At 47.5% G+C, this 504,919-nt stretch overlaps 5 protein-coding genes across 5 annotated transcripts in view; 4 read left to right on the top strand and 1 right to left on the bottom strand.

Moving 5' to 3' along the window:
• Nucleotides 1–65,599: 65,599 nt before the first annotated feature.
• On the top strand, nucleotides 65,600–107,769 carry PSMD11 (proteasome 26S subunit, non-ATPase 11). The gene is made up of 14 exons (XM_062175481.1): nucleotides 65,600–65,731; nucleotides 67,923–68,024; nucleotides 80,464–80,588; nucleotides 86,576–86,647; nucleotides 87,008–87,065; nucleotides 90,688–90,882; nucleotides 97,534–97,678; nucleotides 98,772–98,832; nucleotides 101,068–101,130; nucleotides 103,543–103,668; nucleotides 104,106–104,141; nucleotides 104,404–104,455; nucleotides 105,062–105,204; nucleotides 105,323–107,769. Exons 1-13 carry the CDS (start codon nucleotides 65,641–65,643, stop codon nucleotides 105,202–105,204), a joined length of 1,269 nt encoding a protein of 422 aa, XP_062031465.1. The 5' UTR covers nucleotides 65,600–65,640; the 3' UTR covers nucleotides 105,323–107,769.
• Nucleotides 107,770–111,565: 3,796 nt separating this feature from the next.
• CDK5R1 (cyclin dependent kinase 5 regulatory subunit 1) lies at nucleotides 111,566–112,877 on the top strand. Its single transcript, XM_062216530.1, has one exon. It carries the CDS (start codon nucleotides 111,579–111,581, stop codon nucleotides 112,500–112,502), a length of 924 nt encoding a protein of 307 aa, XP_062072514.1. The 5' UTR covers nucleotides 111,566–111,578; the 3' UTR covers nucleotides 112,503–112,877.
• A 5,433-nt stretch (nucleotides 112,878–118,310) lies between these two features.
• On the bottom strand, nucleotides 118,311–471,328 carry MYO1D (myosin ID). Its single transcript, XM_062216283.1, has 22 exons — nucleotides 471,159–471,328; nucleotides 371,856–372,064; nucleotides 369,577–369,670; nucleotides 366,921–367,086; nucleotides 364,828–364,881; nucleotides 363,146–363,241; nucleotides 356,684–356,800; nucleotides 354,490–354,693; nucleotides 351,367–351,512; nucleotides 351,175–351,289; nucleotides 345,429–345,599; nucleotides 340,148–340,218; nucleotides 336,207–336,281; nucleotides 328,992–329,124; nucleotides 307,618–307,784; nucleotides 296,666–296,873; nucleotides 256,113–256,336; nucleotides 250,179–250,323; nucleotides 248,861–248,965; nucleotides 240,969–241,082; nucleotides 207,636–207,790; nucleotides 118,311–118,470 (listed from the first exon to the last, which is right to left on the bottom strand). The coding sequence occupies exons 1-22, from the start codon at nucleotides 471,251–471,253 to the stop codon at nucleotides 118,314–118,316; spliced, it is 3,021 nt and encodes a 1,006-aa protein (XP_062072267.1). The 5' UTR covers nucleotides 471,254–471,328; the 3' UTR covers nucleotides 118,311–118,313.
• A 16,569-nt stretch (nucleotides 471,329–487,897) lies between these two features.
• Nucleotides 487,898–491,024, top strand: LOC133746848 (histone H2A.N). Its single transcript, XM_062175093.1, is given in 3 exon segments — nucleotides 487,898–487,962; nucleotides 488,075–488,191; nucleotides 490,859–491,024. Coding segments are annotated over 3 exon segments (348 nt in total).
• Nucleotides 491,025–501,366: 10,342 nt separating this feature from the next.
• TMEM98 (transmembrane protein 98) overlaps nucleotides 501,367–504,919 on the top strand; it is a 10,013-nt gene continuing 6,460 nt past the window's right edge. The window contains exons 1-3 of the mRNA XM_062216391.1: nucleotides 501,367–501,438; nucleotides 503,623–503,801; nucleotides 504,419–504,550. Coding sequence (XP_062072375.1) covers nucleotides 503,671–503,801; nucleotides 504,419–504,550 — 263 coding nt within the window. The 5' untranslated portion in view covers nucleotides 501,367–501,438; nucleotides 503,623–503,670. The remainder of the gene's footprint in view (nucleotides 501,439–503,622; nucleotides 503,802–504,418; nucleotides 504,551–504,919) is intronic.

Genomic DNA, 504,919 nt, shown 5'->3' with positions numbered 1-504,919 from the left:
GCCAGACCTGTTCATTTTCTTCTGATTCTGAGCCTTCAGTACTGCATGGACCTCAGAAGCTTTTTAGGTGCAAACTTCTAGAAGCTTAGGTGCATGCAGTAATAGTTGCTTGTGATGATAATGGGTTTGTATGTGTCCTTAGTGAAGTAATGGATATCTAAATCTGCCTCTTTTAAAATGTTTAAAAGATGGGCCGGCGCCGCGGCTCAATAGGCTAATCCTCCGCCTTGCGGCGCCAGCACACCGGGTTCTAGTCCCGGTTGGGTCACCGATCCTGTCCCGGTTGCCCCTCTTCCAGGCCAGCTCTCTGCTGTGGCCAGGGAGTGCAGTGGAGGATGGCCCAAGTGCTTGGGCCCTGCACCCCATGGGAGACTAGGAGAGGCACCTGGCTCCTGCCATCGGATCAGCGCGGTGTGCCGGCCACGGCGGCCATTGGAGGGTGAACCAACGGCAAAAAGGAAGACCTTTCTCTCTCTCTCTCTCTCTCACTCACTGTCCACTCTGCCTGTCAAAAATTTAAAGAAAAAAAAAGTTTAAAAGATGGATTGGCAGTTTACAAATTTATTTATATGTTCCTGGAGGATTTATGTTATTCATTTGATTGGATGGGTACTTTGTGTTACTAAGATGAGATAGGTTTACCGTTAAAAGATTTCATCCATGGTAATTTTAAATTTTAATTGTGTTCCTATATGGAACTTTTCTGTAGAGATGATTGCTCTTCAGCATTTTGAGTTGTGAGCTTTTGTAGAGGGTTTTTTTTTTTCTCCAGCTGTTTTTCTGGTCTTTTGTAAGATAGTTTATGATTATTTATGCATAATTAATATAATGAACTGAAGTTGAGTTCCTAATTCAGAGTAAAGACTTAGAAGAAAATGCTAACATTTCTTTTATGTGAAAGTAGATAGCATATGAAATTAAAGTTTTAAGGAAAAAAAGCCTTCAATTTTAGGAAGATAACTACATTGAAAAATGTTTTAACCATTACGTAAGTGTATTTAGGTGCAGGTACAGTTGAAATATTAAACTATTATAAGTATTATAAAAGGTGAATGTTCTTTTAAATTTGATATTTTGCTGTACTGATTTTATAGCTCCTGTGCTGGTACCATTGAGGTGCAAAATTTTGCATCTATACATGCCATTTCATCCTTTTGCCTGCAGCCAAGTCCCACACTCCTTTGTTTACTGAATGCTTGCCCATCTATAGAGTTTTGGAATTAACATAATGCTTGAGTTGTTTAAATGGCAGAGAGACAACAGATAATCCCATCTGCTGGTGGTCTACTCCCCATGAACCTGCAACAGCAGGACTGATCTAGGCTAAAGCCAGGAGCTGAGAACTCAGTCTGGGTTTCTGCAATGTCAGGGACCCACTTAGTTGAGCTATCACCTGTTGTCTGCCAGGGTGCACACCAGCAGGAAGCTAGAATCAGGAGCAGAGGCAGGACATGAACCCAGGCACTGCAACATGAGATGCCACTGACCCCAATAGTGTCTTGGCTGGGAGGTGAAACACCTGCTCCGGCATACAGTTAAATTTGTCAGATGTACGCTTAGATTTGTCAGCACATTTTTCATACTTACCAGGAAAAACTTGTGTAAAATGTGGTGTTTTTTTTTTTTTTCTTTAAGTTGTGTTATTTACTTGAGAGAAAGAGAATGTGCCTATCCCGTGGTTCACTCCCCAAATGCTGCAGCTGCCCTGAAGCTGGGAGCTAGGAACTCATGTGGGTGGCAGGAATCCAGTTACAAGGGCCATCACTGCTGATTCCCTGAGTCTGCAATAGCAGGGAGCCAGAGTCAGGAACAGAGGAGGTATTGAGCCCAGGCACTCTAATATGGGATATGGGCATCGCAACACGTATATAAATGGCTAGGCCAGACAATTTACCCTGTGTTAAATCTTAAGGTAAAAATGACACAGATAAATTTAGAATGGCTGAACAGGAAATGGTGTCTCAGAGTGGAACAGTGTCTTCTGGTCAGGTTTTTGCTCTTCGAGGTCTTCAGGGAAGAATGCAGCTTTAAATTTAAATGACAACTCTAATTGAAAATGCTAATACATGACACTTGAAAAATTAGCACATAGTTTATGTTCTGTGGCTGTATAGCTCACAAGTGGTGCCCATTTAGTATATTTAAAGTGATTTTTGCATGCATTCAAGCATAATTAAGCTTCTAGAAAATAACTTACCTAATTGCTTCTGGGGTCCATAGTATAGTTGAGTAACAAGTAGAGCAAATTACATAGGAACAGTTAATTCTTACTTTGACTTATGGTTTCTTAATTAACAAATGAAGTTGAGTAAAAGTGAACTTAAGCTGTCCCCACTGAAGACAACTCTTGGGGCCTGATGTATTCAGGCACACATTGTGGTTGCTATAATTAAGGAAGTTGTAAGATTAATAGGGCTGGCAGCTATGGCTTTACCTTCCGTCTACTGTTCTTGTACCACTCTTTAGAAAAACAAAAACAACCTAAACATTTTGTCTGGCACTAGTTTCTATGGTGTAAGTTTTACTGTTGTATAATGGTAATGAGACCAGCAGATGAAGATCAGTGTTTTAAATGGCTGCTGGAATTACCGTTTGGTTTTGAATACTTAGTATTGTGGTAATCTCACACATTTGCCATTAGCCATGCGGGAAGTACTCATAGTGGACTCATTCCTCTGATGAAGTTTTGTGTTGAATTCAAACTCAGATTTATTTGGGGGAGGAGTTCCCAACAGAATTAACTATGGGCTCAGAATGGAATTGCAGTAGACAGTGGTTTTGTTTTTTGTTCTTTTTAAAGAGCTGCTAATTTTTTCCTTTGCTTGCTTGATCATTGGGATTTTTTTAAAAAAAAATTTAATGCATGTCTTTTAAATTAATTGGGTAATGTTTTTCTAAAATTAAAATTTTCTTCTTCCTATAGCCCTGCCATAGGACAGGCTGAGGCTGAGTCTCAGTGTTGCCCTGTTCAGTCTGAGGCAAGTGGGATTTATTTTATTCCTTATAGGGGCTTTCACAGCTTTATGGCTGTTGGATATTTATGTCCCCAAACTTGCAGCAAGTTTGGTGAAGGCCCCTAAGTTTAATTAAACTTAGGATTTTTATACTCTTTTGGCAGAGAAGGCTCTATATTAATATTCACGTTTGATTGTGGTGTTAATGAACCTAAATAGAAGCTGTTTGATATATAGTCTTATGTAATTTACTTTGTGTTACCTGATACTTTAACAGCCTCAGTAAAGCTTGTATTACTATAATTGAACTTTAGTAAATTGACAAAATTTGATGTTCTTGACTTGGAGGCATGAAATGTTTCATTCAAATTTTCCATTTTCGTTTTTAGGAAAATCTTACTGGTTATTTTCTCCTCAGACTATTAAATTTAACCTCAAGGATTTTAAGTTTAATCATTGGAAATGTCCCCTGGATACTGAAATCTGCATTCTTAATCCCAAGCTTATGTATTGAACATTAAGGTTGAGAGGTCATCTGGAAATGCTTGTGATTTTAATATTTTCAAATCTCACCACATTAGAGCAAATGTTAATGTAGAGCCCTGTGAAGAGTGGGAAGGTGGTTGTGTGTGTGTGTTGTGTGTGTTGTGTTCGCGCGCACGTGCGCACACTTGGGTGGTATGTACTGGGTAGACAACACATTTGATAGAATAAAAGGATAATAAAAGAGTTTGGACCTGTCACCATGGGTATATTACTAACTTTCATGTGACCAAAAAATTGGATCATGTGATAAAGTTACTAGCATATTAAGCTATGGTTTTCTAACATTTTGAGGTTTATGTTCAGCCTTACTGAGCATTGTTTTTGTTTCATGTGTGTGTGCGTGTGTTTGTGTGTGTGTGAGTGAAATAGAGAGAAAAGTATCCACATTTGTTTCCAACTAAAATTTACTTTGATTTGGTGAGAAAAGCTGTATGTTTGTATGTTTGTAGGGAGTAAAGAAATACCAAAACATAACCTGGATTATATTTGATCCTTTTGGTGTTTGAGCCCCCTCCTATGTAGTAGCATTTTTCTGTGAACAGTAACAGTTAACATACAGTCCAACATTTAGCAAATACAGAATTGTTTCTATTTGATTTTCATTCTTGAAAGCTTTAAAAAAAATCTTGCATTAAATATATTCCAAATTTTGACCTTTTTAATAGGTTGTATTATGCTTTCCAGTGTAACAGATATGGAGAATGATTTATATTTTTAAAGGGATTTCTTTTCTATGATAAAATATATCACTGAATATTTTATAACCTCAATAATTACACATTTTAAAGACTCCTTAATTGGAGATCTGTTTGTTGTAGCCATCGTTCTCCAATATCCTGACATCTCTTCAAGCTTCTCGTAATTAAAATGTAATTAAAATAAGCTCTTACCTGCTTGAATACTGGGAGAGGGAGGGACTTACTCATGGTGGCATACTGTGTGGAGGCTGATAGGGATACCTTATTTCAGATGTAGCTTGGCATGTTCTGTGGCTCAAATACAATTTTGAGAATTATTGTAATAGATGTTAATATCCACTTGTGAGACTTGATAAGTGAAAGAAAATGAAGTGACTTCTTTACTGAGGTAAAATTTTGTTTGGTAAGCTGATGAAAGATACACAAAACATTTATGTTGGTTAAAGGGTAAATAAAATTTAACATGAAACCTAAAATTTCATATAAATGAGGTATATTTTTTAAAGGTGGCATATTATTTACCTATGCAATATTGAATAGTCTTTGATCATCCTTCCAAAATGAAAGATAGCAACTTTTAATGGAAACGTCCTTTGAAAGGAGAGGTCCAGTGTAAGCAAACATCCTCTCAGTTAACTTACACTGGCTGTCTCATAATAGTGAAGGTTATTCCTTTATTTAACCCTTCTAGCTCAGTGTTTTGTTTTCTGTCACCAGAAATATTTAAATGATAACCTTTTGTTTTTATAGCAAAAGAAATCATCTGACATTTCTATGTGATATCTTCTCAAAATAAACACTTACTTCAACAGTGTTTTATAGTCATGCACATAGTAGAACCTGAAACTTTTGTAATTAATGCTGAATTACAATACAATTATAATGCAAAACTCCAATCTTAAGTTCTTAGGCATCCCAGTTAACAGATCTAATCCAAATGAACCCAAAGGAAATAGGGAAGTTAACACTTAGAGAATTCAAATTTGGAAAGTGGATTTTTCATTGAATTTTGATTTCTTTTGTATGATACTATTATTAGACATATTCATAAGATACGGTTTTCCAAGTGTTTAAGCCCTAAAACATCCATCATTTTTAGTGTTCTTTGCATTTTTTTTTTGAAAACAGATTAAAGTAGCATTGAGAAAAAACTTTTTTTTCCCAGTAAGGATCAGGAGAGAATTTTTTTTTAATAAAACACTGATTTTTCCTACTCTGGGCTCTATACATTGTTTCATATTTTGATCTTGAATGCTGATTTTGGGGAAAAAAGTACCAAACTAAATTAGTTTGAAAATTTTGAAGTCTTTAAAATCTGTTCACTCAATCTCATATGTTCTCAGATAAATTAGCTTGCTAAGTAGTGTGTAGAAGTAATATTAAAGCATAAATTTGTAGCCCAAAAGAGGCCTTCACTGAGGCTAATTGAACTTTTAAATATTTATTTGAAAGGCAGAGAGGGACGTCTTCCATCCACTGGCTCACTCCCCAAGTGGTCGAAACGGCTGGAGCTGGGCCAATACGGAGGCTGGAGCTTCTGAGTCTCCCACACAGGTGCAAGGGCCCAGGCACTTGGGCTGTCTTCCACTGCTTACACCGGCAGTAACAGAGCTGGGTCAGAAATGGAGGTGCCAGGTCTGGGACTAGCAGCCAATTGGAATGCTGGCATGCAGGGGGTGGCTTTACCAGCTACACCACAGCACTGGCCCGTAATTTTAACTTTTTATTTGAAGCAAATATTTGAAATATAGAATAGAACAAGATTGTTTCATTAGCTAAACATTCATAGGTAGGTTCTGTGTAAGGCATACATTTTATGAGATTATGCGCATCAATTTTGATTGAATTAACCACAGAAGAGATGATTTAACAAACTGTCTTAATGATTCCCTGCATGGACTCCACCCATTGATTTTAAATGCTACCCTGGTGTATAAGGTAATACAGCACAGCTTCAGTAATGGGCTGTGGGTTTTTTCGGGTTTGTATAATGCTATATTTATAAAAAGGTGAAGATCTTTTGTTTTTAACAAGGTTAGAGAATCTATGTCTTTGCCTTTGGTTTCCTTTGAGGGACTGGCCTTGGAATTAATTTATGCCCTACTTGGATAAAAATGTAGGAAGTTGTTTCCCCAGTTCATTACACATACACCATTAGTGATTATTTGGGAAAGAGACCACTAAATAATGGGCTTAGACTTAACTTTAAGTGTAATGAAAATAATAGCATTTCTACTCATGGTTTGCATGTAAATATTTCATTATATCATTTAAGGTAGAGGATTCTAAACATTTTATTCATGAACAGTTTAGCAGGTTTTTTTTTTTTTTTTTTTTTTTAAGATGTATTTTAAAGAGTTAGGGAGCGATGGATATCTTCCATCTGCTGGTTCATTTCCCAAATGGCCATGGCAGTGTGCTGGGTGCTGGACTGAGACTGGGAACTCTATTCTGGTTTCCCTCATGGTGGCAGGGGTCCAAGCACTTGGCCATTTCCCACAGTTTAGCAGTGTGCTAAGCAGAGAGGAAAATGAACAAGATTTGCAGTATCATTCCCTAGGCTGCTTAACTATCAGACCAACAAAAAAGATATCAACAATAGTTCAAAGTATCTAGTGTATTAACATGCTTCAAGAAGTAATATAATTTGCTTGTTTGTTCATGTTAATTTAAAATTGAGAATCTAATAAAACCCAGTTTTGTGAAAATGGAAGTTGAAGTGAGAACTTAAGAATTTCTTCTGTAGGTGGGTCTACATGATTTTAGAAATTAACATGTTTAAAATTACATGTCCACCTCTTTAGAGAACTTAGAATTTTTATCACAGTTCACATATGGGAGTACAACTGAGATGTGTTCAAGAGATTCATTGTTAAAGCTCATTCTGACAAGGTCACTCTAAATTTAACAGCCAATGTAAGATAATTTTTGTTGATCTTAGGGAAAGATTTTAAATGTATTGATAACAGACTCTGAGGAAATTTAATGCACATTGAATTTTTAAAGTATGGATTGAACTCCTCAGTTTAATACAATTTGTGTTTTTGTTAACTAGCAGCAGAATTTCAGCATTTGCTACTTACTGGTAGAGAAGAAAAATCCCACAGCCCTGCCAGTACAGGTTAGTTTAATCTGTAAGTACCCGATGTTCCTATTTTTTTCAAACATATCCATATAACCCACACAAGGAAGAAAGCTGTGCAGTTAACATGAATGTGAGTATAATAGATTCATTGGAAAGTTTGAAACACAGTACTTGGACCAAAGTAACTCTAGGTTTGCTAACCTCAGTTGTAATAAAGGTGTAATACTGTTCCTTTATTATCTGGTTGTGGCTGAATCTAGATAAATTTGTTGTGCATTAAAGGAAGAGACAGTGAAAGTTTTGATTGGCTGTTCCCTTGTTGGTATATAATATGGAATTCAAGCCTTTGGATCCAGGGTCTTAAGCCACTCATGGTCGTTCTAAAATTCACCTTTTAGCTTTTCACAGTATGATTCAACTTAAGAGTGAAAAAAGCATTTCCTCACTTCTGAATAGCGAATAGATAGTATAAGCTAGAAAATGTTTTTACACTACATTTTTGTTTTTACATGTTTTTAATAACATTTGTAAAAAAAATCCTTTTTTTTTGTTCATCAGTTTTGTAACTGTAGCCTGTTGTACCACTGTGGGTTCATTTTACTGTAAGAACAACAGGTTTTACTGTACTCAAATGACAGCCAACTCTGCCGATCAAGAAATCTAGCTGAATTCTTCATGTAATCCTTTTGAGGGACAGTGACAGTGTAACAGGTTGGAAAAGATTAACGTTTTATTACTGTTTTTTGTTTGTTTTCCCCAGCATTATTGTTTGAACCATCCATGAGAGATTTCCTTTAACCTTTAAATTTTTATGTTGGCATAAACTCAGAGCACAGAGGAACAAGGAGTAAAGCATACAACTTAATATCTACCACCCTGAGCTATCCTACTCTGTAGCATTAATGCTAGTATGTGTGGCCTCCTCTTTACCTTAAGTGTAATCTTGTCTAGTTTGACATGATAGAGCTGTGAACCTAGCTCATTTTACACTGTTAATATGGATGGTGGTTAACCCTAGTGACAGTAGCTCATCTTTATTTTATATGAAGTCTTGTGTCCATTAAATTTAACCTGAATTTATCAACTGATAATAAAATATTTTACAAGATCCATTTGTGTTTTTTTAAAACATTGCCCAAGGGCTTAAGTTTTATTGCCTTTCACAGTTTATTCTATGTAAGAAATGACATAGATACACAGTGGAAGTGGTTTTCCTTAAACTATCTCTTAAAAAAGCTGCCTTCTGGTGAGTACTGTTTTATATTTTTATATCACAATATTATCTTTAAAATTAACTAAAACAGGACACGTTGATGGAAAAAGTGAGCAGTCTGAATTTCTGCATCTCTTTGGGTATTACTTGAGTCAGGAATATTAAATAAAGATGGTGATTTTATTGCCTGACATTTTCTTGCTAATCCTGGGTCACTTCTTTCTCTCCTTCACTGAACTGACAACAAAAAATGTTTCTTTTTGGTGAGATGGAAATATTTTTTACTCCAACTAACATTTAAGAAAATGTTTTAAATGCTTAAGGTTTTTTTTTAGTTGACAGCCAAAAAAATTTTTCTCAATGCTTCTTATTCACACATTACATAGGTATGAAATTAAAATATCAGAACATTTTTCTGTTCTTGGTATAGACCTTGTTACAGTGTTTCATGAGCTATTAAGCTGGGGTTGGGATGGAAAGAGGGTTTACTAAAGCTGACCATGCAAACCAGTTGTCTACAGGGTTCTCTTTGAAACATCATAGTTTCAGGTATATTGTTTCTTTAATCAATTAAGCCCTCCACGAACAGCTGGGTTAGAAATATCTGATTTCTCAAACTGGATATACCAGTGAGAATTAGCCTCTGAATGTATTTCTTAGTACTTCATTACCTTCTTTTCACTTTATCATGGATTGTTCCCCCTGTAGTTTTTAGCCACTTCTTAGATAATGTCAGTACTTATATACCCTAAAGGTATATCCACATTGTATTTCCTGATGATTTTTGTGAACTAGTGATGAACAATCAATTCTGATACTCGTAGTAGCACCGATAGTTTCTAAAATCTGAAGTTAATCTTGAGTATGTGATACAGTAATGTATTCTTCTAGATAAGCGTTCAACAAATTATGGACCCTCAGTTAATATGAAGTAAATTTCTAAGAAACTGTCCTTTCCTAGCAGGATAACCAGACAATGAAAAACTGGTAAGTATTTAACTTCAAATGCATGTAATAGTGGTGAAACTCAGTAGCCAACTTTCCATAGTTTGAGATAATATTTAAAAGTGAGCAAGAAATCTTGACATTTCCTTTGGAACTTAATGTATACATGTCTAACATTTTTACAAATTTACACAATGATTAAATGGAAATGTACATTACTCCTTTTTTTATTTTGTTTGAAACTTTAATTACTAATTTTATATTTCGAGCTTTTTTTAGCTTAGAATTGAGTGGCTGTTAAAATCTTCAAGAATTATTTAAATGTTCTTTTAAAATCCAGTGTTAACTTTGAGTTTAAGTCTTCTGTTTTTCAGCTCCAGTTAAAACTGACAATAGGCAGCTGATCAAAATGGGGGAAAAATCTTTATGCTATTTCTGGAATATTGTAGGAGGCAGTGCAAAACAGTAAAAAGGTGTTAAACCAAGACATGATTTGAATTAAAGCATTCCTTTTTTAATTAATTGAGGAAAAGGTGATGAAACTTGGGAGTCTCTTCTCTCCCTGGGGTGTTGTATTAATGAGAAAATAACAAATGAAAGCTAAAAAATGAAAACTTGCCTTGCTCTAACAAGACAGATGATTTATTTCTGAGAAATAGATCTATTTCTTGCCATATTGTAGCATTTCAATTCAGTTTCCAGGCTGCACTTGTCCTGGTAAGGAATGAAGAGCAAGCAAGGGATATGATTGTATGTGATGATAAGGACCTGAACAGAGCACACAGATGGCCAGACTATGCTAAGCAAAAGTCTAATAGTGCAGTATTTCTTGTAAGTAAATTACTTCACTAAAGGTAGCAATAAAATGCTAGCTTTTGTTTACCAGTGAAAAAGTCTAGTGTTTATTTTAAAATAATTTTCTTACATGAGTGATAACTAATGCATCTTACCACTTTGATGGGTTTACTTGGTTAAGTAGCTGGAAGCTTGTGCAAAAGGACAATGAAATAGATAAGCACATTTATATACTTAATGTTTAATTTTTGTCTGCTCTGGATTTGGGAAGAAATACTTTCTGATCAGAAGTGTCTTTGTTTTCAGTTAAACATTGAAACACTTTTTGCTTCAAAGATTATTAAAACTCAGCCAGTTCTGATGTGGGGGGGTGCCACTCCTGCATTTGTTGGCAAATCTTGGAATGCCTGTTGTTTGCAAAGATGAATAAATATTTTCTTTATGATACTTGTCTGGGCCCATTTTATTTGTATCTAGAATAGTTTGAGAACTAATTATGACATCACTTGTCCTAAGCAGTTTTTGTCCTGCCCTGTGAACTAAGTTACTTTTGACCAATACAGTGTTCCTAAGTGCTCATCAGCTATCATGTATGTTTACCTGAAAGAGTTAACACAGTACAGGTTTTCCAAAATTTAATAGAAAATGTGTGTTGTGTAAAAACTGAATTTCAAAATATTTTGTGCTAAGATTTCATCCCATTTTTCTGTAGGCTCCCCAATTATCTGCATATCTGTTTCCTTTTTTAGATTATAATATGAGAGAGGGTTGGGGGCCGGTGTTGGCATAACAGGCAAAGCCACCACTTGGCTGGTGGCTCTGGTTCAAGTCCCAGCTGCTTCTGATCCAGCTCCCTGCTAATGTGCCTGGGAAGGCAACAGAGGATGGCCCAAGTGCTTGGTCCCTTGCACCCCGGGGGGATACCTGGGAAAAGCTGCTAGCTCCTATCTTCTACCTGGCCAGTGTGGCCATTTGGAGAGTGAACCAGTGAATGGAAGGTATCTGTCTTCCTCTCTGTCTGTCTAGCTGTGCCTTTCAAAAAAAGAAAGACACAGCGTCCATTTTTTTGTTCACTCCTTAGTAGATAGTGTTGCTGGGCTTGAGCCATGCTGAAGCTGGAAGCCTGGAACCTATTCTAGGCTCTCCCCTTGTGGGTGGCAGGGATACAACCAATTGGACTATCACAAGCCCCCAAAGATCTGCGTTGGCAGGAGGAGTCTTAGAACCAGGAATTGAGCTGGAACTGTAACTCAGACACTCTTATAAGGGGACATAGGCATCCTAACTGCAACTTAATCTGGCAAACACTTCCCCTTTCCTACCTTTTTGAAGGACCCTCATACATGTTGTGTACTCAGGTACTATTAACATGTACAGATAGAGGAGTCAGGAAATGTATCTGAAAGGACCTGTGGGTTGATTTAAGAACCAGCTTGGGGGCTGGTGTTGTGGCATTAGCAGGTAAAGCTGCTTTCTGTAATACCAGCATTTTGAGTACCTGTTTTGAGATCTGACTGCTCCACTTCCAGTCCAGCTCCTTGCTGTTGCCTGTGGGAAAGCAGTAGAGGATAGCTGAAGTGCATGGACCCATGCACCCACATGGGAGACCTGAAGTAAACTCTTGGATTTTTCCTGGCCCAGCTCAAGTTGTTGGAACCATTTGAAGAGTAGCCAGCAGTTGAAAGTTTTCTATGTGTGTATCTGTAACTCAAATAAGTAAATATTTTTAAAAAATGGTTTTATGGGCCGGCGCCGTGGCTTAACAGGCTAATCCTCTGCCTTGCGGCGCCGGCACACCAGGTTCTAGTCCTGGTTGGAGCGCCGGATTCTATCCCAGTTGCCCCTCTTCCAGGCCAGCTCTCTGCTATGGCCCGGGAAGGCAGTGGAGGATGGCCCAAATCCTTGGGCCCTGCACCTGCATGGGAGACCAGGAGAAGCACCTGGCTCCTGGCTTCGGATCAGCAAGATGCGCCAACCGCAGCGGCCATTGGAGGGTGAACCAATGGCAAAAAGGAAGACCTTTCTCTCTCTCTCTCTCTCTCCACTCTGCCTGTCAAAACAAAACAAAACAAAAAAAAAACCGGTTTTATGGGGCTGGTGGTGTCAGCTGTTTCCATTGGCCACTGCAGCACATTGCAAAGCCAGGAGCCAGCTGCCTCTCCTGGATCCCAAGCGGGTGCAGGGCCCAAGCACTTGAGCCATCCTCCACTGCACTCCCCAGCCACAACAGAGAGCTGGCCTGGAAGAGGGGCAACCAGGACAGGATCTGGTGTGCAGGCACCACAGGCAGAGGATTAGCCTATTGAGCTATGGCGGCGCCAGCTGATTAAATGTGTTTTAAACATTTAAAAGCCAGTTTTACAAAATTTTATTGAGTAGCCATTACAGGCAGAAAAAATAATAACATGGCAGAGACAGTGAGATTTGAAAAACAGCATGTTCAGAGAAGAGAAAAATAAGTTCTGAGTGGTGATGGATTGAGGGGAGTGTGTGTGTGTGTGAGGATTGAGGAGAGGTGAAATCACACAGAAGGTGGTGCTTTGGAAGGCTTGCAGATGGTGAGTAGTGACTAGCAATTCATGGTTCCACACTCATTCTTCGTTATTGAGATGGGCAGTACAGGAATCAATGCAAGAAGAATCTGGCTAAGAAATTGGAGACTAAGCAGCATGAGTCACTGTGGCTGTTGAAGATGTTACATTATGCCATAATATATTCTGGGAAAAACTTCAGAAGATAGGCCAATTATGTGCTTGGTTCCACTATTTGCAAATGGGAGATGACGGAAGACTCTCTTGGCTTTGGCCTCATCCAGCCCCTGGCAGTTGCAGCCATTTGGGAAGTGAACCAGTGGATGGAAGAGTCCCTTTTTCTATAACACTGCTGTTGAAATTAAATCTTAAGAAATCCTGGCAAGTTTTCTATTTTTCCTTTACACGATTAGGACCATACAGGATTGATATGGGTTTCATTTAAGAAATAAAATCCAGTAAGACCTTGAAAGGCAAAAGTTAATTTAAAATCCTTTCTCAGTCTCAGTAGGACGAATACAATACTAATAAGATGAAAGTACCCCCAAAAGAACTCAGGTTTGGAGAGGCAATTCCTTTTGCATTGTGTTGGAGAGTCTGTGGCATTTGGAAGATTGTTGGGTAAGTAGTAAAACCGAAGAGCAACTTGAGTGATCTTAAGAAAGGTCATTGGCCGGCGCCATGGCTTAACAGGCTAATCCTCCGCCTTGCGGCGCCGGCACACCGGGTTCTAGTCCCGGATGGGGCGCCAGATTCTATCCCGGTTGCCCCCCTTCCAGGCCAGCTCTCTGCTATGGCCCGGGAAGGCAGTGGAGGATGGCCCAAGTGCTTGGGCCCTGCACCCGCATGGAAGACCAGGAGAAGCACCTGGCTCCGTGCTTTGAATCAGCACGATGTGCCGGCCGCAGCGGCCATTGGAGGATGAACCAACGGCAAAAAGGAAGACCTTTCTCTCTGTCTCTCTCTCTCCCTGTCCACTCTGCCTGTCAAAAAAAGAAAGAAAGAAAGAAACGTAAAAAAAAAAAAAAAAGGTCATTAAGAGTGAGTTGGGGCCGGGGTGCTATGATGTAGGGTGAGCCTCTGCAGCGCTGGCAGCCCATATGGGCTCTTGTTTGTGTCCTGGCTGCTAATCTGATCTAGCTCTCTGCTATGCTTGAGAAAGCAGTAGGAGATGGCCCAAGGTGCTTGGGTCCCTGCACCCTCATGGGAGACCTGGAGAAAGCTCCAGGCTCCTGGCTTTGGATTGGCCCAGCTGTAGCCCTTGTGGCCATCTGGGGAGTGAACCAGTGGATAGGAGACCTTTCTCCTTCTCTCTTAATTACCTCTCAAAAAAAAATTTTTTTTTTTTTAAATTGTGTTAGAGGGCCAGCACTATGTGGCACAGCAGGTTAAGCTGCCATCTGTTGCTGGCATCCCATATAAGCGCTGGTTCTAGTCCTGGCTGTACCCCTTCTGATCCAGCTCCTTGCTAATGCTCCTGGGAAAGTGGAGGATGGCCCAAGTCCTTGGGGTTCCTAGGAGACCTGGAAGAAGCTCTTGGCTCCTGGCTTTGGTCCAGCTGAGTTCTTATTGCAGCCATTTGGGGAGTGAGCCAGCAGATGGAAGATTGTCTCTAACTGCTTTTCAAATCTTTTCTAAGAATATTATGAGTAACTTCAATGGTCTTCAGAAAGTTTATTAAAAATGTTTTATGAGAATGTGTAATGGTTTGCACTAAAACATCTTTTAATTCCGTTGTGTGAACTTTTGTTTTTGATAGGCAGAGTTAGTGAGAGAGACAGGTCTGGGCTGTCTTCCACTGCCTTTCCATGCACATTAGCAGGGAACTAGATTGGGGAAAAAGGTGGCTGGGGCTTGAACTCGTGCTCAGACACAGGATGCCAGCATCATAGGTGCAGCCTAACACACCAGCACAGTGACACTGGCACGATTGGTTGTTTTGAGAGGTCTCCCACCCACTGGTTTGCTTCCCACATGCCCACAATAGCCAGGGGCCCAAATTCTGTCCACATCTGCCACCATGGCAGAGATCCGAGTCTTTGTACTGCCTCCCAGAGTGTACCTTATCAGGAAGCTGGAATTAGAAGCTGCGCCAGGCCTTGAATCCAGGCACTCCAATGCAGGATGTGGTCGTCCCAAGCTGTACCAACCACGCCTTTGCTGTTGGCTTTTAGCATAAAAATCTTGAAAGGAGCTGTGGTTTATGAACTCTGCAGTAACAAAATCAGTGTTGCCATGGGTAATTACTGTTTCTTTTTTTTTCTTTTATTTGACAGAGTGGATAGTGAGAGGGGGAGAGACAGAGAGAAAGGTCTTCCTTTTTGCCGTTGGTTCACCTTCCAATGGCCGCTGTGGCCGGCGCATCTCGCTGATCCAAAGCCAGGAGCCAGGTGCTTCTCCTGGTCTCCCATGGGGTGCAGGACCCAAGGACTTGGGCCATCCTCCACTGCCTTCCCAGGCCATAGCAGAGAGCTGGCCTGGAAGAGGGGCAACCGGGATAGAATCTGGCGCCCCAACCGGGACTAGAACCCAGTGTGCCGGCGCCGCAAGGCAGAGGATTAGCCTGTTAAGCCATGGCACCGGCCAATCACTGTTTCTTTATTCCAGTAACATGGAATATTAGGGCTCAGAAACTAGTCAATCCTGACATGGTGAAGCTGAAACCAAATCTCTTCTTTGACAATGCTGGCTTAGTGTGTGTATTTTGGAAACTATACCTCAGGCCTTTACTTTCCTTGATCACTGTAAGTTACAGGTTGTAAGTGCCTCAGTCTTGTGCCATTTTGCCCCCTTACAGGATATTGTTCCCCCTTCCTCAAAAACCATTGTTATGCCCACTTAATTCCTGTTTCATAGTAATTGAACTCCCTTTTATCTGAATTCTTCATGGAACGTTCCTGAAACATGATTGTCCACAAAGGTTACAGGTTCAAACACTATTGTGTGTGTACTGTTTATTTTTGTGTGTGTGTGTGTGTGTGTGTATAATATATATTTTAAGGTTATATTGAGAGAGGCTGGCACTGTGGTGTAGCAGATAAAGCCGCTGCCTGCTGTGCTGGCATCCCATATGGATGCTGGTTCGAGTTCCAGCTGCTCCATTTCCAATCTGGCTCTTTACCATGCCCTGGGAAAGCTGTAGAAGAAGATGGCCCAAGTTCTTAGGTCCCTAAACCCACATGGGAGACCTGAAAGAACCTCCAGATTCCTGGCTTTGTGACCATTTGGGGAGTGAACCAGTGGGTGGAAGTCTCTCTCTCTCTCTAACTCTGCCTTTCAAATAAATAATTTTTAAAAAGTTATATTGAGAGAGAGTAGAGCTCACTGTTTAATCCCCAAATTCCTGCAACAGCCTGAACTGGGCTGGAGCCAGGAAGACAATCCAGGTCTCCCATGTGTGTCACAGGAACACAATTACTAGAGTTGTCACTGCTGTCTTCAGTGTCTGCCTTGGCGGGAAGCTGGAGTCAGGAACTGGAGCTGCACAGCAAGCCCAGGAAGTCTGATGTGGGACCAGTTGGCTAAACATCCACTCCCTCTTCCCAGTTTCTTGTACTTGGAGTTTGAGAAGTAGAATTAGCTCATTATGTAAAACAAACCAAGTCAACATTTACAATCCTGCTCCATTTGACTTCATTGTATCTTCCACCTTCCTTCCCTCCTTTGGTCTTCTGAGTTTGAGTACATTACATACATGGTAAGTGCTTGGTAAATTTATTGAGCAGGGGCCAGCGTTGTGGGGTATTGGGTTAGGCAGCTGCTTGCTACATAGAGTCCCATATGGGTGCCAGTTCCAGACCTGACTGCTCCACTTCTGATCCAGCTCTCTGCTAATGTGCCTGGGGAAACAGCGGAAGATGGCCCAAGAGTTTGAGCCCCTGCACTCATGTGGAAGTCCAAGATGAAGCTCTGGGCTCCTGGCTTCAGCCATTTAGAGTGAACTAGCAGATGGGAAATATTTCTCTCTCTCTCTCTCTCTCTTACTGCCTTTCAAATAAAAAATAAGTGGATGGTTAATACTTTCTCTAAAGCAGATTGGATATAGTGCTGTACTACTGCAGATAATCTCACAATCTTGCCAGTTGGTGTGTCTACCGATCACCTGCTGTCACCAAACACACACTTGTCTGGTGACTTTGCTTTCTATTTCATAAAGATTGGAGAAGCCAAGGTCCAAGCATCAAGATACCATGTCAATGAATAATCCACCTGTGCATCCCTTTATATCTTGAACTTGGTGCTTGTTCTTTATGGCCAGTCCCTTTAACTAGACTGTGGAAACCCCTCAACCCCCTCAACCCCTGCTGCCATAGAGATCTCTTGATCACTTCTGTGTTCTCTTCAGCTTTGCCTGTTTCATTCTTTTGATGATTTCTGTTAATTTAGGATAAGTTTGGTGGCTAGCAGTGGCAGAAGAGGTTCACAAACAAGCCTGACAGGTTCTCTCAAGACTTTGCTGTTTTGTCACATCCATCCTAATTTGAGACATGCTTAACTTTCTTGCCCCTTCTGGTACTTACTTGAAGCTCTTGATTCTCACTGCCTGAACTCCTCCCCTTACTTCCAAGGCGTTTAAACTTCCCCACAGCTGCCAAACTTTGGAGATGATTTTCTCTTACAAATCCCTGAGCCTAGGGGCCGATGCTGTGGCATAGCAGGGTAAGTCGCAGCCAGCAGTGCCAGCATCCCATATGACTGCCCGGGCAAGTGCCGGCTGCTCTACTTCCAATCCAGCTTCCTGCCAATGTGCCTGGGAAAAGCAACAGAAGATGGTCCAAGTGCTTGGGCCCCTGCACCCATGTGGGAAACCCGAAAGAAGCTTCTGGCTCCTGGCTTCATCCTTACCCAGCCCTAGGGGTGGGGATTTGGGAAGTGGATCAACAGATGGAAGATTCTCTCTCTCTCATCCTGCCTTTAAAATAAATATGTAAAGAAAAAATTCCTGAGCCTCTATGATGACCTTCAAAGTTGCTTTCATCACGCTTGTGCTCAACCAGTGATGCCTGTACTGGGTTCTTGAAGGCAGGACTGTGTCTTGTTCATTCATAAAACCTAACATGCGTCATGGTGCTTAAAGAGAGATGCTTAATAATTGAATTTTCACTAAATTGCCAGTAGTGGGTTAATCAATTTCATCCAAGGACAGAGGTCCAGAGAACATCTCCTTTTATTTGGACATTTATGCAATTTAATCTTGACTCAGTCATGCATTTCTTTTGAACAAGATCTTTAGCTTAGATACTTAGTGGTTAGCTAAAGAATAACTTCAATAGCAAAGGTCTCCTTGACAGAGCTGTTGTTTGTTGGGGGGAAAAGTGATTTCTGTTTTTTCGTAAAGATTAGAGTCTTTGAACAGCAACTTTCTATGGAATGTCAGAAAATTAAAAAAATTCTTGTTTCCTGCCTGTGGTCAAAGATTAGTTCTAGCTTCTAATAGAAGTAGGCTGGAGATTGCAAACAAAAGCATAGGACAACCAGTCAGATAATAAAAATGAGTAAAAGAAGCCAGGTGGAGATGGGTGAACTTATGACTCTGAGTGAGCCTCATCCTGTATTTAGTACTTGGCTGGGGTTTCCAGATTGTAGTCTTCTAGAGAAGCTGGAAATCTTTTCAAATTTGACCAAAGGTAGTTTTGAAATTGGAAAAGACCCTATAAGATTTACACTGAAATGTGGCCCCTTAAAGTTCCCTAGAAATGCTACCCGGGGTGCCACATGTGCTACCGGAATTTGGGGTGCCTTGTGATTTCACCATGGGCTTATTACTAAATCCCCAATATTAATAAGCCCAAGAGGGTTCTTGCCTAATATTTAGAGAATTCTAAATACCAGCGCAGAAAAATGAGGCAGCATGGTACATTTTGGGCTTTTATTTAGTAAGAAAGATGCATAGGAGAGTGAGAGCTTTATTTAAGAAAGAGAGGTAAATAGGGGCTCATCCCAAGCACCAGGAACCAGCCACGTGGAAGAGCATCTAGACCTGTATCTGGGCCAGGAAGCCTAAGAGCACATGACCTGAAGGCCATGCGCCCTGGAGGCACGGGGCTACAGCAAGCCTCCTCCTGACAAGAGGCCAGGGAAAAAGAGCGGCCCCGGCTGAGGAGTGGTTAATTAACCTGATTGGCTGGTGGGCACCCATGTGTGGCCAGGTAGGGGAAAGAGGCCACACAGGGGCGTGGCAAAGGCGTGGTCTTCTAGTTCACAAATCTAACATTTTAGCCTATATGTCTGCCTACTTCAGTTTGATTAAAAACAAAACAAAATAAAACACTGTGAATCATACATACCTAAAGGCCGGTTCTACTTGTGGATCATCCGAGTGAGATTTCTTGGGATTGGAGCCAATGTTTGTGGGAATTTATATCAAAAATAAGAAAGCAGATAGTCGCAAGAAGATGTGGTAATGGACAAATGTGGATAATCGGACAGTGCAATGGGCCATGATGTTGGGAAACAAGCAGTGGAATACACTAGTGGGCTGGATCCATCACTGGCCGATTGGCTGCAGGTTGCAGGTATGCATCAACAGAGGAATTTGTGTTTGGCATCAGGATATCAGTTCCTAGAAGAACTCCAGGGTAATGAAATACCACCAGAGAACTGAGATCACAATTGTAAAATCTCAGGGGCCAGTGTTGTGGCGCAGCAGATTGACCTGCAGTCTGCAATGACTACATCCCATATCAGAGTGCTGGTTCGAGTCCCTGCTGTTCCACTTCCAATCAAGGTTCCAGCTAATACTCCTGGGAAAGTACTGGAAGATGACCCAAGTGCTTGGGCCACTGCAACACATGTGGGAGACTCAGATGAAGCTCCAAGCTCCTTGCTTTGGCCTGGCTCAGTCCTGGCATTGAGGCCTTTGGGAAGTGAACCAGGAAATGGAAGATCCCTCCCCCCTTTCCTCCTTCCGCCCCCTATTCCCCTCTCTGTCACTTTGCCTTTCAAATAAATACAATACATCTTTTTTTGAAAAAAGTAAACTTTCAGAACAACATTTTAGGGTGGGGAGGGCCTATCTTGGAAGTAGTCAAAATAGGTAAGTTTATTTCCTTGGGTTTGAAAGAGGTTGTTTGACTTCTAATTCAGAGTGCCTGCCTCCTACTGAGCAAAAAATGTATGTTACACTGAGTAGGTTCATCTCTGACATCATTCTCAGATCAAAGCTGTGATCACTGTCAGGTGTTGGCAAAGCACGTGTCACTCATCATTTTCTCAATAAGCAAATTGTTGTAAGACAAAAAGGCAAACATATTTAGTTCAGTAGTTCGTAATTGCCAAGAACACAATGTTTTATCTAGATTCCTAGAAACTCGTATAAAGTTTACACTGTTCCTTTTATGACAAGAATTGTTGTTCATGTTTAAAGTGTTGCATGTCACTTCAGAACGTAAGGTGGGATTGGGGGTTTGACCTAGCAATTAGGGTGCCACCTGAGACGCCTGTGTCATAGCCCAGTGCTGGTGTTCAAGTGCCAGAGTCCAAGTTGCTGCTAATGCGCACCCAGAGAGGTGGTGGTGATGGCTCAAGTGGTTGGGTGCCTGCCACCCCCGGGGGAGACCCATTGAGTTTCTGGTTCCTGGCTTTCTCCTAGCACAGCCCAGAGCTCTGCAAGTATTTGGGGAATGAACCTCAGCTGGGAACTGTGTCCCTGCCAGTTTCTCAAATAAGAAGCTAAAGCGCGTCCCTGCTCCGTTCCCAGTCACAGTACCCAGGAAGAATGACTTCTAACTGCTTTGGCTGCATTTCTGTATTCAAGTAGTTAAATAACATCCTTCCACTATTGACGTACAAATATTAAACATCTATTGATTTTTGTATCACTCAGGGGAGGACTTAGCTGTTCTGTCTCTGCCTTACCTCTTTATATAATTTTCTACTTTTATATCTAGATTATATCTTTTTTTTTTTTCAGTACCAATAAGTCTTGATTTAGTCATTGTATTTCCCCAGGGAAAGGAGAAGGGATGGAGAGAGTCAGCATATGTGTTACAAAGCAATTAGAAAATGGGAAAGGAGGAACCCAGTACAGCAAAAATCAACCTTCAAATACACACTCTCCAGTGATGTGGTCACCAAACCCAAGGGGGCTTATTCTCCTGCAGTTCAGGAATGGGGGGGGGGGGGTCAGCCAAAGAACAGATGCAAGCTTTCCTACCCTCCCATCCTCCCTCCCGCCCATAAATTCAAGATTTCACACAAAGCTTTGGTTTCTAGCAGTAAACATGGAGTTACATTCGTCCATCTCCTATCAAACAATCTTGTGGCCACTTTGACATAATGTTCTTGCACCTGCATAAAAGTTCCTGAGTGACTTGGATGTACATTCATAGTCCCCTTCTTGGTCTCCAAACCCCTTTTCTACACAGAAGGTGCTCAGTAGCTTCTCTTCTTTCGGATAAATTGAGGTCTGACCCATCCAAATACATCAATGTCTTAAGTCTTTGACACGAGTCCCATCAGGAAATGGTCTTGACTCAGGAGGTTGGAAACAATGGGCAGAGTTTCCTCTTTTGTTCAGGATTTTTGCATGAATCCTTTAGATGTGTGGAGACACCCCAGGATTCAATGTTTATGTATGGGGGTGCAGGTTTCCTTTTGTGGGTGGGAGAATGGAGAAGAGGGTAGGTTAGGAGTCAAATTTTAAGGACAGAGATCCAGAATAGGCTAGGGGAAGGGGAACACCAAAGACAGCTTAAGATCCCCGCTTCAAGAAGAGAGCCTCCTGTGTTTCAGATCCTTCTGCCTGGTGCAGAACCTTCTGTCAAAGATGCTTGGGCTATTTTTCTCTCAATACAAAGAGAAGTTTGTAAACAATAAAGCCCCAAAAGAACGTGGAGAAAGACCAACACATTCTATTTACACAAACTAGGCCACCTAGCAATCACCAACTCAGAGACGCAGTGAAGTCCTACAAAGCCCAGACAATACAATAACTGAAGGGGGGCAGCATTTGGGGGAGACAGGAACCCAGGACCAGACACACATCGCCCAATGCGTTCTATTGCATTTGTCCCATTTCAACACAGTGAGGTAGGTTGCGGTGATCTCTCAGCATGTACATGAAACCCCCTTCTCCTTTAGTTACCATGACACAGTAATCACTACAGTCACAGGGCAGGACACTGGCACCGGACACCACCACCGAGGCCCTCACTTATGTGTCTCCCTGGAAGCCAAGAATTTGGGAAGGTTAACGATTTTTTAGTCCTTGCTTCATGTTCACCCCTGGACAGCACAGGATGGGTGCAGGGGTATTGGTCTTTAACGCATCCTTACCAGCTCCCATTTTTCACACACGCGTGTGTGCACACACACACACACCCTGTTGTGCTTAGTGGGCCTCACCTAAATCTGGTTGGTGAAGGATGGCTCTGTTAAGTGAAGCAAAAGACCTGCGTCCTAGCATCAGGCAGCCCTGACCATGGCTTCCTCTCTGGGCCTTTCACCTGGCGTGGCCTGACTTCTCTGCACCATCTTTTCCCGTCCAGACTAATTTCCAATCTTCCGGGAGGAGGAGCTCAATCATGGGGCAACCCCATTAACACTTCATCTCCCTGAAACATTTTCAAGGTGGAGGGGGTTTCAAGAGGACACTGTGGCAAAATGAGGTAGTTCAATAGGCTGTGCACTCCAAATAGTTGCTCTCTATGGTGATAAAAACAACAAAAAGCCTTCTTGCTGTGCAGACCTGGAGCTGCTGCGGACTTAGCCCTGAGATTGCTCATGTACCTGAGAACACAGTGCAGGAATGAGGGCCTTTGATTAAAATATACAAAAATACAAACCCAGACTATATTAAAAAAAAAAAAGTTCAAATGCACAAGGCGGAGGATTAGCCTGTTAAGCCATGGTGCCGGCCATCAAAGGTATTTTTTATCACTGGGAAAATGGCACATGTGCTCATGGAGTATATGGTCCCGTGGAAGAAGCCGACAGCCAAGCAGTTTTAGCAATCTTAACCGTGCTAGCAGAGTGGTGTGCAATAGAGGAAACAGAGCACTCCTCTGCCTGGATTGGAGGTGGGAAACTGTGCAGAAGGATGAATGGATGGAGTGAGAGACAACAGATAGTTCATTTCTGAGAAGGGCAAGTTGTAAAAGCCAGCGTCTGCACAGCAAACATTTACCCGGTGTCCGGATGGAGGAAGCAAAGTGAAGTGAGTCTGGGAGGCCCCAGCTCTCTGTTGGGAAGTGACCGGCTCACCACCTGGGGTGGAGAGAACTCCAAGGAAAAAAGGCCTCCAGAGGCACAACTTGCCCTCTTTGTAGCAAGTGCTTAGAGATTCAGCCTCTGGGTAAAGGATACAGCCTTTCTGGACACATCGTGTTCTTGTAAGAGTAGACGATGTCTAAGATGAGCGTAGCTGATCCACCTAACTAGGGGTGTCAGATTGGCTTGCGGGTGCTGCTTCTGGCTATGTGCATATACTCCTGGAACACCAGAAGATCAGGTGGGCCTGTGCATTCTTGAGAGCCCCTGGGTTACAGCTGAAGCCAAATAATGCCTTTTACCACACTGTATAGGTTGAAGAGTTGAAAAAGAAATCACACTTTCTTCCTTGACCTCACCTAAGGAGCCTCAATTTCTTAAACCCACCGTCAGGGTGTTTCAGGCTCAGTTTCTTAAAGCCTGAACTACAAAAGCCACCAGCCACCGTCAGGGCGTTTCAGGGCTCCAAGGAATTTCTTGAGGATTTCATCCTCGTAAATATAGTGAACAGATTAAAAAAAAAGTATTGGTATTTGTCTCCTCACTCTTCTCATGTCTTCTTGCTTTCACACAAAGATTTAGAAAAATTTCGTCTAAGTTTTGTTAAGAAGAGTTCTTTCTCAGGAGAAACATGAGACAAAGCTTACTCTGGGGTTGGAAGTTCCTGAAAAAATTGTTTTCTTAATACATTGGGTGGATGTTTTGCAAGTAATAGTCTGCTCTGGTACTTTTTTGAATGTGTTTATATTCTTTTTTAAAACATTTTATTTATTTGAGAGGTAGAGTTACAGACAGTGAGAGGGAGAGACAGAGAGAAAGGTCTTCCGTCCGTTGGTTCACTCCCCAAATGGCTGCAATGGCCATAGCTGGGCTGATCTGAAGCCAGGAGCCAGGATCTTCCTCCCGGTCTCCCATGTGGGTGCAGGGCCCCAAGAACTTGGGCCATCTTCCACTTGAAGGACTTCTAAAAATTTACCTGCTAAAAAAACTAGGAAGTTTCAAGAAAGGTCAGTTAGAAAGAAAGGTCAGTTTCTGGGAAACTGCAACTTAGCAGATAACAGGGAATAGCAGTTTGGAAACCCCCCTTGTGCAATGGTTAAGATAAGTAAAACTGATGTGTACTGAGATAAGCAGGACTGCTGTATACTAAGATAAGTGAAATTACTGTAAACAAAAATCCCCTTCCCCTTTGTATTCACTTGCTTAAGATAATTTTGTGGTTTTTGCCTTTAAATACTGCCTGTAACCCTTGTCCAGTACCTCACTCTCTCAGGAGGGAGGGGTCCGTTTTGCACAAAACGTAAATAAACCGCCTCTTGCTGTTTGCATCGCCCGTGTCTGGAGTCTGAATTTCTGGGACCCCAGGGTGCTACCAAGGATCCCGCCAGCTTTGGGTCTTTCACACTGCTTTCCCAGACTGTAGCAGAGAGCTAGATCGGAAGTGGAGCCACCGGGACTATAACCGGCGCCCATATGGGATGCTGGCACTTCAGGTGGAGGATTAACCTACTGCACCACAGCGCCGGCCCCGAATGTGTTTATTTTCAATATAAATACCAATCTCCAGAAAGATTTCGTAGCTTTGAAGGTGAAACGTATGTTGTATGTAGGACTTTAAGAATGTCATGCACCTCATTGAGTTGGTGATGTAGGAAGCTATGCAAGTCTCATCAACCTAATTATGCTTCTAGATCAAAAATACCACTTCTAGGCCAGTATTGTGGCCACCTGCCTGCAAGTCTCCAGGATTACTGAGCTTTGTTTCTAAAGAGAAATAAGGCGAATTCAAAGATACAGCTGTAATTCAGATTTTCATTTGAAAATATTTATGAGATCCTCGCACAACTGACAACTAAATTTGAAGTGTTTCCATCTCACCTGAAGACATTCAGGTGATAGTTAGAAGAGATAAAACACCAGGAGACCAGAGCTACAGGAAGTGTGGCGGCTCTTTATCCCAGCTGCCTCTGCTTTGCTCCGTCCTCCCTGCCCCTTGGCTTACAACCTCACCCGCTGGTCTGACTCAGCCCTGCTGCTCTCTCCTGAGTGCGGCCCTGGTGAGCAATATTTCTATGCCTTTACCCTCCTGGTGGTGGAACTAACCCTGAAGACTCAAGACTCTTGAATTGGTTCTGCCCAACTGAGAAGAAGGTACGTGTAGCTTGATTTCTGGCTTAACTTTGGCAGGGTTGAAAGGTTTACATTTAGGATTGGAGTTACTGCACCTGGTTTGAAGACCTAATGTTTTTAACCTGATTGCTGTCTTGGAGTGGGGATTTAGCCTAGCAATTTGTTTTAAAGATTTGTTTATTTATTTGAAAAGCAGAGTTAGAGAGAGAGAAAGAGACGGAGAGAAAATGAATCTTCCATTTGCTGGTTTAGTTCCCAAATGGTTGCAAGAGCCCAGGCTGGGCTGATCCAAAGCCAGGAGACAGGAGCTTCATCTGCTAGTTTACTCCCCAAATGGCTACAATGGCCGGAGCTGCGCTGATCCCGAAGACAGGAGCCAGGAGCTTCTCCCAGCTCTTCCACGCAGGTGCAGGGGCCCAAGGACTTGGGCCATCTTCTACTGCTTTCCCAGGCCACAGCAGGGAGCTGGATCAGAAGTGGAGCAGCTGGGACTGGAACCGACACCCACATGGGATTCTGGCGCTTTAGGTGGCAGTGTCACCCGCTATGCCACAGAGCCAGCCCCTAGCCAACGATGAAGACACCCCTGTCCCGTATATCAGAGCACTGGGTTGAATACCTGGCTCCAGCTCCTGACTCCAGATTCCTACTAATGCAGCCCCCAGGAGGCACTGTTCCTGCTGCCCCATAAGGGAGATCTGGATTGAGTTCCCTGCTCCAGCTCCAGCCTGGCCCCGCCCTGACCATTTAGGAGCTTTGGGAGATGAGCCAGTGTATGGGAGCTCTCTTTCTGAAGATTTATTTATTTAAAAAGCAGAGTTAGAGAGAGAGGGAAAGACAGAGAGATCTTCCACCTCCTGATTCACTCCCTAAATAGCCACAACACTTGATTGTGGACTAGACTGAAGCCAGGAACCAGGAGCCCCGCTCAGGTCTCGTGAGTGTATAGCAGGAACCCAAGTATTCAAGTCACCACTTGCTGCCTCCTTGGCGCGTTAGCAAGAAGCTGCATTGGAATCACAGAGTAGCAAGGATTTGAGCCAGGCACTCTAATATGGGATGTGGGCCTCCCAAGAGGCAGCCTAACCCCTAGCACCCACTCCTGTTTATCATCCTTTTGGTTTAGCTTTGGAGTTTTACTGTATACATTCGTTTATGTCTTAACAAATGTTGTTTAGTTGTGCTTTTTTTTTTTTTTTTTTTTAAAGATTTATTTACTTATTTGAAAGGCAGAGTTACAGAGATAGGGAGAGACAAGGATAGAGAGATGTTCCACCCACTGGTTCATTCTCCTGGGAACCAGGAGCCAGGAACTCCATTCAGGCCTCCCATGTGGGTGCAGGGCCCAACAACTTGGGCCATCTTCTACTACTTTCCAGGCGTATCAGCAGGGAACTGGATCAGAAGTGCAGCAGCCAGGACTTACACTGGCACTCATGGTGGATACCGGTGTCGCAGGCAGCAGCTTAGCCTGCTGTACCACAATGCCAGTCCCCTTTCTAAGCATTATAAAGTCAGCATTGTGCTGGATCATACCAAGATTCATCTGTCTGGTTTTTGTATAGCTGTGGTGCACACACACACTGCTGTAGTATGTGACTCTGTACTGTTTCATTGTCAGAGGCACCAGAATTTGTCCATTGTCTCTTTGATGAACATTTGGGCTTCTGGTCTTGCCTTTACAATGTGAACATTGCAACATGTCTCCTGGTGTATAAATTAAAGAATTTCTCTAGGAATTGCTGGGTAATAGGGTATGCAAATGATAAACTTTATAACAGATTGTCAGATTGTTTTCCAAAGTAGTTGAATTAACTGATATGCCACCAGCAATTGATCCATTGATCCATATCCTCTCCAATATTGAGAGTTGCGTGTTTTTACATTTTTTGTGGATTAAATGTCCATAAAATAACACCTTATGGTCTCTTCTTTTACTTTTTCAACTTAGTTTTCTGTGATTTTATTTCTTTTCTCAGATGAAATAATCTTTTATTTATTTTATTTATTTATTTTTGACAGGCAGAGTTAGGCAAAGAGAGAGAGAGAGACAGAGAAAATGGTCTTCCTTTCAGTTGGTTCACTCCCCAAATGGCTGTTACGGCTGTCATGCTGTTACCAGAGAAATTGCAGGGTTCTTGTCTTCACGCAAAAAAGAATTCAGGTGTGAGACAGAGAGTAGTGGGAGGTAAAATAGCAAGGTTTATTAGGGAAGGGACATCCATAAGGCGGATGGGCACCTCTCCAGACAGAGCCTGAGAGACTGGGGAGGGGGCAGGGCAAGGAGCGAGGTTACATGTTTGAGAGATTACACCTGGCCAGGCCAGGCGGGCAACTCAGCAGAAAGGCAGAGGGCTGAGTGCACAGTCCGGTTGAGGCTGGGAGTTTTTAAGGAGATGGGTCTTGCTTCCCCACCTCTGCTCCTCTTGGAACAAAGGGCTTTTTGGATATAAATAGAAAAACTTCTCTTGAAGGTCTGACACAAAGGACTTTATGGATGGAAATGTTATCAGACAGGAGGAAGGGAGCAGGGTGTTTGAGATGCAGATACTGGGCTGCACCTGGGAGCTTGTGGAAGCTTGTCAGGCAGAAGGGGTGGGAACCTCCACCTGGCAGGTTATCAGGTAGAAGGGGGCAGGGCAGGATGCTAAGGCCAGGCTGCTCCTGAAACACCATTGGGATGACCTTGAGATGCAGCATACACTGGACATAGATGTCTTCTCTTTAGGCCTGTTACACACACATAAGCTCATAACTGACTTCCTACCTAACAATGCTGCGCCGATCCAAAACCAGGAGCCAGGTGCTTCTGTTAGGTAGTGAAAGACCCAAAGCTGGCGGGGTCCTTGGTAGCACCCTGGGGACCCAGAAATTCAGACTCCGGACACCGGCGATGCAAACAGCAAGAGGCGGTTTATTTACGTTTTACGCAAAACGGACCCCTCCCTCCTGAGAGAGTGAGGTACTGGACAAGGGTTACAGGCAGTATTTAAAGGCAAAAACCACAAAATTATCTTAAGCAAGTGAATACAAAGGGGAAGGGGATTTTTGTTTACAGTAATTTCACTTATCTTAGTATACAGCAGTCCTGCGTATCTCAGTACACATCAGTTTTACTTATCTTAACCATTGCACAAGGGGGGGTTTCCAAACTGCTATTCCCTGTTATCTGCTAAGTTGCAGTTTCCCAGAAACTGACCTTTCTTGAAACTTCCTAACTGACCTTTTTTTTAAAACTTTTTAACTGACCTTTCTTGAAACTTCCTAGTTTTTTAGCAGGTAAATTTTCAGAAGTCCTTTAGTAGGAAGTCAGATATGAGCTTATGTGTGTGTAAGAATGGGCAGCATATGCATCTGCATCTCAAAGCCGTCCTGATAATGTCTCAGGGGCATCCCGGTATTCGCATCCTGCCCTGCCCCCTTCTACCTGATAACCTGCCAGGTGGGGGGGGTCCCCACCCCTTCTGCCTGACAAATCTTCCACAATCTCCCAGGTGCAGCCCAGTATCTGCTATTTACATTCAAAAAGCCCTTTGTTCCAAGAGGAGCAGAGGTGGGGAAGCAAGACCCATCTCCTTAAAAACCCCGGGCCTCAACTGGACTGCGCGCTCAGCCCTCTGCCTCGATGCTGAGCCACCTGCCTGGTCTGGCCAGGTGTAATCTCTCTTACTCAGCCAAGTAACCTTGTTCCTCCCTCCCTCAGTCCGAGCGACCCCCCCCACCCCAGTCCGAGGGCCTGTCTGGAGAGGTGCCCATCCATTCTTATGGATGTCCCTTCCCTAATAAACTTTGCTACTTTTACTTTACACTACTCTGTCTCACGCCTGAATTCTTTCTTGTGCGAAGACAAGAACCCTGCCTTTCTCCGGTAACACTTTGGCAACCACGAAGGAACTCTGAGAAGACATCGGAGGTCAGTAGGGTCAGTATGTTACCGGAGAAATGCAGGGTTCTCGTCTGGTTGAGGCGGTGCTGGGGGGGGGCTTTAAGGAGATGGGTCTTGCTTCCCCACCTCTGCTCCTCTTGGAACAAAGGGCTTTTTGGATGTAAATAGAAAAACTTCTATCTGAGTTATGGATGCAAATGTTATCAGACAGGAGGAAGGGTGGGCAGGACCCCCTAGAGAATTGGGATCCCGGGCAGGGTGTTTGAAATGCAGATACTGGGCTGCACCTGGGAGCTTGTGGAAGATTTGTCAAGCAGAAGGGGGCAGGGCAGGGCAGGATGTGAAGGCTGGGCTGCCCCTGAAACACCATCAGGATGACTTTGAGATGCAGCATATGCTGGACATAGTCTTCCCTTTAGGCCTGTTACACACACATAAGCTCATAGCGAACTTCCTACCTAACAAGTGTTCTTCCCTCAAGCGGGACCGGATCTGTGGGAGTGACTGCTGAGTGTCCGGCACCCCACAGCTCTCCGAGAACTTGGAGCCCCCCCACCTCCCGCCACGGTTTAGCTATGGCCGAAACTCCAGAGGGATGTTAGGAAGGTCAGGGATGGGAGGGAAATTAGGAAGGGCAGTTGGCTGAGAGCCTGGAGACCCCCTGAGCTCGTTTTGGCTTCCCGGCAGCCAGACTGCGACCCAAGGACCAGGTCTCTGTCTTGGAGGGATGCCTGGTCACGCTGCCTACTGCTACGCGAGCAGGGCTTAGCTTCAAGTCAAGGCTAATAATGGGTCTCCAGGTAAACTCGGACAACTAGGTAGTGGGCAATCTTGAGCAATAGGAGATTTTGAACACCCACTCAGCCCCCAGACATCAGGGCCTTTCCCTATGCTCTCCTCCAACTGAGAGATTCGTAGGGGAAGGTGAGGGCAGTCGCTCACATCTTGTCCAGTCGCTTTCTGTCTCCCTCCCCCACTTTTCTTCTTCGCTCTGCTCTCCTCATCTCCATTCCTATACCGCTGGCTAGGAGAAAAGGGAGAGGGAAATTCCACAGGTCTCTGCACCTAAAGGAAAAAGCTGTTACCTGTTAACCCTTTCCAACCTGGTAGAAAGTTTTCCGTCTTTGCAGCTTTGGTAGCTCTGGTGGAACAGCTGGGACTCCCCATAGAGCTTTCATTCTAGTGTGGGAGACTAACAATAAAGAAATTAACAAGGTCATTTTTCATTTCCAATGCAAATAAAGTACCCTGGAGACAATAAAACAAGGTGGAGGTGGCACTGCTCCCTGGTGGTCTTCCTGAGGAAATGCTCTGTGTGTCTAAGTGATGAGATGGAGCCAGCCACAGTGAAAAGGCTATGAGCTGGGGAACAAAATATGGTGAAAATTACCAGGAAAAAACAGAAAGTAGGAGGGGAGGGACTTGCAGTGCAGCAGGCTGAGCTGTCAGCTGGGACGCGTGTATCGTGTATCAGAGCGCCAGTTCAAGTCCCAGGTCTTCGGCTTCCTATTAATGCACCTGGGAAGGCAGAGGGATGGCCCAGGTATTTAGGTGTTTAGGTGACGGCCCAAGTGTATTAGGTCACCAGTGTGGGAGGACTGGGTGACGTTCTGGGCTCCTGGTTTTGGCCTGGCCCAGCCCCGGCTGTTGTGAGCATTTGGGAAGTACATCAGTAGATGGAAAATTACCCTGTCTTTCTCTCTCTTTCTGTCATTCTGCCTTTCAAATAAATAAATCTTAAAAAAATAAAAATAAAAAAGTAGGTGAGTGGCCTAGTGATTGAGCTATTGGTTAGGACACCCAGGTACCTGAGTTCAAGTCCTGGCTGTGTCTTTGAATTCCAGCTCCCTGCCAGTGCAGATGCTGGGGTGGGGGTGGGGGTGGTGGGGTGGTGGGGGTGGGGGTGGGGGGAGGCAGATGGTGATTTGGGTATCTGGGACCCTGTCTACCCCCACGGGAGGCCTGGGTGTTTCCAGCAGCCTGGCTGCTGCTGTCAATGATAAGATGACAGTGCTCTCCTTCTTGCTCTCTGTGTCTCTGCCTCTCAAAGACAAACCCACACAGACACACACAGAAGGAAGTTGCAGCTATGAGTTCCTGTCCAATCCTGAGGCTTAAGAGTAGGGGGATGGTAAATCTGTTATTTCTAGGGTCGAGTGGCTCCCCAGTGGGCAATGCTGAGACTTTTTTTAAAAAAAAATTATTTATTTATTGTTAAAGATTGATTTATTTATTTGAAAGTCAGAGTAACACACAGAGAGAAAGGAGAGGAAGAGAGAGAGAGTGATGGGGCTTCCATCTGCTGGTTCACTCTCCAGTTGGCCGCAATGGCCAGAGCTGTGCTGGTCAGAAGCCAGGAGCCAGGAGCCAGGAGCCTCGAGCCTCTTCCAGGTCTCCCACATGGATGCAGGGGCCCAAGGACTTGGGTCATCTTCCACTGCTTTCCCAGGCCATAGAAGAGAGCTGGATCAGAAGAGGAGCAGCCGGAACTCGAACTGGCACCCATATGGGATGCTGGCACTGCAGGTGGCAGCTTTACCTGCTACATCACAATATCATCCAGGAGAAATATTTTGAGGCCAATTAGGCATGTGGGAAAAAGAGTCCTGTGATTAGTGATGTCTGCCTCAGGTAAGGCATAGCAATAGTTTCTCAGATGCTGTATAGCTGACATCCCAGAACTATCTTGGATTTCCCTCATGAGAAGACAGAGGCCTGAAAAGAAGCCCGTGAGGACAGTGTGAATCCAGTGGTGCCAGTCAGATGCAGGAAGCCCAGGGGGTAAGACTGCAGGTTCCAGAGCCCCTGTGTGTGGCAGTGACTGAGAAGATAGCCACCTCCTTAGCCCCTCACAGCCCGGGTGCTCTCCCTTCCAACCTGTGATGTAATTGCCCCAAATTGTCGCTGTTCCCTATATATTTCCATAATCTTTTCCTGGGATTTGTCTTCATCCCCCATTTCCAAGGTCCGTGGAATGCATCTGATTAGAATGTTGAAGTTTGGGGCCAGCGTTGTGGCGCAGCGGGTTAAAGCCCTCGCCTGAAGTGCGGCATCCCATATGGGTGCCGGTTTTATCCCCGGCTGCTCCACTTCCTATCCAGCTCTCTGCTGTGGCCTGATAAAGCAGTAGAAGATGGCCCAGGTCCTTGGGCCACTGCACCCACATGAGAGATTCAGAAGAAGCTCCTGGCTCCTGGTTTCGGATCGGGACAGCTCCGGCCGTTGCAGCCATCTGGGGAGTGAACCAGCGGATGGAAGACTCTCTCTCTCTCTCTCTCTCTCTCTCTCTCTTTCTCTTTCTCTCTCTCTCTCTCTCTGTCTCTCCTTCTTTATATATATATATAACTCTGACTGTCAAGTAAAATAAATAAACCTTAAAAATGTATTTATATAACTCACTAGCTCTTATCTGCTCATATGTGTGTATATTTTGAATAGTGCACATCGTTTTGTAATCTTACCTTTTCTATACTGCTACAAACTCCACACTTACTATCAGGCAATGTAATACTTTGAGTTAATCATCCATTTCTGGATTAGTAGTCATTTAAGTTGTTTGCTAGATTTTGCTTTTTTTAAAAAGGTGTATTATTTTTATTTTTTATTTGAAAGGCAGAGTTAGAGAGAGGGAGAGACAGAGAGAGGTCTTCCATCCTCTGGTTCACTCCCCAGATGGCTGCAATGGCCAGAGCTGAGCCAGGCCAAAGCTGGGAGCCAGGAGCTTCTTTCTTTCTTTTGGGTCTCCCATGCAGGTGCAGGGGCCCCAGTTGTTTGGGCCATCTGGGGAGTGAACCAGTTGATGGAAGATATTTCTCTCTCTCTCCTTCTCTTTAACTCTCTCTCTAGCCCCCCCCCCCCCATTCTGACTTTCAAACAAATAAAAATGAATCTTAAAAGAAAAAGACCAACTGGACATTTTGCAGAGGGTAACAAAAGCCTGAGAGAAGTGAGAGGCTTGCTTCTTGTCGCACAGTTAAGGAGCAGATGAGCAAAGCTTCAACCTGAACTTCCCAATGCCAGCGTGGTTTATCTTCCACCACCCATATTCTTATACCTGTCATTTCTTCCCTTTTTAATATCCAGATCCCAGCCAGCCCATGAAAATGTGTAAATATCATCTGCTTCACAAAGGCATTTCAAATCCTCTTAGAATTGTGTCTTACACATTTTTTAAATGTTAGTTTTCATTTTATTTGGAAGGCAGAAAGTTAGAGACACAGAGAGAGAGAGAGAGAGAGAGAGAGAGAGAGAGACAAAGAGAGATTTTTCCATCTGCTAGTTCAGTCCCTAAATGCTCGCAGCAGCCTGGGTTGGACCAGTCCAAAACCAGGAGCCTGGAAGTCAGTGTGAGCCTCTCCTGTGGGTGGCAGGGACCTATGGATTTGGGCCGGCACCTGCTGCCTTGCAGGGTGCGCACCATCAGGTAGCTGCATTGCAAGTGGAGGCACTGAGCCCTGACGCTGGCTCTCTGATAGGCACTGCAGCTGTCCCAAAAGGTGACTTAAATACTGCATCGAATGCTCTTCCCTTCAAATTCGCCACCTTTAAAAAATACTTTAGTATTTCATCCTTTTGAAAGACAAAGCAAGAGAGAGAGAGAGAGAAAGAGAAAGATATCTTCCATCTGTGGGTTCATTCCCCATATGCCTGCAATAGCCAAGACTGACTCAGGTTGAAGCCAGGGGTCTAGAGCTCCACCAAGGTCTCCCACGTGGGTGGCAGGGACCCAAGCACTTGAGCCGTCATTTGCTGCCTCCCGGAGTGCATTAGCAAAAGCTGGATCAGAAGCAAATGTGCCAGGAATACAGGTGTCCCAAGCAGTGGCTTCACCCACTGTGGCACGGTGCCCTCCTTTACTTTCTACTTTAATTGTACTTTATGTCCTTTACAGAGGCAGTATGCAGAGTGGTTAGAATGTTCTGCCATGAAACTGTCTGGAGTCTTTTTTTTTTTTTTTGAAGATTTATTTTTCATTTATTTGAAAGGCACAGTTACGGAGGGAGGGGGGAAGGGGGAGAAAGATCTACCATTTGCTGGTTTACTCCCTAAATGGCCAAAATGGCCAGGACTGGGCCAGGCTGAAGCCAGGAGCTCCTGTCTCGCATGTGAGTGCAGGGGCTCAAGGATTTGGACTATCTTCTGCCACTTTGCCAGGTGCATTAGCAGGGAATTGGGTCAGAGGTGGAGCAGCTGGCACTTGAACCGGTGTCCATAGGGCATGCCAGTGTTGCAGGGGGCAGCTTAACCAGTTGTGCCACAATGCCAGCCCCCAGTCTGGGGTCTTTTTTATTTTTTTAAGATTTATTTATTTGAAAGGTGGTGTCAGAGGGAGAGAGAGATGACCTTCCATCTGCTGGTTCACTCCCCAAATGGCCACAATGGCTGGAGCTGAGCCGATCTGAAGCCAGGAGCCAGGAGCTTCTTCTGGTTTTGCACACGGGTGCAGGGGCCCAAGCACCTGGGCCATCTTCTACTGCTTTCCCAGGCCATAGCAGAGATCTGCGTCAGAAGAGGAGCAGCTGGGACTTGAACCAGTGCCCATATGAGATGCTGGTGCTGCAGGTGGAGGATTAATCTACTGTGCCACAGTGCCAGCCCCAAGTCTGGGGTCTTAATCACATCCCAACTATGTGGACTTGGCAACCTCTTAGCCTGAGTTTTCTTACTCTTAAAATGGGATTAAATGAGGTAGTAAAGATAAAACATCTAGTGCGGTACCTGGCACACAGCATGTAATTTCAATTATTTTTGTTAGTACTACTGGTCTTTTTTTTATTAATAATTTTTTTTTTTTTTAAATCTGGAGCGAAACCAGGATGTGAACTCTGGCACTCCCCTTACATGTTGAGAGTGCGTCTTAACTGCTACACCAAATACCTGCCCCAGAAGTAGGAATTTTATTTTTTTTTTAATTTATTTTTTTGACAGGCAGAGTGGATAGTGAGAGAGAGAGACAGAGAGAAAGGTCTTCCTTTTTGCCGTTGGTTCACCCTCCAATGGCCGCTGTGGCCGGTGCATTGCGCTGATCCAAAGGCAAGAGCCAGGTGCTTCTCCTGGTGTCCCATGTGGGTGCAGGGCCCAAGGACTTGGGCCATCCTCCACTGCCTTCCCGGGCCATAGCAGAGAGCTGGCCTGGAAGAGGGGCAACCGGGATAGAATCCGGCACCCCAACTGGGACTAGAACCTGGTGTGCCGGCGCCGCAAGGCGGAGGATTAGCCTGTTAAGCCACGGCGCTGGCCTTTTTTATTAATAATTTATGACAAACTCCTGAAGAACCAGATTTTGTGCTTATACAGTGTTTGGCTACATCATATGGACTCAATAAATGTTTAGTGAACGATAAAATTAGCATTTCAGGTGTACTGTCCCCAAGTACTTTAAAATTGTGGTTGGTTTGTAACGGGCCCTGAGTAAATGTTTAATATGGCATTGCTGGAGTCCTTCCAGGGAATTCAAACACCCTGCCGGCAGTTCTCCTAACCAGTTAGTATCTTATCCAGATTGTTTAAGCTCTTGGGATTATGAGGATCCTGATTGGGCGTTTCTGATCCAGACATAACTCTGGTGAAAATTTTTTTCGTGTTGTTGAGAAGAAACATGCAGTGTTCAGTTGATTATTGATGATTTTTTTTTAAAAAATATCATTTATTTGAAAAGCAGAGTAGACAGGGAGGGACAGACAGATATCTCCTGTATGCTGGTTCACTCCCCAGATGGTTGCAACAGCCAGGGCTGGGCCAGGCAGAAGGCAGAAGCCAGGAGCTTCATCTCCACGTGGGTGGCAGGATCTCAAGTCCTTGACCCATCATCTGCTGCTTCCCAGGCACATTAGCAGGGAAGTGGATCAGACATGGAGTGTGGGGACCAGAACCAGACTGTGATATGAGATGCCAGCTCAAAACTGGTGGCGTATCACACTGCATCACAATGCCAGGCTTGAATTTGTGTCTGTAATCTAGTGACAAAACTCTTAGTTTTATCTTACCCAAGAAATCTGAATCTGAAGTAGATTTCTTTCTTTAAATTTTTTTTTTTTTTTTTTTTTGTAAGACAGAGATCTTCCATCCAGTGCTTTACTCCGCAACAGCTATGGCTGTTTTTTAAATTGAGAGACAGAGAGAGAGCTCCCATCTGCTCATTTGCTCTTCAAATGCATACAGTGGCCAGGGCTGGGCTGGGACCAAGCTGGAGCTGGGCATGCAATCCAGGTCTGTCATGTGAGTGGAAGGGGCCTAAGCACATAGCAGGAAGCTGGAGCTGAGTGTGGAATCTAAGTGCCCTGATGTGACCTGTGTGCATGGTAACTGACATATAACCACTAGGTTGACTGCCCTATTTTTGTTGTTTTTAGAAAAAAATATTTTCTACCATGAATACAGCATACATTATTTTAAAGTTTTCATGTCTTAAGGAAACTTGCAAGTAGGGGAAAGAGTGCATTAAACTTGTCCTTAGTGACACAGATTTAAGTTTTTATGTGTTTTCATTGTATTTGAGAGGTCAGGAGACAGAGATAGATGGAAGATCTCCTATCCACTGTTTCACTCCCCAATGCCCACACTGCCAGGACTGGGCCAGGCAGAAGCCAGGAGCTCAGAACTCCATCTGAGTCTCCCATGTGGGTGCCAGGCACCCTGGTGCCTAGGCCGTCAGCTGCTGCCTTCCAGAGTACACATTAGCAGAAAGCTGGAGAAGCTGGGATTTGAATGAGGCATTCTGAGAAGTGATGCAGGTGTCCCACATGCTGGCTTAACCACTGTCAAATGCCAACCCCAGCACCTCAAATTCATATTCATATATCTTTCTGTTTGCAAATTGGTTCTTCTTGGGGAGTAGGTACATTTCATTAGTTTTCCATTTTATTTTATTTCTGAAGTGCTTTTGTACTTTTTTTATTTTTATTTTTTTTACTTGACAGGTAGAGTCATAGACAGAGAGAGACAGAGAGAAAGGTCTTCCTTTCATTGGTTCACCCCCCAAATGGCCGCCACGGCCGGAGCTATGCTGATCAGGAGCCAGGTGCTTCCTCCTGGTCTCCCATGCAGGTGCAGGGCCCAAGCACTTGAGCCATCCTCCACAGCAGAGAGCTGGACTGGAAGAAGAGCAACAGGGACAGAATCTGGAGCCCCAACCGGGCCTAGAACCTAGGGTGCCAGTGCCACAGGCAGAGGATTAGCCAAGTGAGCTGCAGCGCTGGCTCCCTGTATTTTTTTTTTTTTTTTTAGATATTTATTTATTTGAAATGCAGAGTTAAAGAAAGGCAGATAGAGAGGTCTCCATCCGCTGGTTTACTCCCCAGATGGCTGCAACAGCTGGAGCTGCGCTGATCTGAATCCAGGAGCCAGGAGCCTCCCCCAGGTCTCGACATGGATGCAGGGGCTCAAGGACTTGGGCCATCTTCCACTACTTTCCTAGGCCACAGTAAGGAGCTGGATTGGAATTGGAGCAGCTGGGACTTGAATCGGCACCCATATGGGATGCAGAAGGTGGCTTTACCCACTACACCACAGCGCTGGCCCCTATAATAGTCTTGTCTTTTTTTTTTTTTTTTAAAGATTTATTAATTTGGGGCCAATGCTGTGGGGCAGCAGGTTAAAGCCCTGGCCTGAAGCGCTGGCATCCCATATGGGCGCCAGTTCAAGTCCCGGCTGCTCCTCTTCCAATCCAGCTCTCTGCTGTGGCCTGGGAAAGCAGTAGATGACCCAAGTCCTTGGGCCCCTGCACCCACGTGGGAGACCCAGAAGAGGCTCCTGGCTCCTGGCTTCGGATAGGTGCAGCTCCGGCCATTTTGGCCATCTGGGAAGTGAACCAGCGGGTGGAAGACCTCTCTCTCTGTCTCTACCTCTCTCTGTAACTCTGGATTTCAAATAAATAAAGTAATCTTTTAAAAAAAATTGATTAATTTATTTTTGAAAGTGAAGAAAGAGAGATCGATCTTCCATCTGTTGCTTCAATCCCCAAGTGGTGGCAACGACCAGGGCTACCCTACTGGACCTGGGAGGTTTGTAGGGAGAGACCTGAGGCTGGATCAAGGTGCAGCTAGGCCTTCATCTTGTAACTCGGGCCTAACCGGGCCCTGAACCCTAAGCCAAAAGCTCCTATAAAGGAAAATAAAACTCCCCTTATGATAAACTCTCCTAGCAACAGCCAATTAACAGATAGCAGGGAAATAGGCAGTTTCAGGTGTCTTTTCAGGCAGTTAAAGTGATAACATCCCGAAATCCTGCAGTTTGGCACGTACACCCTAGTGGCTCGACCCTAAACTTTAGCCAATCATAAAACAACAAGCATAAATTTAAAATATAATCCTATCAGATGCTGTATAGCCGAGCTTGTTTGTTCAACTGTATAAAAACCCTAAGGACCTTACAGTAGGGACCGCCGATCCAGCCCAGCCGTGCTTGGTGTGGATGAAGGACCAAACTCGAGTTCGAAATAAAATCCTTGGTTTGCATCAGCCTCGGCTCCTGGTGGTCTTAATTGGTGGGAATTGGACTTTTCGGGTACAACAGTAGTTGCTTCCAAATGTTCCTACAGTGTCTCCCATCAAGAATTAGTTCTTAGGGGCTGGCGCTGTGGCATAGTAGGCTAAGCCTCCTCCTGCAGTGCCAGCATCCCATATGGGCGCCAGTTTATGTCCGGGCTGCTCCTCCTCTGATCCAGCTCTCTACTTATGGCCTAGGAAAGCAATGGAAGACGGCCCAGGTGCTTGGGCCCCTGCACCTGCATGGGAGACTCAGAGGAAGGGCCTGGCTTCAGATTGGCCCAGTTCCAGTCCTTTCGGCCAATTGAGGAGTGAACCAGCAGATGGAAGACCTCTCTCTCTCTCTCTCTCTCTCACTCTCTCTCACTCTGTAACTCTACCTCTCAAATAAATAAATAAAATCTTAGAAACATCCAGTCACATCTGATACGGTTGTGAGAAAAGGTCCGGAAGGCAACCCTTGGAAAAAGGGCCTCTGGGCAGAGGCGATGGCAGCTGTTGTCCTGCAAGTCTCTGCAGCCACTCCCTGTCCTTTGTCATTCATGGAAGCTAAGGTTAGCAGTTCACTAAGAATCATTTTAAGTGGGGACCCCCACCCCAGCCCCTGGAGTTGTGGCATAGCTGGTTAAGCCAGTTCATGTCCCAGCAGCTCCATTTCTAATCCAGCTCCCTGCTAACGGCCTGGGAAAGCACCAGAAGATGGCCCAGTGCCTGGGTCCCTACCACCGATGTGAGAGACTGGGATGGAGTTCCTGGCTCTTGGCTTCAGCCTGGCCCAGCGCTGGCTGTTGTGGCCATCTAGGGGAGTGACCCAGCAGATGGGAGATCTCTCTCTCCCTCTCTCTCTCTCTCTCTCTGTTGTCTTGAGGGCTTTTGTTTTTTTCTTGAAGATTGGAGGTCCAGGGCAGGAAGTGCCCACCAGCATGTACCCCCGAGACTGACTGAAGTCGGCTTGGCCGTCCTGAGAATCCCCTTGCAGACCAGTCAAAGGAAGGCCCCACACTCACCAACCACCTAGGAATCGACCTGAACTGAACGTGCGCCTCTCATCCCATCTTCAGTGAGTGCATAAGAACCTTTGCCTCTCTCTAACCCCGGGGTGCCCAGGAATGAAGCCACAGCTGCCGCTCCTTGCTCTGTGCGCTGCCATAAACACCTCCTATGTCCACCACCACCTATGACCCAGTTTTGGGGGCTCTAAGCACCACCTCCAACCAGAGGCTTTGGGGGTGATTCTCTATCCCCAGGCATATTACCAGGCAGATGGAAGTGCAGAGAAGATGGGACTTGAACCAGGTACTCCGTGATACGGGATGTGGGCATCCCAGATGGTGGCTTGACCTGCCGCACCACCACACACACCCTGAACGAAAAACGAAACTTTAAAAATTTATTTGTAAAGCAGAGAGACAGAGAGAGATCTGCCATGTGCTCTCACTCCCCAAGTGCATACAACAGCTGGGTCTGGGCCAGGCCAAGGCCAGCAGCTGGGAACTTGATTTGGGTCTCCCACGTGGGTGCAGGTGCCCAGCTCCTCGGACCATCACTGGCTGCCTCCCAGGGTGCACGTGAGCAGGAAGCAGGAGTTGGGTGGGGAACCACAGTTTGAACCCAGGCACTCCGACGTGGGCTGCAAGCATACCGCGTAACATCTTAGCTCCTAGGCCGCATGTCTGCCCCTCAGCAAGGGCACTGTAACTGACAGTGGCTCTCTGTTGTCCCGTGGGTGCCGGGCTATGGAGAATACAATGGCTGCTGGGACAGTTTGGTACCACAGTCTCGATTCGTGCTGAGGCACCAGCTGCTTTGCCGGCCATCGCTTTGTATCATCAATCAAATGTTTACTGAGACAAAAAGAAAGAAAAAAGCCTTCATATGGTATTAAAAATAGTTTCAGACTCTTGAGAGAATCTTGGGAAATGCACTGTGAAAACTACTGCCCTAAATAGGAGGGCACTCAAAAAAAGATTGTGGAAAAATGGAATTAAAGAAGTTCATTTGAGTGTAAGACGTTTACGGAGTCCATGCGTAGTTTTTTTTGTCTTCCATGTTTCCCATGACCTTTCTGAAGACCTCTCATGGCAATGACATGACAGAGGACCTCTTCATTCCGGAGGATGACAAACAGCTGCAGAGTATTTAGAATAAAGACAAAGCCAAGTGTATCCCTTTAATATCAGCTATGGAAACAAAAAAGCTGCTACATCTAGAATTTTCTTGTTTTTATGTATTTTTCCATTTTAATTTTAAATTTTTAACAAATTCAATATGATTTGTTGGTACAAGCCTGAGAACAAAAGGATAGTCCCTTCCTCTCTCCCACATCTGGAATTTTCAAATAAGCAGTGCTGAAAAGGAAATATAAACACTTGTCAGTTCAGGGCCAGCCCTGTAGTGTAGCATGTAAAGCTGCCGCCTGCAGTGCCAGCATCCCATATGGGCACCGGTTTGAGACCTGGCTGCTCCACTTCTGATCTAGCTCTCTGCTATGGCCTGAGAAAGCAGTAGAAGATGGCCCAAATCCCTGGGCCCCTGCACCTGTGTGGGAGACTTGGAGAAGGCTTCTGGCTCCTGGCTTTGGATTGGCTCAGCTCTGGCCATTGTGGCCAATTGGGGAGTGAGCCAGTGGATGGATGACCTCTCTCTCTGTGTGTCTCTTTCTCTCTTTGTGTAACTCTGACTTTCAAATAAATAAATAAATCTTAAAAAAAAAATCTATCAGTTCAATACAATGAAGTAAATGAGAAGAAATCAAAGAAAAAGAAATAACAGATACACTGAAAGTGATATAATCTGGAAATAAGTCTGTATCTGTCACAATAAATGTGAACTGTTTGATGTAAAGGAATAATTTGTTGGGTCACCATTGTGGCATAGCTGATTAAGGTGTACCTGCCACATCAGCATCCCATATGGGCACCAGTTCAAGTCCTGGCTGCTCCACTTCTTCTTCTTCTTCTTCTTTTTTTTTTTTTTTTTTTAAGATTTTATTTATGTGAGAGGTAAAGTTACAGACAGTGAGAGGGAGAAACAGAGAGAAAGGTCTTCCATCCACTGGTTCACTCCTCAAATGGCCACGATGGCCAGAGCTGTGCCGATCCAAAGCAGGAACCAGGAGCTTTTCTCAAGACTCCTACGTGGGTGCAGGGGCCCAAGCACAGGGCCACAGCAATGGTCCCTGCTCCACTTCTGATCCATCTCCCTGCTAATGGCCTGGGCAAGCAGCAGGAGATAGCCCGAGTGCTTGGGCTCCTACCCACGTGGGAGACTCCTTGATCCTGACTTTGTCCTGGCCCATCCCTGGCCATTGCAGCCATCTGGGGAGTGAACCAGTGAATGAAGGATCTCTCTCTCTTTCTCTATGTAACTCTGCCTTCTAAATAAGTGAACAAATCTTTAAAAACAAACAAAAGATTAATTTGTCATACTGGATTTTAAAAAATCCATCTGTATGCTGCATGAAAGAGACACAGTTGAAATCTAATTTTTAAAAATGTTGGCCGGCGCCACCGTAGCTCACTAGGCTAATCCTCTGCCTGCGGTGCCGGCACACCGGGTTCTAGTCCCGGTCAGGGCGCCGGATTCTGTCCCGGTTGCCCCTCTTCCAGTCCAGCTCTCTGCTATGGCCCGGGAGTGCAGTGGAGGATGGCCCAAGTGCTTGGGCCCTGCCACCGCATGGGAGACCAGGAGAAGCACCTGGCTCTTGCATTCGGATCAGCGTGGTGCGCTGGCCGTAGCGCACCAGCCGCAGTAGCCATTGGGGGGGTGAACCAACGGCAAAGGAAGACCTTTCTCTCTGTCTCTCTCTCACTGTCCACTCTGCCTGTCAAAAAAAAAAAAAAAAAAAAAAAGAATAAAAATGTTAAGGGAGTTGGCATGGTGTTGCTGCCCGATAAGCCGACACCTGCAGTGCTGGCATCCCGTGAAAGTGTGAATTTGAATCCTGGCTGCTTGCTTCCAATCCAGCTCCCTGCTAATGTTCCTGGGAAGGCAGCAGAGGATGGCCCAGGCACTTGGGCCCCTGCCACCCATGTGGGAGACTCAGATGGAATTCTAGGCTCTGGCTTCGACATGGCCGAACCTAACCTTATAGCTACTCGGGGAGTGAATCAATGGATGTAAGATCTCTCTGTTTCTCCCTCTCTCTATCTCTGTAACTCTGCCTTTCAAATAAATAAATAAATCTTTAAAATAATTTTTTTGAAGGGCAGGCATTTGGGATAGTTAGGATGGCACTTGGGACGTTTGTGTCCCATTTCAGAGTGCCTGGGTTTGAGTCCCAGCTCTCAGTCCCAGCTTCTTGCTGATGTACAACCTGGAGGCTCAAGGAGTTGGGTGCCTGTCACCCGCATGGAGACCTGGCTTGAGTTTGGCTCCTAGCTTCAGCCTAGCCCAGTCTCGCCTGTTGTGATCATTAGGTGAGTGAGCGCACAGATGGGAGACCTCTGTCTGTCCCTCTCTCTCTGTCTCTCTGTGAGTGTCTCTGCCTTTCAAACGAGGAACTTGATGAATTTTAGGTTTTTTTTTTAAGTGTGGAAAATAAAGGAGAAAATTTAGGGAAATATTAACTAAAAGAAAGCTTGTATAGCAATATTATTGTGGAACAATAATGTTTAAGGGAAAATTATTAATTGGTATAAGTGGCACATGATGCAGTGGGAAAAAATAAATTACTAAAAAGGTACACATTACCCCAAATACTCACTGTCAGGATTGCAAGGAGAAATTGACAAATTCCTCAGTGGAAAATTTTGATGAACCTTTCTCAGAAATTGGCACAGTGGATTGAAGAGGAAAAATCAGCTTACAAAAACAAAAGCATCCTTACACAAAGACATTTAATGGGAAACATTTTTTCCAGTGACAGCCAGCTCACTCCGTGACACCTGTTGCAAGGTTACATACCACTTTGGGACACCATGGTTTGGTTCCTGGCTAACACAGACCCTGGGAGGCAGCAGTGATCACTCTGGGGGTTAGGGTCCTGCAACGCACGTGGGAGCCCCACCTTTGGCCCAGCTCTGGCTGTCAGAGTCATTTGGGAGGTAAACTTGTGACCAGGAGCTCTCAGTTGCTCAAACAAAAAATAACAATAATAGACAAGGGAAGCTAGAAACCAATCTCATGAATATAAAGAAAAAAAATCCAATTTAGCAATGCACTAAAATAACACACAATGGATAAGAGTTTATTCAGAGAATGCGGAAACTTAAAAATTCTTTTAAAATGTGTTTGTCACTCCTTTACTCAAAATATCCAATAACCAAATGCACAGTTCCTCCCAGCCTTTGTGCCCCTGGTTCCTCCAGCCTAGCAGGGGCTTTCCTCCAATGTCTCCTCCATCTCATCTAAATTGCATCCCTAGCTGGAATGGCCATCTCTGTGTTGGCTTGTCACAGCTGTTGTGCTCGGGACTGTATTTCCTGGCTTACTGTCTGCCTCTGCAACCAGAATTTATGCTTTATTAAGGCAGGATTTTTTTTTTTTTTTTGTCTGTCTGCTCCCTTCTGGTTTTCCAGACTAGAACAGCACCCAGCACATCGAACACTATATATATATATTTGACAGGCAGAGTGGACAGTGAGAGAGAGAGACAGAGAGAAAGGTCTTCCTTTTTGCCGTTGGTTCACCCTCCAATGGCCGCTGCGGCTGGCGCACCGCGCTGATCCGAAGCCAGGAGCCAGGGGCTTCTCCTGGTCTCCCATGGGGTGTAGGGCCCAAGGACTTGGGTCATCCTCCACTGCACTCCCAGGCCACAGCAGAGAGCTGGACTGGAAGAGGAGCAACCAGGACAGAATCCGGCGTCTGGACCGGGACTAGAACCCGGTGTGCCGGCGCCGCAAGGCGGAGGATTAGCCTAGTGAGCCGCGGCGCCGGCCAAATTTTTAAAATAAAAACGTGAATAAATGGTTCCACATTAGAAAACCCCGTCAACAGAACTAAAAGAAAAATCACTGTATTTGCATATCTTATGCCAAGGAGCGGTTTAATCAAATTCATCATTCATGATAAGAACTCTTAGAAAGCAATAGGTAGAGGAGCCGGTGTGTGGCACAGCATGTAAAGCCGCCGTCTGCAGTGCCGGCATCACATATAGGTACCTGTTTGATTCTCGGCTGCTCCACTTCCCATCCTGCTCTCTGCTATGGCCTAGGAAAGCAGTGGAAGATGGCTCCTGGTGCAAACTTCCTGCCAATGGAGATCCTGGGTGGCATTGATTTTTTTAAAAGATTATTTATTTGATAGGTAGTGTTACAAACAGTGAGAGGGAGAGAGAGATAGAGAAAAGTCTTCCATCCCCTGGTTCACTCCCCAAATGGCAGTGATGGCTGGAGCTGGGCTGATCCGAAGCCAGGAGCCAGGAGCCAGGAGCTTGTTTTGCATCTCCCACGTGGGTGCAGGGGCCATTTGGGTCATCTTCCTCTGCTTTCGAGGCCATAGCAGAGAGCTAGATTGGAAATGGAACAACTGAGACTCAAAATGGCACCCATATGGGATGCTGGTGCCACAGGCAGAGAATTAACCTGCTGTGCCATGGTGCCAGCCTGGCACTGATTCTTGACTCAAGTCATTTGGTCCCTGCCACCCACATGGGAGACCTAGATTCCATTGCTAACTCCTGGCTTCAGCCCATGGCCACAGCAGGCATTGGGGGAGTAAACCAGTGGATGGGAGCTCTCACTCTATCTCTGCCACCCAAACAAACAAATAAATAATTTTTAGAAAACCCAGGATGGCTGAGACATCTTTTTTTTTTTTTTTTTAAAGATTTATTTATTTACTTGAAAGTCAGAGTTACACACAGAGAGAAGGAGAGGCTGAGAGAGAGAGAGAGAGAGAGAGAGAGAGATTCCATCTGCTGGTTCACTTTCCAATTGACCGCAATGGCCAGTTCTGTGCCAATCTGAAGCCAAGAGCCAAGAGCTTCTTCTGGGTCTCCCACACAGGTGCAGGGGCCCAAGGACTTGGGCCATCTTCTGCTGTTTTCCCAGGCAGCAGAGAGCTGAATTGGAAGAAGAGCAACTGGGACTCAAACTGGCGCCCATATGGGTTGGCAGCACCGCAGGTGGAGGATTAACCTGCTGTGCCACAGTGCCCACCCAGCACTGATTCTTGTCATTTGGTCTGTGCCACCCACGTGGGAGACTTAGATTCCCAGCTTCAGCAGGCTTTAGCAGGCACTTGGGGAGTGAACCAGTGGATGGGAGCTCTCAGTCTGTCTCTGCCACCCACACAAACAAGTAAATAATTTTTAGAAAACCCAGGATGGCTGAGACATCCTTAAGGAAGACTAATGAGGGAGACTCACCCTCCTGGCTATCATGACTGACTATGCAGCCATGGCATGCTGTCCTGCTCTCGAGTCTAGTACAGTGCATGACACACCACTCCGTGAATGTTTGCTAGGGATGTTGAAGGGTGGGTGGGTGTTTAGGGGACACACAAAGCGCAGGCTAACCCTGGGCTCCACTTGACCCTCTCTGAGGTCAGGATAACTTAGGAGCAGGTGAGGTGTGGGTTAAGGCTGAATGTGAATATGAGGAAGACTCAGACCTGCAAGGATAGAGCTGGCTAGTTTGATTGATTTGTCCACAGACACTTTGCTTTTATCTTGTACAGTTAGAGTATGGGGTTTGAATTTGCTTGGCATCCTTTTATACTTATTCACTTATATGAAAGGCAGAGAGACAGAGAGAGAAAGGGCTCCCATCTGTTGGTTCCCTCCCCAGATGCCCTCAACAGGTGAGGGCTGAAGCCAGGTGGAGGTTAAGCATTATCAGAGTCAAATATGGCTGTAGTCATGTGACCTTAATGACACTATGATTCCTGCGTGCCAGTGACCGAGGGGTCAGCCAATACTGAGGTGCTGCTCCCTGGCAGCATTCTGCTGCTGACCAGCTCTTGGATAGAACTTTACAGTTCCCAAGCACTTTTTTTTTGCATGCCTTACTTTATTTATGGAAAAGGAAGGATTTTAATTCAGGTCATTGATAAAGCAAGTTTTGTGGTCAACCCCCCCACCCCAACCTGTGCCCGCTCGGTTGATGCAAGCCGATCTCTGATGTTGCTGAAAGTATTTCTTGCAAAGCATAGAGCAAAGAGCTAGGCTGCTGTTGTCTGGTTCTCACCCCCTTGGTTCTCTCTCTCTCTGTTATGGGATGCTCAAGTCACTAGCCATGGGTTAACCTGCTGCACCACAATGCCAGCCCTATGGCGCCATTTGGTTTTGGCCCAGGGTCTTGAGTTCCTGGAAACCCCTTCACAACAAAGCCAAACATCAAGATATTATCTATCGAGGAGCTAAAGAACGACATCCTCAATGTAGTGAGTTAATTTTTTTTTTAATTTTTTTTTTTTTTGACAGGCAGAGTGGACAGTGAGAGAGGGAGAGAGACAGAGAGAAAGGTCTTCCTTTTCTGTTGGTTCACCCTCCAATGGCCGCCATGGCCAGCACACTGCGCTGATCTGAAGGCAGGAGCCAGGTGCTTATCCTGGTCTCCCATGGGGTGCAGGGCCCAAGCACTTGGGCCATCCTCCACTGCACTCCCTGGCCACAGCAGAGAGCTGGCCTGGAAGAGGGGCAACCGGGGAAGAATCTGGCACCCCGACTGGACTAGAACCCGGTGTGCCGGCGCCACTAGGCAGAGGATTAGTCTGTTGAGCCATGGCGCCGGCCATGAGTTAAGTTTTTTTTTTATTTATTTATTTATTATTTATTTTTTTGACAGGCAGAGTGGACAGTGAGAGAGAGAGACAGAGAGAAAGGTCTTCCTTTTGCCATTGGTTCACCCCCCAATGGCCGCCGCAGTTGGCGCGCTGCGGCTGGCGCACTGCAGCCGGCGCACCGCGCTGATCCGATGGCAGGAGCCAGGGGCTTATCCTGGTCTCCCATGGGGTGCAGGGCCCAAGAACTTGGGCCATCCTCCACTGCACTCCCTGGCCACAGCAGAGAGCTGGCCTGGAAGAGGGGCAACCGGGACAGGATCGGTGCCCTGACCGGGGCTAGAACCCGGTGTGCCGGTGCCGCAAGGCAGAGGATTAGCCTAGTGAGCCGCGGCGCCGGCCATGAGTTAAGTTTTATAAGAAACTTGAGGCTGAGAGAGGGAGACTGGGAGGCTTGGGAGGCAAGGGCCTGATAGTATCTAGTGTCTACACCCAAGGTACTGGATAGGGGCTGGTTTCTGGTTTGTGCCAGTTTTATGGTAGTTCTTGAGCAACCAAAGGTAAGACAAGTCACGTAGGTAACATTGGGATAGGATCACACGTGAATTGGGTGTTTTAATGATAGGCTAGTGATGGCGGGGTTCCTTCCTTGGCTTCAAGGAAGAATTGAGGAGGCTGGCGCTGTGGCGCAGCAGGTTAAGCCACTGCCTGCAATGCCAGAATCCTATCTGTGTGCTGGTTCGAGTCCCAGCTGCTCTACTTTCATTCCAGCGTCCCTGATGATGCACCTGGGGAAGCAGCGGAAAGCGGCCCAAGACTCCCATGCGGGAGCCTGTCATGGAGTTCAGGTTCCCACCGTGACCTGGCCCAGCCCTGGCTGTTGTGGCCAAGTGGGGAGTGAACAGCAGATGGAAGGTCTCTCTCTCTCTCTCTCTCTCTCTCTCTCCCTCTCCTTCTCTCTCTCTAACCCTGCCTTTCAAATAATAAAATAGATCTTTTCTTAAAAAAAGAATTGATGTGTTTTACACCAGTTGAATTTTGTTTCACAATTTACATAGCCAGTGTACTTTTGAAGATTACATCACATTTCCCACAGTTATAGTTTTGTTCCTCTGAAAAATCTCGGTGATGTTAGAACATTCAGCCTAGGCTACACTCGGTGATTCTGTATTTGTGAAGGGAATGATTAATCTATGTGCATAGCTTAGCCATTTGCATTTAAAATGGAATTTTGCTAATTAGAAATATTTTAGATAATTAGTGCTTTGTAGGATTTTGCTGTTGTTCTTAGATCTGAAAAGGAAGAAGAGAAATAAAACATGACAAGTGCAAAGGGAGGAGGTACTGCTTGAAGTGAGATAAATCAAACATCAACAACTATGGAAACCCTTGAGATGAAGAACGAAAAAAATCTGTGATTATTATACTTATTAACTCCACATGAGTGTTGAAGTAATCAGGATATTAATATCATAATTAATGAAAATGCATTTTTAAATTATTTTTTTACTTGAAAGGCAGAGCAACACAGAGAGAGACAGAGAGACATACTGGCTCACTTCTCAGATTCCTGCAATAGGTGGGGTTGAGGCCAGGAACCAGGAACTCCATCCAGGTCTTCTATGTGGGTGGCAGGGATGCAAGCATTTGTGCCATCCTCTGCTGCTTCCCTGGCACATTAACAGGAAGCTGGATTGGAAGCAGAGTAGCCAGAAGTTCAACTGGGTGCTCAATTTGGGATGCAGGCATCTCAAGCCATGGTTTAATGCTGTCTGGCACAGTGCCCACCCTGGGAATGAAGGTTTAAAACTTGAGAAATAGGGGCGGGCACTGAGGCATAGCAGGTAAAGCCACCACCTGCAGTGCTGGCATCCCACATGGGCCAATTGGCCGCAACAGCTGGAGCTGCGCCGATCTGAAGTCAGGAGCCAGGAGCTTCTTCTGGGTCTCCCACACGGGTGCAGGGCCCCAAGGACTTGGGCCATCTTCTACTGCTATCCCAGGCCATAGCAGAGAGCTGGATAGGAAGTGGAGCAGCCAGCACTCGAACCATTGGGATGCTGGTGCTTTAGGCCAGGGTGTTAACCCACTGTGCCACAGTGCCAGCCCCTAAACAAATATTTTTAAAAAGTTATTTTAGAGCCGGCGCCGCGGCTCACTAGGCTAATCCTCAGCCTTGCGGTGCCGGCACACCGGGTTCTAGTCCCAGTCGGGGCACCGATCCTGTCCCGGTTGCCCCTCTTCCAGGCCAGCTCTCTGCTGTGGCCAGGGAGTGCAGTGGAGGATGGCCCAAGTCCTTGGGCCCTGCACCCCATGGGAGACCAGGATAAGCACCTGGCTCCCGGCTTCAGATCAGCGTGGTGCGCTGGCTGCAGCGCACCGGCCGCGGCGGCCATTGGAAGGTGAACCAATGTCAAAGGAAGACCTTTCTCTCTCATTCTCTCTCTCTCTCTCGCTATCCACTCTGCCTGTCAAAAAAAAAAAAAATTATTTAAGGAACAAGTGAGGTCACATATATGAAAATTTCCCTATCAGTTACTGCGTAAGCTCTCCTGTGCTGAGTGAGGTTGATAGGTACTACATAATCTCACTTCACTGCCAGCCTCTAGCTACATGTACTTTGTCTTGTACTTATTTACAATCCTTATTTTTTTTTTTTAAAAAAAGTTGTATTTGTTTAGTTGAGAGGTGGAGAATGGGGGCAATGCCCATCCACTGGTTTACTCCCCAGATGTCCACAGTGGCTGAGGCTGGGCCAAGGCCAAGGCTAGGAGCTGGAAACGCAATCCAGGTCTCCCATGCAGACAGCAGGAGCCAAGTTACTTGAGCCATCATCTGTTGCCTCCCAGGGTCTGCATTAGCAGAAATCTGGAGTCGGAGCCAGGGTTGGGACTCAAACCCAAGGGATGCAGGTTTATTAATCACGGGCTTAAACATTATCTCCTAGGGGCTGGCACTGTGGCGCAGTGGGTTAATGCCTTGGCCCGAAGCACCAGCATTCCTTATGGGCGCTGGTTCAAGACCCGGCTGCTCCACTTCCAATCCAGCTCTCTGCTATGGCCTGGGAAAGCAGTAGAAGATGGCCCAAGTCCTTGGGCCCCTGCATCTGCATGGGAGACCTGGAAGAAACTCCTGGCTCCTGGCTTCAGATTGGTGCAGCTCTGGCCGTTGCGGCCATTTGGGGAGTGAACCAGCAGATGAAAGACTTCTCTCTCTCTCTCTCTCTCTCTCTCTGCTTCTCCTCTCTCTGTGTAACTCTGATTTTCAAATAAATAAAGGTGTTTATAAAAAAAAAACCAAATATTATCTCCTAATCCTTATTTCTCATAATTTGAATAGTACCCAGCAGAGCGAGAGAAATAATAATGGATGTTGTGAAGCTCTAGACAAATGGCTGTGAACCAAATAATGGCCTAGTTTTTGTACAGAATGAGTTTCCAAGTAAGGTCTCTGGTATAATTTCAGAAGCCCAAGGAAAAGCCTGAGTGCTTATCACAAAGAGGCAAATGTGTCATCAAGTAGTTCTTTCTCTTTTTTTTTGACAGGCAGAGTGGACAGTGAGAGAGAGAGAGACAGAGACAGAGAGAAAGGTCTTCCTTTTTGCCATTGGTTCACCCTCCAATGGCCGCTGCAGCCAGCGCATCTCGCTGATCCAAAGCCAGGAGCCAGGTGCTTCTCCTGGTCTCCCATGCGGGTGCAGGGCCCAAGCACTTGGGCCATCCTCCACTGCACTCCCGGGCCATAGCAGAGAGCTGGCCTGGAAGAGGGGCAACCGGGATAGAATCCGGCGCCCCAACTGGGACTAGAACCCGGTGTGCCAGTGCTGCAAGGCGGAGGATTAGCCTGTTGAGCCACGGCACCAGCCAGTTCTTTCTCTTTTTAACAGCTTTATTGAGATATTCATTCACCATACATACCCATTTAAAGTATATACATCAATGTTTTTTTAAAAAAATATTTATTTGCTTACTTTAAAGATTTACAGATACAGAGCGGGGTGGGGAGAGAGTGAGAGAGAGAGAGAGAGAGAGAGAAATCTACCATCCACTGGTTCACTCCCCAAATGGCCACAATGGCCTGGGCTGGGCCAGGCTGAAGCCAGGAGCCTAGAACTCCATCCGGATATCCCACTTGGGCCATCTTCCTTTACTTTCCCAGATGCATTAGCAAGGAGCTGGATTGAAAGTGGAGCAACTGGGACTTGAACCAGCACCCATTAAAAAAAGGGATGCTGGCATTGCAAGCAGCAGCTCAACCCCCTGAACCACAATGTCAGCCCCATCAATGCTTTTTTGATTTGAGTGTACTTGTACAATCGAGTGACTGTGGCCATGATCGACTTTAGAACATCATCATCATTCCACAGGAGAGCGGATACCCACTGGCTTTCACTGCCTGTTTCCCCATTTCCCTCCCGGTGTGCTGCCAGCCCTAGAAAACAGCTAACACACTTTCTGCCTTTACAGACTTGACTACTCTGGACATTGCATACATGGAGTGTATACATGCGTGTCTGTGTGGCCTTTTGTGACTGGGTGTCTTCATAGCGCATTTTCACACTCCGTCCATTTTGTAGCACACAACAGTACCTCATTCTTTTTTTAATGCTGAGCAATATTCCATTGTATGCTTATGCCACATTTTATTTATCCTTTCATCAGTTCGTGGTCATTTGGAGCAGTTCCTTAGGAATCCACTCTTTCGCTTTCAGTCTTCCTAGAGAAGTGACTTACATAAGAATGACTTGACCACTTAGAACTCAACTGTGAAAGTCCTGTTCAGGATTTAATCCATAGGATTGCCTAAACAAAATATGAAGATGCAAACCACTCCTATTTGAAAATAGAAATGCTCCTCAAGTCTTCTAGTATATTCAAAGACATTGCGAACCATTTCCTGGTCCTTGTGGCTCCCAGTTTCTAATTAATTATCTTTGAATCTTGCCCTAAAATTGTAACAAAATAGCACCACCTTGTTGAAACTGGGAAATATAGACAAACTGAAAAATTGTTTATAATCTCAACACTGAAAGATAATTAAACATGTCTTTAGAAATAAATAAATTCATTTGTTAAAATGATACTTATTTAAAATCAGGAAATGCAGAAATGTACAAATTAAAAAGTAAATCACTCAGGCCAGCCTGGAGGATTAGCAGGTTAAGCCACTGCCTCCCGCACTGGCATCACATATGTTTGAGTCTTGGCTGTTCCGCTTCTGATCCAGCTCTCTGCTAATGCATCTGGAAAAGCAGTAGAGGATAGCTCAAGTGCTTGGGCTCATATACCCATGTAAGAGACCAGGAAGAAGCTCCTCACTTCTGGCTTTGGCCTGGCCCAGCCCTGGCCATTGTGGCCTTTTGGGGAGTGAACCAGCAGATGTACGATCTCTCTCTCTCTACCTTTCTGTTCTTTCTTTTTAATTAATTTATTTATTGGAAAGGCAGAGTTACAGGGAGGCAGAGGCAAAGAGAGAAACAGCAAAAGAGAGTCAGAGAGAGGTCTTCCATCCTCTGGTTTACTCCTCAAATGGCTGCAACAGCCAGAGCTGGGGCCCATCTGAAGCTAGGAGCGTCTTCTGGGTCTCCCACATGGATGCAGGGGCCCAAGTACTTGGGCCATCTTCCACTGTTTTCCCATGCCACAGCAGAGAGCTGGATCAGAAGTGGAGCTGCTGGGACTAGAACCAGTACCCATATGGAATGTCAACACTGCAGGTGGCAGCTTTACCCACCATGCCACAGTGCTGGCCCTCTTTAAACTACCTTTTTTTTTTTTTTAATGAACAAGTTTTTTTATTATGTTTCTTATTTTGCTACAGAGCTGCTGCTTAGGTGTATAAAACAGCACCAGCAAATGCAATATATTACAAAATGAAGATGGTATTGTTTGTTCTCTGGCACTGTACAACTAACAAAAACTGTTCTCCATTCCCAGTTACTTCCAATGGAAAGATCCTTGCATATTTTGACCCTAATCTAGGGATGGGTATAAGCAAGTTACAAGATTGTGTAAAGCTTAAGATCACAGTGTTATCCTTGAAGTACATTATTTGTAGACCTAGTTTTTACCACAGATAACTTCATGTATTCTGAATACCAGTGCCTAGAGCCTAGTATAAAAATCACAAGGTACTGTGAAAAAGATGAATATTGTGTTCATCTGCAATATTACAAAGTGAGGGGAGATTTTCTTCCAGTAGCAGAGTTGAAAGTAGCATCTCTTCCCATCAGTATTGCTAAAAGTTGCTATTTTAAGTCCTGTCCATCACTAATTTAAGATAACTGTGCTGGATGAAGTTATTCCATGCTAGTTCATGTAAGGGTTCCACTTTCGTTGCTCAGTAGATTTTACGTGTTTCTCATAGGCTTCTTCACTCATTAATTCTGAAGGGTTACTCAGTGTCAGCTTGATCAGCCAACCATCTTCAGAACAAGATTCATTCAGGAGTCCTGGGTTTTCTGCAAGGGCTTCATTAATTTCCGTTACTTCTCCTGATGGAGGAGAACCAGAGTTCACTAGCAGCTTTCACACTTCTCCAAAGCACCGAACTCATCTGGTTCTTCAATTTTGTCCCAGCTTCGGCAGACTACCATAAACAACATCTCCCAAAGCTTCCTGTGCAAAATTGCTGGTTCCCACTGTTCCAATACCATTTTCTGTTGTTATCCATTCGTGTCTCTCTGTGAATTCACACAGAGTACAGAGCAGATCATGTGTACAGCATCCGGATGGTGCCCACCCCGCAGTCACCAGGGCAGAGGTGAGCAGGGTGCGGCAGGTGCTGAGGCTGTGAACAACAGGCTGTATGTAGGTCGCCTCCTGCGGGCTCCGCGGCACTCGCCATGCCATGTTGGCAGGGGTGCCGAGGGTCGCCGCGCTGCCACCGGGCCACTGGACCAACGGGAAGTACTGCCTTTCAAGTAAATAAATAAATCTTTTAGAAAAAACATTCTAGATGTCTCTAGGTATGTATATATTCAGATAGAAGGACATGTGGATGGCTAGAAGGAAGCACAAGATAGAACAAGATGTACAAATGAAATATACATGATTTTTAAAAAAGATTTATTTATTTATTTGAAAGGTAGAGTTACAGAGAGAGAGAGAGAGAGAGAGAGAGAGAGAGATCTTCCATTCATTGGTTCACATGCCAAATGGCTGCAATGGCTGGAGCTAGCCCCATCTGAAGTTAGGAGCTCCCTCTGGGTCTCCCACGTAGGTACAGGGGCCCAAGCACTTGGGCCATCTTCTACTGCTTTCTCAGGTGCAGGGAGCTGGATTGGAAGAGGTGCAACCAGGACATGAACCAGTGCCCCTGCAGGATGTCAGCACTGCAACTGGGCCCTGAAATATACATGATTTTTAACAAAAATAATATTGTACACTGAATACATCCTACAATTTCCCTTCAAAGGTTTGATGTATTCATAGATGTGTTCGAAAACCAGAGCATTGAAAAGAATAATATTCTCTAATTTGTCTGTGTACAATAGCAGATAGATAAGAAATCAGAATAAGAAACTTGACATTTTGTCTACAATGCTGGACACAAGAATGCAGTGGACAGCCCTGTGTTGTGGCCCAGCAGTTTGAGCTACCAGTTGGGATACCACCTGATCCAGCTTCCTGCTCAGGACCATTTGTAATATTCATGAACGACAACAGACATGTGTTGTGGACCAACGTTTTAAACATAATTTATATGTTTTGATTTTGTGGAATTCTTTAAATCATGTTTTATGAGTGATGAAGTTAACCTGAGCATTTGGATGAAGAGATTTTATTTTCACATGCTGAGAAAGGTTTGACATAGCACAACACACAAGTTGATATCTCAAGTAGATACTGTCTCTGCTAAGAATGACAACAGAGAAGACAGTAACATGATAAACAACAAAGTGTGCCAGATTTAACTTGAAACTTTTTACTCTGATTGATCAAGCCTTTTTAGTTCAGTAGTTAGAAATATTTTGTATCTTTGCATTTCTTTTTAGCCTGGAGAATGGCAAGTTGCATTATATCCTTTGAAGAAACAAAGTATTTTTAGGTCAACAATGTTGCTTCCTTCCATAAGACATACATTTAACAAATTTAAAAAACAATTATTTGACACTCAGAAAGACACACACACACACACATCCCATCCGGTGGTTCACTCCCCCAAATGCTTTCAACAGCCAGGTTGGACTAGGCTGAAGCCAGGAGCCTGTAACACAACCTGGGGTTTCTGATGCTGGTGGCAGTGACCAAGTCCTTGGGTCATCACCTTTTGCCTCCAAGGGTGCATGGTAGCAGGGAACTGGAATCGACATGGAGCTGGCAGTTGAGCATAGGCACTCCGATATGGAATGTGAGCATCCCAACAGCATCCTAACTACTGTGACAAATGCTCACCCCGAACAGTGTATATTTTATATTTTCTTCTTTAAGACAGAATTATACCTCCCAGTTTCACAAACAATATCTTCAAAGTGCTGAAAGGACAAAGTAACATTGCCACTAGGAATTCTAGTCCAGTGAAATCACAACGCTCACATTGGGGGATGAAATATAAATAATTAGAATCACATAAGACAATTTGCCACCCATAGACTCACTCTGAAAGGGTGACACTTTATTTAGACTATCTGAGCTGGAGCCCAGGTGCAGTTTTATTTGGAAGTGAAACCTCTGCTGCTCCCTATCTCAGCCTGGGAGAGCTGCCACCGGCATCCAGGGAAAGGACACACCTGTGGAGATGTCATTTGTGTGTTGGACTTTTTTTTGCTAGAAGATGTTCCTTTGCAAGAAGAGAAATGAAGGTAGAAGGACCAATAGTGACTAAGTGGCCTGCACCGTGGCTCAACAGGCTAATCCTCCGCCTTGCGGCGCCGGCACACCAGGTTCTAGTCCCGGTCGGGATGCCAGATTCTGTCCCGGTTGCCCCTCTTCCAGGCCAGCTCTCTGCTGTGGCCCGGGAAGGCAATGGGAGAGCAGGAGAAGCACCTGGCTCCTGGCTTCGGATCAGCAGGATGCGCCGGCCGCAGCGGCCATTGAAGGATGAACCAACGGCAAAAAGGAAGACCTTTCTCTCTGTCTCTCTCTCTCTCTCAGTATCCACTCTGCCTGTCCAAAAAAAAAAAAAAAAAAAAAAAAAGTGACTAAGTAAGCATTGTCTGAATATTAATCAGATTAAAAGTTTTAATGTCATTATGAGCTAAAATCCCAGTCATAGCAACATGGTAGCTTTGTTTTTAAGATTTATTTGTTTATTTGAAATTCAGAGTTCCACAGAGAGAGGGAGAGAAAGAGAGATCTTCCGGCTGCTGGTTCAGTCCCTACGTGGCCACAGTGTGTCAGTCTTGGTCAGGCCAAAGCCAGGAGCCAGGAGCTTCATTCTTATCTTTCACATGGGTGGCAGGGCACCAAGCACTTAAGCCATCTTCTGTTGCTTTTCCCAGGCCATTAGCAGAGAGCTGGTACATAAGTGGAGCAGCCAGGACTTGAACTGGTGTCCATATGGGTTGCTGCAACAGTTTTATCTGCTATGCCACAATGCCAGCCCCAGCAACCTACAGATGTTAAATAGCAAGCCTTGCCCTAAGAGCTGGTGTGGTAATGATGAATGAAATATGCTCCTGCTCTGATTTTTAAAAAATATTTTTTATCCTTAAAAAGTTATTATTTATTTTTAAAAGGAGAAACCCTTATTATTTGTTTAATTGAGAGAGAGAGAGAGAGAGAGAGAGAGAGAGAGAGAGAGAGATCTTTCATCCACTGGTTCACTCCCCAATAACTGCAACAGCCAGGGCCAGGCTGAATCCAGGAGCCAGGAACTTCTGGGTCTCCCACATGGGTGGCAAGGGCCCCAGGGACTTGGACCATATTCTGCTGCTTTTCCAGGCACATTAGCAGGGAGCTAGATCAAAAGTGGTGAAGCTGTGACTGGAACTGGCATCCATATGGGATGCCAGCGCACCATGTGGCAGCTTAACCTGCTGTGCCACAGCATGGGCCCCTAAAGATTTATTTATTTGTTTGAAAGACAAAGTTACAGAGAGGGAGAGATCTTCCATCTGCTGGTTCATTCTCCAGATGGCTGCAAGGGCCAGGGCTGGGCCAGGCTGAAGCCAAAAGCCAGGAGCTTCTTCCAAGTCTCCCTTGTGGGTAGCAGAGGCCCAAGCACTTGGGCCATCTACAGCTGCTTTCTCCAGGCCATTAACAGGGAGCTGGATTGGAAGTGGAGCTGCAGGGACATGAACAGGTGCCCATATGGGATGCCAGCTGTGGCTTTACCTGCTACACCACAGTGCTGGCTTCCCCCTGATTTAATAACCTGTAGAGATCAAACTCAAGATCTCTCCCTCCCTGCATAGATGTAAGAGATACAGAGAAGAGAAGCAGACAGCCTTGCAGAGTGCTGTTCGATAGAAATAAAAGATACATATGTAACTGAAAATTTCCTAGTAGCAATATTAAAAAAAAATTAAGACACACATGATGTGAATCCAAAAGATTATCATTTTGACATACAATCAATATACACATCACAAGTGATGTTTGACTTTAATGCTGTTCTGGAAATGCAGTGTTTTGCACTTAGAGAACACATTGCCCAGGTTGGACTAGCTACGTTTCCAATGCCCAGCAGTTGGATGTGGCTTGTGACTACTGGACTGGACCATACAGACCTGTCATATCTGTTAGGCTTTCCAGGAGAAAAGGGATCAGAGGAGGCAAAACTTGAAGAGATGGCTGACAATTTTCCATGCGTAATGTGGCACAAATGCTCGGATGCAGGAAGCATAGTGAGTCCTAATCAGTGTGTGAGTGGTTTGTAGTGAAACTGGAGAAAGCCTAGGCCAGAAGAGATATTAAAATTAACTGGGGAGAAAAGACAATTAGAAATCACCATCTTTCTGGGGCTGGCACTGTGGCATAGCAGGTAAAGCTGCCACCTGCAGTGCCAGCGTCCCATATGGGCACCGGTTCGAGTCCTGGATGCTCCACTTCTGATCCAGCTCTCTGCTACAGACTGGGAAAGCAGTGGAAAATGGCCCAAGTCCTTGGGTTCTTGCACCCTGTGGGAGACCTAGAGGAAGCTCCTGGCTCCTGGCTTCAGATAAGTGCAGTCAGGCCATCTGGGGAGTGAACTAGTGGATGGAGGACCTCTCTCTCTCTCTCTCTCTCTCTCTCTCTCTCTGTAACTCTGCCTTTCAAATAATTTTTTTTTAAAAAAATACTTTTATTTATTTGAAAGGCAGAGTAAGAGAGAAAAAGAGAGGCAGAGAGATAGAGAAAGAGAGATCTTCCATCTGCTGGTTCACTCTCCAATTGGCCGATTGTGCCAGGAGCCGAAGCCAGGAGCCAGGAGCTTCTTCTGGGTGTCCCACATGGGTACAGGGGCCCAATGATTTGAGTCATTTTCTACTGCTCTCTCAGGCCATAGCAGAGAGCTGGATGAGAAGAAGAGCAGCTGGGACTTGAACTAGCACCCATATGGGATGCCAGCAGTGCAGGCGGTGGCTTTACCCAATATGCCACAGAGCCAGTCCTCTTTAAATCTTTAAAAAATAATCACAATCTTCAATATCTTTTTATAAAAAATTTATTCAAGAGCGAGCAAGTGAGCTCCCATGTGTTGGTTCATTTTCCAAAGTCCTACAACAGCTGGGACTGAAGCCAAGTGCTCAATCCAGGTCTCCCATGTGAGTGGCAGGGACCTAAGCATTTGAGCCATCAATGCTGCCTCTTCCCCACTGGCAGCAAGTTGGAATCAGGAGTGGGAGTTGAGACTCGAACCCCAGGACTCCAGTGGAAATTGTGGGCATCCTACAAGGTGTACTAACTGCTAGAACACCCCATCTTTGATATCTTTAGAAAACAAACTGCTTGGGCTGGCATTGTGGCACAAGAGGTCGGGCTGCTGCCTGTGATGCTGGCATCGCATATGGGCACTGGTTGGAGTCCCTGGAGCTTCACTTCTGATCCAGCTCCCTGCTTTTGCTGAAAGCAGTGGAAGATGGCCCCTGCACCCAAAATCAGAGGCCCGGATGAAGCTCCTGGCTCCTGTTTTGGCCTGGCCTAGTTCTGGCTATTGTGGCCATTTGGGGAGTGAACCAGTGGATGGAGGCTCTCTCAGTGTTTCTCCCTCTATCTGTAGCTCTGCCTTTAAAATAAATAAATAATAAAATATATTGAGTGAAAATAAGTGCCCATGTAGGAATTTTATACCCCTGGAGCTATCAGTAAAGGATGAGAGTAAAATCGATTTGTGTGGAACACAAATTTATCACTAACAGGTTTTCACTAAAGGAGATGCATAATACAACTCAAGGTCAATAAGATGTCTGGAGGTCAAGGGATATGGAAGAGAAGGGCTCCCATTGAGAGATGAAAAGATAATGACACATTTCCCTTACTTTTTGGCATTTTTTACATCTAGAGCTCCAAAGACAGTGAATGTGTGGCATTGAGGAGTTGACCCTAGAACCACTAATTGGGGGCTGGTGCTGTGGCATAGCAGGTAAGGCCTCCACCTGCAATGCTGGCATCCCAAATGGGTGCTGGTTCAAGTCCTGGCTGCTCCATTTCCCATATGGCTGCTGGTTCAAGTCCTGGATGCTCCACTTCCAATCCAGCTCCCTGTTTCTCCTGCTCTCTCTGTAACTCTGACTTTCAAATCAAATAAAATCAAATAAATCTTAAAAAAAAAAAAAAAGGTTTATGGAGAAAACCCCTGCTAAGCATAGCTCCCTATCACAGGTAAGAGGAGGAAGAATATATAGTTGTGTATTAGTAGGATAGTATGTGGTATTCCCCTACTGCTCAACTTTGGGATACAAAAATATTTAAGCTGGCGCCGCGGCTCACTAGGCTAATCCTCCGTCTTGCTGCGCCGGCACACCGGGTTCTAGTCCCAGTCAGGGCACCGATCCTGTCCCGGTTGCCCCTCTTCCAGGCCAGCTCTCTGCTGTGGCCAGGGAGTGCAGTGGAGGATGGCCCAAGTGCTTGGGCCCTGCACCCCATGGGAGACCAGGATAAGCACTTGGCTCCTGCCATCGGATCGGCGCAGTGCACCGGCTGCAGTGCACCTACCGCGGCAGCCATTGGAAAGTGAACCAACGGCAAAAGGAAGACCTCTCTCTCACTGTCCACTCTGCCTGTCCAAAAAAAAAAAAAAAAAATTTAAAAAGCCCAGTGAGGGGCTGGCACTGTGGGGCAGTGGGCTAATGCCTTGGCCTGCAGTGCTGCCATCCATATGGGCGCCGGTTTGAGACCTGGCTGCTCCACTTCTGATCCAGCTCTCTGCTATGGCCTGGGAAAGTAGTAGAAGATGGCCCAAGCTTTTGGGCCCCTGTGCCCATGTGGGAGATCCAGAAGAAGCTCCTGGCTCCTGGCTTCGGATCGGCGCAGCTCCTGCCGTTGCAGCCAACTGGGGAGTGGACCATTGGATGGAAGACTTCTTTCTCTCTCTCTGCCTCTCCTCTCTCTCTGTAAGTCTGACTTTCAAATAGATAAATAAATCTTTAAAAAAAAATGTTCTAAAAAAAAAGCCCCATGAACAGGAATATTTATTTAGAAGAGAGACATAGCTTTGTTATACAGGATAGTGCGTGGAGATTGGGGTTGGGTGGCCTGTTTGGGTGTGATGTGGGAGCAAAGAGAAGCATGACAAGGAGGGCAGGGAGGCAAGGCTGAGAGTGAGGAAGTCTGAGATAGGAAATGAACTGACAGTTGATTGCCATTCTATTATAAGAAAATCAAATCACCAATTAAAGATTTCTTTTGCCCTTCAATCAGGCCCCCTGAAGGAATGAGTGGGTGCTAATCAGCTACTTTAATCAGCAACTTAATTATACATTTAATAACTTCCACTTATTGAATACTTGTATGTGTCAGTCACACTGCTGAAGTGTTCTAGGGTCTAAGAATTTAGGCTCCAGCAATTCTGTGAAGTAGATATTTTTATTGTGGTAGAATATACATAATTTAACATTTTAACCATTTGTAAGTCTACAGTTCTGTGGCATTAAGTATATTTACATTATTGTTCAAACATCCAGTGAAACAGAGTTTTAAAGAGGTTTTACTGATGATCAAACTTAGTCTCAGAGCATTTAAATACTTTGACTATTAGTTGGCAACAGATGCCATGTTTGCCAACCTCCAATTCCATGCTGTTTTCCTATAGCACAAATGCCTTAAACAGAGGTGACTTGAAAGACATCTTTAGGAATCATAAATCTAGGATAGGAACCTAAAGGACTCACTGGTCTCCTGAGAAGAGACGTCCTTTTGGAATAAAGAGAGGGGCGATGGGAGGTAAACGGCTAGCTACGTAACGATGCTGAGACCAGGATTCAGCTCTCTGGACCAAACAGTCCTACTTGTTGCTGATTTTTTCCCTGTCCATAAACTGTGCATGTTGTTATTCCAATAGACTTGTTTTTCAATGTAATTTTATAATGTTACTTCACTGGAAAACTAGCAGTAGTGTTATTGGCCATCCATAACGTAAATACAGCCATAAAAATAAGTATAATGAGCATAAACTCCACCTATATATGATTGCTTTTAAAGACATAATTATACCACATTGAATCTTTCTTCTGGACATAATGGAAGGGTTAGAGTATATTTGGTGAGCAAACTTGCCACAGTGTTCTACTGGGGACTGTGGTATGGGTGGGCCGGAGGGGAGTGGAACTGGACAGTAGGAAGTTGTTAGGAATGGAAGCGGCCTTGTCTGGGGGTGTTTGGATCTCTTCCATGATATTCCTGCTCCTCCCTACTTGCCTACCGAGTTTTTTCTCTTCCAGCTTGGCTCTGGTGTGTTCCATTGGCTAACTGGCTCAGTCTCTCAGTTCCCCGACTGGATCGACCCGTCTAATTTTTCCAAACCAAGCTTTTTAAAATGTAGGTCACCAGCTAATCTGTGACGCGCACCCCTGTCCCAGTCCAGTCAGCCATGGCGAAGGTGAACAGTCACAGACGAGGGCGCTTCTGAAGGCTTGTGTAGGGGGGCACTGCTGCTGGGATACCTGCGGCCCATACCCGAGTGCCTGGCTTTAGTTCTGGCCACTCTATTGCCGATGCAGCTTCCTGTGTGGGTGGAGATCTGGGCCCCTGGTTTTGGCATGGCCCAGGCCCCCCCACAGTTGAGGGCATTTGGGGAGTGAGGGAGTGGATGCGAGATCTCTCTCTGTCTCTATTTCTCTCTCTGTTTCTCTACCTTTCAAATAAACAAAAATAAATAAAAATTTAAAAACTTTTTCAAAGTTCATGGGAAAATGAAATAAAAGATGTTTGTTTTGGTCCAAAAATATTAAAATCCATGTATTATCTTTTCATAATACACATCTTCTTTCTTTTTCCCCCAAAATTTACTTTATTTATTTGAAAGGCAGGGTGACAAAGAGAGGGCGAGACAGAGAGGAAGAGATCCTTCCTCCACTGGTTTACTCCCCAGAAGGCCACCGCAGCAGGGGCTGGGCCAGGCTAAAGCCAGGAGCCAGGAACTATATCTAGGACTGCCACATGGGTAGCAGGGGCCCAGGTACCTGGGTCGTGTTTTGTTGTTTCCAGGGGCCATAGCAGGGAGTTGTTTCAGAAGTGAACCAGCCAGGACTGAAATTGGCACTCCAGTATGGGATGATCATAGGCAGCAGCTTAACCCATTGTGCTGCAATGCTGGCCCCCATAATACACATTTCTAAAAATTTTTTTAAAATTAGTTTTTAACAGATTCAATGTGCTTTGTAGATACAATTCTAAGAACATAATGATATTCCCTTTATAATACACATTTTTTTTTTTTTGACAGGCAGAGTGGACAGTGAGAGAGAGAGACAGAGAAAGGTCTTCCTTTTCCATTGGTTTACCCCTCAGTGGCCGCTGCGGCCAGCGCACCGCGCTGATCTGAAGCCAGGAGCCAGGTGCCTCTTCTGGTCTCCCATGCGGGTGCAGGGCCCAAGCACTTGGGCCATCCTCCACTGCCTTCCCGGGCCACAGCAGAGAGCTGGCCTGGAAGAGGGGCAACCGGGACAGAATCCGGGGCGCCGGTGCTGCAGGCGGAGGATTACCTATTGAGCCACGGTGCCGGCCCATAATACACATTTTCAATGGCCGCCTGGAAGTATCCTCATGGAATACACCCTGGATAAGTAGGGCAGAAGGTTATGATGGGGGCATGTCAGCACTCCTCTCTTCATCCAGCAGCTACTGCCCATGTGCCATGTGCAGGACATGACGGAGCCGGGGTTACAAACGAGACTGACAGGGTCCCTGCCACCTCTCACAGAAGATCAGTGGTAAACCAGGGGCAGGATAAAATCACAGTTCAACACGAGGAAAGAAAGAAATGCTGGGGGTGACTGGGTTGACGGCATAGGAGACTTCTCATATGGGATGGCGCACCAAGCTTCCTGATGGAAATGAGCTTTGAGCTGAAGCCTGTGGGAAGAACATAAAAGCCCTGCGGTGAGAAAGAGCTTGGCATAGTTGACAGAAAAAAAAGGGGGGGCGGCGGGGGATGGAGGTAGGGACATAAGGGGCGGACAGAGTTCGGAGCTGGCACTGGGGAAGTGGGCAGGGCCCAGGTGATAGGACGTTTTGTGGACCAGAGCAGAGGGTGCTAGGCCCAGAATATTAGAGAAATGAAGGGAAGGTATGACGAATCTCAGTGGGGGGAAGACTCAAGACAACGGCAAGAGGGTGATTTGGTGATGTGGAGAATGTCACTTCCCTGAGAATGATTTCCATTTATGATACTGCTGAAGTTTAGGGATATTGGTTACCCCTCAGTGCAGTCAGCGACAGGCGACTACTGTGCAGTACCTGTTAGTATCATGTGATGAAGATGCTACATGGAGAGGAGATTACACTTAGTCACCATGTCCTCTGTTATCCTCTCATAGCAACCTCTGAGCTAGGCTTTTTTTTTTTTTTTTAAAGATTTATTTTATTTATTTGAAAGAGTTACAGAGAGGTAGAGACAGAGACAGAGAGAAAGGTCTTCCATCTGCTGGTTCACTCCCCAAATGGCCACAACAGCTGGAACTGAGCTGGAACCTCAGCCAGGAGCCTGGAGCTTCTTCTGGGTCTCCCACGAGTGTACAGGGGCCCAAGGACTTGGGCCATCTTCTGCTGCTTTCCCAGGTGCATTAGCAGGGAGCTTTTTAGGAAGTGGAACAGCTGAGACTTGAACTTATGCCCATATAGGATGCCGCTGCTGCAGGCTGGGGCTTTAACCCGCTGTGCCACAACACTGACCCCTCTGAGCTAGGTTTTAGTAGTTCTGTTTTATGGATTAAAAAAATAAAAAATCAGAGACATTAAGAAATATGTTAAAGTTACCAGCTACTCAGTAGCTGGCTTGGAATTTGAGAGGAAATGTATGACCCCTAAACCTGTATTATCCTTTCATTGTGTGTTCTACTTGATTATATAAGTCAAGAGACTAAGGAAAAGGTATAAATGGTCAGGTGTTTGGCCTGGTGGTTCAAATGCCATTTGGGTCACTCACATCCCATATCAGGGTCCCTGTGTCTGAGTCCCGGCTCTGCTTCCGATCCTAGCTTCCTGCTGAGGCACCTTGGGAGGCAGCAGTGGATGGCTCAACTAGTTGGGCTCCTGTTGCCCAGTCACAGAGGGGGTGCAATATCGGCTCTCTTTAGAGGTCCTTTTGGGGGCCACCACGTTCCATTTTTGGATTGTTATCACCCAGCGGAAGGTCCTCTTGTGTTATAACTGCCTGTGTACAGTTCCAGCATCTCCTTCGAGTTTAACAAAACCCTCACAGAATGTCCTTTTTCCTTCCACTTGTATCCTCACAGGTATCTACGACTTTAGTTGAAGGAAGGATTGCCCAGCAATCATGCAAAGAAAATAAATCTTTTCTTTCTTTCTTTCTTTCTTTTTTTTTTTTTTTTTTTGGAGCAGTGGTGAGACTTCTGCATGACTCCCAAGAGCTATTTCTTAAGTGAACGGAGCAAAGGTACATCATTTCATAACAAGATTGAAAGACGGTGAGCTAGAAGCCGAGCCTGGAAGGGGTGTGTGTGTGTGTGTGTGTGTGTGTGTTGCAGCAGCACTTGGACGCATCTGAATGCTGTTCTTCGTCGGCCACAGAACGAGCACTTTATAAGAGCGGTTCTTGCCCGGAATGAATGGCGAAACCCAGAAGCTACAAAGAACCCCAACAGCTTTCCGGGAACGCTTAACCGGGTGCCCAGAAACTCTCCCCAAGGCAGGGGGCAGTTAAGAGGTCGGGGCGGGTGGGGACGAGCCTTGGGCACCGCCTCTTTGCTTCACGGGCCGGCCGCTAGGCGGTGCCAGGAGCTGGCAGCCCACCCGCGAGACGCCCCGGCTCTCCCCTCGCCCCACGCCGCCTGGCGGAGAGACTACAACTCCCGGGGTGCTCTGGGCCGCCGAGGGGAGGGGTGCGAGGGCGGGCCTTCCGGGCGTGTGTTTCCGGCGTCAGCGGCCGCGGCCGGGGACGGTGTGAGAGCGGTAAGATGGCGGCGGCGGCGGTGGTGGAGTTCCAGAGAGCCCAGTCTCTACTCAGCACCGACCGGGAGGCCTCCATCGACATCCTCCACTCCATCGGTAAAGGTCGCCGCGCCGCCTCCGGGGTCCCGCTGGCCCAGCGCCGCCTGTGCGGGTCGGCGGCAGCAGAGAGGGGCCGGGCTAGCCGGCTCCGGTGCTGCTGACTCACTGTGTGTGTAAGGGGGCCGGGCCGGGGGCACAGGCCGCTCGGAGCTCCCCGGAGCCCCCCGGGGGCCACTTGGGTGGGGAGTCAACCCGCCGGCTGCTGACTCACCGTGGGCTGGGCATGGGGTGGGAGAGTGGGCCGGGGGCCCCCATCTCTGCTCAGCCTGGTCCTTGCTCCGGCCCGCGCGAGCTGGCCCGGGACTAGCAGCGGGGCCGGCCGGCGGGCTTGTTAGGGACTGGTTTGAGAGTTGAGAGGCCTTGGCACTGCCCGCTCGGGACAGGCATTTCCCGCCGTTGTTATCGGCGCAGCCTGCTCGGGGGTGGGAGCGCGATCGCTCGCTGCTCCGCTCTCGGGAGTTTGCTTCCGCGGGACGTTGCGAGTGGGAGCTGCTGCTACTCCCCGGCCCGGGCAAGAAGGCTCCACTAGGAGAGGGCCGCTTCCTGAGTGTGGGAGACACACGCCTCGGACTGGCCTGACGTTCCCTTGCCCCGTGTAGCGTGTCCGAGCGAGGGGTGCGGGTAGGACCGCGCGGCTGGAGGAGCTGACTGCACGTCCCTCTGGGAGGCTGGAAGTCAAGTTCAGGGGAATCGCTGTCCGCCGCGGAGTTCAGGGAACTCTGGAACCCGCCGGCTGCACAGTGCCCCAGAAAATTAAAGAACATTTTCTTAACTCTGTAGTGTGACTGTTGCACCTGCTCACAGCAGGAGAGCCGACCAGTTGCTTCCTGCCGAGACTCGGGTGTGAGCAGAAATAGGTGCATCATGACACAGAAGGCCTGTGGGTTCGGTTAGGGCACGGGCTGACTCTTCACTGCACGTGTAGTAATGAGGCTTGAGAAGATGGGGGTCGGATCAACAAGTAGTAAGAGTGCACGTGTGTGGTGGCGTTTATTTTGGCTTATTTTGTGTGTTGTTGCTGTAGACCTGCAGTGGAAAGATCTTGATGTCTTTGTCCTGGGGTGGAGGGGTGTCCTGGGAAAGGTGGGAAATCAAGATGCATCTCTGAATGATTCGGAGGGAAGGGTGTTTCGTTTTGAAGTTTTTCAGTCAGTCCCAGTTACAGAACCAGAGTCATGGCAGTCTCTGTTAAATAAGTGTTTTTACCCCGTGTGTTCACACTATTGTGGAAGCATGGATTTTAAGTTTTTTTCTGAACCTCGTGCCCAATATTTTGTCTTTGATAAAGTAGAAATTGTGGTCAACATGATGATGAGTGTTTCTTGCTTTACTGCTCCACTAGAGGGGAGCGTCCTGAAAGCTTCCTGTTAGAGAGCGCTTGAGTCATGGTGGCTGACAGCCTTACTTTTCCCCGACTCCATCATGGAGTATCCAAATCTTGGTTTTTGTCAAGTCATGATGCCTTGCTAGAGAAGTACTGGCTGGTGATGATCTCTAAAATTATCATCACCAACTTGCAGAGGTTGTTGGCTGTTTGAGTTTTAGGATAATTATTAACAGTTGGAAGTGGGACAGATAGCACAAAGTTATTTTAACAGGAGCTGGTCCATTATATGGCAGCAGTCTCTCCTAAGTGTACCTGCAGGGTCCCACTGGTGCTTTTGATGGGCTAGTTTTTCTTGAGTGGCTTCATAGAATTGTTTGTCCCTTCTCACTCATCAGCTGAAGCTTTCCACAGACCTAAAGTTACGGAAAGGTTTCTGTCTTTATAGTCATCAGTAACTTGGACATTTGATTTTAGTTTGTATCAGATAAATGGACAGATATTTTTAATGTCTTCACATAACATAGTGGCTACATGGGGCTTAGCGAAAGTATGAAACACTTGTTTTAATTTTGTTTCAACCAAGTGATCACAACAGACATCTCGGCATATGTGGGTAAGGGAAATGTACTGGCTGGAATGAAAAGCCACACTTAAAAGAGTATATGTTTTGTGATTTTCCTGGGGCATGTCCTACATACGTGTGATCATCTTACTTTTGTTTAAAGAATTTTTTCCCCTTAAGTTCTCGAATTGTCTTTTGGCAAATGGTTTGAGTTTGTAAGGGGTCTGGTGAGGCTGACATTTCCTCCAGGTACACTTTTCAGTCGGAAGTCTCAGCGTGTTTTCGTTTTCCTCTCCCAGTAAAGCGTGACATTCAGGAAAATGATGAGGAGGCAGTGCAGGTCAAAGAGCAGAGCATCCTGGAGCTGGGGTCCCTCTTGGCGAAGACTGGACAAGCTGCAGGTGAGTGCCGCAGAGGGTCGCTCCGCAGGTACCGGGGGACCTGCCTGCTTGTTGTGTTGGGGTGGAGGAGTAGGGGACAGCATCTACCCCGCCACCTGCCCCGTTCTTGGGGGATATATTCAGTGTTATTTTATTGGCAACTTGTTGAGCTTCAGTAGTCTAGCAGGAAGTTGAGGTGGCCTTTAAACTCAGTTGTTTGGTGGTAGAATTTTCTGCAGGTTAGGGAGAAATCCTATTTTTGTTGGGATGTGGTGGTCTGTGGTTGGTTGCTGGTTTTGGAATTCTCCCTGTATTTCCTTATATAGGGGCAGCAGCAGCCTTCAGTGATGTTATTGAGCAGTTCTGATTATTTAAAGTGGATAGTGACTTTAGGTCTCTGACTAAAAAATGACTGGGGGTTTTGTATCCAAGTGACTCACTGCTTTTTTTTTTTCTTCTGATGCAGAATGAGTAAGACGTTAGATGGAGTCTTCCCAAGACTTTTCCATTGGTGCCTAGGAGTTTGTGCATATCATTGCCCAAACATTTTAATTGCAGCTCAGCTACTGGCTGGCAGGACTTGAGATGATATTCTCCTGGTGGGTGTGTCCTTAGAATGGGCAGAGTCCTGTTGACAGGGAAGGGCCTTTGACCAGCAAAGCAGTAATAGTGTTTAGAGAGAACTTCTGTTTAAACTTAAAATGGGTGATTTTTTTTTTCCCTAACTTTTAAAAGAATTTAGAACCTACCTAATTTGAATGGATTAAGCTCTGGTAAATGACCTCATGAATTACTTTGTTCTAATTATGTTATCAAAGAGAATAATGGGGACAACTTAGCAAAACTTTTTTTTTTTTTTTTTAAAGATTTATTTGAAAGGCAGAGTTACAGAAAGAAAGGGAGAGACACACACACACACAGAGAAATATCTTCCATCTGCTGGGTCACTCCCTAGATGGCCACCATGACCAGGGCTAAACCAGAACAAAGCTAGGAGCCAGGAGCTTCATTCTGGTCTCCCACGTGGGTGCAGGGGCCCAAGCACTTGGGTAACTAGCAGGGAGCTGGATCAGAAATGGAGCAGAGTGCCCATATGGGATGCCAGAGCCACAGGCGGCAGCTTTACCCACTATGCCACAACTCCGGCCCCAGCAAAACTTCTTGAACTTGAAAACTAAGTTCTTTTCCCATTAAGGATAATTTAACTTACTAATTAGTAGGCTCAATAAGTAGAAAGCTGAATAAAGATGTTTGAAATGGTGAGGATGTTTATAGGGTATCTGTGTGTTTGTCTCTTACATACCACTTGTGCATATATTTTTTTAAGATTTGTTTTATTTGAAAGAGTTATATATAGAGAGAGACAGAGATCTTCCATCTGCTGATTCACTCCCCAGATGGCCACAAAGGCCAGTGCTGAAGCCAGGAACCAGGGAGCTTCATTGATGTCTCCCATGCAAGTGATAGGGGCCCAAATACTTGGGCCATCTTCCACTGCTTTCCCCAGGCCATTAGCTGGGATGTAGATCAGAAATGGAGCAACTAGGACACAAGCTAGCTCCCATATGGGGTGCTGATGTTCAGGCGATAGCTTATCTTGATATAACACAATGCTGGCACCCATGAGGTCTTTTTTTTGAAATCCCATGTTTACGGGCCTGTGCTGTGGTGGTAGCAGGCAAAGCTGCCGCCTGTAGTGCTAGCATCCCATATGGGCGCCGGTTCAAGTCCTGGCTGCTCCATTTCCAATTCAGCTCTGTACTATAGCCTGGGAAAGCAGTAGAAGATGGCCCAGGTCCTTAGGCCCCTGCACCTATGTGGGAGACCCAGAAGAAGCTCCTGGCTCCTGGCTTCAGATTGTCACAGCTCTGGCCATTGTGGCCAACTGCGGAGTGAACCAGCGGACTGAAGATCTCTCTCTGCCTCTCCTCTCTCTGTATAACTCTGACTTTCAAATAAATAAATAAATCTTTAAATAAAAAATAAATTCCATGTTTAAATACTTAAAGAACATATCTAATAATTTTTGAGTGCTAACTATGAACTAGATACTCTTTTTTTAAAAGATTTATTTTATTTATTTGAAAGACAGAGTTACAGAGAGAGGTAGAGACAGAGAGAGGTCTCCCATCTGCTGGTGCACTCCCTAGATGGCTGCAACGGCTAGAGCTGTGCTGATGTGAAGCCAGGAGCTTCCTCTGGGCCTTCCATGTGGGTGCAGGAACCCAAGGACTTGGGCCATCTTCCACTGCTATCCCAGGCCATAGCAGAGAGCTGGATTGGAAGAGGAGCAGCTGGGACTAGAACCAGTGCCCAAATGGGATGCTGGTACTTCAGGCCAGGGCTTTAACATGCTGTGCCACAGCGCTGGCCCTGATACTCTTTTTTTTTTTTAAAGATTCATTTTTTTATTTATCTGAAAGGCAGAGTTGACAGAGAGAGGGAGAGACAGAGACAGAAATCTTCTATTTGCTGGTTCACTCCCCTGATGGCTGTAACAGCAAGGGCTGGGCCCAGGCCAACACAGAATCCGGGTCTCCCATGTGGGTGCATGGGCCCAAGTACTTGGGCCATCTTTCGCTGTTTTCCAAGGCGCATCAGCAGGGAGCTGGATTGAAAAGTGGGGTATCTGGCACTGAAACTGGCACTCATAAGGGATATGGGTGTTGTACGTGGCAGCTGTACCAGCTGTGCCACAACCCTGGCCTCAAAATAGATACTTTTTTTTTAAAAGATTTATTTATTTATTTGAAAGGCAGTTATAGAGAGGCAGAGGCAGAGAGAGAGGTCTTCCATCTGTTTACTCCCCCAGTGACCACAACAGCTGGAGCTGTGCCAGTCTGAAGCCAGGAGTCAGGAGTTTCTGGGTTTCCCACATAGGTGCAGGGGCCCAAGTGGCCATCTTCCACTGCTTTTCCAGGCTATGGCAGAGATCTGGCTTGGAAGTGGAACAGCCAGGTCTCGAACCAGCACCCATATGGGATGCCGGTGCTGCAGTCAGTGGCTTTACCCGCTATGCCACGGTGTTGGCTCCAGTAGATACTCTTAAGCATACGTGGTTTAGCTTATTGTATCCTTAAAACAATTTGAAGTAGGCACTGTAATCCATTTTACACACAAGGATACTAAGCATAGAAAAGTTAAATGGGGGCTGGTGCTGTGGTGTAGCGTGTAGGGCTGCCACCTGCAGTGCCAGCATCCCATATAGGTGCTGGTTCGAGTCCTGGCTGCTTCACTTCCAGTTCAGCTCTCTGCTATGGCCTGGGAAAGCAGTAGAAGATGGCCCAAGTCCTTGAACCTCTGTACCCATGTGGGAGACCCGGAAGAAGCTCCTGGCTCCTGGCTTTGGATCAGCACAGCTCTGGCCGTTGCAACCAATTGGGGAGTGAACCAGCAGGTGGAAGATCTCTCCCTCTCTGCCTCTCCTTGTCTCTCTGTGTAACTCTTCAAATAAATAAATAAATCTTAAAAAAAAAAAAAAAAGTAACTGTCTTAAGTTTACTTAGCTAATAACTGATAGAACTAGGATTTGAACCCACATAGTCCCACTCCAGAGCTTCTGGCCTCATGAAATGATGAATGTTGGTTTTTTTTTTTTTTTTCTTTTTTAAGATTTATTTTATTTATTTGAAAGAGTTACAGAGAGAGGTAGAGACAGAGGGAGAGAGAGGTCTTTCATCTGATGGTTCTCTCCCTAATTGGCTGCAATGGCTGGCGCTGCTCCAGTCAGAGGCCAGGAGCCAGGAGCTTCATCCAGGTCTCCCATGCAGGTTCAGGGGCCCAAGTCCTTCTACTACTTTCCCAGGCCATAGCAGAGAGCTGGATTGGAAGAGGAGCAGCCAGGACTAGAACTGGCGCCCATATGGGATGCTGGCGCTTTAGGCCAGAACTTTAACCCGCTGTGCCACAGCATCAGCCCCGAGTGTTGCTTTCTTGTAGTTATCCACTTAGGGATTATCAGTGCTGTGTGCTGATTTTTTCATGTTAGGCAGACTTTCTTATTCATGCATTTATTTATTATTATTTTTTATTTTTTTAAGTTTTAAAGCTTTTTATTCAGTGAGAGAAATGTGCAGGAAAGTGAGGGCTTTAATTAGGGGAGAAAGAAGTCCAGAAGTTAAGTTGTGTCCATACCAGGCAGAGAGCAGGCCAGGAGCCATGTGGAGCAAGCATGCAGGCAAGAAAGCAGAGTGGGTGGCCTGAAGGCCATGGAGGCCCACCATGTTCCAGGTCTTTTATTTACTCCCAAAGTGCGAGTGGTTACATAGTCTGATTAGCAGGTGGGCATACAGGTGGGGTCAGGTAAGGGCATGAGATCACACAGGGGTTGTGGTGAAGGGCGTGGTCTCCAGGCTACAAATCTAATCAGTTTTATCCTGTCTGTCTGCCTGCCGGTATCATACCCCTCAGAGACTCCAGACATTAATCTTGAGGGATGTTGAAGGGTGTAGAATTGTCATATCTTCTATAGCTGCCTCCTGTTAATAGGGGTGTAGCACAGGCCCTACCTGTCCTGGATCTGAAAGTCTCTACCTATCTCATCCAGTGAATTTGTTTTATGAGCTGGAGGATTTTTGGTCACCACCAGTGGCTGTGTCCCCTACATGGTTAGTTATTCTTAGTTAATACATTTGTAGATTTCTTTTGCATATCAGTTAATTTGAGCTTGTGAGTTCCATAACAGGTGTTTTTTTTTTTTTTTTTTTTTTTTTTTTTTTTTTTTTTTTTTTTTGACAGGCAGAGTGGACAGAGAGAGAGACAGAGAGAAAGGTCTTCCTTTTTGCCGTTGGTTCACCCTCCAATGGCCGCCGCGGCTGGCGCACTGCGCTGATCCGATGGCAGGAACCAGGTGCTTCTCCTGGTCTCCCATGGGGTGCAGGGCCCAAGCACTTGGGCCATCCTCCACTGCCTTCCCTGGCCATAGCAGAGAGCTGGCCTGGAAGAGGGGCAACCGGGATAGAATCCGGCACCCCGACTGGGACTAGAACTTGGTGTGCCGGCGCTGCAGGCGGAGGATTAGCCTAGTGAGCCGCGGCGCCGGCCCATAACAGGTCATTTATTTATTTATTTATTTATTTTTATTTATTTATTTATTTTTTTTGACAGGCAGAGTGGACAGAGAGAGAGACAGAGAGAAAGGTCTTCCTTTTGCCGTTGGTTCACCCTCCAATGGCCGCCGCGGTAGCGCGCTGCGGCCGGCGCACCGCGCTGTTCCGATGGCAGGAGCCAGGTGCTTCTCCTGGTCTCCCATGGGGTGCAGGGCCCAAGCACTTGGGCCATCCTCCACTGCACTCCCTGGCCACAGCAGAGAGCTGGCCTGGAAGAGGGGCAACCGGGACAGGATCGGTGCCCCGACCGGGACTAGAACCCGGTGTGCCGGCGCCGCAAGGCGGAGGATTAGCCTGTTGAGCCACAGCGCCGGCCCATAACAGTTTTTGATAATTAGTTTATACTAAATATAATTAAGGTGATTTTTTTTTTTTTTTTTGGGACATGCAGAGTTAGACAGTGAGAGAGAGAGAGAGAGTTATAGACAGTGAGAGAGAGGCAGAGAGAGAAAGGTCTTCCTTCTGTTGGTTCACTCCCCTAATGGCCGCCACGGCCGGTGTTGTGCTGTTCTGAAGCCAGGAGCTGGGTGCTTCCTCCTGGTGTCCCATGCAGGTGCAGGGCCCAAGCACTTGGGCCATCCTCCACTGCCTTCCCGGGCCACAGCAGAGAGCTGGACTGGAAGAGGAGCAACCAGGACAGAACTGGCTCCCCAACCGGGACTAGAACCCGGTGTGCCGGGGTCGCAGGCGGAGGATTACCCAAGTGAGCCATGGCGCTGGCCAAGGTGATTTTTCTGAAAGAATTACAAAGCCAATTAAATGATTTAAGGTTTTTCTGTTGAAATGTGCAGTTTTCTGGAAATATACAAGTTTACTTTTCTCTAGTGGTGTGGATAAATTAGATAGTCTGTAGTTTACATAGTTAAGCCTTCAGTAGTTCTCATCCATAAATGTGCTGTTTGCTTAAATTTTTTTTAAAAGATTTATTTTATTTATTTGGAAGGCAGAGTTACAGAGAGAGGTGGAGACAGAGGGAAAGAAGTCTTCCATCCACTGGTTCACTCCCCAAATGATGACAACAACTGGGGCTGGGCCAGGCCGTAGCCAGGAGACAAGAGCTTCCTCAGGGTCTCCCACATGGGTGCAAGAGCCCAAGCACTTCAGCCATCTTCTACTGCTTTTCCCAGGCTTATTAGCAGGGAGATGGTTCAGAAGAGGAGCAGCTGGGACTTAAACCAGTGTCCATATGGGATGCCAGTGCTGCAGGCCAGAGCCTTAACCTGCTGTGCTACAGTACTGGCCCAGCTTAAAATTCTTTTTTTTTTTTTTTTTTTAAAGATTTTATTTATTTATTTGAGAGAGAGAGTTACAGACAGTGAGAGGGAGAGACAGAAAAGTTTTCCTTCTGTTGGTTCACCCCCCAGATGACTGTAACGGCTAGAGCTGTGCCAGGAGCCAGGTGCTTCTTCCCGGCCTCCCATGCGGGTGCAGGGACCCAAACACTTGGGCCATCTTCTACTGCTTTTCCAGGCCATAATAGAGAGCTGGATGGGAAGAGAGGCAGCTGGGACTCAAATTGGTGCCCATATGGGATGCCGGAGCGTCAGGTGGAGGATTAACCTACTGCGCCACGGCGCCGGCCCCAAAATTCATGATTACTCTCTGATTCCTTGCTTTCCCTCCTTGTGATTCAGTACCTAACAGGTTTGGAAGTATCCTGCTAAACCTTTTGGAATTTAATATGTAACTTAGAAAAACTTTCAAAAACTTTACCAGATTACTTGTCATTGTTTCCTAAAGAAATTCCATGTGTATAGGTATATACAGTAGAAACCCAAGGAAATCCTGGGGCCTATGCTATCTTATCTATCTTTGCTGCTAATTATTGGTAAATTTGTGTTGTTAGTTTCCTTTGGTTTTGGCTCCCAAGAAACAGAAAATATATGTTTTATTTATCTTCAGTTTTGTTTTATTTTGCATTTAATATACATTGTGCTGAATATACAGCAAGTTTTAGGGTGGGATCCCTGACTGACAACAGTTGCTTGGGGATTATGACAAAGACAATGTATAATAGTGATTGAAGCCAGATGCCCAGGCTCATTTTTTAGGTTTCACAGTCTGGGGCTCTTTTTTTTTTTTTGTTAAAAGATTTATTTATTTCCTTGAAAGTCAGAGTTAGACAGAGAGAGAAGGAGAGACAGAGAGAGAGATCAGTCTTCCACCTGCTGTTTCACTCCCAAATGGCCTCAGTAGCCAGAGTTGAGCCAATCTGAAGCCAAAAGCCAGGAACCTTTTCCAGGTCTCCCATGTGGGTACAGGGGCCCAAGGACTTGGGCCATCTCCTACTGCTTTTCCAATCTACAACAGAGAGCTGGATTGGAAGTGGCGCAGCTGGGACTTGAGCTGGTGCCCAAATAGGATGCCAAGACTAGAGGCCGCAGTTGTACTCACTACGTCACATAGCCGGCCCCAGTCTGCGACTCTTAAAAGAAATCTAGAATTCTGTGAGGTTCTTTCAAGAAAATTCAGATTTTTTAAAAAAGGATATATTTATTTGAAAGAAAGAGAGGGAGAGTTCTGTTCACTGGTTCATTCCTCAAATATTAGTAGAGAAAGAGAGGAGGAGAGTTTTTTTTTAAAGGTTTATTTATTTATTTTAAAGATTTCTTTATTTGGAAGTCAGAGTTGCACACAGACAGAAGGAGAGGCAGAGAGAGAGAGGTCTTCCATCTGATGGTTCAATCCCCAGATGGCTGCAACAGGTGTTGCTGTGCCGATCTGAAGCCAGGAGCCAGGAGCTTCTTCCAGGTCTCTCATGCGGGTGCAGGGACCCAAGGACCTGGGCCATCTTCTGCTTTCCTTGGCCATCTTAGAGAGCTGGGTCAGAAGTGGAGCAGCTGGGACTTGAACTGGCTCCCGTATGGGATGCTGGCACTGCAGGCGGTAGTTTTACCCACTATGCCATAGTGCTGGTCCCTAAGGTTTATTTATTTTTTAAAGTCAGAGTTACATAGAGATATCTGTCTGTCTGTCTGTCTGTGTATCTATCTTTCATCTGCTGGTTCACTCCTCAAATGGCTGCAGTGGATAGCGCTGGGCCAGATCGAAGCCAGGATCTTCATTTGGGTCTCCCACGTAGGTGGCAGGGCCCTAAAGTACTTGGGCCATCTTTTGCTGCTTTTCTCAGACCATTAACAGAGAGCTGGATTGGAAGTGGAGCAGCTGGGACAGGAACCTGTGCCCATATTGGGATGCTGGCGTCACAAGCAGTGACTTTACCTGCTAACACCACAATGCTGGCCGTGAGAGAGATCTGTTCACTGGTTTACTCCCCAAATGCCAACAACAGTCGAGGATGAACCAGGCGAAAGCTAGGAGCCTGGATTCCATCCAGGTCTCCCACATGGGTGGTAGTAACTCAAGTATGTGGACCATCATCTGCTGCCTTCCCAGGCACATTAGTAGGAAGCTGGATTGAAAGTGGAGGAGGGGCCGGCCCTGTGGCATAGCAGGTAAAGCCACTACCTGCAGTGCCGGCATCCCGTACGGGTGCAGGTTTGAGACCTGGCTGCATTAGCAGGGAGCTGGATCAGAAGTGGAGCAGTCGGAATTTAACCATCGCCCATATGGGATGCCAGTGCCACAGGCCATGGCTTAATCAACTGTGCCACAGTGCCGGACCCTTCTCTGTTGCTTCAACTTTTGCTTCCACATATAAGTGAGAATTGTTGTGATACTCATATGACAAATATAGGTTATGACTTTACAATTGGCTAAATGTCTCTTAAATGGAATCATTTGTCAACCTGGAGAGAAGTCTCTAGCATCATGTTGTGGGATTCTATTCTTGTTTGTCTGGTCAGCATCTGGCATCATGGTTAAAACCATTTCAGAAGGCAGGCTTATTTTTGTAGATAGTTCAGTATAGTAGAGGCACAGAATTAAGATTCACAGTTACTGCCAAAGACTGGAAAATATAATTCAGTTGAATAAGTATCAAGTTATATACTTGAAATACTTGGTTATCAAAAAAGAAGAAGGTGAGTAATTACCTGCCTTGGTTGTAGTCTGTCACCAAGAAGACCTTAATGGACTCAGCCTGAACAAAGAGTGCCATAGAGAAAAGCAAAGCGTGCTTCCTTCCTTGTGTTCTGTGTGGTGGTCAGATCCAGGAAATTAATTAAGCCAACCATCCCACCGTGAGACCTTGCCTGGAGCATTGTCATCAGTTCTGGACATCACAACAGACAAGTGATGCCTTTGCAGAAGTAATCGAGACACCAGGCTGTCAGAGGAGCAATTGAAATAGCTAAACATGTTTAGCTTGGAGAAAGGGAAAGTTAGGGAGACAGAAATGATAAATATCTTTAAATATTTGGAAACACGTGGAAGGAGGTATAGATTTGTGTTTTCAAAAAAACTCTTCAATGTGACCAACATTGTAAATGTTATTTTCTGAACATTTCTCATTAGAGCTCACTTGTGCACAATTGTTCAAGTATACTAGGAAATGCTATGGGATAAAAGACATTGCACTAGACTACTTTGAAAAAGTTATAGTTATATAATGTAATTTGCATTTGCATACATGCAAAAGGAGTTTGAGGGGGAGAAATCACTGTATACTGGAATTTGCATGGAAGGCTTAATAGGATTTTTACTGGACCTAAAAGAATATCTAAGACTTGGATGCATTGAGAAGATGGGAAGACATTATCAGGTGGGCTTGTAGCACCAGTGCAGTGTGAAAGCAGGACTGTACTCTGTGTAGGGATGAATAGGGTAGCTGACTGGGAAAGTCTTACAGACAGGGAACCAGAAGTCAATGCTGGATAGTGAAGCAAAAGGGGAATTTTTCCACTCCATAGAGATCCTTTAAACTTGACATGGTCCTGTAAGTCCTCTGACTGTTCAGGCAGATGAAAATTTCAGGACCTGGAATTAGCCTTCTCAAGAGGGTGAGGTTTGCTTGCCCTGAATTAAAGTTCCCAGGAGGATAGGTCTGCGGTTGGAGAATGTTAAAGAGGAAGAAGCACTAAAGAAATCTTAACCTACATTCCAAAAATACTTCCTAGTTGTTTAGTTGGAAGTTTCTCTAATTTTTACTTTTTGACAAGCAAATCTCTAGTTCATTGTTTCTTTTAAAGATTTTTATTTATTTATTTGAAAGGCAAAGTTAGAGAGCAAGAGAGAGCGAGCTTCTATCTGCTGGTTCACTTCCCAGGTGGCTGCAACAGCCAGGAGTGGGCCAGACTGAAGCTGGCAGCCAGGAGCTTCATCCTGGTCTCCCACCAGGGTGAAGGGGCCCAAGGACTTGGGCCATCTTCAACGGCTTTCTCGGGTACATTAGAAGGGAGCTGGATCAGAAGTGGAGCAGCCGGGATTCAAACCCGTGCCCATATGGGGATGCTGGCATCACAGGTGGGTGCTTAACCCAGTATAATGCCAGCCCTACTTCACAGTTTCTAAAAACTCTTCCTTATAGTTCCTTACTGAGCTCTTTGCTTTCCTCCTCCTCCTTTTTTTTTTTTTTTTTTTTTAAAGAACTATATTTATTTGAGAGACAGAGTTATGAAGAAAGAGATCTTCCATCAGCTAGTTCACTCCCCAAATGGCTGTAGTGACCAGAGCTGGGCTGATGTGAAGCCAGGAGCTTCTTCCAGGTCTCCCACGGGAGTGCAGGAGCCCAAGCACTTGGACCATCTTCCACTGCTTCCCAGGCATAGCAGAGAGCTGGATTGGAAGTGGAGCAGCCGGGACTCGAACCGGCACCTATATGGTATGGTAGCACTGCAGGCAGTAGCTTTACTCACTATGCCACAATGCCAGCTCCCCTATTTTCTTTTTAAAGATTTGATTATTTGAAAGGCAGAGTTAGAGAGAGGGAGAAAGAGAGAGACAGATCTTCCATTCTGTGGTTCACTCCCAAAATGGCTGCAATGGCCAGACCTGAGCTGAACTGAAGCCAGGAGCCAGGAACTTCTTCCATATTTCCCACGTGAGTTCAGGGGCCCTACTACTTGGTCTGTCTTTCACTGCTTTCCCATCCCATATGGGATACCATTGCTGCAGGCCATGGGTTAACCCACTGTACCACAGCACTGGCAGCATCCTCTTTTCTGCAAGAGGGGAAAAACGTCTGTAGATGACACCTTTTTTGGTTATGGTTTAAGACTTAGATTTTTCCAGATTAATGAGGAAGTTTTGAAAAGTGTGATAGGGGGTCGCCACTGTGGTGTAATGGTTTGGACATCCACCTGTGGCGCTGGCATCCCATATGGATGCCTGGTCGAATCCCAGCTGTTCCTTTTCCGATCCAGCTCTCTGCTGTGACCTGGGAAAGCAGTACAAGATGGCCTAAGTCTTAGGGCCCCTACAGGGGTGTGGGAGACCCAGAAAAAGCTCCAGGCTCCTGGCTTCGGATTGCCCTGGCTCCAGCCATTTAGGGAGTGAATCAGTGGATGGAAGACCTCTCTGTCTGTAACTCCGCCTCTCAAGTAAATGGATAAATCTTAAAAAAAAAAAAAAAAAAAAAAGGCCAAAAGTGTGGTAGGACTTCAAGGGCAAAAGTCTAATATTTCAATTAAAAGTTTATTCGGAAGAGTGTCAGGAGGGTGATGTTGCTGAAAGGCTAAATTGTAGAATACTTCTGGAAGGGAGGAAGGGAACTTAGAATTGAAACTTGTTTAAAGGGAACTGCTCAGTGCCTGTGTGATGCCTGCATGCTGGCATTCTGTATGGGTGCTGGTTCGAGTCTTTGCTGCTCCACTTCTGATCCAGCTCCATGCTAATGTGCCTGGGAAAGCAGCGGAAGATGGTCCAAGTCCTTGGACCCCTGCATCCCTGTAGGAGACCCTGAAGAAGCTCCTGGTTCCTGTCTTTGGATTGGCCCAGCTCCGGTTCTTGTAGCCGTTAGGGGAGCTAATCAGCTGATGGAGATTCTCTCTCTTTCTTTCTACTTCTGCCTCTCTGTAACTCTGCTTTCAAATAAATAAATAAATCTTTAAAAAATAGATTAAATAAAAATGACTCCTGTAACTGATCAGATTTTTATCAGTGGTTTTGTTCAAGATGGACAAGAGGCACAGAGGATTTCATATTCTAGAAAACTGCTCTTTGAGGGTATGAATATTTTTCGCTATTTATCTTTCATTAATATGGGTAAGTGAGGCATAAACATGAGCTTTACTTGGGCTTCAAAATAATTTAGTGACTGGGAGGGGACTGCAATGCAAATTTGATATGTGATAGCTTATTTTCATAATGCTGATACCTGATGGGAATGCTTTAAACTTCTAATAAGTGTCATTTAGACTGGTTCCAGTGATACAAGTACTGATTTTTATGATCTTGTATTACTGTTTAATGGCATTCACTTTTTTTTTTCTCCTGAATTGCCTTATACACAGAGCTTGGAGGACTCCTGAAGTATGTTCGACCCTTCTTGAATTCCATTAGCAAGGCTAAAGCAGCTCGTCTGGTCCGATCTCTTCTTGATCTGTTTCTTGATATGGAAGCAGCTACAGGGCAGGAGGTAAGCTATGTTGATGACAGAAAGTAGACAATATGCACAAAAGCCTGTTTCAGTGGAAGAAATGCATGCTTCATTGTGGAGCTGTATAGAAGGGACAGCTGGAAGGACAGCTCAGGTCTTATCAAGTCAGTTTCTCTTTGTTACAGGGCATTTGATACTTTGGGTCTGTTCCATGCTTTGCTTTGTAAGTAGAGATTGTCAGTGGTCCTTGGAATCCTCATTACATCAGGGTCACAAACTGATTCTTGTCTTTGAGGTATTGTATTGCCACACCTTTGTAATGTTTTCTGTATATGTGGTACCTTTCATCTTGTGTCACAGAGCTTCTTCTAAGCACTAATTAAGTCTTGTGGCTCCCTTTCTTGGCATGTCTTGTACTGCATATATGCCTCTATTAGGGGTGAGCATCTACTTGTTTGTGTCTTACATATGTACACGTGACTCTGATGTTCTTGTAGGTGACTCTAGGTTCAGAGCAGACCTTGAGCGGTACTGAAGAGTGCCACTCTGGAATCACTGCACTTCTTCCAGCCATTTCAGACATAGCTGTATTTTCTGCAACTCAGGACAAGACACATACCATAAATAAAAATTTTTCTGGGAATTGATGTTGTGGCCTAGTGGGTTAAGCTGCCACCTGTAAGGCCAGCAGTCCATATAGGTTCCATTCGAGTCCTGGTTGCCCCCCTTCCAATCCAGCTGCCTGCGGATTTGCCTGGGAAAGCAGAGGAAGATGGACCAAGTGCTTGGGCCCCTGCATCCATGTGGGAGACTCAAATGAAGATCCTGCTTTGGCTCGGTCCAGTTCTGGCTATTGTGGCCATCTCAGGAGTAAACCAGTGTATAGAAGATCTCTCTGTCTCTCTTTTTTTTTTAAAGATGTATTTTATTTAAAAAGATGTATTTATTTATTTGAAAGTCAGAGTTACACAGAGAGAGAAGGAGAGGCAGAGAGAGAGAGAGAGAGAGATAGAGAGAGAGAGAGAGGTCTTCCATCCACTGGTTCACTCCCCAGTTGGCTGCAATGGCTGGAGCGGCGCTGATTCACAGCCAGGAGCTTCTTCCAGGTCTCCCACAGGGGCCCAAGGACTTGGACATCTTCCTCTGCTTTCCCAGACCATGGCAGAGAGCTGGATCAGAAGTGGAGGAGCCAGGACTCGAACCGGTGTCCATTTGGGATGCCGGCAAGCAGGCCGTGGCTTTCCCAGCTATGCCACAGTGCTGGCCCCCTCTCTGTCTCTTTCTCTGTTTCTCTCTCTTCCTCTCTGTAACTCTATCTTTTAAATAAATAAATAATCTTAAAAGTCATTTTGTAAAAAGTGGTAGATTCAAGAAGGGTATATTGAAATTACTTGAATCTGTTTGTATAAAGAACATAGTTGTTGGCCTTTTCTGTACTTACTGAGTGCCTGTCACTCTTCTAGGTAGTACTAGGGAATGCCATTGTAAGAACACAGTCATCACTGCCGGCGCCGCAGCTCACTAGGCTAATCCTCTGCCTGCGGCGCCGGCACACCGGGTTCTAATCCTGGTTGGGGCGCCGGTTCTGTACCAGTTGCTCCTCTTCCAATCCAGCTCTCTGCTGTGGCCTGGGAGGGCAGTGGAGGATGGCCCAAGTGCTTGGGCCCTGCACCCGCCTGGGAGACCAGGAGGAAGCACCTGGCTCCTGGCTTCAGATTGGTACAGCACACTGGCCATGGCGGCCATTTGGGGGGTGAACCAACGGAAGACCTTTTTCTCTGTCTCTCTCACTGTCTAACTCTGCCTGTCAAAAAAAAAAGAACACAGTCACTTTTCTCGTAAGCTTTGTGTGTTGAGGAAGGCAGGCAATAAATATATAAAATGTCAGGAAATACTAAGAAATTGCTAGTTGGTTATGGGTCTGATTGTTTACTATAGCCTATGTAGGTATACAGTTGAGAGATTTAAAAGGCCACAGTAACATATTGAGCAAATGGTGAGGAATAGTCAAAAACCCAGAACACACAAGTTCTACTTTGAAGTCATTTCTTTTGTAAAAACTGTTTTTGTTTTCTTTTTGCCTTAGTGATTCTTTGAGACCTGCTTTAAAGTACCATAACTGACTTTTTTTCTAAAAAGATTTATTTATTTATTTGAAAGTCAGAGTTACACACAGAGAGAAGGACAGAGAGAGAGAGAGAGAGAGAGAGAGAGAGAGGTCTTCCATTGGCTGGTTCACTCCTCAATTAACCGCAACGGCTGGAGCTGTACCTATCCGAACCCAGGACTTCTTCCTGGTCTCCCATGTGGATGCAAGGGCCCAAGGACTTGGGCCATCCTTTACTACTTTCCCAGGCCATAGCAGAGAGCTGAATTGGAAGTGGAGCAGCCAGGTCTCGAACCAGTGCCCATATGGGATGCCGGCACTCCAGGTGGCAGCTTTACCTGCTAAGCCACAGCACCGGCCCCTTTTTTGACTTCCTTTATAGAACAGTTTTCAAATTCATCTGTTTCTGGCAGGCTGTGTTTTATGATGATAGATCAAAAACAAGTAACATATAGATGCTTGCCTATTGGACCAAAGTGTTAGAATTTTTTATAAAGATACATTTATTTATTTGAAAGGCAGAGTTATAGAGAGAGTGAGAGAGGAAGGGACAGAGATCTTCCATCCGTTGGTTCATTCCCCAGATGGCCACAACGGCTGGAGCTGGGCAGGTCTGAAGTCAGGAGCTAGGAACTTCTTCCAGGTCTCCCATGTCAGTACAGGGACCCAAGCACTTGGGCCATCTTCCACTGCTTTCCCAGATACATCAGCGGGGAGCCGGATAGGAGGTGGAGCAGCAGGAACTTGAACTGGCACCCATATGGGATCCAGCATTGCAGGTGACGACTTTACCCACTATGCCACAGTGTTGGCCCCCTAGAATTATTTTATTTTTTAAGAAGATTTATTTATTTTTTGAAAGAGTTACAGAGAAGGAGAAGCAGAGGCAGAGAGAGAGAGAAAGGGAGACCCTCTATCTGTTGGCTCACTCCCCAAGTGGCTGCAATGGTCAGGGCTGGGCCAGGCTGAAACCAGGAGCCAGGAGCATCGTCCAGGTCTTCCAAGTGAATGTAGAGGCTCAAGGACGTGGGCCATCCTCCACTGTCTTCCCAGGCACATTAGCAGGGAACTGTATTGGAAGTGGAACAGCCAGGACTTGAACTGGCACCCATGTGGGATGGTGGCACTGCAGGTGGCTTTACATGCCACAGCACCGGCTCCTAGAATTATTTTTATGAATAAAAGAAAATTATTTTCATTAGATACTCGTATTAACCAACCCTAGCTTTTAACTAACCCTAACTTTTTTTAAGATTGTACTTTTGGGGGCAGGATTTGGCCTAGTGGTTAAGAACCCTCTTGGGACACTTACATCCCATACTGAAATGCATGATTTTGAGTTCTGGCTCTGCTGGTTGCAGCTTCCTACTAATGTGCACCCTGGGAAGCAGCAGGTGATGACTCAGGTACTTGGGTTCCTGCCACCCACGGAGGAGTCCTGAATGGAGTTCTAGTCTGCTAGATTTGCGCTGGCCAGTCCCAGCTGTTGCAGGCATTTAAGAAGTGAGCCAGTGGATGGGAACTTTCTGTCTGTTTCTATCTCTCTTTCTCTCTGCCTTTCAAATAAAATAAACTTTTTTTTTTTTCTTTGACAGGCAGAGTTAGTGAGAGAGAGAGACAGAGAGAAAGGTCTTCCTTCCGTTGGTTCACTCCGCAAATGGCCACTACGGCCAGCGTGCTGCACCGATCCGAAGCCAGGAGCTAGGTGCTTCCTCCTGGTCTCCCATGCAGGTGCAGGGCCCAAGCACTTGGGCCATCCTCCACTGCCTTCCCGGGCCACAGCAGAGAGCTGGAATGGAAGAGGAGCAACCGGGACAGAACCGGCGCCCCAACCGGGACTAGAACCTGGTGTGCCGGCGCCGCAAGGCGGAGGATTAGCCTGTTAAGCCACGGCGCCGGCCCTCTGATAGACATTTCTTAGCTCCCCTTCTGTGCTCCCAAGTCACAAAGAACTAATGACTTAAATATTCTTTGTAAAAATAGTTCATTGAGGGAGCCCAGTGTTCAGCCTAGCAGTTAAGATGCTTGCATCCTGCATTTGGAGTGCCTGGTTTGATGCTGGCTCTGGCTCCTGACTACAGCTTCTTGCTAATGCAGACTCTGGAGGGCAGTGATGATGGCTCAAATAAATAGGTTCTTGCCACCCATGTGTCAGACCTGGATTGAGTTTCCTGCTCCTGGCCTGGCCCTGGCGCTGGCTTAGCCCCACCTGTTGCAGGTATTTGGAAAATGGACCAGCAGATGGTATCTTGCTCTGTCTCTTTGCTTCTGAATGAATAAATGAATGAATGAATAAATAAGTAAATAATAAATAGTTAGAAGGAAATAGAGGTGAGTATTGTGGTATGGTTGGTCACACCACAATTGTGCCTGGTTGGAGTCCTGGCTAACTCCGCTTCATATCCAACTTCTTGCTAATGTGCATCCTGGGAGGCAGCAGATGATGGCTTGAGTACTTGAGTTCCTGCCACAAACTTGGGAGACCCAGATGGAGTTCTGTGCTTCTGGCTTCCACCTTGCCCATCCCTGGCTGTTGTGGGCATTTGGCGCGGGGGTGGGGTGGGGGGTGGGTGGGTGAATCAGTGGATAGAAGATCTCGCTTCTCCGGTTTCTTTTCTTCCTCTTCTCCTATCTTCTTCCCTCCCCTCCGCTTCCCTCCCTTCCTCTCCTCTCCCCCACTCTCCTCTCTCCTCGCCTCCTTCCTTCCCTCTGTGTGTGTATGTGTGTGTGTGTTGCTCTGCCTTTCAAATAAATAAAAGAAAAATAATTTAGTGAATATTTTCAGTTCCTAACATGAGCAGAGATCTTACTTTGAGTTTGGCTTCTTAAACATAACCCAAAACTTTGAAATTGCAATTGACTTGATTTTTTAAAAAATTTATTTGAAAAAGAGAGAGAGAGAGGTAGAGAGAGAAGTCTTCTATCCACTGGTTCACTCCCCAGATGGCCTGAACAGCTGGAGCTGAGCTGATCCAAAGCGAGGCACTGGGGGCTTTTTCCAAGTCTCCCACATGGGTGCAGGGGCCCAAGGACTTGGGCCATCCTCGGCTGCTTTCCTAGGCATGTTAGCAGGGAACTGGATCAGAAGTGGAGCAGCTGGGACTTAAACCAGCACCCATATGGGATGCTGGTGTTGCAGGCCAGGACTTTAAACCTGGTACACCATGACACCAGCCCCAATTGACTTACTTTTTAGTTTAATTTTTGATTCTATCTTTATTTTTATTAAAATTTTTATTGAGTTTAGGGTTGGAGATTAAGTAGCCACCAAGCAGCTCCAATGAGGAGTTGTAAAGATTTCACTGAACCTCTTATTGGTGAATCACCCATATAGTGTGTACTATTCATCTGCCAGTTTATTTTTTAAGCTTGAATTTGGTATTTCAAGACAAAAAAATTAGTCTGAATTATGTACTTTTAGTTTTACCTCATTACAACATCTCTTAAGAGAATTTGGGATTTATTTACATAAAAACTTGGATGAAGCAGTTCTCTGGGAAGCAGTTTCTCATTTCATTTCCTTTTGTATTATGCTCTGATTAGTGACCACAATACAAAGCTTAAAGTAACAGAAGTTAAATAAGGTCTGTAGTACTTACTGTTTATTTTTTCAGAGCTACCATGTCAAAGATACCTGATGGTTTACTGCAGGAGCTAGTGTCAAATACTATCCTACAGAAACAGTAGTTATAAATTAGTTACTTTTTATCTTACATTATTTCTTGGGTAGCAGATGAAACTGGAGGTTCAGGGTGCCTTTAAATGAGGCTTACAAGCCTTTCTAAGTATTAGGCTTATTTTAATTTCTTTAGACACTAAATAGAATATGTAAAGAAGGAATTAAAGCTGTTCTCCAAAGCATGGTTTGTAGGAAGAATGTGAAGACATAATGTTGCATGTACTGTCTTACTTGTTGCAGGTCGAACTTTGTTTAGAGTGCATTGAATGGGCCAAATCAGAGAAAAGAACTTTCTTACGCCAAGCTTTGGAGGTATGTGTAAACATTAAAACTGATTGTAGGTTTCTAGCCACTAGGGTAGGTAATGCCATCCCAGTCAAAAATGTTTTCAGCAACTTTGTGTTACCAAGTCACTTAACGATTATTGATGATGGTCCTACTCCCTGATTGAAGTTTTAATACAGACCTGAAACTTGGCTCAGGGAAGTAAACAACAACATGATAAAATTAGTTGGCACTAGCCTTAATATGAGACAGTATTGTGGACAAGATGATTTGTCATGCTGAATTTGATGTTATCATCTGGACTTCTGTGACTGTCAATCTTTGATTTCTTTCTGTGGCTTTTTTTTTATGCCTTTCCCTTGAATCAATGCCTTTTTTCTTTCCTAGGCAAGACTAGTGTCTTTGTACTTTGATACCAAGAGGTACCAGGAAGCATTGCATTTGGGTAAGTAAACTGGTAGAAATTGATGAGCCATTTTAGCTATCTAAATGAATTTTTTCTAATTCTGACTGTTCTTAATAATTGCCTATTAATAACATATTTCACCTGCTCTAAGAAGAATTTAAAGTAGCCTAAATTACTCTATCATAGCCATATACTGTTTTGAAGTTCTGAGAAAGTGGCTAAAGTTAATATTTTAGATTTAGAGAACTCAGGGGTTAATGTTTAAGTTTCTTGAATTTAGAGCAGTAAAATCTTTCCAATTTAATAGTTGAGACTGTTTTCAATGTGTATGTACGTTTTGTGTTTGACCCCTTTTACATTTCAGATTTCGTTTTAAAATGGCACATGTTTAAACATACCACATTTATTACATGTTTATAATTAATTTAAAATCTTTTTTTTTTTTTTTTTGACAGGCAGAGTGGACAGTGAGAGAGAGACAGAGAGAAAGGTCTTCCTTTTGCTGTTGGTTCACCCTCCAATGGCCGCCACAGTAGCGCGCTGCGGCCGGCGCACCGCGCTGTTCCGATGGCAGGAGCCAGGTGCTTCTCCTGGTCTCCCATGGGGTGCAGGGCCCAAGCACTTGGGCCATCCTCCACTGCACTCCCTGGCCACAGCAGAGAGCTGGCCTGGAAGAGGGGCAACCAGGACAGGATTGGTGCCCCGACCGGGACTAGAACCCGGTGTGCCGGCGCCGCAAGGCGGAGGATTAGCCTAGTGAGCCACGGCGCCGGCTTTAATTTAAAATCTTTTAAGATCAAGAAATTAATTGGGTCTAAACATATTTGGAAGCTGGAGTGGGCCAACTGAAGGCTTTCCCCTTGTGTGGCCTTTATTTAATTTTAAAATTTTTAAGATATTTATTTGTTTGAAAGTCAGAGGTACAGACAGAGGGAGATCTTCTATCCACTGGTTCACTCCCCAGATGGCTGCAATGGCCAGTGCTGGACCTTGCTGAAGCCAGGAGCTTCATCCAGGACTCCTATGTAGGAAGCAGGGCCCAAGCACTTGAGCCATCTTCTGCTGCTTTTCCTAGACCGTTAGCAAGGGGCTGGATTGGAAGTGGAGCAGCCGGGATATGAACTGGTGTCTACATGGGATCTTGTTGTTGCAGGCAACAATACCACAACACCGGCCCCCATGTGTGTCCTTTAAACACGATGAAACTTTCCCTTGCTCCTTTTTATTTATAAGTAGATCTGGAATATTTTTTGTAGACAGGAGACTTTTATGGTCTTTTAAATCAAAAAAATTGCCAGTATATAATTTTTTCTTGCAAAACTGGCAATTTATGTGGTTTAAACAAATAGTAACATTTAAATAGCCTAAGAAAAACAGTAGAATATGGCCTAAGTACGTGGGCCACTGCCATCCATGTTGGAAATTGGATGAAGCTTCTTCCTCCTGGCTTTGGCCCTGGCTGATGCTGCCATTTGGGAAGTGATCCAGTAGATGGAAGATTCTTTCTCTCTCTCTGACACTGACTTTCAGATAAATAAATAAATCTTTAAAAACAACAGCAGCAAATAGTAACATTACAAAAACTCCAGCTTCATTGCGATATTTCACAAACTGAAATTCACCCTTTTAAACTGTACAATTCAGTGGTTTTGACATGTTTAGTAAGTTAGCAGTCATCACCACTAATTTCAGAGCATTTTATCAGCCCAGAAGGAAACCCTGTGTGTAGTCATTTTCCATTAGTTTTCCATGCCCCAGCCCGAGGCTACCCTAATATATTTCCTGTTTCTGTAGGTTTGCTTACTTTGGACATTTCATATACGTGAAATTATGCAGTATGTGGTCTTCTGCGAATGACTTCTTTCACTGACTGTAATATGTTCAATGCTTATGTTGTAATATGTGTCAGTACTTCATTTCTTTTTATTGCTGAATGAAGAGTCCATTGTATGGATTTATCACATTTATCCATCATCAGTTGATGGACATTTGGATTGTTTCTACTTTTTGGAATTTTAAATACTGATATGAAGAGGCTTTATGTGGACATGTTTTCCTGTTGGGTATATACCTAGAGTAGAATTGGTGGATCATATGGTAACTTTTTAGTTTTTTTTTTTTTTTTTTTAAGATTTATTTATTACTTCAGAGGCAGAATTACAGAGAGATGGAGAGACAGAGAGAAAAATCTTCCATCTGCTGTTTTTCTCCTCAAATGGCCATAACAGCAGGAGCTGGGCTGATCCTAAACCAGGAGCTAGGAGCTTATTACACATCTCCCATGCAGGTGCAGGGGCCCAAGCACTTCGGCCATCTTCTGCTGCTTTTCCAGGACATCAGCAGGGAGCTGGATTGGAAGTGGAGTAGCTGGGACTTAAACCAGCACCCATATGGGATGCCAGCATCACAGGCTTAACCTACTTTGCCACAGCACTGGCTTACCATTTAGCTTTTTAAGGAGCTGCCATACTGTTTTCTAAATTGGCTGCACCATTTGAGTTGCAGCCATGTATGAATGAGTGTAGTTTCTTTGCATCTTTACCAACACCTAATATCATCTGTTTTTTCTTCCAGCTTTCCTGATATGTATGCAGTAGTATTTCATTATGATTTTGATTTGCATTTCCCTAATGCAAGTGATATTGATTATTTCCAAGTGTTTCTTGGTCATTTGTACATCTTTGGAGAAATATCTATTTACGTACTTTACTTTTTTTTATTTTTTAAGATTTATTCATTTATTTGAAAGGCAGAATTAGAGAGAGGTAGAGGCAGAGAGAGAGAGAGAGAGAGAGAGAGAGAGAGAGAGATCTTCCATCTGCTGGTTTATTTCCCAAATGGCTGCAGTGGCTGGAGCTGGGTCAATCCAGAGCCAGGAGCCTGGAACTTCTTCCGGGTCCCCCACATGGGTGCAGGGACCCAAGGACTTTGGCCATCTTCTACTGCTTTCCCAGGCTATAGCAGAGAGCTGGATCAGAAGTGGAGCAGCCAGGTCTTGAACCAGCGCCCATATGGGATGCTGGCACCATGGGTGGTGGCTTTACCTGCCACACCACGGTGCTGTCCCCCTTTACTTAGTTTTTAGTTATGTTCTTTCTGTTTTTGTTTTTTATTCTGAATACAGGTCCCTTACCAGATTCATGATTTGCAATTTATTTTCCATTCTGTAGGTTGTTTTTTCACTTTTTTCATGATGTCCTTTGAAGTAGATTCTAACCTTTTTTTTTTTTTTTTTTTTTAAGATTTATTTTTATTTATTTGGAAGACACATTTACAGAGAGAGAGAGACAGAGAGCTTTCATCCACTGGGTCACTCCCCAAATGGCTGCAACAGCTAGGGCTGGGCCAGGCTGAAGCCAGGAGCTTCTTCTGGGTCTCCCACGTATGTGCAGGGACCCAAGGACTTAGACCATCTTCAGCTGCTTTCCGAGGCACATTAACAGGGAGCTGGATTGAAAGTGGAGCAGCTGGGATTCAAACTGGTGCTCATATAGGATGCCGACGTCACAGCTGGCAGCTTACCCGCTATGTGATGCCCCTCAGACAGGATTTTTTTTTTTATCCTGAGTGTTATGAGATTGGGAGAGTGAGATTTTATAAGTATTATGGTATTAAGATTATGGCTAACAAAGAGATATCTCTATCTCTTTTCCTTCTCTAGGTTCTCAACTGCTGCGGGAATTAAAAAAGATGGATGATAAAGCCCTTTTGGTGGAAGTACAACTTCTAGAAAGCAAAACATACCACGCCCTGAGCAATCTGCCGAAAGCCCGAGCTGCCTTAACCTCTGCTCGAACCACAGCAAATGCCATCTATTGCCCTCCTAAACTGCAGGCCACCTTGGACATGCAGTCAGGTAACCTGGAGCTACTTCTGGGATGTGTTTTTTTAGAGCTCATCTTTCAGCTGCAAGGAATGAGGCTTGGGTCTGGAATCCAGTGGGCTGACTTGGTTTAAGCCAAATCAACACTTTAATCCTTAAAGGATTAGAGGCAGCTAGTCTCCCTCCTGTTACCTTTACATAGCTGTCTGCCTCCTGTTAGTTACTTCACATGGATTAAGAATGTGTTTATCTGTGCATGACCAGGTAGTCTGGCTGGTACACCCGAACTCTCTAGAGAGGTCTTCCTTAATTTTCCTCTGTCATTATGCAGAATGCTGGCATTTCTCTTCAAGATTGGCCTAACCCAACTCTGTTAATTCTTGGAGACCTTTGTAAAGCTTGTTGGACTTTTTGAAAGGGCCTCAGATCAGGGCTTAGTATAGTATGTAGCTTTGTGGTGTGGTGTGTCAATGTTAGGGTTAACCCCGGGGGTTGGCAGGTGGGATATTGTTTCTTGAATTCAGCAGCTTTTTTCCCTGGAGACATTGCTGTTGAGGGAGTGTTGGAATTGGAGGCAGAAGATTGGTTTGGGTGCTGATGTTCAGTCTCATGGGTAAAAGATAAACCCACCAGCTTGCGTTGGGTGTTATGCTCTAGAATCAGACTTTCTTAGGTTGACATCTCATTCTTCTGGTTGCTAGATGTGTGACTTTGGGCAAATTCCTGAATTTATCTTTAACTTTTGCTATCTGTAAAGTGGTGCCAGTCACTGTACCCCCTCATAGAACTGTACAGCTTAAGCCAAATATTGGCAACTTTGTTTAAGCCATTACTCTATTAACTGTTCCCTTCCTAAATAATCAAGATTTGAATTGCATCTTATTTTTTTTTTTTGAGAGACAATAGAGGTGATTCCTTTACAGAATTTATACCACTGTCCATTTTTACCCCTTATCAAGAGTGATTTTCCACTTGTCTTTTTGTTCCATAATAAGTCTTTAGTCTTTATTCTAGACTAGAGATCTTCTTCTCAGTTTTTGATCTGTCCCAGCTAAAAAAACCACAGCACCTTCTCCTTTTTTAAAAAATTATTTGAGAGGCAAGAGAGAGAGAGAGAAGGGGAGAGAGAGAGGGAAAGAGGTCTTATCTACTTGTTCACTCACTGAATTCTTTCAGTGTCTGAGACTGGATCAGACTGAAGTTGGGGGCTGGGAACTCAATCCAGATTTCTATGTGGGTAGCGGCAATAAACTACTTACGTCATCATCCCTGCTTCCCAGGGTCTGTACTGGCAGAAAGCTGAAATCAGAAGCAAAGCTGAAACTCAAACCCAGGTACTCTGATGTGGGATGCAGGCATCATAATAAATATCTTAACTGCTAGGCCAAATGTGTGTCCCCCTTCTCCCTCCTTTCCTTCCTTCCTTCTTCTTCTTTTTTTTTTTTTTTTTTATTTGACAGGCAGAGTTAGACAGTGAGAGACAGAGAGAAAGGTCTTCCGTTGGTTCACCCCCCAAATGGCTGCTACGGCCGGTGCACTGCACCGATCCGAAGCCAAGAGCCAGGTTGCTTCTTCCTGGTCTCCCATGCAGGTGCAGGGGCCCAAGCACCTGGGCCATCCTCCCTTGCCTTCCTGGGCCACAGCAGAGAGCTGGACTGGAAGAGGAGCAACCGGGACTAGAACCCAGTGCCCATAAGGGATGCCAGCACCGCAGGTGGAGGATTAACCAACTGAGCTATGGCACCAGCCCCTTCCTTCCTTCCTTTGTACAGGGGTCAGCACCATGGTGCAGTAGGTTAATCCTCCTCCTGTGGCACCGGCATCCCATATGGGCGCCGGTTCTAGTCCTGGCTGCCCCACTTCCAATCCAGGTCTGCTAGGACCTGGGAAAGCAGTAGAAGGTGACCTAAGTCCTTGGGCCCCTGCACCCATGTGGGAGACCAGGAAGAGGCACCTGGCTCCTGGGTTCGGATTGGTGCAGCTCCGCTGTTGGGGCCATCTGGGGAGTGAACCAATGGAAGGAAGACCTTTCTCTCTGTCTCTCCCTCTCACTGTCTGTAACTCTACCTCTCAAATAAATAATTAAAATCTAAAAAAAAACCAAACAAACAAAAAAAAGAGGTACAGAGAAGGAGAGACCAAAGCAGAGACTGAAATATCTTTCATTTGCTGGTTCACCCCCTAAATGGCTGTAACAACCAGGGGTGGGCCAGGCAGGAGCCAGGAGCTTCATCTGGGTCTCCCACATGGGTGCAGGAGCCCAAGCACTTGGCCTATCCTCTTGCTTTTCACAGGCACATCACCAGGGAGCTGGATCAGAAGTAGAGTGGCTGGGACTTGAACCTATGCCCACAGGGGATGCTGGTGCTTTAGGTGGCGACTTCACCTGCTACACCACAGCACTGCCCTCCCCCTTCTCCTTTTTCAATTGCTATCTTACCCTTTCTGTTAATATTCTTGAAAAAGTTGAAAGAGTTTCCTTACTTTGGTGTTTGTATTAACGCCTTGGAAGAAGTCAACAGATTCCCTAAAAATTTCTGATTTTTGGATTGACATTGTGGCATAGTGAGTACAATCGCTGCCCACAATGCTGGCATCACATATGGCCACCAGTCCAAGTCTCGAGTACTTCACTGTTGACCCTGCTCCCTATTAATGGCCTAGAAAAGCAGCAGAGGATGTCCCAAGTGCCTAGGCCCCTGTTGCCCATGAGGGAGACCTGGAAGAAGCTCCTGGCTCCTGGTTTTGGCCTGGCTTAGCCCCAGCCCAGCTGCTTTGGCCCTTTGGAGAGTGAACCAGCAGATGGAAGATCCTTCTCCCTCTTTCTCCTTCTCTCTATATAACCCTGACTTTGAAATAAATAAATCTTTAAAAAAAGTACCAAAAAATTTCTTTTATGGGAATCCAACGCTGTTGAACATTATAGGGTTTTGTTTGTCACTGTCTTCTTGGTTTTCCTCACTAAATATTTGTGGCCATAGTTGCTATTTCCTTCTAACCCTAAAGCATGCATGTTTCTTTTTAGTTCTTTTTCCTTCCTGTTCTCATTTTCTGTCCAGTGTCATCTCCCGTGGCTTAGCTTCCACATAATACTGATGGTCTCCTCATCTAGATTTCTGGTAGCTTCCCTTGTTCTTAAACTCTAGATCCAGGTTTCCAGCTACTTAAAGGATGTACGTAGGTAATATCCCATAGGTATCTCAGTGTCAACATATCAAAATTAAATTTATTTTCCAGTTCTGCCTAGCTTTTCCTTTCTGCATTTCCTGTCTTAGTTAATGGTATTATTATTGTCTTAGTTGTTCAAGCTGTTGTCTTTGGAGTAGTTTTGACTCCTTCCACTCCTTCATCCCTTAAGCCAGTTACCAAATCATGTGGAATCTGTGTAAATCTGCCCTTTCTTTCCCCTTTCTACAGGCCACTCCTGTGAGTTACCACCCAGGCCCCTGAGGCAGTCAGTCCTTCACAGTCTAGATGCTAGTAGACTATGCCTCGGTGCTTTGTCTCATCCATTCTTACTGATTTCACTGTCTTTTTTCTGAATCACAAATCTGATCATACAAGTTCCTTTGTTAAAAATTTCTTCCTGTCTCCAGGCAGACTTTGACTTTAATGTGACATTCAAAGGAAGGCATCCTTCCCTTTTTACTTTCCTCTCTGGTTTCTCAGATTCTCTGGATACTCCATGCTGTCTCCTGTTTTGGTGCCATTGTATATCTTGTCTTCTCTGCCTGGAATTCCCCTTTCACCTTGTCCCTGTGGCAAACCCCTATACATCCTTCTAGATCCAGTTCAGATGTCTCCTCCCTCTGTATCCTCTTTGCTTTTGGACTTCCCGGTCAAAGGAACGTTCTTTTATACGTATTTTGGTAATACTTTAGTTAGTGACTGTTTCCTGCCGGACTGTGAGCTCCTTCAGAGCTTATTCTTGTTTGTTTATTTTTATTTTTAAAATTTTTATTTACTATTTTGAAAGGAAGAGGGAGACAGTCAAGAAGAGATGTCCCATCTGCTGGTTCACTCCCCAAATGCCTGCAGCAGTCATAGCTGGGACAGGCTGAAGCCAGGAGCCAGGAATTCATTCCAGGTTTCCTGCATGGGTGTCGGGGACTCAAGCACTTGAGCCATCACCTGCTGCCTCTTAAGGTGTGCCTAAGCGGGAAGCTGGAACTGGGAGCAGAGCTGGGACCCCAGGTACTCTGATATGGGATTCAGGTATCCTAAGTGATGTCTTAACTCCTCACCTGAATATCTGGCCTTTTTTTTCTCTGTTGCTCTATCAACTTGTTTGTGTTGGATGAATAACAGTCTAGTTTTTAAAAGTAAACCTCATATGCTGACCATGACACTCCTGGTGCTCACATGATCCATTTTTACTCACTTGTTTGCTAAGGCTGTATACTGGCTTTTTGATCTTACTTTACTTTTTTAAAAATAACCATACATATTTTGGGTCTGGCCTGTTCTGTACTAGCTCTGTATTTGGAGATATGGGGAAATGGGAATGTATTTCATTTAGTTTGGCAGTTTGGCAGCACTAATAGTATTTTTTGGGGTAGACATTTGGCTCACCAGTTAAGACGCTGCTTAGGAAGCCTGTATCTCGTTTCAGAGTGCCTGTTCCCAGTCCTGGCCCTTCCACTTCCAATCCAGCTTCCTGCTAACGTACACCCTGGGAGGCAGCAGATGGTGGCTTAAAGTATATGGGTCCCTGCCACCCACACGGGAAACCTAGATTGAGTTCTGGGCTTTTGGCTTCAGTCTGGTTCAGCCCTGGATGTTGGAGGCATTTGTGAAGTGAACCCATAGTTGGAAAATCTCTATCTGCTATCTCTGACTCTCAAATAAAGTGAAGATAAATGAAAATATAAAAATTAAAATTAATGGACTGGTATTGTGTTACAGCGGGTTAACCTACCACTTGCAACACTGACATCCCATATCTGAGTGCCGATTCGAGTCCTTGCAATTCTGCTTCTGATCCAGCTTCCTGTTAATGCACCTTGGAAGGCAGCAGAGGATGGCACAAGTACTTGGGCTCCTGCTGCCCCTGTGGGAGACCAGGATGGAGTTCCTGGCTATTGGCTTCAGCCTGGCCCAGACCTGGCTATTACTGACATTTAGGGAATAAACTAGTAGATGGAAGATCAATATCTCTCTTTGTCCAGCTCTCTTTCTCTCTATCTTCCTCTGTTGCTCTGCCTTTCAAAAAAATAAATCTTTAAAAATTTAGCAAAGAGGTTGGGTTCTTTAGGAAACCCTCCATGGATGCAGGAAAGGGCAGTTAAGAACAATAGTAGAAACAGGATTTGATTCCTCCAGCCTCAAAGTGGGGAAGCTCTTTGGGCAGGATAAAAGGGCTGGGGTTGGCACATATCATTCAGTAAATTATTAGGTCAACAGTTTGCCATTGCGTGCCATGACCACAAGAATGCCACAGGTAGGTGGAAGGTGTGCTGAAACATCAGTTGCTTCTGTGCACAGCTTCATCCTTTTACCTTGGTTGTGCTGAAAACTTCCTGTGTGTCACTTGATGTGGAAAATACTGGGAAGCACTGGGTTAGAAAATGGATGGGGCTGTGGTCTGTGACTGCATGAGGGCCTGGTGCAAAGTTAGAGCTGATATACAGAAGTATAGCCTGTGTTGGAAGAACTAATTTTTGTGTTATCCCAAGTGGTAGCATAGGTTGGAAGTAATAGCAGGTTCAATCAAAGTTAATTTCATTGGGAGCAACCACAACTTCTAAACCCGGGGTTGGGAACTTTTTTCTGCCAATGGCCATCTGGATAGTTAAAATATCATTTACAGGAAAAACAACAACAACAACAACAACAAAAACATCATTTACAGGCCATATAAAATTATCAGTGGAAAAATTAGCCTATAGATTTCCTGAATTTTGAGTCCTGCCTTATGGGTTGCCTTGTCAGGGCCAGACCAAATGATTTCATTGGCCTTGCACAGCCTGCAGGCCAGATGTTCCCCACCCCTGTAATCTACACAGGATTGTTAGCTGAACTATGGATTGGTTAGCTGAATTATGCTATATCAACCTAAAGAAATACTGCTTATCCATGTACAGCTAAGTTCATGAGATCTGTACACTGATTACGTCTAGGCAGAAGTGAGTCCATAAACAGACAAATACTGACGTGAAAAGAAAAGAAATGTGTTTCTCTTTCTTCCCCTGCATGCAAACTGCTTAAGTATAAAAATGTCAAGCTTAGGAAAGCTATCTTAAAGTACTTGATATTATTAAAATAGGTTATTTAGGCTATCTAGTGATGTTTGGATCAATTTCCTACTTGTGAAAGTGATGTCATGGATGATAAACATGGCCTTTTACAGTGGCCCCAGAAGACAGCAGAGCTAAGGATAGTATAGTGAGAAGCACAGGAGGAAGATGGGACACTGTATAGTTTTTATGGTTCCCTCTGAGTTGGGTCTTTGACTCTTTCGGGAATGGATTATGGCAATATGACATTGACCTGAGAATTGAAAAACCTGCTTCTGATCTCATTTCTCATTAGCTGGCTGTGACTTCGGACAGGTACTTCCATCCTCTCCTGATCTCATCAATAAGGTGATGGGGTTGGAGTAGATTTCTGAGGCCCCTCCCAGCTCTGATCTTTAATGGTTTTATTATTTTGTATGGTTCTTACTCGTTTCTTTTCAATGCCCAGGTATTATCCATGCAGCAGAGGAGAAGGACTGGAAAACTGCATACTCGTACTTCTATGAGGCATTTGAGGGCTATGACTCCATCGATAGCCCCAAGGCCATCACATCTCTGAAGTACATGTTGCTGTGCAAAATCATGCTCAACACGTAGGTGCACATTAACTCTGGAATATAAGAGCCTCAGGTCCTTCAGCTGTCTGTCTGCCATGGCAGAGATGGCCTGGGCCGGGAGTGGCCAGTAGCAACTGCAGCCTCTGGGGCGGGTTGCGGTGGAGTGGGAGGAGCAGAGGTGTTGTCTGCTGGACTTTGAGAATTGGGAAGACAGATTTTAGAAGGCCCCTTCCCAGCCTCCTCATCCTTCAAGTTCTGTCCTCATAGATACTGAGCATAGGACAGAGGGTCAGGAAATAGCTTGGAGACCAGCGCTACCCAGCCAGGCAGAACGGGGAGGGAAGAGTTCAGGAGAATTTGGAAGTGTGAACAACAAAGAGTATGACAAATCTTTTTATAAAAATTTTACAGGACTATTCGTACACTTTTGGGAATAAATGAAATACTGGGATTTGTTTTTCATCTTTGGATTACAGGGGTTGCGTTTTAATAAGACATTATATTGGGGTTTGATTTGATTTATCGTTCTGCCTGTTGGGTGTATTGCTTTTTTTTTGGACAGGCAGAGTTAGAGAGAGAGACAGAGAGAGAAAGGTCTTCCTTCCATTGGTTCACTCCCCTAATGGCTGCCACGGCCGGCACTGTGCCAATCCGAAGCCAGGAGCCAGGTGCTTCCTCCCAGTATCCCATGTGGGTACAGGGCCCAAGGACTTGGGCCATCCTCCACTGCCCTCCCGGGTCACAGCAGAGAGCTGGACTGGAAGAGGAGCAACCGGGACTAGTACCTGGCACCCCAACCGGGACTAGAACCTGGGGTGCCGGCGCCGCAGGCCGAGGATTAGCCAAGTGAGCCACAGTGCTGGCCGGGTGTATTGCTTTTAGTAGTTTCCATTTGACTTTCTTTTAACATTGGAGATTTTCTGCTCAGTGCTCAGCTTTGGCTCAGAGTGAGAAGGCCTAGCTTTTGGAATGAGAGACCTATGAGTTCAAGGGTTGGGGCTGATTATTTGCATGGGCAGTGTCTTCCCAGTGTTCACAGTAGAATTTTGGAAAAAGGAAAATTCACCTAAACCTATACTTAGAGGCGTAACATCCTGGAGCAATTGACCAAGTATGTCTTTTTTTCTAGCCCAGAAGATGTCCAGGCTTTGGTGAGCGGGAAGCTTGCACTTCGGTATGCAGGGAGGCAGGTAGGGAATACCTTGATTGCACTTCTCACTCAGGCCGGCATGTTGTCAGTCACCTTGTTTGATGAGACTAGTGCTGTTCAGGGCTCCATGCTGCTCTCCTTCTTCCCCCTGCCTGCTTCCTTCCCTTAAGCACATTCAGTATGTTTCTTTTCTTTTTTCTTTTTTTTTTTTTTTAAGATTTAGTTATTTATTTGAAGGGCAGAATTAGAGAGAGAGAGACAGACAGACAGACAAAGAGACAGTGAGATCTTCCATCTGCTGGCTCACTTCCCAAATGGTCACAACAGCAGGGCTGGGTGGATCCGAAGCTAGGAGCTTCTTCTAGGTCTTCCATGTGAGTGCAGGGGCCCAAGTACTTGAGGCGTCCTCTGATGCTTTCCCAGGTGCATTAGCAGGGAGCTGGATCGGAAGTGGAGCAGCTAGGACTCAAATCGGTGCCCGTATGGGATGTTGGTGCTGCTGGTGGTGGCTTTACCTGCCACATCATGGCGCCAGCCCCTCAGTATGTTTCTTATGCTGTTAAATTCTTGGGCCAGAAATTCAGTGTTTGGTGCTTTTATGGATGTCAAAGTGGTTTGAGGGACTTCCCAAACTGAACTATATAGTGAGTTAGGTTGCATTAACTTTGACCAAAAGATTTATCTATCATGAGCCTATGAAATCTTGGATTTCCAGAGTCAGGAACCTGGTCAGTTCTGGTGCATATGTGCTTTAGGGAGGTTAGATTGCCTGGTGCAAAACTGGGCTTTGATACCAACCTGAGCGCTTCTCAACTCGGTACCTTTTTTTTCCCCAAAGATTTATTTATTTATTTTAATTTACTTGAAAGGCAGAGTTACAGAGAAAGGAGGGGAAGAAAGAGAGAGGGCGATATCTTCCATCTGCTGGTTCACTCCCCAAATGGCTGCAGCAGCCAGGGCTGGTGTTTCACTGGCTCCGCCACAGCTATGCTACAGTGCCAGCCCCAGTACCTTTTCATTCATGCCTTAAAATTTGAGTTTGATGAAAAAAGAGACTCTTGGTATTTGGCAGCCCTTTTTGCGGTACCTTATGTCTGAGTGGGTACGAATGGGACTTAAAAGAGCAAATATATTGTGGCCTGTGTAAATCTCATCTCTCAGATGTGGGCCATCCCCTTTTGTACTCTGCCTGATTAGCATCAGTCAAAGCAGTCTCTCTGCATTTCAAATGCAACTGTTGCTAAATAACAAACAAATTGCTATCTCACTATGTTTTTGGAGAAATGGCCACAACATAATTTCTTCCTTCTCTACAAGTAGCCCTGAAATTGGCATTCCATCTGTAAAAATTTCACGTCAGCTCCTAGTTTTGACCCGAAAAATACTGGTTACTACTGTAGTGAAAGATGCACTAATCTCTTTAGAACTAGAGTTGAGGAGATGAGTGCAGGTAGGTCAAGTGTCCGGTACAAGAAAAGTAGCTAATGGAGCTGGACTTTGTGTTTGAATTATCTGGTTCTGGGTTCAGGCTTGTGTCATTGTAACATTAACACTTGTTCTAGACATGTCAACCACAGACCCCCCTTGTGATAGCTGTGCACCATTTAATCCGCTGTGTGGTAAAGCACATTGTCCTTCAAGGATGTAGCCTGACAGAAGAGCAGCTCCTTCTGTCCTTTATACTTGGATGACAGCTTTCAAACAGCAATCACGCTGGTCTCCCCGAAAAAAAAATGGGCGTTGCAGATTTCTTACTGAGTGGAGACTTGGTAGCTTGGCCTTTTATAATTATATTAGAAGTTCCCCATAACCATCGATTGTGGTTTCGTCCCTGTGAGTGTGTATTCTGTGTATACTGACACCTCGGCCCTAACGAAAGTGGGCCTTAGTACTTTCCCGGGCATCTCCGAGTGACTGGACAAAGCACAGGTGCAGGAGGTCTGAGGGCAAGGAGGAGGTGGGGTGGGTGTGGAGATAAGGGAGCCCTGGAGGAAGGAGCAAGACCACAGTTGTCTCATCAGTCCCCTCTGAGCGTGTCATCTGTGGAGAATGCTACATTGGGTCTTTTTGGAAAACCTATTTCCTAGTATTCTTAGTCTCTTTAAGATCTCAAAAGAAAACTGGTTGACAGTGATATTCCATACTTGTAGTTTTTCTTCCCAGACCTCTGAAGTAGTGGTGGGGAGGGCTCTTCTACAGACTGCTCATGAGACTTTTTGAGTGAATGTGAGTGTGCACAATAGATCACTTTCATGATTTGTCTCTTTATTCTCAGACAGAAGCATTAAAATGCGTGGCTCAGGCTAGCAAGAACAGATCACTGGCAGATTTTGAAAAGGTGAGCATGGTATTGGGTTGGTAGGGAATGGGTGGAGGAGAATGGATGTGTACATATTTAAGAAAACTTAATGGAACTATAATTCCACACAAAGTTGCAAAATAGTATAGTGATCCCTTGTACCATTCACCTGGTAAAATATCAAAACCAGAAAATGTTTATGCACTTTTATACGGTGAAACTTAAGGTGATCTAAATGATAATATAATTTATATATGGGAACTTTTTCAATTTCAGAGGTTTTTCTCTCATCCTTTTCCCCAGCAGACCTGTTGTCTGCATTGCTCAGGAGGACGCCCAAAGTCACACAGCTAACGGGGTCTGACTTGCAGCGTGTTGCATGTGTTGCAGTCATAGGTGTTCCATCCGCTCCACACGTGCTAGGTCTGCTTCTCTGTGCACAAAGGAAAGTCTAGACACTTCCCCAGGGTGTTATTCCAAGTTTCCTTTGACTCCTGTGCCTTTTGCTCGTTGTCTGGGATGTTTCAGAAAGGAAGAACAACTTATCTTAGAGTGAGGCTTGTATATTCTTTTCTGAGTTTCTCCCCTCTTAGTGTAATGACCAAATTAACAACAACAAAACTGGAAGCAAGGACATACTGTGGAGACTAGACTATACGGCGCTGACTGTTCCCATCATTCCTCACCTTTTTGGAAGGCTCTTTCCAATCCCTTTGCTCCTTACTTGGCATGATTTACTTGTTTCTTTTAACACCTTTGCAGCACAGCTAATGTGAGGCTGGGGTATTGACACAGGAATGGTAAATAAGTACGTACACGAATAAGTCAAGAGCATTTTGTCTCAGACTTGGGGATATTTGATGGAACACTTCTGTTCCACATGGCTATTGGGAGAAGGGGTTCTGTGATGAGACATTTGGGAAGCAGCAAGAGCCAAACAAAACTGGAAAGGTCTTCTATTTTCTTACGAGTGCAGGGCCATCCTGTGCTCGTATTCCTCATAAAATTCCAAAGAGCTACTTGTAGAATTCAGTGTTTTCTGTTGCTTACCCCAGAATTTTTTCTTTTTCATGGAGACCACATATGTTCTCTGGAATACATGCTGAAATACATTTGTAGTTAAATTGACTCTCAAGTTGTAACCATAGGGCTATAGATTTGAACTGTTGATGGAAGGGTTTCAGACTGAAAGTGGGTAGCTCTTTTATTATTATTATTATTATTAAGATTTATTGGCCGGCGCTGTGGCTTAACAGGCTAATCCTCCGCCTTGCGGCGCCGGCACACCGGGTTCTAGTCCCGGTTGGGGCGCCGGATTCTATCCCGGTTGCCCCTCTTCCAGGCAAGCTCTCTGCTATGGTCCGGGAAGGCAGTGGAGGATGGCCCAGGTCCTTGGGCCCTGCACCCGCATGGGAGACCAGGAGAAGCACCTGGCTCCTGGCTTCGGATCAGCGCAATGCGCCGGCCGCAGCGGCCATTGGAGGGTGAACCAACGGCAAAAAGGAAGACCTTTCTCTCTGTCTCTCTCTCTCACTATCCACTCTGCCTGTAAAAAAAAAAAAAAAAAAAGATTTATTTCGTTATTTGAAAGGCAGATTTACACAGAGAAGCAGAGAGAGAGAGAGAGAGAGAGAGAGACAGAGAGGGATGTCTTCCATCTGCTGGTTCACTCCCCAGATGGCTGCAATGGTCAGAGCTGCACCGATCCGAAGCCAGGAGCTTCTTCCGGGTCTCCCACATGGGTGCAGGGGCCCAAGGACTTGGGCCATCCTCCACTGCTTTCCCAGGCCACAGCAGAGAGCTGGATTGGAAGTGGAGCAGCCAGGACTCAAACTGGCGCCCATATGAGATGCCAGTACAGCAGGCAGTGGTTTTACCTGCTACACCACAGCGCTGGCCCCAGATAACTCTGTCTTTAAGTTTTGTTTTGTTTTTTAATTTAAGATCTTCCATATACTGGTTCTTTCCCCAAATATCCACAACGGCTGGGGCTGTCCAAGCTGAAGCCAGGAGCCAGAAACTCCACCCGGTCTCCCACATGGGTGTCAGGTGCCATCATCTGCTGCTTCCAGAAGCAGTAACAGGAAGCTGGGTCTGAAGCAGAATAGCTGGGACTTAAACCAGCACTCTGATCTGACATGTGGGCATCCTAGGTGGCAGCTTAGCCCGCTGTGCCACAGTTCCTACCTGTGTCTTTTTTATTTTTATTTTTATTTTTATTTTTTTATTTTTGACAGGCAGAGTGGACAGTGAGACCTACCTGTGTCTTAGTTCTTGACATTCCTTTCCTTCTGGTTTCTGTCTTGGTTTTTCTCTCATCTCCTCATATCTCTTGGAACTTCCTTCAACCATATAGTTACCAGGGCCAGCAGACTACTTAGAAAGCTAGGAGTAGCATGACATTAAAAGCCCTTCTCTGTGCCAAATGTCTGTTCCTGGTTCTTCGGACAGGCCCTGACAGATTACCGGGCAGAGCTCCGTGATGACCCAATCATCAGCACACACCTGGCCAAGTTGTATGATAACTTACTGGAACAGAATCTGATCCGGGTCATTGAGCCTTTCTCACGAGTACAGGTAAGAACCCTCTGGGGACTCCATCTGTTTCTGCCTTGGCATCCTTCTTTGTCTTCACACAGCCACCCAAAACAGGAACTCAGTTCCAGGGGTGTGCCTGGTGGACATGAGGCCACCAGGAGTTGTCTTGATAGTCATGAATTAAGGAGAGAGATGTTGTAGGGAGAGGCTTGAGTTCTGGTTGTAGTCTTCTTGCTTTTGTGGTCACCGTGCCTGTGTCAATGTTATCTGTACTGAAGGTGTGGGACATGAGTGTGTTTATTGTCTAGAGAAAGGCAGGCAGATGGACAGATCACATGAGACCGAGGCTCAGCCAATGAGATATTTAGCAGGATGTCAAGAGATACAGCGGTTCTCCCCCCTACACCCCCATATCCCCATCTATTGGAGGCAAAAGTAAAACGTTCAGTGTTGGTGTCTCTCTGCTTTCTTTTTAGATTGAACACATATCTAGCCTCATCAAACTCTCCAAGGTAAGGAGTCCTGAGGCCACTGAGTGGGTAGGGATGGGGAGAAGGTGCAGAGGGGCTGGCATTTGTACCCAATGGGTCTGTCGGAAAGTTCCCAAGCTTCTCAGTGGAGAACCGGCAACACTGGGCTCAGAGCTGGAGTTGGTTGCATTGTTGCTGTTTTGTTTCCAATCCTTTTGCCCTAAACCCCTCTACAACCCTTTCTTGTCAGGGTGATCTTTAACTAATGGATACTGGTCCCTTTAATTGTGTGCTTTGATTTTAGGCCGATGTGGAAAGGAAATTATCACAGATGATTCTTGACAAGAAGTTTCATGGTGAGTAATAGTCACACAGGCAAGGGGCTGGGAGTGTTGATGAGGTGGTTGAAGAGGGAAGAGGTCTCTCTTTAAAAGGCTCTGTTTGGCTGGCACTGTGGCTTACTGGGCTGGTCCTCTGCCTGCGGTGCTGGCACCCCAGGTTCTAGTCCCAGTTGGGGCACCGGGTGCTAGTCCCGGTTGCTCCTTTTCTGGTCCAGCTCTCTGCTGTGGCCTGGGAGGGCAGTGGAAGATGGCCCAAGTGCTTGGGTCCCTGCACCCGCATGGGACCGGGAGGAAGTGCCCGGCTCCTGGCTTCGGATCAGTACAGTGCCAGCCGTAGCGGCCATTGGGGGAGTGAACCAATGGAAGGAAGACCTTTCTCTCTGTCTCTCTCTCACTGCCTAACTCTGCCTGTCAAAAAAAAAAAAAAAAAAAAAAAGGCTCTGTTTGTCCTGCTGGTTCCCTGGGACCCTGACCCCTCCTCCCCCATGGTGAGTGTGTGAGAAACATGGGCGAGTAGAGCGGGAGACAGGTTTGGAGAGATGGCTCAGCAGTGGGCCGCTTTGTAGCTGTGTTGTGGTCTAATCTTGTCTTTTACCTGGGTTGCCCTTGTGTCTTTTGCAGGGATTTTGGACCAGGGGGAGGGTGTCCTGATTATTTTCGATGAACCCCCAGTAGATAAAACTTACGAAGCTGCTCTGGAAACAATTCAGAACATGAGTAAAGTAGTGGATTCCCTCTACAACAAAGCCAAGAAACTGACATAGGTGAGTGCCGGCTCCGGGACCCCGGGCCGGCAGCGCTGTCTCCTGCCTGTCGAGACTGAAACCTGCTCCTGGTGTCCTCGCGGCTTCCCGATTGACGCTGCTCTGTCTTCTCTTACAGAGTTGGATCTGTAGCGGTCCTTTGGCGCGTGTGTGTGGCGGGAGAGTGGAACCTTGGGGGAAATGCTAGGAGATTCTTTTTTCTTTGTGTTCTACTTTTCGCTCGGAAAGTTTTTAAATCCTCATTTGGTGCATCTGTATTCCAGCCGATAGGTGTGCCAGTTTTCATGTAATCTTTACTGGCCCAACTTGGGAGTGGGGAAATTGCTTAAAAAAAAAAGAAAAGGAAAAAAAAAAAAGATTATTCTAAATAAAAGGAAAAAGGCTTACACTACCTAAAGCTGTGCTCTCTGCCTCTTGGGAGAGGGCTGCAAAGCCAGGCACCCCGCCCACCACTGCGGGGCCTAGTCCACCCTCTGGGTGTCACCTCTCCTCTTCAGAATTGGGTGTTTGCTGACCATCGAAAGCAACGACTTTGTATTCTGTTTGTACTGAACCAAAACAAACAACTGTGTATAGACTGCTATTTTCTTTTTTATTTGAAATGAGGCGTTCCGTGTTCTTCCTCCCGCACCCGTGCCACATGGCCTGTCCGCCCTCCCCTCCCCCAACATTGGCTCCAGCAGGTGAGCCGAAGTCCCGCCACCACCACCACCGCAGCAGCAGCAGCAGCAGCACCTGCACGGCTCCGCGCTGACCTGTGAAGGATGGGGCCAAGGCCTGGAGCTGGTGTCCGCCCCGGCCACGCAGGGAGCAGTGTGGGCCCTCAGCCCCGGGCCTGCTGTGCATGTGGCGCTTTTTTAACAGCGTAAACTAGAAGAGACGTCAGTGTTTTAATTGCCCCCTCCTCTCCTCTTCTGCTCTGTCTCCCTTCTCTCTTCTCAGCCAGGAGACCATCACACGTCTCCTCTTCTCCCCTGCAGAGGAGCTGGGCTGTCTGAAATCCATCAGCTCTCCCACTCCTCCTTTCCTGCTGGCAGATGAATTTCTTCCTTTTTTAAACAGTGAACATCGGAAATGAGACTGTGGGGTGTGGTTTTTCTCTCTTTTTTGTTTTCTAAAAATGTTCCTTGTTGGGTTTTTGAGCAAGCTCATGTCCCCTTCCGAGGGAGCTTCTTTATTTACCTCTTAGATCGAAGGGCCGGGAGGTAGAGCACTGTATTTCAGCATGCTTTGTTTTCCGCTGCGATTACATAACAAGGCTTTAATGCCACCGGGCAGGTAAGCTTCTGCACCTCTGTTGTGCTTAACGACATTTTGTCTTCTCTGTCTGTCCTCTTTCCCTTTCTCTTTCCTTCCTCCTGCCTTTTCCCTGCTGGTCTCCTTTTCTCTTTCTTTACCTTTCTCAGAGTATCCTTCCAGATTTTCGTAATAAATTTATATTTTGTAAAAGGATTTTGTTGTACCAGATTTTACATCTTCACTGAATCAGACTGGCTTTTATTTTCCTCTCCAAAATCAGGTTTTGTTCTCAACATCTTTCCTCCCCGTCATGTCCAGTCACTGTTTTGGTTTTGGCACCATCAATATCAAATGTACAAACGGTTCTTGCTAACCAACACCAGGTATATCTGATGTTCAGATGAGTTCCAATAAAAATAATTTTTTTTTCAAAAGGTGTCCTTTCTTGCGTGCTGTAGGGCTTTGAGCAAGTCCAAACAGCTCTGGACAGCCTGCGACGCCTAGCCTTCCATCCCCGCCAGCGCTCTGTTACTGCACTCGCTCACGGGCAGCCCCGTCAAGTTTGGAGTCCAAATTTGGAGGGTTTGGGGCAAGAACATTGGTTTGTGAAGTCTGAACTTGGAAGTGGAGCTCTGTTTTCCCAAGGCGGCATGGTGCGGAGACGATGAGTGGGCTTGGGCAGCAAGACCCTCCGCCCATTTGCTTTGTGCTGGGAGGATGTTTCCTTGGAGGTGATTCTGATGTGAGGGTCCCAGGAAGGGTAGGGAAGTGCTGGGAGGGTCCTGACAACCAAGTGGGGTTCAGTGTCCTTTTGGGCTCTTCAGAAGCAGCAGTTTTTGTACTTCCTCAGGCTCTGGGAGTAGTTCTGAGGGACTGTGGGGGCTCTGGGGGCCCTGCAGTTTGAGTAGTTCTGCTATTCTGGTCTAATACCGTGGTCTGTATGTAATTTTACTTGCAGAGAGTTTTGCTTCTATAAAGGACTTTAAAATTTAAACACTCCAGAGAGATCTAGACCTGGAGCAGCGGGGAGAGGGTCTCCCTGCCCAGGGCAGCCCCGCAGGACTCAGGATAGCACTGCGTTTCTCTTCTCCTTCTCGGGCCTCAGTCTGACGCTGTCCGGTACACAGGTAGCCTGGAGCCACGTGCGGCTGTCGGGCCGTTGCAGTGGGGCTAGTTTGAACTGTGACGTGCTGCAAGTGTAGAAACAAGCCAAACTTCAAAGACCAAGTATGAAAAACGAATGTTAACTATCTCACTAACTTTTTTATATGTGTGTGGAAATATTTTGGGTATTCTGGGTTAAATAAAATAAATTATTAAAATCCACCTGTATGTTTTTACTTTTTTAACGTGGCTACTGAAAGTACTGAACCTTTATGACTTGCCAAGGTGGCGCAAACTTTGCTCCTTTTGGACAGCGCTGCTGCAGACCCTGAGACTGGTTGTACAGTGCTCCTCTCCCAGGCCTCTCTTAAGCCGAGTCTAGGTGTGGGGAGAAGGTCGGCTGGCTCATTGGCTGGCCTGTGCCCGGGTGCTCTCACTGAGGGTCCCTTCTGGGTACCAGCCCTCACGGTGCCAGGCCTGTGCTAGTGAGATGGCTGGTGTTGGGAACCAAGGCCGGGGCTCAGCGGCTGGCTCTCGTGTCCCGTGGTTACGTAATCCGTGCTGCCCAGAAGCGCCACTAGATGCTGCTCAGTGATCTCTGCAGTCACAAGGCTGACTTCTCAGGAGCCAGGACTCCGCCTGCCTTTCTCTGGAACCCTTTCCGGAAGCTGTAGCTGGCACGTACTTTGGCCAGCCTCCCTTCCTGGGGTAGTATGGGAAGTGGGTGGTCCCAAGGGTGGGCTCTGGTGGGCAGTGCATGGGCATCCCAGCCCCATAGGCAACAACAAGCCAGCAGCTAGGGGTGGGCCACAGGGTAAGTAGGCTGACTGGTAGGACCCCACGGTTCTCTGATGAAGATGGCAGGGACGAAAACAGCCCTGCAGCATGCAGCCAGACCTGCCTTCTGGGTCCTTGTTTGGCCCTTCCTGCTTCCCGATTGGAGCACTGGTGGGAGCTGGGGGTGGGGAGTGGGTGAGCACCAGATGTGAGTGGTGCCTTGGATCGGGCATAACGGGTGGGTAGGGTTCCTGAAGAAACCCTGTCCCTCAGGCACAGCTACAAGTGGGTTGTCAGGGCCATTGCTTCTTGGCACAATTTTGCCCCTCGCAAGTGAGAAGTTTGGGTCACTTGCGCCAAGGAGCTCTTTTTGAAGGTGCTTTTGGGAATGGCTGACAGGGCAAAGGCAAGAGAGCAGGCAGGGATGCAGGCTGCAGGCAGGGGCTGGTGCTGTGGCGTAGTAGACCAGCCCTCTGCTTTTGGTGCCGGCATCTCATGGGCACTGGTTCCAGTCCTGGCTGCTGCACTTCTGATCCAGCTCCCTGTTGATGACCTGGGCAAGCAGTAGATGGCCCAAGTCCTTGGGTCCCTGCACCCACATGGGAGACCGGGGAAAGAGGCTCCTGGCTCTTGGCTTTGGATCAGCCCAGCTGTGGCTATTTGGGGGCGTGAACCAGCAGGTGGAAAATTTCTCTCTCTCTCTAACTCTGCCTCTCAAATAAATAAAAATCTTAAAAAGAAAAAAACTGCAGGCAGGCTGGGAAAGGCCCATGCAGGGGTTCTGGCTTGGGAAACCAGCTACGATGAGGTGGAGCTTGGGAACTGAATAGTTAGAATTGAGGTTGAGTTTTCTGAGGGGTGGATTACAGGCTTAGGATTCTGGCATATTTTGGGAAATGGGGAGTGTTTAACTTTAGCTCCACATGAGCATCTGAAGGGGGACTTGGCCATCTCCGCTGAGGGCTGGAGGCACAGCCTGGGGTTGAGCGTGGCCTTAGGAGGACAGACAGAGGGCCAGGGGACTGGAAGGGCCAGGAGCAACTTTGAGTGTCTTGCCCTGAAGGTTGAGGACTGCCGCACCTGGGGCAGTAGGTAGGGTTGTTGCTGTGTGGCTTGGCTTCACCAAAGCCCACAAGGCCTGGTCTCCAGTGTTAACAGCATTGGCAGCAGGTGGGAGCTTTAAAGTCGTGGAGGCTCCACCCCCATAAAGGAGCTAATGTGGTTTTCAGGGGATTGGGTGGTGGGTGGGTATAAAAAAACCTGAGCCTTCCTCTGCTGGTGCACGCGCCTCTCCACGTGCCTGCCGGCCTGCTCCTCCACCTTGCTGAGCCGAAGCCGTGGAAGCTGAGCGGATTTGGCTGCCAGGTAGGCCTCTTGGCTTGAGCCAAGTACACTTCTTTTCTCTATGGATCGCCCAGTGCTCAGGTGTTGTGTTTTAGCAACGGAAAATGGACTAAGACAGTTGTACACTGCGGAACTTTCAAAGGGGCACGCTGAGCTGACTTGGCCTTCTAAATTAGCAACAGCTGCTGTGGTGTTTCTGCAGGGATAAACTCGCTTTGTGTGTGTGTGGGGGGGGGGTGCGGGGAGCAGCCCTTTGGGTACAGAGTAATGCCTGCGCCGGCACCAAGGTTCCTAAAACTCCGTCGCCACCATGAACAACTTCTGGTAACTGAGTTCTAGCGCTTCCTGACCCGTCGGCAGCAAGGTTCGGCGTGGTGCCAGCTCCGTGTCAGGGAATTGGGTGCTCACCTCTGCACCCCGGCAGAGAAGAGGGTACCCCCCGAGCAGAAGTACTAAGTGAACAGTGGTCTTGGCCAAGGGCCTGGGGTCATGTCTGAGGACCGGCTCGTACTAGGACCGGGATTTTAGGCAGTTTTACTGGCGTCAGGTTGTCAAATCAGGCAGGTGTAGAAGGGAAAACATCTGAGGCAGAGGCTGGTTGGAGGAGCAGTCGCTTCCGCTTTGCCCTGACAGGTGAGGGTGAGTCGCCCGCCCGGGGCTCCACGGCAGGTATGGCGTGGGGAACGCGGCCGCTGCTGTGGAGGCGCCCAGAACGGCCTGGATTTCTGAGACCGCCGCGGGCCTGGGCCTGGGCCTGGGCCTGGGCCAGGTGCGAGAAAACGGAGGCCCCCGCGGGCCGCCTCCACCGGGGGTGCGCGTGGCTCTCAGGCGGCCTCGCCTCTCCCCACCGGAGCCGCCTTTTCCCCAGCTCCTGGGCACGGGCTCCGGGCGCGGCCTCGGCGGAGGGCCGGCTGCGCGCTGCCAGGCCCGGGGCTCGGCCGGCAGCTGCGGGCGCCGCGGCGGGAACAAAGGCAGCACGTGTCTGGGCGGGGCGGCGCTCGGCCCCGCCCGGCCCCCGCGCGCCCCGCCGGCCGAGCTCGCCTGCGCGAGCGCCCGGGACCCTCGCGCCACCGGACCGCTGCCGGGGCGGCGGCGAGCAGAGCGGGAGGGGCCGGCGCCGCGGGGCCCCGCCGCCCCTCGCTCGCGGCTGTGTCCTGTCGCGCCGCGCGCAGCTCGGGCTGAGGACGCCGGTGGCCGCGGCTCCCCGGTCAGACCGGGCCCGCCTGGGCTCGGCGCGCGCACGGCGCTCGCTCGCTCGCTCCCGAGAGGACGGCCTGTGGGGTGCGCGCCGGGGCGGGGGCGGGAGCGCGAGCGCGGCGAGGGCGGCCGGGCGGGGGGCGGGGCCGCGGCGCCTGCAGAACCTTGGACAGAAGCTTCGGCAGCGCCGCCACCGCCGCCGAGCGCCGGGATCGCGGCGGCGGAGCCGCGGCGCGCACTGCGGAGGGCCCGGAGCGCAGGAGCCCCCGCCTGCCGGGTAAGCCTGCGCTGGGCGGGCGTCTCGCCGCCCCGGGAGCCGGGGCAGGGGCCGCGCGGGGTGTCGAGGCTGGGGTCTGCGGCTGCCTCCGCCCGAGCCCGGGCCCCTCCCGGCTGCGCCTCGGGACCGCAGCGGCGGCGGCGGCGGCGGCGGGCGGGGGTGCCGCAGTGGAGACGGCGAGGCTGCGGCGCGCGGGCGCGGGCGGGGCCGCAGAGCCTGGGGCAAGGGCCCCCGCAGCGGGGGGCCTGGGCCTGGGTCCGTGGGGGCCGCCGCCGAGGCGCGGAGCCCCGCCTGGTGCTGAGAACCATCTTGTTTTCCACGCAGATCCGAGGGGCCGCACGCGTCCTAGGAGCGCCCGCTTTGCTCCCCGGGTCGGCCACAGGCGCGGTGAGCTGGTGTTCCCCGCCGGCCGGCAGGCTGGGCGTGCAGCGGCACCATGGGCACGGTGCTGTCCCTGTCCCCCAGCTACCGGAAGGCCGCGCTGTTTGAGGATGGCGCGGCCACCGTGGGCCACTACACGGCCGTGCAGAACAGCAAGAACGCCAAGGACAAGAACCTGAAGCGGCACTCCATCATCTCCGTGCTCCCGTGGAAGAGGATCGTGGCCGTGTCGGCCAAGAAGAAGAACTCCAAGAAGGTGCAGCCCAACAGCAGCTACCAGAACAACATCACGCACCTCAACAATGAGAACCTGAAGAAGTCGCTGTCGTGCGCCAACCTGTCCACGTTCGCCCAGCCCCCGCCGGCCCAGCCGCCCGCGCCCGCGGCCAGCCAGCTCCCGGGCTCCCAGACCGGGGGCTCCTCCTCCGTGAAGAAGGCCCCGCATCCCGCCGTCAGCTCCGCGGGGACGCCCAAGCGGGTCATCGTCCAGGCGTCCACCAGCGAGCTGCTGCGCTGCCTGGGCGAGTTCCTGTGCCGCCGGTGCTACCGCCTGAAGCACCTGTCCCCCACGGACCCCGTGCTCTGGCTGCGCAGTGTGGACCGCTCGCTCCTGCTGCAGGGCTGGCAGGACCAGGGCTTCATCACGCCGGCCAACGTGGTCTTCCTGTACATGCTGTGCCGGGATGTTATCTCCTCCGAGGTGGGCTCGGACCACGAGCTCCAGGCCGTGCTGCTGACCTGCCTGTACCTCTCCTACTCCTACATGGGCAACGAGATCTCCTACCCCCTCAAGCCCTTCCTGGTGGAGAGCCGCAAGGAGGCCTTTTGGGACCGCTGCCTCTCCGTCATCAACCTCATGAGCTCCAAGATGCTGCAGATCAACGCCGACCCCCACTACTTCACACAGGTCTTCTCTGACCTCAAGAACGAGAGCAGCCAGGAGGACAAGAAACGACTCCTCCTCGGGCTCGACCGGTGAGCCCCGGGGCCCACGCCGGGGGCTCACGGGTTCCGTGCGTTTTTAAAAATTTATTAAACAGAATCGGAGTTTTGTGTACAGTACGTGTCTAGCGAAGCCGCCAGGGCGCTCTCCCTTCCCACCGACTCTCCTCCGGGTGCGTTTTTGGCCCCGCCGGCGCCTCTGGGTACTTTGGAGCTCACAGACCTTGTGCAAGACCCAGAAGATGCGGCCAGAGCCGCCAGGCTGCTGGCCTCTCGCTCCGGGGAATGCAAAGGACCGACCCGCCTCTGCTGCTGGTGCCCGGGCTGCCCTCTGCTCCCTGGACGGGTGCTGGAGAGGGGCCCCCGGTCAGGGGCTCCGGGGAGGAACTGGGGTTTGTGCTAGGAGGCTCTTTGCTGGCAGCCGTTTGGAGCCATTCGTTCTCCAGAGGCCAGCGGGGCGGTGAGCGGGCTTGTGGGGCAAGACCCTCGGCGGCGGCGGCGGCCAAGGTGGGGCGGAGCGGCGGCCGTAGTGCGGGGACCACGTCTGGTCTTCTGGCCACACGTGGCCCTGGTTTACTTCTTTTTTTCGGGAGAAGGGCTTCCTTTCAGTGGAGAAATGCAACTCGCCCCATCTACACCCTTGTCCACTGCGCCCAGCTGTGTCGGCAGCGTTGGCCAATAAGCTGGTTTGACTCATTCGGTTCTCTCATTTTGGGTCCTAGCTAAAGGGGTGGGGCGGAGCTGGGGCCGACTCCTCTCCTGGCTGAATTTTTCACTTGAGTGACGTGGACCTGTCACCTGCGGTGTGTGCCAGGATGGCCACAGGTGCCCGTCAGCAGCAGCATGCGTCTTGGGCAGGTGGCGTCCACCCAGGTGCCCAGGCCTCTTGCTGGCGCCCACGATGTCCGTCTTGCTGAGCGCCGGGGCAGAAGGTGTGGGGCAGAAGGTGTCGGGGATTGGGGGTTTATGATAATGGCGTACTAGCCCCACCCCCAGCCCTGTTAATTTCTGTTGCAAGATGGCTCGGTCTTGCCCTGGAGACAGTAACGGAGGCGAGTGTGACTGCTGACTGTGCCCCGCTCACTCTCTCGGCCGCTGGGTCTGCTTCCCCCTTAGCCTGCTGGCTGCGGGAACACATGGTGTGTGCCTCACGGCTGCTTTCCCCTGCTGGCGTGGCCCCGGGAGAGGGGCACGAGAAGGGAGCGGGTCTTCCTCCATGGCCCGTCGCTCCGGCTTCGGAGAACAAAGAGCGGCGGGCAGATGCCGGGAGGATCTGTCCAGTCCCGGCCCCTGGGAGGATGGAGCTGGGGGCCGTTTTACATAGGAGCGGGTCCTAGGGGCTGCCGACTTCAGCACAAGCACTACTGAGACTCACGTGAAACAGAAAGCTGTGAAATTGAGGTCCTGGTTGGCGAGGCCTGGAGCAGCACCTGCCGGGCCCCAGCTCCCGGAGGTGGGCAGCTGCACCCCCGGGGCCTACGCCGAGCTGGCCCTGGGCCTGTGCGCACACACCCGGGGCCGGCAGGGCCCCGTGGCTGCTGGCGCAGACACCCCCCAGCCCAGCGTCTCTCCTCTGCTGTAGTTTCCACACAGCCTGCCTTCAGCCTGCGCCGCGCACCACCTGAAGGGGCAGCTGGCCCCTGGCGGCATGGGGGAGGGGCAGGGCACACACCCAGCTGGCTGAAGGGACTTGCGTCTGTGCCGTCGAGCCACATCCACGGGCTTCCGGTTCTGTGTCCGTTTCCTTCTCTCTATTTATTACTTCTCTGGAGGAGGTGCGCGTTTCAGGAGTGGCCGGACAGCATGGAAGCGGCTGCGGCCGGCCCGGGGAGCATGCGCCGGCCCTCGGTATTGTGTGAAGGAACAGCTGGCGCGCTGGAGTGTGCAAGCCAGGACCCCGTTTGACATGCTGCTATGAAGACTACTTTTAGAACAATGAAAAAAAACTGACTTCAAAAAAAAAAAACAAAAAAAACACAACCCTTTATTCTTTAATTGTTGCTTTTACAGTGATATTGTGCATGCAAACCAGGAGCATTTTGTGTCTTAAGAAAAATAATCTTAGAACAGATGGCTGTGAAAATTACACCCATGCACAGACCCAGCCGCAGGAATAGTTCAGGATCTGGTTTTTCTCTTTTTCTTGTAAACCTGAAGAGTTGATATATTCTTTCCATGCAGTTATTAGAATTTAGTTTTGTTCCAACAATTGTTCAACTTGCAATGAAGAGAAAACGTGCCATTTTTCCCACTTGGAACTGTTCATAGCTGTATAATTGAAACTGCTAATTACACACGTGTGATGGATGTTGGTTTTTTAGTGCAATTTCTTCTGTAGCTATTCTTTGACCAAACTGTGGGTATTGTTAATATTAATTTATATTTGTCTCATTTTGTATGTATGTACCGCGTGTTTGTGAGTATGTGTGGTTTATAATCCGACAAAGTCATGAGGCTCAGTGTGGCTGTAATTTAATTCCCCTTCCCTTATTTTTATTTATTTTTGTACTGTGCTGATTCAATAAAACGCACTGACCATCCATCACACGGCCTCTTTCTGTGGGTCTGTCGTTTGTGGGCAGGTTGGGGGCCCCTTTAGTAAATGGTTCGTGTGCTGAGAACATAATTGGATTTGTGTATGGGGGGGCGACGGGGACGGACTTAACACACTAAGGTGATTAGGAGAGCGGCGGCATAGGTCAGGTCTGCTTGCTTTACCGCCGGGGGTGGGGCTGCTGGAGCAGGCATGACCAGTGCCTCGGCCTCGCCTTGGCCAGGGCTGGCTCAGTGGGTCTGGTACGGCTGGCTGGCCTTAGATCCTGTGTGTTACCGTCCAGTGCTTGGGCTCTGCTTGGCACTCAGTGGAGGCTTCCAGGCCAGCAGGAGTGCACTGGTGTCCCCATGGCCCAGCCCTGCCAGTGCCGCACTGTGTGGTTTCCAAGAGAGCCAGCCCTGGGGTTCCCTGATAAGCAGCCGTGGGGGGCGGGGTCTTGCTGCCTATGACCCCGCTGTGGTCTGCGCCTGGTCCTGCCCGCCGGCCCCGTGGGTGTGCTTGTGCCACCAGGCTCAGGGGAGGGTGGTGGGGACCTGGCCCTCCCCAGGCCCTGCACCCCACGGTCTGCAGCTGCCCCGGGCACTAGGGAGTTCCATTTTGCGCTCAGGTTGTGGTTCGGCGCTGTCGGCCCAGTGACACGGGTCCTTGCCCTTCCTGGTCTGAGTGGCAGAAACCCCCGCGGCTTCTCTTTCCTGGCAGTGATGGGTGGCTGGGTAGCACCCGGAGGCTGTGGGGCTGCCCGTTTCCCCCGTGAGGCCTGGCTGTGTCGCTGCAGCTCCCCTCTCCCTGCTGAGCCAGCTGCCTTGTGCTTTCTCCCCTCCCACCCTTCCCGGTCTGGTGTCCCCAAGCTGCAGCCTTGGCTCAGTAAACACGTGCCTGGGTCGTGTCTGGGCTGCGTGCTACCCCCGCCCCCACCCTGGCGAACACTTCTGTTTCAAAGCCTCGGGCCCGCTGCCCTCTATTTGACGTTGTTTGTGCTGTGGGATGACGGCCGATTTTGTGTACGTGAAAATGTCACAGTGATAGTTTCCAATGACAGATAAGAGGAACACTTTTAAAAATAAGATTTAATGCTTTATTGCTCTGGGTGGTAAATCAAAATATGCTTTAGAAATAGTTAATTTAATGGAAAATAGGAAAATACGCACCAGACCATAAAACTGCATCTAATCAAGAGAAACACTCGTTGCATACAATCACTGGGGCTCCTTTCCCTTCGGTGCCCTGGCTGCGTTACCGCGATCGCATCTCCAGTTCCCAACCCTTCTTTTGGTACATCAAAAAGAAAAAAAAAAGAAAGTGCTTGTGGACAGCGGCGGGTGGCCTCGGCCTCGGCAGAAGGCCCTGGCGCTGGGTTGAGGGGCCCGAGGCAGCATCAGGAGGCAGGGAGGGGGTCCAAGCCCACACCGTCCTCTCCAGCCTCTCTGACAGTCAACTCATTTGGCATGCTCTGCTTCGGGGGCTGAGAGCACAGGCCTGCACGTGGCGGGAGAGGAGAGGAGGAGAAGCTCCAGTTGGGGGTTCGGCCGGTGTCTGGTGGAGCCCGGCAGAGCCGTAGGCGCTGCTGCTCTGGGCCCGAGGCGCTGTGCGGGCAGCGGCGGAGCAGGCTGTGCTGTAGGTTGCACACAGCGCAAAATGGGCCGGCTGTGGGAAGCAGGGGTGGGGCAGGCCCAGGGCGAGGCGCCAGGGGCTGCAGGCAGGCACTGGTGGCTTCGGCTGGGGCAGGGCGGCGGGGCGGGGCACCGGGAGGGTGTCTATTGCAGATGGTGAAAGGAATTTGAGTTCCTCTCTTATGCCCCTGCCGGTCCCTCCATGAAACGTGGGGAAGCTTGCTCTGCACGCCCCCCTCCAGGGTTCTTTTTAAAAGTTATTTGAGAGAGAATATCTTCCATCTACTGGTTCACCTCCCAGATGGCTACAATAGCTGGGGCTGGACCAGGTGGGAGCCAGGAGCCTGAACTCCATCTATGTCTCCCACATGGGTGGCAGGGGCCCAAGCACATAGGCCGTCTTCTGCTGCCTTTCCCAGGAGCATTAGCTGGGTCGGAAGTGGAGCAGCCGGGACTGCAACCTTTGCTCACATGGGATGGCTGCATCCCAGCAGCCTGACCTGCTGCGCCACAGTGCCAGCCACACTGCTCTGTCCCCTCCAGCAAAGGCAAGTGTTCCTTCTCTCTCCTTCAGGGTCCCCGGCAGGCGGCCCTTCAGCAGCGGGGGCAGGGGACGAGGGGCTTCGGAGCACCTCTGATGCGCATAGGTTTTTTGCTGGGCAGAAACTGGCAAGACGGTGGCACTCTCCTGGGGTAAGGGTGCAGGTGGGGTAAGTGCAGGGCATGGGGAGTGGGCATCCTGGCCTGGCCTGCAGTGCCAGGACCCTCTGCTGTTTTCTGTTGCTCCACTTGCTGTGAGTCCCTTGTGCTGCGGCCCCTGCCCTGGTCCTGGCTCTCCTGGCAAGTAGGGAGCACAATTAGAGGTGTAGGAAATGCCACGGCCCGGCCTGGCCCGGCCCCGACCCCAGCAACTCCGCCTGGCTCCCAGGCTTCCAGACACAGGTGTGGTTACAGCAGAGGACGGCTGACCAGGGGGGCTCCGATGCTGGCTGGGAAGACGGCTCTTGGCGCACGCTCGTGTTGTTCTCCCCCGAGATGGGCCCTGGCAGCAAGGGACCGTCCCAGGATAGGCTCCAGAGGGGCGTGGCTGCTCTGCCAGCTGTGGGCTCTGCAGGTGGACCTGCTCACCTGGAGGCTTTGGCTGGCTGCTGGCGTGGGGCGGGAACATCTGCCCAGGAGCTCTGAGCACAGCCTCCCTGAGCCGGGTCCTGGTGATCACCTTGGGAGGGGAGTGGTGGCAGGAGGGGCTCCCAGTGAGAGCGACTGCGTCCTGGGCTGCCCAACCCCATCCGGTTGCAGGAGTCAGCAGCTGGTCACTGGGTCAGGTGCGCTGGTGTGACCTGGCCGTGTGGGAGATGTGGTCTGGGGGGGGGGGCACCAGGGTCTTTGGTTGACTGAGTGGGCGCCATACAAAGCTGATACGGGAAGATGGAGACGGAAGGAAGAAAGCTGGGAGGAAGTCCTGCGGGCAGAGGGGAACCCCTCCCCCAGGCGCGGACCCTTGCGAGCTGATTCCTAGCAGGCATTAGCGGGGAGGTAGCAATTAGACTGGAACCCAGGATGCTGAGCGAGGCCCTCTGCTCCTGGGGGGTGGGGGCGGGGGCTGCGTGTTCTGGCCACCCCGCCCCAGGCCCCATGCCTCACGCCTCTGGCTCTCGGGCTGGGCCTCGGCAGGCTGGAGCGGTCAGTTGCCGGGCACGCTGAGGATGAAGCCCGAGCGGTTCTTGGTGAAGTCGGGCTCAGGCTGGTTGAGCCGCGTCTCCACGGACACCGTGCACTTCTTCCCGTGCAGGCTGCACTGCACGGGGTTGGTGACGTTCACTTGCAGGTGGCGCTTCTCGCTGGAAGAACCAGAGACAGGCGGGTGGTTAGTGGGCAGCTTTAGAATGGGGCCTCCCCTGGGGCCCTGCTCGGTGCCAGGCTCCCGGGGGCTGCAGCCTCCAGCCGAGCCCTGGCAAGGCTCAGCCCCAGGAAAGCTGTGGTGGGGGAGGCGCAGGGGAGGGGGGCGGGGAACCCAGAGTTAGCGGAGCTCAGGCAGAGGCTGAGGCGCTTGGGCATCGTGGACGCAGGGCAGAGTTCTGACAGGCGACGACCCAGGTCTCGGGAGACCCTTCCCCACCGCCAACTCCCTGAGAAGTGCCCGCTGGGTCCCAGCTGGCCACCCTCTGCCTGTCACAGAGTCCACCTGTTAGAAGTAGGTCTGCCGCGGTTCCCCCACGGCCCCTGCAGACTCATTCTGAAGTCTGGAGCCATGACTCAGCTGCAGAGCCCCCGGCCCTGGGGACCCCACGTTCTACCTGTTGGGGCACCACATGTCCCCGGCTGGCCTGCTGTGCCTGCTCTACCTGCTAGCTCCTCGCCCCGCGCTGCACGTCCTCCGGGAGCTGAGAAACTCACTGGCCCCGGTAGCTCTCCCCATGCTGGGAGAGGAGAGGGGCAGGGAGACAGGACTGCGGCCTGGGCACCTCCAGGCAGGGTGGACTGGCGCTGCCGGCAGCCCTGGGAGCATCACCCTGGGGGCCTCTGGGGCATGGGCAGGACCCCCGCTGGGCACAGTGGACTAAGGGCAGGGGCTGGCCCTGCAGTGAGAAGGGTGTGTGTGTGTGTGTGTGTGTGTGTGGCTTTCTAAGCACCTGCTGGCTGGGGAGACACAACTCAGATTCCTAGGCAACTCCTCGGGTGGCACACACTTCCGGGAGGGGTCTGCGAGGCAGCAGCACTGTGCTGGGGACTGGTGGGGGGGCCTTGCTGGGCTGCCCACCCCCGTGCACCTCTTCCAGGAGGCTCCAAAGCTGGGAAAGGGAGGTGGGGCATTCTTGGCTTAGGGCTCCCCCCCAGCTGCTCCGCTCTGCTCTCTCACTGATGACAGGAAGTGGACGTGGGGAGAGACCTACGGTTATCTGTTGTGGCCGTTAGGTAGCCAGCACTTGATGTCTTGTCAGCTGCAGCTCAAACCTTGGCTTTGACCGCTATTTTTAACCGGACTTGGACACAAAAATAGCAGAGCCTATCAGAGGCAGTGACTCAGGCCCCTTCTGTCCCCGCGAGAGCCAGGGCCGCCCTGTGGGGCAGACGCATGGCCTTGGCTACTGGGGCCTGGGTGTGGGGCCCCTGCAGTGCCCGTGCAGGCCAGGAGCGAGCAAAGCTCCAGCACTGTGACCTGCCAGAGGCCGGCGATGCTCCTGAGCTCGGGCGGCCTCCCTGTGTGGCCCCCGCACTCGTCCCTGCCAGATGGGCAGAGACCTGGCAGGCGTGGCGTATGCCCTGCGCTGAGCACATTCTGGGGGCCGGAATCACGGGGTGACCTGGGGTCTTAGGGGATAGGCCCTAAGTGGTTACATCCAAGGTCAGCTTGAAAAAAAACTAACAGAGAGCAAGAACCAAGGGGGCTTGCCAGCCGGGACCTCCTGGCTCCAGCCCCTGCCCACCCCTGCTCTGTGCTCCGCGTCAGCAGAGTGGCCCCTGCCTCCTGGGCTCTGCTGTGTCCAGTGTCCGCGCCACAGTCTGGATGCAGGGACGTGGGGAGGTGTGAATGACGCTTACACAGTGGTGCCCCAGGGTGGCCGGAACAGTGGAGGAGAACCGCCGCTCACACCCCCAACCCCATGGTGGAGTGAATGCCAGCCGCGCAAGGAAGTGCAAAGGAGCTGTGTGTGTGTGTGTGCGTGTGTGTGTGGAGCTGCCACAGACAGCAGAGCAGAGTCCCCAGCTAATGATACGACGCCCCTTAGCTGGCGGCTCCCCTTGGTGCCCGCCCCAGCCGTGTGCACGTCCCAGGGCGGCCAGTTGTCCTCTCCTTGCCCCGTGGCACTAGCTGGAGGGAGTGGCCCTGCTTGGTGCGAACATCCAACCCCCACCTCCCAGCAGTGTTCTCAGCTGAGGGGCAGCACCAGGTGGCCTTGAAGGGCAGGTGCCACGCTTTGTCTCCAGGATTGATTGCTTTAAGGTCTTAATACAGGAGCAGGGGCCTCAGGACTAGGGGTCTGGGTCTTGTCCCGGCTCTGCCGGCATGCTGGCTCCGTGACCTTTTCCAAATCACTCAGACTTCTGCGAAGCCCCAGTCCCTGGTTTCTAATGTCTGCAGTCCCAGATACGCGTCCTCTCAGCCTCAGCAGGCTGCCTGCTTATTTTTATCTTACTTAGAACATGTGTGAGCAAAAGAGCAAGCCCCCTCTCCCACCTGCTGGTTCCCTCCCAAGCGCCAGCAATGGCTGGGGCAGGGCTGGGCTAGTGCCAGGAACCGGGAACTCAGTCCGCGTCTCCCACACGGGTGATAGGGACTCAAGTCCTTGAGCCACCACTGCTCCTCCCAGGGTGCTCATTAGCAGGAAGCTGGAACTGGAAGCAGAGCCTGGACTTGGCCCAGGTACTCTGATGGGAGATGCAGGCGTCCAACTAAGTGTGGCTTCACCAAGGCCAGACACCATGGCACCCCCACCCTCCATGGGGCAGTGATGTCCGGGCAGTGATGCGCAGGGTACACTTGGGAAGAGGCAGTGTGTGTGTGAGAAGCCTGCGCTACTGTTTTCCTTCGCATTTTCGCTCCTTTCTCAGTCAATGCTGGGATACCCCGTGGAGCTGGGTCAGGAGCGCATTCACTGCAGGTGCCCTTCATCGGCTGAGGGGTGAGGAGGGCAGCGGGCACGACCCTCACACAAGGTCACCAGGGGGCATGGCCGGCTCTCGACTCTGTTCTGTCGCGTGAAGCCACAGCCAATGCCCAGGCTTCTGTCTGTTTCCTCTGCACGGTCCTGAGTGGCCGTGGCCTGACCCCTAGCCTGGCCCTCAGGGTGGGGCCGCTGTGGGGTCTGGGCAGGCAGGAGGCTGAGTGATGGGGGTTGGATTCATAACAGAACAGTGTGGGCAGGAGGAGGAACTGGCTGAAGAGACCCCCCCCCCCCGCCCCCGGCATCGCTCTGCCGGTGCCAGACGACACAGTAAGGAAAATCTGGGCTGACTCTGCCGGTTCCTCGAGAAGGCGAGCGCAGGACCCGGTAATTCCACTCCTATGCATGCTCCCAGAAAGAATGAAAGCAGGTGTTCAGACGAAACCCGTGTGTGGCCACGTGGAGCAGCACGAGCTGCAAAACTCAGAGACAGCCCAGATGTCCATCAGGGGATGAACGGGCCCACAAGACGCGGAATGGTTTCATTCAGCAGAGAATCATTCTGCAAGAAAGGGATCTGGGTGACCCGGCTGCCACGTGCCGAGCCTCGGAAGCCAGCTGCGAAAGGCAGCATTTTCACGGTGCTCCGTTCACGGGAAACGGCCAGGCCAGGCAGGTCTGTGGCGGCGGGGGCCAAGCTTAGCGGCTCCAAGGGCTGTGCAGAGGAGTCGGTATGGGGGCACTGTTTCCAGGAAGTGGAACCATTGAGGTGAGGGGTGCACGGCGTGGTGTGTGCACTAAACGTGAGTGGCGGTAAATTTTGTGTCGCCCACTTCAAGTGCAACCCAGATGTTAAGACCAGTATGAGATGGCTGGGGCCGGGGCAGCAGCCCAGGAGTCAGTGACTAGGTTTTGACCTGAGTCAGAGCTGAGCAAACAGACCTCCCAGGTGGAGGTGAGAGTCTCCCTCCCGGGGCTGGCTGCGAGGGGGAGGGGGTTTTCGTCCCTGTCTATGTTAGGGAATTCTGTGACCCATTCACCCTCCCAGGCACTCCTTTCCTTCGTGCAGACCCTGTCTCATGCCCATCAGAAGCCGTGTTCCTGGGCTCGCTGTGCTCCGCCGGCCCTGCGCCCTCCAGGAGCTGGTGGGGCCCAGGGCCCACATCCCTTCCTCCCCAGGCCCCGGGTCAGCTGGGCGCCCTGGCTAAGCTGGGATTAGCAGGCTGAGGCGCTGGCTGGGCTGCCGAGCCCCGCAGGGCCTGAGGAAGCACGGGGTCGCTCTCCAGTCTCCCTGGCGCTCCTGTGCACTTCCTCTGGCGGTGCGTGGGGCTGAACCCGGCTCTCCCAAGTGCATCGGAAGCGGGGTGCGGTGCAGTAGCGCAGCGAGATGGCCGCCTGGGAACTTCGTGGGGATAAAGCAGGGTCGTCTGGCGACTGGCCACAGGATGTGGTGGGCAGAACCTGGCCTAGCGCCAGGCACAGGCAGGCAGTGAACAGCCGCTTTCCAAAGAGTCGCTGAGGCCCCCGGCCGCCAGGGTAGAGCGTCCCCAGGGCTCTTTCTCAGTGCTTCACTTCCTTGCAGAAGCAAGTTCCTCCGCTGGTGGCCGGCACGCCACAGAGGGCACCTCTTTCAAAACCCCGCCGTGGGAAGTGTCACTTCTGCTTCTGTCAGTCTCCGTGACACCACTGACCACGGCCCCTGCTCACGGAGCCCAGGGCGGGCAGCACCGCACTCCCCGCAGGGTTCGCAGCTGTTGGGGGGCGGGGGCAGAACCCTTTCTATCTGGAAAACAAAACTGTTCTCAGGTGGAAAGCTGGGTCGCATGCGGGGGGCCATCGTGGGCCTCGCCCGAGCCTGGCACCTATCTGGCCGCCAGGCCCCAGCGCGGGGGCAGCCTCTGCACTCAGCCAGGACACCACTCCCCGCCAGGGTGCCTCCAGGGCAAGCAGGGCCCTGGGGGAAGGAGCCTTCTGGGCGTGGTTTCTCACGCCATCACCACCCGACAGTCAGTGTCCCCAGTCCTAGCATGGGGACATCTTCTAGCCACCTCCTGGACAGAACCCTGCACACCCGTCTCTGCGTGTCCATCTCTGGTCCTCCTGGTGCCTCACCCCCGTCACCTTGCTCAAGCCAGAGAGCTGCTTCCTCCTGGAGGCCCACCTGCTTTCCCTGTGACCTCCTAGCTTGTCCCCCTGTCCCACGCCCTCCGCACTGTCATCACGGAAGCCTTTCAAAGACACAGAAAGATCTTGCCACCCCCGTGTGAGTAGTTCTTCAGTCATTCCCGGAGCTTCTGAGAACTGCCGGGGCCTGGCTTCCAAGCCCGGCTGAGCAGGAGGCTCACTGAGCCCTCAGCTCCCAGGCACCAAGCGCACAGCTCTGCTCTGAGATCACAGTGTGGGTTAAAGGCAAGAGGATGCCTCCAGTGGCCACAGGGAGCGGGGGAGGGGAAGCCAGTGCAGGTGGGGGGTGGGGCCGGCGCCCAGCCTGGCGGCCGTCCAGCTGGGGAGTCTGCCTTCCCGCCTGCCAAACTGGCCAGGAACCACTGGATGGGAAAGCGAACAGCTTCTCAGTCAAACCCAGGGTCCTCAAGCTCTCCCCGTCCCTGACCTCTTGGAAAGCCAATCTGCGCATCACCAAAGGCAAGGGGCAGACCTTCGGGCCCGGGAGAGACCACACTTGTTGCAAAGGAACACGGGAGGGCTGGCGCCACGGCTCAACAGGCTAATCCTCCGCCTGCAGCGCCAGCATACCGGGTTCTAGTCCCGGTCGGGGCGCCGGATTCTGTCCCGGTTGCCCCTCTTCCAGGCCAGCTCTCTGCTGTGGCCCGGGAAGGTAGTGGAGGATGGCCCAAGTCCTTGGGCCCTGCACCTGCATGGGAGACCGGGAGAAGCACCTGGCTCCTGCCTTCGAATCAGTGCAGTGTGCCTGCCGCAGCGTGCCGGCCGCAGCGGCCATTGGAGGGTGAACCAACGACAAAGGAAGACCTTTCTCTGTCTCTCTCTCTCACTGTCCACTCTGCCTGTCAAAAAAAAAAAAAAAAAAAAAAAAAAAGGAACATGGGAGATTCTCATCCAGGCTGAGGAGACCAGGGCATGCATCCTTCACAGCCACGGGCCTAGGGAGCGAGGCCACAGCAGGGGCATCCCGAGCCCACCTGGGCTCTGCCAGATGGCCAGTCTCAGTTGTGACGTCAAGAATGGCCACTTCCAAAGGAGGAGAGGGAAGGTGAAAAGGAAACCTGGCTCATCCGATGGACGGTGGGAAAGGGCAACAAGAGACGCAAGAAAGAAGCTTGGGACTAAGAACGCACCACCCAGATGCAGTCAATTCTGACAAGGGAGCTGCACAACAAACCCATACGTGCAAACTCCGATGAACAGGGGCTTCGCAGACTTGATTTTAAAATGTCTGCTACTTATAAGAAGCCCAGCTAAATCAGGACGTAGGAAAATTATTTTAAAAGGGGGATAGAATAAGATATGAGTCTCAGATATATATTATATAATATATAAATTATGTATAAAACATATAGAAGTCTCATAAAATATGTAAATATTATGTCATAAATTTTATCTTTTAATTCCATTTTCCAGAGACTATTTCTTTGAGAAGCAAAGAGAGAGACACAGAGAGAGAGTGAGCCTCCATCTACTGGTTTGCTCCCCAAATGTCCACAAGAGCCGAAGCAGGGCCAGACTGAAGCTGGGATCCTGGCACCCAATCCAGGTCTCCCACGTGGGTGGCGGGGACCCAATCGCCTGAGCCATCGTCTGCTGCCTCCCAGGGTGTGCACCGGCAGGAAACTGGAGTTGGGATTGGGTTGGGTCTTGAACCCAGGTACTCTGATATGGGTTGTGGGTGTCCTTAGCAGGCCAATTGCCTGCTCCTATGAGTGAAATATTAATCAAAAGTGAGCTGCTCAAAAGCATTCCTGAGGAAAAAGCTCATTATATAATTGTTTCCTTTGTCAGGTCGTAGTTCACCAGGCAGATACTTTCATACACACCCACACACACACACACGTACCCCAAGGTGCACCCTGAGAGGGTGCATCCCATATGGGTGCTTGTTCATGTCCTGGCTGCCCTGCTTCCCATCCAGTTCCCTGCTAGTGTGCCTGGGAGAGCTGTAGAGGGTGGCCCAAGTGTTTGGGTCCCTGCACTCGTGTAGGAAAGCTGGGGGAAGCTTCTGACTTAGGTCTGGCCCAGTCCTGGCTGTTGTGGCCAGCAGAGGGAGGATCTCTGTATCTTTCTCTTTGTAACTCTTTCAAATAAACAACTCTTTAAAAAAAAAAAAGTTTATTGTGTAAAACAATTTTGAGATCAGTTTTTTCATAATATTTTCTTTTAAAAACAGATTTATTTATTTATTTGAAAAAGAGAGAGAGAGAGAGCACGCTTTCATCCTCTGGTTTAGACCCCAAATGGCTGCAATGGCCTGGACTGGGCCAGGCCAAAGCCATGGGCCTGGAATTCCATCTGAATCTCCCACATGGGTGCAGGGGCCCATCCTCCATTGCTTTCCCAAGCACATTAGCAGGGAGCTGGATCAGAAGTGGAGCAGCTGGGACTAGATGCATTTATATGAGATGCTGGCATTTTAGGCAACGGCTCAGCCCACTACACTACAACACCGGCCCCATACCACATATTTTCTATGAACCTTTTAAAGACCTGTCACATGCATGGATTTCAAATTTGTTTTAACTGAATTTTTCACAAACTTATTATTATTTTTTTTAACTTGAAAGAGAAAGGCAAGAGAGAGTTTCTGTCCACTGGTTCATTCCCAAATGCCACAGTGGTTGGGATGAGCATTAGCAGGAGCTGAGCTGGAAGGAAAGTTGGTGCCCAAGCCGGCCATTCTAATATGGGACGTGGGCATTCTGAGTGGTGACTTAACCACTGTGCCTAACGTGCACCCCATGATTTCATCTTCCACAAGTTCTGAAGAGTACTCTTGTGCATGTGTGTGTGTATAATTTACAAGCATGTAATGACAAGTCCACATGGAAGATGTTACATCTTTGCAAAAATGTAGATGGGGCAGGGTTTGGCCTAGCAGTTAAGACACTGGTTGAGATGCCTGCATCCCCGTACTGGAGTACCTGGCTCTGGCTCCTGATTCTAGCTTCTTGCTGATGCAGACCCAGGGAGGCGGCAGGGAGCTGAATCCTCGTGGCCCTGTGGGAGACCTACATTGTGTTCCTGGCTCCTGGCTTAGCCCCAGCCCAGTCTGGTATATTGCAGGCTTTTCAGGGGTGAACCAGCATAGGGGAGCTTGCTCTCTCTGCCTTTCAATTAAAAAATTTTAAATGGACAATATATTAAAATTTGGACAATAATATTAAAGTAGATTTAAAAAAAAACTATTTATTTGAAATGCAGAGTTAGAGAGACAGAGAGATATCAAGATATCTTCCATCTGCTGGTTCACTCCCCAAATGGCCACAACAGCTGGGTCTGGGCCAGGCCTGAGCCAGGAGCCAGGAGCCTCCTCTAGGTCTCCCACATGGGCGTATGGGCCCAAGGACTTGGGCTATCCTCAGCTGCTTTCCCAGGCATGTTAGCAGGGAGCTGGATAGGAAATGGAGCAGCTGGGACTCGAATTGGCACTCATATGATATGCCCATCATGGCAGACTGTGGCTTAACCCGTTATGCCACAATGTTAGCCCCAGTAACAAAGGTTTGAGCAACACAATTAAGAAACTTGGTGCCTGTGTATATTTCCTATATGCAACAATTAGAGAATACTTGTTCTTTGAAAGTACACATATTACTTGTTCTAGACCATGAAGTTTGATAAAGAGGGGCCAGCACTGGGGCTAAGTAGGTTAAGCCAGATGATCTCAACAATGGCATCCCATATGGGAGCCAGTTCTAGTCCTGGCTGTTAACTTCTAACCCAGTTCCCTGCTGATGTGCCTGGGAAAGCAGCAGAATATGGCAAGTATCCATGTAGCTGACTCAGATGGAGTTCCAGGCTCCTGACTTTGGCCTGGCCCAGCCCTGGCCGCTGCAGTCAACTGGGGAGTGAACCAGTGAAGATCTTTCTCTCTCCCTCTGTCTTCCCCTCCTCTCTCTATAACTCTGCCTTTCAAATAACTATTTTTAAAATTTTTTCAATAAGAACCCAACTGTTGGCATTACACAGAATTCAGGTTTTGGCCTACAGCACAATAGTTGTAAAAGAAGAATATAATACCAACATAACAGTAGCACTATGAACTGTGACACGCACCCCCACCCTCCTTCCGACGCTGAAGCCCTAACCCTCAGCAGGACTGTATTTGGAGACAGAACCTAATTACTTCCAAAGCGGGTGAGTGAAAGTCATTAGGGTGAGGCCCTGACCTGCCAGAAGAGACTCCAGCCGTTCGCTTTCCCTCTCTGCCTCGGGAGGATGCAGCGAGAGGGGAGCGGTCTACAACCCGAGAAGACAGCCCTCACCAGAACCCAGCCGTGCCGGCCTTGGCCCTGGGACTCCCAGCCTCCAGGCTGTGAGGAAATCCATTTCTGCCGTTCAAATGCACCCAGTCTATGGGACTTCCCTGTGCACGAGCAGACTAACAGCAAAGTATACGGTGCTCAGTGTACAGCATTGACCACGGGCTTTACACATACCGATTCATGGGACTTCTCGTTACCACATGAGCTGTTTCACGTTCAGAAGAGGAAGCATAAAGAGCCAGAGCCACACAGAAGAACCAGCATTTGTACCCCAGGAATCTGCACCAGAGTCCCAGCCTTAACCTCTGTGCCTCCTGCCCCTGAGACAGTCACTCATCCTCAGCTGGGCTCCCTGCGTGCTTCTGCATCGTGGTGGCGCAAGCATGTCTCATGCCCCCGGCAGGAGCTCCCGGTGCGCTGTCTGACCCAAGGAGGTCTGTCATTGTCTGGAATAAAATGACCCGGTGGGGAGAGCAGCTGTGGCATCTTCAACACAAGACATGACCAGAAGACGTGGGGCCAGCATTAAGCACCTTCGTAGCAGGGTCATCAAGAAGAAAGGCGGAGCCATCAGTGAGGTGGGGCTGCACCCCAGTGTGTGTGCTCTCCTGGGTCCTTGCTCTGTGCAAGGGACTGTTTATGTGTATAGCATGACAGAAACATTCAGAGGCACTAGGGACACTCGCTCTTTGAAGGATGCCCTCTGGGAACCGAAGAATCCTTTTGCAGAGGGAACTCATTACCTTGCTTTGTAAGTGCAACCTCTACATGCAGTCGGCCCTCCACATCTGTGGGCTCCATGCCCGTGGATTCAACCAAAGGCAAACGGCACATAAACTCGAGAAACCAATCACAGGGGCCGGCGTTGTGGTGCAGCAGGTTAAGCTGCTGCCTGTGAGGCCGGTGTCCCCTATCCGATTGCCAGTTTGAGTTCTGTCTGCTCTGCTTTCCGCCAGCTCCCTGCTAATGCACTGGGAAGGCAGCAGCAGGTGGCCCAAGTGCTCGGGTTCTTTCCACCCATGTGGGAGACCTGGATAGAGTTCTAGGCGCCTTTCTTTGGCCTGGCCCTGACCTGGCTGTTGTGGCCATTTGGGAAGTGAACCAGTGGATGACAAGTTCTCTCTCTCCCCCTGTTGCTCCACCTCTCCAATACAGAAAACTTAAAAAAAACGGCAGCGTTTGTGTCAGCGTTCCCTGACATTATGGCACACCAACTACTGACACGCGCTTTCCACGTATGAGGGAGGGGGCCTGAGTAATCTGGAGATGATCTGAGGATCACAGGAGGGTGGGCAGGTTATGGCATTTTATATCCACGAGGGGCTGAAGCGTCTGCGGATTTGGGTGTTTCCTGGCGGGGGGCTGTCGTGGAACCAGTCCCCCATGGAAACTGCGGGGTGCTTGTATGAGGTGCTCTCTCTTTACTGCCAAAGAAGTTCTCAGGGAAAGAGAGACATTTGCTGGAGCGGAAAACACTTGGACAGATGGCTGTGGGAAGCATGGATGCGATTTTTTTTTTTTTTATTTAATTTTTTTTATTTTTGACAGGCAGAGTGGACAGTGAGAGACAGAGACAGAGAGAAAGGTCTTCCTTTTGCCGTTGGTTCACCCTCCAATGGCCGCCGCGGTAGGCGCGCTGCGGCCGGCGCACCGCGCTGATCCGATGGCAGGAGCCAGGTGTTTATCCTGGTCTCCCATGGGTGCAGGGCCCAAGGGCTTGGGCCATCCTCCACTGCACTCCCTGGCCACAGCAGAGAGCTGGCCTGGAAGAGGGGCAACCGGGACAGGATCGGTGCCCCGACCGGGACTAGAACCCGGTGTGCCGGCGCCGCTAGGCGGAGGATTAGCCTATTGAGCCGCGGCGCCGGCCCATGGATGCGATTTTATCAATGACCTGGTGTCATGGCTACGCCCTGGGGCTTAGTGGAGATGAGTAGATGCTGGCAGATGTCTCAGCCACATCCTGAGCGAGGTGGAGAGATAGCCCCGTGACTGCTTCGCTGTCCGCTGGCTGGGGCTCGGGCCGCTTAGCGCTGTGCCTGGCGTAGCTCTGAAGGGGTCTTGGACTGGGGGAGGGGGTGGAGACTGATCATCATCCATTCATTAGGAACTCGGCATGTTCTGGGCACCGCATTAAACATTCTGCCTGCGTCATCTCAGTTAATCCTCCCCAAAGCTGTCCTTTGCAGATGGGGCAGCTTGGGGCAGCGGAGGTCAATGACTTTTCATAGCTGGAGCACGGTGCGGCCAGGGCCTCTGAAGGTCTGGCCCAGCCTGGAGCAGTGCCTCTGGGGCCGGCTGAGTCACAGCAGGAAGCGCTCAGAGTGGCTGCCGGAGTAGCTCTCTTCTGGGCACTGCTCCCTCCGCCCCTGGCCTCCGTCTGGCCCAAACCTGCTCTTTCAGGCCTGAGTGATTCCGGGCTGTCAAAGAACAGGGTGCTTTTCCTCGGGCCTGGGGAATCTGGGCACTTTTTGGACTATTCCCTGGCACCCATCTTTTTGTCTTTTCTGTTGGGATCTCCGAGGGGAAGTCACTCTCCAGAGACTCCCAGTTTTGCTTCCTTCGTGTCGTGGCTAATGTCCCTTGGTGAGGGCGAGGTGGACCAGGTCAGTGCTTCCACGTGGTGGCGGTCCCGCCAGTCCCCCAGCCCCTCTCTGGCTGTGTATGCTGGGAGCCTGGATTCTGGAAAGCTTCCTCTTCTTTCTCTCCTGAAATGTCCAAATGGACGCTTTCCCCCAGGGATAATGAGACCTCCCAAAATCTAGCCGGGAGAATAAAATCATACCACAGCTCCCTCAAAGACAAAGGACAAAAAAGCAACAAAACAACACCAAACCAAATAAGAACCTGATCATAAAGCAAACAGAACAGGGCTGGGAGTGAGCCGCCTGGGGTGCTGGCGGGACATCAGAGCCCAAGGCCCTCCCCTTTCCTCTCCACCTCCCCCCTCCTCCCCCTTACCCTCTTATCTTTTGATGCTTTTTGCTCTAACGTCTTTTGGGCTTTACTTTCTATCTGGAGGGGTCTTTGCCTTTGCTGGTTTGAGCGCCCCCATCTTTGCTGTTTCCTGCTTACATGTCTATTTCTCCTCCCTCAACACCTCTGCTACAGCACCTCCAAAGTTAGCACGACCTGCGAACACTGGTGTTTGTTTTCTGTCGCATCATTAACGCAGGCGCTAAGGAAGACTGGATCCGGTGTGCGCCAGCACCCACACTCCCCCTAAGCACATGATCTGCAGCAGTCTGCCAGAATCTGCCTATTCTGGTCGCCATCCCAAGAAGCACTGGGGCTTCCCAGGGTGGGGAGGGCGTGGGTCAGTGGACAGAGGCACTAACAGGACCCCAGTCCCTGCCCTCTGTGAATGGAACACTGAAAGCAAAAACCACAAAAGCAATGGGGGCAAAGCTATCAAAGGAGAGCAGCTAGAAGAACGCACGCATACCCCAGCTCCTGCTGCCGGTCCCGGGCTACAGGGCAGCATCTTAGGACGCGGCCAGAGGTGCTGGAAATTCTAGGTTCTGTCTTCAAACGCGTTCCTCGAGAAACATGGATCGGCTCTAGGGCTCCAGGCTGCGGGATAAATAGTGGAGCAGCGCGTGGTCTGGGGAGGGAGGCGGCCGTGCGCACACATGGCTACTCTGTGTGATGCGGGGCAGTCAGCACACCGAAGGGCAGAAGAGCGCATGAGGGCAGGGCTGAGGGCGGCCCCTCGCTTTGTGAACTGCCCAGGGCTCAGGTGTGCACACACGGCCTCCTCCGGTCTGGAATGTGCCAGACCCACAGACATGGACGAGACAGCCTTGGGACAGAGGGCTGAGTGGGGCGAGCCCAGGGGCCGGCGCTGACAGTGTTGACTCCCTGGCTTTGCCAGCGTCTTTATTCCTTTCACTGGAACCCCTCAAGTGCTACCTGCTCCCTCCCTGAAGCCCACCTGGGCCTCCCCTGCTCACAGGGATCCCTAACACCCTAGACAGGATGACAATGAACTGCCTTTTTGAGGACGAGGGGGAACTGGACAGTGAGGCTAGAAGCCCAGGCACCTTGACCCAAAAGTGAAAGTGGGGAAATGCATGGGAGCAGCTAGCAGGGGGCCTGCCGTTCAGGATGTGAGTGTGGGAGGGGTCAAGGTAAGCCGGGCAGGTGGGCTTCACTTCCCCAGCAGTGGGGAACCCTTCTGAGCTGACATGCTGTTTCTGCAGTGCACTGACCACCACCTGACCCTGTTGTATTTGATTCTGTTCTGGCTGCTACAGCTCCCAGCCCCTCCCCAGAGGTTCGCTCCCTGGGAGGGGGACCTCGTGGACATCCCCTACGCCTACAAGAGTAGCCGGCAGACAGGAGGTGCTTGATAAAGGAGAGGATGCAGCCAGGGATGGGGAGCAAAGACTGATGGGTCTCGTGGAGGCAGGAAGGCCAGGCAGGGAAGTGTCAGTCATGGGGAGAGCGCTGTGAGCGGTCAGCTCCGGGTGGGGAGGGGCAGGGGGCCTTGGTGACTGCATGGAGTCCACCACGTCCCGGGGTTGGGTGGAAGAAGGGAGAGCAAGACACGGTGACTTTGCTTTGATGATGTCGCGTCTGACTACACATGGGGTAGACCAGATTGCAGCTACCCCCCTCGTAAGGCGGCAACGTGTGATCCAGGGAGGCCCATCACCTGTCAAAGTACTGTGTCATGTATAGGGGCAGGGTTCAGAAGGCTTGTGGAGATGTGTACTGTGAACAGACTACACGTGGATTTGAATGGTTTTTTGGCAACAAGATACACATCTTCAAATTGCACGAACTTTTGGAAGTACCCTCAAATCAAAATGGTCACAAAACCTACTTTGTAAGTCAACTGTTATGAAATCTGTATTCACGTTATTATAGGGGTACTTGCTGTGGCTACAGCAAGCAACAGCAAATAAGCCCAGAGTTAGAACAGTTAGTGTGAAAATGGCAGGGACGAGGCCGGCCGCACCGTGGTGCCTGCTCCGCTGTGCGTGGCTGCCATTCTTACCCAGCCTCAAGATTTCTAACTTCAAATTCAGTGCTGTTCACTTGATTTTCACACTTTCCCTACCATTCTTGCAATGATCTTTACCTGACAGTATCCAAACCTTTCAAAACAGTATTCCTGGGAGCAAGAGTGAAATTATATTTGCTCTGCAAATAGAGGGTCACATTCTCCACTGCTGTGGTGACCTAGAAGAATTTGGAAACTGGTCAGCGTCCAGTGACAATCAGCAAATTATGGTTTGCTGAATGGCTGGTTTGAGTCGCCATTTAGGGGCTGTTAGCACAGCACACTGCTGGCTGAGCCTAGAAAATGTGAATTCTCTCGTTTCTCTCAGAAACTAACCGGCCTTTTGGAACTTTATCTGTAGTACATGTGGGAGTCATGCATGCAGCTGGCGGCGGCGGCAGCAGGAAGAGATGGGGACGGGGACCTCCAGGTTCGGTGTGTTTCTAGGAATGTTGCTCAAAGCAAAGAGGACAGGGCTGGGGCACGAACAGCAGAATGTGCGGCTTGCAGTCAGCTAGACCAGGGTTCAAACTCGGCTGCATGGCTGGGCAGCCACTTGGTTCTCACCTTCCTTAACTGGGATCAGTGAGAATTTTCTCTTTCAAAGAGTCTCAGTGCACCAGTTAAGGTGCCTGCAGCTCATATTGGAGGGGAAGGACTCGAGTCTCAGCTCCACTTCTGTTTCCAGCTTCCTGCTAACAGGCACCATGGGAGGTAGCAGGTGATGGCTCAAGTACCTGGGTGCTTGTCAACCACGTGCGAGAGCTGCATTGAGTCCTGGGCTGCTGGCTTCAACCTGTCCCAGTTGCGGGCATTTGGGGGAGTGAACGAAAGGATGGAAGATCTCTGTCTGTCTCTGCCTTTCCGAAACAAACAAAAGAAGAAAACACACCAAATTCTACTCTCCATCTGAAAAAACAATGAGTTGGTGGGATTAAAAGGAGCAAATACACACACAGTGGTTAGTGCAGTTGTGGGGGCTAAGCCAGTGCCCCACTGGTAAGGGAATCAAGTTCTGCAGGGACTGAGGTCCTGAGGTTTGGAATGTTCATTGAACAAATGATTTGGGGTGCAAAGGACCCTTGCCCTCCCATCTCCAGGCCTCTTCAGGGGACCACGTATGCAGCCTTCTGGAGCAGTATTGGTAGAAAGGCCTGTCAAATCCAGGAGGCCCTTGAACTTCTTCTTGGGTGTGTTTAAATCTGACTTAAGGTTTATTCCTGGGGGCTGATGACCCAGTTTTTTTGTTTTAAATTAAATTTTTTTAAAGAAGAGACAAAGATCCTCCATTTGCTGGTTCATCCCCCAAATCTCCCAAATGGCCATACTGGCCTGGGCTGGGCCAGGCAGAAGCCAGGAGCTTGGAATTCCATCCAGGTCTCCTATGTGGGTGGCAGGGGCCCAAGCACTTGGGGTATCCTCTGCTGCTTTCCCAGTATTGTTTCCCAGTGCATTAGCAGGAAGCTGGATCAGAAGCGGAGCAGCCGGGACTCGAGTTGGCATCCATCTGGGATGCCTGCACTACAGGCTAAGGCTTAACCCACTGTGCCAGGATGCCAGCCCCAACAGAGTTCTTTTTATGGCTTTTTCACTTTACAGTCCTTAAGCCTTGCTGCCCGGCCAGGCACCTGGCACCGATGCTGAAGAACCTGTGATGACGTAGCTGGTGACAGGGGTTTCTGTTCCGCTGAACTTCCCAAGGGTTAAAACAGAAGCAAGCATCTCACAAGCCAAGCCCAAAACCCTGAGATCAAAAGAAACACTGTCCATTTCCTACTGCCTGCTTGAGAACAGAGGGGTTTGTGCTCAGCCACGTTAGCTAAACACGGTCCCCTGCTCACTGCTGAAGGAGCGCGCGTCGCACGGACGCCTTGGGTGGGAAATCCAGCCCCTGCTCCGATGTACACTGGCGGTAACAGAAGCAGGGCAGGCCTTTCTTTCAATCTGTTCTGCACACTTGCTAGCGGCTCTGCTTTCCCTGTTCTGCATGTGCTATTTTAGGCGAGGACAGATGCGTCAATTTGCAGGCTCTTCCTCAAAGCCACTTGTGCAGAACTGAGAACTCAGGAATCATGTCAGGCAGAGCAGAACTGTACTCCATCGCACGGCATATTCCACACAGCCTCATTTCGCTTTTCCTGGGATGGGACATCTATTTGTGGCCCTCTGATGAGAGAGGAGCCAGCGGCAGTGGCCCAGGCTTTCGTGCTCGGGGATCCCACATCACAGAGGCCATTCACCCAACTGCTGCTGGTAGACACAGTGGAGGCCCCGCGGGGTCTCGGGGCCATGTGGCTGCGTGCCTGTTTGTTCCCACTGGCAGGGTTGTGAGATCCCTCCTGGATCTGGCTGGGAAGGAGCGTGTGGGCCCTCTTGGGGGACACGTGTGCTTTGTGGGTGGCCGTGGACGGCTCCCATCTTCTCTGAGCGCTGACTTAAGGGCCCACAGTAACCTTCCTTGCTCTGCCCCAGGTCTCCTAGGAGATTTAAATGTGACGTGTCCCCACCGGGCTTCTTCCAAATTTGCCTTGACCTTGACCTTCTGGTGGGCCAATCCACCTGACCTCCGGGTGGGCAGGGGGTGGATCTCCCTGCTGTGTGTGTTTACAGTGATAGTGGCTTCTAATAGGGACCTCATTTACTGCCTGCAGGGCTACCTGGGACAGAGTGCGGAACAATCTGCCGCTATACTCTACTTGCTGTGCCCGCTGCCTTGTAAGTGAGCTAGTCACATTTTCCAAAGATCTAGCTGGCATAAACGTGCTGGGCCACTTCCACAGAAAACTACCCCCAACTCCACCCCCAGCCTATTCCTGTTCAGTTTATCTTCCATCAATTAAAAAATGGCACAACTAATTAGACTGAGTGGGTACATAAATGATTCTATTGAAAAGTGAGTAATTCAATAAAACCACACCACTATTGGCTTTCTGTCTGAAGAACTAATTCATAGCCTCAAATGATTCAGCCATCCTGATGGGGACTTTGCATTACTGGCCCAAGTTCATTAGCATGAAAACAATCAAACCAAATACATTCTTCCTTTGGGGCTGGAAGTCAGACACCCTGAGTAATATTTAGGTCACTGCTGCTTGGGCAAGTCTGGGAAATGGTTGTGCCCTGATTAGATGGTTACATATTTGTTTTAAAGGACTGTCACAGGTGGCTGCTGGGGGCTCTGTGAGCAGCACTACGATGACGCGAGGTGGCTAAGGCAAATGACCCCTTTGTCCGGCTTGAGTGTATTGGCACCGGCTTTAGCGCTGAGATTCAATCTGTGGGTTCGGTGAGTTTAAGCGTCCCCACTTCCCACTGTGGCTAGGAGATCACAGCGCAATGAATCTCAGCCTGGACTGCACTTTAGGACTGTCTTCATAGCTTTCTTTCTTTTTAAGATTTATTTATTTGTTTGAAAAGCAGAGTTACAGAGAGGCAGAGGCAGAGAGAGAGGTCTTTCATCCACTGGTTCACTCCCCAGATGGCTGGAACTGCGCCAATCCAAAGCCAGGAGCCAGGAGCTTTTTCCAGGTCTCTCATGCAGGTACAGGAGCCCAAGGACTTGGGCCATCTTCTACTGCTTTCCCAGGCCACAGCAGAGAACTGGATTGGAAGTGGAGCAGCCGGGACTCAAACTGGTCCCAATGTGGGATGCCGACACTGCAGGTGGTGGCTTTACCCACTTCAACACAGTGCTGGCCCCCAAAGCTCTTTCTTAAAAAAAATTATTTCTTTGAAAGGCAGGGTGATGGAGCAAGCTTCCATCCTCTGGCTTACTCATCAAATGCCTGCAACAGCCAGGGCAGGGCCAGGCCAAAGCCAGGAGCCCAGGAACTCCATCCAGGTCTCCGATGTGGGAACAGGGGCCCAAGTATCTAGACCACCATCTGCTGCCTCCGAGGTGTGCATTAGCAGGAAGCTGAACTGGAAGTAAAGGCAGGACTCAAACCTCTCCCCCACAATGCCTTTTAGCCATCTTAAGGCATACATTTTATTTCTCACATAGGAATGGCAGTCATGGATCACGGTAGGTTATAGAAGCAAGAAGGTGCTGGAGAGGAGCTAGGGTTATGGTGTGGCATGTTTAGACACTGCCTGTGACACTGGCATCTCTACACCGGTTTGAGTGTCGGCTGTTCCACTTCTGATCCAGCTCCCTGCTAATGCACCTGGGAAAGCAGCAGAGGATGGCCCAAGTGCTTGGGCCCCGGCACCCATGTGGGAGACCCAACTAGAGGTCCAAGCTCCTAGCTTCAGCCTGGCCAAGCTCTGGCAGTTGTGACCATCTGGGGAGTCAGCCAGTGGATGGGAGAGCTCTTTGTCTGTCTTGCTCTGTAACTTGGCCTTTCAAATAAATAAATCTTAAAAAAAAAAAAAATGAAGTGAGGGAAATTAAAACTACTGGAGAGCTACTGACAACCATAACAAGAGCAGTCCAAGGTTTCTGACTGTTAATCTGTGTTTCACCATTTAATATTAGGTGTGACTTTCAGAACATAGAAGAAATGGTTCCAAAATACAGTGTTAAACCACATGCTTGTGTGTTGGACACCGTGTCTAAAGGCAAATTGTTCATAACTTTAATTAGATCATGGCATGTTCTTTTTTGGTGGACATCCTAATGGCGCCTCAACCTGTTTTCTTTAGGTGAACATCAGCTAGAATATCGGTCAGTCTGACATTTGTAGTTGCTGCCATTGGAGCTTCATGCTGGTCCAGGTCGCAGGAGTAACAGGGGCACTGGGGTGGGGTCTTTACCGGGAGACTAAGATGCCCCCGGCCACACATGGAGGCGTTGACGCAGGCTCCTGCCAGCATCGAGGGCTCACATGAAAGCCTGGGAAATGTGGATCTGGGGGTAGCAGTCCCACCTCGGGGAAGCACTCCAGGAGCGCATGGGCTCTGGGACCTTGGCCAGAGCTGGGACGGGAACAGAACCCACAGCCCGTAACCAGCACCTGCCTTCTGCCTGGGCTTTCTCCTCCGCTCTACATGGCACCCGTGAGGCGAGCTCCCGGGGAGATCTGCATGGGCTCTCCCCGGCCCGCAGCAGGGACTCTGGCTCCCCTTGCGAGTAGTGATGGGCGGCAGCGGCTGAGGCCTTGGGAGCCCCGGCCAACAAGTAAGTGAAGTCCCTGTGTGGCACCTCCACAACTGACCTTCCTACCTTTAAAATCTGATTTCCAGGGAGGCACTAAGGCCTCCAAGCATAACCAGCGGGTTCTGTGGGGGACTGCGGGGCAGCCATGCGAAGGGTGCCGGGCACCTGCGATGTGCGGGGGCGAGGAGCGGAGGCCCAGACAAAGGCTCCACACCTGCGGCGGGGGGCGCCTGGCGGAGGCCGCTGCTCCCAGCTCTATAGCGCCGTCGCCGTGGCAACGCGGCCCTCTGCGCGCCCCCGAGGCTGGCTCGCGCATGCCCGCCCCGGTGCCGCTGCCATCCTCCCTCCCGCGCGAGTGTGTGTGTCCATCCAGGGGAGGTGATGATTTGGAGCTTAGAGCATGCGCGGATATATTGATGGTGAGCTCATGGGGTTGCCTAACAGGAAAGGGGATTTGGGTTGGCTCAGGGCGTGTGATCAGCGGGAGACAGAAGCACTGAGCAAGGGGAGGCTTGGGCAAAGAGCAGCCGGGCTACTGCTTTTCCAACGCGGCGACATGTGTTGCCCAGGAGTCTCGACAGGGCGAGGCCTGCAGCCAGGTGAGCCAGGATTAATGGGAACTGTGCTGCAGCAGCTTGCCTCACCTGACGGTTTTTCTGCTCAACTCCTGCTCCAGAAAATCAATCTGTGCACCTGTGCTCAAGGCCCAGCCTCGAGGTGTCCTCTCTACACTGTGTGGGTGTGGACAGGGACATGCATGGGGTGAGGGCGGGGCTGCCACGCGCAAGGCAAGCACACAGTGGGAACTGTGTGTCATCAGCCTCACCGCACAGCAGGGACTGAGCCCAGAGCCCTGCCCTGCAACCAAGTCAAACCCTGAGTGAAGGGGCGTGGTCCTGGAGTTTCTGACAACTCAGCAAAGGGCAGAGCTAGGGCAGGAACACGCACCTTTTTATCTGCCAGGCAGCTAGCTCTTCCCTGGGTGACACATGTCTCCTGGAGCTGGGGCTTAGTGAGGTAATAAAGAGGTACTGATGAATAGCTGGCATGTGGCAGGTTGGCGTGGGCTGGTGGGAGTCCCAGGGCTCAGAGGGCGGGGGGCCTGCCTGGAGGGCCACCTCCCAACCTCCAGCCATGGTTCCTTCTATCAGAGGCAGACACCCGAGTCCCTGGTGTCCCCTGTTATGGGGAAGCCACTCTGGTATCCCAGGGAAGGAAGCGATCTCCAAGAGGCCTTGCCACAGCCACTTACAGACAATCTGAGTTGGGTAACAAACAGCACACTGTGACGCCCACGCTGCAGGACGCAGACCTTATTGCCCTCAGGGAGGATGGGCCAAGTTCTCCTCCCTGCACGTGGTCTCTGGCAGGACAGGGGTGCAGGATGAATGGGCAGTGTGAAGCCCGTGGTCCGGCAGAGCCTCAGGAGGACACATGGCCTTCCCGTGGGCTCACTGCAAGGTCTAGCCCTCAGCATGGCAGCCTGGACCTCTGGAACGGGCCTCGAGGTGCCACCTGACCTTCCGCAGGGACGCATTTGAAACCTGGCCGCAGGACAGATGGCCGTGCCTCCCTCGGCTGCCCGCTCCAGGATCCTTGCCTCCCCGCTTCTCGGTAAACCATGACAACAAACCTACTCCTTGGAAACACACCTAAAATAGCACGGAGCCGGCCCAGGCGATGCTTGCCTCTTTTCTGTGTGGGGGGGCTCTGTGATGAAAGCCCATCCATTTCCACAGCCAAGGACAAACTGAAAAGAACTTTGAGGAAGCGCAAAGAAAGGGAACTTCCCCAGCCAGCTCCCTGCTAACGCGCCCTGGACAGAGGGCTGCCCTCCCTACCACCCATGTGGGAGGCCTGGATTGAGTTCCTGGCTTCCTGGTCTTTGGCCTGGCCTAGCCCCAGCTGTTGGTGGCATTTGGGGTGAACCACTGGGTGGAATATCTTTCTTTCCTTCTCTCTCTGCCTTTCAAATAATAAAAAAAAAAAAAAAAAAAAAAAACAAGAACACAGGGCACGTGCAAGGGTCGGGGGGTGCTTCAGTCGGTAGCCAGAGCTATAAAGGAATACTTAAGCGTGCGGACACAGTAGGACTAATGACCAGCCACGGGAAAGCACTGGGTGTACGCTAATCTGCTGGGTCCCTACCACCCTAACCAGCCAGCCTGGACTGAATAAAAATCCAAATATTCATGTCCAAAAAAGTTTGTTACTCTGGGAGCCAATGATTTTATGTTCTGTGGTCAGAGGAAAAATGAGAGGTGACAAAGGCACAGGCAGTCCCAGTGGGCTGTCGCCCAGGAGCTAGACCACCCTCCAAGTTCCAGACTTGCAAAATGGGCTACACGGGGCTACTCCGTGGCTACACTTGGTCATGGGAGTGTAGCATGTGTGTGTGTGCGTGTGTGTTTGTGTGTGGTGGTGGAGCTCCAGAGGCGACAGGAACAGGAGTCTCGGCGGCCACACCGAGGGCCATTTTGGCTGTGCTGGTGGAAGGTGGCCATGCACATGGGGGCCGTGGCCGCCTTTGCTGGCTGAGTCCCTTCTGGTTCTGCGGGGAACGTGGCGCATGCGCCTGGTTTGAACCCGAGGACTGTTCCTCCCCATCCCCCCCACCCCTCCGAGCCCCTGCCCACCTGGAGCTCCCAACCCCCGATTCTTTCATCCGCTGCACCCACGGGTGGAAGGAGTGGGTACGTGCTGAGGAGTAACCACCGGTAGCCAAGGGGCAGGATGCAAATGAGAAGCGGAAGACCGCCTCCCGCCGCCCCACGCGGCCTCACTGAGCCTGGGTTTCCGCACCCCCGATTTTGTGGGCTGCACAGGAGCGCTCGGCGCGGGGCCGATGGACACTAGCAGAGGCCGGGGAGCTGGCGCCGCGAGGGGCGAGGAGGTTGTTCTTCCTAGACACGTGCAGTGGAAAAAAACCAAAAATCCCCACCAGTGCCCTTCCCCGCGCGGGAGTGTCCCGGCTTCCTCTGGGGCAATGAATATCTCTATAGATATCTTCTGAATTTCCTCTCGCTTCGTCCTGCCGTGGCCGCCTCGCTTCCTCCGCCGCTGAGAAAGTCCCAGCTGCGGTTTCACGGTTTCACAGCCGAGAGCGGGGCTGTGGCTCCGTCAGCGCCCGGGACGCTGCCCCGCCGGCTCAGGTGTCGCAGCAAGTGGCCGAGCGGCTTACTTCTGCTTCTGCCTAACTTCTGTGGTCCTCAGGGAGATACAGCTGAGATGAGAAATTCTCAGAGTCCAGGGGCCGAGATGCTTTTCCACCATCTGCAAAGTGCGTACTGCAGTGGGGAGCTGCAGGCGCCTGCTGTGACATTCCAGGGGTCCCAGGACAACCCTCCCCTCGCTCTTCCCCACCTGGCTTCCTGTGGCTATCCCATTTGAAAGACCCCAGCGGAGAGGTTGGGTTCCCAGCTATTTTTAGCTGGCCACACAGCATGAGGCTGTGCAGAGCAGCTGCTGGGGTCTGCCCTCTGAGCAGTATCACTTGACATTTCTTGTCAGGTGATTCCTAAAATTCCCTGTGATCTCAAGAACACCGTCCCCCTGGGGTATAGGTATGCCAGCAGACCTGTGTGTCTGGGAGGCAAATCCAGATACGGGCTGCAGAGGAAGAGTGCTTCTAACTCTTGGGACCCAGGCTCTGCTTGGCAGCTTCCTTAGGGCCCTGACCCTGCTTTCTCACTGGAGACCAAGGCCCCTGTCCTCCGGGAGCGTCGGATCCACTGATCATGGGGGTGGGGGGGTGGGGGGCGGCGTGCAGCCCGGGATGATGCTGGCTGCCTGGAGCCCATTTTCAGTGACAGCAGCTGGGTCACGCAGCCCAGGAGGAACAGGACCAGGCCACAGTCCCCTGCTCTCTGGCCTGTCTGTCCTCCCCTGCGGCCTCCCTCTCCAGGCCCTTAAGCTGCGGGTCTGCCGCTTCACCCACACACCCCCAGCTATCAGCCTCGGTGCCCCGCCTTGCGGCTTTTACACATGCTGCTTCCTGCCTGGAAGGTTCTTGGGCTTTTCCCAGACCCACTTGTGTGTGTGCGCTCTGTTTCTCAGTGTCGGCATCACTTCTGGGAGACTGCTCATCCTACCAGGTGGGGCCAGCTGTCCCCCTGCTGTGTGTCCCCATCGTTGTGCTTGTCAACTCCTAGGCAGGGCCCGTGTTTCGCTCTCTGTTGTATCCCTATCTCTGGCCTGGCATGCAGCACGTGCCCAGTGAACATCTGGTCTATCATCCTCTGGATGCAACACAGACTCCTCCCCCCTACCCCACTTATTATAGATTTTTAGACTGTACCACATTCTTGGTTCTTCACATTACCTCTCTAAACCTTCTATTTTAGTTGATGTCAACATGTGTTCAAGTCCTTTGTTGGTTCTGAGTTTCCAAATAAGCCTTCAGTTGTGCATCTATGTGACTGGGGCACTGCTGGGTCCCAGGGACCCTGTGTTAAGACAGACAGATCAGAAGTGCAGATGGCAGCTGGGCAGGTGCCAAGAGCCAGCGACCCCTTACCACATCCTCGTCTTACTCCCTTCATGATGGCTTCGGCAGGCTGCTGGGTCTGAGCCCCTGCTTTCAAGGTATAGTTATTTTTGACAAGGAGGCAGCCAGCCTGAGGTCTCCTTCTAACCAGGACAACTCTCCCCTGGGCTGTGTGGCACTGGCGTTCCTTTCCCAGCAGGAGAACTGTTCTCACAGAAGACGGGGGCTGCGGGCGCACTCGGTCCTCCCTGCCCCAGCCGCCTGCCCTCAGCAGACAGGAACTTCGGCCAAGGGCAGCGATCATCAGCTGCCACATTCAACGCCTTTTCCTAGGGCCACTGTGAGCATCTTTCCCCAGCCCTCCGTCGTCACTGTGCTTGGCTCAGGTTTCAGCTTTCTGTTTTAAAAACAGATGGCCATAGGGGTGGGCCAGGTGGCTCTGTGGGTTAAGCCACTACTTGCATCCTGTATCAGAGTTTTTTTTTTTTTTTTTTTTTTTTTTTTTTAAATTTGAAAGAGTTACACAGAGGGAGAGACAGAGAGAGGGAGAGAGATCTTCCATCCAGTGGTTCACTCCCCAGAGGATTGCAGTGACCAGCACTGGGCCAGGCCAAAGCCAGGAGCCAGGAGCTTCTTCCAGGTTTCCCATGAGGGTAGCAGGGGCCCAAACACCTAGGTCATATTCTTCTGCTTTCCCCAGGCCATTAACAGGGAGTTAGATTGGAAATAGAGCAGCCAGGATACAAACTGGCACCCATATGGAATGCCAGCATCACTGGCAGTGGTTTTACCCACTTGCCACCATGCTGGCCCCATGGAGTTCCCGGCTTGAGTCTAGGCTACTCACACTTCCAATGCAGCTCCTTGCTAATGTACAGCCTGGGAGGCAGTGGAAGATTGCTCAAGTGCTTGGATCCTTGCCACCTATCTAGGAGACGTGGATAGAGTTTCTGGCTCCTGGCTCTGGGCTGGCCCAGCCCTGGCTACTGTGGGCATTTGGGGTATGAACCAGAAGATGAAGATCTCCCTCTCTCTGTTGCTCTGCCTTCCCCTGCCCCACAAAACAATGGCCACATGAAAAAGATCTATCTCAAAATAGCCTTCAGAACACAGCCTCGGCAGCCATGCCTGCTGCCACCAGATCCACCCTGGATGCCAGCAAGTTGATGGCAGGAGATGGCTGACCCGGCTAGGAGAGGCTGTGAGGCTCTCCCAGGAGACATGGTGACCACATGTTGAGTCCGTGCAAGTGCAGCCAGGAGCACTGAGGACAGCAAGCCAAGGACGGTGCCTGTCCTCCCTGACTGTATGTTCTGGAGACGCACGGTGGGAAGGCGGAGACGAGCCATCCTCTGTGTTCCTCACAGCTGTGAGAAAACAAAACGGCTCCATTCCCACAGTAGAGCCACCGGGGAGCTGCCCTCCTCAGGGCTGCCCCTCTCCTGGGCCTGTGCTGGGGGAGGGGGCAGCCCTCTGGGAGATGTCCCGCCTCCTCCCCTGCCCCTTGCAGTGCTGGCCGTGGGAAAGCACAGGTGCAGCACCGGGATTATGGGGAGTGTGTGAGGCTGAATAAGCACCCCCCCCCCAAGACACCCGTGTCCTGACTCCTGGAGCCTGTGGATGTTACCGTGTGTGGTATGGGCTCTCTGGGAGGGGATGTGATGCTGGACTATCCAGGTGGACCCCGGGGCCCCTCATAGCATTGAGTTGTGAGAGCTCTTTATATACTCTGCATCTGAATGCTCATCAGATACATGATTGGCAAATATTTTTGCCCACATTGAGATCTGTCTGTTCTTCAGTGTCCCTTGAAGCATAAAAGCACATTTTTTAATTGAAGTATTGTCTATTTTTCCTCTGGTGGCGTATGTGTTAGGTGTCACATCTAAGCAGTCACAGCCTAATGTAAAGTCACAAAATTTACCCCGCCGTGTCTTCACAAGAGGAAGGCGGAGGGAGACTGGCCCCGGGCAGAAGAGGAGGAGGTGATGCGCTTACGGAGCCAGAGACTGGAGTGGCGTGGCCACAAGCCAAGGACTGCTGGTGGCACCCGGGATCATGGGAGGTGAGTGGCCGACCCTTCCACTGACACCTTGATGGGGCCTGGCGACCGTGGGCATTGTGAGAAAACAAGCCACAGTGGTTTTAGCAGCATCGGGAAACCAGCACAGATAGGCTGTGCCTTCTGATGCAGCGAGCACTGTGTGGTGGGGACGGTGAGTGAGGAGAGCCGGCTCTACGTGTGGCTCTGTAGGATAGGCAGAGGCAATGTCAGCCTTCCCCCCGCCCCTCCCCAACACATGAATCCGTGTCCGTTCTCATCCAGCACTGTAGTCGGGTTGTTTCTGAGTAAGTCATGGTATGTGGGAACAGGTGCTGGGGGTGGCGCAGGAGACTTGTGAGAGCAGTTACCCTGGGTGATCCAGGAGGGTCCCAGGAGCATCACAGTCATGGTGGAGATAAGAGCAGATGGCAGAGAAAGGTGAGGGGTCGTTGCAGAGGGGAGACGGGCAGAGCACAAAAAAGGGGGCAGCTGTGGGAGCCACGGTACAGCTACAAGGCAAGGAGCTGCTTCCCCAGGGAGAGGCAGGAGGGCAAGGGGGGCCTGGCCCTCTTTTGTTTCTTTCTACAATGTCTTCCCCAGGGAGAAAGAGTGTGAGTGTGCGTGAGTGTACATGTGTGCATGTGTGTGTGTGATGTCAGGACCATAGGCACTGAACCACTGGTGTACTTTGTGGAAGTGGCCAGGGTGGGGCACTGGGGTGCTGCTTGTTGGGGTCCCTGGGCCCCTGTGCTCCTGCAGCAGCCTGGGTGGGCAGGGATGGCTTCAGACTCTGGAGTCTCTCCAAAGGGAGACAGAGAAGGTTCCCCACTAGGCAAGAGCACTCCTGTCCCGAGCCGAGGGCTCCTTCCAAGAGGCTCTGCAGACAAGGCTGCTCAGTGTGCGGGGACCTTGCGGACCGGCGTGCTGGGAGCTAATGCAGGTGCCCCATCTTACAGCCCCCGGGCTCCTGCCTCAAAGGTGCCCGCTGGATGCACACTCCAGCAGCAGCCCCGGAAGCTCCTCAGTTTGCAACTGACCTGTGTCACCCACAGAACCTTCTTGGGGTCTGCAGCACTACAGGAGGTTTGCAGGTGGCTTAGCAGCCAAAGTAGGTGCTGAGGAGAGCCAGGCAAATAGAAATAAGACACTGCAGAGGACAAATAGCTAAGGCGCGAGTCCAAGGAGAGCAGGCAGGGGCCAGGTCTGCCATCACCCAAGCCCCTGGGGAAGTCACAGAACCTCCCTAGGCCTCTTGTCCAGCTGTGAAATGGGGTTGGCGACATAATCAACAGTCCAGATGGCCATAAGAATTAAATGAGATAATGGATGTGAATGCTGTCTTAAAGCTATAATAACTGCATCTCAACGTACGATGTAGTGTATAGCACATGGAAACACAAAAATCACACGGCTGACGGTGGCACAAACAATACAGACTGAGTATTAGTCTCACTCCAAGAATGCAGTCATTTCACTGAGACTCAACAGCACACCCTGGGACAGGAATGAAAGATGTCACTCAGGAGAGAAGGACATCTTGGTACTGAGCGTAATTGGCAGTGGGTCTTGTCCATTCTTCCTTACATCTTTGGCTCCTCCCCCTTCAGGGAACTGATCCTCCTCTGTGGGAGAGGCTGCCCAGTGCAGGGCCATACTCCCAGCCTCTGGACATCCCTGGGCCACCCACTCCCAGGATACTGATCCCTGATTCCAGGGGGTGAGCCTGGGCAGAGGGCATGGGATCCAAACCGGCTGGAGGCTACGCCTGGGAATCCTAGACTTGGAAGTAGGAAACGTTTCCTCTTCCCATTAGGTTGACAGCTTCGGAAAAACATGCCTCCGAAGCTGCCTGCGCCAGGGGTTCCACTGAGCAGAACCTAGGGTGGGACAGGACATGGCCATCATGGAGCCAGGGCAGTGGAGAGAGAGTGCACGTGGGAGGAAGACAGGATCTGGATGGAGCCTCAGTCCCCAGGGCCCTACAACACCAGGCCGTTGGGTTGCGAGTTTAAACTGGTTGCTTCACCTGAGGGAGGTGAGGTCTGTGTAGTGAGCCTGCTCTGCAACCCCACATAGAGCTTGATGGAGTGCTGTTGGAACAAGGTTCTATAAAGGGAAGTGTTTTTCTGGGGGGAAAAAAGGGCATCAGCTCAGTGTTTGGAGACATTAATCCCCAGTTTGCTAAATGTGGCTCAAGGCATTAACAGCCCTCTGTGTGAATCCAGCAGAAAGGGCCCTGTGCGTGCAGAATGAGGAGCAGTGCAGTGAGAAGCGGTCAACAAAGGCTGGGCCAGATCATTCCAACACCTGACCGGCACGCTCAGCACGGGGAGGTAGATCCAAACACATACGCAGGCAGTCATGCTGAGAGGTGGAGAAAGGTGGCTGGAACAACATTTAAGCTTCTAGAATGTGCAGTAGCAGTTATTAGGTTTAATATCATCTGCTTACTGAACAGCAACAATTCATGCCTCTAATCAGCAACCATGGCGACTACTCCACTGCACCACGGGCTAAGTCCTGCACTCGGCCCTCCCTGGCTGCACTGTGGCTCCCGGGAATTCCCTGACGACTCCCAGGTCTCAGGTAAGTGTTGTGACTCGGTGATGGATAATGAAATAAGGAGCTCCAGGACGTGAAACCTGGAACTCAAATGGGTAGAGATTTGGGAGTTACTGGAAGGGTAAAATGTCCCATCTGGGACTTGCTCTCTGATGTTCGCCTTTTGTCTTTCCATCAGATAGGATCTGCTCTCCTGGAACCTCGGTAGGAGTTTATATCTGCTCCCAGTGGTGTTTGCTTAGGGACACCAGTGCACAATCAGTTGCTTGCTGGCAGCAGTGGGACAGCAATAACCCCTGGCCTTGAATGAGGTGCCCATAGTGGAGATATTTGGATTAATCTAAGAAGCACAATAGAGGCATCATGAGAAGTCATCAGAGGGGCCGGCATGGTGCCTCTGACACTGGCATTCTGTATGGGCACCAGTTTGAGTCCCAGAGGCTCCACTTTTATTTTTTTAAGATTTTTTAAAAAAATACTTTTTTATTTTTTAGAGATTTACTTATTTATTTGAAAGGCAGAGTTAGAGAGAGGCAGAGGCAAAGAGAGAGAGAGAGGTCTTCCATCCACTGGTTCACTCCCCAAAGGGCCTCAATGGCCAGAACTGTGCTGATCCAAAGGCAGGAGCCAGGAGCTTCTTCTAGGTTTCCCATGCAGATGCAGGGCCATCTTTTACTGCTTTCCCAGGCCATAGAAGAGAGCTGGATTGGAAGTGGAGCAGCTGGGACTGGAACTGGCACCCATATGGGATGTCAGCACTGCAGGCGGTGGCTTTACCCACTACACCACAGTGCCAGCCCCTGTTCCACTTCCAATCCAGCTCTCTGCTAATGCACCTGGGAAAGCAATAGAAGATGGCCCAAGTGCTTGGATCCCTGCTGCCCATATGGGAGACCAGGATGGAGTTCCTGGCCTCCGACTTTGGCCTGACACAACTTCGGAGTGAAGCAGCAGATGAAAACTAACTAACTCACTCTCTCTCTACTCTCTCTCTCTCTCTCTCCCCCCACCCCCTCTCTGTAACTCTGTTTTCAAGTACATAAATGAGTCTAGAAAAGGAAGTCCTGAGGGAGCCAGCGTTGGTGGCCTGGGGAGTGCCTGGGGCAGACGTGCCCATTTCCACTCTGTCCACTGGGCACCAGCTGAATGACAGGGCTCTTCCCCAGGAAGCCAGGCCTCAGCATTCCACCTACTTCGCTGGGTTTTCCAGATCATAGATTTCTGCCAGCTGGAAGGTGGTCTGCCTTTGCTCCTGTTCCCTGACCCCCTGGAAGCGCTCAGCACAATGGCCTTTGCTCTCTCATGCTGCTCGCCCTGACATTCATCTACTTTCCTCCACTCACATGGCTTCAGATAATCCCATAAGCTGGAAACTCCCAAATCTCTACACACTTGCACTCCAGCCTTCATGTTCAGCTGCCTCCTGGGCATCAGCACGTGGCTAGGAGCCCACAGGTTCACTGCCAGAAGCCTGTGGCAATCCATCTTCCAGTCCTGGCAATCCATCATCCCTGGCAATCCATCAGCAGGTCCTGGAGGCAGTGCCTCTTAATCTGTCCCAAGTGCACACCCTCTCCCTTCCTCCTTTTTGCCACTTTGCTATTCAGACGTCTATCATATGTCGCAGAAACCATCCTCGCAGCAGCCCCTGGGCTCCCCACCTGCTGTCCGCTCTTCAAGCTGCAACGAGTGACCCTGCAGAAGTGCATCTCTCCAGTACCAGCCTCACCTGTGGCTTGAAACCTCCCTTGAGCTCCTCACTGCCTAGGGAGCAGTCCGAATGCTGGGGGTCCCTGCGGCCCAGCTGCCTCTCCAGGCCCAGGCGTCCTGCTTGCTGCCCGGTCTTTCCAGTCCCTCTCACGCCAGGCTGTCTGCTTGCCCCTGGCTCTCACGCCTGCTGCTCCACCCTTTTCTAGTCCAGAGTGTGTCTTCAGGAAGCAGTCTGAGGTGCAGCAGATACTTCTGCTGCAAGGATGCTCACCACAGCATAAACTACAAGGGAAAAATCAGGAATAATCACGATGGCCTGTAAGTACAATTTTTACTCAATGGCATGAAGTTTCTGTGTGAGTGGGAAACGCCCACCGTGAGACTTGTTTTCCATCACAACTGCTCTGCCACGTTAATCCGGAAGCAGAAATTATTTCTGCATGCAAAAATTTCAGATTATTTCTCTTTTTTTCGTTATGCTTTTCTGTGTTTTCCAAAATTTCCCAATGAACAAGGAATAATGACTTTTACCATTAAGAAAAAAAATTTTAGGGGCCGGCACTGTGGCACAGTGGGTAAAGCCGCTGCCTGTGGTGCCAGCATCCCATATGGGTACTGGTTCGAGACCCGGCTGCTCCACTTCCAATCTAGCCCTATGCTATGGCCTGGGAAAGCAGTAGAAGATGGCCCAAGCCCTTGGGCCCCTGCACCTGTGTGGGGGACCCTGAGGAGGCTCCTGGCTCCGGATTGGCGCAGCTCTGGCCATTGGGGCCATCTGGGGAGTGAACCAGCGGATGGAAGGCCTCTCTCTCTCTCTCTCTCTCTCTCTCTCTCTCTGCCTCTCCTCTCTCTATGTAACTGTGACTTTCAAGTTAAATAAATAAATCTTTTAAAAAAATGTAAAAGAAAAGTATCCCTGAGCAAGGCAATAGGAGAGCAGATGTGAGCAGGCAGTGATGCTTCTGTGTCTCAGGCAGGAGTGTTTTGGACACAAAGTCTGTTTGTTTTACTTATTGTGAAAAGCAGAGGCACCAGTGCTGTGGCATAGCAGGTAAGGTCACTGCCTGTGGTGCCGGCATCCCATATGGGCGCTGGTTCGAGTCCCAGCTGCTCCACTTCCAATTCAGCTCTCTGCTGTGGCCTGGGAAAGCAGTAGAGGATGGCCCAGGTCCTTGGGCCCCTGCATATGTGTGGGAGATTCAGAAGCAGCTCCTGGCTCCTGGCTTCAGATCAGTGCAGCTTTGGCTGTTGCGGCCAACTGGGGAGTGGACCAGCAGATGGAAGACCTCCCTCCCTCCCTCTTTCCTCCCCCCCCCCCCCCCTCTGCCTCTCCTCCTTTCTGTGTAACTCTGACTTTCAAATAAATAAATCTTTAAAAAAAAAGCAGAGAGAGAGAGAGAGAGAGAGAGAGAGAGAGAATGAGACAGAATAGATCTCCCATCTCCTGGTTCATTCCTCAAATGCCCACTGGGGCTGGGCCAACCTGAAGCCAGGAGCCCAGAACTTCACCCAGGTCTTCCATGTGGGTGGCAGGAACCCAAGCACTTGAACCCTCACTTACTGCCTTCCAGGGTGTGTATCAGCCGAAGGCTGGAAGCAGAGCTGGGACTCGAACACAGGCACTCTGATATGGGATGCGGGCATCTAAAACAGTGTCCTAGCCACTTGGCCAGCTACCCTCTCCCGGATAGAACATTTAGGTCCCCAAGGGGCACAATAATATCCTGCGGCTGTCAGTGACTCCTGCAACCATCGGCAAAGGGTGAAGCACCAGGGACAGCTGAAGAGGGTGTGGGGCATTCCTGCTGGGACCCCCCGCCCCACAGGTGCTCGGCTAATATTAACTCCCCCTTTGGCGGATGTGTTTCCATTACTGAGTAAGCCCCCTCCTTTCCTCTCTCCCCCTGTCCACACAGGCTTGTGCTTTGGTGCTGGGGCAGCAGCTGGGACCAGGCTGCGGGAAGAAATGGAACGAAGGGAGCCGAGCATGGTCAGACCCCAGAGCCCCAGCTGCCCAGCTTCAGTCAGCGGGGGACAACAGGTGTGGGTCTGGGCGCAGCTACCCCAGAGAATGAAAAGCTGACACGCAGGCCTCATTCTCTAGAAAAACGAAGATCATCCCGCTAAATCTGTTCAGCTGCGGCCAGTGGCCATTTGTGATATGCAAGTCTCTGCAAAGCAACACAAGACCTTTGGTGGAGACCGGAGACAGTGACAGCCGAGGGGCTTTCTCAGCAAGCCAAGCATGTGTGCTGTTTCCATTACAGGTGCTTTTGCAGTGGCCATTCAGTGTGAAGTTTAATCCATAAGCGGTTGCACACTTCTAGCTTATGAAAACACATCTTGTAGAGCACGGCACTGAAAACCCTGCTCACCCAAGCAGCGAGCTGGTCGGGTTCACACTCTGCGATCTGGCGTGCGGTGCTTGTTAGGACACACAGCACGTAAGTGACTTCAGAACACAGCTTTTGAAACAAATGCTGCTGTTTCTGAGAACACAGGTACACGACGCATTGCACCTGTGCTGACGGAGGACTCAGGAACCCTAGAGAACATTAGTCTTTGAGGATCTTCAAGCGGGTGGCCCTCTTACTTATATAACCCTGCTCCCGCTCCGAGCCACAGCAGGCAGAGAGCAGGCGGGCGTGGGGAGGAGGCTGTGGGCACAGAGGGGCTGGGGTCTCCCCAGGCTTTAGTCCCCGACTTTGCTGTTTTTCAGTTCTGCAGAAAAGGACACCAAGGTGAAATCCTGAGTCACATCCTGAGGAGGAGGACGCCTTTGGAACTCCAACCTGACTTCGGATGTCCAGGCTGAACAGGAAGAGGGGATTAGTGCCGGTGTAGACGCGGAAATGGATCAGCGATGTGGCTGGGGGCCCGTGACCGGGCAATCTTAGTAGTCCCAGATTTCCAAATGGGCAATTCCAAAGGCAATGCCAGCCGGCTAGCTTCCTAGAGTCAGATGCAAGTGAGGGGAAGGGTGACAGTATGGAGAAGAAAACATGGCGCAGGGGATGTTTGCTCTTAAGCTTTGAGGTATTTCTTGGAATCTGATCCTGGCCATCATCTAGAATTTTCCTTCAAATGCCAGCAATATTCCGGTAATGGTGACTGACTCCTGTTCCGCGTCACTGCCCGTGATGTGATTTGGTGATTGGAAAACGACAAAGGTCTCACAAACCACGCCCTTTCACAGTGGGTAGCCCCAGGGGGCACCCTTCCCGTCAGCAGGAAGCAGCTTCAGAAGCATGCTATTTTTGGCACTGGAAGGCCACCTTTGACCCAGAAGTGTGCGGTTGGCTGAAAGATGCTTCGCTGTTCTGTCTTCCTCGATTTGCGCGGGCAAGGGAGACATGCGTGAGAGCGCGGCTTCAGCAGACTCGCTTCCTCGGGGCTCTGGGATGACCCACATCGGCCACATCTTATGGATGTAAGTGAACATCTTGTTTCCTTGTCTTGGGCATGTGTGGCTGTGTCACAGTCACTTCCATTTAGGTAATTCTAAACCTTCCAGATTGAAGTTCTGGTGCCCCCCCAGGACCTCTTCTACATGAGGGGTTGGCAGGCTCAGGCTGTGGCTCTCAGCTGCTTACCTGCCTGTGTCTGTAAGTACAGTGTTACGGGAACGCAGCCTTGAGCAGTGCCCTACATGTCTCTGTCCACGGCTGCTTTTGTGCCCCCATGGGGAACTGAGAACCTGGGCCGGACACAGGATGGTCTGAGAAAGGTGAGATGTTTACTATCCGACTCTGTTTACAAAATGTTTACGTTATTTATTGGAAAGGCAGAGGAGAGAGAGAGAGAGAGAGAGAGATCGATCTTCCATCCACTGGCTCACTCCCCAAATAGCCACAACAACTGAGACCAAAGTGAGGGGCCTAGAGCTCCAACCCAGGTCTCCCAAGTGGGTGCAGGGCTCAAGCACCTGGGCCATCCTCTGCTGCTTTCCCAGGTGCATTAGCAAGGAGCTGGATGGGAAGTGGAGCAACCGGGACTCAATCTAGCACTCCTATGGGGATGCCAATGCCAGAGGCAGCAGCTTCACCCACTGTGCCACAATGCTGGCCCCCCGGCCTGTTAGGGACACATTTTGGTGAGCTCAGGTCTTGGCGGTGAACTGAGGGGGTGAAGAGAAGCTCTATGGAGAGAGCGGTGTCAGTGAGCAGAGGAACACACCAGCAGCAGCTGTGTTCAGTGTTTAGGCTCTAACTGCCTTCCAGAACTAACCTCATGCTTCTCCGTGGCTCAGTCGTGGCATGAACGACACGGCCTGCCGGTTAGCCACCCAGCAGGGCAGGAGTTCCCCGAGAAAGCAGGAAGTAAATCCACGAGAAGGAGACGCAATCCTGGAATACCGCACAGCTCGGAAGGAAACGCTATTTACAAGACCACTGTAATAGAAATACCAATTACCGGCTTCAGAATCCGTCACCAAAGCATAAAGCAATGGAAGTGTTCATGTTAACAACGTGAAAGTGAAGTTTCTGGTGGCAGAAGTTCAGAGAGGGAGACAAGCAGCAGTCGGGGGAGGCTGCGCACGCCTTCTGATGACACGGGGCTGAGTCAGGAGACGCTGCCTGAGGCTCACGGAGCACGGAAAAGAGGCTCTGGGTGTTTTCAGATTTCACTGGTCCTAAGGCCCAGGTTCTCACCCTTTCATATCTTTGAACTGGGATGCTCCTGACTCATAATGTCACACAAGTGTAATTGACGGGTTTTTTCCCTTAGTAGGAAATAACATAATGGTGCATCTTAGATTCTATGATGCAGTATAGTACTTCAAGGCAGGAGTAACCAGCAGTAATCCAAAGATACTGAAAAAGCGAATAAAAATTGAGATGGAGTGACCAAACTCAGCTGAAAAAGCCACTATCTTTCAAAGAGGCCAGGAGAAAATGTGATAAAAAAAAATTAATGTGATTAAAAAATCATGGCACTCTTTTTTTAAAAATTAAAAAAAAATTTTTTTTGACAGGCAGAGTGGACAGTGAGAGAGAGAGAGACAGAGAAAGGTCTTCCTTTTCCATTGGTTCACTCGCCAATGGTCGCTGCAGCTGGCGCGCTGCGGCCGGCACACCACGCTGATCCGAAGCCAGGAGCCAGGTGCTTCTCCTTGTCTCCCACACGGGTGCAGAGCCCAAGCACTTGGGCCATCCTCTGCTGCCTTCCCGGGCCACAGCAGAGATTGGAAGAGGAGCAACTGGGACAGAATCCGGTGCCCTGACCAGGTTAGACAGTGAGAGAGAACAGAGAGAAAGGTCTTCCTTTTTCTGTTGGTTCATCCCCCAAGTGGCCACTACAGCCTGCGTGTTGTGGCCAGTGCGCTGCGCCAATCTGAAGGCAGGAGCCAGGTGCTTCCTCCTGGTCTCCCATGTGGGTGCAGGGCCCAAGCACCTGGTCCACCCTCCACTGCACTCCAGGGCCACTGCAGAGAGCTTGACTGGAAGAGGAGCAACAGGGACAGAATCTGGTGCCCCAACCAGAACTAGAACCCAGGGTGCTGGCGCCGCGCAGGCGGAGGATTAGCCTAGTGAGCCACGGCACCGGCCGGCACTTTTGTCTACTGGTTCACTCCCCAAATATCTGCAATGGTAGGGCTGGGCCTGGCTGAAGCCAGGAGCTGGTAACTCCATTCCTGTCTCCCATGTGGAAGGTAGGGACCCAGGTATTTGAGCCAGCACCACTGCCTCCCGTGGTCTGCATAAGGAGGATGCTGGCACTGGGATCTGGAGCAAAGCAGCCAACCCAGGCACTCTGAAGACGCATGGACGCCTCAGACCACCAGGATAGACATCTGCTACGACCCCTTCGCTTCAAATCCTCCCACTGCAACTTCTTTGAGCCATGTTGTATCAGTTTCTTGTGGCTACTGCAACAGATCACCTGAGTGACTTAAAGCAATGCAAGTTTATTCTCTTATAGTTCTGAAGACCAGAAGTGTGAAATCAAAGTGTTGGCAGGACACTATACCTCCAGAGGCTCTCCCAGCATCTGCTGGTTGTCAACAGCCCTTGGCTTGCGGCCACACCACTCCAGTCTCTGCCCCTGCCGTCACAGCGCCTTACCCCCTTCTCTTAGAAGACACATAGGGCCCAGCTGAATAACCCAGGGTCATCTCCTCATTTCAAGGTCCTTAATTACATCGGCAAAGATTCTTTCTTCCAATAACACATCATGCACAGGTTCTAGGAGTTAGGCATGGACATATCTCTGGTGCTATTTTCAGCCTACCATACATGAACATGCATTAGTTTGCTTTTTCTGAAAAATGTAAGTAAATGTTAAGTCATTCTGCAACTTGAAACCCTCCAGTGCCTCCGCCTGCCCCTTGCAGGATCAAGTTCAAATGATGCACTGGAGAAAACCCTGCTCTCTAAGCCAAAGGCCTGTGCCACAAAAGAAATATTAAGTAAACTGGACTTCATCAACACTGAAAACTTCCACAGCCATGGTTGCTATCAAGAAAGTAAAAAGACAACCAGAGATGAGGACAGGAGAAAGTATGTGCAAACCGTGCATCAGATATAAGAGAAGAAACTTGGATCCAGAACACATGGAACCCAAGGACTCAAGAATTACAAACAGTGTAATTTAAAAACAGGCAAAGAGGGGCCGGCGCTGTGGTTTGGTGGGCAAAGCTGCTGCCTGTGGTGCCAGCATCCATATGGGCACCAGTTTGAGTCCCGACTGCCTCACTTTTTTTTTTTTAAAGATTATTTATTTGAAAGTCAGAGTTGCACAGAGAGAGAAGGAAAAGCAGAGGGAGGGAGAGAGAGAGGTCTTCCATCTGCTGGTTCACTCCCCAGTTGGCCACAATGGCTGGAGCTGTGCCAATCTGAAGCCAGGAGCTTCTTCCGGGTCTCTCACATGGGTGCAGGGGCCCAAGGACATGAACCGGCACCCACGTGGGATGCTGGCATGGTGCTATGGTACCTGCTATGCCACCAGCCAGCCCCCAAATATATGGTTTTTGAAAAGATAAACAAATGGCCATTCAGCACATGAGACGATGCCTTACGTTATTAGTAATCGGGGAAGCATGAGTGAAACCACGGTGAGAAGCTGCTTCGTCCCGACTAGGATGGCTATAATCAACGTGACAGGTAGTGACACGTAAGGGCAAGGGGTGCAGAGACCAGAACCCTGGTGCACTGCTGTGGGAGTATAAACGGTGCAGCTGCTTTGGAAAATTGGCACTTCCTCAAAACGTTAGAGACGTTTCCCATAGGACCCAGAGATTTAACTTCTAGGTATACACTCATGAAAAATGAAAACATGTACACACGAAAGCTTGTAGATGAGTGTTCATTATTCATAACGTCAAAACGTGGGAACAACCCAAATGTTATCAACTGACAGAACTGAAACGCGGTCTGTCACACGGCGGAGTGTTACTTGGCAGCGAAAAGGAGTGAAGTCCCGGCAGGGTTATACAAGGGGGATGAGCCTGGAAATCACAATGCTGAGTGAATGTCCCCAGCCACAGAGCCCCACGTACCACAGGGCCCCAGGCACGTGCAGTGTCCGAGTGGGCAGATCTGGGGCTGATGGCCAAGGGGCTTCCATTCGAGGTGATGAAGTCCCCTCTGATTTGGGCATAGTCTGAATATACCCACTGCCACTGGAGTGGAAACTTGGAACTGGTCAGTTGTAGAGGATGTGAATTACGTCTCAGTAGAGCCCTTTCTGTTGACAGCTGGACACATGGAAAGATCTAGAATCAGGGTATCAGAGTCTGTTCCAGGCCCAGCTGTGTGAGAGTATGAGGCCCTTGCACAGTCCCTGGCACACGGTGGGTCCTCGGCATGTGTGCGCTGTTTTTATCCTGCATGGAGCTTCGCAGGACCTGCCCCTGCTTGTCTGGTCCCTTTTCATCACTTTCACTCTAGCCCAGGGTGTTCCCACTCGCTCCCACATCATAGGCAGGGGCACTTAACCCTTGGGCTCCCTGGAAACAGTTTCACACTTCCTGTTTCGCTCTCACTAAATGCTCTTGTCTCTCCCCTGCCTTCACCTGGCTAATCCCCCTTCTCCCCTAAGTGTCCTGGGCTATGCGGGGAAGCTGCCCCGCCAGGGCCACAGCCTCCTCTCCCCTCCTCTCCGCATTGTCAAGGACGCTTTGTCTGCCTCTTGTCCCGTTCATCCTTCTAGGCTCAGGCCCAGCAGAGTGAAGGAGGAAGGACCGCGAGTGCTGCACTGCCAATGGGCCCGAAGACAACACTTGCAGTGTCGCCCTTGCCATCTCACATCCAGGCTTCGCTGAGGGGCCTGGCCTTCGAAGCGGGCATGTGCGGGCCTGCTTCTCTCAGTGTGACAGGCAGGTGAGGCAGCTGCCTCTCTTGTGACACCAGGCCAGCCCTGTTCCAGCTGCGGCCCAGTCCATTTCCTAACACGTTACTGACGCACGTGTCTGGACACGAACTTACTGGGACGGGACCCATGACAAGCAGAGTGAGTGCGGTGTTTTCCTGACAGCACAGGGAACAGGCACTGCAAACCCTGTAGGACGCCTCACTCAAGGAGGACTTGTTTCTAAACCACCCCGTTCCCCCGTCCCCATCACTGCACAGTCCAGGGGCAAGGCCAGTGGGCCTGCGTGATGCACTAAACAGCCCTGGAGGGGCTGGCACTGTGGCATAGCGGGTAAAGCTGCCGCCTGCAGTGCCAGCATCCCATATGAGCACCAGTTCAAGTCCCGGCTGCTCCACTTCCAATCCAGCTCCCTGCTATGGCCTGGGAAAGCAGTGGAAGATGGCCCAAGTCCTTGGGCCCCTGCACCTGCGTGGGCGACCTGAAAAAAGCTCCTGGCTTCGGATTGGTGCAGCTCAGACCACTGCGCCATTTGGGGAGTGAACCAGCAGATGGAAGACCTCTCTTTCTGTCTCTCCCTCTCTATGTAACACTGCCTTACAAATAAATAAGTAAATAAATAAATATATGTGTATATATATGGATCAATTTTGCAGGAGGCTTAATTTTTAATATTTATATGTTTATTTTTATCTACTTGAAAGGCAGAGAGAGAGAGGGGTACCTTTTTCTCTGCTGGCTTACTCAAATGCCGACAACAGCCAGCGCTGGACCAGGCTGAAGCCAGCAGCCAGGAATTCCATGTGGGTCTCCCATGTTGGTGGTTGGGGCTCAAATACCTGAGCCCTTTTCTGCTGCCTCCTGGGATGCATCAGCAGAAGCTGGGTCAGATGTGTGGAGCAGCTGGGACTTGAACTGGCACGCCCATACAGGATGCAAATGTCTCCAGCGGCGACTTAACCCACTGTGCCTTGTTAAAGGAATCTCCAGAAATGAGAAAGTCGTTATTGGCCACACCCTAGGACAGTTCTCTCAGAACATAACCCACAGCCTTCTCTTGTCCCCAGAATATTTGGTTAACATTAGAGAGACAAGGATGGACCAGCAGCTCTCTCAGGAAAACATGCCCGATGTGGCTTCTGAAAGCCCGGACACTTGCGTTTGGACCAACGACATTCCGCTGCGTATTCTCTGTGACACTCCAATCAGCCTGCTGCTTTCCTCTTTATTAAAACAGAAAAGGGCCAACAGTGGCATGCGAGTGCACAGACGCAGATCCTCACACCCTTTCCCTAGTGCGGCTTCCTAAGTGAGTGTGCGTGTGCGTGCGTGTGTCATTACCTACTTTATAACTTGTTCTGGTAAAATATTTGGTAGGAGGTAGAACAGATAGTTTTAGTTTTCTGTGATTTTCTTTCTCTGAGTCTTCTGAGTTCCTTGTAACTGAGCAGAGCTAGTCCCCTACCTGGTTCCTGGTGACCCTGCAGGCCAGGCGCACCTGGGGAGGAAGCACCCGGCCTCTGGCCCAGGCCCCACCTCTGGCCCTGCACGCCCACAGCACTGGTCTGCACCTCTTCAGACGGTGAGAGTCAGAACATGGGCTGATGGTTTGGAACTGAGCTGGGAACCTGACTGCCTCTTCCCAGCCACAGGCACCTACAGTCAGTGACGCTGGGCTCCAGGGCGGGGCTCCCTCACTGGGAAAAGCGCAGCAGTGCCCATGTCCCGGGGTTATATCAGGTCAGGTGAGAAAAACCTCTGTGAAGCACCTGGCTCCATGGAAGCACCCAGGAAGCAGCCAATAAACAGAGCAAAACAAATGAATCGATAGCCGGTACCACAGTATTTTCCTATTATATGCTTCCTTGTGAATTTATCCTGTCCCCATTATTAGGCTGCAAACACTCAGGGATTAAATACTTATTGAACGAATGGGAGAAGGCAGGTGGGAGGAATGGAACAGCCTCCCCCAGCCACTGGTTAACGCGGGGAGAATTGTGACCACGCTCTCCGGCCCCTAGACGCTCCACCAGACGCTGGCTACGCTGTCCTATTAGCCATGTTCATTAGGAAAGATAGCAAAGTGTGAAAGGGTCATGATGACACATTCTCATTGTGATGCACTGTGCAACTGACCCACGAGTGACACTCCCGTTTCTGAGGACATAGGTGAGTGCTTTGGTTCCGTGTCAGTAGCTCTCTCTACACTACGTTGAAGGTCGAGCGTGACATGCTTTTTCTGCTGCTGTTTGCACACGAGTAGAATTTGAGGTCTGTTTCCCTCTCCTAAAGGACCTGGGGTTCTTGGAGCATGCGCATCTGAAGCCCTGGGCTAAATTCTGTGATCATTAATTTCACTGGGTTTGAAGCAGGGCAAGCTTATAATGGAGACTCATGCGTTTCTTTCATGCTCCCAGGATGCCAGCCTCGGAGGCCCTCCTGGGCTGCACGGCTGCTGATTCTCAGCATGGACTCCCTGCCCATGCCATCCTGCGGTGGAGCACCCAGGCTGCCTGTGCCCCGGCCCTGAAGGCTGCTCCATTCTGAGGGGCACCAGGTGGAGGTGGCTCCCCCACCATGGATGTAGCCACTTTGAGAGCTGAACAGTAGCTCATCCACTCTGCAGCTTTCCTTTGGAATTCAGTAATGAACTCATTAAATCACCAACTTGTTGTGACAGGAAGTCATTCAGATGCTGATGCTATTGCCATGGAAACCATCCCTCTGCTCCAAGCTCTGTCTGTCTCTGCCAAGGAGCACTCCAGCTCCATAATTACTGTCACCCCTAAATAACACAGAGCCGTCAGGGCCGCGAGCGGGTCCAGGAGCAGGGCTCTCAGATGATGAATCCGTGTTGGGTTTGTATTTTTAGCACACATTTCTCTCCTGCACCAGTTGTCTTTTTGATTCCAACATGCTGGCTCCCTTCCAGAAACCTTCCCTAGAGAAGCAGACAAAGGATTTGGGGGGGAGATGGGGGGTGGCGGGTAGGGATGGATGCCAGGATACTCACTTAAAGAGCACCTACTCTATGCTTCCAAACAGGGAAAAGTGAGTTCCCCTACTTTTCAGGAGAGGCTGCAAGAAAGAATTCCTGAATTTCATTCGTTCCTAACCTGCAAAATCTAGAGAGTAGAGATTGGATCAGCAATGCCCAAATGCAAATAAAGAGTGAACTAATGTTCGCATCTTGTTCAGCTTGTCGGGGGCGGGGGGCGGCTCTGGGCCCCCGGTCACCGGAGGCTGACCCAGCCACGGAACAACTCCGACTCAGAGCCGCGAGCGAGTCTTTGTCTGTGATACCACACGTGGTACACCGGGATCTTCAAACATGGCCGTCGCTCACCAAGCACCCGACAGATCCGGCACCAGGCAGTTTAAGTTTCCTGATTTAAATGAATCTGCACGAAAACCCCACGAGGCCGGTATTTTTAGCCCACTTCTTACAGTGAGGGAATGTGATGCTTGCGAGAATAGTGTATTAAAGAAAAGCTGTGCTTTTCTGTCCTGCGTGGTTAACACATCACACCCCCGTGTCCACGGGCACCGTAGTGGCTTCTGTCGCCTTGGAATCACAGAAGCTCAGATTAGGAGAAGCTTTCCTGACTGTCTTGCCTAACAACCAGCGTCTCCTGCAATGTTGAGTGCTGTCTGTCTCAGCTCGAGGGTCGCTAGTGACAGAGGACTCGCTGCCCAGAGCGGCCACGTGTGCACAGCTCAGTCTGCGAGCTCCTCGGTTTGTTCCTAACACAGGTGAAGAGCAGTCACCGCTGGGACTGCGACCAGGCCCTCCATGCTTTCTTTCTGGGCTTATCACACACCGCAGGCATTCAGCTCTGGCTCCTATATCCTCTGGCGTGCATGGGGATGGGAGGGGGAGGAGAGACAAGACAGGGGGCCAGCAGGAAGGGGCTGAAGCAAGGTGAGGATCCACCTGCTCCCCAGGGTTGGTGGGCGTGGCCAACTTGGGTGGGCTTCCGATTGAGGAGACGGCAGACTGTGTATTTGGTATCACTCTATATAATATTTACATGCACACGTGGGACACACACGCGTGATTTACAAAATGCATAACCTTTGTTACAAATGTAAGCATTAAAATTTAAAGATGGGCAGCGAGCCGCTATCCTGGGGCCACCTTCTGAGAATGTCAGCAAGGTCACAGGAAGTGCATAGAACTTTCTAATGGATGAGCGTCTGGTTTCCACGGTGTTGATGTTGCTCCTACCTGTTTATGGGAACTGTTCTTTTAAATACCCAGTATGCAGCTAACATTTGGAGAGGGCCTGCCATGAGCCAGATGCACGTGCCTGCTCTGGTGGCGAGGTCTGTAATATACATGGATGCCAGTGACCTGCTGGACCCTCAGGAAGTCTCTTCCCTCCTCTGCCAAGTGCAGGACGTGTCCAGTGCGTCATCCCCTGTCACGCACCTTGCAGGAGCATTGTAAAGGGCCAAGTGTGAAGGCTCTGGGGAGGGTATGAAGCTCCATGGTCTGGGGTGGACACTTACACATGATCAAAGGCTCAGTGGTCACAGTGTCACGTCGGATCTCCCTCGAATGAACATGAGCATGAAAACAATGATTTTCAAGCTTATTTCAATACTATAGAGCTATGTGTTTTTTTTTAAATTGATATTCACTCTCTCAAGAGGTAACCAGTTGCAAAGATTAAAGGAAAAATGTCCAGTTAGTCACAGAGGATTTGGGAGGCCCCTCTGTAATACCGTATCATTACAAATGAGCACATCACAACCCAGCGCTAGTGCCTGTATTCTCTGTAAGTTTGTTCCCTGGGCCCTTAGAAAGGTGCTTGTGAATGTACTCTGCCTGTTTCCACAAAGTACCGGGCATGAGCTACAATGAAAGGAACAGAAGTAATAAACGCAAATTGGTTAAAAGTTATTTTTCATCTGATTCACAGGCATATCTTATACCCTGATTGTGAAACAATTAATCTGGAGTTACAGATGCGAGCGTCCGCAGTGTGTGGCCCGGAGCTGAACTCAGAGTTGCTGTCCTCTGCTAGCCAGGGACCTCGAGGGCGGGGCCACAGGGTTCAGTCCAGGGAAGGGGGTGCAGCATGTGCTCAGAGCACCTGTTTTGTTCCCGTGTGGGTGTAACAGCCAGTCTGATGCAGAGTACGACAAGAAAACCAGGCGAGGGAGGATGTTTGGCCCAGGTCAGGACTCCCAGCTCCCACTTTGCAGAGCCTGGGTTTGAGTCCTGAGCCCAGCCTCCTGTTGAAGACACCTGGGAGGCAGCGGGCGATGGCTCACATAGTTGGGTTCCTGTTTTTTTTTTCAATACCTTACACGGGCAGTGACCAGAGACCACTGGGCCACCAAATGTCTTAGGCGTTTGGGGAGTGAACCAGAGGACAGGAGTTTCTCTCTTTTTCTCTGCCTCTCAAATAAATAAATAAAAAGAAGACACAACAAAAGGGAAGTGAGTCACTTATGAGAGACCAGAAAGGCTTAAGCTAACTGGCTAGACAGAGACTCGCCCGTGTCTCACCCTGCCCGTTTCACTTCCATGTCCTGAAAGTCTGAATCCCAGGACGGAGACATTTCAGGCAAAGGCATCAGCCCATCCAGCACACTCTCGCCCTCGGTCTCTCACACACGGGCGCCAGGGCGTGTGCAGGCTCATCTTTCTCCTGGGGACGCTGTCCTCCTCCCAAGAGAGTGCCAGGCAGCACGAGGTGCCATCCCCTCTTGGTGCTGGCCCTTTGCTCTCTGTCTGTCTCACTGCAATCAAGCTCCATGGCACAGACACCCTGGGTGCTGCCTCTCTGCCTGGTACAGTGCCTGGCACGCTGCTCCTACTGCATACACACATCTTCAGTGAGTTGATTTGGTATTTTCAGAATTCCCTGTACTGGTCAACTGATTTAAAGAAATTCTTAAAAGTTTTTTTAAGCCTGCAAGCATGTCCAAGTCTCCTCCATTAAGTGAAAAACCAAAAGCCCACCTGCTCTTCGCTGCTCCCCCACTGCCACCAAATGCCCTGAGATCAAAATGACCTGTCCATAGCTACTTTCTTCTCTCCCATCACTCCTCATGGTCAAGTTTCTGAAAAGAATAGTTGTGGGGCTGGCGCTGTGGTGTAGTGGGTAAAGCCACTGCCTGCAGTGCCAGCATCCCATATGGGTGTTGGTTCGAGTCCTGGCTGTTCCACTTCTGATCCAGCTCTCTAAGATGGCCTGGGAAAGCAGCAGAAGATGGCCCAAGTCCTTGGGCCCCTGTACCCATGTGGGAGACCTGGAAGAAGCTCCTGCCTCCTGGCTTTGGATGGGTGCAGCTCCAGCCATTGTGGCCATTTGGGGAGTGAACCAGTGGATGGAAGACCTCTCTCTCTCTGTCTCTGTAATTCTACCTTTCAACTAAACAAATCTTTTTTTAAAAAAAGAATAGTTGATACATGTGGTCTTTCCTTCTGTCATGCTGATTATTTTATAAACTAGTTATCTGAAAGGTAGAGAGACAGAAGTAGAGAGAGAGAGAGATCATCCACCTGCTGGTTCACTCTTCAAATGCCCACAACAGCTGGGGCTGGGCCAGGCCAAAGATGAGAGCCAGAAACTCAGTCCAGGTCTCCCATGTGGGTGGCGGGGGTCCAAGTACTTCAGCCATCGCCTGCTGCCTCCTAGGAGGTGTATTAGCAGGAAGCCAGTATAGGACAGGGGCTGAGACGCGAACATCCCAAGCAGCGTCTTGACTGTTACACCAAACACCACAGCTTGTCCTCATGTTCTTTGACCTTTGCACTCTTTGAGTCCACTGTCCATGCCTTCTCTGCCTCCCTCCCTTGCGCCCACATGTCTGTTTACCTGCCGCTTTCCTGCCTCCTTTCCTCTGCCTAGCCACCCATTCCCCCAACCCCTTTGGCTTCTGTGACTGTCGACACCACGCTGGGCTCTAGGGAGAGGGTTGGAGACAACAGTCTTGGCAACAGAAGTGCTCTCATTCCGGTGCAAGAGACACGGGTTTGTATTGTGGGTGTAAACATCAGCTTCTTAAACGAAGGTCCAAGCTCCCTGGGATGCACAGCAGTGTGCTACAGTCAGGGGAGCCATGGGACCACGACAGAAGAGCATGCTGGGAAATCGGCACAATGTAAGTAAGTGCAGGCATGGAGCGCTCAACTCAATTAAAGCCGACATTTGGGGCCGGCGTTGCGGCACAGCAGTTTAAGCTGCTGCCTGCCATGCTGGCATCCCGGATGAGTGCTTGCTCAAGCCCTGGCTGTTCCACCTCCCTGCTGATATGCCTGAAAAATCAGCAGAAGATGGTCCAAGTGCTTGGGCCCCTGCCATCCATGTGGGAGACCCAGATGCAGTTCTAGCCTCCTAGCTTTGGCCTGGCCCAGCCTCAGCCATTACAGCCATTTGGGAGTGAACCAGCAGATAGAAGAGCCCTCTCTGTGTCTCTCCCTCTCTCTCTCTAATTCTGCCTTTCAAATCAAAACACACATACACAAACACCCTCTGGCCAGTGTTTACAATGACAGAATGAGACAGCATTCATTGTTTCAAAAAACACAGGACTTCAGCAGCAGCACGCCCTGGACCGGTTTGGGCTGTGCTCTGTGACTGGAAGGACTTCCTTAGAACAGTCTGGAAGGTGTGGGTAAGCAGAAAACCATACACGGTGACACTGCCAGCCATAGAGGCAGAACTGCTGGGCTGAAGGAGTGGCGGGAATGAGCAGTGCATCCTGGGAGGGTGATGTGTGGGGGCTCATTGAAGGTGAGCGGCTCATGGGTGGGAGTAAGACGGCCACGTGGCCAGAGCAAGCAGCGCGGGGGCCGTGAGACTGGCAAAAGGGCCCGGGGTGGGGAGATGGGGAGTAGCGTAGTGGCAGGTGAAGGGCGAAGGCTGCAACTGTGCCGCGAACGGTGCAGCATCGTGCTGGAAGCCACGGAGGCAGGCAGACACACACACACACACACAGAGCGAGAGCAAGAGCGAGAGAGAGAGAAGGTTCTAGTGCTGAGGCCATCCCTGGAAACCCTTTTCTCCTGGCACCACAGCCATGCTGAGTTCTGGCTACGTGATAAGCTCTTCTTAATTTCTTTGACTTATTTCTCCACTCCAACAACCACCCCCACCTTTGGATTTTCCCATCCTGATCTTCCTTGGCCGTGTTTTCCTACGGACTCTGCACGTATGACCTGTTCCATTCACTCCCGTATCTCAGCTTTCTATATTAGCTGCTTCCCAAATCCACAATCCCCAGCTGGCTCCAGACTCCTATTTCTTACTGCCCGGATTAAGTCCTAAGCTGTCCAAATCATGACTCTTCCTTCCTAAGGCTCTGTCTGCCCCTAGTCATTACTATCGAGGTTAAGGGAACATGGGTCTAGGCAGTCACCGGTCAATCAGCTCATCACCTGCAGCCATCTGGTTGCTGGTCCTGCCAGTACCCTCCAAAACCTCTGTTAAATATGGCCTTTCCTTTAAATCTCTAGGAAGGGGCCGGCACTGTGGTATAGCGGGTAAAGCTGCTGCCTCTAGTGCCGGCATCCCATATGGACGCTGGTTCAATTCCTGGCTGATCCACTTCCGATCCAGCTCCCTGCTAATGTGCCTGAGAAATCAGTAGAAGATGGCCCAAGTCCTTAGGCCCTTGCACCCATGTGGGAGACCTGGAAAAAGCTCCTGGCTCCTGACTTTGGATTGGCCCAACTCCGGCCATTAAGGCCACTTGGGGAGTGAGCCAGCAGATGGAGGACCTCTCTTTCTCTCTGCCTGTACATCTCTAACCCTACCTTTTAAATAAATAAATAAATCTTAAAAAAAAAAAATCTAGGGAATGCTCAACTGAGCCCAGAGTCCCCACTGCTGCCCACTACTGGTCGAGAATCAAGGCATTTAAGAGAGCTGTGGCGGGTGGGCACATGCTACGCACCTGTACAGGGCCAGAGGCCAAGTGTGTGGGGCAGAAAGAGTTGGAATTACTGGCATGCATGCGTCTCTCTTGGCCCACTGTAATACACAGCTAACTGGTGACCCTGATACCAGTTCTTTCCCCTCCCAAACTTCCATAATTCAGTAGTTACGTTTTAAACACAGAAGTCCACTAAAGATGACAAATGATGGAAATTTACAACACAAAAACTAATTATTGAAATGTATAGGGGCCGGTGCTGTGGCTAGTAGGTTAAACCTCTGCCTGTGGTTCTGGCACCCCATATGGGCGCCGGTTCAAGTCCCGGCTGTTCCACTTCCAATCCAGCTCCCTGCTAACGGCCTGGGAAAGCAGCAGAAGATGGCTCAAGCGCTTGGGCCCCTGCACCCATGTGGAAAACCCAGAAGAAGCTCCTGGCTCCTGGCTTCGGATGGGCCCCAGCTCTGGCTGTTGCAGCCATTTGGGAGGTGAACCAGTGGATGGAAGATCTTTCTGTGTCTCCCTCTCACTGTCTGCAACTCTACTTGTCAAATAAATAAATAAGTAAATAAATATTTTTTTAAAGGAGATACAGATATAAGTGAACATTTACCTGATCTTTGGGTAGGTAATACTTTTTAAAGCTTTCATAAAAATGATAAAGGAAAAGATAGATTTGATCACATAAGAATGCAAAACTTCTATAGAAAAAATAATGTAGCTTTTAGAGATAGACTGAAGAAATATTTTCAATACAAATGACAGTTTACAGTGTTTTATGTAAGCAGCTCTTAAAAATTAGTAACCAAATGATGCATACACCAAAAGAAAAAAAAAACAAAGGATATGAACAATTTAAGAAACACAAATGGCAAATAGACCCCTGGGAGAACATGTTTAATTTCATTTAAGAAACGCAGTCTAAAACAGTGAATACACAAAGTTTTTTTCTCTGTCAAATTGGCAAATCAAGTGTAGTGCTGAGTGACTAATTCAGTAGATGAGGCAAGCTCATACTTGGCTGGCAGGAGCATAAAGTGGTACAGGCTTTTTATGGAGCTAATCGAGAAATATAAACCATAAGCCTCAAAAAATATATACCCTTTGGCCCCAGAATTCAATTTCTAGGAATTCCCAAGGAAATAGCTATGGGCATGAATAAATATATCCCTCTAAGGATAATTATCACATCACTGTTCATAATGCTGAAGACCAGGAACAATCCAGATATTCAACCACAGGGCTGGTTAAATACATGTAGTTCCCTGTTAGTCTGCAGTGCCCACAGGCATTACAAACTGTTCTGGAAAAGGTCAGTGACTCAGGAAGACATTTTCCTAATGTTTGCTAGTGTATTGTTAAGGGAAAAGCAATGATAAAATAGAATGAGAGGAAAATTCTCAGCTTTGGAAAACTACACAAGCATATACACAGCAGCTATTAGAATACTGACAATGGCTTGAGTGTGTGCTTGCAGAGTTTCTTCTTTAATTTACTTGTGAACATTTTCCAAATTTTCTAAATAGAGTAACTTTTGTTGTCAGAGAGGTTACTGAAAGCACGGTCCCCCTCTGCTCTGGCTGCCTGGGGTCTGCTGGGTGAAACTCCAGCCCCTCTGCCCGACCCGACACACCACACTGTCACAACCTGCTCCTCCCGGACTCCGCAGCCTGCTCTTCCTGCTCTTCCTGGCCGGAACCCCAGGGCATCTCGAGTACATCTCCCAGCGAGCTGCGCTGCTCCGGACCCCTGCCTGCAATGCCTGCCCCTCCTCAGGCTTCCTCGCCCCTCCACCATGTGCACACGCTCAGCTACTTCCTCGTCTGTCTAGGTGGCCTGTCTATCCAGCTGCTGGTTCTCTTCCAGGTCCTCAGGCACACTAAGTTCTCTTCCGCCTCAGGGCCTCTGCTCCAGCCGCTCTCTCTGCCTGGACTGGTCTTCCATCACCCAAGCTTTAGCTTAAACGTCACTTCTTCACGTGGCCTTCTCTGACTGCTTTGTGTGTGGGCGATCACCTTCTTCTAGTTTTCTGTCTCAGAATCCTGCTTACTCCTCCTTAGCGTTTACTGCAATATGGGATTGATTTTATTCATCTGTGTCCTTGGTTCTTGTGTGTTTGCCCCACCGGAAGGTGGAGGAGAACAGGGGCTGTGCTTGGGGGAACCCAGGGCCCAGCACGTGGTGGGTGGACACGGCTATTAGGGCCCTACTGTTCTGGAACATCTTCCTCTGGGCTCCCACGGACTCCTACACTCAGCTTCACCTATTCCTCATTCTGTTAAAAAATAATTTTCTAAAATCAAAACAAAACACAAAAACATTCCTATCTGCTGGTTCATTCCCCAAATTTCCACAGTGGCCCTGGGATGGGGGTTGAAGCTGGAGCTAGGAACTCCACCCAGGTCTTCCATGAGGGTGGCAGGAACCCAACTGTCTGAGCCATCACCTGATACCCCCCAAGGCCTGCCTTAGCAGGAAGCTGGGGACAGGGCCTGGGGCTGGGCATAGAACCCAGGGGCTCTGTTACAGGACACAGCATCTTAACCACTAGGCCCACTGCCTGGCACTCTACATTTTTCTAACTCTAATGCAACTGTTTCTTTTTCATTTTTTAAGTATTGTATTGTTATTCAAATTTTTAATCATAACATTAATATTGAACTTATACAGCATGATACTGTCTGGCTAAAATAAATGACAATTTAGGTGGCTATGTGATCTCATTTCAAGAAATTATTAATAACACGCCCAAATTATTCATCTGCACTGATTTATAATAAGACAAGTGGAATAGGTTGTGAGGAGATTTTTTTAAACTCCCCCCTCCTTTTTTGCTTATTATTTTTTGTTGAAATTAATATAAAGATAACAGATTTTATGCCTTCCATAGGTACAGTTCCAAGAAGACAAGCACACGTCCCTCACTGCCCCCCAACATCCCTCCCTCCCTCCCAGCTGCCTCTTTACAGCTGTTCCCAATGTGGACTCAGACGCAGGCTGGGCAGAGTGGTCAAGGCCTGGAGCGTGGCAGGCACTCAATGGGAGACGAATGCGGCTCCTGAGGGGTGCCCGGTAGGTGCAGGAAACCATCATGGGCCGAGCAGCTGCCGTAAGTCACACAGACCATGCAACACCGCCTGCAGGTAAAGTTTGCTGAAGTCGAACAGAACCTGCAGAGGTGGACTCTGTGGCTATGAGGTTTCAAGTTTTAAAAATGAAGTTCTACTCAGCAACCAATGCTTGAGCTTCAAATTTTAGAAATGGACAATAGTAACCAGTAAAAAATAGGGGGCGGGCATTTGGCTTAGTCGTTAGCCTTCTGGTCAGGATGTTTGTGTACTACACTACAGAGCCTGGGTTCAAGACTTGGCTCAGCTCCGGGTTCCAGCTTCCTGCTGATGCATGCTCTGGGAAGCAGCAGTGACGGCTCCAGGGCTTGGCTTCCTGCCACCCACCTGGAAGACTTTGGAGCTCTTGGCTCTCACCTTCGACCCTACCCAGTCTTGGCTATTGTGGGCCTTTGAGGAGTGAACCAGCAGATGGGAATGCTGTCAGTCTCTCTGCCTCTCAAATAAGAAAATAAAATCTTAAAAAGAAGTGAAAATGTGAGTGTCACAGTGTTGTGGGTCTGTAGAAGGTGAGCTGTGTTAAGCTCCTCATTGAGGAATCTGTGTGTGGCCTGGTGACAGACAATGCAGGGAAGATGTCCCAAGGCTACAACGAATGCAAACTATGGTCAGGATCCATTGGACACCCAAAAAAAGGTGAAATCCAAGGTTTCATCACCACAGCCGCCACTCAGCAAAGTAACATGAGCCTTTCTCTGGGCAGCCTGAGCTGCTCCACAGGTCTGGTTTGGGGTCAGCCACATTTTCCCGTGAGGGGCCAGACAGTAAGGGTTGCACCTGCGTGGGCCTGTGTTGCAACCACTCACCTTGCCCAACACTGCAGCATGGATGCCAACAGACAGGCACGGCTGTGAGCCCATACAGTTTTATGTGTGGACACAGGATTTGAATTTCATAGAATTTCCAGGTGTCACAAAATATGATCTTTTTTTGGCTTTTTTTCCCAAAGGATTTATCTTATTTATTTGAAAGGCAGAGTGACACACACACACACACACACACACAGAAGTGATCTTCCATTTGATGGTTCACTCCCCCAATGTCTATAATGGCCAGGCCAAGGCTCCCACATTCTGGTCTCCCACATGGGTGGCAGGAGCCTAATTACTTGAGCCATCTTTCACTGCCTTTCCAGGTGCATTAGCAGGGAGCTGGATTGGAAGTGGAGCAGCCAGGACTCGAACTGGTGCTCCTATATGGGATGCTGGGGTTGCAGGCAGCAGCTTAACCCACTGTATCACAATGCTGGCCGATCCCCTCTAAAGATTTAAGAATGCAAAAACCCAGGTTGGTGGTGGTCCAGTATTTGCCAAGACTCTCATCTGGTTTAACTCAGATCATCTTCAGTGGGGGTTACAGGGTAGTCACAGGAACTCCTTGTGGGGCAGGGCCCTCCCTGCAGGGAGAAGTAAGAGGCAACACCTGGGTGCCCAGGCCCCATGGAAGACGAGCTGCTTGTGAGTGCAGCAGGACTAGAAAACCTAATGTTACCTCTTAATCCTCCACCATTCCCCCTGGTTTGCTATGGAATGAATCCCCAGCAAAAGGAGAGGGAACAGAGGTCATTTGCAAGGTCGGTCTCAATTGCCCCTCTCATTCTCCACTCTAAAACGTGCTTCTGCTCTAAGCATTTAGCTCCTTGTGCTTTGAATCACACCAGCACCTTACATCAGGTGGTGTAGTCCAGGGTTCGGATGCTGGGTTCTTGTCTGTTATTAATTAGCTGTGATCTTGAGCAAATCACTTACTGTCTCTGTGCCTTAGTTTCTTCAGCTATGAAAGGTTCACCTCCCTGAGATGTGAGGTTGGTGTGAGTTAAGATGCACAGTGCTGTGAGCAGAGCCTGGCATGGCCTTTGGGGTAGACAAAAGTCGATTCTACTTATCACTAACTTCTGCTTCCCAAGGACTTGGGAATGTGTGCTTGTGTGAGTGACAGCACACACACACTTCACACAGGAATGACCCCCTTTCATGGAGAACACACAGTCCAAGCCATGACCCTCAAGGGCACCTAAATTTCTGAATGGGGTCTTTTGTTTTTCCTTTGCTTGTCAGGGGAAGTTCCTTAAAGAAAAATTTGTATAAAAATGGTGAAAAATTCATAATCTTATAATCTGTATAAATAGGATTTAGACTGTTTGAAGTTCAACATATTTTATCAAATATTTATGACCATTATCTTCTTTTTTTTTTTTGACAGGCAGAGTGGATAGTGAGAGAGAGAGAGACAGGTCTTCCTTTTTGCCCTTGGTTCACCCTCCAATGGCCGCTGTGGCCGGTGCATCTCGCTGATCTGAAGCCAGGAGCCAGGTGCTTCTCCTGGTCTCCCATGTGGGTGCAGGGCCCAAGGACTTGGCCATCCTCCACTGCCTTCCCGGGCCATAGCAGAGAGCTGGCCTGGAAGAGGGGCAACTGGGACAGAATCCGGCGCCCCGACTGGGACTAGAACCCGGTGTGCCGGTGCCGCAAGGCGGAGGATTAGCCTGTTAAGCCACGGCGCTGGCCGACTATTATCTTCTTTTAAAATCACATTTCATTATTTCCATCCCTAACATTTTTTTTAAAAAAAGATTATTTGAAAGGCAGAGTGAGAGAGTGAGACAGTGAGCACGCACTCATTCCCCAAATGCCTGCGGAAGGCACTGCGGGCGCATTGGCAGGAAGCTGCCTGGGACGTGCAGTAGCTGGGACTTGCAGTGGCGCTCCCATATGGCTGCAGGTGTCCCAAGCAGCAGCTTAACCTGCTGCACCACAAAGCTCACTCGTCCCCCTCTACAGACTTTTTTGGAAAAAATTTGAAAATTTATCTAAGAGGGGGGCAAATTTCATGTATTTCACCCCCTAGTCTTTTAATGCATTTGAGGGGTCTTCGAAAAGCTCACAGAAAATGTGTTCTATGAAGAAAGGATGCAGGGACTTAAACATTTTTTGAACCCAGATAAACTTATCTTTCCACCAACGTTTTGCAGTACCTTGTATTTTCTTTTCAAAACCATGATCACAATTTGGTTATAAGATTATATATTAAAAAAAAACCTTCTATAAGCATTTTCCTTTGGCATCAGAGTGTTATTTTATTAAGATATGTTTCTCAAAGAAATTCTTAGAGCAGAGGATATAGGTGCTGGAAAATTCTGAGTTTTTTCCCTCTGACTCTAGATGTACACCGTAATCTGTGAGATCATTCCCGGGAACCTTTCATGCTTTGAGCAAGTGTGTCTTTTCTGTCTTTGGAGGGGAGGCACATTTGAAAGCCTTTTGATTCACACTTCCAAATGGCTTTGATTTGTATCAGTCACCCCTCAGCAACAAGATATGGATGGGGATTTTACTGGGTTCTCAGGGAGAGAGACAGTAATCACTACACAGCCCTGACATGAAGGGAAACAGTAGCTGAGCATTTTGTTTAGATACATTGACTATTAATGAAGTTCCATTTTTTTCCCCAAATGCTTAATAACCAGGGGTATGCACTTGGCACAGTGGTCAAGTCACTTCTTGGGATGGCTGCATCAGTTATCAAGGGTGCCTGGTTCGAGTCCCAGCTCTGCTCTGGGTCCAGCTCCCTGCTGAGACACATCCTGGGAAGCAGCAGATATTGGCTCAAGTACTTGAGGCTGATGGCCCTGCCTCCCGCCTTCCCTCCTTTGATAGTTATCTACTGCTCCCTGGGCCAGGTGTCGGCAGTGACTCAGACACACACAAGAGAGACACGATCCCTGTTATCTATGAACTTGCACTTCATTAGTGGAGGAGGTGGGTCACGTGCACAAACAGCAATCAAACAAGTAGCGTCAGAGTGACATAGGTTAGGTCGCTGCCTGTGGCCGCTGCCTACAACCCAGCATCCCTCACTGGAGTGCTGCTTGAATTCCAGCTGCTCTGCTTCCCATCCAGCCCCCTGCTGATGCTAGTATTTGGATCCCCACCACCCACAAGGGAGACACAGAGGGAGTTCCTGGCTCCTGGCTTCGGCTGGGCCACGTCTTGGCTGTTGCTGGTATTTGGAGAGTGAATTACCAGATGGACGATCTCTCCCCCCGACAACCCTTGCCTTTAAAATTAATCAATGAGAAAAACAAAGGGGGCTGGCACTGTGGCGCAGCGGGTTAAGGCCCTGGCCTGAAGCACCGGCATCCCATATGGGCAACGGTTCAGACCCAGCTGCTCCACTTTCAATCCAGCTCTCTGCTATGGCCTGGGAAAGCAGTAGAAGATGGCCCAAGTCCTTGGGCCCCTGCACCCACGTGGGAGACCTGGAAGAAGCTCCCGGCTCCTGGCTTCGGATTGGCACAGCTCCAGCTGTTGCAGCCAATTAGGGAGTGAACCATCGGATAGAAGACCCCTCTCTCTCTCTCTGCCTTTCCTCTCTCTGTGTAACTCTGACTTGCAAATAAATAAATCTTTAAAAACAAAAACACCCCAAAAACTGAACCCTGGGGGCAGGCAGTGAGGGGGTGCATATTGCTTATAGAAATGGGTGTGGGCCTGCAGGTGCGTGCAGGAGGTGGGGCCACACTCTAGCTCCTGGGAATGACACCGAGATGCTCTGAAACTGAACTGAGCTTAGCCACAGTGGGGAAAACACTTTCCAGCCTCTGAGTCAGAGCCCTTGCTGTGATAGGTGGCAGCAGGCTTGGCTGCCCACCACATCACAGGCAGCGTTTCTAATGCACAGACTACACACTTGGAGCCTCAACTACAAACTCCCCAGAAGTGTTGTAAAAAGCAACTTTTAGAAGTCTCCTTTTTTTTTTTTTTTTTAATTTTTTGACAGGCAGAGTGGACAGTGAGAGAGAGGTCTTCCTTTGCTGTTGGTTGACCCTCCAACAGCCGCTGCGGCCGTCGCACCGCGCTGATCCGAAGGCAGGAGCCAGGTGCTTCTCCTGGTCTCCCATGGGGTGCAGGGCCCAAGCACTTGGGCCATCCTCCACTGCACTCCCGGGCCACAGCAGAGAGCTGGCCTGGAAGAGGGGCAACCGGGACAGAATCCAGCGCCCCGACCGGGACTAGAACCCGGTGTGCCGGTGCCGCAAGGTAGAGGATTAGCCAATTGAGCCATGGCGCCGGCTGGTCTTTCTCCTTTTAAACTTCCTGCTAACTACATCCGGAGGCACCGTAACAAGCCAGTTGTCTGATGCTTTCAACCAGCCAGCCAGAGAAGCAGAGGCTGGGCCTCCCAGGTGCGGGCTTTGCGACCTAAGCCTGAGCTCGGCCCGTGCTGCCTGCCATACATGGGAGGGAGGTGCGCTCGCCCCGAGATGTTAGCAAGGCAGCCCTGCTGAGGGAATGGCAGTTTCTGGCCTAGGGTGGGGGAAACTGCGCACATGATGGGGAGGTGATGGCAGAAGTTAACAAACTGGGCCAGTGCCTACGGCGCCAGCACCCCGGGTTCTAGTCCTGGTTGGGGCACCAGATTCTGTCCCGGTTGCTCCTCTTCCAGTCCAGCTCTCTGCTGTGGCCTGGGAAGGCAGCAGAGGATGGCCCAAGTGCTTGGGCCCTGCACCCACATGGGAGACCGGGAGGAAGCACTTAGCTCCTGGCTTTGGATTGGCGCAGCGCACCGGCTGCAGCGGCCATTTGGGGGGTGAACCAACAGAAAAGGAAGACCTTTCTCTCTGTCTCTCTCTCTCTCTCATTGTCTAACTCTGCCTGTCAAAAAAAAAAAAAAAAAAAGTTAACAACCTGGGAAAAAAGCAAGAGAGAAGAGCTGCATGAGGGCTGAGCAGCCTGAGATAAACAGGATCCTGGCTGGATATCCAGGACAGATGCCTCTGTCCGACAAGAGACATGTGCTCAGCAAACACACGCTGAGTAATTGGACACATGTATCAGGTCAGACCCTGCTCTCATGAGGACATCACAAACGAAAGAGGCCTCCAGCCACTGAGCACCTGTGAGGGGCCCTGGCCGTGCCAGGTGCTCAGTAACCACGGGGCCAGATTTCCCCAACAACCTCATGGAGCAGGCTCTGCTCTCCTCGCCGCACTGCAAGGAACGAGCATGCAAGGCTGAGCAAAGCCCCCACGCACTCCCGTCCAGTAAGGAGCAGGGACTTTCTAGAGCAGGCCAGCCCCACCCCACAGCCTGTGCCCTCCAGGCCAGGTGCTGCCGTTCTGAGGCTCAGACATGCTGGGTGCCTGGCTCCCGCCATGGCCCCTTCATCAAGTGCACACATTCTCAGAACACGGAGGTCCAGGAGCACTAGGAGCAGGCCATAGTGTGGGGACACCTACAAGGTGCATTTTTACCAAAAGCACCTGTATACCTGGGTGGAAGCCGGCTTGTTCAGGGGTGCTAATGAGGTCACCGTTACAGGTTCTGCAGCCACGCCCAATTAGCTCAGCCCTGAACCTCAGCAGCAACTACGCCCGGATCCAATCATCGTTTCAAAGGTGCCTTCATTAGTTTCAGAGACTGGGCTGAGAAGTGGGGGTGGCTGGGTCAAACCTATTTGCAAGGCTCACAAAGCAACTCCTGGCGCGTTTGTCACTGTCATGGTCAGTGGCTGCTTCCTAGAAAAGACCAGGCACATGTCCAGCCCAACCCTGATGAGCAGAGCTCCTCTGAATGGGTAAGGTCTTTACTCCCCAAAAAATCTATTTTTTCCCCAGAAGTATTTCTCAGAATCCTTTTTATATCTCTCTGACATTACATCAAAGGAAAAAATGGTGGGGGCAGGTTGGCAGGCAGCCAGACAGCTGGTACTGTTCCTGAGAACCAGCAAGAACTTTAAGGACCAAGGTGAGTTCAGAACATCCATGCAACTGGTGGCAGAACAAAAAATTATAATCAGAAACCGAGACATCCTTACAACCAGCAGGTAAGCAAGGGCCAGTTCAGATTGTGGTGGGTTTTCAAGGCAAGTGGTGACAATCCCACTGCCCTCGCTGGAAGGCCGGTCTCCCTCACTGCGGCTAGCACTGCTTGCCAGACGAGGGTCTGACGGATGAGCTTGCGCGCCCTGTGACCTGCTTTGTGTAGTGGGCAAGTCAGGAGCCCGAGGGACTTGCCACGTGTCTGGAACATGCCTGAGGGCCAAAGGAGGCCTCTGTATTGACTGTCATGTTGGGACAATGGGCAGATACCAGGACTGTCCCTGCAGATGATGACATGTGGGCATTTTGGATAGAAGTTGGAATTGACAATCAGAGCTGGTCCCACCTTCTGTGACTCTTCCCCACTCAAGTCTCAGCTCTGGGGGGAGGGACCTGCCTTTCTCATGCTTTCTGTAGAGTGCCCCGCCCTGGCCAGAGTACACATGCCCCAGGCTGGTTGGAAGGGCAGTGGCATTGCCTCTCTCAGGCACGGTCCAGGGATCTGCTCTCTGGTTCCAGGTGCTCCAACCTGGCCTTCGCTGGGGGCTCTGAGTCATGCTGAGAGCCACCCCGAATGCCTGGGGAAGTCCTGTGTGTTCCAAGTGTGCGGTGAATGTTAGCTGGTGAGGAACCCATAAATCCCATGACGAGATCATTCGGTACCTCTTAAACAAACACATCCGGATTGATGTTGTGAGTGAATGCTTGCGACCAGCATGGTTAATGGCAGAGCTGCGGACTGCCCCCGCATCACAGAGCCCTCACATGCAGGCATGTGGAAAAAGTACTATTCTGCGAGCAGCGTGTTTTCTCAGGGGTGCAGACCGTGGCAGGCGAATTTCACTTCTACTGTGCAGTGGGGATTCCCCTGCTCTGGGCTTCGTCACAGGCCTGCTGGGCGGTGACTAATCCTGGCAGTGGCGCAGGTGTCGCCGACAGGAACTCGCCTGTGCTGCTGTCAGACCTGCCCGGCTGCCAGGAAGATGCTCCATGCAATTCTCCTAGGGCTCTTTCCTACCAACCAGTGTCTTAGCAGGTGGACGCCCGCGGTAGGGGAAGGAAGCGCTTCAGACAGACAGGAGTGTCCCCTCCCACTGGGTGAGCCACAACACACACCCAGGAAGCTGAGTCCCCTGGCTCAGTGTCTTCCTTCTCCTAAAGCCTTAATCCCCAAGCGATGACTAAGGGCAGGTGAACTCACAGCCAGCTGACTGTACACGTTGAGCTGTCCGTCACCTGCTGTGACGGCTTTCCACCGGGCACTCACCTCCAGTAGGTATAGCCAGATTGGATCCCAGAGCCAGAAAAGATGATTCGGGAATAAAGGGGGAGGGTGAATATGTGAAGGTATCACAAGTGGAGTCCCTAGAAGGAAACAATGGCTTCCCATAGTCCCTGGGAGCCACAAGAAGCCATGGCACCGGGGCTCTGGTTAGACAGGACCACACTCCTTCAGCGGGATGGTGATGGTCATTCCATCACCAAGGGAACCGTGGAAAGATTCTCCCACAGTCTCTGCACACAGTCGGGGTGGGGGGGCAGGCGGGGCTGAGGGCTGCCTGCAGTGCCCTGCTCACTCCTCCCTGTCCTCCTCCGGAGGAGCTGCCAAGCTGCCTGTCAAGGCTGTACGACCTGTGTGTTCGGGGACTGCCAAGGATAAGGAGCAGTCCCAGTGCCCCAGGTCCTCATCCGTCTCTGGCGGTCAAGGCCTTGTCTTGTAGCTCCTCAAATTCCTTGGCTGTGAGGTGGGGGGTGAGATGGTATCCCCCCAACCCCCACCCGCCGCACACTAAGGTTACCAGGCTTTGTAAGGCTCTTCCAACACTCTCCATGCTTCCAAAGCCTTTTTTTTTTTTTTTTTTTTGACAGGCAGAGTGGATAGTGAGAGAGAGGGAGACAGAGAGAAAGGTCTTCCTTTTTGCCGTTGGTTCACCCTCCAATGGCCGCTGCGGCCGGCACATTGCGCTGATCCAAAGCCAGGAGCCAGGTGCTTCTCCTGGTCTCCCATGCGGGTGCAGGGCCCAAGGACTTGGCCATCCTCCAATGCCTTCCCGGGCCATAGCAGAGAGCTGGCCTGGAAGAGGGGCAACCGGGATAGAATCCGGCGCCCCAACCGGGACTAGAACCCAGTGTGCCGGTGCCGCAAGGTGGAGGATTAGCCTGCTAAGCCACGGTGCCAGCCTCCAAAGCCTTTTTATAGCCACAGTTGTGAAGTTCAAGAATCTAAAAGACTGGGTGAAATCCCAGTCATACTGAGGAGTCACGGACAGAATGGATTTTTAACACAACTCCCCTGTTTCTGTCACTCTCTTACACACACACACACCCTAAACATGTCAACAAATGCCATAAACAATGCTCCACGAATCCACATCTCTGCTGTCAGGGAGTCCACGGTGAGGGCAGCAGTGGCAGCTTGGTCTTCAGCTGAGGGCAGAGAGGGTTAGCTCTAGGGTGCGCACTTGGAGCAGCCGTAGAGCTGCTGCTGGGGAACCTGCAGCCCACATCTCAGTGCCTGGGTTTGAGTCCTGGCTCTGATTCCAGCTTTCTGCTAATGCCGACCCTGGGAGGGGATGGCCTGAGCAGGGGATGGCTCAGCTACTTGAGTCTCTAGATGGAGTTTCTGGTTTTCCTGGTTTCCTACTGCGATCTGGCCCAGCCCTGGCTGTTGCATACATTTTGGGAGTAAACCAGCAGGTGGAGGATTTCTGTCTGTCTCTGTCTCTCCGCCTTACATAAAACAGAGGGAAAAAAAGTCACAGCAGCAAAGACTGAGGCTTAGGGGCAGAGAGAAAAGTAAATAAAAAGACAGAAGAAAATTCTTTGTGACCAAAACTAACTCAAAACTGGACCCAGAAAGGAGACCTTAGAGGGATCTTTCTGCTGTTCCTGCTCAGGTCGGTGAAACAGGGAGAAGTGTGCGGGGGCAGGAGGAGGGAGAGCGGGTGTGGCATTGGGCGGTGTGTGTGTGTGTGTGCGCGCGTGTACACTTCATAAACTGGCCATGCAGGTCTTCATTCCACACGCACTTGCCACTGTCTCAGCTGGAACTTCTGTGTGCCCACTCCCCGGTGCTCCCTCAGACTACTGCCCGCACCAAGCCTTTCCTTCCTAGAACACGCAGTCCCATCGAGCTTGCCCAATGGGTGACAGAAACCGGAAGTTCTGGTAGGCGCTGGGGTGGTGAGTCCTGTGCTCTGCTGTCTCCAGGGCTGCAGGGTTTCAGTGGGAAATGCTGAAACTACTGCAGGGCAAGACGGGAACCAACCCTTGCTTCTGATGCTTGTGGCGTTCCCAACACCATTGTCTAGCACATTTCATTTTTAAAAGGTATTTTAAAAAATGTTTATTTGTTATTATTTATTTGAAAGGCTAAGAGAGAGAGATAGAGAGAGAGAGCGAGAGAGCGAGAGCATTTCATTGGCTGGCACACTCCCCAAATGCCCACACGGCTAGGGACTTGAATTAGTGCTCCAGTATGGGATGTGGGTGTCCCAAGTGGAGGCTTAACTTGCTGAGCCACAATGCCTCCCACCCCCAGCATGTTTTAAAATGGGAATGTCTTGGAATTATTATTTTGAAGAAATAAGACTTTCAATGCCTCTTCTCTATGTTCAATTAGTTTTGGGAAATCAAAAGCACTTCCATTCCACATCCAGAAAGTCTTACTTAAGGAATTAAAAACATTGCCCTTTTGTCCCTTGGAAAAGTTACCCACACAGAGGACTGACACAGCTAGACAGCAAAGTCCTTGGACCCCTGCTCCCTACTTCATGCGGCCGCTGTTGTGGAGCAGCGGGTTAAGCTACTGTCTGTGATGCTGGCATCCCATATCGGTGCTGGCTTGTGTCCTGGCTGCTCCACTTCCCATCTAGCCCCCTGCTAATGTGCTTGGGAAAGCAGGGAAAGATGGCTCAAGTCCTTGGGCCCCTGCACCCACATGGGAGACCTGGAAGAAGCACCTGGCTCCTTACCACGGTGAACCAGCAGACAGAAGCACTCTCTCTCTCTCTGTCTCTCCCTCTCTAACTTTTTCAAATAAATAAAATCCTTTTTTAAAAATTTATTTAAAAAAATAAACTTCTATAATTCCTTTCCATGGCTAACGCCAATTACTGATATGTGGATACTGCTCTTGCTTAGCTTATCAACTTTAGGTATTATCAACTGGTTTCCTTTTATGCCAGAGCTGGGTCTGTACACCAATTGCCTCCACTCTCTCCTCATCTGCAACTTAGTCCACGCTGCTTTCACTCCTGATGACAACACATCACGTATCCTCTACTTCCTCTCCGTCAACAAGGACGTCAGCATCTCTCCCTCGCCCCTGCCACTTCAGTCCCCCCAGCCCCCACTCCTGTCAGCTGAGTTTCACACCACATGGGTGGGGGTAACTTCTGCTACATCTCCCACAGGGGGTGCCTGACGTGACTTCCCGGAGTGGCTGCTTTTCTCTGCCAAGGCCTCCCTACCCAGGTACTCCAGCTGGAAACAAAGTCTGGCTTTTCTTCCAGCCCAGGTGAGTCCTTTCTCACAACCGCCACGGCTGAAGCACTAGTGCGAGCGGCTGCCTCCCCCTCCCAGGTCAGCCTCCCTCTTGCTGATGCTAACCCAGCCTCCATGTGGCCCAGGCCACGTCAGTCTCATTGTTAAGGAGCCTTCTCTCTGCACACATGACCTCCAGTGAGTTGGTGTGGGCCATCTCTGCCTATCTCCACTCCCCGCCCATGCCTGCTGCTCCCGCCAGCCTGGCCACTGTCACCAGCTGACTCCTGCTTGGTTACACCCCAAATCTTGTCTTTCTAGTTGTCGCGCAGACCTCAGCTGCAGGGCCACTCCCTCCGGCAGTTCCCTGCGGTCTCCCTTCTGCAGTGAGGCTCTTTGCCGTCAGCCTGTTTTGTCTTCGGGATGTCAGCTTCTAGTCTGTGCACATGGCTCATCCCCTCTGCAGCTTGTGAGCTCCCTGAGAACTGTTGTATTTGCTACCTGTATCCTGGCACATAGCAAGCACTGAAGAAAACTGACTCCCATCAATTCAGTGTCCTGTAACTATGAACAGGGCTTCCATGTTTGGCTAAGATTAGTTCTAAAAGTTGGAAGTCAAACAGGGCTTCATGACTGAGACTATGTGGTTATAATTCACTATTGAAGTAATGTTTGAAAATATGCTCTATCTTGAATGTTGTTGTTTTTAATGTTTACTATTTATCCAAAAGGCAGAATCACAGAGACGGCAGGACAGAGGAACTAACAAAAAAATCTTCCATCAGCTGGTTCATTCCCTAAATGTCTGGTCTGGGCCTAGCTAAACCCAGAAGCCAGGGACTTCATCCAGGTCTCCCACACTGATGGCAGGGGCCCAAGCACTTGGGCCATCCTCCCACTGCCTTCCCTGGTGCATTTCCAGAAAGCTGGATCGGAAGCGGAGCAGTTGTGACTTGAGCCAGCGCTCTGACACAGGATGCTGGCATCTCCTGCAGGGGCTCAACCTGCTGCGCCACAAGGCTGGTTTGACTCTGACTGTGCATTGTGACTTACTAGTGGTGTGACCTTCAGTAAATTAGCAATACGAGGAGTCTTCAAAAATGTCAATGAAAAAAACTATGCAAGGTTTCACATTTTCTTTGCACCAAAATAAACTTGTTCTTAAATTCCATTTTCTGTGAACTTTGGAAGTTCTGAACCTCAGTTTCTTCCTCTGTAGAGAAAAGAAGCCTGCCTTGCAACAACAGAGTGAGTTGGAAGATTAAATCAGATAATTTATTTAAAGTTACTGACATAGTATGAGGAGCTAGCAACAAGTAGCTGCTACTATTATTGCTAATAAAGTGAATAAAATGTTAATATATAAAACCAAGTCTAAAACACTAATTTGGATGAAATAATTCAGAATTTCTGTATTTTATGTACAGTTGCACAAAATATTAAGATGAAAGCATTCTACAGTAAAAGACAAATAATTAGCAAGGTTCCTTTTGTCCAGGTCAAGTGTTCTTCAAACTTCCTGTATTTCCAATCCCAAGATCTTTGACCGCCTGTACAACTCAATCCGCTGAAACATCACTAGGTGGTGGGTGCTTGGCCAAGTGGTTAGGATGCTGGCCATGATGCCTGCATCCCATACTGGAGTGCTGGGGTTTGAGTTGATTGAATCCCAGCTCTGCTTCTGATTCTAGCTGCCTGTTAATGCACACCCTGAGAGGCAGCAGGGATGGCTCAGCTCCTTAGAGGAGGCATTGAGCTTCTGGCCCTTGGCCTTGATCTGGCCCAGTCTGTGCCACTGTGGCCATTTTGGGAGTGAACCAACAAATGGGAGTTCTTTCTCTGAGTGTCTTTGCCTGTGTGTCTGCCTCTCAGTTAAAATAAATAAATAAATAAATAAATAGGAGCTTCAAGCTGCAAAGCCTTGCATTAGATTTCTTTTCTATCTTCTTACTGATGAAAATTTTGAATGTATAAGATACAAATGAAAAAATTTTATTGTAAGTTTATTATGTTTATATTAAATCTTGCTTGGCTAAACAAAGCATCAACTATTCATGTGGTGTGATTATTTTTTTAAAGATCTACTTATTTATTTGAAAAGGCAGAGTAACAGAGAGATCTTCAAGCTGCTGCTTCACTCCCCAGATGGTTGCAATGGCCAGGGTTAGGCCAGGCTAAAGCCAGGAACTTTATCCAGGTCTCCCAAGTGGGTGGCAGGGACCTAGGCACTTGGGCCTTCTTCCAGTGTCTTTCCTAAGCCATTAGCAGGGAGCTGGATGGGAAGCGGAGCAGCGGGGACATGAACCAGTGGCCACATGGGATGCTGGTGTCACAGGCAGTGGCTTTATGCCCTCGCCACAGAGTCCGCCCCTAGGTGTGATTATTGACAAGCAGGGAGCAGGGTTTAGGGTGGCGGATGGACATGGGTCTTAATATCTGAGACCCAGCAGGTGCACAGTCAGTTTCCTATCTACCCAGGGTGTTGCCTTCTCCCACCTATATAGTGAAGGCTGTGACCTTCACCCATCACTCCCTCTGGGGTGTGCTTCCCCTAAGTTGATTTCTTCCTATCCGTTATCTTCTTTTTTTTAAAAAAATTTTTTTTAATTTAAAATTTTTTATTTTTGACAGGCAGAGTGGACAGTGAGAGAGAGAAAGAGAGAAAGGTCTTCCTTTGCCGTTGGTTTACCCTCCAATGGCCACCATGGCCGTTGCGCTGTGGCCGGCCCACTGCGCTGATCCGAACCCAGGAGCCAGGTGCTTCTCCTAGTCTCCCATGGGGTGCAGGGCCCAAGGACCTGGGCCATCCTCCACTGCACTCCCTGGCCATAGCAGAGAGCTGGCCTGGAAGAGGGGCAACTGGGATAGAATCCGGCGCCCCAACCAGGACTAGAACCCGGTGTGCTGGCGCCGCTAAGCAGAGGATTAGCCTGTTGAGCCACGGCGCCAGCCCCTCTCTGTTGTCTTCTAAACATCCCTATGTTTTTCTCACTGGAGTCTGCCTGGATCCTGCTCTTCAGAAGCAGAGGGGTCAGGAATAAATCAGCAGGCTCCAGAACTCCAGGGGCGACTGCGTTCAGCCGCTTCCAGCGACGCGGCCCACGGCCGCAGATGCACAGCAAGGGAGAGGAAATCAGGCTTCACAGAAGGCAGGTTCCCACTCCGCTAGCATCCAGGGCCTGACTCCCAGTTTTGGTTTGTGGCCGATCGCCGCCTTCGTCTGAGACACACTCATAACCGTGAGCATGCAGAAACCAGGCAGGCAGGAAATCAGGCCACAAAAAGCCTTCTGTGTGATTCCTTTTTATCTACCAGAGAGAACCCACTAATTGAATGTGAGAACAGAACGGCCATAAAATCAGCTCCTTGTTAGGTAGATGGGGTGAGTCAGGGAGAAGGGAGAGGGAGCATGTCAAAATATCTACCTCCCCCAAAGCACCGCACAACCCTGCCCTATTTGCTATTTAGGTTCCAAGCACTTTGATTGACAGCAAGCTTTTAAAGCACAAGCTTTTATATTTAAAGGAACCCTGGTCTTCTGACTCTTCCACTCCTCCCTCCCTGGGAGAGAAGAGCCACAGAGGGCAGCACAGCTGGGGACCGCCTCAGAGTCCCCTGCCAGGCTTTCTGAGAACAACTGTGACTTCCTGACTCCAAGCTGCTATAAAAGGAAGGGGGAAAGTTTTTTTAAAAAAAACAAGTACAAAACTCTAGAGACAATTCTGTGATGCATATCCAAAGCACATCAGGGTATCTGAGCCACCTAATAAATTGGGCTAAATGGCAGGCTGGCAGCCCACGTGTGCACAGGTGAGTAGCTGGGGGGGGGGCACCCATCTTCTTAATTTACCATCATCTTTGACCTCCTACCATAGCCTCTCTTTTAAAAAGCAGAAGTGACTCAGACCAGGGATATGTCACCTTCCACAGTCCATCCAGGCCTGCGTGGGCACACACACTTATTTTACGCCTTTCCTTTCAGGTCTGAGTTCAGTTCTTCTGGACAGGTAGCTACCCTCTAAGAGCAGGGCCATGGACTCACAGCCTCGCCACAAAACAACAGGTAGGATTTAGCTTCTGCCAGTGACAGCCAAAAATGGAGCTTAAATAATCCAGCAGGTGGAACCTTCCAGATTCAGAAACAGGTTGCCAAGGGCTCTCAAGGGAGCCACTGGAAAGCTTAAGACATAAAATAGGGCAGCAGAAGCTGTACCTGAGAAAAAAGCAGAGTATGGCTTTGAAAAGTCACATACACAAAATCAGTTACATGGTGAACACATTCCCTGTTGTAGCGGCCCTATGTCTTTTCTCCGTAGCAGGGGTCTAACAAGCTGCAATCTGGGCACAGAGGGTCCCTAGGCAGAGAGCCTCAGGCAGTGCTGCATCTCGGGATCCCCACATGTTCCTGGTTCAAATGCGCACCCCTACCTCCTCAGGGTCACCTGCTAACCCCCAAATCACAGAATCACTGCTTCCAGCCATTACAGCAACTTTAGAATCTGGCCAGTTTGGGTATCAGCATTAATTGGCTGAGCTTAGAACACATCCCTAAGTGGATTTCTAGGTTCCCACCTACAGAGCAGACACCTGGAGCTGGTTTTCATGAATTTGTGCACCAGAAAAAAAAAATCCCACTTTTGAGTTTGAAACCAAAGACTCTAGAATAGAAAGACATCAGGTAATACACTGCCGGTTCATCTTTTAAGTTTTGTGTGCAATTTGGCTTTCATCCCCCACACCTAGTGGCTCTTTCAGCAGCACCAAATCAAACGGACTTTTCTAGGTCAGTCTCCTTTTATGCTGAGGCTCTGGCCTTGTCGTCCTCCTCTTCCTCCTGGGAGGTGACCTCCTGAGTCTTCCCTTTCTGACCTCCCACCCATCAGGCACCCAAACTATCCTGCCATCACACCCTGGCCCCTTTACTTACTCTTCATGTCCTCCTTGGTGACTTCCTCCTCCTTTGGCACAAGTTCAAAGTCACTGACCTTTCTCCCAGTTGCTTGGCCATCTGGCCACACCCACAGACCCACTGCTCGCCCCGACACCACTTCCGATCTTGCCTCACCTATTGTGCTCAGTCTCAGGGCAGCCCAAGTGCACTTTCCAGCCCTCCCGAGGTCTCTGTTCATACTGCTTCCTTCTACCCAAAGGTGCTGCCCGACCTCACTGGGGCACCCCTCTCTAGGCTCCAGACCTAACCCTTTTACTAACGAGTTTATTGAGGCATCACTGATACATAATATACTCCTACCTGTTTAAAGTATACACTTCGACAGATATTGCAATGTATTCATACCTTGAAGCCATCACCACAATCAAAACATTGCCCCAAAAGCTTCCTTGTGGCCGTCAGTACTTGAACTTACACAGCTCATTTTGATGTCACATCTCTCACCCCGACACTAAGACTCTGTCTTGGGGGCTGGTGCTGTGGTGTAGCGGGTAAAGCTGCCGCCGGCAGTGCTGGAATTCGGTTCAATTCCCAGTTGTTCCACTTCCAATCCAGCTCTTTGCTGTCGCCTGGGAAAGCAGTGGGAGATGACCCAAGTCCTTGGGCCCCTGCACCTACGTGGGAGACCAGAAGAAGCCTGGCTCCTGGCTTTGGACTGACACAGTTCTGGCCGTTGTAGCCAATTGGGGAGTGAACCAGCAGATGGAAGATCTCTCTCTCTCTCTCTCTGCCTCTCCTTCTCTCTCTGTGTAACTCTAACTTTCAAATAAATAGCTAAATCTTTTTTTTTTTTTTTTAAAAAAAGCACTCTGTCTTCTGACTGTTCTCATCATTCTGACTATACACGATCAATTTTATTTAGGTCTCACTGATAACTGATGCTGTTTTTTGATATGTAGTTCCATTGACTTCTGCTCTCATGTATTGTTTCCTTTGTTCTGCCTTCTTGGGTTTAATTCGCTCTTATTCTTCTAGTTTCATAAGTGGAAGCTGAGATCATTGATTTGAGATCTCTCTTCTGATCTGGGTACTTTAGTGCTACATACTTCCAGCTAAGTACTGCTTTAGCAGCATGACACAAAGTTTAACACGTTTGTGTCTTCATGCAGTTTAAACTACCAACTTCTCTTTTTTTTTTTTTTTTAAAGATTTAGTAGTATTTATTTGCAAGGCAGAGTGGCAAAGGAGGAGAGATAGGCCCACCCTCTCTGGGCTACTTTTAAGATTTTACTTTTCATCATTGGCTTTGGGCAAGTGCATGGCGACTCCCCTACTGCAGCTTTCTTCATGATTAGGTTGTGCTCAGGGGCGACTGAACTATGGATCTGTGCGTTTACCTAGCATCTGTCAAATCTGGAGAAATGTCAGCTATCACTCAAGCATTGCCCAGGTCTTCCCGTCTTCCCTGGGGGCTTGATTTACATGTATGTCACAGGCCACTCAGTGTTGTCCCATGGTTCCCTGAAGATCAGTTCACTTTTCAAAAATTTCTCACTTCTCTGTATGGCTCACTTTAGATAGTTTCTACTGCTGTTTTTTATGTTGGAAATGTGATTTTCACATCTCAAAGTTGGATTTTGGTCTTTTTTATATCTTTCACTTTTTGAAAAATGTGTGCTACTAATAGTGGTGGTACAAGAGGATGGTTTTTACATTTCTAGTTAACTTATTTTATTTGAAAGGCAGAGAGAGGGACAGAGACACACAAAGATCTTCTCTCAGTTGGTTCACTCCCCAAATGCCAGCAACAGCTGGGGTTGGACCAGGTTGAAGCCAGGAGCTGGGAACTCCATCTGGGTCTCCCACATGGGTGGCAGGGACCCACATATTTGAGCCATTACCTGGTGTCTCCTAATTGCATTAGCAGGAAGCTGGAATTGGGAGTGCAGCTGGGACCAGAACTCACACACTTTGGTGTGGGACGTGGATATCCCAAATGGTGTGTTAGCCATGTGCCACCATCTACCTCTCATTTACATCTTACTTTTTGTTAAAGCAAGGTTATGACAGCTATTTGGACATCTCTGTTGGCTGTCTTTAATATCCGTGGCAGATCTGGATTGACTGTGACTGATCTTTCTTCTCACACACTTGATCTTAGCCAAAAGGCCGAGAAGCGACTGATCTTTCTTCTCATAATGGGCTGTATTTGTCTGCTTCTCTGGAGGCCTGCTAATTTTTGATTGGACACCAGATGTAAATTTTACCTTCTTGGGTGCTGCATGGTTTGCATTCCTATAAATCATTTCTTTGGGTTGCAGTTGGGAAGTAACTTGGTACTTTGGGGAGAGAGAGAGGGAGAGGGAGAGGGAGAGGGAGAGGGAGAGGGAGAGGGAGAGGGAGAGGGAGAGGGAGAAACACAGAGACAAAGAGAGCTCCCATTTGCTGGTCTACTCCCCAACTGTCCCCACTGGCTGGTGAGGGGCCCCAGAAACTCAGCCCAGGTCTCCCACGTGGGTGGCAGGAGCCCAGCCACGTGAGCCGGCACTGCTGCCTCCCGGGGTGTGCCTTAGCAGGAAGCTGCAGCCAGAAGCCAGAGGCGGGTATGGGACCCCGGCACTGTGATGGGGGCTCCGGGCACCTTACTTGCTAGGTCAACTGCGTGCCCCATCACCTACTTCTTAAACGGAGAGATCTCCTTTAGGTCTGACACGATCCCCACCTCTCTCTGGCGACATTTTCCCAGAGCCTCTGTTCTTCGATGGAGCACAGGGGCCGGCAGGGGCTGGGCTTTGTGTCACTGTGCCTGAGACCGCGTCTGCCAGGTCACTGAGCGTCCACATCCATACACACACACACACACACATCTGTTCTCACTTTTAAGGAGCTGGCTCACCAGCACGACAATCGTGTTATGTAAGTATTATTATTTTTGCCGTCTTAGCCAGCTTTAAGTGTACAGTTTGGTATTCTGCCATGAAACAGATCTCCAGAACTTTCTCCTCTCGCACAGGAGTGAACAGATTTGACACGGGCTTTTCATCTTACAGACAAACCACAGAACAAAGAGTGTTGATCTGCTCAGAGGCTGCGAGCTGGCAGGAGGTGGAGCTAGGACAGAGCCACGCTGTCTGCTTCCCGTCGGAGGCTCGCTCCTGCTCTGTCTGCGGAGCCGATGTGTGTGTGACGTGTGTGACGGAGCGAAGGGGGCTGCTGTGCTGCCGCCTCACACTTGGAGAGCGACTCACTCTGAGGGCACCAGTCAGCTGGCCAGGCTTGGTGTGTTCGCTCTCTCTCTCTCCATTTGTCTTGGTTAGCAAGCAATAGAATATCCTTTAACAAACTGTTCCCCAAGTTTGTTTTTTTTTTTTTTTTCCTGACAAGTTCTCTGAGTCATCTGTGCTGGGAAGCTGCTTTCCCTTCCCATTTCATACTGAAATTTCCTTTCTCCTTATGTCCTCCATCAGATTCTTTTCATTTTTTATGACATCCTAGGCCTTGTATTTTCTCCAAGAGCAGATATAGCCCTTGCCTTCACTTGGTAATGACTGTGTCTTACCAAGGACAGCTGTGTGCATCAAGATGATTTTTTTTCCATTATGAAAATTTTATGTGAATTTACTTGTTGCTTTGTTTCTGGAAGAAGAGATAATCTCCCAACATTTCAATGATTTTTCTCTAATTATAAAATTAATACATGAAAACTACAGAAAAGTTGACATTGCATTTTTTTGGATAGGAGTTAAAAATAGCATCAAAATTAAGAAATATATAAATGCAAATCCCCTTTTTCCCTATAAATATCATGTTAGCTTTATTTTTGGGATTCAAATATCGAGAAAAAGGAGGCTTGGGATCATTTCTCAGTGTGTCAAAGAGAAACTAAAGAAAGTAAGTGCTGTTATTATTATTGTTTAATTTAAGAAAGAGAGAGGGCACCCCCCAACTTGCTGGCTCACTCCCCAGATGGCGGCGGCAGTTGGCGCTGGGAACTCAGTGCAGGTCTCCCACCGTGGCGGCAGCAAGCGCATCACTGGCGCCGTTACCACGGCCTCCCAGGGACGGCTCAGCAGGAAGCGGTAATCAGGAGCCAGAGCCACCGACCTGGGATGTGGGATTTCAACTGCCACGCTAGCTGCCTGCTCCCTGCTGTTCCCTTTCAAAAGGCCAGAGTGTGTGTGTAGTGAGAAAAGCTGCTGCCTGCAGTGCTAGCATCCCATATGGACATCAGTTTGAGACCCAGATGTTCCACTTATGATCTAGCTCTCTGCTGTGGCCTGGGAAAGCAGTGGAAAATGGCCCAAGTCTTTGGGCCCCTGCACCCATGTGGGAGACTTGGAAAAAGCTCCTGGCTCCTGGCTTCGGATCAGTGTAGCTCCAGCCATTGTGGCCAACTGGGGAGTGAACCAGTGGATGGAAGAACCTCTCTGCCTCTGTCTCTGTAACTCTACCTTTCAAATAAATAAATCTTTTTTTTTTTTTTAATTTTTGAGAGGCAGAGTGGACAGTGAGAGAGAGAGAGAGAGAGAGAGAGAGAGAAAGGTCTTCCTTTGCCGTTGGTTCACCCTCCAATGGCTGCTGCAGCCTGCACATCGCGCTGATCCGAAACCAGGAGCCAGGTGCTTCTCCTGGTCTCCCATGGGGTGCAGGGCCCAAGGACTTGGGCCATTCTCCACTGCACTCCTGGGCCATAGCAGAGAGCTGGTCTGGAAAAGGGACAACCAGGACAGAATCCGGCGCCCTGACCGGGTCTAGAACCCAGTGTGTCGGCACCGCAGGCAGAGGATTAGCCTATTGAGCCGCGGCGCCGGCCCAAATAAATAAATCTTAAAACAAAACAAAACAAAACAAAACAAAAAAACAACAAAAAAACTGGTTAGAGTCTTTGAATTCAACACAAGAAGTCTTTGTCCATTACGTCACAGGAGCCTGGAACTGGCAGAGGATCTGGCCATGAACGTATTTCATCTGAGAACAACTGAGCAAATTGTAAGAATCTGTTCTCCAATGGGCAGAAAGTGGCTAAGATGCTGGCAAAGTGGTTAAGGTGTTGCTTTGGACACCCACATCCCATATGGGAGTGCTGGGTTCGAGTCCCAGTCCTGTTCCTGACTCCAGCTTCCTGCTCACGGGCACATTGGGAGGCAGCAGGTGTTGGCTCAAGTAGCTGGGTCCCTGGTTCAAGGCTCTTGGCTTTACACTGGCCCAGTGCCAGATGTGGTGGCATTTACAAATGACATCTACTTCCATGTGTGGTTTCTTCTTCACCCTGCCAAGACATTTTGACTCCCGATTCTGTCATTCAAAACATGTTCTCCTTCCTGGGGTTGCATCATTGGCAAATTTGTTAAGTATGTCTTCATCCAAGGCATTGTTTAAATGAGACCATGTTAGTTTTACCCAATTTCTTTTCACTCAACTTAGGCCAACTTTTGTTGGTTTTTCCTTTAAGTACTACAAATCATGACAAGAATTTTCCTAGAAATTTACATCAAGATCAGCGATAACTAATTTTTTCATCCTGTCTTGCAAAGCAAGGAAAACCTTGACCTGTCTTTAGCAATGTGGCTCTTTCCCTTTCCTGTGATAGCCCAAAGACTTCCAAGACTCACTTGGGGTGGGAGTTACTCCGCATCCGGGGGTGGGCGTTTGGCACAGGAGTGAAACCGTTTCGTGGGACGCCCACGTTCTATTCTGGAGTGCCTCCTTCAAATATCAGCTGTGCCACCTCCAATGCAGCGTCCTGCTAATGTTCCCCAGGGAAGGCAGCAGATGACGGCTCGACCACCTGGGCTCCTGCCACCCACATGGAGACCCAGGTGGAGCTCTGTCCAGGCTTTGGGCTTCTGCCCAACCCAGCCCTGGCTGTTGTTGGAATTTGGGGAGTGAACTATCAGATGGAAGACCTCTCTCTGTCCCTCTGTCTCCTTGTCTTTCAAATAGAAAATAGAATCAAATAAGTAAAACTTAAGAAAAAAAAAAAAAGCACCCACTTGTCCTCTTTTCTCTAGCTGGGCTTCTGCCCCCTCTTGTTGCTTCCTTTTACTTTCAGAAATGTACTTCTAGGTGAGTGAGAGGTGACACCTCTGGCCACCTTGCTGCCCTGCTCCTGGAGGGCGTCCGCCCCAGCCTTGTTCACTGAGCAGTACCCCTCCCTCCTCGGCTGAGGTTGGGACTCTTGCGAGCAGGTGACGGAAACCCAATTCAGACCAACTTGAGCAGAAAGGGGAGCCTGTTATGAACGAAGGCGATTCAGTGATGAAAAGTCACTCACCAAATGGTGAATTCACCACAGGTTCCATGTGCAGAATGACCAATTTGCCAAATTTACCGAATTTGCATATCTAACAAAGCTGTTCTTTGTTTACTCAATTTCTGTTGAATGGAGTGGCAGGGCTGATGAGGGCCACAGCACTTGGGGTTTTCCTGGGAAGTGCAGACACTCCCTCACCCTTCAGCCTCCCTCCTGGCCCTGTGGCCTCTCCTCTCTCTGCTTGACTGGCAGCCTGGAGACTCCAGGCACAGCCACCTCTCTCTTCCTCTGTTCCGGCTAGTTCCAGCTGCAGCAGTAGGTCCAGAAAACAAAGGGACAATTCCTTCAAGCGCTGTTACGAGAACAAAACCAACACTGATCACCTTCTAGAACTTTACCAAAATCCTCAAAGGCTGCTCACTGCCACCTCTGCCAACTGAATTGCTGCAAACTATAAAGAGCCCAAAGAAATTCATTTTTGGTAAATTCACACATCTGGTAAATTCATGCACAGAGTCTGCAGGAATTAGTCATTCAGCAAACTTGATGGAAGAATACTAAATATCAAATGGAAGATAACTGCAAGAGGATTTCAGAATTTAGTAGAAACCTAAAATTCCCATAGATAATGCTGAAATCTGGGGGGGGGGGGGGTTTGGCCAGTGCTTTGTGTTTCAAGACCTTGATGGGAAAGATTTTAGTGCCAGTTCTGGGACCCAGGTGCACCTGCACCACCTGACACACAGGCTGACTACTTCTGGAGATCAAGCCCTGCTATCCAGGCCAGCTGTTGGGGAGTGCTCTGTGGCCTGCTGAGCCCTGCAAGAGCCTAATGCTTGTATGAAAGCATCCAGCAGACGGGTGGCCTGCCCTGAACACTCTAGATAAACACCAAACATCCCTGAAAATCTGAGTGTAATCCACTTTTCTGCCATGATTCATAAAAAGGCGAAATCAGCCCAACAGCCTTGGCTTCTGTCAACCTGAACACGCTTTTGAATGCTGTGAGGAGGAACATATTCAAGGAGCATATTCCTTGAAGCTAGGTTTTGGTAACTTTGCAAATTCAGTGAACTGGTATTGGGCAAACTGACTTTTAAAATTTATTTTTAAAAAACTGTGGCAAAAGTCCATGTAGCATAAAACTGACCCTCCTCACTGTGCCCAAGTGTGCAATACAACATTGCCAAATGTAGGCATGATTAGTAGACTGGTTTTTGGCAAATGGGCCTGCATCAGATGACACACAAGACCTCACCATTGAACGAGGACCCACCGTGAAGACCATAATGGGACTGGCCTCCCAGGTTAGCAGACTTAGGCCCGAGAACCTCCAGCTTCTGCCTCTCCCTGTGGACCCACACGCTGTGAGCTGTTCTCTCCGCCTGTGAACAGCTCTGCCCTGCCCTCTCTGGAAACACACTCAGTCACAGCTAACCAATGTTCCCCTGCAGAGCTGGGAGAGGCAAGGACCCGTGATCTTCTCTGCCCCAAAGACCCGAATCATGAGGATGGGCGAAGTGGTCGCCCATGGGTTGGGTGCACCTGTGGCCAGGGAGCAGAGCAGCATGAGGATGTGGCGCCTCTGGCGGGTCCATACAGATGAGTGACAGGGAGAGGGTGGTCTCCAGGGGGCTGGTGGACCAATCAGACAACAGATGTGCCACACCCAGGCTTCCCCTTATTTCACATTGTCCACCATTCGCTCTATCCCCTGCCGATCTTCTCTCCCTAAACACAGTGGAGAATGGAGCGAGGCTTCATCAATCTTCTGCTTTCTTGCTGTCCTGAAAGCAACAACCTGGGTCCTTCTCATCTGAGGGACTTTCACTGCCAGTAACTGCAGAGTTAGCATGTATTCTATCACAGAACAAGCTGCAGGGCAGCCTCAGAGGCCAGGGGATCTGGCCATAGTTTTTCCCCAGGGAGATCTCAGACTTCTAGTTTTATTCCTGAAGGTGGCGTCTTTCCTCTAACCTTGCCTGCTCTTTTCCGTGGCACATGGGGGCCACAGAAGAGATATGAGCTTAAGTCCCCACGTCCCTGACATGCACAGGGACTGTGCATTCTTGCTCGTGTCCAGCCTGGATGGTGCCTGTATTATTACACTTTGTCTTGCTAGGCAGTTTTATTTTTCTGCCTGTTTTCTCCCCTTTACTCCTATGATAAAGCCCAAACTTGTTGCCATGAGCTTTAATTGAGCATCTCTTTATTTTCCCAGTCCCGTTTTTGGCTGGGGTTCTGTCAGCCCCTGCAGTTCCCCACATCTCCAGCGTGCAACTCCCCTCCAAGCTTCTGCATATTCTGTTCCCATCTCTGGGGTAAAACGAGCCCATTCCACACCTGAGAGCCTCTTGCTGGACTTGCAGGCTCTGTTCAGTGCCCACCTGCTCCACCAGGGCTTCCCTGTCGCACGCACAGGGACCCCGTTCACTCCCGAGCTGCAGGCAGAATGCTGTACCAGCCCTCTTCCCTGTGGCGTCAAGAGTTGTGGGAATGGAAAGACTCACTGGCCCGACCCTGAATCCCTCCTGACCTGCGGAGAGTGCTCAGTGTACATGTTGCATGGTGGCATGAAAAGAGAACGGCGCTCACTGTGGATAAAAGACTTGGTTAAGCATAGTATGCTTATGTGAAACCCTGATTCCAATATAGCTGATAAGACCTGAAATAAACACATTAAGAAAGCTTTTAAAAATCCCATTAAGTGAAAGGAGTTCTATCTGACATTCAATCTAGGAGGAAATTCCAGCAGAGAGCACAGACCGGGGGACCGCTCACTGATCACCTGCTAGATTCCCGTTGCCTCCCAGGGCTCTCTCCAGTTTAACATTTCTCATAAAGCTGAGTGCTGTGGCCTTTCAGAAAGTACTGCGGCTATTCTGAAGGTACAATCTCCACCTGCAGAGATGTGCAAAGATGATCAACTTCCCCGCACCGTGGGATTTACTCCTTCAACATGAAAGGCAACGACGAACGTGTCATAAAGCAAATAAGTGTCTTTGATCTGCACAAAAAGCCCCAGAAAATCTCCTCCATCAAAGCAGGCTGCGCCAAGGATGACTGGGTGCCCCTGTGTGGCCTCCGAGGGAGCTCTGTCCAAGGGCAGCTGCTTCTTAATGCAGACGGGCGAGCAGGAGAGACAGGAAGAGAGGGAGTGAGTGAGCGAGTGCGAGGGCGAGGCAGAGGATAGCTTGCAGTACACCACAGCTGCTCCATCTTAACACTGTTTGATGTTGGCTCTGGCTTAGTCACATTGAGAACCTTTAAAGATTTCTCTCTGTAATTTCTGGTGTATACCGGACGGATCTTAGTCTACACAAACAGGTTAAGTTCGCCACCAGGAAGCCTGCTATTTGCAGGTGAGTTTTCCTATCTAGAAACGGCAGGTGGGCCTTCTTGTGTTCTTCTTAGGGTCATTAAAAATCATTGCATGGAGTGACCAATGGCTCCCTGGGAAACAAGGATTCTTCCTAACCAGACTCCTGTCCACCGCAACCTCTCTGCTGACACTCATCCATTTCTCATCTCCTTCCCTCTATGTTTCTTTTGCACTTTACTTGGTAATAATTTTAAAAACATAGATATTTAGTGGTTTCATAAAAAAAAACCTACTTGTATCACAGTGGCTTTAGCCACTATTTGTCCTGATAAAATAGGATGTGCTTATCTTTTATTTATTTATTTTTTTTGGACAGAGAGACAGAGAGAGAGGTTTTCCTTCCGTTGGTTCACTCCCCAAATGGCCGCTACAGCTGGTGTGCTGCGCTGATCTGAAGCCAGGAGACAGGTGCTTCCTCCTGGTCTCCCATGTGGGTGCAGGGCCCAAGCACTTTGGCCATCCTCCACTGCCTTCCTGGGCCACAGCAGAGAGTTGGACTGGAGAGGAGCAACTGGGACCAAATCTGGCGCCCCAACTGGGACTAGAACCCAGGGTGCCGGCGCCGCGGGCGGAGGATTAGCCAAGTGAGCCACGGTGCCAGCTGGATACGCTTATCTTATCCTGGTCATCTCCTCTGTCAGTGGCCTCGCATGGGCCGTTTATGAAGGCATAGACTCCCAGAGACTCCGAGCGGGAAGGCCTGGGTGGGATTTGCCTTTGCAATGAGCAGGCTCAGAGGATTCCGCTGCAGAAGTGTTGGGCAATCTTTTGTTTCCACATGGCTGCGTGCTATTTCACTGCATGGAAATACTGTACTGCGCTTAATCATGCTGATTTGGATGGACTACTCTGGTTTCTATGTGTTCACAGTTAAACGCAATGCCTTACAGTTTGTTTCTCCTGCCCAACCTCACTTCTGCTTCTTTTGGGCAATACTGGTCTTTACACGAAGCCACTTCAAAAAGTCTATGGAAAAAGGGAATTAAGTTCGCTTTGGTGCAAACATATTTCAAAATCCAGGTATGGTTTTCCCACAACACACCTTTTCCATGGATTTTTTAGGTCCCCACATATACTTCACTCCCAAACACCTGTGACCTGGGTCTGTCTCACCCTCTCCCAAAGCACGTGCCTCTCCTGGTATCACTGAAGATGGCTCCCCAGGCCAATGAGAGTGCTCCTGCAGCAGGGTCTTCCCCTCTCCCTCTCGGCAACAATCACACTTCTCTGAGCAGTTAATGTGTCAGCGGGAGCACTTGCCTAGATTTTTGGACAATCACCCAGAGCACGTGGCTGGGCCCGTGTCCCTCACTGGTGGTCAAGCCGGGAAGGCAGATCCTGGGAGTTATTTTCTGGCCCTTCCAGTTGTGTGAGAGAGCCTCTGTGGGAGAGCTGAGCCCACAAACAATGAGAGGTGAAGATGAAAGGGGGGCATCGGGACAGCGTGGGCTCCGGATCACGTCTTCCTCTACCAAAGGACCCCAGTGGCTTGCTTTCATTCTTATTTTTAACTACTTTTTTATTCATTTGAAAGATAGAGTGAGAGTGAGAGAGAGAGAGAGAGAGTTAAAGAGAGAGAGAGAGTGATAGAGAGACAGAGAGAGAGAGAGAATAAGAGTGAGAGAGTGATAGAGAGATAGAGAATGAGAGTGAGAGAGATCTTCCATCTGCTGGTTCTTCCCAAATGACCATAATAGCAGAGGCTGGGCCAGGCTGAAGTCAATAGCCAAGAACTCCATCCATGTCTCCCACACGGGTGGCAGGGGCCCAAGCACTTGGGTCATCTCCTGTAACCTCCCAGGATGCACTGGCAGGGAGCTGGATCAGAAGCAGAGTAGCTGGGACTCGGACTGGCACTCTGTTATGGTTTGCAGGCATCGGAGTGGTGGTTTAACTCTCTGTCGCAACACTCACCTCCAGTGCACTTTCTGAGGTTTGTTTGTCTATCAAACACAAATGATGCGGTGGGTGTTCAGTGCAGTGATTAACAAGCAGCTTGGAACACCTGAATCCTGTAACAGAGTGCCTGGCTTTAAGTCCTGGCTCCACTCTGAGTCCAGCTCCCTGCTAATGTGTACTCTGGGAGGCAGTGATGAATGGCTCACGTAGCTGGGCCCCTGTCACCTGAGTGACACCTGGATTGCATTCCTGGCCTCAGCTTAGCTCCTGCCATTCGCTCCTGGACATCTGGGGTGTGAACCAGTTGATGGGTGCCCTCTTTGTGTTTCTGTCTCTGTACACACACACACACACACACACAAGTTGGCTAGGCATATGAGTCTTGACCGCTGACCTCTCTTAAAAGATTCCAGAAGTTGCTTCCCTGCACCCCAGCATCACACTGCTGCAGAACAGAGGACTGAGGCAACAGTGACTTGGTTTCTTTTTAGGGGAATCTCCTCCTCTGCAGGTCCGTGTGCTTAAATACACACACACCTAAACAGCTATGCATCCTTGCAACGAAAACAGGGCATCACGCAGACAAAGGCGGCACGTCAGACCCTCAGACGAAGCTTGCAGTGCAGGAAGCTTTCCACCCGGCACATTTTAAATTGAGTATAAGATGCCTATTTTGTAAGATGTGTCCTTCCTTTGTATATTGCTAAGAAAGATACTGTCCATTAGAACTGTGAGACTCCATACCTGTAAGCTGCATCCCAATTTTGGAGAGACTAAAATTTCAAAACATTTGCTTTTTAGACTCCATGAAATACAGTATAATTTTGCTTGCTTTGTGTCTCTTTTTCAAGTGTGCCTATTATTTCAATGTCAATATTTTTGTTCTCAGTCCTCTGCATTCGTCAGCTTCTCCCGTTGTCCCTTGAATCTCAAACTTGTCTTTTGTATGAGCCCGACTTCCTGCCACATCAGCTGCTGGGTTCAGATCTCAATGTTGATTTAAATTCTTTAGCATCTTTTCCTACTTAAATAATTAACCACCCCTGTTGTTTCTCAGTCGGTATGTTCTTCATCTCAGTCTGTCACATAATTGTTAATCCGTGGATATACAATCTATTTTTTTATTTGAAAAATTAGTGTCACAGACAGAGAGGGAGAGAGACAGACCTTCCATCTGCTGATTCATCCGCCTGATTGGCTGCAGTGGCTGGGGTGGCCCAGGTGGAAGCCATGAGCCAGGAGCTTGATCCAGGTATCCCATGTGGGTGCAGGGACCCAAGCACTTGGGCCACTTTTGGTTGCTTTTCCCAGGCCATTAGCAGGGAACTGGATGGTAACTGGAGCAGCGGGAACACCAGCACCCCCATGGGATACAGGTGTCTCAGGTGGTGGCTTTACCTGCTACACCACAATGCTAGCTCCAATCTGTGCTTTCTTGAAGCAGCCCATGTCTGTAATCTGAATTTTCTATTATAACCCTCAGAAATAGGCCTTTTTGTTTTGAGTCTTGGAGTCTACGTGTTTCTGTTACTTTATCTCTGTGTGGGCTGGGCTCCTGCCTGGGGTCCACACGTGAGAGGGACCAGTGGGGTGTCTGTGGTCCTTCCTGAGCCCAGCTGTTTGCAGGCAGGGTACCTCTCTCAGCATTTACGCTGGAGAACTCCCTTCCATGTGCAGCCGCTGGCTGTGGTTTCAACGTCTTTTACCCACGAAACTGCTGACCTGAGCTGAGCAGCAATCCCTACAGCCTGCGCCCTCACTGACAAGGAGAGTCTGAAATTATTCTGGTTCTTTGGTAGTTAAGGAAAAGTGGGTGAAAAGCTGCAAACGTCAGCATCCTGGTCCTGATGGCTCTTCCAGCCACAAGCAAGAGAGCTCATCTCTGTCCGCAGCCAGGGAAGGCTGCTTAGACCCGCACCCCTGGAACTGGGTAGGGAGGGGGTCTGAGTCCCCTCCTCTGGTCCGTGAGAAGGGGCAGGGAGAGTCCTGTAGCTCAGCATCACCCCCTCAACCATCGGCACTCCACACAGCTTCCCTCTGCCGGGCCCTGCTGGGAACGCTAGGGAATCCACGGTGGGCGGCAGAAATCAAGCAGCTGCTCGCATGGCGCATGCGCTGATGCTCCAGCGGGGGGACACAGTACACGCACACAGACTGGGTCTGCCAGGCACAGGCGGTGCTGGGGAGGGGTCGCCAGCCCCCCCTGCGTCGCCCGGCACAGCAGGGGAAGGACGCCCTCCCCGAGAGTCCCGGGCAGTTGACAGCTCTACTTTCCCACCTCTCCACCGGAAAGCAGGGGAGGGTGTGTTGTGGCTGCTCGCTTTCCTGTCACCATCACTCAGAAGACTTCCACAGGGACACTGAGAGAGCCCGAAGCCTCCACGGAGTACAACCAAATTTCATCAACGGAGCCTGGGCAGTTGGTAACAGACATTATTTCACTTATATATGGAGGTGCTTTGAAAAGCTCATAGGAAAGAATTAAAAGATAAATTTATTTAGATGCAAAGGAATTGCACCAAAAATTCTGTACCTTGCTTTTCCCTGCCACTACTTAACTAGGTAAAGGTATAGACAGACACGTACACACACATACAAGACTATGTATACCACAGATAACAGAGTTCATCTCGGGAAGGGACCTGGGCTGGCTGCGCGTTGGGAGAGAGAGGGGGTAGGGACAGTCACCTGGTTTTCACTGGGAACTGTTTGCAACAAACCTGCTTTGTTTATCTAATTTTCAAAAACTTGCAATTATAAAGCACCCGGCAACCAGTTTTTAAGCATACTTGAGAAGGCTCTGAACTCATGATTTCCCTCTCCTGTTGAGCAAGGTGAAAAACAACAACTTTCTAAGTGAATAAACTCTCTGGTGGTATTTCACCACCTTGAAATAATCCCCAGTGAAGCCTCTCAGAACATCACCGGCATCCCAGGAGCCCCACCTAAGGCTTCCCAGCCTGCGGCTGCAGCGCCCGCCGTGGGCCAGGCCGCCTGCCTCACAGAGGTTAGAGAGATGGCGGCCGTGCCGCTTGGTCTGTTCTGTTCTCAGCAGCGACTACCTGCTGGCAGTGAGCTTTTCTGCCCATCAGTGAACAGATGGTCTCACGCTGACTGCCCTGACTACAGAATCGTCAGAAACTCCGCCACGAGAAGCTGTCAAAGGACCCGTCTGCCCCGAGCAGGTGTCCAGGCATTTGCCTGTCTGCATGCTGCAAACCTCGGTCTCACCCGAGTCTTGAGCGCCGAAATTTCTGATTTTTCCTGTTCTAACGCTGTGGATCAAAGCCAGAAGTCAATGCCATCTGCTGCTTGTGTCTTTCGCACGCAGCATCTTGAATATCTGCTGTCACTGGCTGTCACTGAACTCCTGACCTGCTGTGGCTTGCTTATGTTCTCTTAACTTGCACTCAGCATATCTGGGTGACTCAGACGGCATGGCACTGGCTGCTGGCTGTGTTTTGCTGTGGCCACGGAGGAGGACAGGTGAGGGGCCGGGGAGGTGGGGGCGGCCTCGCAGAGGCCTCTGCTCCAGGCATGCTCTGTCCACCATGCAGTTACCCGCGGTGGCCTTGCTGCTGTCCTGTGTGTGCCTCTCCATCCTCTGCCCGGAGTCTGGATAGCGTTTTCATGGCCCTTTATGTGTACTCCCTCGAGTACCTAGCTCCTCATCACAGCAGTTTATAGCCTGACTAAAACCACATCAGTGCTTCCAGAAGTTCAAGGAGCACTGAAGGTAAAGGATGTTTATTTGGATGACAAAGATTTTGAAATCTGTGAATAATATGCATTTCCAGGAACTTTCTGAAGAGCCCTGGTTTCTTCTTGCATCATTTTTGCTCAAATGATCATAGGCTGCACACACCTTGTCCTTTCGCCCGAAGCAATATACTCTTGCTACGGTTTTGTACCAGCACAGAATTCTCTTGTCCTGTACTGCCTGCACTCAAAATGAACAGAGGCATAGTAAAAGCCCTGAGAAGTCCTGCACTAGCACATCCTGAGGGTACTGGGCCTGCAGACCCGGCTGCACCGGCTGTGTCAGGAGCTGTTGGCGATGTTTCTCCTGACTGCTCCAGGCTTGAGCCAAACTGCCTGTGAAATATTCAGAATGCCAATCTTTCGGACATACCTCCAATGTGTTAGAAAAATATGGAATGTGTGGGTGGGGACTGGGTTGAGGAGGTGAGAGAAAGAGGCTCATTTCTTCTTGGCTGGATTTAAGTTCAGGCCTCGTGTGGAAGGAAATGCCAGGACCGGCCTGGCTTTCGCTCATGAGAGAAGACGCGGATGGGAAAAAGTTTATTTGACAGAAAAGCAATCAGATTTGTCATTTATTTTTAAAGTTTATTTAGTTATCTGGAAGGCAGAGTGATAGAGTGATAGAGAGAGAGAGAGAGAGAGAGAGAGAGAGAGAGAGGAATCTTTCATTTGCTGGTTCACTCCCCAAATGGCCACAACAGCCAGGCCAAAGCCAGGAGCTCCATCTGGGTCTCCCACGGGCGCAGAGCCCCAGGTATTTGGGGCATAATATGATGCCTGACCAGGTGCACTAGCAGGAAGCTGGATCAGAAGGGGAGTAGTGGGACTTGAACCAAGCCTCTGATATGGGAGGCAAGAATCCCAAGTGGTGATTTAACTGCTGCACCAAATGTCTACCCCTTAACATTTTTAATTATTTATTTGAGAAGAAGAGAGACAGACAGAGAAAGAGTTAGTTTCAGCTGGGGTTGAAACCAGGAGGCAGGAACTCCATCCAGGTCTCCCTATGGGAGGCAGGGACCCAAGTGCTTGAGCGCCACCGCGACCTCCCAGGGTGCGCATGAGCAGAAGAGCCTTTTCTTGCTTCTGCACGGCTTTGCTTATCTTCTTTGCTCCTGATTTTCATCTTGCCCTTGCTGTTTCCCCTTTGCTTTATTACTTGGAGAGATGAGGTTATCCAGGTAGGGCTGTCCTGCTGTGCCACTCAGGCTGTGGCCTCCCATCACCCTCTCTCCAAACTGCCGTGTCCTCTGCCTGAGGCCACTTCTTCCCTGGCTTACTCATCTCCTTCCTCCTCACGGGGTCAGGCAGTAGGATGGAGAAGACACTTCCTCAGGCCCCGGACGCTCTGGGTGCGAGCCCTGTGATTGGCAGCTGCAAATCTGCTTCTCATTTGCTCCTATTCCTTTAGGTATTTGTTTTGTTTGTGGGCTGACTTACTGGAAACGAGCATAGAATTTTAAGAAATAGTGTTTTTGACTTTTCTTAGGAAGACTAAATTATTTTCTCCTTTAGTCTGGGGAACAGATGAACAGAGCTTCCTAAAGACTCACCAGCCGGGCCTTCCTAGGGTACAGCTTCACTGGTGCTGATGCAGCAGTCTTTCAAAATACTCTTGGCTCTAATTTGTGGGCATTTTATTTAGGGCTTTACTACTTACTTACTTACTTTTTATTTTCATTTTATTTGGAAGGCAAGGGAAGATAGAGTGAACAAGCAACTGAGCGCACTCTCCTACTCCCTGACCTACTGGTTCCCTCCCCAAATACCTACAATGGCCACTGAGACTGGTCTGGGATGAAACTGGGAGCCCGAAATTCAATCCAGGTCTCCATGTGGCAGGAGGTGGGAGTCAGGAGCCAGAGTTGGGTGTTGAACCCACACAGTGCAACGTGGGATACGGAGTCTTAACCAGTAGTGTCTTAGCCTCTAGGTCAGATGTCCATCCAAAACTTTCTACTGGAAAACTACCCAGCCATAAAAAAAGAATGAAATCCTATCTTCCCCAACAAAATGGATGCAACTGGAAGCCATTATACTTAGTGAAATAAGCCAGTCCCCAAAAGACAAATACCACTGATCTGCGGTAACTACTAGAGTACCAAAAAAACATGATGTATATGAGTGAAATTGACATTTTGAGAATTATTGTTTACAGCCCTTATCTCCAGTGTGGAGGAATGGTGCTTTTTTTCTTCTATTTGCTGAATTCTTTACTTAGTGGAGGGTTAATCTTATGAGTATAAAATAAACTGAAAGTATGTCATTGTAGAAATTAAAATAAGAAAGGAAGGAGGAGGGTAGGGTGGGATGGGAAGTGTCACCATGCTCCCAAATCTGTAGAATGAAATACATGAAATTTGTTCACATACACACACACACACACTCATATATAAACTTTCCACACCACATGGGACTGGATTCTAATTTTCTTTTTATATAAAATTCTTATTTGTTTTGTGTCTAGTGTTGTATTAGTCTACTAATGAAATACCCATTTTTTCAAAATTTTAACTTTTTTTCTTTTCTTTGAAACATGGTTAGAATTTTACTCATGGATTTTAATTTCTCATCATTTCTCTTTAAAATTTTTGTAAAAAACAATGACTCCTATTAAAATTTCTCTATGGTATGCTTTGTAATTTTGAGCCCTTTCCTCCAAACTTTTGAGCACTGAACTTCTCGGGATATGGTACAGGGAAACTTTCTGGAAGGTAAAGAACTGGTCTGGAGTGAAATCCTTCTCATGTTTGGATTTCCACACATAATCCAGGGACAAATGAGATCACGCAGCACGTCCCCATGCTTGTAAAGCACAGTGTGAATTTCAGCCTCACGGCAAAAGGGCTGGACAAACATCAGGTCTACCTTTCCTCCAGAAGCCAACAGCAGCGGATGCCTGCAGGTCTAAGGTGAGCTTTCAGGGAGCAGAGATGCAATCTTCCCTTTCTACTCAACCTCTGAATTCTTTAACTCTAGCATTTTGAAAGCTTTTTTTCCTCCTTTAGTTTTTGAATTTTAAAGAAACTAACAATTCTCACTCTTATTATTTTATTTATTTTTTTACAGGCAGAGTGGACAGTGAGAGAGAGAGACAGAGAGAAAGGTCTTCCTTTTTGCCGTTGGTTCACCCTCCAATGGCACGCTGCGGTCGGCGCATCTTGCTGATCCGAAGCCAGGAGCCAGGTGCTTCTCCTGGTCTCCCATGGGGTGCAGGGCCCAAGGACTTGGGCCATCCTCCACTGCCTTCCCGGGCCATAGCAGAGAGCTGGCCTGGAAGAGGAGCAACCGGGACAGGATCTGGCGCCCCAACCGGGACTAGAACCCGGTGTGTCGGCGCCGCAAGGTGGAGGATTAGCCTGTTGAGCCACGGCGCCGGCCTCTCACTCTTATTAAAGACAGGAAACATGCACCTAAAATTGCATCTCAGAATGTATTTGCTAGGAAAGGAAAGCAACTGATGGATTCTAGGACCAGATTCACTTATTTTTGTTCCTTGTGGAAGGCGTTTATCAGAGATTAGGATTTACTAAGCAATGACTTAGATTGAGGTAAAATATTTCAATTTCCCAGGAAAAAGCTATCCTATTCATTACTATAGGCATCTGAATTAGGATAAACTCTGGCTGAAAAAAAATTAAAAAAGCAGTTCCATTCACAATAGCCACACACACAAAATACTCAGGAATAAATTTAACCAAGGAAGTGAATATTCTCTAAGCAATAATCACAAATCTCTGATGAATGAAATTAACAAGCATGCACAAAGATGGAAAGCTATCCCATGCTCCATGCATTAGAAGAATTAATACTATTAAAATGTCCAATATATACCAATCAAAGCAATTTACAGTTTAATGCAGGCTCCATCAAAATACCAATGACATTCTTTAAAGAATTACAGAAAAGAATCCCAAAATTCATATGCAACCACAAAAAAATCCTGAATAGCTAAAGAAATTTTGGGGAAAACAAAACAAAAACAAAGCTGAAGGTATCGTAATACATGACTTCAAAACATATCACAAAGCTATAGTAACCACCATAGCATGATACTGGCATAGCAACTAACACATGGGACAATGAAATGGAGACATCAGAAATGAATCCATACATCTCAGTCAGTTAATTTTTTTAAAGGTGACTCTTAAAACAATATTTATTTATTTGAAAGGTAGAGTGATACAGAGAAAGATACACACACATACTCACACACACACACACACGGTGGGAGGGGGGAGAAGAGAGGAGAGGAGAGGAGAAGGGGGGAAGGGAGGGAGGGAGAGAGAGGTATGTTCTGTCTGCTGGTTCACTCCCCAGATCCCAGGCCTGGGCTCAAGAGAAGCCAGGAGCTGGGAACTCCATCCTGGTCTCCCATGTGGGTGGCAGGGCTATCTTCTGTTGCTTTTCCAGGCACATAGCCTGAAGTGGAGTAGCTTAGACTCAAATTAGCACCCTGATAGGGGATGCCAGTGTTCTAAGTGGTGGCTTAAGGCTGAGTGACAGTGCTAGCTCTGGCTAGCCAACTGATTTTTGACAAAGGTACCAAAAAATACTCTGGAGAAAAAATAGTGTGTTTAATCAAGTGCTGGGAAAACTGGTTATCCATGTGCAAAAGAATGAAACTAAACCCCATCTCTCATTACGCACAAAAATCAACTCAAAATAGATCAGATACCTAAGTATAAGACCTGAATTTTTGAAACCACTAGAAGAAAACATAGCAGAAACACTTCAAGACATTGTCAGAAACAATGAGTTTTTTGGTAAGACTCCCCACCCCCCCCCCAAAAAAAAAGCAAAAATAGACAAAATAATATATCAAACTAAGAAATTTCCATATAGCAAAAGAAACAATCAAAAGAATGAAAAGTCAACCTGGTAAATGGTTACAAACTATTACTTACAAACTTATAAACTAGTCATTCGACAAGGGACTAATATCCAGAATATATAAGGAACTCAAAAAACTCAACACCCAAAATCAAATAAACTCAGCCAGTGAGCTTTCTAAGATATATATATCTTTCTAAGATATACAAATGGCCAACAAGTATATGAAAAAAAGCCTAAATATGACTAATCATCAGAGAAATGCAAATCAGAGTCACAATGAGTTATCATCCTACTCTAGTCAGAACGGCTATTATCAAAAAGACAAAACAACAACAACAACAACAACAAAAGCTGGTTAGAAAGAGGGCCTTTTACACACTCACAGTAGGAATGTAAATTAGCATAGCCATTATGGAAAACAGTATGGATGGTCCCTAAAGACTAAAAATAGAACTGCCATATGATCCTGCAATACCAGTGCTGTGTATGCAGTCAAAGGAACAAAATCAGTTTATCAAAGAGGTACTCACGCTCCCAGGTTCACTACAGCAGTATTCACAATAGCCAAGAGGTAGAATTACTCAAGGCATCCACTGACACAGGAATGGATAAAGAAAATGTGATATATATATATATATATTATATACATATTATATATTATATATAAATTATATATATATACATATATACATATATATAAATGAAATCCTGTCGTTTGTGTCCACACAGATGGAGCTAGAGGATTTTATGTTAAGTGAAGTAATCCAGGCATAAAAAGACAAACACCACATGTCCTCACTCATGTGGAAGCTAAAAAAGTCGACCTCATAGAAGAAGGGAGGAGAATAGCGACCACTGGACGGGTGGTGGGGAGGGGACAGGGGCGGGGAGATACAGGGACAAAGTAAGTTCTCCTGTTCTACAGCACAACAGGTGACTGCACCTCACAATGACGTACTGTACATTTTACAGAGAACTGGGAAAGAAGAGTTTGAAAGTTCCCAGCACAAAGAATCGACAAATATTTAAGGAGAAAGAAATCCTAATTACCCTGACTTGATCATCACACATTGTGTACATGTATTACCATACCATACCTCAGAAATAGGTACAATTAACTAAAAAAACCTCCAGAATTATTTTAGTTGTCCATATTTCACTATGAATGAATATTAGCAGGAAAATAAGGCTGCTTATGTTTTAGACATTTATTATAGAGATGTCTTTCCCTTCCATTTTAAACTCTGTTGTGTTTTTCTTTCTTTTATGATTATTTGGCAGATAGAAGCGAAACTTTCCTGAAAGGTCTGTATGCTTATTCTCATTTTTTGATAATTCCTTATATTCTACTTCTTCCCCAACCAGATGACCACTGAGCATTATTTTACTTACAGCATTTACAAGTATTTAATTACCTAAAATATTTAAAGATCCATTTTGAGCTGGAACACAAGTTCATGTTCTGTGCAGTACACGCATCAGCACTTCAGACCCAGACATGTGGACATGGGACCCTAAACGTGTCTTTGTGTGGAGAATGAAAAGCCCATCCAAACACAAAAAAAGGGCTACCAGGAAGTACTCCGCTACTTCTGGGAACTTACGTCTTTTAGGAGAAAGAGGAACTGGACACACATCACTTCTCAGTCACTGATTTGATGAGTGGGCTTCTCCCAGTGGCAGGGGTGGTGGGGAAGGGGAGGCAAAGACCGTGTCCCAGTGGGAGGACATCTTACCTGGGAGAGACACGCCCGCCCCACATCGTCTCCAGACATTTCAACAGATAACCAGACAAAATGCTCCTCTGCTTAAATGTACCCATTCGCTGGTTCCCAGCAGCCTGCAGGGCCACTCTCTGTATGTACTTCTCACATCATCGTCCACCACACACTCACCCTACGACAGAGATCTCGGAACACATCCAGTTCTGCCATGCTTTTGCAATGGTTGTTACCTCTCTCAAGAACTCTTTCACTCATCACACACCATCCCCAATCTGCTTCTAATTTGTTTACAGTGACAGCACACAAACTCTCTGATCATATTTGGGGCAAATGAGAGGCTGTAACAATGAGAATGTAAAGTAGCTTTTTATCTGGTGGATTTAATTACATTTGGATTGGCAGTGAAGAGATCACCATCAGGGAAACCTCTCATTGTTCGTTCAGCTCGAGGCTGGGAAAGTGGAGCAGCATTCCTAATCCAGAAACTCAGCCTGGATGCTAATTTTACCTTCTGTGAAACAGATGACTTCACTTGTCCGTATGGAGGAAAATAACTGAATACATGGCAGTTGGCACAAAACAGGTTCAGTGACAGTTATGACTGAAGACTGCGTATCATCAAAGCTTGTTTTAGTTACGAAAACCAAATCTTACCTCTTGAAGTGATTCACCAAGACTCCAACAAGTTCTCCAATCCGACTCTCGTGTGTGGGCTGCTTGCTGAAGAGGCACACAATGAGGTCCTTGTTGTCTTTTGTATGGAACACGACAAGTTGGTCCTTTCCATTGGAGACACTCAGACCAGTCAACTGAAAAAGATAACACAGGGACAATCATTAGGATGGTTTGCAAAATGATGAATTGTAAGATACATGTCGAATGGTTTTGCTCAGTAATGTTGATTAATCTTCACTAAGTTTCAAGGAACAAGCAGATGGAAGGAAATAATAAAGATAAGAGCAAAAACGAATGCAGCTGTAACAGAAAAACAAGAGAGCAAAGAGGCTATCTTTCAAAGAATCACACAATTATTAAACTTCCAGCCCAAGAGAAGGAGAGAGGACCTCACTGCCAGTATCGGGAACAGACACGAGGCTATCCCTGCAGATTACACAAGGACTGAAAGACTAAAGAAGGGGCTGGCACTCTGGCACAGCAGGTTAAGCTGCCGCCCATGGGACTGATATCCCACACGGGCGCTGGTTTGAGTCCCATTGCTCCACTTCTAATCCGGAGCTCTGATATTCCTGGGAAAGCAGGAGATGGCCCAAAAGCTTGCATCCCTGCACTCATGTGAAAGACCTGGATGAAGCTCCTGGCTCCTGGTTTCAACCTGGCTAAACTCTGTCCCTGTGGCCATTTGGGGAGTGAAGCAGCAGATGGAAGATATTCTCTCTCTCTCTCTCATTCTCTCCCTCTCCTTCCCTCACTCTCTCCCCCTCTTGCTCTGTAACTCTCCTTTCAAATAAATAAAATAAATCTTAAAAAAAAGGCTCATGAAGGGGATGGGTGTTTGGGGCAGAAGCTAACACACTGCTTGGGATGTGCACCCATGTCTGAGTGCCCGAGCTGAAGTTGTGGCTCTGCTGCTGATTCCAATTTCCTGCTAACGCACAGCCTGAGGGGCAGCGGTGACAACTCAAGTTCTCAGGTCCTTGTCACCCATGCGGGAGATCCAGAGGGAGGTCCTGGTTTCTGGCTTCAGCCTTGCCTAGACCCAGCTGTTAAAGGTATTTGGGGAGTGAACCCTGAAGCCACGAGGACAAAATGTCAGCAAATCAAATCCAATAATGTATAAAAACAATATATCATGAATAAGTAGAGTTTATCTAAGAAATGCAAGGCTAGGTGCCTGCACTGTGGTGCAACAGGTTAATGCCCTGGCCTGCAGTGCCAGCATCCCATATGGGTGCTGGTTTGAGACCCAGCTGCTCCACTTCCGATCCAGCTCTTTGCTATGGCCTGGGAAAGCAGAAGATGGCCCAAGTCCTTGGACCCCTGCACCCACATAGGAGACCCAAAGGAAGCTCCTGGCTCCTGGCTTCGGATCGGTGCAGCTTTGGCCATTGCAGCCAATTGGGGAGTGAACCAGTGGATGGAAGATCTCTCTCTCTCTCTCTGCCTCTCCTCTCTCTATGTAACTCTTTCAAATAAAATAAATCTCTAAAAAAAAAAAGTAATGCAAAGCTAGTTCAATATTCAAAAATCAATCATTATAATAACAGGTTAAAAGTGAACACCCACACAATCACATAAACTGATGCAGAAAAAGCACTGATACAATTTGTCTTCCTTTCCAGATAAAAATTTCTCAGCAGAGGCAAGCACTGTGGTAATGTGGGCTAAGCCACCTCTTGGGACACCCACATCTCATATCAGAGCGCTGGCTCAGTCCCTACTGCTTTGCTTCCAATTTCAGTTTCCTGTGAATACACATGAGAGGCTGCAGATGAGAACTCAAGCACTGAATTCCTGCCACCTATACAGGCTGCCCTGGTTGAGTTCTTGGCTGGTCCGGTACTGACTATTGTGGCCGCGTGGGAGTAAACCTGCTGATGGAAGATCTCTTTCTTTCATTCTGTTGTTATGCTTTTCAAGTAGTTGAAAAATAAATAAACATTTAAAAAATTTCTCAGGGCCAGCGTTGTGGCACATGAGTAAAGTCCCTGGCTGTGGTGCCAGCATCCTATATGGGCACTGGTTTGAGTCCTAACTGCTTTGCTCCCAATCCAGCTCCCTGCTAATGGGCTGAGAAAGCAGTGGAAGATGCCCCAAGTGCTTGGTCCCCTGCTCCCATGTGGGAGACCTAGATAAAGCTCCTGGCTCCTGGCTCCAGCCTAGCCCAACACAGCCCCAGCTGTTGTTATCTGGGGAGTGAATCAGCAGATGGAAGATTCTTTCTCTCTCTACCACTTTCTCTATAACTCTTTCAAATAAATAAATAAATAAATAAATAAATATTTTTAAAAAATTTCTCAGCAAACCAGGATTAGAAGACTTAATCTGGCTGGTGCCACAGCTCACTAGGTTAATCCTCTGCCTTGCAGCACCGGCACACCGGGTTCTAGTCCCGGTTGGGGCGCCGAATTCTGTCCCGGTTGCCCCTCTTCCAGGTCAGCTCTCTGCTGTGGCCAGGGAGTGCAGTGGAAGGTGGCCCTAGTGCTTGGGCCCTGCACCCCATGGGAGACCAGGAGAAGCACCTGGCTCCTGTCATCGGATCAGCGCGGTGTGCCGGTTGCAGCGCGCCAGCCACGGCGGCCATTGGAGGGTGAACCAACGGCAAAAGGAAGACCTTTCTCTCTGTCTCTCTCTCTCTGTCCACTCTGCCTGCCAAAAAAAAAAAAAAAAAAAAAAAAAAAAGACTTAATCTAACAAATGACACCTATGACAGTACCATAGCTAACATTGTACTTAGTAAGGACAATACTTTCTAAGACCTGGAACAATTCCACTATTTCTGTTGCTAGGCAGCCTCCTATAATGCCTTCACTAGTGCGTAAGGCAGCCCAGAAAAATAAAAAGGAATACAGGTTGCGAGGGAAGTGACTGGTGCCTCTATTTTCAGACTGTACCATCATCTACACAGAAAGTCCTAATAACTCCCAGAACTAATAAATGGGTTTAGTAAGGTTGTAGAACACAAGACCAACATATAAAATTACTTCTGTATACTAGCAAAGAATGACCGGAAACAGAAACCTAATAATAAAACCATCACCAACAATTCTAAAAACAAAAATACTTAGATACAAATCTAATAAAACGTGTGTAGGAACTATATATTGAAAACTACAAAATGTTGAAGAAGTAAAATTAAAATGCTGAAGAATAGAAAAAGAAAACATGAATCAGTGGGAGAAATAAAGTGTTCATGGATCGGAAAAATGCAATATCGTTAAGATGCCAATTTTCTCTAAATTGATCCATGAGTGGCATGCACTGGCATCCCCTATGGGTGCTTGTTCAAGCCTTGGCTGCTCCTTTTCCAGTCCAGCTCCCCGAAAATGTGCCTGGGAGAGCAGTGGAAGATGGCCCAAGTGCTCGGGCCCCTCTCTGCACCCACATGGGAGACCTGGATGTAGCTCCTGGCTCCTGGCTTTGGCCTGGCCCAGCTCCAGCCATTGCAGCCATTTACGGAGTGAACCTTTGATGGAAGTGGATGAAAGACCTTCTTTCTCTGCAACTCTGCCTTTCAAATAAATAAAATAAGTCTTTAAAAAAGTTAAATATAGAATTACCAAATGACCCAGCATTCTTCCTTTTACGCATTCACCCTAAGGAAACAAAAATGTGCATCCACGCAACAGCTTACACATGGCCATTTATGACAGCTCTACTTATACTTCCCCAGACAGGAAGCAGGCAATCTGTCCATCAACAGGTGAACAGATACAGAAGCTGGGACCTATCTATACTGTAGAAGGTGGCTCTGCAGTAAGCAGGAGTGGATGAACGGCACAAGCTATTGATAAAGGACAACACGCAGACATCTGAAAGGCATTATGTTGAATGAGGGCAGCCAGCCTGAAAAGGCGACAGGCTGCATGACTGCATTTGCTCTAGTGTCAGTGAGACAAGATGCTAAGGATGGACAGCAGCTCAGTAGTTGTCAGGACTTGGGTTTGGGAGTCCTGTGACACAGGGGCTTTTCTTTCTTTCTTTCTTTCTTTCTTTCTTTCTTTCTTTCTTTCTTTCTTTCTTTCTTTCTTTCTTTCTTTCTTTCTTTCTTTTCTTTTTTCCTCTCTTTTTTATTTGACAGAGTTAGACAGTGAGAGAGAGAGAGAGAGACAGAGAGAAAGATCTTCCTTCCGTTGGTTCACCCCCCAAATGGCCGCCACAGCCGGAGCTATGCCAATCTGAAGCCAGGAGCCAGGCGCTTCCTCCTGGTCTCCCATGTGGATGCAGGGCCCAAGGACTTGGGCCATCCTCCACTGCCTTCCCAGGCCACAGCAGAGAGCTGGAGTGGAAGAGGAACAACCGGGACTAGAAACGGATGCCCATATGGGATGTAAGTGCCGCAGGTGGAGGATTAACCAAGTGAGCCATGGTGCCAGTCCCTCAGGGAGCTTTTCTTACTGGGTAATGGACCTGCTCTGTATCCTAACAGTAGTGGGGTAACACAATTCTGTATAGGAGTTGAGACTCATAGACTGGTCAATTTATTTATTATGTATATATTTTTTAAAAAAAGAGCTCACTCCTGGCTAGTTTGGTTCCCAGATATCCTACTTTGGTCAATAAAACAGAAGCTGCAGTTGAGTCCTTACTCTGTGGTTTGTTCTTCTATTGCAGAAAATACCAAAGTGCCACTATCAAGTAGGCAGGCAATGCGCAAGGAAAGGTAGCCATGGGGACACTGCATGTCACTGGCAGCCTAGTGTGGGGATGGACGTATCAAAGTTGCTGTAGGGGCTGGTGTTGCAGCATAGTGGGAAAAGCTACCACTGTGAAGCTGGCATCCCATATGCATGTTGGCTTCTGTCCCAGCTGCTCCACTTCCAATCCAACTCTCTGCTGATGGCCTGGGCAAAGCAGCAGAAGATGGCCCAAGTGCTTGACCCTTGTTACCCTCACGGGAGACCTGGATGAAGTTCCTAGTTCCTGACTTCAGCCTGGCCCAGTACTGGCTGTTGTGGCCCACTTGGGGAGTGAACCATCAGGTGGAAGACATTTCTCTCTCCGTAACTCAGCCTTTACATACATAAATCTTCTGAAGACGTCACCCCTCATGCTGGGGATTCACAGCTTGGTTGGTGGATTAGTGGAAGTAACACCCATCGGCCCAGTGCCGAGCGCCGAGCCAGATGGTAGGTCTGGAAGGCCCTTTAGTCCCAGGCCCACATTCTACAGACAAGGACGCGGGGCCCAGGGAGCTCAGCTGGTCCGCAGACGGACGCCTACGCTCTTCCTATCACACTAGGCATTTTCAAGAATGTAAGCTGCGTAAATAAGTATTCTTGTGAATAAGATTTCATAGGACATGAAGAATGCCAAGGTCAGAGCTTAACAGAGAAAAGGGATCAGAACTTGTTTGCCCACTCACACGGATCATGACCTTTCTGAGGCCAGGGTGAGAGACTATCACAGTTTGCCGGCCATGCTGGATGTGCTTTAGGATTAAATCAAAAGGATAATTTCAATTTTGAAAACATTTTCTGTCTATGATGCTTCACAGTCATTTGGCTACTTCACACGTGAAACTCAAAATTGGACTTAGGTAGCACCTCACAAGGAGAGCTTGATTAAAACCTAATAAAATGAGAACTGTAAGAGCCATGGCTGCCAGCATACCCCAGGAGCGTTAGTTGCATTGGTTCAGGGAAGTGACAGACACAGCAATGAATGCTGACACCACCAGGACAGAGGAGAGGGCCTGTGGCTCTCCTTTTCCACCTCCCCCCTCACCTCCTTCTCCCTGACTGGGTAGCCTGTCTGCCAGGGTAACAGTTCCTCACTGATAAACCCTAGGGGCGTGTCAGGCCCCTAGAAGCACGGGCAGGGGTGGGGTGGGGTGGGGGGAACAGCACTTAACTTTCTGTGCTCACAGGAAACAGAAGGTTAAGTCACTGATGTCGCCAAAGCGGACGGACACATCCAGAATGTCCGCTTAGCTTCTGGAGACAGGATGGTGGTGAGGGGAGCTGGGGACGTGGGCATGCCTGGGGAGTGAATCCCAATGCAGCCGTGTGATCTGAGCAAATTACTGAAGGTATGGAGCTGAATCTGTCTCCTTTTCTTCAAACTAACAGTAACACCAGATGCCTGGTTAAGTGGTAGCAACTCGGTACAAAAAGATAAGCAGGGGCAGCGTCGTGGTATAGTGGGTAAAGCCGCTGCTTGTGATGGCTGGGTTTCGGCTGCTCCACTTCCCATCCAGCTCCCTGCTCATGGCTTGGGAAAGTAGCAGAGGATGGCTCAAGTGTTTGGGCCCCTGGCACCCAAGTGGGAGACTCAGAGGAAGCTCCTGGCCCTGTCCTGGTTGCTGTGGCCACGTAGGGAGTGAACCTGCAGATGGCAGGTCTCTATCTCCTCCTTTCTTGAACTCCGACTTTCAAATAAATAAATAAATCTTAAAAAAAAAAAAGATAAGTAAAGGTGCCAGTGCTGTGGAGTGGTGAGTAAAGCCACCGCCTGAAACACCAGCATTGAATATTGGTGCCAGTTCAAGGCCCAGCTGGCTCCACTTTTGATCCAGCTCCCTGCTGATGGTCTGGGAGAAGCAGTGAAAGATGGCACAAGTTCTTGCCACTCTTGTGGGAGACCCAGAAGAAGCTCCTGGCTTTGACCTTGCCCAGCATTGGTGGTTGTGGCCATCTGGGGAGTGAACCAGCAGGTGGAAGCTCTCTCTCGCCCTCTCTCTCTGTAATTCTTTCAAAATAAGTAAATAAATCTTTTTTTTTTTTTTTTAAAGGTAAGTGAAACCTGCCTTTGTCTTCAAGGCTTTCCCATGGTAAGAGGACAGGACAGTAAGACACAATGACTGAGCAGAAGTGTGGTGGGCAAACTCCTGGGTTAGGAGGGGGTCGCTGCCTCGGTCCCCTCTGGGCAGCTACTGCACACACACAAGCTAGCTGCTTCCTTAATACTGCTATTGACAGAGAAAGATCCACTTGCCTGTCTTACAGTGGGGTGGGTGTCATGGCACAGTGAGTTGAGCTGTGGCTTAGGACAACCATACTGGACCAGCAACCCATACTGGACCAGCTTCCGGCTAACGTGCCTGTGGAGCAGCAGATCATGACTCAAGTACTTGAGTCATTGACACCTGGGGGAGTGCCCAGCTCTTGGCTTCTGCCTGGCCCAGCCTCAGCTGTTGCAGCCATTTGGGGAATGAACCTGTGGCTAGAAGCTCTCTGTTTCTCTGTGTCACTCTATCTTTTGAATAAACATCTTTAAAAAACAACTAATTGTAAACATGATTACAATGAAAAAAGGATGTGTAACTTCCTAACCATTAATCAAACGGGAATAAATAAAGCTTGACCAATGTAGCCAGTGGAAAAAAGAAGGAAAAAGCTGGGGAGCATAAAAAATGGAAAGAATTCAGGGGCCAGCCTTGTGGCACAATGGGTTAAGCTGCCGACTGTAACACCCACAGCCCATTTAAGTACCAGTTCAAGTCCTGGCTGCTTCACTTCTGATCCTACTCCTTGCTAAGGGCCTGGGAAAGCAGCAGAGGATGGCTCAGGTGCTTGGGCCTCTACATCCATGTGGGAGACCTAGATGGAGTTCATGGCTCCAGGCTTTGGCCTTGTCCAGCCTCGGTTATTATAGCCACTTTGGAAGTGAACCAGCAGATGAAAGATATCTCTCTCTTTGCAACTCTGCCTTTCAAATAATGCAAAAAAAAAAAAAAAAAAAAAAAGGCAAAAAAGTATTTGAAAAACAGAAAGGATTTAAATAACATGATTAAATTTAAGAAAAGCAAGGTTGGGGGCTGGGGCCGGTGCTGTGGCATAGTAGGCTGGGCTTCCACCTGCGGTGCCGCATACCATCTGGGCATGGGTTTGAGTCTCTGCTGCTCCTCTTCCATTTCAGCTCTCTGCTAGCAGCCTGGGAAAACAGTGGAAGATGGCCCAAGTGTTTGGGTCTCTGCACCCACATGGGAGACCTGGAAGAAGTTCCTGGCTCTGCCTTTGGCCTGGTCCAGCCCCAGCCACTACAGCCATTTGGAGAGTGAACCAGTGGATGGAGGGGTCTCTCTTTCTCTTTCTACCTCCCTCCCCCCTTTCCCTCTGTATATCTGCCTTTCAAATAAATGAGTAAATCTTTGGGGGGAAAAACAGGATTGGTTTCTGTAAGAAAAGAAAATGGGACACAACTCCTCTCTCCTCTATCGGATAAACAAAGCTCTCAGATTAGGAAAAAAAAAAATTAACTACACAGGATGTGTGTGGATTACAGGCAAATGCTAACCCATCTTACACAGGGGGCCTGGAGCCAGTCTCTCAGGGACCCTATGGGATGACTACACTCTGTGCATAAAGACAGCACCATGGCCGGCGCCGTGGCTTAACAGGCTAATCCTCTGCCTTGTGGCGCCGGCACACCGGGTTCTATCCCGGTTGCCCCTCTTCCAGGCCAGCTCTCTGCTATGGCCCGGGAAGGCAGTGGAGGATGGCCAAGTGCTTGGGCCCTGCACCCGCATGGGAGACCAGGAGAAGCACCTGGCTCCTGGCTTCGGATCAGCGAGATGCGCCGGCCGCAGTGGCCATTAGAGGGTGAACCAACGGCAAAAAGGAAGACCTTTCTGTCTCTCTCACTATCCACTCTGTCAAAAACAAACAAGGCCGGCGCCGTGGCTTAACAGGCTAATCCTTCACCTTGCGGTGCCGGCACACCGGGTTCTATTCCCGGTTGGGGCGCCGGATTCTGTCCCGGTTGCCCCTCTTCCAGGCCAGCTCTCTGCTATGGCCCGGGAGTGCAGTGGAGGATGGCCCAAGTGCTTGGGCCCTGTACCCGCAAGGGAGACCAGGAGAAGCACCTGGCTCCTGGCTTCAGATCAGCGTGATGAGCCGGCTGCAGCGGCCATTGGAGGCTGAACCAACGGCAAAGGAAGACCTTTCTCTCTCTCTCTCTCACTATCCACTCTGCCTGTCAAAAACAAAAAACAAACAAACAAACAAACAAAAAAAACCCAACCAAACAAACAAACAAAAACCAGCACCAAAACAGAACAACGGGGGGAGACAAAAAATAAACAAATGGACAAAGGTGTCCCAGAAAGAAAGCGTGCATGCAGACAACAGCAATACAGCAGAATCCAAGGCAAAAACTGCAAACTTGGTGTTTTGGCTTTGACAGGAAATGTCACTTAAAAGATAAAAACGATCAGTCCTCCTGCATTGAATGACATCGCATAGAAACATGTAAAAAAGAGAGCTGTTATGAGACGAGAGAAAGCGTACTGGAGCTGATTCCCCTGGTGGCCTCATCTCTGGCATTTCAAGCAGACAAAAAGCAAAGGAGAGTCTGGAGGGACTGATTAACCAAGAGGTCCATGGGGTTTTACAGGGCTTTCACACACACGTTCTACTCCTTGGAACTTAGGCACACATTTATTATATCTTAGGTTACCACAGAACACATTTCTTCCAAGTATGGGGAGTAGGAAATGCATTGGCCAGACAAAACAATTTTATCATTGGAAACAACAGGAACAACAAAACCCCAACTTTATGACAGAGAATAAAACTAGTGAGAAAGAGACTTTGACAAATCAAAATTTGTAGGATGCAGCCAAAAGTACACTCAGAGGAAAATACATTGCCTAAAATACTTCCTTTATTAAACAAAAAAGAAGGAAGTACATTAAAGAGTCAACTGAAAAAGAAAAGTACAAAAGAAATCTTAGTAAAATGAAAATTAAGATAAAAGCAGAAGACAATGAATGCATAAAACAATTTAATATGATAAAAGGCAGATGTTTGGCACAGCAGTTATGTTGCCACTTAGAATGCCTGCGTCCCTCAGAGTACATGGTTCAAGTCCTGGCTGCTCTACTTTTTTTTTTTTGACAGGCAGAGTGGACAGTGAGAGAGAGAGAGAGAGAAAGGTCTTCCTTTTGCCGTTGGTTCACCCTCCAATGGCCGCCGTGGTAGCGCACTGCGGCTGGCACACCGCGCTGTTCCGATGGCAGGAGCCAGGTGCTTCTCCTGGTCTCCCATGGGGTGCAGGGCCCAAGGACTTGGGCCATCCTCCACTGCACTCCCTGGCCACAGCAGAGAGCTGGCCTGGAAGAGGGGCAACCGGGACAGGATCGGTGCCCCGACTGGACTAGAACCCGGTGTGCCGGCACCGCAAGGCGGAGGATTAGCCTGTTGAGCCACGGCGCCGGCCTGGCTGCTCTACTTTTGAGCCAGTTTCCTGCTAATGTGGTCCCTGGAAGGCTGCAGGTAATGGCCTAAGTATTTGATCTCTGCCACCCATGTGGGAGACCTGAATGGAGTTCCAGGCTCCTGGCTTTGGCCTGGCCCAGCCCAGCTATTGTGGCCTTTTGGGGGAGTGAACCAGTAGATGGTTCACTGCTTTTAAATAAAACAAAAATAAATAAAAAATTTTAAAAAAGTTTACTCTTTCAATAGACCAATAAGAGAGACAAACCCTAGTTAGACTCTCATCAAGAAAAATATTGGTTGGCATAGCGGCTCACTAGGCTAATCCTCCGCCTGTGGCGCTGGCATCCTGGGTTCTAGTCCCAGTTGGGGTGCCGGATTCTGTCCCAGTTGCTCCTCTTCCAGTCCAGCTCTGTACTGTAGCCTGGGAAGGCAGTGGAGGATGTCCCAAGTGCTTGGGCCCTGCACCCACATGGGAGACCAGGAGGAAGCACCTGGCTCCTGGCTTTGGATCAGCGCAGTGCGCCGGCTATAGTGGCCATTTGGGGGGTGAACCAATGGAAAAGGAAGACCTTTCTCTCTCTCTCTTTATCTCTCTCACTATCTATAACTCTCTCTGTCTCTCTCTGTCACTAACTCTGCCTGGCCAAAAAAAAAAAAAAAAAAAAATGGGGCTGGCTTAAGCTTCTGCCTGCAGTGCTGGCACCCCATATGGGCACTGGTTCATGTCCCAACTGCTCCACTTCTGATCCAGTTCCCTGCTGGTGGCCTGGGAAAGCAGTGGAAGATGGCCCAAGTGCTTGGACCCCTGCACCCACATGGGAGACCTGGAGGAAGCCCCTGGGTCCTGGCTTAGGCCTTTGCAGCTGTCTGGGGAGTGACCCAGTGGATGGAAGACCTCTTTCTCTGTCACTCCCTCTCTGTAGCTCTGCATCTCAAATAAATAAATAAATCTAAAAAAAAAAAACTTTACATAAGTAAGCTGATCTAAAAAAATAAAAAAAATTAACAAGGTAAACCAGAAGTAGCTAATGTTAGGAATGAGAAAGGGATTTAAGAAAAAGTCTGCTGACTTTTCAACATTGTAAGAGAGACAAATATTTGTAATTTCATACTAACAAATTTAAAAGTTTACAAAATCCACAATTTTACAGAAAAATATAAATTACTAAAATTGACTGAAAGAAAAACAACCAGAACAATTCATCATCAAAAAATTATTTTATGTTATCGGTAAAACAGTTTCCTAAATGTTACTGGGCACAGATGATGTTATAAGCAAACTCTTAAGGCCGATAGTTAGGTGACTTTTATGATATTTAAAATGCTCTAGGGCAGTGTTGAGGTGCAGGGTGAAGTTGCTGCTTGGGATGCCCATGCATCACATCAGGGCACTGGTTCAAGTCCAAGCTATTCTCCTGCTGCTGCTACGGCTTTTTCCTCTTTCTCCTCTTTTAAAAAAAAAGTTTATTTATTTATTTGAAAGTCAGAGTTACAGGGAGAGGGGGAAGAGACAGAGACAGAGACAGAGAGACAGAGAGATTCCTGTCTGCTGGTTCACTCTGCAAAAGGCCACAACAGCCAGCTAAGCTGAGGCCAGGAGCTTCATCCAGGTATCCCATGTGAGTGGCAGGGGCTCAAGTACCTGGGGCCACCCTCTGTTGCCTTCCCAGGCACATTATCAGGAAGATGGACTGGAAGTAGAGCAGAAGGGACTTAACCTGCTGTACCACAACACCCCAGCTGCTCTACTTCTGATCCAGCTTCCTGCCAATGTGCCTGCAAAGCAGCAGATGATGGCTCAAGTCCTTGGGCCCCTGCCATCCATGCAGGAGATCTGGATGGAGTTCCTAGCTCCTAGCTTTGGCCTGGCCAACCCTGACTATTGAGGGCTTCTGGGAGAGTAAATCAGATCTCTCTCCCTTCCTTCCTTCCTCTATCTCTCTCTCCTTCCACCTCCCCTCCCCGGTCATTTTGCCTTTCAAATAAATAAACAAATCAATCTTAGAAAACACTTAAAAATAGTAAAATGCTCTGGTACACAGAAAACCATAGAAACCATTCTCTTTTTATTTACTCCTGGTAGCAACACTTGATAAAGTATAAATGTTTGTGGAGTCCCCCCCCTCCCTCCCTCTGTCTCTGTCTTTCTGTCTCTCTCTCTCCTCTCTCTCTCTCTCTCTCTCTCACACACACACACACACACACAGTATCAGAGACCAATCTTACAAGCACAGACAGAAAAATCCAATAGTACCCCATGGTATGTAAAACAACACCTCTCCCCATAGTGATAAATATGCAAATGTATTAGTTTCATCACTATATTGGTTTTAATTTTTTCCTAACCACCCAGTATCTTTGGCAGCAATAGACTGTGGATAAGAAACTACAACAGGCTCCCTCTGAGGCACAAAAGTATTAAAGGACTTCAAATAGGTACAAGGCTGAGCACAGACTCGTGTCTGCATCTTGCAATGCAAATTCTAAAATAGAGAGACCAGGTATGTGATAGATACCACCTAGTTCTTATTTTTACAAATAGCAGGTCAGTAAAATTATTCGTTAGAAATGAAAACATGTAACTCTCACATACCCCTCAACTCTATGCAACTTGATCCATCAAATAGAATTTAAACAATTGAGATATAATTTACATACAGCCCATGTACAGGTGAGGTGTGGGCGACACTCAGTCTTGGAGGTGTGTAACTAGATGATTTTTGACACCGAAATCAAGATGCAGAACGTTCCTACACACGAGGGCAGTCCTGCTCGTGTGCTTTTGAAGTCTTTGTTTTTTTGTCTGCAAATCAAATTGGCTTAAAAACTCTTGAGAGCTAAAAAGATTAGATCATTACTTAGATCTAGAAATCTAAGGGTCCACTGTGGTTAGAATAAAAGCACAAAGTGCTGAATTCTCTCCCCATCCTTTCTCTGTTTCCCTGGGTAGTGCCAGTTAGAACTATGAGAATCTTACAAAGAAAACAGCTGGTCTTAGAAGGCAGCACATCATACACTGTATTGATGATCTTAAGGGGATGACCTATATTCTTATAATAATAGGATAAATATAAGGTTTATTCGAAATTACTTGGATGGCTTGGAATCGAAATTATTTTGGTTGCCCATCTATTGTTCTTATAGCAAGATTCCCTATGATGGAATTTAATGCCACCTGATTTCTCTTAATGGACAGGCAGGTGATCCCATATCCAGTTTTCCACAATTTAAAACATTTATGTTGGGCTATAAATCCACAGTTGTGGGATCAGACTGAGTCTTACTTTGTAGGATGAAAACCAACACCAGGTCTATGCCTACAGTTGTTAAACTGCGTCTTCAGGTCTATGACCATGAAAAGTCAAAGGAGGGGTTAAGGTGTCACCAAGGACAGTGGTAACAATGTTACCTTCTTGTCAGATTGCTTCATGTTCCACTTTACTTTCTAGTCGGCATATTTTTTAAAAATTCATATTTGTTTTATTTATTTGAAGGGCAGAAGGGCTAATGTGAGGCACAGCAGAACCGCTGCCTACAGCACTGTCATCCCATATTGGGACCAGTTCAAGTCCCAGCTGCTCCCCATTCCGATCCAGCTCTGTTAATGCGCCTGGGAAAGCAGCAGCAGATGGCCCAAATCCTTGGGCCCCTGCACCCATGTGGGAGACCCAGAAGGAGCTCCTGGCTCCTGGCTTTAGCCTGGCCTAGCCCAGGCCAATGTGGCCATTTGGGGAGTGAACCAATGGATGGAAGACCTATCTCTCTCTCTCTGTCTTTTTCTTTCTAACTCTGGCTTTCAAATAACATAAACAAACATAAACATAAACATTAATAAAAGGGTGGGGGGAGAGACCGACCACCCTCCGTACTGTTGGTTTACTCCACAAATGCTAAAACAGCTGGAGCTGGGCCAGGCCCAAGCCAGGAGCTAAGATTGAATCCATTCTCCGACATGGGTGGCAGGGACCTAGTAACCTGAGCTGCCTCCCAGGGGGAGGATGAGTAGGAAGCTAGATTTGAGTGGAGCTAGGGCTAGAATCTGGGCACTGTGGTAGGGGACATAGGTGGCCTAAATGCACCAAACGCCCACTCTACCCTGTCTCATCTTCATGTGTTCATTGTGTGCTATGCCAGTGAACACTGTGGTCCTGACAATGCTGGCTGCCAAACCTAGAGTCCCAAACGTTAGTTTCAATAAGCTGTAGATTTCTAGAAAGTAAGTGAATCACACACAGGAAAAGGCACTGACATTTTATGATAAAAGACTCCAGTAACATAATAGGCCATAGGCATTCATTATTTGCAAAAGAGTTTACTTTTAAAAATGATGATTATGTTGTTTACAAAATCATCAAGGACTAACCATAGGTAAGTCTATGCCTTTTTCATTTAAAAAAAATTTTATTTATTTATTCCCAAGGCAGAGTTACAAAGAGAGAAAGAGGGAGAGACAGAGAGGTCGTCCATCTACTGGTTTCCTCCCCAGATGGCCACTATGGCCAGGGCTGGGTCAGGCGGAAGCCAGGAGCCTGGGGTTCCTTCCAGGTTTCCTATGTGAGTGGTAGGTGCCCAAACACTTGGGGCATCTTCTGCTTTCCCAGGTGTATCATCAGGGAGCTGGACTGGAAGCAGAGTAGCTGGGCCTGGTGCTCACAAGGGATGTCAGCACTGCAGGTGGGGGCTTAACCTGCTGAGTCCCAGGGCTGGTTCCTCATCTGTGCCTTTTTCATGGTGCTTCATGTCTGCTCTCACTCCGGGCAGCAGTGTCCACACTTGCTCCCAGTATGCAGCTGCCCCATGGTTTTTTGGAAAGGGAACCCCTCTTCCTTCTTTGGTTACTGCTCTCTACATGTTTCTCCAAGGGAGGAGTTAACTCCAGGAGCTTGGGTTTTTCCTGTGACCACAGATATGCCTACACACAAAGGGATCTCAAGAGATTGTGGTGGTCACTCAGCTTCTTTAGCTGTCTGCTTGGGTGTTGATTTACACACTGGCTTTTGGGATTTATTAGACTCTACCTCAGTTCTTGGTTTGACTGCTGAGTTATGGTATTTATGCTCTTTTGATCACAATTAACAAACTGACTTGGCTATTCCTCGATGGAGAACATTCTGTTCATGCTGTTTTCAATCCAGAGACCTGGAAGACAGTCGCTCTGGCTCTCCGCAGGACGCCAGTGCCTTTCCTGACTTCTCACCGTGTCTCTCTCCATCGCCCTCCTTTCCTCTCTCTTCCTTGTCCCACTTTCACCCCCTTGCTTCTTCCTTACTCCTTGTCTCAACTCGCTATAAACCAGGGATCTTCACTGTGCTGGTTCATCACAGCAACAATACGTGGCTTGGGGCAACTCAGAAGAAAATGCCACCAGGTAAGAAGACTGACTGTCCTGAGGCTCCCCGCTGGGAGGAAGCCAAGCCTCTCATAGATGACACTTGTGAGACACATGGTCAGCAGTGCCAGTGGCAGATGGGTGAGTGTGGGTTCCAGTGGCTCCAACCCTCAGTCTCTCATCTGAGGCCCTGGATGCCATGGAGCAGAGGCGAGCTGGCCCCATGGCAGCTTTCCAAAACCTCGGCCCACAGGACCGTGGACAGAAGACAACGGTGGTTGTTTTACCCTGCTCAGTGTGCGGTGGTTTGTTGCACAGCCACAGTAACTGCTATAAACATTTGGCATGTAGAGTGGGGCGCTGCACAGCCATGCCTCAGTGGGCACTGGCTTTGGGGAGTGAGGGGGAGCTGCAGGAGCCGGCGGGCACACAGGACAGGCCTTCAAGAGGCAGGCAGCAAGCTTCAGGGAAAGGAAAGCAATGCTATTTCAAGCTGGACCAGAGGGGGCCTTGTTATGAAGTGGCAGAAAATTGTACAACACCGCTGGCTATGGGGAGGCAGAGAACTGAAAGTGCACCCAACAAACGTGACGATCCAGAGGTTTCCAGACAGAAAGATGCAGGAGCCATCTGGCTTCTTGCTGTCTATGAAGAAAACGTGAGGGGGGAGATGTGACCTTAATGAAGAGCTGTTCCACTTTCATGCAAAATTCACAGGAAATATAAAGAAGCCCACACTAACTGGACTTGAAAATAAACCTGTTTCTGATTCCCAGCTTCTCCAGACGGCAAATGATTCCCAAATGAAGGGGCGGTTTCAGGGCAAGGCCACATCCAGAGTGGAATGGGAAGGTGCTTCGTCATAACCCCAGGAAGAGCCGAGGCATTGCCTGGCGGAGTCTTCCAGGTGAAAGGCTCTGGAGCCCCAGGGCCCTCCTCACTAATTCTCCACACTAGACAGGACGGCTCCACAGGAGTTCACAAGGGTCTCAAGGTGCAACACAGTCCACTGTCCAGAAGGTTATGGCTGTGGTTTTAGGCTAATGGAGTAGATTATAAACTGATGTGCCATGAGCCCGAGATTTCAAAGGACTGGACTGAAGAGTTCAGACTGCATGGAAAGAGGCAGAGACATTCCACAATGCAAAGAGCATCTGGACCCCCCAGGCTTTGGCAGGCAGGGGGCAGTCCAAGAAGGCCACTTAGCTGCACACCCAGATGGCCAGCAACTGTCACGTGCCGCCCATCCTCTCCTCCTTGAACAGGGGTGCCTGTTGTGGGTACCCTCTGCCTGTACCAACCTTGTACGCTGGGTCTGTGGGGCAGACAACTTGTCCTTTTAGTTCACAGGTCCTCAGACTGGAGGAACAGCACCTAGACATGAGAGCCTGGCTCTTGACCTTGTACCTCTGGCACTTTGGGGGCATCTTGGGAGGGAGGGAGTACATTTTAAATGTCTGAATGAGGTCACAAATTTTTAACCAGAAGGTTGAATGTGGAGGACTTAGAACATGTTCATGAATTCTTTGATGCTCCTCCCATGCAGGGATGGGGGGGGGGGGGTCTACATCTTCTCTCTCCCCTTATAACTGGGCTGACTCTATCACTTCCATTTAACTAGCAAAGTTTCACAAAAGTGAGGCTCTGTGCCTTCTGAGGCTGGCTCATCAAAGACCATGCAGCTCCTGCTTTGTTCAGTGACACTCATGGTTCGAGCCCCAAGCCACTCTGTATGAAGTTCAACGACCTCAAGGCTCCCAGGTTGTGAGGAGGCCGAGCGTCTCCAAGAGGTCTCTCAAGGCTCCCCAGGGGCAGTCCCAGCCTTCACACTCTGCCAGTCCAGGTGTCTGTCACGTGAGTGAATGAGCGACAGAGATGCCAGCCCTCAGCCCCTGAGTCACCGCCAGCTTTCGAGTCTTCCCAGCTGAGGCCTCAGATCCTGTAGGACGAGGACAAGCCACCTGCTCTGCCCTTTCTGAACTCCTGACCCAAGAATCCAAGATCTTGAAAAATGGTGTGGCTGTGAGTTTAGGACAGTTTGTTAGATAGTCAGCTGTTAACTTTGTAAAGGCAACAAGGGAAGAATGCATAGGGATAAATGCATTCCTCTATATTGCCCTCAACATTTTGTTTTGTTTCTATTTTAATGGAGTGGGTGAACATTTATGAAAATAATACATTGTATAAGTGTATTATTATAAATTTTAAATTTTTTAATAACTTATAAATTTTCCACCTTCACTACACAGAATAAAAGTATTTTTCACTTGGATTCAGAGGGGGTACGGTAAGCATTAATTAGTAAATATGCTTTAAAACACTGCCCTGGAGCTGGTGCTTAGTCTGGCAGTGAAGACCCAGTGCACATCCCACAACGGAACACCTGGGTTTGCTATCCGGCTCTGGCTCCTGACTCCGGCTTCTTGCTTATGCACACCCAGGGAGGCAGTGGCGATGGTCAAGGAGCTGGATCCCTGCCACCCATGTGGGGAACCTGGACTACACTCTCAACTCCTGGCTTTGGCCCTGGCCCAGCTTGGCCATTGTGGGCAGTCGTAGGCTGAACTAGTGGACAGGAAGTCTCTCTCCCTCTCTGCTTCTCAGATAATGAAATAAAATAAATAAAAAAACAATAAAACAAACAAGCAAAAACCAATATATCTTCAGAGCTTACTGGAGTTCATATGACTTTGTCCCTGGACCACATCCTCCTAAAACCACACTGACATGTGTGAACCACATGGCAGTCTAATAGTGAAACAAAGCCTACTGCATAAAACACGGGTCTTGAGAAGTAACAGACAACTGAAGCTGGTAGAATTGACTTTATACGCTAGGGCTTGCTAGAAGCCCAGTACTATTGATCCATATGATTCAGGTCAATTAAAATAACTGTAATCCACTGATTAAAGGGCTGCTTTCTATCATTGATGGACAAAGACTTTCAAGCCCTGATTTTCAGCAGCCTGATGAAAGCTGCTCAGGGAAACCCTCCAGTGAGCCCCCAACACTGATCCATCTCCCGGCACTGCAGACATCGCAGCTCCACATGCAGCCTCAACTTCTTCCTGACAGGGGCTCGGGGCACCATCAAGAAGGAAACCTACAACCTGGATGATGCTCTTCATTGCAAACCAACTTTGTACTTTCCAAATTGGGGACAGATTCCTCTAGAGGGGGAGGCACAGGAGGTGGACCCACCACAGCCGCTGCTATGCATTTGAATGCTTGAGTCATTTCTTCCTTCTTTTGCAAGTGCCTCATTTGTAGCCAGCAAACACAGCTTTTACATAGTTAGACTAAACTTGCCAAATTCCCTACCAGAAAGGTGGCTAGAACCTACTAGTTCATGGGTGTTGGCCAAATGGGCAATTGTTTTCTTTGTGCTAAAAATCTCAGCCAGCCTACTGGAGGTCTCTCTCTTAGTATACCTGGCAGTTTTAGTTCCCAGGTTTGTCTGGCAACTTGGGATTCCGTACAGTACTTCTGTGAAAAGTTTAATTTTAATTCCAAAAAGACTGCTCTGAGGAAATAGCTCAAGAAACTATTCCAGGAAGCTTTTTAGATACCAAGCCATCCAGCGGGGCTGAGCTAAATCTCAGAGCTCCCTGTACTTTCAGTTTGCACGTGCTGCAGCCATCCATATGCCTGCATGGAGCAGGCTGACTCCCTTGTAATTACCGCTTCAGATTTATGATTGCGGGCTTGGGAAGCAGATAATCAAATTCATCAGGAGGGTACATGGAGCAAGACAGATGGCCCAGTGGGGTGCTCCTTCAGAGAGAGCACGCCAGCTTTCGTGCACAGGCCCAGTCACATCTATTTTGACCACATGGATGGTGTGAAAACCCTCCCACACCTTGACTCTGAGTATGGTTCATTTGGGCCAGTGGCTTTTAACCAGGGCCACACGCTAGAATCTTGCAGGTACTCTGACTGACTTGGTCTGGGATTGGGCTGAGCATCTACTGGAGGGAGAAACTCCCTATGTGATTCTAATCATAAAAAACCCTTGATTTAGGTAAAGCTATTAAATAATTGGGTCCTAGATCATCAAATCATCATTTCACAAAGTTAATTGTTTTACTAATTGAATCAAGTTTTACATGATCTCTCTTTTAAATTTATTTATTTTTTTGCTTTCACTTAAAATACCAACTCAATTAAGTTGCTTTCCTTATTGGTTTTCTAACTGAAATTTTTTTACCTTATAAATTAATGACCCTCTTGGTGCAAAAAAAGATATTACTCACTCATCATCTTAGGTCACTCTCCTTGTGCCTTTGTCAACAAGTGGCACACTGTCACTTGTCTGTTTCAGGGACAAGAAGTCATCTTTGACTGTATCCTGGTCATGTGGGATACTGTGTTATGAGACTCTGGATCTTCCTTAAGTCTTCTACTTTGGTGCCAAAATGCTGCCAAAAATGGGCCAGCAAGGGAAGGTGGGAGCCAACACTTTACTGCTGGATGGGAGTGAAAGTCCAGGGCTCCCAGCTGGACCCTCCAGGAGCAGGCAGGAATACGCAGCCTCACTTGGCTCCACGGACACCCAGAGTGAGGAAGGGATGCCTCCTCTCCAAGGTGGAGGGAGGGATCTGCGCCCCCTTGGGCACCCCTGACAGCACCTCCACAAGGAAGAGCCTGCAGAGGGGCACTCTGACTGCCACTGGGCTTCTGTTGGTGGCAGTTGGGGAAGCCTGCCTTTTAAAAAGGATTTTATTTATTTGAATCACAGAGAGAGAAACAGAAAGATTTCCATCCTCTGGTTCACTCCCAAGCAGTCATAATAGCTGGGGCTGGGCCAGGTTGAAGCCAGCAGCTTTTTCAGGGTCTCCCATGTGGGTGCAGGGGTCCAAGCACTTGGGCCATCTTCCATTGCTTTCCCAGGCCATAGCAGAGAGCTGGATCAGAAGTGGAGCAGCTGGGACTTGAACTGGTGCTCCAATACGGGATGCTGGCCACAATGCCCTGTTTTGTTCTGCTTTTTTGTTGTTGTTGTTGTTGTTGTTGTTGTTTGTTTGCTTGTTTTTTTCCCCTGGTGCTTTGCTTGTTGGAGAAGGCGCTTGGTGTTAACCTAGTCTCTGTTTGGCCAGGCTGCTGTTCCAGGTCCTTTGTGGAGAGTGCACAAATCACGGGCTTCTCCAGGACCAGGTCCAGAACAGAGACAGGCAAAAAGAAAACCGGGCTACGGCCTCAGTGCCGCCTTGCTTGTTGAGTCCTGCCAGTCACTTCCTTCTCTCCAGCTTTCAGAATCTTCCGCCTGGTTTACAACAAAATGTCCAGGGGTTTTAGCTGGGTTTAGGGGGATGGACGGAGGAAAACAAACCTGTTCCATTTTGCTGAGCACTGCGTGTGCCAACCCTATTCCAGCCTTCGGGTGCAAACACACAGGAGAAGCTCTCTTCTCCTCAGGGGTTCATCTGCAGCTGAGGAGCCAGCAGGGCACCTCCCTGCTGGAAGGCCCCCGCCCTGTGTGGGAGAAGGGACTCCAAGGTCCCCTCTAAAACAGCCACCCTTCCTGAGCGTGAGCGTCTGGCAGCGCAAGCGGCTGGGTCTGCCTGTCCCAGGAGAGCACAAGTTCGAGTCACCTGGAGACCCTCAGGGACCACAGGCTTGACCCAAACAAAACGAAACCCTTGACCCATCATCTCCTTCTAGGGCTGACTGTGATGAGATGCGGCTGCCCAGCTCCCCACCCCAACAGAGGAGTCCTCCTCGGTTCACCCAGGTCCTCCATCCTCACCAGGGAGATGGCACTGAGGGCGTGGGGCCAGACTGCGGGTACCGCCTCTCATGAATTTGCATCCATGCTTCAACCCTGTTCATGCTCTGTGCAGCTCAGCTTCTGCACCTGCAAATGGGGGTAATGGCACTGCCTAACTGTGAGGGAGGGGCAAAAATGATCCGAATTAATACACAAAGAAAAATTAAACTGGTGCCTGGCATGTTCAAAATATTCAGAAAGCTGTTAAACAGAATTCAGAATAACTCAGAAACCTCATGTGTCTCGTCTCTTCTCTCCTTTTCTGGTGCCACTGCACCCACAGAGATCGCTCCAAGACTGCCTGAAATGGTATTTATCTCACCAGCCTCTTCCCATTTTGGCGTGCACTTTGTAATGCTGTCAGAATTAGCTTCCTAAAAAATAAGCCTCATCACACCGCTTAAAATCTGTTCCTCAGCATTGCCAACAGCAGCGGCTCACACACCCCTTTAAGAGTCTGGGGGAGAAAAAGAGAAAAACCGCACGTGCCCAGTGCAGAAAGACGCACACACTGTTGTGAAGACTGACAAGCCCTGGGAGCCGTCCCACTGCTTCCTGTCCTCCCCCCGCCCTTCCAGGTGGTCTTCGTTTTAACTGTGACTATCTCTGACTACATTTGCCTTGCCCCCGAACAATACGCAGAGGCTGTGTCTTGCTCATCCTTGTTCCTGAGTATGTGGCCGACAACAGATGACCAAATTCCACTGCATGTGTACAAGATAGGGCGGGGCTGGGGGAGGTACAGCTGAGTTCAGAGGGCTCCCTCTGCTTAGGAGACTCAAGAAAGCAAGTCTCTAGGTCACCGGCTCTGAGAGTCTTCCTCTCGCTTTATTATTCCGCCCCTCCCCCCCTCCATCCAGCGCTGATGCCCTTGTCTGGAGGTGATGGTACCTGGAGGCGGGGCCTTTGGGAGGTGGCCAGGTCCTGAGGGTGGAGCCCTCCTGACTGAGACCTGTGCCCCGACAAGTGAGATAGGACAGAGCTTGCTTTCTCTCTCCCCACAGCGTGAAGACACAGCACAGAGCAGTGGTCTGTGAATCAGGGGGAGGGCCCTCGCCGGAACCCCACCATGCTGGCACCCCAACCTGGGGCTCGCCAGCTTCCAGGGCTGTGAACAAGTCCCCTGGGCTGGGCTGTGTCACTACAGCATCCCGAATCATTGAGGCAGCCTCCACCCAGACTGTTCTGCAGTCAGTTCTCCGTGTGGCCTCTCCATTCCCACCTCAGATGAGAGTCATTTAAGACTGACCACATTTCCACACTCTGCTCCCACATCCCTGCTTCTTTTCCTATGCGTCTCATCTTGGTGAGTAACCAGCACCACACTCTGGCCCAGCTGTCTGAGAAAAAGACCCATGGGTCTAGATTCTCAACGCCCAAGATCCGTTGTTTCCACAGTGTAAATCGCTCTTGGATCCAAACCCCTGCCCTCTCTTTCCTGGCCTTGCTTGAGTCCAGGCCCTTCTAATTTCCTACCAGGTCACAGCTGAAGCCTCTCAACTGTTCCCCCACCCCCACACCCCTCTTTAAAAAAGATGTACCTATTTATTTGAAAGGCAGAGTTACAGAAAGAGAGAGGGAGAGGTCCAAGAGAGGAATCTTCCATCCTCTGGTTCACTCCCAGAACAAAAAGCTGGGGCTGTGCCAGGCAGAAGCCAGAAGCCAAGAACTCCATCTGGGTCTCCCATGTGCATGGCAGGGACTCTAGCACTTGGGCCATCCTCTGCTGCACCCTCCTGGATGCACTAGCAGGGAGCCGGATCGGAAGCAGAGCAGTGAGGACTGCAGCCAGCACTCTGACGTGAGCCGCGAGTATCCTAAGGGGTGACTTAGCCCAGTGTGTCACAGTGCCTGCCCCAGTCTTGACCTCTGCAACTCATCCACCAACACCCATTTATTGAGCACCTACTGCATGCCTGGCAGCATTCTGAGAACAGCACTCTGTAACTCTTCTCTCATGGAGTCCGTGTTCTGGGGGATGGGCGGTGGTGACATCTATGACTCTGTCCACAGTGCTGTGACGGTGTGGCTAGGGAGAGGATGGGGTGCTGGCTATCATTCTAGACAAGCCCCTTTGAGGTTATCTTTGAGCAGAAACCTGAGCGTACTGTGGAGGCCACTCAGTTATCTGAGAGGAGCAGAGTGAAAAGGAAGGGCAAAGAATGGACAGTGAGGGTGCTGGAGGCCAACTGTCCTGCTCCTCTGGTGTCTGCGGGCGCTGGATGCCAGCTCGCCAGGCGGCTAAGAGAAGCTGACAGTCACCGAGACTTTTACCATGTGGTGAGAGCCACGCTGAGGACTCGCCACGCAGCATCTCAGCCCTGTTCACATGCACCTCGCTTCAGGCTTCCCAGCCCCCTGAGCTGAGAGCTGCTGTTCAAGTGGGCCCGACTCAGCACCCACCCGTGCTGCCATGTGTCCCAGCGCCAGGCGCCAGAGCCCACTGAGAGCTGGTTTCACTTTCGTCCTTCACCACGCATAATGGATGACCTTTAAATGCAACGTAAGATAGTCTGACAACTCAACACGCGTGGTGGAAGTGGTAAGGGTGTGGATTAGCAGGGAAGTCAGGGCAGACCCTGGAGGTGGCTTCACCCCACAGAAGCCAGAGAAGTCATTAGCACAGCCAGACGAGAAGACCCTGACCTTGTCATGTTTACTGCCCTCACTAGGGCGTCTCACATACTTGGCACACTATATGGGTGTCTCTGTTTAGATGAAACTCCAACAAAATCAAATCCTTTTGATATCTGCTTTATTAGAAACTGAGGTTCTGAAGTCTGAGACCACGGTGCTGGCAGGGGGCCAGCGGGCCCCACATGCTGGGGAGGGTGGCAGTCTCTCTGAGGTCTCCTGTATAACAGCACCAATCTCATTCCCCACATGTAATCCCCTCACCTTGAGGCTGAGGGTTTGAACATCTAGAACTGAAGAGACACACTGAGACCACAGCACTCTTTCTCGCTCATGCCCCTAAGAAAGAAAGAAAAACACGATGGCAGAACTGAATCTGGGGGCAGGTACACCTTCCAACAAATGTCTATGAAATATCTAGAAAGACAAAAGTGAACACGTTTTGGGACGAGAAGAGTCAGACCAGTGGTTCTCATCCCTGGTTGCACAGGGGAAGCTCCGAAGCATGCAGACGCCAAGGTCGATGGCATAGCCTTGTCTTCACCGGTCGGGGGGATGGCCTGGCCATAGGCTATTCCAATGGACAGCCAAGGCTGAGCACTCTTGAATGAGAACCCACTGACATTTATTTTTTAAGTTTGGCTTTAAAAATGAAATCTAAATAAAGTCAAGCTCAACATCTTTTTTCTCCCCTTCCGGAGGTTGTAGTATCTTTTCCTGCAAGTTTCTTTTTCGAAATGACAGGATTGCAATTAGAGGAGAAACAGCTGTGCAAACAGAAGTACAATGCAGAAGCTCCCTTCAAAGGTGCTATATTTTTCCCCCAGCAGAAATGAAGCAAAACATTTTCTCTTTCTGTTTTGTATCCTAATGGGTCATACCTTGACACACAGAGCAGGGCTAACAGACAAGCTCCCTCCTTGTTTGTTTAAGTTTCCCGCGGGCCTACACATCACCTCTGTTCAAAAGGCTAAGGTAAAATACTTCAGAGAGCAATTATTAATACAAGAAAGACTTACATAAATAAAGGAAACGTGAGAGAGTGCAACATAGGAAATGAAACCGGAGGATGCCTACATTTGTGGCTAACTTGGGTTTGAGGTCAGAAAACCTTGTTTTGAAAGCCTAGAGATCCATGTCTCTGAGAACTGGTTTCCTTTATGAAAGTTATTTGCCTCATGGGAGTCTTATAACAATTGAGATACAGTATGATCACGTTGTTCAGCAAATGCCTGGCATCGGGTATATGGCAAACGTTAGCCCTGCTGTTTCTTTGCTCTTAAAGCTGGACTTCAGTTCCTTGTGTCGGTCGGTTTTCATAAGAGGGAGGCAGCAGGGAGTGGGGACTGGGTGCTCATGCAGACAGCCTGCGGTGTGCCGTGCAGCTCCTTCCCTGGGAGCTTTGTGACCGTGGGAGCGACAGTTTTACCTTCCTGAGCACTGGTTTCTCGAGAGCAAAGCCTCCCCGTGGCCACACCTGCACGTCTGCCCCGGAGGATGTCCAGGCCCTGTGCCGACACCTGCCAAGCGGATGGTGCACGGCAGGTGCTCACGTACGTGCAGTAGTGCCTAGAAAGGGCTCTGGCAGGGCGGCTCTGTCAAAGGAAGCCCCTCTCGCACCAGCGTGGCAGCCTCTGCTTCTGCCGAGGCACAGCTCTTTGTCTTTGTGTGAATTCATGCAGGGCTTCGTTTTAAGACCTTGCTTCTAGCAACCTGACCTCTGAGTTAGTGAGGTGACCATGTATGTATTTCTGTATACTTTGGTTCCTAAATGGCTTTGTGTTGCTTTAACAAGACAGCTTCTTAAAGCAGTCATAAATTGGCCCTAATGACTGTTGCTTCCACACTGCTTTGATCCATCCTTTACATGTGAAATTGAATTTCCTAGTCCTGATGAAAATGGACTGTCTTGTGCCCCAAAACGCCAACTTCTGCCGTGATAAATCGGTTTGCTTAGTGCTGGTTAGCATAAGCAGTGATCTCTAAGCAGTGTAACAAAAGGCATTTACTTCTGAACACATGTCAGGAAGGCAATCAATAGGGGAGCTCTGAAACTCTGTATTCTTTCTTATTAAGAAAAAAAAAAGAGAGAACATGGCTTAGGTGTCACATTTCTTAGAAGGATTTTAAAACCATGTAGCTCATTCAAACCCGAGTAAAATCACTGAATTTTAAAAAAAATTATAAGAAGAGGGGAAAGATGGCTTCACAGCCAAAGCCATCAGACTAAAATAAAATCTTGGAATATTAAACAGAGACTCTGACATCTGTATGTCCCTAAATTTCTCTGCGATATACCCACCAGATCCCCCTCCCCCAAAGAACAGGCGGTTTCAAAATTATCTGATTTTGCTAAGCGACTCTCTTTGTTCGTCAGAAATACAAACATTTGCACAAGATGTTCAAGACAGAACAGCTCCCAGGACCTGCTGAGAATTAATTAGGAAGGAAAATTTATTACCGAAATAAATAAATAAACCCGAGTGCCACTCAGGGCCTGACATTACGGGATTATATACTTTCCATTAAAGAGGACTAATAAACACAGTTTAAAGGCCCCAGGGACGGTGGGGGCGGGGCGCCAGCCCTCCGCCGCGGCCCCCCTCCGGGTTCCCATGGAAACGCCTTGGCGGGGGAGGGGGGCACCTCGCGCCTGCGCCAGCCCAGCACACACAACGCGCGCCTTTCCGCAAGTCACGTCAGACAGAGTCGCCGCAAAACCAAAACCGTCGCTTTGCCTCGTGCTCGCCGCACGGCGAAAAGAGGCATCTGGGAAATTAACCGGCTATTCCCTTAGCCAGCGGGCCCCAACGGATGAGAAAAGGGGCTCTGTCAGAACAAAACCGACCCCCACCCTGCAAAACGAGCCCGGGAGGCAGCAGCCCACGGCAGCCCACAGAGCTCTGCGGGCAGCCGCGCACGCGCACCAGGGCGCCTCCCCGCGGAGTGGAACGCGGGTTCGTGTGGGCATCCGCCGGGCGGCTGCCCTTTCACTGCGGCCTCCATGAGGAATCTCGGGGCCACAGGGGCGCTGGCGGTCTTGGAGGCGTTAGGAGCAGTGCGGGGCGTCGCCCGCTTCCGCACTGCCCGGAGTCCAGCGCCCCGCTGACTAGCCGCTGGTCTCACGCCAAGGCCCCCGCGCGTACTGCGCTTTCTCCACAGCTCGGCTGGAAGCAGCGCTTTCATTCGGTATAGGAGTTCTGAATGCCGAGTGCCATGTAGACAGTGGCTCCATGGGGGAGGATGCTGCCTGGACAATAGCAGACTCCTGAGCATCCAGCGTTTGCGTGCAGGAAGGCACTCTGCGGCTACTAAAGCGACCACCTGGCACCGGAACCTCCCGCTCAGATGGCCGCTGGCTGCGGTTTGCCCGGGCCATCTGCGAGGCCAGGGTTGACTGTCAATATTCTCCAAAACCTGTCATGGGTTCCCGCTTTGTTCGGGTGTCGGGGCCCATCATGAAACGGGAACTTGAAGTTGATGGAACAATCTTTGCTAATCAGAGGTGGAAGTAGAGGCACCCAACTTATCTTTTATTCCTTCGGTTTAAAGAGCAGTATTTAGGGGGTGGGTGTCGTGGCTTAGTGGGTTAAACCTCCGCCTGCGAAGCAGGCATGCCATATGGGCGCTATTTCCTGTCCCAGCTGCTCCACTTCTGATTCAGCTGTCTGGCTAATGCGCCTGGGAAAAGCAGCAAAAGATGGCCCAAGTGCTTGGGCCCCTGCCCCCACGTGGGGACCTGGATGAAGCTCCTGGCTCCTTAGGCCGGGCTCAGCCACAGCTGTTGTAGCCATTTGGGGCATGAACCAGTGGACTGAAGATTCTCTCTCTCTCTCTCCCTCTCTCTCTCTCTTTCTCTGCCTTTCAAATAAAAAAAAATTGGGGGGTGTGAACCAGTGGACTGAAGATCTCTTCTCTCTCTGCCTTTCAAATAATAATAATAAAAAAGGCAGCCTTTATCTCCCAAACACCTATTTATGTTAGAAACTAGATAAATTGTTCTCTTAAAGATGAGGCCTCAGTGTGCTGCCATCTGGTTTAGGGTACTGGAAAATAGACAATAAGACTAGACACCTATCTGAAGGGCTAAAAGAACACCCCGTGTCCAGTAGTGGTGAGATGGGGAAGCAGCCGCTGTGGGAGACAGCTGGCGGCTCCTGTGGAGCTAAACTTGGTCTAGCTACTGGACTGAGCGATTGCACTCCTAGGTGATGAAACCTTGTGTTCATACAAGACCCCTGCATGTGTGTATACCATACACACAGCCGTGTGCCTGTGCACATACATGTGAGGGTGCTTCAGAAGGTTTGTGGCTAATGTGCCCGTCAAAGTCGAGCAGTCAGGGTTCGCTCTTATTGCTGAGTTACACAAGTTCAATGAATTAGGACACGGAAGGATAGTGGAATTGGTTGAGTTTTTCAAGTTTAGTTGCTTTCATCTACTTGAAAGGCAATCTCTCTCACAGACACACACACACACACACACAGACTGATCTTCCATATACTGGTTCACTTCCCAAATGCCTGCAACAGATAGGGCTGGGTCAAGCCGAAGCCAGGAGCCTGGGAACTCTGTCCAGCTCTCCTACGCGGGTGGCAGGGGCCCAAGCACTTGAGCCATCATCTGCTGCCTTCCAGTGTGTATTCGCAGAAAACTGGACCGCAAGTGGAGCAGCTGGAACTCAAACTGACACTCTGATAGGGGATGTGGGTGTCTGGAGCAGAGGCTTAACTCACAGGGCTACAGGCCTAGCCCCTGGTTGAGTGTTGCCATGGTGTGTGAGGAAAGCAGCAACACTGGTCCCACAGCACCTGGCTGGAAGCAGTCAGGAAACAGAAGGAACGACAACGAGGCTCCGAGATGGCCTAGACACGTTGCCAAGCTGCAGCGTCAGCTGAGTCTCACCCATGCGGGGGGCTTCTTGAGCACAACTTCTGGGCCAGTCTGACAAAGACCAGGATCCTGCGAGGTGGGGACAGCTGCAGGTGTTAGATGACCTAAGCATGCAGGTGAACCTAGCTCACCGAAGCTCCTGGATGGACTGTGGGAATTCTCCACGTCATGTCAGGAAATGTCCAGAGGGACTGTGCAGGGAATTGCCTGTTGGACAGAAGCACAAGCACTAGGGGCAGACATCTGGCCTCGCAGTCAAGACAAGGCTGTGCATAGCACTCTCATGTCCCACTTCAGAACACCTGGATTCAGTTCCCAGCTCTGGCTCCTGACTCCCGCTTCCTGCTAAAGCAGATGCTGTGAGGGAGCAGGTGATGACTCAAGTAACTGGGCTCCTGTTACCCTTTTGTGAGACCTGGGCTGAGTTCCCAGCTCCTCTACAACACCTCCCCACCCCACCCCCCCGCCAAGACATTTAGGGAGTGAACCAGCAGATGGGTGCTGTCTGTCTCTTAAATAAATGCATAAGTAAAAGTTATTTGGATCATGTATAATTGGTTGCTGTGGTGAGGCCTCATCTGAGACAGCATTCAGTATGCTTCTGTAGGTTGAGACTCTATTGGTTTGTTGGGGTGGCTGACGCAGACCAGAGCTGACCCAGGCTGGCAAGAAAGAGGTGATGGTTGTACCATGACAGGCAAAGAGAAGCAGACACACGAAATGTCACAAACTTGGCCTCTGTAGCACCCATGCTGCTGAATGCCCTGCAGGCTATCACAGCCTCTTGGGCAGCCTGAAAACCCACGTGGCAGCATTTCCCCAGGGCTCTGTGAGATTCCTCTCCCTAGCTACCATACACATCCTTGCTAAGAACAAGGCATGACTTAAGATAATGTGTGGCTGCAATCTGTTCCTTGGAGCCAGCAAAGCCTTGCTGAGACAGGAAAGGAGCCTGCAGACATGGGGAATGCAAAACAGAGGCGAGAGGAGAGGCCTGTGAGGCCCTTGGCGGTAGGCTCTTATTAATACCTTGATTCTGAAAACTTCCTGATTTGATTCTGGAACATGGTGTTCCCAGAGCTCTCTCCCTTCCTAGAATAATCCACAGTCGTATGGATCTGGAGGGAATTAGCACTCTTTTAGCACATTAGAGAGACATGAGAAAATGGAGGCCCATAAAAAGGTTTTGCTTTGGGGTCGGTGCTGTGGCGCAGCAGGTTAAAGCCCTGGCCTGAAGCACCGGCATCCCATATGGGTACCAGTTCTAGTCCTGGCTGCTCCTCTTCTGAACCAGCTCTCTGCTTGGCCTGGGAAAGCAGTAGAAGATGGCCCAAGTGCTTGGGCCCCTGCACCCACGTGGGAAATCTGCAAGAGGCTCCTGGCTCCTGGCTTTGGATTGGCGCAGCTCTGCCCGCTGCAGCCATTCCATGCAGCTGGGGATTGAACCAGCGCATGGAAGACCTCTCTTTCTGTCTCTACCTCTTTCTGTAACTCTTGTTTTTCAAATAAATAAAAATAAATCTTTTTTAAAAAAAGGTTTTGCTTTTTATTATGTTTCCATCCAATTTTCTTTTCCATACCATTTAGTTGTAATGTTCTTTTGTTTGTTTATTTACCAGTTTTTAAGGTTAAGTTTTTTTTAAGGGTTTATTTATTTATATTAGAGTTACAGAGAGGCAGAAGCAGAGGCAGAGAGAGAGAGAGAGCAGTCTTCCACCTGCTGGTTCACTCCCCAAATGGCTGCAATGGCTGGAGCTGTGCCAATCCGAAGCCAGGATCCAGGAGCTTCTTCCAGGTCTCCCATGTGGGTGCAGGGGCCCAAGGACTTAGGCCATAATCCACTGCTTTCCCAGGCCATAGCAAAGAGCTAGATCGGAAGTGGAGCAGCTAGGACTTGAACTGGTGCCCATATGGGATGCTGGCACTGCAGACAGTGGCCTTACCCACTATGCCACAGTGCTGGCCCTGAGATTTTTTTAAGTTTAAAAATTGTTTCACTTTATTTGAAAGGTGAAGAGAGAGAGAGATATTGATTGATTGATCATTGGAGCTCCCATTTACTGGTTCACTTCCCAAATGCTGGCAAACACCAGGGCTGGGTGAGGCTGAGGCCAGGAGTTGAGAACTCAGCCTAGGTTTCCCACATGGGTGGCAGGGCCCAGTTACTTGCTCCTTCACCTGCTGTCTCCCAGGAAGCAGGAAGCTGGTATATGGACCTGGAGCTCGGACCTGAGCCCAGATACTCTGATGTGGGATGTGGGCATCCCAACCATCACCAAATGCTCCCCCCGACTGTGGTGTTCTCGAGTAATCTGCCCTGTTTATTCCTCCAGACTTCTAATCCAGACTCCAGTTATTTATGGGTCCATTCTTTTTTTTTTTTTTTCTTTTGACAGGCAGAGTGGACAGTGAGAGAGAGACAGAGAGAAAGGTCTTCCTTTTTGCCTTTGGTTCACCCTCCAATGGCCGCCGCGGTAGGCGCGCTGCGGCCGGCGCACCGCGCTGTTCCAATGGCAGGAGCCAGGTGCTTATCCTGGTCTCCCATGGGGTGCAGGGCCCAAGAACTTGGGCCATCCTCCACTGCACTCCCTGGCCACAGCAGAGAGCTGGCCTGGAAGAGGGGCAACCGGGACAGGATCGGTGCCCCGACCGGGACTAGAACCCAGTGTGCCGGCGCCGCAAGGAGGAGGATTAGCCTACTGACCCGCGGTGCCGGCCCATATGGGTCCATTCTTAAATTGTACTCATCAGTGCTGAGTTCTCGCTCAGTGACAGGCTTCCCATTAGCTATAGAACCTGTAGTTTCTGTTTCACCCTGAGGCCCCACACAGCTACAATGGAATCTGCTTCCCTTCACTGCCCCTAGTATGTCCAGCTCAACTCTTAGCATCATCATTTTGTCTTAAAAGGTTCCTGTGTTAAACTTTTTGTAATTTCAAAATATTTCAATCATACGGGAAAGCATAATAATGTAACAAATGTCCATATTCTCATCTCCCAGACTTAATTATCTCACCATGTTTGCTTTAAACTTTAAAAAAAAAATTATTGATACTGTTGAGAGTCCCCTGTCCCACCCACCTTGCTTCTTCCTAAGAGGCAACCGCTGTTCTGAAGTCAGCTCCTCCCAGGAGCTGACCCCCAGGCAGAGCCTGGACTGCCTGCAATCACAAGTATCTCAGAATGCTTTCTTAGACAGCTTCTTCCTAGGTGCAATCCATTGCCTACTGAAAGGGACAAAGGTGTGTGGGTGTATGGTGGGGATGTAAGAAGTAAGGGAAGTCCCGGTGCCACAATCTAGCCTTTCTCAGCCACTCAGCAAAGCCACAGAGAGTTCGTTTTCTTTGTGCCTTCCAACCCCGAGCACCCTTGACTTCACAAAATAAAACTGCAATTCAGTGTTTCCTATTCATTTATGCAGACACCAAAAGGATTTAAAATCATGCTTAAACAATGCTCCTGGTTCATCCTAGAACAGACACAGACTTCTCTCTTTACTAATGAGCAGACGGAGAAAAATCCTAGAGACATGGAAAGATCAGTAGGATCTTTCTGAAGAATCAGAATTAGTCACTTGTAAAGCAGACCCCAGGGAGCAGAAAAATTGAGAAAGTGTCATGATGAGATTAAGGAGATCCCGCCAGATTTCATCTCTCTCTCTTTTTTTTTTTTGACAGGCAGAGTTAGACAGTGAGAGAGAGAGAAACAGAGAGAAAGGTCTTCCTTTTCCATTGGTTCACCCCCCAAAATGGCCGCTATGGCCGGTGTGCTGTGCTGATCTGAAGACAGGAGCCAGGCGCTTCCTCCTGGTCTCCATGCAGGTGCAGGGCCCAAGCACTAGGGCCATCCTCCACTGTACTTCCGGGCCACAGTAGAGAGCTGGACTGGAAGAGGAGCAACCGGGACAGAATCCAGCGTCCCAACCGGGACTAGAACTAGGGTGCCGGTGCCGCAGGTGGAGGATTAGCCAAGTGAGCCGTGGCACCGGCCCAGATTTCATATTTCAAATAAAAAAATGGCATGGAATTTGAGAACCCTATGGCTACAGTTACACTACAGTCAATTCAGATCAGAGATCATTCAACCAGCAATTCCATCTGTCTAAAATATACTAGTAAAAAGAATAACTTTTCACATGTGGGAGACCAGTGATGTTTTCACAGGTAATTCTCCACTATTTTTCTGATCGAATCCAATTCCGTATAGAAATAAATATTATGAAAATAAGTAGGAAGACACATTACAGCTAGCACATTTAAGAAGCAAGTGGGATAAGGAATAGGGAAAGATCACATAGAATCCACAGTCCTTACATTTAGAATTTTTTTTTTTCCTTCATTAAGCTCTTAGAAGCTTTGGATCTTTCCTTATAGGAACTTGTACATTTATACAAAGCACGATACTGGCATACAATTTCAGGATTCACAGGCTCCCTGTAGCCCCAAAGATTGGAGCAGTCTGAGAGCTCTAGTTGTTCACGAGCCCTAGAGTAAGACCTCACTTGGAGAGAAGCATGGAGAACTTACATTGTACAGCGGGATCGTCTTCATCACCTTGTACTGTTTAGTGGGGTCCATTTTATACAAGTGACGGTCAGTGACAAAAATTGCTCGGTCTTCCACCTTACTAAATCGATTCACCTGTAGGAAAACAAAGCAAAATAAAGCAATAAACCACAGTGTCTCAGCACATCGTGAAGAAAATCAGATTATCTGCCTGGAGAACCCCAGGGCAGAGGTGACCGGCTATGGAGACAAATGCTCCAATGGAGGTGGCCAATGCGTGGCCACTTCGCCGGATGCCAGGGGATTTCAAAGGAGCTGGAGGTCCCAGATGTGTGGAATCTGGCAATGGCGATTTCACAATTCTGCCATGCAACTGGAAACACACAGAATGAAAGGACTTAAAAACATGTGGCCTGACATCGTCAAGAAAGTGAGGAGACATATTCACAGAATGGGACAAACATTTTGCAAGTCCTGTCTCTGAGAAGGGATGTGCATTTGGAACATACAAAGAACTCATAACACAACTCACTAGTTAAAAGCAAAGAAGCCAGTTAGGCAGAGGAGTAAGAGAAGTCCCTGGTTCTAAGAAGCTGAGGCTAGCACATGGGGCTGAGACAGATAAGTAACTAGTAAGTGAAAACATAAGATCATAAAAGAAAATAAAACTAGATAATGAAACTGGGAAAGAGTATATGTGTGTGTGTCTTAGTAGAGTACCACTTTGAGACAGAAGGTCTGAAAATTTCCATGTTTGCCAGTAGATCTTTCGTGAGACAGAATTACTTGCAGAACATTTTATAAGTAAGTGGTTAGCTACTTGTTAATGTGGCTATTTCAATCTTAGGCTTGGGTCATATTTTATTTATTTATTTTTAAAGATTTATTTTTATTTATTTGAAAGAGTTAGACAGGTAGAGCTAAAGAGAAAGAGAGATCTTCCATTTGCTGGTTCACTCCCCAAATGACCACAATGGTCAGAGCTGAGCTGATCTGAAGCCAGGAGCCAAGATTTTCTTCTGGGTCTCCCACATAGGTATAGGGACCCAAGGACTTGGGCCATCTTCTACTGCTTTCCCAGGGCATAGCAGAGAGCTGGATTGGAAGAGAAGTAGCTTGGACTTGAACCATTGTTGTGTCATATTTTAATCAAGGCACCTAGCACTAAAATTTTTTGAATCATTGTAATGCTATGTTTCTTAGTGACTAGAAGGAAAAAAAAAAAAGGCAAACAAAACAAAAGCAAAAACCCTGAAACCCTTCCTCCAACTAGAATAGAAGGCATAGTTGTGGTGTGTGTGTGTTTATATATATTCCCCCAGACCCTTTCCCAAGTTCTTATTCTCTACATGCAAACAAAGAAGTTAGAGATTAATTTGAAAATGTAGTTTGTCTCAGTGGATTACCATACTAACCAAGATCAATAAGACAGGATATGGCAGGATATATCTGCAGAGGTAGGATAAGACAAATTAAAGCTCAAAATGTAGTTTAAATTTTATTCAATCTTCTCCCTTTTGCCTCATCATTTTAGAAATCAGTCTGGGTCATTCTTCTGGCATAGCAGGTTAAGCTGCTGCCTATGATGCCAGCATCCCATATAGGTGCTAGTATGGGTACTGGCTGTTCCACTCCTGATCCAGCTCCCTGCTAATTCTCCTGGGAAAGCAGTGGAAGATGGCCCAAGTCCTTGGGCCCCTGTAGCTGCTTGGGAGACCCAGAAGAAGCTCTTGGCTCCTGGCTTCGGATTGGTGCAGCTCCAACCATTGCAGCCATCTGGGGAGTGAACCAGCATATGGAAGATCTCTCTGTCCCTCCCCTTCTCTCTTTAACTCTGCCTCTGGAGTAAATAAATCTTAAAAAAAAAAAATAAGAAATCAGTCAATTTTTTAAACATTTCCTTTATAATAAAAGTATATTTTTCAGTCTTCAACTCGACAAAACACCGTGTGTGCAAGCAATAATCTATGTGATGAAATGATTACATTCTCGGTAAATGCCCTCAAACCCCAGCAGCCTCTGCTGCCGGAGCGCCTGCGCCTGTGCCTGCACCTGCCGGGGGAACGGAATCAGGTGTGGGCAGGGCGCCGCTGTCCATGTCTCCTGAGCGTCTGCTCTGCACAACTCAGTCTTATGCGGAGCTTTGTGAGACACAGGGTTCCACAGCCAGGTTAGTTTGAGAAACTGCAAACCACAGCCTCCACAAAGATATTCGTAACTTGAGAGTGTTTGTAAAGGCTGAGAGAATCCTGTATCTAGAGAGCACATTTAACCCAGCATTTCCAAAATACACTGAGAAATACAGAAATGTTTGTCAACAGACATCTGTTGCTATTCGATAGGACACCAGTGCTCGGTCACGCTGGGGAACACTCAGCATCGTTTAAAGCAATCTTAGAGTACGTGGAACAGAGGTCGTCCAGAATGGAATCTGAATAACCCCATCTGCTGTGCAGGCATCTGCAGACGCTATAGAGAGGGCTGAAAAACCTTTTTGCAAACTTTTACAAGTTCAGAGTCAAAAGAGGTAGGCCCCGTATTCTGTTTATGACATGCCCTTGCCCTAATCCGAGGGCCGAGAGAGAAAGCCCTAAAAGCGGCAAGTATAAGAAGCCCTGCTTAGAAAGATTTCCTTTCTATTTATGCAAAAAAATCATTTTTAAAATAAAATACATCACCAATCCTTGCTTTCTGTTTCAGTAACTCAAATCATCCTAAAACACCAAAGAAGATAGGGAAAGTACGTTGGGGAGTGAAGTGGAAACCTTAAATTGCATTACCTTTAGCCATATCAAAACAGCAAAGAAAAAACTCGTGTACATAACGTAAGCCCCAGAGTTACTTAATATGATTATGGCATAGGAACACTATCTCAGTCTTCCAGTTAAGTTTATAAAGTTAAAAGAAAAAAAAGCGAGCGAGAGAGAACTGGGGCGCAGACTCAGCATTAGGTCACTAACGCCGTCCAGTGTTCTGTTCATGGATATCCTCAGTGTCGCAGCAGGCCCGAGATGAAGCTTCCCTGGGGAGTTAGGCCAGGAGGAGGCACATGAAGGGCGAGAGTGGCCATTTACAGGTGGCTCCCGCCTTCAAAGGCGTAACGACAGTTAATGAAATTGGCCGTTTCCAAAAGAATCACAGCATAAAGCGGACTTTGCTCAAGTCCTCTCCAGTTTACCGTGTGCTCGCTGGCGAGTGCAAGCTTCCAGAGACGACGTCATCTCAGCTGAGGTGTGAAGGAAGGGGTGCTTCCTCTTGAACTTAGAAACCCAGGACCATGAATAGGAATTTCAGTTTCTAATCTTGCAGGACCCAGATAGGGACATGCTCTCTGCCAGGTATAAAACTGTCTTCACGGGAAGTCTAGAGACCCAGGCTTTTGTGTGGTCGGTGACCTCATTCTCAAAGCCATTACTCTCTTCCAGCAACTAACTGGAGCTCCTACATGTCCTGATGCCAGATAGGATGGACACTTGACGGTGGCCGCAGGACTCACTGAGACAGCACACCGGCATCTGCTATCTTCACAAACCGGCGCTGTGGCTGATACACACACTACTTTCTTTTGTGTGGGTGTGTAACCCTGGCTGGCAAAGTCTCCTCCCGACTCATCAAGTCTAAGCACACTTATAGAACAGAGTTCCCGAATCTGCATTCTGGAGTGTGCCAAACACCTCGAGATATAGCCTTTCCTTGATTGCAGTCTAACTTTCAGATCCACTGCTATTTTGCTAAAAACCCTCTATCACGCACTGAGTTGAGCTCTCCTTCCTTAATGTTCAAACACTGTGATGCCATAAGAAACATATACAGGTTCAGTATCCCATATCCAAAATGCCTGGGATCAGAAGGGTTTCAGATTCTGAAATATTTGCACAGGCTTTACCAGTTGAGCGTCTCTAATCTGAACATCTGACATCTGAAACGTGTTGAGTATCATGTGAGTGGCCAAGAAGTTTAGGATTTCAGAGCAGTTCTGATTTTGGATTTTCAAATTAGGGATGCTTAACCTGTGTTTGGTCTTTGTCCCCCATTCCTAAGATAGAGTTCGGCCAGCCCTTGGAATTTTATGAGTATTAGGATTATCTTTTGTAGGAATATTTAGTCTTAGTTCCAGCCTTCTGACACATGAGCTTCCAAGACCCTGGGGAACTACAAAGCAAAGACGGTGTCTTCTGTCCGTGAATGAGGTGACTGCTGATGGGGGCTCCTAGTCACAGGATGGGGTCTGGTGTCCAAGAACGAGGCCTGATTACAGGGCTGCAACCTTCAGCTCCACTTTGAGCCACGTGGTGAGGGGAGAGGGAGAAGGGAGTAAGGTCACTGCCAAAAGCCCATGATTTAACTGCTCATACCTTTGTGATCAAACCGCCACAAACCCTGAAATCAGGGGTTTAGAGAGCTTCTGAGTTGGTGAACACATGCACAGGCTGGGATGCCACCTCTGCCTTTAACTGTGATGTTTGGGCCACTGGTCAGGCTTCAGTTTATGATTTTTCAGTTTGTTTCCTGTTTGTTCCGTTTGTTCACTGTTCCTGTTTCCACATTTTCTGCCTTCTTTAAGCAATGAGATTTTGAAAGAGTCCATTTCACTTCCTGTTATGACATTAGTTATAACTGTTTTGCTATTTCAGCATATATATATATATATATATATATATATATATATATATATATAGTTCATCTGGTCTACTTTTCTATAGTACATTCTGGAGCATCCTAGATGCTCTGCTGTCTTCTCACGTGCGCTGTTTCTGACAGGGACAGGGTGCATCCTTATCTTTGCTTTATTACTGGTATCGATCAATCTGATCACAGTGTGCGTTGGGATAATTATTTTGTGTTTCTTGTGCATGGGGTTTGTTGAGCTTCTTGGATCTGTGCACTTACTGCTTCCGTCAAATTTGGAAAGACGTTAGCTGGCGCTTTTCCCGACGATTTCCACTTCTCCCTCCTCTCCTCCCTCAGGGACTGCATGTATTCTGGATTATACAGCTCCCTGGCGCTCTGTTCTGAGTCTGTTTTCCCTCTCCCTTTCTGGTTAATGCCGGCCAGTTTTGCTGCTGTCTTCAATTCACTAATTTTTTCTGCAGAGTCTAATCTGCTGTTAACCTCACGGAGAATATTTTTTTTTCTCATTGTATTTTTCATCTTTGTAAATTCAGGGCAGTTCATCACAAAACCTTCCACGTGTTATTGATCTTTCCCCTTTCTGAAGACATAGCATACCATTTTAATAATGGCTTTAGTGACGCTGTTAGTTTTTAATCTGGTTGAATGACTGACTTTTCTTCTCATCATGCACTGTAGTCTGCTGTCGCTCTGTATGCCTGGTAATCTGGATCGGATGCCACACATTCTGAATTCTACCTTCCAGGTGCTGGAGATTTTGGCATTCTTACAAACACTTCTGAGCTGCCGATAGAATGAGCTGGAAACCACTGGATTCTTTCCTGCTGTGTTTCACAGATTTGTTGGGTAGGATTGGAATAGTGTTTGATCAAGGACAAGACCATTGTCCATGCAGCATCCTTGGCTCCTGAGGTTTCCAATCTGACCGGTGGGGAGGCACAACCTGCAGCCCAGTGTGAGGACTGGCCTGGTGACCTCTAAGCCTTTTGGGTGGTGCTTTCCCCAGGCTCGAGCAATTTCCTCAGATGCATTTTCAAAGTAGACTTTCTTTTTTTTTTTTTTTTAAAGATTTATTTATTTATTTGAAAGTCAGAGTTACACAGAGAACATAGGAGAGGTAGAGAGAAAGAGAAAGAGAAAGAGAAAGAGAAAGAGAAAGAGAAAGAGAAAGAGAGAGAGAGAGAGAGAGAGAGAGAGAGAGAGAGAGGTCTTCCATTGCTGGTTCACTCCCCAGATGACTACAATGGCTGGAGCTGCGCTGATCTGAAACCAGGAGCCCGGAGCTTCTTCTGGGTCTCCCATGGGGTGTAGGGGCCCAAGGACTTGGGCCATCTTCTACTACTTTCCCAGCCCATCGCAGAGAGCTGGATTGGAAGTGGAGCAGCTGGGACTCGAACCGGTGCCCACATGGGATACTGGCACTGCAGGTGGTGCCTTTACCCACTACGCCACAGTGCCAGCCCAAAGTAGACTTTCTAAAGATAAAGACCTCTGGAATTTTCTCCTGTTGCAACTCTTTCTTCTCTGGTTCTCTGCTCTGTAAACCCTAGTAGCCTTGCAGCCTTCATTGCTCTTTAACTAAGGAGTAGACTGGGGCACGGCCATGGCTCCCCTGCCCCTGCCACAGACTGGAGAGTCTGCCTCGGCAGTTAACCGGCTGCTGTCATCTCACTTCTCGTGCTTCAGGGATCACTGTCTTCCCTCGCTTGATGTCCGGTGTCTTGAAGACCATTATTTCACTTTGCCCTTTCCTCACCTACTGTCCTTTTCCCATTTACTTTTAACAGCCACACATGGTAGTCTTGTGGGCACACACACAATTCAGTGGATGGGTTACCAACCATCCACTGATGTATACTGACATCTTCTTCTGAGTTTTTTTGGTGTTACAATATACAAATATATATGGGGTCAACTGTGCATGTACATTTACAATGTACAAATATATGTGTGTTTAATTGTGTACATATATATCTTTGGATATCTGTGCAAATATCTTTTTTGGATAAATGCTAAGCTGTGGAATTCCCAGATTAAGTAGCATGGGCATTTCAATCCTGATGAATCCTCCAAAGGACTGTATCTTATGCTCCCAACAGTGTTTTCCTATATCTTTGCAAATACTGGTTTTTATCAATGTTTAAATATTCACATTAAATGCCATTATTACAGATGAAAAACTGATTTCATTATTTTGATCTGAGTAATACTGAAGAAAAAAAAAGAAATTGCATATTGTTTTAAAGATCTGAAGTGATGAACCTGTAAAAGGACCTAAACTTGGTCCTTTGTTAGGAGGCGATTCTGACAATTTTCTTAATTCTTCCTCTAGATATGTCCATGTCTCTTGTTGCGTCAATCTAGGCAATATTTTTCTTAAGTTCACCATTTCTGTAATATTTTAAAATTTGGATAATTTTACTAAAAATGCTCTTTTGTAAAAAATTCATGAGTGAGCGAGTGAGCAAGCACACGTGTACACACCAGACACAGATTTCCCCGAATGCCCTCAACAGCAGGAAGCGGGCTGTGACTGACCACAGGAGTCGGGCCCTCACTCTGGGTCTCCCACATGGGTGGCATCACTGCTGCCCCCCGGGGTGCACGTGAGGAGGAGAGTGGAATCAGGAGGAATGCTGGGATGTGAGCCCGGCACTCTGAGAGGGCACGTGGGCACCCCAAGTAGCATTTCAACTGCAGTGCTAAACACCTAGCCCCACAAAATGCTCCTTTATAATTTTTTTCCAATTTCTTTGCTATTCTTTGAAACAAGCTTTTTAAAGGTTTTTAAAAGCCAATGTGTCGCTTGCCTTCCACTGCCCACTGCTATCATCTGTGGACAGGTCGCATCTACAGCATGTGTGTAAAGGTCCCACCTTCCAAACAACCACATGGGCTACTCCTCTTTGCCAAACTACATTCTTCCCCACCTCAGTCTTATTTTTTTTTTAAATAGCGATAACAGACATACATAATGCACTCAGTGAACATCCCATACCAAGCCCGTGTGCAGGCCCCAGGGAGGGCACACACACAGCAAAATACAGGTCCCTGGCCTCCAGGGGCTGTCCATGCTGGTTTGACAGAAATGATTTCCATAAAGAGTCCTTTGCCTTTGGAAGGCTTTGCAGCAATCATTGCAATGAGGCCCGGGACAGACAGGCAGAACTCTCCGAGGGAGCAGCTGGCTGGGGATCTGCGGCTGGGGATCTGCGGGCCCACCCGAGTGGGCGTGCTGTGAGCTGGGTTCTCCCGGACGGTCTGTCGCGAGCTTGCCTTACCTTACGGACGTGACAGGAGAAGAGCACGTTCATGTATTTGTCCTTCCGCTTCAGCTCGTTAGCAACAGGGACAAACGTGCCTGATGTTTGAGGTGTATCTGGCTTCTGGAAGCAGAAGGAAAAGACAGAGAATGATTATGCTTAGCAGTTTATTTTTACTCATTTTTTCCCCAAATATTAATTTGAAAGGCAGAGATATATAGATAGAAGGGGGAGGTGAGAGAGAGGGAGAGAGAGAGATATCTTCCATCTGTTGGTTCACTCCCCAAATAGCTGCAACAACCAGGCAGAAGCCAGGAGTCAGGAGTTCATCCAGGTCTCCCATGCGGGTGCAGGAGCACAAGCACCTGGGCCATCTGCTGCTGCTTTCCCAGGAGCATTAGCAGGGAGCTGGATCAAAAGTGGAGCACCTGGAACTCCAATAGGCACCCATATGGGATGCTGGCACCGTAGGCAGTGGCTTAAACCTTCTACACTACAGCGTCAGCCTCCACTTATTTTCTAAGTATTGATTTTAGATAGATAGACAGACAGACAGGCAGGCAGATGGTTGGATGGACAGATAGTGAGCGAGCATGCAATCCCATTTACTGATTCAGTCCACAAATGCCTCTAAAGGCTGGGGCCAGACTGGGTTGAGGCAGGGAGCCAGGAACTCAGTCCAGGTCTCCCATGTGGAAGGCAAAAACCCAATCACTTGAGCCATTGCTGCTGCCTCCGAGGGTCTGCATCCACAAGGAAGCTGGAGTCAGGAGGAGAACCGAGTGTAGAACCCAGGCACTGCGACATGGGACTTGGACATCTTGACCAGGTCAATGCCTGCCTCCCTTCCGAGCACTTTAGGTGAACAGGCACTTGCAGTTTGCTTTACAACTATCTTTGCATGGTTTCAGACATCTGCTTTCCACCCCCCACCCCCACCCCAATGGTGAGCTACGAGAGGGCTGGTATAACATCACAGGCCCATGATGCTTTAAGAGTAGGGAGTGGGAGGGGCGATGAAATATGGCTTCAGGAATAATGAATATTAAGATGGCAATTGAAAACCTGCTGTGGAATTCTGGAAGGGGAGTTTTCAATGGTGGCAGACCTGGTACAGAGTGTACCTCGTAAACCTTGGCACAGCAAAGATGGCCCTTTGCAAAGTGGGGAAGATATCGAATACTGTGCATTTAGAAGCAATAACACCTTCTAATTTAGTATCTTTCCCAGAAACTATTTAGTTTCTAAAGGTGTTTTCTTTCTTTTATGAGTTCTTGGAGATAAATTCTTGTGAAAGGGAGCAGGAGCAGATTCCATGTTGTTCTCTTGAACTCACAGAAGCCAGATAGTTGCCCTCCCAAGCCCTCTGGAGGCCAAGGTCAGCTCTGTGGCCCTTCAGCATCTCCATGGCTGCAACCTTGGCCCGGACCTGCGGCAGATCTGAAGTGGGTAGGCTCTTGATAAGCAGGGATGCTCTCCATCTACAAATATGTAAACAAAATGTGTTAGACTTTAGGGATGCAATCCTGTTCATTCTCAACGATAACTGAAGCTACTGCCATCAAGCAAAATAAAGCCAAAGCTGCACTAAGGAAAAGCTAAATCCCTCCAAAATTATCAAAATATACATAGAAATTGCTAAAGTAGATATTTTGTAAAACTTACTTTGGGCTTTAATAATGTTTATATTTAGAGCACAGAAAATTTAGATTCATCTTTCATTCATTCAACTAATATTTTCTTTCTTAAAGATATAGTTATTTATTTGAAAAGCAGAGTGATAGAGAGAGAGGGAGAGACAGAGAAAGAGATCGATCTTCCATCTGCTGGTTCACTCCCCAGATAGTTGCAATGGCTGGGGCTGGGCCAGGCCGAAGCCAGGAGCCTGGAACTCCAACTGAGTCTCCCACATGGGAGACTCACACAATTGGGCTATCTTCTGCTGCTTTCCCAGGTGAATTAACAGGGATCTGGATGGAAAGTAGAGCATCTGGGACTTGAACCTGCAGTCATATGGAATGCTGGTGTTGCAGGAGGTGGCTCTACCCGCTGTGCCATAGTGCCTGCCCCCAGCTAATATCTTCTAGGCACTTACTAAACACCAGGCGCTGTTCTGGGCAGTAGAGGCAGAGCAGTAAGCAAGACAGGCAAAGCTCTTTTCTGTTAGGTGCTTGTGTTGTATGGAGGACTGACAACAAAGTATCCAATGAGCAGATGTACTGTGGGGATGGGGGGGGACAGGTGCATGAGGAAGACGGGACAAGAGGGACAGGGAGTACAGCAGAGGGAAGGAGTGGCTGTGGCTTGGAGAGGCACTGCTGAGAAGGAGCCACGAGCAGGGACTCACAGGCAGTGAGGGCGCCAGTCTCGCAGAGATAGAGCAGGAGCATCTAGGAAAGAGAACCCAGCAGGTGCCATGGCTCTGAGACATGAGTTTTCCAGGAGCATTAGAGCAGCAGCCAGGAGGCCTGTGTGCTTCAGCGGCATAAGGAAGGGGGCAAGCACAGAGACAGAGTGGGGCAGGAATCCACGAGGCCAGGAGGCTGCTTCCAGGACTCTGGCCTTTACTCTGAGTGAGACACCCCAGGAAGGTTCTGAACAGAGGGTGCAGACTGACTCAGCTTCGGAAGGCTCCCTTTGACGGCTGCAGGCTGCGAGCAGAGGCCACTGCCATAACGCACACCTAGGGGAAGGTGGCTTGAATCAGGGAGGAGGCTGTGGAGCCGGAGATAAGCATCGGATCTGGATTTGTTCTAAAGGAAGAGCCGTTACAATCAGTTGACAGACGAGTTGTGAGGGCAAGAGAGGATTTGGGGATGACTCCAAGATTTTTTTGGGCCTGAGCAACTCAAAGTATAAAGCAAAAATAACAGACAAGTTCCTTAATGCTCTCAGCAGCACCTAAGTTGTGCTGACACCAATGTCCTCTGTTCTGCCATGGAGCTTGAAGCAGAGCCTGGAAGCAGACGCGAACCTCCTTCGGCCAAGTGAATTCTCCAGGCTGTTGGTGCTCAGATGCGCCCAGGGCACATCAGAATGGCAGCAACTGAAAATCCCCACTGACATAATCAGAAAAGTATAAAAAGAGGGCAAAATCAGGAAATAGAAATGATAATAAAGTGGGAGATGTGAAGACTTTCTGGGAGACAGGAAGCAGGTGAGACTGGGCAGATGGAGAAGCAGCTCCAGGTGGCTCAATCCATTCCGCAGGAGAGAGACCCTTAGGCAAGAGTGGGATTCTGGACAAAACCCCAGGGATCCTGAGCCTGTCGCAGTGGGGGCTGGTAGCAAGGGCAAGAGGTGGCGGATTTCAGGGTGGGAGTTGTGCCAGCCACACGCACATGGAAGGGCTGACCATGGTCGGGTGGGACATCTGCTGCTGCAGAGGGTCCGAGACAGCAGGCTGCCCAAACAACCGCTGTGACAAAGTAAGAGCCCAACACAACAGTGAAACCCTTTCCTCTGCTTTTTACAGCCAGCAACTCTCCCATGAGACACACTGTCCCAAGCTCATTCCAGAAGAGGCTACAAGAGTGACAGGCTTGGAGCAAAGCCAAGGGCAGTGGTGACAGGCAGGCCTTGCGACACTAAGCGGCTTGCTAAGCACCTGCCCCAGTTAGCCCTTGACTTGCGAATGTCGTTACTGGAGCATAGAGTCCTTGCTCCGTCTGCTGATCAATTCCCAGCCTCTGGGCCTGGTCACCCTGTCCCTTTTCACTGCTCATGGTGGCCCAGGATAAGGTCTGTACCCAATAGGCTCCAGAGGCCCACAGCTCAGCACCTTGCTGGGCCTCAGAGACCTGACCTACACAACCCTGGTGAGAGCCATGTGGCTTTTATCCTGATCCAGCAAACTGTCGCCTGTAAGTACGAGCAGCTGATGGCAGCAGCGCAGCCATGAGAGCCACCATGCCCAGGGGACAGCTGGGCATGACGGAGGCACAGTGAAAAAGAATGAGTGCAAGGACTGGGCGCGACCAACATGATGACACTGTTGCACACTGAGCCTGGAAAGACGGAAAGAAAAAACCAAAACCAGCCCAGCAGCCATGGACTCCCTCAACGTGCTTTTGCTCAGAATTTCACAGCTTAAAAAATTCAAGATCAGGTTTGGCGCACCACAGTCTGTGCCACAGCTGAGCCCCGGCTGTTGCTGTTCCATCTGTGAACTAAGAAGAGTTTTTTGTTGTTTTGTTTTATAATTTTACATTTTTTAAATAAGATTTTATTTTATTTATTTGAAAGGTAGAGTCACGGACAGAGGGAGGGAGACAGCCAGAAAGGTTTTCTTTCTGCTGGCTCACTCCCCAAATGGCCACAATGGCTGGTGCTGGGCTTATCTGAAACCAGAAGCCAGGAGCTTCTTCCAGGTCTCCCACATGGGCACAGGGGGCCCAAGGACTTGGACCATCTTCCACTGCTTTCCAAGTGTATTAGCAGGGAGCTGGATTGGAAGAGGCACAGCTGGGACTTGAGCTGGCGCCCACAGGGGATGCTGGCACTGCAGGTGGAGGCTTAGACTGCTATGCCACAATGCCGGCTCCCAATTTTACATGTTTAACAAAAAGAAGAAAATGTGCCAGAGACTACCAGTAGCCTGCAGAGCCCACAACAGTTCCTGCTGGCTCGTTACAGAAAAAGCTGCCTGGCCTCTGGCCAGGTTAGCACAGCCTACAGGGTGTGTTCTGCAGTGTGTATGTGGTGTGTCTGTGTGCACCCTCTATGACAGCGGCTGTGTTCACTGTTCCCAGACCAGAACCCCTGGGAAGGCTGGGCAGCCTTTCCCCTCTGTCTCTTAGGCACCGTATCTCTGGTCAGTGCCTCAGCACAGAAGGCATTCAGTAAGCATTCGCTGAAACATTACACTGAATTTTATACAAATCAATCAGTTCTAGGTCACAAATAAAAACCTCAAAATCTAAAAAGAATGACTGAACTGGCTAGAGTGCAATGTAACTGCAGCAATGGCGATCTCTTGTAGCCATAACAACACGACCCTGGGGAGTAGGCACCTGCTGCTGTGGTGAAGACACCTCTCGGGACACCAGCATCCCATACTGGAGAGCCTGGGTTGGAGTGGCTCTGCTTCCAATCCCAGCTCCTGCATAAGGTACATTATGTCACAACGCAGATTACAAATGATACCATTTGCGGGCCGGTGCCGCGGCTCACTAGGCTAATCCTCCGCCTTGCGGCGGCCATTGGAGGGTGAACCAACGGCAAAAGGAAGACCTTTCTCTCTGGCTCTCTCTCACTGTCCACTCTGCCTGTCAAAAAACAAAAACAAAACAAAACAAAACAAAACAAAAAAAACCCAAATGATACCATTTGTGTCAAAATTTTCTCTCTGCATTAAAAAGCCTGCCAAGGGGGCAGGTGTTGGTGCAGTGGGTGAGACGCCTCTTGGGAGGCCTGCTCCCCATGTGGAGTGCCTGACTCAAGTCTGGGCTCCCCCTACTTCTGATCCATCTTCCTGTTAATGTGCACCCTTGTTGGTAGCAAGGGATGGCTCAGATACTTGGGCCCTTGACACCCACAAGGGAGATGCATGCAGATGTAGTTCCAGGTTCTTGGCCCAGCCCTGACTGTCATGGGCATTTGGCGAGTGAACCAGCAGATAGAAGATCACTCTCTGGCTCTCTAATACAATGAAAATAAATAAATTTTAAAAAGTCTGTTAAGATTGAAAACTAATACTTATAGTAATCCATCTGAGAATTGAGGTACTTTTGCTTTCAATAATTTTGGTTGAATTTTTTTTTCTTTTTATGAGAGATCATTTATTTTTATTTATTTATTTTTAAATATTTTATTTATTTACTTATTTGAGAGGTAGAGTTATAGACAGAGAGGGGGAGACAGAGACAGAGGTCTTCCATCCACTAGTTCACTCCCCAAATGGCCGCAATGGCTGGAGCTAAGCCAATGAAGCCAGGAGCTTCTTCCAGGTCTCCCATGCAGGTGCAGGGGCCCAAGGACTTGGGCCATCTTCTACTGCTTTCCCAGGCCATAGCAGGGAGCTGGATGGGAAGTGGAGCAGCCAGGACTCCAACCAGCGCCCATATGAGATGCCGGCGCCACAGGCAGAGTATTAACCTACTGCGCCACAGCGCTGGCTCCTGATCATTTTTAGAAAAATGCATGTGAGATACATATTAAGGAGTATTTCTTTCATGCATGTTTCTTTATCATTGGACATCTTCCAGCAGAATCTAAAGAAGACAAAATCTGATTTAGCATAGATTTATAAATTACTTCTCCTACATTCTGTGTATCAGTGTTCTTTTACCATATCAAATGGCTATGTCTGAGAACTACCAGCTTAGCGTACATGACCAGATGGCTATATGTGAGACAGCATGGAATACAGTCATCATTCCGGGTCCACAGGTTTCACATCTGCAGATTCAATCAACTTCTGATAAAAAATGCAGTTGGCCTACGGTGGCTGTGTCAGTACCGAGTACATACAAAATTTTTTGCCTCGTCATTATTCCCTGAACAATGCAGTACAGGAACTATCTACACAACCTGTACATAACTAGGTGTTGTAAGTACCCAGCGGTGACTTAAAGGTGTGGGAAGACATGCATAAGTTATACACAATATGATGCCATTTTATGGAAGGGCCTCGAGCACTGGTGGCGTCTGGTATCCTTGGGGGTCCTGGCACTTATCTCTCGTACACACCCAGGGATGGCTGCATGTCTGGCGCATGCTGGCACCAAGTAAGTCCAAAAGGCACGGGAAAGGCCTTCTGAAAGGGCAGACTCAGATGCAGGGCACGTTATAAAGAAATGAAGGTCGGCTGGACAGGCCCACATTTTACACGGGTGTTCACTTATTTAACAGCCAGCTTGTTTCCCTCCTCAAGGTCACGTGGGCAATGTTAAAAACGCCTTCTCTGCCTGCGTCCCAGCATCAAGCAGGCCCCTGTGGAAGTGAGGCTCAGCAGGACCCAGAGCTGTCACACTGAGGAGCTTTCTCCTGCGAGCCAAGTGAGGGGATTTAAACCCACAGCCATTGTTTGCTAATAACAGAGAGTGGCAATATTGGCTCATTTCCAAAAGGTGGCACACAGCTGTCACCTACTTGCAAGAGAGATAAATAGACTGTTCACATACTGTGAGCTGAGCAGAGGCCCTTTGGAAGCAAAAGCCACAAAAGTGAAGACAGAAGGCAATGGCAAAGGTCATAACGGCAAGCGACTGAGCCACCACCCAGGCCTCAGGATTGTGGCCTTGTACGGCTTGTGCCAAGGAGCACTTACCTGTTGAAAATCGCCTGTAGGCACTCCTCAAACCGGCGAAGCACTTTGGGAGGGGTGGGCCACTTCACATGCTTCCCGTAGTCTCTCATCGTCCGGACGCCGTGGAAACGGCTGGCCACCTCGTGGATATAGGACTTGACTTTGTAGCGCCGGTAGTACCTTAGTATTGTCAGAGCTGCCTTGGTCCTCCTGTACCGCATGCGGGCCAGGGTGCCCCGCCACACCTGTGTGGCAGAGAGAAAGAAAACGTTGACTGGTTGGCTCCGTGGTGGATGACTGACGTGAGGGAAGCCTCTCGGACCCACTCAGCCGGGTCTGGCAGCTCTACCCGCCACCAACAGATGGCGCGAGGAGGCATGGCGATCACTGGGTTCCCACTGTCCACCTGCTCCTTGCACCACCACAAGCGTGCGTTGTTTGAAGCAGAGTCCTGGGTTAGCTTTCACTGTCAGGAAAAGAAGAAAGTCAAACTGCAAGCGTCTTTGGATAAACTTTTTAGGAATGGTGAAGAGAAGCAAGAGGAGTCAGGATCAAACACCACACACACAGACAGTTCTCCTGTGGAGCCTGCCGTGACACGGGTCACACACACCAGCCCCTAGAGAAAGGTCACATGGAGTCGCACTGTGCAGCCCCTTCCCCAGCAGGGCATCAATTCCCAAGAACTGAGACGCATTCCTGGGAAAGCCTAAAAGGGATCGCCAAGATCATACGGATCTTTGCTACCCGTTTTCAGGATCCAGAAACCAATCAGACAACATATTAACATCTCCCCATTGGCTTCATCTAAGCGTGACAAGACACGAACACTTCTTCGGGCTCTTTTGTCCAGGTGCCCACATTTCTCGACCTCTCTGGCAAGATGGAATTGATGTCACCTTCCGCCTGTCACCGCCCCTCCCCCGGCATGGCCTCTCTTCCCCTGAACTGGCTTTCTCCCAGGATTCTCTCCAGCAGAGACCCCGCTGCGCACACTGCTTGCATCCCTGGGGAGGTATGTGCACAGTCCCAGTCACGCTCCAGTGGATGCTGATGCTGCTACCTAAACTCCTGCATCATTTCCCTTCCTTGTCCCTGGACTTTCAGGGCCCAGATTCTCAGCCTCCCAATCCAAGTCCTCAGTGTGGCTCCTCCAGACTCCCTCAGGTCTCTTTCATTTCTTAGATCCCCATCTGTGCTCATTGACTGCCCTTGCAAAGGCTCGAGCCTCTGCTCAGTTGTTTGAGGTTCATCTTCACGCAGGCTCCTGAGTATGCACCACGTGCCTGCTCTGTGCTTTCTTCCAGCCTGCTGTGCAGTCAACACGGATCTGGCTGCAGGCAACACGTAAGGGAAGCCTGGCACGTATGCCATCTGTGATGGGGGTCTACAGCTTGCCTCTACCCAGAAGATTTAAAGACCACCAGGCAACAAAAACGACCTCATCTCCCGTGCCTGAGCACAGCGATCATTTTTAGTGGGCATGGCTCTCTTCCTTGCGGCGGATCCATCCCACAGATGGCTTTGTGACGCCTCCACCCAAGTGCTAAAATAAAGGTCCCTTCTTTAGTATCTTGAAAACCCAAAAGAATACAATTAGAGGGGGGAAGTAAGTATGTGGTTCAGTTCTTTTGACAACACACAGTTTTAAAGTTTCGTACTGTTTGTGGCTGCCTCTCTCTCTCTTTTTTTGTTTTTAAGGGGAAGGGAAGAATTAAGACTCCATGGAGCCACATCTATATAGAAAATCAATCTTTAATTTTCAAGAATTGTTTTGTAGAGCTTCTTTTAAAAATGTTTTTGGTTAGGTTCTTTAGTAATTTTTAAAAAACAATCTTATACATGCTTTTTAATGCAGCTTTGGGGTACCATTCACATTTCATCAGTGTTGTTAGTTCACTTTGGTTTTGTGTATTTGAAAAAAATAAGAGTATAAAAATGCTTATAACAGAAAATAGCCCATTCCCTTGCCCACCCAAACCAACTACCCTGCTCACAGTCTGATTCCATGCAAAATATTTTAGCTGCATCTTCTGTTATTCACTGTCACTTTTATAAATGATACACAGAATGTGATTTTTGGTTGATTCTTTGGGACACTGTCCAAATTATAGAAAGTGGAGATTCGATGGCCGGCGCCGTGGCTCAACAGGCTAATCCTCCGCCTTGCGGCGCCGGCACACTGGGTTCTAGTCCCGGTTGGGGCACCGATCCTGTCCCGGTTGCCCCTCTTCCAGGCCAGCTCTCTGCTGTGGCTAGGGAGTGCAGTGGAGGATGGCCCAAGTCCTTGGGTCCTGCACCCCATGGGAGACCAGGAGAAGCACCTGGCTCCTGCCATCGGAACAGCGCGGTGCGCCGGCCGCAGCGTGCTACCGCGGCGGCCATTGGAGGGTGAACCAACGGCAAAAAGGAAGACCTTTCTCTCTGTCTCTCTCTCTCACTGTCCACTCTGCCTGTCAAAAAAAAAAAAAAAAAAAAAAAAAGTGGAGATTCGGCTCTCGCACCATCATTTTTCTCTATCAATCCAGCAGTGGTTACATCAGAACTTGTAAGTCAATAGTGTTTACATTCCATACAATAACCACATCATATGCATAGTGAATAACTGACATAATACATGTATACACATGTGTACTATATTATATATCATATAAATTTGGCTCATCACTTTGCTAAGGGGTTTACCTATTTTTCCTTTGCTTTATCATGTAGATTTGTTTTTACCTATAGTTAATAACCATCTTGTTTAAAAAATCTGCTTCAGTTTCCTTGTACCTACTGCTGCTTTTTGCCAGCTGCTCTTACAGTGCCATCAAATGACCAGCAATACTTTCTCAAGTGGCCAGCGCATTGGCTGAACCTTTTCCTTTGATATTGCTTATTTCCTTGTGCCTTGAGATCTGCCGCAGAGTTCCTATCCTGGGGCTTCTTGAGCTACTCTACTCTGGTATGTTGGATCCATGATTTCTGGTTGTTCTTCCCTCTTGTAGCTTCCAAGAACAGGTGCACAGCCAGCACATTCTGTCCTCTTCCATGTCCTGGAGAGTACAAGTAGTCGCCTACAGTGTTGCCTGCCTCTGCAGAGAAGTACAGGAACAGAGCAGTTGGGAACAGGCTCTGGACACAGAGGCCTGAGTTCAAACCCTGCCCCCCACCTTGAGGGCAGGGTAGACTTGGGTGAGCTTTGTAACCTCTCCATGCCTTGGTTTTCCTATTTACAAAATGAGGAGGACTGTGGAGATTACCTTATAGTACTGTTGTATTAATGGAGTTGATACACATAGAACAGAAAGGTGCTTGGTGTGTGGTCAGAGTGCCATAGGCAGGAATTGTTATGACTCATTGGAAGCCTAGTCTTCATCTTTAGTAGGCTGTGCTATTTTCTTCTTCTCCCTTTCCTTCTTCTTCTTCTTTTTTTTTTTTTAAAGATTTATTTATTTGTTTGAAAGGCAGTTACAGAGAGGCAGAGGCAGAGAGAGAGAGAGAGAGGTTTTCTATCCACTGGTTCACTCCCCAGATGGCCACAACAGCTGGAGCTGGGCTGATCTGAAGCCAAGAGCCAGGAGCTTCCCTGGGTCTCCCATGAGGGTACAGGGGCCCAAGGACTTGGCCATCCTCCACTGCTTTCCCAGTCCATAGCAGAGAGCTGGATTGGAAGTGGAGCAGCCAGGACTCAAACCAGCGCTGCAGTTGGTGGCTTTAACCTCTGCCATAGCACTGGTCCCTGTTTCATTCAATTTTAATGCAGATTGGATGGCCATGGATTAGAGGCTTTATCTAGTTTTCCAGCTGCCCTGGAGGAGTGGAGAGGGAGCTGCCATTGAGGCTGTTCCTTAGTTCTGAGGACACAAACAGGGAGTGCTGTGGATTCTACTCCCATGTCCACTGGAACCTTCTCTTGGTTTAGCTACAATGATGGCTGCCAGCAGATGCTTTCCCCATTCCCTGCCCACTGATGGATAAATCAGAGGCAGGAAAGATGGGAAACCTCGCTGACTCTTCTCCCTGGGGAAGCAAGGATCCCTGGTGTGTGTGTGTGTGGGGGGGGGGGTATTCTAGGCCTTCCTTCCGGAACACTTCAGACTGATTCTCAGGTGCCCCGTGGTACTGCTCCACATCTTAGTCTCCAATTTGGTCTACTCTCCCTTTCCTGAGAGACATTTCTCAAAGTGTATAGTAGGAAGTTGGAATCTTGGTTTTATTTTTATTTTCTTTTCGGTTTCATGATGGATGGCATGTTCTTTGTGGCTTTTTAATTTTTTTTTTGATAGGCAGAGTTAGACAGTGAGACAGAGAGAGACAGAAACGTCTTCCTTCCGTTGGTTCACCCCCCAAATGGCCGCTACGGCTGGCGCGCTGCACTGATCCAAAGCCAGGAGCCAGGTACTTCCTCCTGGTCTCCCATGTGGGTGCAGGGCCCAAGCACTTGGGCCATCCTCCACTGCCTTCCTGGGCCACAGCAGAGAGCTGGACTGGAAGAAGAGCAACCGGGACAAAATCCAGCACCCCAACTGGGACTAGAACCTGGGGTACTGGTGCTGCAGGCGGAGGATTAGCCAAGTGAGCAGTGGTGCTGGCCCTTTGTGGTTTTTACATTTGATATTTCTTAATCTCATGCAGTTTGGCATGGAGTTGGGGGAGTATTTTTGTGAGCCTGCAACTGTATCATCGATTTATCAGAAGAGCTTAATTTATTTGGTTTTTAACATCATAGAAAGAGTAGCACCGAAAAACTAAAGAGGAAAAGGATTCTTCGGGAAGAAGGATTTATGTATTTTTCCTAATCAGCTAAGCATAGCTGGTTTTAGTAGGTTATACTTTCATAAAAGTCATGTGTACTTGCTGGGGGAGGGTTGTTGTTGATTTTTCCACCTAGGGTCTGCAAGCTGGAATTTAAGGTATAAGGAAGAATTTTCAATCCTTCACCTCCCCATCCCCCCATCCTTTTTTCTTGAGGAAGGAAAACGGGCAGAGACAGACAGACAGACAGAACTCCTATTTGCTGGTTCACTTCCCAAATGCTCACAACAGCCAGGGCTGGGCCAGGCTGAACCAGGGGCTGAGACTCACACCAGGCCTTTCCATAAATGGCGGGGACCCACCTCCTTGAGCATTCCAGGGTGTGCATTAGCAGGAAGCTAGGACAGGGACTGGAGCTGGGACATGCAGTGGCTTAACTGTCTCATCAGTTGCCTACACCTCTGCCCCACCCCCTGCTTTGGTTAAAACAGCTTCAATGGCTGGGTTTTTCAAAAGCCACACAACGCTTACCTCTGGAGACGACTGTGTGAGGACAGTGCTTTAGAAAGCAAAATGCAATGTTATGTTCAAAAACAAGCAAGCGCTTAGAACTCTTTTGCATATACCTAAGAGGTTCAACCAACAACACGGGAGCCAAAAGGGGCCCAAGGTGAGATGATATTAACACTGTAAATGAATGGCTGGTGCTGTGGCGCAGCGGGTGCAGCGAGTGCCAGTTCAAGTCCCAGCTGCTCCACTTCCAATCCAGCACTCTCTTAATATGCCTGGGAAAGCAGTGGAGGATGGCCCAAGTGATTGGGCCTTTGCACCCACATGGGAGACCCAGAAGAAGCTTCTGGCTCCTGGCTCTGGCTTGGTCCAGCCCTGGGCTGTTACAGCCATGGGGAGTGAACCAGCAGATGGAAGATTCTCTAACTGTGCCTTTCAAATAAATAAAAAATAATCTTTTAAAAAAGTTACATGGAAACAGCCAGGTAGTGTGTGCTACAGGACAGGAACCTGAGAGGGGGCGGAGCTGAGGGAGGGCTGCATCCTGGGCCCCAAGGTACAGGGAAGTGCAGGGCACCAGAGGGCGAGCAGCCACCAGACAGAAGGGCAGGCTGGAGGGCACAGCTGAGATGCAGGCAGAGAAGCTGGAGCAGCCTTGCACACCCCTTGCTACTGAGAGGCCATGCTCACACGGAAGCCAGAGCAAGCCTACTGGGACTGGGGCCAGACCCCGTCAGACTCTGACTCTGCAGTGCCTGGTTCTCCACTTCCCAGCGAGTAAAAGCCATCGCTAGCCCCAGGGGATCTGCTACTTCTTCCTTTGCAACCTCACTGCCTGTTCCCACCCTCTGCTCTATCCTGCACGGGCCGGGTGCCTCTGTCTCAGGGCCTTTGTGCAACCTGTTCCCTCTGCCTGGAAGGCTCTTCCCTGAGAGGCCACCTGGCAAACATGCTTGCCTCTGTGTCTGCTCCAGTGTCAGCAGCCCTGGCCCTCCCTACTGTTCACACGGCCCCTCGCTGCCCTCCAGCTAGTCCAGATCCTCCTCAGGCTCCAGCCTCGCTCTTCCCCCCCAGCACTGACACCTTCTCACTTATCGTGTCCTTAGCCCCTTCCTCCAGGGACTAAGCTCCGCTAGGCTGGAGAGGTCTGTCTCTCTCCCCACTGACGCCGCTCCACTGCCCAGAACAGCACCGAGGGCATCGCGGCCACTCGGCGCTGTCTGTAAAACAAATGGACGTTTCAGCTTCCCCCTCCAAGCCTGATACTGAATCTTTCATCTTGGCTGTCATGTGTTCCATCTTCAGGGGTTCACCCTTGTTCTCGTTGTGCTTGTCCCACAAGGGCAGCATCTCACTTGCTCTCTGAGAATATGACTTTTGGCTTTGTTTTTGACACTGCCAACTGCGTGGCGCCCGTTTCACGCCTCTTCTTCCACTTGTCTTGGTCTCAGGCTTTCGTGCCAGGGGCCTTCTTCAAATGCCTGGAGGTCCCGGGCCATCCACTCACACTGGGCAGTGACAAGCTCTGTGTTCGTGCTTTCTGGGTGGTAGGCTGCACGGTGGGGGAGGAGGTGAGGGCGGGCCACCTATGAGGGGTCCCAGAACGTTACAACCGTCAGAGTCTGCAGCGAGAAGACAGGTGGAGAGTGGGAGGGCTTACTCCTCGGTGTCTACACTGTCATGGAAGATCCTTGGTTCAGTATGGCGCCCGGCCGTCTCCTCCCCACGGCAGTGCTTCTTGGGTCAGTGTCTGCAGCAGGAACGTGTCTGCGGCAGTCGTGAGCTGCGGGGCAGGGAGGTTGTCTGGGAGTCTCCTTGGTACAGATCTTTACTTGGCTGCCTTCTCCAGCCTCGGCCTCTGCCTGCCTACAGAGGTGCTTGGTCCTTCCGACGGCCCTTGCGGGCCTGCCTCATTCCCACAGGCCTCGAGGCTTCGGCTCCATTTCCATCTGCCTTGGGGAGCGACCACTGTTCACGCGTTCCCAAAGCCATGTCACTGCGTCCTGTCTGTCGCGTCCACTGCGCTTCTGCTTGCCCAATTGCATTCCCTTGCTGCCCATTCCCAGGTGCTGTGAGTGGCTGGGTGTAACTGGGTGCTTTAAGGCGCCATCTCTTCCTCTGGTGCAGAGCTCCTCAGGGGTCAGGTCTTCCAGGCCACACCTGAGTCAGCAAAGCACCAGAGCGTGTTGGAGATTCACAGGCTCCGGGGGTGCGCCCTGGGAGAAGCAGGTCACCACGTCCCCACTGCGGTCTCGGCCTTCCCTGCTTCCCCTCCTTGATTCTCCACATCTCTTAACGTTTGCTCTATTCTGGTCTCTGGTGTTGGGCTCTCTGTCCTACTCATGGCTCTCTGCGCTCGGAAATGGGTCCCCTCCGCTTCCACAGCCAGCATCCTTCACGAGGACCCGGTTCCCCAGGTCCTCCTTGCCTAGGGAGGGTTCGTGGGAGTGTCTGTCTTCTGTTTCTTCTCTGAGTTCCCTCCCCAGTTATTTAATTCATAGCTGATAATGAGTGGCTGTGGCTGTGTTAGGGGAGCGTTAATTTAGGCACCAGGTTAAACTCTGAGAAAACTGAAAAAACTCACCAACTTTACCTTTAAAATAGCCACGTACCCCAGCAGATTTAGAACATGACAGCTGTGTCCGCTCTGGGAGATTTCATGATGGATTAGTGAAGACTCAGCCTCTTCCAAGAGGTATTTTAGAGCAAGATGGAAAGATAGAAAAGTTTCCCCGAGGTATTCTCCTCTGCTCAAGTGTCGTTATGAGGAACAAGATGAATAAAGACCCGGTGTACTGTTTTGAAAATGCTGGTTCCCATGTCACCAGAACAGCAGGATGCAATGCCCCAAGAAGAACAGATGCAGCAGAGAGACCGGGCCAGCTCGCAGCACAGAGAATGACCTGGCTTTACAGATACCTTACTGATGCTTTGGGATGACCTAGGGGAAAGCTAAGGAGCAATGAGATAAGCAAATCTCTAGTCAATAAAAAATATGAAATCATCAAACTAAAGACACACGCACAGACACAGCTCATGTGAGTCTGCTCACTACAGGCTGTGCGGATGATGTGTGTGTGTCTGTGGAAACTAATTCAGAACGGATGGCTCCAGCAGCCTTGCCTGGGTCTGGAAGACTAAGCCAAGGTGGCTGACTTAGGAACCTTCGCTTAGAATTATGTACATTTTATACATGATCTTGTCCAGATTCACTAGCCTGGCAATTATGTAATGCATATGGCTTTTGTATGTTTTTCACTTCTTTTCTTTGAAGCTTCTGTACAAATACAATCTTAGTAGCAGTAAAAACTGTTGTCTTTCCTCCTGTTAATCTGCCTTTTGTCAGTCAAATTTGCAGGCCCCAGGCACTGACTGTAAGAGGGCAGAGAAAAGGTCTCTCTTCCTCTATAATTTCCAAAGTATCAGGTTTTTGGAAAACACTAAATTAAAGCAAAATAACAGAATTACTCACACAATAAATAATAACTATATACTATGGGAAGCTACCCTAGTTGTATACAGAATTCTAAACTAAAAGTCAAAGTGGAAAGTGGATCAAAGAGTTAAATTTAATGTAAGGTCTGAAACTATGAAACTACTAGAAGAGAACATAGAGGAAATCCTTCAAGGCATCGGTATAGTTGACAATGTTTTGGGTAGCACTCCAAAAGCATAAGCAACAAAAGCAAAACTAGACAAAGAGAATTATATCAACCTCAGAAGCTCCTGCACAGCAAAGGAAACAATCAACAGCACGAAGAGTCACCCAACAGAACGGGGGAAACTCTTTGCAAACTCTGCATCTGACAAAGGATCAACATTAAGGGATATATAAGCAACTAAAAAACTCATTGACAAAAACCCAAACAATACAGCTAAGAAATGGGGAAATGGGCAAAGGATCTGAACAGACATTTTTCAAAAGAAATACAAATGACCAACACACACGTGAAAAAGATGCTCAGTATCACTAGCCTTCGAAGAAACAGAAATCAGAATCACAGTGAGGTTTCACCTTACTCCAGATACAATGGTTATTATAAAAAAGACAAGAAATGCTGGTGAGAATATGGGGAAAAAGGGAGCCCTCACACACTGCTGACTGGAATGCAAATTAGTATATCCATTATGGAGACCAGTAAGGATGGTCCTAACAAAAATCTAAAAATACTCCCACCACATGACCCAGCTCTCCTACTTCTAGGTGTATATCCAAAGGAAACAAACTCAGCCTATCAAAGGGATATTTTCACATCTATGTTCATTGCAGTATTCACAATAGCCAAGTGTCCACTGATGGATGAGTGGATAAAGAAAATGTGACTGACAGCTGTATCTATATGGTCCTCCACACAATACAATATTATTCAGCCACCAAAAAAAAAAAAAAAAAAAAATCCTGACATCTGTAGCAAAATGAATGGAAATGCAGGTCATTATGTTAAAGGAAATAAGCCAGACACAGAAAGACAGACACGGTGCACGCTCATTCATGTGTGCAAGCTGAAAAAGGCCGGTCTAAACTTAAGTAGCGGCTGCAGGGTTGGGGGAGGGCGTGGAGCTCGAGGGAGGCTGTCAACAGGCACCTTGAGGCAGTGAGATGGAGCACGCTGCAGTGAGGCGGTCCCAGCGAGGCAGTGAGATGGGGATGCAGCAGTGAGGGGGCCCCAGCTCGCGGCAGTGCACTGTGCACCAGGGAAGAACTGGAAGAGAGGGGTCGGCGAGGTCCAAACACAAACAAAAGGCAGTGGGAATGCTAACTGCCTGAGCTCATCGGTTTACGCTGTATTCATGAGTTGGGATATTGCACCTTGCCTCATAAAAATGTGTATTACATGTTAATAAAAATTTTAAAAACCAAAATTTATAGTTTTTAAAAGGTCAAAGTAGAAAGAAATGGGACAATACACTCGTCTTTTTTTAAAAGCTAGGACACACACATTTGGACACTTTCTTGAACTGAGTACTGTTAAGTAATATTCTAACATTGTTAATTCCTGATTCTGGTAATTCCTGATCATGGGAGCTCTGGCAAAGAATGTTTTGTTTTTAGGACACATGAAATATTTAGGAGTAAAGGGGAATTAAGTCTGCAAATTACTTTCAAATAATTAAAAGGCCAATTTGTATACACATAAATATTTCTGTACTCCAAACATCTCTCCTCTGTGAGCAGACACAGAAAGACACACATACAGAGTGTGAGGGAGAACAAGAAAACCAAAGGACAAGCATGAAAACTGAAGTGAAAGCTTAACACTTGGAGCACCTGCAGGCAGGGTGCACATATGGGAATTCTTTTTTTTTTTTTTTTAAAGGTTTAAAAGCAAGATTTATTAGAGCCAAAGACCTCCAGCCACAGTGGCATGGAGGAGGGCTGCAAGAGAAGCAGAACCCAGGGAATACTTGATACTAATCTTGCATCTTTTCTGTAACTCTGTAATTATTTCAAAGTAAAAATAACTTAAAACATATCACTAAGGGATAGAGAAGAGCAACTACAAAACATATTTTAGCAATTTTATATAAGCAAGAGTGATGATTGTACTTAAAAAATGGACTATTGTTCTAAAGACTTTATTGTACTTGTGTTTTCTCAATGCTGGCAAGTATATCTCAAATTAAAAATTATGGCAAGTTTATGAGTATGTAAATTAGCCAAGTCTAATTAAAAAGATTAGAAACAGGTGTCTATGGATGCAAAATTAATTCACATATTAACTTACTCTGGAGTTACATATAAAGACGCTGGGCTATATTCAAGCTTGAGGCAAAAATGACAAAGGCCCATTGTACAGCTTTTGTCTTTATTTAAAAGTTTGATCTTTTGTTCATCATGAATTTATTCTTGCATTTTGATTTTTAAAAAATTTTTGCATGAAAGTATTATTTGTCTTGATGACATTTTTGGCACCTCCTTAAGGTTTACATCAGAGTGGAGCACCTCACGTGCCTACTCTAGTCCTGGTCCTGCAGAGAGAAACATACATTACAGAACCAAGTGAGTGCAGCATCTGCTGAGGAGGGAGAAGGGAAGGCCGGCCATGTGCGCACGTCAACAGTGGATTTATGCATGCCATCTCATTTAATTCTCCCAGTGCTCCAACAGGTAGATGTTCTGAGCACTCTATACAGGAGGAAGCTGAGGTGCATATGAGGTTCTGGGTCATATGGTAAACAATAAACTGCATCTCAGCTTGGTCCAGCTCCAAGAATAGATCTTGTGATCTCCCAGAGGTGTCACACTTAAAGTAGCTTGAGATATACACAGAAGCAACGATGACTGTATCAGTCTTCTCTCTGAATGACAGCCTTGGACTTGTTACAAGGATTAACACAAGGCTTGGTTCCAAACATAACCCAAACTATTGTATTCTTCATATATAGATAGATAATTCCCAATTATTTGAATCGGGTATGATCTCTTTCTAATTGCATTGGTCTAATTTCAGCTGTGTTGATAGGAACAGTTTTGTGGAATTCTGACAATAAGAGCAGAGACATGACCACTGAGATTAAACAAGTCTGTCCTCTGTAGCTTATGTGTGTACCAAAAGGTAGACTGTGGCTTGTCAGCACATATTGGAAATTTGGGGGCTTAAATCATAGTTGCAAAGATAATAAATTTCTTTATAATTTAAGACTTTCTTCATTAACTTCTGGGGGAACCATTGCTGGAAATCACAAGTCACATTTCTTTCTTCTTCTTCTTTTTTTTTGACAGGCAGAGCTGGAGAGAAACAGAGAGAAAGGTCTTCCTTCTTGGTTGGTTCACCCCCTAAATGGCCGCTATGGCTGGCACTGGGCCAATCTGAAGCCAGGAGCCAGGTGCTTCCTCCTGATCTCCCATGTGGGTGCAGGGCCCAAGCACTTGGGCCATCCTCCACTGCCTTCCCGGGCCACAGCAGAGAGCTGGACTGCAAGAGGAGCAACCGGGACAGAATCTGGCACCCCAACTGGGACTAGGACCCAGGGTGCCGGTGTCGCAGGCAGAGGATTAGCCAAGTGAGCTGTGGCGCTGGCCAAGTCACATTTCTAATAACACTGAAATCACAGTTTGGGGAGACATCTGTGATGGAAGAAAATATGATTTAATATTTTGGCAATGCCATGAAATTAAGAGTTAACAATACTGAGTTAACTCTATTTAGCGCTTGTCAAAAAAGGATAGTTTTAAAAAATGATGTGAAAAGCTTTGGGAAAATCTTGGTAGCACTTAAAAACTGACAACTTTTTCAACCCTTTGTAGGAAGACAAGTGGCACATTAAATGCTCATTAATTCTTAGTTGCTTTGGGGGCAAATGGATGTCCATGTATCACTTATGTTTGTGTTAACATTATTAATTTGGAAATATTGTTGTGTATTTGCAAAAAAAAAAAAAAACCATTGGCATTTGGAGATTTTCCCTTTTCAGTTTTTCTTGATGTGGAAGATATTACTGCCACAATTAGGGATGGATCTAGAATTCAGTGTTGGTACGTCCTGCAAGCACCTGCCACAGGCCTGCTGTATGTGTGGTTTCTATGGGGAACACGAAGGACAGAGCAGACAGCACAGTATCCCAGGACAAGGTACGGATGCCTCTGAGACAAGGAATAACTAGGACCAAGCCCTTAAGAGGTAAGGTGCTATCCAGCACCACAGCAGTGCAAAGGCCACGCAAAGTCGCTGGCCTTCCTCAGCCTCAGACAGCGGGGCTGCTCAGGGAAGTCCAGCACCACGGGGATGGACAGCTCCTGGCCTGCCTCTGTAGGGGTTTGGTAAAGAGCCCTACCCTGCAGGCAGAGGCCAGCATCTCCCACGCCCGCTGGGACCTGGGCAAATCAAACTCACAGGCTTCAGGTTCTCCACCTGTTAATGGAGACGGGCATAGCAGACGATGTCTAAGAGCATACAGCAGAGATTGGCGTTGTGATGTAACAGGCCGATCTGCCGCCTGAAATGCCAGAAACCCATACAGGCACCGGGTCAAGTCCTGCGTGCTCCACTTCCGATCTCACTTTTGCTAATGTGCCTGTGAAAGCAGTGAAGGGTGGCCCAGGTCTTTGGGCCCCTGCATCCACATGGAATACCTGCATGATGCTCTTGGCTACTAGCTTCAACCTGAGCCAGCCCTGGCCATTGCAGTCATTTTGGGGGTGAACCAGTGGATGGAAGAGCTCTGTGCCCCTTCTTCTCTCTGTAACTGGCTGGACCAGATTGAAGTCTGGAACCAGGATCTCATCTCAGGTCTCCCACGTGAGTGGCCAGGGCCCAAGAACTTAGGCCATCTGCTGCCTTCCCAGGTGCATTGGCAGGGAGCTGGATGGGAAGTAGAGCAGCTGGGACTCGAACCAGCTCTCTCATATGGGATGCTGGCACCACAAGCAAAGGCTTTCACCTGCTGGGCCACAATGCTGGCCACTGGAGACCATTACTACCCCTCAGAGAAGGAGAAGAAAACATCACTTCAGTTTTATGTGCCATGCCCTGTGCCAGACACTTGACATCCATTAAGAGCAGTATTATAAAAGCATTTATTTTCACCATGTATTTGTACTGTGCTGTTTTACTAATAATTCACCACAAAGTGCAGGGAGTATCTTGTCCTAAGCTTCTTTAAGGCATACATCAATAGGTTTGCTGGCAAAAACGTGGTTTTGGGAAATAATCATTTTGCAGCCCCATGAAGCCTATGCTTCCACAGAGAAATGCACTTTACATTCCCAGCTCTTGCTGGAAGCCTGGCTCTGGCTGCAGGAGATGGACAACTGTGCTGGCTCCTCTACGCAGCCTGGCACCCCATCATCCATCGGTTGCCAGTGCTCACTGTCAGAGTGACAAATGGGCAAGATGTCTCTTGAAAGAGGATTTCAGGATCCCGGGGGAAGGCAAACATCTAGAAGAGGCCCCTTGGTTACTCAGGGCAAACATCAAGTAGGTTTCCCATCTCCACTTTCCTTTCTTTGAAATTGATATAAGAGGGAATGGTGGGATAAGAAAAGGTACATTTACTAAGGTCAGATACACTTTCAAGGGTGCAAGTTTACACGATACAAGTCAAAACAAAACAAAGAAACGATGAGGGCCATTATTGGTTATCTAAGTTATGAAAAGGAAAAAAAAAGATATTTCTCAGGGCATAAAACTGCACTGTTTGGGTGCATGGTTGATTGTAATAGTAGGTAAGAGAAGTGATCAGAGTAGTAAGTAGCTTATGCTGGAATAACAAGATAATAAAGAAAGAAATGGGGCCAGTGCTGTGGCGTGGCAGGTAAAGCCACTGCCTGTAATGCCAACATCCCATATGGGCGCTGGTTTGAGTCCCGGCTGCTCCACTTTGATCCAGCTCTTTGCTATGGCCTGGGAAAGCAACAGAAGATGGCCCAAGTACTTGGGCCCCTGCACCCACATGGGAGACCTGGAGGAAGTTCCTGGCTCCTGATGGGCCTAGTTCTGGCCGTTGCGGCCATTTGGGTAATTAACTAGCAGATGGAAGACCTTTCTCTGTCTCTCTTTGTAGCTCTGACTTTCAAATAAATAAATATTTTAAAAAAATAAAGATAAAGAAAGAAATGATGGGGCAGGTATTGTGGTGCAGCAGGCTGCACTGCCACTTGGAACACCTGCTTCCTATATCTGAGCCAGTTTGGCTACTCTGTTTCTAGTCCAGCTTCCTGTTGGTGCACATACTGCCAGGCATCTGGTGATGGCTTGGGTACTTGGGTCTCTGCCACCCATAAGGGGAACCAGATGGAGTTCCTGGCTCTTGGCTTCAGCCTGGCCAACCTATGGCAGTTATGGGCATTTAGGGAGTGAAACAGTGGATGGAAGATCTCTTTCCTTCCCTGTCACTATACCTTTTGCATATGTAACAATAAATAAATAAATAAAAGGAAAGAAAGAAAAAGATAAAGGAAGAAAGAACTTACTACTCTATAGAAAATCTAACAGTGACATGCTGGCGATGCTTGGTGATGCTGAGGTTTTGTATTTGCACACACAGCCATAACTAGAATACTGAAAATCCTACCAAACACATAACCTTGTACAGTCAATCTGGAAAACCCCACTCTCTCATCCATTTCTTCCCAAAGAAATGTCTTATAACACAGTATTTGAAAACTGAAGCTTCTTAGTTGTGTAACAATCAAGTTGGAACATATTTTGATGGATGTCAACAGAAATATCAATACTTTTTAACCACTTTTTAAAAAGTAAACACATTTCATCCATCACTTGTAAGTCTTTTGGTAAACTGCATATTTATTTCTCCTACCCACTTCTTTTGGCTTTTCCACTGATGTGTATAAACTCTTTATAAATGGAAGAGAATCATCCTTCTGTCACTGGCATTTTAATTATTTTTTTTCTGGTTTGTCAATAATCTTTTGATGCAGTTTATGGAATACTGCCCTAAAGAAGTTGTTCCTTAAAATATGATATGCATTGAAATACATTTATTTATTTTTAAAGGTTTTAAAAAATGTATTTGAAAGGCAGAGTTACAGAGAGGTCTATATCTTTCATTTTCTGCTCACTCCCCAAATGGCCTCAGTGGCTGGGCCAGGCTAAAGCCAGGAATGAAGGCTCTCCCACATGGGTGCAAGGGCCCAAGCACCTGGGCCATCTTCTGCTGCCTTCCCAGGTGCATTAGCAGGGAGCTATATTGGAAGCAGAGCAGCCAGGGCTGGAACTAGCATTCTGATATGGGATGCTGATGCTGTGGGCAGCAGTTCAACCTGCTGTGCCATAATACCAGGCCCCAAATATTTATTTTTCTGTTTTGCCTACACATGTTTTATATAAAACTGAGTTCATACTCACATAGTAATCATAAGACGCTTCGCAATGCTGTATTGGTCTATGTTTTGCCACTATAAAAAATGCCTGAAACTGGGTACTACAGAAATTCACAGCTTTGCAGGCTCAAAGTCTGATACTGGGTTGCCCTGTCTGTTTAGCATCTGGTAGAGCTAAGGGTGGACAGTATTGTGTGTGTGTGGGGAAGAGATAGAGATATAGAGAGAGATCACACCAGGCAGGACAGGAAGCCAAAGAATAGGCAACAGACTGGACCATGAGACCAGTATTAATGCGCCCTATGGCCTAATTACCTTGTAATAGCCCCACCTGTTAAAGGTTCCACTGCCTAAGACCACCACACAGGGGACAAAGCCTCCAGCACATGAACCACAGGGGACAAACCACAGTAGGGTCAACATTTTCCCCTGGGATCAAGTGTTCTCCTATAATGTAATTCTGGGTGGTCTTGCAGGACTGAGCTAGATCCACATATAACTTAGTCAACCAGATCCTTGTTGTGAGATATTTTTGGTATTTTTTATTTGTTTCTTACAATTGCACCATTTTAGTATAATAACTTATGCATACAAGTGATTTATGAGAAAGCTCTAAAAATAGAAGTGCTGTGGTCCATTCATATTTTTATCTGTCTTATACTGAAGTACCTGTTTCCAAAATCTACCATGTGAATAAAGAGAATTAACATGCAAATAGTGAAGAAGAACCAGCTGGTTGACAGAATATGTACTGTAGCTATGATTAAACTGCATTATTAGTGTTATGCAACTTTAAAAAAATCACTAGTTATTTGAATTTTTTCTTTTGTGAATTGTCTCCTCATTCCCTGTTTTGTCTATCACTTGTTCATAATTTTACATAATGATTTTAAGCTAGTTATCATGAAAATAAGCTAAACTTTATTACAATCACAAAGATTTCTTAGCATTTTATCATTTCCTGTTCATGGTGATTGGTTCAGACCAATAAAACATGAGAAATTTTAAAAAATTATTTGTTTTCATTTATCTGAAATACAATGAGAGAGAAAAACGAGAGAGAAACAGAGATCTCCCATCTGCTGGTTTGCTTCCCAAATGCCTGCAATAGCTGGGCTGAGCCAGGCTGAAAGGCAGTCCCCAGAACTCAGTCTGGTCTCCCACGTGGGTGACCCATCTTGCTGTCAGCACTGGCTGCAGGATAGGTTTTGGCAGGATTCTGAAAACACAAAAACATAAATACCTCACTTTTCTGAGACAACACCTAAGGATGTCTAGGAGAGACTCCCTCAACATGGAGAAAATGTGACTGCTGAAACTGCTAGAAGCCACCAGGGGGAGCCAGACGGAGGAGGAAGCGGACCCAGGAGAAGGCCGAAAGGGCTCCCTGTTGGGTGACTCGAACTCCTATTACCCATGGTGCTAGACTGAATCACATTTTCTGTTTCTGCAGCAGAACACATTGTGATTCGGTGGCGTTTTTTTAAGAAATGGAAGTTTTCAATGTTTATGCAAGAATGCTGTTTCTGCCTGTGAAGTCTCTTGCTGCTGCTATGTGCCCATACAACGCATGGTTCTGTTAGAATGCAAGCTGTAGGGTGATGTGTGGGCACAGGAGACTCAATTCCAACGAGGAGCCCACCTTCATTTTACCATCACTCCATGAGTGGCAGCGGGTTGTGCCTGTTCCAGTAGATATACAAACTTTCACATGTGTGAAATGTCCACTAACAGGAAGGTTCTTTGTAATACAGATGACTTATCAGCTGTGGGCGAAGGAATACAACAGGGGAGGGCTCACTTCTATGTGGGTGGGCTGAATCTCAGCCACCTTCTACCTGATCAGGCACTAAGAAAGGTGAATATTAGAAATCTTCACAAAAACTCTCTCTCTGGGGCCAGCTTGAGTCCTGGCTGCACTGCTTTTGATCTAGCCCCAAACTAATGCACCTGGGAAAGCAGTGGGGAATGATCCAAGTGTCTGGGATGCTGCCATCCATCTTGGGGACCTGGATGGAGTTCCTGGCTCCTGGGTTTGGCCTGGCCCAGCCCAGCAATTGTGGACATTTGGGGAGTGAATCAGGAGATGGAAAATCTGTCTCTCTGACACACTGCATTTCAAATAAATAAAACAAATCTTCAAAAATTAAAATGTCTCCTTTGACATAGAAGTGTAAAAAGTGAATAGAAAGTAATCCGAGAGGGGGCCGGCGCTGTGGCATAGCGGGTAAGGCTGCCGCCTGCAGTACTGGCATCCCAAATGGGCGCTAGTTCGAGTCTCAGCTGCTCCACTTCCCATCCAGCTCTCTGCTGTGGCCTGGGAAAGCAGCAGAAAATGGCCCAAGTCCTTGGGCCCCTGCACCCACGTGGGAGACTTGGAGAAAGCTCTTGGCTCCTAGCTTCAGATCGGCGCAGCTCCATCTGTTGTGGCCAATTGGGGAGTGAACCATTGGATGGAAGACCTCTTTCTCTCCGCCTTTCCTGCTCTCTGTGTAACTCTGACTTACAAATAAATCTTTTTTTTTTTTTTTTTAAAGAAAGTAATCAGAGAATAGAGGTGGATGTATATATCTAAACAAGTTATCTGATTACAAAAAGCCTAAGCTACAATGAAAAGATATGAATTAGACATTTTAATATATCACTCAAGCAAATCAGTAGCTTCATGCCAAGGCAGAAATGTAGACCTTGAATCCAGAAAACAAATCAGACTGCTTTTCAAATAAACGCCAGCATTGGACTGCCTCAGCAACTATTTGTGTGTGTGAACAATGGAAATATTCTTGGATCATCAAAACCTACCCTTCCTTTTGGTCTTTCTCCATTCTTCTTGACTGGCTTGTGATCAATATTTCATGGCACTCTTCTACAGCTGCCCTCCAGGTGTCCTTTCCGGAAGGCCCAGCCTGACACTCCAGCTGAGACCTTGCAGAGACATCAACTGTGCCACACTGAGCTGGGAAGAGGCGGACGTGCCACAGCACTGGAAAGCGACGGGAGCAGGCGCTCGTGGTGATCCCGCTGAAGAGGCTTCCCGAGGTTCAAGCTCTTTCTCGCTGGAGTCCCCTGCCTGCGCGTGTGCCTGGCTCTCATCCTCGCTCCCTGAACTGTTCTGGGGTCAAATCCCTCACGTTCTTTAGGTCTCAGCTTCACGGCCGCTCCTTGGAGGGATCTTCCTCTACCACCCTCTCTACAATACATCTCCCTTGCCTAACTCGGCTTCTCCTTTCCTTTGTAACTCACAATTCCCAGTTATCTACCCATTCACTTAGGCCCTGTTTTGCTCTTTGACTGGAATGTTTGCTGCAGGAGGATAAAGATTATTTCAACTTTATTCACCACTGTATTTCTAAAAAGTACACCCGTGCTGCAGGAATGGTGGTTGGCGGGAACAGACTAAGTATCTTGCATTTGAAAGAAGGCTCGCTCATCTGTGCAAAGGCCCTGGGGAGAGCCTCACACCCAAGAGCAGCTCAGGAACCCCAGGGTGAAAAGAAACAGACAGCTCCTCTCGTCTCACAACTGTGAGCACGGGCCAGGCAGATCTGAAATGTTCCAGGAAGAAAGCACATGCAGCTGTCATGCAGTTCTCAAATCTTAGCAGAATTTCTAAACCAACGCTAATGGCTGATGGTTCTACAGCAGTCTAGCGTGAATGAGCATGAACTTGCAAAAACCGCTTCCTGTTTGCCAACGAGCAACCTGATGCGTGAAAGAGTCTGATTTTCACTGACTATTCCTTTTCCATTAAAATAATTTCACTGAAAATGTAAAATCCTCGGCTTAAGTGAGGGAAATGTGAATATTCTAAATTAAGTTTCTGCTTCTTGGTTCATTCCAGATTGTGTATCATTCCCTTTCTCACTGGGTTTGGGAGATAATATAATTCCTCTATTATTGGAGTGAGAGGAAAGGGGGAAAAAACAAGGCTGGGAAATTCTATCACATTCAAATACACAAATATTATATGCTGACTCTCCAGTGAGCCAAAATCAGATTCCAAGTTATAAATAAGGACCCGACGCTTGGTTAGATTCCTTAGAAGAACCAGCTTTTCTGAGCTCCTGACGCGTGAAGATACCAGGACCGAGGTGGCGCTGGCTCTGGCACAGCTGCTGGCCCTGCTCTTCTGGTGAGGCTGCCCACAGACCGTCTCTTCCCCCCATGGGGCAGGAAATGCTTGCTTCTTTTTCACACCTCTGTGAGAGCCACAGTCACTATATCATGGCAACAGGAGCCAGGTAGCCCAAGGGAGTCTCAGAGTACCCACATCTGCAGAGGTTTTTCCCCTAAATAATCACGGATAGGTTTCTGGGCATTGTCACCTGAAGGGTGCGTGTAGCTGGGCACTTGGCATTGGCTAAGACGCTGCTTAGGATGCTGGTACCCGAACCAGAGTGCCTGGGTGTGAGTCCCAGCTCTGCTACCCAACCCCAGCTTCCCGCTAAAGTGCACCCTTGGAGGGAGCAGGTGATGGCTCAAGTGTTTGGGTTCCTGTCAACCATGTAGGAGACCTGGACTGAATTTCTGGCTCCCCACTTTGGCCTGGCCCAGTCCCAGCTGCTGGGGCATTTGGGGAGTGAATCAGTGGATGGGAGATCTGTCTCTCTCTGCTTTTCAAATAAATAGTAAAAATGAAAATAAAGGAGTGTTTTTACTGGACCACACTAAGGCCACTATAGACATAGCTCCTTGACCCAGTCATCAAATAAGAACTACAGAAAACTGTGCCATTACTAAATAACTTCACTTCTAGTCCTAGATTTTCTTCCTATGCCAAATAAATATGTTGCCAATTTAAAGTTATTGTCATCTACAGATAACAACCTATGCTAGGTTATATTCTTGTCCAGCAAATATTCACTTTTTCCCTCTTGATTTCCAGGGATCACACCCCATGGATGTGACCTGTTTTGGCCAAGTGTTCAAAGAATATTTTAGCTCACCTAATACAACTACACGATAAGGTGGGTACTATTTTATTCCTTTTATAGATAAGAAAACACAGGCACAGTGAGGCCCACATACATCATCCTATAAGTGCTAGAGCTCATGCTGGAGCCTAGGTACCTGGTGGCTGATTGACGCCAAGCACCATCCCCTGGTGAGGCACCGGTAGAGTGTAGAAATTATCCAGAAGTTTGTCGTCTTCAGCTCTGGCAGCAGAGGTAAACCTGCAAAGCTTCTCTCCCAGCTGGGAATAACTCTTGTGCCTACTAATTACTCCATTTGCTTGGCAATACCAAAATACTTCATTTGAATGCACATATGAACAGCTCCTAAGTATTCACAAACACTTTGCTTTCATACATAACATGGCTAATAAGAGACTTTAGAAATCCAGAGCAAACTCCTACATTGTGCTAATAATGCAGAATTATATTTCTGATAAAGTGTTACCCAGGGCCACCATGTGCAGGGCCTCACGCCATGGGGGCTTTGTGTCGAACACAATCAAACACAAAGGGGCTGCTTCCCGCAACCATTTATCATCTAGCTGAAGAGACCACACACACACGCCGAAGTAACAGGTGACCTAAACCTGGACAGAGACTGCAGGGATTACAGGACCCACCAGGAGGTGGTGAGTTGAAGACTTGTAAATCACACAACTGGGATATCTTCCACAGCACACCTGAGGGGCACACTCACACCTGTGGCCTGCTCCAGGGGTTAGACAACCCCAGACACATAGCTTCTTGTCCACTCAAGAAAGGAGGCATAAATTTTATAGAAATGACCCTAGGGCCGGCGCTGTGGCTCAATAGGCTAATCCTCTGCCTGCGGCGCTGGCACCCCAGGTTCTAGTCCTGGTCGGGGCGCTGGATTCTGTCCCGTTGCCCCTCTTCCAGGCCAACTCTCTGCTATGGCCCGGGAGTTCAGTGGAGGATGGTCCAAGTCCCTGGGCCCTGCACCCGCATGGGAGACCAGGAGAAACACCTGGCTCCTGGCTTTGGATCAGCGCGATGCGCCAGCCGCAGCGTGCCGGCTGCAGCGGCCATTGGAGGGTGAACCAACGGCAAAGGAAGACCTTTCTCTCTGTCTCTCTCTCTCACTGTCCACTCTGCCTGTCAAAAAGAAAAGAAAAGAAAAAGAAATAACCCTAAGCTCCTACATATAAAATAATGCATTCACAATCAATATCTTTTGGTAACAAATTACCCACTGCCTACCATACTCCTGATGGGGACAGAAGTGCCCACATTCAATCCTATCATTTCACAGATAAAAGAAGTGAGGGTAAACCCACATCCTAAAACTCACAGCAGGGTTCTAGCCTCCCATGGAAGTCACTGTTTCGCAGAGATGTAGACAACTGACAATGAGTTCTGGTCAAAACAGCAGAGACTGAGGCCATCACTGTGGCATACTGGGTTAAGTCAACTGCTTGCAACACTAGCATCCCATATGGGTGCTGGTTCGAATCCCAGCTGCTCCACTTCTGATCCAGCTCCCTGCTAATGCACCTGGGAAAGCAATGGAAGATGTTCCAAGTGCTTGGACCCCTGCCACTCACATGGAAGACCGGGGTGGAGCTCCTGGCTTCAGCCTGGCCTGGCCCGGCCCGGCCCAGCCCAGGCTATTGTCATTTGGGGAGTGAACCAGCAAATGTAAGATCTCTCTGTCTCTGTCTCCCTCTCTCTTTAACTATGCCTTCTAAATACATAAATAAATCTTAAAAAAAAAAAAAAAAAAAAAAAAAGCAGGCAGGGCTTTATTTAGACTGTTCTGGCCAGGAGGACTTGCATGGGAGATGGAGTGTGACGTGAAGAATACAGAAAGTAAGGCAAACAGCGTGTGGAAAGCCAGTGTGGGAGAGCAGACCACTGACAGGGAACAGGACGCAGGTAAGGCTGCTGGGCTGTGCCGTAGCAGGGTGTGCGGCTGCTGGGAGCCAGACTCTGGGAGAGGCTGGGCTGAATTCTGTAGGTGATTTAAGGGTTTCTCAACAGAGGAATGACTTGATTAATAATAAGATCACAACGCTGTGTAGGTTGGAGTCGAGGAAAGCGGCCCAGAAGGTTGAGGGGCAGAGAACTGCAACCCTGCTAAAGTGCACCCTGGAGGGCCGCTTATAGTGCGCACAGTGTGGCCGCAGTGCATAAGAGAGAGGAACAAAGACTGGAAAGAGACGTCAGGAGTTGTGACATGATGTGTAATGTTATCACCTTCTTTACATTTAAAATACATTTCCTGATAAACACATTTTTTTAAAGATTTATTTTATTTATTTTAAAGACGCAGTTACAGAGAGAGGTAGAGACAGAGAGAGTGGTCTTCCATCACTAGTTCACTCCCCAGATGGCTGCAAAAGCCGGAGCTGCACTGATCTGAAGCCAGGAGCCAGGAGCTTCTTCTGGGTCTCCCACATGGGTGCAGGGGCCCAAGGATTTGGGCCATCTTCTACTGCTTTCCCAGGCCACAGCAGAGAGCTGGATCAGAAGAGGAGCAGCCGGGACTAGAACCGGCACCGGGATGCCGGCGCCTCAGGTCAGGGCTTTAACCCGCTGCGCCACAGCACTGGCCCAATAAACACATATTTATAATAAAAATTGTTTCTTAAAATTTTAGACTGAAATAACATGATTGTAGTTCTATGATCTGCCCATTTGGAATCTATTTATTTAAACTACAATAAGCTTATGAATAAAGTACTTTTTGAACCTGCATTTAAATTCCAAACACTTAGGGTGGGTATTGTGGGGCAGCAGGTTAGGCCACGGCTTGCGATGCCCACATCCCACGCCTGAGTGTCAGCATGAATCCCTGCTGCTCGGTTTCTGATCCAGCTCCCAGCTAATGCACTTGGGAAAGCAGGCACGACAGAAAAGTGCTTGGGCCTCAGCCACACATCAGAACTGGATGGAGTTCCTGGCTCCAGTGGCTTCATCCTGGTCCAGTCTAGCTGTTGTGGCCATTTTGGGAGTGAACCAGCAGATGGAATCTTTCCGTCGCTCTGCCTTTCAAATGAGTAAATAAAACAAATGACAAATGCTTGACTGAGTATTTTCAATTCCCTGGAGGATATCTGTCACCAATATGCTTTCTAGGAAGGTTTGGTCTCTTATTCATATACTACAATCCAAATGACTCGGGATAGCCAACTAGTAAACATCTTGGTTTGAAATGAAATTTTCTAAAAAATATGGATCCTTATTATGGTACTGAATTTGAACAGGGAGGTCTGGCAGCATTAAAACCACTGAATGAAAATAGCAATCTTTAGTTACAAATAAGGCTTCCCAATGATGACTCAAGTTCCTCTGGAGCACGTGTAATGGGAATGTGCGCACACGTGTGAATATGCAGCTACTTCAGAAAGTTTGTGGAATAATCGGAATGAAAGAGGAGGTACAGGCAGGCATTTAGCCTAGTGGCTCAGACATCCAAGTCCCAATTTCGAATACCTGGATTCAACACCTGCCTCCAGTCTCCTGGTAATGTAGACCCTGGGAGGTAACAGGGATGGTTTAAGTCACTGGGTTCCTGCCACACGTGGAACACCTGGACTTCTGGTCCCAGCCTAGTTCCAGCCACTGCTGGCATTAGGGAGTGAATCAGTAGAAGAAAACTCTCTGCTACTCAAATCAAAAAATAAAACAAAAATCAAACAAAAATCTGCATTTCCATGAATTTTTAAGTACTTCTGAACTACCTTTGAATCACACAATAGTGTGGTTAAAATGGAATGATATTGGACTTTTTTTGTAACATATTTTACTTAGCATTTATCAAGAACACTTTTGATGGGACTGCTTCTTTACATTGTTACTATTAATGGTTAGTTTTCTGTTTATAAATGTATCATAATTACATAACTATTTTCATAGCATTTAAGATGATCCATTATTGGGGCTGGAGTTGTGGTGTATCAGGTAAAGCTACCGCCTACAGTGTCGGCATCCCATATGGGTACTGGTTAGAGTCCCAGCTGCTCCATTTCCAATCCAGCTCTCTGCTATGGCCTGGGGAAGCAATCGAAGATGGCCCAAATCCTTGGGCCCCTGTACCCATGCGGGAGACCCAGAAGAAGCTCCTGGCTCCTTGCTTTGGATGGGTGCAGCTTCGGCCATTGTAACCAGATGGGGAGTGAACCAGTGGATGGAAGACCTCTCTCTCTCTCTGACTCTCCTTCTCTCTCTGTGTAACTCTGACTTTCAAATAAATAAATAAATCTTTTTAAAAAAGATTATCCATTATTTTCCACTTTCATAATAAATGTTGCAAAGGAAATTCTTACAACTAAAACTGTATATATTTCTTAAGAATTTTCTAATTAATTTCTAGAAGTGTAATGACTGGATTAAACAAAATTTTTAGATTATTTTAGAAATATAGTGCTAAATTATTTTCCAGAAATTTTTTACCAAACTATTCCTATTTAAGATACAGTGACAAAGAGAGGGAGAGGGAGGGGTGTAGGGATTAGGGGAGGAGGGGAGGGAGAGGGAGAGGGATCTCCCATCTGCTGGTTCATTCCCCAAATGCCTACAGCAGCCAGGGCTGTATGGGATGCCAGTGCCACAAGCTGTGGCTTAACTCACTGTGCCACATGCCAGCCCTCCAATCCACTGTCACACCAGCAGTGCATACACCCTCAGCAACATCATGTGATTAAATAAAGCAAAGCAAAGCTTATCCTCATCCTAGATAGGTGAAAACACGGACCCTAGTTCTTTTTCTTTTTAAAAATTAATTAAGAGAGAGAGTGAGTGCTGAAGCACGAGTCCTCCATGCACTGGTTCACTCTCCAAATGCCCACAGCAGTGCGTGCTGAGCCAGGCCACGGCCAGGAGTCAAGAACTCCATCCAGGTCTCTCACATGCACGCCAGGGACCAAGTACCTGAGCCATCACCACTGTCTCCCAGGGTCTGCATTAGCAGGAAGCTGGAGTCAGGAGTTGGAGCCAAGAATCAAACCCAGGTACTCTGATGTAAGAGTGTTACTGGTAGGCTCTCTCTTTCTCTCTCTCTCTCTCTCTCTCTTCCCTCCCTTCCTTATTTATCTAACCTACCTTCCTTCCTTCCTTCATTCCTGCCTGCCTACCTTCCTCCCCACCCCTTCTCTACCTTTCTACCCCCCTTTCCTCCCTCCCTCTTTCCCTCTCTTTCTCTCCCTCTCCCTCTCTCGTGATTGTCCATATTTTGTTTAGTTTTCTACTTAGGTTTCATTTCTTTGGGGAGGGTCTTATGTCTATTAAAGGTATTCATATTCTATTTTTTTAATTAATTTTTTTTTTATTTTTGACAGGCAGAGTGGACAGTGAGAGAGAGACAGAGAGAAAGGTCTTCCTTTGCCGTTGGTTCACCCTCCAATGGCCGCCGCGGTAGCGCGCTGCGGCCGGCACACCGTGCTGTTCCGATGGCAGGAGCCAGGTGCTTCTCCTGGTCTCCCATGGGGTGCAGGGCCCAAGGACTTGGGCCATCCTCCACTGCACTCCCTGGCCACAGCAGAGAGCTGGCCTGGAAGAGGGGCAACCGGGACAGGATCGGTGCCCCGACCGGGACTAGAACCTGGGGTGCCGGCGCCGCGAGGCGGAGGATTAGCCTGTTGAGCCACGGCGCCGGCAAAGGTATTCATATTCTGTACTTACTGAAAGGAGAACAAGAAAAAAGCTTAAAGCCACTACATGTCTCCTCATTAGTAGAAACTGAATGCTCCACACATATGAGAAAAATAATGACACATTTCCCAGAACATGCTGAATATTTCATAAGGTTTTTTTTTTTTTGTTGTTGTTAGCAAAGCTTGATAGTCAAAGTAGAATATATTTAACTGTTTCATGATGAAGAACATGAACAATATTTGGCACACTTAGATCCCTTGGTAGTAGTTACATACACTTTCTATAGTAAAAAAATGAATAAAATAAATCTCAACACTATAGCCCTTGTATACTACATATATCCTGTTACACATCTGATTTGACGAACTGGATATGATCTGGTACCCATAAAAGTTTTTAGGTTAATTTTTGATAGGTAGTAAAAAAAGGCACTAAAAGCCTTTCTAGAAGTCAATTTCTTTTTGACAGGCAGAATTAGACAGTATGAGAGAGAGACAGAGAGAAAGGTCTTCCTTCCGTTGGTTCAGCCCCCAAATGGCAGCCACGGCCGGTGTGTTGCGCCATTCCGAAGCCAGGAGCCAGGTTCTTCTGGTCTCCATGCGGGTGTAGGGCCCAAGCACTTGAGCCATCCTCCACTGCCTTCCTGGGCCACAGCAGAGAGCTGGACTGGAAGAGGAGCAACTGGGACAGAACCGGCGCCCCAACCGGGACTAGAATCCGGAGTACCGGCATCTCAGGCGGAGGATTAGCCTAGTGAGCCGCAGCGCCGGCCTAGAAGTCAATTTTAAAAATCATTTATTTTGGTGATATGTTACATCACACGTGAGTGTTTTCACTGAGCAGTGAAACACTGACAATGCACGTGCGCTTGGGCTGCCTGCACCGTTCCTATAGCGCCTGGCTCAGAGTAACTGCTCTGCTTCTGACTCCAGCGTCCTGCTAGTGCCATCCTGCAGGCAGCAGCGAGTCCCTGCCATCCACGTGGGTGACTTCCAGGCTCCTGGCTTCAGCTTGGCCCAGCCCCAAATGTTGCAGCCATTTAGGGAGTGAAGCTGTGGATGGAAAATCTCTCTGTCTCTCTGCCTTTCATATCAATAAAAATAAATAAATATTAACAATTTCATCCTGGCCTTTAACATTTGCTACATATTTATCTCCCACTGATTGGCAGGGACTTAGAACAGCAAGTCCACAGACAAGTGAATTATTGAAGAACAAAAAGAGGGCAGCCAGGCACAGGGGGCAAGGGTGCTAGTGGGAGAGAGAGGCAGTCACACCTGAAATCCCAGTCCGGTTCTTGGATTTGAATATAAATCTGAGCCCAGAGGTTCCTGGCAGCTACAGCACATGGGAAACTTAATGAGTTGCAAGGATTTCATGATTTAATAGGCAGTCTTTAATGAGGTTGGCAATTAAATACTCCCTGCACCCAAATAAGCCCTTTTTATTTTTAAACAATAATTTCTGTTGGGGAGGAAGAAAAAATGACTTGCTCAGCAGTGATTCACCGGCATTTTCTCTGGCTTTGCTATTCACATCTTCAGCTGCCTCTATAATAAAGAATCGTCCTCCAGACAAGCTTTTGATTGTACACATCTTATCTACAAGGTTTTTCCTGTGAGTCGGGGGTAGCAATCCTCAATAAATGGCTCGGGAGTTTCATAATCTAACGTGAACATTTATTCACCCAATCACTTCTTCACTAATTAATTCCTTACCAAGAATCAGCTCCTGAGCTTGTAGTAATTAAAAAAGGGAAAGTGAAATGAAAACACAGCCATGTTTCATCCCCCTTCCCTTTTTCTCCACCACCACCTATAGGGGCCAGAAAGTGTTGTCATGGAGACAACAGCTGGTGGGTGATGAGTGACAGGTCTCAAGAGAGAAGTGCCTTGGAAAGGGAACACCTCAAGTTTAAAAAAAGTGGTGCGGGAGAAACCAGTCCAAGCTGTTTTACTAAATAGAGTGGGGCTTGATCGAAAGGTCGATTTAAGCTAGCGAAAAATAGAAGCAAGACTTCTCCTTCTCCCGCCTCTTTCATCTAACATAGGAAATGTTTTCCTTCCAAAGGCGAACAGATTTCTTTTAAGTACATCTCCAGCATATGTACATATCTTGGCATAATTACATTTTAAAATTGGGATTCACACTGATGCGCCAAATTGGTTGCCTTAGTAATGAGATATCACCCAGGCAACGCATTCGCTGCTCTTTCAGGGGAGCAAATCAGCTGCTTCCAGCTTACAGGGGAGTGGGCTGGGGCAGGGGTGGCCATGGTTTCTCACTGGCAGTAGCTGAGAGGAGATAAATAAGAAACAAATTATTTTTGACATGTCACCATTATTTTCTAAATATGCTTTTATCTTTTTCTTCGCCAGTTGGGTGGGAGGAGGAAAAAGGGAGGTGGTGGGGAGGGGGGTGGGTGGGAAGAATGTTCTATTGCTTCCATGTTAAATTTTTGCTGAAGCCTTTTTATTGCACTAAAAGGGCTTTACATTTGTCAGCACTTAAATGCTGACAAATATTTACTCAGATCAGTTATTGGCTTGTAACTCCACAGCTTTCTTTACAATCACGAAATCAATCACTTGTACATAGTAATGTTATTCTAATAGCTCTGCTTAGTAATATATGTAGGGGGAAGGCTTTGGGGTTCAATAACCAACATTCACTAACTGTCATTGAAGGCAAACACACCTTGGGTTCTTGATTAAGAACATACGTCCTCTCCCATATCTATTTTCATGACCATGATTTACTAATGAATTGGCTAATATGTCTTCTTGCTGCAGGTTGCTGGGACCTGGCTTGCTTTTATTCTCTTACATTCTGCACTCAGCCTGATCAACTGAGACACGCTGGTTTTCACTAAGCCAACCACCTCCTGATTGCCAGACTCAGTGGGTACTCTGCAGCCCGGATATTGCTGTGTGTCTCTGTGCTTGATACTGCTGACTGCTCCTTCCTGGGTGACACCTGCTGCTTCCTCTGCTTCCTGCCTCACACACCCGACTGCTTGCTGGCCATCTCACGGGCTCCTGCAGGCCCGCACAGGGAGCGGCTCCTGTTTCCCAGCTTCCATCTCTACCTCAGTTGTCAGTGACAATAGCAACCCAGGACCTTCCGTGGGAATCCTAGGGATCGCTGATGATCTTGTCGGTTTCCTAACCAAACAACAATCATGGCCTGCTGATTTGACTCCCTAAATCCTTCTCAACTTTCTCTCCATCTCAGCTGTCACTGGATGGTGTGGGCCCTCGCTAGTTTCCCCCTGGACTACAGTAAGAAACTCTTGTTTGTTGGTTCCCCTGTTTCCAATCTCTCCTTGACAAAGATCTACTGAAAATTCAAAAACTGATCACATCCCTCTCTCTCACATTTCCAGTGGGATTTCCAATGAATGTGGCAGGACAGTATCAGAATACAAAATATGATACTGGACTGCTATAAAAATGTTAACAGGTACCTCCATGCATAGCTGAGCTTAAAAGAAAGTAAAAGTCATATACTTTGGGTTCAATATAGATTGGCCAAAATTTAAAAGTCTGACAATTTAATATAAACCCTGATACACTTCTGGACAAGTGTAAATGGGCATAATTATTCTTAGAATGCAATTGGGCAGCCTTTAGTGAACTTACAAATGTGCAGATTCCACAGCCTTGCATTTGCAGCAGCTCCAGGTATATACGTTAGAATAGTCACTGTCGAAGGGAGGTCTCGGGACCACTGAGCATCACTGAGTCCTTAGTATCCAGTGACTCTCAAGATCAGAACTGATTTCCTAAGAATTCCTGCAGGTGACCTGCCTCTTACATTCTCAGCCTCCCCCATGTTTACAGTGGATGGAGCCTGGGATGACACTATCATTCTGATCGCTAATGGAAGGCATGTGTGCATAGTCTTGCATTTTGTAGAATTTTCTAAAGTGAGTTCTTGAGAGTCCTCAACATGTGACAACAGCTGCCTCACAGAGACTCGGTCCCTGCAGGCGGGAGGGTTTGCTCCCTGCAGCATGCTGTGCAATGACAAGAAACTGAAAATGAAGTGACTATTATTAAGTAAATAGGAAGACTGTGACTTTTTGGCCACAAAACGGCATAAAGAAGTAAAAGCAAATAAAATATAGCTACACTTAGGGATGCAGAGAAATTTTAAAACCATTACACATACTGGGGGAAAAAATAACCAAGTTGCTGAAGTTGTTATATTATACAATATAATGTGGAAACAGAATAGTATAAGCCATGGCCAAAAAAGTATAACCAGATCAGAGGCTGTCAGCCTCAACTAGCAGCTACCACTGAGGAACTCTGACAGAATGGGAGTCTGCTGTTCCCAGTGCTTTGAGAAGACAAGTCCAGAGCTGGTTCTTTACATCTTGTCAGATACAGAAGGAAACGGTTAGGAAATGCTTAGATACTTGTTATAAAATTCAAGTTGAATCTAAATTCAATCCTGTCATCCTAAGTTGCACCACTGCTCTGGCTGTTTGTTTGCTCATTGCTCCTCTGGCTAAGTAGGGCTAGAATTTTTCCTACAAACTGGAAGGGCTGTTTGAGTAATGCTAATGACTAGGACTAATCTATGTTTATTGCGGAAAACTACATTTACCTGGAGACTGCTATAGAAACCATTATTCCCCATTCTTTGTCATAGGAAGTTTATTTTACCCACTAACTTGGATGACAATGAACCTTCTAGAACATCAGTGATTCAGCTCTAATGAACTCAACCTGTATCCATGGTTTGTGAAACACAGATTAAGATCTGTTCTCCCCATAAGGTTCTTTTCAAGTGGACCATGAATCTAGCAGAGCTGAGAGTCTGGCAAATTTCTTCTTCCAGGAAGCCTTCTCCCCAAGCCAAGAGTGTGGCTTCTTTTCTGAGCCCACCTGGCAGGTGCTGCCTAACCCAGGGCGTCACAACTGCTCCACCGCGTGGCTTGGGGCCAACACATTGCCCTCCTGACAGGGTTGTCAGTTGCTTCTGGGTGGAGCCACTTATTGCTCATTTAAAAATCCAAAAGGGCACCTTCTCCTGCAAAGCCACAAATCAGTGTCAGAAAGGACACCTGCCACCCGTTCCTCCTCACAGAATTCTGAACAGACACAGAGCCAACACCGCCATTTGGTCAAAGGCGTTATACTTTCCTTTATGTCTTTCAACTCTCAGACAAGATCAAATAGCAGATATATTTTTTTTTACTCTAAATAGTCCACTTGGACAAAGCAATGAATGGACTGGCACTGGGGGTAACCTCTCTCACTGCACAGGACACACCCCCTTCCTGTTGTTCACAGCCATCCAAACACACCTTTCCCAAACAACTCATGGCTCAAAAGTCACTTTTACCAAATCAAATAAAAATCTCTTCTCTTGGAATATGTATTCTTAATAATAATAATAAAAAAGAGCCACAGGTCACTTTTCATTACTGTACCAATGTCAAAAGCTTATTCATACTTTTAACAGCAAATATATCTTAATCCAAATAGTCTACAAGTAAATGACTCAGACCTCCCTAGATGTCCACTCCAAGGTTATCTAATAAAAGGATTTTTATCCAATCTCATTCTGCTTTCTCTCTGAGCATGATGCCATCATCACCTCTGTGGATGCTTTTACAAACTTGTGTGTAACAATGTGAGTCATATCTGTACTTCCTGCAGGGAGTGCATCCTGAGTGAGGCACCACTGTGTAAGTGTGTAGTGGGCAAGAGAGTGTGCGTGGGCGCAAGGTTCCAGGGTTCAAATCCCAGCTCCGGCATTCACTGTGTGACCCCGTCAGGATACATAACCACTCAGTGTCTTTAGTTCCCCTATGTGTTAAGTGGAAATAATAATAGACACCCATTCACAAGCTCTTATAAACATTTAGTTAATATATGTAAAATAAATAACCAGAATAGTGCCTGTCATTCCATAAGTATTAGTTATTATAGTAGTATATTAGCTTTTTTTAGTTTCTAAGCAAAAAAAGTCATCAGTTTTATTCAAACAATTCAATAGCAAAAACCAAATAATCCAATGTAAAAAATGGGCAGAGGTTCTAAACAGACATTTCTCAAAGGAAAACATACAAATGACAGGTACATGAGGAGCTGCTTGACATCACTAATTATCAAGTAAATGCAAATCAAAATCACAGTGAGAGTACTTCACTTTGGTTAGATTGGCTAGTATTAGAAAGACAAAAGATAATTAGTGCTGATGAGGGTGCAGAGAAAAGGAAACCCTTGCATACTATTGCTGGGGTTGTAAATTACTATTGCCATTGTGGACAAGAGCATGGAGATTCCTCAAAAAACTAAAAATGGAATCACCATATGATCCAGCGATAATATTGGAGATATATATATATATATATATACACACACACACACACACATACATATGTATCTCCAAGGAAAATGAAAGCAGCGGGTCTCAGAGGCATCTGCATTACCACGCTTACTGCAGCATCATTCACAATGGCCGAGGACAGAACAACCTACGTGTCCACACACACACAATGGAACACACTTGGCCAAAAAACAGGATGAAATCCTGCCATTGGCAACACCTTGGATGGAACCGGAGGTCTTTAGGTTAAGTGAATAAGTTGAGGATAGAAAGACAATTACCCCATGATCTCACTCACAGGTGGAGCCTAAAACCGGGTGACCCCAGAAAAATTAAAAGTATAGTGGTGGGGGCCGGCGCTGTGGCACAGCAGGTTAAAGCCCTGGCCTGAAGTGCCGGCATTCCATATGGGTGTGGGTTTGAGTCCTGGCTGTCTCTCTTCTGATCCAGCTCTCTGCTATGGCCTGGGAAAGTGATAGAAGATGGCCCAAGTCCTTGGGCCCCTGCACCCACGTGGGAGACCCAGAGGAAGTTCCTGGCTCCAGGCTTTGGATCGGCACAGCTCCGGCCATCGCAGCCAATCTGGGGAGTGAACAAGCGGATGGAAGACCTCTCTCTCTGTCTCTACCTCTCTCTGTCTTTCAAATAAATAAAATAAATCTTTAATAAAAAAGTGTAGTGGTGGTTCCCAGAGGCTGAGGATCAGGGGTGGGTGGGAGGATGGGTTTACTGATGGGTGCTGGGGTGCAAGCCAGATGGGTGAGAGGCTCTGTGGCTCTACTGTAGACCACGCGGATGTGCTGCACACTTCTCTTTAACAAGCCTGAAGCTAAGACTTGCAGGGTTTTCACCATAAGCAGTGTGAGAGGTTAGAAGAGAAGTGTTTTAACCTGACTGGCTACTTCATGGTGTACACATGTACTGACACATCACACGGTGCCCCATAAAGATGCGCAATCTCTCTGCGTCTGCTATGTTTTCAAATTAAAACATTTTAAAAGCAATCCATTTCACATGACAAATAATTATTTTGTTTTTAGACTGAGAAGGAAGACGCGTGACTGGTTTCTCCAAACAGTCAGCCTGCTTTGTCTGGAAACAGTTTGAAAGCCCTCAGGACCTCCTCACACGGAACTCAGGGGCAAACAATGACGAAGCCAGTGAAATCCAATTTTCAGATACTGATTCTGCTCACACTTTATCATTTTGCATGATTTATAAAATTATCAGTCTCAGGTCTATATTAATCCATGAGAACACTTGTAATTAACAGTGATATATTATTCTTAGTTTATTATTTTCATCATATGCTTATGCTTTCATGGACCACTTTTAATTCTTCACAAAATTCTTGTTGTGATTGGTGCTATATAATATATAATTTAATCCAACAGTAAGAATGCAAAATTCAAATTTAAGAAATATAAGAGCATGCAAATAATATTCAACTGTTAAGACAGACCAACCAGGGCAGTCCTTGTGGTACACGCACCACCTTTAAAACATACAGGAGAAAGAACTGACAAGGCACTGAGAACCCCATACGTGTCGAGGGTCTGGAACGTGGCTCACTGAGAGACAGCTGACAGCCTTGCCCCTGCCTGCATCTCGGTGAGGATGAGTGGGCTCCTGCCTCCGCTCCACAGGCATCTGAGCCTCTTCCCAGCCATCTGTGAGAACACAGTCACCAGGCACCAGGAAACTGAACAGACACCAGGCTCAGGTGGTGCACAGGGGCTCATAATGGTCTGGAGTCCTTACTGGCAGGGATTATATCCACACAAAAGGCTGAAAGGATCAGACTTCTGGGACATTCTTTAAAAGCCTCCAACTGAAACCAAACCACATATACACTAAGGCAGGAGGCAAGTTCTAGACACAATAAGGATGGCAAGATGTTGTTAATGTTGTTCTGGGTGACAGCAACACAGGAGTTCATGACACACACACTGTATACTGATTGTGAACAGCTGTGACTTTGCATAAGAAAAATATCAAAAGAGAAAAAGGACATGCACTTCTTTTACATTATAGTCACAAAAATGACCGTATTCCAGGTCCCAATTCTAAGTCTCATGAAACTCCATGAAGCAGAAATAGGCGTTTAACTCTCTATGTTCCTGAAGCAGTAAAACTGAGAATCACAAAATCATAAAACAAAACACACACAAACCATGGGTCACCTGGAAATCATTAAAAAAAATTTAAGATAATTTTTGAAGACAGAGGAAATTTAAACATAAAAGTAAGTAAACGGTGGTGTATCGGGTCCTACAGGACAGCAGAAGCAGATCTCAGAGCAAATTCACAGCCCACTGTGAAGAAGTGGGAGAGGAGGAACTGAAGGAAGAGTCTGACTCCAGCAGATGGAGGAATAAAATCTCTCGTTTCTTGCATTCTTTATATGCGAAAAATAAAAAGGAGTTGATAAAGATGAAAAGTAAGACTAATGAATTAGAAACGAGGAAGTGGCAGGATTAATACCCTAATCTTTGAACAAATATTGAGATGTACCATGAACTAAGACTGACTAAGAAAAGAGGGTTGGCATGAATCAAATACACAAAACAAGGAATGATGAGGAGGCATGACTACAGATACAAGGGAAACCAGTAAAAGTATAAAAGACCTCTTTGTTCAATTCTATTCCGTTACATTTTTTAAAGGTTTATTTATTTGTTTGAAAGGCAGAGCTACAGAGAGGCAGAGGCAGAGGCAGAAAGAGAGAGAGAGAGAGAGAGAGAGAGAGAGAGAGAGAGAGAAAGGGGGAGGAGAGAGGTCCTCCATCCACTTGGTCATTCCCTAGGTGGCCGCAACAGCCAGAGCTGAACGAATCTGAAGCCAGGAGCCAGGAGCTTCTTCCAGGTCTTCCATTTGAATGCAGAGGACCATGGACTTGGGCCATCTTCTATTGCCTTCCCAGGCCACAGCAGAGGGCTGGATCAGAAGTGGAGCATCCAGGACTTGAACCAGCGCCCATATGGCATGCTGGAACTGTGGGCGGTGGCTTTACCCATTATGCCACAGTGCCAACCCCACCATTACATTTTCAAAAAAAGATAGATTTATTTATTTGAAAGGCAGCTATTAAAAGAAAGAGAGATAGAGAGAAAGATCTTCCATCCACTGGTTCACTCCCCAAATGGCCACAATGGTCAGAGCTGGGCCAGGCCAAAGCCAGGAGCCAGGAACTTCATCCAGATCTTTCCTGTGGGCAGCAGGGGCCCAAGCAGCTGGATCAGAAGTGGAGCAGCCGAGGCTGGAACTGGCACTCACATGGGATACCGGCATTACAGGCAGCAGCTTAACCTACTGTGCCACAACACCAGCTCCTTCATTACATTTTTACAGGGAAATATGATTTTTAGGGGATGGCACTGTGGCACAGCAGGTTAAGCTGATACTTGAGATGCCAGCATCCCATATGAGTGGCAGTTCAAGTCCCGGCTACTCCACTCCCAATCTAGCTCATTGCTAACATGTCTGGGAAGGCCGAAGATGGCCCATGTACTTGGGCCCCTGTACCCAGATGGAAGATCCATATGGAGTTTCAGGTTCCTGGCTTGGCTCTGGCCTGGCTCAGCCATTGGGGCATTTGGGAAGTGAACCAATGGATCTGAAGATCTTTCTTTTTCCCCCTCTCTGTAATTCTGCCTTTTAAATAAATAGATCAATCTTTTAAAAAATATATGACTTTTGGGGCCGGCACCGTGGCTCACTTGGTTAATCCTCTGCCTGCAGTGCCAGCATCCCATATGGGTGCCAGGTTTTAGCCCCAGTTGCTCCTCTTCCAGTCCAGCTCTCTGCTGTAGCCCAGGAGGGCAGTGGAGGATGGCCCAAGTGCTTGGACTACTGCACCCACATGGGAGACCAGGAAGAAGCACCTGGCTCCTGGCTTCGGATCAGCGCAGTGCTGGCCACAGTGGCCATTTAGGGAGTGAACCAATGGAAGGAAGACCTTTCTCTCTGTCTTTCTCTCTCACTGTCTATAACTCTACCTGTCAAATAAATTTAAAAAAGTGACTTTTAAAGAAAATATAAATTACCAAACTTGATTTTATAAAAGACAAACAATGAAGACAGGTCAACAGGGCAGGTATTTAGCCTGGTGGTTAAGACACCTTTGTAGCACACAGGAGAGAATCTAGTTCAATTCCTGACTACAGTTCCTGTCGCCAGCTTCCTGCTGACACAGATCCTGGGAGGCAGTGGTGATGGCTCAAGCGACTGGGCTCCTGCCACCCACGTGGGAGAGCTGGACTGCATCTCCAGCTCCTGACTTTGGGCCTGGCCTGGTCCCCAGGCATGCAAGGAGTGAACCAGTGGAGAGCGGCTTGCTCGCTCTCTCTGCCTCTCAGATAGATAACTATTTCATATTAAACAAAACAAAACAAAACAAAAAACCAGCAGCCCCAATACTGCCCTATCATTTCTCACTAATTCCTGTAAAGATCCAGAAGAAGTGAAAACACAACCTGCACAGAGTCAGGTGGCCTCCTGAAACTGATTTTATGGCCTGTGGAGGGTCTCAAACACATCATCAGTGGAATGCACACACCCTGGAATGACGTCCGTGCTCCCTGCTGCTCCGCCCCACGGTCAGGAAAGGTAGGATCTCTCTCAGGGAGGGCCGGCAGCCTCCCCTCCGCTGCGTGGGTGACGGTGTTCAAGCAGCGTTCTTTCCTAGCCAGAGACTGTAGCTTCACACCAGGAAGCACAGCAGAGGATACAACATGCTAGTTTCTGGAAGCACTGTGCCATCCGACTGCATGGAGGAACAGCCCGGCAGCTGTGTGAGCTGGGCGCGGGGCTGGGGGCAGGCGCAGGAGGAACCCTGCCTGGGCTAGCAGAGCCGTTATTACACTGACGTCTGTGGCACTGACAACTGTGGGTGTAGGAAGAGGATTCCACCAGCTGCCAAGTGGACGTAAGGTGAGTTCAGGTAGAAGGCCACTGTTTCTTATCTACCCTGGGGTGCTTCTGAGAGCAAAAGGGGTTCCCTCCCTGATTACAACAGGTGACAACTGTAAACAGGGCTGTCCCAAGCAGACTGAGAGGTACAATCACTGCGGTTCAGGCTCTAAATCTTAGATAGAGAAAAAAACAAAAACAAAAACAAAAACAAAAAACCTCTCATATTCTCAGATCTGAAAATCAGTAAAAAAAAAAACAAAAAAAAAAAAAACACCACGGGTAAGCACTGAAGACCAAGGGAGAGGACTGGAAGATACAGGAGCACAGACGCCTGCGACTAACTCACTATGGCAGATAGAAAACAGATTCAACTTGCAAATTACAAGCACTTTGAGAAGGAAAATAGGACTGAATAAAAGCAGTATAGAAAGCAGTAGAAGGAAGGTGTTTCAGGATGAAACAGAATTTAGTATTCCAGGCAAGTAAGTTATTCTAAGTTCCAGGAAAAATAAATATAAAGAAACCAACACTTGGAAACATTTTGACAACTGGAAGGGAAAACTCCTATCACTTGCATATGACATAACTGTTGACCCAGAAAAACCAATATTGAAAAATATGAACCAAGAAAGGTGCTGTTTTTTGATACAGATATAGCAATATGAGCCAGGATCATTTCTTTGCAGTAATGCTATACAGAAAACTTAATCATAAATTCACATTAGCAACAAAAACACCAAAGTATCTAAATTGACTATGAATTCATAAGGCCTCTCTCAGTCTAAAGGTCAAAGATGATGATTCAAACAAACCTATTTTATATTCTTAATAAGATGAATTAACATTGTAAAAATTTTAATCCTTTCAAATGAATCTAGAAATTCAATGCAACTCTAATAAAGATTACTGTTGAATTTAATGGACTTATTACACATATTAAAATTTGTATTGTAGAATAAGGGTCTATATATAGCTTAATTCATCTTAATAAAGAAAAGTAGAGAAGATGGAGTTTTCCTAACATATTCAAAGACACATTACAACAAAAATGGGGTGGCATTAGTGCAAAACAAGGCAAATGGAAAAATGAAACAGAATTCTCAGACAGAATTTATTATCCATATATGAACTTAATAGATAAAAAGCAGCACCACAAATCAATGGAAAAAAGAAAGATGGTTTAATAGTTGTTACTGAGAATATTGGCTCACCATATGAAGGCAAATAAAACTGGAGTCCTATCTCAAACCCTAAATGGTTGGGGGGAGCATTAGGCAGTCAAGATGCTACTTAGGACACCTGCATCCCATATTAGAGAGCCCAGGTGCGAGTCCTGGCTCTGCTTGCTTCCAGCTTCCTGCTAATGAGCATCCTGGGAGGCAGCAGGTGATGGCTCAAGTACTTGAGTCCCTGCCATCCATGTGGGAGACCCAGGTTGGGGTGGGCTCCTGGCTTTAGCCTGGCCCAGCCTCATCTATTGTAGGCATTTGGCAGAGAACCAGCAAATGGAAGATTACTCTCTGACTCTGTCTCTCTGCCTTTCAAATAACTAAAAATTAAAAGCCCCATATTGGTAGATTGTAAGAGGAATAAGACCCTAAATGTGAAAGGTAGAAGTGTAATGTTTACAGAAGAAAATACAAGATAATAATATCATTGTGATAAAGAGATGAGGGAGGTCTTCTTAATATTCCACAGCATAAAGTATAAGCAGTGAACTGAAGAATTTCAGTGTGTCAAAATGAAGGATTCTGTTCAACAAAACATGTCATGGATAAAGCTCCTCGGAATGTTTACAGAATAGAAAAATGAATTCCTAATGCCTAAAGTGAATGTAAGGTTAACATCTTAAAAGTCCTGCTAATCAACAGGAAAATATCAACTCTAGTAGAAAAATGACAAAGGATATGAATAAGCACCTTAAAGAAAAACCCAAAAGAGCACACCAATATGTAATGCCACACTCACATTCAATGGTCATCAGGGAAACACGCAGCAGAACGACAATGAGGTAAGACTGTGGCCGCGTCACACGGCAGGAGGGTGGGCACCTGGTGACCTTCATAGACAGCTGCTGCTGGGGCCACGTGGCAGCTGCGCTCCGAAGGGGAACACGGTGGCACCTGCAGCAATCGGGCACACGCACACCCAGGGCCCAGCTACTTTCCTCCTAGGACAGCTCACTGAGGTATACGATTTATTATTCTGCATGAAAATGGCTCATGTGGAAGGTTTGGGAAAGGGTATGGGGAACATAAAAATGAGTGAGTGAGTGAAATGAGACGGGGTCCTTTCTCAGGTCAGGGGTGACAGGTGTCACAATTAACAATGAGCATCACGGTGACAGCGCTCTACCTGACGTCAACTGGTGGTGGTGACATACTGATAGGGGAGAAGAGTGGCTGCCAACACGTTGGCAAAATATTTGTATGACAAGATAAAGAAGACCTTCAACAGTTATGCTCAGGGGAAAACCTATTAACTATAAAAGGCAAAAAAAACAACAGGCTGATTCACATAGCCTCTCTGGTTTTAACAACAGAAGACAAAATGTCTTCAAAATTCTGTGGATAAACTGATTTTGAACTTGGGTAGATAAACAAGCGTTCCAAGTGTGCAGACGAACACCCGCACACAAAGTACCACCCACAGAGTCTCGAATGACGGAAAACAGCAAAGCCTCAAGGGCTCGTCCTCACGGGAGCACCGCTCACCTTCTGCAGAAAGAGGACGATGCGCACGAGCATCTGGGCGCGGAGCTCCTCCAGGGTGAACAGCGTGCGGGGCGTGCGGATGAACAGCTTGGTCTTCCCGTAAGCCACGTCATCCTGAAAACCACACCGCTCAACGAGCTTCTTGGCAGCCTCCTTGTCTGACGGAAGGTCATGGTTAGGCCAGGTGAACTCAGAGATCATCTTATACCTGGACAGACAGAGCAGGCACAGATGAGCGGAGAGAAAGCTTCGGGTAATGTCAGCAGTAAAACTAGCCAACAAAATTCTACATGGTTCGGAGAAAACAAAACCAAACCTCAGCAAACTGGTACTAGCCTTCAAGAAATGAAACACTCCTTCATGATAACAATTCTTACAAAATTACACATAGAAGGGATTGCTTTAAGATTTATTTATTTGAAAGGCACAGTGACAGAGAAAAGGGAGAGAGAGAGAGAGAGTGAGGGAGAGGGAAGGGGAGGGAGGGAGAGAGGGAGGGAAGGAGAAAGGGAGGTAGGGAGGGAGAGAGGGATGGAGGGAATATCTCCCACTCGATGGTTCACTCCCCAAATGGCTTCAACAACCAAGACTGGGTCAGGCTGAAGTCAGGAGCCAGAAACTCCACCTGGGTCTCCCCATGTGGATAGCAGGGCCCCAAGCACTTGGGCCATCTTCTGCTACTTTCTCAGATGCATCAGTAGGGAGCTGGACTGGAAGTGGAGCAACCAGGACTCAAACTGGTGCTCCAATATAGACTGCTGGCATCACAAGCAGCAGCTTAACTGGCTGTGCCATAATGCTAGCCCTGGGGCTTCTTTAATTTAATAAAAGTTATTTACCAAAAATTTTCAGCAAATATCCTCTGTAAATGGGTAACCCTGGACACATTCTCTTTCCAAGCAGACACAAGACAAGCATGCCTCCATCGTGGGTTCTACTTAACACTGTTCGGCTTGTCTAATTAGTACAGTGAGACTCATATATAAGCTGGTGAATGGGGAAGGAACAGAACTGCCACTGCTTATGGACAGTATGGCCTCTCCAAAGGAAGCCAAGCAGATCTTTGCTTACCTCTTACAACTGAATGAGTATGAAGCGGTGCTGCTGCGTGTAAAATCGACATACAAGAATTAGTGGCATTTGTATACACAAGCAGTCAACAGCTCCTGGCCACGTGGGCCTTTCCCAAGACAGCTGGCTCCACCCACGTGAGCGTGAGCCATGCAGGTGTCATCTCTAAGGTGATGTTCTGTCATTTTTGCCATATTCCATTTGGTTAGAAGCCAGTCACCAGGTGCACCTACACTCAAAGGCAGGGAATTACAAAGTAGACTGTTTTATTTATTTATATGGGGGGGGGGAGGGAGTAGGGAGTAGAGAGAGAAAGAGAAAGAGAGAGCGAGCGAGTACGTGCACTCTCCTCTGCTGATTTACTCTCTGAATGTCAGAAACGGTCAGGAACGGGACAGACTCCCACAAGGACTGCAAGGACCCAATTACTCGAGCCATCGCCATTGCCTTCCAGGGTCTGCACTGGCAGGAAGCTGGAGTCAGGAGCTGGAACCGGGAGTCTACTCAGCCTCTGTGGTACAGGCCAGCCCCAAAGGCAGGGGCTTACAAAGGGTGGGATTGCCAAGGGGCAGGTGTCACGGGGCAATGGAGAAGGCTGTGTGCCACAGCACTTTTCCTCTCCACCGAACAGGGCTGCTCAACACACCGTTGTTTTGTGATTTTTTCATTTTAATTTTTATTTGAGAGGGAAAGTCACAGACAGAGAGAGGGAGAATCAGACAAAGAGAGGTCTTCCTTCTGCTGGTTCACTCCCCAAATGGCTGCAGTGATTGGAGCTGGACCAATCTGAAGCCAGGAGCTTCTTCCAGGTCTCCCACGCAGGTGCAGGGGCCCAAGGATTTGGGCCATCTTCTACTACTTTCTCAGGCCATAGCAGAGAGCTGGATCAGAAGTGGAGCAGCCAGGACTAGAATCGGTGCCCATATGGGATGCTGGCACTGCAGGCGGCAGCCTTACCAACTATACCACAGCACTAGTCCCTGAAAGCATCTTAAACTTCTCTTTCAGGGGCCAGCATCGAGGCACAGTGGGTAAAGCCAATGCCTGTGATGCCAGCACCCCTTATGGGTGCCAGTTTGTGTCCTGGCTGCTCCACTTCTGATCCAGCTCCTTTCTTATTGCCTAGGAAAGTGGCCAAATCCTTGGGCCCTTGTCTCCCATGTGGGAGACCCCGATGAAGCTCCTGGCTTTGGCCTGGCCCACCGCTGACAGTTGTGACCATCTGGGGAATGAACCAGTGGATGGATGGGCTCTCTTTCTCTGTCTCTTCTTCCCTCCCTGTTTCTCTCTCTGTAACTCTTCCAAATAATAAATATTAAAAATAATAATAAAAATATTAAAAATACAACAACAACAAAAAAAACCACTTATCTTTTTGTCTTTCTCATCTCAATCCACCCAGTTACTAAAGTCAGAATACTGGGAATATTTCTATCCCATTTCTTCCCTATCATTACTTCTTTTTCAAAACATTTTATTTTTACTTTATTTGAAAGGCAGAGAGAGGCAGACACAGAGACAGACAAGCAGAGAAAGATCTCCCATCTGCTGGTTCACTCCCCAGATGTTCCCAACAGCAAGGCCAAAGCCAGTAGCTGTGAATGCCATCCACATCTCCCTTGTGGGTGATAGGAGCCCAACTACTTGAGCCATCACCTGCTGACTGGCAGGGTGCAACTAGCAGCACACCGGAGTCAGAAGCTGAGCGGGGATTCAAATCAGGCCCTCTTGGAATGGGGACATCCCCAGTGGTGTCTCAGCTAGTGCACCAAATGCCTTTCCCTCTATCATTGCTTCTAATCCATCATCAAAAACTCCAGAATACAATTAAAACAATCCTCGGCCAGCGCCGCAGCTCACTAGGCTAATCCTCTGCCTTGCGGCGCCGGCACACCGGGTTCTAGTCCCGGTCGGGGTGCTGGTTCTGTCCCGGCTGCCCCTCTTCCAGGCCAGCTCTCTGCTGTGGCCAGGGAGTGCAGTGGAGGATGGCTCAAGTGCTTGGGCCCTGCACCCCATGGCAGACCAGGATAGGCACCTGGCTCCTGCCATCGGATCAGCGCAGTGCTCCAGTCGCAGCGCGCCAGCCGCGGCGGCCATTGGAGGGTGAACCAACGGCAAAGGAAGACCTTTCTCTCTGTCTCTCTCTCTCTCACTGTCCACTCTGCCTGTCAAAAAAAAAAAAAAAATCCTCCTCTTTCTGTGGCAGTCCTACTCCAAGCCACCTCTCATTTGCTACAGTGGACTCCTTAGTCATCCTCCAGTTCCTTTCCCATTCCCTCTGCATCAGCCACGGCAGTTTTCTAAAAAGCTTAAATGCTAGTGGCTTTTTTTCCCCTTAACTGCTCTCTTCCTCCTTCCTGCCTGACCTTCAGTGACCTTGGCTTCTTCAGGGCTCTGCAGTGTGGCTGCCTCCTTGCCTTGAGAGCTGTTGCATGTGCTGTTCCAGCTGCCAGGAGTGCACTTCACCGAATCCTGGAACGGCTGTGGTCTCTTGGCCTTCCTGCCTCAACACATCTCCCCGCTCCCCAATTCTTCCTATGGCTACTAGTTTTGGGCACCTCTTCACCGCCACTCATCATCACAGTGATGTGTGGTTTCCCTTGTGGATACCAAGAAGGCAGGGACTTCGTTTTGTTCCTGTGCCTGCCACATCATAGGTATTTGAGATGAATGACTGAATGGGAAGGTTATGTTTAAAAGCCTACTTACTGGCCAGGCTGGGACAGAAATCAAAGCCAAATGCAAGTTTTAATAGCAAGACAGTGGTAATGCCTCACAACGTCAAATTGCAAAACAGCCAACAGAATCAGAAACATCCCAAACTTGCTACAAAACCTGAGTCAGGGTCCAGATATGGGCACAATATGGGTAGTGATGGTGGGTGTTTCAAGTTTTGGGTGTGGTGCAGAAGCTGGGAGCAATCCTGCTGTTCCCCCTTGAAACCCCCTGCAACTCACAGGACAGGGTGCCGGTGCTCTGCCGCCCAGCAGGGTGGCCAAGGACACGACCCCAGTTCTCTTGCAAGGCAGTGTCCCAAACTTGCTAATAAAAAGCTGAACTCATCTGATTTCTGACAGCCAGCTTGCCCTCCCTAAAGGACTTTGAGCAGCTTCTAAGGTCATCAGCATGTTTCAAACCCTTCTTTTCTCAGTTAAAGAAGAAAATAAAAGTGACAAGTAAAAATTAGGCTTAAACTTAGACTGCTTACAAAAATCCCACAAAGGGGTGGGCATTGTGGCTCAGAGAGGTTGCTAAGCTGCTGCTTGGGATATTGGCATCTATATTGGAATGCTGGTTCAAGACCCAGCTGCTCCACTTCTGGTCCAGCTTCCTGCTAATGTGCGGGGAAAGCAGCAGAAGATGGCCCAAGTGCTTGGTGCCTTGCCACCCACGTGGGGAGACCAGGATGGAGTTTCAAGCTTCTGGCCCAGCCCTGGCTGCTGTGGCCATTTTCTCTGTCTCGCCTTCTGTCACTCAGCCTTTTAAATCAACAGTCTTAAAAAAAAAAAAAAAAAAAAAAAAAAAGCCCACAGAGTCTAACAGCGAAAGTTCACTGCAGAAAACAATACTGTTTCTCTCCTCATCACTGAACCATGCTGTGTCTGCTCTGTGGCTGGCAGTTTCAGGCACTTACTACAGGGGGATGCTTAAAATGGTGCCTGGTGTACACCGGGGGCTTCCAAATATTCATGGGAAAATGAAATCAGAAGATAATGTGCACTTCCCATGAACTTTTAAACATTTTTATTTATTTTCATTTATTTGAGAGAGAGATCCTCCATCTGCGGGTTCACTCCCTGGGGCAGGCCACAGCCAGAAGCCTGCAGCTCCATGCAGTTCACTCATGTGGGTGGCAGAGGCACAGTACTGGAGTCGTCACCTGGTGCCCCCCAGTGAGCCTTAGCAGGAAGCTGGACAGTGGATGGGGAACCAGGATTGACCAGGCACCACGGTATGGGACGTGGGTAGCTTCACCTGCCGCATCATGACACCCACCCTTCCACAGATGGTGTAGGTCCCCTCATAGAGGCAGCACTCGTTAGCTCTGTATTCTCATGTTTCATTGATCATCATCTACATCCTTGCCAGTGAACAGGACAAGAGCCTTTACTTTATCTTGACTTCCCACCCCCACATCAATCTTAGCTTCGGACTATTGCTACAGCCTTCTCCACCCCCTTACCGTCAACACGTGCTTAGAACAGAAAGGGGTTACTGACTTATGTGTTTAATATCACGTTTTCTGCACCCCATGTTTCCCTTCAGGATTCAGGTTTTTTTTTTTTCCTCTAGAAGATTTCTTTGGGAGAGCTTATGAATAAGAAACTCTCAGAGTCCAGATATATCAGAAAAGCCTTTTTTTCTTTTACTCACACTCTTGAGAGGTAGTTTGTCATGAAATACAACTGCAAGCACACAGTTCCTTTCCCTCCACCGTGAAGACACTGCTCCTTTGTCCACTCCATCACATAGCACTATGAGAACCTGGACGTCTTTTTTCTTGGGAGCTATTTTCTTTATCTCTCTCTCTCTCTCTTTTTTTTAAAAAGATTTATTTATTTTGAATGGCAAAGTTACAGAGAAAGAGGGGGAGAAAGAGAGATCTTTTATCTGCTGGTTCACTCCCCCAAATGGCCAGGGTTGGACTAGGCTGAAGCCAAACGCATCAGTGGGTGCCAGGGCCCAAGCACTTGGGCCGTCTTCTGCTGCTTTTCCCAGGCCTTCAGCAGGGAGCTGACAGGAAGTGGAGCAGTCGGGACACAAACTGGTGCCCATGTGGGATGCTGGGATGACCTGCGGCAGCTTTACCTGCTAAACCACAGTGCTGGCCCCCATCTCTAACACTGTAAACGTGACCAGAACGTACTTTTTGGTTTTCCTAAGTTCATATGCTTTTTTTTTTTTTCCTTTTTTGACAGAGTGGACAGTGAAAGAGAGAGAGACAGAGAGAAAGGTCTTCCTTTGCCGTTGGTTCACCCTCCAATGGCTGCCACGGCTGGTGTGCTACGGCTGGTGCATCTCACTGATCCGAAGCCAGGAGCCAGGTGCTTCACCTGGTCTCCCATGCGGGTGCAGGGCCCAAGCACTTGGGCCATCCTCCACTGCCCTCCCGAGCCACAGCAGAGAGCTGGCCTGGAAGAGGGGCAACCGGGACAGAATCCAGCACCCCGACCGGGACTAGAACACGGTGTGCCGGCGCCGCAGGTGGAGGATTAGCCTAGTGAGCCACAATGCCGGCCAGTTCATATGCTTTACAGTCAGGGTTTCTTTCAGTCTGCAGATTTATGACTGTCTTCCAGTTCAGGCAAGCTCCTGGCCGCAGTTTGCGTCATGTGCCTCCCTGTGCTTTCTGTGCTTTGCTGCTGGCGCTCCTGTGAGATGAGCTCCATCTCCCACGCAGCTTCTGAGCTGGCTCCTGGTCTGGGCCAGCACGGCAGCCTTGGCAGGGCAGGGGCGATGGCTTCCCCAGGGGCAGCTCCAGCCTCACAAGCCAGTCTTTGCTGAGAACTGCGACCTTAGGTTCCTTTTGGGTCTTCTTAGCTGCTGGTTCTCTTGGAGGGTGATTGACATCTTTAGGGTCCACTGTGAAACACCCATTCTAGGTTCTGTAGCGTGGCTATGCATTTAAACATACATATTTTAAATTATTTGAGGCTGCTCTGGAGTGGAAACGGGAGATGGAAACTTGCGGGAAACCATCCTATTTGAAACTCACAGCTTGTTTCCTCTTTTCTGTTCTAGCATGAGTATTAGAAAACATGTTCTAGGCCGGCGCCGTGGCTTAACAGGCTAATCCTCCACCTTGCGGCGCTGGCACACCGGGTTCTAGTCCCGGTTGGGGCACAGGACTGTATCCCGGTTGCCCCTCTTCCAGGCCAGCTCTCTGCTATGGCCCGGGAAGGCAGTGGAGGATGGCCCAAGTGCTTGGGCCCTGTACCCGCAAGGGAGACCAGGAGAAGCACCTGGCTCCTGGCTTCGGATCAGTGAGATGCACCAGCTGTAGCGGCCATTGAAGGGTGAACCAACGGCAAAAAGGAAGACCTTCCTCTCTGTTTCTCTCTCACTATCCACTCTGCCTGTCAAAAAAAAAAAAAAAAAAAAAGAAAAAAGAAAACCTGTTCTAACCGTTCCAGCACATCTTCCAAGTCAAAAGACAAACACACCCTAAGCTCTTCAGCTCAGGGTAAAGATGTGCATGTCCCCTCCACATCAAGCTTGCTTCTTGTTCTTTACTTCAACTTCTGCTGCGACTCATGAAAATACATTTCAGGTCAGCCCCTGGGGTTACCCATTCCCATGCTACTGGTTTCATGTTTAACTCCTGCTGGTTTCCTACAGGTGACAACCCCAAAATAGATTGTATGTCTGATCAATTGCTAGACTTTTGCAGGCAACAACAATGGACACAAAATCTTTCTAATGAAAAAAAAATCTTTCTAATAATGTAACACTGTTCTGAAATTAAGAATCAGAATGAATACATCTCAATTCATGGAAACCACTCCTATTACACAGCCTCCAATTTTGAACCGTGTGATTTTAACGAGGAAAAATGATTAGCTTTGAGCATAACCGTTTGATTAATGTAAAATTAAAATTCAATTTTCCAGGCTATTATGCCATAAAGTGTTATTCATTTCAAGCCAGAGTCTCCCTTTGGTGCGGTCTCTTACTTCGGCACAGGGCTGAACACGGGCAGAGAAAACCACCAGAGCTAGGTGGTCTTCCCTTGCGTTTATAACCTCACATCACAAGTGAGCACTCTGCAGTTCCCACAGGCAACGCTACACAAACCTAAGCGTCCTCCCTCTCCAATGAGTATTCTTGTTTCCCCTCAAGCCCTCCGTCCCGCTGCTCCTCAGCCTCGCTCTCAGCTCATGGCCTTGCCTCGTGCTTCACGGAGCAAAGGGAAGCACGCCAACAGGACCAAGTTCATCTTTGCTGTCAGCGAGGGTTCTGAGCGCCAGGTAGCTCATACTCCGCACCTTGCTGTCATCCTGTAGCTATGGGCGATGGTCTCCTGTTCCCATCCAAGGCTGACAAACCTTCCATTCGTGTTTGGGCGTCCATCCTCTTGCCTTCTCAAGGATGTTATTAGTTCAACGATCCTCCCCCTCCGTGTCATGGGCTTCTCCTGCTGTGACTCATCCCTACCTGCAGACAACAAGGTCTTGTCTCTCCAGACCTCACATCCTAGCCCAGCGCCTCTTTCCATTTTCCTTTGCTCCCTTCCACAGCAGAAACCTTCTTTCTACAAGGCATTGAAGTCTTCGCTTTCAGTTTTCCTCTTGCTCAGGTCAGGCTCCAGCCCATACTTTTGACCTCTGTGTTGTCAAGTCCAGTGGCTCACCTCTGCTTGTGTCTTACATGACGGTACAGCAATCTTTGGGATGGTGCCACATCTTTCTCCTTGAGACGCCACCTTCTCTTGGCTCCTGTGCTGGTAACCCTCTTCTGGCCTTTCTTCTACCTTAGGGATTGCTCCTTCTCATCTCTTTGCTTGCTCCTTTGTGTCCTGGACCCCTCCCCTTCCCATCTTCCCCCAGTCTCAAGACTTCATGTGTAATCTATATCATAATGAATCCAGAATCTCTTACCTGCAGCCCGAACTTCTTTCCAGCATTCCAGGTATGTGTATATAACAGCTTATTTCTCTTCCACTAAATGTTTGGAAGGCATTTCACAGGTTACAAAGTCAAGAGAACAACCTCAGTTGCATCCGTGCTCCCATTCCATGTCCTCCTCAAACTTCTTTGACATAGTGCTGTCTCAGTCAATGGTTCCCTCTTAGCCAGAAGCTCAAGCCAAAACCAACTGGTCACCCTTCACTCCTTACTCCTGTCTCTTCAGAGCCAACCCATTCGCAAGTGGTCATGTTGACTTATCCCTGAAGCCTTCTGCCTGCCCCTCTTCTATCTGCAATCACCTTTTCATAAGGTATTCTCTTGAGGTCATCTCTCCTGGTCTCCTGCAAAAGCATCCCACAACATCCCCTAGCCTTCTATCCACCCAGCAGCCACCATGTCTCTAAAGATAGCCACAAGGCTGGCACTGCGGCTCAATAGGCTAATCCTTCATCTGTGGCGCCAGCACACCCGGTTCTAGTCCCGATCGGAGTGCTGGATTCTGTCCTGGTTGCTCCTCTTCCTGTCCAGCTCTCTGCTGTGGCCTGGGAGGGCAGTGGAGGGGCCCAAGTCCTTGGGACCTGCACCCGCATGAGAGACCAGGAGAAGCACCTGGCTCCTGGCTTCAGATCAGCGTGGTGCGCTGGCCACAGCAGCCATTGGGGGGTGAACCAACGGAAAAGGAATACCTTTCTCTCTCTGTCTCTCTCTCTCACTGTCCACTCTGCCTGTCAAAAAATAAAAAATAAAAAAAAGAAAGAAAGAAAAGAGAAAAAGATAGCCACAAGACTGTGATCTTACAACCCAACCAGGGTTTTCTATCACACCTAGTCAGGATCTAAATGCTTCAGTCTCACTGTCAAGTTCAACATGCTGTGGGCTCTGGCCATCTCTCTGACCTCATCTCATACTGACCATGACCCCCTCACTCAGCATCCTCCAAGCTGCACTGCACTTGGTCCCCAACGTGCCACTCTCGTCACCACAGCACGGCTTTTCCCCCACTGCCCTCCACCTCCAGCTGCTCTTTTCTGTGGCCTCTGTGTGGCTGGATCCTCACCACTGTTCCTCCTTAGCATCTCTTCTGTCAATCAACCAAAGTATCTGAATTTTCTGGTTTATAATTTTATATAGTTACTTTCATTTTTTTTGTGGAATTTACAATCTAGAATATAGGAAACGCCAAAAAAAGTATTTTAAAATAGTTGAAATTTAAAATATTCCCCGATTTCCAGTTGCCAACTCTCATTATCATTAACAAATTAGCAACGTAGAAAAACTTATATCTTATACTTTTGAGTCATTACTTTATACCAGGTACAATTCTAACTGCTTTGCACATATCCTTTCATTTAATCAGTTAGCAACCTTCCACAGTAATTATTATTCTTATTTTATACATGAGGAGATTGAGACATGGGAAGATTCTGAGATTATCCAAGGTGACACAAATTAAAAATGGCCAAGTTAGAATTCACACCAGGTAGATTAATTTAAAGACCTTCAGGCTTAACTTCTTAATGTTTTACTATTACACTAATTATTAATACCAGTAATGATAAGTAGCATTAACTGAATGTGATGTGCCAGGAACCAAGTCTTTTGACTTAGGTTCATTTAATCATCTCAAAAACAGTCTTATGAGTTCATACTAAACACATTTTAAAAATGCAGAAAACAAAGGCAAATGAATTAAATTCCCGGCCCAAGATTACGTAGCAAAGGAAAGGCAGAGCTGGGATTTCAACCCAGACTTGACTTTAAATTTGTGTTCTTTCTGCTATACTAATGATGGCCACACTTGCCTAGTGTTTTCCACAGCCCATAAATCATAAACTCAGGGACTGCTGTTGGTTCTAGGAGTGCTTCATATTTGTGATTTCCTCAATTCATTGATGTACTTGGCAGAGATACACACACACACACACACAGAGGGAGGGGGGAGAAAGAGAGACAGAAATAGAGGGACAGAAAGAGAGAAATAAAGGAAAAAAGACATTGATTTTCATGTACTGGTTAACTCCCCAAATGCCCATGATGACAGCCAGGTCTTGGCACTCCACGCAGGTCTCCCAGTGGGTGGCAGGGACCCACACTTGCTGCCTCCCAGGGTCTGCACTCAATCAGGCTGGGACTTGACCCCAGGCACTGGAATGCGGTACACAGGCGTCCTAACCAGGCCAGAGGCCTCCCCCACCTCAACCCCGGTTCCTTTGCCAGCGTTCACGGCCCACCTGCCACGCGTGCAGGGCCCACCTGTGCAGGAACTTCTCGTAAGTCTGGCGGAAGGCGAAGCCCGCACGGCGCACGCGGACGTTCTCCAAGAGCCCGAGGTACTCCACCTGGTGCCGGCAGCGCTCCTCATCAAACAGCTGCGGGGACTTCTTGTCGTTGGGTTTGATGCAGCGCACGTAGTAAGGTTCCTGGGGAGACACATCAGCCTGTGTGAGTTCAGTGGAGAAAGCCCAGACCACGCACCCTGATGTGGAACCGGCATTCACTGTGGCAGATGACACTCAGGGCCTCTACTTTGTTGAGCACATACTCCTGAGTAAGGGAGTTGTGCTTCCTTTTCCCCTTCCATTCATGGTTAGAAGCTCTCAAGCTAAAATTTTCCTTTGTTGTGTTTCAGGATTCACCAGGAATAGCAGGAAAGAGAGTGGGCAAGGGGCTGAAAACTTGAGACATGTGAACTCCAAGTTTGGGGCCCTGATGGAAACACTCTGCGAGTCACTGGAGAAGTGAAGGCAGTGGAGAAAGGCGGCCGGCAGCTCTGCAACATAGCAGGTGTGCCTTCTGTGTCAGCCAGTATTGTTGTTCTTACTGTTGTCCATGTCACAGCAACTTGGGCTCTAAAAATAACTGTATGCTTAATTTCAGGGAATTTTAAGAAATGAATTTATTTTTATAAAAATTTTAGTAGAGTATATCATAAACAAAAACTAACTTCTATAAAAAATTCTTTGGCTCACTCCTCTAATGTCTGCAATGGCCAGGGCTGCACCAGACTGAAGCCAAGAGCTGGGAACTCAATCCAGGTTGCCCAAATGGTTGGCAGAGACAATCTGAACTGTCACCTGCTTTCTCCCCAGGAGATCTGCATTGGCAGGAAGCTGGAGTCAGGGTTATCAAACACAGGTCCCCTGATATGCAGTATCTTAATGGCTAAACACCCGCCCCTCATTTGGGTTTTTGCAAAGGGATTAAACTTTATGGGTGAGGAGAGAAGCTACAAAAGCACCTGTAGGCATCAGTGATTCTATGAAAGAGCCCACTAGTAATCCTTCCTTGTGTGCCAATTAAGTCTTATATGACACGTTAGATCATAACTCCTTTTAAATATAAAATTGTGCTTGGCATGCACCTGATACACTGAAGAATGAATAAATAATTGGATGAATCCATCAGGTTAAATGTGCCCTTCTTATAAGCTTCAAGAGTTCCTTTTTCTTCTCTGAATCTGTAATCTATCAGATACACAGAGGCACTGTAATCAAGATACAGAGCTCTCAGTAGTTAAATTCGGCAGTTTTGAGCTCCGCTGAGGGATAGAGGCGGAAAGGAGTGGTAAATAATTTAAGAGGTGAAGCTTGAAGACTGAGTTTACTTGCATTTTGAACAGAATAGCACTTTTCAACCCCTGTGAAGGGACGCGCCAGTTGTCTATTTAGCATGCAGATAGATATGCCTCTGGTTTTTGGCACAGATCTTGGAAAACCTCTGGAGTTTCCTCAGTGGCAAGAGAGTCTTGGTTATGCTACCAAGGTGCTCGCGGCTGGGCTCCTAGGTAGTTTCAGATCAGGGGCTGCATTTTCGGGCGAGGCTGGGGGCTGCAGGCTGAGTTCAGTCCTGCAGCCAATGGTTTCCCCAGTCACACTTTTATAGTGATGCCCTGATGGGAACTCAGGACACCGAGGCTTGAGAGAGGTTCCTGGGAGGTGGACACATTCATGTGCACCGTGGCTCCGTGAGGACAAAAGCTGCTGTGCTTGGACCTGCTTCCAAACCTTGTCACTCTGGCTCTCTCTGCATCTGGCCACTCTTTTGTATTTTCCACAAACTAATCCTTAGGATGGCATTCTCCTCAGTTCTGTACATCATTCTAGCAAGTTATCCAATTTGGGGGGGGGGTCACGGGAGTCCCTACTTTGTATCTCAGTGTCTTGGGGACCCCACTTGTGAATTAAGGGTAGTCTTATTTGGGGCCTTGCCCTTCAACATGTGGGATGCTAACTCTGGGGTTGGTGTCACGACTGAGTTGAATCGTGACAGCTAACTGGTGTCAAGGGCTAGAGTGCAGAGTGAGGGACGGTGGCTCTGCCCGGCACATCTGTCCTTTGCACCTCGCTGTGTGTGGAAGAAGGACGAGCACAAGCACAGCTGGGTTGCAGCCCCTCCGCTAGGAGTGGGTTCTCTGCCCCGCGCCTTGACTCTGGGCTGCCCCTGTGACTCGCTGTAGGCAATACAACTCTGCAGAAGTGACACCGGTTACTCCCGGAGATGCGGCTGTGAGAAGCTGTGCCCTCGTGGCCCAGGATGAAAGACGAGGTAAAGAAATATTTTCTATCAGCCAGGGCATTTGAGTGACCGCCGAAGACCACCCAGCCCCAGCTGGTTGCAGCCACTTGCTAAGCAGAGGTGAGCCCAGCCAAAGAACTGTCTGGTCGACCCAGTGACTCATGAGAAATGGGAACTGTTTTTGCTGTTGTTTTAAGACCCACGCTGTAGAATACTTTATTGGGTATTGGTAGATAACTGGCTCCTCTTCCCTGTGAGTATTTTGGGACACCAACCTTTGGCTTGGACATTACATTCTTATATAGTTAAGCTCAGTATCATTATGGTACATGAGCAGCATCCCATGTCAAATGTAGATCTGTTCTGGCACATTTACATGGGGAGCAATGGTAGCTCATCTTTAAAAAGGGCTTATAATACATTCAAAACAAACACCATCGGATGGGCAAGTGAGGACTTTGGGCACGTTCCCTGGAATACAGGGTCTTCACTGCTTGGTGAACAAATGAAGTCATCCCGAGAGGAGTGAAGATCGAAATGCTCCCAGGTCAGCCTGCATGCGCTGGTGCCAGGCTAACAGAGAGAGCACTGCACAGAATCCCAGGCGTCTCTGCTACTGACTACTTATGGTATGAGAGTCTCCACTTGGAGCAGTGACCAACAAGGCCATTTAAACCAACATCCATGCCGGTGATAACTTGAATACATAGAACACACAAAGCCGTTGCCTGAAGGCGCTGGAAAGCTAACAAGACAGTGGGGAAATACTGGGCCAGCACTCAGGGAGAAGGGCAGCTCTGGCCTGAGAGGGCCCTGGGGGAATCTGCCAGCTCCGGAGCTGTGGGTGGGTGCAGAGTAGTGGTTTGACAGCTTCTTGGGGCTAGTGGGACAGAGAAGAGATTACAGATTAGGTTCTGAAAAGGAGGTGGCCATGGCCAAACCCCTCCCACTCTGAGTCCAGATCCTCCACAGGGATCACAGCTCCACTTCAGTCCTTGAAACTGGAATAGCTAATGTGGAGTACTGGTGCTCCTAGATGCCCCGAAGAAGCAAAAGTAAATTTTCCCTATAAAGATACGGCATAGATTTGGGCTGCTAATTATTTCTATAAAAATTTTCTAAGTGTACTATTCAGAACAAAATAAAAAATATATACATATAACTGGAGCCTTAAAGGAGAAGAAACAGAGGGAAAGAAATATTTGAAGAGATAATAGCCAAGAGCTTCCTAAAACGGATTGGATAAAAAGAAAAGATCAAGCCCCAGGAGTGGGTGTCTGGCCCCAGGAGTAGGCGTGTGGCCCAGTGGTCAGGTTGCTGGGCTGGGACACTTGCATCCTGCATTGACTGGAGTGCTTGGGTTCCATAAACACCTCAAGATCCCAACTCTGGCTTCCTGCCAATGCAGACCCTGGGGGCAGGGTGATGACAAGGTGTAGGGTTTCTTTCATCCACATAGGAGACCTGGATTGAATTCCCCAGGCTCTGGCTTTGGCTAGAAGGGCATTTAGTGAGTGAACCAATGAATGGTAGTGTGCTCTCTCTCACGCGCTCTAATACATAAATAAATATCTTTTAAACAATCAACCTATCAATTGAAGAGGTCTAACAAACACCAGCCACATTAAAAAAAATTCAACACTTGGGCGTATCAAAATAGAATTTGTGCAAGCCAAATTGCCAGAGGAGAAAAAGCAGATCACTTTAAAGAGCAATAAACGGAGTGACAGCTGACTTCTCAAAACACACTGTGGAGTCCAGAAGACAAAGGATCAGTATCTGGGAAGTGCTGAACAACAATGCCAACCCAGAATCTCACACCTGAAAACATATTATTCTAGAATATGAAAAAACAGTATAGGACATGCTTCTGGGTAAACAAAACTTGTCAGATCTCAAATAAGCTCAGGCAGAAGAAAATGGTACCTGTAACATGAATGGTCAGTGACAAAGGAAGAGGACAGCAGAAGTGAAAATGAGTGAATAGATCTAAATAGACACTGACCATACCTAACAACAACAAAAATAATGTCTTACTGGATATACATATTACATAATGAAACTGTATACAGTTATACATATTTGTGTGTGAAAAGTACATAATTAAAATACATGATCAAAATAGTATGTAGATTGGGAGGAGGTTAAAGGACATTAAAATGTTTTATTGGCCTGGTGCTGTCCAAGGAGGAGGTAAAAATATTGAATAATATTATATTTTTATATTCAAGAATGGTATTGAAACAAGCCAAGTAACCCCTGAAACAATATTAAGGTATAAATCATCTAAAATCATGAAGGGAAGAAATAATTTTAAAAATCATTCTAACACTGGGAGGGGAATGGTGCCTTCCTAGATCCAGATAAACGTTCTGTCTCAAGACTCAGAGACCACATTTGGCACTGATTTCCTCAGAAGGCCAGGAACAGGGTGTGCCAGCAGGCGGTCCACACAGCACTCAGCTGACAGCCAGGGGGCCTGGAGGTGAGACTCCCACTGGGCAGGTGTGGGAGGCGTCCTTGGCTTCAAAGCCTCCTGTCTCACTCAAGCCATCGAGCGCTCTTCCAACAACTCGATAGGTTCTGTTGCAGGGTCCCCACAAAGGGCATGCCTAGTGCAAGGCTCACCGAGCTCAGGCAAGCCTAATGTGTGTCATCCAGACTGTGATCTTCTCCCAGTCTAGATGCAATTCCCCCACAGGGATAGTTTCTATTTTTTTTTTTTAACTATAAACAATCTGCTGAGTGGACACTTGTTACATCTTACTAGGCTGCTTGGACAGAGAGCTAGAAATTTAACTGAGGTTCAGTTGCCCAGCAGAAGGAGAAGAATTCTGTTTACCCCTGCCCAGCTTTTCTTTCTAAGGGAAAAATCAAATACAAAGTACTAACAAGATGATTGGTTTAAATGAAACATACAGTAACTACTGTAAAATAAATGGACCATGATTTATTCAGAAGGCAAGGACTGTCAGAAAGGACTTGAAAAATACAGACAATGTAACATTACTTATGTTAGTTAGGAGACACACACTTGAAACATGAGGCTATAGGAAGCCTGAAAGCATACCATGCCAAACCAGCCAAAGAGAAAAGTGGGTACAGCTGTATTGGTCACGCAAAGCAGACTAAGGCAAAAAGCACCATGGAAAGAGAGAGAGATGTTTGATGATATAACTGACAGGTCTAACTTAAATGAACCTAATAATTCTCTAAGTAAAAGTTCTCTAAACAAAAATTGAAGGTATGAGCAGAAATATTCAGAATCAAAGTAGATTTTAACATAATACCTTTTAACACTGACACAATAAATTAGTGCGGATATAGAAAATTTGAATATGATTAGCAAATTTCAGGGGGCGGAGCCAAGATGGCGGATAGTGAGGACGTGTGCCATAGTTTGGGAAAATAAAGTTTCATAAAAGTGGAATTACTGTAGCCTCAGGAAAAGACTCAAGAAAAAAACTGCAGAGGAAACGCTTCCGGATCCAGTGGATGTGACACAGAGGACCTACAGGGAACCCACCGCGTGGAAAACCAACCGCGGGAGACGAGCCGAGCGGCGGGAGATGAGCCACAGAATCTCACCAGCGCGGGAACCAACGGAGGAGGGTAAGACAAAGACCTCAGAAACCCGAGACATTGGGGGGGGGGGGGGAACAGAGGCCTCTCCCTTCACTCACCAAGCAAAACAAAGAGCACCGCGATTTTACATATGTAAAGCGCAGCCAAACTCAGTAACTTTAGCAAAACTCGAGAACACATTGAGGGCTGCATAAACTCTTTGTGTGGTCCCAGGGGTAGATCAAACGAATACTCACAGAGGCCAGATTTCAACTACCCTCAACTTCACTCCCAACTGAGTCAAAAAAAAAAAAAAAAAAAAAAAAGAGAGAGAGAGAGAGCGATCCAGCAAGGAGCAAGGGAGTGAGCAATCTGGGAGAGTCACTCTTTGCACAGCCTTAAACCTGAAGAATCAAGCATAGCTCTCTGGCCACACCCATCACAGCCCCTAAGGATCCAACAAAGCAGACAGCTCACTTAGAGGCATAGTATAACGAGAAAAAAAAAACACAGAAAAAAAAAAAAAACCACCATAAATTATCTCCAACATGCCAAACAACAAACATAGAAGCCGAGGTAACAAGAGCAAGGAAGACACTATGACGCCCCCAAATGAGAAAGACACGCCAATGCAAGATTATGAAGATGAAGAGATAGAGGAAATGCAAGAAGCAGATCTCAAAAAATTGATAAGAACATTAAGAAGTTCTCAAAAACAAATTCTTGAACTACAGAAATCCTTAATGGACAAGATAGAAAATCTCTCCCGTGAAAATGAAATATTAAGGAGGAATCAAAATGAAATGAAACAACTAGTAGAACATGAAACTGAGATAGTGACAAAAAACCACAATGAAATGAAGAGCTCAATAGATCAAATGGCAAACACATTAGAGAGCCTTAAAAACAGAATGGGTGAAGCAGAAGAGAGAATATCAGAATTAGAAGACAGAGAACAGGAAAGGAAACAGTCAAATCAAAGAAAAGAAGAAGAAATCAGAAATCTAAAAAATACTGTCGGGAATCTACAGGATACTATTAAAAAACCCAACATTCGGGTTCTAGGAGTTCCTGAAGGCATGGAAAGGGAGAAAGGATTAGAAGGCCTTTTTAGTGAGATACTAGCAGAAAATTTCCCAGGTTTGGAGAAGGACAGAGACATCCTAGTACAGGAAGCTCATAGAACCCCTAATAAACATGATCAAAAGAGATCCTCACCACGACACGTCGTAATCAAACTCACCACAGTGAAACACAAAGAAAAGATCCTAAAATGTGCAAGAGAGAAACGCCAGATGACTCTCAGAGGATCTCCAATTAGACTTACAGCTGACTTCTCATCAGAAACCCTACAAGCTAGAAGGGAATGGCGAGACATAGCCCAGGTACTAAGAGAGAAAAACTGCCAGCCCAGAATATTATATCCTGCAAAGCTCTCATTTGTGAATGAAGGTGAAATAAAGACCTTTCACAGCAAACAGAAATTGAAAGAATTTGTCGCCACTCGTCCAGCCCTGCAAAAGATGCTTAAAGATGTGTTACATACAGAAACACGGTAACCAATATGAAAGAAGGTAAAGGAAGGAAACCTCACAGCAAAAGATCACAGGAATCTCAAACCAGATATTAGAAAATATCTTTGGCAAATGGCAGGGCAAAGTTACTCCTTCTCAATAGTCACATTGAATGTTAATGGCTTGAACTGTCCAGTTAAAAGACACCGATTGGCTGATTGGGTTAAGGAACAAAACCCATCTTTTTGCTGCTTACAAGAAACTCATCTTTCCAACAATGATCCATACAGACTGAAAGTGAAAGGCTGGAAAAAGATATACCATGCCAACAGAAATGAAAAAAGAGCGGGCGTAGCCATCTGAATATCGGACAACATAAACTTTACCACAAAAACTGTCAGGAGAGACAAAGAGGGGCACTATTTAATGATTAAGGGATCCATTCAATAGGAAGATATAACAATTATCAATGTATATGCACCTAATCACAGGGCACCAGCTTATTTAAAAGACTTGTTAAGGGACTTAAAGGGAGACTTAGACCCCAATACAATAGTACTGGGGGACTTCAATACTCCACTCTCAGAGATAGACAGATCAACAGAACAGAAGATCAACAAGGAGACAGCAGATTTAAATGACACTATAGCCCAAATGGATCTAACAGATATCTACAGAACATTTCATCCTACATCTAAGGACTTTACATTCTTCTCAGTAGTACATGGAACCTTCTCTAGGATTGACCACATACTAGGCCATAAAGCAAGTCTCAGCAAATTCAAAAGAATTAGAATCATACCATGCAGCTTCTCAGACCACAAAGGAATGAAATTGGAAATTAGCAACTCGGGAATCCCCAGAACATGTGCAAACACATGGAGATTGAACAACATGCTCCTGAATGAACAATGGGTCATAGAAGAAATTAAAAGAGAAATCAAAAATTTTCTGGAAGTAAATGAGGATAACAGCACAACATACCAAAACCTATGGGATACAACAAAAGCAGTGTTAAGAGGAAAGTTTATATCAATAGGTGCCTACATCAAGAAGTTGGAAAGGCACCAAATAGATGAGCTTTCAAGTCATCTCAAGGATCTAGAAAATCTGCAGCAAACCAAACCCAAGCCCAGTAGAAGAAGGGAAATAATTAAAATCAAAGAAGAAATCAACAGGATTGAATCGAAAAAACATTACAAAAAATCAGCCAAACAAGGAGCTGGTTTTTTGAAAAAATAAACAAAATTGACACCCCATTGGCCCAACTAACTAAAAAAAGAAGAGAAAAGACCCAAATCAATAGGATCAGAGATGAAAAAGGAAACATAACAACAGACACCACAGAAATAAAAAGAATCATCAGAAATTACTACAAGGACTTGTATGCCAGCAAACAGGGAAATCTATCAGAAATGGACAGATTCTTGGACACATACAACCTACCTAAATTGAGCCAGGAAGACATAGAAAACCTAAACAGACCCATAACTGACACAGAAATTGAAACAGTAATAAAGGCCCTCCCAACAAAGAAAAGCCCAGGACCAGACGGATTCACTGCTGAGTTCTACCAGACATTTAGAGAAGAACTAACTCCAATTCTTCTCAAACTATTCAGAACAATCGAAAAAGAGGGAATCCTCCCAAATTCTTTCTATGAAGCCAGCATCACCTTAATTCCTAAACCGGAAAAAGATGCAGCATTGAAAGAGAATTACAGACCAATATCCCTGATGAACATAGATGCAAAAATACTCAATAAAATTCTGGCCAATAGAATGCAACAACACATCAGAAAGATCATCCACCCAGACCAAGTGGGATTTATCCCTGGTATGCAAGGATGGTTCAACGTCCGCAAAACAATCAACATAATACACTACATTAACAGACTGCAGAAGAAAAACCATATGATTCTCTCAATAGACGCAGAGAAAGCATTTGATAAAATACAACACCCTTTCATGATGAAAACTGTAAGCAAACTGGGTATGGAAAGAACATTCCTCAATACAATCAAAGCAATATATGAAAAACACACGGCCAACATCCTATTGAATGGGGAAAAGTTGGAAGCATTTCCGCTGAGATCTGGTACCAGACAGGGATGCCCACTCTCACCACTGCTATTCAATATAGTTCTGGAAGTTTTAGCCAGAGCTATTAGGCAAGAAAAAGAAATTAAAGGGATACAAATTGGGAAGGAAGAACTCAAACTATCCCTCTTTGCAGATGATATGATTCTTTATTTAGGGGACCCAAAGAACTCTACTAAGAGACTACTGGAACTCATCGAAGAGTTTGGCAAAGTAGCAGGATATAAAATCAATCCACAAAAATCAACAGCCTTTATATACACAGGCAATGCCACGGCTGAGGAAGAACTTCTAAGATCAATCCCATTCACAATAGCTACAAAAACAATCAAATACCTTGGAATAAACTTAACCAAGGACGTTAAAGATCTCTACGATGAAAACTACAAAACCTTAAAGAAAGAAATAGAAGAGGATACCAAAAAATGGAGAAATCTTCCATGCTCATGGATTGGAAGAATCAATATCATCAAAATGTCTATTCTCACAAAAGCAATTTATACATTCAATGCAATACCAACCAAGATACCGAAGACCTTCTTCTCAGATCTGGAAAAAATGATGCTGAAATTCATATGGAGACACAGAAGACCTCGAATAGCCAAAGCAATCTTGTACAACAAAAACAAAGCCGGAGGCATCACAATACCAGATTTCAGGGCATACTACAGGGCAGTTGTTATCAAAACAGCATGGTACTGGTACAGAAACAGATGGATAGACCAATGGAACAGAATAGAAACACCAGAAATCAATCCAAACATCTACAGCCAACTTATATTTGATCAAAGATCCAAAACTAATCCCTGGAATAAGGACAGCCTATTCAATAAATGGTGCTGGGAAAATTGGATTTCCATGTGCAGAAGCTTGAAGCAAGACCCATACCTTTCACCTTACACAAAAATTCACTCAACGTGGATTAAAGACTTAAATCTACGACCTGAAACCATCAAATTATTAGAGAGCATTGGAGAAACCCTGCAAGATATAGGTACAGGCAAAGACTTCTTGGAAAAGACCCCAGGAGCACAGGCAGTCAAAACCAAAATTAACATTTGGGATTGCATCAAATTGAGAAGTTTCTGTACTTCAAAAGAAACAGTCAGGAAAGTGAAGAGGCAACCGACAGAATGGGAAAAAATATTTGCAAACTATACTACAGATAAAGGGTTGATAACCAGAATCTACAAAGAATCAAGAAAATCCACAACAACAGAACAAACAACCCATTTAAGAGATGGGCCAAGGACCTCAATAGACATTTTTCAAAAGAGGAAATCCAAATGGCCAACAGACACATGAAAAAATGTTTAAGATCACTAGAAATCAGAGAAATGCAAATCAAAACCACAATGAGGTTTCACCTCACCCCGGTGAGAATGGCTCACATTCGGAAATCTACCAACAATAGATGCTGGAGAGGATGTGGGGAAAAAGGGACACTAACCCACTGTTGGTGGGAATGCAAACTGGTTAAGCCACTATGGAAGTCTGTCTGGAGATTCCTCAGAAACCTGAACATAACCCTACCATACAACCCAGCCATCCCACTCCTTGGAATTTACCCAAAGGAAATTAATGTGGCTAATAAAAAAGCCATCTGCACATTAATGTTTATTGCAGCTCAATTCACAATAGCTAAGCCCTGGAACCAACCCAAATGCCCATCAACAGTAGACTGGATAAAGAAATTATGGGACATGTACTCCATAGAATACTATACAGCAGTAAGGAACAATGAAACCCAGTCATTTGCAACAAGATGGAGGGATCTGGAAAACATCATGCTGAGTGAATTAAGCCAGTCCCAAAGAGACAAATATCATTTGTTTTCCCTGATCGGCGACAACTGAGCACCAAAGGGGAAACCTGTTGAAGTAAAATGGACACTATAAGAAACAATGACCTGATCAGCTTTTGTCCTGACTCTAGATGTACAATGTAATACTTTATCCTTTTCAGTATTTGTTGTTGTTGTTGTTGTTCTAGTACTAGTGGTTGAACTCTGTAAATAACACACAATTATTCTTAGGTGTTTAAATTTTAACTGAAAAGTGATCCCTGTTAAATTTCAGAGTGGAAAAAGAGAGGGAGGAGATGCACAATTTGGGACATGCACAATCAGTCTTGCCCCAAATGATGGAGTTAGAAATGTGCCAGGGGATTCCAATACAATCCCATCAAGGTGGCATGTACCAATGCCATCTCACTAGTCCAAGTGATCAATTTCAGTTCACATTCGATGGCATGGATAGGTCTAAGAAACAAAGGGATCACACAAACAAGACAAGTGTCTGCTAATACTAACTGATAGAATCAAAAAGGGAGAGAAAGATCCAGCATGGGAAGTGGGATACACAGCAGACTCATAGAATGGCAGATGTCCTAAACAACACTCTGGCCTCAGAATCAGCCCTTAAGGCATTCGGATCTGGCTGAAGAGCCCATGAGAGTATTGTAGGCATGGAAAGCCAAGATACCATGGAAAAGAAAAAAAGAAGAAGACCTAAATGAAAGATCTCTGTGAGTGAGATCCCAGTGGAAAGAACGGGGCCATCAAAGAAGGAGGTACCTTTCTCTGAAGGGAGGAGAGAACTTCTACTTTGACTGTGACCCTATCGGAATAAGATCAAAGTCAGCGAACTCTAAAGGCTTCCATAGCCCTGGCAACTCATGACTAGAGCCTAGGGAGATTACTGACGCCATGAACAGGAGTGTCAAATTGTTAAGTCAGCAACAGAAGTCACTGTGTACTTACATCCCATGTGGGATCTGTCCTTAATGTGTTGTCTAATGTGCAGTGATGCTATAACTAGTACTGAAACAGTATTTTTACACTTTGTGTTTCTGCGTGGGTACAAACTGATGAGATCTTTACTAATTATATACTGAATCGATCTTCTGTATGTAAAGATAATTGGAAATGAAAAAAAAAAAAACCTGGTGTTAAATTGGAAATGGCATAGAAAATTAATTAATTTTTTAAAAAAATATTATGTAGGATCTCTGTCTTTAATGTGCTGTACACTCTTATTTAATGCTATAACTAGTACTCCAACAGTATTTTTTTTTTTCACTTTGTGTTGCTATATGGGGGCAAGCTGTTGAAATCGTTACCTAATATATACTAAACTGATCTTTTGTATATAAAGAGAATTGAAAATGAATCATGATGTGATAGGAAGGGGAGAGGGAGCGGGAAAGGGGAGGGTTGTGGGTGGGAGGAAAGTTTTGGGAGGGGGAAGCCATTGTAACCCATAAGCTGTACTTTGGAAATTTATATTCATTAAATAAAAGTTTAATTAAAAAAATGATTAGCAAATTTGATCTAACTGACTTGTATAGAATACTGCATGCAAATTATGTTGAAATGTGCACACCATGTATGAATAAAACAAATTCAACAAATTTCTAAGGGCTGAAATTACAGAGTATGTTCTATGGTACAATAAGACTAGGACAGAAATCAAGAGCAAAAAGATGATTAGAAAAATTAGTGTGTCTTAAAATTAAGAAATGTACTTCTTAATGACCCCAGGTCAAAAAGGAAACCACAATGGGAACTGAAAATATTTTGAACTGAACAACTGATCAAATCATGTAGGCAAAGCACTCTGAGTATGAGGCCTCATTTGTGTAGTGCACATAAACTAAACAGAAACTGACTGAATGGAATTTTACTTGTCCTGTTTAGAGAGACCATGCACAGGAAGTGGCAACACAGGGTGAGCCAGCAGTGGCTGGGCAAGGAGTGGAGAAAACCCTTTCATCCTGCCTAGAGATATACATGTCTCTGGATAAGGAATCCAGTGGGAATACTTTCTCTATATTTAATCAGCATTCTGTCTTATAAATGCCGCCTCCTCTCTCATTTATAAATAGCCAGACTGACTAAGCCTAAGAAATCCTAAATTTGACAAATACAGCATGCCTTACAAAGGTTAAACTGCAAAAGTTAATAGTGATCTTATTCTCTTTAACTTCTTAATCTGCCTCTCCCTCTCTCTTATGTGGAAAATGTCATCTGTGAAAGTATACTGAGGTGTGTACATACATGTATGAGCTGGGACATAGTATTTAAATATACATCTATTTAACCTGCTTTGGACTGTCAGCTAGAACAAAAGCAAATTCAAGTTCACTCAATACCTTAAGGACCATCTGTTTTAGTGCTTTAACAGGTACCCAGAGGCATAGAAAACTAATGGAATCCACTGTCTAACTTCAGAGGAGACACGCACTGGAAGCCTTGTGTGGACCCTGAGGGGTGAGGGAGACCAGGGATCGCAACTTTCCCCTAAGACAGAGGGGCCAGATGCATGAGGGGATGCATCACCATGACATGTAAGATAGTGAGGAGAGCCAGTCCACGACCACCAAAACCTGGGTGAACCCGGCCTCCAGAGCTGCTTCTGAGACGCGACTGCGAGCCCACCTCCGATCCTCCATCCTAGTGAGGCTGGGCAGGCTGGGTGGGTGGAGGTTGGAACTCAGGACGTGGGAGGAGGGGCTGTGCTTTGGTCAGGAATCCTGAATGGCTAAATCTGGGAGTACAAGGGAAAGGCAGACCCGGCTCCTCAGGGCTGCAGCCCCTCACTGGGCTAATTACTGCATTGCTGAAACAGGATGAAGAATTCGTCTGATAGAGGCTTCAACCTCCAACTCTCTGTTTCCTCATGTTCAGACATCACCAGTACACTGTCACTATCTGGATTCTTTGTCTATGATCTGACAGTTTTTACTCATGTATTTGGGTTTACTTCTGCCGTCACCATTTACTCTGGTGTTCTTTTGTCTCCTGGCTCTGGCACTATTTAGGGTGATTTTTCTCCTAATCTGGCCCCCGCCCCCACAACCTGTTGAGCATTTATGACTTCTTCTTCCACTCTTAAGGATCTCACTAGAAAGTTTTAATAGGCATATTTGGGAGGCAAAGAAATAGAGAACTTGAGCTCCTGTCTGCTGGCTTGCTCCCCAAATGTACAACAGGGTCCCTGGCTGGGGCTGAAGCCGGGAGCCAGGAACTCAGTCCAGATTTCCCAGGTGGGCAGCAGGTGCCCACTCACTTGTGCCATCACCATTGCTTGCCAGGGTCTGCATGAGCAGGAAGCTGCACTTGGGAATGGAGTGAATATTGAACCCAGGCACTCCAGTGTGGGCTGGGGAATCTTAATCACAAGGCCAAACCCCTGCTCCTTTACATGTATTTTTAACTCATCAGAAATGAAAGCTAAGCTGTGTTTTTATTCGTTTCCTAAGAAGCTAAGATCTAAAACACTTGATTAAAATTACTCACCTTTCCAATTTAGATGCTATTGTTGTCATGCTATCTAATTCTAATCTTTTTTTTTAAAAAAGATTTTATTATTTTTTTAAAGGCAAAGAGAGAGAGGGGGCAAGGGAGAAAGCAAGGGAGAGAGAGGGAGAAAGAGAGAGAGAGAAAGAGAGGAGAGAGAATGAATGAATGAGTGAATATATTTTCCATGTCCTGGCTCACTCCCCAAATGGTCATAATAGCCAAGTATGGGTCAGGCTGAAGCCAGGTGCCAGGAACTCCATTTGGATGTCCCACATGGGTAGTGGGGCCCCAAGCACTTGGGTCATCTTCTACTGTTTTCCCAAGCAGATTAGCAGGAAGCTGGATTGGAAGCAGAGCAGCCAGGATTCAGACTGGTGCTCCAATATGGAATGCTGGCCACAATGCCGGTCCCTGATGCTACTCTTTATTTTTAATCCTATAGGATATTACAGAGCGAGTTGATGTGCATCCACATATTAACCAATCTTTTTGCATTTCACACTTTCATTTAGTATATTCTTCCTAATGCCTGAAGTATATTCTTCAGAATTTCCTTTAGTGAAGTCCTAAGGTTAGTAAGACTCCCTCAGCTTTTCTTTTCCAGAAAGACTCCTTATTGTGCCTTTGTTCTTGAAGTATATATTCTCTGAGTATAAAATTTGGTTTATAGCTCTTTTTCTCAGCTTAAGTGTTATTCCTTTGAAGCTAATCTGTTTTTTTCCCTCTGGCTGCTTTCAAGATACTTTCTTTGTCTTCGATGTTCTGGGATGTCCACTAGCTGCCACATGTAGATTTCTTTTAATTTTTCCAATTTGGGATGCACTGGGATTCCTGATTCTGTTGAGTGGTATCTTTCAACATTTTTGGGTTAAGATTTATTCATTTATTTGAGAGTCAGAGTTACATAGAGAGAGGGAGAGACAGAGAGAGATTTTCTATCTACTGCTTCACTCCCCAGATGGCTGCAATGGTCAGGGTTGGGCCAGGTCAAAGCCAGGAGCCAGGAGATTCTTCCAGGTCTCTCATGTGGCTACAAGGGCCCAAGCACTTAGGCCATCTTCTGCTGCTTCTTGCAGGCACATTAGTAAGGAGCTGGACTGGAAGTGGAGCAGCAGGGACAATCAGTGCCCGGCATTGCAGGCAGCATCTTCACCTGCTACGCCACAGCGCCAGCCCCTCTTTCAACATTCTTGAGATCCTCAGCAATTATTTCTCCAAATATTGCTCTGCCCATTCTCTCTTCCATGACTCTGACTAGATGCATGTCCAATCTTTTCATTCTATCTTCTGTGTCACTTATTGTTGCTTTTAGGTGTTTCATTTGTCTCTCTAGGTAGAATTCTGAATGATTGCTTTAATTTTTATCTTTATTTCACTATTTTTAGTTTTGCTTAAACTGATATTGAACTTACTCACTAAGTCTTTACTTTTATATTTTATTTGGTATTTATTTTTAAGGCAGAGAGAGAAAGAGATCTTCCATCTGCTGGTTCAATCCCCAGATGCATACAACAGCCAGGGAGGAGCCAGGCCAAAGCCAATAACTCAGAACTCAACCTGGCTCTTCCAAGCGGGGTGGCAGGAACCAAACCACTAGGGCAATCACTTGCTGTCTCCCAGGGGCACACGAGCAGGAAGCTGGACTCAGAAGGGGAACCAGGACTCGAATCAGGAACTTTTAGGCCATGTGGGTATTCCACGCACTGTCTTAACCACTGTGCAGAAGGCCTGCACTGAGTTTTTGATTTTAGTCATTTGGTTTTTATTTCTGTCCCCTGGCTTGCTGTTTCTCTCATTATCAGGTCTTGAGGCTACCGTTCGTGATCACCGCGGTGTTGGCAGCTTTCGGGGTCCATACCACCTGTCTGATGTGTGGGTTGATCTCTTGCACGGCATCCTGTGGCGATTCCTCACTGCGAGCTGCTTACCTTCCTCAGAACTGCGTCTGTGGGACTTCTACACAGTTGTGTAGGAAAGTGATTTTCTCGAGAGAACAACATCTGTGTTTGCTTACTTCAGATACCTGGGGGCAACCAAGGCCTGGCCCTCTCCACCAGATCGCTGGCCTGAGGCTTGCCAATTGGGGCTGCGAACGGGGAAATGCGGCTTACGGTGACACATTCTCAGGAGATATTAGTCTCCCAGCTGACAGCCCGGGCTCAGTGCCAGGGAACAAGCCGGCAGCCTTGCTATGGAGAGGCATCATTTCCAGGTCACTCTAGGTGGAGCCCTCAGAAGCCCCCTGCACAGCGGTGTGGCAGCATCTGTGTCCAGCTCTCCTACCAGACATCCTACTTTGGGTAGACCCTGGACCCAGACTCAAATAATTACACGCAAAGCTCGCTACTGCTGGCAAACCCCCACAGGGTAAAAGGCAGCTTTAGGGTTCCAACAACTTTCTCCCCTTTGCTAAGTGAACCTCATGTTCACACAGCCTCTGGCTTGCATATCCCTCACTTGTGTTAGTTCCCGGCTTCATTCGAGCAGTCGGCTCAAATGAATTTTACTCAACAATCCAGTTGTTTTCAGTTGGCTGCAGTGGGCACCTCGTTTACCAGAAATTGCATAATTCACATGTGTTAAAATCTTTCCTTCCGTGTTCCTAGATTAGACTGACCTGTATTTTTTCTCATATTAATCCTATAATAATGTGGAATTCTCCCAGGAGAGTCAGGTAGAGGCTCCCGCTGTCCCTAGTCCTCACAACAGTGTGCCTGTGATGGAGATCACGGGCTCCTGGGGTTTTACACCATTTATCTGCAACCATCTGTCCTGGTGCCCTTGGCTGAGCTGGGTGAGGGTGGACTTCTGATGGGTGATTCGGAATCTTCAAGGTCACAAGCTTATTCAGATCTTCTAGCATTGATTTTTTAGCACACTTTTCCAGAAAACTAAATTTTCAAAGGTACTGACATACAGCTGTTCCACTGTCGTCCTTTTCATTCATAATGTTAGGGAGGAAGTCAGAGATCAGCCCGTGTGTGTGAGGGACCCAAGGAAACAAAGCAGCCATGCAGAGGAATGGAGCAGCCTGGGTCGCACACTGGGGAAGCAACCCAGTATCTCACACTACAAAGGCCTGCCCATACCCCTCTAACTTTGTAGGTGGTCCCAGCCTCTCCCCTGCCCCAAGGAAGGCACCCCAGGAGAATCCTCTCTGCTCAGCACCCAGTGGCTTACCCAGCCTGGTAGCCCTGGGCAGGAACACCTTGGGAGGAATTTCACCTGCAGCACACTCAGCAAACCATTGTCCAGGAGAGGGAGCAGGGGGAGACGCGGTGGCAAGAAATGGAGCCCGTTCCCTTATGAGCCATGGTCTGGATACAGATGGGCTCTCTGGACTTCACTGAGGCACCGCCTGGCATGTCGGGTGTGTTCTCTCCATCAACCACATGTCCTTGCCCACCCCAGTCTGAACGGCCAGGTGCTGTCTCTGATTTTGTCTGCAGGGCCCACCTGTGCTGACAATGCCCTACCCGCTGAACCTTGCTACCTTGCTCGCCACTGCTCTTGTCTCACGCCTGACTGCTTTCTTGAGTGAAGACAAGCACCTATCCCACCTATTTCTGCTAATGATAGTACTTTTTCTTTATCAGTTTTATTGTTTGGTTACACATGTTTGATTTTTCTATTCTTTTAAATTTTCACTATTTAAAAATTGTTTTCTGACTTCTTCCTTTAGGTTTTCTTTAGTGTTCCCATTTCTGGTTTCCTGAGCCGAACTTAACCCACTTACTTTTTGTATTCCTTGTTATTTTATAAAGACACAGTAAGTGGGTTACTTTAATAAGATCTTACAAGTTCTGATGAATTCTTTGTCAAGCAGTTCCAAATGTCTTGAAATTTCAATATGACTGCCTCTTCAACCTATGAGTTACTTAGGAGAGCATTTAAAAAAAGTTTCCAAGTACATTTATTTAAAAATTATATCTTTTAAAAAATTATTTATTTGAAAGGCAGAGAGGGAGAGGGGAGGGGAAAGGGGAGAGAGGACAGGAGGGGAAGTGAAGGAAGGCAGGGGAGGATAAAGGAGGGCAGAGGGAGAGCAACACTTGCTCCTATTGGCTGGTTCACTCCCAAAAGTTTGCAATGGCTGGAGCTGAGCCTGGACCAGGGCCACAGCTGGGAGGTAGGAACTCAATTCAGTCTCCAACCTGGGGTGGCAGGGACCCAATTACTTGAGCCATCATTGCTGTCTACCAGGGCCTGCTTCATTTTTTTTTTTTCAAACTTGCATTGAGGAAGGGAAATGTATCTGTAAATATCTTCTTTCAAAAATGGCTGAGACTTCCTTTGTGATCTCACATGTGGTCAGTTCTTGAAAATGTTCTATGTATACTTGAAAGGAATATATATATATATATATATATATATATATATATATCTTACTCCCTTGGTATAAGGGTTCTTTTGATCTATTACATAAAGTTTAAATTTGGTTTTCAAAGCTTCCACATTCTCACTAATGTTTCTGTCTGCTTGATCTACGAGTTTCTGCAGCTGGTTTAAAATTTCCCACTCAGGCTGCAGATGTGTCAATTGGGCCTTTCATTTTTTTCAGGCTCTTCTTTTGGTTATAGGGTTTGTACATTGTTAGGTATCTAGTTCAACATGGTTTTACTTCTTGGGTATTTTTATTTTGTTATTAATAATACTAAAGAAGAATTAACAATTCTTTTTCTTAAATTCTGTTTTCTCTCACATTAACATTGCTTTGATAACTCTCTATCCACCTCTTTGTCTTGGAGCTCTCTGCACAGTGCTTGTCACACAATGCGCCCCCTTCAGGCGACACAGAGCTAGTTGTTTAGGCTATTTACACTGATGGCGCATTCCATTATTTAGATTTTTTTCTATTATTATTTTGGGTTTTCTGAGTATCAGTTTTTCATTGCTTCTAACTGCTTCCTGCCCTGCTACTGCACTGGTAAGCGTCCCCACTCTTCTGCTTGTCTCTGCTTCTGCCCTCCCTTCCTTGCTTCCATGCACACAGTGGGGGAGCTGTACAGACACTGCCCGGTTACTTGCCTACCTTGTATACAGTATCCTTTTCCCACTTTGAAATGGAACTCATATTTCCAGCTGGTTCAATGCTAACCAGAATAAAAATGCATTTCCCAGCTTCCTTGGCAACTATATATAGCAAATGGGCTAGAGCTGGAATGTTGTGTGAGATTTCCAGGAAGTCTCTTTAAAAGGGAGGAAGCCCCAGCGGCCACCTTGGACTAGGGGTCAGAGGTGAAGCACCAGGACGGGAGAGCAGAAAGACAGAAGGCACCTGGGTCCGCAGCAGCCCTGGCACCAGCCCTGGCATGCCTTCTCTGGCACTTCACTTACAGGAGGGAAATGAATGTCTTTCTTGCTGAAGTCACTAATTTGGGGATCTCTTTTATTAGAAGCTAAATGCAATTCCTGATCCAGAAATTATAGAAGGCTCTAGAATTTTTTTTTAAGCCACAGTTAACTACCAGCTTTAGAAAACACAAGAACGATTCTTTTTTCTAGTTAAGTAAATGTTGGAAAACCTCAGCATTCAATTCCATTCCCTGTGTCGCCTGCCTTCTGGGCTCACGCTGGTTCTTGCTGGGTGAGGCGGGTTGATGGTGATATGCAGAGAAGCTGAGATATGGAGGGAAGGCCCTCACAGGTACTCCAGTCTTTGGCACCAGTGTGCTTTCGGCTGCCTTTCTGGGGTGTGAGCTGACAAAGCTGACGTATAGAGCCACGGGCCGTCACCTGAGGCCAGAGTCGTGAACAGAAATAGAAAGCTACTCAGCAAATGCGTCCTTATGGCCGCTGCCTCATTTATCCTCAGTGAAGTAACCAGAAACGCTATCGATGTGAATTCTTAGAGAGGAAGCAGATTTTTTTTTTTTTTTTTTACAATGGGTAATAAGGAAGAAGAAAATGTATCAGAAGTGCACCGGAAGAGAAAGGTAAAAATGAAGGAACTAAAAATAATGAGTCCCAGGGTGCTGCCTAATTTATCACACTTGTCAACAGCAGCAGTTAAGGGTCGAAATCTGTTCTTAAAGAAGAAAATAAAAAAAGGAAACAGACTATAGTTAATCAAACAGCATTAGACCTCAAAGGAACAATAAAAAGCAGAAATAACTGTCAACAATACAGATTTCTATTTCCACTGTTTAAAACAGCCCAAGGACAACACTTACACACCAAACTTTCTTATAAAAGTCTCTTTTGGCCATTTGTCTTCAAACACAATATGTGGGTGGCTCATTATTCCAATTTAACTTGTTTTGTTTTTGTTTTTTCCATGCCCTGTCATCAGCACAGGCCCAAAGTTCATTTTGTCAGGCACGCTAGACCTCATGTGTTCTTAAAATCTCATTAAGATTTTCCCCTTGACCACGACAGTGGAATAAACAGCTCAAATTTAAGAAAAGCATTCGGCTGAGACATAAACAGTTGTTCTACCCAGGCAATTTTAAGGAAAAGCAAAAAGAGCAAAGAAAAGCAGGAATGAAAATTGTGTAACATCTACTTTCTATTGTATTTTTGGTTTACCTAAATTATCCAAAAAGCAAATCGTACACATTCTCTGTAATGAAACACACATCAAGAGGGACATCTGTAAGTTAAAATGGGTTTTTAAGAAAAGGAAATAATTACCTTTGACGCAAGGTTGTCAACCAGTGCAATCATGGAGTTCTTGAACAAGGTGGCGGCAGTCAGTGGGCGCTTGGTCACCTCTGTTATGCTCAGTTTGCCTTCCGGCCACATGTTCTTCAGTACCGGATTCGAACTGAGAGGCACAGAGAGCAATTCAGATGTCACGTTCAAATAAACTGGGAAAAAAGCCCAAAACTCTCCTGTTGGACTCTATCCTGAAGTTCACAACCAGACTGCAGAAAGAACTCGCAGAGGGCCTTTCTATTTCTTCCTTGGTAAAATGATTCCACCCAAAAGAATTATGCTTGAAGTGCCATGACCTAACTGCTTTACCAATCAAGAATCTTCCATGCTACAGCACACTAAAAAATTCATAAGTATTTATTTATCTATTTGAAAGGCGGGGGGTGGGGGGGGGGGGAGAGCGAACTAGCTCTTCTATCCACTGTTCACTCCCCCAAATGCCCGCAACAGCTAGGACTGGGCCAGGTTCAAGTTAAGGAGCCAGGAACTCCATCTGGGTCTCCCACATGGGTGGCAGGGGCTCAGCACTTGAGCTATTACCTGCCGCCTCCCAGGTGCTTTAGCAGGACTTGAGCCCAGGGATTTGGATGTGGGACGTGGGCATCCCAAGTGGAGATTAACCTGTTGTGCTACAACACCTGCCTCTAAAAAAGCCATTAAACTTCTGTAAAACAATATATGCATGAATAACTGGGACCATCATGGTTAATACAGCTGTTTTAATATATCTGAGCATGAAACTAATTGGTTTTGTGTTGGCTAAAATGTAAGGACTAACCATTAGTTGGAAAAACGGCATTCAAGGTCATGGCAGAACACTTAGAAATGGAAACATTCTTAATTAAAATAAATATTCATGCAGAATGGGTAACACCATAAGAAGCCAGCTGTTTATAAAAATCCAGACAGGGTTTAAAATAACCACTCCTGTATGTCTAGTAAGGCCCTTTACACTGTAGCTGCATGGCTGAGCACACCGACTAGCAGCACTGGAAGCTGCAATATTTTATTGATGTGACACCAAGATTCTTGCACTCTAATTCTCAAAATGCACTTCAGGTCAACTCTCAACTTAAAAATTGTATATTTGGGGACGGTGCTGTGGTGCAGCGGGTTAAAGCCCTGGCCTGAAGTGCCGGCATTCCATATGGGTGCCGGTTCCAGTCCTGGCTGCTCCTCTTCCAATCCAGCTCTCTGCTATGGCCTGGGAAAGCAGTAGAAGATGGCCCAAATTCTTGAACCTCTGCATCCATGTGGGAGACCTGGTAGAAGCTCCTAGCTCCTGGCTTTGGATCAGCTCAGCTCTAGCCATTGCGGCCACCTGGAGGGCAAACCAGTGGATAGAAGACCTCTCTCTCTGTCTCTACCTCTCTCTCTCTTTCAAATAAATAAAACAAATTTTTAAATAAATATAAATAGAAATTATATACTCACTATTTGGCTTATGGAGATACTTTTTAAAATGTGTGGTGACCTCAACTGTGATTTTCTGTTTCATTTTGGGTGTTTTTTGTTTTAAAGTAATTGGAGCTTGAAATGTTGCTTGCTCCTTGGAAACTTTTCTCCTTCCACAAATTTTTCTCCATAAAAATTGGGGGTTGAAAAGAGAAATGAATTCACACAGACATGCATTGCTAATGTATTTGCTCCTGCCCAACTGCCATTTTGCCCACTTTTCTTTCCTTTGCATAAAAATGAGAAAATTGAGTTGGTTCCCCAAAGCACCCACTAAATTCCTGTACACATAAATACTTAAAGTAATAACTGCAATATGAAAGAATGGATGACAACAGAGGAAAGCAGACAAGTAGTGGCATGAGAACTAACTTGGACTGATCGGGCATAGTGGATAAAGCTGTCATCTGCAGTGCCAGCATCCCATATGGGCACTGGTTCAACACCCGGCTGCTCCACTTCCAATCCAGCTCTCTGCTATGGCCTGTGAAAGCAGTGCAAAATGACCCAAGTCCTTGGGTCCCTGCACCTGCATGGGAGACCCAGAAGAAACTCCCAGCTCCTGGTTTCGGATCGGCTCAGCTCTGGCCACTCTGGCCGTTCTGGCCATCTGGGGAGCGAACCAGCAGATGGAAGACCTCTCTCTCTCCCTCTTTCACTGCCTCTCTGTAGCTCTGCCTTTTGAATAAATAGATGAATCTTTAAAAACTAAAATATCAGAGTGAAAGGGGAAACTCATCCAGAAAAAACCAGTTTGCATAAAAGCAGGCAGATTTTTTAAAAAATTTATTTATTTATTTGAAAGGCAGAGTTATAGAGAGGCAGAGGCAGAGCTAGAGAGAGGGGTCTTCCATCTTCCGGTTCACTACTCAAATGGCTGCAACAGCTGGAGCTGGGCCAATCTGAAGCCAGGAGCCAGGAGCTTCTTCAGTGTCTCCCAAGCGAGTGCAGGTGCCCAAGGATTTGGGTCATCTTCCTCTGTGTTCCCAGGCCATAGCAGAGAGCTGGATTAGAAGTGGAACAGCCGGTCTTGAGCCACGCTCATATGGGATACTAGCACTATCAAGTGGCGGCTTTACCCACTACGCCATAGCACCGGCCTCTAAAAGCAGTCAGATCTTATCTGGCTAAGGAGACAGTGGTAAAGTATAAAAGTCTGTGCACCTGCCACGCCACCTGCTTGTTCCTTTCCTGCCTCCATTTATTCACACGTATGTACACAGACACATGTATGTGTATTTGCTACACAGAGACCTCCAAGGATCATATCAACACACACAAAGGAAGAACAGATTCATAGTTTGGGAGGCTGGTTAGCTCTGCAAACATCCAAGAGTGTCCAGAGGTAAAGAGGGCCCAACCAGGCACCATGTAGGAGGGCAGTTTTAGCTGGAAGGATTTCAAGACTTCCCCCACACTGGAAAGGGCTTTCAACGTCCAGAGATGCTGGGGGAGGGGTCCTCACAAAGTCCACGGAAAATGGGTTTAATGAAAAGAATGCACATGGATTTCAAGGGCCTTTTCTGCACCAAAATAAACTGATATTTTAATTCCGCTCTTGCATGAACTTTCTGAGGGCCTCACCCTTATGGCAAGGCCATCCCTGTGGTGACACGTGTCAGCCGAGCCCAGTGCCTTCAACGCAGGATTTCTCTGAGGTCCTTTGATCCAATTCACACTTAGTAGGCAACTTGGTACTCTGGATTCTGTGGGGAGCAGCTATCACTGCCAATTAACAGATGAGAATTCTCACTGCCATTTGACATTCCAAGCAGGTTTTCTACCGGGGAAAAGTGGCCTCTTCAACTGGCACATGCACTGCATCCCACGTGGCAGTCAGATTTTTCACTAGAAACCAATGGCCATGCTGCTTCATCTCTCCTCTGGTCCTTCGAGCTTGGGGGCATCAGTGCACCACTGACAGCTGTAGCCGTGTGCTGAGGGCGGAACCTCTGGGCCATGATGAGGCCATGGAGGTGCTGAGCATCACGCTGGAGGGACACAGCCCCGCAGCACACCTACAAATGGCCACTGGCCACGCAGTGCAGTTTTTCCAAATTGAGCTTTTAAAACTTTCCGCCCTCATGTCCTAAACAGCACTCTGGCCTCAGAATCAGCCCTTAAGGCATTCGGATCTGGCTAAAAAGCCCATGAGAGTTTCTCAGCATGGAAAGCCAAGACACTGTGGCAAAAACAAACAAACAAACAAAACAAAACAAAACAAAACAAAAAACCTAAATGAAAGATCTCTGTGAGTGAGATCCCAGCAGAAAGAAGGGGTCATCAAAGAAGGAGGTACCTTTCTCTGAAGGGAGGAGAGAACTTCCACTTTGACTTTGACTATGGCCTTGTCTAAATAAGATCAGAGTTTGTGAACTCAAGAGGCTTCCATAGCATTGGCAGCTCATGACGAAAGCCTCGGGTGATTACTGATGTCATAAATAAGAGTGTCAACTGTTAAATCAACAACAGGAGTCACTGTGCACTTACTCCCTATGTAGGATCTTAATGTGTTGTACTATGCGAATTAACGGTAAAACTACTACTCAAATAGTACTCTATACTTTGTGTGTCTATGTGGGTGCAATCTGTTGAAATCTTTACTTAGTATATACTAACTTGATCTTCTGTATATAAAGATAATTGAAAATGAATCTTGATGAAGAATGGGATGGGAGAGGGAGTGGGAGATGGGATGGTTGCAGGTGGGAGGGAGGTATGGGGGGAAAAGCTGCTGTAATCCAAAAGTTGTACTTTGGAAATGTATATTTATTAAATAAAAGTTGGAAAAAAAAGCTAAAAAAAACCCTTTCTGCCCTCAAAATGGGTGTGTCTGATCAGATAAACTAGGCCTTGAATGTCCTTTCTCCAACTCCTTTTCCCCACACCCTGCTCTTGCATGGAGCTCCCGTGACACTCTGATTTAACCTTCCAAAGAGGGCAGCTCCGGCATTGTTCCTGGTGGATGCAACATGCATACAGATGAACCATTTTACAGCAAAACTTTTTCTTTTGACAGGCAGAGTTAGTGAGAAAGAGAGACAGAGAGAGATTCGAAGCCAGGAGCCAGGCGCCTCCTCCTGGTCTCCCATGCGGGTGCAGGGCCCAAGCACTTGGGCCATCCTCCACTGCCTTCCTGGGTCACAGCAGATAGCTGGACTGGAAGAGGAGCAACCGGGACTAGAACCTGGAGTACCAGCGCCGCAGGTGGAGGATTAGCCTAGTGAGCCACGGTGCCAGCCTATAGCAAAACATCTTGAAAGCATTGTCTACGCATGCCTCCACCTCCCTGTTTGCTGTATTCTCTTGAGCCCTTGTCAACCGCACATTCATCTTCACCTTTCCGTGGAAACCAGGCTCGTCAAGAATCTCAGTGATCTCTGTGTCAGCAGATCCAACAGTCCCCTCAGGGTCTCAGGCCGCTCCTGCTTTTCACAGGATTGGACCCAGGTTATCGGTTTTGTCTTCTGAAGGACCTTCCTCTTGGGTTGGCCTCTGTGACTCTCGATTCCTGTCTTTCTTCCTTCCTTGACGGCACAATCCCAGTTTTCTTTGCTTGTTCTTCCTTCCTGGCTTGACTGCAAATGTGGGATGAGTCTTTCAACCGCATTGTTTTGTATCTACACTCCCTCCCTAGATAATCTCATGGAGTCATATGCCTTTACGATCAATGTATGGAAAATCATGAACTCGGGTCTCTAGCCCCACCTTTCCCCTGAGAGCTAGACCCACAGGTGCAACAGCCCGTTCAGGGCTTTCAGCCAGGTGTCCGACATGCACATCAGACACAACATCCCCAACAACATTCCTGATGTCCACCACCATATCCTCTGAGCTCTCCACACTGGGCTCCAGCATCACCTCTGATTTCTTTCACCCGCCAGCAAATCTTTCTGCAGTTTGCCTTCCGAGTGTTGCCTGACCCGACCACTCTCCATCATGGGTTGCTACCATCCCAGGCCCAGCCTGGATTATTATCCACCCTCCTAACTGTCTTTATGTATGTGTTTTACACAGTAGCCACGCCTCACTCTGTTTTTAGCCATACTGGTCCCTTGAAGTCCATACACTCAAGCTCATGCCCACCTTGGGACCTTGGTACAGCTGTTCCCTCTGCCTGGGATGCTCTTCCCCCAAACACCCCATGGCTCCCTCCCTCCCTCCATTCAGATCTCTGCTCAGATACCTCTTTAGTAAGAGGCCTTTTCTTTCCCTCCTAGTACAGTCTGTCCCCTGCCCTTGCTCATTGGTGCCCTTCAATCCCTTACCTACTTTTTGTTTCTGAACAGCACTGTCCTATCTGAAGTCTGTTTCTTTGTTTACAATCTGTCGCTGCCACCAGACTATACACTCCAGGAGGACAGGGGCCCTATCTACATTGTTTTCGCGGCTGTACCCCAGGGCACAGAAGAATGTGTGGCTCAAAGGTGTTCAATGCATTTTTGATAATCTTCTGACCAGCTGACAGAGGAGACTGGAATGAGTAAGAGTTCTTGAATTTGTGAGACGCTGGCTAACATCTCCCTTCTGTGGGCCTCCTATCCAAAGTACACGTGGTGGGTTGAGATTTGCTGTCATCTGCCCCTTCTTTTGCTGTAGCTCTTCCATGTTCTGTAGGTTGTGAGGAGATTCTGCACATTGTCAGGATCTGTGCTCCCTGAGAGGTGAATGCATGACAGTGGACACTCGAGTATGAAAAGGGGTCGAGCTGGGCCGGAGGCCACCCAACGCCTCTTTTTGCACGGCCTCGCCTGGGAACCGCTCAGTTCAGCTGTCCCTTGGTGTCCTCAGGGTGCTGGTTTTGGGACCCCTCAGGGACACCAAATTCCACCGATGCTCAAGTGCCTTATATAAACCAGCAAAGCATTTGCATATAACCTACACAATCCTCCCTCAGACTTTAAATACTCTCTAGATCACTTATAATACCAAATATAGTGGAAACGCTATGTAAATGGCTGTCATCCTGTATTACTTAGGGAATGATGACAAGTAAAGCAGTCTGCACATGCTGGGCACTGATGAAATTTTTTAGAAGTATTTTTATGATCCATGGGTGGCTGAATCTGAATCTCAACCTGCAGATACACAGGGCTGAACATGCATTGCTAGCAGGTGACAGGGCTGGCTGTAGTGAACACAGAAACCAAAGCATCCCATGGGAAAACAAAGGAAACTGTTAGTAGCAGGACCCTGCCCTAAGTTTACAGATTTTTTTTTTTTTTAAATTTTTGACAGGCAGAGTGGACAGTGAGAGAGAGACAGAGAGAAAGGTCTTCCTTTTGCCATTGGTTCACCCTCCAATGGCTGCTGCGGCCGGCGCACCGCGCTGATCCGATGGCAGGAGCCAGGTGCTTCTCCTGGTCTCCCATGGGGTGCAGGGCCCAAGGACTTGGGCCATCCTCCACTGCACTCCCTGGCCACAGCAGAGAGCTGGCCTGGAAGAGGGGCAACCGGGACAGGATCGGTGCCCCGACCGGGACTAGAACCCAGTGTGCCGGCGCCGCAAGGCGGAGGATTAGCCTATTGAGCCACGGCGCCGGCAAAGTTTACAGATTTTTATACTCAGAACATCTATTACTGCTTCATTCACTGAGTATGAAAAAGGGCAAGAAAATCGGCCAGAAACACTGAAAATCATCACATAAAAAAAACACACATATGTATGTGTGTGTACACACGATGCAACATGTGCCAGAGCGCTAGGTGTGAAGATGAGCAAACCTCTGATCTTACCTGTTATACATGAGGCGCTTGAAATCTTGAAACAAAGTATCTTTATTTTTGTCAATAAAACCAATGACAGAATAGCTGTTAGGGAAAAACAACACAGAAAACACGCATCATTCACCATGCAAGAGCCCCATGTAAGCTCTTCTAGACACTGGAAAACCTCTCCACCGGTTATTACGCAATCGGCCATCTGCACAGCTGAGGCTGCCCGCCTGGTCCACGTCAGGAGTCCACATTCACCCCCTCAGCAGCAGGGACTCTGCCTCTGCTCCTGAAGCAGAGTGAGTATCAGTACCACAGTCATGATCAAGGTCATCACTTTCTATGGGTTTACTGCTTACCTCAACAAGACGACTTTTAGAGAGAGATCTGTATCTATCATCCAGCATTCCTAAGATAAAAGCAAACCAGCCACACACAGGAACTACCCGTGTCATTTGCAGGGAGGCCAAGTGCCTAGGGATCACTCAGTGTTCAGGGTGGGACAGAGAATCCAAGAAGAACTGCAAAGGACGGTGAGAGTTAGAGAAGCCGAGGCAGGAAGGCAGCAGATCACACAGAGACACAGATGCAATGCACACAGGAGCAGGCACATGCACAGAATGTGGAGAGAAGATGAGGGGGTCTAGGGGAAGGGAGACAGCGAGCTAGGACCACAGGTGGGGAGAGGGAGGTGGGAGCGCCACTGCTGCGGTGACAGGCGATGGAAGGCACTGGGACTCCGGGTGATTCAGACAGAGACAAGGAGCTTGAGCAAACAGGAACTCTCCATGCAGCCACTCCTTACACTCCCGCTCCCCTCTCTGCCTGTATTTTCTTCCCTGAGAATCTCACAACAATGTGGACAACTCCCAGATTTCTAACCCTGAACCCTGGCCTTACACACCTCATTTTGCAAGAGAGCTCCTGAGGGCTGTGCTGCCCATAGGCACGTTAAGGTCACTGCATCCAAAAATATTTCTTGGCCTGCCCCAGCCTAGCTCTTCTTCCTAATATTTTCTTTCTTTCTTTCTTTCTTTTTTTTTTTTGACAGGCAGAGTGGATAGTGAGAGAGAAAGAGACAGAGAGAAAGGTCTTCCTTTTTGCCATTGGTTCACCCTCCAATGGCCGCTGCGGTCGGCGCATCATGCTGATCCGAAGCCAGGAGCCAGGTGCTTCTCCTGGTCTCCCATGCGGGTGCAGAGCCCAAGGACTTGGGCCATCCTCCACTGCCTTCCCGGGCCATAGCAGAGAGCTGGCCTGGAAGAGGGGCAACCGGGATAGAATCTGGCGCCCCGACCAGGACTAGAACCCGGTGTGCCGGTGCCGCAAGGTGGAGGATTAGCCTGTTAAGCCACGGCGCCGGCCTCTTCCTAATATTTTCAAGTCACTTTGACTCAACTCCTGAAGTCATCTGACAATCTACTGTCCGACTCACACAATTCAAATTTCAGAGTCCCTTATTCTGGATTGCAAGATTTATTTGGATCTGATCTCAACCCACTTTTCTAAGTATTTCTACAACTCCGTGCTACATAAAGGATATATGCCAATCAAATGTGCCTCATTGCTATTTCAAGAATGTTTTTAGCACCATTCCCATTTCTTTCTATGAAAATAATTCCTAGTATCCAAAGACCAACACCAGCCTTCCTGGGCTTATCACACAAAACTAGAAGTATTACACTATTTCCTGGCTCTGAATCCCAGCAACACCTAGTGCTGCTTACCTGACAATTATTTGAGACTATCTTTCATTGAGCAGATGTATGTGTATGTGTGTGTGTGTGTGTGCGCGCATATGCCTGCATGTATTTCCAGTGTATAAATACACACACAACCATATATGTATGTGTGTATCTTAGAAAGGTTTTGTGGGCAAGGACTATACCTTATAAAGCATTGTACACATGGAAGAAGTGCAGGAAAAAAACCAAAAAAGCTTAGAGGGGGAAGAAGCCACTGAAGACACTGAACATTAGCAAGAGTTCTGGAAACGTAGTGTCTCATTTCTTTTGCAGACTTGCAATGTGACCTGGATAAGAATTTCACTCATTCTGCACGAGCTTCTCCACCAGTGAAACAAAAGGATTCTCTTAACTCATCCCCGAAGCCCCTGTCTAGCTCTGTGTTTATGGAACTCTGAGTTGCTACAAGGGCCTGTTACGTGAGGCTTGGGTTTCCAAGGGGAGACACCTATCTGGTGTGGCCCTCCTCTCTTCAGTATTCTGCAGCTAGGAAAGGAGCAGAACAAGTGGAAAATAGTGCCATTTCAGCACTGGTGGCTGGACAGACAGATGGGGTAGTAATTTTGAGCCACATTATTTTATGATTCTAGAGTTTTAACTTAAACCAAGGACTATTAAAATCCCTACAACCATCCTCTTGGTGTGCACAGAGATGATCTCTAGTTTTGTTTGTTTATTCTTGCCCCCTGTAATGGGTTATAAGTAAAGAATTCCTAATGTATGAAAATAAGGGAGAGAGTTCTCCAGACAGTAAGATGAGGAGTGGTGCTCGATGCACAAACAGTGAAAGCCACCAACTAGAGCGGGCTGGAGAGCGTCTGCCTCCCAAAAGACCCCCACCAAATTCCCCGGAACTGGGAAAACATCGCCTCGCACAGTACGAGATGTGATCTTGGCAAGGCTCGAGGGGAAAAGCTGAGCCTGTTTGATTCAGGGGCACCGACTACTGTAGGGTGCGTCCTTGTGAGTCGGAGGCAGAGTAACACAGACATGGGCCGAGGGACACCCAGAGCCGCCTGCGGCTGCTCCTCTAAGGAAGCCTCAGAGGATGTGTGGCCTTTCCGTGTGGCCTCTAGGACCGTGAAAGATCAGGTGATTTGTTACAACAGCCTGAGAACCTAACACACCAAGGTCACCATATGCTTTTTGTTGTATCATCAACTTCTGCTTCTATTGTATTGCAATCAGAAAATGTAGTTGGAAAGAGTTTTGTAGGGTGAGTGTTTGGTACGGTGGTTAAGATGCTACTTGCGACACCTGCATCTCATATTGGAGTGTCCAGATTCGAGTTCTGGCTCCACTCCCAAGTCTAACTTCCTGCTGATCCATGCCCTGGGAGGCATCTGGGATGGTTCCAGTTCCTGGGCCCCTGCCACCCACGTGGCAGACCCAGAAAAAGCTCCTGGCTCTGGCCTGGCCCATCCTAGACCATGTGGCCATTTGGGGGAGTGAACCAGTGGATGGAAGACCTCTCTGTCTCTCCTCTCTCTCTGTAACTCTGCCTTATAAATAAATTAATCAATCTTAAGAAGATTGAGTTAAAATAATTTTGCTTCTTCTTGAGAACTAATACAGGAAAACTGGATTTTGCTCAGGTAGGCAGTGAGCCAACCGCTCGCAGTGCTGCTCCCACAGGAGACCTTTCCTGCCTGCTCTCTCCCCTGCAGCCCTCCCTCTTCCTGCTCCCTCCCCCACTCACTACCCTGACCACCTCTGTTAGGGCTCAGCACAGATGCCAATTCCTCCAGCAAGACTTCTCCCTACTCCATGCCCGGGGCTAATTATTCTTCCTCCCCATTCCCATAAAGCTCTGTGCTCTTCTCCTTTAACCCTTTCTATCCTTCATTGTGATGACCTCTGTTGTACCTGCTTGTATCCTCCACTAGAATGCTAGCTGCGTCTGGCCAAGCCCCATCATGTCCACCTTTTTATCCCAGCTCTTCCACGCTTTACTGAACCATCTGCTGATTTCTACTGACTACCAACTACGTCAGGAACCGTGCATGGGCACAGAGTGTGTGCTCAATATATGTCTGAAAAGCCAAAGATGAATGAAGCTATGCTGATACTTTTAAATGAAGATTAAAATACACTGACATTCGAAATGACCTAAAAATGCAAATGAACAGGAAAACAATGTACATTTTCTCTGGTTTTATTTTCTGAAGCAAGCGTGCATGCAAACTGTCATGTTAGGTACTGAAGTAAGATACTCACACAACATCACCGGCATAATGTCGAATTCGAAAATCTCGATCAAACTCCAGAATTTTGTCCGAGGCACAGAGCTAAGAAATCAAGAAGGGGATTGTTTTAAAAATAGTCCTTTTCAACCTTCCTAAAAATAGATTCCAATTGAATATGATAATGATGTCACAAATCATGACATCATGAATGAAATCACAGTGTGTGGTTGATTTGCATTAAAGTGATTAAATATCTGCTTTATGTGGTCAAGACTGAACTTCCACCAGAAATCCATGCAGCTAGGGCACATTTCCCAGCCACTCTTGCAGTTGGATATGGCCACAAAACCAAGATCCAGACACTGAAGTAAAGTAAGGCTATCCCAGGCCTTGCAGATTAAAATGGATGATCCTGGCCAGGCTGGGTATTTAACACAGAGCTTAAGATATGGCTTGGGATTCCTGCATCCCATATCAGAGTGCCTAGGTTCAAGTCCTGGCTCTGCTTCTGATCCAGCTTCCTGCTAATCTACACCCTAGGAGGTAGCAGGTGATGGCTCAAGTTCTTGGCTCCTTGTCACCCACACTGGAGATCTGTTTGGGTTCAGGGCTCCTGACTTTAGCCTGACCAAGCTCGGGCTGTTGTGGGCCTTTGGGAGAATAAATCAGTAGATGAAAATTAACATTTATCTTTCAAATAAAATGAATATAAATAAAAATTTTTAAAAGACTATTTAAGGGGCTGGTGCTGTGGCATAGTAGGTTAATCCTCCACCTGCAGTGCTGGCATCCCTTATGGGCACCAGTTCGAGTCCCAGCTTCTCCTCTTCCGATCCAGCTGTCTGCTATGCCCTGGGAAAGCAGTAGAAGATGGCCCAAGAACTTGGGACCCTGCACCTGTGCGGGAGACCTAGAAGAAGCTCCTGGCTCTTGATCAGTCCAGCTCTGGCCATTGTGGCTATGTGGGGAGTGAACCAGTGGATGAAAGACCTTTTTCTCTGTCTGTAACTCCACCTCTCAAATAGATAAGTAAAATCTTAACAAAAATTTATTTAAAGAGAGAGAGAGAGAGAGAATGATCCCACTCTGGATGTACTTTCCTCTTTCCATAAGTTAGACGTAGAGGATAGAACCCAAGAGAGGAATCTCGGTCCCTGGGACAGAAATAGATTTCTGCTCTGTTTCAACACTGACATTTTGGCTACTATGTTAACACAGCCCAGGCTACTCTGACCCATACAGTTTCCTTCTCCTCAATGCTCCACTTAGGGAGCACTATACACACACACACACACACAAATTTTTGTTTTGACAGGCAGAGTTAGACAGTGAGAGAGAGACAGAGAGAAAGGTCTTCCTTCCGTTGGTTCACCCACCAAAAGGTTGCCACGGCCGGCGCGCTGTGCCGATCTGAAGCCAGGAGCCAGGTGCTTCCTCGTAGTCTCCCATGCGGGTGCAGGGCCCAAGCACCTGGGCCATCCTCCACTGCCTTCCCGGGCCACAGCAGAGAGCTGGATTGGAAGAGGAGCAACCGGGACAGAACCGGCACGCCAACCAGAACTAGAACCCGGAGTACCAGCACCGTAGGCGGAGGATTAGCCTATTGAGGCACGGTGCCGGCCAGGAGCACTATATTTTAAATCCTTTTTCCTTTTAATTCAATTTTAAAAAAATCATTATTTGAAATGCATAGTGACAGAGAGAGAAGGACAGAGAAAGAGATCTCGCATTTATTGATTCACTCTCTAAATGGCCACAACAGCTGGGGTTGGGGCAGGCCAAAGCCAGGAGCCAGAATTCCATCTGGGTCTCCCACATGGGTAGCAGGGGCCCAAGCACTTGGGCCATCCCCACTGCTTTCCCAGGTACATTATCAGGGAGCTGGATCAGAAGTGGAGCTGGATCAAAAGTAGAGCAGCCAAGACTTGAACCAGCCATCCAATATGGGATGTAGGTGTCTTAAGTGGTGATTTTCCCTAATGTGCCTCAACACCAGCCCCAGGGAACACCATACTGAGGGCTTACTATCTGCTAGGCACATCCATCTCATTCAATCCTCACATTTAAGGAAAAACATTTCCATCTCTCTTTTATGTACATGAAAATGGAGGCTCAAAGAGGTTACGTGACTGGCCCAGGATCACACAGCTACTAAGTGGCAGCCCTAGGGAAAGACAATGGATGGAACGGACTGTGGGTGGTCACCTGGCTCATGTGTCTGCCAAACTGGGACTTCTGTTCGGGTCCATCATAGTACAGAAGTTCAATTCCTGCAGCTGTTTCTCAGGGAAGAGGAAAGGCTGAGGGGAGTCCCTATCACCTCCTGCACCTTTCTTCACTTCAGAAGCACAGACACTTTGTTGGCCCGTGGCAGGCACTCAGGACTCACACAGCGCTGAGTGCAGCACTGCACGGAGACCACTCGGGTTCTCCTGTTAGACAGCAGGGCCTCACCAGGACAGTGGGTTCTCCACCCATCACCAGGTGGCTGACGCAATATTTCATCAACTGGGGAAGGAAGGAAGTACAGGCAATTAAAGCCAGATTTTCTGAGGTTCGAATCCTGGTTCTGCCATCATCGAGTCACTGTCTTTTACCCTTCATTTAGCCTTTAGAGGATTGTTCTAAGAGTTAAGTAACTGTGGAGACCCAAGCATCTAACATACAGAGAGGTCTCCAAAACATTTAATTCCTCTTTTATGAAACCCCTTTATTTATAAACCCCCCAAAGGAAAAGGACTTAAGAGGTATCTTAAATATAAGATTTTTACATGTGGATACTGCAAACTCTCAGCTAAATTGAATCCAGGACGATTTAGATTCTTCTTTGCTTTTTTGTAATAACAGCTACATACCTATTAAACTTTTCATGATAATAATATTTAAAGGTAATAATTGTATGGTTTAATGGCTCATTTGCATGCCCTCCCATGGTGTCTAGTGTATAAGGAAACAGTTTTGCACCCAAATGAAACAACCATGACAAGCCAGAACCTCTTATTTAATATGCCAGTGATGGCTAGTTCATCAGTAACCAGTAGCAAATGATGACTTCTGGCTCAACACACAGGATAATACATTATTCAACAAAAAGGTGCATTGTTATTGAAATATCCCAGCAGCTTGGTTATTTCATTTCTTTCCATCATTAGGCAAAAGTCCCAGAAAAGCACACATTTTAAAAGTCCTTATCTCAGTACTTATCCCAGGAATAGAAAAATAAAGGGCTATTCGATCTGAGTTGGGAAATCTGGACCCTCATCGTGTTTTAAAAAAAAGTGGGGGGAGGGGAGCCCATCTCCACATAAATGACTGCTTAGCACTTCCCATCGGATCAGCAGATGCTTCAAGTCCTATGTACAGTTGCTCCTAAGAATGAGTTCATTTTTTAAAAAAGATTTATTTATTTATTTCAAGGTCAGAGTTACAGAGAGGGAGGAAGGAAGGGAGGGAGAGGAGAGAGGAGAGAGAGTAAGAGAGAGAGAGAGAGAAAGAGAGATCTTCCATCTGTTGGTTCACTTCCCAAATAGCTGAAATGGCCAGGACTTGGGCCAGGCCAAAGCCAGGAGCCAGGAGCCAGGAGCCAGGAGCCAGGAGCTGCTTCCAGGTCTTAACACGCGGTAGCAGGAACCCAAACACTTGGGCCATTTTCTGCTGCTTTCCCCAGGTTATTAGCAGGGAGCTAGATCAGAAGTGGAGCAGCCAGGATGTGAACTAGCACCTGTATGGGATGCTGGTGTTGTAGGAGGTGACTTGAACTGCTACACCAGCCCCAGGAATGAGTTTTTGCCTCAAAACAGCTGATGGACAGATTTAATGCAGTTCTATAGATGATCAATGTGAAAGATATCAAAATGAGGTGGTTTGGATTTCTCCTGTGGGACTCAGAGCTACTTAATTACATAAGATTTATTTGGTCCTACTGAGGCCAATTCACTCCAACTTTACAAACATTGATTGAGCGTCTGTCACACAATGCCAGGCAAGTGTCCAAAACCTGTGCTGTGACTGCAGGGGGCACTTGCACATCATCCCTCAAAGACAGGACATCTGCCTGTGCGGGCAGGCCAGCTTGACACAGCATCCCTCTCAATTACTTGGGCTGCTTCTCACTGGGCTCACCCCTCTGTCCCCAGCACGAGGGGTTGCCCCTAGAAAATGAGAAGCACTTATTGAGTGTCGTATCAATGGGGGATGACAGCTTCAAACCGGCACCCTAATGTCAAAGGTCAGACTGCAGTGTCTGAAAGGTCACTTGGGGCAGGGCTACAAGTCAGTCCTCAGCAATAGACCAGCGAGAGTATTTTAGAAAGAACTGGTCTTGGATGAGTGTCAGCCAGTAACCTAGTTCCTGATGACTTCTCACTGGTTAATTGTGGACTCTCTCTGTTCTGATGACATAATTTCAAAAAAGGCAAGGTTAGAATACGGATCTATTCATGCCAAAAAAAAAAAAAAAAAAAAAAAGGCAGTGTGTCGCAGATGTATATGGAACTGCAGAGAAGAAATGCTTGCCCCTCTCTTACTGGAGCTGAAGGAGCTAGGGTCCTGCTCTCCTACTGCTATGGCTGCTGGGTGCACAGGCATTTGTAGGAAGTGCTGGGTGACAACAGGACTCCCTTCCCTAACACAGATTCCTGGAATCGATGCAGTAGCAGACATATTATATGGAAGGCATGGCACAGAGGTCTGATAACCACAACTGCCACCAACTATTGCAGAACTGTATCTGTCTGTGATAGTTTCAGATGTGAAAAATGGAGGATTAAAAGGAGAGCCATTTATTTAAGGAATGAGTTTCCCTGGAACAACCAGAATTACAACTAGAATTTCCTTGTTGTCAAGAAAATCACCAACCCTGAAGAACTGTGGCAGAGCAAACACCACATTTTGCAAACCAGGATTACAGGAGAAACAAAAACAAAAACAAAAACCTCAAGGACAAAAGCCATCTTCTGTGCCAGAATCATCAGATGCAGGAGTAAAATCCTAGCACATGAACAGGGACTCTGCACCTATTGGTTATAAATGACATCATGCTTTCAGAAGAATCATGTTCGTTTTTTCCTATTTCCAGCAAATTGGATAGTCTGGAGCTCCCTCTCCTGGCCGTTAGGATTTTTGTTGGTGCTGTCATACTACAAGCCCAAGGCAGAATTTATCCACAGCAATAAATCACTTACTGGATGCTTATGGCCTTCCTTATTTGAGTGGACAGTCTTTACATCCAACATGCACAGTCATTTAACTCCTCAACAATGAAGGAAATCTCACAGATCAAAATGAGAGGAAGGTCTCGTGAAATAAGTTACCTTTCGGCTAGAAAAATGCCCGTGCTTGGCCAGTTTACTGTTGAGTGCTTCCAGGAATATCTCATCCGTGACTTTGCCGACATTCATGCAGGCGTCGTCCAGGATTGCAATGATCCCCTTGTGCTGCTGCTCCACCAGGTCCACGATGATCTGATTGTTGAAGTAATCAATCTGCAGATGCAAGGAGGAAGACAGAGGGGACAGTGATCTGATGGTGCCTCTGTCTTCATGGTTCAGCCAAAGTTCCCTGGGCCCAGGCATGTGACTGACATCAGCCAGCTCGCATAAGATGAGCACGTGCTCCAACAGGGTTGTGTGGTTCCACCGTTACATTTATAACATGAAGCACTTTATCTGCGATGAGTGTAGCCCAAGGCAAAAATTATAAGGAAGACAACATTTCTCCCATTACCAATTATTGTTTAATCCCGCCTGTGTATCCCACACCCATCTTACTCTCAATTTCCAAATCTGTTTACTGTTTTTTTAAGATTTTACTTGAAAGTCACAGTTACACACACACACACACACACGCACGCACACGTCTTCCATCTGCTGGTTCACTCCCCAAATGGCTGCAATGACCAGAGCTGCGCCAATCCGAAGCCAGGAGCCAGGAGCTTCTTCCCAGTCTCTCACGTGGGTGCAGGGGCCCAAGGACTTGGGCCATCTTCTACTGCTTTCCTAGGCCATAACAGAGAGCTAGATAGGAAGTGGAGCAGCCAGGACTTGAACCGGCGCCCATATGGGATGCCAGCACTGCAAGCAGCAGCTTTACCCCCTATGCCACAGCACCAGCCCCACAGGACAGGTTAACCACAGGACCTAGCTTCCATTAACTGCCAACAGATAACCTTAAATTACTATTTGATACAATACTTGATAATGAAGTTAGGGCACTACCCAGAACCTGTGTTTTTTTTTTAATATGACTAAAATGCAAAACAGCATTTCCTCTCTTGTTTTCTGAAAATTACAAAGCCTGAGTCTGAGTGTTGACATTTTTCTGGGTATGATATAAAAATATTAGTTCTGAGGTATAACTTTCATTTACTTCCATGAATGAATGAAGTTACCACTTACTCTGGCATTTTAGCAGCTTCTACACCTGATTATTAGGAAGGTGCTGCTGCACATCCGAGAGCAGGGACAGATAAGGTACACACCAGTAAGTGGCGCACCTCACCCTCTTTCCTTCCAACCCCTTCTCACGCTCACCTGGGTGAGCCCTGTTTCCACACCATGGAGGTCCCCGGTATTCCTGGCCCGTGTTTTACAGCCCAGGCCTGGTGCCAGTTAACTGTGGCTTCCCACCCCTTTCTAGTGCTGAGAAACCTGCAAACTGGGCCGCAATGACTTTCTTCTACTTTTCCATTTTGTCTAAATTGGTTAATTCTGGATTGGGCATCATTTTGCAATTTGGCAGTCTCGGGAGACATTCTGGATCACTGAGGACTGCTCGGGGCTGCCAGTGGGTAGAGGCCATGGGGGTAGCTACACACCCCTTGCTGCACAGGACAGTCCTGTGAGAGGCACCTGGCCCCAAATTCCAAAGATGCTGGGGTATACAAGCCTTGGTCTGTGCATTTACTTTTATTGTGAGTATTTATTACATTTCTAATTAGGGTGAAAAATTATCTCTGTCTTTGGAAAAAAAAATGCTTAAAAAAATTTCAAGAGGCAGGAAGTCCAAACTGATTAATAGCTGATACCTTAGACTTTGGAACTGTGGAATTAAAGACCAAGTCTTTGTTCTAGTGACAAAAGAATGACCTTTCCTAAAATTGTATCACTAAAAGTCATCTTAGCTGAAGATTCTATTCGCTTTTAGTTTGTATGTTTTTAAATTTTTTATATTAACAATAATTGTATATACTTAGGAGCTACATTGTGCTATTTCAACATCTGTACACAATGTATACCAGTCAAATGGACATCTCCCCATCTTTGAAATTACTTTAAGATTGGAGGCTTGGCACTTCTGTTTGTTCATACAATATCTACTAGGTTATTGTGAAACAGTCCCCCCACTATGCTGTGTAACACTAGGAGCTTACTCCTTTGATCTAACTCTGATTTGTTAATGTTGCTTCAAACATCACTGAAAGCCACAGCTTTCAAACCAGGTTCTTGCAGGAACTTGGCACTCCCAGGAGGTTTCTAGGGGATACAGGGAGCTGGGAGAGAAGGGACGGACTGGCTTAGGGACATGGGCTCTGGCCTCCCATTCCCTCTCCAATGCAACAAGTTTATGCCACAGCTTTATCAACGATGCCTGTGCAACTTGATATTCTTGAGCAGGATGTCTGAATCAGATTTGAACCACACGTTTTATGACTGAATTTGCTATAAAAACCATCTAAGTTTCAGTTATACTGTGCGTTATATAACACATTCATTCCTAGAAAGCTTGATAAACTTAATTGAACTTATTTGTAAATGTGCTCAGAGTTCACTCGACTGTCAAGTTCTTGGCAGTTAACAAATGATTTTTAAACTCTGGCAGCAACAGATGTTAAAAGTGAATGAATCAGGGGCCGGCGCTGTGGCGAAGTGGGTTAACGCCCTGGCCTGAAGCGCCGGCATCCCATATGGGCACCAGTTCGAGACCTGGCTGCTCCACTTCCGATCCAGCTCTCTGCTATGGCCTGGGAAAGCAGTAGCCCAAGTCTTTGGGCCCCTGAATTCACATGGGAAACCTGGAAGAAGCTCCTGACTCCTGGCTTTGGATCGGCCCAGCTCTGGCTGTTGCAGTCAATTGGGGAGTGAACCATTGGATGGAAGACCCCCCCCCCCCGCCTCTCCTTCTGTGTAACTCTTTCAAATAAACAAATAAAACTTTTTTTTTTTTTTTTTTTACAAAAGGTGAATGAATCAGAGATATAAACAGGCATTATGTACCATCAGACACAAGTTCACACATAACACACGAAACACATGGGGGACAAGGCACTGGTTCTGGATCCAGTGAAGACTCTCGACCTAACAAGGAACACGTGGGACAAGCCAGGAATACAGTGAGCAAGGTCCAGGCTGTGGGAGATTCCACACGGCTAACGATTCCTTCTCTTCAACAAAGGATTGCCAAGAACAGAGCAAGTCAGGGATGGAGGAGAAAATTACAGACACGCAACAGACCCAGCAGTCTTCATAAGACAGCAGCAACTACAGGACAGGTGAGCAGGCGTGAAATGTGAGCACCAGCTGGATACCGGACGTGAAGGACTTGGCAACTGGTGAGGTGTGATCAGGGTACTGTGATTACGGTTTTCACCTTTGAGAGAGAGAGAGACTGGAATATTTACAGATGCAACAGTGTGATGTTTTAGATTTGCTTCCAGATACTCTGGGGGAGGGGAGGAGAGGGGTTGGGGGGATACAGAGATAACCCTGGCAGTCTACTGGTAACTGCTGAAGCTGAGGAATGGCAACATAAGTACACTACACTATGATCCCTTGAAATGGTCCATAATAAAAAGATTTAGGGGCTGGCACTGTGGCATAACAGGAAGAGCCACCACCTACAGTGCCAGTATCTCATGTGGGCACCAGTTCAAGTCCTGGCTGCTCCACTTCTGAACCAGCTCCCTGCAAATGAGCCTGGGCAAGCAGCAGAAGATGGCCCAAGTGCTTGGGTCCCTACCACCCACATGGGAGACCTGGAAGAAGCTCCTGGCTCCTGGCTTCGGCCTGGCCCAGCCCTGGCTATTGTGGCTATTTGGGGAGTGAGCCAATAGACAGAAGAACTCCTTTCAATCTCAATCTGTCTCTGTAACTCTTTCAAATAAAGAAATAAATCTTTAAAAAAAACTTAAAGAAAAGGATAACAGTGTTCAGAAGTTTGGGACTTTTAGAAGGAAATATCCACGCTAGACAGTCTATTCTGGGGGGATACGGCATGTGGTGACTAACTGTCAGCCTTTAGTTCTCCCAGGAACACTTCTTTGTTGGTTTACTTGGTTATGAATTTTTGCCTTTCAGGGTTTTTCCAGTGTCTGGATAGCCTACTGTAATTATTACTTTTACTTTATTAACTATGCCTGTAGAATTTTATTCTGATTGGTAAAGGATATTGATTAGTACCTCTGAATCAATCTGAATACCAAGTTTTATGATTGAACTTGCTATATTACACAATAGATTTGTTCTTAAAAAGCTTCAGATAAGCTTAATTAAAAATTGAGAAATATTTTAAACATACTGTGAGAGTTGGCTATTTAAAAAACATGATTTAAGGGGCACAAACAATAAGAGACAAAGTTTCCATTTGTTGGTTCATTCCACAAAATGCCTACAACAGCCAGGACTGGTCCAGGGCCGAAGCTAAGAGCTGGAAATTCAATCCAGGTCTTTCACGTGGATGGCAGGAACCCAGCCACTTGAGTCATCACCTACCTCCTTCCTCTCAGGGTCTCGTTAAGAACAAGCTGGAATTGAGAGCCAGAGCTGGGATGCTAACAGAGGCACTCTGACATGGGACATGGGCTGCCTAACAGGTGTCCTTACTGCTAGGCCAAACACCTGTCTTGAGGTTTCACCATTTAAATCAAATTGTTGGGATGCCCACATGCCATGTCAGAGGGCCGGTGTTGAGTCCTGGCTCTGCTCTCAATTCCAACTTCCTGGCGATGAGCACCCTGGGAGGCAGCAGGCGATGTATGTGGGTCCCTGACATCCATGTGGGAGCTACAGTTCCATTTCTAGGGATTCAACCAACTGGAACTCCAAAATATAAGAGAAAAAGTTGCATCTGTACGATCATGCATGGACTCTTTTTCTCATCATCATTCCCTGAACAACACGGTATAACAACTGTGTACTTGGCATTGACACTGTACTCGCTGTCGTAAATCACCTGCGTTTTGTATGAGGGGCTGCACAGTGTGCAGATTTCAGTATCAGAGGGACCCTGCAGCCATTCTCCTGTGGATATTGATGGCAACTGTACTGGCAGATGATAAAGTCCCACTCAGAAACTTACAGAAACTCATAGGTTTTCCACTGAACAAGTCTATTCTCAAAATTGTTTAAAAATACAAATTAAACAGGAAAATCACCATGCCTTCTTTCTGCCATCAGCAGGACTTCCAGTCACAGGAATCAGACGGACAAGGCAAGCCTGTGAGCTGTGTGCTCCCTGGGGCTTGGGTCCCAGGCCAGCCATACTTCCTGGCTGTGTCCTACCAGACTCCTCTGACAAGTACCAAGTTCACCAAGAGCCACAAGCACAGAGGTGCTACCCGAAGTGTGACACAAAGGAAACTAAACGGGGGTGACAGCCAACACAAGCGATTTTATGGAAGGTTTCAGAGAATATGAACATTAACTGAAGATGATACAATGCCATTTAGCTTACAAACAAGAAGAGGAAGAACCTGAGGGAAAGAAAGGCAGGGAAAAGAAAACACCAGATTTGGAAGCAAAGTCTGACCAACTCCGGCCAATTCAAGGCAAAAACTGAGTAACACATAAATGACGCCAAACACTTGTGCACAGCTGTGAGGCAGAAGGCCCACATGGCATCAGCCATAGAGTGACAACATCAGGTTCACTGTCTGTAACCGCATTTTCTGAGTACCAACGAGGAAATCTATCCCACGTCACAAACCTGAAAATCCACTGTATTACATATTCCAAAAAGGGAAGCTAAGGTTCAGGTGTCTCAAGTACCCAAGAAGATGGAGAGAGGTCACATCATCAAGGACAGGGGAAGCCCCCAAAGGCGTTTGCCAGGCCGTCCACTCACGTGCTTCCAAGGGATCCCTTCCCGCTGGTACTCCTCCTGCTCCTGCTTCAGCACCAGCTGGATGAAGAGCTGCTGCAGCTTCTCGTTGCAGTAATTGATGCAGAACTGCTCAAAGCTACAGGAAAAGGAGTAAATGAGGCTCATGTAAACATAGAACAGGCAACGGGGGGTTCTGCATTTTCTCCTCTTTACCTGTTGTTGTCAAAGATTTCGAAGCCATAGATGTCCAGGACACCGATAACTGTGTTTTTCCCGTGGATTGTGGTGTCGTAGTTCTTGACCTCGATAATATCGTTGATGCGAGTAACAATCCAACAGAACAGGCGCTCGTATATTGCCTACAACGGAAACGACACCATAAACTCTTGCCCTCCAGGGAGTGAGTCCTCTGTTTGGATTTGTTATGTTTTAAATTCCTGTCCACCTTTTCCTTAAAGTTTGGCAAAACTGCTATTAGCCTCAAGCAAAAACAGTTAGAAGTGCAGAATCATCTATTAAAAGACAACATGATATAGGTACAACTAAAGCAAATGGCCTGGGTCCTTACGAGTATGATTAGTCACACACATCCTAACACCACTCCACAGGCATGCTTCTGTGCCTGGCTATGTTGGAAATTTGCATACTCCCTCATGTAAGTCCCTTCATAGCTTTGGAGTTCCTTTAAATAACTATAAAAAGCTGGGAACCAAGAAGTTATCTTCCACTAAAGTTCCATAAATTCAAAATAACATGAATATTGACTTCTAATGAGCCAAGTAAAGATCTGAGTCTAAAGGCCAAGGTCTGAAATTCCTTGAGAAGCAGATGTGCACCTGATGCTCGGGGCACCTGTGGCGAGACACACCTGGATTAAGGCACCACACTGGCACGCAGCGTCCGCACACCCGCTTTCAGCAGCCCGCTCCCTTCACCTGTGCACATTGTTTCCAATCCCCATTTCCTGTTAGTCGTCAGCCCCCTCCGGTCCTCACGTCAGTCCCCTCCGGTCCTCAAGTCAGTCCTATGACTCCACCAGAGACCTCACGCACCTCTACCTACATGCTTCTTCATCCCTCCTAGGGACTTCTTACTCAGCTTCTTGGCATCTCTCAACCGAAGTTTCCCAGAATCTTCTAGAAACATCCTCCTCTCTAGGACTCACATTATCACCTTTTGCTCTTGTCTCACTGGTGGCTCCTTCTTGGTGATTTCTGGCAAGGTCTCCTCCTCTATCTAACCTCTGAGAGTTGGAGTTCTTCCTGGTCCTTTTCCCTTCACCCTTGAACACCCTGTAAGTAATCTCATCCAGTATTAAATAATGCTAATATAATACGGCTCCTGACATAGTTTGAACAGGATTTGGCTCCCCAAACTCAAGCAGATATTTAAACTACATCAGTTAATATGGCTAATTGATTACATTAATGATTGTGGCTCGAGCATGGAGACTTAATCTAATTATGGCATCTGAGAGGTAGGCCTAGTAGGAGGTCTTTAGGTCATGGGGGTGGGTCCTTGGAAGGTGTTCAGGAGGATTGGTTATGTAGGCTGGGCATGCTTCCTGGCTCACCAGATGCTTGAGCCAGGGGCCGCCTGATCTTGGACTGTGAAACTTCAAAACCGTAACAGAAATAAACCTTCCTGCCCTCTAAGTAGCTCCTCCTCTCTGGTATTTTAGTTAAAGTAACAAGAGGCTGACCAACAGCTCCACAGCACGGTGGAGCTCCAGACTAAGACTTGCTTTCTCTCTACCTGACAGTGGCTCTCTGATGTCTCATATCCACTTCAGACTTGTCAAGACTCTCGATCTTTTCACCTTCAGAGATGGTTCCTACCCTTCTTTTATCCATGAATAAGTGGCACCACTTAGGAATTAATTCATTCATTCAGCAAGTATTGGCTGAGTACTTACTATGTTAGTCTGTTGAAAATACAGTGCTAGGCAATGTAAATGCAGCCTCAGTCTCCAAGGAGCTTAGGGAATAGAGCAAAGAGAAAAAGCACACACACACACACACAGATGCATGGGCTCTAAGGGGTACTTGACCCACTCAGTGTTCAGGGGAAGGCTTCTCTGAGAAAGTGACAATTGGCTGAGATCAGAAGGATTGAGGAAGCAGTCACTAGGCCAGAAGGGACCGATCTAATCAGAGGAAACAGCATGTGCAGGGGCCCTGTGTCTGGAAGGAGAAAGGATAAAGATAACATGGGAGACCTGAGAGAAGGCCAATGTGCTGGGGCGCAGAAAGGAAGCTGGAAGATGGGATAAAACAAAGCAGGAGAGACAGCTGGAGCCTCAGGTATCAGCCTGGACTTTCTGTCCCCATTCAACAGCTCTTGTGATTTCATTTTCCCAACAGGTGCATCTCCAACCATCCAAGCCTTCCCATTCCTGCTACCTTCCTAGCCCAAGCTGTGACCATCTCTCCTGGAATAATAAACATCCCTTACTTGGTCTCTTTGCTTCCATTCTTGTTCTACATCCTATAAGATTCTCCAAACCAAGGCCAGAGTTATCAGTTTAAAACTTGAAACTTTTTTTTAAAAGGATTTATTTATTTGTGTGAAAGACTGAATTACAGGGGGAGATGAGACAGACAGACACAGAAATACCCTCTGTCTACTAGTTTACTCCCCAAATGGCCACCATGGGTAGGGCTGGGCTAGGCCAAAGCCAGGAACCTGGAACTCCACCCATGTCTCCTACATGGGTGCAGGGGCCCAAGGACTTGGGCAATCATCTGCTGCTTTCTCAGGTGCATCAGTAGGGAGCTGGATGGCAAGTGGAACAGCCAAGACTTGACCCTCTGCCCCACAATGCTGGCCACTAAAATTTCAAACTTAATGTCACTGCCCCTTCTTAAAATCCTCTAGTTGCTCTTCACTGCACTTAGGAGAAATTCCAATTCCCTCAGAGATTAAAAAGCAAACCTGAGACCTATATGAAGGCAAAAACTGAATAAAGAGCAATCTAATCAATAAGCAAAGCAACAAAACAAAAAAACAGACTTGAAAAAACACAACACTTGCCACACAGGTGGTAGACCAAGGGTTAGAGTTTATGTTATAAAAGAGCTCTGACTTGAAGGGAACTCCTCTGAGTGAGAAAAGCGAAATCGAGAGACAGGAAAGGGGCCACAGGAGGAGGGGCCTGGAGAGCGGCATCCGCGGCTCCCGGGCCGGTCTGCTCTGCCTGTGCTGCCCGCAGCCGGAAGGTTTCACTGAGATGGTGCTGGCCACAGCAGGCTGTGGTCTCTAAAAGCTGCAACAGACTCTGGAGGAGCCCCGCACATGTCCACGCAGTGCGCTGTGGAAGGCACGCTGGGCTCTCACCTTGGCGAAGGCGTCTCTGCCGTAGCTGGCCTCCTGCTCTGTGTGCTGCTTGTCGATGATGTCCCGGCCCGTGGCCACCGTGCGGTAGAGGAGGGCCTTCTCCACCGCGTCGGTCTTGGTGGACAGCAGCTCTGCTATGATCGACACAACCTGGCCGTTCTCGATCAGAGTCGTGTCTCCATCTACCACGAATTTTAAATTTCCCTAAGGCAGAAGTCAGAAAACACAACACACCGTCTCCAGTGAGATTCTGGAATACTGCGCCAGGGATGCATTCGTCAATTTGAAATAGAATAATTATATGACTTGGTTTATATCTCCTCTCTTAAACACATCACATATCCCAAGGCAGAAAAACCTAGCACTTCATCTGTTCTTTTCCTCTTCTCCAATTGCTTGTCTCTTTTTTCATTTTCAGCGCATGTTATCAGTGGACAGAAGTTTTACACTTTTATTCAAATCTGTACATCTTTTGCCTTAGGATTTCCTTTCTTTGATGTGATACTTACACCACTCCTGCTACTAACACACAGTATTCAGTATTTCCTTCTAATACTTTTGTATTAAAAGTATCATTTAAACTTTTAACCCACCCAGAACTTAATGTATGTGGTGTAAAGTGAGAATCTAACAACTGTTTCAGGTGGTTACTGAGCTGCCCCAATACCATGTAGTGGGTATTCTAGCTTTTTTCTGGTGATCTGACATGTCACCTTTTTTAATAAGTTAAATTCCCTAAGCATTTGAGTCTATTTAAATCCACTCGTTCACTAAGTGATAAATACTAATGAACCCTGTATGAAGTATGCAACACACCAACCAGTCCGTGGCTTGATCTGCTGATTTGGCACTGGACTTGTGCAACAGGTTTTACAGTGCTGTCACTGTTGCTCTCATTTTAAATTCGGTAGAAGTGGTCATGCCTTCTCCTTCCCTTCTCCAACCACACAGCTCTTCTTCCACTCATTTTTATTTGCTTCTCTTACAGGTTTACTATTCCCAGAAAATTCTGGAATCATTAAGGCCAAGTTAAAAACTAAATACAATTCTTATTTAGATTCCAAGGGGGATGCTGCACTGCATTTTAAACTAATTCAAAGAGACCACTTGGTTTATGACTTCCTCATGAGGACATTGACTTGTCATTTCCAGTGCTGTGTGCTCTTTCACATACAGACCTTGCACATTCCTGATTCACTGTTGTTAACAACACCAAGAGGTAGCTACATAATGTGATGGTGTTAGTAGGCAGGGTCTCTGGAAGGAGAGTGGACTGGATTGAGCCTTCAGGGTACAGGCCCCCGACATTAAATCCTGGTGGCTTCATTACAGACCACACAGACACAGCGTTGCTGCCAACACTCCCACTCTTGCATAATTTCCCAGGAAATAAAAGGAAAAGTAGGAGAAAGGAAAAGTTAGGCCCCAAAAGCACATGGTGCTCTGTGCTACCTGGGACTCTGCCAGCCAGAACATCATCACCAGAGGCTGAACCCAAGGGGCCTGTCTGACCTTGGACTGTGAACCTCCAGGACCACGAGCTGAAAGAAACCTCTTCTCCCTTCATAAGTGTTTTATCCCAGATAGTTCATTATAGTTACAAAAAGCTAATATACACTCATAAATTGTAAAGTTAGTCCATTACACTTAAAATATCTCTGATTATATAATGTAAAGGGCAATGAAAGATCTCCAAACCACGGTTCTTTACTTCTTTAGACTGGCTGGCAAAGCAGAACACAACGGGGCCACGTGTCAGTCCATCTAGTGCGGAGTGGGGGCTCAGGGAGGAGCTGGTTGGGGTTTGGAGGCAGCCACCCCACCTCATTTCCCAACTTGTCACGTGAGACAATCAAAAACCCGGTTCTAGCAATCAATCTACCACTCCACGTTTCAAATACCATCCTCAGCCTATATCACTAGCTGTCAGCTCATTGCTGAATGACCTGATCCTGGAACCTGACCAGGTTGAAGTCTGATCCCGATAAGACAATGCACCCAAGCTATCATCTCAATCTCTCCGAAGATTGTAAAACGGTGGCAAGAGCCACAGGCAGAGTCATTTCTTCAAGGCATGAGCAAAACGGTTCTCTAAATAAATCACCTCTGAAACTGACAGGGCAAAAGCACAGCTTCCAGAACGGGAATCCGGCCTCCCAGGGCGGACAGCTCCTCGGGAGGAGGCCCCACTCACCAGGTGAAGGATAGCAGCCAGAATTCTATACACCGTCTGAACCTCCTCGGCCTGGAAGCCGATCACTTTCATGGCATCGGCCACGACTTTGAACTCAGCAGCGTCATTGATGGAAGACTGGGAAGGGAAACGGAAGACTGCAGTCAGACACGTTTCATGAGAGCCTTGCTCTCCAACCAAGGGTGGCCAAGGACCTGGCCGCTCCACGCTAAGTCACTTGAAGGGGCGATGCGCGTCCACAGAAAATAAAATGGTTCTGGGCGGAAACGTTTGTCCAGGGAGACAAAGCCCACTGTTGTGTGAAAACCATCACCCAAGACAGGTGCAGTGGAGGGAGCAGGTCCTGCCCACCATTCCCCTGTGATCTGTGGAGGCAGTGGGAGGGGCGATGGCAAAAGGGAAATGGGAACGTGAAAGCCTCCAAAACACATGCTTTCTACTCTGGTTGGTGGCTCTCAGATCCACAGTTCATCTTCACAGACTGGCAACAGCACTCTCACTCTTGCGTCATCAGGCCTTTTATTTCCCAGGTAAGGGAAAAAGGCTCCCGAACCACAGCCACCAGCTCCAGCCTTCAGCAAGCTTTCGCTTAGCCCGGGGCCAAATCCTGACCTTTTCACTCATTCGACCAACATTTGTGAGCCTGCTCCTCTAGTTCAAAGATGGATGGCCTGCCCCTCGGGAGCTGTGGCTGTCAGGTGGGAAACCCAAGCGTGGGAGCAGAGACCCAGCAGACAGCAATGCTGACTGTGGACACTGGAGTGTTCCCGAAGCAGCAGCTACACAGGACCTGATAAGCCTTTCCTTGGTGAGCTGCACCTGGCCTGATGCTCACCTGCTGAGGGAGGACACAGGAAGGGCCTCTCCACCTGCTAGTTGAGCACATGTTCCGCTGGGGTGCGGGCGACAACCAGGCCAGCTCCTTTACCTAGTGGGTTTTTGGTTTTGTTTGTTTTTTCCACAGTGCTTAAAGACAGTGACGTGTGTATTTATTCATAATTTACACATACAATCATACATCCATATAGGGTCCAGTACGGTCTTCTAGTGCATGTACACAACATGTAATGACCAGGTTAATTAGCATACCCATCACCTCAAACGCTGATCACTTGTGTTGGGAACATGCAGAATCCCATTAGCTACCCTGAGACACACAATTAACTGTTCAGTGAGTGACCTCCCTGTGCTGCAGGTCATCACAAGTTACTCCTCCCACCCAGCTGCACCTGGGCACCCATGGCCCATGCTCCTCCTCCCAGTCTCTGGCGATCCCTGTTCTTCTGAGATCAGCTTTCTAAGCTTTCACACCGAAGTGAGAACATGCAGTAGTTTTCTTTCTGTGCTGACACGATGTCTCCCTGCCTCATTGCTGCTGCCACAAACGACAAGTCTGCATCCTTTTTTACGGCTGAGTACTATTCCACTGTGTAGAGGTAGCCACGTGCTCTTTATCCACTCATTCACCAACAGAGCACCCAGGTCAACTCCACACCCTGGCTATGTGAACAGGGGGAAATAAACACGGGAGTGCAGGCATCTCTTGGACATTCCGGCTTCCTTTCCTTTGGATTTATAAACCCACAGTGGGACTGTTGGACCGTACAGCAGTTCTGGTTCTAGATTTCTGAGGAAACTCCATAGTTTCCCACAGGGCTGCACTGATTAACATTCCCATCAACGGTGTAGGAGAGCTCCCCTTTCCCTACATCTTCACCGGAATCTGAGTCTTTTTTGTTCTTTAGCCATACTAACAGGTGTGATAGTATTTCACTGTGGTTTTTAATTTCCCTTTCCCTGATGATTTCATATACTTCTTGCCCATTGTGTATTTTCTCTTCAGACCTGGCTACTCAGATCATTTGCCCACTTTTTAAATTGGATTTGGGTGGGGGTGGGTGTTGGGTTGAGTTCTTTCATCTCAGCAGCTGAACAGCTTGGAAGTATTTTCTCCCATTGTTTCTGTGAAGAATGTCATGGTACTGTGACAGGGACTGCACTGAATCTGTAGACTAATTTTAGTAGTATGGACATTCAAAACATTAGTTCTTCAAACCCATGACCACGGTATGGCTTTCCAGGTCTTAGTGATCTCTCCTACCCCTTTGTTTCAGTTTATTCCATGTTATTTTTCAGTTTTTGTTGCTGTTGTTTTAATGTGACTGCTTTCTTCATTTCTTTTCTGTTACTTCTAAGGTGCTGAAATGTTACTGATTTTTGCAAGCTGGTCTTGTATCTGGCATTTTCACTGAAATCACGTCAGTTAACAGGGTTTTTGTTTTGTAATTTTCGGGGTTTTTTGGTGGAGGTTTTAGTTTTCCTATATATAGGATCGCGTCAACTGCAAACAGGGACAATTTGGCTTCCTCCTTTCCAAATTGGATGCCTTTATTTCTCACTTAATTGTTCTGGGTAGCACTCTCAATCACTGTTGATAAGAGATTCACTGATTTGGAATGAGCATGTGGTTCAATTTCCATACATTTTTTAAAATTTCCACAGTTCCTCTGGTTGACTACTAGTTTTATTGTATTGTGACCTGAGAAAATGATTTCGGTTTTTAAAAATCTGTTGGTAGGCTGGCGCCGCAGCTCATTAGGCTAATCCTCCGCCTTGCGGCGCCGACACACCGGGTTCTAGTCCCGGTCGGGGCACCGATCCTGTCCCGGTTGCCCCTCTTCCAGGCCAGCTCTCTGCTGTGGCCAGGGAGTGCAGTGGAGGATGGCCCAAGTGCTTGGGTCCTGCACCCCATGGGAGACCAGGAGAAGCACCTGGCTCCTGCCATCGGATCAGCGCGGTGTGCCGGCCGCAGCGCGGCGGCCATTGGAGGGTGAACCAACGGCAAAGGAAGACCTTTCTCTCTCTCTCTCTCACTGTCCACTCTGCCTGTCAAAAAAAAAAAAAAAAAATCTGTTGGTCCTCGTTTGGTGTTGGTCTAATGTAGGGTGCAATCTGGAGGTAGGAATGTATAAGTGCAGCTGGCGGGGCAGCATTCCACAGACACCAAGTCCATTTGTTTCACTGTTAACTTTCTGTCTGGATGACCTGTCCGTTGACAAGTGGGGTGCTGAGGTCCCCAGCTTCCATTGCTGAGCAGTTGGTTTTGCTTTGTTTAACACTTTGTGCGAGATACTTAACCCTGCTGAGCCTTGAATTCTTCATGGATAAAATGGGCATAACAATACATTTCTTACAGGATTGCCATGAAAGTCCAGTGAGAATTTATAATAAAGCGCCTCCCCAGCTCCTAGCCCATGAAAAACAAACCACTCCAAAAGTGTCCAGTATTAGACACCGTGTTGAAACGACAAAGTAACTGAGCGACAATCTGAACGTCCCACAGGGGTAATTGTTAAGGCACTGAATTAACCAGCAGGGGATTGCTCCGCCAGGGCTTCCTGTTATGTGAAATCATTAAGTTCTTTATTACTTTCGGAGACCTTTCACTGGACTTTTCTCTTGCTGCAACTCAAAATATCTTCATTGTACATGATTTCTACATTGCTTAAGAAACATACAGCACAATACTTCATAGTTGCTAGAATTATTACATTAATTTATGCTTGTTTGCATGGGAAGATGTTTACTTAATTAAGATGTATTGCAGGATTCTGCTTATAAGTATACAGAAATCACTATCAGTAATTATTTCTGGATGGTAAGATTCAGTGTATTTTCACTTCCTTTTGATTCAGCTTTAGTTTTTTGGTTTTAAAAGACTTATTTAAAAAATTTATCTGAAAGGTAGAGTTAGAAGAGTGGGGGAAGAAATAGAAAGAGATCCTCCTTCCTCTGGTTCACTTCCCAGATGGCTGCAACATCTAGCGTTGGGCCAGGTAGAAGCCAGGAGCCTGGAACTCCATCGGGTCTCCCATGTGAGTGGCAGGGCCCCAAGTCCTTGGGCCATCTTCTGCTGCTTTTCCAGGTACATTAGCAGGGGACTGCATAGGAAGTAGAGCAGCCATGACGTGAACTGGTGCTGATACAGGATGTTGGCGGCATAGGCAGCTGCTTAATCTACTGTGCCACAACGCCAGCCCTTAGTTGCTGTTGTTGTTTTAACAGGAATTCTCAGTGGGTGAGAATGCTGGGAAGACAGTATTCCATCATGACCTGGAACTCAACCTTCTCAAAAATTTTTATTCAAAATGTATTTATTTGAGAACAGAGAGCTCTCGCTGGTTCCCTCCCCAAATTCTTAGGCCAGGCCAAAGCCAGGACCTGGGAACACAATCCAGGTCTCCCATGTGGGTGGCAGAAACCCCAGAACTTGAGCCATTACTGCTGCCTCCCAGAGTGTGCAACAGCAGGAAGCTGGAGTCAGGAGCAGAGTTGGGACCTGACACCAAGAACTGACATGGGAGGCAGATGCGTCAACAGGCATCTTAAGTGCTTGACCAAATGCCCACCTCTATTTTAGGTTTTGACTGTGATTATATATTACTACTTCATTTTTGTTAGAAAGGAAGAAAAAAAGGGAATAGAAAAACAGGAATGGAACACTTCAATGAAATGAGACCCTAAGCTAAATTTAATTTAGAAAAAAGGTTAAATGTTAATGTAATACGTTCTGTAGTAAATTCATTACATGACCTGGCCAAAAGTAATTTGGTCAATAAGACAATCTGACAGAAAAGAAATATGTGTAGTCACTGGCTTTTCAAGTGTTGATTTTATGATCCTTTTACATCTTTAAGTACCCCTGGCCAGTGCACAGGAAGTTGGAGTATGGCCCTCTATTTTTTTTGTTGTTGTTGTTTCTAATTAATTTTCAGTCAAACATTCCTGCTCTCAGGCAACTATAAAATAGAGTTGATGTAACCTAAATGTCAAATAACGGGAAATTAATTGCAAAAACCTAAATATCATTTATTTCTACACATAGCAATAAAAATACAGCTAATCCAGTAATGAAGGTATAATAGCTTAAGGCAAATAGTAAAAATTTAAAAAAGACATACTTCCTACATCTTAGATCCTTTTTAAAATAATTTTTAAATTTTTCACCTGACTACAAAAGTAATGCATGTTTTTATTAGAGAAAAAATTTAAAAATATGGAAAAGCAGAATATAAATATGCATAATTCTACCTATCTGGAATAAACAGTTAAAATTGTGACCCCTGGGGCTGGTGTTCTGGCGTAGTGGATAAAACCGCTGTCTGCAGTGCCGGCATCCCATATGGGCACCAGTTTGAGTCCCATATGCTCCTCTTCTGATCTAGCTCTCTGCTATAGCCTGGGAGAGCAGAAAATGGCTCAAGCCCTTGGGTCCCTGCACTCACACGGGAGACCTGGAGGAAGCTCCTGGCTCCTGGCTTTGGATTGGCCCAGCTCTAGCTGTTGCAACCATTTGGGAAGTGAACCAGCAGATGGAAGACCTCTCTTTCTCTCTGCCTCTGCCTCTTTCTAACTCTGCCTTTCAAATAAATAAATAAATCTTAAAAAAAAAAAAAGAAAAAATTGTGACCCATGTCACTCCATTTCTCTTATGTACCTTCCCCTCTACAGATGAGATAAAAATGTAATTATTGTTTTACAGCCAACCAGTAGCAAACTATTCCATCACTGATACTGGTTTTAGAAAGACTAGCAGAAATGGCATAGAAAATTAATTAATTTTTAAAGAAATATCATGTAGGATCTCTGTCTTTAATGTGCTGTATACTGTTATTTAATGCTATAACTAGTACTCCAACAGTATTTTTTTCACTTTGTGCTGCTATATGGGGGCAAACTGTTGAAATCTTTACTTAATATATACTAAACTGATGTTCTGTATATAAAGAGAATTGAAAATGAATCATGATGTGAATGGAAGGGGAGAGGGAGTGGGAAAGGGGAGGGTTGCATGTGGGAGAGAAGTTATGGGAAGGGGGAAGCCATTGTAATCCATAAGCTGTACTTTGGAAATTTATATTCATTAAATAAAAGTTTAATAAAAAAAAAGACTAGCAGAAAACTAATTAAAAATAAGAACAAAACTGGGCACACAAGTATGTGTGCATGCAAGGAAAGCTGAATAGAAATGCCCCCAGGGTCACAAAACTATTTCTAGGTTACATCACAGTCAATATATATATATATTAAAAAGAAAACAGTGAGCAGACAGAGTGCTGTTAAATTTTCTTTCTTTTTACCAACTTGCCCATGGCCTAATCACGTGGGGTCTTCTCAGGAGGTGGCCTTGCTAGTCCTACTGAAATTCGTATAGTGTCAAGACAACAGGACCAGGAACAGGGCTTAACATTCAAACACTGAGGTAGAAAGAGACGTCTTTCCTGTTGAATGGCGATAATATTGTAAAGTGGGCTGTTCACCAAAGCTGTTGACTGAATCACTGTTCCCAAGAATTTATAAAAAGAAGAGAAGACACACTGATTCACCCAAAGGCAGCAGGCTCCAACAGATCATTATTCCGAGCCCCCTGTCTGCTTCCTTGTCTGAGCAGCAGACTCTTACCTTTAGCTGGGCTCCTACGTGGATGTAGTTGTAGGATGAAAGGGATTTCTGGAGATGCAGAGAGCGTAATATCTGCTCGGAACCTCCTTGCAATAGCTGAAAAATATTCAATTAGGAAAAATCGGCAAAAGACACATTGACCCAAATAAACCAAATGCTCTAAGTCAGCGTTAATCTAGCTTTTATTCACTTTCTGGGACTAATTCACCTTGGTCTTCCTGTCTAGCTCTGAAGCAGCATTTTTCCCCTTGCAGGTAAGTAACTGCTTCAGTGTCATCAGTGAAGGGAACATAAAGCAGTCATGAAGAAAATTACTGTAAGAGTCTTAGCTCATTCACCACATCCCTGGTATGAGAAGTTCTGGCTTTGGCCATGGTCCTTTGTGAAATGAGATCCTATGCTCTGTGGTGGACACCTGCTTAGCTGCTCATCATGACAGGGCATGGTTGGGTTTCAGAATTTGGAAGCAAGAGGCTCCTGCAGGCAGCCACGTGCTCCCTCATGTCCTCACCAGCCTTGGAGACCTCAGGCAGGGAGGCCAGAAGGATAACCACGACTCCAGTGTTGCACAAAGACACCGAACACCCTCACCCAAATGGGGAAAGCACCGGGAAAAGCTAGGAGTGTGTGAGACACACAGACTGCTTTCACATTTTGTGTTTATTCAAAACACAGCAACTTGTCAACAAAAACCCAACACAATACTGATAGGCATTATGTTTAAATCTCTACATCCAACTGTAGGCTTTGGTTTATTTTAAAAGGTCTAATTAGCAGACTTTAAAAATCAAATTGTTTTTAACCAAATAGAACAGAACTTGTTTATACCAATGACAAGTGTCTACTGCAGCATAACCCAGAAACAAGTGAACTGGCCCAAGATGCATTCAATTGTTCTGTCACCATGTGGTCACCTTCAGAGGCAGCGCACACGGGGATGCTGAGCTTGCATAATTTGATCACACACTTTATTTATTAGCCTTGGTTCTATCACTTGGGGCTTTAAAACACTATAATAATGTGCCAAAGTTGTTCTCGGAGTGTAGACAGCAGCAGGAGGGCTGCTGGAAAGATCTTGCTTTACATTCTGAAAGCACTCCCCAAAGAGGTATTCAATATTCTCCCTAAGCTTTGCTGAGATCAAGAAGACAATTCTCTCTTGAATTGACAAATCCTGGTTATTTTAAAAAAGTAATCATCTTGCTTTACAGGCTCTATGTGCAAAATACACTGAATTTGCATTCCCATCCCTGGAACTCCCTAAGGTGGGAACAATGGCTCCAATTAAAACTAATTTAACATGTTTAGAACGTACCATGTGCACAGTCATTAAGCTGTTGTCTGCGTTCCAAGGAAATACAGGTGATGGTCAAACTCGACCAAAGCAGTTGCCTTGCTGGCTGACACCAGCCAGCTCTTCATCACAGTCATGGCAGATCTCCTGAGACACCAGTGTTTTAATTTTTAATCCTATTCCTACCCCCCCCTTTTTTATACTATGCAAATATTATCAGGATTATTGTAGGGTAGGGAGAGGAGGAAGGAGTGTGTGTGTGTGTGTGTGTGTGTCGATGAAGGAAAAGGAGGGATAAACCAGGAGAGAGTCCAATGTTGAAAAAAATACTCACTTCCTATACAAATGAGCAAATGATCAATTATCTGCATAGCAGAGGATTACTAACCTGATAGAAAGAATGAAAGCTTCTTTCTCCTGGCTGTTGTACAATCACTCGGGACTGAGGGAAAAAAAAAAACACATTAAAATAGTAAATCTGAAAATGTGCCCCTAAAATGAAATGGAAGCCACTTTGCTGGGAAATATTGCATGTGCAGTTCACTTAAATACCCTGACGCTCCCACAGATGGCGCTCGTCTAAAAACAATGTCTTCTCTATGGGGTTTCCTGTGCAATTTTTGATAGTCCTTTCCACTGCTTAAAACAGAAGTCCCTAAACTTTCCTAAGAATGAGCTATTTTGATTTTCTTTCTTAACCTGTGGCCTGAAGATGGAATTTGGTGAGGGGTAGGGATCGGAAGTCGGGGGACTAGGAAGGAATGCTTAGGGAGGAATATTCTCAACATTGCCTTCCCCAGGGACTGCTGGCATTTCAAAGAGCAATGCCTTACATCCTGTAATAAAATCAGTTGAGTAAGATGGGTCTCTAGGGACCCTGGCCTTAGATGCTCCCCAAAGATTGCTATTGAGGCAGTGTTTCAAAAGGATCCTTCAACCGAGAGTGTACATAGAGAGGCCCATGAAGCATTTTGGAAAAAAGACAAAACCTGGCATTTCCTCCCTTCAACCAACTCTATTCAACATTTCTTTCTTTATCAGTCAGACTTCGATATAACCAACAAAAATAGAGACTCTGCCTCCCTACAGTGACATGAAGGATGCATCCTGAACTGAGAACAGCTCAGGAGAGTGGGAGAGCATGTCAGCTCCGGCCTGAGCCCAGCTCAGGAGGAGACCGAACTTGTGACATACAAGATTAACCGTAAGAATCGGGTGAATGAAATCTGTTTGCGTTCTTGTGATTGGCTTCAGTGATCACTAAGGCTGGTTAGGACACAGGCAGTCCCAAGAGGACAATTTTAATGGGATTGTTCTAGAAATTGAGCCTAACAGATTTCATGGACCAAATGCTTCATCATTAGGATGTAAGATAACTAAATACATACAAGTTACCAGAAAGCAGTGAACAAGTAGAAATGGAAGAAAATGAGACTTCAAATTAATTCAAATTAAAATACATAGAAGGCAGTGATGTTTAAAAGAATAGAACTGATTTGTCCTAGATAGGTTTGTGTTAAACTATACCTAGAAGTTGGCTACATGCTAACACCCCCCCACACACACACACACATGTCCAAATATGTGTCTGCAAAACAGACAGACTTTTCCCAACTTGATTCTGCAGGTGCTAATAAGATAACAAGAAAAAAGAGAGCATATCAGGACCAGTGCTGTGGCATAGCAGGTAGAGCCACCGCCTGCAGTGCCAACATCCCATATGGGCGCTGGTTCTAGTCCCAGCTGCTCCACTTCCAATCCAGCTCTATGCCATGGCCTGGGAAAGCAGTAGAAGGTGACCCAAGTCCTTGGACTCCTGCACCCACATATGTGGGAGACCTGGAAGAAGCTCCTGGCTCCTGGCTTCGGATTGGCCCAGCTTCTGCCATTGTGGCCATTTGGGGAGTGAACAGGCAGATGGAAGAAACCTGTCTCTCTCTGTGCCTCTGCCTCTCTGTAGCTCTGCCTTTTAAATAAATTTTTTTTTTTTAAGAGCATATCACAGAAAGCTAATTGAAGAGGGCGGACAGAATTAATTACATTGAGCAATACAAGAAATTATACAAATTGAAGTATTTTTATTTTGTTTTTTAAAATTTATTTATTTGAAATTCAGAATTAGAATGAGTAAGAGAGAGAGAGGGAGAGAGAGAGAGATTTTTCATCACTAGCTCACTCTCTAGATGGCCACAATGGCCAGGGCTGGGCCAGGCCAAATCCAGTAGCCAGGAGATTCTTCTGTGACTCCCATGTGGGTGACAGGGACCCAAGTACTTGGATCATCTTCTGCTGTGTTTCCCAGGCCATTAACAGGGAGCAGGATCAGAAGTGGAACAGCTGGAATGCAAACTGGTGCCTAAATGGGATGTAGGTTTCGTAGGCAGCAGCTTTACCCACTACAGCACCATGCTGGCTCCAATCAAGTATTTTTAAATACTCAGTATTTATAAATATTGCCTTCAGAAATTAAGCACATTTTACCTTCTCCAGTAAGTAGTTATTGATGTGTCCACCAATAGGATCTCCCTTGAAATCAAAGTTGATATCCATGTATTTTCCAAATCTGCTTGAGTTGTCATTACGATTGGTTTTGGCATTTCCAAAAGCTTCCAATACACAATTGGACTTGAGCAACATATTCTTCACTCTTTAACACAGACAAATCAAAGTTAGTATGGAAAGCTTTAGAGACCAGACTTTTTAAAAACTGGAAATTGCTATAACACACACAAATACATATAAACAGATGCTGACTGCAGGATGTTTGCCATATCACAAAACACAAACAACTTAAATGGCCAACAGTAGGAACAGATAAAAAGAAAATACCATCCAGGCCCTAAAAAGAATGAGGTACAGCAATACAGCATTATGTGCTGATGTGGAAAGACATCCTGAATACATGAATGAGTGTAAAATCAACTTGCAAGATAATATGCACTGCAGGATCACTGTGTCTCTGTGTGTGTGCACACACATGTGTTAGTGAATATTTAAAAATCTGGATCAGTACAACCCAGTGAGGTCATCTAGACAGAGGTTGATGGGCTGGGCAAGGTAAGAATTCAGAGGAATTTTACCTTCAAATTAATTCTGAAATTTTTGGTTTTTCCCTTAAAGATTTATATAAAGAAAAGTCTTAGGAAGCTATGAGGGGTCTTCAACACATTCATGGAAAATGCATGTTACGAAAAAACTATGCATGGATTTGAATTTTCTTGCACCAAAATAAACGTCTTTTAATTCCGTTTTCCATGAACTCTCTGAAGTACCCTTTTATATTCTGAAGTGTGTGTGTGGGGGGGAACATTGGGTGACACAGAAATGACAGCTTTCCTAGTACAACTGTCCTCTGTTCTTCGGGATTCAGTTCCAAGACCCTCTGCAGATACCAAATGCTCTAGATGCTCAAGTCCCTCTCTTCAATGGCACAGTGTCTGCATGGGAACCACTCACATCACCCATATATTCTAAATCATCTCTGGACGGCTTCTAACACCTGATGCAATGTACATGACCAAACAGTCGTCACACTGCCCTGTTCAGAGAATAAAGACAGAGGAAAAAAAGGCTGTACATGTTTACTGCAGATGTAATTTTCCCCTTAAATATTTTCAATTTCTGGCTGGTTGAACACATGGATGCAGAACCCATGGATATGGAGAGACAGCTGTCCTTGCTTATAAAACCCAGAATAGTGGAATTTTATTGTACTTAGTTATACATCATAAATTTGGTCTTTACTAGTTTAGGAATTGCTCATTATTCTGTTTGAAGCTCTATGGAATCTCTCCTTTGCAGCAGTCACTTAATACATTCTTCATGCCATGAATGCTAACTTTCTCTGGTGCAGGCCCTCCCAGCGGATACATTTAAACTTCACAGCGCTCCTATGCCCTTGCTTTTATTCACTGACGGAACTCCTCTAATACAGGCACTTCTGCTGGAGTAACGCCAGGCAGTCAAATTACATGATGGAGCTGGTCTGCGCTCCTCCCACCAACACGGGGAGTGACCCTTGAACCTTCTCTCCCCATGGGTGAAGGCAAACTTGCAGAATGTTCCTGTGAGTGTCGGCGGAGGGGAGGGCTGCTTGCTTATAAAGGAGATTGCTTCTAAAACCGCCACAAGCTGTGCTCGTGAAATACTAGTAAATCCACACATGCCTTACTCTAGTGGAACCAAAATCAATTCGGTTCTTTGTTACTCTCCTCCGCTCCTAAGGAAATTAAGAAAATTTACTTGTCATATCAGGCTGCAAAGGCAGAAGCGGAAATGGGGATGTGTCACAATTAAGAAAAACGCCCATTGATGAACTGAAGAAAGTATGCAGCTGGGTGGCTGAGCTTAAATTGTCGTCTTTCACACCAACCCGGAGTCCTTTCTTTGTGCTCATAAAACTGAAAACTGACGTGTAGGAGAGGTGTGACTCGTGGCGAATTAATGCTGAGCCTCAAAGCGGCGGCTGGGAAAGCACTTTCCTCCTCGGAAGGGCTGTGCCACGTGAGAACGCCACGCAGTGAGCGGTGACCACGCAGTGACGCCTCACAGCCAGTCATCACGTACACATTTCCTAAGCAAACACTGCGTGCCAGACTCCGCCCCAGTGCTGGGCCCAGGCGGCGGGGACCAGCGTTACCTCTCAGCTTACCGGGAGCAGCAGCACTCTGGGAGAATGGGGAGAATGAATCTTACTTATAATTTCAATAATTTGTTTGAAAAACAAAGCAACAAAGACGCTGGTACAGCAGGAAGCACAGAACCTGTAAGAGCTTCAGCAATAAAATCTGCCAGCATCAGCTCTGACGGTTCTGCTGTCCACATGTAAGTCTGCACGCATAGACCGGAATGGGGACACCTCCAACTCTCGCAGAGTAACCTCTTCATTTGTTTTGTAATTAGGTAAAGTTTACTACAGCGATACGAAAAAAAAAAAAAAAAGAAAAAAGAAAGAAAGAAACGCAGAGATAGAGCCAGTGGTATGAACGAGAGCAGAGAGGTGATACGCAAGCAGAGAATCAAAGTGGTTTCGCCACCCAAAATTGCTTCACACGTGGCAGAGTGGAGGCCGGGCCACATCTGTCCAGAGAAGGAAGCTGCCACCAGGATTTCTCCCCACTGTCGGGGGGGCTCTTACCTTTCAACCTCTGCCCTCTGGCTGGGGTTGGTGATGGCCGCAATGTACTGCATGATGTATTTGCTGGCCTCCGTCTTGCCAGCTCCACTCTCCCCTGCAGTGAAAAGTTGTGCGGGGTTTAACGTGAGAATCAAAACCAAGAGAAACATTCGTTATTCACTTAGGACCCCTCATGTTGCACTTTCTTTTTCTTTCTATCCTTTGAGTTATTTCACCTGTCTTTCAGTGGTTCTAACAGATGTGAACATGTTGAAAAATAAATGAATAAAAAGCACAAACACTCTTGCAGAAGTCAAATGCCAAGACGACTACAGATCGACACTGACTCAGGGCCAAGACAGTGTGGGATTAAGATGCAGTAGATCAATTCTTCAATGGTGAGTCTCTGCACTTGACACTGATCTGAGTCAGCCAGAAAGGACATAAACGGTGGCCACGGTAAAATCTGTATAATCTTATTTTATATAGCAGGGTTTCTTTTTATCTTAAATGGGTTAAATGAATTATTTGACAATGTTAATTACAGTTAGAGTAGTTTCGATGAGAAAAACAAAATGTCAAACTCCAGATCCAGCCACCACGGACGAAGTGTCTCGGCCACTGTGACTGGGTTGGTGTGGGGAAGGGCGGATGCAGAAGTACCTGCCCTCATTTTCTGACTACAAAACTACACCTGTATAAGTTTCTCCAAAGGAAATGCTGCAAAATATGAACGTACCCAAGTGATAATAAAACAATTTTCCAAGTTTTAAAAAACCATTTCTGTAGAGGCAATGCTAGGCTCGTCAGTAGAGAACAGGGTAAATACATTATGACCGAGCTACTCGACAGAAGACCACACGACTGCTACAGGGAACCCCCTCGGACCACGGACAGTCTAAGGAAAAGACATCCACTCCATGGTGCTTCACGAAAGACACAAACTAAGTAATACTTCACTGAGTGTTCCTCATCCTGTTGAGGACAGGAAGTGATGCAGATGTCAGATTTTGGATTATTTGTGTATGGTAATGAGATATCATGGGGATGGGATCCAAACTTAGACACAGAACTCACTTGTGTCTCCTACACACCTTACACACCTGAAGGTGACTTTACAGGGTGTTTGTAGTGTGCCTGTGTTGTGACGACCACCCATCAGGGGAGACCCTGTGTGGAATTTCCCACCTGAGGTACCGCATCAGTGCTCCCAAGCTTTGGATTTTCAGATAAGGGATACTCAACCATTGGATACAATCCTATAATTACGTATTTACAGTATAATTAAATGTGCATGTGGGACTCGATGCATTTTCACACGCAGAGAAATTGTATAAAAGGATAAACACTCAACTGCTCCCAGCTGCCACTGCTGGGATCTGGGAGATGAGGCGTTTGGGAGAACGGGAATTTTCGCTTTTACATCACAAGCTTGTGTAATTGCTCTGCTTGCCAGCTTCATAACCAGGCCATAGTTTCAATAACATGTAGTCCTACTATATAATTCTCTAGCTCTATTACCAAGTTACTAAGCTGTTCTGACCCTATATGCATATCTAAATAGGGGGAAAAACTGTTCTACACATCGCTTAGCCATTTTGCCAGCCCAAGTGGAACAATGGCCATAAAAGTGTTTTTTAAGAGCACTGAAACTACTAAGGCTAATGTGAAGTGTTATCAGCACCAAAAGAAATCCCCACAGTGTGGGAGAGGCCACCCTGGGTCAGTGGGCAGTTTTCTCGTATTGATCGGTAAATAGGTCACCAGTACCGCTCGATGTGACTGGGGTAGATCAGCCCCAGTTCTCTGGCCCAGGGGCTGGCGTCGCCCTCTCTCCACCTTGGCTTGCAAAGCCTGCTGCTGCCCCGCACCCACCCCTCGCTCCCAAGCACCAGCCTGGCTCTGCATTGCTTTTGGCGCCTCATTGTTTCATGTTCTCGGTTTCACTCCACTGGTATTCACGCTGATTTTTGCTACCTTTTCCCTAGCACTTTGATATGGGTGAGACAGAGGAAGCATTTTCCACGAGAGCTCGGTGGACAAGCCAGGAACAAGTCACCCAGGTGTAATACTTATGTGTCTGTGAACCAAGCCCAGGGAAGATCAGACGGGATACAAATACTTGGACACTAATGTTCATTACGCTTTTTTCTTTCCTCTTATAAAAATTGCTTAGGTTTCTAGCAGGGGAGTGGGGGGGCGGGGGGGTGGGGAGGGACTCAATCCATGGTTTGGATCCTGAAGCGCCAGGTAAACTCAACACATCTTGCTCTTGGAAGCACCGGGGCCCCTCTCAGTACCTGATATCACGATGCAGGTGTCTTTCGACCGCCTCTTCATCGCCTTGTAGGCAGCATCAGCGATGGCGAAGAGGTGAGGCGGCCGCTCATACAGCTCGCGGCCCTTGTACTGCTCGATGGTGTCCCGCCCGTAGATGTTGAGTGACTTGTAGGGGTTCACTGAGACCACGACTTCTCCAATGAAGGTGTAGATGCGCCCTTTCTCGAACCTGTGCAGACGCAAAGAAGGAAAGAGTGCAGCTGTGAGTACAGAGAAAGAGTACTGCTTTCCGCTGAGGCTCGTAACTCCCGGCGAGTCCAAATACCCGGGAGCAGTTTCCGGACTGACGTGTCCTTGCTTCTGTATTTCCTTTGAGGGACAAGGATCTGTAGGGGTTAAAACCCAGCAAGAAGGAAGAAGGTAACTTGTTGCGGGCTGGGAGTTTTGCTTTCAAAATACAGAAGGGTGAGAGGAGGGAAAAATTGAGAAACAGGTGCAGACAGCCTCGGAGCTCTGGAAGGAAAAGAAGTGCTTGCGTCCACTCAGCAGATGCTCAATTAGAAAGAGTCCTGGCCGGGGCGGAGCCAAGATGGCGGATAGTGAGGCCGTGCGCCTTAGTTTGGGAAAATAAAGTTTCATAAAAGTGGAATTACTGTAGCCTCAGGAAAAGATTCAAGAAAAACTGCAGAAGAAACGCTTCCGGATCTAGTGGATGTGACACAGAGGACCTACAGGGAGCCCACCGCGTGGAAACTCAACCGTGAGAGACGAGCCGCAGACTCTCGCCAGCGCGGGAACCAATGGGAGGTAAGACAAAGACCTCAGAAACCCGAGACATTGGGGGGGGGGGGGAGAGGACAGAGGCCTCTCCCTTCACTCACCAAGCAAAACAAAGAGCACCGCCATTTTACATATGTAAAGCGCAGCCAAACTCAGTAACTTTGGCGAAACTCAAGAACACATTGAGGGCTGCATAAACTCTGTGTGTGGTCCCAGGGGTAGATCAAACGAATACTCACAGAGCCCAGATTTCAACTACCCTCAATTCCACTCCCAACTGAGTCAAAAAAAAAAAAAAAAAAAAGAGAGAGAGAGCGATCCAGCAAGGAGCAAGGGAGTGAACAATCTGGGAGAGTCACTCTTTGCACAGCCTTAAACCTGAAGAATCAAGCAGAGCTCTCTGGCCACACCCATCACAGCCCCTAAGGATCCATCAAAGCAGACAGCCCACTTAGAGGCATAGTATAACGAGAAAAAAAAACACCACAGCAAAAAAAAAAAAAAAAAAAAAAAAAACAAACCACACACACACAAATTATCTCCAACATGCCAAACAACAAACATAGAAGCCGAGGTAACAAGAGCAAGGAAGACACTATGATGCCTCCAAATGAACAAGACAAGCCAATGCAAGATTATGAAGATGAAGAGATAGAGGAAATGCAAGAAGCAGATCTCAAAAAATTGATAAGAACATTAAGAAGTTCTCAAAAACAAATTCTTGAACTACAGAAAACCTTAATGGACAAGATAGAAAATCTCTCTCGTGAAAATGAAATATTAAGGAGGAATCAAAATGAAATGAAACAACTAGTAGAACATGAAACTGAGATAGTGACAAAAAACCACAATGGAATGAAGAACACAATAGATCAAATGACAAACGCATTAGAAAGCCTTAAAAACAGAATGGGTGAAGCAGAAGAGAAAATATCGGAATTAGAAGACAGAGAACAGGAAAGGAAACAGTCAAATCAAAGAAAAGAAGAAGAAATCAGAAATCTAAAAAATACTGTCAGGAATCTACAGGATACTATTAAAAAACCCAACATTCGGGTTCTAGGAGTTCCTGAAGGCATGGAGAGGGAGAAAGGATTAGAAGGCCTTTTTAGTGAGATACTAGCAGAAAATTTCCCAGGTTTGGAGAAGGACAGAGACATCCTAGTACAGGAAGCTCATAGAACCCCTAATAAACATGACCAAAATAGATCCTCACCACGACACATAATCAAACTCACCACAGTGAAACACAAAGAAAAGATCCTAAAATGTGCAAGAGAGAAACGCCAGATTACTCTCAGAGGATCTCCAATTAGACTCACAGCTGACTTCTCATCAGAAACCCTACAAGCCAGGAGAGAATGGCGAGGTATAGCCCAGGTACTAAGAGAGAAAAACTGCCAGCCCAGAATATTATATCCTGCAAAGCTCTCATTTGTGAATGAAGGTGAAATAAAGACTTTTCACAGCAAACAGAAACTGAAAGAATTTGTCGCCACTCGTCCAGCCCTGCAAAAGATGCTTAAAGATGTGTTACATACAGAAACACAGAAACACGGTAACCAATATGAAAGAAGATAAAGGAAGGAAACCTCACAGCAAAAGATCACAGGAGTCTCAAACCATATATTAGAAAAAATCTTTGGCAAATGACAGGGCAAAGTTACTCCTTCTCAATAGTCACATTGAATGTTAATGGCTTGAACTGTCCAGTTAAAAGACACCGATTGGCTGATTGGGTTAAAGAACAAAACCCATCTTTTTGCTGCTTACAAGAAACTCATCTTTCCAACAATGATCCATACAGACTGAAAGTGAAAGGCTGGAAAAAGATATACCATGCCAACAGAAATGAAAAAAGAGCGGACGTAGCCATCTTAATATCGGACAACATAAACTTTACCACAAAAACTGTTAGGAGAGACAAAGAGGGGCACTATTTAATGATTAAGGGATCCATTCAACAGGAAGATATAATGATTATCAATGTATATGCACATAATTACAGGGCACTAGCTTATTTAAAAGACTTGTTAAGGGACTTAAAGGGAGTCTTAGACCCCAATACACTAGTACTGGGGGACTTCAATACTCCACTCTCAGAGATAGATAGATCATCAGGACAGAAGATCAACAAGGAGACAGCAGATTTAAATGACACTATAGCCCAAATGGATCTAACAGATATCTACAAAACATTTCATCCTACATCTAAGGACTTTACATTTTTCTCAGCAGTACATGGAACCTTCTCTAGGATTGACCATATACTAGGCCATAAAGCAAGTCTCAACAAATTCAAAAGAATTAGAATCATACCATGCAGCTTCTCAGACCACAAAGGAATGAAACTGGAAATTAGCAACTCGGGAATCCCTAGAACACGTGCAAACACATGGAGGTTGAACAACATGCTCCTGAATGAACAATGGGTCATAGAAGAAATTAAAAGAGAAATCAAAAATTTTCTGGAAGTAAATGAGGATAAAAGCACAACATACCAAAACCTCTGGGATACAACAAAAGCAGTGTTAAGAGGAAAGTTTATATCAATAGGTGCCTACATCAAGAAATTGGAAAGACACCAAATAGATGAGCTTTCAAGTCATCTCAAGGATCTAGAAAATCTGCAGCAAACCAAACCCAAACCCAGTAGGAGAAGAGAAATAATTAAAATCAAAGAAGAAATCAACAGGATTGAATCCAAAAAACATTGCAAAAAATCAGCCAAACGAGGAGCTGGTTTTTTGAAAAAATAAACAAAATTGACACCCCATTGGCCCAACTAACTATAAAAAGAAGAGAAAAGACCCAAATCAATAGGATCAGAGATGAAAAGGGAAACGTAAAAACAGACACCACAGAAATAAAAAGAATCATCAGAAATTACTACAAGGACTTGTATGCCAGCAAACAGGGAAATCTATCAGAAATGGACAGATTCTTGGACACATACAACCTACCTAAATTGAGCCAGGAAGACATAGAGAACCTAAACAGACCCATAACTGACACAGAAATTGAAACAGTAATAAAGGCCCTCCCAACAAAGAAAAGCCCAGGACCAGATGGATTCACTGCTGAGTTCTACCAGACATTTAGAGAAGAACTAACTCCAATTCTTCTCAAACTATTCAGAACAATCGAAAAAGAGGGAATCCTCCCAAATTCTTTCTATGAAGCCAGCATTACACTAATTCCTAAGCCGGAAAAAGATGCAGCATTGAAAGAGAATTATAGACCAATATCCCTGATGAACATAGATGCAAAAATACTCAATAAAATTCTGGCCAATAGAATGCAACAACACATCAGAAAGATCATCCACCCAGACCAAGTGGGATTTATCCCCGGTATGCAGGGATGGTTCAACATTCGCAAAACAATCAACATAATACACTACATTAACAGACTGCAGAAGAAAAACTATATGATTCTCTCAATAGATGCAGAGAAAGCATTTGATAAAATACAACACCCTTTCATGATGAAAACTCTAAGCAAACTGGGTATGGAAGGAACATTCCTCAATACAATCAAAGCAATATATGAAAAACCCACGGCCAACATCCTATTGAATGGGGAAAAGTTGGAAGCATTTCCGCTGAGATCTGGTACCAGATATGGATGCCCACTCTCACCACTGCTCTTCAATATAGTTCTGGAAGTTCTGGCCAGAGCTATTAGGCAGGAAAAAGAAATTAAAGGGATACAAATCGGGAAGGAAGAACTCAAACTATCCCTCTTTGCAGATGATATGATTCTTTATTTAGGGGACCCAAAGAACTCTACTAAGAGACTACTGGAACTCATCGAAGAGTTTGGCAAAGTAGCAGGATATAAAATCAATCCACAAAAATCAACAGCCTTTATATACACAGGCAATGCCACGGCTGAGGGAGAACTTCTAAGATCAATCCCATTCACAATAACTACAAAAAACAATCAAATACCTTGGAATAAATTTAACCAAGGATGTTAAAGATCTCTACGATGGGCCGGCGCCGTAGCTCAACAGGCTAATCCTCCGCCTTGCGGCGCCGGCACACCGGGTTCTAGTCCCGGTCGGGGCACCGATCCTGTCCCGGTTCCCCTCTTCCAGGCCAGCTCTCTGCTGTGGCTAGGGAGTGCTGTGGAGGATGGCCCAAGTCCTTGGGTCCTGCACCCCATGGGAGACCAGGAGAAGCACCTGGCTCCTGCCATCGGAACAGCGCGGTGCGCCGGCCGCAGCGCGCTACCGCGGCGGCCATTGGAGGGTGAACCAATGGCAAAAGGAAGACCTTTCTCTCTGTCTCTCTCTCTCACTGTCCACTCTGCCTGTCCAAAAAAAAAAATAAAAAAAAAAAGATCTCTACGATGAAAACAACAAAACCTTAAAGAAAGAAATAGAAGAGGATACCAAAAAATGGAGAAATCTTCCATGCTCATGGATTGGAAGAATCAATATCATCAAAATGTCTATTCTCCCAAAAGCAATTTATACATTCAATGCAATACCAATCAAGATACCAAAGACATTCTTCTCAGATCTGGAAAAAATGATGCTGAAATTCATATGGAGACACAGAAGAACTCGAATAGCTAAAGCAATCTTGTACAACAAAAACAAAGCCGGAGGCATCACAATACCAGATTTCAGGACATACTACAGGGCAGTTGTTATCAAAACAGCATGGTACTGGTACAGAAACAGAAGGATAGACTAATGGAACAGAATAGAAACACCAGAAATCAATCCAAATATCTACAGCCAACTTATATTTGATCAAAGATTCAAAACTAATCCCTGGAATAAGGACAGCCTATTCAATAAATGGTGCTGGGAAGATTGGATTTCCATGTGCAGAAGCTTGAAGCAAGACCCCTACCTTTCACCTTACACAAAAATTCACTCAACATGGATTAAAGACTTAAATCTACGACCCGAAACCATCAAATTATTAGAGAGCATTGGAGAAACCCTGCAAGATACAGGTACAGGCAAAGACTTCTTGGAAAAGACCCCAGGAGCACAGGCAGTCAAAATCAAAATTAACATTTTGGATTGCATCAAATTGAGAAGTTTCTGTACTTCAAAAGAAACAGTCAGGAAAGTGAAGAGGCAACCGACAGAATGGGAGAAAATATTTGCAAACTATACTACAGATAAAGGGTTGATAACCAGAATCTACAAAGAAATTAAGAAAATCCACAACAACAGAACAAACAACCCACTGAAGAGATGGGCCAAGGACCTCAATAGACATTTTTCGAAAGAGGAAATCCAAATGGCCAACAGACACATGAAAAAATGTTCAAGATCACTAGCCATCAGAGAAATGCAAATCAAAACCACAATGAGGTTTCACCTCACCCCGGTGAGAATGGCTCACATTCAGAAATCTACCAATAATAGATGCTGGAGAGGATGTGGGGAAAAAGGGACACTAACCCACTGTTGGTGGGAATGCAAACTGGTTAAGCCACTATGGAAGTCAGTCTGGAGATTCCTCAGAAACCTGAACATAACCCTACCATACAACCCAGCCATCCCACTCCTTGGAATTTACCCAAAGGAAATTAATGTGGCTAATAAAAAAGCCATCTGCACATTAATGTTTATTGCAGCTCAATTCACAATAGCTAAGACCTGGAACCAACCCAAATGCCCATCAACAGTAGACTGGGTAAAGAAATTATGGGACATGTACTCCATAGAATACTATACAGCAGTAAGAAACAATGAAACCCAGTCATTTGCAACAAGATGGAGGGATCTGGAAAACATCATGCTGAGTGAATTAAGCCAGTCCCAAAGAGACAAATATCATTTGTTTTCCCTGATCGGCGACAACTGAGCACCAAACGGGAAACCTGTGGAAGTGAAATGGACACTATAAGAAACTATGACCTGATCAGCTCTTGTCCTGGCTCTAGATGTACAATGTAATACTTTATCCTTTTTAGTATTTGTTGTTGTTGCTGTTGTTCTAGTACTAGTGGTTGAACTCTGTAATTAACACACAATTATTCTTAGGTGTTTAAATTTTAACTGAAAAGTGATCCCTGTTAAATTTCAGAGTGGAAAAAGAGAGGGAGGAGATGTACAATTTGGGACATGCACAATCTGACTTGCCACAAATGATGGAGTTAGAAATGTACCAGGGGATTCCAATACAATCCCATCAAGGTGGCATGTACCAATGCCATCTCACTAGTCCAAGTGATCAATTTCAGTTCACATTCGATGGCATGGATAGGTCTAAGAAACAAAGGGATCACACAAACAAGACAAGTGTCTGCTAATACTAACTGATAGAATCAAAAAGGGAGAGAAAGATCCAACATGGGAAGTGGGATACACAGCAGACTCATAGAATGGCAGATGTCCTAAACAACACTCTGGCCTCAGAATCAGCCCTTAAGGCATTCGGATCTGGCGGAAGAGCCCATGAGAGTATTGTAGGCATGGAAAGCCAAGATACCATGGAAAAGAAAAAAGAAGAAGACCTAAATGAAAGATCTCTGTGAGTGAGATCCCAGTGGAAAGAACGGGGCCATCAAAGAAGGAAGTACCTTTCTCTGAAGGGAGGAGAGAACTTCCACTTTGACTGTGACCCTATCGGAATAAGATCAAAGTCAGCGAACTCTAAAGGCTTCCATAGCCCTGGCAACTCATGACTAGAGCCTAGGGAGATTACTGACGCCATGAACAGGAGTGTCAAATTGTTAAGTCAGCAACAGAAGTCACTGTGTACTTACATCCCACGTGGGATCTGTCCTTAATGTGTTATCCAGTGTACAGTGATGCTATAACTAGTACTGAAACAGTAATTTTTACACTTTGTGTTTCTGTGTGGGTACAAACTGATGTGATCTTTACTAATTATATACTGAATCGATCTTCTGTATATAAAGATAATAGGAAATGAAAAGAAAAAAAAACAACCCTGGTGTTAAATTGGAAATGGCATAGAAAATTAATTTAAAAAAAAATATTATGTAGGATCTCTGTCTTTAATGTGCTGTACACTGTTATTTAATGCTATAACTAGTACTCCAACAGTATTTTTTTTTCACTTTGTGTTGCTATATGGCGGCAAACTGTTGAAATCGTTACCTAATATATACTAAACTGATCTTCTGTATATAAAGAGAATTGAAAATGAATCATGATGTGAGTGGAAGGGGATAGGGAGCGGGAAAGGGGAGGGTTGCGGGTGGGAGGGAAGTTTTGGGAGGGGGAAGCCATTGTAACCCATAAGCTGTACTTTGGAAATTTATATTCATTAAATAAAAGAAAAAAAGAAAGAAAGAGTCCTGGCCACCTCCACTGTCCTCCTCTCCCTCTGGAAGCCCTACTCAACTGTCAGAAAAACCCATACTCAGACACTTGATATAAATCTAATTTTATATATGTATTTTTTTTGGTGACTGCCTAAAGTCCCGTGATGTTGATAAATCATCATTTATTCACAGATTCCCCTTCCTTCTGCTACAATGAACAGCACTGCAGAAAACGCTCCAGACACATAAGCTTATAAGGTGGTGCTCTTATTTCTAGGAGACAAAGTCTCAGGGATGGGTGAGCTCCTTGAAAGAGATGTGTGGTTTTTCAGAGCATACAGCATGATCCCATTTTTCTCCATAAAACAAAGGTGAAAAGCCAGCCCATTTTTATTTGCGTATCTGTTCAGAGACATTTCATAGATGAATACATGGCATGAGAAACCAAGGAAGAATACGTGTTAGCATGTGTTATGCACCCCTTTACGCACACAGTAGGGTGATATGGATAGAGGAAGACGAGGAAGAAGGCCATGTGGGCAGGTGGGAAGAGGCCATAGACCAAAGAACAAGGAGGAGAAGTCCCAGCATGTCTGACATGACTACAGTGAGACGCATCCATGTGTTTGTATTTATAGAGAAAACATTTATGCACAAAATTTAGAAAAGCCACAGGTACCCACTGTTTACAGAGTACGTGAATCAGAGCTTGGATCTTTCTACACCAGCCACTGCCACAGAAAGCTCTGGCTGTTGAGAGGCATGGGGGAGATGTACCTGTGTCTTGCTCCCAAGAGCTGAACAAGAGGAGCACCCAGAGGGCTCAAATGCTGGCCCACAGACCGGCAGCCCATGGGGCAGGAAAAGAATGAAGTGTTTGCGAGCAAAAGACAAATCCTTAAAATTCCTTGAAGCCGGAATGAAGATGGTCAGCTATAATTAGGAGTAGAAACAAAGAGATGCTGATAATGTCAACAGTAAATTAAAAGCAAGATTTGTATCAAGTAGTTAGTATGTACTTAAGTAAGAGTTATTGGAGTGGGCATTGTGGTGCAGTGGGTTAACCTCCCCCTGGGATGCTTGCAGCCTATAGCACAGTGCCTGGGGTTGAGTCCCACCTCTGCCTCCTGCTAATGCACACTCTCGGAGCTCAAGTACTTGGGTCCCTGACACTTATGTGGGAGACCCAGATGGCTGCTGCACACATTTGGGAGTGAACCAGCAGATGAAAGCTCTCTCTCTTGCTCTTTCAAATAAATAAAAGTATGAAAGTAAGTAAGTAAGAGTATTGACCACCTAAGGTTTTCTGTGCACCTTTCCACGTGGTTTTCCTATGGACCCTATTGGTAGTGTATCTGGCACAAAAGGCACTAGCTGTGGACTCTTCTGCATCTTGGTGTGAATGCCCACGTTACAAACCCAATTACAGTAAGGCCTTGAGAATGCTACTTCATCTGCAAAATGGTGATAATTACACCCACCCTGTTCCTCTTCCATTCAGCAAGTGCTTTTAAGAATAAGGCAATTAATCTTATGCTTCCAATCATGTTGTACTTGAGGGAGATTCTTTAATAAATGCTTTTATTTTGTTAACCTCGCTGCTGAAATCACAGTACTCCCTACACATGAGGAATGATTGCAAGCCAATTCCCTGCCTCAGCTGTCAATCAACTACGAGTTCCAAGCAGAGCGTTGACACACCTCATGTTCAAAGACTGAAAACACTAACAATAAACCAAGAATCGTCACCCAGGTCTGTGTGGCTTAACCAGGACACCTGCAGCACACACTCAACAGGTATCTCCAAGAGCAAAGACACAAAGGGCGAGATTCTTTAGATTCCACAAGTGCTGTCCAAGTAGGAAAAATAAATAAAAGGGGCCAAAGAATGTTAGAAAGAGAAATGACTTTATAACTTCGAAACTCGATGAATCAGAGACAAAGCAGATAACATACGAGTTGTTAGAATGCAGCCCTAAGATTCCAGGTGTGTCCAATAATATAATTTATCTCCCACTGAAAAACTTTTAGGACCACTTAAAGATCATTCTTTTCTGAAATTCTTTATTTCACATAAAGTATTTTATGAAAACCTCTAGGCATCATGCTCTTGAAATACAATTAACACACATGTATACAATCATTGCACACATAGCTATTAACTAGGAGATCATGTCAGGGTCTCAGTACAATACAATGTTAAACACAATGCTTCAGTATAGTCACAAAATGTTGAAAACTCACTGAAGTCTGATCTCAGTTTTCAGATTATGACTTTCCATTTTGGTCATGTCTTCAAAATCACCACTAGATGGTGCCAGTGTATACTTTAACACCTGCTGGAGATTTCAATTTGGTTTTTTGGGTGTGAAGGACACGGGATGGTATTGCCACCTGCACTCTTTGCCTCCAGGGGGCGCTGCAGTTGTCCCACAGGACAAATAGGCTGACACCATCTCTCCAGAGATCCAGAACCCAAACACACAAATACCACATCCTTTCTCTGATACGTGGTAATTAATCTAGAATTCAAAAAACCCACAATGTACAAGAATGAAGCTGATATTTTATGATTTGCTGACTGTTTATAGCTCTTGTCTATTTTCCTGTGGAACAGTGGTCTTCCTATTTTTACTTGTTGAACATTATGCTCAGTGGTGCATTAAGCCTGTTTATAAAGTAAAATGAAAATATGTCATTGTAAAAGTTTAAAAAAAAAGGAAAGAAGGAAGGAGGTGGAATTGATGGAGGGAGAGTGAGAGATATGGTTATCTTAGAATTTTATCTATAAAATACATAATATCCGTTCTCTATAGTAATAAAATTTTAAAAAAGAGATCAAGGGAGGCGTATCTATGACCTTTGTGTACAAATCTTTCATGACAAACTTCTATAACGTATTCTCTAAATACGTATTTACTGTGCTGGGCCTAACCCTGAGCATGAACAGAAGCAGTAGAGACCAGGGAAGTCCTGGTAACAGATCACTCCAACCTCGTCTCCCAGGGAAGAGGAGCGAAGCATGGCTGCAGTGGCGAAGGTCTTCATAGCAAGTCCCCTCGTGAGGAACTCTAACGGGGAAGGGACCCAGGCAGGGCACGCGCCTGACTCCAGCTCTCCACGTCTCCCTGTCACGCCTGCATCCGCGAGCTCTCTGCAGTCCCCAGGGGCTCCGCAGGCTCGCCCTGCCCCTTCATCCCCTGCATGCTTGGCAGATGGCCACCGGGTCCTCAAAAGTCCGAGCACCAGGTCGCCCCCCCTGAATTCCCAACACCCCATCTTCTCCCAGTGCTTAGTTGCCTAATAGCAATTGATTTTTAGAACCTATTTTCTTTAAGAAGATTAAAAACATTTATTCAAAGGACCAGATACTTTCATTGACTTTCAAATCAAACAAGGAGGTTCTAAAGAGTTTTGAATTAATGCAAAGCAGTGGTGAAAATACCAAGATGATGCCTTCGGAGAACAACAGTCCTTTCCACATGGGATCTGAAACAGTTACTTTTTTTTTTTTTTTTTTTTCTGAGAAGTTGCCTTGTTAACTCGCACCTGTCACTTCTACGCAAGGCCATCAGATGAATCATGGGCAAGCCACATGCAGAACACTAGGGAGAAGTGCCAGACACTGCAGGGCGTATTCCCCCAGGAGAGGTGGTCATTTACTAAGAACATTCTTGCACATTGCGGTGCCACACCCGCACTCAGAGACTCTTCATCAGACTTCCCAGGGGGAGTGCCCAGGGAACCCGCGGGACCCATGGTTGATGTTCCGTCCTCAGGTGGGTTTCTCCGCAGTCTCTAGCATCGACCCCGTTCCCTTCTTCTGGGAGGCCCTGTGCTCTGGGTTTTCTGCCCGTTTCTCTGGTTTGCTTTTTCAATCCCCTTTGTGGGATCCTCCTTTTCTCCTGATCTCTAAATGTTCGCCTTCTCCAGGGTCGGGTTCAGTAGCAACTTCATACATCATGCGAGGGACCCCCCCCGCCAACTTACGCAGGATACAACGTTATCTTGGTGCTATGCTATTGTCTGAAGGTCAACGAGACCGCAAACCACAGGGAGGAAAGATGGCGCCATCTCCAGCCACCACTTGGATCCACAGCACATGAGGAAGGACCATGGGCTGTAGTGAAAAACACATCTCGCTGAGGGCGGCTGCTAAGATTAAACACGGGGTCCTATGCACTGTGGCATAACGGGTTAAGTCTTCACCTGCGACACTGGCATCCCTTATGAGTGATGGTTCGAGATCCAGCTGCTCTACTTTTGATCCAGCTCTTTGCTGGTGTGCCAGGGAGAGCAGCAGAGGATGGCCCAGGTGCTTCAACCCCTGTACCCACATGGGAGACCCAAAAGAAACTCCTGCCTCCTGGCTTTGGTACAGCCAAGCCCCAGCCATTGTGGACATCTGGGGAGTGAACAAGTGGATGGAAGATCTCACTATCTGTCTCTCTCTCTCTGCAACTCTGCATTTCTAATAAACAAACAAAAAAAAATCTTTTTTTAAAAAATCACTACCCTGATAAAGAGGTATGTCATAAACTAGAAAAATTATGGGAAAAACAACTGTATGAAACCAACAAATGTACAGATGATGTAACCTCTAAAGTAAGGTATCAAGGAAGATACCATTTAAAAGAAATGGTTAAAATCTTAAAATTTTTATTTTATTTATTTTTAAGGATTTATTTATTTGAAAGGCAGAGTTAGAGAGAGGGAAAGAGAGAGAGAGAAAGAGTGAGTGAGTTCTGGGATGACGGTGTCACAGGTGTTGGCTTTACCCGCTGCCGTACAACACTAGCCCTGAAAATCTTAAAATTTTTTAAAATTTGTGAGAGACAGAAAGGATGTGCTCAATTCACAGTTCACAGCACAAATGCCTGCAAGGGACAGGACTGGATTGGGGCAGGGGGGAGCCTGGTTGAAGCAAAAACTCAATCCAGGTCTCCCACATGGGTGCTCAAACCCAATTACTTCAGCTGTCACTGCTGGCTTCCAGAGTCTGTGTTAGCAGGAAGCTGGAGTCAGGAACCAGAGCCAGGAGCTGAACCCAGGTTCTCTGGGGGACATGGGCATCTTAACCTTTAGGCCAAACATTTGTTTGTTTGTTTTTCAAAATGAGACAAGAAACTGGAAAAGCTAAAAAAAAAACAAAAACAAAAACAAAAAAAAAAAAAAAACCCAGAAGAAGGTTAAAGAAAAAATAAAACCCACAGCAATGAACAGTGAAGGTCACATTAAGAGACACAAAAAAGGCAATGGTGCTGTGGCATAGCGGGTAAAGGCAATGCCTGCAGTGCCGGCATCCCATATGGGTGCTGGTTCGAGTCCCAGATGCTCCACTTCCCCCCATCCAGCTCTCTGCTATGGCCTGGGAAAGCAGTGGAGGATGGCCTACCTACATGCTTGGGCCCTTGCACCCAAATGGGAGACCTGGAAGAAGTTCCTGGTTCCTAGCCTCGGATCAGCACAGCTCCAGCCATTGCAGCCACTTGGGGAGTGAACCAGCGGGTGGAAGACCTCTCTCTGTGTCTCTCTCTGCCTCTCTATAACTCTGCTTTTCAAGTAAATAAATATATATTTTTTTAAAGAGAGAGAGACATAAAAAGGAAAATAGACCCAGCTAAAAATGGACAAGGGCAAGGAGTAGCCAAAATGAAAAGGAAAGGTCAAGTTGAAGTAGAGAGAAGAAAATGGCAGAAGTGGGCTGAATGCCCTTCCCCCCAAGACTGCAGGAGTGCTGGCCCCGGGATCCGCAGATGTGACCTTATTTGGAAACAGGGACTTGCAGGTGATCAAGTTAGAATGAGGCCATTAGGGTGGACTTTACTACAAGGCAACTGGTGTCCATTTTTTTTAAAAATTTATTTATATATTTGAAAGCCAGAGTTAGACACAGAGAGAGGAGAGGCAGAGGCAGAGAAAAGTCTTCCATCCGCTGGTTCATTTCCCAGATGGCCACAACGGCTGGAGCTGCGTCGATCCGAAGCCAGGAGCCAGGAGCTTCTTCCAGGTCTCCCAAGTGGGTGCATGGGCCCAAGGGCTTGGACCATCTTCTACGGCTATCCCAGGTCATAGCAGAGAGCTGGATTGGAAGAGGAGAAGCTGGGGCTCGAACTGGCGCCCATATGGGATGCCAGCTGTGCAGGCGGCGGCCTTACCCACTATGCCACAGCACCGCTCCCTGGTGTCCTTCTAAGAGGAAGCAGACACCACACGAAGGCAAACAGACAGCACTGCGATGACAGTCAAGGAGGCCGGAGTGTGCCGCAACCAGCCAGGCAACCCAAAACGGCGATGGCACCACGGCCGAGAGGGCTTCTCCCAGCGGGCAGAGCACGCAGCACGGCGGCAGCCATCTTGCTCCGGGACCCCCAGCCTTCGGAACTGCCGGACGACAAGCTGCTTTGCACGGATCCCCTCAGTTTCTGGTAATGTGTGACAGTAACCTGAGAGACACAAGTACAGCCCAGAAGAAAGTCTATGAAAATGTCTCAATCTCCCTTACAGTGAAAGAAATGCATATCAAACCAATCATGAAATACACGTTTTCACCTTCAGATCAAGGATTTTTCTAATGACAGAGCTCACACACATACACACACACACCATCCACTAGTTCCCTCCCCAAATGCCTGCAGCAGCTAGGGCTGAGCTGGGCCAAAGCCAGGGCCGGGAACTCAATTTCGGGGCCCCATGTTGGTGGCAGGAACCCAGTTACTCAAGTCATCTCTGCTGCCTCCCAGGGTCCGGGCTGGCAGGGAGGCGGGGTTAGAACACAGAGGCACTCTGGTGCGGGCTGTGGGCATCTCCAACAGAACCTTAATCACTGGGCCAAGCACCCACCCCTCAAGATCTTTTGAGAAAATTTTCATTGCATCATTTCACTAGGCACAATATGATACTCATATTCTTTCATTGAGGTTTACAACAAAACATTTCCACTAAATATGTTTTCTTGGAAAAAAATATTTTAACTTTTCATTGGCTCATAATTGTGTACATTTATAAGGTACAGTGTGATGGTTCAGTCCACGCACACAATGTGTAACGATCACATCAGGATAACTGACAGAACTTACCACTTCAGACATTTAACATTTCTTTGTGTTGAGAACATTTAAAATCCTGTCTACTAGCTATTTTGAAATACTCAATTAACAGCTGTCAAGGGAGTTCTGACAGTGAACAGTGTCAAAAAATATTACATCCCAACTCTCTGTCCTACCACGGCTGCCAGCATAACTGGTTTGCCCACACCACTCTCCATCACTTCCAATCTCTCCCCCCACATAGCGGCAGGTGCGACCTCATGGCGTGGGCATCACTGCTCAGACCTGGCCTTAAAGCTTCTCCATGGGAAGCCTTAGTTCCATGTCCATCTGACACCCAGGTACTGGTGCGTCTCCCGGTACCAACCCCTGCGCACGGCATGCTCTGGCCTAGAACACGGATCCTTGTCCTGTCATCCCACACCTGTATGGCAGTCATCACAGTAGTTTCTTGTGTTGTTTGTTAAGACATTTCAAAAATTTATTTATTTGAGAGAGAGAGACAGAGAAAGAGAGAGAGAGAGAGAGATCTTCCATCTGCTGGTTCCCCACCAAATGCCTGTAACACAGCTAGAGCTGGGCCAGGCTGAAACCAGGAGTCAGGAACTCCATTCAGGTCTCGAACATGGGTAGCAGGGGCCCAAGGACTCGGGTCATCTTCTGCTGCCTTCCCAGGCACATCAGCAGGGAGCTGAATCAGAAGCAGAGCAGCTGGGACTTGAACAGGTGCTCCGGTATGGGATACACAGTATACACCCATTCTCCAGTATGGGTGCACAGGTAGCGGCTTAACCATCTGCACCACAACTCTGGCCCCTCCCGAAGAGTTTTTTGTTTACTTGTTTATTGTCTGAGAGCAAACCTATCATGTTGTTTTATCTTCAGCATGCAGTATAGGACTGGGCACTTAGAAAGGGAGAGTTCAATATTTGATGAATGGAAAAAAAAATGAAGGAATGGCATGAGTCCCTGTAGCTCACCTCTGTTTTTTCCTCAGGAAATGAGTTACAGTACTCTGTAGAATATTCAAGCCATCAGGAGTGTTGCCTACCATCCCTTTAATTTGTTTTATTTATGTAGTTTTACTTTTCTTTCTTGGTGACCCCTGTGTCTTTCAAAATGCAGGAAGGAATAAAACATAACAAGAGGTCACCTAGTTCTTCAAACATGGACCACAGCTGCACTGTTCTGACAGAAAATACTCTTCCCTTTACGTGGGCAATTTTCCACCACCTAGATACAGGTAGCAATTTTTATTCCAGAAAAATTAAGTTAAATGGTACCTAGTCAACACCCAAGACTGGCTTTTCATTGCTGGGGAAGGTTACCCAATACATAGGGTCAAAATGGAATTGGAGGCATCAGGACAAAGTCGTGGTAGGGAGGTGGCAAGGAGCAGGCAGAGGAGGGAGACACACAGCCCATGCACATGGCCCCCGTGTTCTCCCCGAGAGAGCCGAGAAGCTGGCATGCCCAGAGATGGGCTTGTAAACACCAAGGAATTCAGGGCTAAATCTGACTCCATCTCAGGGACATCAGTGGGACAGGCAAAGCATGAGATGAGTCTGGAATATCTCGTTGAGTCAGAAAGAGGGAGGTGCTCGAAGGATGATAGGGACATAGAACCTGCCCGAAGGGCTCCTGCTGGGAGCACAGGAGTATCCAACTACATCGCGTTAGTAACAGATCAGAGGCCAGTGAAGAAATCAGAATCTGATGTAATGATGGTAGCCAGAGAGCAGGAAAGGCTCTTCCTTTGTGCAGAGCTCAGTGAGCAAACATGGAAGCAATGCCATGAGAGAGGAATGACCAGTGGGTGCTGAAATGAGTTGACAGGGAACAGCACAGACATGAAGCTTCCAGGAAGGAATTACGTAGGGAATTACTCTTGAGAGACACCGAGGCCAAAATCAGCATCAGCAACACTAGAGCAAAGCGACACGTGAGCCTGCAATGGTCAAGTTCACAGATCGAATCGACGAAGCCACAGGGTGCCCACGTGTTGGGCAAAACCTTGGTGTGGGTGCGTCTGTGTGGTTCACGTTTGAATCAGTAGATGGAGTCACACAGAGACATGCAGTCTGCTCCTGGCCCAAACAGAACAAAAGAGGCAGGTAAGAAAGCATACTCTCCCTCTGCCTTGCCGTCTCCAGGCTGTGACTCGCTGTGAACCCGGGCTCAGGAAGCAACTCACGCCACTCACCCTCCCAGTCCTCAGGCCTTTGGGCTCCGAATGGAGATGCCCCATCTGCACTTCCGGGTCTTCAGGCGGCTGACTTCAGCTCTCAGCTTCTCCAATCATTCGAGCCAGTACCTTCAGGAAGCATCTTCACATACATGAGAATATCATGGTATCCATCCATCCTTCTCCAAGGAAACACACACACACACACACACAGTCAGCCATCTACATGGGCAAGCTCCACATCTGTGGGCTCCCCCAATGGCAGATTAAAATTACCATAAAAACTAAACTGAGCCAGTACCAAACACATACAGGCCAGCTGTTCTGATGACTCCCTAAACAATACAGTATAACAGATACCATGAGTACTGTATTTCCTTTTTACTGGGTATCATATGTAATCTAGGGATGTGTGTAGGTTATATGTAAATACTATGCCATTTTCTGTAAGGGGCACTTGAGCATCACAGATTTTGGCACACATGGGGAGAAAGGTGTCCTGGAGTCAGTCCCCCAGGGGGTCAGAGGGACACCGTGTGCCTATCTTCTATGAATTCTGGGGAAACTACAATGATACAGGTTCGGTGCAAAGAGTAGTCTGGAGGAACAGAGTTTTAAAGATGAGTTTTCTGAGTCAGCTCTGGGGATTCTAGAATCTGCTCTCTGACCTGACAGAAGACGCGGATGACTTTCGGAGAGCATGGGTAGTCCACGGCGTGATCTGGCAATTGAGTAGTGCAGTCTCTGCCCCAAGCCCCTAACAGACCCTGGGAAGACGCAGAGAGCTGGGCACTGTGCAGGTGATGCTGACAGATGTTCCCAGGAGCCTGACCAAATCAGTGAGGTGGGCTGGGTGCTCCCAGTGACACAGGTCAGAGTGGAGAAGGAAAAGGATGAGCCCAGAGGTTCCATCGGATTCCTGGAGTGAGCACTGCACAGCTGGCCCAGAGGGCCCTATCTCCCCAGCCGCAAGGTTGAGAACCTAGACTAGAGCAGTGCTCCCTGGCAGGACGCAGACAGAAAGACACAACAATCGCTTCTGTCCTGCCAAGATCACAGAACCTGAATCTAAGCAGGAGTAAACATCAGGCAAACTAAACGACAGGGCCTTCTCACAGCAAACACTGGAGAAGGCCTTGACCTGAACACAAAGAACGGTCGAACATTCCGATTACGGGGAATTAAAGAGACAAGACAACCAAATGCGAAGTATGCTCCAAGTGTGAACCCCAGGCTAGGGTGGGGAAGTGCTGTTAAGGATGCTATGGAGACAACTGTTGAGACTGTACACGCACGGTGCATGAGATACTAGAGCTGTGTCAGAATATGCTTCCTGATCCTGAGCACTGCTCGGTACATGACAGTATCCTAAGGCTCGTGTTCTCAAGGCAGGTTTGCCTTGAATCATGCAGTGGCTAACCGGTGTGACATCTCCATTAACTCTCACATGTCTGTATGCACACACACGAAGAGAAACAGAAAACAGGGCACTATGGAGACATGTGGTAAAGACTCAGGGAGTTTCTTGCAGTATTCTTGCAATCTATTATAAATTTGAAATAATGTCAGTTAAAAGTTGCTAATAAAAAACCAACCCAAAAGCTTATTGAAGAGAATATACAGTGACTTTTATCTGTATTAACTTTGAACGGGCAGCGCAGACTCAGAACAAGATGTAAAACATGCGACTGAGTGGCCAACAGAGAGGGGTTTTTCGCATCCTGCCTGCGGCCGCCTCCACAGAAACAGCCACTGCCAGGGCTTCCTTGAACCCGCCCAGAAGCAGTCTGTTCGTACACAAACACATGCTACATGTAGCTTTTTTTAAACACAAATGGAAATTTTTTCTCTCCAATGAAAGTATTTATCTTGGCCAAAGTCTCATTTAAGAGGTAGAGAAAAGCCTAATTGTTTATGCCTGCGCATTGGCCCATTGCACGGGTGAATGCACAATAATCTACCTGTGTCTAATCGGTCTCGAGAGCACGTTTGGCTTGTTCCCAACCTCTTTTCACTATAAAGAACACAGCTTTAAGTAGATGGGATATACTTCTTGGTGTGTATACCTGTAGACCACACTTCCGGAACCGGAATTCCTGGTTCAAAGGCTTATGTGCAATTTGAATGTGTCAATCATTGCCAAGTTACTCTCCAAGGAGACTACCAACTTGTATTCCTGCCAACAACATATGAGAGTTCTTGTTTTCTGGGTGCAGCATTTTTAAACCAACAATACTGGCCCTTGTCAAAAGGATAGCCTGGATTGTGGTGTGGTTGTCAAAGCACACAAAACTTTGACCCCTTTCTTCACAACACGCCAGCTTACGCCACCTTCATTAGGCTGCTGCCAACCCTCAGGAAGGGTCAGTGCACCTCCCCATTCTCAGCTGAGAATCACCCCCAGGGTGAAAGCATTTGACCCCACAGTGACAGAACCAATTAGTTTCATCCTCTTGGTTACACTCTGCATGCCTGAGATGGGCAGGGATCACGTGTTGGACAGATCTTGAGCCTGAGAATTAGCCAGCCCTGGAGCCTGGGTTTGAATCCTGAATCTGTGCTACCGATCGTGTCCGTTCATGAACATCTGAGTAACTGTGAAGTGCACACGTGCCAGGCGCCAGGCCAAGGGCTTGAGTCCACAGATTAAGGCACGGTATTATCATTCTGCACTTGAAGGCTGACATAGACAATGCCATGTAGTAAGCACAATGAACCAGGGTTTAAAACTTGGGTGTTTTTTATTCATCATTTTCCTCTTGTTCCAATCCCTCCCTCCACCCCGCCACGTGCAATCACACTGTTTCAGAAAATATCTCAGGCAGCATCAAAGAAAGCAAGGATGCCGTGGGGGAGGAGCTCAGGGGAGGACACCTCATCCAACTTTAGGAGTGGGAAGGCTCAAAGAAAGCTCCCGATGCTACGCTGCTTGGTGCCTGAATTATTTATGAGGTTCTGCAATCTCCATGTAGGCAGTTCTAGCAATGCTGTGACTTACACTGCCTTAAGATCATCTGCACCAGGAGTCTTTCTGGTGACCTGTTATCAACACACTGAAGATTAAAATGCACGACGACTTGGCAGAGAACATTCGAGAAGCACCAGCACAGCCTCCCGGGGTAGCAAAGATGTGTGGGTATTCCCGGGACCATGGAGAACACAGGGAAGAATGCAGGGATGAAGCTGGGGTCTCTGCAGCCTGATAGTGGGTTAGCTGTGACCAGCTCTGTGGTTGGGTAACCTCTCCGCACCTCACTCTCCACACCTTGAAGGTGGAAGGATGGCAGTACCCCCCTCCCAGGATCGCTACAGGAAATGAGAGATGCCATCTCAGGGCTCCACACACCGTGGGCGCGTGCTAAGGGCACAGTCTTGCTAAGTCCTGTTGTTATCATGAGCAACACCTTGATGAGTAAGTCATCCAGAATGGCAGGGTGCGTCCTGCCTCCACTCAGGCTCCATGTCTGAGGGCTGCGTCCGAGCTGTCTTTCTAGTTGACCCCACAGCAGGGGCTTCTGGGAGCAGAGTGAATGTGATGTGGCTGGATACTGCGTCTGCAGAGTGCCCTTCCAGCTGTCCATGGGGCCCTCGGAAGCCAGTAGCCCTCAGTAGAAGTGAGTGAGGGCCCGCGGTGGCTGTCCTGATGCTCTGAGCTCCTCTCCTGCTTTTCCTCTCCCAGAGCATCTTCTGTTCATGTGGGCAGCACCAACCATACTGTGCTAGGAGTAGTCGGGAGATGCCTGGCTAAATCCCTTTTACCTTTTCACTTTCCACAGTGAAAGAAGTCCCATTTTTTATAGATCCATTCTAAGTATTGCTTACTTTCTCAAAACACGTGGGGTCTTTACAAAATTCACATAAAATATGTATTCTGGAAAAAAAAAAACTATGCATGGATTTCCAAAATAATTTTGTACACCAACACTCCATTTTCCACAAAGTTTTTGAAATCCTCTGTCAAAGCATGCTTTGTGGATAAAGACTGCATGCATCGTTTAGAGCTCAGGTGGAAATCACCATTCACTGAAGTCGATCACTTAACCCCAGTTGGGAGGAGCCAGAAGGACAAAGCAAAGCTCTCACGGCCTGGGAAGGGCCTCTGTTTCCACCGCGGGACAGATCTGGTTTCCCAGAGGCTCCCAAGTCATGGGTTCAGCTTTTGCGTCTGTGCAGGTGAACCAACACCCACCACAGAACTGAGCAGAGCCTGAAAACCAGTGAAGACAATCACTGAAAGAATGAATGGCCACTGCCCTGTCTCTTTCCTTGGCTCTCCGAGCCGGAAGTCTGTAGCATCCTAAAGAAACCCACATTTCCTCACAGGAAGCTTCTGCTGCTTTCCACATTTAGCACTATCCTGACACTGCTCATCGTCAGCATTCTCTCGCGGCTTGAGAAGAGTGTGCACGGACAGACTTCTAAGGACATCTGAGGTCTTTGCAGTTATAAGGTGAGTGGAGGGCCTCCCTTCCCAGTCATGGTGGACTTGTGTCTTGGAAGCAGCCGTGCTTGGGGACTGCACACGCTGGGCTGCCGGCGCGCTCACCACTGGGATGCAGGATTGTCAGGAGGCACATGGAACTTTCCCAGGGCTGACCTGGGGATGCTCTAACTCCTCTGGTGCCAACGTGGGATGGCACCCCCGTGTGAAACCTCAGAAGCTACTCACTGGAGCCGCGTTGGCACACAGTAATTGTGGTAAGAGGGGAGCTCAGTGTGGAGGTCTTTAAAGAAGACGTGAAAGGTGGAAGAGGGACAAACATGTGGCACAGTGGGTTAAGCTGCCACTCACAATGCTCACATCCTGCCTGGTGTGAGTCCCAGATGCTCTATTTTTGATCCAGCTCCCACCTAATGCACCTGGGAAGGCAACAGATGATGGCTTGGGTACCTGTGGGAGACGAGGATGGAGCTCTGGCTCCTGGCCCAGACCTGGTTGTTGTGGCATTTGAGGAATCAGTCAGTGGATGGAAGATATCCCCCCCCCTTTAAATAAATAAATAAATCTTTTTAAAAAGATGAAAGGCATCAACGAGTTACAACTCTACAGTACTTAATCTATGAACGATGCTTGAGATGTTACCGTTTTCCTCTATTGTAATCAAGTCTCCTGAGATGCTGTGAGCCAGATTCCTTTTTATTTTTACTTACTCCTAGTACATGGCTGTGGGACCCAGGGGAGTTTTTATGAAGGAAGGAGACACCTAGAACCATTGAACAACTCATTACTAAAATCTCAAAGTATGAAATGGGCCCACATTCAGATGACAGAAGTCAACACAGTCCCAAGAACAACCGCGACCAGGAGAACCGCAGCCTCCGCTTACCCGGCCGCCAGTCCTTTTCCACTTATGAAAATACCCGAGTGCCGTCTCTGCTCAGGAATACCAGACATCAGGAAGTGAGCTAAGAGAAGAAGAATGTGGTGGCAAAGAAGACAGGCAAAAACTGAAAACAGATCAACTACACTAGGAAATGGAAAAAACAAATAATTTTCCCGACGTTTTCCCCGAGTTCTTCTAGCAGAAATTAAACCTTTTTCTTTATTGCTAGATCACACTGAGAAAGGAATTTTTGTAGGTGGATTGGTTGCCAATTGCCGACCAATGCCGGGGGTATTTGCTTTGCGTCTGAGCTTGGTCCAGGCACCACCACAGGCAAGCTGCAGGCGTTGGTGAGGGACGCCGCCCTCACAAAATGGCTGTCCTTGCGCTCAACCTCAGTGCCAGGGCCACGAGCACTTGCTCTCCACGTCTGCTAGCCCAGAGTCTCACAGCCATGAAAGGCAAGCTCCACCTACTGCTGTGTGGCCTCGTTTCCACATCTGTACTTAAAGAAGCTCCATCAGCCTCTGTGGATAAGGACTGAAATTAGACAAGGGGACTGAGCAAATGGAAATATTAATGTTCTTCTTTTAAAATTACAGGAAACACTCTGTCTCAAGTTTTTGCTTATAATTCATCTGAGTGTGTAAAAACCAAGCATCTGGCCAGCATGGCCAGTGTCTTTGGCAGAACCATGGCTGAGGACCAGGCTGGTGCACTGGGAGTGAGCTAGGGGTGTGGCTGGGGGTGCTAGGAGGTGGCTAGGATGTTTCATTCCTCTAGGAGGTAGCTTGTGTCATGATGCACTAGTCACAAGTGGGAGGATACAGAAGATAAGCAAACACACGGAGGACAACGAAAGCCAGGTTTTCCCTGCTTCAGAAGGAAGTTACAAATATGGAAGACGGAAAGCTCAAAGAAGCGTTGTGGTGTTGGACTGAGGTGGGAGGTGACAGCATGAACTCATGACAGCTAATACACAAAGAATCAGGTAGACACGTGCACGTGCACATGCATGTACACATCCACTGGCTGCTTGCACTGTGAACGTTGAAAGCAGTGACATGCCAGCTATAGTAATCATCCCGCCTCCCAGATCTTGACCCCTATATGCCACAGTCCCCCTAAAGGAACTGAGGGCTTTTGGAGAAAGGACTGATTTCCCCTACCAGGACAGGGAAAGCATGAGATGAGCCTGGAATATTTAAAAAAAAAAAAAAAAGATTTTTATTTTATTCATTTGAAAGGCAGAGTTAGAGAGAGGAAGAGTGAGACAGTGACAGACACTGGATTACTTCCCAAGTGACCCTAACAGCCAGCACTGGGCCAGGCTGAAGACAGGAGCTTCCTGCGGGTCTCCCATATGGGTGCAGGACCCCAAACACTGGGCCATCTTCCGCTGTTTTTCCTAGGCCATTAGAAGGGAGCTAGATTGTAAAGTGCAGCAGCTGGGACTCAAACCAGTGCCCATATGCAATGCCAGCACTGCAGGCAACAGCTTTACCTGCTTATGCCACAATGCCTGCACTGGGAATATCTTAATGAGCCAAAAGGTAGAGAAGCTCTCCAAGAATGACAGGTGTCATGTCAGAGGACACTGCAGCCAACTGAAAGGGGGCCCTGCCGTCTGAATCTTGGATAAATACCCATGGTCTGGATTAGGAAAAAGAAGGAGAAGGAGTTGCATCCTTGACCTCTTGTCTTTGTTTGCCATCGAGGCTGTGAGGACTCGAGCCTTTGTCCTGAGACACGCAGCATTGATTTCAAGGGAGGTCAGGCCCCATGGGAATGAACTGGCACAAATCCATCACCACAGAAGGACAAACAGCTCAAGTCTGTGCTTTGCTGACAGAAAGGCTGCTTGTTTAAAGCACCTACCACATGGGTGCCTACCCATCGGCACACACCTATCTATTTTGTTAATAAGGTCCTCTCCTTTACATATGGAGAAGCAATGCATTCGTTTATACACTATTATGTCAGGGCATCCACAGCTGAAGGCAAACTGTTCAGTTGTTAATGTACACAAAACTATTTTTCCACATTTTATTCTTAATATCAGCTACAAGAAAATGTTTTTTTCCTGCAAAATAACTTGTAAAACATGGGATCAGTTAGGTTGGCTTTAAATTTTCCCTTTCCTCAATTTCTGACTAAAAGATAAATCACTTGAGGAGAAATCTTTCTCACTGTTGAAAATCTGTGGTTGAGAGCTGTAACTTTCAAAAATAATTTTCATGTTGAAGCAATTTCAAGCTTCGAAGCTGTCAGAAGACCATTTTTAATAAGTTCCTCCATAGCCCTCACCCAGAGGATTCCACACTGTCAACACATTTCCTATTTGTCTCACTCTCACATTACACATGTGTGCATGCAGGTGCACGTGAACACACACACACACAAGCACACAGGAAAGGCTGGAGTTTTCCTTCCAGCCTTTGAGGCCTGGTGGGCAAATCACGCCATTCCTGTCACCAACCTAAGAAGCCCACAGAAGCCAGGTGGGGAACGCATGCAAGTGAAACGGAAAGGAGTGAGGTCCACTCGGGCACAGCAGGGACTGTGACGCGCCTGTGCCGGGACGGACGGGGCAGCTGCCACACTGCAGGCAGCTCGGTTCCCAACTGTGGCCCACGTTATGCCAGAACTTCTGATTTTTTCAAGAGAAGCTGGAAAAAAATAGATTTTTCAGGAACATCATCCAAATGGGACTAATACTGGAAACCAATAAAATTGGTTTGAGGGGGAAAAAAATCTAAGCTGTATACAATCTATTGCACTGCTAGCTGCCAGGTGTGATAATAATAATTCCCATGTAATTTCTGGTCATGACTAATCAGAGCTCTAACACCATAAATAGATAACACACAGTGTGTAGAACAATGGGGAAAAAAATGACCCAACCCCAAGGACCCTGCAGTCAATTCTTTTGCAAAGGAAGTGACGCAATATAAACTACACTTGGCTGGCAGGGATTGCTTCCAGATTACAAAACAACATCTGCAAAACAGAGCTCTTAAAGGAACGCTTATGGACCATCCCCCTTACAGAGAACCAGCGCAAGCACAGTAACTACCAGGAAAACTGTGCTGATCCCAAAGAACAAAGACCTTTGGTTTTCAAGTTTTTAATATTTTTTTTTTTTAAAAAAGAACATTAAAAAGGGAGTTCCCTGTGCAAAGGCTGATGGCGCAGACTGGTCCAGCACCACATCCCAGTATTTATTCTTACTAATGCGTATCACCAATGCTGACGTTCACCACGGGGCTTACGCAAGAGGCTGTCATTACAATACAATTGATCCCACTTCTCCTGGAAGCAGCTGATCATGCTCTGAGAAACAGTGCAAGTCTCATCTCTGCACGGCCTTCCTGGGCACCGCTAGCCTGACGTGGCCTCAGGACAATCGTCATCTCTGCAGCTGACCTGCCAGCTAATGCACGTGGCAGCAAGGCACTCGCCCACAACCCTGCTAAGCTCCTGGATGTCTCCACACTGGTTTCCACAGTTTATTCTCCAAGAACAGTGTTACTCCAGGTGTCCGAGGCTGTAAGCTGTTTGGGGCTTGCTCTGTCATGAGCATGGGAACGGCGTTTTGAGGGTTTTGCAGCATCTCGGGGACAGGCAAGAGCCAGATCAGTGAACTCATTTTGTCAACAAAGTACAGACCAGTTTGGATGCTGTCAAGCTCTTGTGCTGAGGCCACTTGGTGAGGCCACGTGGGACACAAGCTGGGGATCAGTCACTGCTAGTACCATGTTACAGAGGGCAACATTTAAGGACAATATATCAACTCTAACCCAAAAGCAATTGAAAAATCAAAGACTATATAAACATTTGTTAACTGTTATATGCTTACAGCATTTTCATTTTTAATAAAGCCCATCTTGCAATGTTTAATTTAGCATTATTTAAATTAGGTGCTATCCTGTGACCATGTCCCATCCCCTTAATATACTGAAACAGAATCTGCTGAGGATGGTGGGGGGGGGGGGGCCCTTTGGGGTGATAACATTATCAGTCTCTACCCATAAAAAGGGGTAAGGATCCCTACATGAAAAACCCAAGGGTGCGGGCTGGTCCCCTCTGCCGTGTGGAGGCAGCACTTAGGAGAAGTGAGCCCTCTGCAGGCACACTCTTCCGGGGCCTTGATCTTGGACTGAGCAGCCCCCAATTTACTGTGAGCAGTAAATTGATGTGGCTTGTTGGAGACCAGCCCAAGGGCCTCTGTATCAGGAGCCTGAACAGACACCACGGAAGGAACATGTACAGTATTTGTTTATAGTCCTAATTTAATTCTAGGCCTAATCCTTTGTAAACCAAACATCACCGACTCCTCTGTCCCCACAAGACACAGACACACGTCCAGTCACGGTCACCCCAGTTAGGAGGTGGAAACTGGTCCAGGGTAATGAAGAACAAGAGCTCATCCTGGGCTCCACTCAGACCTCTGATTTCCTCACTCACTGAGCCTGGTCTTGGAGTCAAAACTGACGGCGAAGTGCGCTATTTGCAGAGATGACTAACCAAACAGGCAATAAAACCGTAAATTAGACAGCATTTACATGTAAGACACAAAGAAATAACCTCAAAACCAGAAGAATTCTCAAGAAAAAGTACTGACCTCAGAAGCTGACATTCAGGGAGCGGCCTAACTCTGCGCGGGACGGTACGGGGCGGGGCTGCTCCAGGAGCCCCCGCCTGGCATCTGCAGAGCTTTTCCCAGGCCCAGTGTTCTTCCCTGGGGTTCCAGAAACCCTCCCGGGGAGACACACAGCACAAACCGTAAGTCTCAGGCCCTGTATTCTCTTTAGTCTCAGGCCTGTGCAACATGAGGATTAAACTGGCCTCCTGGGTTTGATGCGAGGCAGAAGTTCACGATTTAGAACAATAACCTTTATCCCATGGCTCCTAAACTGTCATGTTGTTCATTCTTCCATTAGAGTTACGTACATTTAGTATATACCCCATTTGCAAATTAGAATGTCTGGCTTTGTAGAAAGAGTACATTAACCTGTAAAAGTGAATCTCTGGGGGCCGGTGCAGTGACATAGTGGGCTAAGCTTCCACCTGTGGCACCAGTATCCCATACAGGAACCAGTTTGAGTCCAGGCTGCTCTTCTTCTGATCCCGCTCTCTGCTAATGGCCTAGGAAAGCAGTAGAAGATGGCCCTTAGTCCTTCGGCTCCTGTATCTGCATTGGAGACCAGAAGCTCCTGGCTCCTGGCTTCAGATCAGCACAGCTCTAGCCATTGGTGCCATTTGGGGAGTGAACCAGCGGAAGGAAGACCTTTCTCTCTGTCTGCCCCTCTCTCTGTAACCTACCTCTCAAATAAATAAAAAATCTTAAATAAAAAAGTGGATCTTCATATTTTGAATGCCTGAAGAGATTAATGCATTGTTTAAATACTTCTCTGAGGAATAAGGAGTCTAACACGTCACTGCATTTCCACAGCACACGGGCTGTTTGGCTGCCAGGGGACACTAGCTAGTCCCTTGCTGGTTCACTATGAATGAATGATTTACTGCTTTGCCTACCCAGGAAAGGAGTGGGGCAGTCAATGCTGAATGGCATTTCCTATTTTATAAAGCTGGCAACATGCAGAGCTTAACGAGACAGCCCAAGGAAATACAAATAGAGGTGGGTTTGAGATGCTCACTGATCCCCAGAGATCACAGACACAGTCACAGAGTGGGCTACAACTTAATTTCACTGAAGGTGAATTAACAGTGGCATGGAGGATTTCAGAGTTAGTTTAAATCAGACTGAAAAAGCCCACAAAAATTAATATACAAGAATTGTGATGCATGCTAATAGGAGGTGAAGACTACATTACAGTATTTGAGGCTGTTTTAATATTCTATTAGTATGTAGAAAACATAAAAAATAATGATGAAAATACTAAGCCACCTTTAGTCTTGTTCTCTAGGAGTTCCTACTATCAACAACTTCATAAATGTGGGGCCAGCGCCATGGCTCACTTGGTTAATCCTCCACCTGCGGCTCTGGCATCCCATATAGGTGCCGGGTTCTAGTCCTGGTTGCTCCTCTTCTACTCTAGCTCTCTGCTGTGGTCAGGGAGGGCAGTGGAGGATGGCCCAAGTGTTTGGGCCCCTGCTCCTGCATGGGAGACCAGGAAGAAGCATCTGGCTCCTGGCTTCAGATCAGCACAGCACGCCGGCTGTAGCGGCCATTTGGGGAGTGAACCAATGGAAGGAAGGAGACCTTTCTCTCTGTCTATAACTCTACCTGTCCAAAAAAAAAAAAAAAAAAAAAAAAAAAAAAAACCTTCATAAATGTTCTTTCAGGAAACTTTCAATGCCCATACCCCACGTATGTATATTTACTTTTGAAATAATTCATGTAATATGTATATCTTTAGATAAATGCTCCATAAGATACACAGCACATAATCTGAGCTATGCGGTTTTTATTCATACGTCTTTTATCCCACAGCAAAGCCAGGGTCATCTGTCCCTTCACATCTCCACCCCTTCCTGCAGTTGGCCAGGGCCTAGTCATCGGTTCCGGCCACCGGCTGTGAGATGCACACATCTGGGCCAAGGCAGAGAGGCTGTGCGCACCTGCTGGCGAGGGAAGCCCTGTGCTTGGGATGGTAGCGCCGGAAGCCAGGAGCTGCCTGCCTGCTCTGCCGCTGCTTGGAATCTCCCGGATGAACAGGGGATTTGGTGAGTGAGGAATAAACTTTTCTTGCCTGAAGTCACTGAAATTTGTTTATTAGGTATAACTGCAGCAAGCCTGCCTTAGTCAGAACACAGGCAATCCTTTACAGTAGCATATCTGCAGGCCTAGTTGTTCTAACGCAGAGCAGATGTGTGATAACTGATGTACCCGCCCCAACCCGCGGACTTCTAGGTTGCTCCTAGGCTTTGTTGTTGCTGTTGTTACGATAAACAATGTTATCGCTAACACCCTTTTACTCGCATGCTTGCTAACACATATCCAAATGCTTCTGGGAGCTGCATTCTTTGAAGCAGGATGGATGAGTCACAGAACAGCACACTTTTCTTAAAATTTTAAAGATTATTCAACAGTGCTCCTCTGTCCACGGGGTATGTGTTCCCGGACTCCCGATGACTGCCTGAACCACACGTAGTACCTACTCTATAGTCTATGTTTTGTTCCTCCGATAGTTTAATTTATAAATCAGGTGCACTAAGAGATTAATAATAACTAATAATAAGATAATTATAATATACTGCAAGGTCGTCTCCCCCACACCCCCAATATCTCCCTGAATTACACTCACTTTCTTATCTTATCTGGTGATACCCTGAGGAAGAGACAGGCTGAGGAGGATGACGTCAGCTCCTGATGTCACGTAACGCTGTTACGTACAGGTTACTGGAACCCAAGCACTGCGAGGTCACCACAGTGGATCTGACAGATGCTAAGCGACTGACAGGTGGGCGGCACACAGTGTGTACACGCTGGACAAAGGGGCTGTTCACATCCCAGGTGGGACAGAGCAAGGAGGCACAGGATTCCACCCTGGGACTCGGGCATGTGGCACTTTTCATTTAGCATCTTCAGACTACGGCTGACCTGCAGGTAACTGAAACCACTGCGTATCAGCAACTCAAATGTAAATTGTGCAAGTGCAGTGCCAGGCAGAAGCCTCCACCAAACCTTATTCCACAACCTCCAGGGCCTGCCTCGGAATGTTTGTGTCCCCAAAATTCTATGCTGAAATCCAACCGCCAAAGTGATGGTATTTGGAGGTGGGCTTTGGAGAGGGGACGAGATCATGAGGCTGGAGTGCTCCTGGATGCGATCAGGGCCCTTCCAGGCAGCAGCTGGGGAAGCGGCTCGCTCTCTGACCACCACAGAAAGAACCAAGCAGGGAGCACTTTGCAACCCAGAAGATGGCCCTCATGGAACCTGACCATGCTGGCACCCTGGTCTCGAATTTCTCAGACTCCACAACTGTGAGAAATAACTTCGTTGTTTGTAAGCTAGCCAGCTTATGGCATTTCATTACAGAATGCTGCACAGACTGAGACACAGAGATTTTGTCTGTGCCCATCAGCAAATTTGTGTATGTCTATATATATACAAATGTGAAAGGTGCGTCCTGAAGCTTAGGGAAGAACAGAATTAAAAGATAAATTTATTTTGGTGCAAAAAGTTTTTTGACATCCATGCATATGAATGGTATTCAAAAAGGTTGTGGAAAATGTGTATTATGAGAAAAAGTATGCATAGGTTCCTAAATGTTTTACACCAAATTAAACTGTTAATCCCATTTTCCATGAGCTTTTTGAAGTGCCCTACTTATGTAAATATGTGTATGTCTATGGATCTATAGATACAAATACATATGTATGTAAGTATGTATGTATAGCCCGGTGCCTCGGCTCAATAGGCTAATCCTCCGCCTTGCAGCGCCGGCACACCGAGTTCTAGTCCCGGTGAACCAACGGCAAAAGGAAGACCTTTCTCTCTGTCTCTCTCACTGTCCACTCTGCCTGTCAAAAAAAAAAAGTATGTATGTACATATATATTTAGGGTGGATTGTGAGAGCTGTTTCCAACATGCCTGTCAAAGAGACAGCCTGCTTCCTGAGCCCCCACAGAGCTGTTTCTAAAGTAAGAGGCCCTCACGCTATGTTTCTGTGCTCAGCAATCATGCCTGCTAAGCCCTGGGACCGTTTGCATCATCTTGATTGAAGTGGCCCAGCTATAACCATCAGATGGGCTAATGATCCACACAGCTTTCACAATATAAACTCACTGTATTCAAGCTGCCCTCAAGGCAGGCCCAGACTATCAAATGTCTCCCCTGTACCTAAAGGCAGGGAGAATGGGGTAGGGAAAGGGGGAGGGAAAATGCCAGGACCCTGTGTAGGTGAGCAGGAGGCAGCCCAAGGTGCCTGCAAACCCTGCAGGAGGTAGTGGCCAGCGCCAGGAACCCAGCTGACGGCAGACTGCATGAGAATTTGCTTGAGAAGGGTAAGGGGGCTGAGAGGAGAGCCCGCAGACAGCAAGGCTGCGGGGAGAGGAGAGCCCGCAGACAGCAAGGCTGAGGGAGAAGGAAGGGCTGGAGAGCGACTGGCGGGAGAAGCAGAAGGGCCGACACACAAAGCGTCCTAGGGGTGACCCTGAAGTTCACAGCCTCAAGGGAGGTGCCAGTGGCTGGGCTCTGCTGAGTGATTTTCCCCAGGAGATGTTGGCCTAAACAGCAAACTAACTGATAGGATTAAAAAAAATGAGTATTCTGGATCGCTACTTTAAATGGTTATTATTTTTTGGAATTCTAAGGTAAGTCTATAACTTTTAATTAATATGCCTTTAAGTAATTGTCCTCTCCTCACAATTCCTCGTGCTTAGGTGTAGAAGTGTTTTGCTTTGGGAGTTATTTTTGTTTTTTTATTTGTAATTTAATAATTTTGTAGGCTGAGGGGGTGGGCGGAGCATCTGCCCTCCTGACACCAGCACTGTGATGCTTCCCCTCCAGGCCAGCGGCTCCCTCGGCCCCGTGACTCTTCCCACTAGGATGTCCCCCAGGCTCAGTGGGCTACGTCTGTCTGCAAGTTAACGACATCCCTACCAGGTAAACCTGCTCCGCCTGCTGTCCTCAGTCTCCAGGAAAGGCCACCCATGGAGCTGGACAGAGACTGGAAACCAAACACGGCCCTGCCTGGCCATGGGGTCTCCCAGCCCTCTGCTCAGCCGCTCTCTGGTCAGATTCCCTGTCATCTCTGCCGCCTGGTTTCCCTGACTCCAATTCTTCCCTTTGATTCTTTGTGTCTGATGAGGAAATATTCCAAGCATAGTGGCAGACACGTGTACTGTCCCCACTTCTTCCACCATCCCCCTCCTCTGCTGTGCAGCCCTGAGCCTGGACAGTGTTCACCCCTTGCCCAACCCTGGGCACAGAGGGGAGCAGCCTCCCCCAGCCCAGTAGCAGGGAGCTTACTGATCTAAGCATCCCTGTCCTGTCGGCCATCAGACCAAGGCAAGCATCTCCAGGTCTGAGCAGAGGTAAGAAAAACCCTTATTGATTCAAGAATCAGCAAAAACGTGAAGTTTGGAGTCACATAACCGAGTGGCTGAAGTTACCAGGTCTGACTATGACTCACAATGAAAAACAGTTACTCACTGCTCACAACCCTATGAGTTTCCCTGTCCGGTTCACATGTGACAAAAACAAGGACTCAGGAGGTCTAGCACTTGCTGAAAGTTCCAGAGTCAAGGTGACAGTGCAGGGATTCAAACTCAGGGGCAGAGGGTGGAGCAAACGCTCAGAACTCTCTCTGCTGTGCCACCCATGCCAAAGTCACAGGAAGGGAAAACAATGGGGCCATGCGTAGCGGTAGACAGACAAGCAAAGTAAAAACAAAAAAAATTCTAAAGGGAAAATTTGAAGGAAGAGTATCTAGTGGAAGCAGAAAGAGGCATGACAGTGAGAAACGCGGCCAGTGAGGGAGCGAGGCAGAGGGGAGGAGGGGTCTTGACCCTGAGACAGCCAGCAGGATTCCACGCAGGACGTGGGACAAGGGAGGGGACCACGGAGGGCCCTGAGGACATGGGTACTAACGGCTCCTGCTGTGTAGCTGTGCTCAGGAACAGCACTCAGTGTCCCTGCCCTAAGAAGACACCACATCACTGCTCACAATCAGGAACACACTGTTTGTCCAGCCCCAAAAGACGCCAGTCCCTGGGCCAGGTGGGAACTTCATATGCATATTATGTCATTTAATGCTCGCAGCAGCCTTAACATGATCAGGACACTCTTTTTTTCGTGAACAATTTCCATGCAAATGTCACCTACCAGTGTGGGGTCATTCAGATCCATTTTCCAATCAATCAGCAAATCCCATTTGCTCCACCTCAAAAACAGACTCAGCACTCCACCATTTCTCCTGTGGATGGTCTCTGGCATTGATGGTTTCCCGACGCTTGGAAAGATACTTCCGCACTGACTCTAGTCTTCCCTAGCGTATCTTCCAATACCACTCTAAGACAAGTTAGAAAAGACCAGGTTCTCACACACCCTCCTACACCTTTGTCTAAGTATGCAATGTGCTGGGGGCTGAGGGTAATCACGTCTGTGATCCTCCAGCAAGGGACTCTGCCCAGTGCCAGCATCAGAGCACAGGAATTAATGCAGGGTGGTGTCAGAGGGCAGACCAAGGGCCCTTAACCCTGACTGCAAGGGCCTGGGGAGGTGGTTCCAGAAGCAACATCCAAGTTCAGAACTAAAGGATGAGCAGGATTTACGATGGCGATGGGTGGATGAGAAAGGTTAGGCTTCCACACAAGGGTCACAGCAGGGACAAAGGCTGGGAAGCAGAAGAAAGGGCAAAGTGCACACTCACAGAATGGCCAGAGGTTGAGGGAGGCTGCAGCAGAGCGCAGGTAAGACAGCAGAGGAAACAGGGAGGAGAGATGACAAGAGCGGGAAGACAGAGCTGCTTGCTGTCGATGCCTTGCAAGTCATGCCAAGAAACTTAGGCTTTATCCCAAGAGCAAGGGACAGTTGCTGAAAGATCTTACAACAGAGGCATGAGGTGTTGACTCTGCACTTTAGAAAGTAATTCTGCCTGCAGCATGGAAGTATTAAGACTGGAGCTATGGAGACCAGTTGAGACAGGTGCACCATGTGACACTTAACCAGTACTGAACTAGAGCACCAAGGGAGTCAGCCATTCACTGACAGAGCAGGAGGAGGTGGAGCTGGTGAGGACAGCCAGGGGTCAGGATCATAAAGAACTGGCCCCGAGGTACTGGGAGAAGGCTGAACACAGACTAAGGTTCACACGTTGGCCAGTTTCTCAAAGCAGAGGCACCCGGTGGAAAAGTGACCAGAGTACGAGTCAGTCATGTTAAAAAAAAAAAAGAAAAACCCTTGTGTGAACCTCTTCAGTTGATTCCTCCTCTCTCCCCACTGCTCCCTGGACTGGTAAGCACAGACATGTGCCCCCATGACAGGGCGTGGGAGGAAGCTGGGAAAAGACGGGCCTTTAACAAGGAGCGCCTTGCTGGCTGCTACAAGAAGTCCTGGAATGGGAAGGACAGTAAGACTGAGAAGCAGCAGCAGACTGCTTTAAATGAAACCACGTTTACAAGTGGGATGCATTAAATTAAGACATAAATTAATCATTCTTGAAATTTTAAATACTCTGGCAGTGCCATGTTGACTATTAAAAGTTGCCTTGGGGTAATGTTAATTGCAGTAACAAATAAACCCCAAACTTTCAGTGGCTTCAACATAAGACATTCATTTGTGACTTCACAGCAGTCCCCAAACTCAGGGGGAGAGGGAGTGGGTCCTCGCTCCAGGCGGTGGTTCAGCGACCCAACAGAGCGCCTCCTAGCCTCAGTGTGGGACCTCAAGGTCACCTTCAGCATCACAAACCAGCCAGTGGGAGGGGGCAGAGAATGGAGAATCTCGTGGGAGGTTTTTCTGAGTTAGACTCGGGAGTGGCCAGACCTCAAAAATTCCAGTAGTGAGTACACAGTCACACGACCCGGGTGACTGCCAGGGAGGGTGTGCCCCAAATGACAGGAAACAAGTTTTGGTGACGACTTGGAAGTCTCTGGGATGGATGGGAAAATTCTGAGAACTGCAGAGCTTAGCAGTATCTTGAAGAAAGTAGGCATTCAAGTGCTCAAATTATGTTGAAAAAAATGTTTTATGAAAATATATATTACAAGAGTTCCATTTTATTGCATAATGCACCACTAAAAGATTAACTGGTGACTACATAAACTGTAGGGAAAAAGCAGTTTTAAGACCTTGATTTACAGAAGTTGATCATTTCAACCCAGATTTTCCTTATTCACTAAGAAGATACCCTTCAACACCCAAAATACTTACAGTGCAAGAAACATTCCAAACTTGTGGGTCAACAACAATCACAAATACTAATTCTAAAGTACTGCAAAAATCCCTGTGTTAATTAAATGTTCTAAATTTTCATGTTAGCACCTGTTCTCATAATTTTTGATATAAAGCACAGCCAATATTTTAGGTAGTCCAAGCTCAGGGAAACCAAAAAAAAAAAAAGCTGCAAATATGGAAGGTTTTCCCCAGAAACAATCTCCATACTCGTAATCTGATTCTCTGAATGGACACGTATATGCCAAGAGAAAGTTTCCTCTTTTACTCATCAGGATAATACTATGTTATTCTGGGGAAACAAAGAAGCCCCTGAAACCTCCCTGGCCCACAGAACAGAGGCTTATTTCTTTCTCACGTCAGACAGTGCTCCTCTACTATACCGATTTGCCAAATAGAACATGTGGCTGGGGGCAGGTGTTGTGGTGCAAGCAAGTAAAGCTGCTGCCTATAGTGCCGGCATCCCACGTGGGCTTCGGTTCATGTTATAGCTGCTCCACTTCCAATCCAGCTCCCTGCTAACACAGCGGAAGATGGTGCAAGTGCTTGGGCCCCTGCCATCCATGATGTAGCTTCTAACTCCTAGCTTAGTCCTGGCTGTTGTGGCCACTTGGGGAGTGAACCAGTAAATGGAAGATCTCTCTCTCTCCCTCCCACTTCCCTTCCCCACCCCCTCCCAATTTTTCCGTAACTCTGATTTTCAAACAAACAAATCAAGCTTCAAAAAACATATTAACAAATTTAAAAATACAACATGTAGCCAACAAAGCTGTCATGGCAAAGGAGAAACAGAAAACTCACAGCACCTCTGCTCTGGGTTCACTGCCCAGGGCTGGCCTGAGATCCCGACCCAGCTGTACAATGGGCTAGGTAACGTGGAGAAGTGGACAAGTACTGCCTATTCAGTGCTTGCTGTCTATGCTGCACCTGTGTGTACCACATGGCAAAGTACTGGTTACTCAGCGCTGGCTGCCTCGGCTGCACCCGTGCAGACCATAAGCCCCAGTCCTTCGGTACTTTTCCTACGGGAAATTCAAAACTTTTATTCTGACATACAGATTAGTTTCTTGTTAAGTTTGTTGATGAGCACCAGTAACTCTGATAATCAAAATGATAAAGTTAAATTTCTGGGCTTGCAGCACTAAACAAATCCTTTACCCGTGATAACCTAGCAGCAGCTAACAGGATCTGAAAGCCTGTGGGAAGCAGTTAGTTGATTCTGCTTGGTATCTCTGAGCTAAGACTCCCTAAACAAAGCCTCTTCCACCAGTCCAGGAGCACTCACAGAGGACATAGCAGTGAAAAATACCTGCGCTGGGTCCCTGCCTAGCAGAACGCGGGTGCCGCTGGGGAGGGACACTTTTTTTTTTTCTTTTTTTTTTTTGTAATTATAGCCAAGTGATTGCCACCCAGGCCAACTGGTGCTCTAGGAGTGGAGCAAGGGGCTAACAGTGTTAAAGATGAGACCCAGCCCGCCTAGGGGAGGCTTCACTGAGGCAAATGCAGGGCCCAGCAGGACAGGTGAGGGGGAGGGCTGCAGGTGTTTCGGACCGCAGGAACAGCGCAGGCTGTGCGGGAAATGTTCATTATTACTTAGGACTTGACTTTTGACATTTTAAAAATAATTTTTGGGCTTCCCCCATCCTGACAGAGCTAGTATAAAAACTGAATTTTAAATAATTCAGTGAGTTTAAATGTGAGTTTTAAATTCAATATGAAAACTCTAATCCCTCTACATCACAAAAACAGGAGTTGGTCTTTCTTCTTCACATACAACACAGTCCCTTTCTGGGGATTTTTATAACAGGAAAAAATGACATTTTTAACTAAAAAGAGAAAACAAGGTACAAGAGAAGCCACAATGTTAAAACTTTTGGGTTAATTAAAATGATCACAATTCATCTATGCAACAATTGAGTACCTACAAAGGGAATCTGGGTTTGTATAAAGGTAGAATTAAAAGATAATACACACTTCTTATCAACTTTTTGAAGTCCCTTTGTATTTCTGCTTCAAGCTTCTATTGAATGAGGCACTGGGTGTCTTACTGTAAATAAAATAAAATAAAAACCATGTTTATTACTAGCTACTTCATAGTCGTGTTATAAGGGAACACTTTTAAAAATGTATAAACTGGGTCTGGTGGTGTGGCGCAGTGGGTTAAGCCACTACCTGTGACACTGGCATCCCATATCAAGGTGCCAGTTTCAGTCCTGGCTGGATCCAGCTCCCTTCCTGTTAACGCTCCTGAAAAATCAGAAGACGGCCCAAGCTCTTGGGTCCTTGCCACTCATGTGGGAGACCTAGATGGAGTTCCAGGCTCCTGCCTTCGGACTGGCCCAGGCTGGACCATCATGGTCATTTAGGGGGTGAATTCCCTTGCCTGTCACTTTATTGTATTTCAAATTAATAAAAGTAATCTTTAAAAAATCAAGTAGAAATATGTAAACTTTATGTAGTCCTGAAAGATACACGTATGGAAGCATCTTCAAACAACAGCTGCCTTATTTTAACACTTTAGTAACAAGAAGCAACTTGGAACAAGGGTACAGTTTTACCTCTCTTCATTAAAGCCAAAGAATGTATATGCACTTTGCACCTTGTGCACTTTCAAACTAACATTTCCCATTGCATGAAATGACTGTAGTTTAAAACCGGTTTTGTTGGCAACACACAGGAATTATTGCCACTTTCAAGGAAAGTGATCCTTCTCAGCTATAAAGACCTGGAAAGTTATTACTTGCTTGCAGTTCAAGAACTTTTGAAAATTAATGAAAATGAAAGAATTCTAGTAGAAAAGCCAAGGTTACTCTTCCCTGTTTTCTCTCGGAACCATTTTCAAAGCACATAACAAGAACCAGCATCTGTGGAGTGGTACCCCACCAGGCACCATGGAGAGAAGCAGAGGTACATTATCACTTAATCTTCACAACAACCTTATTCCCCCGAGAGCTCTTTAATTACAGATACAGAAATGGAGACTCCCAGAGGTAGTGAGAGCTTGCCCAAGGTCATGCAAGCATTCCACGGAGGAGCTGAGATTCACCCAAGCACTTCATCTCTAGTGGCAGTGCACTTACCCTCACCTCCATCCTAAAACTATGCTGTAAACAAATCTTAATTATGCCAAGGTTCAACACCAGGTCTCTGCTGCCCCATGGAGGGGTAGCCCCACATGAAGGCCCCTGCACGCTGAGCAGGCAGTGGCACCCTGAGCTGAGGCCACGTTGCTATGTGGGCAGGTGCTAGACAGACAACTGAAGACCCTTGCAGCTCGCAAATTGATAGTGGGGCGGGAAGGTTTCTGCCTTCTTTTCTAGAACAATCACTGAAACCAAGACCAACGGAGGAAAGGAGTACAAAGTACAAGCCTCCCTCCTCTCTAGGTGGGTTTTTGAGCCCAAGGGAACACTGTAACACATATTGAAGTCAGAAAGACTTCCTCCATCACTTGTGCATGAGGAGCTCATCTCCGAGCCTGTGTCCTCACCCCTAAGTGAGGGCATCATACCACTTGCCCGGACTCCTTGTGAGTACGACATGAGCCTGAGCATGCAAAGCAACCCTGGGCTCCAGCTCTATTTCTGAGAGATGATAAGGTCTCCAGCTATAAAATTGCATGAAGTGGGGCTGGTATTGTGGCATAGTAAGCTAAGCCTCTACGTGTAGCACTGACATCGCATATGGGTGTCAGTTTGTGTTCCAGCTGCTCCTCTTCAAATTCAGCTCTCTGCTATGGCCTGGGAAAGCAGTGGAAGATAGCCCAAGTCCTTGGGCCCCTGCACCCGTGTGGGAGACCCAAAAGAAACTCCTGGCTCCTGGCTTCAGATCAGCCCAACTTCAGCCGTTGTGGCCATTTGGGGAGTCAACCAGTGGATGGAAGACCTTTCTCTCCCTCCCTCTCTTTGTCTGTAACTTAGCCTTTCAGTAAATAAAATCTTTTTAAAAAAATCGCATAAAGTTTTTATTTTTAGTTTAAAAAAAACAAACTTTGAAAACTCAACCAGAATAAAAAGAGAATTCTACCAGAGAAGTTGTGGTTACCTTTTCCTTGATTTTTCCTTAAACTGGAGAAGAAGGAGGAGGAGGGAGGGGGGAAGAGGAAGGAGGAAGAGGGAGGAGGAGGAGAAGGAGGAAAAGGAGGAGGGGAGAAGGAGGAGGGGAGAAGGAAGAGGGGAGGAGGAGGAGGAATAGGAAGAAGATGATGACTACGAGGAAGGACATACCTGGAAAGCTTTCAGCCTACAAGCAGGAAAGCCAGCAGCTGCTGGAAAGTGATGGTGACTGGTTATTCACTCATCCTGAAAGTGTCTGCCGTGGACACAATCGCACCGCAGGAAAACATGACATGGTGAAAAGCAACCCGAAGTGACACAGCACTAATCCTTCATCATGCCGAAGTCAGTTTCATGGGGTTTGGTGTGTGTGTGGCTACTCTGGTCAAAGACAGGAGGGCTTTGTCAGCTGGATTGTGTGCAGGGAGGCTGGCTGTGAAGAGATACAGGAACCCCAGGGTAGGAACCACAGGATCTAGGACTGAAGGGCTATGTCCCAGTCTGTCTCTCTCCTCCCACCCAGGCCATCCCCTCCCTTGGCGGACGATGGTTTCTGCCTCTGTGCACGCCTGCCTTGTATGTGGCCGTGTCTGGCTGTGGCCCTCTGCCATGATTCTCTCACAGCAGGTGCCGTCCACATTGACTTCATACGTGTTGACGTACACATGTGGACTTCTCTGCAGGAATGGCCATCCTGCTCTCAGACTCCTTAGAGAGCAGTGATGCCCAGAAGAGCGACTACTGACCACTGCTCTGGCTCCTGACACATCACCTTTAGTTCCCATAGGAACTCTTCCAGTCGTTCGGTTTCCTGCTTCCAAATTTCTAATAGAATGGCGATAACGGCTACCGCTCATGGAGCTCCGAGCGTAAGCTAGACACTATTCTCAGCACTTGAGGTGGATGAACTGTTTTTATTTTTCTAAAGGACACAATACGGGAAATAACATACACAGAGCAGAACAGTGAGGGACAGCAAGCCTCCCGTGACCTGCTTCAGGTTACACAGCCAGTTAGCAGCTGAGCCTAAATGTGAACCACATGACATGCATGGTGCTGAACACTGGCTGAGCTAAGCTTTTGGAACCTAGCTGCAGGCTGTCGTTAAAACACGGGCTGCTTGGCTTTGGAGTAAGTCCTATCCCAGTTGGGGCTGGGTGGGAGTAGAGGGGAGTGGGGGATCAAAACAGGGCCACTGCTCAGCAAGGCGACAGGAAGAGTGGTTTTCTCTTTAAAGAGGTAGGGGGAAGATGCAGAGCAAAGGGAACCCTCGTACACTGTCAGCAGCAACGCGAACTGGCACGGCCATGATGGACAAGAGCACAGAGGCTCCACCGAAACTTGCAAGTAGAACTAGCATATGGTCCAGCAGTTCTGCTCTTGAGTATATATATCCAAGGGAAGTAAACTCTATCTGGTAAAGATATCTGCACTTCCGTGTTCACTGCGATATCATTCACAACAGCCAAGATAGAGAAGCCGCCCTGAGCGTCTGCTGATGGATGGGTGAGGCAAATGTGGCACACACAGTGGCATACTAGTAAGTCTTCGAAAAGAAAGAAATCTCGGCACTTGTGACAATATGGATGAACCTGGAGACATTATTGTAAATGAAATAAGCCGACAAGAAAGGCAAATACCCATGATGGATCTTACAGCACAGAATCTGAAAAGTAAACAGAGTAGAAGGGAGATCACGAAGGGTCAGAGGTTATAACTGCATGAGTCATGTAAGTGCAGTTATGGTGGAATAAGTTCTAAAATCCAAGGTAGAATATGCTGACTATAATCAATAATAAGATGTTGCACACCTGAAATTTGCTTGAGAGAGTAGATCTTAGGTGTTCTGACCATGCACACCACAAAATGGCAACAGTGTGACAACATGACAGATATAATCAGCTTGACTGCAGTAAGCAGCTCATAACGTACACATCTATCAAAACAGCACACTGTATACCGCATTATATATACACACACACAAAATACATATAGTTTTTGATTGCCAGTTACACCTCCACAAAGCTGAGAGGGGTATCATCAATCTTGATTCTAGCATAACCATCACTTTCATTGTCTGATTTCTAGGAATTTTTCAATAGTAACAGTTTAAAATACACAAATATATACATATGGAAATAAATTAATTTTTAGGATTTGCAAATAAGGCATGAGTTCCACTGTGGTAGAGAAGTAAGGGATGCCAGGAACCCCGCAATGCCCATCTCTGTCAGCAGTACAGGAGTAAGATTCGATCGTTGAACACAGACAAACCCAGACATCTACAGCCCCAATGATGGGGCTTCCCCGTGGATCTGGGGCATCCACTCCTGTGCCCACTCTGGACTTCCACAGCCCACTCAAAGTCAAACAGCTGCATTAGCTTATCCCCCAGCCTGCAGAGCGTGCTAAGCCTATCAGTGCAGAATTTCTGTTTAAAAACTACAGAGGAAGAGAGAATGAATGTGGAAAAGAAAACAAGAATAATACCAAGACAATTTTACCAGACTAAGTAAAAATTATGACCAAAAACATCAATTTTAAAATGTGGCAGGCAGGATTAAGCCCCACCAGCCCCTCAAAGATGCCTGCATGCTAAGTGTGGGCATCTGGGACTGTATTACCTTACAAAGCAAAGGGCATTTGGGGTTGCTGATGGCACTGAGGTTGCTAGTCAGCTCATTTCTTAAAAATGAAGATTATCCAGCATTCCTGGGGAGTGGGCCCAATGTCATCACAAAGGTGTCCAAAAGTAGAAGACAGAGGCACAAGAGAAAGCACAGTGAGAGGGGAGAGGGCCCGGGCAAAGGGATGTGACGAGGACCTGCCAGGGCCAGATTTGCGAGAGGAAACCAGCCTGCCAGACCCTGGTCAGACTGGTGACTTCCAGACAGAAAGATAATAAATCTGCCTTATTCTAACCCACTAAGTTTGTGTCACTTATTATGGCAGTCATAGAAAACTTTAATAAAATCTTCATGAAACAACATAACGAAAGTGTGATAGCTCAAAAACAGGAGTGATACAGTGACAGTGACAACACTACTACTGCCTGAGCTCAGGGAGGACAGGAAGCATGGAACGACGCTCAGGGACAGGCATCTGCTGCGGCAGTGCAGACGGTGCCTGGATGCCCACAGTCCGGATCAGAGCAGCATGGGTTCAAGTTCCAGCTCTGCTCCCAATTCCAGCTTCCTGCTAGTGCTCACCAGGGAAGGCTCAAAGAGCTGAGTCCCTACCGCCCACAGAGGAGAGCCAGACTGAGTTCTAGGCTCCAGGCTTTGGCTTGGCTGCAGCTGTTATAATCATCTGAGGCAATGAACCAGCAAATGGGAGCTCTCTGTTTCCATCACTCTGCCTTTCAAATAAAATGAAAACACAGAAGTCATGAGTCAAGGTTGGGGACAGCCTAGTGGGAGGGCACCGTTGGTCAGGGACGCTGGTGGCACTGTGCTTCTATGAAACCAGCCCAACTGCTTACCTGCCCTTCTCATTCTATAGAAATATAAACCACTGTTTGGTTAAGTGAGCGATGTGGACATTCTCTTCCATAAAACCAAGCAGAACCTAGCTGAAACGTCACTAGAAAAATTAATAATGTGACTAATCAAAAGTTCAATGATGAAAGAAAGAGGATTTAAAGGTAACAACCAGGAAAAAAATGAGCCTTAATCATAAATGTTCAAACTATCAGAAGGAAGACACATACACAAAAAAGCAATGCAAATACTAAATGCTGTGTAAAATCTAGAAAATGACAGATTAAAACCAAACATTATGTCATATCAATAAACTGCCATATAAACCATTAAAATCAAGACTCTGATCACAAAGTGAAATCCAGCTATACGTTGAACACAAGAGATTCAATTCTGAAAGTTTATGCCAAAATTGAACTCACAAATTTAACACAAGTGCATTCCAAATCCTAACAGACTTGGGAACTTGAAAGGTTGGTGTTAAAGTTTAATTCTTCAAAAGTGAAGAATAAAGAGAGTTTTATCCTTCTGCACAGCAAACCACACCATTGTGAGTCAGCTACTGTGCTAGTATAACAGTAACACTCATGCTGATGGTCAGGTGCCTGTCATGGGTCCCACAGGGCCCTCAGGACCTGGATATTACCTCATTTACCCCTCACAGCCCTGTGAAGTGGGATCATCCCTGGTTCACACATGACCTGGGATCTCTTCCTGCAGACCTGGGGCTTGGGTCTAACTCATCTCACAAAACTGACGTCCAACCCAACAAACAACTCCAGAGAACACACTGCAGGTCAGTTCAGGAACTCCCACTCAAATGAACAGTATGTGATAAAGGCTGTGTTTCCAAATAACAATTAAAGGATTATTCCATTAATCTAACACAAAAACAAATTCCAAATTTACTCACAAATCTAGATAAATGCTAATAAATGTATTGGTGAATAATTTCATAATCTTCAATTTGGAAAGGTCTTCATAATTATGACCATAAAGACAAACCTGACAAATTTGACTATAGGGGCTGGTGCTGTGGCACAGAGGGGTAATGCCCTGGCCTGAAGCACCAGCATCCCACATGGGCGCCAGGTCTAGTCCCAGCTGCTTCACTTCTGATCCAGCTCTCTGCTATGGCCTGAGAAAGCAGTAGAAGATGGCCCAAGTCCTTGGGCCCCTGCACCCACGTGGGAGACCCGGAAGAAGCTCCTGGCTCCTGACTTTGGATCAGGGCAGCTCCAGCCATTATGGCCAACTGGGGAGAGAACCATCGGATGGAAGATCCCCTCCTCTCTTCTCTCTCTCTGCCTCTCCTCTTTCTGTGTGTAACTCTGACTTTTAAATAAATAAATAAACCTTTAAAAAAAAAAAGATGAAAGTGAAGAAATATTTTCAACACAAATAGAAGAGTGATGAAGAATTATTGAAATTAATAAAAATAGGACAAATACTCTATAAAAATAGGCTATGAAGAGGAAATTTGGAAGATATAGCTTTTGCATCCAGGAAAAGATGCTTTACTATCAAATCAGGACATATAATAAAATAACGACATTTCATGCTTTAACCATTGGATTAGAAAAAGTTGTTTACAATCACAAAATCTAGAGTTAAAAGGGATGAGGTCTTGGATAAACAGGTATAAGCATCTGAGACAGTAATTAAGTAAAATGTATCGAAGGACCTTAACATGATGAATAGATGCATATGTAATTGAATCTGCTATCACATTTCTAGGCATCTATCCTACAGAAATACTAGGGGTGTGGGTGTGTGTATAGGTGTGGGTGTATGCGTGGGTGTGTGTGTGTGGCTCTTCAGTGTCTTGTGTTTTTAATACCAAAATATCACTAATAGCAGTGACATTAATAAATAGAAAATTTATATCCAAACTGAAAAATAAATATATCCAAAAAATAAATATATCCAAACTGAAAAGTTAATACAGCCATTAGAAAGAAGCAGAATTCAATATAATGACATGGAAAGATGTTAAGAACACATTGTATTAAATGGAAAGAACCCATACCATAAACATTATTATGGTATGGTAGCTTTGATATTTTTTATTTTAAATTATACATGAGGGGGGTTTCAAAAACTTATATTTTATTCTATTTTTCCATGAACATTTTGATGTACCCTCATATTGATATAAGGAGTTGATTTTCCAAGTGCTTGCGTGTACTGCAGAGACACACACAACTTCAGCGTTTACTTTTGGGAAGTTGAACAGGTGGCAGGGAGGAGAGGGAGGGAATCTCTTATTTCATTTACTTCTGACCTGGTATTAGCATGTTTTTCTCCAGTAATTAAAATAATAAGGATAAAAAAGTAAACCAACTGAAAGTAACGAAAGCATAAAATAATTACTTAGACTAGAAAGTTCTATCCAGAGAACAGCATAGCTTTGTTATCTCAGCTGTGGTTTTATTTGAAAATTATGATATTAGAAATAGTTGTTGAGCTTGTCCAATCCTATGTAAAAGATTTTCACACCCAAATAAATACTACTCAAGCAAATATTTCCATAATGTATTACTTTATAGCACAGGGTATTCTCATTTCAAAATGAACTTTACACCCATACATCGAGTTTTGAAAGTATTGATAGCTTAACTGCCTGGGCATGAGGTTAACTGCTGCTTCCTTAACACAACACTCATTTCACAAATGAGATAAGAAGTTCGAGTGCAATGAAAATGTTTATTATTGAGCTGAACATTGTGGCACAGAGGGTTAAGCCACTGTATGAGATGTCCACATCCCATATCAGCACCAGCTCAAGTCCCAGCTACCCTACTTCTGATCCAGCCTCCTACTAATGTTCTTGGAAAAGCAGGGGCCAACGGCCCAGGTACTTGGGTCCCTGCCACCCACTTTAGAGATCCAGATGTCGTTCCTGGACCCTGGACCCTGCTCCAGCCTGGCCCAGACCTGGCTGTTGTGGTCATTTTGGAAGTAAACCAGTGGATGGAAGATGAATCAATCAATCAATCTCTCTCTCTCTCTCTCTCTCTCGTCCCCCCCCCCCGCCCCCAGTCACTCTGCTTTTCAAAAATATAAATCTTCTTTAAAAGTTTATTATTACTTTATTCTGGAAGGTGGCCACTTTAGGAAGCATACACACACATTTCCTGAAAGATCTTGAAATATCTTAGGGATCTTCTGTTCTTTCCATCTCTCTAAATCTTCGGTAGCCTGCCACCTCCCAAGTCCCCCCTCAGCACCCTGTACCCCACTGCCACAGAATGTAACCACAAAATGTACCTGACTGTTCCGTCAGCATCTCTACCCCCACCGTTGAGCAGAGTCTGCCATACAGGAAACCAAAAAGTTCATTGATATGAATGAGTAAATGCTTTTAAGACATGCTTAGAAAATTTCATAGGGATGCCTTATAGCTTAGTATTTTAGAAAGGACAAAAACTTAAGTTTTTAGTTGCAAATGAGTAAATCTATGGCTTAAAAATTTATCTGTAGAAAAACATGCATTTCTTTAGTAATTTCCATGCTATTATTAAAATATGAAATCTAGGAAAACTTGGTATCTAAAAAAAGTGATCATATTATGATCTATATAGACAATATGCCAAAAATCCTGTCCTGATTTACAACACAGCAGTCACTAGATCTTCCACACTCCCATGATATCAAGTTCCATTTAAACCAATATTATTAGATCAATTTGATCGACAGAAAATTATCTTGGGGAAACATGAAAAAGTACATTATTTAGTTGTGCATTTCTCATACTATTTCCTGTCACACTATGATACTTTTCCTGTCACATTATGATACAGTCATAGTTGGAAAGATATATTTTTAAACTTTCAAAAATTCTGCTTAAATTTGTTAGGAAGTATAGGTATGCACGATGATGCAGCCAACAGGGAGCTGGCTCTAGCCAACCTAGAGTCATCTCAAATAATTAAATATAAAATTAGCATATGATCTAGCAATTTCATCCTTGAACAGATATTAGTACACCAATGTTCACAGCAATGCTACAACAACCAAAGGCAGCAACAATCCAAATGTCCATTGATGGATGAACGGAAAAGCAAGAAAAGGTCTATATGAAACAATATTATTCAGTATGCAGAATAAAATTCTTTTTTCCCCCTTTGGTGAAAGACATAAATATTTTCCATCCACTGGTTCACTCCCCAAATGCCTGCAACAGCAGAGGCTGGGCCAGGCTGAAGTCAGGAACTCTATTCAGGTCTCCCTTGGGCCATCACCTGCTGCCTCCCAGGTGCAGCAGCAGGGAGCTAGCTAGACTGGAAGCACTGAGTAGCCTGCACTTGAGCCAGACACTTCTGTAGGAAATGCTGGTGTTCCAAGTTCAGCTCACTGTGTTAGGACACTGACACCTGCCCCGGGGATAAAGTCCTGACACGTACAGAACATGGACAAAATTACGCTAAGTCAAACAGGCCAGTCTCAAAGAGACACACATTGTGTGACTCCACTTCCATCAGGCACTTGGGACAGGCGTGCTCCTGGAGACAGCAAGCTGCTGGTGGCCAGTGGCAGTGGCAGAGAGGGAGGCAGTGACTGTGCACTGGGTGGGGTGTTCCAGCTGCGACGAGCAGGTGCAGGAGATCCCACAACACTGAATGTGCTGAGTGCTGCGGAAGCCCTCAGCTGTGCACTGACCAGTGCTCAGAACAGGGATTCTGCATGCTCATCTTACCAGGAAGCATTTCAACGCTTTTCAAAAACAAGTTTAATATTCACTTCTCTGTGTTTTAAAACCCCAGTCTACTCAATTAATGTGCACCCCATCCCCAAAATGAAAAATAGTAATTAATAATAATAGTAGTAGTAGTAGTAGTAGGGAAGCAAGCAGAAAAAAGGCATCATAACGTTTAAGGACAAACTCTACAATCTACAGCCCACAAAACAGATGGTCAATGACTATGTACACAAAGAACTGTCTCGTCTGTCAAAGCAATGAGGAAAAGCTAAGCTAAAAACCCCTGCTCTCGTTTAAACAAGCCTTTTCAGAAATCGGATTTGCAGGTAACACAGGCCTACCCCTTCTTAGGAACTGCTTTTGCATTAAGGAAAACAGGGGTAACGTCGTAAAGCATCAAGAAGTAACTCTTCCTGATTCAGAACCACACCACAGGCGAAAACACGTGATCACAAACCGCTAAATACTGGGCAAAGAATGGAACAGGGAGCAGGGAGAGGCAGGAGCACGTGGGAAAACACTCGGCGAGGGCTGAGCGCACAGAGCCTGAGGTGGAGCCAGGGGCTGCAACGGCACCGCTTGTTTCCCAGCCACGTCTGGGAGAGCAGCGGTTATTCTGTGTCTGTGCGTTGGACCCTGCTTCCTCCTCCTGTCATCAGAAGATGGGAAACAGGGGTGGGCAAGTGAAGTGGATAGCAGCGCGCTCTTGGCAGTGGCACACGTCACAGGCCACGGTTTGTTTTCACTCTCTGCCCAATGCAGGGTGGGGATGGTGGTGAACCAGAGGGAGAGGAGAGGGAAGAGGTGGCAGAGCCAGCGGCAAAGTCAGTCACTGCACAGGACCGAAAGGAAGCTCTCGCTTGGTGCTCAGACAGACTGTCTCTTGCAGTTTTCTCTTGTAAACCTCGCAGCCGCTCGAGGGCGCTGTGTTCTGTTTGACTGGTCCTGCTGGCTCTGTACTGCTATGCTCCCGTTTCACTGCCATGGGAACTGAGGCTGGGTAAATTCCTGTAAGGTCATCAGTAGGTGACAGTCCAGGGGCAAACCTGCAGTTTGACCACAGGGTGCTCGGGACTCAGTCCCTGGGCTGCACGGCCTCAGTCCCACACAGACAAGGAGAAAATAAGTCAGGAACGAAAATGGAAACGATGGAAAGAAAATATGCAATGGTGCGTGCCAAAGTCAACCACCAAGCATTCACTTTTAAGATGGGATCTTGAAATAGTAGCAGGGGAGAGTGGACGGACAGGGAGGAGCCCGCAGGCCCCAGAACTGGGAATCTGGAGACGCTGGGCGGGCCAGGAGAGGGCTTCTCAGGACACGCTCATGCTTCCCCGGCTTTTATGTGTATTTGGCAGGTACTTCTCGGGACCCCAGACACAGCCATCTTCATATGGACGGATGTCACCAGGTGCCCCAGTCAGCAGATCCTTGCCCATGCTGCACTGCAGGGGCAGATACACACCTCCGTCCGAGTGCTGGAGATGTGGCTCGGCAGTCACACCTGAGCATGGGGCCCAGGGTCCTCCCTCCCCAGCAAGGGGACCCAAGTCTCACGTTGTTCCCCCAAAACACCCCTCTAACCTACAATCTATTTCTATAAGTAGGAAAACAAAAGTTGGGGCAGATAAACAACACATTAAGAATGGTTACTACTACATGGGACAATCTCAGTGTGTTTTTTCCTACATTCATTTTTAAATTTTTAGTTTACATTTTGTTTTTTATTTACAAGGCAAAGGTCTTATAAGATACTGACAGGAGTGCAAAAAGCAAGCAGAGATATGACTGACTTAGGGCCGACAGACAGAAGAAAAAGTGTCACAGGTTAAAAAGAACCCAGAATTCAGCACAGTACTAGGCAGCAATTTCACAGGATGCTAACACGATCAGAAAATGCTTCCAAAATGCTTCTGAGAAAGGGAATGCCATCTTTTGAAGATATAGTATTCACCTAGAGGAAAATTAAATAGCTTTCGTTGTCTGTGGCTGTGTTGATCATGCTAAGCTGCTACTGCAGGAGACCTAGGAAAGTACCCTATACTGACAGCACCCACAGATGGGATTTATTCCACTTTTGCTCTTACTAATCTGTGTATGCTGAGAATGAAATACGAAGGAATCCCACTACAATCTCTTTCCAGAAGAAAGTGGCAATTGGGCTTCCATTAATTTGTTTTTAGAATGGTGGTTTGGGATCACATACAAAGTGACATACACTCAAATACAAATAAAAAATGCAAAAGGCAATATAGCCAATGATGGATGTGACACAAAGAACAGGTGCGGTACAATATATTGCATGCATTAACTCACTGTGCGCCCCCAGAGAAGTGGCTCGCTTTTCTCAACACCCAAAAGCAATTTATGCTGGAGTGTTGTACTAAGGTTTACAGACAATCCCTAAGCAAGCATTTGACCTTCAAGGCGAGCTGCTGCTTTCTCTTCTGGGACTCTGAATGGCCCGATCAGGTAACCAGGGATGCCGCTGTCATTGCACTACGGCAGGGTGTCTTTTGCCATCCCCCGACTTTAGGTGAGGCAGTGCAGTGGCACCAACATTGGCATCTAGCAGCTCAGCCCCTTTCCAGCTGTGAGACGTTCAGTAATCATCACTTCGCGCTTCTGTGGTCCCAGGCATAAGATGGGGGTTCCTGTCATCTGTGTGAGGTTACAAGGATCCATCAGATGGACCAACACAGGCAATTGGCCCAGCAACTGGCAAGAAGGGAGTGCTTGAAAAACCAATGTCTTCTTTCTTCTGTTTAAGATTTATTTATTTGAAAGGCAGAAAGGCAGAGCTAGAGAAAGAGAGAGAGAGAGAAGCAGAGACAGAAAGAGAGAGATGTTCCATCTGCTGGCTCACTCCCCAGATGATGGCAGGAGCCAGAGCTGGGGCGATCCAAAGCCAGGAGCTTCTTCTGAGTCTCCCATATGGGTGCAGGGCCCCAAGCACTTGGGCCATCTTCTCCTTTCCCAGGCACACTAGCAGGGAGCTGGATGGAAAGTGGAGCAGCCAGGACAGGAACCGGTGCCCATATGGGATGCCAGCATCACAGGCAGAGGCCTAACCCACTACACCACAAGCAATGCCTTCTATGGAGGCCCAGCGTCCGGCGCTACCACTTGTTAGCTGTGCAGACTTGAGCAAGTCACACCTCTTTGTCTAGGTTTCCTGGAGACAGAGTTTCTGCTTCAGTAGAATTAACACACGCAAAATGCTCAAGCTATGCTTGACACTGTTATAGGAGTGTTAGCTTCTGTCATTAAGTCTGAGAGGTGGAACTGAGCTGTGTCGTGGTTCTTGAATCTATTTCCCTCCAGCAGTCTGTCTTCCAGACCACACTTTCTTCAGGTTTGCATCTAACATCTGTTACATGTGCTGCCTGGAACAGAGTGGGCTCGAATAAATGTTTCTTACGGGCCGGCGCCACAGCTCAACAGGCTAATCCTCCTCCTGCAGTGCCGGCACACCGGGTTCTAGTCCCAGTCAGGGCGCCAGATTCTGTCCCAGTTGCTCCTCTTTCAGTCCAGCTCTCTGCTGTGGCCAGGGAGTGCAGTGGAGGATGGCCCAAGTGCTTGGGCCCTGCACCCGCATGGGAGACCAAGAGAAGCACCTGGCTCCTGATCAGTGCGGTGCGCCGGCCGCAGCGGCCAATGCGGGGTGAACCAACGGAAAAGGAAGACTTTTCTCTCTCTGTCTCTCTGTCCACTCTGCCTCTCAAAAAAAAAAAAATGTTTCTTACAAGAACGCACGAATCAAGGTCTGCTCTTTCACCAACTCAATCTCTGTACTTGTCTTTTCAAGGGGCTCTGGCAGCACCTGCCTCAGCCTCCCAGCCAATGGCCAAACACTCCCCACAATGCACTTTAATCACATATAGAAGGCTAAAGATTAAAAGAAGGGCAAAGAGTTCAGTAACTGAACAACAAAACCTCATTTCATATCACTGTATCAAGAGGGCTGTTTTCTACAGTTTCTTATCAAAGTAAATAATATTTGGGGTTTTCAAAATAACAATATATTAACTGGAGCATCAGTGGTCATATATTATAAATTGTTTAGCAAAAAAAGTTTTAACTGAGACATACAGCTCCCAGTCTTCATATAGCTATTAATTCCCCCAAAAAGAGATTAAGTCTGGTATTCTCTGCATTATTTACTGTTATTTTTTGCATTTGGTAAAATTAGTTTGCAAACTGAACACACATGAATGAGAAGAGAAGGCAAACAGGAGTGGGTGCTTAGAATAAACGCAGCAGCATTTAGAAAACGTCACTTTCACTGACTTTCAGCAGCATCTTTTAAACTAGAAGTAAATGTAAAGAATAGAAACACACTGCACATGACATAAGAATTCATGGTCCCGTATTATGCAAATAACTTTTAACATGCATATAAGTTAGCAGCTGAATTTATTTGGTCTATAAAATGTTTTTATGCCTACAAAACAGCTTGAAATTTCCCCCAGGGACCTCTACGTGATTCTCAAGTAGTGTTGTGTACGGCACTCCCCAGAGTCTTGGGCGTTCATATCATAAACTATGCCCAAGTTTCCTCCAATTAGGTTTCTATTTCCAGCCTGCCCTCCTCCTCTAACCAGCAAAACCACAGCCAACTGTCTACTTAGCATTTCCACTAGATGTCTGTTGGGCAGTTCCAACACGGCATGTTCAAACTGAGCTCCTGATGCTGCCTCACACCTGTTCCTCCTACCTCCACACCCCCATTGCTCATGGGTCAGCAATGCTTAGTTTCAAAGTATATTCAGAATCCACTTCTTATCACCATCTCTTCACTGCCATCCTGGTCCAAGTCACCAACGCCTCTCTCACCTGGATGATTACTGCACATTTTCTTAAACTGATCCCTTGCTTTTGCCCTGGTCTCCCCACTCATATTATTCTCAAAATGGCAGCCAGACTGTGTTATCACATAAGCCACATCAAGCCGTCCCTCTGTCCGACCACTCCAATGGCTTCCCAACTCAGAAAAATGTCCAATCTCTCCATCTGCTTCCTGACTCCTGTCTATACCCAGCTCTGACTGCACCTCCTTACCTACTCTGCTCCAGCCTCACTGCCGCCTCCTTGTTCCTGGGAGCTCCCAGCAAAGGCTCCGTGGGCCTGTGCCCCTGTGGTTCCCTCTGCCTGGAAGTCTCTCCTCCCAGCTGAATGTACAGCTCACTTCCTTCTGTCTTTATTCAGATGCACCTTGTCAGTGGCCCTTCCACGACCTTCCTATATAAAAGCCCAAACCGCACCACCCGCTGCTCCCTCGCTCCACACTGTACCTTTTCTCCATGGCAATTATCACTTTTGCCTCATTATTATTTTCTTGTGCCATCCCCCACTAGCATTAAAAACTCCCTGCAAGCATGAACTGTTGTCTGTTTGTTTTTACTATTTTACTTCCTGAGCCAAGAATGGTGCCTGGCAGATAAACGTATTTGGTAAACATTTGTTTTATGAGCAAATAAACTCCAAAGTATAATAATGTGTATATCTGATACTATGTCTGACCTGATCAGTATTAGTTAAGTACAAAGGACAGAAGTCCCTGAATTGCCACCAAGCCAATGGCAACTCCTCCCTTGGGAGGGATGGCAGATGGCTCGTTTGTTCACCTTCCCAGTCCCCGGGAAAATAATGGTGAACAACTACACACGGTCTCTGCTGGCAGAGAGCTTGCAGTCATGTATGGGTGTCCACTCCCCTGCCTCCACATTGCGACCAAGACTGCCTGTGGGTAAGGCCCAAATCAGCAGGCCCCCAGTTTTCCAAGTTAGCAAACTTCCAAACCAATTAGCCAATGCATCACTAAGACCACCTGGATCTACCTCAGGGATGCTGCACATGCAGTGCAAGTCTAACACGGCTGCCCAGCCTCCAGCACCTGCCCCGGGACCAACAGCCTTCTCCTATCCACCCGCCTGCCACCAGTCTCTGTGTTTCACACAGTGTGGCTGAAGTTACCGCCTGCAAAGCAAATGCTGCTCCATTTCTTAAGTGTCTTTGACAGCTTCCCAATGTCTACACAAGGGTATGCAAGCCTCAGCACAATCTGGCCCGAAACACACCTTGACAGGTGCATCAAATACAGCCTTCTTGCCTCTCCCCACCCCCCAGTTCCATTGCCTGCCTCACTGGCAAATACCCAACAACCCATCACCTGAAGCTTTCTCCAGTTCCCTGCAAAGAGGCTGCTCCCTCCTCTGCAATCCCATTGCATTCTGTCTCGCTCCCATCATGGCCCTGAAAATGTCATCTGTAATGCACAGCTTCCTGGCTCACAACTGAATGGATCAGCGTCTTACTCAATTCTCTGAAACTCTGCACTTAGAGTGAAAGCACTCAGGGCCTGGATGGATGAACGCATAGCACTGCCAAAAAGAATGTTCTTTCTCTCTTTTTAAAGATTTATTGATTGATTTGAAAGGCAGAGTTACAGAGAGAAGGAAGAGAGAGAGAGAGAGAGATCTTCCATCTGCCAGTTCACCCCCTAAATGGCTGCAATGGTGGGGGCTGGGCCAGGCCAAAGCCAAGAGCTTCATACGGATCTCCCACATTGGTCACAGGGGCCCAAGCACTTAAGCCATCTTCTGGGCTTTCCCAGCTGCATTAGCATGAGCTGGATCAGAAGCGGAGCTTAAACAAGGCACTGATGTGGGATGTGGACATCTCAAGTAGGGATTTAACTGCTGTGCAGAATTTATCTGACTTGGTAATTTAGCAGATAACTTTATTAATTTAAATACTGCTAATAGATACAAACACTGTACATATTCGTGGGGTACCACACGATGCCTAAAATCAAGTATACACTGTGTAAAGTCCAATCAGGGTAACCATGGACAAACTAATTCTTTAACATATAAGGGGGTTTGGCTTGGCTTTTCTCTCTCCGACCACACGAAATCTTCATTTTATACATATTTCAAATGTCATAAGCAACTTTCGGTGTTTCCAGCTGGTAATAACTGGTGGTTTCCTCACACTGACCTGTGCTCACCCAGCGACAGTTCATCAGGCATTAATTATCTAATGCGCACAATGAGGCTTTGGGAAAGGTCGTAGCTTGCCAAGGCCATGTGATTTTCCCCAATTTTTTCTTAGTGAGGAGTGTAAACTGCACAGCCTGATGAATTTAGACAGGTGTATGCACTCTCAGATCACCATACAGCATATTCTCATTACATCAGGGAGCCTCCTTGCACCCATTCTCAGACAGTTCTCCCACCCAGGGGTGACCACTATTCCAACTTCTATCACTATTGGTTAATCTGACTATTTTCACATCACATCAGTGGAATCATGTAGTACGTACTGTTTTGGTCTGACTTTGTTCACATAATACCAGTATACATCATTCATGCTGCTGTACACTAATTTGTTCTTTCTTTATTGCCACGCAGCAGTCTACACGGGAATATCTCACTATTTATTTTGAACTCTATTTACTTAGAAGTATTCAGAATGATGTGAAAACAGCAGCAGCTTTCTTGTTGCAGCTACAGAGTGGCATTCCATCAAGAGAGCAATCATCTTGTACAGCTGAATCAGAGCCAACTGAAAATGAAAAACTGCCCTTCCCATGTATCTCCAATTTGTGCTGTGCTCCAGCAAGAAGCTGCTTTGAATTTCCATGCAGTCTATAACCCCCATGCTGTACCAGGCAAGGTTAGTGTCTATGGGAAACTACTGCCAGGATACAGCTAACTCAAGACACATTTAAAGATTGGGTGTTTGGTAGAGTGGTTAAGTTGCTGTTTAGGGCACCTGCATCCCACACTGCGGTGCTGGGTTCAAGTCCCAGTCCTCCACTTCCAATCCAGCTTCCTGCTAATACACACCTTGGGAAGCAGCAGACAATGACTCAAGGACTTGGGACCCTACCACCGATTTGGGAGATTCAAAGTGAGTTTTGGGCTCCTGGCTTCAGTCTGGCCTAACCCTAGCTATTTCAGGCATTTGTGGTGTGAACCAGCACATGGAAGTGTTCTTTCTCTGCCTTCCATGGTAGCATGGTAACTACACAAAAAATACACTACACATTTTACAGAGCTTATAGAGCCTTACATTTCAACTTTTTTCTTTAAAATTTTTTTGAAAATCTTTGTTTATATATTCAGTTATTTCTTTGAGAGGCAGAGAGAGACAGAGAGCTGCCATTGCTCCTTCACTCCTCCAGCTGCCTGCAGTGGCAAGAGCTAGATTTTGCTGGAATACAGCTCAGATTTCTACTACTTGAACCATCACCAGCTGCCTCCCAATGTGTGCATTAACAGGGAACAGGAATTGCGAGCAGAGCTGAAACTCAAACCCAGGGACTTGGATATCGGAAGAGAGTGCACCAACAGAGGTTTAACTGTCAAGCCAAATGTTTACCCCTCAATTGTTGTTGTTGTTTTTTAAAGGAGTTGTATACAAGGGTGTTAAATGCTTATAGAGAAGACAGAAAAACTACAGTAGAACCAACTTCATCATCATCATCTTCATCTTCTTCCTCCTTTCTCCAGCCTTGCCGGCTTCCTTGCTGGCTGCTTTGGGCTTCCCTCCAGCTGGGACCACAGTAGCATCCATCTCGCGTTCTTCCTGCAGCCTGGTGGCCTTCCTTGCCAGGCTGCTGTCATTGGCAGCACGGTTATCTCACACAGCTCCCAGCTTCTCTGCAAAGCCACCAACACACAGGCTGGGATGTTCTTGGACTTGGGGGGAGATCCAACAGGACCAGAAAGACTGGAGGGAACCTCCGGGAAGTGCTGGGATCCTAGAGCCTCCTTTTGCTTCTCCTTGAGGGGACATGGGTTTCCATCTCCTCCCCCATGAGCCTCATCCACCCTGCATGTCTCCACAATCTCCTCTCTCTCTGAAGACATGGTCTCCCATCTCTGGCTGCTTCTCATACAAGCCTGGAAGTTGACGGAAGCAACTGGCTGCTACTTCTGTGCTCCCAGCAAGTTTGCACAAAGATTTTATCCCGTTGCATTTGCCTTATTGCCTTCTTACCTCACCTTTGCTTGGGTTCAGTTACTTTTCACAGCCCAGCGCCTGTGCGGCAATCACTCGTCCCAGCACCATCCCTACAAAGCCCAGCAGGCTTTGTAAACGTTTGGGTTACACTCAGTGTGGGGTCAGTTAGAGTCATGCTGCGTTAACAGCCTCAAGCCTTGTGGTAGACACAGGGACTCCTTCTGAGTGTGTACAGATACCTGGAACTGCATGGGTCCTAGGGAGCCTCAGGAGACACTGACAGCTTCCCAAGGTGATTGCATTCATTTATATTCTTGCCAGCAATGTACCTGCTTCAATTGCTTCATTCTTCATCATTTGATTTTTGTTATTCTTTTCCATTTTAGCCATTAAAGTTATTACTTATTCATTCAAAAGGCAGAGCAACAGAAAGAGGGAAAGACAGAGAGAACTTCCAACTGCTGGTTCACTCCCCAAATATCCACAACAGCTGGGTCTGGGCCATGCTAAAGCCAGGAGCCAAGAACTCCATCCAGTCTCCCACATGGGTGGCAGGGACCTAAGGACTTGAGCCATTACCTGCTGCCTCCTAGGGTGTGCATTAGCAGGCAGCTGGGTCAGGAGCACAGGCGGAACTTGATCCAAGGAACTCGGATATAGGCAACACAAGAGGCAGCTTAACACCTTGGGTCACAACACCCAGCTCCCCCCATATTAATTTTTAATAGTTACATATTATTCCATCAGTTAGAGATGTATCACTGTTTACTTATTTTCCTGCTGCCAGACATTTAGACTACTTCTAATTTTTGCTGTAATTATGTTTTGATGAGTAAAATATAAAGTTTTACCTAACATTTTTCCTTAACCTAGATTCCTAGAAGTAGAATTCCTGGGCGAGGTATCATGACACAAAGATACAGCTGCCTCTTGGGATGACTACATACCATCAGAGTGCTGGTTTGAGGCCTGGCTCCTCCAATTCCAATCCAGCTTCCTGCTAATGCTCCTGGGAAGCAGTAGGTGATCTTTCAAGTACCTGGGCCCCTGCCACCTACGTGGGAGACCCAGAAGGAATTCCTGGCTCCTTACTTCAGCCTGGCTCAGTCCTAGCTATTGCAGGCATTTAGGGAATGAACCAGTTCATGAAACATCTGTCTCTCCAGTCTCTGTGTCACTCTGTCATTCAAATAGAACAAAAAGAAAAAATTAAAAAGGAAGTAGAATTATTCAATCAGTGTATTGATACAGAGCTAAGCTGCTTCAGAATGGATCATACTCTTAGAAACTACATACCTGGGGGGCCGGCGCTGTGGCACAGTAGGTTAATGCTCTGGCCTGAAGTGTTCGCATCCCATATGGGTGCTAGTTCAAGACCTGGCTGCTCCACTTCCGATCCAGCTCTCTGCTATGGTCCGGGAAAGCAGTAGAAGATGGTCCAAGTGCTTGGGCCACTGCACCCTCATGGGAGACCCGGAAGAAGCTCCTGGCTTCAGATCAGCTCAGCTCCACCATTGCGGCCAATTGGGGAGTGAACCAGCGGATAGAAGACCTCTCTCTCTCTGCCTTTCCTCTTTCTGTGTGTAACTCTGACTTTCAAATAAATAAATAAATCTTAAAAAAAAAAAAAAGAAAAAGAAACTGCATATTCGGAGCCAATGAGCATCCCATATGGCACCGGTTCGAGTCCCAGCTGCTCCACTTCCGATCTAGCTCTCTGATATGGATCTGGAAGGCAGTGGAAGATGGCCCAGGTGCTGGGGCCCCTGCGCCTGCGTGGTAGATGCGGAAAAAGCTCCTGCTTCCTGGCTTCAAATTGGCAGAGCTCTGGCCGTTACAGCCATCTGGGGAGTGAAACACCAGATGGAAGACCTCCCTCCTTCCCTCCCCCCCACCTTCTCTCTCCCTCTCCCTCTGCAACTCTGCCTTTCAAATAAATAAATTCTTTAAAAGGGAATACCATTCACTACAGCCTCATTAATGTTGACATGAAAAAAACCTTTATCACTCTGATAGAAAAAAATTTATTTCAGTGTTTCAATACCTAATTGATGAATATCAGTGAAAAGGAAATATTTTTATTTGGCCATTTGTATTTTCACTTTTTAAATTTTTTTTTGGTTTGTCCATTTTGCATGTGTGCATTTATCAAGGGAGTTTTTAGAGTTTTCTTCACTCACTCAAGGTATTACTCTTTTCTTTTTAAATATTATCTTATTACATTAAAAAAACTGTTTGTTAGAATCATTTCTAGAGAAGTAATATACTTTGTGCTTCTAAAACATTTTATTTATATATATATATGTGTGTGTGTGTGTGTGTGTATATATATATATATATACATATATATATATATATATTTGACAGGCAGAGTGGATAGTGAGAGAGAGAGACAGAGAGAAAGGTCTTCCTTTTTGCTGTTGGTTCACCCTCCAATGGCCGCTGTGGCCGGCACATCTCGCCGATCCGAAGCCAGGAGCCAGGTGCTTCTCCTGGTTTCCCATGCGGGTGCAGGGCCCAAGCACTTGGGCCATCCTCCACTGCCTTCCCGGGCCATAGCAGAGAGCTGGCCTGGAAGAGGGGCAACTGGGATAGAATCCGGCGCCCCAACCGGAACTAGAACCCGGTGTGCCAGCGCCGCAAGGCGGAGGATTAGCCTGTTAAGCCACGGCGCCGGCCTAAAACATTTTATTTTTAAAAAATCTATTGAAGAGGCAGAGAACACCTATTTGGTTGACTCACCAAATGTCCCCAACAACTGGTACTGGAGCCAGGAGCTCAATCCAGGTCTCCAGCATTTGAGGTAGGAACCCAATCACTTGAGCCATTGGCATTACCTCCCAGGGTCTGCACTGTCACGAAGTTGGAATTCAGAGCAGGGGCTGGAAACTGAATCCTGGTACTCTCAAAGGCTCACTCCCTACAATTTTTATGCAGCCAAATCCTATGGTCAAAGCCAAGCCTAGAAAATTTTCCCTACAATATTCTCCATAAAAGTATTCCCTATAGTCATCTACCTACCTACCTTCCTTCCTTTCTTCTTTCCTTCCTTTCTTCCTTCTCTCTTTCTCTCTCTCTCTCTTTCAATTTATTGACTTATTTGAAAGTCAGAGTTACACAGAGAGAAGGAGGTGGTGGGGGGGTGGAGAAAGAGAGAGAGAGAAAGATTTTCCATCCACTGGTTCACTCCCCAGATGGCTGCAATGGCCGAAGCTGAGCTGATCTGAAGCCAGGAGCCTCCTTCAGGTTTCCAACACGGGTGCAGGGGCCCAAGGACTTAGGCCATTTTCTATTGCTTTCCCAGGCCATAGCAGAGAGCTAGACAGGAAGTGGAGCAGCCGGGACTCAAACCGGCATCCATATGGGATGCTGGCACTGCAGGCGGCAGCTTTACCCACTACGCCACAGTGCCGGCTTCTATCTTCTATATTAAAAATAAATAAATAAATAACTCTACTTCCTTAGCAAATCCTTTTGGGTGTACTGTATTAGTCTCATCTCTAAATCTTAACTTTTCCCAAATTGATAACCAGCCATGGCAATATCATTTATCATATTTATTGATAAACATTCCTTTTCTCTTTGGCTTTATAATGTATACTGTAGATGTAGACTATCTTTTCAGCTGCAATGATTTACCTCTTCTTATATCTTCATGCTGTTTCTCTAGTTGTGACCTGGTAACTGTTTTATTTGACAAACATATACTGGGCACCTGTATCGAATTAGATCCTAGAGATAAAATGCTGAGTCAGACTGCCTGTCCCTGTCCCTGAGATGTTTACAGGCTGGTGGGAGGGCAGAGACGAGTAGATAGTCACCACACAGCGGATAAACACCACAGGAGAAGTGCAGGGCGCCAGACCCAGGGTCAGGACTTGGGGAATGAGGAAAAGCTTGCTGGCAGATGTGATTTTGGGGTTGGGCAGAAGCAGTAGCATAAAGAACTGGAAGTCAAAGAGAAAGAGAAGCCCTGGAAGAGTTTGAGAACCATCCTGCTGCCTGGAGCTGGGGCCCAGCTCCGGCTGGACAAAGAGTGAGGGCTAGATCTCACACAGACCTTGAACGTGAGGCTGTGCTTTATCCTGAGGGCAGTGGAACAGAACATCCTAATGAGCTGAATCAGGGAGCAAACTGTTCAGGTATATGTTTTTTTGTTTGTTTCTTTTTTTTTTTTATTAGGCAGAGTTAGACAGTGAGAGAGAGAGAAAGAGAGAAAGGTCTTCCTTCTGTTGGTTCACCCCCCAAGTGGCCGCTATGGCCAGCGTGCTGCACCGATCAGAAGCCAGGAGCCAGGTGCTTTTCCTGGTCTCCCACCTGGATGCAGGCGCCCAAGCACTTGGGCCATCCTCCACTGCCTTTCTGGGCCACAGCAGAGAGCTGGACTGGAAGAGGAGCAACCGAGACTAGAACCTGGCACCCATATGGGATGCCAGCGCCGCAGGCAGAGGATTAACCAAGTGAGCCATGGTGCCAGCCCCCGGGTATATGTTTTTAAAGGCAGCTTCAGCTAGAAGAGAAAGAATGGTTTCCTAGAGGAAGTCAACAGCACAGCCGAGGAACCCAGGTCAGGACCCCTGGGGAGATTAGGCGATGCAATCCGCTTCCTCTGCAGACTTTTCCATGCTGCTCTCACACAGTCAGGTTCCCACATTAACTCTGAAGCTCCCTCCTGTACACCCAATCCCACCCCAATCCAACTGCGATCTTCTTTGAAATTGCATTAAATGTTTACATTGACTGATGAAGAATAACCTGATTATGCATTATTTTCCCCAGATTTGTTAATGATCATTGCTAAGCTATGCCTCCTTTCACCATATGGTTTTGCAAAGACGATGTGTAGGTATTAGCAAAGCAAAGCAATAACAGAAAGAAGGGCAGGAGAGTTGTTTTGTTTTGTTTTTCCACAGGCAGAGTTAGTGAGAGAGAGAGACAGAGAGAAAGGTCTTCCTTCCGTTGGTTCACCCCCCAAATGGCCACTACGGCTGGGGCTGCACCAATCCAAAGCCAGGAGCCAGGTGCCTCCCCCTGGTCTCCCACATGGGTGCAAGTGCCCAAGCACTTGGGCCATCCTCCGCTGCCCTCCCGGGCCACAGCAGAGAGCCGGACTGGAAGAGGAGCAGCCGGGACCAGAACCCGGCACCCACATGGGATGCCGGTGCCGCAGGCGGAGGACAAGCCAAGTAAGCCATGGCGCCAGCCCTGGGCAGGAGAGTTTTAACAGCATGACCTAAAATAAAGAGAATGCCAAAAACTAGAGGAAAGCAAAATTACTAAGTCTAAGCAAGAAGGAAGACTAAGAGGACCATGTGAACAGGTGTTAGTTTTATTTATTTGAGAGGCAGAGAAAGTAGGCGAGTGCACACACATGAGAGTGCTCCCACTGCTGTTCACTCCTCAAATGCCTGCAGTGGTTAAGAATGGGCTGGGCTGCAGCCATGAGCCAGGAACTCACTGCCATTCTCCCACATGAGTGACTCGAGCCCTGAGTGCCACCTCCTAGGCTCTACCTCAGCAGCAATCTGTAGTCTTACCAAAATGACTACGCCACAGTGGCCCAACCTAAGAACCAAAGCGATGGAAAGACCCTGGCAGAGGAGACTTGAATGCTTTGAAGAGGGCGAGGCTAAGGGGGCAGGAGCCGTGTGTGGCTCCACCTGGAATTCGGGTTCCTGCACACTGCAGGGAAGCCAGTTGGTGGACTAGAACCTGAGTTGGAACACACGCAGCATAGCAAGCAGAGGACGCCCTGCAGGGAAAGACAGAGGACGCAGGACAGCCCGGGGCCTCGCCCTGTGAGGAAGAGGGGGATCTGCCTTGTACTCTCTCCCAGCTGATTAATAAGGAGGGACACAGAACCAACAAGCTGCCCGCGGTGCTATGCCTACCTTCACCCTAAGTGCGTTTTCTCCCCAAGGGTTCCGTGGGTTGAGTCTCATTTTCTAGAAGGAGTGCTGAGCTATCGAACCCACATCCAAGTCTGAGAAACTGAAGGATTTGATGGTCTGACACAGCCACTGGGCAACTGTTGCCAGAAAGACCTTGTCCTTCCTGCTTCCCTGGCCTGAGCTCCCACTCAAAGCTGTCTCCAGAAGTCAGGAACATTCAAATACGAGATCTTGTTTCAATTCCCGTTTTCTTGTTCATCTTTTCATGTGGGCAGAGCATACTCCTACACTCAGGAGATGTTTATGCTGCTCGAGGCACCGGGGCTGTAAAGATGAAAAGACAGATGTGCGCCCCGTCCTCCTGGGGCTCACACACACACCAGGGCACACAGGGAGTCATGAGACCACCACAGCACCTGGGGAGTGCAGGCAGGGACCAGTGGCTGCGGGAAGGACACACAGGGATCTCATGGCACCCAAGGGCTGGGACCCAAGCTACGCACTGGGACCAGGTACTGTTCAGGGTGTCTCCACGTGGGTGTTGGTGATAGCTGGGCCTGCCAGCTGCGAGGGCAGCCTCCCTCTCCCTCAGTAGGCAGGACTCAACTTCTATGGGTCGTGCCATGAAAAAGGCTGGGAGCCACTGCTTGTGAAAACACTCAGGAACTGCTGCTTTTGCTACTATATTCTCTTGTACTCTCATTCTACCCTCCCCCCAACACACACACACGCACACGGAAAGAGAGAATATTTCATTTCAAATATAAAATCCCCGTGAAGAACTCTGATTAGCACAACTGGAGTCAGGTGTCCACCCCAGGCCAATCAACAGCAGCCCTAAGGAAGGACCACACTGTATTTTGAACCGCAGCTCCTGCAATGGATGGAAGGATGGATGTGTGAAAGGGAGGTAGGGAGGAAGAATGGGCAAACCCAGCTTTCAGATGTGCCAGCAGGAAGTGAGAGTTCAGGTCTGCAGAAGTATTCCTCTAAGGAAAAGCGGTGTGATGAGGCGGGAGGGGGCAGGATAGAAACAGACCTGTGGAAAGACGACAACAGAGATGCAGGGCAAGGTACGACAGAGGGAGGCCTGGGGAAGCACAGGAGGCATCCCCAGCTTCTTTGGGTTTTAAGATTTATTTGAGGGCCGGCACTGTGGTACAGTGGGGAAAAGCCACTGTCTGCAATGCCAACATCCCATACAGGTGCCTGTTCAAGTACTGGCTGCTCCTCTTCTGACCCAGCTCCCTGCTATAGCCTGGGAAAGCAGTAGAAGATGGACCAAGAGCTTGGGCCCCTGCACCCATGTGGGAGACCTGGAAGAAGCTCCTGGCTTCAGACCAGCCCAACTCTAGTTATTGTGGCCATTTGGTGAGTGAACCAGCAGATGGAAGACTTCTGTCTCTGCCTCTGTGTAACCCTGCTTTTCAAATAAATAAATAAATAAAATCTTTTAAAAAATATTATTTGAGGCCAGCGCCGTGGCTTAACAGGCTAATCCTCCGCCTTGCGGCGCCGGCACACCGGGTTCTAGTCCCAGTTGGGGCGCCGGATTCTATCCCGGTTGCCCCTCTTCCAGGCCAGCTCTCTGCTATGGCCCGGGAAGGCAGTGGAGGATGGCCCAAGTGCTTGGGCCCTGCACCCGCATGGGAGACCAGGAGAAGCACCTGGCTCCAAGCTTCGGATCAGCAGAATGAGCCGGCCGCAGCGGCCATTGGAGGGTGAACCAACGGCAAAAAGGAAGACCTTTCTCTCTGTCTCTCTCTCTCACTATTCATTCTGCCTGTCAAAAAAAAAAAAAATATATATATATATATATATTATTTGAAAGGCAGAGAGTGGGGGGGGTAGAGAAAGAGACAGGGAGAGATTGAGAGAGAGGGAGATATCAATCTTGCATCTGATGGGTCACTCCCCAAATGCTTGCAACAGCCAAAGCCAGACCAGGCCAAAGCCAGGAACCCAGAACTCCATCCAGCTTTCCTACATGGGTGGCAGAAACCGAAGTACTTGGACTGCTGTGTTCTATGTGTGTTAGAGGAAGCTGGAACAGAGGCAGAGGAGCTGCACTTGAATAGGAACTCCAATATGGGATGCAGGCATCCCTAGCAGCAGCTTAACACACTACACCACAACACCCACACAACACCCAGCAATTTTAAGATCTGAGTGATGTTAGCAGTTATGAACTTAGTGATGCCCACCTGTGTAGTAGAATCATTTTCTCCAGCAAGTCTCAGCAGTCTCAGTATTGGTTCTATAGTCACAAATTTTTTTTAAAGATTTTTATTTATTTATTTGAGAGGTAGAGTTACAGACAGTGAGAGGGAGAGACAGAGAAAGGTCTTCCTTCCATTGGTTCACTCCCCAGATGGCCGCAATGGCAGGAACTGCACCAATCCAAAGCCAGGAGCCTCTTCCTGGTCTCCCACGTGGGTACAGGAGCCTAAACACTTGGGCCATCTTCTACTGCTTTCCCAGGCCATAGCAGAGAGCTGGATTGGAAGAGGAGCAGCCAGGACTAGAACCAGCACCCACATGGGATGCTGGTGCTGCAGGTAGACGATTAACCCACTGCGCCACAGCCGGCCCCTATAGTCACAAATTTAAAAGAGCAGTTTGATAGGTCCAGGGCTGGGTGTTTGTCAGTTGAGCCTTTCCCCTGATGGACAGTGGGACAATGTAGTTTAAGGCTGACAAGAGGAGGAGTCCAGGGGGCTTGGGTTGAGAGTTTGGGGCCAGAAGGAAGCTGCAAGAAGCAGCACGAGAACAAGATGACGGAGCATTTGGGGAGAGCACAGGGATGTGAGCGAGGTACATGCAGCCTGCTGCGAGGGTTCCATTCCAGCAGACCCCAGTGGATAGGGGCCCCTGTAGGAGCCGATTGCATACTGGATCACTTCTACCCATGGTGTTTCACAGGCTCTCTCCTCTTGTCGTTCAGAACGTTGTTTCCCATTCTGTGCACCTCAGCTGCAAAATACAGGTAAGTACCCAATCCTTCTGGGACACTCCCCAAGATCCTCTATGACCCAAGTCATGGCTTCTTTCAATAAACAGTGTTTTTAAAAAATTTCATTTGGCGGGGCTGGTTCTGTGGCGCAGCAGGTTAAAGCCCTGGCCTGAAGCACTGGCATCCCATATGGGCACCGGTTCTATTCCTGGTTGCTCCTCTTCTGACTCAGCTCTCTGCTATGGCCTGGGAAAGCAGTAGAAGATGGCCCAAGTCCTAGGGCCCCTGCACCCACGTGGGAGACCAGGAAGAAGCTCCTGGCTCCTGGGTTTGGATCAGCGCAGCTCCGGCTGTTGCGGCCAATTGGGAGTGAACCAGCAGATGAAAGGTCTGCCTCTCTCTCTCTCTCTCTCTCTCTCTCTTTCTCTCTCTCTCTCTCTCTCTCCTCTCTCTGTGAAACTCTGACTTTCAAATAAATAAATAAATCTTTAAAAAAATTTCATTTGGTTTAATTTCATTTAAGCTGAAATGTATGTAAGCTTAAGAAACACTCTTGACTGGAAATATTCAACCAGTCAAGGAAGGCAATAACCATCGTTTCATTCTACAACTCACATAGCACACTGCGTATCTATAAAAAACAGATTCCTGGGAATAATGAGAAAAATGAAGAAGTGTGCTTATGGCAAATGTATTCAAAGCTGTACAGTAACCTGCCAATTCAGTGACGGAACGCTGAATGAATCAGGTGGAACACTTCGCCCTGACCACCAGCCTCGTGGTCATTAGTCACTATATCATGCTCTCTACATGCACTGCCAAGGAAATCCAGTCACCAAGTTTCCAGTCCCCTACCTGTGGGGGACTTGAAGAGATGTAAATAGGGAAGAAGAATTCGTGCACGCATGCAGGAATTAGGGTCTACAGTTTCCTGAGAGCACCTCCACATAATACCACCTAGTCATGGTTCAATCCAGGATCAGCATGAAGAAAAGTTCTGTACTGGCGATCCAACTTGTCTCCCTCTCCAGATGAATACAGGAGTATCCATTTTGGAGACACTCCCACTTCCTGTTGCATTAACACCACTTTTCAATAGGGTAATCCAGCAATTGATATAAAAATATTAAATGTGCAAACACTTGGATCCCTTGTTTTACTTCTAGGAATCTATATTACAAAAGTCAAAGATACACACACACACACACACACACATATATATACACATACAGCTATATGCATCGGCATAATGATATCTGCTTAGCAAAAATACTAAAATCAGCTGTTATAAATATTCCAGCATATGGAATATAATAATCTATAAAATATACATAAAAACACATACTGCCAAGTGAAAAACACAGGTTGTAGAACAGTATGCAGAGTATGATCTTTTTTTTTTTTTTTTTGACAGATAGACAGTGAGAGAGAGAGAAAGACAGAGAAAAAGGTCTTCCTTCCGTTGGTTCACCCCCCAAATGGCCACTACGGCCAGCGTGCTGTGCCGATCAGAAGCCAGGAGCCAGGTGCTTCCTCCTGGTCTCCCATGTAGGTGCAGGGGCCTAAGCACTTGGGCCATCCTCCGCTGCCCTCCCGGGCCACAGCAGAGAGCTGGACTGGAAGAAGGGCAGCCAGAACTAGAACCCGGCCGCCCATATGGGATGCCGGTGCCACAGGCAGAGGATTAACCAAGTGAGCCATGGCGCCAGCTGATCTGGTTTTTATAAAAATAAACATATTTGATATATACAGAAGATACATATAAAAGAAATAGGCACCAAACAATCTAATGGGGGATATGAATTCAGGGGGAGAGTTTTTCTTTGTACATTTTACATTTATGTAGTGCTTGAATTCTGAACTTGATATAGATTTATATTATATTTATAAGCAGAAATTTGAGGATAGACACCTTTAAAGTAGATATACATGTATTGCCATGAGAAAATGTCAATAATATATTCTTAGATGAAAACTGCAGGCTAATGCAGCATATTCTCATATTTGTGTTTTTATAAAGTTATTCACATTCAAGAAAAAAGTCTGGAAGGCTACACCAAACATGGACGATGGCCACTCTGGGTAGTAGACTTTGCATGATTTTTACTTTTCCTTCTTTATAACTTTCTGTCTTGGTTCTGTTTTTTGTTTTTTTGTTTTTGTTTTTTTAATAAATTGGACTACATGTTGTTTTTATAAGTAAATTTGCATTTAAAAATCCCATCCTCAATTTTAACTTTCAAACCTTTTTAAGAGTTGGTAAGCTTCAACAGTAGTTGAACAATAACGAATTAGCTTAATTTTGCTTCCTCTCCCTATCAATGTATTGTAGCTTATCGTTGCTTTAAAAAATACTGAATACTGGCATGGGAGCATAGATCTGAGATCATCAGCAAACAGTGGTTGCCGCCAGCTTCGCTATGAAAAAAGACAAGGATGCTGTAATATTGACGGTGTCATTTTGTATTTTCAAAGAGCTTTTATATCCACAGTCGTGTAGTCCTCGAATCTATAAAGAAGGCAGAGGAAGTACAATCCTCACTTTTGGGTAACCTGAGCTAGGACAGGTGGACGGTTGTGTCCAGGGTCTCAGATTGGTGAGTGACAGTAAAGGATGGTAGCTACTACCGTATGTGGCTATTAAAATTAATCAAGGTAAAATAAGTTCCTGTGCACTGGCCACATGTGAAGGGCTCAAGAGCCACATGTGGCTAACAGTTAGTGTCTACGGTGCTGGACAGCACAGACAGGACACTTTCATCGCCATAGAAACGCTATAATTCCCACTCACGTGTTGGCTCTCTAACCCTTTGTCCTCTGAAAGAAAGGAAAATGCTGTTTGATGATCCTACTCTACAGGACTGATTTCTCAACCACTATAGGAAAGAGAGCTGGGCTGATCAGAGCGACCAGGGTGGTCCAGGAACAGCGAGGAGTGGGAACAGAGCAGGACAGCGGTGGGCAGCATGGTGAACTCTGTGCATTTCCTAACTCACCCTCCTCTTCCTTCTGATGGAACTAAGATTTTGTCTGGGCATCTACCTCTGCCCACACAGGCTTTGTGCCTTGGGATTCAGGAACAGGCCTGGGACTGATTGAACACCTACTTCAACATCACCTCAGGCATTGCCCACAAAGCATGTGCATGCCATGTGGTCACATGTCACCATTGTAGACATGGCTAGCCAACAACAGCACCAGCACGGACAGAAGGTTGCACATAGATGTGGAAGAAATAGGCACTCAACAGTGCCATGGGGCACGGGTTCCAGAGGAGAGTGTGTGTATGTATTTTAAATTACGGAATGCTTGAATTCTGAACTCAGATTTACTAACAGAGATTCACTTTAGGTAAGCATCTTGGGGTGAAACATCTAATTTTGTGCTTTATGAAATAATTTTTACAAAAGTTAACTTTAACTGTGACACTGTTAAGTACAAAAACCTATCCAGAGATTTCAAATTAAATAAATTAAATAAGAAGAGCAGACCCACAATACAAATATTAAGGAAGCACATTAGCCAGAAATACTACAGGAAGAACATCCTTTCCCTTTGCAGTCAATATGTACAAAAATTTAGATAAGACAGAGATTGCAGGATAGCATAATTCTCATCTTTACGGCATTGTAAAAGAGTAACATTAAACAGAATGACCCTGGGAAAACTATACTGAACTTAGTTATCTAAGTTAGGGGTTCTTTTTATCATGCAGGAATGAGTTAAAAGCAGAATGCCAACTCTGCCACACTTCGATAGAATGGAAGGATCATCAAAACTAAAAACTGTCATGCAATTTTCGATGGCACGAACATGAGGAAGGGTCTGAGTGATCCTGGAATCACAAGCATACTCTGCTGGTCGCACACTTCAGAGAAGAATTACAGCTCAGGGCAAAGAAACTGAGTCACTGATCTGAAGCAGAAAGATGGCAGCCACTTGTTGTTCTTCCACCAAAGTCAGGCAGTAGGACACATTCGGAACGTGGGAAGTATCGCATCAAAAAGTACCAGAAACGCCCCAATGGGATGAAACTGCAGTCAAGATGACCTGAACCGAAGAAAGCTGATGAGTTTACTCAGCACGTCATAGTACCCATGTAGCAAACCTTATTAAGGATGTAACGTTGCTTGCGTAGAAAGCAATGCATCTGCTGAAAAAAGTATTAAACAAAGAGCTACAAAATCACAGTATTTCCTACAAGAAATACTACCTAAGATCTCCTGCCACTCTGTTCAGAGAAGGTGCTGAAATGGACATGCATTCGATGGAAAATGAGTCCCCCTCCAGCCCACTTGAAAGTCAGCTCATTTCAAATGTAACAAGATTTGCAGTATGATGCGACTCCTGGAAAAGGAAATGAATGTAATAAAATATATCATTGGGTCAACTGGCAAACTCTAAATATGGACTTTGATGTCTGATTACTACCTGATCCAATGTAGAATTTTCTGTATTGGTGCTGTGGCTGTGGAAAAGACCCTCCCTCTTCTTAGGAAGTACTGGTTGAGGTATTAGGGGTCAAGGGGCCTGACTTCAGCAACTTACTCTAAAACAGGTTGGGGGTGTGTGACAGAACCAACATCAAACCACTGATGAATCTGGGTGAAGAGTATATGGGTGCTCCCAACTTTCTTGACATTTTAAATTATGTCAAAATTAAAAGTTACCCAAACAGCTGACTCATCTCTACACTTTCTTAAGTCAAATCTCAGAGTGATCAGGAAGACTGAATGCCTTCGATGCTGCAGAGGTCATGAGTGAGAGAGAAGCGAGTATGCCCCATGGTTAGCTCCCTGATGGCTATGCTCCTCAGAGCAGCCCACACTCTCATTCAGTGTGAACTACTGGTACACTATATCCTGTCCTGCTTATCGCCCCATTGTAGCTGAGCTCATTCAACAGAGCAGTCCCATGTCTCACAGTCGGGCCTAGGGGTTAAGATGTGAGGTTAATAAGTCCACATCCCATATCAGAATACTTGGGTTCGATATCCTCCCCAGGCTCCTCACTCCAGCATCCTGGGAACACAGACCCTGGGAGGCAGTGGTGATGGCTCTGGTAACTGGGTGCCCACAAGCCATCTTGGAGACTTGACTGCGTTCCCACCTCCTGGCCCAGACACCTGAGAATGAAACAGTGAATTAGCTTAATCCCCCTAAATGTATTAAAAAACAAACAAACAAACAAACAAAAACACAGTAATGGAATACATTCTGCAGTAAGAGGATCCTGGAAGGCTATTTCAAAGGCAGTGGCAAGCCCCCTAATACCCTTACATGGTAACGCAAAGTGAGATGCACACATCACGGCAGAGAAGAAACTATTAGGAATACACACATGTACAACTTCACAAACTGTCCCTTCAACATTGAATATGCTCATCTGACAGCTGTAAAAACACGGCTGAAGCTTGAGTTGGGGAATTTCATGTCCCTTCTGCAGTTTCAAACAGAACACAGAAGGAAATACACTTGACTGTCATGACATGTCATCCACAAATTGTACGTCTAACCCTCGCGCTTATTTTAGAAACTCTCCTCACTAATTTGCCTGTGTTTTTGAATAGTGAGTAATATGTTTTCAATCATGAAAGGTTACAGGGAAATTTTTGTGGTAAAAACTGGCCTTCCACTCGCATAAGAATCATCAGTCTTATGGCAGTCCTTGGGGAAACAACATTTTTTTTTTCATCATTGTCAAGCAGCTTTCAAACCAATTTAATGGCTACCATTCCTGAGAATGGTTGTTTACACCCGTTGAAAGCTGATGTCACTCAAAACCACGTAAGAGAAAAACGACAGCAAGTCTGATAGAGAAATGCCTGTTTCTTGATGATCTGTAAGAGAGACTCAAGCCATACGAAACTTTCCTCTTAAAAATAATTATCCACTGATGTTTAAATAGACGATTGCAAATCCTCCAGCACATGGAGAAAAGCAGCCCTGAGATACCAGGTTGCTCTTTTGCCATTTGTGTGGCAACACTCTCAAAGAATGGAGTCATTCTGCTTTGAAACCAAATTGTATATGCTATCAATTTTTAAGTATTCTTCACTTAAGAAGGTCTGAGCAGTAGCAGACCTAAATGGCTCTTGCTACTGCTCCATTTGCCGTCTCTGCCAGTTTCTCTGCCACTTCCACTGACTCAACAATGACTGTACTTCCAGTAACATTAAGCGATTTTGCGCAGGAACAACATTAAAAAGCTGCCTTCTTTTTCCTTCCCCTAACTCAATCTCACATGCCCTGTTCTTTGGGATTATTCTTATAGGGACAAATCCTTTATAAAACTGTTCCCGTGCGCACCAGTGAATGTGGCAGGTGAGCAGGAGCCTGGACCAGGCTTTATCATCAATCTCCAATGGGGGCCAGTCTCCATCTCCTTCTCATGAGAGAAAAAGTCCGCTTCTACTTACTTTAAATTAAATTGTTTAGGATACTTACAAGTACTTTTCCAGATAACCAACTGTTTACTTTGCTCCTTCACTGCACCTGGGCTCAGTACTGCCAGGAAACCCCCGAGATGGACATTATAAATCCCTGGTTTCCAATGTCCACACCAGAAGCTAGAGCCAATCACCCTTCCTCAAGCCCATGATTCCATCACTGCCTTCACTTCCAGCCAATACCTTGCCTCTGTTTCACACAGCAAAGTAAAATCTGTTGGACAGAAACTTCCCCATCCTCCTTCCAGCTTCCTATGTCTACTCTCAGCCTAACCCCCCTTGTTACTGTCCCAGAGAAAGAGGTAGCCCAAAGCTCTGGGTCCCATCCTTCTCGTGCCCCCTAGCATCTTGTTCTATCAATTAGCAACTCCAGTTCCTACAAATGTCCTTAAGACTCACCCACATTTACAACACACACACACGATTTTCCATAAATTATAAAGCCTTTCCACCAACAACCAACCCTCTGTTTTTCCTGCCTTTCATAACACAGATTCCAGAATAAACTGTTTCCACTTCATGCACTCGTAAACTCATTACAACCTGGCCAACTCCCTGCTATTTTACCAACACCTGCAATCACCAGCCCCAAAGGACTCGTCCATCCTTTGTTTCTATGTAGTATTTAGTAATGCTGATGTTTCCATCTAGAAATGCCTCCATTAGTTTCCCTCACACCACTTTCTGAATCATCTATTCTTTTGTTTGCTCTTCCTCCAATAACATACTTAAGCACCAGAACTGCCAGTATAAGCAGAAATGATATAAACATTTTGTTTTTATTACCTTTTAAGATTTATTTATTTATTTTACTTGAAAGAGTTACGCAGAGAGAAAGAGGCAGAGAGAGAGAGAGAGAGAGGTCTTCCATCCGCTGGGTCACTCCCCAAGCGGCTGCAACAGCCGGAGCTACGCCAACTCAAAGCCAGGAGCCGGGAGCTTCCTCCAGGTCTCCCACGTGGGTGCAGGAGCCCAAGGACTTGGACCATCCTCCACTGCTTTCCCAGGCCATAGCAGAGAGCTGGATTGGAAGTGGAGCAGCCGGGTCTCAAACAGGTGCCCATATGGGATGCTGGTACTGCAGGCGACAGCTTTACCCGCTACGTCACAGCGCTGGTCCCCAATATAAACATTTTGGAAAACACTGGTAAGCCTGACATCTGTCCATAGCTTTTAACAAAGCTATTCTACCTCTAAGAATCCACACTGAGAAAACACTGTGATCTTAAGTGATGAAAGGAGAAATAAGCCTTGCACAGAAACATTAAGTGCAATGTTATTTGTACAATTAATAAAAGACAACACTATGTTCAAACTAATGTTAACTGGAAAAAGTATGAGGCAAAATTGTCCAATGGTGGTATCTCAGTTATGTGCAAAATACAAGAATAGGAAAAAGTCTAAAAGGAAATAATCCAAACAGCAAGCAGTGATTTTCTTGGGGAATAAGAGCTGAATTACAAGTGAATTTTAATATCCTTATCTATTTCTATACTTTCAAAGTTGTCCACAAGGATCATGTATGTGTATTTCACTTACACACTGAAAAGAAAAAAGAAATCATTTTTGAGAAACAAATCGAATCCAGCAGCCAAAGCTCTCTCTCTGAAAGGTGATGTTCACCCCCACTTCTCTACACCATCTTCAACAGGGAATCACACGTACATCATGAAGATCAGAAGGTCACATACAGGTGGCTCTGACATCCATGTCTCCAGGACATGCAGGACATGCCGCTCCTCGAAGCTTCAGAGCTGCACTTCCATTTGACTACTAGACAAGTCCACGTTGTGACTCTCAGGAACCATGGCCTCAACCTGCTATCTTACCCTCCAGCCCACACTCCAAATCGCCTTTCCCCTCACTTTCTAGTCTCTGTAGACCCCCACATTCCTACTCTGGGTAACAGGGAGTCAGACTGGGCTGCTGCTCCATCAAGTACCAGAGCCAGTAGATTCTGTCCCCTCAGCACGTATGAACACCACACTTCTGCTGTCTTCCCAAGTCCTCACGTCTCTTTCAATAATTTCCCAAGTGAGCTACCTCCAGAATCAGTCATGAGATTGTATACCCCTCTCGTCAACACCACAGCAGGTTTCCAAAGTGTGGATCTGAATGAATCAGATCTAGCTAAAAATCCTTCAAGTGCTCCCCTCCACCACCTAAGAAAAACTCCCGAGCATAGAACTCCATGAACTCTCCATGTCCACCTGTCAACCTCCCACCCACCCTTCAGTTCAAATATTTCCTCTGGAAAGGTTCCCTGTGCCCTCAAAGAGAGGGCTGTGTCCTCGTCTGCGGTCCCATGGGTGCCGTCCACGCTCCTAACATGACTCGGGTCACACGGCTTCCTCACTCACCGTCCACCCTGCCCTCTGGACCTGGGTTAAACACAGCCAAGGACAGGACGCTATTCATGCCCACTTCTCCACAGCACAGCCAACGTTGGGCGGAGAAACCAGTGTGCTGAGTATTGAAGTGAGTGATCTGGCTCACAAAGTACACAGCAGGCTCCCAAGCCATGGGTTTTTCTTCACCTCCCTGAATTGATGCTCTAGAATCATGCATTCAAGTTTGTAACTACATCCATATAAATTAGCCCTCAGAGTGGTTCTTGTTTGTTTCTTTTGGGGGTTATTTTGCTCTTTCTGAGAGAGACACTAAAAAGTCACCTTTCATAGCTACTGATTTCAAAAATTACTTTAGCTTCCTAAAAATAGAAAAAAGTCAAATAATTTTTTTTTACTAGCAGTGTCAACAACTTCACCACACTGAAGTCAGTCCAAACTAAAGAAAAACAAAATTTGCTTTTTACTGCATGGACTGTTTTTCCATTCATTCCAAACACATGCAATAGGAATTTTAGTTTATTAATCAGAATTAGCGTGAAGATATAGCTTTGAAAAAGGCTTATAAAAGAATAAAAATGGACCCTGGCAGAGTAAGAGACTAGTGAAAATTTATGAAACTCTGAAAAACAGATCTCTTCCTTAGTGAACCATTCAAAATTCCTCACAAGTGAGTCACCACCCTCCAAGAAAAGCAAAGTTCCACCTGAAATAAACCGGACTGTGAAAAAGCTTGCAGCTCTGAAGAAGTCAACTGCAGGTTTTTCTAGGCTGAAGGAGGAAGTCACTGACAACAAACAGCTCCAGCACTAACACCTGCCCCACTTCGCGGTGTGCTATACATTTATGCAGTGGTGACAGGTTTAGTTTTATTGATGAACTGACATCAGAAAGAATTTGTACTTCCTGAACACAGACCAACTGAGCCAGTGAGATACAATCTGGGAGGGAAAATTTCCTGCAAAAGTAAAATCCATAAGAGGCATCCGAGACTCAAAATTAAATCAGAAGTGAATGGAGAAGCAACAACTACAGGGTAAAGGTTGGACAGGTGCAGTAGAGAGGCACCGCTGTGGATACGAGTGCATGGGCTGGCAGCAGGCAGCTGGGATGCTTCCCGGGGAGGAGTACACAGGCTGACTCCACACACCCTGTGTGGGCCTATGAAAATGCCACCGTATGATATACAAATATGCACGTCCACATGTGAGCACACACACACCCCATATACGGCAGCTGCTCTTCCAGTCTCTGCAAACCCACTGAAGACAATACATACCTCTGTTAACGTTCACAGAATTGCTGGCTGATCCTCATCGGCTGCAATGAGGTTTATGATCTATTTTTAAGGTCAAAGGATTTCTACCAACTCATAATTGCTTACTGATTTTTAAAACGGTTTCCTCAACCATTTCCCTGAAGGTGCTTCACTGTCTTTTGAAATACATTTTTAATTGACATACAATACACACACATAAAAGTATACAAGGGGCTCACGAAAGGCCAACATGAGCACACCTGTGTAACTGCGGCCTGGGTGCAGACGGCTGTGTGCAGCACCCCGGAAGCCTGTCTTTAGCTTCCTCTACATGGCTGCTCCCTCGCTCCTCTGCAGAAACTGTCCTCCTGACCTCCAACACCAGAGATGAGTGTTTCTTGTTTGTGAGTCTTATTTCAATGGAAACACAGAGTAGGAATTGTTTTGTGCCTGGCTTCTCTTTATCAATGTTATGATTGTGAGATTAATTCGTGCTGATGCACGTAGTGTAAGTTCATTCACTGTTGTTCTCTAGGGTTCCATTGCTTGAACACCACAATTCACTTTGCCATCCCACGTTGCACAGATGCTCCTGTTCCACCCAGGTTTTGGTTGTAACTGCACTTCACCACCAGACACAATGGTCTAGCACTATTTGTGTGTGTGGTGTGCATGCCTCATATCAGTCATGTATTTAAAAAGAAAGCTTTGTTGGGATACTGGTTAAAATGCCCAAGACCCATGCTGGAGTGCCCAGATTTGATTCCCAGCTGTGACTCGTGAGTCCAGCCTCCTCCTAAAGCAGACTCTGGGAGGCAGCAGTGATGGCTCAAATAGCTGGGTCCCTGCCACTCATGTGGGAGACCTGGATTGAGTCCCCAGCTCCCTGGTTCTGACCCCAGGTCCAGCCTAGTTGTTCACTGGGAAGTGAAACAACAAATGGACATGCTTTCTGTTGCTTTCTGCCTTGTGAATAAATAAATAACTTTGTCAACTATTAGAGACCAAAACAGTTCTTCTGAACCCCAGCTAAATGGCAAGAGAAGAATCTCTGACACAGGAAGCAACATTCTGCATACTGTAGCTTAGAATTCTTGGGATGAAGCTGTCTGAGCCACTGACACACATCAGCCTGTGATGCTCTGGTCATGGGCAGGACTAGCTTTCTTTGGCTGGGAGTGTAACCATTCTCACTTCCTTGTTCTTCCTCTATTCCCATTTTTAAGGAAAACTCTTCAGACCACACAGCATTACAAGGGCAGGGCTGAACTGCACAGCTTTAGACAGAATACAGAATACATCCTGGCTGCCGGCATTCAGAGTAGAATATGCACGTGGACGCTACTGTTGGGTGCTGCAGTCCATGGAGCCGCTGTCCTGTGGGCATGAGATCCCCTGCTCATGCACACAGGTCCTTGCTGTGCAGTAGGAAAGTCATGGATGACATCGGTGACTCAGGCATGGGTGTCTCTATTCCCACCCATCCTGCCCACCTCTGCTGCTCCCATTCCACTGCGCCCCATCTCCTTGGGTACCATACCCTGAGCACCCACTCTTCTTCCAAACTTCGCTCTCCCCCTCTCTCTTGCCCCTCCCCATCATTATTTACTCACCTTCAACTCTCCAGGCTTAATACAAACAGAAACACTAAAACCCACGTCCACCCTGCGCAGCTGTGGCTTTCTCTGGCTCCCTTCACAGCAAAGCTCCTGAAGCCTTCTCACCAGGCACCGTTTCTGGTTCTTCACTCCGCTCCTCACCGGAACCCTCTCTGAAGTCCCCAGTGTCCTCCTTGCTGCTGGATCTAATAGACACGTCTTCACCCTCGCCTTGCTCAGCCTGCCCCGGGTGTCCAGCTTTGCCAGCCACTCTCCTGCCTCCTTGGAAACCACCCTGTCAGGCTGCCCTCGGGGACCTTACTGCTCTACACGTCCCTTAGACATGGACATTTCTCGAGGTTCAGTCGTTGGGCTTCTCTTGCCACACTGCACACTTGCTCTTGACCATCTAAATCTCTCAGGTGTGTTCCCTGGGTGGCTGCACCTCAACACAAGAGGACATTTGTGAGACACTCTCCAGCAGTCTTGCCAATGCTGTGTGCAGAGAGCCAGCAGCCCAGGCCCACTGCTTTGTCCTCTGTTCCTCCTGAAGTAGAAGCAGCAACAGGGGCATAGAAACGCCAGGGGCTTTCAATGCCTGCCAACTGCTTCTTCACTGGGCGGTGACCGTGAGAAAGCCATTTTCTGTCTGTGAACACGGACTGCACATCTGTGTAGCACCAATCTTGTAGGACTGAACAGATGAAGAGAGATACTCGAATGAACGAACGCACCCACGCACGGATGACGAACCCTCTGACGAGGGCCGTCCTTTTCACGGGTGCTGGTCTCGTTTCCCCCAACCGCAGTCGCCCCCTTCTCGGTGGCTTTGTCTTATGTGGTTTCGGTCACCCACAGTCCACAGCAATCCAAGAACATTACATGGAAAATTCCAGAAATAAACAATTCACAAGTTTAGAACTGTGTGCTGTTTTGAGGGTTATGTGAACACAAGCACCACAACACATAAGTCATCAGATAACTGAAGACAGCTACCAGGCGACGGGCAGGAGATAGCATGTACAGCATGGATACGCTGGACACATCTCAGGCAGGATGACAGAGCAGGCAACCGTGATGTCATCGTGCTACTCAGAGTGGCTTCCTGGGAACAGTGGAGAGGGTCACCAGTAGCTTGGTGCATCCTCCCCTCGCTTCATCTCATCACGTACACAGTGTATTGTTTCACGCATCTCAAGAAGAAAGGGACACACAGCACATTAGATATTCTGAGGCCGGACATCTAGTGCAGCAATTAAGAGCCCGCTCAGGATGCCCACACCCCATACCGGAGCATCTGGGTTCCAGTCCAAGCTCCACTTCCAATCCCAGCTTCCTGCTAATGTCTCCCTCAAGAAGTAGCAGAGGATAGCTCAAGTGTTTGAGTCCTTGTCCTCGCCACTCACATGGGACATCTAGACTGAGTTCTGGGCTCCTGGCTTTGGCCTGGCCCAGCTCTGGCAGTTGTGTGCATATGGGCAGGGAACCAAGAAATGGAAGTTCGTTCGTTCTTTCTCTCTCTCTCCCTCTCCCTCTCTCTTTCTCTGTGTTATTCTCTCACATAAAATGAAAAAAAAAAAAAACAAATTTTTAAAGAGCAACTTTTTAGAAGTTTAACAGTTAAAAATATTTTTAAAAAGCATTTTGAGAACACATTCACATCTGTATTACAGTATATTGTCATACTTATTCTATTTTATAATTACTTTGTTAATCTCTCATCTTGCCTAATCTATAAATTAAGCTTCATTGTGGTTTTGTATGTCCAGGAAAAAACACAGTAAATGTAGGTTTTGATACTGTCTATAGTTTTGATACTGTCTCTAGTTTTAGGCATCCTCTGGGGGTCTTGAGATATAGCCCCCATGGGTAAGAGGTCCATTGTACACTGAATTCAAACCAGAGCAGTCCTGTGTGAGCCCTCCACACCTGTCAGCCTTGTCTTCTCACTGTCCCTGAGCACAACACGCACATGTATGTGGCACCTGTGCATGGAAATCAGCCCCTTGCCATTCCTACTTCATGCAGGCTTACTCATGATCTAACATTCAGCCTGATACCCTAGCTCCATAAACACCCTCCTTAACCAGAGGGGCTCAGAGACACTTCCTCCTTGTTTGAACTGTGGAATACTGGTACTAATCATCTGGCATTTATTAAATGCTATTTTAGAGGGACTACATATATTTTGTCACTAGTCCCCAATTACATCATTAACTTCTTGGAGCAAGCTGCACAAAGTCCTCAATTTACACAGTCTCTAGCTTTGAGTCATACTGTTCTGTGACTAGAGGCCCATCTCCCTTGATTTCTAATAACTGGAGTCATAAACATCATTTAATAAATTCAACTACTACTTTAAATTTCAGGTATAGGCACCCGGTATTATAGAATTCAGGTCTTTTAATATTCCAAGAGGCACAAAGTCCCTTTATAACAGCTCAAGTGAGTGAACTTCCAGCTTCATTATTAATAAATCTTCATGGGTCGCTGCTGTGGCTTAGCGGATAAAGCCACTGCCTGCAGTGCTGGCATCCCATATGGGTACCAGTTCGAGTCCCAGCTGTTCCATTTCCAATCCAGCTCTCTGCTATGGCCTAGGAAACCAGTGGAAGATGGCCCAAGTCCTTAGGCCCCTGCCAACCACATGGGAGACCTGGAGGAAGTTCCAGGCTCCTCGCTTTGGATCAGCCCAGCTCCAGCTATTCAGCCATTTGGAGAGTGAACCAGCAATGGAAGAAGACCTTTCTCTCTCTCCTCTCTCGCTCTCTTTCTTGCTCTCTCTCCATGACCAGAAGCTCTCTATTACTTCTGGGGATCCATTTGATATGTAAATAGCAGTTACTCCTTTTTTTTTTTTTTTTTTAAACAATCTCCAATTTACAAAAACAAATATTTAACTATCTTCCTTCAGGGGCCAGTACTGAGGCTTAGCAGGTAGAGCCTGCGATGCTGGAATCTCATATGGGCACTAGTTCATGTTGCGGCTGCTCCATTTCCAATCCAGCTCCCTACTAATGGCTTGGGAAAAGCAGCAGAGGATGGCCCAAACGTTGGAGACCTGGATGAAGCTCCTGGCTTCGGTCTGGCCCAGAACCGGCTGCAGCAGCCAACTGGGGAGTTAGCTAGCAGATAGAAGATCTCTCTGTGTGCCTCTCTCTGTGTGTCCCTTCTCTTTCAAAATAAATAAATGTGTTTTTTTTGTTTGTTTTTTTAAGTACCTTCTTTCTTACTGAGCTCCTTCAGAGCAGCTTGCTGACCTGAGGAACCACCACACACTCATGTGTATTTCCTGAACACAACACTCTCCTCCACAGCCACAACACGATCAACAAAATTAGGTCAACATAACATACATTAATAATGCATCATTTTTTAAAAATTACTTATTTGAGAAGCAGAAAGACAGAGATAGAGACAGGAGACACAGAGAGAGAGAGAGCTCCCATCTCATGGGTCATTCCTCCAATGCCCACCATGTCTGGGGGGAAGAGAAAGTAGAATCTAGGAACTGGGAACTCCGACATGGGTGGCAAGAACCCCACTGCTTGGACCCTCACTGTGGCCCACCAGGGTCTGCATGAGCAAGAAGCTGGAGTCAGGAGTGGGGCTGGCACTGAATCCAGACACTGTGAGATGGGATGCAGGCATCCTAACCGGAGTCTTGACCTCCCCCCAAAACAAAAATTATTTATTTGAGGGTCAGAATTACAGAAAGGGAGAGGGAGAGAGAAAGGGAAAGAGAGAGAGATGGAGAGGGGGAGAGGGAGAGGGAAAGAGGGAGAATGAAAGAGAGAGAGAAAGAGAGGTCTTCCATCCACTGGTTCACTCCCTTAAATGGCCGGAATGGCTGGAGCTGAGCCAATCTGAAGCCAGGAGCTAGGAGCTTCCTCCAGGTCTCCCACATGGGTGCAGAGGCCCAAGGACCTGGGCCATCTTGTACTGCTTTCCCAGGCCACAGCAGGGAGATGGATCAGAAGTGGGGCAACCAGGACTTGAATGAGATGCCAGAGCAGTAGGCCAGGGCTTTAACCACTGTGCCACAGCACTGGCCCCAACATTTAATTCTTAAACCCCATACACCATCCACCACATTTCCCAGTAACATCCTTTGCAGCAAAACAATCCTGTTCTGAATCACGTTTTTCTTTCGTTGTGTCTGCCTCCTTCGGCTTCCATCACTCTAGAACACTTCTTCAGCCTTTCCCTCATTCTCATGAGCCTGGTACTTCTGAAGATCAGTGGGGGTTATTTCACAGACTATCCCTCAGTCTGAATTTGCCAGAGTTTCCTCTCCTTAAACTCAAGTCTCGCGTCTTTAGAGGGAATGTCACAGATGGGAGGCTGTCTTGCTCTTGCTGTCATGCATGGAACACGGTTCTGATTTATCCCATCCCTGATACTGCTCACTTGGACTGCTCGACTAAGGTAGCATCCACTGGCCTTCTCCATTGTGACAACACTCCTTTTCTCTTTGAGATTCATGAACAAGAATTTTGTAGGGAGATGCTTATATCCCATTTCTCATCAAATTTCAAGTTATTCATGTATCAGTTTGTTATTAGTCTACATAAGGATGGACTCACAGTTTCCTGTTTCATTTCAGTGCTCAAAGTGACCCAGATTTAGCATGTGGGAGCTCCTTCAAGCTGGTTACTTATCCTCTTTACATTTTCCACCATTCTTTGAGGATTTCCCTGCTTTCTGGCCCCAGTTGTGGAATTATACATTTCTCCAAGGAGCCCTGGTTCCTTTTAACAGAGAATGAAACAGACAATCTGGGTTCTAGGTGTGACCACTGCTATCAATGTCATTGGTCCCAGGCCCTACTGATGGACAGAGCTAGGGGATATACAAAGCACATGTATTCATTCCTATACATTCACACCTATATTTCTGTGTCAATCTGTATACTGGAAACTTGCAATTTCAACCTAACTACAAAGGGTTCATTCTACTTTTCCTCTTTCTATATTGGTGGTTCTCTTTTATGACAGTGAGAAACCTGGCTCCAGTATCCTTTACATATTGACATCAATATTCCTGTATGCCATCTCCCACTGCTGTCACCACCTTGTATTTTGTTGCCTGGACACTCTCTTCTTTATACTCAGGTGCTTACCCACAGCCCCCTCTTACTCAATATGGACTCCAAACCCTAATCTGGGCCCTGTGGCTCCTCCCCTTGGGCATGGATGCCTACCTTGCTCCAAAGGAGAAGAGGAGGAGGAAGAGGAGGAACAAAGGAATAAATGTGTGAATTCTTTTGGGGTCTCTCAGAATAAACACAATCAATTCCTACTCAAGTATTTGAGGTTCGTTATCACGCCCTATTTCTTGTTCCTTTAGTCACTCCTTAATGACATAGTTTCAAGGGCCCACATCACAAGGAGCATTCTTCTCTGAATGAACTCCAGTCTGTACACATAGCTTGCAAAAGTACATAGAGCAGGGGCCAGTGCTGTGGCGTAGTGGATAAAGCCTCCACCTGCAGTGCTGGCATCCCATATAGGTGCCGGTTCAAGTCCTGGCTGTTCCCTTCCACTCCAGCTGTCTGCTGTGGCCTGGAAAAGCAGTAGAAGATGGCCCAAGTCCTTGGGCCCTTGCACCAGTGTGGTAGACCCAGAGGAGGCTCCTGGCTCCTGGCTTAGGATCAGCTCAGCTCTGGTTGTAGCCATTTGCGGAGTGAACCAGCAGATGGAAGATCCCTCTCCTGCCTCTGCCTCTCTATAACTTTGCCTTTCAAATAAATAAACAATTTTTTTTTTAAAAAGTATATAGAGTTGGCCGACGCCGCGGCTCAATAGGCTAATCCTCCGCCTGCAGCACCGGCACCCCAAGTTCTAGTCCCGGTCAGGGCCCCAGATTCTGTCCCAATTGCTCCTCTTCCAGTCCAGCTCTCTGCTGTGGCCCAGGATCAGTGGGGGATGGCCCAAGTACTTGGGCCCTGCACCTGCATGGGAGACCAGGAGAAGCACCTGGCTCCTGGCTTTGGATCAGCTCGGTACACCAGCCGCAGCGGCCACTGGGGGGTGAACCAACGGAAAAGGAAGACCTTTCTTTCTGTCTCTCTCTTTCACTGTCCACTCTGTCCACTATGCCTGTCAAAAAAAAAGTATATAGAGCAGGCACTCTTGGTTAGCTATCCAATATCCTATTCTGCCCCTAAAAGTCACTTCTACCCAAAAGGACCCAACTGCTCAGGTAGCTGTCTACTCCCTTCCACAGAGCCATGTGCTTCAGGGAGCTCTTGACTACTCTCAGTCAATCCTGATAACCACACTCCTTGTACCAGCGATAGGTTTAGCAATGGGCAGGTATCCGCTGCTGACCCATGAAACATGGGAGGAAGTCTGGGGCGCTTCCTAAGAAAGCAGCACAAGACAAGCAGACAGCTCCCTCTCCTTCCCCTGGGGGTGCCCTTTGGGGAAGTGGGGCACACACTGCTGGGAGGACCTCCCCCCAGCCTGGGGATGGAACCTGCCCAGCAAGAAGGGCAGGCCCAAGGGAAGCACTGGCCAGTGGAGCGGAGCCCTCAGAGGCTGGCCAGAACCTCTCTTATCACCCGACTTCTTGTTGTGTGAGATAATGTTTCCTTTCTGTTTAAGCCAGCTTGGTCAGGGCTTCTCTTTACCTGCAAACAACAGCATTCTGAATAATACAGACTGCTAGTGGGAATTGCACACCCTCTAGGAGAGATGGGATGAGCCAAAATAGAACGCCCAAGTCTCTGTACTCCCTGTGATATCTGTCCAAGTCAACATAGACAGACTGTAGACTACTAAAACCCTCATCTTTCCCTCTCCAACAATGTTACTTTGTGTATGTATTGTTAAGTTGTTGCCCTTTGCCACAGAACTAGAGATTTGCTTGCTATTTTGTTAGCTTTTCCATTCTTTCAACTTTGAGATTAACATTTAAATGGAGAATAAAGGAAATTGAAGAGTTGCTACTTTATTTGCAAAGCAATAGCCTCCAAAAGAAAAAAAAAAAATACATGGAGAATAAAAAAAAAATCAACAGAGAGCTGGGAGGCAGAGATGTTTGTCCCAACAGTAACTGCGACCACACAGTGAAGTCTGGCAGAATCACATAATCTGTCTGTCTCTAGCTTTAAGCATCTGTGCACCAGGGAGAAAGAAACCTCAAGGTTCCTTTCTGGCATTAACATTCTATGACTCAGAGACCTCGTCAGAGGCTTCATGGCTCAGAATGCCTCTGTTGCTTGAAGCATAAAAATAAAAAAAAAAAAAAATTGACTCCCCTTCCCCAGTCACTTGTAGCCTACCGGTCATTAACTCCATTCACTATTTCAAATCAGCAGACATCGCTCTTGGGCTACCCACTCTGAGAAATAGCTGTGCTGTGCTCCAGGGAGCACATCGCAGCCATGGCTCTCTGCTGTCACTACAGGAAGCACATAGAAAGGAATTGCCAAATCTGCACTCCTTCACCAACTTGACAAAAGCAAACATTCAAAGGGCTCCCAGAAAGGGGTGGGGTGGGGTGGGGTGGGGTGGGGGTGGACTCTGGCTGCTTCCTGCTACTGCAGGAAGCCCAGGTACTTCAGAGTATGCTGTTGTTTAAGTCACTGCAAGACGTATAAACGCTGCCCATTGCTTCCCAGTGCACTGACAGCCTGAATCCTTCCTTTCCCAGGCAATGCATCAAACTGTGGTCCCTGGCTAGGGCTCCACCATCACCTGTCCCCATCTTGCCTGCCTCACCCTGCCCAGAGACTCCAGCCTTACTGGATGGCTTTCTGTTTCCCAAACACTCCACAAATCTGTCTAAAAAATCTGTTTCACCCTTCTCTTTTTTTCCTTTGTTCTTTGTTTCATTCTTTCCCACTCCATTCTCCTCCCTTCCCCTCCCCCTCTCAGAAGTCATTCACTGTGCCTGCTCTGGACCTTCTCCCACCCAACATCTGACACCTCCTCCTCCCATTTAGAAAACCCCACTTTCTCTAACGCTCATGAGGATCTGCAATCGCCCTTGTTTGTCTACTAGTTCAGTGTGTCCCTCTACCGGCTTATTAGCTCTATGAGAGCAGGAACTGCGTCTGTGTCAGTCACTCCCGAGTACTCAGGAAACAATGAAGAAGACGTCATTGCCATCATAGTTTCAAAGGCAACTCAGTGACATGGAAAACATCCAAGACACAAACAGTTGTTTAAATGGGAAGAGTCTAAATTTTAAAATACACACATGTACCAATGTGTACAAGGATTATAATGGAAACAAACTGAGGAATAGACAACTATAATCAGAGTGAAAAAACAGAAACTTGTACAGCTGAAGAACGAAGTGTGGTTGGAGCCTGTGTTGTGGCATGGTGGATTAATCCACTACCTATGATGCCAGCATCCCATCTGAGCACCAGTTGGAGTCCTGGCTGCTCCACTTCTGAGCCAGCCCCCTGACTATATGCCTGGGAAAGCAATGGAAAATGATCCAAGTGCTTGGGCCCCTACACCCACATGGGAGACCTGAATGGAGTTCTGAGCTCCTGGCTTTGGTCTGGTCCAGCCCAAGCCATTGCAGCCAATTGAGGAGTGAACCAGTGGATGGAAGATCTCTCTTTCTCTCTTTCTCTTTCTCTCTCTCTCTCTCTCTCTCTCTGTGTGTGTGTGTGTGTGTGTGTGTCTGTCTCTGTCCCTGTCTCTCTCTCTCTCTCTCAGTAACTCTGCCTTTCAAATAAATAAATAAATTTTTAAAAAAGGTATGGCTATCAAATAATTAAGTTGATTAAATAACCAAAACAGAAGTAAACAGTTTACTTGGATGCTATTTGTTACTATGCCACCTTAGTCATTCCTTATTTAGCTTCAATAGAACACAACTGTGGAATGAAAAAACATGAGCCTAGGAGAGTGGCTCCTAACCTGGCCACATCCAAAAACCACTGGGCAAGCATGAGGCTGAACACATCAGAATCTCCAGGAGATGGAGGCTGGGGAATGGGCACATCTTAGAAGCTGGGTTATTTTGATGCAAAAGCTGGATTTGGGTATACTGGCTTAGTATAAATAAGGTTTCAGATCAAACAGGTACCTAAGAGGTGGCAAAAACAGTAAGAGACTATGCCAACAGCAGCTGCCTGCCACAAATCAACAAGCGATCATAGTGTGCACACAGTGTGGAAAAATCCACTCATCATGCTCTAGTTTGTGCAACCACACAAATAATTCAAATACCAAGGGCAGCAATCAGTTTTAAGAGTGGCACCTTACCACTTAGAACTTGGCCTTGACATGACTACCTTTCTAGCCAGACTTACTAAAGCAATCAAAAATACTTCTCGGCAGGAAGATAAAAAAAAAAAAAAAAGACATTGTAAAACTGATACCCTACTATTGATACACTCAAGACAACCCCTCAGCATCATCCGAACATATCAATTCTTTCCTCATTCACCTTCCAAATGGGCTCGACCAATTCATAAGCTAAGGGAGAATCCACAAGCAGACACACTTAACCCTATCTTCTAAAAAGTTATAAGGCCATGAGAACAATTGTTCCTAACTATGGTCATGATGATCTAAGTCATTAAGAAAAAAAAAAAAGGTTAAATCACATTCTTTTTATTCCACTTAAGGAAGCAAAAATGAGTCTGAACATCTGATTACCCTCCATGTGTCAAGAACAATAAACAAGCCACCTATTACCTCATTTGCTGTAACCATCTGGAAATGTAGGAACTGGTGCAACTCAAAGATTGGGCCATAAAGGCTCAGAGAACTGAGGTAAACTGTTCAGGTCATACAGTGCAGCACAGCCTTCTTTAATGGGAGATCACTTAAGATATTTCCTTTGCTCTATTTCCTACCACATTACTGCTTTAAAAATGCCCTTTAAAAATGTACTGGAGAGGCAGAGAGAGCCCATCTTCTGATTCACTCCCCAAATGCCACAACAGCCAGGCTGGGTCAAAGCCGGGCACTCAATCCAGGTCTCCCACGTGGGTGGCAGGTGTCCAATCACTTAAGCCATCACCACTGCCTCCCAGGATCTGCAATGGTGGAAATCAAAGCCAGGCCATCCAATGTGGGATGATACCTGCTCCCAAAATTTACTTTTTAAACATTTTATTTATTTTCTTCTGAAAGGCAGACACACACACACACACACGCAGAGAGAGAGAGATTGAGATTGATCAATCTTCCATTTGCTGGTTCGCTCCTCAAATAGTCCCAACATCCAGGGCTGACCAGGGTGAAGCCGAAAGTCTGGAACTCCATCTGGGTCTCCCACGTGGGTAGCAGAGACCCAAGTACCTGAGCCATCATCTGCTGCCTCTAGGATGTGCAGCAGCAGGAAGCTGAAATCAGGAGCAGAGGCACTAGGATTCGAATCAGGCACTCTGAAAGGGGATGCAGGTACTGCAAGTGGCAACTTAAGGTACTATACCAAACACTCATCTCCTACGCTTAACTTTCAATTCCACTTTTTCATGAACTGTGTAAAGTAGCCTTGTATAATACATAAAAACTATACATAAAATACAGTAAATACACAGGTCTGTTGGGAGTCAAATATACAGAGATGCTATGTACTCATTTATTAATTCATCAACAGAGGCTAAAACGTGGTGTTCTTTGAAAAGTTTTCTTAACCACAAGAAATATAGAATACAGGATGGCAGCATCAGGTTAACTCAACCTGTTTATCAAGGACTATTCTAACAGTACACTTGCAATGACCTAGCTATCTACGAAAGCCAAAGCCAACACATGGCCAATGCTGGGGTTATCCAAAATAAATGGAGGGACTTCCCCTCCACTGGGGAGTTTGACCTTTTAATTGAGTATGAAATTTTCTCAACTTTCTATTGCACATCAAGCAGTGGTCTGAGACAGAACACTGGGGAACCACCAGCACTGCACAGCTGCTCCTCCATTGTACAAATCACTCAAAGCTGACTTTGTGGTCAGAGGGGAAAAATGTGTGAGTTTTTCTTGGTGTTTGCTTCATTGTTTCAGATGAAGCTTTTTTTTTTTTCTTTTTTCTTTCTCTTTTTTTTCTTTTTTTCTTTTTTTTTTTTTTTTTTACTAATTCATTTGCTTCTCTTGCTTATGAGAACCCTGTGCTTATAGATGGCATCCTACTTCCCCCCAGTATTTAGTACTGTAACTGCGGGAGATACACTGAGAGGAGCAATGAAAGAAAAACTGTTTGCTTCTCGGCAACTTTGCCATCTATCCCTAAAGGTTTTTTTAGAACTCAGAACTGGTTTGTGGCTCTTTCGGAAAAATCTAGGTTCAGCACCAAATCATCTTTTTATTAAAGCCAAATTGCCTTGTTAGAACTCGCACTTTAATCTCACTAAAGTAAAATCCATTTCTATTCTGTGCATAAAAGAGCAGAAATGAAGGGAAAATGAAGGCAGTCATGTTCCTGATACTAACTGGTCCCACATGAGCAGCTGGGCCTGGACTATGAATTGGGAAATCTTCAGGGGTGAGGTCAGGACAACGAGGAGACTGAAGGTGGGAAAAGAATCAAGGAACCAGCTGATGTTCTTGGTTCTCCTCATCAGCTGAAGTCTCTGACTGCCACCGTTCACTGAAAAATTCTATTTCACCAAGGAATGCTGGAAGCCCTGATCACACTCACAGGCTGGCTCCCTCGTTTGTTCACCAAGCAAAGCTGCCCTGCCCTCTGTCATCAAGACCTCTCTCCCCCCATTCACTGTGCTCACATGGGTGAGAAGAGGGCCAGGAAGGCTCAGGCAAGAGGGTGATGGGGAAGGACCGCGTCCAGATGGCAGACTGTCTCCATTTCAGCAAACCCTGCAAGTTCTGCTCTCCCAGAGACAACTTTCCATCCACTCCCAACACAAAGTTCTCTCTGAATCCCTTTAGAATTCAGCACATACATATGTATGGCTCCTAACTATACTATCTTCAGTTTGTGTGTGTGTGTGTGTGTGTGTTAATATAGTATGGTGGAACAAGACTGTGGTGAAACACACAGGTTAAATTGTGGCTGGGATACCAGCATTCCACACTGGAGTGAACGCTTAAGTCCCAGCTCCTCTGCTGCTGCTTCTTCTTTTTATCTTTTTTTTTTTTTTTAATTTTATTTATTTATTTGAGAAGTAGAGTTACAGAGAGGGGAGCAGAGAGATAAATCTTCCCTCCACTGGTTCACTCCCCAAATGGCCACAATGGCCAAAACTGGGCTGATCCAAAGCCAGGAGCTTCTTCTGGGTCTCCCATGTGGGTGCAGGGGCCCAAGCACTTGGGCCATCTTCCACTGCTTTCCCAGGCCATAGCAGAGAGCTGGATCGGAAGTGGAGCTGCCAGGACGTGACTAAGTTCTCATATGGGATGCCGGCACTGCAGGCAGAGGGTTAGCCTACTATGCCACAGTGTTGGCCCTGCAGCTGCTCTGCTTCTAATCCAGTTCCCTGTTAATGTGCCTGGTAAGCAGCAGATTATGGCTCAAGTATTTGAGTCCCTGACACCCACATGGAAGATCCAGATGGAGTTCCTGGATCCTGGCTTTGGTTTGGCCCAGCTCAGGCTGTTGTGACCATTTGGGGAGTGAACTAGTAGGTAGAAGATCTTTCTCACTCTCTCCCTTGTTTGTCTCTCTCTCTCCCCCCCATCCCATCACTCTGCCTTTCAAATAATTTTTTTTAAAAAATAGATATGTTGGTTGTTTCTGTCTAGGAAGTTCTTAAAACAATGGACTTTCTGCACTATCTATTTGGGCTCAACTGTATTTCACTTTACATTGATCCACTCATTAAGGTATCTTTCACTCCCAATTAAGCTATCCATCCAAGAACAACTTTTTTTTTTTAAGATTTTATTTATTTATTTGAGAGGTAGAGTTATAGACAGTGAGAGGAAGAGACAGAGACAAAGGTTTTCCATCCATTGGTTCACTCCTCAGGTGGCCAAAATGGCCAGAGCTGTGCCGATCCCAAGCCAGGAGCCAGGAGCTTCTTCCGAGTCTCCCATGTGGGTGCAGGGGCCCAAGGACTTGGGCCATCTTCTACTGTTTTCCCAGGCCACAGAGAGCTGAATTGGAAGAGGAGCAGCCAGGACTAGAACCAGCGCCCATATGTGATGCTGGCACCACAGGCAGAGGATTAACCTATTGAGCCATGGTGCCAACCCCCAAGAACGATTTTTCAAAAGGTAACTCACACTAAGCTACCCAACACAGTGCTAAGCACATGGCAAGAATTCAAGCAGCTGATACCTTTAAAGCCTGAAATGATCTGGAAACAAACAGGGTGTCTATATCTTAATAAGAAAATGCATTACAGATTTTTTTTTTTTGGGGGGGACAGGCAGAGTGGACAGTGAGAGAGAGAGAGACAGAGAGAAAAGTCTTCCTTTTGCTGTTGGTTCACCCTCCAATGGCTGCTACGGCCGGAGCGCTGTGGCCAGCGCATTGCACTGATCCGAAGCCAGGAGCCAGGTGCTTCTCCTGGTCTCCCGTGCGGGTGCAGGGCCCAAGGATTTGGGCCATCCTCCACTGCACTCCCAGGCCATAGCAGAGAGCTGGCCTGGAAAAGGGGCAACCGGGACAGAATCCAGCGCCCCGACCGGGACTAGAACCTGGTGTGCCGGTGCCACAGGCGGAGGATTAGCCTATTGAGCCGTGGTGCCAGCCAACATTACAGATTATTTTTTTAAAGACTCTATAAAGTTTATCACCTGTCTATACTGCCCAAATACAAGGACCAAAATCAACAGTCTTTATGACAGCAGAGAACAGTGACATACAGAATAAAATACTTTGGAGTTTCTAATATGAATAAATTTTCATTCTCCAATGACTTTAAAACAATTTTCAGAAATTAAATAGGGGTACCACAGGAGGGAGCTCGCTTAGGACTACACTTAGGGTGATGGCTGTGGAGTGATTTGGGAATCGCATGGGCATTTTTTTTTTGTACATGGGGCTGGACCAAGGGATTGAGCAGAGACAGAAGAGGAAGGATCCCCACTGAGTACTACAGCCTGGCCACCACATTAGGTGTTCTCTAGGTGCTGTATTTAACTTTTCTAAGAATATCATCTTTACAGATGAAGAAACCACGGTGCAGGGAGGCTAAGCAACTTGCCCAAGGTCACACAAGTGGCAGTAAATGGATATAAACCAGATTTAGGTCCAGACTTTTCTCCAATGTTCTTGCCCTGGCCACCCGGTAAAACCCAAATCCTTTCTTGAGCCCTTTTCATCCTTGTCCCCCCAGACAAAACCCAAACACACAAAGAAACAAAAACTGTCATTGTGGGGAAGGAAGAGGTGAAGCAGCCAGTGAAACAGCAGTTCTGGGGTCAGAGCAGGGAGATGAGGCTGTCTGGGAAGGACCAGTGAGAGTTAACGTGAGCTGAGCAGGATTTATAGTCTACACACTGACCAGCACTTCTACCCATGTAATTTCAACCCACAACCCTAAAAGCTGGTTCTTTGCATTTAAGGAAACTGAGGCTTCAGGAAGCCTCTATCATAATGTTAATAAGAGCCAAGTGAAGCTGAGATTTGAACTTGGTCAGTCAGGTCTCAAAGCCTACGTCCTTCCCAATGCTCCCTGACGCAAGCAGGCTTTCTCCCTCTCTTCTTCCCATAAATGCTCAAAGCTAAAGCTTGGAAAACTGCTGGACTCAAGATATCTAACCAATAATTATATAGCAGTTGAATGGAGCTTGCTTCCCACAGGAAATAAAGCTATCATCTCAATCAAGAGACTTAACAGACAATCAGGGAGAGGCTGAAAATGAATATTCTTAAATACTGTTACTCTCTGACCCCATTTATGTGGTTAGAGGGCTAGTAGGGCCTATCCACAGGTAACCTATCTCATAGGGCTGGGGACACCAGTGACAGGAGAGTTCAACCCCCATGAGATCGGCTTGGTAGTGGTTGGGCAAAGACATAAGACACTAGTCCCCAGGGCAGCACAGCAGTGGGTGGGTGCCAGAGAACCACTGTGAACAGGGCCATTCCTTGATCTGGGATGTGTTTTGCTGAGTAGGCTCACACAGGTGACAATGTCAGACAACAGATTTCCAATAGGGATAATTCAAGATGCAGACAACTTACATGTAGGATGTTAAACAAACACATTGCTACCTCCAACAGATTCCCCACCTTTATCTCAAAGTTAGGCAAAAAGCCAATGGTCATCTCGGTAATGTAAAAGTAGATCCCTTCAGAACCTGGACTGAAACAAACCAGTAGCGGCATCTAAGTGCTTGGTTCTGCCTACATCTGGCTGTCTTTGGAAGCTAAATTCAGCAGAAGGCTGTAGGGTCAAGAAATGACCCTGAGTAAAAATAGTCTTGGAAATCTGTCACAGAGTAGGAAAGGAAACGAGGCAGCGGGGTGATTCACTCCAAATGGCAACTCCCAATCCCAAATTCCCATTTTTGTCCCAATATGAAGCCAATGTGCAAAACAGGCACAGAGCAAACTGTCCTTTTCCAAAAGCTTCCAAAGGAGGTTGCCAAAGAATTTCACATGGAAGCCAAGAAGATTTAATGTGCCATTCACCTCTCCTATAAATCCAACTACAGTTACTTCCAATTCAGAACCAACTGCAGGTTTACATTTGCTTGAAGACCACCCAGGGTATCCCTGGGCTTTTCCCTGGCAAGCCAGAGAGACCCCTTGTCCTATTGAATATTCCAAATGACCAAAACACTACAAAGAATACAGAGGCACTGTAGTGAGTGTGTGTACCTGGTTGCTGCTTTTCTACTAATTGTAAAACTCTGACCCCTTGCGCCCAGCACACAGATAAGCTGTACTAAAATGAATATAGCTTTTGGTGAAGATTGTACTGTGTTTTAAAAAGTGGAGAATTCCAGCCGGCGCCACGGCTCACTAAGCTAATCCTCCGCCTTGCGGCGCCGGCACACCGGGTTCTAGTCCCGGTCGGGGCACCAATCCTGTCCCGGTTGCCCCTCTTCCAGGCCAGCTCTCTGCTGTGGCCAGGGAGTGCAGTGGAGGATGGCCCAAGTGCTTGGGCCCTGCACCCCATGGGAGACCAGGATAAGCACCTGGCTCCTGCCATCGGATCAGCGCTGTGCGCCGGCCGCAGTGCGCTACCGCGGCGGCCATTGGAGGGTGAACCAACGGCAAAAGGAAGACCTTTCTCTCTGTCTCTCTCTCACTGTCCACTCTGTCAAAAAAAAAAAAAAAAGGAGAATTCCACCGGTTGAAGAACAATCAGCCAACATTTGATTGCTCAGTTCCCTCAGTGTCAGATGCACTGAGCTCACAAGGCCAAATTCTGTCATGTGACAGAAAACACAGAAGGATTAAAGGCAGGTTGGCTTTAAACACACTCCCTCGTGCCTTTCCCTTCCCAAACTCTGCACCTAACTTTGCATTCATAACTTACACTGTTTTTCTTAACACGATGGCCCTCAATGAATGTGCAAGTGCTGGAGAACCTGGATCTGCCTCTGAACGGACGGACTGGGCTGTCTGAAACCTCATAGGTGGGTGAGGAAGCATTGCACACATTCTTTAGCAGTTACGACTAAGTCACCTGTCTCTTGGGGGCACAGGTGAGAGTGCAATCAAGCCTGTTCTGGAGGCTGAGGGAGGACTTCTCCAAGCTGGTGTGAGGGATGAGTAAGAGCTGACAGGCAGGGGAGGAGGGAAAGAGGAAATTCCAGGGAGCAAGAACAGCCCAGGCCAGTGGTTTTCACCTGGGGTCTATTTTGCACGCATGCACATGCCTACATGCTCCAGAGCATTTGGCTGTTACAAATGGAAGTGAAGATGCTGCTAGCATCTACTGGGTACAGGACATGGATGCTGCTAAACACCCTACAGCATATAGGACACCCTCACGGCAAAGCATTATCCTACCCCAAATGTCCACAGTGCTGAGAATGAGAAACGCTGCTCCAAACAAATGTCAAAAAACACATATGGAATCAGGTCAAAGGAGAGAAGTCGTATGCAGCTGTGACACACACAAGGCTTCAAATGACTGCTTTTGCATAGAGCAGAAAGACCTTGAGGTAAAGAATGGAGACAAAATACAATTTCCAAGAAGCCAAGATATAAGGCTGAGCAGATGCTTTCTTCTCAAAACAGGAACAAGCAACAAATCAAACAGGGAAAGCCGGACCTCTGGAGGCCTCACGTATTGTTCAAGGTCCTCTGCAACGCCAAGCACTCCCAGGGATGTGGTCCTCGGCTTCAGGGCTCTCCCAGCAGCAGCCGGGGCTCACCTTTGACGTGGACAGCTGAGCGGGGAGTGAGGAACAGAGTGGACCAGACGTTCCATGCAGCCTGTCCAGGCAGGACTCTCAGTTACAGAGGGGGCCAAGCTGGTGTTAATGCTGGAAGAACTCGAGTACAGGAATGGCCCAAGCAAGAAGAGGAATTCAGGGCTTTGAGTCCAAAAAGGAAGTGGCTACAAAGAAAGTAGAACATGGGGATGGAGCAGTGGTAGCTTTGAGTAGCCTGAGTAGCTGTTAGGATTGATGACAGCAACCATCCCTGGCCATGAAGACATGGAAGTACTTGTACAGGAACCTCACGCCTGGGCATAGACCTTGATGGCTGAAATCAGGAGGATCTCCACCTCCACCTCCACTCTCCCCCCACCCCCACCTCCACTAAATAGGAAAAAGGAATAAACAGAACACATTTCCCCCAGCAAGAGGCTTCTGAGAAGGAAAGAAAGCAGTCTTCATGATACTCGCAAGAAATGCAAATTGAAACTCACTTTCAGAGACACAAACACTAATCCATAAGCAATCTTGCCCATCCAGGCCCAAATCCACAGATGAAATTTTTTTAAAAAACAATGACAGTAGGGGGAAATGCTATCAATTGTAACAGATGCCTAAAATTCAAGCTTCAGCTCTATAAGGGAAAGAAGGTGGCCAGCAAAACAAGATAATTCTAAACGGATAATGCCACAAAGGTTTTCAGCAAAAGTACTGGGAACATTCATTTTTTCCCCTCTTTACAAAAAATGTTGTCACAAAGGAATGTACTATGTGTCCAGCATTACTCCAGGTGCTGCTGGTGAAAAAATGCAAACCAAGTTCCCATGACACAGGCCCCTCAAGCAACCACAGCCTTGAGTGCTTACCTGTAAGCTGCAGGCCATAAAGGAAGCAGGCAGGCCTTTCAGAGGAACCCGAGGGAAACAGAGGATAAGACATTCAGATTGGGGAAAGGGAGCAGGAGCCACATGAGTGGGGAGGGCAAGAGTAACCAGGTACACACACACATACAGCTTTCAATCACACATCCCCACCCACAAATAGACATCCAGTGTGGCCCAATCACCAATACTCTGGAGGGGAAAACTTCAACATCACATCACAGCACCTGGACCTCCACTGGTTTCTGGTCACCTTCTGCAATGTGAAAGAAATACCCATGGGACACAACAACAGGAGCTCATTCAATGAAACACAAAAACAGTCTAGAGGGAAGGCGGGATGATATGAAATTCAAGTTGTGAGATAGAGGACTGCTTTCTCTCTGGGTTGGGGGGTTACAGCTGGAGAGGAGGTCAAGACGCTCTCCTGTCCTGGGACTGTCCATCTTCAGGGAACCAACTACTCCAGCCTGCAAACAAATCAGGAATAACCACTGAGCCATACAATGAGAACAGCAGCCAATCCTCAGAGCTGCCCAGTGGACACCCAGATGAGATGCACACATCTGAACAGCCAGACTCACAGCCGTGCTGGTGCTTGATGCAAAGGTAGACTCAAGAACCTGGTTATTCACAGTCTTGCTAATGAGAGCTGGAGATTCCTCCCACTACTCAACACCAACTCCTTCCTTTCCAGACAACTTAGCTCATTCGTGGTCTCCCAGAGTCAGCGTTCATGCCACTTTATCCACCTGGAATGTTCCCCGCCCACATGCCCAACAAGACAAATCCTGCTCATCCTTGGGACTCAGCTCAAGTCCTCACCTCCTCCACAAGCACGTCTAGATCCGCCTAAGGCATCTCTCCCTCCCCTGAACTTCCAGAACAATTAGTCTGCACAATTACTTGGCGAGTAAACTCCTGAGCTCTACAAGGCTCATCTCTCCTTTTGTTTTCCTGAACTACTCTCTAAATCGACAGGTAAGTTCCCTTTTTCCCCCTTTGAGAGGCAGACAGCACATCTCCCAGTTCTTTGGGTCCTGCCTTCTAACGTACCTTACGCAAAGTACAATGAGTAACTTGCAATGTTCTCTTCTGTGCGAGAAGAGTTAAGTTAGACATACCTTAGCAATCTTAGAGTCAGCCCTCACTTACAGACTCTGCCACCAATGAATATGAATGTATTAAAAAAAAATCTGCCTAAGTGCCCTCCCCCAACTTTTTAAAACCCATATGAGCTTTAATTCTATTGCAAAGGAGCAGTTCTGTAAACCACCGTGGCCAGCTTTATCCTCAAGGCTTCACTTTCAATTCTCAAAATTCTGCAAAGTTCTGGCTAACGTCATGTGTCTGCTGGAGGTGACAGTGGACATGACAATGAATGGCTTCATACCCAACGGCTACAACACTGTCTCGTATGCAGTACGTATGTAACAAATGTACTTCAAGTCCGATAAACTACAGTGATTGTAAACTGAGGGTGACTACATTACCCAGGGGTTCTCCAAGCATGCAGCTTTTTTCCTGGAGGAAGGGTGGTGGGACCTCGTAAATAACAGTAACCAATTGTAGTCTCTGAAATGGCCATCTAACTCACCCCCCGCCTGCTTTATGTGCACTTGGGAGCACTTTACGCTGAGCAAGACTGCTAATATGTATTTACCAGGCACCCATCTTTGAAGTTAAACATATTAAGTTCATTAAACCCTCAGGACAAACACAATTCTAAGATAAGACCAAGGCACAGAGAGGTTAAGTAACTTTCCCAAAGACCACAGCAAGAAAGTGGTAAAATCTGAATTTGGATTTCAACAGGCTGATTCCTAAACACTATGGCAGTAGGTATTGGTTACAACTGACGGAGGTATATGTCATTTTGATTAATATGGTATTGGGGTCATTTCTATAAAAGCTGGGGAACCAAACTTTGACCACAGGGGTAACACAGTATCACAACATGCTAGGTATAAAAATCTGACTACACTCGGCCCTCCAGACTCATAGGCTCTGACGGCAACCAACCATGAGCTCAAAGTACTTGGGGGGAGAAAAGACTTTTTTTCTCATCATTACTCCCTAAATGATAGAGTATAACAACTATTAACAACTATTTATGTATCAGAAACATATTATGAGTAATCTAGAGATGATTTAAAGTATATAGGAGAGGTGGGTTTTAAGCTATCGCTTGGGATACCTGCATCCCCTATCAGAGCACCAGTTCGAGTCCTGATTACTATGCTTCCAATCCAGCTTCCTGCCAACGTGCCTGGGAAGACAGTGGGTCATGGCCTGTCTACTTGGTTCCCTACCACCCACGCAGGAGATCCAGACAGAATTCCTGGTTCCTGGCTTTGGCCTGGCCCAGCCTTAGCTGTTGTAGGCATTTGGGGAGTCAATCAGTAGATGGAAGATCTGTCTCTCCCTGCTTCTCTATCACTCTTTCAAATCTTTTTTAAAAATTAAGCGCACAGGAGGATGTGCATGGGTTCTACGTAAATAGTGGCCTCCATCCTTATTCAAAACAGTGCTGTTCCACAAGAAAGGGGAATACAGTGCCATAAAAATTTTGAGAGACAGAAGCCACATCACACAACTGTTATTCCAGTGCAGTGTTGTAATTGTTTGATGTTTATATTATTGCTAATTTCTTACTGTGCCTAATTTATAAATCAACCTTCATCATAGCTATGTACAGGAACAAAGCCAGCCTATAGAGGATTGGTGCTACCTCCAGTTCCACACATCCACTGGGGGCCATGGGATGGATCCCACACAGACAGCAGGGGGCTGCTATCCTACACCACCTCGTGTAAGCGAAGTGGGCACTCATGGATTTTGCCACCCGGGTCCCCTCTCCATGGATACGAACCACATATTACTTTGCCACACTCTATGCAATCTTGAGCCCACCTGCACCTGGAACACTTACAGTCCCGCACATGAGCACTGAAAGAAACCCCAGTGGCCTCGTGGTTTCTCCAGTTAGGACACAGAGACTCTGACCAGGGCAGGGTCAGCACCCAGGGCTGTGCTCCTACCCCGGGGCTCAGGAACAGATGACGCCCATGTGGTTTGCCATTTCAATGATTAAGCCAGATTTACAAACTCTTGAATTAGGACCGACAGGGATAGCCAATACTGAGAAATGGGGTTAGTTAAGCATCCAAACCTGGATTATGATTCACTTTATAAGCTTACAGAGTGATGTGTAGCTATAAACTTGACAAGAAATAGGGCCAAAGCTTCCAGGAACACACACACACACACACCAAAAACTTAGCTATTTTGAAACTCCGTTTACTGTAACGTTAAAAAAAAAAAAAAAAAAAAAAGACAAACTGCTCTGCAACTCTGCAAATCAATCCGGCTAGAAGGTTCTCTCCATCAAGCCCATTTTTGGGGGGTGTTTCGTGCGTCCCATTCTCAGGGATGTCAGCAACACAAGGGCTCCATCCACAAACTCCTCGAAAAAGCTGAAACCAGGGACGCCTTGTCAAGCTCAGACAGTTTATCTTGGCACCGGCGAGCGCGGCAGTCTCTTCTATGTCTGGAGACGTGTCTAATTACGTTTAGGGAGTCACTGAAAAACAGCCAGCTCAGGGATCGTTCGGCGGGGTCCTGAGCGACACGAGGGGTCCACGCGGGGTCGGGGGGTGGGGGGCGCGACAAGAAGGAGAAGACGCCAGTGTGGAAGCGGGAGGAGCCGCCAGGGGCTCCCCCACACTGCCCGCAGGTCTGCCCAGGGCTTTCGGGGCCACCTCCAGTCTCCCGGCTCGTCAGAGCTTTCCCGGCGTTTCCATTCGGTCACCCGCCCCGCCCACAGCGCTCACCTGGCGCGGCGCGGGCGCACCTCCGGCCCCGCACAGCCCCCGCGCTCGCACCGCGGCCGGCGCCCCCGGGGCGACCTCCCCGTCCCCGCCGGACTGTCCCCCCGGAGCCCGGCACCGCCCCGACACCCCGAAGGTGGCCGCGCCGCCCCGCCCCGCGCCCCCTCTGAGGAAGCGCAGCCTCCGAGCCCGGGCGCGCGCGGGCTCCGCCCTCACCTGAGCCTCAGGTTGGCCATGAACTCGGGCATGGAGACGGTGTCCATCAGCACGAAGTCCGCCTTGCCGAACTCCAGGCTCTCCTGCTCCGCCATGGCGCCGGCTCACGGGCTCAGGTGGGCGCAATCGGCCGCGGGCTTCGGGCCGGGGACCCGCGGGGCGCTCGGGCGGGGCCGGGGCGGGCGGAGGCGCGCTGTCGGCCGGCGCGGCTCCGAGCGGGCGCCGCTGGCGGTTTCCGTTCCTTCAGCGACGGCTGCCGGGCGCTGCGGGGGCCGGGACCCGAGACGGAGACGGCGGCGGCTGGTCCCGCCTCTGGCCTTGGTCTTGCTCGGCCCGGCCCCGCCCCGCCCAGGCCCCGCCCCCCGCCGCGAGGCCCGGGCCGCCGCCGCCTCCTCACCTGGGCGGCGCGCACGCGCGGGGCGGGCAGCGGCGGCGTGCAGCAGCGCCCCCTGGAGACGGGCGCTGAGATCGCGGGGCGGCGGCGGGACGGCTGCGGACGCAGGAGTCTAGGTGCGGCCAGGAGTCTAAGGACGCAGCCTCTCCCGGGGACTTGGCAGACGTGCACCAAGTTAAAACGGGGCTTGGGGAGCTTCCGCCAGGGTCACTCCTTATGCTTCTGTCGCTTTGCCGACGAGCCCAGTCTAGTTCCTGAGCTGAGGCCCTGTCCATCCTTTAAATGGAGGTTCAAGCCCAGAGCGCGAGCGGCTGCCAGTGCAGCTTGTGAGCCCCACGCCCACCATGGTCCCTTCTCCCTCCATTCATCAGAGCATGCTGGCGGCTTTTCTTTATGTGTGTGTGCATCATCTCTGCAGGGCTGCTGTGGGCTTCTTTTGTTTTAACCATTTACTTGTGTGTTTTCTTTATTCAAAAGGCAGAAAGAGAGCCAGAGAGACCGAGCTCTCCCCAAATGCCCACCATAGTGAGGGACAGGCCAGGTAGACACCGGGATCTGGGACCCCGTTTGGATCTCCCACGTGGGTGGCAGGGACCCAAGTACTTGATCCCCATCCCCTGCTGCCTCCCCGGGCACATCAGCAGGCAGCTGGGATCAGAGGCAGAGCAGGGACACTTCCGAGTGGGACACTGGGCGTCCCAAACACCAAATGCCTGAGCCTAGGACCATCCTGTACTTCCTGAGATCCCCGTTGAACCCACCAAGTAGCTACTGTATTACTTGGGGCACGTAAATGTGAAACCATTAGGAGGTAGCAGAGCCATCAGTTCGAGTCCCTGATGCTCCATTTATGGTCCAGTTCTCTGCTAATGGCCTGGGAAGGCAAAAGAAGGTGGTCCCAGTGCCCTGCCTCCCATGTGGGAGACCTGGATAAGGCTCCTAGATTCATTGTTGCCATCTGGGGCCTGAACCAGGGATTGGAAGATCCCTTTGCCTCCCCCCTTCCCTTGTCTCTGTAACTTCACCTTTCAAATAAATAACTCTTCAAAACTTGTAAGTGGTGGGGCCGGTGCTGTGGTGCAGAGGATTAAGACAGCTTCTTCGGTGCCGATTAGAGTCCCAGCTGCTCTACTTCCAATCCAGCTCCCTGCTAATGCCTCTGGGAAAGCAGTAGAAGATGATCCAAGTACTTGGGCCTCTGCACCCACTTGGAAGACCTGGAAGAAGCTCCTGGCTCCGGGCTTCTGCCTGGCCCAGTTCCAGTCATTGAGGCTATTTGGAGAATGAACCAGCAGATCAAACATCTCTCTGGTTCTCTCCTCTCTCTCTGTAACTCTGACTTTCAAATAAATAAATAAATCTTTTTTAAAACATGTTGTAAGTGATTTCCAATTTATAGATGCATTGGCTGAGCCTGGAAAATTCTTTTAGAACAGAGAATGGATTTTCCCAATGGAAATATATTACAACTGTGCTGCTAAAGTGTCCACACCTCTTCAGTCCTGGGTTTCCATTAGGACCATCTTCTAGTGCAGAATCTGCTGGGACATCTAGAGGCCTCCAAAGACCTGGCTGGGCTTCAGACCTATAGCTGTATTTGAGCTAAGCTGGCCCTGAGGACCTTGCTCCAGGCCTGCTGCTGCTGCCAACAGCCCACACTTGCTAGGAGGGCAGAAAGTGGCCTGGCCACCCTTTGAGGCAGCACCTCGGCTGTCGGGAGGCCCCTGACCCCTGGCATAGGCAGAGCCTGGTGGCCATTAGCAGCTCTTCTCCAGAAGACACCTGTCTGCATCTCCGTGTCCTCATTCGCGGGCTGAGGACTCCAGGCTGGACAGCTCCGAGGTAGGACCATCCTATACCTGGAGCATTTGTGTGGGCTGGTTAGTGGCTAAGCAGGTGATGGCACAGCTTGTGGCTGTGCAGGTCGAGCCTCCCTTTTCTGGTTGCTTGGAACTGGGCATGTTTTAGATTTCAGATTTTTTTCAGGTTTTGGGGAGTATCTGCATAGACGCAATGAGGTGTCTTAGGGATGAGACCAAGTCTGAACACAGAATTCATTTATGTTTTGTAGACTCTTTATACACACAGGCTAAAGGTAATTCACAGTCTTTTTTCAGTGTGTCCGTGTTTGACTGCAGGCTGTTCTATGAGGTTAGTGTGGAGTTTTCTCTTGTTGTGTCATGTGGGTGCTCAAAACCATTTTGCATTCAGGAACATTTCAGATTTCAGATTTTTAGATTGGTGATGCTCAGTCTATTGGTACTTTTAATATAAGCAGGACTGAATTTCAAAAAGAAAAGAAAGAAATCTCAAATTTTGTGTGCTTTGGAGCAACCAGGAACTACACCCAAAACCAACGGGTGTGAGTGTTTCCTTCACCCTGAGGTTGCTGAAAATTAGAGTGAAATTCAAGGCACCAAGAAAAGCAGCAGCAAGGCCTGCAGATGATGAGAAAAAATTGTGCAGTGGGTAGGAGCTAAAGTGGGATACTATGTGATTTACAAGTGACCAAAGCAAGAGAACTCTTGTTCCACTCAATATGTTGTACAGGAACCCAAGACAGAAAATATATATGTAACATATACCAAGGGTATTTTATGCATTTATTTAATAAGCCTAAATTAGCATAAAATCAAGCATCAAGGTCAAAGAGGCTCTTTTGATGAACTCAGATCTATCTGGTAAATCAGCCTTAGGATTCCAATTTACATTTTTTTAAGGATTTTATTTATTGATTTGAAAGGAGGAGTTAAAGAGGGAGAGTGGGAGATTGGAAGAGAGAGAAGGAGAGATCTTCCATCCCCTGGTTCACTCGCCAAATGGCTGCAACAGCCACGGCTGGGCCAGCCTGAAGCTAGGAGCCCCATCTGGGTCTCCCACATGGGTGCAGGGACCGACCCAAGCACTTGGGCTATCCTCTGCTGCTTTCCCAGGTGCATTAGCAGGGAACTGGATCACAAATGGAGCATCCAGGACTCGAAATGGCGCCCATATGAGGTGTTGGTGTCACAGGAGCAGTTCTACCCACTATACCACAATGCCAGCCACTTCAATTTATTTTCGTATGTTGTTTAGGTTTTGCTTTCTGATGGGGTGGCTAAGCAGTGATTTGTTCCTCATACAGCTTCACATTCAGCCCCTCTAAGGTTGGTGCGTGGCTATGATCTTATGTGTCAGTAATAACACAAAGTTCAAATACCCACAGAGGCGGCAGGAGACTAAACTCTGGGGGCCTACTTCCAAGCAAGGTAACTTAGAGCAAGGTAGCTCATTATTTATCTCCCATGCGATAAAACGTGGAGGGAAACACTTTGGATGTGTATGTTTTGTTACAGTTTCACAAGTAGTTTGAAACAAAAGGTAGGACTCTCAGGCTGGTGCTGTGGCATAGCAGGTAAAGCTGCTGCTTGCTGTGCCGGCATCCCTCATGGGCGCCAGTATGAGTCCTAGCTACTCTACTTCCTATTGGCTCTCTGCTGTGGCCTGGGAAAGCAGTATGGCAAGTCCTGTACCCACATGGGAGACCTGGAGGAAGCTCCAGGCTCCTGGCTTCAGATCGTCCCAGTTCCAGCCATTTTGGCCATTTGAGGAGTGAACCAGCAGATGGAAGACCTCTTTCTCTCTCTCTCTCTCTCTCTCTCTCTCTCTCTCTGCCTCTGTAACTCCGCCTTTCAAATAAATAACTAAATCTTAAAAAAAAAAAAAAAAAGTAGGACTCTAGTAATGAGACACACTGACATAAACCCCCTGGTATGAACTCCTGAAAAGGACCCTGTGTTATTCCCTGCTAATAATACCTGCAGTGCATCTAGTCATCAAGAAACACCAAACAACCCCACTAAAGAAGAGGCATCCTGGGGCCCGCGCTGTGGTGCAGCAGGTTAACACCCTCACCTGAAGTGCTGGCATCCCATATGGACGCTGGTTCTAGTCCCGGCTAGTCCTCTTCCAATCCAGCTCTCTGCTATGGCCTGGGAAAGCAGTGGAAGATGGCACAAGTCCTTGGGCCCCTGCACCCACGTGGGACACCTGGAAGAAGCTCCTGGCTCCTGGCTTCAGATCAGCGCAGCTTCAGCCGTTGCGACCATCTGGGGAGTGAACCAGTGGATGGAAGACCTCTCTGTATCTACCTCTCTCTGTAACTCTGTCTTTCAAATAAAATAAATCTTAAAAAAAAAAAAAGAGGCATCCTACAAAACAACAGATTGACTCTTCAAAAATAACAAGGGCCTGAAAGACAAGGAGGCTACAGCTCTGGTCCAGATGAAAGGAAACCAAAGCGCCAGGGTGATAGAGGGCAATGTGTGATCCTGGACTGGATCTCAAGCCAGGAATGTGTACAGGACAGCACTGGGACAGCTGATGAAGCAGACTGTGGCTTGGACAGGAGTGTGGTATCAGCGTTGCCTTCCCGGATTTGCCCATCTTACTGGATTCTGTAAGAGAACACCCTTGTTCGTAACAGACTCCTGCTAGAACATTTAGGATCAATAGGTGTGATGTCTTCAACTGGTTTGCAAAAATGATAGGGATGATAATAAGAAGGATGAAGGAGGAAAGAGGGTGTGTGCCTAAGTAAAGGTAGATAACTCTAAGTGCATAAAGCAACTGTAGCAAAGTGTTAACAACTGAGAATCTCAAGCCATTAAGGAATATATGAGAATGTTTCTGGTTCTTTTTGTTTTGTTTATTGCACTGTTCTTACAACTTCTCTGTAAATTTGAAATTATTTTAAAATATAAAGTTAAAATCAAATAACAATTCAAAAATTGTCACCAAGTTTTAAAGGTTTATTCTAAAAATATCAAACAAAACTTAGGAATGAAGGGCACATCGCAGTTTATAGAACTTCCAGGACTGAAGAAGCAGTGGATACTTTGAAAACCTGGGTCCAGGGGGCTGGTGCTGTGGCATAGTGGGCTAAGCCTCTGCCTGCAGCACCCATCCCATTTGGGTGCCAGTTTGAGGCCTGGCTGCTCCTCTTCCGATCCAGCTCTCTGCTATGGCCTGGGAAAGCAGCAAAAGATGGGCAAAGTGCTTGGGCCTCTGCATCCATGTGGGAGACCATGAAGAAGCTCCTGGCTCCTGGCTTCAGATCAGCCCAGTTCTGGCCGCTACAGCCATTTGGAGAGTGAACCAACAGATGGAAGACCTTTCTCTCAGTCTCTCCCTCTCTGTCTGTAACTCTACCTCTCAAATAAATAAATAAAATATTAAGAAAGAAAGCCCAGGTCCAGGGTGTCTGTTGGTTCTGATTGGCACAGACATGCTGGAAGATGGTAAACACTGTGCAGTCAGTTGTGAAAACAGAAACAGGGCAAGTGTTTGGCTCAGTGGGTAGGTGCTGCTTGGGATACCTGCATCCCATATCAGAGCGTCTGCTTCAAGTCTAACCTCCACTTCTGAGCCAGCTTCCTGCTATTGCACGCACATCTTGAGAGGCAGAAGATGATGGGCCAAGTACTTGGACCCCTGCCACCAACGTGGGAGACCTGGATTCAGTTCCGGGCTCTTGGCTTTGACCTAGCCCAGTCCCAGCTATTGTGGGGATTTAGGGAGTGAGCTGGTGGATGAAAGATAATTCTCTCCTGTCCCCTCCCCTCCCCTCCTCTCCTCTTCTCTCCTCTCCTCTCCTCCTCTCTCTTTCCCCTTCCCTCCCTCCCTCTTCCTCCCTCTCCCTATCTCCCTTCATTCCCTCCCTCCCCTCTTTCAAGTAAAATGAAAATTTTTTTTAAATTAAAAATAGGAAAAAAGTAAATATTTACTTGAGTTGTCAAATGTACTCACATGCTCCCGAGAGAATATATCCTGTCCTCTGCCTGGAAGTCTCTCCCCTGCTGCCCCATCCCACCCCATTCCAAAGGCCTAGATGAATTCTGCTCACCCCTCACTCTCAGTTTCAATATTTCTTCCAGGCAGGCTTCCAGGATTCCCTAAGTCAGAACTTCCTGTCTCCCCACAGCATCCTGGAAGTGCCACCCCTGTCACAGCCCTGGATGCACTGGAGCCAAATGTCCATCTCCCTCATCAGTTTGCTAGGGCCAGGGCTGTTCTGTTTTTGGATGTTACTGCGGCACCTCGTAGCCCTATGCCAAGGGTGCTTGCTTGATATGGAGTGTGGAAGGGTCTGTGGAACTGAGCCATGGATGTGAGCCTGCAAATCCACCTCTGTGTAGGTGACCTCACTCTTATCTCCTGCCCCTGGAAGCAGGTCTCATGGCTGTGTTTTCACACACACACACACACACACACACACACACCCGCCAGGGGCCAGACCACACACTGTGTGTTTATACTGAACAAAATCTTCTGTTCCAAAAATCCTTCTGTAGTGTCAGTTGCTGCCGGCCTGCTCAGGATTATCTGTGACAATCAACTCTGAATGTTTCACAGCAAGTATTTGCACCCATTCTACTTTCCCAGAATGCATCAGGACTGCCCCACCTCCCTATTATCTCCCTTTACCAGGGGCTGTGCATCCAAGGAGCACGACTCTTGCAGCATGAGTGAGCGAGGGAGAAGCAGGAGGGGATGCAGTCACACAACGTACTAGCAGCAGTTCCTGAGTTTATTTTATAAACCTGAGCCGCTAGAGAGCCCAAGTAGAGAGGCACACTGATGTTGCAAAATAACTTCAATATGTGTTCATAGTCATACAGAAATGACTTGGGACTCTCTGCCTTAGAAAGCATCCAAAGCATACTTCCTCCTCTTTACTGCATAAGGCTGGATCTGAAGGGCACATCAAAGACAGCATACACATGGACAGGCAACTGAGGCACTATGGGTTAAGCTGGGGGCTTAGGATGTCCGCATCCCATATTGGAGTACTGGTTCAAGTCTCTGCTCCTCTGCTTCTGATCCAGCTTTCTGTAATGTGCATGGGAAGACAGCAGATGGTGGCCCAAGGATGTGGGTCTCTGACATCGCTGTGGGAGACCTGGATAGAGTTCTAGGCTCCTGGCTTTGGCCTGGCCCAGCCCCAGTTCTCATAGGCACTTGGGGAGTGAAACAGCAGATGCAAGATCTCTCTCTCTCTCTCTCTCTCTCTCTCTCTCTCTTTCTCTCTCGCACTCTGCCTTTCAAATAAATCAATCTTTTTTAAATGATAGCATATACATTCTCAGTGGTTTCTGAAGTCTAAATTTTAAAAAGTACAACAGACCCTCTGATGCCATCAGTGACTTGTCTAACTGCAAACCCCCTTTCTCTCCCAAGCCCTCCACCTGACACTCTATAGACACCTCACAGGACAAAGAAAAGGGAGTTTCTATGGTGGGGTTAGTACTGTGAGCTGCCCTGGAAGTGCAGAAAGTGAAACAAATGTCATCTCACCTCCCACTCTTCAGGACAAAGAACCAGCCAGCCAACTACTAAACACTTGGCCCTTAGTTTTAAGAATTTCTTGGGGCCTAAACAGCACTCTGACCTCAGAATCAGCTCTTAAGACATTCAGATCTGGCTATAAAGACCAGGAGAGTGTTTCAGGCATGGAAAGCCAAGACACTGTGGCAAAAAATGACCTAAATGTAGGATCTCTGTGAGCGAGATCCTGGTGGAAAGAACGGGCCATCAAAGAAGGAGGTACCTTTCTCTGAAGGAAGGAGAGAACTTCCATTTTGATTATGGCCTTGTCTAAATAAGGTCAGAGTTTGTGAACTTAAGAGGCTTCCATAGCCTTGGCAGCTCATGACAAGAGCCTCGGGTGATTACTGACATCATAAATAAGGGTGTCAATTGTTAAATCAACAACAGGAGTCACTGTGTACTTGTTCCCCATGAAGGACCTCTGTCCTTAATGTGTTGTACTATGAGAATTAATGGTAAAACTACTACTCAAAGCTGGTGCCACGGCTCAATAGGCTAATCCTCTGCCTGTGGCGCCAGCATACCGGGTTCTAGTCTCAGTCGGGGCTCCGGATTCTGTCCCAGTTGCTCCTCTTCTAGTCCAGCTCTCTGCTGTGGCCTGGGAGTGCAGTGGAGGATGGCCCAAGTGCTTGGGCCCTGCACCCGCATGGGAGACCAGGAGAGGCACCTGGCTCCTGGCTTCGGATCAGCGCAATGTGCCAGCCATGGCGGCCATTGGAGGGTGAACCAATGGCAAAGGAAGACCTTTCTCCCTGTCTCTCTCTCTCTCACTGTCCACTCTGCCTGTCAAAAAAAAAAAAAAAAAAACTACTACTCAAACAGTACTTAATACTTTGTGTGTCTCTGTGTGTGCAAACTGTTGAAATCTTTACTTAGTATAGAGTTGATCTTCTGTATATAAAGATAATTAAAAATGGATCTTAATGAAGAATGGGATGGGAGAAGGAGTAGGAGATGGGATGGTTTGCGGGTAGGAGGGTGGTTATGGGGGGGAAGAACTGCTATAATCCAAAAGTTGTACTTTTGAAATTTATATTTATTAAATAAAAGCTTTCTATTAAAAAAAATTTCTTGGGGCCAACAAAAGGTTAAGCTATTGCCTGTTATGCCGGCACCCTATTTGAGCACCAGTTCGAGCCCTGAATGGTCCACTTCCGATCTGCCTCCCTGCTAAACACCTAGGAAAGCAGCAGCAGATGACCCAGGTACTTAGGCCCCTGCTACACACATGGGAGACCGGATGGAGTTCCAGCTCCTGGTTCCAGCCTGGACCAGCACGGGTAGTTGTGTTCATTTCGGGAGTGAACCAGCAGATGGAAGATCTCAGTCTCTCCTTTTCTCCCTCTATCACTTTGCCTTTCAAATCAATATTTTTTTAAAGAAAGAATTTTTCCTCACTCTTCTTGTGGCCCAGCTGTACTTCCTTAGGAGAGTACTGACCTGGACAGGGACCTTTCCTTGGCCCTTCGGAATGACTGGGAGACCACAGAGCTCCTTTTAATTCATCAGGCTAAGCAGAGAGGAACCTGGGAAATGTCACCTGAAGAGGAGGAGGAGGAAGGGAAGAGCTGCCACTGCAGCTCAGGGCAGTAGGTGGCTGGGACAAGGCACTGGTTCTCCACATGTAGGGTTCACCATCCTGAGACGAAACTTGTGCACTTCCTCTCCTGATCCAAATGCATTAATACCCAGAGACAAAAGTGTTTGCACATGGACTGCCTCCTCCCCATAACCCCTAAAGTAAACTTGACATTCTCCAGTTTAAAAGTTCCCGAGCCAAGGCAAAATCACACCACAAGTCCTGATCACTGGGGGAAAGAGAAGAGCTTAAGCCAAGTCATCACCATCAGTATCCTGTGAGTCACCAGACAGGGACTGACCCAATAGCTTGTCCTCCTGTGTGAGCAGAGCAGCCACAGATTGAAAGCCACAGGAAAGACAGAGTCACGTGGTGCAGGCGGACAACTCCTGGAACTGCCTCCTGAATCACTCCTCCTTGTGATGACATACTTTCCCACTGTAAACACTCCCCTGTGCTGCATCGTCTTTCCCAGTTACCAAAGCTCTTATCACACTGGGGCAGGGCTGGCTGTCCACGTATGTCCCTAAACTTATGTTGCCAGCCCCTCAAGCTGTCCCTTGTGCCCAACAGCTATTTTGTAAATCAAGTAGGTGAATTAATTAGCAAGTTGGTTTGTAAATGGACGTATGTAGGTGGATTACTATATTTCAAGGGTCATTTGTCCTTTTCCTAAGCCCTAAGCCAGGTAATCATGAATTCTCAAGTTGTTTGGCTATTGGAAGTAGTCCTAGAGCTAGGAAATTAAAGGATGTGATAGGAACCCTCAAAATGGAAAACAAAAAGTGTATCATGATGCCACCTTGGTTTGATGGTATGTTAAGACAAAGGGTCTCAAGCCTTAAACTTTGTAAGAATCACTTAAGGATCTCGTTGAAATACAGATTTTGATCCTGGGCCCGAAATTCTGCATTCCTAACAAGCTCTCAAGTACCTCTCAAGTATGGGCTGCTACAGGTCTACAGACCACACAGTAAGTAGCAGGAGTCTAGGGAGGCTTGGTGGTCACATAATCAAACACCTTCCTTAACAGATGGGGAAACTGAGTTCCAGCAAGAACAGACCAATTAGGAGATTGCTTCTGGTGAGAGCAGGTACAGGAGGTGGGGTAGCATCCTAGATCTTCTCTGGGTAGCCCCAGAACCTCATTCCTACTCCACTCCTAAGTGGAGCCAATGTCTTCCTTTCTGCCATCCCTGTTTTCCTAAAAGCTTCAGGAAGAGGACAGAGAAGAGACATTATTGGGGTTGGAAGAAAACCATTCCAGTTCTTCCTTCTCCTGCCTTTGACAGACTAGCCAGTATTGGTGGTCTAACCATCCACTGTCAGCATTTGGTTACTGTTATATCCTGACATCTACTTTTTGGTTTTCATTCATGGTTGCTAGGTCATAAATCCCTCCATAAGGCAAGCCATAGAAACTAGAATTTCTCTTCCCCAAGGCAGGTCATAGAAACTTTAACCTCTCCCTGTCTTTCTGAATTGGAAATTAGCCGCAAAGAAATTTTATGACCTACCTTATCTGATAGTACAGGGTGTTTCAAAAACTTTGTAAGAAATGGAATTAAATGTTGGGGGCCAGCACCGTGCCGCAGTGGGTTAATCCTCCGCCTGTGGTGCCGGCATCCCACATGGGCGCCAGTTCTAGTCCTGGCTGCTCCTCTTCCAATCCAGCTCTCTGCTGTAGCCTGGAAAAGCAGTGGAAGATGGTCCAAGTGCTTGGGCCCCTGCACCTGCATAGGAGACCTGGAGGAAGCACCTGGCTCCTGGCTTTGGATTGGCTCGGTAGCCAGCTGTTGCGGCCATTTGGGGAGTGAACCAACGGATGGAAGACATTTCTCTCTGTCACTCCCTCTCACTGTCTGTAACTCTACCTCTCAAATAACTAAATAAATAAATTCTTAAAAAAAAGAAATAGAATTAAATGAGAAGTTTATTTTGGTGCAAACTGTTTTGAAATTCATGCCTTTTAAAAAATAAGTATTTTCCATGAGTGTTTTCGGGAGCCCTCATATGCATGGATCACAAAATTTTTTGCACCAAAATAGTCATCTTGTAATTCCATTTTCCCATGAACTTTTGGCATTCCCTGTAGATCATAAGATCCACCCCCCAATTCAGAAGAGGCCCTGCCCCATACCCAGGAGGAAGGGGCAAGAAGAACCTGGACAGGCTTCACTGGGTTTCACTTCTTGACCTATCAGTCTTAGAGCACAGCCTTCTGGTCCAACATATTTCTATACAACTGTCCCTGCTTCCATCACATCCATGCAAGGAACAACAGGACTGAGTTCAGAGAGCTTCCAAACAGCCTAGCATGTGGAGGTGCCTGGAGGATGGTGCACCTGGAGGGGCTTCGAAGCTCCCTCGCTCTTCCCATACACCTTGCCCTGTGCGGCTCCTCCTTGCTATCCTTTGTAGTACCCTTCTTGATAAGCCAGTAAAGGTAAGGGAGTGCTTCCCTGAGCTGCTCCAGGAATTGACCCCAAAGATGTTGACTTCTACCCGGTGGGTCAGAAACACAGGTAAAGCTACCTGGGGCTTGTGACAGGCATCTAAAGAGGGGGAGAGGACACTGAGCGTTGACCTGCAGGACCTGACGCCGTGTCCAGGTAAGCAGAGTCAGAACAGAATTGAATTAGAGGGCATCCAGCTGGAGTCTGTGGCTGCAGAACAGATGCTGGCTTGCTCTCAGAAGTGTATTGTAGAAATACAGTTGGAGATTTATTGTTGGAGTTAGTATTTATAGAACTAACATTCCAGGAAGAATATAACATCACATTGAAGGTGGCACCTTCTAAATCTGCTTCCCCAAGCATCTTTCCTGTCACTCACCCAGCTTCTCTACTGGTGAGCTGCAGCAGTACCATTCTCCTGGAGTTAAGACCATGAAATGAGGGACCAAGGTTGTGCACAGTGGGTTAAGCTGTCACTTACGATGCTGGCATCCCATTTGAGCACCGGTTTGAGTCCAAGTTGCTCCACTTACTGTGCCTGGGAAGGCAGCAGATGACCCATTTACTTGAGTCTCTGCCACACATGTGGGAGATCTGAATTGAGTTCCTGGCTCCCGGTTTGGCCTGGCCCAGACCTGGTTGTTATGGACATTTAAGGAGTGAGGACCTCTCTCTGTGTCTTCCCTCGCCCCCTATCCCATCACTCTGTCTTTCAAATAAATAATTTTTTAAATCATGACATGAAATGACATTAAAGTATATAGTATGATCCTCTGATTTTTCCCAATCAACTGGGTAAATTCTTTAGATTATCTGAAGAAATAATACAAAACAAATTCTGACAACTTGAACCCTAAAGAAATGATACCAGGGGAAAGTTTCAATTATTTAAATTTAGAATCAACAAAACCCAGGAGAACTCAGAGGTCAGGTAAGCCAATCCCATCCCTTACCTGAATCTCCCTGAAAATGTACTATCAAGGATGGATGTACCTGGGCCAATCAGCTCATTAGGCTTTGCCCTGCTTAACAGGTGTCTCCAGCACCCGTTCACTCAGTCTCACTGCTGAACCACACAGGGCCCACTGTGCCAACCAGCACCCATCATCTCTCTGTCCACTGATCTTGTTACTCATTATCCCTATTTATGGGCTTGGTTTGTCCTTTGGATCTAATGACCCATCAAGATAGGACCAGGTTAAAGTGAACTGTCATCAAGTCAGAGAGCAAAGGTCAGGACCAAATAAAGAGGGGCTTCCTACTTTTCTTAAGTTGACCTCCCTCTTGGAGTTCCATTCAAAAATTCTACATTTTTGCCAATCTTCGGTCTCAGTCTGACTGTGCTTATCTCCTAACAGTGTCGCCGTGGCTATCTCCCAGTGATCCCATCCTTTCCAAGTTTCTCATTAGTTTATTGGTACTGAGTAGGTGTCAGTGCAGAGTAGCCTTCGCCCCACACGCAGGAGGCAGTGGTGGCTCCCGGACTAGAGGCTTAGGAGGCAGCTTAGAGATCCGAGTCTTAACAAACAGCCTAGGAGACACTGCTGCAGGTGGGCAGGGAACCACACTTGGAGACCTATTAATGGGAATTTAGGTGTCACATGCATTGGAGTGCAAGTCTTAGCTGTGCAACTTACTAGTTATGTGACCTTGAACAACTGAGTTCATCTGTAGAAGTCTGTTTCCTCATCTTTAATAAACAGACAATTGGCCGGCGCCGTAGCTTAACAGGCTAATCCTCCGCCTTGCGGCGCCGGCACACCGGGTTCTAGTCCCGGTTGGGGCACCGGACTCTATCCCGGTTGCCCCTCTTCCAGGCCAGCTCTCTGCTATGGCCCGGGAAGGCAGTGGAGGATGGCCCAAGTCCTTGGGCCCTGCACCCCATGGGAGACCAGGAGAAGCACCTGGCTCCTGGCTTCGGATCAGCACAATGCGCCAGCCGCAGCGGCCATTGCAGGGTGAACCAACGGCAAAGGAAGACCTTTCTCTCTGTCTCTCTCTCTCACTATCCACTCTGCCTGTCAAAAAATAAAAAATAAAAAAATAAACAGACAATAAAGCCCATGTCACAGTATTAAAACCACAAAATGAGATGGTGTCTATTAAGTGCTTCTCATAATTCAAAGCGGGTAGTAAACACTTATTAAATATAAGCTAGCACTGCTATTAGTGTAATTGGTTTATCTTCAGAATTGGGAAACTATTAGAAAATAATGTATTTAATTTACTTAGTCCCTTTTAAGCAGACTGAGACTTCTAATTGAGGCTTGTGATTCTTCTGATCACCCAGTGATTTTCCTCTCTGTGAGTTCTGTGATTCCTAATAGCAGTTTAGTACCATTTCAATGCATAGCCATGGACTTTGCACTTAGCAGGGGATCAGAATGTCCTGACTATGTTCGAGTGGGTGAATGCTGTCTGGCCAGGCTCCCTGGACAGCACCCCACTGCTGCACCGTATCTGTTATTCTCCCCTTCTCCAAATGCTCTCCAGCATCCTCTTCACACATAGCATCAGTCTGATTCCCCTGGGCCCAACCCTTCCCATTTCCCATTCCATGTGAAGTGTGCTGTCCCACAAAGAGCTGGTGGTACTGGCCAGTTTGTACTTACTTCTTTGCATTAAGACTTCCAGTTCCCCATAGCATGTAATCTATGGTTTGTGCATTTAAAATCCAAGAGACAGACACAGACAGACAGACACAGCTACCATTGCTCATTCACTCCCCAAATGCCCCCAAATGCCAGGGATAAGTCAGGCCAAAGTCAGGAACTATATAACTCAGTCCAAGTCTCTCATGTGAGAGGCAGGGACCCAACTACTTGATCCATCACTTGCCATCTTCCAGGCTCTGCATTGGCAGGAAGTCGGAGTCAGGAGCTGGAACTGGGGGATCAAACCCAGGTACTCTGATGTGGGCTGTGGATATCTTAACTAGTAGGTGTTTTTTTTTATTTTGGCAGAGAAAGGCCCAAATACTGAGACAGAGAAACAGGGGGAGAAAGAGAGCTATATAGCATTTTAAATGAGAATAATGGGAGATGAGGATGGTGATGTGAGAGTAAGAGTTCATGGAAGGGGTGACTTTGACAACCAAGCAACAGGGAACCCCTTTTTCCTTTCTCAGAGGCATTCAGAAGTTGAATTTATTCTGTTGTTGCTAATGCAGATGTTATTCAGGTTTTTAAAGTTTTAATTTAGCACTTTTCAAAGTGTAGCAAAAGAATAATTCTGAGGAATTGAACCTACCCTGTGGGTGAGTTCCACTTGAAGCACTCCATCAGTGAATAAATGCAGCAACTGTAGCGAGCACACATGTGTAACTACGATCAGGACCCCCTGTAGATTCCAAAATCCGCAGGTGTTCAAGTCCCTATGTAAAACAGGGCTGTATTTGTATACAACCTATGCATAGTCTCCTGTCTACTTTAAATCTCCTCCGGATTACTTATAACACCTAGAACAATGTAAATGAGTGATGTAAATAGTTGTTCCACGCTATTGTTTAGGGAATAATGAAAAAAGGAAGACTCCGTACCTGTCAATATGGGTGCGATTTCTTTCCCGAGTGTTGTCCACACTTGTTGGTTGAATCCACTGACGTGGAACCCGCAGCCAGAGAGCTGATGGCCAGGAGTGTGTGGCTGAAATGTTCAGGCCTGGAAGGCCCTGGAGCCTGGGACGAGAAGCAACGGCCGTGGGGCTGGCTCTGAAGTCCCACCCTGCGTGTGACCCTGGGTGAATCACGAAAAACTGCCCAGCCTCAGTGTCCTCCTTTGTAGAGCCGAGTGACATCTTTATTATCTTCTGGGCATGCTCTGATAATTATTAAATGGGCTGAAATATGTGAAGCCTGGGGCACAGTTAGTACTGGTAAGCTGACAGCCAGGTTCTTGTCTCCCATTCCCCTCTCTGGGGCTTCGGTGCAGCTGAGAACCAGTGGAAAGGGAGAGTGTCTGTCTGGTTTGGTTCTTATCTTCTTTGGACACCTTGATTCTCTGGTGCTCTGTTCGCTGCTGTGGTCCCATGCGATGCTTTAGAACCATACAGCTTCCTGGGCCTACTCCCAGCTCTTTTGAATTGAAATCTTAAGACAACTATAATAAAAAACACCTGGACTTAGGCTTGTAAAAGTAACTTCTGGAGCAGGTATTCAGCCTAGCAGTTAAGACATCACTTGGGATGTCTTCATCCCACATTGGAGTGCCCGGGTTCAAGCCCCAGCCTCTGCTCCTGACTCCAGCTTCTTGTTAAGGTGCAATTTGGAAGGCAGCAGAGATGACCCAAGTAGTTATGGCCCTGCCACTCATGTGGGAGACCCCCAGATTGAGTTCTCAGCCCTTGGCTTTGGTTTGTCCAGGTCCAGGACACTGCAGGCATTTGGGAAGTGAACCAGAAGTTGGAAGCTCTTTCTCTTTCTGTCTCTCAAATAAATATATAAACAAAAACCATTTTGAAAGAATAACTTCTTAAAAAATTTATTTTATATGAAAGCTACGGTGACAGAGAGAGGGAGAGACAGAGAGAAAGAGATCTTCCATTCACTGGTTCACTCCCCAAATGGCTGCAATAGCTGGGGCTGGGCCAGGTCCAAGCCAGGAGTCTGAACTTTACCCAAGTCTCCCAGGTGAATGTCAGGGGCCCACGTACTTGGGCCACTATCCTCTGCCTCTGCAGGTACATTATCAGGGAGCTGGGTCAAAAGCAGAGCAACTGGGACAAACTGGCACTCTGGTGTGGGATTCCAGTGTTGTAAGCGATGTGTTCACCAGCTGCACCACGACGCCCTTCCTAAGAATGATTTCTGAGATGTGTGTTATCTAGTAAACTGATGGCCACTCATCAACCTGGCCTCTCTCTCTCTCTCTCTTCCACACGTGACAGAGTGCAAGAAAGCTCAGAGTTCAAGCGTCCTGCCTTACGCTCCTCCCAGGAATGCAGCATGAGCCCACTTTGGACTCTACACCGAGTCCTCCTACGGATTCGGAGAGTCTTCATCTTCTGCAGGTGCAATCACTAATTTCATCAGGAGAGAGGGGCCTTCCAGACCTTTTTGGAACACATGCTTGCCTACAGCTGGCGCTTCGAGCCAATCATCTAAGGGGTGAGCCTTCAACAGGTACTTCATTTGTTTCAATGGCCTATGATCCCCTGAGAAGACTGAAGTTCATATCCTAGCAAAAGAGAAGTATGAGTGGCCCAACTCAGCTGATTGGAAGAAGAGGGGGCTCTTTTAGTTACATGGGGGAAAACCCTACAGCAAGTGGGTTGGTGCGTTCTTTGTGGAAGCTTGGAATGTGCAAGGGAGGGAGCATGTTAGCGGCCCTGGGTGTGTTCCTGACTTCACCTATTCTGATGCTGCACCTGTCTTCACACACTGTGCTTCTGAAGAGTTCTGTGCAAACAGTGAGCTGGATCTGCCCACGGCTGCTATCTCCGCCCACTTGGGTTCTTTCTGTTGGCAGCAACTCCGAACACCTGAGCTCTTAGTGCCTGTCTCTTGTATCTGTCCACAGGCAATCTGTAAACTGATTCTTAAACACCCTCTCCTTCCAGTAGAGGGGGATTCACCACCTACCCAGCTCTGTGACTTGGAAGAGCTGCAGGTGTCAGGTTTCCATGGCGTGGTGCTCTGTGTTCAGGATGTCCCTTCAGCAAGTGGGCACCCATTCCTACTTTCTGCTCACCCGGCTTCACCCCATGGCACACACCCTGTAGAAAGCAAAACTGAGAAAATCCTCCCCCTCAAAATGGGGGGGGGGGGGGACTTCAAAAGCTGTCGGGAGGATCTGTGAAAAATGTGCTGGGGCTTGATTTGAATTTTGTGTCCTGAGGACAAGGAAGTAGGACTGAGCATTCCCGTGTGTTGTTATGCTATATCCCGGTGGTTATCGTTGGGTCTCTGCTGCTTATCCTGGGGGAAGCAGCAGAAAATGAGGTTTAAGAACAGATGGAATTTTGTCACCGGTTAGGGTCCTGGCTGCTCCACTTCCGATCCAGCTCTCTGCTATGGCCTGGGGAAGCAGAAGAAGATGGCCCAAGTCCCTGGGCCCCTGCACCTACATGGGAGACCCAGAAGAAGCTCCTGGCTCTTGGCTTTGGATTGGCGCATCTCTGGCTATTGCGGCTATCTGGGGAGTGAACCAGCAAATGGAAGACCTTTCTCTCTCTCTCTCTCTGCCTCTCCCTCTTTCTCTGTGTGTAACTCTGACTTTCAAATAAATGATCTTTAAAAAAAAAAAAAAGAACAGATGGGAAAAGGAAAGAGGTGCATGATAGCCAAGGCAGGGCTTCCCACCACAGTGCAGTTGATGTTTGGAGCCAGGTAACTGCCATGGGGCATTGTCCTGTACCTTGCAGGCTGATCAGTAGCATGAGTGGCTGCTACCTACCCAATGCCAATGATACCCTCCCTTCCCCCACGATGTCACAGCTGAAAATATCACTATCCCCTGGTGAGCAGAGTCACCTCCATTTGAGAACCGGTCAAATGCAGGCTGCCCAGCCTGGAAGGGCCCTCTCTAGGCAGTCCTTGCATAGGCAGTCCTTTGGGTATCTCCTAAAAAACCCCTCTGAAAATTAGTCTTTCCTTGGCCTGGCTCTGACTGTGTGAGCCTGGCAGGCTGCTCTGCTTCCTCACGGCTCCAAGACTTGGGTCTGTGCCTGGGGTTAGTCTCTCAGGGTAAAACAGGAGATGGGTTGGGTTTAATTGTACTGGGTGTCTCCGTGCCAGCCAGGTCTGCTGTGGGAACTTGGAGGAAAGCGATGCCATCTCTCTTGTACAGAGGCTTACAATCCTGGGGTGGGAGAGGGTGTTGAGGAAATTCTTCTAAATTACTAGAACCAGGAGAAGCTTTTCCAATCTCTCTTCAAGCCTTTCAGGGAAGAGAGACCGAGGCAGTGAGAAAATATGACTCGCTCTGTGATGTGTCATGTCCAGGCAGAACTCGGAGTAGAGCCATGGGCAGGTGACGACTCTCAGAGTAGGCTCCTGCTATGATGCTGTCTCTCCCGCTTTAGACAAAAATCCTAATGACAGATGACAGCGTGTGACACAGGCCCTAAGAGCACAGTGCCATGGCCCTCAGCAGGAGGAAGGACTGGATAAGGTTGTGTGGGACGCAGATAAGGGGGAAGTGGTACTTGGCGGGGGGCAGCCTCAAAGGTTGGAGAGGATTTGAAAGATGACGTTGGGTACCAGCATGGCAGGTGGAGGTGACAGATAAACCTGGGGATACAGCCAGGGAAGAGCAAGTCTTCCAACTTGGCTAGAGGTCAAGTTGGCACAAGGAAGTCCTAGGAAGGTAGGCTACAGGTTGAGAAAGCTAAATACAAGGATGCTTCAGAAATTCTATGGGAAAATGGAATGGAAAGATGAGTTTATCTTGGTGCAAAAGTAAATTGAAATAAAATGTATACTTTTTTCACAATACACGTTTTTACATGAGCTGTTCAAAGCTATCTCTGCTGCCCCTGTATGCGTGGGTTCCAAAATGTTCTGCCCTCAAATAAACTTGTCTTTCATTCCATATTCCATGAACTCTTTGTAGTATCCTCATACAATGCTTACCAATATGGAACACAAAGTGGAAAAGTACATTCTAGAGGAAAACAGTGTTTTCCATCTTCCAAAGGTGTTGGGTGTTCACTCCATTGCTGTTGGGAAAAACCAAGGAATGAAAACTGAGGTGACTGGAGTCTGTGTGTGTTAGCAAAATCAGGCTCACCTTTCTCACCAGTTGCAGACCCCCCTCTCTCCCTCTTCGCAAGAGCCTGTCAATAGAGACCATGGCCTTGTGATTTGTGTTGCTCATGGGTGGGTTAGACCATGGCTCATGCACTATGGGAAGCTTCACTTCTCTGTGCCATTTTCCTCCCAGACCCCCCCCCCCCCCCGGCTCAGTGGGTGCCCCCGGGGCGTGGATGTACTAGGCTCTCTGGCTGATTGGCAGCTGGGACGAGTTAGCCTGGAAGCATTTACACTGCTTTTCTACATCCCCTGAAGAGTTGTCACCAGCAGACAGATCCTTGCAGCAGGCAAACAGCGATCTTCTCAGAAGAGCTTTTGAGTAAATGAAGTTGTTCTGGATGGCACTGTTGCTGAAGTGACTGCTCTTGTCCACAGAACTGGATATGTCAGAGGGCTGGGCTGGAAGACTCGATGTCTGAGAAGCACCTGCTGCCTTGGGAGTTTCGGTGCTGCATACCTGGTCTCTGGGTCCTGTGTTTCTAAACTATGGCTTTGTGGAAAAAAAGAAAAGGCATTTTCTCTAGTGTATGTTTTTGGGGGTTGTGTGTATGTGTTTAAGTATATATTATGCTTGTCGAGGGCTTTTTAACTTGAGTGCCTGCTTCTCCCCTGTTTTTAGCTGACCCCTGCTCATTTCAGAGGACACAGTTCAACTCATCACACCATGTCCCCACCATCTCTCCCCAGTCTGGACAGAGAATGGAGAGAGCAGTGCTGGAATGAACTCAGATAATGGGGCCCCAGGGTGGGTGTGGGGGAGAGGGCCCACAGGTGGCTGAATCCCTGGAGGGTGCAGCTTGAAGGTAGAAGCCTTGCCCAGAATGGCAGTGCAGGCAGTAGTGAGGGGGCTGCTGCCCTCTGGCTTCCTCCTGTACCCTGCCCACCCCAGCAGGCCACAGTCTCTCCCTTTTACCATGCTTATGCAGATAAATTACTGTGGCTCTTGACAGTGCCTAGAGAGACATCATTTAGACTCTGCAGAAAAGAGTGATTTATTTAAGTACTGCCACTGTGATTTATAGGAATTAAAAAATAAAGTGAAGGGAATGCTTGTTCTTTGAGGAAAAGACTCACAGTGTCTGTTAGCTTCATAGCACTTATATATACCAGCATGGTTATAAAAGTATGTCCAATTGCAAGCTGATCCCAATTGTGGAAATGCAAAACAGTTATCGTATTATAGCAATTCTGTGAGTTAGGAAGCGGAAGATGTGCTTTAGGTGCGAGGGACCTGGGAAAGCCAGGTGGGTGACATGAAGGACAAAGTGCTACAACTGGACAGGCCCTGAGCTAACAGAACAGCCTGAGCCAAGGCCCTGAGTCAGACGGACAGCACAGCTCTGGCACGTGGGAGACCCTCACTGAAAGCCAGGATGGCCGGGTTCTAGTAAGCAGGGAGGATGTGCAGCAGGAGAGGAGGGTGGAGGAAGCGGCTGGGCTGAGCCAGGCGGGGCTGGTGTTTACCCTGAATACGAGGAGGGGCCCCTAAGGATTTTAGCTGGGAACTGACGTCTTGGGTGTTTCGCTTTAGCTTTGTATTTTAGTTGAGGTGTGGCCCAGAGGAAGTGCACAGGTCTTAAGCACAGCTCGGAGCATTGTGTACGTTTATGCGGAATGAGAAGCAGGACATTTGCATCAACACTGCTGCAGCTGTGTTGAGACTAGATGGAAGAGTGTGGGAGGGGGAGGTTAGAGACATCTGGCATCGGTCAGCAGAGGTGATGGTGGCCCCAGTGGGTGTGGGGTAGCAGAGGTGAGAGATCTTAGAGGATTTTTGGAGATAGAATCACTTGGCTTTGCTCATGGAGTGGCTAGGAGGAGGGAAGGAAGAAGTACTTATTCTTGGTTTGGGGCTTGAGTTGTGCGGATGGCAGTGGTGCCTTTCACCCAGAGGGAGAAGACTAAACATAGGGTACAAATCTGAGAGTCATCAGCAATGAAGGGTGACGTACAGGTCAGCAGAAATGGGTGAGATGACCTGGGAAGTCAGGGTAGCAGTGAAAAGACAAACCAATCTAAGACCAAGACTGAAGCAATTCTCACATTTAGACTCAAAGACTAAAGGAGCCATCCGAGGAAACTAAGGAGAGGGAATCTAAGAAATCAGGAGAGGGTGGTGCTATGGGGGCCGGGAGGAGGGAATGTGGCCTTGTCGGGTGTGCATGGTCCTGGGAAAATGTTAAAAGGAGATGTGTATGTCCATTGCATTTGGTGGCATGGAGATAGGTCACCTCAGTGAGGCAGGGCGAATGACAGCCAGACCTGAGCAGCTCGAAGAGTGCATGGGCAGTGGGCAGAGACAACTTTGTTGATGGTGCTGTGGCCAATGGAGAAATTTAGCACTGAGAGGGAAGAGACGTGGGCAGAGGGCTGCTTGATATCCATGAGAGACGGGAATTTTCCAGAACAGAGGGAGATGTTAGCCCAGAAGACTGTAGAGAAGCCAAGGGATCCAGGGCTTTGAGGAAATGAAAGAGGAGGATAAATACTGGTAGTTTTCAGGCTTGGTGATGATGAGGGTAACTTCTAGTTCCTTTTTTTAATGAAACAAGTGATGGTAGAACAGGGACATGGCAGTTTTGAAGATTAGGTACGAAGTTGTGTATGGGGACAGAGTGCGAATCTTGGACACGTCTGGACAGGTGGCTGACCAGGACTGAGTGCCTGTTGGAGTTTGTGATCCTGAATTGAAAGCAAATCCAGCCCCATGCCCCAGTGCCCGATGGAGAAGGCAGAGATTGGGTTCTGCTGAGTGAGCTCAGATGAAGAGAGGAACAGGGGAGCACCCCTGTGATGAACCAGGTGATCCAGGACAGACTGGAAGTCAATGGGGAGGGGAGTGGGATGGTCAGGCAGCTCAAGGGAGGCGCAGAAGGTGTCAGGCCCATCAGCTGAGTCTCCAGGAAGGAACTTTGTCCCTGCAGCATCCCTCAGCATTAGCCAGCCGATGAGGGCGCTGGCCTAAGGAGCAGTGGTGACACCCAGTGACCATTCCTCAAAGTGCACCTTCTTGGTTTGGGGATACAGTGGATCCCAAGGCATTGGGGAGGTACTCAAGCCCTCCCGGTTCTCACCACAGGTGGCTCTTGCAGGATGCTGTCCCACTGGCCCTGGGCCATGCACGGGGATGGGGGGGTGGCTGATGCTCAGGGGTAACTAGAAGTGGGTTGCTGAGGCACTGAAGGCCACCTGGGGGCTGGAGTTCTGGAGCCCGGACCTGGCTTCTCCACTGAGTTCCTGCTGTCCTGTACAGATCCTGCATCCTGGGATGGCTGTGGGCATCTTAAGCCCTGAACAGGTTCAAATACCCATTATTGACTTAAGCTTTTTCTAGACCACAGTTAACACTGGGGAGTTACCCTCCTGGCTGACTCAGAGCTGAATGAGGACTCTCCTTTATCTACCACCTCCTAAGAGTTGACTGCCATCAGTGTTCTAAAGGGACATGCTGTCTCTGGCTCTACTTGACCCAACACTGGGATCTGGCTTAGTCTAGGAGCAATCCCAGGTTTCTCCTCCAAGTCCTGTCACTTATCATAGGTCCTAGGCTGGACTTCTGGCCCGAGGACTTGTGTGTTCCTTACTTAGAGGCTGTTCCACCCATGGAAAATACAAAGAGGACCACGATGGGACACCTTGCCCCCTTTGTCATAACCTATGACATTTTTGCCATTCGGACTAACTACCAGGACCTGCTGATTACTCTCCACTATAAGTGGTTAGACACTCAGAGTTTGCATCCAAACACAAGAGGGTGAAATGAGTGCATGTGTTGTTAAGGAACATGGGCTGGGGCCACTGAGGGAGGTGGCTTCCAACATGGTCCAGAAGTGGAGGAAGACTGAGTCCAACCTCTAATCTTCTCCCCATCTCTTATCTCATGCTCACTCCCTGACTTGATCTTGACTTTGAACTTTGCAGCAGCCTAGTGTAGCAGAGCAAACCTGCACTGAACTTGCAGTTGGGCAATCACTCATCCACATCTGTCTCCACACCTGTCAGATGGGGGTGGTAATGCACAGGGTCATGGTGAAGGTCAAGTTAATCAATGTACATGAAAAGTTCTTTCACAACACAGTGCTTTGGTCTGGGGCATTATTACAGCTATTTCCACCATGGCAGATTGCATCTGCTCTAAGGAGAAAGAATAAAATTCATGATAATGTAATTCCATTAGAGGGGAAGGGTCCCAGTCACTGGGGGGATGGATGGTGAGGGGTGGGCATCAGAAGTGAATGGCCACTGAGGTCCCTTCCAAGACTGAGAGAGCACAGAGGGAAGTAAGTGAAGGAAAAGCAAACAGGACTTGGAGACTCCACCAGTTACTAGCTGTGGCATCCTGGATCAGTTCCCAGGAGTCCCAGAACCACAGACCCCCTGTGTGCTGTGGAGACAATTGCTTCCTCTCTGAGCCATGGAGACAGCTAAGCAGGTGCTACCAGTGCAGTGCCTGGAACAGAACAGGCACACAGGGAATGGCAGCAAGGACATTCATTATTCAGGTCATTTGAAACTAAATATGTGGGGCATACATTGTGGGCCAGGCACAGAGCTGGGTGCTGGGTGACACGAGCCCAGGGCACAGCTTTTCAGACAGACAATTCTGGTTCAGATTCCGGCTTTACCACCGGCTAGCTATAGGGATGTATTTAACTTCTTGGAGTCCTAGTTTCCTCCTGTGTAAAGCCAGGGAGAATTGTGTCTATGGTAAGAGATTATTGCAACAGCTGTCCTGTGATCTACGTGATGCATTTGCACATCCCAGGTGTCTACAGTGTCTCAGAAATGGCAGAGATGACCATCCATGTGGCCAGGCTGAAGCGTACAAAGGAGAGGCTTATGGTTCAAGGTTAAAGCCAGAGACCAAGCCATGGTGCTTATAGTATTATGTCTGTCTTTGAACCAACCTTGTCCACATCAAATAAAATATGGAATGCTATTTCCCTTCCCACACATCTACCCATCACTCCCTAAATACTTAAAGCAAAAGAAAATTTCCACAGACTCTAGAGAGGAAAGTGGTAAAATATTAAATGAACAAGGCAGTAATCTGTCTTTAGAGCTTGTTCAGAAAAATCTTTTGAAGATTCCAAGTGTTTTTGCTCAAAGGGTTTTCAGTTGCCCAGGTGCACATGCCCTGGCATCCCCCAGGGGACATCCCTGTTCCACGCTTCTGTGTCCCCTGGTCCAACTGCTTTCATTGGGAGGAAATACAAACTTGACCTGTATCCCCAGTGGAGATCCTGGCTTAGGCCTTTCCTGGCAGCTCACAACCCTCCTTCAGGCGTCTCCTTTCCCCCTGCTTCCTGGTCCTGTCCCCTGGCCGCAGCTGGGGCCCAGCATCTCTCAGTGCTCCCCAGCTTTCGCTGCAGTCTCTGTCCATGCCCACAGTGCAGAGAAGGCCTCATCTGTGTATACACAAACCCCTCCCTGGCTGGCATCTCTCCTAGCAAGCCATTTGCTCGTCCAGAAAAGACATCAAACGCTTAAAACACACATGAGCTGAGTCCGATCAGGGATTTAAAATTGTCACTTTTTAAAAATATTTATTTATTTTTTCAAGAGACAGAGCTACAGAGAAAGGGAGAGACAGAGAGAGAGAGGTCTTCTATCCATTGGTTCACTCCCCAGATGGCTGCAACAGCTGGAGCTGAGCCAAACCAAAGCCAGGAGCCAAGAGCCAAGAGCCAGGAGCCAGGAGCCAGGAGCTTCTTCCAGGTCTCGCATGTGGGTGCAGGGGCCCAAGCACTTGAGCCATTTTCCATTGCTTTCCCAGGCCACAGCAGAGAACTGGATCAGAAGAAGAGCAGCTGGGACAGGAACTGGCACCCATATGGGATGTTGGTGCTGCAGGCAGAGGCTTAGCCTACTATGCCACAGCACTGGACCCCAAAATTGTCATCTTTTAATTCAGGTTCATCTTCCTCCTCCTTCCAGCATAGACAGCTTACTCTCTGAGCATTCCCCATGTCTCACAGCAGTGACCACACCCCAGGGGACCTCCTGGTGCTGGGTGTTGGTCCAGAACTCCAATCCCCATTGTAGCTTTATTTTCACTGCTTGTGTAAGTGCCAGGCTCTGTTCTATATCCAGGGGGTCAGCAGAGAACAAGATGGTGAAGTCCATGCCTTCATGGAACTTAGAGCCTGAACGGGGAGATGTAATCAACAAATAATGCAGTGACAGACAAGGGTGAGGGCCATCAGAAAATCCACATCAGGTCAGGGGAGTGTGAGAGATGGGAGCAGCTACTTTATTTTTGAAAGAAATTTTAGATTTTTACCTACATGAGGGGTAGAGATAGAGAGTTCCTATCCACTGGTTCACTCTGCAAGTGTCACCATAGCTGGGGCCAAAGATGGGAGCCAGGAACTCAACCCAGGTCTCTCATATGAGTGGCAGGAACCCAACTGCTTGAGCCATCACCTGCTGCCTGCCAGAGTCTGCTTTGGTGGGAAGCTGCAGTCAGGAGCCAGAGCTGGGAACCAACCCCAGGCCCTCCATTGTAGAACGTGGTTATCTTAATTGTGAGGCTAAACACCTGCCCTGGGAGGCATTGCATCGGAGAGGGTGATCATGGTGAACTTCCTGTGGAAGTGTGTGCTGGAATGAGAAGGCCATGCCAAGATGGCCACTGGCAAGCCAGCATCAGTTACTCAGGAATGGCTTTGGAAACCCCCTGGTAAACCACCTGGCAATGGAGTCTGCCTGGCAACAGGCTGTGATTGGTTAGGGCATAAACTGCTCCTTGACTGGATTGGCTGCCTCAGCTACATAAGCTGCTGTACCAACTGAAATAAACGAGTCTGCAGGCTCGCAGACTCCCGGGGTCTGGGTGGTGACTCCACGCCTCTTGCCCCCACCATGCTCCTCCTCTCAGAACGAATCCACAGCAACAGAGGTGACTCTTGGGTAGACATCTGAGCTCAGGGAGAGAGGGAGGGCACAGCAAAGCTCTGAGGAGGAGGAGCTTCTGAGCTCTGAGGAAGTGACAATGCTAGGGCTTCATCCAGGAGGTCCCATTTTGTCTGCCACTTTGTGATAAACATGTTCAAAAATTATGATACAATGTACTTTCCCATTTAGACCATTGCCAAGTACACAACCGCAAGCATTGAGATGTTCACACTGTTGTGCAGTCCCCACAGCCCATCTTTCAGACTGAAACTGGGTCTATACCACATGAGTGCCTTGCACCTCCCTCCTCCCATTCCACCTTCTATGCGATGACCACTTGAAATGAGTTATTTCATTTTACCCTTGAAACACATGTAGGCCATATCTTCTCCTCTTATCCCCATTCCACAGATGGGCACACTTGGAGTGACCTGTCTCAGATCACACACGCAGACAGGGGAGGCAGAGGGCTTCCTCCTCTTAGCTGCCTACCTGGTGGGGGTGAAGGGTGCCACTCTGCTGCCCTCTGGCAGCCTAGAGGTGGGTCAGGAAGGGTTACTTGTTTACTTTTTAATTAATTAATTGGAGACGGAGAGAGCCCACTCCCATCCACTGGTTTACTCCCCAGAGATACGTGTATGGGAGAGCATTGCCAGAGCTGGGGACTGGGACCTCAGGGCAGCTGTCACACGTGGGAGGCAGGAAGCCATCACTGCCGCCTTCCAGAGCCCACTTCCTGGGAAGCTGGAGTCAGGAGTGGCGCTGGGGACAGAACACAGGCCTTCCTGTGGGGGACGCAAGCATTCTCACTGGCAGCTTAACTGCTGGGCCAAATGCCTGCCTGGCTCAGTAGGGTTTAGTGTGGATCACAGACAATGTGAGAAGTTTTTCCTTCTGGGACCAGGGAGGTCTGCTGCACCTGGGGTGCGGTCTGTCCAGGGTGGGGGGCTGCACAGGGACTCTGCCAGCTGGGAGGCTGTCACCACATGCAGCCCCTCGGCCTCTGACCGCACTGTGAGCCCTGGTAAGCCTCTCTTCTTTTTTATAACTCGCCCAGTCTGTGGTATTAGTAGTAACAGACAACAGACTAAGATGGGTTGTGGGGACTTGGGTGCCCAGGTGTGCTGAGGTCCACCCACTGACTTACCTCATAGAGCTGAGAGGCTGGGTGAGTGGCCTCACCCTGAGAGCTGGTGCCTCCCTCAAGATTATAATCATATGGGCTTCCCAGGCTTGGTGAGAAAATCACAGGAAGATGTTCAGATGTCCAATCACTGTCTGGTACACAGTAGGTGTTCAGCGAATGTCCACTTCTTTCCTGCATGGAACAGGAGCTTGCTCCCTCCCCCACTGCACACAACATGGTCAGCCCCATTTCCAACCTGCTGGCTTCTCTGATCACGGGGTTTAGTTCTGGCTAGGGGAATCCCTGTTATATTGTTTGATGTTCAGACTTGGCAAGGAGAGGACATATGCAGGGGTATCTGAATTTGGGGGGGCAGTCCAGCAGGCATCCCTTTTATCTAACTGGGGCAACCCCTTTGTGCTGCCACAGTGGAAGCAGCCAGCGTGGAGTCCTGCCCAGGACTGGAATCTGGGTTGAAGGAAGTCGAAGGCAGTTCCAGAATTGTCTCGAGGCAGCTGAGCCCCTGGAGCCTGCCTGTACCCTAACCTGGGTCTGTAGTCTCTTGCTGATTCTGTGGGCATCCCGTGTCCTTTCAACAATGTCCTTTCCACCTGTGACAATTGATCCATTTCTGAGGCTTGTAGGAATGAACACTGAACGGACACCACAGAAAGTCTGAGCTCAATCCAGGGAGATTTGAAGGGGTACTCCAGGGGAGACAGCTGGCCCCACCCAGTCCCCCTAGCAGCTGGATGGCAGGCTACCCACTGGGCATGTATACGGCCAGCTCCTGTATGGGAGTTTAGGGGTAAATATTGTCTTTTCCCCCTGTCTCATGAACCCTTTGAAATTAAAGGTTTCTTTTATGTCTCTGGACTCCTAGACCTGGAAGAAGCCACAACAGATCACGTGGTTTAGCATCTTCCCTCAAAGCCACCAAATGGCTCACCACAAAAGATAAATGTAAGTAGTCTGTTTCAGAGACTCACCCCAAAACAGAGGCACCTGAATCCCCAGCCGCCCATGGCAACATCCGCTGTCTGGCTCCAAGTCCATTTTCCCGGTCTTACACGGTTCTGCCCCGTAGCTTCTTCATCAAACCGCTTCAGAGAGAGAGTGAGCATCCCCAGCCTTCTCCTCCCTGAGTGCCAATGGTGGGGAACTCAGCTGCCCTGGCGGCCAGGCGGGGAGAGAGGCAGGCAGGGAGGGCAATCCTAGGACAGCAGCCGCCACTCTCCTGCTACCCCTGTGAGCTGCATTTTCAGGGGTCTTCTGAATTTTCTAGAGTTGTTGGAAATTAAGAATTGTAAGTAAAATCTTTGAGTTTTTAAAATGTTGGCAACAAACTGGATTTCCTAAAATCACAAGTGAAAAAAACCCACTTGCATAGGCAGCGTGTGGTCTGGCAGGTGCTGTCACGGGAAAAGGCTGGTTAAGGCTATAGGTGGCAAGAAGTCCTGAGAGGAGGCAATGCTGGAGGGCAGAACCCATAAGCAGGGATTGATGCCTGCTCCGCACAGGCTGGAATCTGAGGGCTTTGCCTGGGGCAGCAAACTCTTTGGTGACAGGGACTGCTGCTGCATGTTTGTGTGGGAGCAGCGGGCAAGACAGCCAGAGGCTGTCCATTAAAATATGGACCACAATCCAAGAAGCACATTTGTTAACTGCAATATTCCCTCAATTAGGGTGAGCTTTCTATGGTGCGTGAGGTTTTCCCAGGTAGGTGAGTTGCTGGGGAGCCTATTACCATCCCCCATCCACACTACCAAACGCCCTGGAGGCACCCTCCACAGTCACCAGTCTTCATATCCTGCACCAAGCTGAGTCCTTTGGTTCTGGGCACCGGTACTGACCTCAGACGGAGACCACTGGGCCCCCTCTGGCTCTGCCTCTTCCTCACCAGGGCCAAGGGTAGGGCCATCAGAGCCCGTGTCCCCTCCTGGTACCCTGGACTCTGAAGTCCCTGCTCCAACAGCATCCAGGACCAGTGGGGGCTGTATATCCTCCTAAGGGCCGCCTGCATCACCTGGAGAGCACATCACCCCGGGGCGCTGACTGGGGGGGTGGGTGGGAGCTGTGTCCCCCGACCAATGTGTCCCCCGGTGGTGGGGGATGGAGTTCCCCTCCAGGGTCCTGCGTTCCCCTGAGGCTGGGCATCGAGAGGGGTGTGCCTGCAGATCACACCCTGTCTGAGCCAGGCTCCCGGGTCTCTATTTGCCTTGGGCCAGGCGCTATTGGTGTCCTGGGGCCCTGAGACCACTTGGAGGGTGGTTCTAAGTAGCAGCCCCCTTGTCAGGCGTGGAGAAGTGGGGAAGGGGCCACAGCTGGTGAGAGGCAGAGCCGGGATCCCGCCCAGTGTGTAGCAGGACAGACTCACGGCGCCCAGCGGCACCGCGGAAACTGCCCGGGCTCCCAGCACCCCGCCACGCCATGGTGAGGTGAGGGTCGCCTCGGGTGCAGGGCAGGGATCCCCGCGCTTCGCTCCGCCTGCCTGCCCCGGCCCGGCCTCCCCCGGCCGCGACCCCCGGCGCCAGAGGGGGCCTGGCGGGGACGGCGGCGCCTGGCGGCGGGGATTTGGCTGCGCCTCCTGGGGGCGCGCGGGGGCGTGGGGCTGGGCGCCTTCCCGGCATGCCCCGCTCGCTGGGCAGCCCGCGGGCCGGACTTCGCCATCGCGGGCCGCCGCGGGGTGCGCCTGGAGCCGTCGTCGGAGGTGGGTGAGCCTGGCGGGGCCGCTGGCCCGGGCTGGACGCGGGCGGGGAGCGGGGAGGCCTGGCCGCTGCCCCGCGCGCTCGCAGGGCCCGCCGGGTGGGGGGCAAAGTCGGTGCGGCGCGGGGCAGAGGGGGGGGTCTTCGGTCTGTTGGGTCCCTGGGGTCGGAGGCCGAGGGAGGAGGAAGGAGAAGGGAACGGGGAGAGCGGGACAGAGAGACACAGGAAAACTCTGGAAGCGCTCGGGGAACGCAGCGTAGAGAGACAAAGAAGCCGCGGCGCGACGGGGCGCGGGGCTGCACCCGCGCGGGCGGCCTGGGAGCCAGGGGCAGGGAGGAGGGGGAGACGTGGGGAGAGGAGAGGGGCTGGAGAGAGGCGGGAGCCGGGAGGGGGGGGAGGGCAGCGCCTGCAGCAGAGTCCGAGGCGCCCGGAGCTCGGCGCCTCCCGCCGTCGGGCGCGGAGAGGGCGGAGGCGGCCCCCGGCCCCGCCGTGCTGCCCGAGCACAGGGGGAGCAGCCCTGTGGGACCCCTGGGAAAGACCTCCTGGGCGCTCAGAGCCAGCCACCTCCCAGTGTTGCCCTAGCACGCTCCTGTGCATCCTGAGGCCGAACACGTCGGCAGACATGATTGTCTTTTTCTGGGTACTTCTCCCGAGGCGCGTGGAGTTAAAACGGCTGGTCTGCCTTTCCCACCAGCTCCTGAGGTTTGGGGTCTGAGCCTTACCAACAGTCTCCAGAATCTGGCGGTGTGCAGGGTGCAGAGTAGACGATGTGGAACCGTGACCCGGAGCGTTGGGATTAGGGGCTGAGAGAGGACACGGCAGCACCCTGGGGGTCAGAGCGACCCCTGAGTCAGGGCATCTTTTCTTCAGCTGCAGAAATATGAGCCCAGAGAAGGCATGAGACTTGCTCGAAGGGTCGTATTTTTTTTTTTAAAGATTTATTTTGGGGCTGACGCTGTGCCATGGCGGGTAAAGCTGCCGCCTGCAGTGCCGGCATCTCATATGGGCACCGGTTCGAGTTCCAGCTGCTCCACTTCCGATCCAGCTCTCTGCTATGGCCTGGGAAAGCAGTAGAAGATGGCCCAAGTCCTTGGGCCCTTGCACCTGCGTGGGAGACCTGGAGGAAGCTCCTGGTGGTTTCGGATTGACGCAACTCCGGCCATTGCGGCCATTTGGGGAATGAACCAGCGGATGGAAGGACCCCCCCCCCCCTAACTCGACTTGCAAATAAATAAATAAATCTTTAAGAAAAAGAGATTTATTTTATTTAATTGAAGGCCAGAATGACAGATCTTCCATCTGCTGGTGCATTCCCTAAATAGCCACAAAGGTCGGGGCTGGGTCTGGATGAAGCCAGGAGCCCCAACTCCATCCAGGTCTCCCATGCTGACGCAGGACCCAAGGACTTGGGCCATCTGCTGCTGCTGGATCGAATGTGGAGCAGCCAGGACTCGAATCGAGCTGTTGTGGGTGGAGGCTCAGCCTGCTGTACCCCAGTGCCGGCTCCAAAGGGCCATAATTAGAAATCCTGCCATGGAATAACGTGAATGTGTACTCCCGTAACATGGCCTTGCTCCTCCGCATGAAGGAGCCTGTGGCGTGGAATCGGACAGTAGGCATTGAAGGGTGCAGTGCGGCTCTGTTTCCACCCCTGTGGGCCAGTTTCCTACCGGACAGGAAAAGGAAGCACAGTGTCTGGGTCAGTTGAATTGGGTGGTTTTCTCTTCCTAACTGCACGAACTTGGACGGACGCCTTGACCTCCCTGAACCCCGGTGTCCTGGACTATGAATGGGGATGCCCCCGCCTCTCTGGGAGAGTTCACACAAGCACAGTGTGCAGCACACAGCAGAAGCTCCGCGGGCACAGTCCCACCTTGGCCCTCCTTCCGTGGGTGTGCCCATGTGCAGGAGTGCTAGTTAGGCTGTGACCTTTTGTCTCGGGGTTTAAAAAGCCACCCTTGGGCTCCCTTGGCGAGCAGGCTCTTTTTATAAAGGAAAGGCAGAGGTGGGGCATGTATCAAACATGCCTCAATCCTCTGTGTGCCCTCCGAGCTCCGCCTCAGGGGAGTCCAGCTCCCGCTGTCCCCTCACCCTGTCCTGTGTGTTGGAGCAGGGAGACCCTGTGTCTGGCTCTCACTCATGGCTTCTTCACCAGACTGCTCTGATCTTGTGTTCTCTCACGCTGTAGCCCACGCGGAGGATGTGAGCAGTCCTGAGTCCGGAGCCCCCGGGAAACATGGAGACCGTGGTGATTGTAGCCATAGGCGTGCTGGCCACCATCTTCCTGGCCTCCTTCGCAGCCTTGGTGGTCGTGTGCAGGCAGCGCTACTGCCGCCCCCGAGACCTGCTGCAGCGCTATGACTCCAAGTGAGTGGCCGAGGCTGGTGGCCAGGAGGGTTGGGCTTGCATGCACGAGAAAGGAACTGGAGGCGCTTGGTGCTGGGCATTTGCAGCTCGGCCTCTTGTCTCCGAAATGGCACCTGCCAGGCATCCTTCCCATTAAAGACCTCAGAGTCTACGCATGCCCCCATGAATCCCCCAACATCCTGGGCTAGCTCTTTCTCTGCTTCCTGAGCCAATGAGAAAGTCACTGAGCAGGTTCTCCTTGCATAAAGACAGCCTTGTGTCCTTGGCCCCTTGTGTAGCAGTGGGGTCAACCAGACCCTTGGGAACACATGTCGCATGCCCACCCTCCCGCCAAACGTCTCAGCAGTGGACCTGTGGTTCCAGCACGGGACCATCTCATGTGAGATGTATTTTGTAAACAAAATCTTGTTCTTTTGCTTCTGTGCCCTGGGTCTGTCTCCTTGACTCCCTGTTGAGCTGTCTGCCCTGCTCCCCGCTGGGTCTGGATCCCAGACAAGTGATTTCTGCTGTAACTCACAGACCCCCTTCCCCCTGCGCGGGGATACATGGGCCTGAGAGAGGAGGGGGCCGGCACAGTCACCCGTCATGCATCGACTAACCAGCATGTTTCCTCCCAGGCCCATCGTGGACCTGATCGGCGCCATGGAGACCCAGTCTGAGCCCTCTGAGTTAGAACTGGATGATGTTGTCATCACCAACCCCCACATCGAGGCCATTCTGGAGAACGAAGACTGGATTGAAGATGCCTCGTAAGGCCTTGGGGACCCCATGCCTCCTCTCAGCCATCAGGGCAGCACCACAGGGCGCCAGAGGCCATCCAGGCTCTCTGTCACCTACTTCTGTCCCCCTGGACATCACGTGGGCGTTGGCAGTGTTTGTCCTTGCTCCCTTCCTATTTGTAGACCTGAACACTGAGGTCCATGGATGTGTGGCAAAGATTGTTACAAAGGCACCCTGCTGTGCTTGGATTACCCTTAGGATGCCCATGAACTTGAACTTGGGGCCCAGGGATGTCTCCATGCAACAGAACCCTTTACATTTTGAGAAGCGTATGCCCCTTCCTTCATTCATTCATAAAGTCGTGCAGTCATTCATTCTCTGGGCATGTGCTTGTGGGG

The sequence above is a fragment of the Lepus europaeus genome, chromosome 18 (genome assembly GCF_033115175.1).
Source record: "Lepus europaeus isolate LE1 chromosome 18, mLepTim1.pri, whole genome shotgun sequence".
Classification (NCBI taxonomy): domain Eukaryota; kingdom Metazoa; phylum Chordata; class Mammalia; order Lagomorpha; family Leporidae; genus Lepus; species Lepus europaeus.
The sequence above is the reverse complement of the archived record's forward strand: the minus strand, read 5'-3'. Positions and strand labels throughout refer to the sequence as shown.

Excerpts from the sequence above, each read along its gene's own strand:
- CDK5R1 (XM_062216530.1), top strand. The coding sequence starts at position 111,579 with ATGGGCACGGTGCTGTCCCTGTCCCCCAGCTACCGGAAGGCCGCGCTG.
- MYO1D (XM_062216283.1), bottom strand. The coding sequence starts at position 471,253 with ATGGCGGAGCAGGAGAGCCTGGAGTTCGGCAAGGCGGACTTCGTGCTG. Across the intron at positions 367,087-369,576 it reads CAGAGGGCAGAGGTTGAAAG|AGTGAAGAATATGTTGCTCA; the intron begins GTAAGAGCCCCC and ends TCTGTGTTAAAG. Across the intron at positions 329,125-336,206 it reads AAGCGCCTCATGTATAACAG|TTCGAATCCGGTACTGAAGA; the intron begins GTAAGATCAGAG and ends TGTGCCTCTCAG.
- PSMD11 (XM_062175481.1), top strand. The coding sequence starts at position 65,641 with ATGGCGGCGGCGGCGGTGGTGGAGTTCCAGAGAGCCCAGTCTCTACTC. Across the intron at positions 68,025-80,463 it reads GAAGACTGGACAAGCTGCAG|AGCTTGGAGGACTCCTGAAG; the intron begins GTGAGTGCCGCA and ends CCTTATACACAG. Across the intron at positions 104,142-104,403 it reads GCCTCATCAAACTCTCCAAG|GCCGATGTGGAAAGGAAATT; the intron begins GTAAGGAGTCCT and ends CTTTGATTTTAG.